Source organism: Crinia signifera, chromosome 5 (genome assembly GCF_055691185.1).
Source record: "Crinia signifera chromosome 5, ASM5569118v1, whole genome shotgun sequence".
Classification (NCBI taxonomy): domain Eukaryota; kingdom Metazoa; phylum Chordata; class Amphibia; order Anura; family Myobatrachidae; genus Crinia; species Crinia signifera.
Window position 1 is genome coordinate 294,028,928 of NC_139221.1, and position 488,841 is coordinate 294,517,768.

Below are 488,841 nucleotides of genomic sequence, written 5' to 3' on the forward strand. Positions count from 1 at the left end.
TTGGAGCCCTTACCCAAATTCTACAGCCCCCAGAACCTGGCAAGCACCCGGCAGCTGTGTGCCTCATTTTGTCCTTCACGTCCTCATTTTTTCATTGGTCAATTTAAATGCTCCTAGTAACTGCAAAACAGATCTTTTGGCCTAGGAAATACAGCGTGGCAATTCCATACCCTCAACAGAATACAAGTTCCATGATTTTTGGTTACACATTGAATAATATGGGTGCACCCTAAACTTCTTGTTTTACCCTCAAGGAGAAGAAGCACGCGCCTATTTTAGGAAATAGAAAAAGAAGGGATTTAATCCGATTTGCAAATTATCTATTATCTCCTGGCAACCTTATCTCATCAATTGAATCATAATGCTAATTACTACTTTACTAGCGGTTGTACATTTTTTTTCCTGCGCTCCTTGCAATCCCTATCCGACCGGTTTAAGTAATTTAACACTACATTATATTAATTAGTTACACTTCTAGGATTGAGAGAGGATATCACATAATTTAATATAATACAGGTGCCATTTAGGAGCAAAACACACACACACACACACACACACACACACACACACACACACACACACACACACACACACACACACACTCACTCTTCTACCTTACTCAATTACTACGCTGTGTAACTCAGATTGCAACATGCAAAAAAAAAAATTATATTTTAAATTGTAGATTTGAAATTGGTGACATTTTTTTTTAAATATACAGAAATTATAAAACTTTTCTGCATATTTGTTTTTTGTTTTTTTTTTTGGTGTTTTTTTACCCACCACCATTGCAACCCTAAACTCTTCGCCTAATGGACAGCCCTATTTGAGCAAAGTCTGAGGAATGTTTTAAAATATGAAACTGTCATCATAATCTGATTTAGCAATGGTGATAACAAATAATAATCTTGCTCAAGATGAAAGAGAACCCAGAGAGATTGTCACTTGTGGAATAACATGTTTGTATTTGAACCTTTGCTCTGAATATAATACAATGTCTCATATTTGTTGTCTCAGTATGATGTGGTTATTTTATGATGGTATTGTGACAGTACACATGTCGGACTGAGATCTTAATAAACGTTCCCCTAAAATCTTAATGACGTTATTTTCTAATTTGTAATACCTATAGGAAATACGACAGGTGAGCTGAGTTGTCGTGTTACTGGTTTCAAATATATTCTAGCACATGTGGGAAATGAATTGCTGAGCTAGTGGAACCACCTTTTGGGCTGCGGGAACTACCTGCTAGTGGAACCACCTTTTGGGCTGCAGGAACTACCTGCTAGTGGAACCATCTTTTGGGCTGCAGGAACTACCTGATGAATTGTTCTTGTGCTCCTAAGGCTACGTGGAAAGTATTGGGCAGACTGGGGGTTAATGCAGCAGCCCGTGTGATTGCGGTGGGCACTGGCAAGGAATTGGGATCCACCAAAAATCGGAATCTCCCTCTGAAAGATCAGGATTGAGCATTCTCTCCAGATAATGGCCAGATTCCGTCTGAGTGATCAGAGGCTGTTCTATTGTCCCAGAAAATGAGAGGAATGGGAGTGAGGCAGGAGGGGGCCACAATGCCACCTCTGAATCAGTGTGTGTGATTGACAGTAGGGGGCTGCATGACCCCGGGGAATAGGACTCATTAGTTTGACTGCACCAGGACATCAACTGGGATTACAAAACCGCTGCCCCGTAATCCCAGTTCCATTTTACAGGGGTCTGAGAGTTAAAATAAAAATAAAATAATGACACATGGAAGCAGGTTGTGCAGAGAGAACATGCGCTGTGTTCTGTCTGTACGGGCTGACAAGACGTCACAATTAAAGGGGTGAGCTGGGATTATACTGCTGTACTTCACCCCACAGAGGGGTCACCACGCACAGTCTCTGTTCTGTCTCAGCAATGGTATAAAGGGCACCTCCGCGTTCTAATACCCAGACAATTATATAGGGACTCCTCCTTATATAGAGCTGCATGTATAAATCTGTACCATGTATGGGGATAGGGAGCACTTATAGAAACGGGGTAACAGTGTTACTATGGATTGTAATAGAGAGATAATACCCAGCATTGCATTAAATCATGTATGCAATGTATCAGCCTACAGGCATACCTACAGTATACAGTATACAGTACCTACATACCTACAGTATACAGTACACATACTGATCTACCAAGGCTGTTACTACTGGTTACATGCCATCAGCGGTCTGTGGGTTCTCCAGTGCAAATCTGCTGGTACTTGTAGTTCCCCAGCGCCTAGCCCCGTGTTTGTGCAGCCAACTACCCCCCGGAGTAACAGCTAGGATCTTATTATCGGAGATTTTATAATGATGACCTAGGGAATGAGCTGTCTCCCGGATCTCTCTGTGCAGAAGTGACACATAAGACAGATCATGATGTGTCCAGCTTGCTATGACCTGAGACGAGACAGCTTCTTCTCATCCCTGCCACTGACACAATGACTTACCCTCCGCCTGTCCCAAACATGAGCTGCTACCTATGTGGGGGGGGGGGGGAGGGGTGTCACATTCATAACACACATCAATAAATAAACGGGAGCAGATATGAATCCGTGAATAAGAAGGGGGGGGGGACAGGTAGAGTAACAGAAATTGCTTGAATGTGGCTATCCAGCACCAGTAGTCACTAGATACGAGAACCTGGTTAGTGGATAGGCATTGGTTAATTAAAATATAATTAGACGAATTATTCTTCTTAGTTCACACTGAAGTCTGTTCAGCTATTCCCCTCTTTTGGCAAAACAGTGCTAATATAGTGCTGTAGTTCCCGTGTACACAGTGTATCTATATGTATCAGAGGAAAAGGAATGAGGAAACATTTGCTACATAACAGATAATGGTAACTTAAACGTGAATATGATTAAAAAGAAATACACGTGTGTTATTTTTGGTTTCATTTATCCATGAGAAATAGAGATAGACAGACAGACAGACAGACAGACAGACAGACAGACAGACAGACAGACAGACAGATAGATAGATAGATAGATAGATAGATAGATAGATAGATAAAGTAGATAGATAGATATATATATAGATAGATAGATAGATAGATAGATAGATAGATAGATAGATAGATAGACAGATAGATAGATAGATAAATTAGATAGATAGATAGATAGATAGATATAAATAGATAGATAGAGATAAATAGATAGATATATAGAAAGATAGAGATAAATAGATAGATAGAGATAAATAGATAGATAGAGAGGTAGATAGATAAATAGACAGACAGATAGATAGATAGAGATAAATAGAGAGAGAGATAGATAGATAGACAGACAGACAGATAGATAGATAGATAGAAGTAGATAGATACATTTATAGAGAGATTATATAAACAGAATTAAAAATAAAGGTTAAAACACAATAGTAACCCAACACGTTTTACCAGGGATACAATCCCAAATAATTAATATCACAGTATTGTATTATTGTTTCTGTTCAATTGTAAAAATCTAATAAAAAAGTTATTTATTATTAATATCATAACATCAGTACATTCCAGCGTGTACAGTTAATTAAAATAGTTAGACTTAGTTTGGTTTGAATAATTAGCAGCTAAAAAATATGACATTTTCCTTTTTGATGAAACAATGAGCAATTAAGGAAGACCAAGGGACGAGAAAGACAAATATTACCATATTTCCGTCCCCTCTGGGGAGGGCAGCACATGGCTTGGCTCAGCTAGGATCTGGCGTTGAGTGAAAGGTGAGGAGACGTTCATAAATATTGTCGTTATCACAGACATTATACGGTTAGAGCAGAAGTAACACGTGTCACAGACTGGGCACCTGGGATATTCTCACTTCTCAAGCACATACAACTGGCATTACATTAATGCTTCCTTAACATGTTTTTTTTGTTTGGTGTATTCAGTGGTTTTGTTATAACTGAACTGAAACAAGAAATAAAAACAAACAAAAACCACCAATGAGATTCAGGATCATTGGGATTGAAAAAAAAAACAAAAAACAACAACATTTTTTATTTTATTTTTTATAAATCTATTTGAGTGTTTTCCAAAACCAAATGATTAAAATAAATAATATATAAATAATGATGATGATTATTATTATTAATAAATATGTTTCATATTACGAATCAGGGCCTGGTTAACTTTTGCACTGTAGATTCTACTGTTTTATATTATTATATAATAACAATTTTTTAAATGTAATTACATTAATTATTATATTATATTAACAATTTTTTTCACACCTACCCTTTCTTTCCCTGGGAATGACCAAATATTTAATTAGGATAAATGTTCATTGCTCGTGTTTTCAAATGGTTAAACTGAATGACTTACAATTTATTGAAACGTTGGTATGCAACCAATTTGAGTGTATTTAAAGAGTGATCTCACTTGTGCATTTCAAGTATAACCCAGAGATTAATACATGTTCCAGAAAACCCTCTGCATTCCAAAGAATTTCGCCTAGAAATAAATGATATATAATAGATTATTTAAAACAAAGCCTCTGAAATAAGGACACAATGTATTGTTTGCAAATCATATTATCATGGAAAAAGAGGACAACTATGTTTATAAGTAAAAGTAAATAATAATGATGGTGATGATAATAATACTAATAACTACTACTACTAATAACTACTACTACTGCTACTACTAATACTTTAGATGTTAGTAAATACGTCGCAATATGTATACTAAGTGTCTTCGTTAAATAAGAGCATGTTCTTAAAACTGAACTAAGCTTCCATCCCATTGTGAGTAGAACAATGATGTATATACAAATACCAGCACACAGTTTTTTAACAGACGTAAATCAATATTTATTATGTGTTTGCGGTCTCGTAACTGCGTGCATAGAGGGTGTATTATAAAGTATTTGGATGCCAGCCCGTGCGGCAATAGATGAATCTCACGTTATTGCACTTTAATCCACAGTGTCTGGTAATTCCGACTCGTGTAACACCAGTGCCCTCTGTTGGTCAACTGCGGTACCGCGTCGAGCATTCATTCCCAAAGCCATTTAAAGGGGCAGAGTTTCTTAAGGTGGAACGGCTGAGTTCGGCAACGCGGAGATCTTTAGTGATTCTCACCCGATTTTATCATTAATTCTGCTAAAAACATATATATCCAATGAATAAGATGCAATGTAATGATATACCAAGCTGACGTTCTAATGGGACAGTAAATAGTCTCAATTTGGGGAGATACAAGTGGTGGAAATTAACGTAAGACCCTTTCACATTGCAGTTTTGACACGGCATATTGCCGATTACACCGACAGGTAGTTACCCTGTACACAGTAAAGAACAGTCATGCAAATATTCCTGATTAATCTATGTTTATGGCAGAGATAAATCATCTGTCGGCTGATGGTGAAGTGCAAATCTCAGAATGTCTTGTCACTACAAGTCTCAGAATGCCCCGATAAAAATGATGGGCATTTCTCCAGTATCAGGGGAATCCATGCAAGCTGCCCGATTCATGCCTTTCTGATCATTGTGGCTTATAACTGATGGTATAAATATCGGGCAGCTATTATTTTTTATTATTATTTACTGTCTAATTGTTCCATTATTCTAGAACACAACATAGTGACAATGGAATAGGCAGGTGATCTGATATCACCGCATAATCCAGAACACTGTAATTGTAGGAACACTTCGACAACGTAGAAATAGCTGTAATAACCGGACACTCGTGGGGGTATCGCTTCCCACGCTGGTAAATTCAATGAATATCGGGATTGGTCGAATTTGTATTTTGAAGCTTTGTTTGCTGAACACAGCCGTGGAGAAAGATTATCAACACTCCTCACCTAGGGGGTTATATGCTTGGAGAGAGACACCATTGTGAAAGATAAAGTTCTATCCAATCAGATCCTAATTTACATGTCACAGGCTGTGTTTGATGATAGTACTTTATAAGTACCACCCATGTTTTATATATATATATATCTATCTATCTATCTATCTATCTATCTATCTATCTATCTATCTATCTATATATATATATATATATATATCTATATCTATAACACACACACACACACACACACACACACACACACACACACACACACACACACACACACACACACACACACACAGACAAATGAAACCACTCAAAACCACACTTATCTATCGTATAAAAATATAAAAATCTTTTTATGTTCCAGAGTTTCAATCTGTATTTTTAAAATGTTGAGCAATGGAAATGCTAAAAGTATAATAATATATTATACGCTAAAGCAGCAGCATGCTTCATATGTATATGCTCCATATATTATAGATGTCCCATGAAAAGTTGAATATGTTTTTTTAAGGTTGCATATAGTTATATATACAGTATATATAGCATACAGGCGAGGCAGAGTGCCGTTAGAGTGCCGTCAGAGTGCCGCTGCCTCGCCTGTGTGAATTTTTCAGGAGGTGCTGGAGTAGTTGTCCAAAGGAAGAGTGCCGATCTGAACAGAAGCTTTATCTATCTATCTATCTATCTATCTATCTATCTATCTATCTATCTATCTATCTATCTATCTATCTATCTATCTATCTATCAGCACAGTGACAGTGGGAATAACCAGACTTGTCACTTGTCATTTACTATGTGACATCCCCTTACTATACGACATTAAGGCAGCAATTTATGTCAGGAAACCAACCCCGCTTTTAACGTGGATCAGTGCTGGGGATTGTGCTGGGGGACTGGAATAAATAGCACGTTGTTCTGCCTATGGTAAAGGTAATATTCCCCATAGGCTGAGCTTATGGGTTCAGTGAGCAGGCGACTCGGGCAAGTTTCATTACTCTGTCCCATCCCATGCTATGCTGCTATTTGAACTCTTGCACTGATCAGCAGAGACACGGTTATCAGCCTAAAATAATATTGGCTGTATGATTAACAGCTCTGCTGTGGTTGAGCTTTATGACGCCACACAGCACTATGCTGCGCTGCACAGATTGGCCGAAGTACCACCCATTCTATAGTTGTTTAACTGTATACTTCATATGGCAATGACGTCACCTGCGACGAGCCTGTCAGCTGTGTCAACGTCATCCATTTCATTGAGAGCTACCTAGAGCCGTGGTTAATTGGCCGCAGGTCTCCTGTGCTCAGGAAGTCTGCAGTATACACAGCTCTCACTGTCTCCCTGCAGCAGGTGTGCACAGAGATTCTGGAATTCCCAGGCACCTGTGTGTAGTCAGGTCTCTTGGGTTACAAAGGCTTGCCTTCAGGGAGCACATGGGTCACCAGCCCTCTGCCCCTGTAAACATAGACAAAGGTGCAAGCTATTTAGATAATTGCACACATGGATGTCTCCAATTGTGTGCTTATTATATTAACACAATGAGCTATATTTAGCTACAGTCCTTAATCATTGCTCCCCTAACAAAGCTTTTCCATTTCCCCTCTACATCAGTGCTTTGACAGTACACTCACTTAATTCTTTTAGTTCAAATAGGTGGAAAATGATTACAAATGACAATATGCAATATGATAATCATTAATTAGAATTGTACATTATATACAGCTTGCAAGCAGATCACAGTCATTTTAGTGTGTAAAACATCTCTACATATTTGTGTGTTTGTTGTGTTAGGCAGTTCTTGTCACTGTGTTGTAATCATTGCTTCTCCTGCAGTTAAAATTAGCAAAGGTAAAATTAATTAGATCTTACCCCATGTATATAGCATGCCATATAAATTATATTTGTGATAACTCTACAAATAAAGGCATTATCATCACCACAATGATCTGTAATGTTTACCTCATATAGGAAATATAATCTTTTTTTTTTTACATAGCTTTTTTCATTTGAATTTATATAACAAATGTGAGTGACGCTGTCATTTTTAGCTGACATTTTGCACAGCTCTCACAAAGATTGATTGGAAGCTCGCGAGCATGGCTCTCCTATCATTAACTGTAAATATCCAGTATGTTTTGGGGGGGTATTATCAAGAAGGCCACATTGTAGGATCCTCCCTCCCCCCCTCCCAACCGCTAAAGCAACATTAAACTCTAATAATATTTCAGCAGAAAACCCCCGCTAAAAAAAGAAAAAAAAAAAAAGAAAGGACGCCACCAGCTACATCAGCCTGTTAAGCTTGTTTTTTTCCAGGAGCCAAATGATTAAGCCAATTAGCCGCCTCGGCTGGAGTGGCGAAGAAGTTGGTAACCCCATCAGACACGACCCGGAGTCTACTGGGGTATAACATGGAATATTGTAGACCCAGATCCCGAAGTCTGGTCTTAATGTCCTTAAATTTCATCCTGTCCCGCTGGACTTCAATCGGGAAGTCTGGGAAGGTAACGATTTTACCCCATTATAACTTAGCTCGGGTTTTGCCCTTGCCAAACGAATGATGATGTCTCTGTCCCTGAAATGAAGAAGTTTAGCGATCAACATTCGTGGTGGGGCACCGGGGACTGGGGGGCGACCAGGGATCCGATGGGCCCTCTCGATGGCGAACTGGGCGGTAAACACTTCTCTTCCAAATGTGCTAACAAGCCACTGCTCCAAGAATTTTTCGGGTTCATTACCCTCGACTCGCTCAGCAAATCCCAGAAAACGAACGTTACTACGTCTCAATCTCCCCTCCATATCGGTGAGCTTATACCTCATCTCCCCCACCTGAGAAGAGAGGTTTTTAATCTGATTATTAAGGGGGGAAACCTGGTCTTCAATTTGAGATATACGTATCTCAACCTCGGTAACTCGCTCCCTAATTTTCTCTGCATCTTGTCTAAGAAGGGAGATATCCGATTGTACTTTTCCCAATTGGACAGACAGGCGGGACTCACAGTTGTTAATAGCGTCCAACACTTGCTGCAGGGTTATTTGAGTAGCTGGGGGGGGAGTATCCCCTTTAACTGGTGAAGATGCTGGAGTAGAGGTTTGTGAGGGAGGCCCGGACTGATTGGGTTTACGGGCGTATTTTTCCAAGCGTGCAGCGGCTGTATTCTGGCCAGTTTTCCCCATTGTATCTTGTATATCAATTTAATTTGAAAAAAGCTCTTCAAATATGTGGAACACACTGAGGGGAGGTACGGAAGTCACCGACAATTTACAGCTGTTCCACCTGAGAGATAAGGGGATAGACTTGCCCCTAAACCCACAACACTCTAGTTCAGTCAGTAATGAGGCGCCCGAGACCACTGTAAGCAGACCTCCTCTCCCCCCTCAAAAGATAAAAGGCACAGTACTTGCGTGGGATTCGTGGGGTCGTCGTCACCATAAACCGACAGGCTGCACAGCTGGATAATGCGCTTAGGGAGCCACCACTACTTGAGACGTCTGTAACCAAGGGGCTTTGACGGAGCACACTGCAGCGGTACTCTAGTTAATCCTCTGTGCTTTAGTCCAGCTGCCTGCGACAGGATAATACGCCGTGGGGCTCCTACTTAGGCACTGTTTTCTGCTGTGAGACGCCGGGAGCCGAAAGCCTCCGGCTGTGCACGCGCTGCGTCTTTACTTCCTCCTCTCAGTCTCCCAGGGTGCACCGCTCACTCTCCCAGAGTTCGTCGCGTCACACACAGAACACTCCCTGAACGTAGGATGACAGCGTGCCCGCGTCTCAGATGTGAAAGTGGCTCCAGACAAACGCTCACTGGTAGGGCATGTTTAACAGAGTCAGGCGGGGTTTTTTTTCCATAATCATGCTAACCTCAGCGGGAGGGCGGGAGGGAGAGGGGATGGGTGCCTACGCTCGCTCACTCAGCCGTGACCCGCCCCTTCCGCCAGGGGTAGGGGTCCAGGGAAGTGGGGGTAAGGTAGGCCTAGGGGATGGCGTACAGGGTGGGGGGAGGGGGGGGGGTTGATGTTTCTTTTTTTATGTATTGTTTGGTGTATTGTACTTATTTATTTTCCGTTAATCTTTTCTTGTACATTGCTTGATGGAGTATACCGGTCATTTGCTGAAATATCGGTACAGTGCAGGCTTGCGCTTACCATTGTTGTGTGCTATAGTAGATTACCTCCCTAATGGTTTTACGGTTTTTGAGCTGGAACGTGAGGGGCTTGAATGACAGAATCAAACGGGCAGTCGTCCTGAAGTATTGTAAAGATCATCAAGCTGACATAATCTGTTTGCAGGAAACTCATCTAGTCAGGGAGAAACTTTCCTCACTTAGGCGACCATGGGTTGGTTCTCTCTATCATGCCCCTCACTCCAATATGTCCCGTGGGGTTTCTATATTGATAAAGAAATCGGTGGCCTTCACCCCGGATGTATGCAAAATCGACCCGGATGGTCGCTATATCTTTTTAGAAGGGCATTACGAACGACATAGGCTTTGCATCTTGGCAATTTACATACCCCCTCCTTTCTCATATAATATTCTTAAGGAAGCCGTGGACTTCTCAGCTAACTTTCTTGACTCCCACGTAGTGTGTATGGGGGACTTTAATAAAGTCTTGGATTCCCGGGTGGACAGATTTAAGCCCAATGCTGTATGTATTAATGAAGGGAGTAAATTCAGGGACTTCATCAACGATATTGGTTGGTGGGACCCCTGGCGGGTCAAATATCCTGGCCGTAGACAATACTCCTGTTTTTCGGTAACCCATAAGGTCTTCTCCAGAATAGATTTGGTGCTGGTTTCGCAAGGCCTCCTCAATAGGGTTCAAATAGTGGAATATAAATCAAGGGGAATCTCCGACCACTCACCTGTCCTGCTACAGCTAGACTTAGACACGGCAGAAGGATACAGGTATTGGAAATTGCAGCCCTTTTGGTTAAAACAAATGGGGGATCAGGAGGGGTTGGGGGGGGGTATTTGAGGAATTTATGTCTCAGAATCGGGGTTCAGCTAGCGGGACACTGGTGTGGGATGCTTTCAAAGCCTTTGCTAGAGGGATCCTAATTAAACATATTGCTTCTATTAAGCGAGAATATAGGGCCAGATTATTAGTCCTGGAGAACAGCGCTACTAGGCTGGAAGATAAATATTGTAGTACAGGGTCAGAGTCGGATAAGGAAGCGTGGTGCCAAGCCCAGAGTGATCTGAGAGAACATCTTGAGGAGGCGGCCAGCCGTAGATTAGCTATGGGAGATCATAGAAGGTTTGGCCACACCGACCGAGCGGGAAAATGGTTGGCGATACTGTCCAAGCAAGAACAACCGTCCAGCTTCATCTCTGCCATTAGATCTGATACTGGGGAGAATGTTACAGATACTCCGAATATTGTTAATATCTTTTTGTCATATTTTAAGAACTTATATAAATCTCAGTCCTCTAAGGGCGGAGAAGCTTTATTTAACTATCTTGTGTCTCTAAATCTTCCTCAGTTGTCAGACGAAGTCAGAGAGGGGTTGGAGGCCCCTATAGGACTTGAGGAGGTGGTGGCAGCCATTGAATCCCTCCCAAACAACAAGGCGCCAGGGCTTGACGGCCTACCAGGAGAATTCTACCGTAAATATGTGGGAAACGTAGCCCCAGCCCTTTGGACCTTGTTTGGCGACATGGTTGAGGAATGGAATTTTCCCCAATCCATGGCGGCAGCTTCCATTGTGATGATCCCTAAAGGGGGTAAAGACCCCCTTAGGGTTGACTCATACCGCCCCATCTCAATAATTTCTGCCGACGCAAAAATCTATGCCAAGATCATAGCTAATAGGTTAGGGAAGGTGTTAGATTATATCATTCACCCAGACCAGACTGGATTCCGTCCGGGAAAATCAACAGCGATTAATTTGAGAAGAGTCCACTCATATATCCAGCTAAATAACTATGGGGGAGGCTCTGCGGCGCTGGCATCATTTGATGCCAGCAAAGCATTTGATGTAATTGAATGGGACTACCTCTGGATTGCCCTTAAGGCCTTTGGATTCGGAGATGGCTTTATTAATTGGATCAAACTGTTATATCAACATCCAGAGGCAAGGATAACAATTAATGGATATACCTCCCCCCCCTTCCCCTTATCAAGGGGCACAAGGCAGGGGTGCCCTCTATCTCCTCTGCTATTTGCAGTGGCGGTGGAACCCCTGGCTTGTGCTCTGAGATTTAAGTTAGGCCCTACAATACCCAGCGGTCGGAGTATGGTCTCCCTCTACGCGGACGACCTACTGGTCGGTTTGGATCACCCTGAAACCAATTTGCCAGTGATAATGGGGGTGATTAGTAAATTCGGGGAGTTTTCCGGGATAAAAATGAACTGGGAAAAGTCTAATTTGATATATTTGGGGGATTCACCATCTACTACTCCGCAAGACTCAATGTTGAGAACTACCGACAAGTTTCGCTACTTGGGTATAATGGTCTCTAAATCTCCGCAAGATTTTTTGGGGGACAACGCACGTCCCGTTTTGAAAGATATTCGGGATAAATGTCGTAGATGGACCGGGCTTCCTCTATCTCAAATTGGCAGGGTCAATTTAATTAAAATGTCCATTCTCCCGAAGCTACTATATATTATCCTCCAATCCCCTGTTTATATTAAATTGGAGTTTTTCCAGGATCTGGAAGGTATTCTTTCCTCATTCATCTGGAGAAATAAACAACCTAGAGTCAGATTAAAAACCCTATATAGAGCAAGAAGGGATGGGGGGTTAGCGTTGCCGAATTTTAGGTTGTACTACTGGGCTGCGCAACTCACTCATATTTGTTCTTGGATTCAAGAAAAAGGAGATTTACTGGAGACACAACTTCTTGTGGGAGGTCTCAAGTTGGGCCTTTCACCCCTTCAGCTTCTCCTATCTAGATTTAGGCGCCGGGACTTTCCCCCAATTATTACCCAAGCTTTAACAATTTGGGATCAAGTACAGAGATTCACACACTTTGGGGATATTGACCCGGAATCATCTATCCTTGCGATACCAGCACTAAATAATATAGCCCGCCAACTGGGAATGGCCTGGGGAAGGTACGGATTACAGACCGTGGGCCAGTTCATACAAGACGGACGAATCCGTTCCTTCAGTGAATTACAATGTTCAAACGACCTTCCCGATCAGATGGCCTTTAGATATATCCAATTAGGCAGTGCCCTAACTCAGCTGCTAAGAAGTGGGGGTATCATTAGGTCATCCCCGGGAAAAAACTTTATGATTGGTTTGGGGCCCCGCCATCGGTTGTCTAAACTATACAAATTCTTGCAATCTGGTGTACAAGGGGAGGAGTTAGAACGTCTGAAGTCACGTTGGGCAGAGGACATTCCCCGGTTGGATTCTCTTTCTTGGAGTGAGATACTGGCGGCCCCTAGTAGAGCGACCATCTCAATCCGTATCCAGCAGGTACAGTTCAATATTTTGCACCGTATATATATAACGCCGGTGAGTAGGAAAAGAATGGGTCTATCCGGTAATGACCTCTGCCCAAAATGCCAGTTAGAGCAGGGAACCCTTTGGCATTTATTGTGGGAGTGTAGTGAATTAAAATTTTTTTGGGGTAACGTTATTAATATACTGATGGCGGTGGGGGTTCCACAATATATTCTGTCCTCCTCCGGTATGATATTGGGGGTATGGGAACATGGTCTGCAGAATGAGCCTTGGTTACAACTAGTTAGGAATGTTTCAGCTATTGCTAAGGTTATAATTGCTAGACACTGGATGGATAAGGCAATTCCCTCTAGAGAGGAGTGGATTCACCTGGTGAACACTATATGCTCACATAAAAAATTTACTTATGCAAGTAGAGGGGCCCACTCTAAGTTTTATAAAACGTGGGGATTATGGCGCAACTCGAAATTTTTTAAATTGGATTTTTGAACTATTATAATTTAAAAGAGAAAGAGATATAATTATGTTATTACTTTGGTTTTTTGGATTTGTGGCACAAAATAATATGCACTATGCACTTTATACAGATCAATAATTTTAATTTAACACTCCTTCTCTTAGGATTTATAGCACCCACGATATTATGAAATGTTAAGAGTATAATTTAGTATATTAAAACGGGAACCACGATTTATCTTTAAAATGAAATTGTTGCACAAATCGCACTTAGCACTTTATGAAAATTGCATCAGCAAGAGGGAATGCTTAAAGTTGTGTGTGCATAGCAAATTAGCAAATTGTGTTCTAGGCTCAATGGATTATGGTTTAGCAATCAAGTCTCTGTTACACTGTACTGAACTAGCAATTGGTATTTACAAATAGACAGGTGTCCTTCTCCTCAAGTGTGATCGTGTTGAACGTTAATCAAGCTATGTATCAGGATATGACGCAGTGTTTTGAATTTTTGTATTGTTATAGTATTGTATTGTATATGTTTGTCTTCGTATTGTTTATAAAATTAAATAAAGACTGAATTTAAAAAAAAAATATCCAGTATGTTGTATCCCTGTTTCCAATTTTAAAGTGCCGCGGAATTTGCTGCGCTATATAAGAAACTGTTAATAAATAGATGTTGGCACTCAAATAGTTAAAATATAATGACATAATAATGTCTTATTGGTTATGTATTTGCTTTGTATTTTATGACGTCTGTTCTGCATTATTCTTGTTTGATTTCTGTTTCTTTCATTTTGGTTCATTTTTTATATATATATATTTTTTATTATTCCTGAAGTTTTTCTCCTTTTGTTAATAGATTCAAAGAAAAAGAAGTAAATGAAAAAATAACATAAGTAAAAGTAAAATTATGTGGAGTGTGTTACATAAAAAATAAATAAATAACTACTTATACCTATACCTCCTTCCCCGAACCCCTCCCTGCATATAATACTGACTTGTATAATAATCCACACATTACTAGTTTTACACACACACACACACACACACACACACACACACACACACACACACACACACACACACACACACACATACACACACACACACACACACACACACACACACACACACACACACACACACACACACACACACACACACACACAATTAATCATGTTAGGAAGAGTAAGTAGACTTATTAAGCAAAGATTCATAAATGATCAGATATCATTCCCTGAATACTTATTCAGATCTGATCGCAGTACAAATTTGTTCTCAAGATGGGCAAAACCATGTGCACTGCAGGTGGGGCAGATGTAACATGTGCAGAGAGAGTTACATTTGGGTGGGGTGTGTTGAAACTGAAATCTAAATTGCAGTTTAAAAATAATGCAGCCAGTATTTACCCTGCACAGAAACAAAATAACTCACCCAAATCTAACTCTCTCTGCACATGTTACATCTGCCCCACCAGCAGTGTACATGATTTTGGCCATTTTGAGAACAAATTTGTTCTGCGATCAGATCTGAATAAGGGCCTCTTACATACGTACGTACTCAGGATGCGTGAGTACATACATACATACATTTTCACCAATTTACTGTATTTGTGTCCCTGAGCTAGTATTTTAATATGTTTCTACCATGATTGGTTTTTGGTTGCAAATACAAGGAGAATGCATACAGCTACTCGGTAAATATTTAATGGAAATTTACGAACTTTACACATTATATTATATTACCCATATTGGGATGACTTCTGGCCGTACACCTTATGATTATCTTCATCCGTCTAGTTGTTTGTTGTAAAGAATATCTGATAATGAATGGGAGCAAATGACAATTGACAAACAATGGACAAAAAAACAGTCATTCTGACAAATTTGTTAGATCAAATGGAATAAATGAATTTGTCTGAACAATTGTTTTTGTTTGTTAGCAGTTGGGAGCAAACAGTAGATTGTAATTTGTGCCCATAGATTACCAAATTTGTTCCAACAAGCCAACTAAGTGGATGGTTTAAAAAGTAATCTTAATGTGTATGGCCAGCCCATATTGGGCCAGATGCGATGCGAGGGGCTGCGGTTCACTTTCAACTGTGTCCATGTCGACATTCGGGTAAAAAAAACAGTGAAAAAACCCATGTCGACCTCGCGACCTGTAGACGGAAAGTCATGTCGACTGTTTCACCTGTACATTCTGTATGTCGGTATTTTGACCTTGTCGGGATTTTAAATGTCGGGATTTTGACCTTGTCGGGATTTTGTCCTTGTCGGTATTATGACCCATTCGGGATTTTGACCCTGTTGGGATTTTGACTGTCGGTATTTCATACTGAATCCATACACAAGGTGCGATTAGGCCAGACGATTTTGATTAGATAGCTAGATACTAGACAGGTAGATAGATATAAGCCAGAATCGCCCCGTGTGAACACTGGGGGGGAAGATATTTGGCTGAGCTGCACAGCTCCTAGGCAGCCATCAGCGGCGCCATCTTGGTTAAAGTTACTTCCAGTTCAGCAGCAGGGCCCGAACAGGCCATTTCCTTTTTTCATGGTGTTTTTATGGCTGAGTCCTGATCACTTGGAAGCTGGGGGTGGCCAATGTGTCCGGAGGCCTTGGATGTCCTGATGACGATCCTGTTTGGATTGAAACGTCATCAACTCCTACTTATTATGCATTGACTTTCCTGCTGTCACCTGTGAACAAACCCGCTTTTTTTGCAACTGTTCTCTGGATAGTGCAAGGCTACTTCTTTAAATGGAGCACCACCTGGCTGTCATTTGTACTTGAGTGCGAACAATCTGGATTCCAAATATGGAATATGGATTCCGGGTGAACATCGCTCAATGTCTGTGCACTGAACAATTTAACGGGCAACAATTTCCATCACATCGTTCATAGGCAAAAACGCCCATAGTGTTCGTACCTTAAATAAGGCTGTGCATTTCCCTCTTGAAGCACATGTGTATTATGATCAAGAATTTTATTGCTGTTCATTTTATCTACCCTTTACTGCATTCAATAAAGTCGTTATCAAATAATTACAGCTGTTAAATATGCTTTCTTATTATCATTCACAATTACAGGTAGAGTATCCCTTATCCAAAATGCTCAGGACCAGGAGAATTCTGGATAACGGATTATTCCATATTTCGGAATATTTTAATATTTCAATGAGGTATCTTGAGGTATCTTGCATTTATGCTGTATAAACACATCAACCACATGAAATGCACACAACGATATTTTATTTGTGCATAAAACAAGGTTTCAAAACATGAAACATAGTTTGTGTCCTATCTCAGGCGCTGAATTTAAATGCCAAGCAATCATTGTCTTGCACATATATAGTGCCAGTTACATATCATTCCCTCAGTAGGGCCAGTTACATATCATGTACTCAATAGGGCCAGTTACATATCATGTACTCATTAGGGCCAGTTACATATCATGTACTCAGTAGGGCCAGTTACATATCATGTACTCAGTAGGGCCAGTTACATATCATGTACTCAGTAGGGCCAGTTACATATCATTCCCTCAGTAGGGCCAGTTACATATCATTCCCTCAGTAGGGCCAGTTACATATCATGTACTCAATAGGGCCAGTTACATATCATGTACTCATTAGGGCCAGTTACATATCATGTACTCAGTAGGGCCAGTTACATATCATGTACTCAGTAGGGCCAGTTACATATCATTCCCTCAGTAGGGCCAGTTACATATCATTCCCTCAGTAGGGCCAGTTACATATCATGTACTCAGTAGGGCCAGTTACATATCATGTACTCAGTAGGGCCAGTTACATATCATGTACTCAGTATTGCCAGTTACATATCATGTACTCAGTAGTGCCAGTTACACATCATTCCCTCAGTAGTGCTGTTACAGATGTCCCCAGTAAGTTTTGAGCAAAAAAAAAAATTTTTGTATTCACTTTCTGGAATGTATGGTTTTCGTAATAATTCGGATAACGGGTATTCAGATACGGGATACTCAACCTGTATTTCTTTAGTGACATTTTATGCTGTAGTGACTTATTACTGGGAACAATCACAGTTATAATGAGATAGAGGGTAATAATGTATAGACAGGTTAGACGGGTAATGTATAGACAGGTTAGATGGGTACTATCTGTTAAAGGGAACATTATTCTTCTGGTACTCCCTGTGTAAGACCTGGTGCACTTTTTGTGAGGGTTCTGTTCACGCCTCCCTATATTTGGCCAAAAACCCTTCAGTACCCGGGCCCAAGGCTGCTCTTGGTAGTTTTGCAGTCTATGGGCAATCAGGAGTTTGATACATAGGATTATTCAATGCAGTGACATATTTATAATGGGTGCAATGTGCGTGGTGCACAAGGGCCCATGAGCCCCAAAGGGGGCCCACACTGCACCCATTTTTTATTACTTACACCTCTGGAGTCCTGTGATGAAAACAGCAGCACTGCCAGAATCGCTGAAAAAATGGCCACAGTGCCATTTTTTTTTTTTTTTTTGGAGGTCTGCGTAACTGCAATACAGTGTAAACCCTCTAGTGCGCAGACTGTATTGTGCTGCGTGGTGGGGCGCTGTGGCTGGGTGAGAGAAGGGGCCCAAACAGAGGAGACTGCACAAAGGGCCTCCTCGTCTCTTATAGTGCCCCTGATTCAATGTATATTGCTTAGTGGGGATTTATGATCTTGTCACACAGCTTTGTTAGTTTGGGTTTAGTAGGATTTAAATAGATACTTCATAATCAATATTTTGAATGTGACTTTTTAGATTGGGGAGACATAATAATAATAATTGTTATATTGCTTTGCATTGGGGAGTAGGGGGTAATAGCACATGTGCAGTGAAGCCTATGCAGAGCGTGTACCGTTAAGGTGCTGCAACGCCTTAGCTGACCCAGGGACAGGAGTTGCCAAACAGCCCTGTCAAAATGCAGTCTTCAGTCACTTATGGTACACTTGTACACAATGTGCATGAGATTTTGACTATTTAGTCAAAATCTCATCGGGATTGCATGCAGATCGCATGGGTTTTAACCCTTGCAATCCCGATTCGCGCTCCCGTATCGCAGCCAGAAAGTCTTGGCTGCATAGACTATATAGTGCAGATCTGTATACATAGTCTAAATTGTATGCAGATAGTCTAAATTGTATATATTGTATGCAGATAGTCTAAATTGTATATATTGTATGCAGATAGTCTAAATTGTACAAGTGTTTAAACACCATAAAGGTGCCCATACACGTTACAATTATTGTATACAATATTGTATACAATATCGCATCTCATCCGATCTGGGTTTTGCGATGACATCAAATGAGATGAGATCTAGTACAAAAAGTATGTGCTGCACATACTTTTTGTACTAGATCTCATCTCATCTGATGTCATTGCAAAACCGAGATCGGATGAGATGCGATATTGTATACAATATTGTATACAATAATTGTAACGTGTATGGGCACCTTTAGACTTGCTGTTTAAACATGTTCAGATTTGACATTAGATTTTATCTATATAGTCAAAATTGCATGCAGATCATACGCAGATCGCACAGGTTTTCTACCTTGCGATCCCGATGCGCGCTCCTGTGACAGCACAAATCGAATCCCAGATAGACAGTGCAGCAATGACTGTATAGTGCAAATCTAATGCAGATTGTATGGATTGTATGTAAAAAGTACAGAGCTAGCAAAGATTGCATAGCACTCGAATCTTAAGTCGAATAGCAAGGGAATCTCACTGTTTGTACACACCATAAAGGCCCAATTCAGACCTGATCGCACAGCTGTGAATTCGTAGCACTAACGATTATCGATTGACCGCGCAGCGAGCCCCGCGAGGGGACGCGTAATACCTATGAAGTAATGCGCGTCCCCTCGCGGAGCTCGCTGCGCTCGCCACGTTTCGGGCTCGGTGGCTCGCTGCGCTCCCCACACTATATAAAATCAACTCCATGCCAACGTGGATAGTGGGGGTATGAAAAGGTCGGAGGACGCGTACCGCCGCCCCTCACAGGCTTTCTGCGCTCGCCACGCTTCGGGTTGGTGTTGATGGATCTTTTATCTTATGGATCTCATGGATCTTATGCATCTTATGCAGGGGCTGGCTGGCAACTTTTAGCCTGGGGGGCAAATGCAATCAAGTGGCCCCAGCTCTTCTACCAGTGCAAGGGCAAAATTGATAAGGCAAAAAAAATTGCAAAATGTGATTACAGCCTCCATTGCGTCTCATAACTTTCTGATTGACCATGGGCACACACATACATATTGTATAGGGACTATGGCCACACTGACACTCACATACACATTGTATAGGGACCATGGGCACACTGACATCCACACACATTGTATAGGGACCATGGGCACACTGACACACACATACACATTGTATAGGGACCATGGGCACACTGACACTCACATACACAATGTATAGGGACCATGGACACACTGATGTGCACATACACAATGTATAGGGACCATGGACACACTGATGTGCACATACACAATGTATAGGGACCATGGGCGCACTGCCAAACAGATATTGTATAGGGACCAGGGACACACTGAGATGCACCCGCATTGTATGTGTCTAATACACTGACACCCCCACTCATATTGTATAGGGGGCACATTGAGACATACACATTATATAGGGACCAGGGGGACACAAACACCCCCCCCATATTTTGTATAGGAAAACACACACACACACACACACACACACACACACACACACACACATATATATTTTATGGGGACCAGTCCAGGGGCACACTGACACACACTTTACACATATACTTTAGTACAGCATACAAAGAACAGTGGTATGCAATCCCTCCCCATCCTACATGATGAATACCACTGTGCTGTGCTGCCAGGCCTGTGTCTCCTGACGAGGACTGGAAATGAGGAGCAGTGACCGGGGCACAGGAGTGCTGAATTTAATCCCATCTGGCTTCAGGATGTGGAAATGTCGTCCTTGCAGCTTGGAGTGGGCGGGATGCAGCGCAGGCACCGGGCAGGAGGAGGGCTCTAGTCAGCAAGCGCCAGCTCCCTCCACGTCAGCCGCAGGAGTGAAGGGGAGCAGACGGCATCAGCAGCCTTTGGGAGCTCTGTGTGCGCGGCAATACAATTGGAGGCTGCCGCTTGTAGCTCCGCCTCCCGGAGCTTCTTCCTCGCAGCCTTTTCTTCCGCAGCGTTGCGGCCGCCGGCCAGTCAGCCGCATGTCCTGCACATATATTAATCCATAAGGGAGGCAGCAGGGCCGTCTTAACATTAGGAAGGGCCCCTGGGCAACCTAGTTCACTGGACCCCCCCCCCCCAAATTAGTTTGCCCAGGAGCCCACAGTCACCTCCCCAACCCTCACCTCTCTGGCTCCGTGCGGCAGCCAGTCAGCTTCCGGCGTAATGTCCCTTACACATAATTCCCCTCGTAGTGCCCCTTAAACATTGCCCATATTACTGCCCCTTACAGAATTCCCATACTGATTCCATATAAGAGGAGAGACCTCATTGCCACGTCCCTCTATCCCCACCACAAACACCCTGTCCCCCAACATACACCCCATAACCCTCTATCCCCACCACAAACACCCTGTTCCACCCACAGACCCCCTATAAAGCTTTACTCACATATACTCCCTAGTCCCCCTGTTTGTGCCACATTCACTCCCTATTCCTCTACACCACTCCCAATTACACACCCTACTCTTTCACTGTCCCCAACATACCCATACCATCCAACACCAGGGTGGTGAGTCTGGACCTCTTTTAGGTTTGTTATACTGGAGCTCGAGCATGGTCCCCCTTCTGATGGCCACAACTTACCAGCACATTGGGAGCCGGGTGGGCGGGATGATGATGTTAGCTGCGGCAGCTGACCCAGTCTGCACTCCCTGCGCAGGCTGCTCAATCAAGTCAGACTCAGCCGTCACAGCCTGCACTGAATCTGCAGCGGCTGTGATGGCTGTCACGAGAGGGGAGCAGTGCCGCGGATCGCCCCTGCGCGCGACATCTGACAGTGGGGACCCCCCAGCTGTCCGCTGCCCAGGCGCTCCCAGTCCCCGCTGTAACAGTGCACTAGTGTGTGCTGCTGCGCCTGCTATTTAAGATTCACATATCCCGCTGGACCGCGCTAGCCAATAGGCGCTCGCGGTCCAGCAGCCACCAGTTGATTGGCTGCTGGACCGCAAGCGCCTATTGGCTGGCGGTCCAGAGGGAGACGTGAATTTTAAATAGCATCACGTCTCCCGCACACAGCGAGCCGCGGTGGGAGCTAGCGGGGGAGATGGAGCGGGCGAGCTGGCGGTGCTGGGACGGCTCCGGCGCCAGGATAGCTTCCATCGCCCAGAGCTGGTGCTCCACCGGCACCGCCCTCGCTACGCCTCTGCCGCCACCGCCCTGATTTCCCTGCCCGGATCCCCCAGCGAGGGTGAGCGGATTCCCGGACCCCGGCCACCATCTTTCCCATTGGGCTGGGCCGGGGGCCCCTAGGTCCTAGGGCCCCCGGGCAACTGCCCATCATGCCCAATGGGAAAGACGGCACTGGGAGGCAGAACTACAAGCTGCAGCCTCCGATTGTATTGCAGTACAAACTGTGCGGCCGGCGCTCTATATTTCAATTCCATTTGACACTTATATGTGCGGCCCTGGAGAGCAAAGTATGTAGTGGCCCGGGGGGCAGGTGGCACCCTGCCCCCCTGCCCAGGCCGCCTCTGATCTTATGGATGCATAAGATCCATGAGATCCATAAGATGAGATCCATAAGATGCGATATTGTACATACAATTAAAAATCTTTTCAATTGTATAGATTGTATATCTCGTCGATCTCGTCCATGCACAAACACATAAGATGCATGCAATGCTTGCGATATCGTCCCGACACATACAATCTAGATCGTGGTCGCCGTGCTAGGAAATAAGTACCATAAAGTAATACCACTTTCACATTGCATTGTCAGGTCAGAACCGGGATCTAGATCCTGGGTCTGACATCTTCGACCCGGGTCCAGCACTTAACCTGGGTATCTCACTATACACAGGATGACCTGGGTTTAACCCTTTTTATGACCTGGGTTGAATTGTCGAGTTGGTCGACCTGGGTTATAAGATTTGGGGCTTTCACACCGTATTTTAATCGACCCGGCAACTACCCAAAGTAGAGAGTGGCGTCCTTCGTAGCTGTGTACCATGGCCTGCATCGCAATACAGACATCAAATGGCAGTGGCACTCACAATGAAACATACCAGGCTCTAGGGATGCCAACGTTTCAATGCTTTATTACCATTATCATCAGTTCAGGGAATGCTCAGCACTCCCTGACTAATTACCAGAACTTGGCCGGGTGCCTTCCCCAAAAAATTCATACAGAAAGCAGAAGAGGCGGTACCCACGGATTTTAAATAGACTCCACAGTCACAGACTGTATGTATGATTTTGCCACCTAAGTGATTGCTGTTTTAAAAAAAAAAATGAAAACTGTCCCCTGAAACCCTATTCCATTTGGCCCTGTGTTTGTAGGCTTGCAGAGGCCTCTTTCATCATGCACCACGGGGCAGCAGGCTATATAATACTATGAATAATAACAGTTTTGGTCTACTAGGTTATTCATCCTGTGACCCATCTTTCTGATCATTGGTTTCAATGTGTAGTACGGACAGACTATAGCCGGATGCCATTTAGCAGAACTCAGAAACTGTATATCCCAGTGCATTCTCCTGTTATCTCCAGCTCTCTTCCATTTCAATGGAAATTTTCTCTCATCAGCGGCAGATTTTCAGAAAGCCTTGGCCGAGCCGACCGTAAAGAATGACACCTTGTTTTCAGCAGGTTTAAATAACAAAGCACTGACCGAATCACACTTATAAGGAAATGAAAGATTTTGATCTGTCTTTTTTCTCAGTTCAACAGTTCTCGCGGAACCTTTTATTCATCTCTCTTGTAAAACCGCTTTTGTCTTATAATAACATTCCTACTGAGGAAATCCCTTCCTTTTAAACATGTATTTCACTTGCCTTACATATATGAGAGGCACTACCCGGTGTCCCTTTTTTTAACATGGCTCTATTTGAAGACACCACCTCTGGAGTTCTGTCTCAGCGAAAAGCAGATTAGAGCCTTCAATTTCTTTGATATTTTCGGAGCAAAATGCCTCCGCTTTCTAGCACCTTGTAACGGATCTGGGATATTACATATGCCACAATGTTCCATTGTACAAGTGACTAGGCTGGAAATAGGAACCTAAAGGCTTCTCTCTATTGGGTCGACACTAAATGATTGACATTCATTTGTCCAACAGGTACAAAAAGATCAACAGGATGAAAAGGTCAACAGGGCAAATGGTTGACCCACATATTGTAGACACAAGGGGCCAAATGTAATAGGGTGAGAGTTTCAGAAAGTGAGAGATTTTGGGAGAGGTTTCCCATGTTTTTTAAAGCAGCAATCAATTACATGGCAAAATCAACCTGGTTTTGCAGTGTAATTGATTGCTGCTTTAAAAAACATGGGAAAACTCTCCCAAAATCTCTCACTTTCTGAAACTCTCACCCTATTACATTTGGCCCAATGTTTTTTTTTTTGCATTTCAAACAGCCTGGTTTAAATTAATTGTAATTTTTTTTATTTATTTTTTATTCAAAAATGGTCTACATTGAGTGTTGAACGATGTTAAAGTTCTTATTTATAAGTGGCTCACCATTGGATCTGCTACTAGCGCTAGGGCTGTTGACCCTGACTAGACATTGGACCTGAAAGGGTTCAAATGTTTTCATCACTTACCATGCACGTGGCCTGGGATTGGGAATGGTGACTTTACGTGAAGCGGGACGAGTGAAGCAAGCCTGCTAGGTTACACGTTTCCACTAATATGGCTTAGATATAGTTAAACATACATAATGAAAAAAAAAAATTGTGTTGATCATTTTGTGTCAGCCATTTCCGATAATTTGTAACTTCCAACACAATATTGGAGAACACCACACAGCGCTGTCCAAAAATCATTTAAGTTAAAAAGTATTTTAACTCGGACAGCGCCGCCTGGAGTTCTCCAATATTGTGTAGGAAGTTGTGTGGGGTTTGGTATACTCAGGACACTATTTGGCAGCAGCCCAGTGGGCGCAAATCTTTTTCTATATATTCTTTTCATTGACCTTTTGTAACTGTCAACATTTTTACTATCTACCTTGTACATGTTGACCTTTTAACCCTGTCAACCTAATGCATGTTGACCATATGATGTCGACCTGTTGATTGTTGATCTTTATAATCCACACCCTCCCCATTACCGGGCTGCTCAGATAGGACTTGGTTTCCTAAAGGCCCCCATACATTAGTCCGACTTGTCCTAAGCACAAGTTGGACCTGATTTCCCCCTGCAGCTCCCCGGGAGGGGGACACACGATTTGGCACTTGATATGCCAAGTTTTGCAAATGATACATCGCATGCGATGTATCATTTGCAACTCCCGGGGAGCTGCAATGTGGAGCGAGCAGGGGGGCCGGGGACATCGAGGTGGCGGGCGAGGGATTCTGCAAGGCGGCTGGGGGGGCGGACGCACGCTGCTAGTAGTGCGGACGCTGCGGGGGACACAGGCGGCAGTAACAAAGAGCCGGGCGGGGGGAGCCTGGAGCTGTCAGTACTGAAAAAAAAGCCCATACAATGAATGGGCAGCCTGTGATTGGCTGAGCGCTCTCTCAGCCAATTGCTGACAGGCTGAGAGAGCGCTCAGCCAATCACAGGCTGCCCATTCATTGTATGGGCTTTTTTTTTTCAGTGCTGACAGCTCCCGGCTCCCCCCGCCCGGCTCTATGTCACTGCCGCCTGTGTCCCCCGCAGCGTCCGCACTACTAGCGGCGTGTCCCCCCCTACCCGGACGGAGCATGATAGCTCCCTGCTCCGGCTCCCCCTGCCGCCCCCCTCCCTCGCCGGCGTCTCCCGCCCCCCTCCCTCGTCGGCGTCCTCAGAGTCCCCACGGCTGCACATAAGATTTATCTTATGTGCAGCCGGTCCGACGTCCCAACTCTGACCCGATGCGCATGGAACCGCGCATCGGGTCGGACCGGGTGTCAAAACCTGCGATTTGGTCCGATTTCACTGCCCGATCCATCTGGATCGGGTGAAATCGGGGCTAAATCGCATAGTGTATGGCGGCCTTTAGAAATGCAGATCCTGAATGAGAGAGGTGTGAGCTGATATAAGTGCAATTGCGATTTTGCTTGCAAAGTATTTGCATACATACTATAGTGGGCCAGCTGTAACTTTGTGCACAGAGCAGCCCAGAAAGACTGCCATCAGGGGGGATTGCCAAGACTCCTGGACAGGGAGTTGGCCCGGGACCGGAGTCTATCAAGTCTAAATTGTCATAATACTATAGACTGTAAGCTTGCGAGCAGGGCCCTCCTACCTCCATGTCAGTTTGTATCTACCCAGTTTGTTTAATCACTGTTGTTTCCAATTGTAAAGCACAACGGAATATGCTGTGCTATATAAGAAACTGTAAATTAATAAAGTTCACATTTTCCTTGATGCAGTGTTGGGTTAGAGGAATGCAGCCAGTGCTATGGAGTGCAGTGTTTGAGAAGCCAGAAGGGGCCCTGACTATTTTGCTAGTCTTTGATCCCACAATTTCTGATGGCAACCCTTACACCACTGCCAGCATCCCACCACCACCACCACCACTCACACATGTGCATAAGTTGGACGCACATCGGTGGCACCATCAGAACTCTGAGACGTTTGGAATGAGCTTCTCCCATAAGATACCAGGGCCTCTTGAACTGCAAACAAATTTGCTGTGGGTGATTTGGGAAAGCCCAGAAAACTGTCCTGACACACCTGCATTTTTATAGGTGCCCACTGTTATCTTCCCCAAACCCCGGCTATCTGTCACCCACTTTGCAGATCATTCACAGCATGTGTGCAAACTAGCTTCGGCAAATGCAGTTGTCACAGAAAGCTCCACCGTGTCCAACATCCAATAAGGCCCACAGAAGTAATAAATGCTATATATGTATTTACTGCTGCGGTATGGTATATATGTCATGTTCAGTTATTCCGTATGTCACCCCAAAATGTGCTAATATTTAAGATTGACGCTAACTAGTGAAAGTTAAAAGATTGACTGGCATTCTGTCTGGAAATTAAAAACTCTGCTGCATGGCTGGCACTTTTGTGGGATAGTTACCTTATGAAATACACATACGATTTCAATAGATGATAATACATATAGGATTGGTGGCATCTTCAGAGGCAGTGGTGTGAGTTTGTCCCAGTTGCCAGAAGGCAAGATAAATATTGATAACCCCCCCCATTGTTTTAAATGAAGAGAGTGTGACATCTATGGTCCTGCTAGGAGGGTGAGTCAGCCACAGAACTGTTATCATTGGATTTAAATTAAGTGATTCAAACTTCCAGGGGAGGAGAGGTGCCCCCTTGGGAGCAGGAGCCCGGTGGCAGATGACTCCATTGCCTCCCAGAGTTCTGCCTCTGCTCAGAGGTGGATTTAGACCTCATGGGGCACTAGTAAAGATACTGGTTTGGGGCCCTCCTCCAACAATCCACAGCACTGTGTTTTTGCTGCTGATTGCAGGCAGCATCCATAGAGCACCTTGGAGTGTGCACAGTCTACAGATAAATGCTCAGCTGGGCGAACATTGGCATTGCGTACAAATCTTCGGGAGTGTGGGCAGGTCCACGACACAATGTCTTGCTGTAGTTGTGCAATGCAAGTTTTGGATGGCCAGGATATATTCATGGGGCCCTCTTGAGTCCTGCTGGTCCCTAGGCAGGTGACTAGGTTGCCTTGTGGAAAATCCTCCTCTGGGCATCATTCATCGTGCTCATTAGCATTCTGCTTAATTTTTAGCAGCTGTTCTGTCATTTTCCACACTGGCCAATTGCCTTTATTTGTTCTTTACAGATATTTTGCGAAGCTAAATATCTGTAAAGAACATAGTTACTGATAAAAAATGTACCAAAGTTATTATGGCAGAATTCCCCTGAAAATGTCTAAATCTTGCAAAAAGAGAGAACAGAATCCCCCGGATATAACAAGGAGGCACTGCAGAAGATGGACTCTCTCAATTGCTCCTTTCGTTGTTGGAATTTATTAATAGGCACAATGTCCATGTGTGCTCTTGTTTACCCTATATAGAACTTCTCATTTGTGATTGATAAATTGAAATGTGAATCTATATGTGTATATGCTCCTAGGATTCCCACCCCCCCTTTTCTCTCCCTGATTTTCTTTTTTCTATTTTCTTTTTATGTGATACTCTTTTTTTGTATTCTACATATGCTTGATATTGAATTTTGTTGTATTGCTGCAAAATCTTTAATAAAAACTAGTAAAAAAAAAAAAAAGGAGGCGCTGCAGAGATTGGCCCCTTCCAACCACCATAGCAGCCATGTATAAAACACAGTGGTGATCCTGTACTGTTGAGAGTCCTCACCATGGTTTAAAATGAAACAACTGGATCTCTCCAAACCATAATCAGATAATCAGTATATCTTTGCTAATCTGCAATCTCTGTGTTGCATGTCGGCATAATGTATCTCTCCTGATAGAAAGATTAGTGAAAGCTGGTGCTATATTAGAGCCCATTGCAGTGCCTGCGATTTATGTACAGCATTCACCAGAATATTGAAAATAATAAATCCCAAGACTTGCGCTAAAAGCTCATGGCTTGTTTCTGAGTTGGATGCAGCATTATCTGGGGCTGCTTCTTTTGTTGCAGACAAGTTTGGGACTTTATGCTGATAACTGTACAAGTTCTTCGCTGGTGAACAGCAATGCATCTGAATGTGTAAGGACTGAGTCGCTATCTATGTGCATGTTTATACAGCGAACACCACATCCCCTCACATGTTAGAGAGGGGATTCATGCAGCAGGGAGATTTTACCTGTTCGCTAGGCTGCAATTACACAGCCAAGCAAAACTGAATCAGACCCATAATTCCCCCATACACATATACATTATTAATGCCACACATTATGCCCCTTACACATGCCCACATTATGAATGTCCTTTTACGCATGACACACATAATGCACCTTACACATATGCTCTGGCCCCCACATTGTTACATAACCAACGCCCCACCCCCTACCTCTTTGCCTTTGCAGCACTCAACAGGCTTTAGGCAACAGCTAGGAAAGCTGAGCAGCGAGTCCACAGCCAGTTCAGGTTCCTATGTGTGAATAGGGAAGGAAGCAGCAGCAGAGGTGTAACAGCACAGTCAGGTGCTGGCCTCAAACTGTCACTCGGTGTAGAAAAGGATCTCCCAGTTTTGGAACGCCTTGCTCACTCCAGTCGGCCAGCTACTGCTATGACCATAGTGGGTAAGCACCGTGCTGACCAGCAGCAGCAGCAGCAGTCTACTAGTGGTCTCTCCTCTGTCAGCCCTAGGCAGGCTTGGAATTCCTTTAGTCATTTTAAATACCCTAGGCATTTGCCTGGTCTGCCTATGCCTAGGGTTGGATCTGAGCAAGCCCCTGTACACCTAGACAAACAATGCTGCACTGAGAGGAGTTGCATGCAGGGTAAATAATGGCTGCTTAGCATGTAGCCCAGAAATGCGAGGCAGATTTTTTATTAAATTTTTAACAGATTTACATAAGGGCCCTTCTGAGTGATATCTTTTACTATCTTGTCTACTGTGTACATGCAATACATGTCCTTCATGTACAGGCGCGGGGGTCTGGCCGCAGCTCCTCCGTTGCTCCCCCTTGTCGCAATTGGCGATGCTGGCACCCCAATATCGGCATCAGTGGGGATCTTCTAGTGTGTATGGGCCTTTATATTTGAGTTTTGACACACCCCTCTCCAATCTAAGGAGAGGGGTGCCGCCCGCAGCAACCAATCAGATTCTACTTATTTATTTAGCACAATCTAGAAAAAACACAGATAGAATCTGATTGGATGATGTGGGCTACATCCCATCTACAGTAGAACTCTCTTCAAGGCATATTTACCCCTAAATCTCTGCACATGCTACATCTGCCGCACACGCAGTGCAGCATTGCCCATCTCAGAAGTGAGCCCTATGTCTATAGAAGCAGACCAGGGGAGAGAATATTGCAATATTGGCATGCACACTTAGGAGGTTATTCTGATCGGAGCGGCCAAACGTGCGTACGTTCGCTATTAACGTACGCTATCCGTACGCGGCCGTTGGGGTTAAGTCCACCCACAACTCAGCCGCATAGGTACGGCCAGAAACAACGTCAAAGGGGAGTGGCGTACAATTGAGCGTACGCCAACGTACACGGACGGGCCAGCCCTTACACTCCGACAACTGGCGTACAATTGAGCGTACACCACCGTTTACGGACGTCTCTCGTCCGTCTTCCCACCGACTTCTTGCGGCTATCTGAGCGTACGCCAGCTTGCACGGAAGGGTCCCTATTGTTTTCAATAGAAAAGTCAGCTTATGTCACCGCTCGTGAGAGTGAGCGTACGTCCGTGTACGCTGACATACCCTTCACATATATGGACCTGCAAATCTTGGCTTTCAACTATAATTATGAAAATTAATTAATTGATTGAATTAATTAATGTGCAAAATAGTGGGCATGGGCTTAAAACATTGCTGAAACATCCTTTGTAGGTGTTAGATGTGGTTTATGTTATTGTATCCTAAATACAAAACCTATGTTTGTATTAGAGTGAACACGTTGACACATGTCGACTTGTGTAGATTGAGTGTGCTACTGTGTAAAGTCTATGAAAGCACGTAGTGAATGTGTCTAACTGTTTAACAAATACCTACCTTAGCATATATAAGCAGGTCTTACAAAGATTCTTACCTTAAATTAAACAAACCTTTAAATGTAGAGAAGTATAGAAAGATAAGCTTCCAATGTGTTTGAGTGCTGTGTGTGGCTTGCAGGTAGTGAAATCATGGTTTGGACTTAATAGACTGCAGCATTGGTTATTACATTCAGGTGTATGTGTTTGGTAGTAATCAGCGTAAATTAGCAAATCCAGGCGCACGCTGGCATGCGGTATCTGTAGGGGTGGTTTGAGATGGCGGTTGGCAGCCGCCTGTTTTGTGTCCGAAATGAACGGTGCTTTAGTCGATCGTGCGGTAGTAGCACCGCTCATTTTTGGTGCACACCCCCGTGTACGCCCATATTTACGCCCATTTTCCCTCATTATTTCGGCCGCTCCCCTCATCACGCCCCTATGCCGCCCCCAATGCCCGTACACTCGCGTATAGGTTTTTTCGCACGTTGAGACCCGTCCGTAAGCATTGTGGAGTGTTCGCGCCTGCGCATTAGCGAATGTACGCATTCGCAGATCATAAAAAACCCCGGGACGTACGCGTACGGCCCGGCCGCACCAACCAGAATAAGGCCCATAGTGGGAAACAAAAATCTGCATTGGTATCAGAGGAATTCGATTTTCTAATGCTCTGTAGGAAATACAGGTCGGGTCTACCTTATCCGAAATGCTCGGGACCATGAGCATTTTGAATAAGGGATTTTGGAATATTTTTTTTATACTTACCTGCTCCCCTGGTGGTGCCCTGATGGTCCCCCAATGTCCACGGTGTCCCCCAGCATCCACAGCAGCCTTCAGGATCCTCTTCAGCTGCATCACTGGTCCCAGTGGTGCATTGCACGAGTGTGCAGCTGCGCAGGATCCAGGAGGCCGGGGGACGAGGTGAGTATGAAAAAAGGGGATCGGGAAAAAAAACAGTACTTGTGTATTATAGCGGCGCCCCGATGTGCATTGTGCAATGTTTATATCGCGTCGCATCGCATGGCATGCATCGCGTAGCATGCGATGCGACGCGATTTTTGCCCCCTATGCGATGAAAGATCGTATAAGCACCATAAAGGGTGCTTTTAAGCACCCTAATGGGTGCTTACAATGTGAAATGCACCCCCACGCCACCCCCCCCACTATAAACGTGAACCCGAAGCGTGGCGAGCAGCGGCGGTACGCGTCCTCCGACCTTTTCATACCCCCACTATCCACGTCGGCGTGGAGTTGAGAATAGAAAGTGTGGCGAGCGCAGCGAGCCACCGAGCCCGAAGCGTGGCGAGGGGACGCGGATACCTTCACAGGTATCGGAGTTCCCTTGCGGGCTTCACAGGTATCCGCGTCCGCTCGCCACGCTTCGCTCAACTCCACGCCGACGTGAAGGTATGAAAAGGTCGGAGGACGCGTACCGCCGCCCCTCGCGGGCTCGCTGCGCTAGCCACGCTTCGGGTTCACGTTTATAGTGGGAAGGGGGGGGGGGGGTGGCGTGGGGGTGCATTTCACATTGTAAGCACCCATTAGGGTGCTTATACAATGTTTAATCGCGTCGCATCGCATGGCATTGTATGCCATGTACAATGTCATACAATTTAAAAATTGTATGACATTGTACAGCATCGCGCCATATCGCGTCGCATCGCATACCATCGTATGCCTTATGGTATGCGATGCGCTGGGCGCCGCCAAAATACACAAGTACCAAAAAAACAAAACACGGTTTTCGAAATATTGCGGTTTTTGGATCCACGGATAAGGGGGAACCGACCTGTACAAAATGATTTGCCACAATTTATACATTTCTTCTGTTACAGCCTGGCAGGTTAAGGATGGTGTCTTGGTTTTTAGTTTCTTTATACAAAAATATATATGGGTATATATTATTATATATATATATATATATAAATAATTGTAATACAGTTTTATCAGATAACAAGAAATATTTGACATGTTCACATATGGTAATAACTGTGCTGCTTCGGGACTGTCCGGGGCTTATGTACCAGAAGTTGTATAATCCTTGTAGGCGTGTAGTTGTTCTTGTCTTGTATTGATTTTTCCTCTTTCCTTGCAAAGTACTAATGCTAAGAATTTACCAAACACGCAATGCACAAAGGGATTGCTGAGACTTATTATACATTTGAGGGGTAAATCACTTAATCTACTTACTTCTTAATAGAAGACAGATTCATTTATTGGAAGTCATGGGAGCGACTGAATGGGGTATTACAAAAAGTCTGGGAAATGATAAGAATCACAAATTGTATATTACATTCAAGTAAATATTTGACAGAATTGACTTTAAGGTTTAATAGCAGCCTATTTCTGTCTCATCATTTGTGTTACAGGACCTGCCCTACCATTACTATTGGACACTGGCGATAGTGGGTGTGTTAGAAAGGTGATAATATTTGATACAGACGTCTGATAAAGTAACAATTTTCCTGAGAATAATATTTTGATTCCTGGGACAGAATTTATTATCCTGCGACGTGTAGGCTGTAAGACAATTCCTGAGAGTCTGCCCATATTATTAAAACGGCAATCATTTACAAGGCAAAGCCGGCCTGGTTTTTCCATCGGAAATGATTGCTGCTTTAAAAATACGGATAGAATCGCAGGATTGCTGAACAGCCTGCATCTGGAAGCTATTACACTCATTGTAAAGTCCCATACACACGGGGCAATTTTAGGGCTATTTCTAAACAATTTGACTAGATCACTTAGAAATTAAGCACACATTGCTCCATAAGTATACCCCCCACCGATGGCAATGCACAGTCCCACTCGTCGCTATTGCCTGACTAGATCTTGACTGCATCATGCAGTCAAAATCTAGTCAGATCGTCAGTGTTCTCACCGGAGAACACTGGTCCGCACAGATCGCTCAGCACACATCACTGGTGTATAGCATATGTGCCAGCGTTGTGTGCTAAGCGATCTGTGCTTAAGCACATCGTTCAGTATGGGGCACCCATCACCCTGTGTGTATGGGCCTTTACTTTCAGGTCTTGCAGTATAACCTTGTTTAAAAGTATATATTCAATCAATAAAGTAGGCTAGTCAGAGGCAGAACTCTGGGAGGCAATGGAGTCATCTGCCGCCGGGCTCCTGCTCTCAAGGGGGCACCTCTCCACCGCTGCCAGTTTAAAACCATTAATTGAAAGCCATCAAAATCGCTTCTGTGGCTGAGTTCCGAAATATATATGTGTTCTCTCACGCATACACATAGTATAGAATATATATTTCATAACAGACTATATATATATTTTGAATAACATTGTGTGTGTGTGTGTGGTGGGGGGGCACCAATATTCATCTTACCTCCGGGCCACTGGGACAAATTTACGCCACTGAGGCTAGTTTTTGCATTAACTAAACAAATAAATGATTTATCTTCTTTTACTCCTTTGACAACACCTCCCGAGGGCCTACTCATGTCTGCCGATGTTCCCGCAATGGAACGATTTTTGGCAGATTGCTCATGAACCGCAATTGCATTGTGGGCTTAATTCAAAGTTGATCACTGATCAGCAAAATCAAGCAATTATTGAATGACTGCGCAGGTGTAACATACTCATAGCGCATGCAGGAACCACAATAGTGATGGAAAATGCATATGGATCGTAAACGCAAAGCAGCCGGGGGCTGACTGACAGGAAGTTTTGAGGAGGGCCTGTGACATCAGAGATGACCACTTCCTCCCGGTCTCAGTCGCAGATTAAGGGTAGGTTCAAACCTACCCACATTTGCACAAAATTCAAAAACAATTCGATGGTTTGGGGAATTGCTAATGGATTTGCAGGCGAATCGCAATGTACTGTAGATCCATTCGCAAATTTAAATGGGGCGGGGTTTTCTTTCTGTCTTGACGGCAGCTATCTACTCGCAGTCATCAACCTCTTTGCAGATCAGTGATAAGGTCTGAATCAGGCCCTGGGCGCGCACCACGATGCCTTTGTGATGCTGCTCGCATTGAGATTTCATCACAGGAAGGTAATGTTCCCGGGAAGTAAAGAAACATGGTGTCAGCGTCGCTACTGCTTCGGTCATTCTTTGTGACATAGACTTATTCACGGACTCATTGTTCCTTGTTATTGTGAACCGATAGTATAATACTGTAAAGGCGCTACGTGACAGCTCCAAATTACATCATTTTACGTTTTAATCAATGTTAAAAGATATCACGAAACACTTGAGTGTATGTGAACATCTATTATAAAAAGGGGCCCAAACATGTAGCGGTGGGAATTATGGGCCTCATTCAGAGATGGACACAGTGCAGCTCCTGCATCTTTTATTCCCCACAACCAATCAGCAACAGGCTGTGTTGCAGTGGGCACTGCAATGCATGACCCATTCTGCGCACCCACTGATCAAGTCTAGTGCATGCGCGGGTGCGCCAGAATCACAAGTGTATGCAAGCCAGAATGATAGAAACCACAGTAGCTTCTTGCATGCAATGGCATCATAATAGGCGTGCGGGTATCACCTGGGTGTCACCCACTGAGGGGTGCCAGCTCCGGCTCAGTGACAGGAGCCAGTTGCTACCCTGTAATGCTAAATTCAGCACCTTGCTCCTGCTAGTCTGTGGGGGCTGGCACCTGCAGCCACAGCACTCCCCGGGGTCGGTCTGCACCTCTCAGACCCCCGTAGTCAGGGCTGTTCAGTGGATGGTCCAGTACCTCCCAATGGCAGTACCATAACAACACACTCGTGCGGTTGGCTGTGTTGACTCCTAATCTTGAATGTCTGTCCTGCCACTATCACAGGCAGTGCACCAAACCTGTTTCTGTGACCTGACATTATCACTGCACACCTTGAAAATTTGGGGATACATTTCAGCTGCTGGCCTTCTCTTATACATAGACTCTGATCACACCACTCACCGCAATGTTTGATCATGTTTCTGTCAGCCTGCCATCTTATATTCGGACAGTATGACTGATATGAGGTGAGATCTGATGGCTGTGAGGGAAAGCAGTGGTCTGTATGTAGGCTGTGAGGGAAAGCAGTGGTCTGCCTGCTCTGACGGGATGCAGTCAAAATCCCGACGGTCAAAATCCCGACAGGGTCGAAATCCCGAATGGGTCATAATACCGACAAGGACTAAAATCCCGACAAGGACAAAATCCCGACATTTAAAATCCCGACAAGGACAAAATCCCGACATTTAAAATCCCGACAGGGTCAAAATACGGACATATAGAAAGTACAGGTGAAACAGTCAACATGACTTACCGTCGACAGGTCGCAAGGTCGACATGGGTTTTTTCACTCTTTTTTGACCCGACGTGCTGACAGACGGTATTTTATGCCCTACCATCCACTTTGGCTTGGTGGGAGAATAAAATAGTGTGCCGAGCTCAGCGAGGCACCGTGCCTGAAGCATTGTGAGCGAAGCGAGCTATGCGAGGGGCTGCGGTTCACCTCCAACTGTGTCCATGTCGACTGTGTCGACATTTTGGTAAAAAAAACAGTGAAAAAACCCATTTCGACCTCGCAACCTGTCAACTGAAAGTCATGTTGACTGTTTCACCTGCACATTCTATATGTCGGTATTTTGACCCTGTCGGATTTTAAATGTTGGGATTTTGTCCGGTACCTGTGTAGTTTCATGGCGCCAGCATGGCGCCGTGCGTCTGAGTCCCCTTGCGGGGGTCGCTTCGCTCGCCCTCGCTGCTGGCTCGGTGGCTCGCTACGCTCGCCACGCTATCTAAAATCAACTCCATGCCAACGTGGATAGTGGGGGTATGATCTATCCACGTTGACATGGATTTAAGTTACTTTATTTTATTTATTTATTATTTTATTTTCATGCTGGCGCCGTGAAACTACACAAGAACCTTTTGTCCTTGTCGGTATTTTGTCCTTGTCGCGATTTTGTCCTTGTCGGGATTTTGTCCTTGTCTGTATTATGACCCATTCGGGATTTCGACCCTGTCGGGATTTTAACCGTCTGGATTTCATACCGAATCCGCTCTGACCTATCAGGAAACGACAATGAAATAATAAACATTACACAAATGAGAGGTCTTGTAACTTCAATTATTGAACCACCCTCATCGTTTTTTCAACAGTAACACATTAGGATTACAGATCTAGAATCTCCATCAGAGCCGGCCCTAGCCTAAATGACACCCTAGGCAAGATTTTGGCTGGCGCCCCTTAGCACCGCCACTAGTTCTGCCTCTGACCCTACTCCCCTTTCCCAGCACCATCAACCCTTATCATAGCAGTCATCATTTTGGTGCTCCTACCCGCAATATTTTAAATAGAAACAGTGCACACATTCTGTGCACAGCCCAAACAGGGGTGTGTTCTTGCTGGGAAGGGGAATGGCCTCACTCACACACAGAATATAGGCATGCTGCATATCATTTTAATCAGCAGAAGCTGCTGATGCCCCTAGGCATTCCAAATGCCCTAGGCAATTGCCTAGTTGGCCTATGCCTAAGGCCGGCCCTGATCTCCATTATGCATTTCACAGCTTTGCTGCAAACTTTTACATGCAATTATCAGGTCTCTAAAAGCATCCAACTCTAAAGAACCTGGGACGATTGGTGTCTGGAGAATATTAAAAGAACACTAAATGGCCAGTTAATAAGACCCTACAGACTTTTATTTTTCTGTGCGATAATCTGAAATGTGAAACCAACAAGTTTGCAGACGTTTATGACTGAGCCTCTTGCAGTGGGTGATATTTAAATATTTTTGTAAATAAAATAGTTTATAGGTTTTAGAAGGCTGTGAATTGACATATAATATACAATGTACAGTGTGTTGTACTGCCACCACAGAGAGATTATGTCATATTACTTATTTCTTACCAGTTCATATAGTGCACACATATTCTGGAACACTTTACAGAGATTATATTTGTTTTTTTTACATTAGTTCCCTGGGCTGCCATAAAGAAATGTGGGTAAGGCGCGTACAGAATAGGCAGGGCCTTTTCCACCTGATAGGCTAAATAGAATGTGGTGCTCATCAACCACCCCCTTATGTCTCACCAGCCACAACCCCTTCTGTCTCTCCTTCCAGGCCCTCTTCCTTCTCGCCTTTAATCATTATACCAGGACGTCACCAACAAGTGTCATAATTTGCCCAGAAGCAGTTAGGGGTGGGCTCCTCTCTCCAGAACTCCAGTTCCCGCGGTCCCCTCCTGGTGCGGACCCAGTCAGTCTCTGCCTCACTGGAGTTTACAATCTATATATATAAGGGTTAACTTTTTTGTCAGCAGCCAATTTACCCACCAGTACATTTGAAGAATACGCTAACTGCTGTTGCCTATGAACAAAGGACCGGGAAAGGGTTCCTACAGAACTCTCCCCAGCACTTTAGAGATCATTTCACTTCTTACATATGGCAGCAGTAGGCTTCTTTCTGAGCCCCTGTCCATAGCTGTGATTAATAGTACATCCAGTTGAAATACTGTATAGGGGTAGATTTATTAAGCTCGGTGAAGTGATAAAGTGTCTCGTTTTTATCACCGGCCAATCAGCTCCTAACTGTGAAATAACAGGCTTGGTTTGAAAAATAACAGGTAGGAGCTGATTGGCCAGTGATAAAAACCAGACACTTTATCACTTCACCGAGCTTGATAAATCTACTCCACAATTTCTTATTCCTGTAAATATCGGCAATAATAAATTTCAGTTATAAAACCCAATATTTAGTAAACACGCCCCTATATAACAGCAGATACACACTATCTGGATTCAATATTGCAGCTAATGGGGCAGATGTATGAAGCCTTAACAAGAGATAAATGCGAGGGTGATAAAGAGAGATAAACATCCAGCCAATCAGCTCCTTACTGACTTTTTTCAAACACAGCCTGTAACATGGCAGTTAGCAGGTGATTGGCTGGACGTTTATCTCTCCTTATCACCCTCGCATTTATCTCTTGTTAAAGCTTAATACATCTGCCCCAATATATACACTACATTTTATCGTAGATGCACAAACTGCTGGCCAATTGCCAGTGAGACCCAACTTTATTGGCACAGTTGCCTGAGTTTGATGGGAATGGGATCATTCGTCAGACGGCATTTAGGTCTACAAGCATTAGGTCTACACCATTAGGTCGAATTGCATTTAGGTCGATCAGTGATAAGGTCTGAATCAGGCCCTGATTCATTTTTTCAAGCGTCGACACAGTCAACAAAGCACCGTGTCCCCTCGCATGGCTCGCTGCGCTTGCCATGCTTCGGGTATGGTGCCTCGCTATGCTCGGCACACTATTGTATTCTCCCACCATGCCCTAGTGGATGGTAGGGCATGAAATACCACCTGTCGGCACATGTCGACACATAAAACAGTCAAATGACCCCATGTCGACCTTTTGCCTGTCGACCTTCCCCATGTCGACCTAATGACCCTGTCGACATTATAAAATTCGACCTAATGACCCTGTCGACCTTCAGTCATGTCGACCTAAATGCATGTCTACCTAAATGCAGGTCGACTTTAATGCAGGTCGACCTAGTGGTGTAGACCTAATGCTTGTAGACCTAAATGCTGTAGACAATTCTGTTCATATTAATTTATTATAACATCTACACATAATTTGACCACCGGTCACTCCTGGTTCACGTGCCATCATAAAGTAACAGAAGAAGCTCTGGCTGCGCACTGGTGTAGGAAGAGGGGTACTGGAGGTGTGCTTAGGTACACCACAAGCTGGGAAATGGTGCCATCTGGGCAATGACTTTGCTGCCCATCAGCACTGCACTGTGAGTTGTAGCACACCCCATCATACAGACCTATATAAAGGGTAAAGGGAATAGATGGGAAAACTTCTACATAAAGGTCAATTTCTAATTAATATATAACCTGTGTACAGTTCATCTGTTCTCACCATACGTGCCCGTAGTTTTACCTCCGTCCACATTTAATGAATTATGTTCCTAAAGTATATTCGTGTAATCTACATACTTGCCCCATGTCAATAGCCATGCCCCATCCAGTGTAATGATGGTATGATGGATGTTCCCCACAATGTATTTGCAAAGTCTGGCTCTGGTTGTTACACCAGACAAGGGGCCAAATGCACCAAGCTTCAAAAAGTGACAAAGTGGAGACTGATAAACAACCAGCCAATCAGCTTCTAACTTTCATTTTTCAAAGACAGTCTGTAACATAACAGGTAGGAGCTGATTGGCTGACCGTTTATCACTCTCCACTGTAAAACTTCCTATAGGAGTGTTCAAATGTGACAAACTGTATGTGCAGATCAGGCCATCCTGACATGCAATATGCAATAAATTAGCTTAAGGTCCATACACACTGGGCGACTATGCCCAGCTATGACTATTACTTTCACACTTTATAATTGAAATTCCTTTCACAAACAATGCTCTTACAAATTTGTATATTGATACATTAAATATCTGCTTTAATAATATTTCAACAGTGTGTTTCAAAATATACCAATGACTATAGGACTATAGCCGTTTATACAGAGTCTACTATTTGTTTCTATTTAAAACCTATATTTATACATTTGTTGCAAACACCATGGAAATATTTCTACTGCTTGATACATGTTGCTAATATCCAATGCTGCTTATTGTGTAAGAAAGACAATGAAAATGCAAATAACATCCACTAGATGGAGCCAATAAACTGTGAAATTGTTTACTGTTTACCTTCCTCCCTTACACCTTATCAAAACAGTCAGAAACCGATTGATGAAAACTATAATTAATTTATTGTCAATGCATAGGTAAGAATGTAATAGAAGGCCAGATGCAGGTACTGGAGATATCCTGAAAGCAGCAATAGTTTGAATGGCAAAACCAGGTTGGTTTTGCCTTTTAAACAATTGCTGGTTTACAAAAACTAGCAGACTCTTCGGAATCCCACTGAGGCCTTCATCTTGCAGAGTGTTATACATTGTATCTCCCTGGGTGTTATACATTGTATCTTATGTCACACAATGTTTTGCGCTTCAATAAAATAAATACAAATAAAAATACTATCAATACCACTTTGAAGATATCCAGATTCTGAGTTTATTCGCTGAATGATTTTAGTACAAAAATCTTAACTTCTAAATATTTGTTCTATAATAAAAGTACAAAACTTCTCTACTGCGTACAACATTTAGTTCTACAAGAAGGATCAATTAAATGATTGGTATAAATGGAGACTTCAAACTGAGAATGACCGTTTGTAAAATGTTCTTTAGGTTTTGGGCAGTACGGATGGTGTAATGGTTAGTATTACTGCCTCACAGCACTGAGGTCATGGGTTCGATCCCCACCTTGGCCTGGCCTGTGTGGAGTTTGTATATTCTCCCCGTACTTTCATGGGTTTCCTCCGGGTACTCCGGTTTCCTCCCACAATCCAAAAATATACTGGTAGGCTAATTGGCTCCCAACAAATTAACCCTAGAATGTCTTTGTGTGAGTGTACATGTGGTAGGGAATATAGATTGTATGCTCCACTGGGGCAAAGACTGAGGTGAATGTTCAACTATACTCTGTAAAGTGCTGCGGAATATGTGTGTGTGCGCTATATAAGTAACTGTTAATAAAAAAATAAATAGGTTTTGTTGGTGTTACTATGTTATGTACAGATGAAGTGCCTCCCAGCCAGCCTGAGGAATTGCCAGATCCCCTGAGCTGGTGCAGGCTGGCAGTTAGGTGCTCCATCTGATGGGGATGCACGAGCGTCTCACATGCTCGTGCATACCAGTCAGCACGGCAGCGGGGAGCAGATTCCTGCCCATCTCTGCTTCAGGGAGATGGGCTGCGGGTGGAGATGGGGGAGCAGCGGTGAGCCAGCAGAGGGAGGCGGTGGGCTCAGACAGAACGGGATGCTCGAGCGTCTTGTGCAGGCACGCCCCTTCTGTCGGATTGCAAACGGCAGTGGATGGTGATTCTATTGCCAGGAGCAGCTTAAATGAGAGCTGCTCCATCTGTACTCTACTGGCCTCCAGTGGTGAGCCTGTGCCATTACAGCCCAGTCTCCTGTGAGCTGATTTATGCACAAGCCTGACCTCATTATCCCAGCTTGGGAGTTGGGCTGGATTGTTCACAGGTGTCTTGATCACCTGAGCCCTTCTTAAGGCATTCTTCACAGCACTGCCCTGCTGGTGATAGCTTCTTGTTTCCTGTTCCTGTTCCAGGGAGCTGCAGCTCTTTGCTTTCTGCTGGTCATCTGTCAGCTCATTGCTTCCAGCAGTTCTGTCCCAGCCTTTGGTGGTTTGCAGAGTGTTCCCGGTTCCCAGACTCATCTGTTCAGCGCTCATTGTGCCTGTCAGTGATTCCCAGTTGTCCAGCTTGTTCCTGGTTCCAGCCACAGCCTGTCAGTCTGCCTACCCCTGGACCTCTTGTGAATCTTCATCATCCAGATAAGTCAGAGGTTGTGTGCAGTTGTTATCTCTTCAGTATCACCTTGTGCATTGTTGCACCTCAGCTATTGAGATTTAGTGGGTCAATCTTTAAGCATTGTTGCTTCCACAGAGACTTTGGGGGTACCCCATCCTGTGCAGGTCCTTAGTTAGCAATCCTCTTGCACTCTCCCCGCCTTGACAGACACGTTGTCTCATGTATGGCCTGGCAGCATCAGGGTTGGAGCCGGTATAACCAGCTCCTTCGAACGCCTAGCACCGCACATGTCCGTCGACCATGGGTAGAGGCAATAGAGTTTAGGGATCAGGTTTGGTGGTGCCTTCCAGAGTCCTAACAAACATAAAGAAGTTGCAGGGGTCCAGGTCTGGACAGCAGATGACCAAGCTTCTAGATTTGTTCATGGCGCAGAAAATCCACCATTTGACTTAACATTTTGGGCAGGTGCATCATCATGATGGTGAAGTACACCACAAGTATGAGTTCTTGGATGGGGCTTGGAAATAGCTTCCAGGACACCTGTTTAGCCATGCCACATTCATGTCAGAACTTCTGTGGCGGCACACCTCCAATGGTTTTGGGGTTGACGCTGTAGATACTGGTTTCATTGCCACTGATGGTCTCCAGACAGAGTTTGAGCGACCACCATGAAACCTTGCCAGCAAGATGCAGAACCAAGTGTACCAAGCCTCCTTCAAGAAATGTTGACTTGCATCCCCAAAGAATGTGGTTGACTTCCATCCCCAAAGAAAGTGATTGACTTCCATCCCCAAAGAACATGGTTGAATTCCATCCCCAAAGAACATGGTTGAATTCCACCACAGAAGAGTGTGCTTAACTTCCATCACCAAAGAACGGGATTGACAAGCCCTTACGGTCCTGAGTTACCGTGAATGACCTTGACCATCTAGGTGCAAAATGCTGCCCAAGTATGATGCATCTTAAAATATGCACGTCGCAACAAATTATATCCAATTCATATTTATACATGGTGCAAAAAAGGACTCATGCCCAGAATTGGAGGAGGGCCTAAGTGAATAAAGAAACATTATCCAGAACTGTACATATCCCAGAACTATTATGCAATACGTAACATTCTTAAAGTTGTATTCCCTTACCTAAATGTTTTTTAATTTTTAATTTTGTCTTCTTAAACCTGCACATTATTTTGGATAATGACAACTTATAATTACGATACTAGTTTATTTTTGAACGATGTTCAGAATTGTGTAATTTGCATATGCAAAATGGCCCATCATTATCTTTTCAAGACTCTTAAATGCAGAAAACATAATTATCTTCTATTACATGTTCTAGGCACTTGGGATGACAATGACAGACATTTCTCATGGGGACTCAAATGAGCAACAACTTTTTGTTTTCCATCACACATTCTGTAATGCATTCAGTATTATCGAGAGAAATGGTCTTGTTAATTGAGAAAACAATATAATCTTGTTAAAAACTCTTCACAAATAGTGATTATTTTAATGTAGAATTAAATAAGATAAAAATTGACGATGTTTATTTAAATGTATGTCTTTAATTATCCATTGGGGGAGGGGGCAGGGGGATATCAGGATTGTCTATTACGTTTGTCACTTTTGTGTGCTAGTAAGATTGAATGTATTTTTACATTGATCAGAGTATTTTTGTGAAAATATAAAGGGCACAAGGTTGGGGGAGTTATAAAGCCCAGATCACTCAAATCCTGGCTCCAATAAACTTAGGGGTCCGCTCTTTAAAAAGGGTATTTACAAGTTTTTGTTTTTTTATTTTTTATTTCTAATTAGGACTCAGAGGTGCTGAGAAAGCCCAGTTGGGGCCAAATGTAACAGGGTGAGAGTTTCAGAAAGTGAGAGATTTTGGGAGAGTTTTCCCCCATTATTAAAGCAGCAATCAATTACACTGCAAAACCAGGTTGATCTTGCCATGTAATTGATTGCTGCTTTAAAAAACATGGGAAAACTCTCCCAAAATCTCTCACTTTCTGAAACTCTCACCCTATTACATTTGGCCCTTGATGTCTTAATGGCCCTGTTAGAAGGTCCAAATTAGTACTAATGGCATACAATTGGGGGTACCAAGCATCAGTTTAGAAAGTCGTGGGAATCTATGTAACACAGGCATTTTTATGGTAAATTGGGGAATATGTGTAATTTTCCACTATTTTAACATATTCTGGAAATTACTATGCATTGCAGGTTTGGACTTGAAAGGCAATTGAATCCTTTTAGTTACGATTTACAACAATTTAAAAAAAATATAGCGTCTTTTGTGACCAGTTATTTAATTGCAAAGGCCACCCTAAAGGCCCCCTTGCACTTGTTTTCCATTAAGTTGGACCTGATTGACTTTAGACCCAATGCGCACGGGATTGTGCATTGGGTCCTACACATCAGGCACATCAGATTTGTCAGACAGGCACATCAGATTTTGTCAGATAAATTGGCCCAATCCATCTGAATTGGGTAAAATCTGACAAAATCTCACGGGGCCCTTTAGATTCAGTTTTGGTGCATTACACATGATTGTGTCTGTGTCGAAATCGCTTCTGATCAGCAGCCACCAGGGCTGCCGTCAGAAATTGTGGGGCCCAGGACTGACAAAATCCCGCCCCCCCTTACGCCCCCCCCTTACACTCCCCCCTCCCCCCGCCGTGTACCTGGGGCTTTTCCGGCTCTTCCTCCCTGGCATGCTGGGCGCCCGCAATGTAAGCCACACAATGACATCACAGCATGCGCGATTTACAGTGCGGGGGCCCAGCCTTCCTGCTGCCCGCTGCACTGCCTTGCTGTGTATGTCCCCGGGCGGTGGACAGCAGGAGGATCCGGCCGGGATCCGGTCATGGCTGGCCAAACCCCTCAAGCTTAATGGGTCTTTCATTCATAGGGCGACCACTACATGCTGGATCCTCCTAGTTTTTTAAAGATGCAATGTGGCCTCAAGGTATAAAAATAGTCTCAGCATAGGGTTGAGAAAAGCCTCAGAAGTGAAGTGGTTAACACACGGTAGTAGTGTCCATGTAGTAAATACAAAGTGTAGGAGGGAGCAAGGGGCTGGCTAGACTATTGCAGTTTCATTTGCTATCTATGGAGATGATGGGAGTGTTAGTACCAGCCACTTCTGGAGCATCAAACAGCAATAAATTCCTACCTACAATCTGCTTAGACTTCGCAGTGAAATCCGGCACCCTGGGACTAATCTGGAGCAATTGGCCAGCCCTGTCCTAACTACAGTACATTTATTACAATTCCTGGTTACATACTTTCCCAATAAACCAGGAGCTTTGTTACTTCTACCCTCAGCACATTTCTGTACCAGAAAAAAACAGGCAGCAGCCCCTGAAGTGATAATTTGGAACCTGTAAGTGGCCTATGAGATGTTGTCGTCTCCAGATGCCCTTAAATTCTTTTGAACACATGAACTTTTGTTGTACTAATCTATCCAACACATTGGGACAATTACTATAAAGAGACAGACACCAAGAACACTGGCATTTATATGACATTTGGTCTGGTGACCCTGCACCCATGAGTGCTGTGTGCTTGTTTGGGGTGTCTTCTAAAAATAGATTTATGAAAAATTTAAAGATAACACAAGATAACCCTGTCACAACACACACACACACACACACACACACACACACATATGACCCTCTCACAACACACACATGACCTTCCCACAACCCAAACATGAATCTCCCACAGCACAATAGACACCTGACCCTCCCACAAAATACACTAACTTAACACACTTCTGCAACGCACACAGGGCCACCGAAAAGGGGGGTGCTGTGGGTACAGCTGTCCCGGGCCCCGGCCTCTGGAAGGGCCCTGGCAATTAATTTTGCCCACAGCAACCTTCCACTGTGTGCTGCCTGCGCTGCGCTCGGTCCTCAGCAGGTACCGAAACACAGGCTTCTTCAATGCAGGAAGACAGTGGCCAATTAAAATGCTGCACCAGCTTTTGAGCCAATCAGAGCTTGTGTACCATTAGCCAATCAAAGCGGCTTCCGGTACACAAGCTCTGATTGGCCCACCAGGCGGTGCTGCATTTTAATTGGCCACCAGAGCCCTGCATTGAAGAAGCCAGGCTGTGGTTTAGGACCTGCTGAGTCGGGCGGTAAGTGAAGGGAGGGGAGATGGGGGATGGGGGTCCGCGCACACCAGCACTACATACTGCGGGCTCGGTGGCTCGCTACGCTCGCCACGCTATTTAAAATCAACTCCATGCCAACATGGATAGTGGAGGTATGAACTATCCATGTTGGCATGGAGCTAATTTACTTTATTTTACATAGTTTGTGGCGAGCGTAGAACCCGGAAGTAGCACGGCCATGCTGGCTGGCGCCGTGAAGCTACACAAGTACCCTGCAAGATACAGTATGTAAAAATATCTCTACCTCCTGCACTGACAGCTCACATGCTGTGGGCAACTCCACGGTGCCCAGCATGGGGAGGTGGGGGGCCGGACTGGAAATCAGTCCCAGGCCCCAAAATTCCTGGTGGCAGCCCTGAACGCACAAATGACACACACACACACACACACACACATCAACCTCCCACAACACACATATGACCCTCCTACAAAACACCCCTGACCCTCCCCAAAAAAGCAAACATGATACTCACACAACACTCACAGGTCCCGACAACACACTCATGACCCTCACACAACACACACATGACACTCACACAACAGACACATGAGCCTCACCCAACACACACTCGTGACACACACACACACACACACAACCTTTCCTTCAAGATGCCATTGTATCCACACCATAACTGCCTATTGGCTGCAGAGAAAAGCCCATTTATACGCCTTTCAGACCGCAAAATGCAGGGTCACACCGGGACTTTGAAACGGTTCAGTCCCTGCATTTTGGTCTGTTCAGACCTCCTCAGCAAACTGGCAATATTGCCGGTTTGATATCATCTGGGGACAGAGGAGGAGGCAGCGCTTAGAGCTGAAGCTGCTCCGAGCACTGCCTCCTCCATTGGTGTGAATGGGAAACGGGTCGCTCAACCCAATTAACCCATTCACACCGCAAAGCAACACAGCAACGAACCAGTAGGAACCCTTCTTTTTTACTGGTTCGTACTGCCGTGTTGCTACCGGTTTGCGGGATTCGATAACCCCTTTTACATCACACCGATTACCGGCAAGAAACCGTCATGAACCCTATAATTATTTGCGATGGGAAAGGGGTATTAGTGGTTGGGGCAATTCTGTGAGGAATGCAACTCAATGGACACCTGCATAGGCTTGTGCAGCACTGGAAATAATAGGCTGATGGCAATTAGCAGAGATGTGCACCAATCTTTAAGCCTTGGCTCTACTCCAGGCTGCGCCCTGTGATGCAAATGTTAGTACATAATGTGACAACATCTTTAAGTAATGCAAAAATATCACAAGATAATAACTCATTGTTAATCAGTTCCAAACATTCTTGAGAAGCTAGAAGAGCATCATTATCCAAACCTAATTCTGATGCTAATGTGTTGGCAAATGCTCAAGGTGACTTGCCTGAACAGTAGGAGATGCGGTCACAACCCAACCAGGTTTGTAAAATACCTTGGCATTGATGGCTTCCATGCATAATCACTAGCCTAGGGCTGCATATGCTGCCAAGCCTGAGGTGCAAAAGGTGCAAGAAACAAGCTCCAGTAATTGCAAAGAAATGTATAATATACACGTCCCCTGCTGGCCATGCCATACAGTATAATATAGAGGGGGCTGCTCGTCTGCTTCATGTGAGTTGCTGGCCATGCCATATAGTATAATATAGAGGGGGCTGCTCGTCTGCCTCATGTGAGTTGCTGGCCATGCCATAGAGTACAATATAGAGGGGGCTACTTGTCTGCCTCATGTGAGTTGCTGGCCATGCCATATAGTATAATATAGAGGGGGCTGCTCGTCTGCCTCATGTGAGTTGCTGGCCATGCCATACAGCATAATATAGAGGGGGCTATTTGTATGCCTCATGGGAGCTGCTGGCCATGCCATTCAGTATAATATAGAGGGGGCTGCTCGTCTGCCTCATATGAGTTGCTGGCCATGCCATACAGGACAATATAGAGTGGGCTGCTTGTCTGCCTCATGTGAGCTGCTGGCCATGCCATACAGTATAATATAGAGGGGGCTGCTCGTCTGCCTCATATGAGTTGCTGGCCATGCCATACAGGACAATATAGAGGGGGCTGCTTGTCTGCCTCATGTGAGCTGCTGGCCATGCCATGCAGTATAATATAGAGGGGGCTGCTTTTCTGCCTCATGTGAGCTGCTGGCCATGCCATGCCATGCAGTATAGAACTCCCATCTTAGTAAATGTAGCCCTAAGAATAGGTAGATGCATAATGGAATAACAAGCCCAGGTCTGGGAATTATGTCAAGATTGAGGTGCAAGGGTGCAAGATGCAGGCTCCACTTCTCAGAAATGCAAAACACTGGGTCAAATGTGTTATCTATAAAATAAACTGAAAATGATCATCATCAGCATCAGCATCATAACAGACTGCGTCAATGATCTGTTTGTTAAGGATGACAGATCAGAGGAGAGGGGCAATTACACCAGTAATGGAATCACTTTTTACAGTGATAAACTCTATCCATCGTACTACTGCCTCCTAATGTGAACAAATCAGCTTAATCCAACAGCCTGCAATAAACCCATATAAAAGCTAAGTGCTATGTTGTGTAAGGTTATCCTTGGTAAATCAGCCTCAAAGTCATTAACGGAACCAAGATCTATGTGTACAAAAACATTGATACATTCAGCTTCCAGAATTAGATAGAGATTTTCACAATTGTATTGTTAAGCTGGATACACACCTATAGATATATCAGCAGATTAATCTGTCTGCAGACAGATCTCTAGAGCAGGCATGTCCAAACAATGGCCCTCCAGCTGTTGTGAAACTACAAGTCCCATCATGCCTTGCCACAGTTTTGCTATTAGGGAATGCTAAAACTATTGCAAGGCATGCTGGGATGTCTAGATTCACAACAGCTGGAGGGCCACAGTTTGGACATGCCTGCTCTAGCTGGATTGGACAGTGGACCTTATTCTGGCCCATGCACAATGTTTTACAACTGCGCATGCGCATTGCTACACATGTGCATGCGCTTTGGGTGAGTGGCCATGGCGAACACTGCGGGCGTTTGATGGCGGGCCGAAGGATGAGATCATGGGAACGCCCAGCGTTTCAGTGACGCAGGAGCGGGGGACAGGCAGCTGACATCACCAGATCCTCCAGAACGCATGCAAGGCTAAGACACCTGAGAGTGTCTTAGATTTGCGTGTGCGCTCCGCATCAATTGATGGTCGGCGACTATCGAATGATGTGGGAGTCACCCCAGAAGCTGCGACTTCGCAGCTGTGTGGGCTAATTCGCCCTGCGAAGGGGGGCAGGTGTCTGTGCGGGCAGTGGGCCAGATTTAAAAGACACAGCGCTACAAACTTTGCAGCGCTGTGTGTCAACCAGAGTCACCCCCACAGTGTTATGTATCCACGCAGCCTGATCAGTCATGACTAACTTCACAAAAGTGGGCAGGGACATACAGCTGCCCTGTTGAGCTGTCAATCACTGCTGGCTTGTGCAAAGAGTATTGGTGGTCGGCAGATCACCCATACACATAGAATGATATTCTGATATATATTTAGAGAGATATTATATACACTGGCCGATGGACCAGCAATATATGTCACCCAGTGTGTAAGCACCATAAGATGGACATTTGGTAAAAGTAGAAGAATTTGGTATCCTGGGCACATTTTTTAATAAAGTTACCATACAAAACTGCGCCCCTTGAAAGTACATGTTAGTGCAAACTACATGTTCTTCCTTCCTTCTTATTTTGGAGAGAACTTGCATTCGGCAATGTTGTAAATCAATAACAAGTACAGAATTACAGCACATTTGCAACAAATATACATTTTTAAAATTATTTTAAACCTTAAAAATCCAAAATATACTCAAAATAGGTCATGTACTGTACATGTCATTGTTGAAAATTTTCACCGTAAAATGCACCTTATTCGCATCACTATGTGAATAGGACGCACAATCAGCTTCTGTTGATTAAAACAATATGCAGCATGTCTATATTCTGTGTGTAATTGCAACCGATTCTGCATACAAAACGTTATGCCACAGGTTTCTAGTGCCAAAGACTGTAACATTTATTATTTATTGTATTGTGGTAAGGAAAATGGGGAATCAGGAGACCATTGCACAGGTCAGTATCGTAAAGGGTATATAGATTAATATATGTGGTCCACAATTATGATAATTGCAACAAGATACTTCTCACCCTGGGTAACTGTCTTGGAGGTGCACCCATGAGAGTAAAAAATAGTTTTGAACAGAGAAGAAAGCGCTCTCTTTTTGCTGGCGCAATCTTGTATAGAAAAGAAGATTTTTTAATTTCTACATAAATAATTAAGAATGTCATAGTTAAGTGTGGAAAGCTATGCACATTTGGGTAACACATATGGCTGATTTTTGTCAGGTACAAGGGACAAATCCCCAGTGTACTATAATAATACTTAGCTTTTAATCATATTTGTTACAAAATAAGGACACACGTACGTACGTACATACATATACAAAAAGGACACACATAGACAAACTGACTTGAATGGTTACAATTCCAATTCAGTGGTGTCACCATATACTGTATCCTAATTAGACAATTCTATACACACAATTACTTTGTATAACTTTGTATACAATGGTACTGTTACTTATGTTATCAAATAAGTTTGTAGACAATTTCTTAGTCTGCAAATGTTAGCTTAAATGCTCAGTCTAATACAAAGTTAGACGCCCAGTGAGGGAGCCACCTGTACAAAGCCACCTGTGAGGAAGCCACCTGTGCACACAAAAATATATTGTACTAGTTAAAAGCCAGTCCAAATGACTGTGTCCCTATCTACTCCTACCTCCAGTCTCTGTCATTACAGCTCCCTCTCTCCAAGTTGATTTTATATATACATATACATACAAATGGCTGGGGCTGGCCATTTATTTACTTAAATAAATAAACTGAAAGTCTGTTTATACTTTTCAGCTATTTCTGCAGCCCCTACATTATATTTCCTGTTTATTTTTGTGCCCCCATTATAATTTTAGCTTATTTTCGTGCCCCCTGTAATATTTTGAGCTTATTTTTGTGCCCCATTATATTTTTAGTTTATTGTTTTGCCCCCTGTTACATTTGTATCTTATTTATGTACTCCTTGTTATAATTTTTTTTATTTTTGTGTCCCTATATATTTCTGTATATACTTCGGACTTTGCATGTACTCGGACGCTGTTACTGCTTTCGCGGAAAAATCGGACACTTCACAAATCCGGCTCAAAATCAGCTCTCATCGCATTACGGTTGATATCTCAAAATCTAAATAAATAATCAAACTTCTTACTTTTTTGGGGAAATGAAATCACTTGTACTGTTGTATGTCTTAATTTAACCAAATTATGGAGAGCAAATTATTTATGGCGGTTAAATTGGCTTATGTCCATTATATTAAGCCTGATGCTTAAATACTATGTGAAAATTTAATCAAACATATATTTTAATTACTTTATATGCAAATAAATGAAAGCCTGCCCATTGTTTTCATTCAGCATGTAACTGCCATTTGTTAAACCCAGCCTGTGGCATGATAGTTAGGAGCCGATTGACTGGCAGTTTATCACTTTACATTATATCACTTTTCAAGCTTCGTACATCTGGCCCTGGATCACAAAATAAAATTATTTTCCTTTATTAGAACATCGCAACACTTAATTGATTAGTAATGCCAACATCTTGCACCGGTCTTGACTTTATATTTTATGCTTTATGTCTATATATAAAAAGACTTTTATTGTATGAGGTGTGTATGCCTGGCACATGTCAGCAACTATAAACATCTGGCAATGTGGTTCCCAAATTCCAGAGTATTGAGTCTCCTGAATCAGTGTTCAGCCTTTCTATATTAGCAGCCATGCACCAGACACTGCTTTTACTCCTTTTATACTAGGCCATTGGGCTTAAGAGTCAGATCTTCCGATGGTGTTTGTGGATGAAAATTAATATGAGCAATGCTTTTACTATTGATTTGTGTATACTAGTTGTTAACAGTAAACATCAGTGGAACATATTGTTTGAGTTATCATTCATATTCTCTGACAAATGGCCAGAAAATCACAAATTCTGCTAGGGTATGTCAACTTCTGAGCACAACTGTATATAGCACAGAATAGTCTCCCACGATACAGTACCCAAGTATTTTTCTACCCAACAGAAATGAAACATAAATTGAAGCCGTTTCTCAATGCTGTGAGCACAAACGCAATAACCTATTGCACAAATAGGATTTTGGCAGATTCTGTTTCAACCTCAAAAACAATATTTCTTCTCCATATCTGGCTAATTGCTTTTCTCATCAGCTCAATGTGAAATTCCCATTCGGTAGCTGGGAAGTGTTTTGTTTCCGTGGTAGAGAGCTGATTTCTGTGCCCAGTGCACAGCAGAACCCACAAGGCGCATAACATCCAGTTAGTTACATTGTGTGACATTGTCCCTGCAGCCTGGGCTCCCGCTGCTCTATGACACATAACAAGCACTATAAAGAATCGCTTTCCTGTTAATGGTCAACAAAGGGCAGGCATTGAGCTGGGACTGTAGCTACTGTTTATAGTCACCTTTACCATGACCTTCCTCTGGGCTAGCAAGCAAACACTTATAGCTGGAACTTCAATTAATCCTGTGAATATCTCAGTGTCATAAACAGCCTTGTACAATCACCAAAGATTTATTGTTATTGTATAGGTTGATGATATGTAAGGCTTCACAGATAATTTATGGAGGGGGTGTTGTTGTGGAAAGTGATGCTGAGCAAATGAAATAGGAATCCGGCAAGCATGGGCAGCCGGTGTAGGGATCTGCAGGATGGTCCTGCGGATGTTGAAAGAAGATCAGTTTTGGGTCCTGTATTTAAGATATACTGAAATTGGGTTAGATGGGTGAGGAGAATGCCTAATAGGAAGAGATTACAGCAGGGGCTGTTTGTCCACTTGCCTGGCATGGACGCATCGGATGTGATCACACCAGGCTGGGCCTTCCCTGGCATGGACGCATGTGATGCAAGCAGTCAGAAACGCACGCTGGAAGCAGCCGTACAACTCCTGCCACTCTCAGGGCCTGATGTATCAAGTTTCAAAAGGTGTTAAAGTGGAGAGCGATAAACAACCAGCCAATCAGCTTCTACCTGTCATTTTTCAAACCCAGCCTGTAACATGGCAGTTGGCTGGCTGTTTATCACTCTCCACTTTATCACTTTTTGAAGCTTGATACATCCGGCCCTCAGAAAGATCTCCCAAATCCGATTTCCTTCTGCCAGTGCCTGCCATGCTGTGATCATTGCTGATGGGGCAGCATGGCAGCACTCCTCCTTTGCCGCCCTTCCCTGGGATCATCAAAGGCAGCAGAGAGTTGTAGCCGCTGGTAAATGTAAGTTTGCAATGGTTGCAATGTTTGTTAATTCCATTAATGGTGTGATATCTCAACTGTCAATGCTTAATTGATGTTCAGAAACCAATAGGAATTTATTTTCTCAAATACAATAGTGTTGGATATGCTCGAATTCTAATAGAGGATCTTAACCTAATTCACTCCTAAAAAAAACTGACAAATTCTTAGCATTTAAAAAAAAATAATAATAGCCAGTGAGTACAGTACAGGCGCAGGCTCAGAAGGCCGTAATTAACAGAGTCAGAAGAAATCAGATCTGGGCTGCTGTCTGGGGCCTAGTGAAAAAGTGCTACATAGTCCTGGATGGATGAAGGCACATGCTGGATAGATAGCTCCACTCAGTAACAGACTATTCAGGAGGGGTTGGGATCGTTTGGCCTACAGCAGGTTGGTCAACACCGTTAGGTCGGCACGGGGAACGGTCGACATAGTTCTAGGTCGACATGGGACAAGGTCGACATGGGTCTAGGTTGACATGGGTTTAGGTCATCAGGTCAATAGGTCGACACAATCAATGAGTCCTGGGGCACATGGTGGCTGTGAGTACCATCCTTCGATGGTAAGTATCCATCAAATGATTTCTCCACTGTGCGGGATCTAGCGAATGGATGTGCACCTGTACACATCCGTTTGCAGCCCCGCACATGGGTTCAGAAAACGGGGGTGGGTGTGTATTCGGCAGGGCGGTGGTAACCTGCTTGCTGGGCTCTGAACACACGCAGCCCAGCAAGCAGGTCTGAATTGGGCCCATAGTGCAGGGCTCTGTGGGCAGCACTGTTGTTGCCCCATGGTCACTGCCTTTGGCTAGCAGAGAGCCTAGAACAGCACCATGCACAGGGGCGTAACTATAGCACCGCAGCCCCCGCCACCGCGGGGGGGCGCTGTGCATGTGGGGGCGCCGGGGGCTGCGGTGGTATAGTTACCCCCCCCCAATCCCCTGCAGACTTACGTAACTTGCTGGTCCCGTCGGCTCCGTTCTTCCGATGAGGACCACAACAAAATGGCCGCCCCCATATAGCAAACAGTTCTCTGAAACTGTCTGCTGTACGGGGACGGCCATTTTGTGGTGGTCCTCAGCAGATGAACGGACGGAGCCGCCGGGACCAGCGCGATAGGTAAGACTGCGGGGGAGGGGGTTAGCATGGGCGACGGGGGGGGTGGGGTGGGGGGGTGCTCGACGGGGCGGCGGGGGGGGGTATGGGCGCCCCCCCCTAACGGCGGGGGGGGCGCCCAAAACGTAGCTACGCCACTGACCATGCACCTACCATCTCTGTTGCAGGGGTGCTGGACAGTTTCCCGACAGTCAGGATCCCGACAGTCATTACCCCGACGTCTGGATCCCGACAGTCAAAACCCTGACACTCGGGGTCCAGAAGGCCAGCGGCTATTCTCCCTCGTGGGGGTCCACGACCCCCATAGAGGGAGAATAGGATAGGTGGCGAGCGAAGCGAGCTACTGTGCCCGCAAGGGGCTTTGTTGCACTCTCCCCACTGTCTGAGTCCGGCCAGTTGGGATCCTGATGTCGGGCTAATGACTGTCGGGATCCTGACTGTCGGGGCCATATACCCCTGTTGCAGTGCCAGTCGGAGCATCTTTTAGACACTCTAGACAGGCACCCTGAAGTCTCTCCAGGTAATGGTGCACATACTTCCCCCTTTGTGATGCCATTGGTCTCCCTGCGGGTGGCCTCAGGGGGAGTGATCGGCACAAGGTGATATGAAGCTCTGTTACAGCGCTGGGTGGAAGTCCTTTCAGTGCCTCCTCTTCCCAATGACTGGCCAAGTCACCTTGCTTATCTAATCCTCCTCAACAATCCTGCAGCAGTAGTAGAGTAGCAAAGTATTGTCAGTTAGAAGGGTTAGGAGTGAGGCACGGATGGGGCAAGTCACTGTATAACATACCTCCCAACATGACCCTCTCCAGGAGGGACACTTTGCTCTGCTCCTGCACTTTCCTCTTAATTAAAGATTGCTATTACCTGTGTGGAAAAACCTTTCTTATTAGTAAAACTGTTCAACGCAGGTGATAGCAATCATACATTAAGAGGAAAGTCCAGAAGCAGAGAAGTTTGTCCCTCCTAGCATGGGTCATGTTGGGAGGTATGGTATAAGGATATCCACAAGTCACGTATACAGGTATATATCCATATATTTGTTTTTAGCTTTTACATTGTATTTAGTGTACCAGTTATTAATTACATGGAAGAATGAGGTCAGTCGCTCTTATGGTTGTTATCACTGTATCTACAGGCCTGCCAGTCACTTACTCTGACACTTCTGGGATCTGCAGAGGGACATTTCCATAGTTCCTGTGTAGTGCATTCTATTACGGAGACCACCCTTGCAGGAAATATGATATTTTTCTAAATAAAGCGACTTCCCCAGCGTGGGCTTTGAAGTGTACAGATCATGCCTCATTCATGTATTGCTTTTGCTCATCGCCATTATGGAACGCTGAATGCGTGAATAGCGACATGCAAATAAAGGTGATTATATGATCTGCAGACAATGCACGCCTCTGGGGAATGGACCACATCAAAGTCTGATAAAACGCACATTCTTGTGGTTTGGTTCGGTGCTTACAGATACATTCAGGACAATGCTTTCCTTATTTGCCTTGTTACTGTAGTGTATGCTCAGAGCCCTTTACATCCTTCCATTCACTGAGCTGGAGTAAATAGTATAGAGCCCCAGGCAGGGATACAACATTGTGGACCCCACATCCGATTTCCTAACTTACGTGGTATACTACCAGGGGGCTGCACATAATTATACCGTCAGTTACCCACAGCAGTGCCAGACATATTTACATGACCAGTGCCTCCCACATGTGATTATATAACAGACAGGAGGGGTTCCCACATGATTACATACAGCCTAATAGTGCCCACTCATTATGTGAGACAGACATGCCACCATAATGCATTACAATACGCTCTTATGTATGACACATAAAACACTGCTTAGTGTCCCACATCATTGGACCCTTACCCATATGATTGCACATCAGCCACAGGTAGCAAGCCTAAGCAACCATCCACGTGTATAATAAGAAGAGGCGCAACACTAGGCAGAGATACCCCTATATATACCAGCAAGAAGTCCATACATCCAGAGATGGCCATCTGCTAACAGCAAATCACAGTCAGCACTGCCATCCTAATTATAGGCCTAATTCAGAGGATATGTGACTTTAGTTGCTGCCCCTACTGTGAATGCAGAGGCATATCTCCAGGTAGCAATGGAGTCATCTGCCGCTGGGCTCCTGCTCCCAAGGGGGCACCTCTCCTCTCCTGCATGTTTGAATCAGTTAATTGAAAGCCATCAATATCTGTGGCAGACTCCCCTTCCTAGCAGGACCATAGATGTCACACTCTCTTTATTTTAAGCATAATTTCCATAGTATGCATATATATATATATATATATATATATATATATATATATATATATACATACAATAGTGGTGTGGCGGCACTCCAAATAATACACTGTACACGCAGGTAGTAGACAAAGTTTCGAGGGTATTTATTCCCTAATCATCAGGTCAAAAATGAGCAATACATAGGGCCTTATTTTGGTTCATTCTTTCTGACAAAATCCTTCTTAGATGGGCACAACCATCATGTGCACTGCAGGTGGGGCAGGTGTTACTTGTGCAGAGAGAATTAGATTTGGTTGGGGTTTTACTTCAAAGTGAGATCTATATTGCAGTGTAAAAATAAAGCAGTCAGTATTTTCCCTGCACAGAAACAAAATTACTCACCCAAATCTAATTCTCTCTGCACATGTTACATCTGCCCCCCCTGCAGTGCACATGGTTTTGTCCATCTAAGAAGGATTTTGTCAGAAAGAATGAACCAAAATAAGGCCCATAACAACATAAATTTATACTCACAACCACCAGTGAAACGGCATCCACGGCGGGAACGGAGCACATATCAGCGTACTTCCGCATCCGTCATCAACCTGCGTTGCACCCTGTCGCTCAGCGGTGATGTAGATGAAGATCCGACTGCCCGTGTCTTCCACTACCATGGAAACCTGTAAAAAAAAAAACAAAGAAACCATAAACAAGTGATATAAAACATATACCAGACATAAGACATCAAATGACATATAATCATAGCCGCTGAGAAGAAAAATATGTAAATAAAATACCTAATACGGATAAATAGATGTAATACTTTTAGATGTTACATATTACATAATTAGAAAAGGTAGCAGATATACCAGTTTATACCAATCACATAACATAAATGATCGGGGCAACGCCAAGAGTCTTAGAATACATAAAACATATGCATATACTTTATAAATAGCAAATGTAAGTAATTCATAAAAAAATTATAAAAAACAGCGCAGGCCCAGGTGCTCATTAAGGCCTTGAGGAGCGCCAGTGACGTCATCAGTTCCCTGCCGGGGGCCCAGCACGGGTGGTGGTGGCAAGGAGTGATTTGACTGTTTGACTGCTATATATGTAAGTACCTTTGCCTCACTTGATAAAGGGCTACCCGCCCGAAACGTCGATTTGCACTTTATTTGTGTTTTTTGCTTCATTTGATTACTGCCGCCGTGCAGTTTAAAAATCTTAGAGTGACTTCAGTGTTTCACTTGCTGTAGAAAAGGTAGCAGATATACCAATCACATAACGTAAATGATCGGGGCAACGTCAAGAGACTTAGAATACATATGCATATACTTTATAAATAGCAAAGGAGGTAATTCATAAAAAAATTATAAAAAACAGCGCAGGCCCAGGTGCTCATTAAGGCCTTGAGGGGCCAGAGTACCAAGTCGGTGAATCCAGCCAGATTCACACTGCAAAAGCTTAAGAGAACGGTCACCCCTCCTGTTGGATGCTGGTACATGATCAATCAAAATAAAGCTGTGGCCAGCCACTAAAAAGTGGCATGCCACAGGTTGATCACTGGACCCTGTTTCTAATGCACTTTTGATGGAGTGACGGTGAGTCGCCATCCGTTCCTTGAAAATTGATAGCACTGCGCAAAACCATTCAGGTGTGATTTATCAGGTGTTCCTCTGTAGTGTGCAGCCATCTCCTGGACTTAACCAAGGTCCACCAGTGTACTTGAAGAAAAAATAGGAGAAGGGCACCAATGAGCAGAATATAAAACAATTCCTGGTACTTATGTAATATCTGGGCTCCCGTTTTTCTTATGAGACCACTTCCCCTCGCGGGGCTCGCTGCGCTCGCCACGCTTCGGGCACGGTGGCTCGCTGCGCTCGCCACACTATATAAAATCAACTCCATGCGTAGTTGGATAGTAGGGGTATGAAAAAATGGGGTTCATTTAACATGGGAGCCCAGATAATACATAAGTACCCAATTCCTTTACTAATAAAAATGCTCACATACATAGAGGTCTCAGCTTGCCGGCATAGGTGTAGATAACAGGTAGGTTAAAACACTTGTAGTCTCCGTCAGTACCAAACAGCCTCTCATGCTGTGCACTGCAAAGCCGCCGCAACCAGCCCTCGTTTAACCAGATAGTATGACGTCACCACGTCTTCCGTCTAAGCCACGCCCAACGCGTTTTGTCACACAAATGGACTTCGTCAGTCATGACGAAACGGTGGTGCAGGTGTGTGTGTGTGTGTGTGGCACCAATATTTATCTTCTTGCCTCCGGGAACGTACGCCACTGTGTGAATGTATGTTACTGCTGCAGCTGATCGTCTGTCTACTATGACACCCACCCACTGCAGCTCTAGTATGCTGTGGTACAGAATCAGGCTCTATTACCACCAAGAGATTGCCACTTAGTATACAGAATTTTGTTAATGTCTATTGCATTTATCCATAGGTCTCTACATAGGACTCACTCACAGTCTAGCTGCTGATGGCGATATCAGGCCTACAGAGGTGGATGTGAGCAGTGGTAACAGGCAATGGGACATGAAGAAGAAGGAGAAGAAGGAGAAGGCCTACTGTTGGGTCACATAGACTCCTGTATCTCATTTATCCAGGCCAGTTGGTGGATTTCCTGGTGGGTCTTGTAAGGAATAGAGAAAAGATACATAACCAATGTAATTTTTTTATGTAGATCTCTACCATTAGTGAGCGCCAGTGATGAGGAATAAGGCCTCTTACATCCACAGACACTACAATCCCGCCTAGCTTGTCTACCAGGTGATTTTAGGAATCATTTGGAAACATGGAACACGTATTTTTAGACGGAAAATGTCTATTTAAGAGTGCAGATTATGTTGAGGGTCTTCATACCCTCCAACATGACCCTTAGGTACATCCAGACTTGCAACAGTGATTTGGCGCCTATAACAATTTCAAAGGGATTGTCCGTAATCTCCAACTCAATTAGAAAGAGGCTTTGTTCATCCACAAGATGTATTTTTATTAAAAATGTTTCTTTCGGATGTCAACAGTACATAGAAATATCAACGCGTTTCGTCAGAAATTACTTCATCAGGGGAATAATAACAGGTCTTCCATATAATGATGACCTTATTGTTATTTTTGTGAAGAATCCACCAGATAAGGAAATGTTTCCTTTAAATAAGGTATTATAATGTAACAAGAAAAATTCCTTTTCTTTGGAGCAAGTCAATTTTTTCAGTTGGAATAAGACTCCATATTATTTATTTTTTAAAAATTCGCAAAGATTTGGATATCCTTCCAGAAACTACACAATTGTATAAAATCACCAATCAATTGTGTGGCGTTGCAAATCCAGATATTTGGCTTCAGAAATGACAAGCCTTAAACCTGGAGCTCTGTCTCCTGCAGTGTTGCATATCTGAATCCAAATATCAGATATTCAGATATCCAGAGACCAGGATATCTGCTCCAGGCTTAAGGCTTGTCATTTCTGAAGCCACATATCTGGATTTGCATCGCCACACAATTGATTGGTGATTTTTATATATATATAGATGTGTGGAAAGTGGCACTCCTTTGGACTTCACAAAAATGACTACGCAGACACAATCAGCTCCAACATTTCGAATTTTACTCCGTTTTCAAGGGTAGAACCATTTCTTTGGGCAGTATTCAATGAGAAAAGTTCTCCGTGGAGAACTTGTGCTTTGTTCGCCTTGGACGGAGCATTTTGCTCTCCAAAAGCGAGCAACCCTATTCAATGTGAAATGTTCTCCGTCTTTCTAAGTGATTTTCTCCGTGTCTCTCCGTGTAGCAATTCTCCATCTTTTGATGGGGAGCTGGAATGTGAACTTTTAAACTAAAAGGTTTTTTTAAGAAATTTTGGTGTAAAAAAATCAGTTTTTTTTTCTGTGAAGGGGCATGTTATTTCTATTCATGTGCTTATAGCACATGAATATATATTTAATTTTAAAAAAAATATTTTTTTAATTATTATTTTTTTTTTTACACAGTGCAGCCAGCAGGGGGCCGGAGCGCTCGAGCCGCTCATTACATATTCATATATTCACTGCACCCGATCGTTAGTATGCACGAACGGGTGCAGTGAATACTGGGTCCCCCGCTGGCTATAGGGGGGGGGGGGGGGGCAGGCTGTGCTGCCTGGGTCCCAGAGAGCCCCCCTCCTCTCCACATTCCTCTGGAGCAGCCAGGGAGACTTTAATCTCTCTGGCTGCTTCCGGCTCCCTGAAAGCTCCCTGCTCCCTGCAGGGGTTAAGACTCGCCACGAGTGGCGGCGAGTCTTAACCACATTGAATAGAGGGAGCAGGAGTGGCAGCGAGCCCTCCGGAACACGGAGAGTGCATGGAGAGCGAAATAAAACGCTCTCCATGCACGGAGAACTTGGTCATTGAATACTGCCCTTTGAGTGCAGAACCCGAGCAGTTGTCATGTGTATCTTGGAGTGCCGGTAACAAAATATCTATATATATATATATATCCCCTCTGTGTATAACGTTCCCGCCCAGCATTATACACAAACCCGCCCCCCTAGGGAAAAGACCAGTGTTATACACACCACCACCCCCTTGACATCACGTCCCCCCGCCCAGCCAGGGCTACAAAACCACCATGGTGTATGTGAGTGGCACCCCCTGGACCCCCCTTCCCACAATTCGCGGACCCCCGCGACACCCCCTCCCGTGATTCACACCCCTCCCGCTTCACGGTACCCCGCGCCCCCCTCCCGTGATTCGCGACCCCCCGTGACCCCCCCTCCCGCGATTCGCGACCCCCCTCCCACGATTCATGGACCCCCACAACCCCCCCACCCGCAATTCGTGGCACCTCCGCCCCTCGCCCCCCTCCCGCGATTCGCAGCCCCCCGAGACCCCCCTCCCACGATTCGCAGACCCCCACAACCCCCCCTCCCGCAATTTGCGGACCCCTGCAACCCCCGCTCCCTTGATTCACACCCCCCCTGCGCCCCTCCCTTGATTCATGGCACCCCCCCACCCCCCGCAATTTGCGGACCCCCGCGACCCCGCTCCCGCATTTAACGGACCCCAGTGAGAATGGGGGATCCTGTACCGCCACAAGCAGGTGCCACCCCTAGGTGGGAAATACGGCCCTGGCTGCCGTGCTGCAGGTTCCCCCACTGCCAGAAGTGTCCCCACGGTCCTCTGCACCAGCACCACAACTTTTATCAATGTCTTGCCCACATACAACTATTATACAGCCTCCTGCTCTCATACACCCCCTTACTCCCTCCCAGTGCGAGGAGATGCTCACCCACTGCCGGGAGCTGCATACTGTCCCCCACCCTCCTCCAGTTCTAGGGATGCCCATAAACCATCAATGGTTTCAAATCATCGATGGTTTATGGCCGATGTTGAATACTTTTGCCATCGATGTGGGAGGACCAGATGGTTTCCCTACATCGATGGCAAAGGAGAACCGATCAAATTTAAAAAAAAAATAAGTGCCGGGACACGGAGCATAGCTCCCCCCCCCCCCCCCCCCACCCGGAAGTCCCGCCACTGAGTTCTGATTGACCCACGGCCTATTCAGTCAGATATAATGGATAACCATCGATAGCTACAACAATCGATGGTTATCCAAGTAATATTTTACTACTATCGATGGAAGGGTGCAAAATAGCCATCAATGCCAACCATCGATGGCGTCTGCACCAATGGCTATCCCTACTCTGCAACAGCCAAAAACCTTTAATACCCCTCATGCCCACACAACCCTATCACTGCCCTGCCTCCTGTTCTCCTGCCCCGTAACTTCCGCCAGTGGGGACCTGCTCACCCTGTGTTGCCCACATTCCCCTATCATGCTTTACCACCCAGCCTCCTGCTCTCATGCACCCTAACTCCCACCCAGTAGGAGGAGACACTGACTCAGGGGCACCGTCCTGTACTCCTGTGCTGGCATGCTGGATGCTCACCCACTGGCTGGAGCTGCACAGAGTCCCCCACCCTCCTCTGCACCAGCGCAAAAGCTTTAGTCCCTCTCATACCCACACACCCCTATCACTACTCAGCTTCCTGCTCTCCTGAACTGTAACTTTCACCACTGGGGAGTCGCTGATGCTGTGTTGCCCACATACCTCTATCATGCCTCATAGCCCAGCCTCCTGCTCTCATGCACCCTAACTAACTACCACCCAGTAGGAGGAGACACTGACTCTGTACTCCTGTGCTGCCACACTGGACCCTCACCCACTGGCAGAAGCTGCACAGTGTCCCCCACCCTCCTCTTTAGTCCCCCTTATGCCCACACACCCCTATCACTACCCAGCCTCCTGTTTTCCTGTGTTGTGACCTCCACCAGTGGGGAGCCGCTGACTCAAAAACACCCTACTATACTATTGCACACACACACAGGGCCGGCGCCACCACTATTTATTATTTATTTATTTATTTACAGTTTCTTTTATAGCGCAGCAGATTCCGTTGCGCTTTACAATAGTAGACAGTGATAAGACAAACTGGGTAACAACAGACAGACTTGGAGGTAGGAGGGCCCTGCTGCAAGCTTACAATCTATAGGGATATAGGGGGGAAACATAAGGACAGGCACCAGTAATAGCATAGCAGTTACAAGTCCAGAAAGGAAGCTATATAATACATAAGTGCCTCGGAGGGTTAAGCATGTAGAACTTAAATATGATAGGCTTGCCTGAAGAGGTGAGTTTTCAGGGAACGCTTGAAAGTTTGGAGACTGGTGGAGAGTCTTAATGTGCGTGGAAGGGCATTCCATAGGATGGGAGCAGCCCGATAAAAGTCCTGTAATAATGAATGGGAGCTAGTGATCCGTGCAGAAGAGAGACACAGATCTTGTGTAGAGCGTAGTGGTCGAGATGGGAGATATTTTGTGATAAGTGCAGAGATATATGCTGGTGCAGTATGGTTAATAGCTTTATAAGCAAGTAGAAGTGTTTTATATTGAATACGGTAATATACAGGCAACCAATGGAGGGACTGGCAGAGCGGATCAGCAGACGATGAGCGTCTTGCAAGGAAGATCAGCCTAGCAGCAGCATTTAAAATTGATTGCAGTGGTGAGAGTCTGTTCTTGGGAAGACCAGTTAGGAGACTATTGCAATAATCAATGCGGGATATAATGAATGCATGGATAAGAGATTTGGTAGTGTCTTGTGTGAGATAGGGTCGTATTTTGGATATGTTTTTTAGATGCATGTAACATGATTTGGAGACAGATTGAATGTGGGGAAGAAAGGACAGTTCAGAGTCGAGGATGACCACTAAGCAACGAGCTTGTGGGGTAGGGTAGATTATCGAGTTGTCAACAGCGATGGAGATGTCAGGATGGTAACTGTTCTTAGTTGGCGGGAATATAAGTAATTCCGTTTTGGAAATATTGAGTTTGAGTTGGCGACAAGACATCCAAGAAATCTAGGCATTTGCCTAGGGCGCCGGCCACTGGAGGGCGGCATTTCGCCCCCCCCCCGTGCCGCGGGGGTACCTGTCCTGCGGCTGTGTATATAAAGCTTGCGGCGGCAGCGGGGGGTCCCTGCAGTCAATAAGAAATAGAGCGCTATCCGCCTGGCTACGCGGAAGCGCTTCTGTTGTGGAAACACTGGCCGCACGCTGATTGGCTGAGATTCAGCCAATCAGCGTGCGCCGTGCGGCCAGTGTTTTCACAACAGAAGCGCTTCCGCGTAGCCAGGCGGATAGCGCTCATTATTTCTTGACTGCAGGGACCCCCGTTGCCGCCGCTGCAAGCTTTATATACACAGCCGCCTGGGGCGCTCCGGTGCCTTGCACCGGCCCTGCACACACACACACCTAAACAACACGCACGCACACCCCCCCACACCCACAAATGTCACTGTACCCTCCACACTATCAATGTACATCTTACTCTGTAACCGCTTTTTAATTAAACAAAACAATACACACCCCCTTCCAAATCATATGCTCCAGGGGCTGGCTGGCAACTTTTAGCCCGGAGGGCAACACAATCAAGTGGCCCACCACCACACACACAAATATATACATTTATATTAGAGATGAGCGGGTCCGGATCTCCGGGATCCGACAGATCTGAATATCGTGATCTGAGTCTGGATCCGAGCCGGCTCGGGAGTTCCCGCCTAAATTCCGGACCGAAAACGAGGCAAAACGTCATCATCACGCTGTCGGATTCTTGCGGGATCTGGATTCTATATAAGACGCACGCGTGCCCCGCCATCTTTACTTCAGCATAGGAGAGGGAAGAGGGTGGTTGTGCTCTGTGCTGTGTGCTGTGCTATAATAATAATATATTATTTTGCTGCTGCTCACTCGATTAGGGTCTGCAGGGGCTGCTGTACACAAGTCCAGTGTACAGGGGCTGCAGTGGCTGCAGTGGCAAGTGTACAAGGGGCTGTACAGGGGCTGTGTTCAGTGTGACAGGGCTTGTGTCCAGTGTGACAGGGCCTGTGTACAGTGTGACAGGGTCTGTGTCCAGTGTACAGGGTTTGTGTCCAGGGGTTGTGTCCAGTGTACAGGGGCTGTGTCCAGTGTACAGGGGCTGTGTCCAGTGTACAGGGGTTGTGTCCAGTGTACAGGAGCTGTGTACAGGAGCTGTGTCCAGTGTCCAGGGGCTGTGTCCAGGGGCAGTGTCCAGTGTACAGGGGCTGACTGTGTACAGGGCCTGTGTCCAGTGTGACAGGGCCTGTGTCCAGTGTGACAGGGGCTGTGTCCAGTGTACAGGGGCTGTGTCCAGTGTACAGGGGTTGTGTCCAGTGTACAGGGGCTGTGTTCAGTGTACAGGGGCTGTGTACAGGGGTTGTGTCCAGTGTACAGGGGTTGTGTCCAGTGTACAGGAGCTGTGTCCAGTGTCCAGGGGCTGTGTCCAGTGTGACAGGGCCTGTGTCCAGTGTGACAGGGCCTGTGTCCAGTGTGACAGGGGCTGTGTCCAGTGTACAGGGGCTGTGTACAGGGGTTGTGTCCAGTGTTCAGGGGTTGTGTCCAGTGTACAGGAGCTGTGTCCAGGGGCTGTGTCCAAGGGCAGTGTCCAGTGTGACGGCTGTGTCCAGTGTACAGGAGCTGTGTCCCGGGCGGTGTCCAGAGGCTGTGTCCATTGTCCAGGGGCTGTGTCCAGGGTAATGGACTGTGTCCATTGTCCAGGGGCTGTGTCCAAGGTGACAGGCTGTGTCCAGTGTCCAGGGGCAAGGTCCAGGGGCAGTGTCCAGTGTGACGGCTGTGACCAGTGTACAGGAGCTGTATCCAGGGGGGTGTCCAGAGGCTGTGTTCATTCTCCAGAGGCTGTGTCCAGGGGCTGTGTCCAGGGTGATGGGCTGTGTCCATTGTCCAGGGGCTGTGTCCAGGGCTGTGTCCAGTGTCCAGGGGCAGTGTCCAGTGTGACGGCTGTGTCCAGTGTACAGGAGCTGTGTCCATGGGCGGTGTCCAGAGGCTGTGTCCAGTGTGACGGCTGTGTCCAGTGTACAGGAGCTGTGTCCAGAGGCTGTGTCCATTGTCCAGGGGCTGGGTCCAGGGTGACGGGCTGTGTCCAGTGTCCAGGGGCTGTGTCCAGGGGCTGTGTCCAGTGTCCAAGGGGCTGTGTCCAGTGTGACAGGCTGTGTCCAGTGTAAAGTAAGAAAAATAAATAAAAGTAATAAATAAAATAAAAACACATTTTTGGAGGATGATGGAGGAGGAAATAGTGGGAGATCAGCAACCTGATAGACGTGCTGAAGCTGCTACCACCAGTCATGACAAGGCCGATACCTCTTTGTATTTTTTGCTCTTTGGAGCATTTCTCTTTTTTTGGGATAGTTTATTAAACTGCCACCCTGTCTGCCCCTGCAGTGCCGCTCTGCTTCCAAGATGTGCCAGGTTGGAAGTGTAAGGTCCACATGTATGTGATGCCGACTGCTGTCGCTTAGCTTAGTCATCCAGCTACCTCGGTATAACCTTTTGGCCCAACTACAGTAAATGAAAACAATTTTGTAAGCTGTGAAGTGATCAAAATTGACTAGAAATTAGTGGAAACTAATGTTATTGAGGTTAATAATACTTTATTGGCAAAAACAGGCCCAAATTCTGTTATTTTAGTAATTTTTAGCATTTTTTTCATAAAAATCCAGATCCAAAACCAAAACCCACAAGGGTGGTTTTGCCAAAACCAACCCAGATCCAAAACACGAAAGGAGATCCAGATCCAAAACCAAAACCAAAACCCGAAAAAGTGGCCGCTGCACATCTCTAATTTATATACATATACAGTATATGTGTGTGCATGTATATGTGTGTATATCATAACTGCTACTTGCCTACATGCTCGTTGTAAGGAGTTACATGCCTGTTGCCAGAAGTTTCTGTCTCAATGTCAGGGGTTACATTCTTGCTGCCAGGGATTACATCACATTGTCTGGGGGTTACATGCTCCTTGCCAGGGGTTTCAAGCTTGTTGCCACAGGGAGGGTGGGGGTTAAATGCTTATTTCCAGGGGTTTCATGCTGTTTTCCCAGGGGGAGTTTCTTGCTTGTTACCTAGGGGGAGTTACATGCTTGTTGCCATGGGGGAATACATGGTCATTGCCAGGGCTAGTTACTTGATAATTTCCCAGGGGTGCCTACAGCAGAGTTACATGCTCATTGCCGGGGGTGCACATTGAAGGCCAGCGCTCCCGGAATCCACACTTCCGGGTAGCATTGGGTGCTCTGCACTCCCCTATAATAGACAGATGCTAGAGGGGCTCCTGCACCTCTAGTATCTTTGTGTCTTGGGGGGATCACAGCGTATGCAGACCTTTAAACACATAATGCCCCCAGTAACATTGTTGCCTATGCAAATTATGCCCCCAGTAGCAGTGCCACTTTGCACACATGATGCCAGCAGTAACAGTGCAACTTAACCTCATAATGCCCAAATTGCAGCACCGCATAACAAACCCCCAGGAGCAGCACCACTAACAAGCATAATGTCCCCAGTAGAGGCACTGCTTACACCAGTGGCGGATTAAGCACACATTTGGGGGCCCCCACTCCAGCACTGCTGACTGCTTGGACCCTGCAGAGACCCTCTACCCGCCTGACCAGGTACCAGCCTCGCCGGGGGATGGGCACTGTGTTGTCTGTGTGGTGGTTGTCTGTGGGGACCCCCACAATTTTGTTGTCCAGGGCCCCCACAGACCTTAATCCGGCACTGGCTTACACCCATAATGCCTCCAATAGCAAAGCTGTTTATATGCATAGTGCAGAATTCCCCCAGGAGCAGCCCTGCCTACACATATAATGCTCCCTGTAACATGGCTGCATCTAGACATATTGGCCATACACACTTATTCAATCACTGACTGTGGCAACACTTACTTGGTCTAATGGCTGACCCCGTGATGTCCTGCACCCATGTAACTCTGCCCCATTTGACTTGAGTTGTTAGCCCCGCCCCTTGTAGTCATTAGCTCCACCCCCTTTCGGCACCCACTGTCTATTGTTGTTAAGGGGCGGAGGGTGGGAGCACTTAGTTACCTATCAGCAAGCTCACTGCTGCTGCTCCTGAACTTTGTCATGTCCCCTTACACAGGGCTGACTGACAGTTTCATCTCTGCCTGGGACTCGGGAACAGCAGCAGCATCTTCGTATGCAGATCACTCCTTCCCCTTCTCCTCTATAACAGCCGCAGGGGACCAAGAAAAACCGGGTAGCTACATGCCGGGTAGCATCCTCTGTCTCCAGGCCATCAGATGCAAGCAGGCCAGGCCCAGAATGCTTAAATGCATACCGGCCTGGGGGGCATGTGGCACCCTGCCCACGGCCCAGCCCGCCACTGATATGCTCTCTATTTAACACATTTCACCTATAACTCAAGTTGCAATACAGGCCATCTTTCATACAATTCTAACCATATTTCTCACAATACAAAAGTTCACAAATTAAGGTGGGCGCAGCCCCTTACGCCAGTGTGAAGAGCGCCCGTAGGGCTCGATGAATCACCTAGTATATACGGTATATATATATATATATATATATATATATATATACACATACATACCACATGAAAAGCCTGTGTGTGTCCCTCTGCACCTTACTCTGTAGGAGACCTCACAGTCCCAGTGCTGCCTATGATTAAAAACCCTCCCATGACTAGGCTGCTGCTGTTCTCCATGGGCCTGAGAAGCATGTAATGAGCTCCACCAATCAGAGCTCAGCACAAACGTCTCAGCCTCTGCCCTCTGGTGCAAAGTGTTATGGGACTTAGTCAACTCCCAGTAATGCACTGCAATCAGTGTGCCTTGGCTCCCGATGCTCAGCACCATTAATCATTGTCACATTGGCAGATAGGTGAAGCTGCAGCACTACCCCACTCCCACGCACAAAACCTTTAGCTTAAAAAAAAAACAAAAAAACTTTTTTTTTTAAATACATGCCCACCATAGGGGGCTCCTAGCTAGAGGGGGGGGGGGGGGGCAGGGGTACTGACCCCTTGTGCCCCCATTAGAATCCAGCCCTGCCCTCCATGACCCCCAAATCTTGTTTTTTTTCCAGGCAGGAGATTTTTACAGGACTGCAGCCCGTGGACAAAATCTGCCAATGAATAGGATTCTTCTGTAGGTAACAAGAGTAATTTAAAAAGAATAACTGTTAAATAAAACTTAAAATAAAATAAAAATGATATATATTTTTAAGTTTGTTAAAAAAAAACTTTTTGCTTTATTTTTTTTTTTTATATAACTGAATATATTTGTTTTTTTTTGTACCAAATTCAGTCTGTGCACTTCTTACACATCTGCGTGCTTAGGAGCGTGTATTGTAGAACTTGTAAATTTCAATAAAGCATTAAAAAAAAAGAAAAAAAAGAAGGCAGGGCAGACAGGGGGAGCTTAGGAGCTTGCATTGCATACACACACACACATACACACACAACACACACGCACGCTCACACATCTGCCTTGGGACTGCAGTGTGATGTATTCTCTCTCCAGCTGATCAGCACTCCCACTGCCTGCTCACTGACAGCTGTGCCTCTGGAATCTCCATAGCAAATCTCCTGTACTCACAGCCAGGGAGCGGACTATTGCATTCTCCTTCCTTACATTGCTACTCTGTGAAAGCTCTTCCAAGGAGTGTGACATCATGAATCCACAGTGTGGCCGCTGTGGCAAAGTTGTATATCCCACAGAAAAAGTCAACTGCTTGGACAAGGTAAGTGACCCTTATTATTCTCATTCCAGGACAAGAAGTAAACTCCTATGCAGGCAGCCTGACACCACCAATTGGTAGCCTGAAGTGTACTGTCTGCTCCATAGCCAGGAACCACAGCTGCAGATAGCAGATATATATATATTTTAAAATGCCTATTAATGTTTGCTTATATATCACCGGCATATTCCATTTACATGATATACGAGGGTCGATCACTTAGTGCAAAACTCCATGCAGAAAGGGTTAATGAGAGGAGAGAGAATACCTGGAGGGTTGAGGAGTGACTATGGCAGGAATGTTCCTAATGAGCCATTCCTCCATGCAGCACCGAGACCGCACAGAGGCAGGGCAGAACTTGGGATCTTATTGTAAATGATTTCCAATGCACTGCAAATGAAAGAATGTGCCCTGCAAATGTCAAGTGCTGCCTGTGCCCAGCTCCTGCCATTGTCTGACCATCATCCCCTGTGCTGTGTCACTTTGTGCTCTGGTGACCCCATGGTTTTCATCAGAGGGACTCTAGGCATCAGAGATACAACGTAGCATGAAAAGAAATGTTGGGTAGGAAAGAATTGGTAAAGGTGGATGGTACTGATATTAAGCAGTGTCAGCTCACAGGACCACACACTCGCTGTCGTCAGACCTCTCTGCTAGTCATGGTGTTAAAGTAATGCTGAAATAGCATCATGGTGAGAAAGGAAGACGGAACTGGCTCCACAGCGACAGTGCTGCTTAATCCGCAGTTCAGCTGACTTTATGGATGATTGCTGTATGCTTAGGGGATTGGCTGTCATTTGTCAGGCACCAGTGGCAAAACTTACACCCCAGAAAAATGACTGTCATGCCCTAATTGTACAGGGGTGTGTCATGCTAGTGGGTTCCCCTGTATAAGTCAGATTATAGACTTTGCAGCAACATCATGGTTAAAAGCTTCCCATTGGCTTTCAAGGACAGTCCTGGACAATGTTAATGATCAATTGCCCTATATGCACCTACTGTACCTTGCCTTGAGTTTTAGATGCAGGTCTTGGTATCTGTTCTTCTTCATGCTTGTTGTATAAACGAAAGCTTTTTAATGTGATGGTCATTTAAAATGCAAATTCATTTAAAATCCTGTCCAACTGACAAGTCATGCTGAGTAGATGAAGTGTCCTATGTGTGTATATGGTGTGAAAGAATTGTATAACGATTATAGCTAATGGTCAGGTCATGGTAAATGTGTAGGCCTATGCTTGTATAGACTGTAAATACAATTGTTCTGTGATGATGTGCTATAGTCATGTCATAGTCCGTGGTATAGTATTTGATTTCTAAGTAGACGTGGGCGGTGTTGCTACTGCACAGGGAAGGGGCACTGCTGCTGGTGGCTCCTTCACTCTCCCCAGTTGCCCAGAATAGTTCAGTGCAGCTAGTTTTGCAGTACCCTCTCCACTTCTTGTGCCCGGGATGCAGGGTTGGCACTGGGTGTATTGCCACCCTATAATTCCACTGTCTGTATAAACTGTAATTCAATTGTATTAGAATTGTGGAGCAGCAAAGTAGCACAATGGTCAAAATGAATGCCCCACATCACTGGGGAAAAGGGTTTGCTTCGAACCAGGGCTCTTTCTGAAAGGAGTTTGTATGTGCCTCCAGTGTTTGTACAGGTATCCTCCAGGTACACTGGTTACCCCCAAAAAACATACTGGTATGTTACTTGGCAGATAACAGTAACATAAACCTGTAGGATCTACAGAATGTAAGCTCTGCTGGGGTGGGGGCTGATGTGAATCACTGCTCGGGACCAGAAACAATTTGGATAACGGATTATTTCGTCTTTCGTTTTATTTGTGCATGAAAATGTGTGCATTTTCTTGCACATGTTTAGTGCCAGTTACATATCATGTCCCCAGTAATGCCAGTTACAGATGTCCCCAGTAGTGTCAGTTCCATATCATGCCTCCTGTAATGCCAGTTACAGATGTCCCCAGTAGTGCCAGTGACAAATGTCCCTAGTAGTGCCAGTGACAGATGTCCCGAGTAGTGCGAAATACATATAATGTCTCCAGTAGTGCCAGTTACAGATGTCCCCAGTAGTGCCAGTTACAGATGTCCCCAGTAGTGCCAGTTACATATTGTGTCCCCAGTAGTGCAAGTTACAGATGTCTCCAGTTGTGCCAGTGTCAGATGTCCCCAGTAGTGCCAGTTACATATCATGTCCCCTGTTGTGCCAGTAATAGATGTCCCCAGTAGTGACAGATGTCCCCAGTAGTGCCAGTTTCATATCATGTCTCCAGTAGTGCCAGTTACAGATGTACCCAGTAGTGCCAGTTACATATTGTGTTCCCAGTAGTGGCAGTTACAGATATCCCCAGTGGTGCCAGTTATATATTGTGTTCCCAGTAGTGCCAGTTACAGATGTCCCCAGTGGTGCCTGTTACATATTGTGTTCCCAGTAGTGCCAGTTACAGATGTCCCCAGTAGTGCCAGTTACATATTGTGTCCCCAGTGGTGCCAGTTATATATTGTGTTCCCAGTAGTGCCAGTTATATATTGTGTTCCCAGTAGTGGCAGTTACAGATGTCCCCAGTGGTGCCAGTTACATATTATGTCCCCAGTAGTGCCAGTTACAGATGTCCCCAGTGGTGGCAGTTACATATTGTGTTCCCAGCAGTGCTTTAAAAAAAAAAAAAAGTACATCCTGGAAACATTCGGAATAAGTTAGATAACATATATCCAGATAAGGGACACAACTCAACCTTTACTGTAATTTGTAACATGCTTTATAAACACCTATTTATATATAATGAAATGACCATGTCTATTGCTCAGGCCATGTTTCAGGTATAGTGCCCTATACCTACAGCGAGTATAATAAAGTTGTATTCATACTAGCCTACCCAACCTGATACAAGTGGGCAGCCTGAGGGGACCAGATCATGTGCTTCATGCTGAATCATGTCATTGTGGCCCTGCCCTTCCCTGTACAATGCCTGAAATATCAGCATTGTACAGTGGAGGGGTGGGAGGGGTGGGGGCGGGGCGTGGACATGATTGTGAGTTCCACGCCCCCTCCTAAAGTGATCATAAATAATGATGCTATTGTTATTTCCGGCAGTCTTATTATAATTGTGTTATGTTGTTTTCCTCATCTGCTCTGAGCTACAGCAAAATTCTGATTTTAAAAAGTCAAAATGTCTGTGCACCCTTCTGCATGGGTGTGGATTAAAAGATTGATAGTGTCTAGATATCTGGATAGACAGTTAATAGGTTGACACCTAATGGTCAACAGTCAATAGATTGGCAAAGTCTAAAGGTCATCATGCAAATAGAAAACAAATTAAAATAAAAAAGTTATTTTAATATTAACCCCAACATTCCCCTCCGGCAGCCTAAGCCTAAACCTCCCCTAGTGCCTATCCCTAACAGTCCCCCCAGCAGCCTAAGCTTAACCATCCCCTAGTGCCTAACCCTAACAGTCCCCTCCGGCAGCCTAAGCCTAACCCTCCCCAAGTGCCTACCTCAAACAGTCCCCCCAGCAGCCTAAACCTAAACCTCCCCTATTGCCTAAGCCTAACTGTCCCCTCCGGCAGCCAAAGCCTCACCCTCCCCTAGTGCCTAACCCTAACAGTCCCCCCAGCAGCCTAAGCTTAACCATCCCCTAGTGCCTAACCCTTACAGTCCCCTCCGGCAGCCTAACCCTCCCCTAGTGCCTACCTCTAACAGTCCCCCCAGCAGCCTAAACCTAACCCTCCCCTTGTGCCTAACCCTAACAGTCCCCTCCGGCAGCCAAAGCCTAACCCCCCCCCCCTAGTGCCTAACCCTAACAGTCCCCCCAGCAGCCTAACCATACCCTAGTGCCTAACCCTAACAGTCCCCTCCGGCAGCCTAACCCTACCCTAGTGCCTAACCCTAACAGTCCCCTCCGGCAGCCTAAGCCTAAATCACCCTTAGTGCCTAACCCTAAGTCCCCTCCGGCAGCCTAACCATACCCTAGTGCCTAACCCTAACAGTCCCCTCCGGCAGCCTAACCATACCCTAGTGCCTAACCCTAACAGTCCCCTCCGGCAGTCTAACCATACCCTAGTGCCTAACCCTAACAGTCCCCTCTGGCAGCCTAACCCTCCCCTAGTGCCTACCTCTAACAGTCCCCCCAGCAGCCTAAACCTAACCCTCCCTTTGTGCCTAACCCTAACAGTCCCCTCCGGCAGCCAAAGCCTAACCCTCCCCTAGTGCCTAACCCTAACAGTACCCCCAGCAGCCTAATCATACCCTAGTGCCTAACCCTAACAGTCCCCTCTGGCAGCCTAACCCTACCCTAGTGCCTAACCCTAACAGTCCCCCCAGCAGCCTAAGATTAACCATCCCCTAGTGCCTAACCCTAAGTCCCCTCCGGCAGCCTAACCATACCCTAGTGCCTAACCCTATGTTAATGCTGATATTAATATAACCAGAAGGACAATAAGTGAAATGCGCAGTTTACGTACTCTTTCCGTAACTTGCGTACCCTTTATCCCTAGCTACGTGCGAATAAAGCGTAGCTGACCTTTTCCGTGTGTTGTACACGCTGGATCAGTACCAGTAATAGAATATCCCTTCACAGTACTTAATCCCTTAACTGCGAATACCTTTTAAGGACAATGTCCGTAATAAACCTTTATCGCCAGATGCGAATGAGACTCGAGACAAGGATATACCACAAAGTGAGGAGATTGAATCTCCTAATAATGTATTATTCCCTAGCGGATAACAAGGGGTTACAGAAAGAAGAGATACAGTATAACACATGATACAATTCGCTTAACAATACTCAATACAAATCAATGACTACTAAGGGAAAGAAAACAGGTACAGAATACAATCAGCCAATAAACAATAAAAGAAAGCACAAGGAATGCAACCGTTTACCGTCTCATCAAATATGCGCAGCGCAGACCGGTCGGAGCTCGCTATGTTCAAATAGAACTTTAGCCCGGTCAATGGTGAAGGGATAGATGCAGTGCCGAAGTGACCGAGCCAGCTCAGGGATAGCTATTTTATAGGGTCCAAGAAGGGGGGTCAAAGGCCGTTGCAATTGGTCAAGGGTTCGAATGTCCAGTCCTCAGTGATTGGAGCAAAGTATTACACTTGATTTGGATTGGTGCAGGGGGAGTGTACTTTGGTGTCCTTTGTGTGTTGGCATCGTCGTTGGGGTCGTAAAAAGCAACAAGAACCGGTTATAACTTGATTCCTTTGTCTCACACAGCTCTAACAGAAATAGTACATAGAATATGGATTTTGTCCGTAATTGTCGGACCTTATGGGTTGCAAAGTTTTCGCTACGACCGGAGTGCTGCGCATGAGAAACGGAACATAACGATACTAAACATTATACAGACATAATTGTGTATTGCTGATTAACCTATGTGTGGTGCACTAAACCTTATATTAACTATATTTTATTTAGTGTAAGTATGGTATTATGAATTTATGTGTATTAGTATGGCTGCGCTTATGGTCCACTTTGCTACACAGACTCGGGTATAATACTTTATTTGCGCAACTCTGCGAACCAAGATGGCGGCCATACTATCCTAAAATGGCGTGTGTGCAACTCGACTTTAACACCTAACAGTCCCCTCCGGCAGCCTAACCTTACCCTAGTGCCTAACCCTAACAGTCCCCTCCGGCAGCCTAACCATACCCTAGTGCCTAACCCTAACAGTCCCCCCAGCAGCCTAACCATACCCTAGTGCCTAACCCTAACAGTCTCCCCAGCAGCCTAACGCTACCCTAGTGCCTAACCCTAACAGTCCTCTCCGGCAGCCTAACCACACCCTAGTGCCTAACCCTAACAGTCCCCTCTGGCAGCCTAAGCCTAACTCACCCCTAGTGCCTAACCCTAACAGTCCCCCCAGCAGCCTAAACCTAACCCTCCCCTAGTGCCTAACCCTAACAGTCCCCTCCGGCAGCCAAAGCTTAACCCTCCCCCATTGCCTAACCCTAACAGTTCCCTCCGGTAGCCTAAGCCTAACTCACCCCTAGTGCCTAACCCTAACAGTCCCCCCAGCAGCCTAACCCTACCCTAGTGCCTAAACTTAACAGTCCCCCCAGCAGCCTAACCCTACCCTAGTGCCTAACCCTAACAGTCCCCTCCTGCAGCCTAACCCTACCCTACAGCCTAACTCTAACAGCCTCCTCCGGAAGCCTAAACCTAACCTTCCCCAAGTGCCATAACCCTAACAGTTCCCTCCGGAAGCCTAAGCCTAACCCAAGTTCCCAAACCTGTCCTCTCCATCAGTCTAAGCAGCTCCCCGGGAGGCTCACATGTGATCTAGCACTTGATGTGCCATTTTTGAAAGGAAAAAAATGGCATACGATTTATTGCATGTAATACTCCCAGGAACTGCAGTAGTGGTGGGGGGCAGGCAGTGGGGTCTGGCCAGCTGGTGGTGGTGGCAGAGGGCTGGAAGCTCGTAGTGGCTGGAAGCAGGGTCCATCCGGGTGTCGACTGGGAGCTTGTACTAGCAGCATTTTGCCGGGTGACGGGATGCGGCTGCTGAATATTATGAAATGACTGGCCAGATGTTGATTGGCTGAGAGAATTCTCTCAGCCAATCAGCGGCCACCCAGCTGATTAAAGAGAGAATCTGCCTTTGTGATTGAACCAGAATCAGGGCCTAGATGTGCCAAGTGGTTCTTATCTGCTGTCAAATTCCATGTTTCTATGTGTTTTAGTGGAAGTTTCTGCACGCAGATGACCCAAAGCTGCTTTTGCCACATATAAATGTGTAATCATAACAGAATAATACAGTATATCTACCCAACCCATACTTGCCTACCTGAACCTCTCCATGCGGCAGAAAATGCTCTGCTCCTGGACTTCCCTGGTAATGTATGATTGCCAGCACCTGTGGTGAAACGCCTTTACCTAGCTCCCCACAGGTGATGGCAATCATACATTACCAGGGAAGTCCAGGAACAGAACATTTTCTCCCGCATGGAGAGGGTCAGGTAGGCAAGTATGACCCAACCTAACCTAACTACTGGATACCAATTATATTACTGTCTATACGGATGTATGTTTCTACCCTTATAACCACCTGACAGTCGTGTAATTATTTTTTTTTATATAAATTAGGCAGAACTCAGCAGTTTGTCACAGAAAACCAGAGAAGTTGAGCCAATACCCAGCAAAGGGCTGATTCTGAGTTGGCAATGCATTAAATCAAAAAACTTTGTATCTAAATCCAAATATGTTATAACACAAGGAGAACATGTAGGGTAAATACTGTCTACTTCTGCATGTAACCCACCACGTGAAGTTTTATTTCTACACTAAAGGTGCGTACACACGTACAGATTTATCTGTCCAATCTATCTGGTGGGAACAAAAACCTGGAAATGTATGGGAGCGGGATGCAGTTAGTATCCCGGCGGTCGGAATCCACGACACCCATAGAGGGAGAATAAATTAGTGTGCCGAGCACCGGGCCAGCTGCGGAGCGATCAACGTCCCCCCTTGTCGGGATTTCAGCGGGATTTAAGGTGCCCATACACGTTACAATTATTGTATACAATATTGTATACAATATCGCATCTCATCCGATCTCGGTTTTGCGATAACATCAGATGAGATGAGATCTAGTACAAAAAGTATGTGCTGCACATACTTTTTGTACTAGATCTCATCTCATCTGATGTCATCGCAAAACCGAGATCGGATGAGATGCGATATTGTATACAATAATTGTAACGTGTATGGGCACCTTTAGTACCAATCCCATTGGAGCATATGACAATCAAACAATTGTTCCCAAATGCTTGAAAACAGACAGTGATCAGTCAGTCAAATTGTTTAAATCATTCTGATATAACAATTTTATCAAAGCATATATTTTTTTCTGTTTCCTACATTTGGGTGGAAATTTTTGATTGTCAAATGCTCCCATACATTTCCAGATTTTTGATCCCACGAGATAGATTGGACAGTTAAATCTGTACGTGTGTACGCGCCTTCATGTAGATGTCAGTTTGACCACGCCCCTTTCACATCTAAAGATCTCTGCACATCTTGTGTCTCCTCTGCAGTCCATTTGCGAAAAAAGCAGCTTTGCAGGCAGGTATGAATAACCCCCATAGTTCACATAGTTCAGGGTTGCCTACCTGATCCTCTCCTTCAGGGAGAAAATGCTCTGTTCCTGGACTTCCCTGGTAATGTATGATTGCCATCACCTGTGGGGAACTAGGTAATTGATAAGAAAGGTGTTTCACCACAGGTGATGGCAATCGCACATTACCAGGGATGTCCAGGAACAGAGCATTTTCTCCCTCATGGAGAGGGTCAGGTAGGCAACAACCCTGCCATAGTTCTTCCATGGGATTATTTCTATGTTACCTTGGTGTGCTCTAGGACAGTCATGCAGGCAGCAGGACACATACAAGTTCATCATCAGTGCCCAGCAGGGTTCTGTAATGGTTCACGTTCAGCTGTGACATATCCCTGGTGATTATCATCAAGTGTCTGTAACAGCTGGAGCAGCAGCAGCCTCAGAGGATGAATTTGGAGAGCCGCAGGGAGCCAGGTGACACTTTCCTAATCCAAAGAGACAGTTGTGTTTACTCAGCAAAGTGGGAGAATTAATATGACATTGGCATGTAGTCATAATGTGTTACTAATAGCAAATCTAGATTAGAAAATACAATTCTAATTGCTACATTTATGATAAACAAAATCACAGACGCTGGAGGTTAAATGTAAAAATCACTTTACTTCTGGTTCTCTTATACTCCTTTCAGACAGAAAAAAAGACCCGGGAATTTCCCTGGTCCAGGAAGGTAGACCCAGGACTTCAACCCAGGAATTTACCTGGGTTTTTCCAGGGGCTGTTTTCCAAAAACCCGGGTCGCCGGCTGTCTGAAAGGAAATGACCGGGTTTTTGGGATTATTACACATTGTTAGGCACTGATTGGCTCTCCTGTTGGGGTGCTGGCTGATTGGTTGTGAGGATGGGCCTCTCTGATTGGCTGGGAGGGCATGGCAATGGGGCTGGCCTCTGAGGTCATTAGGGAGCAGAAGAAAGGACAGCATGGCACACTGGTAGAAGCAAGAGGTGAGAGCTGCTGCAGTGAGAGGGGAGGAGGATATCGGCAGATAACTGGGACAGTCAAAGATGCCACAGTGTACTCAAACATTGCAAATATACTGACAGCCATGTGATGTAACATGTACCTTCCAGTATATAAAAACAATAAAACTTGTTTACAACCATATCCTTGTGTCATGCCATGGTTAATGCAATGCAGTGAGCAGTCACCACCCACTTTTGATGACCTCATCTCTGTGTGCCTTTAAAACTGTCCTTTTCTTATGACACGCAGAGTTTTGCATGAAAAATCCGGTTTTTGTATCCGGGAAATACCTGGGTTTTTGTGATTTTTCTGTCTGAAAGGGGTATTACTAACATTCCAACGTGCTTTAGATCTCGTGACTGAAAGTCAATGAGAAATCTATGTACAGTACAGTATATGGCTGCAAGGGTATAACTACCATAGGTGCAAGGGGTGCAGCTGCTATGGGGCCCAGAGCTGAAGGGGGCCCATCTTTTCTGTGTAAGTTGTATGTTCTGTATACGCTTATCACAATTATTTGGTAAATAGGGCCCTTACAAAATTTTGCTATGGGGCCCGACCTAAGCATATCTAGTTACGCCCCTGTATGGCTGTGGGATACAGTCATTAGGTCGACATGCAGAAAGGTTGACATGGGTCTAGGTCGACACAAGCATTAGGTTGACATGGGCAATGTCGACAGTCAAAAGGTCAACATGGGTTTTTTCACTGTTTTTTGAGCCGACATGCGCCGACAAGTGGTATTTCATGCCCTACCATCCACTAAGGCGCAGCGGGAGAATAAAATAGTGTGCCGAGCACAGCGAGCCATGCGAGGAGACGCGGTGCTACATTTCAGTGTCCATGTCGACTGTGTCCAAATTCGTGTCAAAATAAAGTATATGTATTGTTTCTAGGATTTTTTTATATTTTCTGTTTGATAATTAATGCCTAACAATCTATGCATGTGTAAAATAAAAATCAATGTATTTAATTAAAACGCTCCTTACTAGTTATATTCACTGATCCATTTATATAGCTCTATAAATGTAAAATGCGTTAGATCAAGTTTTTGACAAATGCGTCAAGCTCAGCATAATAGCACATTGCGCCTCTTTACTCCAGCCAATAACAGGAGTCCATACACCCGGAATGTGACCTGAGGTGTGGCTTCATACATCTGGCAAGATCAGAACGCAGTGCACATGCATTACAGGGATTCGGTATGTTTCATCTAGATGCCACCATGTCAACATGTTCAAAATGTCAACATTCAGAATGTTTACAGGAACGTAATGTTTACCTTAAATTCTACTATTCTTATTGGCTACATTTTGGGGCGAAATTTACTAAGATAGGAGTTCTATTGAAGATGTTATGTTGCCCATAGCAAGCAATCAGATTCTGTCTATCATTTCTCTATTGCATCCTGGAAACAGATTGGTTGCTATGGGAAACATCACCTCTTCATTTTATAAAGTTTTTGTAAAATTACCCCTTATAGTCCATAATGTACTGTGCGACATGTTAATGAAATGTAAATAAATCAGGGTTGCCTACTTTTAAAGTCGCCTCTCCAGGAGAAGCCCTCAAAGGAGAATGTCAGCAGCACCTCTGGGCGCTGGGGCCTGATGTAGATGTCATCAAGCCACACCCCTTCCAGTACGGCAAATCCAGCAATTTGTGAGACTTCGAGGAGGAGGCGGGGCTAAATTATGCAATCTGCAGCTTTAGCCCCACCCCTCCCATGGAAAGCCGCTAATCGCGGGAAATTAACGCTGCCGAGGGATAGATGGGGGTGGTGGGGTGTGTGTGTATCTGGGAGGGTTGCCCACCTTTCCAGGGGGCCGGGAGGAGGACCTGATTTTCATGAGCCTCCTAGCCATTTCAGGAGGGTAGGCAACCCTGAAATATATAAGCATTCTCTGTTACTCCCACATTGCAGTGAAAGTTACAATACTTGCAAAAACGTATAAAAGTCATTCCCTGCTGGGATACAAATAGCTGCGGCATCCTCCCTTCTACAATTATAAAGTAACAAGCGTATCGCCCCACACAGTGACCCACCGCACTCCTCCTCCTGAACTCTTGGCCAGTGACTTCCTGGCAACAGTTGAGGGGATTTACCATTCTGTAAGGAACATTTTCCCTGCCTTTGTAAAGTGACCTTTTTTGTACTATTACGGCTCCAATTCAGAGATGGAGGTAAACCCGATGTTTACGTATATTGCAATTCTTATTAGATTCTTGTTTGCTCTTCTGGGGTTCATACAATTCATGGTCCCTCCTTGGTAATGGAATGCAGCACACTAGCATTATACTGTGCGTGCTACACAACATCAAGTCACTTCTGCAGTTTATCTCAAACCATTCCGCTTCACGTAAAGAGAAAAAACACTTAGAAAATGATTGGTAGACAAAGGGATTTTGGTGCTAGAGGCACCGTTCAGTATATATTACCTGTTGTCTCCTGGGTGCAACCGGTGTACAGAGAGCACAGAGTTGAATTAATGACAGGAATTCCAGTTGTATCCACTTGACTGTGGATTTAGCGAACTGCACTGCAGATAAAACACAGTTGTACGTATTGCGGGCCCGATGCACACCTACAAAATGGCAGATCACTGCGAGTACATAACCTCCGCCCAGACAGACAGAAAACCCGCCCTGTGCAAATCTGCGAATGAATGTCAGTCAGCCTCCGGCCACATTTTCTGTAGTGTCTGAGGGGTGAATTTATGAAGCTTGGAGAAGTGTTATCTATCCCCATAAAGAACGTTATGAGCAAGGTGATAATGGTTCAGCCAATCAGCTACAATATGTAAATTTACATATTGTAGCTGATTGGCTGAACCATTATCACCTTGCTCATAACGTTCTTTATGGGATAGATAACACTTCTCCAAACTTCATAAATTCACCCCTGAGAGGCTTAATCATCATCGGGACAGCAGCATGGGTGAAGTAATGGTTACTGCCTCACAGCACTGAGGTCACGGGTTTGATTCCCACTGTGCAGAGTTTGGCCCTCATTCTCGTTGACTTCTTGCTTTGCGAGCCAAGTAACGCCGCCCGTCAGGCGAATGCCCGCCCCTCCGCTGGGCGCCAAATGTCCCTGCAGGCCTGTGAATGGATGTATAAACATCCAATCACAGGCTTGCACACGGGCCCGTGAACATGACCATCCAATGATTTTTGAAGTGTTCACTAATCTAAATCACTCTCTGGTGCCTTAGATTAGCGGCGCCCTGCTCCATGAATAGAGCAGGCAGCTGATATCCGGTGGCAGGTAGCCAACCCCATTCACATCGTTTTTCTAGGCGCACCCAGCGTTTTCTTGGGCATGCCCCACAGTAAAGAGCTACAAATGCGCAATGCGCTGGCTGTCACCATTGGTCCCCTTTGCAAATTCTCAATGGGGCGAATTAATCTGAATGAGGGCTTTTGTATATTCTCCCTATACTTGCGTGGATTTCCTGCGGGTACTCCCACAATCCAAAAATATACAGGTAGGTTTATTTGCTCCCAACAAAATGAACCCTAGTGTGAATGTGCTGAAAACTAGGCGGCAGTAAGGGGCCCTTAATAATAAATGGGCTCATTAGTGATAATTACTAGACCCTGAGACCACAAAGAAGAGTTTTGTCTGTGTATATTCTCACAACAAATTGTGGATCTGGAAAGGGGCGGGTTGATGGGAAGTGGGCGGGGCTTTCATGGAAGGGTATTAAAGGTTGGTAAGAGGGCCGGCCATGATTGGTTGGATTGGACATTGTTTCTCTACATTGCCAGCATGGTTAGTGCATTATGGGGCTTGTGCTTATTTTGTTTTTACACATGTTGGGACTGGGAGGTATCTCTGGCAGATGGTATGTCGGCATTCAGACTTCCCCTGCCAGCATACTGACTTGTGGCAACAAGATCGGCGTCCGATAAGAATGGTTAAACCAGAATCGCTGCTGGCATCCAGAACATAAGTATATGGGGCTAGCTAGCATTAGGCTGGGGGGAGGGGAGTTAGGTTTAGGCATTAGGACTTTGGGATAGGCTGCAGGGGGAGTAAGGTTAGGGTTAGGTTGTGGGTGGGGTGGGAGGGTTCGGCACTTAGAAGGGGTGTTAGGTTGCTGGCGGGAAGGTTAGGTTTATGCCTTGGGGTATGAAGGTTAGTATTAGTCACTAGCGGGGAGAGTTAGATGGTGGGGATGGGGGGGGGGGGGGGTTAAGATGCAGGGAGGGATTCAGGGGAAGGTAAGTATGCTTACCGGACCCCTGATGGGATTTCCTCTATCGGGATGCTGGCACCAACATTCTGACTGCCAGCATAACGCCATCTGTATGCATTCCATACCAGTATGGTTATTGCTAAGTAGAAATGTACAGTTTAATTTGAGCAATCTAGTGCAGGTTAAACAATGAATGGATTTGTTGGATTGGTTGCTATGGTTGTAAATGAAGCACCTTCTGTGATCCCTCAGAGTCGGAGAGGGCCCTATGTTGCAGCAAGGCAGTTCGTGCGCTAACACGTCTGACATTTTTATGATGTCACAGAAAGTGTCTCAAGAACAAGTCTGCCTGTACCTGAGTGAAACACATACAAATACCCATGAATATCTGTCTAGAAGATTTATAATATCACTGAGCCTTCATATAGACCGGTAATAGCTGACATACTGTAGCAAACATTCATTTGTTGCCTGTTCCAAATCAGTTGCCTGTGTCTAATTCTCAGCTTACACATCCACAGTAGCATTGCTCCCTACTGTCCCCATTCAGGCTGGAGAGCTCCTAGGTCAGTCTGTTGTCTCTACATCCCAGAGCAGACACAAAGCAATACAGGGCATACAAGCTATGCAGGGCAGACAGTAAGCAATATAGGGCTGATAGTAAGCAATACAAGGCAGACAAGCAATAGAGGGCAGACAGTAAGCAATGTAGGGCAGATAAAGCAATGCAGGGCAGACAGTAAGCAATAAAGGGCAGACAAGCAATGCAGGACAGACAGTAAGCAATACAGGGCAGATCAAAGCAATGCAGGGCAAAGGAAAGAAGAAAGATGCAGGGTATGAATGCAGAATGTGACACTGGGGTAATCCGATTCTGTGCACCTGTTTAGAAGATACAGGCCATGTACCAATTTTTGAGGCCTATTTATTAGACTACTTGTATGTCCATTACTGGGGATCAGCAAATTGTCTAAATACTGTCAATGTTTATAATGAGGGCACGGCAGCAAATAACAGCGCTACAGTATCTGTGGCAGTCCTTTATTTTCATTCACAAAAGTCAAAACTTTCTTTGGGGACTACAAAAATAACCAACCTACCAAGGTCTAAAATACCTAACTTTTTAGAGCTTGGTACTGGTAGCTAATGCAATATTTATATTGTGTTGTCCACTGCAGCATATAAGCTGCTTTTTCGCTTTCTTTTTTTTTCCCCCGCTGGCAATCTCCCACATCTTGGCCCAATGGGCATGCAACGCATTAGGCAAGCCGGTTCCAAAATGACAATAACTATATGTATATTTCTTGAAGGTTCTATTTAGAGATGAGCGGGTCCGGATCGCCGGGATCCGTCAGACCCGAATACGGTGATCCGAGTCGGCTTGGGAGTTCCTGCCTGAATTCCGGACCGAAAAAGAGGCAAAACGTCATCATCGCGCTGTCGGATTCTCGCGGGATCTGGATTCTATATAAGACGCACGCGCGCCCCGCCATCTTTACTCCAGCATAGGAGAGGGAAGAGGGTGGTTGTGCTCTGTGCTGTGTGCTGTGCTATAATAGTAATATATTAATTTGCTGCTGCTCACTCGATTAGGGTCTGCAGGGGCTGCTGTACACAAGTCCAGTGTACAGGGGCTGCAGTGGCCAGTGTACAAGGGGCTGTACAGGGGCTGTGTCCAGTGTACAGGGGTTGTGTCCAGTGTACAGGGGCTGTGTTCAGGGGTTGTGTCCAGTGTGACAGGGCCTGTGTCCAGTGTGACAGGGCCTGTGTCCAGTGTGACAGGGCCTGTGTCCAGTGTGACAGGGGCTGTGTCCAGTGTACAGGGGCTGTGTCCAGTGTACAGGGGCTGTGTACAGTGTGACAGGGTCTGTGTCCAGTGTACAGGGTTTGTGTCCAGTGTACAGGGGTTGTGTCCAGTCTACAGGGGCTGTGTCCAGTCTACAGGGGCTGTGTCCAGTGTACAGGGGCTGTGTCCAGTGTACAGGGGCTGTGTCCAGTGTACAGGGGTTGTGTCCAGTGTACAGGGGCTGTGTAAGGGGTTGTGTCCAGTGTGACAGGGGCTGTGTCCAGTGTACAGGGGTTGTGTCCAGTGTACAGGGGCTGTGTCCAGTGTACAGGGGCTGTGTCCAGTGTACAGGGGCTGTGTACAGGGGTTGTGTCAAGTGTGACAGGGCCTGTGTCCAGTGTGACAGGGGCTGTGTCCAGTGTACAGGGGTTGTGTACAGTGTACAGGGGTTGTGTCCAGTGTCCAGGGGCTGTGTCCAGGGGCTGTGTCCAGGGGCAGTGTCCAGTGTGACGGCTGTGTCCAGTGTACAGGAGCTGTGTCCAGAGGCTGTGACCATTGTCCAGGGGCTGTGTCCAGGGTGACGGGCTGTGTCCAGTGTCCAGGGGCAGTGCCCAGTGTCCAGGGGCTGTGTCCAGGGGCAGTGTCCAGTGTCCAAGTGTGACAGGCTGTGTCAGTGTAAAGTAAGAAAAATAAATAAAAGTAATAAATAAAATAAAAACACATTTTTGGAGGATGATGGAGGAGGAAATAGTGGGAGATCAGCAACCTGATAGAAGTGCTGAAGCTTCTACCACCAGTCATGACAAGGCCGATACCTCTTTGTATTTTTTGCTCTTTGGAGCATTTCTCTTTTTTTGGGGTAGTTTATTAAACTGTCACCCTGTCTGCCCCTGGAGTGCCGCTCTGCTTCCAAGATGTGCCAGGTTGGAAGTGTAAGGTCCACATGTATGTGATGCAGGGTTGCCGACTTTTCTATTCTCCTCTCTGGGAGAAGCCCGGAGAGGAGACATTCAGCAGCAGCTCGGGGGGCGGGGCTTGGACATGACATCATTAAGCCCCGCCCCATGAGCAAAATAGCCGAATTCACGGATCTCCGTGGAGGGGGCAGGGGCTAAAATGACGCGATTGTGCTGTTTTAGCTCCGCCCCCTCCTTTGAGACCCGCGGATTTCGGCATTTAAATGCCATGCTAACCCTTACACCATCCTTACTGCTAACCATTACACCATCCGTACTTATTTGTTTAAGTACACTATAACCGGGCACTGCTAAACCCTTATGCTGCTTTCACATTGCCTAAACGTTTAAGACCCGGTATTTGAAAACGGTATTTAAAACGGGTCTGAGCCACTAAACCCCTTTCAAACCCATTTTACATTGCAGGTGAAAACCGTTTTAAATAGCATTCAATACCATTCACACATTCAACCCGTTTAACCCCCAAGGAACACGTTTCAAGCCATAGAAATAGACCCTTTCTCACTGCCCAAAAAAATGGCTCTGAAAGTAGGACACTGCTTTTTAACAGTTTAACAAATACCGGTATTTGTCGGTTAAAGCACCCCAGAGCTTTCACACTACAGCTCTACCCATTTTAAAAGGCAGTGTGAAAGGGGTATAAATAAATAAAGGATGATAAATATAATAACATTGTAAAAAACAAAAAAAACACAACATTGCATTCTTCTGATTGCTTCAGAAAGGTGTAGGATTATCTGTACAATAAATACTGTGGTCTAGGCATTAGATGGAAGCATGCTGGGCTTTCCCTGACATGGTCACATCTGAAGCGACCGATCTCAGAGGGACCTCCCAACCCTGCACTATGCTTTTCCTGTAGTGCGTGTGGGACGGTCACTGCTGCTTGCTGTGATTGGCCCACCCAGCATCCAATCTTACCCAGCAGAGAGGAGTAGCCACCAGGGAAATGCAATCAAAACAATGCTCTGTAGGCTGCAGAGAACAGCAGCCGCTAGGTAAATGTACACAAAGCAGCTTTTAGATACAGAATTATACCGTTCTGACAGTATTTAAAGTTCAAGTTAATTCCCAGCATACCCAAGAAATGTTTATGGTATAAATGTTTAAAACAAATATTTTTTTTTCCATAAAATTTTGTCATTGAAGTTTTACATTTATGTTCAGGTCCTATTTCAGTGATAAAAAGAGGACAATTTTGGAGCGATTTTTGGAAAATAGATCAGCCAGTGTAGTGGTAAATGCTGCGGAACTCTCTTAGGCTTTTGGAAGAGGAAATGCTTAATTTATAAAGCCAGCCAGCATAATGAGTTGTGGTAGACAAATCAAGTGACTCCAATGAGAAGTTGCAGATCATAGGGACTGACATTGGAAATCATTTACTAAGATTGCTCATTTTCACTGACGTCTCTGGACCTTATTGAGGTCCATATGTACGGCCGCGAGCATTCGCATGGGACCGTTGTTTGCTCTTTGCGCATGCCCATTTCTGCGCATGTGCATGCGCTTGGTGCTTGTGATACTTTACTATCCAAGTGAGCATAGAGTGAAATTTTAATAGTGTGCCATGTGTAGCAGGGCACCGTGCCTGAAGAATGGTGACTGAAGTGAAATTCCTGTCCCCCACAACAATTATATATAATTACTTAGGGGAGCATTGGATGAAAAAGCAGCAGTGGTGCGCTGGCAGGCATTCCGTCGTGAAGGCGCCCTCCCACAGAAGCACCCATCACTGCAGAAGCTGGCGGTGTGGGTGTGTAGCGATAGCGGTGGTAGCTGCTCATGCAATTTCAGGCAGGTTACTACTAGTGGACCGCGCAGCACACGTGGTAACCGGTTGAAAATCGCTGCGCTAGATGATAAATGTTAACCATATTATCACGCATATCATCCAGTGTGTGTGTGTGTGTATATATATATATATATATATATATATATATATATAAATAACAACACGTGCTCCCGTGGGTCATTAACAATGTCATACTGCATCTATCATCAAATAGAGTCATGTTGCATTCCCCCCTCTCCCTGCGGTTGCTCATTGCCATCAGCATTGGCAAGTGTGTATGCATTTGCCAATGCTGGCACTATGCCAGGTCCTTGCAGACACTGATATAGCTAGGTACACACCTTGAATAGTGTGTTCTAAGATTCATTGGCCTATTTATTTATCATCATTCCAGGGGTTAAGATTATTTATTTATTATTATTGTTATTATTATTATTATTATTAATAATTTATTTTTACTATATCCGGTTGTAACAGCAATTTAAGTATAAAAATATTGTACAGGATGTAACTGGCACTACTGGGGACATTATATATAACTGGCACTACTGGGGACATTATATATAACTGGCACTACTGGGGACATCTGTAACTGTCGTTACTGGCGATAAATATATGAAACTGGCACTACGGAGCACATCTGTAACTGGCACTACTGGAGACATCTGTAACTGGCACTACTAAATATGTGCAAGAATATAATTGCTTGGCATTCCAATTCAGTGCCCAAAAACCTTGTTTACACACACATATTTGTGTGTCATTTGTTCGATGTGTTTATACAACATAAATGCAAGACACCTTCAAGATACCTCATTGAAAATATAAAAATATACCAAAACATGGAATAATCCCTTATCCAAAAGACTTCTGGTCCTGAGCATTTTGGATAAGGGATACTCAACCTGTACTGGCAACAAATACTGTCACAGATCTAAAAGGGTTAAACTGTAAACAGCAAAGCATTTTTGTAATCTGCGGCAGTACACATATCACTGTAATACAAAGGCTGTTGCCTTGCAAATAGGCTTAACAGAACAGGTATTACCCCGGTACCGTCACTGGGAAGCCCTTACTGTTGAAAGATGGTGAAATATACTGCAGGGTGGTTGCATCCAGGGTTATCACCAGCGGTAACCTTTGTCAGGGCCTTGTGAATAGAATTCCTTTGAAAGAGCCGTGGATTTTTGGTTGTCATAGCATTTGGAAATCCTTCTGCAGGTATGCCATTCTGCGACAATGCAAAGTGACTCATTGGTTTCAGTTCAATATTTGTAACTGAAAAGAGACATTTTTTAAAATGAGTTCAATTATTTCCCGTGAGCTACTAATTGAAACAATTTGCATATTCACAGTAAAAAGAAATCAACTTTCATACTACGTAATATAATCTGATTCTGAAGGAAGAAAAAAAATCAAGTGCGTTATTGTAATACCTACTAATTTTCCGATCATTAAGCTGAATTATTTGTCACAGCGGTTGTGCGTTTCACTTTAGAGTGCGTCACTGTGTAATTTAATTGCTTAGTACAACTTCAGATTTCATTAATTTAATTTGCATACGCAACTAGACCTTGAAATGTGCTCATTCCGGGGACTTTGTTCTTCTGCTGTCTTGAAGTTTGGCTTTCAGGGATAGCTAATGCAAATTGAATGAATACTTAAGTAACTATTTTCAATTGCTTACGGATTTAGGTGAGTTGAATAAAGGGCGGTGTGACTGGATGGGATTTTAGAAAGCACTGGACTGTGTACAGGAACTCTGCAGCCAAAAAAGTTTTTTTTAAATGTTTGTCGTGTTTTAAAGTTGTCTGATTGCCAGGCAATATACTGGGCGTTTGTACATGTCTTGTGGAGGAAGGTTGATGACAGTCTACAGTATGGATATGCTGGATATTGCCCAGAGCACTGTAGTCTGGAAGGGCACAGCCACTGTTTTGGACTGGCAGGGAGAACAGCATGTTCAGATTATGGAGGCGGTTCTCTAACACAGAAATGCGGTAAAAACCCCGTTATCAGGGTTTTTACCGCATTTCTGTATGCTCTATTGCTCCTCCGCAGTGGCAGCGCTGCGGAGGGAATCACCAGCAAAAGCTGGCGATTCCCTGCAGAAGCCTATGGGCTTCTTACCGCAGCGGTGTGTGAGGAATCCGTCACGGATTCCTCCCAGCATGCCCTGCGGCCGGCACCGTGCTCTTCACATGCGCAGATGGACGCTGGGTCACAGACCCGGAAGTCCAGCACCGGCGCCGCATCGCAAGGGACAACTCTTATCGCAAGAGCTGTCCCTTGCGTTAATGACCGTATATGTTAGAGAATATGCGGTCATTAAGAATGCGGTGGTCAGCGATACAGGGCTGCGGATGTTAGAACATCCCACCCTATGTACCTAGCAAGTGGAACTACACTGTCTATGGTTGAACCATCTATGGGCTTGATTCAGATCGGTTGGCAAGGCTGCAATTTTTACAGATGGACAAAACCATTCTGCACTGCAGATGGGGCAGATGTAACATGTGGACCAAAGGAGGTTTGAATTCTGCTTCACCTGACTCGTGGTCCTCTGTCTGGGTTCCCCCTTACAGGTGCTGGTACACACCGGGCTGGTGCGTGGCACCGGAGCGCCCCAGACTATGCCCTAGTGCAGGGGTGGCCAACCCATGGCTCTTGAGCCTCATGTGGCTCTTTTCTTTATGAGATGTGGCTCTCACCCGTGACACTGCTGCATGACTCCTCTGACTGTGCACTACTTCTGCTCAATGCGATGTCATGACATCATGTTGCGGGAAGAGCATGCTGTACGCTGGGTCAGGAAGTGGGAACAGAGATCGTGAAGGGGTGAGAGGCTGGGTGTAGCGGCTGGACAGCAGAGTGGGTTTGGAGGCCAGCAAGGTGAAAAGGTAATACATTTTTTTTTATACTGGGAAGATTAAGGAAACTGTGCATTTTCAATGTGCCTGTCTCACCCTCAGCCAAACTAAAAAACGAGGTTTGACACAAGTTCATGCTCCTACAAATGTCAATCCAAAAGCGTGAACACAAAAATGGGGCATGGCCTTGTGGGAGCTAGGCCACGCCTTTTTTCTGCATGGTATCGGCTCTTTGTCTTACCATAACATATTTTTTGGCTCCTTGTCTCTGGTTTGTTGGCCACCCCTGCCCTAGTGGATGATCTACCACCTGTCGGCACATGCCGTGTTGACATGGAGACCAAAACGTAGCACTGCATCCCCTCGCATGACTCGCTATGCTCGCCATGCCTCGGTCACGGTGCCTCGCTATGCTCGGCACACTATTTTATTCTCCTCTCCTCTCTTCTCATCTAGTGGATGACAGGGCATGAAAATACCGCCTGTCGGCACATTTTTGCTCAAAAAACAGTAAAAAAAAAAAAATGTCGACATAATGACCCTGTCGACCTTACCTATGTTAACCTAATGACCCTGTCAAACTAACCCATGTTGACCTTAAGTCATGTCGACCTTCCTGCATGTCTACCTTAAGTCATGTCGACCTAATGGTGTCGACTGAATGCTTGTCTACCAGCATGCTGGTGACCCAATGACCGTATCCCAACTGAGATGTGGCCAAACCAAAGCCCATGGCAGCTGCTCTAAGCTGCGTATGACGGATGCGATGTATGTACAGTTTTCTAAGAGTAACTGCAGCGACGGTCAGACTTTTTTGAGTCGATTTATGAATCTTTGCAAATTGCAGCAATAAGAACTTATTTTATTTGTATATAGAAATTCTCTTGCCTGAATAGTGGCTCTGATAAGAGCCAACCCTTCCTCCCCCCTCCCAGCCAAGAGCAATAGCTGACTCAATAACCCAAAGTAGAATTGTGCAGTAACATGAAACATAAGTAGAAAAAGGGCAGGAAAATTGAAAGGCAAGGAAGAGGCAAAGAGAATAACTACTAGAACACAGGTGTGGGAGGCACAGCTGGAGCCTGTGGAGGACTGATAGAAGAGACAGCAAGTAGGAGTAACCTGGGAAAAATCACAAAATGTTGTGTTTGGTACCTTCAAAGAAAGAGACACTATAGATGAAAAAAAGTTCAAGTTAAAAATACTTTTATTATAAAAAGACTTCCTGCTTGTCTGAGGCGACAGTTTTACCTGATCCTGGTTCCACAGCTGAATTATAAACTGCTCAGTTCCCACACAATCAGTGGCTCAATGAAAGTATGAGCCGGGACTTGTCCGACTAAAAGAACAGCTGTCATTGGCTGGATAAAGGCTGTGCAAGGTCCGCATTGAGTCGTTTCCCGTAGTTCCCCTTTGCCGCTGCCTGAATGTCAAACAGTGAAATTTAGGGAGTGAGGAGGGAGCTATGGAAGGGCTGCATTCCTAGAATTGGAGGCGAGTCTCCCCATTTTCTAGGAGGTGAGAGCAAAGGGTGGTGACACGAAGACTTCCTGGCCTCGCAGACCCTTGATCTGTTGGCCAACTGAGTAATATGGAGCTTACTAAGCTGGCTGGCTGCATGGAACATCGTGACTGATGGTTGCGATGTTGGATCTCAGACTACAGTTCAGTTTACCACCACCAGCAGCGCAGGGGGTGGGCAGTCTTCGGGTCAGCTTACAGCTGTCGGCAGCGCTGGGGGACTGCAGCCCGGCTTACTACCGCCAGCAGTGCCGAGGTGGTAGGCAAATGTTAAGAAAATTTTTTCAAGAGGGTGCAGATCCCCTGCACCCTCTATAGTTCCGCCACCGGGCTGCACAAAATTGGCCCACAAGGCCCTCGTGCCAGGTGTCAGATGGCCAGTCCGGCCCTGGGAAGGTGCCATGGTGACACAAATTTACAATGAAACACACAAAGCCCTCACCCCCACTACACTAAGGAAGTGAGCAAGATACAGGCTCTTCTGAGAGTCAGGGAGAGTTCCCTGCAATTCTGAGCCACCGATACAGAGAATCCTGACAGGGGCTCCGTATGGACCCTAACCCTCTTCCCCTACCCCCCTAACCCTCCCTTGCTGCAGCCTACCTTAACCCTCTTCCCCCACAGCCTGTAAACCTTACCCGCTAGTGCCTAAACCTAAGCCCCTTACACCGCAGCCTAAACCTAATTCTCCATAGCCTAACCCTAACCCCATCTTCTAAGCGCCTAAAATTACCCCCCCCTCCCGCAGTCTAACCCTAACCTTCCCCTTCCTGTAGCCTATCCTTAGGTCCCCCCACTAGTGCCGTAAACTAACTCCACCACCTTCCCTGGCTGCAGGCACATCCGCCCCATATATGCCATCTGTTGGTACTCTGGCGTCGGCATCCTGATCCTTTTCGAGTTTCCGATGTCAGGCTTGTGACGGCAGTCGGGATTCCAGCTTCGGTATACTGAATGCTGACATCCTGACCGCTGCCAACTTGACCTCCTCCCGATACAGACTATGAAGCCTTCTAACGACATACGAGGATTGCATAGGTTGCTGGCGGCTGGATGTGCAATCAGTGGAGGTACAATGCATTGTGTTAAGCTTGCCACACATCATGGTGACCTGCTCATGATCATGATTGTGTCAAGATTTCCCTTCAACTCCCCACCAGTCTGGACTCATCAATGGGTGGTTTTTGGACACACGATGTGCTCATGATGTGCACACAATCCATTGTACGATGCTAATGCTGCATAGGACCGGTTGTCTGATCGATCGTATGCACCTAAACTGCCTGAAAAGTGCCACCCAATTGACGCTGGTCGTATGAGCCTTCGAAAGACCGGTCATGTGCTTAAAAGCACTCATGGCCTGCTCCCAATCACGAGTGATCAGACGTGCAGGACCAACCACTCGACCCTCAGGACTACGCACGATTTGCAGACAATCTGTCCCACAACCCGATTCTCTTTGGAAAGGGAGGGATTGCGGTAGATGTATCTGCTGCCGTACTTCCTTCTTAAGTCCCAGGAATAGTTATATTTTGCAGGGATCCTGCTATTATGGATATGTACCTAATATGTACCTAATATAGAATGGTTAGGGCTTTGTAGTTGTATGTTTCCTGTGGTCAGGCTATTTTTGGCTTGGTCTGGTTCTTGGAGACATTCAATTCTCCTACCACTATTATCTGAGCAGGCCTGTGTCAGACTGACAGCTCCTGAGTGCCCTTATTCCGCAAGGTGTGAATTACTGAGCATGCATTGTGCAAAACTTCTCTGTGCATCAAACTGTTTCAGAGCTGGTGATATCACCAAGGATTTGTAAGCCGCTAGCATATAATTGCTGTTACTTGTCTGCCTCTTGTGTTACACGTCAGACAATTAGGCTTCTGTCTCTTCAGCTTGAGCAGCCTGATTTAAAATAAGCTGCTGTATTTTACCAGCTTTTCACAGGATTTATATGAATGAAATGACTATGATTAATATTTAATGATTTAAGCATATACATGTGATTTCTCTTTCTTTTGCAGTACTGGCATAAAGGATGTTTCAGCTGCGAGGTTTGCAAAATGACTCTAAACATGAATAATTACAAGGGATATGATAAGAAACCCTACTGCAATGCGTAAGTACAATACTTTCTCCATAGACAGAACTTCAAAAAATATACTGTAGTTTTTGCAAAATTTCAAAAACATACTGTGTCCAAACTGCATATCGGGGGGAATTCAATTACCTGTGGTAAATTACATTGGGTAAAAAAAGGTGTTAGCCTCAGGATTTAATGACTATGGGCTATTCAATTCCAGTCTCTTGTTAACAAGTTAACGGTCGTTAAAATGTAAAATATATGATTTTTGGGTTAACAGGGTGGCAGCACTTGTTAACTCCATAGTTATCTGGAATTTTTGTTTTTGGCTTACTTTACGGCTAATTGAATAGCTGTGTTAAATTGCTGTAACTAATTGAATCCCCCCATAATCAGTTAATAACTAATATCCTGGTAAATTAAAATTGTGTTTTTTGTTGACTTTTTAGAGATTTTATAGCATTTTCGTATATGTATTTTCTGCATAATGTGATTCTGATATAGGAATTATAACAGCATACTCCTCACCTGTTTCGATTTGAGCGATAATGTTTAGTTCTACATTATCCTGAGTTGACCAGCAGTTGGGGAGGCATGTCCGGTATACAGAGCAGAGGTGAATGGGTGCGTTGCTGGCATGTTTTTCAATTAATGTTCGGAATGGGTGGGTGATGGAGGGGAAGCAACGTGCTTTTCAGTGTTAGACACACCCCCAAGAGTGTGACACACCTTCCATAAAGTAGATACACGTTCTTTGTGATGTGTTCTAATTATCTCACCTATGGTGGGGCAATTTGTAACAACAATAATTACAAAATAAACATTAAAAAAAGTTTATGGCTATAAAGTTTTGAGCATTTTTATTTTCTATTAGAAGTCAATGGGAACCATATGTATCATTGTTATGTTGTAAATTTGTCACAAATCTTTTTCCTTTCTTTTTACCAGTAGCTTTTTCTGGTGTTAGTTGTTACAGAGCATCTTAGATCTTGTAAAATATTGTTTTTGTGAAATTATGTAATTATTTATAATCATATGACCATTGGCTATTATCATCTAATAAAAAGGTGTACAAAATTAGGTGCAGTCAATGAATAACTATATGAAGTACTGTAGATACTTTGTCCCATAGAGGAAATGGAGATGATTTTGGAGGGAAAAATCAGGTTGAAGACACTGAAAGGGGAGGGGTTCTCATCCTAGTAACAAGGGATTCCATTATTTATACCCCTTTTACACCGCCTCAAAACCCCGGGTCTTCGGCAGGTCAGACCCGGGTCAGAGACGGTGTAAATGTGTCACGCCGTGTCCCTTAACACGGGACTTCTACCCAGGTCCTGACCTGGGTAGAACACGGCTAGGACCTAGGTAGAGGGCGGTGTAAATGGGTACGCCGGGTCGGATGACCCGGCTCTCATTTACATCAATGGGGACGTACAACCTGTAGACCGCAGCATCCGCAGGTTGGACGGGGGGACACACACAGCCTGCGCTGCTGTCTGCTATACTCTGCAGACAGCAGCGGCGGCAGCGGAGGAGGTGAATGGATGCCTGTGTGCGGCATCCATTCACCTCCCGGATGGCTGGGGGGGTGCACAGGGGCTGGTGGTAGCCCAGCAGCTTACTTTGGTGCTGGGCTGCCCCCAGCACGGCGATCGGTGTATCCAGAGGGGATCAACGCGGTCCCGGCGCTTGGAGATGATGTCATCTCCAAGCGCCGCCTCCATCTACACTGCGCACCACTGGGCACCACAGTGTAAATGGAGTAAATCCCGGATCCGACCCGGCTTGGATCCTTCTTCCAAATGCCGGGTCGGATCCGGGATTTTTGGTGTAAAAGGGGTATTAATCATCAAGTATAATTGTGTTCCTCAATCCTCTCCTGTCTCAGTGTCTTCATCTGGGTTTCCAGCGCAACAAGCACTTACCTTGTGTTTCCAAAACAGAGCACGCACAGAATTTATTGGAATCGTAAACTAAAATTGTGAAAATTGCCGAAAGCCCGGCTCCCCTCCCATGCATCCAAATTGCCCGGCTCCCCTCCCATGCATCCAAATTGGTGATAGGAATAATTTGATGGTTGCTGATCATGAAATTATTTTTCTCCCCTTTGGTAATAAAAGTCAGTTTAAACTGACTATTATTTCCGCTGATTGCCGAATATGGTGCACGTCATGTTCCTCCCGCTCTGAGCAGGCAACGCCACGCTTAATTAATCGACATGGTGTGGAGAATCACATTGCCGCCGACTGTGTGATGTCAAGTACAATATGATGACATGGTTGTAATGTTCGTTAAATCATTGCAATTGCGTCAACACTTTAACTTTAAACAGGATACCATCTTGTTTAAAGTTACAGCGTCAACACGTGTCGGCGCTATAACAGGATAGTAAATCATCCTGTATAAAGTTATATTATGACATGTTTTCGCATACTCTGTTCGACATTGCACTGCCAATGATGGTGAATATATATATATATATACTGTGTATATATACATACACACCCATTCATATCTATGTCACCTTGGCAGTCCATGATATGTATACACTTTACTGTACATTGTGCTATACACCGTTATCCAGAAATTATCCGACTAAATAAACACCTGATTAAAAGGTAAAGTTGACCTTTATAATAATTGTTATGATTGAGTCAGAAAGAGTCACCCCCACCTTGTAGAGAGCTAGGAAAACCGATAACAGCAGTGCCTTCCAAAAATATGTATTCTGTGGAATTATAATGGCCCTTGAATGGAAGAAAGTGCTTTTAGATATTTAGAGGGCTGGATTTGTGGTCTGATTGCAGTTCCATCTCACTCCTACATCTGCAGACGAGCACTTTGCCATTTTATATCAAGAATGAAATCATTACTCCTGTTCTATATTTATCCAATGACATCTTTGTTTCCTGACAGATGTGACTGCATCCTGGTGCCATAAGGAATAGAAAGTTTCATGTGGAACACACAGGAGTTTTCCTGGCAGCAAGAGTACTGTGCAAAAAGTTCTAGGCAGGGGTGGAAAACAGTATTATTATTACATTTTAGTGGTTCGCAGCGCCGTACATAGGGCACGTATTAACATGCTGCAAATTAAGAATGCTTTCAGAAATATAAATTTTTATAGTTTATTTTTTTATCAGTTAACAAAATGCAAAGTGCACGAACGTCGAAATTAAGCATCTAATTTAAATTAATACTTATGAACACCCTTTTGCCTTAAACAGCATCAGTTCTTCTAGGTACACTTTGCACACAGTTTTGGTTTGGAAAGAACTTAGCAGGGGCGGTGCTCCAAACATCTTGGAGAACCAATCACAGATCTTCTGTGGATGTAGGCTTGCTCAAATCCATCTTTCTCTTCGTGTAATCCCACACAGACTTGATGCTGTTGAGACCAGGACTCTGTGGGGGCCATATTAATACTACGAGGATTTCTTGTTCCTCTTTACGCTGAAGATAGTTCTTAATGACTTTGGCTAAATGTTTGGGTCATTGTCCTGCTACAGAATAGATTTGAGAATAAATAAATCAGAGGCCTTCCTAATGATATTGCATGATTGACAAGTGCCTGCCTGTATTTTTCAGCAATGAGGACACCATTAATCCTGACCAAATCCCCAACAAAATTTTCTGAAGTGCAGCCCCATACTTGTAAGGACCCTTCACTGCACTTCATTGTTGCTGCAGACACTAATTGTACCACTCTCCTACCCTTTGCCGAACAAACTGCCATCTGTTACAGCTAAATATTACAATTTTGGACTCATCACAACTGCTGCCATTTTTCTGCACCCCAGTTCCTATGTTTCCATGCTTATTAAGTAGCGTGGCCTTGTTTCCACATCGGAAGCAATTCTCTAATGGAGACCACTTCTGGACAGACAATGGGTACAGTAAATGTGTACACCTGGGCCCTACTGTTTTTTGCCAGTTCTGAGCTGATGGCACTACTGGCCATCTTCTGATTTCTAATGTACTAAATTTTCTTGACCCAACCACTGCCTTCTACAGTCCACAACATTGCCAGTTTTGTTTTTGCTTCTTCAGCTTGAACAGCACATATTAAAACCCCAGCCTGCTTTAAAATCTTTGCCTGGGAGAGACCTTGCTAATGCAGTATAACTTCCTTGTGTCTTGTTGGTGTGTTCAGTTTTGCCTTGCTTTATAACCTGTGACTTTAAAATTTTCTCCCCCAAAGCAAAGAATGTCTCTAGCTCCCCCGACATTAATATACAATTTCTTTCCTACATGCTTATTGACATGGGTGACTTGCTCATTGCCAGGGGTTGCATGCTTATTGGCAGAGGTTACGTGCTCATTGCCATGGGTACATGCTTGTTGCAATACTTAGGGCATGGAAGAAGGGAGGGTGGCCATACATGGGCAGCTCCAGCTGTCCCCGCCCACTCCAAGGTAGCGATCCCATTGATTAAGGCTATACACAGCGCCTATTTGCTGCTGTGTAATGCTTTAACCAGTAGTTGCGCTACCTTGCGGCATGAGCCTCATAACGCATGCTGCTGGGCCAGGGGCCAGTCACTTGTCACTGTCTATGTCCCCCTGCACCTCTCCATCCACCTGTCCCTACTGCACCACTTTATCATACTCCAATAAATAGATCATAAAAAATACCACCAAAATTTCTACCTCTTTTTAATCTCCAATATCAGGCAGCAGATGGGAGATGTGGCAGGCGGCAGGTAGCAGGTTGGTGGCAGGCACTGACGGGCAGTGGGGTGGGGAGACGATATCAGTCATGGCCTGGACCCTGTCTCATTCTGCAGCTTGTATACCAGCCTCTCCCGGCTTAGGCTACAGCTTCACAGTCAGACTTAGGCCCTTATTCTGATCGGTGCGGATTTTTCCGCATGCGGTCGTACCGCCGATGGTTTTCGACTGCGCATGTGCAGAGGTCACTCTGCGCATGTGCAAGCGGTTTCGCCGTATGTATTCTTTAGACGCCGCACAGGGGGCGGAGAGGGGCGTGAAGGGCAACTTAGCCTCATTACCCTATGCATACGCCCCGCGTTTCATGGGCGTTCCCATGCAAACGCAGGGCGTATGCATGGTAATGAAGCCGTGACGCATGTGTAGGGGGCGGGCATCTGACATCGCCGGATGTCAGCTGCCCGCCCCCATACATGATTTCATACGGACAAGTGTCCGTGTGGTCTAGGGTGGCGGGCGCTGGTGGAGCGTGCGGCCCTGCATTCGATGTTCGGCGACCATCGAATGCAGGGGCTGCTCCCAAGATGGAGGAGGCGTATCCCCGTCCACTTTCATGCGGACCGCCACATATCCACGTACGGACGGAGGTGGCGATCCGTATGGAAGGCGGGGATTCGCCTGCACGGTCCTGGCCGCATATTTATGATCTGGCCGCACCGATCAGAATAAGGGCCTTAGTCATGGCAGCCCATCACAGCATCACTACTCTCATGCCTCCTGCTCTAGGAGCACAGATGTAGTGAAGGGGGAGGATGGGTAGGTGGTTGTCTCTCTGCACAGGAGCCAGTCTCTCAGGCTGCAGACGCTCTGCCTCTCACTTCAGACAGGCCCTGAAACTCTTCTCTGCACTGCAGCTCCGGTTTTTGTAGCTGCACAATAGTTACGCCACTGCTTCCACTCCATTTTTGTATGGCTGTTCCTCGCCCACTTTGAAGCCTCTTGCAGTTTCTCAGTTGATCATTATTTGTTATTCATACACCTGACTATAATCTTATAATATATGTGTCTTTTGTACAAGTCTACCTAGAAAGAATTGATGTGGGTTTGAATGCAAAGGCTGGTCACACCAAATATTGCTTTGTTTTGAATTTTTGATCATTTACTTTTTAAGTTTGTTAATTGATAGAAATAAACTATTAACACTTCTTTTTGCAAGCATTCTTACTTTGCAGCACATTTATGCACAACGTTGTATACTTTTGCACAGTACTGTATATTTTAATATAACTAATAAAAAAAAATATAATGTTCTGTCATTTTACTGGCATATTTTAGACAATGAAAGCAATTGTCTTGCTTTTGTTATGAGCCGGTTTTGATAAAAATCCTATCTTAGCTCCCATACTCACTTGATTTGAAACCCAGAATGCAAAGGGATAATTCAGACACGCACACACCCAGGTATTTCTCAGGTGAGCGCACAGATTTACACTGATATCACAACAATGGTTCTTGTACATGTTCAGATCATTTGCATCTTTTATACAGATATTACATTACAGCTGCTCACATAAAAAAGATATTGTCTTTCCTGTTTGGCTTTTCGGCAATCTCATAATATTTGCAAAATAGAATTTGCATGACTTCCAAGTATCCCTTTGTACATTGTCACATGTGGGATTTCTGTTACTGATTACATGCTGAAGTGACTCTTGTATTCCATAAGCCAAGGTCTGTCTTTGTGGAATAAACAGTGGCCAGAATACTTTGCTGCAGAACGGTGTCATTTAATGGCGTCAGGCCTCTCATCGTGTAGGCCCATCAGAGTCTTCCCTTATCTTGTCACTAAACGATGTTTCTTCGGTTGTTGTTTGTTAATATGAATGAGAGTTGGGCACTTTTGCAATATCAAGATCAAAGACAAAGTTGAGGCCCATCCGTGGCAACCAGTGCCTGAGAAATATGCATATTGTTTATCCTGGTACTAGCTTCTGCCTTCATACTGTGGACCACTCTCTCTCTCTCCTCCTTCAATCCCACTATTCTATTGGCCTCTGTCCTCTCATGCTGACCTCCTATCTCTCTAACCGCTACTGCACTGTATCTTACTGACACCACCTACCCATCCCTCCCTTTCCCTGTTCAAATTCCACAAGAGTCTAGTCGAGGCCCCCTTCTCTTCTCCCTTTACACCTCATTCCTTGTAAATCTCATCAGCTCCTTCAAACCCCATTACCATCTAATGATGCCCAGATCTTCTTTCCCTCCCCTGACCTCTCTCTTCTCTCACATCAATAACTTCCTTCTGCCATCTCCTCCTGGATATCTCAACATTTTCTGATACTTAATATGGCCAAGCCCAAACGTATTATTTTACCCCATCCACGGTCACTGCTTGGATATGGGTCATAGGGTCAACTACACGAAGGACGACATACATTAAGTCGACCACTGTAGGTTGACAGGGTTTAGGTTGACACCTGAAATTGGTCGCCTTGGCTAAGGTCGACAGGGGCGGGAGGTCAACACGAGCATTAGGTCGGCAATGCGAAGGTCAACAGTCAAAAGGTCCTAATGACCGTCTCCCCTCCACTTCCATCCTCTCTCTTTCTGCTGATAACATCATCCTCGCTTCTCTCTTCATGTCTGGTGCCTGGGTGTATTTCTCCTCTCTGTTCTATCTGTCACTCCCCATATTCAGGCTACGGTATGTCTCAATCCTGCCGCTTCCACCTCACCAACATCTCTTGGATCTGGCTCTTCCTTATCCTTGAGACTCCAAACTCTCATTCTTGTATTCCACCTAGACTAATGTCATCTCTCTGACCTACATCACGCTTGCCTCTACCTGCATGCTGCTTCGTCACCTTCCAACTTAGAAGAATGAGACCCCCTACATAGGCCCTATCCAGCCAGGCCTGCATGATGTCTTGGACGCCACACACTTGTGTTGAGAATAGTACAGAGGCATTGACGATATAGGCCTGGGGCAGTAAGAGTTAACACACAATTTCTGCACTTGCCCTCAATGGCATTAGTAGGATGGGTTCCTTGTGAAACAAATAGAAATGTATTTTATTTATATCCAAAGTATTTTAAACTTGAATGCCTTCTTGCGATAGCCCTGTGATGATTAAATAATTACCCAAGCAATATGTACTGGCCATGTGGCTACTGGACCAGATGCAATAAGCTTCAAAAGGGATAAAATTGAGAGTGATAAACAACCAGCCAATCAGCTCCTGCCTGGCATTTTTCAAACAGAGTCTGTAACATAGCAGGTAGGAGCTGATTGGCTAGCTGTTTATCACTCTCCACTTTATCACTTTTGAAGCTTAGTGCATCTGCAATAATCCATGCTTCAGGGCCTGAAGCTGTTGTCCGCGTCAACCACATTTACTACCTCATGCTAATGCATGTAGCCATCCACCTGTGTGAGGATAAGTCTTCACGTGTATCGTCATATCTAGTGCTGTCTGTGGGAATCAGGACTCGGGACTTGAGATGGGAGACAGTGCCATTAGTCAGGGGGTATGGTATAACCCTCCAATAGTCCGGATTCCGATGGTCATTTCTCCAACATCGGAATCCCGGCTGTCAGGTGCCTGACAGGGGGGCAAGAGCATTCAAACCCCTTTCGGGCTGGCTACGCTTACCACCTATTTTATTCTCCCTCTGTGGGGGTTGTGGAGCCCCACGAAGGAAAAAAGGCCCTGATAGTTGGGATTCCAACTGTCGGGGCTCCTGACAGTTGGTATTTCAATGTCAGAGAAACAACTGTCGGAATTCCGACTGACGGCGAGTCATCGAGCACCCCAGTCAGGTGGGTGAGTCAAGTGAATGTTGAAATAATGTACTTGCACCTCTTTCCATAACTTTTTTGAGAAAAAAAACATAGTCCCAATTTTCTAGTATGGGTTCAGTTCATGTTATATTTGTGTTCTGATTTGACCCACCCACTACAAGGTGGACATCACTGGGTTACAGGTAACTGTGTGTTCTGCGTCGGTATGCAAAGGATAATACACTCTTCTGTTACCTGGGCCTTAAAGTCATCAAATATGTAAATATCTTCTCTTCTGTGGACATGATTTGCATTTTAGTATCAGATTATCGCATTAGCTGAAAGATAATTTGTGTCATTGATCATTCAGTTATTATTAATTTGTTTAAAAACCCTTGTCTAGGGGCGTGGCCTGGCTGGCAAAGAGGACGGCAGCTCTCTATCCATAGCTCCCGACCACCTAGACCTAATCCTTAAAAAAAAATCACCCTTCTGACCCCTGAGCCTTCACCCACTACATTGGCAACCCCTGCTGATCACCCGTACCTTGGGCTGGTGAGAGCTGCGGAGCCGGGGGACTGGGAAACTGGTCCCTGCAGGTTGCGGCCTTCCAGGCCTCAGAAGCCGGGACCTCAATTTCGCGGCTGCGTCCGCCGCGGGGAGCAAGCGCCGGCGGCACCGTGGACGGACCAACGGCCAGATCAGACACCCTGAAACCAGCGGGGGTCCCCAGCGTCGACCGCTATTCTCCTGGGACCCCCTCAGATACAAAGAGAAACGAGCGGGGCTCAGGGCACTGCTGAGTGACTGGAGACGGCGGCCATCTTGGAGTCCCTGCAAGCCACTCCAGACGGAGGCAGCACGTCCCTGCGACCACCATTCACAAAATAAAGGTGGGCATCCCTCTCCCCCCTACCTCCAGCAGGGCTCCCCACACTGATTATCTTCAGAGCTTCAGTGCCTAGGGTGCTGGAGGCACAGATCCCACCTCATTATAAAGAATAGACGGCGGCCATCTTGGAGGTGGAAATCTGTTTTCACCTTTTCATGGTGGGACAGATACAGCTGCCAAATCATATATATACATTGCCTGCTACACTTAACCCTCTTCCTCGGCTACATAGACCTGGGGGGGACCCCGAGGGCCAGGCTACAGGGGCCAGATACCCTGATGTAAGCTCTGGGACTTTAAGGGAGAGCTCAGTTCACTAAGCATACACGTCAGCCCAGATGTGACTAAGCTGCACCCGGACATGTAATGTCTTGACCGGGCCTCGCTGAGGGGACTATGAGCTAAGCTGCCTACTACACACTGCATCGCCCGAGACGCGCCACCGATGGACACACCACATTCGTGACCACATGACTAAACGCCGCCGATCTCGATCACTGGTGTCCACCTCTGCTAAATCATCTCAAGTAGCCGCATTCCACTCCCTGTTTGGCACCCCTGCTTCTGAATCGGCCTCCTCAGCCCCGTCGTCCCCCTCCCGACTTGCTGATACCATAGAAGTCTCCATGGCGGCGAACTCTCCTTCTCAAAAGTCAAAAGCCGCTGGAGGGGCTCCAGACATGACGATCATCCTTGCCAAATTGCAGTCTTTGCCGACACGCCAGGAAATGCAACAAGACCTACTGACCACGGAAAAGAGGCTAGAAGAATCCATGCAAACCCACATCTCCGCTATCAAAACCGATATCAAGCAGATTGCGAACAGAGTGGTTATGTTAGAAGAACAAAGTGAAGAGGTGGACTCGAAATTCTCCGACCTTCATTATCTTGTCTCACGCCAATCTCGCTCATTAGTGGAAATGAGCAGCAGGCTTGATGATATAGATAATCGGGGGAGAAGGAACAATCTGAGAATAAGGGGCCTCCCTGAGGATGTCGCACCCCAATCCATAGAACCTGCTCTCACCAAAGTGTTTAATAGTCTTATAGGATCCGACCCTAACTATCAGATACTATTCGACAGAGCACACAGGGCCTTACGACCCAAAGGAACCCAGACAGAAAAACCACGTGACGTGATCTGCAGGCTACATTACTTCCAAGAAAAGGAAGAGATTCTTAGAGCGGCTAGACGCAAACCAGACGTGGACTTCGAGGGCCACAAGCTCCAAATCTTCCAGGACCTATCATGGTCCACGTTACAACAAAGACGCCTGCTCAGACCTCTCACTGATGAACTTAAAAGACGGGAGATCAAATTCCGCTGGGGCTTTCCACTAAGTATCCAGGTGAATCACAAAGGATCGCTACTATCCCTCCATGACCCAGCGGATGTCGAAGACTTCTGCAGTGCACTGGGAATACCTCCCCCGACCCTACCCAACTGGCTGGACCCCTCTGAACTTTCCGTTCCGCCCCTGACCCGCAGAGAGCGATGGCAGACTGTTCAAGGATCCGACAAGAGACAAAGGGCAACCGCTTCTGGTGGCCCAACATCTGGAGGGGAGGGTCAACACCTACACCAACAGCCGAAGCGACCAGTTACCGCTACCTCTGACACGTGAATATTAGATATTTTGCTTCTTTGTTACAGTAGCCATGTGTAATACAATGTTTTTTATACGTTAGAAGGAGGTCGCCTCTCTTAAGACGACCCCAGTTAAAGTTAGAATCAAATGGTCCTGGAATATGTTTGTTACAAGGGTACCACCTCATAGTGCCCGAACTCTTGATGCATCGGGCGGGTGCAGTTTAGCACCACTTTACTACTACCTATTTATATGTTCGAAAGGTAGCTTGCTCTAGTTCCCCTCTACCCCCACTGCTCTGTTGTAAAATTGTAGACTATGGGCCTTTTCAGGTTCCCCGGGTCTATAGACGCAGAGACTAACTGTTTCATTAACAATATATATTTTCAACATTATATGTTATGTACCCCCTCCCTCACCCCTCTTCCCCCATGTGTCCACCCCGCTTCCCCTCCCCACCTGTACCTGACCAGCAGGATGCGGCACTATATGATGCTACTGAATCTACTGTTAATGAATGGCTAATCTAAAAGTGATCTCCCTTAACGTAAAAGGCCTTAACATACCAGAGAAGAGATCTAAGATTCTCCACATGATGCACACAGACAGGGCAGATGTAGTCTTCCTACAGGAGACCCATTTTAGAAAGGGTTCAGCTCCTAGATTGTCATCCAAACACTTTCCAGTGGGTTACTTCAATGATTTCTCAGAGACCAAATCCAAGGGAGTAGCAATTCTATTCGCTAAAAATGTTCGTCTGTCCACAGTAGTAGAGACTCCGATAGGCGACGGTAGAGGTTTGATGGTTAAGGCGACCATCGCTCATCAGACCTTTACATTTGTTAACCTATACCTTCCCAATAAAGGCCAAATTCGCTTCCTCAGAGAAGCGCTGGAGCAGATAGAGGATAGCCTGGAGGGGGTGTTGGTGGTGGGAGGGGACTTTAATTGGGTCATAGAACCAGAAGTGGACACCACAAGCACACCTAATAGAGCCTCACTAAGGGACACTAGAAGATTCAAAGCCTTGTTACATGATTTCCAGCTGATTGATACTTGGCGCTTAGCCCACCCCACAGACAGGGACTACACTTTCTATTCACACCCACATAACTCTTACTCCCGTATAGATTATCTCTGCGTAGACCACAAATCTCTTGACCTCGTAGTCGAGACCTCAATAGGTCAGATAGCGAGCTCGGATCATGCCCCTGTAGTTCTAGGCCTATCCCTTGACCACCCACCCATTTGCCAATGGAGATGGCGCTTCAACGAACAGTTACTGAGGGACGATGCTTGTCGGACTCAGATAGCAGAAACCATTGATGATTACATAACCCACAATAATATAGATGATATGTCACCAGTATCTTTATGGGAAGCACACAAGTGCGTAATTAGGGGCAAATGCATTCAACTAGGTTCCCGTTTGAAAAGGAAAAAGACGGAATGCAGGGAGGCCCTACTTGACAAAATTAAGAACCTGGAATTAATACACAAATCCTCCCTGACCCCTGAAATATTAGTGGAACTACGAGAAGCAAGGTCTGCTCTAAACAGCCTACTCAACGAAGGCACCCGCAGAGCATTCCGCTGCTGCCGCCACAAATATCATAGATGGGGAAATAAGCCTGGTAGGCTACTTGCCAGAGCCCTAAGGGCCCAAAGATCCCAGACTTATATCAAAGAGATGAAGGATCCGGCTGGTATCCTACATGCATCTGACACCAAAATGGCGGAAATTTTCCACGGTTATTACACGACCCTCTATAACCTAACATCGGGCAACCCCTCTGGTGACCACTTGGCACGTGAACGCGAGGTGAAGAAATACTTAGAGGAGATAAACTTCCCCTCTCTCCCTACGGATATCACATCCGCACTAAACGACCCTTTCACAGAGCCAGAATTACTAGATGTATTGAAGACATCCCCATCCGGCAAAAGTCCGGGGCCGGATGGCTTCACAGTAACATACTACAAGGCATTCCAGGATAAACTACTACCTCTCCTGCTACACGCCTGTAATGCAGTCTCCCAGGCCTCCCCATTCTCCCCACAATCCCTAGGTGCCCACATAACTGTCCTCCCAAAAGATGGCAAAGACCCAACCCTACCATCCAGCTACCGACCCATATCACTTTTAAATGTGGACGTTAAATTATATGCAAAACTATTATCCAATCGTTTAGCCCCCTTGATACCAAAGGTGATCCACCCAGACCAGGTGGGCTTTGTCCGGGGGAGAGAGGCGAGAGACAACACTATCAGAGTCATCGACCTGATTGCACACGCCCAGTTAACCAAGACCCCTACTATGCTCCTATCCACGGACGCAGAAAAAGTGTTTGATCGAGTAGACTGGGTATTCATGGAGGCGATCCTACGGCGCTTAGGCATAGGTGACATGTTTTTACAAAAGATTCTTGCACTATACCGATCACCTTCCGCACAGGTTAGAGTCAATGGCCTGCTGTCTGGTCCGATAACCATATCAAATGGCACCAGACAGGGATGCCCGCTGTCCCCTTTAATATTCGTACTCTGTATGGAAGCGCTGGCTAGAGCCATTAGGTTGAACCCTGACATCGATGGACTGACAGTGGGCAATACTAACCACAGACTAGCATTGTTCGCTGATGATCTCCTAGCGGTGCTCACAAACCCCACAGTTTCCCTACCCAACCTTATGAAAGAATTCTCGCGCTTTGGCTCACTCTCAAACTTCAAGATAAATTATACCAAGTCGATGGCTTTGAATGTTTCTCTCCCCGCCACCCTAGCCTCCTCACTAAAATCCACGTTCCCCTTCTCATGGCACCCGACACACATTAAATACCTGGGCATATCCATCCCCTCCTCACTGCAAACTACTGTAACTCTAAACCACATCCCCTTACTACAGAACTTGCGTAGAGAAATGGTGCAGTGGTCGACGCAGAAGTTCTCCTGGCTAGGCCGAATAAATATAGTTAAAATGAACATACTACCCAGGCTCTTATACTTATTCCAGACCATCCCCTTAAAACTCCCGCCGCAGTTCCTAATAGAAGCCCAAAGAGCGATCAGCAGCTTCGTATGGGGGGGCAAGAAACCTAGATTTAAACATAGCTACCTGTTTCGCAGGAAATCCCAGGGAGGCCAACAACTCCCAATGATCTCAGCATACCACCAAGCCACGGCCCTTCACAGAATTTTGGACTGGACAAGGGCGGAAAAGTCAGGGAAACAATGGGTAGATCTGGAGGGTCGCTCCTCAGGACTATGCCTACAAAACGCCCCATGGCTCCCGAGCGTTATACGTTCCACACATTTAACGGTGGGACCCACATTAACGTTGTGGAGAACCATGAGATTTAAATTAGGTCTCTCCTCGAAAGATTCACTATTACTCCCCTTTCTAAATAACCCAGAATTCACACCGGGAAGAGCTGGGGCCATAGCCACTAGATGGCGAACAGCTGGGCTGACCAGAATAGCGAACCTAGTGTCAATGGGACATATCACACCCTTCAGCGAGCTTAGAGCAGCTAACAAATTACCTGCATCAGATCACTGGTTTTATCTGCAGATACGACACTTTGCCAACTCGAAAAGGACCCCCGCCCAGCTAGCAAAGGAACCTACGCCATTTGAAGTGCTGTGCTCCCACCCCTCGGAACCCGTCCATGTTGTCTCAACAATCTATAAGATTGTCCTTCACAGTCATACCAGTGAAGCTCCCTCATTTTATGCGGCATGGGACTCCGACCTCTCCCCCCGGGGGATAACAATAAACTGGTCCAAACACTGCGAGACCATGGCCAGCTGCTCCACGAGTTTGGAGGTGGTGGAAACGCAGTACAAGCTATTCACCAGGTGGTACCGTTGCCCGCCTCTACTACATAAGATCTTCCCCTCAGTCTCCCCCCTTTGTTGGCGCTGTGATAGTGACAGAGGTACACTGGTACACATATGGTGGGACTGCCCTCGGATAGCGGTCTTCTGGACTAAAGTCATCCAACTTTCCTCTGAAATACTAGGGTTCCCGGCTCCTGACAACATTGATTTCTGGTTGCTATCCCACAGCACCGCCCATATAGCAAAATACAAACAATCCCTGCTCAAACACCTTAACAATGCAGCGAGAGCAATAGTGCCAGTCCACTGGAGGTCAGCAGACCCTCCGGGGATTTGGGAGTGGTTTCAGAGGATAGAATTCTACAGGTCCATGGAAGACATATATTATTCAGCACTGGAAAAGTATTCCGATTACCAAACCATCTGGTTAGCCTGGATTAATTTTAAATCCTCAGACACATATAGAAGCTATATGCCCCGGGACCCAGCAGCGCCCTAACAAAGTGTGTTATTCGGCCGCACAATGCAAAGTAGCTGAAAACTCCAGACATAACTAACTCATTTACATACTCATAAGACTATGCCCCTTCCTGCTTCCCCCCCTCCCCCAACCTCTCCTTTCCTTTCTCTCATACCCCTCCCCCCTCTTACACGTATATACTAATGTTCCTGATGATACAACACAAGGAACTTCCAGCACAATTTTTCCGTATTAGTTAGAAGAAGTTAGAGAAGTTGCTTTTCTTTTCCTCTACCAATTTTATTGTATGTTAAAGATGTATTACATCACTCTTATATTCTGTTATGCGATTTGAATGTAAGATGCCATTCCTTGCTATTTGTATGTTTTAAGATGTCAAAATGACTTGTACTGTCTTTAATTCCTTTGAAAAATTTAAATAAAGAATATATAAAAAAAAAAAAAAAACCCTTGTCTATAACTGTTTCCTGCTTAAAAAAAACACCTACAGATGTGTCCTGATACACCCAGGGCCTGATTTAGAGGTACAGGTAATTAGGAGGATATTCAATCCTGGGTCAGGAATGTCGACCCGTCCCAACATCCGTGACCCTGGGCTGTTTTTGTTTTTGTCGACTGCAAATCACCAGGCGGGATTCAATGTCCCGCCTGCCGATCGGTAAAAAGGGTGCGTGTCCACAAACGAATGTGGATTGTTGAGATACACCCGGGATCGCGGCAATTCTATTTCCCCCCGTCGGAAATAGCGGCGGGGATCGAATACCCCCCTTAGAATGCAATACCAATGTTTGTGTATCTGAGCAATTATTTGCAACTGCGTATGTGTGAAATGTTCTGAAACACCTTCAATGCCTGAGTTACACAGAGTGTACACACTAAGAAGTTGTTGTGCCCAGGACAGATGGTGTCGTACTACATTAAGCAATGCGCATACACATAGAACATCCTATACCTTGTAAACTTGTAACTATCTATTAAGCATCTGAGAGCAGAGATTACATAGGATTGTTCATTCTTCCCTCGCTTATTGCAACGCAATTGTTTTTGTTTCTATGACAATACTATGGCCAGTATTCAATGAGGATTTTGGCGATGTGCAGCGAATCCTGTTTAGGATTCGCTGCACATTCGCCACTGGTCGCCGCGTTCCGGAGCCTTGCCGGCTCCAGTATTCAACGAGTCAGGGACTCGCTGCCCCTGACCGGCGAATTTTAACTGCTGCGGCGATGCCGCAGGGAGCCTGAGGACGGCGGCAGGCAGGGAGATGGAAGTCTCCCTGCCTGCCCCTGAACGTTTGTGGGGGGGAGGTGGGCTCCCCGGGTGCCAGGCAGCTCAGGCTGCCCCCCAGGGGTGCCAGCAGGGGACCGGGTATATTCACTACACCCGATCATGCATATGTAATAATTGTGTGAATTGAATATAGGAATATCTAATGAGTGGCTCGGCTCCGGCCCCCTGCTGGCTGCTCTGTGTAAAAAAAAATAAAAAAAAATTTTTTTTTTTTTAAATTAAATATATATTCATGTGCTTATAGCACATGAATAAAAATTGCATGCCCCTCCTCAGAATAAATTTCCTGATTTTTTGACACCAAGTGTAAAAAACAAAACACTTTATTTTAAAAGTTCACTTCACCATAAAAAGATAGCGATTGCTACTCGGTGAATCATGGCGAAAAAAAACCCCTTGAAATGTATTCGCCATCTGGTCATTGAATAGGGTGATTTACCGTTTTAGTCAAAAATTCGCCTTACAATAAACTCTAAATTGCGCCTAAATTTGGTTCCCACAGCCGCGGCGTGTGTATGCTTGAGGTTTGGGGGCTGGTTAGATGAGTCTCAACAAGAGGAACTTGGGCCACTACTCACCATTCTTTTCACTATTTCAAAAAAACTAATCCTTAAGCATTGGACGGTCAGGTCTGGTCCCTTGATCAGTGACCTGCACAGAATGACCCTACAACAAATGTATTATGACCGCAAATATCTTTACTCAACTTTTAATAATGGGGACTCTAGATTTCGTAAGAAATGGGGACACTACATCTCCACTTTAGATGTAGACACCCAATCAAAAATCTACCAGTTCTCAGAACACCAATCATGGTCCCTGCTCAGAGAAACCACCCACCAACTACTGGCCCCTAGATAAACCAAATTGGAACGCAGTGCTAACAGGAAGACCCACATACCGCGTTTGACTTATTAATGAAGGTAACATACCTGAAAGCACTTTCCCCTTAGTGGAGATTAAAACATCCTTGTTGACCCCCGTCGAGGAAATTACAACTGAAAGTAACTCCAAGGCATATATTTGCAAGGTAGAAGAGTGTCTCATTCCCGCCCCCCCCCCCCCCCCCCCTCTCCATCCACTATATTCTTCTTCTCTTTTCTCTTCTCTTTCCCCCAGTTATTAATACATAGGTAGTATTGGTTAGTTAGGTAGACTGGTAATTATAGATTAACTTTATGTGCATATAAAATGTTTGAGAAGAAGGAAACGGTCGTGATAAACTATGGAACTCTGGCTCTAGGAGAGAGCTCTTTCCTTAGACATAATTTCTCACAGATCCGAAGGAACACGACCTGACCCAGACTCACATCTCTCATCGGCTGCACATTGACTTATTTACAATTAATGTTACGAGAAACTGTTTTTACTCTTGTACTACCGACTTGTTAAGCAACTTATTTGTGAAAATCAATAAAATTGTTTATTCAAAAAAAAAAAAATTCGCCTTACAGCACAAAATCGCCATAAAAACCTGGCGAATCAGGCTCATTGAATACCGCCCACAGTGTGCCACGACGCATACTGAGATAAGTGTAAGGAATATCTGTCAAACGGTAAACCCAATTAAACTCGGCACTCAATAGGTCGACTACTATTGGTCGACAGGCCATAGGTCAACACCTTAAAAAGGTTGGCTTAGGTTCACAGGGACAAAAGATCGACATAAGCATGAGGTCAACATGAAAAAGGTCAACATGAGTTTTTCGTGTTTTTTCCCCCCAGATCAGGTGTTTTTTAATACTTAACTATTCCCATGGACATAGAGGAAGAATATAATAGATGATACTAGATAATAGATACTGTTTCTGAGAATAATTGCAAATATTTCACATTTGTCGAAGGTATATGGTAGATTGGGCTAGTCACTCAGTTGCCTGAAACAGCACTGAATCCCCTATCGCTTATATAAACCGCCATATGCATTTCTATAGGATCTGTAGGAAGCCTCAAAGTTGTTAGTAATGATTGCGATACCTTCCCAGTCAGGTTAAAAACTCTATTATGACGCTGTCCATATAAAAAAGTGTTAATTCTCTTCCCTGACCCATAAGAAGAATGGTTTTATAGAGCTGGCGATATAGAAATACATTGTTTTCACAAATATACTGTATGAGTCTACTACTTACTGTACAGACTATCCTGATGGCTCTACGTTTCCCCTTTCCCCAAAGCTCAGTGCAGACTACTCATGTGGCTTTATAATGACTTTTATATGCAGACCATGGATATTTGGTAGCATTCTAATTCAGATCACAGTCCCAAATCACTAGGACCTTTGATGGAACAATGATGGGTGCAAGGAATGCTCCGCCCTACCCCAGTCACCCGACACACTGCTCTGGAGAGAACAGTCCGTGCGTAGCTGGTTCCTATATGGGTTCATATGCTCAGAGGAGGTCCGGGAAGGTGGTGGGACGTGGCCAGGCCTCTGCCCCAGGCATCCTATGGGACCACTCCTAATTTCTTGTGACTTTAATAGTTACTCCAGTCCATTTGTCATAAACAAAGTTTACATTTCCCTTATTTATTATATATTTATTACCAGTTTCTTATATAGCGCACACAGATTCCGCAGCACTTTGCAGAGAATATTTGAACATTCACATCAGTCCCTGCCCCAGTGGAGCTTACAATCTATATTCCCTACCACATGTACATGCACACACACACATTCTAGGGCTACTTTGTTGGGAGCCTATTAGCCTACCAGTATATTTCTGGATTGTGGGAGGAGATCGGAGTACCCAGAGTGAAGCCATGCAAACATGGGGAGAATATACAAACTCCACACAGTTAGGGTCATGGTGGGAATCGACCCCATGACCTCAGTGCTGTGAGGCAGTAATGCTAACCATTACACTGTCCTCTTGCTTCCCTTGAGGCAATGTAGAGGTTGAGCAGTGCGGCCAGTGCTGCCGACACAGGCCTCACCAGGCATACGAGAAAGGAAAGGGGGGGCCTGCCTAATTTGTCAGTCTCTGATGGCAGCCCTGCTACTGGGTATAGGACCGCATATGAAATAACTGTTACTGACAGACAGGTAAAATGCAATCTGTTCTGATTGTGATTATAATGGAACACAATTGTGACAGCTGTGGAGGTGTTTGGCAGCAGGTAGCGTAGCCCACAATGCTACTGGCACGGTGGGCAGGTGCCCAACCTTCTACAAGACATATGACTCTGCTACTTGCCAAGTACATGCCTAGAACCTGGCAGTGGTATCTCAAAACTTGGAGAAACCATGTTGCAAATAAAGCAATGCACTTTTAAAGTAAGAAAAAAAAAGAGAGTCTTTAAAATTGAGTAAATTCTGTATTTAATCCATAGTGAGCCTCATTTCTTTACACCAGTAATAGTTGTGCAGATGTGGCTTTCATAACATTAGCTGAGAAAGCAGAAGATTATAAAAAGAAGCAAAAAAGGAGGAACGGTTAAAATGACAACACTAGAGCATATGCCTGAAATAAACATGGGTGTATTCTGTTTTATACATGTCCTGAGTCGTAAATGTCATGTTTGACAACTGTAATGGAGATCAGTGCCTACATTATTATCTCAATGGGCATGGCCACTAAGAAGGTAATAGTGGGGGTTATTTTGGTTCACTCCTGGCAAATTCCTTCTTACTGTCTCCTTTGTAAAGTGCAATGGAATATGCTGCGCTATATATAAGAAACTGTTAATAAATAAATAAATAGAAGGACAAAGCCATGTGCACTGCAGGGGGGCAGATGTAAAATGTGCAGAGAGAATTAGATTTGGGTGAGTTATTTTGTTTCTGCGCATGGTAAATACTGGCTGCTTTATTATTACACTGCAATGTAGATCTCACTTTGAAGTAAAACCCCACCCAAATCTAACTCTCTCTGCACAAGTAACATCTGCCCCACCTGCAGTGCACATGGTTTTGTCCATCTAAGAAGGTATTTGCCAGAAGGAGTGTACCAAAATAACCCCCAATATGAGGAAGCAGACCCTGTGCCTGATTCAGACCTGACCGCTGCTGTGCGAATTTGCACAGAGGCTGATTATCAATAGACTGCTCATGCATCTAGGCCGCAATGCGCATGCACGCCGTCACCCAGTGATGAAATCCTGCTACTCTTTATGATCGCAAGCCATTCACAAAGTGATTGACAGGAAGCCAGCGTTTGGGGGGTGGTAACTGGCCGTTTCATGGGAGTGACCGAAAAGTATTTTAGGGGATGTCGTGTGACGTCAGCTCCGGCTCCTCGATCGGCCTGATTCCATCACAGCCGCCAAGGGCTACTCAGAGCCTGCGGTCAGTGCTGCACGGCTTACAAATTGTTGTGTATGTAAGCACAAATAGATTTGCAGCCGTACACATCTATATGCAAGGTGGCCGTCATTTACATGATCGCTGCTGCTGAATATTTGCTGCTGTGTGATCAGATCTGAATCGGGTCGCTTATCTCAGAAAAGAGGTTGCATCCGTTACAGCGAGAATCTTTTTATACTTTTGTTTCATATTTTACCATTTTTTGCTGCGTTGTTGCTACTTTTTGTTTTCCATATAACTGTCTGTTATATTGCCATTGTTTGTCATTGCTTTTTATATAAATGTCTCCAATAATACTTTTACATGTGTTTTGCATTGAGAACTAAACATTTAAGTCGTTTTCACATTAAAGGGGTGATTCGGGTTGGTTTGCGAAAGCAAACTCCTTCATTAATGGACAAAACCATGTGCACTGCAGGCGGGGAATATGTCACGTGTGCAGAGAGAGTTACATTTGAGTGAGTTATATTTTTTTCTGTGCAGAGTCGCTACTGGCTGCTTTATTTTTACACTGCAATTTGGATTTCAGTTTGAACACACCCCACCCAAATGTAACTCTCTCTGTACAGGTTACATCTACCCCACCTGCAGTGCACATGGTTTTGTCCATTAAAGAAGGAGTTTGCTTTTGCAAACGAACTTGATGTAGGCCCTTAATCCCCTCTGAGCTCATCCTAAACTGTATTTGCAAGTTTTTATTTTTTTACTGTACAACTATATCCAGACTATTTAATATGTGCCAATGTTCATTTTAGTGCAGAGGATATTTAAAGCTGGATATTGACATCTAGATGGGGCAGACACATTTTGCATCCTGCCTTCCCAGACACATTCTGATAAGCACCTGTGTTTGTAAATATTCACCACTTATCTCAGAACTGCGTGCAGTAACATTTGAATGAACATCAATATGTAAATGTTATTCCATGCTTTTATTATTTGATTAGAAGAGTCATCTTTTTGCCTAGTGTTATATCCCAGGCTGCGAGCAACTGGCATGGTTTGTTCTGTTGCTCATTATCCATATTGTCGTACGGCCTTATGTATGACGCGCGCTCTAAGAGTGCAGCATATTTCTGTTTTGCAGCTGTGCGTCTATGTGCTTGGCTCTCTGATGCTATTCCTATGTTTGGGAGGCACCAACATGAGTTAAGAGTGGATCTGACTAAATGATTTGATCCAGAAGGCCAGTGGCGTAACTATATATTTTGCGCCCCCCCGCCAATTTTTTTCGGCGCGCCCCCCCTCCCCCCCCCATACCCATACCCATACCCATACCCATACCCATACCTGTCTGCGCTGACTCCGCTGCGCTGCTGCCCGGCCGCATCTGCGTCACTGTCCCGTCACTCGCTCCCGGCGCCGGCTCCTGCTGATAAATGAAAAGTGACTCTTAGAAAATGGCTGCCAAAACTGTCTGCAATACGGGGGCAGCCATTTTCTAAGTGTCACTTTTCATTATCAGCAGGAGCCGGCGCCGGGAGCGAGTGACGGGCAGTGACCGCAGATGCGGCCGGGCAGCAGCGCAGCGGGTAACTATAGCACCGCAGCCCCCCAGGCGCCCATAGTTACTCTGCGCCTCCCCGCCATGGCGGGGGCTGCGGTGGCTTAGTTACGCCAGTGCAGAAGGCACAATATACTCTTTTGATATCCTAAAGCAGAGATATGACCTCCCTAATACCAAATTTTTCAAGTAGAATATGAAACCTCACCCATTTGGAATACTCTCATTACACATTGGGCGGTATTCAATGAGGCTGATTCGCCAGGTTTTTATGGCGAATTTGTGCTGTTTGGCGAATTTTTGACTAAAACAGTGAATCACCCTATTCAATGACCACATGGCGAATACATTTGAAGGTTTTTTTCGCCATGATTCACCGAGTAGCAATCGCTATCTTTTGATGGAGAAGTGGAATGTGAATTTTTAAAATAAAGTGTTTTGTTTTTTACATTTGGTGTCAAAAAATCAGGAATTTTATTCTGAGGAGGGGCATGCTACTTTTATTCATGTGCTGTAAGCACATGAATATATATTTAATTTAAAAAAATATATATATATTTTTTTTTTTTACACAGCAGCCAGCAGGGGGCGCCGGAGCCAAGCCGCTCATTAGATATTCATATATTCACTGCACCCGATCGTTACGATCGGGTGTAGTGAATATAGGTCCCCTGCTGGCACCCCTGGGGGGCAGCCTGTGCTGCCTGGCACCCGGGGAGCCCACCTCCCCCCACAAACGTTCTGGGGCAGGCAGAGAGACTTCCATCTCTCTGCCTGCCACCGTCCTCATGCTCCCTGCGGCATTCGCCGCAGGAGCTCATATTCGCTGGTCAGGGGCTCGCTACCCCTGACTCGTTGAATACTGGAGCCGGCGAGGCTCCGTAACGTGGCGAATGTGCAGCGAATCCAAAAAAGGATTCGCTGCACCTCGCAGGTATTCTCATTGAATACCGCCTATTGGGTAATGATCTTTCAATCGAATTAGACAAGCAATCACTATCCGCCCACTTCTCTTCTTCAATGAGAATCCTTCAGTCAGCATACCTTCAAGAAGTCCACTTTAAATCCTTAAATACTGTATATACTCGAGTATAAGTCGACCCAAATATAAGCCGAGGCACCTAATTTTACAACTAAAAAACTGGGAAAACGTATTGACTCAAGTGGGACCCTCACTCGAGTATAAGCCGAGGGGGGGGGGGGGGGGGGGGGGGGATTTTTCAGCATAAAAAATGTTCTGAAAAAGTAGGCTTATACTCGAGTATATATGATAGATTATATATAGCCCCAGCACAGGGCAAACATATGTCTCCTAACGCTACCGGGGAATGTGTCAAATGTGGAATAACTGCTGCAAAATTTTATCACTGCTTTTTGTCATGTAGAAAAATCTTGAAAATCTGGAGAAGAGTCATTCATTTTATTAACGCATTATTCTCTACAAGAAATAGAAAAAGAATTTCAGGACTCCTCACAGCGCTGGATTTTAGGATTTAAAGTGAACCAGATGCTATAAATGTCCAATCCTTCTTTTACTCTGCCATAAACCAAACGGAAAGTCTATCCTTCATAAAAAATAGTCAAAATGTTATTGCATCCAAAAAATAAACAGCAACAATAATAAAAAACATTGATGATAATAAAATAAACTTCTTAAAAAAATAGTCACTTCAAAAACCAACATACAGCCAGACAAAGGTTTCAGGATGGAGTACATTGGACCTTTAAGAAGTACTCAAGTTCTGTTTAGGGTTAGTATTCTCTACGTCAGTTACAATAGACCCCCAGGCTTGCTTGTGTCTCAATTTCAGAAATTGTCCCTCCATCTCTCGCCCTAAGAACAACATCCCTCTTCTTACTGTCATACTTACCTTAGCGAAGAAACTTATTCTGATCCATTGGATCAAAGCAACAGCCCCTTCTTTATCGGAATTAAAAGATAGACTCCTCCAACTCTTACTATTTGATGTACGTTCTTTACAATTTAGCACATCCCTTTCCCAAAATAAATGTAATCAGAAATGGGACTTGTTTATCAAAACACTAGACACAGCGCTAATGAAGCAGTCCAACATCCCACCCCCCAAATCTGTATGAGCTACTTATTAACTGGAACTGTAGACGGTATAACTGGGTTGAATGATTTTGCTTCTGAAGATACAGTAACGCTATACTCTGACATGACTTCTGCCTAATATGAGACAACTAGAACCCACCCCTCAAATAACTCACCCAAGATGCACCCCCATAATGTTGTCTGTGACTCAACAATTGCTCTGAACCGTAACTTCTGTTTTAGTATATTAGGCTAAACTTAACCTAATATCCAATGCCCCACTTCCCCCCCCCCCCACCCGTCAACCCCCTATGCATTCAATGTCCTGTCTCCCCCACACCCTTTAAATAGTCTTTAAACTTTAATATTATTTGTATGTTGGACTGTCTAAATTTATTGATGCTAGATACGATATTCACAGAGTCAAACAACATCAACCGTATATGTCAAGCTATGATATGTGTGGCCCACCTATATTCTTATTTATATTGATGCAAGGAGGAGCCTCTGTTAATCAGTATAGCACCCATGACCATTTTCTGTGAAATTGATAACATTATAACATTTGTATATCTCTTCTTTATTTTGTGAAAAACCCAATAAATCTTTGAAACTAAAAAGAGTGTATCTGACCTTGCAGTTAGGCCGAAACATCTAAGAGTAGCACAGTTGGTGTAGTGGATAGCATCAACATCCACTCTCACAGCAGCTCTGAAATGCATGCCTTTTGCGTATGTGCAGGCAGGGCCAGATTAAGCCCAGGTCACTTTAGACAGTGGGGCCCCCTCCCACTTGTCATTACAAGCCGCAAACTGCAGGGGAGAATATTTCACTGTCAAAACACAGAGTAAAGGCAGTATAAACTTGGTCAATGAGTAACTGCAGGGGGCGGTATTAATATAAACATAACAATTTCCACATGAAAAGCCTGTGTTTGTCTATCTGTACCTTACTCTGTAGGAGCTCTGACATGCTCAGCGATGCCTATGTTTAGAAATCCTCCCATGATGAGGCTGCTGCTGCTGACCATGCCTGCAGTTCCTCTATCAAGTGAATAGATGTTGTGTGCATTTGCACAACAACCCCCTCACTGCTAAGCAGATCATTGGGTGGGAGGGGACCTCTGAACCTTCCTAACCAGCACAGACACTGGGGCCTGCCATTGGGTTGGTGGGATTGTAGCCTAAATGCGGGATTACCCTGACAAAATTGGGACAGTTAGAAGGTATGTATTAGGAGTATCGATTGGTACCTCAAATCTAAATTGCAGTGTAAAAATAAAGCTGTCCAGGTTGTGTGGGCTACATGCTAAAGCAGCCAGTATTTACCCTGCAGTGTAAATAATATATAAATAAATATATATATTGCACCCTTTACATTTCAACAGCCCCCGTGGCCCTTTGTCCTTATGAACAAATTTTTCCAGCTTCGCAGTTCATTCATTCTCCATTTCACACTTGAACATCAGAATCCCAAGCTGTTGATTTTCTTCTTAATATTTGATTACAATCTGATGTAGTCTTCCCAGAAGTGCAGTTGTTAGAAGATAAGCTGGATAAATGTTTGGTATTACTATCCAGTGACACATCCCTTATTACAGATTCTACAATTCACTGTTATCCTTTAGGGAAACCTATTTACCCAAGGACAGCTTGCTGGTGGCTTCATAAATATTCATTACAATATGGTCTTGTCTGTAAACATATTTGTGGAAATCACAGCGTTACTAACCATGTAAATGATTTCTACCAAGCAGCCTCTCTTTGTTTCACCATTAGATGTCACAGTGAGGGGCATGTAATTGTTGTCCACTTACTTGATAATAGGCAAACCCAAGAGTGTACGGTATAAAGAACACTTAACCCCAAAATTCAACTTCAAGTAAAGTACAGTCTTCAGTACGAACCTGACCCCCCTCTCTAGCGCTGTTTAAAAATATATTACTCCCCTTCTCCACTACAGACAGAGGCGACTACATTCCACATCTTTAGGACACACTTGGCGACTTTGTGACCATACACTTCAGTCATTGAGACTCTGGGGCAGATTTATTAAGCTTGGAGAAGAGATAAACTGGAGATAAAGCGGAGAAAAGGTAAAAGGAGGTAAAGCACCAGCCAATCAACACCCAACTGTCTTTTTCAAACACAGCTGATTGGCTGTGCTTTATCTCCTTTTACCCTTTCTCCGCTTTATCTCCAGTTTATCTCTTCTCCAAGCTTAATAAATCTGCCCCTCTGTCCCTGCGGTCACATGATGCAGCGGGTATGACGAAGGGATTCAACAATAACGGGAACTATCAATTAAATGTTGGATCTTGGCAGCTTTACTCTGTTAGGTTGCAAAGTTTGTAGTTTTTGATGTGATCCAATGATGTTTAATGGCTGTATTGCGCATTGCACAAGGGCCCTTGAAGACTAAGGGCCCACTGCTACTAAGATGAGCGTTCTATTGATGTTGATGCTGCTATGGTCAACCAATCAGATTCTATTATCTTCTAGAAGGTGCTAAATAAATAGGTGGTAGATTCTTTGTGGTTGCTATGGGCAACATCCCATCTTAGGAGATAACCCCCCATTGTGTTTTGTTTGGTTTCAATACACTTGGCAGTCTGGTGGCCCCCAGACCTTTAAGCTGCTGTGACAAGCCACAAACTTCCACATTTCAAATAATACCCCATCTCCCCCCACTAAGACTGACCGCAGACCCCAAACCCTTCATCAATCAGATAAATAACTCATTGCCTTAATCCCCTGAATATCACAAATATCCCCACCCCTCCCCCATTGAAGCCCAGAAACACCCCAGACATTGTTACATCCACAGATAACTCTCCCTCCTGTCTCTTTAAAAGATGTCACAATGGATAGAGATGGGCACCTGTCTTAGATGAGCATTGGGTACTCTGGGACCCCGCAAAGGTTGTTTGTGGGAGACAAGAGGGGATGGTTCTACATAGTGAAATATAGGCAGATCTATGGCCAATCAGCCTCTGCCCACTCCCAGTGTACATCAGAGGTTTTCCCTGTGGTCCATCGGCTACAGATCACAAATAGAAGACGTGCAACATATTACTGCTGTCTATCGCACTGTATGACATCACTGGGATGCTGTGTGTACTGTATGACAGTCACTGATGCTGTGTGCTAACAGAAGAAGCACAATGCACAAAATTATTCATGCATATTAATTATAGTTGGTTCCAGGAATCATATGATGTAACATATATCAACCAATCACATCTATGTTTTTGTTCTGTCAATTACAGTAAAGAATAGACACATCTGATTGGTTACTGCATCTTATTTTGGTCCTCGACCCTCACTCTAGTGTCTATTCTCTTATCAGCAATGTAGCTATATACATGAAATAAAAAGCCTTTAATTGGGTGTATGCAAACCGGTCACAACACGCGAAGGGTAGAGAAATGTATAAATGTAACAGTAATGTGTTTAGGTGGGCTTGTTTTTTCAGAAGGATGCATTTGTAACATTAGTAATATGATGATGACAGATCAGGATATCATTTTGTAGATTCTTTCGAAATGTCACATTAATTACACAAGCTCTCGAAAACTGTTACCTGGTAACAACCATTGTGATCTGTTTGTCGTTTCTACTAGTATAAACCCACGTGGCACCATATACAACCAGTGCAAATTATCTTGGGGTGAATAATATTTCTTCATCGTCTTATATACAGGGGAGAACTGACGTTTTAGTCTTTTAAAGAAGGTTTTTATTTTACCTCATGTTTTTGCTTTTTACCTCATGTATTTTCATTTTACCTCATGTATTTGCTTTTTACCTCATGTATTTTCATTTTACCTCATGTATTTGCTTTTTACCACATGTATTTTCATTTTACCTCTTGTATTTTGCATTCAGCCTGATGGGCTGACATAGTGGATTCTTGGTTCACATAATAATGAATAACAGAACGGTCACTATTCTGTCTTTCATTATCGTATATGATGTCGCCAGTGATATCACCTGATTGTTCGAGCAGCGTGGTTTAATACCTCGGACAGTCTGGTAATTAAGAACGCAGTCTGGAGGGGTGGCGTTTAATGTCAAGGAATAGGAGTTTTGCAATCCAGCCAGAATCACCCCTACGAGATGATCCGGTGTATATGACATTCTGATTCAGCCAGAAACAACATTTTTTGCCGACATCACCCCACTGTGTACCCAGATTCACAGTCGGTGGGGACAGCCTCCAACAGGTGGGGCAAGCCGGAGAACAGTGATCAGGACACAGCACTCTGTTACAAATACAAGCACGGAGGGGTCGATGTACTGTATTAGGTATTGAAAAAAAAATGGTGAGGTTGGCCAGTGGAGAAGTTTCCCATAGCAACCAATCCAGCTTTGAAAAAGCATTTATCAAGTCAATTGTACCCACGGATATCTGGCTGGTGCAATCACCAAGTGGCATCGATGAATGGCTGCCTGGGTGCTGTACAGCTCAGCAAATATATGTTCTCCATGTCCGTGTCCCTCATCAGGATATGTCACTGTACTGTCACTGTTTTACTTGTTCCTACCCTGGCTGTTGCACAGCAATCCAAATCTAATTCCTAGTATACGTAAGTATACCTGGCCAACAAAGCTGATTCTGATCACTGCAGAATGAGCCCTACTGAAGCGACAGGTTGGAATATAATTGGTTGGGCCCCTTATAGTCGCTGCTTTACTGTGTCTAGATGACAGGTAGACATTACGCTTGTTCCCTGCTTTCAGAAGCAAAGTATTAATAGATGTGAAATTGGCACCGTGATGTGCACAGGACGCTGTGATATGAGTGGCACCTGAGACCATATCTGAGAACATGTAAGACTGCCTCCCATTCATTACAGCAGCTGACAGAAAAGTGGATTGCTATACTTCTCACTTACGCCTAACACTTTATCAGAGGCGAGAACACAGCCACGTGGATTCTAGTTATACTTAGGGGGGAAATGTAATAGGATGAGACATTCAGAAAGTGAGAGATTTGGTAAGAAATCTCCAGTTTTTTTTAAAAGTGGCAATCATTTACACTGCAAAATCAAACAGATTTTGGTACTTGTGAGTTATCCGGGCGTCCGATTTTGAAATCGGGTCGGATCGGGACATCGCATCGCATCGCATGCGACCATCGGATGCGATGCGATGCGATGACCCGATTTTTCCATAGGAATCAATGTTAAAATGGACTGAGTCCATTTTAACATGGAATTCAATGGGAAAAAGGGTCCTTTTCATACCCCTACTATCCAAGTGGGCATGGAGTTGGATATAAACCTGTGGCGAGCGTAGCGAGCCACCGAGCCCGAAGCGTGGCGAGCGTAGCGAGCCCCGCGAGGGGACACGGAATACCGTCCCCTCGCGGGGCTCGCTTCGCTCGCCACGCTTCGGGCTCGGTGGCTCGCTACGCTCGCCACAGGTTTATATCCAACTCCATGCCCACTTGGATAGTAGGGGTATGAAAAGGACCCCTTTTTCCATAGGAATCATTTTAACATTGATTCCTATGGAAAAATCGGGTCATCGCATCCGATGGTCGCATGCGATGCGATGCGATGCGATATCGCATCGCATCTGATTGTATGCCTTAACTTAAGGCATACAATCAAAAAATCGGACGCCCGGATAACTCACAAGTACCCAGATTTTTATGTGTAAACGATTGCGGCTTTAAAAAAAAACCATGGAGATTTCGTAGCAAATCTCTCACTTTCTGAATCTCTCATCCTATTAAATTTCCCTCTTGGTGTCTATGGAACAGATTCACAAATAGAATACACCGATATAAGCAGAAGGTGTGTAAAGTGCAGGATGTATTTGTATATGTGGGAAGTACAGGAAGAAAATTGTTCTCATCTTCAGTATAGCAGCATCTGGCCTTCATTGTTTCCGTTATGTATGTGTATACACTCTGAGTCCGGCCTAGTTAGTGTGTACATACGGACACAGATGGAATTAGGTGAGCCTAATACTGGAAGTGGTTTATGTTTCCCACAAATGCACTTAAAATCTGTGTCCATAGATTTAACCCAGGTATGTTCACAGTTCCCTCCATTGTCTGTACTTACTCACAAGTTCCCTCCATTGTCTGTACTTACTCACAGCATACTCAGCATGGTTGACTATGTATACAGCATATGCAGCATGGTTGTCTATGTAGACAGAGTACATGGTATAGTTGTCTATGTGGACAACATATGCTGCATGGTTGTTTATGGGGACAGAGTACGTGGCATATTTGTCTACTCAGCAGGCTTGTCTATGTGGACAGTATATGTGGTCTGGTTGTCTATGTGGACAGTATATGTTGTCTGGTTGTCTATGTGGACAGTATATGTGGCATGGTTGTCTATGTGGACAGCATATATGGTCTGGTTGTCTATGTGGACAGTATATGTGGTCTGGTTGTCTATGTGGACAGTATATGTGGTCTGGTTGTTTATGTGGACAGTATATGTGGTCTGGTTGTCTATGTGGACAGTATATGTGGTCTGGTTGTCTATGTGGACAGCATATGTGGTCTGGTTGTCTATGTGGACAGCATATGTGGTCTGGTTGTCTATGTGGACAGTATATGTGGCATGGTTGTCTATGTGGACAGCATATGTGGTCTGGTTGTCTATGTGGACAGCATATGTGGTGTGGTTGTCTATGTGGACAGTATATGTGGTCTGGTTGTCTATGTGGACAGTATATGTGGCATGGTTGTCTATGTGGACAGCATATGTGGCATGGTTGTCTATGTGGATAGTATATGTGGTGTGGTTGTCTATGTGGACAGTATATGTGGTCTGGTTGTCTATGTGGACAGTTTATGGGCAATGGACGTCTATGTGGACAGTATATGTGGCATGGTTGTCTATGTGGACAGCATATGTGGCATGGTTGTCTATGTGGATAGTATATGTGGTGTGGTTGTCTATGTGGACAGTATATGTGGTCTGGTTGTCTATGTGGACAGTTTATGGGCATGGTTGTTTATGTGGACAGTATATGTGGTCTGGTTGTCTATGTGGACAGTATATGTGGTGTGGTTGTCTATGTGCACAGCATATGTGGCATGGTTGTCTATGTGGACAGCATATATGGTCTGGTTGTCTATGTGGACAGTATATGTGGTCTGGTTGTCTATGTGGACAGTATATGTGGTCTGGTTGTTTATGTGGACAGTATATGTGGCCTGGTTGTCTATGTAGACAGTATATGGCATGGTTGTCTATGTTTACAACATATGTAGCATGGTTGTCTAAAATGGATAGCATACGCGGCATGGTTCTCTAAGTGGACAATATACACAAATTCGTTGTGGGGGGCGTGGGGTGGCAGGCATGGAAACGCGCATCATTTCACGGGCATTCCCATGAAAATACTAGGCACGTCCATGGTGGGCGGGCAGTTGACATCACCGGATGTCAGCTGTCCGCCTACTTCCCTCAGAATGTGCACGCACATCTAAGGTTGCTCTGAGCGACCTTAGATATGCGTGCACGTTCCACATCATACAATGGTGAGCATAAGCGTACACATCAGCTTGCATGGCAGTGCGGTGATTAGCTTGGCGGTGGGGCGTGCATTCAGCCAGGCGGCTTTTATCTGCTCAGTAGGCCGCGAATATACGCAGGTCCGAATCAGATCCAACGATACTAATATAAATATACCGCTAGCAGCCAGTCTGATCCAGTAGTGTTAGTGGCCCTTTAACGGTGACATGTTTGTGTGATTTGAGACAAAAGCTCTCTGATATAAAAGGACTGATTTCTGGGATTATGTGACTCATTAAAGTCACTGACCGCCACCTCTGTGCTATTCCACATGACAGGGCTTTTGAAAAGCTGAAAAGATGCAGAGAACTGAGTCACTCATTTGTTGTCATGTTTTCAGCAGAGCGAACAGTCCACAATATTGGGTGGAATGAAAAGGTTCTTTTTTGAGGCAAATTCATGCAAAGTTATTGTTACATTGAGGCAGATGTATTAAGCCTTAACAAGAGATAAATGCAAGGGTGATAACGAGAGATAAACGTCCAACCAATCAGCTCCTTACTGACTTTTTTCAAACACAGCCTGTAACATGGCAGTTAGCAGGTGATTGGCTGGACGTTTATCTCTCCTTATCACCCTCGCATTTATCTCTTGTTAAGACTTAATGTATCTGCCCCATTATGTCTATCGGAATCTTTGTGTTCCACATATCAAAGGATTAAAGTAAAAGAAGTGAGTAGTGTCTGGGAACTGAGCTCAGGTGCTCACCGTTTTGAGCCTATTTCAGACCGGATCGACGGTGAGCAGCTTGCCAATGGATTTGCGGCGATATTTTCGCAAGCCCTGCTATGCTTGCACGAGGTGGACTTTCACTCTGGCAGGGCGTTGTATACCTGATCGCAGGGCTCCAAAAATTAGGAGCTGTGTGATCAGAGATGAATTATGCCCTTTGGGGGTGATTCAGCTTGGCTCAGGAAGTAGCATAAATTCGATGCTTACCGAGGGGTGAAACACTGACTGCTGGGCGAGTGAACGCCTGCCGCCCTTTTGCAGAGCGAATGGCCGCATTTGAATGGCAATGGATGTGGCCGTTCGGTCGAAATATAATTCGATGGTCATCGACCATCGACTGATTTTTCATCTGCTCGCAGATAAAAGTCAGTCTGATCTGACTTTTATACTGCATGGGCCGGAGATGTCCTAACAGGGGGCGGACACTGACATCATGTGACTTCTTCCACCCGCCCTGTGCAGGCTTCACAATGCCTGCATTCGCATGTGGACGCCCAGCGTTTTTTTGGGGTGCACCCATTGTATTTGTGGGCATGACCAGGAAACGCTGGGTGTCCCCATGTGCCAGCCCCCTATCCGCACACTGCCGGCAACCATCTGTATGAACACCGTGATGACTTTGATAGTCGCCGAAGGCGTTCACACAGTGACCCCGCACATGTGTATTTTTGCCTATACACATGCGCAGAGCTGCACCATTGGTCCCCGGAAGAAATTTGCGCTTGGCCAAGCCAAGCTCAATCACCCCCTTTGTTTCCTCCTATTGTTTTTAACTTTTCTCCTGATATTATAACCCTTAATTTAGCTATTACAACAAGCAACACTGCTCTGCTCACATACCTGTAAGGTGACATAATATGGGCCAGATTCTCTAAGCTTCAAAAGTAATAAAATGGAGAGTGATAAACAACCAGCCAATCAGCTCCTTCCTGCCATGTCACAGACTGTGTTTGAAAAATCTCAGACAGTAGCTGATTGGCTGGCTGTTTATCACTCTCCATTTTATCACTTTTGAAGCTTAGAGAATCTGGCCCTATTTCAGTTCAGGTAAGAGGGGAAATTGTGCTATGAACTGATTACCACACACAGACATACATGTCTCTTAGTGTGTGGAGTTTTTATGAGTTCCCCAATTGTATGCTGTCAACATTCTTTGTATAAGAGTGCATACTATGATTGGTGTGTATACTGTATATAAGTTATAATATTAATTTATTGTGTTGATCAGATTATTTTTTATTAATGGCTATATTCAATAACATTGCTGAATGCCATTGTCCAGTTAACCTTTACTGCCCTGATATTGTGTCATTGTCATTATATAGTGTAGATTTAGAATTTGATGCTAACATTGATCTCCACTATGTCGTTATTAAGGATTAATGTTGTGTATGGCATACTTGCCTACTTTTGAAAACTAGTTTCAGAGAGATTATAGTTGGTAATATAGATTTACATAGTGCCCCATTGACGGGGGCGTGTCATACACCACCCAAAGGGCGTGTCTAGTTCCATATGTGGAGAAAAGTGATTGTGAACATGGCACCTAGAAGCGTGGGTGTGTACCAGGGGCGGGCTGGGCCGGGGGGCAGGGGGCCATGTGCCCCCCGGGCCGATCTAACAAGTAATGGTGGGGCCGCCTCAAATCTTACCTCCTCCTGCAGTCCTGTAATCCTGTAAGCGGCGCGGCTACAAGAACATGGCCGCCGGTGTCCTGCCTGAGGACATGTCCATCAGCCTCCTATGTGCAGGGCAAAGCCCGGCGCCGACTCCACCCATCCGTGCGTCTCGGGGCGGGGGGAAGGGGAGGAGGATGGAGGAGGACAAAAATAATCTCTCTACTCGGAGGACGGAGGTTGAGCGAGACGCGGTGAGAGAGGCGGGAGCCGCAGCATTGCAGCAGGGACCCGGCCGGCAAAACTTGAAAGGCACTGCCAGTGCCTGTGACAGGCAGGTGAGGTGACATTTATTGGATGTTTTTGTATGGGATTGGGGGGGGGGGGGGGAACAGCCTGTGCTGTCCTGGTAAAAATTATACACGGGGGGCAGCCTGTGGTGTCATGATATAATTATAATTACACCAGGACACCACAGGCTGCTCCCCCTGCATAATTATACCAGAACACCACAGGCTGTATGTGTCCTGGTAATAATTATACAGGGGGAGCAGCCTGTGGTGTCCTGGTATAATTATACACAGGGAGCAGCCTGTGGTGTCATGATATAATTATACCAGGACACCACAGGCTGCTCCCCCTGTATAATTTTACCAGGACACCACGGGCTGATCCCATCACACCAGGGCACCACAGGCTGCTCCCCCTGTATAATTATACCAGGACACCGCAGGCTGCTTCCACTGTATAATTATACCAGAACACCACAGGCTGTATGTGTCCTGGTAATAATTATACAGGGGGAGCAGCCTGTGGTATCCTGGTATAATTATACACGGGGAGCAGCATGTGGTGTCATGATATAATTATAATTACACCAGGACACCACAGGCTGCTCCCCCTGCATAATTATACCAGAACACCACAGGCTGTATGTGTCCTGGTAATAATTATACAGGGGGAGCAGCCTGTGGTGTCCTGGTATAATTATACACAGGGAGCAGCCTGTGGTGTCATGATATAATTATACCAGGACACCACAGGCTGCTCCCCCTGTATAATTTTACCAGGACACCACGGGCTGATCCCATCATACCAGGGCACCACAGGCTGCTCCCCCTGTATAATTATACCAGGACACCGCAGGCTGCTTCCACTGTATAATTATACCAGAACACCACAGGCTGTATGTGTCCTGGTAATAATTATACACGGGGAGCAGCATGTGGTGTCATGATATAATTATAATTATACCAGGACACCACAGGCTGCTCCCCCTGTATAATTATACTAGGACACCACATGCTGATCCCCCTGTATAATTATACCAGGACACCGCAGGCTGCTTCCACTGTATAATTATACCAGAACACCACAGGCTGTATGTGTCCTGGTAATAATTATACAGGGGGAGCAGCCTGTGGTGTCTTGGTATAATTACAATTATACCAGGACACCACAGGCTGCTCCCCATGTATAATTATACCAGGACACCACAGTCTGCTCCCCCTGTATAATTATTACCAGGACACATACAGCCTGTGGTGTCCTGGTATAATTATACAGTGGGAGCAGCCTGTGGTGTCCTGGTATAATTATACAGAGGGATCAGCCTGTGGTGTCCTGGTATAATTATACAGGGGGAGCAGCCTGCGGTGTCCTGGTATTATTATGCAGGGGGAGCAGCCTGTGATGTCTTGGTAAAATTATACAGGGGGAGCAGACTGCGGTGTTCTGGTATTAATACACAGGGGGAGTGGCCTGTGGTGTCCTGGTATTATTATGCAGGGGGAGTGGCCTGTGGGGTCCTGGTATTATTATGCAGGTGAGCAGCATGTGGTGTCCTGGTATTATTATGCAGGGTGAGCGGCCTGTGGTGTCCTGGTATTATTATGCAGGGGGAGCGGCTTGTGGAGTCCTGGTATTATTGTGCAGGGGAGCAGCCTGTGGTAACCTAGTATTATTCTGCAGGGGGAGTGGCCTGTGGTGTCCTGATAGTATTATGCAGGGGGAGCGGCCTGTGGTGTCCTGGTATTATTATGCAGGGGAGCGGCCTGTGGTGTCCTGGTATTATTATGCAGGGGAAGCGGTCTGTGGTGTCCTGGTATTATTATGCAGGTGAGCAGCATGTGGTGTCCTGGTATTATTATGCAGGGTGAGCGGCCTGTGGTGTCCTGGTATGATTATGCAGGGGAGCGGCCTGTGGAGTCCTGGTATTATTATGCAGGGGGAGCTGCCTGTGGTGTCCTGGTATTATTATGCAGGGGAAGCGGTCTGTGGTGTCCTGGTATTATTATGCAGGGGGAGCGGCCTGTGGTGTCCTGGTATTATTATGCAGGGGGAGCGGCCTGTCAAAATTATAATAATAAAGTGTCTATGGTATAATCAACTCCAGGCCTAATCTTTTTTTTATTAATACATATTTTTTAAACGAAAAACCTAAATTTAATGATGCGCTGTTACTTATGGGCCAGTGCTTTGGACTTGCCCCCCAGGCTAAAAGTTGCCAGCCAGCCCCTGGTGTGTACTGCTACATCTGAGAGGAATCTTTTAAAATGACTTCTATCCAATTTGAGATGAGCCCCAAAGCAGTTAGTAAGAGATACTGTACTTGCTAAAGTGCTGAGAAAGGGTGCTGATGATTCAGTGTAAGCGTATCTATCTCTCATTCCTTTTTTCCCCAAAAATGTAACAGTGTATTGTGGGCTAGGTGACATGAGGGAGATTGCTAGACTAATGAGGGAGATTGCTGCTATTTCAGGGAGTCTCAGAATTCTATTTGCAGAATGCTATTTGCAGGGGAGTCAGACATGCAGTCAGTCCCTGCTAGGCCCTGTCACAGTCTGCAGCCCTGAAAAAAACACAACTCAGGTTTGAGAAACGACTATTTCACAAGCGATCAATTTGTCCATCCGGCACTAAACTGGGCAGTGGTGGTTTTTACCTATGCAGGTCACTCCCCAGCAGTGGCGTAACTATAGCTCCGCAGCCCCCGCGGTGGCGCAGAGAAATTGGGGGCGCCGCCGGGGGGGCTGCGGGGCTATAGTTACCCGCGGTCTGCGTCTCGCCCGGCTCTCTGTCGGGACCTTCCTCACGTCACGGTCCCGGCCGGCTCCTGCTGCAATGAAAACTGACAATTAGAAAATGGCTGCCCCCATACTGCAGACAGTTTTCTGTCTGCAGTATGGGGGCAGCCATTTTCTAAGAGTCCGTTTTCATTGTAGCCGCAGGAGCCGGCAGGGACCGTGACGTCAGGAAGGTCCCGACACAGAGCCGGGCGAGACGACGCAGACCGCGGGTAAGAAGGGGGGGGCAGGTTAGGTGGGGGGCGCCGAATAAACGTGCGGCGGGGGGGCGCTGAATAGTTAGTTACGCCCCTGCTCCCCAGGTAAAATCCGCTGCTGTGTTCAGCCTTAGTGAAGCCAGATGCAGTACTCCAGGTGTGCAGTATTGATGGGACAACTTCATGCTGTTTTTACCTGTGTGTTTGTGGGTTAAACAGATCATTTTTCTGGTGGAAGCTGAAACGTTCACATACTTTTCAGATCTAACATGCACACACCCAACGTATGACATTCAATTAAGAAAGAAACAGTCTACTGTATTCCCACATAGTAAAATCAGAGGAAACTTTAAACAAACATTGTCCTTGGCTGACATTTCTTCATGGCATGTTCTGTACAAACTACTTTTTGGATTAGGGGAATGCAAGTAATACATAGTTGCGTACCCTCCTGCATTCTGCACGAGACTCCCTGAAAAAGCAGCACTCTCCCTCTCTCCCTGATTATTCTAGCAATATCCCTCATTTCCCTTAGCTCACATCATGTAGCTGTTACATTTTTGGGACAAGTAGGAATGAGAGATAGATACATTTACATTGAATCACCAGCATTGGTGATAAAACACAATGATCCCTATGGCTACATGTCTTGTGGCCATTTATATGGAACCACGTGTAAAACACAATAGATGAACAATACCTGACACGTATCAGTGACTTTTCTTTAGCAAGTACAGTATAGTAGCTCTTACTAACTGCTTTGGGGCTCATCTACATTTGAATATAAGACATTTTAAAAGATTCCTCTCAGATGTAGCAGTACACACCCAGGCTTCTAGGTGCCAGCCCACATTCACAATCTCTTTTCAAAATATCTCCATATATGGAACTAGACACACCCTTTGGGTGGAGCATGACACGCCCCCTCAATGGGGCGCTGTGCAAAATTCTACTACAGGTTGAGTATCCCTTATCCATATATCCATAAATTGTAATATTATGAAAACCGTAGTTTTTCAGAATATTTCGTTTTTTTTTGTTTTTCCCCTCCCCCTGCCCCTTTTTTCATACTTACCTCATCCCCCTGGCCTCCTTATACCCTGGCCTCCTGCCCCCCTCTCTCTCCATCTCTCCATGGCACTCTGCCCCTTTTCTCCCTGACACTGCTCCCCCTCTCTCTCTCTGACACTGTCCCCCCCCCCTCCATGGCACTATGCTCCGCTCTCCCTGACACTGCTCCCCCTCTCTCTCTGACACTGCCCCCCTCTCCATGGCACTCTGTCTCCATCCGCTGTGTGTCCAGCGCATGCGCAGAAGCTACTGAAGGACACTGAATGAAAGCTCTGGCAATGAAACCCTTAGCAATTAACATGTAGATAAGCAAAACTTATGTGGCATCAGATGTAATAGCCCTTACGGTGTGTGGCATAATGTGTAATGGGCATCACATTAGTCAATTAATGTGAAATGGACATCAAGGTGTGTGGTGTAAAGTGTAATTAGCATCACAGTGTGAGGCGTAATGTGTAATAGGCATCATGGTGTGAGGTGTAATGTGTAATGGGCATCACAGTCTAAGGCGTAACATGTAAGCGCCACCATGGTCTGAGGCATAATGGGCATCACAGTGTAAGGCGCAACATGTAATGGGCATCACAGTGTGAAGCGCCACATGTGTGAGGCGCAACATATAATGGGCATTATGGTGTGTGACATAATGTGTAATGGGCATTACGGTGTGAGGCATTATGTGTAATGGGCATCACGGTGTGAGGCGTAATGTGTAATGGGCATCACGGTGTGAGGCATAATGTGTAATGGGCATCACAGTCTGAGGCGTAACTTGTAATGGCCATCACAGTGTGAGGTGCAATATATGATGGGCATTATGGTGTGTGACGTAATGGGAATTACGGTGTGTGGTGTAATGGGCATCACGGTGTGAGGTGCAACATGTAATGGGCATCACAGTGTGAAGCGCCACGTGTAATGAGCATCATGGTGTGTGACATAATGTGCAATGGGCATCATGGTCTGAGGTGTAACATGTAATGGGCATCACGGTCTGAGGCGTAATGGGCATCACAGTGTGAAGCGCAACGTGTAATGAGCATCACGGTGTGAGGTGCAACATATAATGGGCATTATGGTGTGTGACGTAATGTGTAATGGCCAATACAGTGTGTGGTGTAATGGGCATCACGGTGCAAAGTGTAATGTGTAATGGGCATTTCGCCGCATACAGCCAGTGCCAGTCCGCCTGCAGCCGCTCAGCGCTCGGAGGCTGAGACGCATGTGCAGCACCACGATCTGTGTTCTGCACTGTGTGTTGCCTGCCTGTGGCTGCCTCCGACACCTGCCCTGCTGCTGCAGAGATTCTCCAGTACAGTTGGACAAGTGAAGAGTCCCCAACTGAAGTCTGAAGCCCCCCTGGTCTGGATCCTCAATGGTATAGGTAAGGAGGGAAGGAGACATTAGGCAAGGAGCTAGGTTTGGGATTTCGTGGGGGGGGGGGGGGGGGGGGGGGGGGGAGGGCAGAAATATCAGTGTACAGGGCCCCAAGATTTCTGTTGCCGGCCCTGGTCCCAGGGGTGCATTACGCGATTGCGCAGGCTCCTGGAGGCCGCCATGGATGCCAGGGGACCATCAGAGCACCACCAGGGGACCAGGTAAGTATGATAGAAAAAAAACAACAGAAAAATCCCTTATCCAAAATGCTCGTGGTCCCGAGCATTTCGGATAAGGGATACTCAACCCGTACCAACTATAATCTCCCTGAAACTAGTTTTCAAAAGTAGGCATGTATGGTGTAATATTTAACATTTCTTTTTGGTTTATGTTTATGAATAACCTATTCATCAATAAAACCCATTTTATAGATGCCTGGTCATTCAGAGCTGACCTGAAAATGGGATGACTTGCTAATGAAATAAATATCATGCATGTTTAAAAAAAACTGTAATCACTGCGCTGTACATATGTGCCCTGGGGATGCAAAAGCAGACGTGTATCTTTTCCTTTTACAAGTGGCGATGGTTTTATGTCTGTTGTCGGTAAATAAGAATGAACTGGAACAGAATGCAACAACAGGTGATGTGGGTTAGACTTTTGGGCCGTCAGTGGGCCAAATGCACTAAGCTTCAAAAGTGATAAAAAGGAGAGTGATAAAGAGCCAGCCAATCAGCTCCTACCTGCCTTGCCACAGACTTTGTTTGAAATATGACAGGTAGGAGCTGATTGGCTGGCTGTTTATCATTCTCCATTTTATAACTTTTGAAGCTTAGTGCATCTGGCCCATTATTAGATGTAGGCCGATGTAGTGAAAACTGGAGGTGAGAATGTGACCCAAGGATTGTGATGGAACGCAGTAGTTGATGAGATAGTGACCCTGACTTTAACCACATCAGTGTCAGCGTTTTTAAAGACATCGATTCTCAGACTACTGACACTAGGGGCACTGTTCCGGCGGGGCACATGCTAAGATGCACCATCAGTCGCAACATCAGTTTTCTATATATGACCATGACCTTCTATGTATAGTTGAACTATAGATTTATGATTTATACTTATGCACAGAAGAAGACAGCGGCAGTGCTTGCAATATATACAATTCTTATGGCCTCCAGAATTCTTCTCCAGAATTGGGCGGCCATGCCAAATGTTTTTTAAACAGTCAATCACTTACATGGCATGTTTTGCCTTATAAATGATTGCCCCTTTTTAAAAAAATGACGGCTGAACCCTGGGCGGCTTTACATCCTGGCCATTATGTCTTTCAGGTGGAGTATTAAATTGTTTAAATTAGGAGTGTGTAAAGTTATACACAGTGCCTAATTGTACGCAATGCCGATGCTTTGGTCCTGCTTGCAAAGGATTTGACAGGAAGTGACTGTTTGGAGGTATTATAGGCAGGCCGGCCATCAGGAATTTTGGGGCCAGGAACTCACTCCCAGTCAGGGTCCCAGCCCCTCCTTCCCCTCCTCCTCCCCCTCCTCACTTGACTTAACGTAACCCGGCTGCTGCACCCCCCGCCCATCTCTTCTTCTGCAGAGCTGTAGCCCGGAGGCTGGCTGCCAATTAAAATTCAGCAGCGGCTGGTGAGCCAATCAGAGCTTGCGCACCAACAGCCGCTCTGATTGGCTGCCGGTACGCAAGCTCTGAATGGTTCAAAAGCTGGTGCAGAACTTCTGGGTTGAATAAGCCTGCACTCCTGGACCCACTTTGTTCAGCACAGCAGAAGCAATCAAGGGGGCTGCGGTGGGCAAAATTAGCTGCCCTTCCAGAGGCTGGGGCCCGGGACAGCTGTACCCACAGCACCCCCCTATTGGCGGCCCTGATTATAGGGTTTGTTAAAGAAAAATGCTTGTCTGTCATGGCCTTTTTCGGGGAATAAAACTGCTGACAGCTGCAAGCTTGTGTATGCATCTTGCTGCTCCTGTGTTCAGTCTATGTAACAGTAGACCAACCATTGGCTCCAATGTTTTTTCGTTTTGCTGTGTAAGTCATAATTGTGTACGCAGATGTGAATGAGTTTGCAGTGGCTCCGATGGGTCTCTATCTTCATTCCTTGGTGGCAGTTCCACTTTCTAACATTACTAGACCTACCACCTACAAATTGCAATTGCATAAACATGTGTACAAACATGAATCAGGGCCACAGTGCAGCCCAATTTGCAGCACACCTGCCAGCATAGCGTAAATCCTATAAATCTGACCCCACTGTGGGGGGGGGGGGGGTTACATAAATATAATGGTTCTCAGGAGGTAGTGGACGATAAGCACCTTGAGTAGGGAAAGGGCACTATTATATACCTTTATCCATTATTATATTATGTAAGACAAATACAAAGGGGAAAATAAGATTAGAATCTCTTCTGTTTTTTTCTTTTTGGAATACACTACAATAAAATTGGTTTTCCAGTTAAGTAGCTGTCAACCTTCCACCCCCTTCCCTGTGCAAAGTGTGGTACATCACAGTATGTACATTATCACGGGTGACTAATTCTCAGCAAGCCTACACTTGACAATAAGAAAAACTATGACTGAAAATCAAAAGGATCATAATAAAAGGCTTTATGTTGTTACTCGTAAGCTAATGCAGTGACCGTGGGATCGCGCAGGGGGGGGATCGCGCAGGGGGGGGGGGGGTCGCGCAGGGGGGGGGATCGCTAAGCACATGCTGATTCCCGGGTGCTGCATGACGCACAATACAGGCATCACTGCTGACCCCCAGGGGATCCATCCAGCACATATATTACATATGTGATAATATGTACAGTGCCGGTGCGAGGCACCGGAGCACCCCAGGCGGGGGGGACGCTCCGGTGCTCACCCACCCCCCGGCCCCTGTACAGGAGGAGGAGGAGGAGGAGGGGGGTGGTGATTGCGGCAGCATGCCGCCGCGATGCTGGGGGGGATGCTGCGATGCTCACCTGCCCCCGGCCACTGTACAGGGGGGGGGGTGCCAGTGATTGCGCCGGCAGCCCGCCGCGGTGTTCCGGGACGGGGGGGTGATGCCCGGTGTGATGCGACGGCAGGCCGCCGCGTCATTTCCCAGGGCTAGGGGGTGTCTGGGGTTATCAGAGAGCCGCTGGTGACACACCTTGCGGTTCCTTCTTCTGCAGCTCAGCTGGTGGGGAGACCCGTCCCTAGTCCCTGCTGCAGCCGCTGACTGCCTAGCGCTGCTGCCACGGAGGCTCTGTTCCCCACTGATGCCAATGGTGAGGGGCGGGCGGCATCTTCTGGGACCAGTGTCTCACCACCAGCAGCGCTAGGCAGCCATCGCCAGCAGCAGGGACCAGGGACAGTTTTTGAATGGTGCTGGGAAAATAGAGATAGCTATTCCTAGCACCTGCCACAATTATATTTGATTTAATTGTTGGGCTAAAGAGGCGCCCTCCAGTGGCCGGCGCCCTAGGCAGCTGCCTAAAGCTGCCTAGTGGTAGCACCGGCCCTGAATATGTATGTGCATGATAAGTGCTTAGTGATCCCCCCCCAGTGGTCAGTGCTGCAGGGGTTGGGATCATTCATTACGTCAACCACTGAAGGTCGACACACTCAAAAGGTCAATATGGCTTCAGTTCGGCACAAGCATTAGGTCAACATTGAGAAGGCCAGCAATCTTTTTATTGTCCCAAATGTCGACGCAGTCGCCATGGACACCGTATTGGTGCACACCTCTTGATTGGCCCACTACGCTTGCCACACTATTCAGGCTCGGTGCCTTTCTGCACTCGGCACACTATTATATTCTCCCTCCACGCCCTAGTGGATAGTATGGCATGAAATACAGCCTGTCGGCACATGTCGGCTCAAAATAAAAAAAGGTGAAAAACCCATGTTGACCTTTTGACTGTGGACCTTACTAATGTCGACCTAATGCTTGTGATGACCTACTGACTGTTGACCTAAAGCAATGTCGACCTTTGAGAGTGTCGACCTATGGCCTGTTGACCTTCAGTGGTCGAACTTCCTGTGGTCCACCTAGTGGGACTGCAGCCTCTGCTGATGCTTACTATCTGTTAGGTTGCCGACCATCCTAGGCTTACCGGCTGGTACCAACATCTTAGTTTTGCTGGATATCTTCGGTAACCCGACGGTTACTAAGATAATTTTTTATGCTGTTGATTTGATGATGCATTTTCGTACGTAGGTCCTAATTCAGACCTGATCTCTCATCTGCAAATTTGCAGATGATTACGAGTAGACGGCCTCCACCCAGACAGAAAGGAGACCTGGGGCCAGATTCTCTAAGCTTCAAAAGTGATAAAATGGAGAGTGATAAACAGCCAGCCAATCAGCTCCTACCTGCCATGTCACAGACTGTGTTTGAAAAATGTCAGACAGGAGCTGATTGGCTGGCTGTTTATCACTCTCCATGTTATCACTTTTGAAGCTTAGAGAATCTGGCCCCTGGCCTGTGTAAATCCGCGAGTGAATTGTGAAAATATCGCTATCCACTACCTTGTCGCAGATTATACGCAATTCACAAACCATCAAATGATTTTTCCAGTCTGTGCACATGTGAGTAAGTCTTAAGGTGCCCTATGCACTATGCGATTTTGGGCCGATTTCATCTGATTTCGGCACTTCAAACCGATAAATCGGGTGAAATCGGCCCAAAATCGCATCTGTGTGACATCCGATCTGATCCAATGCGCGGTCCCGTACGCTTGGTACCGGATACCGGACCTTGGGTGCTGGAGTGGGCAGTGAGGAGCAGCGGGACGGGCAGCGGGTGCTGCAGTGGGCCGTGAGGAGCAGCGGGATGGGCAGCGGGTGCTGCAGTGGGCAGTGAGGAGCAGCGGGACAGGCGGCGTGTGCTGAGTGCTAGTGAGTGTTCAGCAGGACGGGCAGCGGCCTAATGTATGGGGGCCATTACTCTTCCACAACTCTGACCGCGGCCCGCGCTGACATCACAGACCATCGCTTAAAAAGCCTGGGCATTTTTCTGGCACTCCGAAAAAACGGCCGGTTATTAACACCCGCAAACACTGGCTTCTTGTCAAATGGCAAAGGAATTGCAATGAGATATTTTGGCTCTTTCAGTCGCTGTTTTGGATCCGTACACATGCATCACACAACAGCGATCAGGTCTGAATAACCCCCATAGGCAGCGGATCTGGGAAGTCAGCAGTCAGTGTTGTTTTACACGAGATGCCTCCTGTGGCTCCTGCTTATTGTTTGCATGGCTGTTGTGCAAAGATGGAGCAAACACGGGCAATGCCATTCTGTCCCCGCTCAGACCTGTTCCTTTTTGCATTTTTGCAGATAAGATGCTCATAGTAATTTGCCTGCCCAGATTATAAAGCCGATTACACCATCCTGTCCTCCCACTGCTTGTAAAACAAGTTTCTGCCATTTTTCATTGTAATGAAATGAAAGCGGAACTCATTAACTAAATGACTTGTATCTAGTTCCTCTATGACGAGTTGGTACACAATGCATAATAGAACTATGGAAAAATGTGATACTTTCGTACCCTGCGCCACACTCCCAGTCAATTACTAAAAAGCTGCCAGCTGCTGCTCCCACATGTCAGGGGCGCTCGGTGAGGGGGCAACGAAGGAGACACACAATCTATTATCACTGGTTCAGTGGTATAGGCGAACGTACACGCTGGTGCCCTAGCCAACTGCCTAAATATGTCCCGAAGGACTAATCCCGACAGGGGTCAGGTAAGTATGCGTTCCGTTCCCCTGCCCCCCCAACCATTGTAACAGCTTAATCCTCCCTCCCCGAAGCCTGGCCATAACTCCTCCTCCTAGTGCCTAACTCTAACCACCGTACCCTACTGCCTAAACCTGCCCCCCACCCTGTAGCCTACTCCTAACCCTCCCTTCTTAGTGGCCATACCCACCAGTCCCTACGTACAGCCTAACCCTACCCCGCCCCCCCCGCTTCTGAGTACCTAAACCTAACCCCCTCTCCCTGCAGACTAACCTTAGCCTACCCCTCCCCACAGCCTAGCCACCCCTTTTTAATGCCTACCCTAACCCCTTCCCCACAGCCTATCCTAACCTTCCCTTCCCCGCAGTCTAGCCCTAAGTCCTCCTACTAGTGTCTAAACTTAACCACCTGGCTGGCTATTGGTATTCCGGCACCCTGATCCCATTCGCTGTTACCACACCAGCAGGGGCAAACGCAGGATTTTCAGAAGGGGGTTTCCAGAGGGGCGGAGAAAAGCACAGAGATGGACACTTAGGTGACCCAGTATATGCTTTGATGTCCCGCGGGTGGTAGGGGGTATTATATCAACCGCTCAGCATGTAGGGCCTGGATCAGTAATTTCCACTAATTACCCCTTTACTGCACAGATGGTGGGAGATGAGGTGGGAGAAGGGGGGATTGGGCTGAATGAAGGGGCCCTGATACAATACTTCCAGGGCGGTAGAGGAGGGGTGTATAGTGGAGTGGGCTTATTATTCATTATGTTGTGGTGAGAGGACAGCTTGCTTGACTGCAGATATCTCCAGTTCCCGCAAATAGATTTCTTAGATTTTAATGGAATTAAAAACGAGAGAAACCCACCTACCAAATGCTATTGGGGACTAGGGGATGAGAGTTCAGGAGGCAGAGCAATCCGCCAACGAGAATATAAAACTACATAACAGGTGTGTGGAGCTGGAGCAGTAACCAGCTGCTTAAAGGCTGATATCTCTGGTTCTGGGAACAGTAGAGACAAGCTACTAGTATCCTTCAAAGGGGGAGAGTCCCAGCTTTTGGAATATACCCTCAGAAAAACTCTCAGTCAGAAAGAACCTGAAATATCTGACTGGGAAGAGCAATTAACAGGCTTGGATGGGGACCACAGCTTTGAAGTCAGATATCTCTGGTTCCCAAGGGCCGATTTGTAAAATTCTTGTACCCATGGAAAGAGGGGACCCTCAGCTTTCAGCTTATGGCCCTTAGACTCCAGGGGGGGGTTCTGGGTACTCAGAAACCCCCCCTGCGTGCGCTACTGACCAGTGTGTTGATGGCAGTCAGGATGCCAGTGTCGGTATACTGAATGCCAGCCTGCTGAATTTTGGGGATGCTGAACGCATTTTGTACAGCCTGCACTTGGTATAGGCAGCCATTTTGCAGACTGAACCAGAGATTGTAGATTTACCCATCACGCTTCTCCCTGCAACCTGGATGCTGGCTGGGGTGGAAGTCGGCCTGAGCCGGCTGAGCAAGCCAGCCAACAGTGTCACTGTCAGACAGTGACGAAGAGCTGGGATTCCAGCGGGAGACACTGCAGCAGACGGTGAGGGTGAGTCTATGAAAGCCCTCTCTCCCTGACATTCTTTCTTTCTCTCTAAGTCTTGTTTCTCTCTTTCTTCATAATTCTCTCTCTCTCTCTCTCTCTCTCTCTCTCTCTCTCTCTCTCTATCTATCTCTGGGAGGGGGGCGGCACCAACTTTTGTGCATGGCGTGCCTCCGGACGCCATGCACAAACTTACGCCACTGTCCATGCCGACGTGGATAGTGGGGGTATGAAAAGGTCGGAGGATGCGTACCGCCGCCCCACGCGGGCTCGCTGCGCTTGCCACGATTAAGGTTGCCGTTCATCATGCGGTGGCGTTAACAATGGGGGGGCATTTGACCCATCAGGGTGTGTATACAATGAAAATTGGGGTCTGGGGGGCATTTAACATTGGGCCCAATGTAAAAATCGCGTCGATCGCATCGCATGCGATATGGTTGCATGCGATGCGATCGACGCGATTTTTTCGGACCCTATGGATACAATTAAAATCGCTGGCGCCGTGCTAGGAAACAAGTACCGATTATTCAGAACTCCGAGTAGCTGCCCCTAATATATACTTGCTGACATTTCATATTTCCTCTATGGGAGATGGAATTCTCATAGAACCTTGTTACATTGACCCCGCCCCCTGCACCTTAACACGGAATTCATGGCATTTTTCTCCCCACCCTGCCCACTTAATTAGGAAGTGGTCAGGATTCGGATAGGATTACACTTTTCCGAAAGTCTGGAGGACTCCTCTAATATTTTATAGTCCCCTGAATAGTCCCAGAAAATGTATGAATATTCTTTATTGGTGTGAGAATCAGAGGAAACTAATGCCTATCACATCTGATCTTAACCCTTTGAGTGCCAACTAGGGATGCCAATCCCGGGGCATTTTTTCAATCCGGGATTAAAAAATGCCCAATCCTGGAATTTGGGATTGAAAAATGCCCAATCCCGGGATTTTGGGATTGGCTTCCCTGATAAAAAAAACCCGCCCCGGCCGCCCCGCATATTTACTTACATGTGTGGTGCAGTGCGGCCAGGAGCCGGGAGAGTGGGCGGTGAAGCTGGGAGACCCGGGTGGGCAGGTGGTGAAGCCAGGAGCCGGGCAAGCAGGTGGTGAAACCAGGAGCCGGGCAGGTGGTGAAGCTGGGAGCCGGGCGGGTGATGCAGTCAGGGTGGGAGGACGGGCTGTTGAGACATGAGGGCAGCCAGCCCAGGACCAGGCGGGCTGTGCGGTCTGCGCAGCGTGACCTCTGACATCACGCTGCCGGGGACAGGAGAAGCCGCGCAGCGTCTGAGCACCCGCTCAGACGCTGCCTGGCATTAGACTGCACATGTGCAGACTAATCCTGAAATCCAATCCCGGGATTAACATCCCGGCATTTTAGGGGCCAAATCCCGGAATCCCGCTGATCCCAATCCCGGGATTGGCCACACTACTGCCAATGTGCAATATATCCGCTAAAAATGCCAGCGTCGCTCACATTTGCTATATAAATTCAAATAAAAAATGTGTTCAAAAAAGATTATAGTTCCCATATAAGGTAACATTACAGGTCATTATGATGAATAAAAATGTTTGCTTGGCAATTTTCACACCAATTTTGTCAAATTCGCTTAACCATTTAAAACAACTAAGAATGTGACAAGTTATTTTATACATGGTGGATCGGACCAAGGTATTATTTATGAAAATGTATTTACTGTTATGTTTTTTCCTCATAGTGTAAAGTATTTCATGGGGGGAAAGTGAGAAAACTGAGATTGTTTGTGAAATATATGCTTTTAAAAATGTCACCAACTGGCTCTATAAAAATAACGGCAAATGTCATTAATTGCCCATTTTGGGTGAATGCAACAAAAATCTAAGCAGTGCCGTGCATACTGCGTGCATTAATGCATTCCGACATAGTGGAATCAGTTTGCTGGATGCATTATGCACTGAGAACTTGGTGGGCTATGCTCTGAGATCCATAATTACACACATAAATATACCACATTCCCACAGGAGCCATTCCATACAACTGTGACTGATAAACCCATAAATGTACTGTAGCTGGTTATGTACAATACAACCCCTGTCCCCATTTTATGACTAACAGGGGTTTGTTTTTGTTAATGGGTTTGGTTGGAAGTGTTCCTGCTGTAGTGTGGGAATGAATGTGGCACGCCTGTGCCTCATTAAGACAATATCATAATTGCAGGTTTAGCTTGCTGGTACATGGCTGCAGGGCTATGGCTGTTTGTATTGTCAAAAGCTTTGATATGAGTCAAATACTTGTGATTGGGAAAAAAAAGAGTTATATTGTTGTTCCTAGTTTCCGATGTGCCAGTAGGGTCTATCATAGGAAGAAAACCCCTAAATACAGTGAGAATGAATATACTGTATATATATAGTGCAGATATATATAGAGAAGACAGCGGGAAGTCATGTTTGGTTTCACTGTACAAGCTGTATGCAGACAGTCAGGGAACATCAACTGAGCTTCAATGAGTGATAACATAGAGAGTGATAAACAACCAGCCAATCAGCTCTTGCCTGACCTTTTTCAAACCCAGCCTGTATCCTGGCAGTTAGAAGCTGATTGGCTGGCTGTTTATCACTCTCCTAGTTATCACTTGTTGGCATACTTGCCTACTTTTGAAAACTAGTTTCAGGGAGATTATAGTTGGTAGCAGAATTTTGCACATCACCCCATTGAGGGGGCATGTCATGCTCTACCCAGAAGGCATGTCTAGTTTCATACATGGAGAGATTATGAAAAGATATTGTGAATGTGGCACCTAGAAGCGTGGGTGTGTATTGCTACATTTGAGGAATCTTTTAAAATTACTTAGATTCAAATGTAGATGAGTCTTAAAGCAGTTAGTAAGAGACACTATACTTGTGAAAGTGCTGGGAAATGGTGCTGATGATTCAATATAAATGTATCTGTCTCTCATTGCTTTTTAAACAAAAAATTTAAGAGTGTAATGTGGGCTAGGTGAAATGAGGGAGATTTCTTGACTAATGAGGGAGAGAGGGAGATTGCTGTTGTTTCAGGGAGTCTCCTGCAGAATGCAGGAGGGTAGGCAACTATGCTTTTTGGACCTTCATGTGGTGCTGTGGCTACAGGTTCCACTCTCCTCCAGGCTACTTATCTTCCCGAGTCAGTGTTGTACTGAGTGAGTGTGATGTGAGAAGATGGACCACAGCTATTGTGGCACCTGTACCTGTCTCAGAGGTTACCTGGAGGACACCTGAAAACACAATCCTCAAGATGTACTCTGGTACCTAGTGCCCTGCTCACAGCTTTTTACTCCCAGCTCCTTGTTCTCTGCAGCACAGAGATTATGCACACATAATGTCATAGTTACCTACCCTCCTGCATGCTTCCGGAGACTCCCTGAAATAACAGCACTCTCCCTCTCTCTCTCATTAGTCTAGCAATCTCCCTCATTTCACCTAGCTCACATTACACTGTTTTTGATTTAATACTCTTTATTTAATTTTTTTCTCACATTTATACATTAAACATACAAAGAAGAACAATAAAAACCGATGCTATTACTTCATAAAAACAATATAACATTCAAAAGTAGATCATTACATACATTTGAGTTTAACAGTATTATGTATATATTCACTCTAACTAAATCCCTACCCACTGCGAGTACCCAAAAGAGGTATAGATCGTTGCCTTAAAGCATGTCTTTCCAAACAGTATCCCTTAATGTTGCCTTACTTTCTCCCCAGGATGCGGGCGTGCTTGGGTGCAATCAAGACTTATTATTGTAGTTGTTAAATATATATAAAAAAAAAAAAAAAACGGGGGGAGGGGGGGAAAGGAAGGGCAGAAACAAGAAAAGAAAATCATTACATCTATCCTTAACACCTATTTATTACTCCTTACTTTTGTATCAATGGGCGGATCTTAATACGTGACACTTTTAACTCGTGACTATCTTTATTTTAATATATTCGTGTATATATATGAAAAGGAAAGAGAGAAAAAAAAAAAAAGTAAAGAATTTTCATATCTCCATAGTGCTTCTATGTGTTCATATATTAGTATTTTATAAGCTCACATTACACTGTTACATCATGGTTACCTCCCCTCCTGCATTCTGCAGGAGACTCCCTGAAATAACAGCACTCTCCCTCTCTCCCTCATTAGTCTAGCCATCTCCCTCATATCACCTAGCCCTAGTTACATTTTGAGGGAAAAAAGGAAAGATGGATACATTTACAGTGAATCATCATCACCATTTTCCTTTACCAAGTACAGTAGCTCTTACTAACTGCTTTGAGGCTCATCTACATAATTTTATAAGATTCCTCTCAGATGGGGCAGTACACACCCAAACTTCTCCATATATGGAATTAGACACGCTCTTTGGGTGGAGCATGACACGCCCCCTCAATGGGGCGCTGTGCAAAATTCTACAACCAACTATAATCTCCCTGAAACTAGTTTTCAAAAGTAGGCAAGTATGCATAATGTTGCATTGCTGAGCTTAAATAAATACAGAAAGGAATAGATAGGTAAAATAAAATGGGTGGGAAGGGGAGTGTTTAAGTGTCACTGAACAATTTTTTTCCTTTCTGTAGCATAAACACACTACAACATATGAACTAGAGATGAGATGTTGAGTTTTGACTTGGTGACTGAATCCAATGTGGTTGGTATTGTACAGCTACAAGGAAGCTGCTGTGCAATACCATACTAACACTCAAATGCAGCAGGGGCGTCTGTAGGAAATAGATGCCTCCAGCATGTATCTGCGATTCTAGTGCTGCATCCAAATACCTAGCAGCGGTCAATGGTTGCACTCAACCAGTCCAGGGCCGCCACTAGAAATGTTAGGGCCCGGGACTGACCTTCAGTCCCGGCCCCCAGCGGCACAGCCCCCCGCCACACGCGCACGCATGAACCCTGCCTCCAGGGCCGGATTAACAATGGACCTGATGGAGCTACAGCTCCAGGCCCACTCTCCAAATATGCCCATTTTGTAGCTGAGGGCCAGGGCTTTCCAACGAGCCTGGCCCCGCGTTGCTAGCCCCCCGGGAACCAGAGATACCGTCAGGCAAACCTGGAACGTTTTCCCCATAGGATAACATGGGACCTGCTAATTCCGATGCCACCATTTTCCAACTGGTGCCAGTTCCCCCTCCGGCATCACAGAAGCTTGCGGTTGATCTCAAATAGCTGGGCCTTCAATCTGATACCAGGCTGTTCCATATGAGTTCATTGGTTCTAGAGATTGCGGGTAAACCGTTTTTTCATTTCTGAAATGTAATTTCATGGCTGTTCATGTTGTTTGAGGGCAGATTTCTCTGGAACCCAGTTTCACAGGACCAAAATCATTTGAAGCCCATATGAAAATGGGTCAGTTGGTTCCGAAGATTCAAAGATTCAGCTGGTTGTTTAAAGGGGGGGGGGGTCTCTCCCCCTCACACCAGAAAAAGCAGGGACTAAGCTGGTGTGAAAGGCCCGGGAACGTCCAAGCATGATCGTGGGACATATTACCGGGTAATTCCCTGCATTTTCTGGTTTTAACCCCTTCCCGACATTGCCTTTTATGCTAATTTTTTTTTTTTTTCCTCCTTGCGTTCAAATAAGCGTAACTTTTTTAATTTTCCGGCTATATAGACACATGAGGGCTTTTTTTTTGCGGGACAAGTTGTACTTTGTAATGGTACCATTTACTATACCGTATAATATTCTGGGGAATCAGGAAATAATTCAATGTGGGGTAAAAAAAAAAAAAAAACGCCATTCCACAATTTTGCGCTGGTTACGGTTTTTTTGGAGTTCATAGTTCGTTTAAAATGATGGGTTATCTTTATTCTATGGGTCGTTACGATTCTGGTGATACCAAACTTATATAGTTTTCGTTATGTTTTACCACAAAAAAAAAAAATCGCAACTTTTACGGTTTTTCTAATTTGCGTTGCGTCGCCATGTTCTGCGGCTTATAACTTTTTTATTTTTCCACCTACGGACCTGGGTGAGGGCTCATTTTTTGCGGGCTGAAGTGTACTTTTTAATTAATTTAATTATGGGATATGGGCGACTTTCTGATCTCTTTTAGTTATTTTTTTTTGGGTACGCGATGCGACCAAAAAACGTAGTTTTGGCGTTTGGAATTATTTTCCGTTTACGCCTTTAACCGTGCGGGATAACTAATGTTATATTTTAATAGATCGGACTTTTAGGAACGCGGCGATACCAAATATGTTTATTTTTTTTATTTTTTATTTATTTTTATTTGTGAAATGGGGAAAGGGGGGTGATTTGAACTTTTAATATTTTTTTTTTTAAACTTTTTTTTTTTTTTTTTTTTTTTACTTTTACTACAAGGCCCCCTAGTGTACTTGACCACTAGGGGGCGGGATCGCCTATACTAGGTTCAGCCATAGAGCTCTATGGCTGAACGTAGTGATTTTATGCACTTCCTATTACATCCTGCCTGAGGCAGGATGTAATAGGTATGCATACACGGCCAGCACAGGGGTCTACATTAGACCCCTGGCTACCATGGCAACCGATCGGCACCCTCCGATCTCGCTGCGGGGGGCCCCGATCGGCGCCGGAGGGGGGCGCCCCCCCTCCGATCAGCTATTTAAGCACTGCGGTCGCTTTGCCCGCGGTGCTTAAAGGGTTAAACGGCCACGATCGGCGAACTCGCCGCTCGTGGCCGTGAGAGCAGGGACCTGGCTGTAATATACAGCCATTACCTGCTCTCTGTCAAGCCAGCTCACTCCGTGAGCTGGCTTGATTCCCCCGCACCCGACATATGACGTAAATGTACGTCATATGTCGGGAAGGGGTTAAAGGAGTATTATTTCAAATAGCCGGGACGTGCAGTGCTCTGAATACAGCCGGGCAGCCCCCTGTTCTCTGCCCGGCTGTCAATGGCTGTGCTTTCTGCCCAGGCGGCGGCTGTCCCCCAGTTACCGGAAGCATGTATTCCCCTTTGGTAATGAGCATGTAATCCCACATGGCAACGAGCATGGAACCCCTGGCAATGAGCATGTAGGTAAGCAGCACTTATGTAGCATAATTTTTAATAGGTATTATGGTGTTTGGCATAATACGTATTAGTCTACTCGGACTACCAGCAGCGATTCCCGGCCACTTCCGGTACGCGCAGCACACAGCGGGCAGCGCTAGAAACATCTACAGCGCGGGGAGCTTCCTACTCCATCGGGAGACCCGGCCAGCGTGTACAGCGGCTGCACCATAAGAAGATCTCTACCGCTACAACATCAGCCGGGCAGCGCCGATCCACGCACGAAGCAGTGGTTATACCATCATACCTGCACGTGCCTGCAATATCACGGCCACGAGAAGACATAGAGGACAGGGTAAGATAGGGACAGACAACAGCTGGCTACTTCCAATTTCACATACATTGTCCCCAAAAGGGTGTAAACATTACACTAATCTTTTTTCTTTACAGGTACCACTCATAGTCTTTACTCCATCTCAATTTTTTTCTCTTTATATTTCACTGCTCAAATATCCATATTAACAATTAATTTTAGCGCTCTTTCAATTACCAACTAATGATTATTTCCATGAGAGCCGCTTAATTTAGCGCAATTTCCATTATAAAAACCAAATAATACGTAATGGACATTATGGTGTGTGGCTTAACATTGTGGTGTAAATTTTTAATGCACGGCTTTGGCGTGCAATGCCCCTGTTTATGGAGCTTATTGTGCATTATTCCTCAATCTGTTTGGTACAGTGTTTATTTTGTCTCAATCCATGTGGCCAAAATGTGAATTTTGCCTTAATTTGTGCGACATAACGTGAATTTTGACATATTCACAGTGTGCCATAGTGTGAATTTCTGCTCAGTCCATGTGAATTTTGGTCATTCCATGTGGCATAATGTGTAAGAGGCAAGTACAGTATAAGGGGGTTACTATTGTGTTGCATGATTTGTATAAGGGGTATATGGTGTGGTAAACTTAGGTGACCACATGAAAGGTGCTGAAATGTTGTCTACCAAGTTTCGGCTTTCAGTATTTTTTTTTATATGACTTTTTATGACTGGAGTGCCTCCTCTTCCCGCAAGTATCTTAGGACATCGGCATCCTGAGGGTGCACCTTTGGAGGGCACCCACCAATATATCTCCCTGCATTTTTCCTATGCCAGCTCCCTGCCTTTTCCAGGCATATATAAGTATTTACACAAATAGAGACGCACCCATTTGCAGACCACCCAAACAGAACACTGGTCACACCCCCCACATTATTAGGTGCTGGCCACAACCCCTATCATTGCGCATAATAGGCCCTTGATAATTTTCAGCTCCAGGCCCATTGAGACCTTAATCTGGCACTGCCTGCCTCCCCCTATTCCCCCATTACCATTATTTACCAGCAGCGGCGGCGTGGCATCTCCCTCCTTCACAGATGGTCCGGAGCGCACACGGCACAGGGCAGCCTGCAGAGCGCCGAGCCCCTCTGTATCCTAGACTTGGCGCTTTGCAGGCTGCACTGTGTAATTTGCGTGCCTGGCTGGTGGCCCGTCGGGTGGGGGAGGCCTTGTGCAGGTGGTGGTGCCATGCCACTGTGGGCAGCTGCCCGGGCCCCTCCAGAGGCCAGGGCCCAAGACTGCTGTACCCACAGCACCCCCCTGTTGGCGGCCCTGAACCAGTCTGTGTAATCCAGGTCTGGGCGTCTGAGCACACACTGCGGGGTCTCCTCCACTCTGCCCTCCCCCATGCTGTGAACCATCAGGCAGGACCCGTTCTGCACATGTGTATATCGGATCCTGTGCATACCACCAAACATCATATTTGTATGTAAACCACTTATTTATACAATTCTAAATCAGGAGATGCTGAAGCTTTCGGAGTGATGCTACATCGCTCAGAACGCTTCAGCACGGTCGCTCAGCACACTGCGATGTGTGCCGAATGATCTGTCAGGGTCAGTGTACTCTAGTGAGACAACAGCGATTTTAGATTTATCCAGCATGCTGGATAGTAATCGCCGGTGACAACGATGAGCAGGGCTGCACATCACCATCACTATGGCCCCTACACACAGAGCGATGTAGGGGCATTTTCTTAGTGATCTAGTGAGATCGCTTAGAAAATGCCCTCAAACCACCCCATGTGTGGGCCCCATTAGGATTTCGGTGTTGATACTCAGACTGCCGGCATCTCATATGCCGGTATGCTGACCGGATTCCTTCCATAGTTGTTATGAACAAGTGTAAGCATATATATGTGTAAGCATATATGATTGTATATTTTTCCCTATACTTATCTTTCATCTTATTGTTTCGTATACCTGGCTGAAATAGGGAATGTATCCTGGATAAATCATGCCCCCTACCTATTATTCTACATTTACTATACAGAAGTTAATCTGCAGGATTTGTACAAAACTCTGATTGGAAATAAGCAAACATAGATTACATGACTGCCGGAGATTGTGGGAAGATACAACATAAAAAATATGTACACTTTTTATCTAGTCTCCTAATGAATATAGAGCTATTTTTCAAGGATGGCAACTAAAATACCCCCTTCACACTGACAAATATTTCCCAGGTTACTGCACATGAACACGCAACAACCCAGGAAATTGGTCAGTGTGAAAGGGTCCTGAAAGATTGTTCCGGGTCCAGCGTTCCGGTATTTCAACCCGATCCAGCGAGTGACTTTAAATGAAAATAGCGGTGGACAGTGGACTCTGACCAGTGGTGCAAGTAGGAAAAATGTCTTAGTGGTACTGTGCCGCGCGCTAGTGGAAAAATGGGCGTGGTCATGGGTGTGGCCATATGACATTAGTGGGAGCGTTTACATGACAAAGGGTAATGCTGCTCCCCCTGTATAATAAAAGGACACCACAGGCTGCTCCCCCTGTATAATAATAACAACAGGACACCACAGGCTAATCCCTTGTATAATAACAACAGGACCCCACAGGCTGCTCCCTCTGTATAATCACAACAGGACCCCACAGGCTGCTCCCCCTGTAAAATAAAAGAACACCACAGGCTGCTCCACCTGTATAATAATAATAACAGGACCCCACAAGCTGCTCCCCCTGTATAATAACAACAGCCATAGTGTCTGTGTGCCGCACCTCTCCTCTCTCTCTCTCTATGGGGCCCATTTATCAAACTATATTTGCGGCTAAATCCCCGAAAACTATCTCCTAAATGTATCAAAGGGGGACCGCAGCAGGGATCTCCGATCCATCCCTGCTGCGATCCTCCCTGCAGCGCCGCCGGCCGCATCCCCCATAGGCATAGGCGAATCTAGAATTATTGTAATGGGTGGTCCCAGATCTAGACATAATAGCAGGGGGACCTTTGCGCTGCGTAGCCGCACGGCAAAAAAGGGGCGTGGCCTCATGGGAAGGAGGCGTGGCATCACAAAAAGGGGTGTGGTATTACACTTTCGCCCATACACAGTAATGCCCATTACACATTTTAGCAAACTCCGTAATACCCATTACACATAAAGCCACACGCCGTAATGCCAATTACACATAAGGCCACACACCGTAATGTCCATTACACATTGTGCCACACATCATGATGCCCATTACATACTATATAAAAAAATGTAATGCCCATTACATATATTACACAAGTGCTGCTTACCTACGTGCTCATTGCTAGGGGGTTCTTGCTTGATGGCACCATAGTACCCATTACACATGATGCCGCACACCATAGTACCCATTACACATGATGCCGCACAACATTGTACCCATTACACATGATGCCGCGCACCATAGTACCCATTACACATGATGCTGCACACATAATGTCCCTTACACATGATGCTGCACACATAATGCCGCTTACACATGATGCTGCACACCGTAATGCCCCTTACACATTAAGCCACACATTATGCGTAATGCCCCCCAGTAGCGAACGCAGGGGGGGTTTCTGAGTACCCAGAAACCCCCCCAGGAATCGGAAGGCCCAAGTCTGAAAGCTGAGGGTCCCCTCTTTCCATGGGTACAAGAATTTTAAAAATCAGCCCTTGGGAACCGGAGATATCTGACTTCAAAGCAGTGGTCCCCATCCAAGCCTGTTAATTGCTCTTCCCAGTCAGATATTTCAGTTTCTGTCTGACTTAGAGTTTTTCTGAGGGTATATTCCAAAAGCTGGGACTCTCCCCCTTTGAGATACACTAGAAAATTGTCTCTACTGTGCCCAGAACCAGAGATATCAGCCTTCAAGCAGCTGGTTGCTGCTCTAGCTCCACACACCTGGTATGTAGTTTTATATACTCGTTGGCAGGTTGCTCTGCCTCCTGAACTCTGATCCCCTAGTGCCCAGTACCATTTGGTAGGTAGGATTCTCTAGTTTTTAATTCCATTAAAATCTAAGAAATCTATTTCCGAGAACTGGAGATATCTGCAGTCAAGCAAGCTGTCCTCCCACCAGAAAATTATGAATAATAAGCCCACTCCACTAAACACCCCTCCTCTGCGTATTAAACATCCTCTACCACCCTGGAAGTTATGTATTAGGGCCCCTTCATTCAGCCCAATGCCCCCTTCTCCCACCCCATCTCCCACCATCTGTGCAGTAAAGGGGTAATTAGTGGAAATTACTGATCCAGGACCTACATGCTGAGCGGTTGATATAATACCCCCTACCACCCGCGGGACATCAAAGCTTCTTCTCATAGCACATAGGTGGGGACCCCTACCGCTGGAGGATAGGTAGGGGCTTCAATACATTGCTATGCCCAGGGGTCTACACTGCTGTTATGTGTATATATATATATATATATATATATATATATATATTATTATTTATATACATTTGGTATCTATAATAGTTTAACTGACCCGGCATATACTGGGTCACCTAAGTGTCCATCTCCGTGCCTTGCTCCGCCCCTCTGGAAACCCCCTTCTGAAAATCCTGCGTTTGCCCCTGCCCCCACATACTGCCACTTGTAGCATCCCTTAAGCAATGTCCCCAGAAGTGCCACTTACTGTAAATTTTTATATGAGCCTTCGCTGCTGCTGCCGGGAGAGATGGAGAGCGGTGCAGCTGCTTCTATGGGGAGAGGAGCAGAGCGCAGCGCAGAGCGCGCTCCCACTCCCCTCCTGGTGTCCCCTCTAGCCGAGTGGACATTTGAAATATTGTGCGCGCTGTTGTTGTGCGTGACGTCGGGGGAGCACGCCGGGCGCCGGCACCACATGATTAAAGGGGGGGGCGGGCTGAGGTGAAAGCGGGGAGAAGAATTGTAGCGGAAGCTGCAGGGGTGACAGTCATTGACAGCTGGGCAGAGAGCAGGGGGCTGCCCGGCTGTATTCAGAGCACTGCAGGTCACGGCTGTTTGAAATAATACCCCTTTCACAACAGAAAATGCAGGGATTTACCCGGGAATATGGTCCCAGGATCATGCATTTTCTGGTGTGAGGGGGGAGAGATAACCACTCCCCTCTCCCTACCCCCCTTTAACAAACCAGCTATATCTTCGGAACCAACTGACCCATTTACATGAGACCAGTATCATATTGAAGAACTTTTGAGTTGGCTTCGAATGATTTTGGTCCCGTGAAACTGGGCTGTTTGGTTCCAGAGAAATCTGCCCTCAAAGAACATAAACAGTCATGAAATTACATTTAAGAAATGAAAAAAATGGTTTAACCTCAATATCCCTGGAACCAATTAACCCATATGGATCCAGCCTGGTATCAGATTGAAGGCCCAGCGATTTGGGTTTGACTGAGATCAACCTCAAGCTTCAGTGATGCCGACGGGGGAACTGGCAGTTGTTGAAATGGGTGGGGGTCGGAATTAGCGGGTCCCATGTTATCCTAAAGGGAAAATGTTCCAGCTTTGCCGGGCCATATCTCCGGTTCCCAGGGGGCTAGAGACACGGGGCTGGGCTCGTTGGAAAGCCCCATCCCTCAGCTACAAAATGTGCTAATGGGTGGTCCTGTGCACCCCCGGACCACCCCCTAGATTCGCCTATGCCCATAGGTTTCTATGGGGGATGCAAAGCTGCCCGATGTATTAACATCGGGCAGCCCGGTATCGCCGCCCTGGGATATCGCCATTCTGATATGGCGATAGCCCATTGTAGCCTATGGCTACACTTCGCACTGCCCGAGCAGGGCAGTGCGGTCAGAGAGGTCAGCGGGGGTCAGCGCATAACAGCGCATGCGCTGACCTCCCAGCGATCTTGATAAATGCGCCCCTATATACATTGTTTAATGTTAAGCACAACTCTTATAAGCAGTTGATAACGCGAGAGGAAGTAAATTATTGTAATACAGCGCTTCTATCAATATGGTAATAATGTAAATCCTGACAATGCTTTAATAGGTGTTCATTACAATTCTAAAGGAGAAGAACCTTCCTCTTAACTCCGTCTTGTATGAAAGACTCAGTAAGTCATAGTGTTATGGAGAAAACAAATGGTGATTACAATAGCTGAGACAAGAGTCCCTGCTTAGCCTGTTAATGCTTTCATGTACAGATGTGCATGACGTAACTAGGTTCTCTATCCGTATTACCACTACATGAGAAATACCCTCGGATAAGGAAAAAGGACTATTCTTTGCAATCAGTACTTAAACTCCACAGTTTTATGCCGCCAACCATCCTGTCTTTAATCCATGTGGCTTGTTACATTTATTCCCTTATAGGAAGTATCATTATGTTGTATACATAACCTAACTGAAGCGTTAACGGTACTTGTTTCCTATCCCAGGTTTTCAACGTACGGCACCGTAATGAAATCGGATCGCATCGCATCGGAGTCGGTACTCGATGATGTACGATGGCATACGATGCTATCCGATCCGATCCGATTTCATTTTAAATCGGATCGCATCGCATGCGGTGACGCGATCAACCCCGATTTTTACATTGGAATCAATGTTAAATGGTCCCTGAGACCCGATTTTACATTGATTTCAATGTAATAACCCCGCAAACCCACGATTTGTATAGGAAACCCCCCCTGATGGTTTAAAATGCGCCTCCATTGTTAACGCCACCCCAGTATTGACGTCAACCCGAAGCGTGGCGAGCGCAGCGGTACGCGTCCTCCGACTTTTTCATACCCCCACTATCCACGTCGGCGTGGAGTTGAGAATAGAACAGTGTGGCGAGCGCACCGAGCCACCGAGCCCGAAGCGTGGCGAGGGGACGCGGATACCTGTGAAGCCCGCGAGGGGACACGGATACCTGTGAAGTATCCGCGTCCCCTCGCGGGGCTCGCTGCGCTCGCCACGCTTCGGGCTCGGTGGCTCGCTGCGCTCGCCACACTATTCTATTCTCAACTCCACGCCGACGTGGATAGTGGGGGTATGAAAAAGTCGGAGGACGCGTACCGACGCCCCTCGCGGGGCTCGCTGCGCTCGCCACGCTTCGGGTTGACATCAATACTGGGGTGGCGTAAACAATGGAGGCACATTTTAAACCATCAGGGGGGGTTTCCTATATATCCTATGGGCCAACCATAAAAGCGGGAACGAAATCGGATCGCATCGCATCGTTCAATATCGTGTATGTGCATTTGTGCTATCCGATGCGATGCGATCCGATTTTTAAACGGAGAATAGCATGGTGCGCAATTAACGTAGCGGGCGCCCAGATAGGAAACAAGTACCGCGTTAACTGTAGTAGAATCCACTGTCATATACAACGTTGATTCTCAAGCAATGTCGTTTTTTAATTACATTTATATTGGGCAGTATGGATGGTGCAATGGTTAGCATTACTGCCTTACAGCACTGAGGTCATGGGTCTAACTGTGTGTATATTCTCCCTGTGCTTGCGTGGGTTTCCTCCGGGTACTCCGGTTTCCTCCCACAATCCAAAATTATACTGGTAGGTTAATTGGCTCCCAACAAAATTAACCCTAGAATGTCTGTGTGTGCGTGTACATGTGGTAGGGAATATAGATTGTAAGCTCCACTGGGGAAGGGACTGAATGTTCAAATATTCTCTGTAAAGCGCTGCATCACTGGATGTCAGCTGCCTGCCCTCTTCCCTCGAATTGTGCACGCAAATCTAAAGGTGCCCATACACGCTCCGATGCGCGCGTTCGTTTCGTGCTTAAATAGCACGCATCACATTGCATGCGTTGTGCATGCAATGCGATGCGATGAAAAGCAAGTACAAAAAGTATGTGCAGCACATACTTTTTGTACTGTACGATGAGATGCCGCGGAGCGCGCATCTCAAAGTACACATCGGACCCGCCGCATCTGAGTGTGTATGGGGACCTTTAGGTTGCTCCGAGCAACCTTAGATCTGTGTGCACGTTCCACATCATTCGATGGCCGTAAAACTTCCATTCGCAGCCAGTGCATGCGAACACACGCTGCAAATGGGTGGCGGCCAGGCCACCATCTGCAAGGCGGGTTTGGTTGACTCGCAAAGATGCGAATTCGCATCCGAACAAATCAACCAGAATAACCCCCAAAATGCAGCGAGTTTGGGGTGAAGTCCGATCACGAGGGCGGCTGCCATGCTGTTGCTAGAGTTTCTGCACCATCATGAGTTGAAACTCACCATCTCCTCCTAACTGGTATCCCTGACAAATACATGTCTCCACTCCAATCTATCCTCAATGCTGCAGCCCAGCTCATCTTCCTCACCAAACGCACTACCTCTACCTCCCCTCTTCTACAAACCCTTCACTGGCTTCCCTTCCCTTTCATATCCCTTTACACTCCCACTCATCCCCTTCGCTCTGTGAACATCCATCGGCTCTCCTGCCGACTGATTACCTCCTCCCACTCCTACCTCCAAGATTTTTCACGTGCTGCTCCCTTACTCTGGAATACTCTACCTCTACCCCTCAGACTCTCCACTTCTATACAGAACTTCAAACGGGCTCTTAAGACCCACTTCTTCACAAACCCAGCAAACTGTCCTCCTAACCTTCTGTTCCTCACCCTGTCTACCCCTCCTGTGTCACCCCTGTCTGTCTGCCCCTTCTCTTTAGAATGTGAGCTCTCACGAGCAGGGACCTCCTACCTCATGTGCTTATCCTTCCTTTCTTCAGTAGTCTTCGACTGCACCAAAGCATGTTGTCTGCTGCCACCTGGATACTTATGTTGCAGCAATCGGCTGATGTTCCTATAATCATTTACCCTGTATATTGTCTCCAACTGTAAGTCACTGTTTTTTTTTTTTGATTATGTGTACTCTGTAACTGGGTGCTGCTGAACCCTTGTGGCACCATATAAATAAAGGATAATAATAATAATAATAATAATAATAATAATAATAATAAACTTTGCACTTAATTGGAATGAGCCCAATGTTTTTTTTTAAACATGCAATTCATAAAGAAAAGTGACTGTTGGCAACTTTTGTTTAGAACTACATTTTCATACTTTTAACTTGAGATGAGCGGGTCCAAAACTCCGGGATCCGACAGATCCGAATATGGTGATCCGGGTCAGGATCCGAGTTGGTTTGGGAGTTCCCGCCTGAATTCCGGACCGAAAAAGAGGCAAAACATCATCATCGCGCTGTCGGATTCTCGCGGGATCTGGATTCTATATAAGACGCACACGCGCCCCGCCATCTTCACTCCATTATAGGAGAGGGAAAAGGGTGGTTTGGATCTGTGCTCCGTGCTCTGTGCCCTGTGCTGTGATTTATTTAGTGACTGATTTTTTATTTTGTTGTAAACTAGGTGCTGCAGTGCTCACACGCAGGGGCTGCAGTGCTGCTGACTGTACACTCAGTGTACAGGGGCTGCAGTGTCTATAATACAAGGGTCTGTGTCCAGTGTACAGGGGCTGTGTCCAGTGTACAGGGGCTGTGTCCAGTGTACAGGGGCTGTGTCCACTGTCCAGGGGCTGTGTCCACTGTCCAGGGTCGGTGTCCATTGTCCTGGGACTGTGTCCAGGGTGACGGGCTGTATCCAGTGTAATGGGCTGCGTCCAGTCTGACGGCATATATCTAGTGTCCAGTGTGACGGACTATATCCAGTGTCCAGTGTGACGGACTATATCCAGTGTCCAGTGTGACGGCCTATATCCAGTGTCCAGTGTGACGGACTATATGAAGTGATCAAAATTGACTAGAAATGAGTGGAAATTAATGTTGTTGAGCTCAATAATACTTTAGGGGCAAAAACAGGCCCAAAATCTGTTATTTTAGCAATTTTTAGCATTTTTCCCCAAAAATCCAGATCCAAAACCAAAACCCACAAGGGTGGTTGAATAGAAACATGTATGTTTGCGGGCTCACTTCGTTCACCACGCTTGGTGCCATGCTCCTTCACCCCTGCTCTCCCAGTTGTAGTCCACATGGATGATAAATGGTAAAGAAGTTCAGAAAAATTACAAATAAACTTGTGTCAACCATTGTCATGTAGGAAATTTGAACAGATCGCCCTTTTAAACCTGTTGACCTTAAACACTGTTGAGCTTTTGTTGTCATTTTGTACTTGTTAAAGATATGGGGTCAACCTACTGACTGAACTATCATCCAGTACCCTATTGTCATAACCCTCACTGCCACAAAGCGCACACACTTAGGGACACAATTAAACCTAAGAAACCAACATTCTCAAATTTGTACCTAAATCCAGCACAGATCTTAATGATCTATTGGTCTATATAGACAGCGTTAAACATGGGTGCTGAGAGAGGACGGGGGCAGATACAAATTATATGAGAGTGCTGGGTATACCTAAATGATGGGCATGCTACTGTGCACCATTGGCATAGCTGTACCCCTTCTAGAGGTTATGGGGCAATGCATCCCTTCTGCTCCCTGGGTGGTTTCTGTCCTACTTTAGCTCATTATGTGGTCAACATTATAAATCTGGACATAAAGTCTGTATCCCATAGGAACATATATACGTACAGTCACTTATGAACATGTTCATGGCTGATTTTATGCAAGGTACGCTATGCAAACTAACATACCTACCACTGTGCATCTGGAACCAGATTACTAGTAACACTTCACTTATATAGATATAAATGCACATACAAATATGGATAATGTTAATAAAAATGTAACTTGTATGTCCTTTAAATATAGGTAATACAGAAAGTAAATGGGATTAAATATCCCAAATATTTATCTTTGGCAGAGTAAGTCATTTTTTACTGATGCCTCACTCACATGTTCAATGGGGACAATTCAGTTATTTGCGATGTTCCATCAAAATGAAGTGGATTGCCATAGAACATAGAAACACCAGGCACATTCCCCTTGAAGCTATGTAAAGGTTGAGGAGTGCCGATACAGGTCTCACCCAGCATTCCAGGTTGGGGGGGGGGGGGGACGACGACACAATTTTGATGGCAGCCCTGCTCTCCTACACCCCTCTCCTTGTTCTGCCCATTCCCTTGTTATGAGGGTGTTATGTGTGAGGGTTATCTGTTCTCTTGGGGTACTGTCAAAAGTACAGAGGTTTCCCTGCTTTTAGGGAGTTAAGGTCATAAAAAGGTATTAATGATACTTATAACAAGACAGAACGTTACATACTGCCAAGTAGTTTCAACATGCCTTGTATATAGAAATCAATATTATGGGAAACTGTACTAATGGAATACAGGTAGTAGATTCATTTCAAGGGAGAAATTGATTCTGCACCCACTAGGTGGCGCTCTGGGCTATGTGGCTTACCCATGCTCTGAGACAGCTCTGACTGTATGATTGCATGGTCATACATTTGTGCAACTCATACCTCCCAACCTCTAATCCATGTCACACGTCCAAAAATTGGGGGTGTGGCCTGAAAGCATGGAGGCGTGGCCTACAAACCCAGCCAGTGAAAAATAAAAGCCAACCCCATTTTGTACATCCCCATTTAAACATTTTTAAACATATCAGCACTGGCATCTCCCTTCCCCTCTCCCCCACCCTTCACCCCCACATTCCCCATTTTTTATGCTGCCCCCATCTCCAATATGTTCACTGTGTCCTGAGCTGTCTCTTACCTCCTCCACCAAGACAGGGCCTGGGCTGGGTGTGCTGCAGAGCTAGCTGGTGTCTGGACTCAGAGCCACAGGGTGCTGCTGCTGCGGGTTGGTGTGCGCAGCAGCTCCCACTTCGCTATTATATTATGGCCCCGTACAGTGCTTTTGTGCATATGCAGAAGCTACTGTGTGAGCCCGAGAAAGGAACAGCACTGAGTGATCAGAGAGGTCTGATTGCGGAAACCGCCGCTGCCGCACCAATGTTATTAAGGGCAATAAAGGAGGACACTTTTCGAGGGAGAACAGAACTTTCAAAAGAAGGACCGTTCTTCCTTAAAGAGGACGGTTGGTCACCTTAATTATAAGTAAAATCTGCTGACGGATTGGAAGTAATTGCACCAGACAGTCTGCTACTATGATTAGGTGTGGCCTCCACTGCAGAATTTTTCAAACAGACTTGGAATGTAGGCAGGGTTTACCTGACACCTAGCATGTTGTCCTTTTAAGGGGTCAGGTGAGGGACACGCCTGATGCTGAGGGGAATGGTCACGTGTGTCACAATGTTGACAATGGGTAAATAGTCAGCATATAGTATTTAAGGAATGCAGGTAATGGTATGCACACTAAGGTACGGATACAATTGTACAAACATGAACTTGACATGCTAATTCAGATAAATACGCTCTGATGCCACCTGCCTGGCATTGTACCAGCCGAGAGGGCATCTAGTCTGACTCAGGTGCAAACCTGGCACCATTGCAGGTTGCTGTGAAACGATTTACAGAGCAAATAACCAAGATGCTGTTACCTCGGGATGCCAATCCTGGGATCGGAATCCGCAGGACCCCAGGATTTCTGACATGTTTGGTCAGGATTGAAATGCTCATGCACTTTTCATCCCTTTCTGCCCAGGCAGTGCTGAGCATGAGCAGCACTTGGATCAGGTACCAACCGCAGAATCCGCCCCCCCCCTCTCCGCTGCATGTCCCATCCCCCACGTCTGTCCATTCTCTCCACCACCTACAACCACATGCTCCGCCACCTCACCTCTCTGCTGCACCCGCCCGCTGCAGTCTGAAGCAGTTCCCAGCATGTCGTGGCGTCTATTTAAGAAGAGGGACAGAAGGGATTTCCTGATTGATGAATATTTATGAAACAGTCCCATAAAAACCCTACCCTCTAACATCCAGTCAGATTGTAAGTATTTTTCTAGTACTTTAGAAAATTAATGCAAATATCTGGATTTGATTTTTCACAATAAATTATAGCACATTTTTTCTTTTATACCAATCTACATGAATGTCTACAATTGGGTTTGGTGGCCGGTAATGGGAGACCCTCCTCTCATGTCACAGGGATCAATGCTGCCATATGCAATGCCACTTTAATGGTTCTTCTCCCTGTGCCTCCATACACTGTTTCTTATCATAGCAAGCGGGAGGGGCGACACCCTCTACTCATCAGATTGGAAGCTGCGCTTGGCTGACATCATCTCCAAGCCTCACGCTGCCAGCATAACAGACATGGAGAAGCAGGAGATTAACAGTCTCCTGGCATGTGGGGGGCAGACAGAAAGCTGCAATGGCCTCCATGTGTGAAAATGGAAGCGTGCTGCCACCGTTAGGGGGAGGGAAAAGGTCAGGGAGCTCAATCAAGACAGAGACTTCCCTGTTTCTGTGATGGGTGGCTTGCGCGACACTATTGTGCCATAAACCGATGGTGACTAAATGATCCAGTGCTGTGCTCTAGGATGAAGGTGGGATCACTGCTGCGTCTGCTTGCAACTGAAGCCTCATGCTGGAAACCTCACTGAGTGCATGCAGGGTACCTGTACACCCAATGAGTGCAAGGAGGGTACCTGAAACCCCAATGAGTGCATGCAGGGTACCTGTACACCCAATGAGTGCAAGGAGGGTACCTGAAACCCCAATGAGTGCATGCAGGGTACCTAAAACCTCAATGAGTGCATGCAGGGTACCTGAAATCCCAATGAGTGCATGCAGGGTACCTAAAACCCCAATGAGTGCATGCAGGGTACCTGTACACCCAATGAGTGCAAGGAGGGTGCCTGAAACCCCAATGAGTGCATGCAGGGTAAATGTACACCCAATGAGTGCAAGGAGGGTACCTGAAACCCCAATGAGTGCATGCAGGGTACCTAAAACCCCAATGAGTGCATGCAGGGTACCTGAAAACCCAATGAATGCATACAGGGGACCTGGACACCCAATGAGTGCATGCAGGGTACCTGAAAACCCAATGAGTGCATGCAGGGGACCTGAAAACACAATGAGTGCATGCAGGGGACCTGAAAACCCAATGAGTGCATGCAGGGTACCTGTAAACCCAAATAAGTGCATGCAGGATACCTAAAACCCCAATGAGTGCATGCAGGGTACCTGGACCCAATAAGTGCATGCAGGGTACCTGAAACCCCAATGAGTGCATGCAGAGTACCAAAAAACCCAATGAGTGCATGCAGGGTACCTGGAAACCCAATGAGTGCATGCAGGGTACCTGAAAACCCAATGAGAGCATGCAGGGTACCTGTAAACCGCAATGAGTGCATGCAGGGTACCTGGAAACCCCAATGAGTGCATGCAGGGGGCCTGAAACCCCAATGAGTGCATGCAGGGGACCTGGAAACCACAATGATGCATGCAGGGGACCTGGAAACCTCAATGAGTGCATGCAGGGGACCTGGAAACCCCAATGATGCATGCAGGGGGCCTGAAACCCCAATGAGTGCATGCAGGGGACCTGGAAACCCCAATGATGCATGCAGGGGACCTGGAAACCCCAATTAGTGCATGCAGGGTACCTGGAAACCTCAATGAGTGCGTGCAGGGGACCTGGAAACCCCAATGATGCATGCAGGGGACCTGGAAACCCCAATGAGTGCACACTTCTCAATATTTTTGTTTTAAAAAACAAACAAATGACACAAGTGATCTGTTGGCAGATGTACTGTATTTCTCAGTACACACAATATGAGTTGGAAGCCTATGTCAGGTTACAGTGTGCTGAATGTGGCATCCTGTATAGATGTATCTGGCACCAGCAAGAAGTATTGGGCTTCTTTGTGATTCAGAGGCGAGGGCTGATAATCCATTCTCCGCTTTTGTCTATAGTACTCATTTATTTCACAGCATTTCTGTAATTGCCTACTAACAAAACCCACATAAATGACATCTTTGTAGTCTCAAAGTACTAACCGCTGATTTCTAATAATTCAGTCTTTATGAAAGTTAATGTAATGAAATGTCATTACCAAGCGGCTCACCCACTCCTTAAAGGGACACTGGGTATTTATATAGCACCAGAAGCGGATGAATTGCTTAAGTCAACAGTAAACAGGGCAAAAACAATGCAAAGGAGGACGTTCATCTAAACTGTATAGAGGTAAATAACAAAAAGGTAAATATAGAACAAATTCAATATGTTTGGAGAATCCATGAAATATGAATCTACCCCAAAATGGTCAATCTATGATGCAAGTATAAAAATGACCTGCTAACCTGGGGGGCAGTGCATGGCTGTACTGGATTGCTATGTCCCTGTCCTGAGGCTGGAGAGACTTTCAAAACCTCTGAAAGAGTTCTCAGGAACCTGGAAGTGGTATTGTATACTTGCCAACTCTCCCTGAATGTCGGGGAGACTCCCTAAAATAGCAGCAATCTCCCTGACGAGATTAACAATCTCCCTCATTGCAATTTACCCACATTATGTAGAATCTACATTGTAGATGTTATATACAATACTTGGGAAATAAAAAAATCTGAGATACATTATGAGTATATATGTACCATACTATAATACCCCTTTCACACTGCACTTGTAAAATGGTATATTGCAGTTTCTTTTACATTTCAACACGTTTAAGGCTGCAGCGGGAAAGCGCCAGAGTTGATTTACCGGTTAAAGATAACCGGTATTTCAAAACGTTAAAAAAGCAGAGTCCTACACGTTTCAGAGCCGTTTTTTATGCAGTGAGAATGGCTCTGAAACGGTATTTAGTAAAAACAACAGATTACAGACCTGTGATAGGCTGTCCCCTGCATTCTGCCTTGAAACGTGTTCAGAGGATTAAAATGGGTTGACTGATGTGAATGGTATTTAAATGGTATTTAAAACGGTAATCTAGTGCAATGTGAAGGCTCAGACCCGTTTTAAATACCGTTTTAAAATACAGTTTTTTCAATCGTACAAAGACCTTTAAAATTGTTTGCGGTGTTGTACCTGGGAGATCATTTGACCACTTTATAAATCCCATGTTCACTCCCTCTACAGATATCTGTTTCTTAATATGTCGGTATATCGATGAGGTTTTAATCATTCCATTGCCTGTGCTCTTTATCCGGCTATCTAAGTTTTTCCCAGCTTCCGCTGCTGGTATTTTAGCCATGGTACTCTGGACATAGCTCCTCAATTGAAAGTATACAAACCTAGGTATCGATATATCGACATATTTTTCGCATAGCAATTGGTGCGATAATATAGCTGTACAGTTTTCATTCATGACATGATACAACAATCTCATTCCTGTCTTATAACTTTTGATCAATTTATTGTCTTGAAGAGTTGGCGAGTCTGTTACAGTATTATACAATAACGATTGAAATAAAGTGTTGTATGAAGACATTCCCTTTCTAGCATGGGCAAGTCGGCATGTTCATGTGTAACAGACTTGTCAACGGTATATCTGGGCAGAATGCCTGTTCTATGGCTAAATTCATATAGTTTTTCGTTGCATGTATCCAGTCTGTTGCATATCTGAGATTTGCTGCCAATGTATAGCTCTTTATACATGGTAAGTTTATACCGCCCAGTGAGATTTGTTGGGTAAGTTTGTACATTGAGATTCGGGGCTTTTTTCCTTCCCATATAAATCTGCTAGTCGCCTTGTTTAGCTTTCAGACAAGGCCCGTTAGATTCCTAGAGGGGTTTCTGGGTACTCAGAAACCCCCCTGCGTGCACTACTGAGTGAGCTCAACTATTCGGACGGGTGTGGATCATTTGGTCTATAACAACTAGGTCGACAAGCATTGGGTCAACACCACTAGGTCGACATGCAGCAAGGTAGACATGGGTCTAGGTCGACATGGGCAAGGTCAACAGTCAAAAGGTCGACATGGGGTTTGTCACTGTTTTTGGACCCGAATGTCGACACAGTTTCACTTCGCTCGCAATGCTTCGGGCACGTTGCCTCGCTACGCTCATCACACTATTTTATTCTCCCACCATGCCCTAGTGGATGATAGTGCATGAAATACTGCCTGTCGGCACATGTCGGCCGTTCAAAAAACAGTGAAAAACCCCAGGTCGAACTTTTGGCTGTCGACCTTGCTCATGTCGACCTAATGCGTGTGTCGACCTAACGACCTGTCGACCTAAACCCATGTCGAATTAGACCCATGTTGACCTTGACCCATGTCGACCTTGCTACATGTCGACCTAGTGGTGTCGACCCAATGCTTGTCGACCTAGTTGTTGTAGACCAAATGACCGTATCCCATTCTGACTGAGAGAGGAAGAATAATGGTGCCTGTTTCATCCCTGACTATGACGCTAGTATTAATGCAGTGTACAATATAAAAGATAATTGCTGTATTTTATAATTACTAGTTCCACATTGTAAACCGCTACAGAATTTGATGGCCTATATTAACAAAAGGTAATTTTATTACACATGAATGTAACTGACTAGGGTTATCATATGTGGAGAAGTTGAGAAGGTTGCTATTGGAAACTTCTCCACTTGGGCACGCTATAGAAGGCTGGATACACTTATAGTGGACCTGTCGAGTGTGTCTGGCGGAGGCAGCCATTTTTAATTGAACTAACTTTCAATTAATTTTGACATTTCAGAATGTAACCAGATGAGTAGGGACTGGCGACACCACTGACCCCTGCAACAAAAACATTCCATTTTTTAATGCAAATATATCTAGAGGGGAAACCAAAATGGGGCTATTTTTTTACCTTGAGAATCACTTAAAGGGGGAAATTTGCTAAGATGGGAGGTCTATTTCACAGGGGATGGACACTATGGACAACCATTATCTAGAAGATAATAGAGGGCCAGATTCTCTAAGCTTCAAAAGTGATCAAATGGAGAGTGATAAACAGCCAGCCAATCAGCTCCTGTCTGACATTTTTCAAACACAGTCTGTGACATGGCAAGTAGGAGCTGATTGGCTGGCTGTTTGTCATTCTCCATTTTATCACTTTTGAAGCTTAGTGAATCTGATTGGCTGCCCATAACCACATCCCATCTTCAATAGAACTCCCACCTTAGTAAATTTCCCCCAAACTATCAGTCACAATGTAGCAGCCGGGTCGCTTGCTAGCTGGGGAAGTGTCACCGTAGTTAGTGACACTTGGCGTCCTTTGCGCTGCAGTGCCTGGGAGTTCCTGAATAATGAACTCTCTATCCTTGGTATGGATTTCCCAGGACATTCCAGCAAAGAGCAGGAGGAAGAGAGATAGAACCAAGGTCTAAATAAAAAAAGTTATGCCAGAGCAAATAGTTTATCATGTTATACTGTGTCTATTTGAGGAACATTAATGTATTTGTGGGAGCCAAGAATGCACAATCTGTTATTACCTAGGGTAGTATCCTGTCCATACTGTAAGTAAACCTGTCATTGCCTCTGGATGTAAGGAAACTAGCCATACATTAGCCATACACATATAGTAGTAGGGATTTATCACGACTCCCTGCATTGTATCTCCTCGTTATTGACCTATCAGAGTTGGATGCCTTTCCTTCATCCTTCCTTGCAGCTATGGAGCAGCTCTGCGTGCTGTGCTCAGGACATGGTAGATCAGCTGAAGCTGTCACTTCACGTCACATGTAATGTCTGACCATCTGTGTCCTGCGCCATAGCAAATAGAAAGCACGTAAACCCCTCTGGTGCTTGGCGGTACTCCCAGCAAAACAGAAAAGCTACATCTACGCGATTTTTAGTCAGGTTCTGAAATCGCACCTTATCGCATTTTTCCAAATCGCTTTTTTTGGGGGGGAAGAATTCAACTATTTAATGAGATGCGAATTCGCGGCAAAAAACAATGTGATATGGTGCGATTTTTAGTCATGACAAATTTGGGAGACATGGTAATGTGCGTTTTTGTGTAAAAAAAAAAAGAAAGAAAGAAAAAATGGCGTGGGCCCCCCTCCCATTAATGCCCCACATGTTGGGACTTGTGGTTCACCAAGTCCCATCATCACTGCTGAGACTTGTAGTTCACCTGTAAAAAGCAATGTTTTAATTTTTTTTTTTTTACGCGTATCAAAGGTTTAGCAGGGACAGTTTGGTTCACAAATGCAGTACAGCGACACGTTGCCAATCTCTGAGCTGCACTATGTGACCAGTGAATTGTTGCAGGACGCCTTGTAGTGAAGGTACTCACAGAGAAATGTGAGACAGATATTTGACAATGATAATTAATTACATTCCTAATGTTTTTTTTCTAGACACTACCCAAAGCAGTCCTTCACCACAGTGGCAGATACTCCAGAAAACCTTCGGCTGAAACAACAGAGCGAACTGCAAAGTCAGGTACCATAATTCTAGTACAAGAGTGCATATCATATATGTATGACATTTGCCTTGCAGTACGATAATCAGCACACTCATGGAGATCTCATTATTGGTGCGCCCCAGGACGGAGCGGGGGGCATGTCCACAAAATTTTGTCATTGTGGCTCTGCTCCACTACACAATGTGGTGATTACCAGCAGGGGGCAGGAGGTGGTATACAGGCAGGGGTGGTATGCAGACAGGAGGTGCTATGCAGGCAGGGGTGTGCTATGCAGACAGGGGGTGGTATGTAGGCAGGAGGGGTGGTATGCAGGCAGGGGTGTGCTATGCAGGCAGGGGGTGGTATGTAGGCAGGCGTGTGGTAGGCCGGCAGGGGGTGGTATGCAGGTAGGGGGTGGTAGGCAGGTAGGAGGTAGTATGCAGGCAGGGGTGGTAGGCAGGCAGGGGGTGGTATGCAGGCAGGAGGTAGTATGCAGGCAGGTGGTGTTATGCAGGCAGACGTGTGGTAGGCCGGCAGGGGGTGGTATGCAGGTAGGGGGTGGTAGGCAGGTAAGAGGTAGTATGCAGGCAGGGGTGGTAGGCAGGCAGGGGGTGGTATGCAGGCAGGAGGTAGTATGCAGGCAGGGGTGGTAGGCGGGCAGGGGGTGGTATGCATGTAGGGGGTGGTAGGCAGGTAGGAGGTAGTATGCAGGCAGGGGTGGTAGGCAGGCAGGGGGTGGTATGCAGGTAGGGGGTGGTAGGCAGGTAGGAGGTAGTATGCAGGCAGGGGTGGTAGGCCGGCAGGGGGTGGTATGCAGGCAGGGGTGTGCTATGCAGGCAGGGGGTGGTATGTAGGCAGACGTGTGGTAGGCCGGAAGGGGGTGGTATGCAGGTAGGGGGTGGTAGGCAGGTAGGAGGTAGTATGCAGGCAGGGGTGGTAGGCAGGCAGGGGGTTGTATGCAGGCAGGAGGTAGTATGCAGGCAGGGGGTGGTAGGCGGGCAGGGGGTGGTATGCAGGTGGGGGGTGGTATGCAGGTGGGGGGTGGTAGGCAGGTAGGAGGTAGTATGCAGGCAGGGGTGGTAGGCAGGCAGGGGGTGGTATGCAGGTAGGGGGTGGTAGGCAGGTAGGAAGTAGTATGCAGGCAGGGGTGGTAGGCAGGCAGGGGGTGGTATGCAGGTAGGGGGTGGTAGGCAGGTAGGAGGTAGTATGCAGGCAGGGGGTGGTAGGCAGGCAGGGGGTGGTATGCAGGCAGGAGGTGGTGTGTAGGCAGGAGATGTTATGCAGGCAGGGGGTGGTATGCAGGCAGGGGGTGGTATGCAGGCAGGCGTGTGGTAGGCAGGCAGGGGGTGGTATGCAGGCAGGAGGTAGTATGCAGGCAGGCGTGTGGTAGGCAGGCAGGGGGTGGTATGCAGGCAGGAGGTAGTATGCAGGCAGGCGTGTGGTAGGCAGGCAGGGGGTGGTATGCAGGCAGGGGGTGGTATGCAGGCAGGCGTGTGGTAGGCAGGCAGGGGGTGGTATGCAGGCAGGGGGTGGTATGCAGGCAGGCGTGTGGTAGGCAGGCAGGTGGTGTTATGCAGGCAGAAGGTGGTGTGTAGGCAGGAGATGTTATGCAGGCAGGGGGTGGTATGCAGGCAGGGGTGGTATGCAGGCAGAAGGTGGTATGTAGACGGGGTGGTAGGCAGGCTGGAGGTGATATGCAGGCGGGTGGCGTTTACCTGCTCGCTAAGCAGCAAAAGAATGCTGCCTAGCCAACCAATGTGAATTAGGCCCATAATACCCTCAAGATTCTGGAGCTACTGTAATAATGACTGGTTCAGAAATGAAGTCATTCCGACTCGCCCAACGACTTCATGAATAGAACAGGAAATCCCTCCCTTCCCCTCTGATGACAGCAGATTTCTATGAACCTGTACATTGTTTATGTTTCAGAATGTAAGATATCCTGTATATCACTGCAGAATATTTCAAGAAAACAGGGCTCCTCCCTAAAATACGTTCATTCTGGTGTTGATACAAAATTAGAACAAATAAACAAAACACACTGCACACTTCAACCTCGTCACAAATCTTAAAGAGAAAGTAAACACATTAAAGGACATTAAGTAAAATAACCAAATAAGTGGCGTTACTCCCAGAGGCCACGGAGGCATTTGCCTCCACATGCAGTGGCTCCGTGGTGAGGGAACAGCAAACATCTTATACTTGTAGTCCCGAACCACTTGCTGCCTTAGCATTAGGGAAGCTGTGTGCAGCCATTTATATCCTGCAGCCCTGCTGCATCTGGGACAGCGAGGAAGTTGAACCTGAGGAACACAGTCTGATACATGGGTCCATTCCAGCAAATAGTTTGAAGCAGGCTGAAAGCACCCCATGTTCAGCTCCTCCATGCATACTGCGCATGTGCGACCATGGCATCATCAGAGGCAGACGGAAAATGATATGGAGGATCTCTCTCCAAAAGAATACATGTTAGAATAGCCCATAGGCTACTACAGGCTAACATCTCTGCAGATGGCGTAAGCTGACCGGCAACTTTGTTCTTCCATAGAAACCTACGTGGGCTGCTTTGTGGTCAGAAGTGAAGGGGGACAGCCAGGGCCGGATTAAGAGGGGGGCCCACAGGTTATCTGCTGTATGATTGTATTACTTGAACCTCTATTTAAATAGGGGGCTGGCCTACTGGGGGGTTAAGTGAATGGGGGTCCCCTGTATTTTTGGGACCATCACAGGCTCTTAAGCCGGCCCTGGTTCCCAAAATACTAGGGACAAAGTGAGTGGGTGTCCCCCGTATTTTCAGGACCAGCATAAGGCTCTTGAGCTGATCTTGGTTCACAAAATACAGGGGTCAAAGTGTGTGGGGGTCCCCCGTATTTTAGGGACCAGCACCAGGCTCCACTAGCAGGGGGTGTAATGCCATAGCTAGGGGACACACTTGAGGGGTTCCGTGGCCAAAGCATTACCCGCCCTAACTAGTCACCCAAAACCGAGAGTTCTTGGGGAGGTGGGGACCCCCGAATAAAGCCCCCCCCCCCCTCTCCAGGGCATCCCAGGCCTGGGATGAAGCCCGGGGCTATCCCCCGGACCTCTGGGCAGTGGGTGCGGGGTTGATAGCTGTTTTAAAAAATAATATTGTCCTTTACAGTGGGACTACAGTCCCAGCAAGCCTGCCGCACATGCTGGTACTTGGGAGAACCACAGGTACCAGCATGTGGGGCATTAAAGGCCCGGTGGTACCTATAGCCCCCCTGTATATTAAAATAAAAACACAACACACTAGATTTAAAAATATTTTATTAAGCTGCTTCTTCTTTCTTCGCCTTTTAAGCTCTTTTGCATGGCCGCCGCCTCCCAGGGCTTCAGCCTCTTCATCTGTGTTCTTCACCTGGGGCACTGGCCTTTTAAGCTCTTTTGCATGGCCCCCAGGGCTTCAAGGTGTCTTCTGGAGCTTTTCTCCGCTCCACCTCCGCCGCCAGAATGCCTGCCCCCTATCACGCGTAGCCAGCTCAAGGGGGCGAGGTGTTGACCTGGCGAGCCGCTATTGGCTGCCGCGGCCAATTTGAAATGTAGAAAAATTATTGCTGCTGTCTCCTGCACTGTTGATGGGGGACCCAGCCGCTGCCGTGGGACCCAGCCACCGCCGCTGCCAGAGGACCCAGCTGCTGCCGCCAATGGGGAATGCAACTGGTTCGGGGTCAGTGCAGCGGAAGGTGAGGAGAAGCCAGCGCTAGGGATGGCCATCGTTGCCTTTGCCATCGATGGCAAAAGTGCAACAAGCCATCGATGGTGTATAAGTATGCAATGGATGACCATCAATGTTTTTACATATCGATGGTCATCCATTTGCTTTGAAAGATTGGCCTGTGGGCCAATCAAAATATGGGGGCGGGGCTTCATGGGTGTTGGGGGCAGAGCTATGCTCAGTGTCCTGGCCCCTTAATGAAAAAATAAAAACAAAACTATTCAGTTAAGCCTGACATCGATGGTGGGAAACCATCTGGTTCTCCCCCATCGATGTCAAAACTATTTGACATCGGCCATAAACCATCAATGATTTCTAATCATCGATAGTCGATAGCCATCCCTAGCCAGCGCTTCTCCCCCAGTCGAACGTCAGATTGCATGTGCTTAAAAGCACTTGCAATCTGCTACCAATTCCAACTGATCTGATGTGCGGGACGTCAGATCAGAAGACCAATCCCCCAACCAGCCGGAACGTGAATTGTATGATTGTGTGCACACAATCTGCAATCAATGTCATACAACCAGTCAAGATTGTATGATTGGGTACACTATCATTCTGGTGTATGGTGCCTTAACTCTCTCTGCACTTGTTACATCTGCCCCCCCTGCAGTGCACATGGTTTTGTCAATTAGAGAGAGAATTTGCTTTTGCAAGTGATCCAGAATCAGATAAAACGGATACAAGCACCCAATCTGGTGGTTGTAAGGCCCAAGGGTCACAGCAACTGATCGCTGGGCTGTGTGTATATGGAGCCCAGCGATCAGGTCAATGCTACCCCATGCTGCACCGCCCAAGCAAATCTCGACCATATGCACAGCTACGATTTCATTTGCATCCATTCACGTAGGGAGAAATCCATTCACCTGTACCAGCGGTATGCCTTTTATTAATATACATTGGTGGGCAGCAGTGCTTAAAGTGGTCCTATAGAGGTGGTGGAACTCTGTCTCAGAGCAGGTCCATTCCTCATTTGAAATAGCCACGCTGGCTCGCAACTCGTGAGCCAATTGCAGCTCGGGGCCGGCAACCAATCAAGCAGCAGTGGTTCCTGATTGGCTGCCAGGCTGAGAGCTCCGATTGGCTCACGAGTTGCAAGCCAGCCTGTCATTTGAAATAGCTGCTCCACAAACGGATGTACCTGCTCTAAGACAGCCGGGTTTCTCCGCTCTGCCTGTAATGATGCATCGATGCAGGAAGGGACAGTCAGCGTGGCAAGGTGAGCGGCTGGAGGCAGAACTGTTCAATGGAACGGAACATAGCTATGCCCCTTTCCAGCTCATTTGATCCTCTGGTGGGCAGTGGTGCCAATAAAATATACAATGCTGGCCTGTGTCAGCAATGTATATATTACTGGCTAATAATCAATCATCGGTGCCCAGTGGTGCCAGTAATATATACATTGCTGACCTGTGCCAGCAATGTATATATTACTGGCTAATAAACAATCATCGGTGCCCAGTGGTGCCAGTAATATATACATTGCTGACCTGTGCAAATACATTTAATGCTCCTCTTTCAGTCCCTATAAGTCTTTTACATGATTTTCCGTCACTGGATGCTTAAGTACAGCTGGAGGAAAACGCTGTCTCCAGCAATGCTTTGCCCACCGCTGCCGCTATTTGATGAAGCCTTTATCTCAGATTTCCCTGTGCACGTCTCCTCAGTCTCTGTAACTTGTGAAACATCAGGAGACCGAGCAGCCTTAATCACTGCTGTTCTTGCTAAATCAGCCCCAGCAATCGCCTCTCTCTGTGTCATTGACGGCTCTTCTCCCACGAATTACCTCACAAGCTGCACACTTACCATCCCAGCAGGCTGAATCTTTGGGACGGCTCCTCTCCGCTGCATGCTGCAGAAGACGTTTGAATTTTTCAGTTTAGAGGTCGTTTGTATGCCTACCAAGTACATCTTGTGCCTGTCACAAGGACAAGAGCTCATGCTTGACAATAGCTAGGACTTAAACCCAAGACAATATTATTCTTGACACGTACACTCTTAGAAGTATTACAAATTCTCCATGCATACACGGCTCTAATATCAATTTGCGGGATCGTCATTAAAGCATAGCTTATCCCAGGATGAGTTTCACCTCCTGCAATGATTCCATTTCATGTACAAGACTGCACAGCTCGCGGTGTATTTCAGCTTCAACCCAAAAAACGGTTTATTCCTTCTGACAAAAAATGTGCTGTAATAATCTGATAAACACCAGTGTCCCTAACGAAATATAGACTAACGTACGGCTTTATGTATTCTTGATGGAATAAAATACATTTTAACAGTGTTTTAACTTTCCACATGTTAAAGATCTGTCTCCAAGGGTGGTGCGGACTAGGTCTTTATAGGTGATTGTAGAATCAGAATTTGATTGCTATTGGTTACAACCCTATGTGTGCACTGGGGAGGAGCCAGGAAGAATCCCACCCAGTATGCTAATCACTAGCTGGCAGGCATAGGTAACCCCATACACTGAACCCCATTACTCTGCATATTTGCATAACACGTGGCTGTCATAAGGGTTCCAAATGAAGAGGTCTACAATGTCTACAGACAGTCAATATTCGACACCAAAAATTCAACATGTAAAAGGTCAACAATAACAAAAGTTCAAAACATTAAAAGGTCAACAGGAATAAAAAAATAATAATTGTGGCAACGTTGGCATCTGAGCATGTTGACCCCCAATTAGTGTAGCCCGCTCACTCCTCATGCTTCGGAACAGGTGCCTCTATCCGTTACTGCTGTACTTTACCATTTGGTGTTGACCTATCATCAGGATACCATCATAGGCCCGAGTGGCCCCAAGGATTGGGGCTAGCATGTGTGGTGGTCCCCTGTTATCTCTTTCAGACTGCCAGATATATCGGCATCTCTGTGCCGGTCTGCTGCATGGGGACTAGTGTTAGGGTAGGCTTGTTATGTTATCTAAGACTCTGACACCCTCATACCCCCAGAACCCCCCTCCTTTTGGGGGGATGTAGTTGTTAGTGATTTGGGTAGGAAGGGATGGCTAATCCTCAGCCTGGTAGTATAAGGCTTGGTGGGTGCACTTACCTTTACGAAGACTGTTCGGAACCTCTGGACCAGCCGTGTGGTGGCAGGCAATCCACCTTTCAGGTTAGACTGTTGACTGTGGAAGGTTGAGTTGGATACCCTAGTTTTGGTTTTAAGAGCACCCATAGGGTAAACACCATATTCAGTAGTTGACCCTCTTTGTTTCCCAGTTTATTTAGAAGTGAACGCACATACACAAGACACACCAAAGCCATTAGTAGGTGTATATTTGCATTAGCTGCCGTGCTTCCCATCAGTGCTCCTTACTGGTCTCAAACAAAGCCCTGATACAGGGCAGGACAGGGGGAGGCAGCAATGAGTAGGATACCTGTCCATCATAGCCATTAGCATGTTAATGTCCCAAATGCACTGACTGTTGTTTTTATGTGTTTTTTCTTTATTGAAATAATAAAAGGAAAAAAAAACACTCCCTCAATCGCTGGAGATTGGCCTGCTTTCATTTTGACAACGGGTGTAAAGTGGTATATTTATGAAGCTTAAAACCATGCTTAAGCGGCTAACCAGCAAAGAACACTATGGTCCCCACAAAATGTAATCAAATTGGTTCTTCCAAGGGACTTCTATGGGCATTATCGTAAACCGGCAGTCTCTGATTAAATTGTGGGAAATGATGTGTTGGTACTTGTGGAGTATCACGGCTCCCATCGTATAGCATCGTATGCCATATGTAGTGGCATACGATGCGATGCGATGTTTTACCGATTTTTGAGCATTTTTGCTCAAAAATCGTATGCCATCGCATGGCATCGTATGCCATATGTAGTGGCATACGATGTCATACGATGCGATACGATGTTTTACCGATTTTTGAGCAAAAATGGTCAAAAATCGGTAAAACATCGCATAACATCGTATGCCATATGTAGTGGCATACGATGTCATACGATGCGATACGATGTTTTACCGATTTTTGTGCAAAAATGGTGAAAAATCGGTAAAACATCGCATGGCATCGTATGCCATCGATGCGATACGATGTTTTACCGATTTTTGCGCATTTTAGCTCAAAAATCGTATGCATCCGCATCGGATGCCATACGATGGCATCCGATGCGATGCGATGGCACCCGATTTTGCGCTGAAATGCATCAGAATGCATTGAAATGTGTATTAAAGTAGTGAAATGCCCCCAAATGCCATTTTTCATAGTGCACCACCCCCACTATCAACGTCAACCCGAAGCGTGGCGAGCGTAGCGAGCCCGCGAGGGGCGGCGGTACGCGTCCTACAACCTTTTCATACCCCCACTATCCACATCGGCGTGGAGTTGAGAATAGAATAGTGTGGCGAGCGCAGCGAGCCACCGAGCCCGAAGCGTGGCGAGCGCACGCGGATACCTGTAAAGCCCAAGAGGAGACGCGTATAGCTGTGAAGGTATCCGCGTCCCCTCGCGGGGCTCGCTGCGCTCGCCACGCTTCGGGCTCGGTGGCTCGCTGCGCTCGCCACACTATTCTATTCTCAACTCCACGCCGACGTGGATAGTGGGGGTATGAAAAGGTCGTAGGACGCGTACCGCCGCCCCTCGCGGGCTCGCTGCGCTCGCCACGCTTCGGGTTGACGTTGATAGTGGGGGTGGTGCACTATGAAAAATGGCATTTGGGGGCATTTCACTACTTTAATACACATTTCAATGCATTCTGATGCATTTCAGTCCAAAATCGGGTGCCATCGCATCGGATGCCATCGTATGGCTTTCGATGCGATCGCATACGATTTTTGAGCAAAAATGGTCAAAAATCGGTAAAACATCGTATCGCATCGTATGACATCGTATGCCACTACATATGGCATACGATGCCATTCGATGTTTTACCGATTTTTGACCACTTTTGCTCAAAAATCGGTAAAACATCGTATCGCATCGTGGCATATGGCATACGATGTTATGCGATGGCATACGATTTTTGAGCAAAAATAGTCAAAAATCGGTAAAACATTGCATCGCATCGTATGCCATCGTATGCCACATGCGATGCGATGCGATGTGATTTTTAGCATACGATCTGCATACGATGCAGGTCGTGGGAGCCGTGATACTCCACAAGTACCGATGTGTTTTGTGCGTACAAGCAGTGATCTCTCTTATGTCAGACAGAACTCTTGTACCAGGCATAGAGATGCTGCAAGGGGCATTTTTGTAAGTAAATGGGGTGATGTGATTGCTATTGCCTAGATGCGTTCAATTACAGGTAAATATTTGCGCTTAGTTCTGTGCATGCAGTGTGAGTGCAACAGCTGCCGTGAGGGCAACTCGGAAAGGGCCCTAGGTGTTCCTTGAGGTGTGTAAGGCTTATGGTGAAATTTGCATAATTTCGTAAACATATGACAGCATAGGATGCATATTACATCAGCAGGCTCCTGACCACTTGTTTGTCAGACAAGCACTCTCCATGGGACTTGCTTGCTCTGTTAAAAGTTTGATAAGAGTCCCAGACATTCAGGGAGAATAGGCAGCTACTTGCTAATAAGAAAGACATTGGGCTGGTCCAAGTTTCAATGGTACATTAGATGGTGTGTCTAGTGACAGCGATACTGGTCTCTGCAGGCGCTGCGAGTGGGCATCCTGGTGTTGAAGAAATCAGCCACAGTATTAGCATAAAGATGCAGACGTGGCTGCAGAAAAAGACACAGCCATGACCACGTGTGACTTGACATGAGCCCCCAAGAAAGCAGCTTCATAACTTTCTAAATAGGTTGCTAAAATCAATGGTCTAGCTAGAAATTTTGCACCCCCCCAGGCAAAAAGCTTTATGGCGCCCCCCCCCCCCCCCCCGATACATAAATATTTTTTTTTTTAATACATGCTCATTGCCAGGGGTTACTTACTTGTTGCCTGCCAGAGGTTACAGGCTTGTTGCCAGGGGTTTCTTGCTTGTTGTAAGGGGTTACTTGCTCATTGCCATTGGTTTCTTGTTCATTGGCAGGGGTTATGTTCTCATTGCCAGTGTTTTTTGTTAATTTCCAGGGGTTACGTTTTTTTGCCATGGGTTACGTGCTCATAGCCAGTGGTTTCTTGTTTATTGTCAGGGGTTACTTGCTTATTACCTGGTGTTACATATGCTCCTTGCCAAGGGGTTACAAGTTTGTTGACTGTGGGTGACAAGCTCATTGCCAGGGGTTTCATGCTCATTGGCAGAAGTTACAAATTCTCAGTGCCAGGGGGATTTCATGCATTTTTTGCCAGGGTAGTTTCATGCTTGTTGCCAGGTTAGGTTACATGCTAGTTGCCAAGTAAGCAAGAAAAGCAATTTTAACTGGTACCCACAGCGCAAAAGGAAAGGTTTCTGCCCAGGGTGATATAGAAAAGACCTTCACCAACCAAAAGTCTTAGAACATTTTTGACAGAAAAAAGTATTATAACACCCACTGGCGAAAGCTATAAATCACTTACACCAAATATGGTAATGTTCATAACAAAAGTTTTTTAATAAAATACAATCCAAGTGCCCTTCCTCAGAAGCTTCTGAGGAAGGGCACTTGGTGCCGAAAGCGCGCTTAAGCTCATCGCCACTACCGAACGGACCCGGGACCGAGGAGACTAATGTTAGGACGCTAAAGGTGAACCTTCCGCCTCCCAAGCCCTGGAGCCCGTTTACTCTAATGGGTGATATGCTTTTAATCATCTACTCTTGTGAGTGTGTTTAATAAATTGTTTTGTTTTAAATTTTAAAACGGTATTTGCACCATCCTTGGCTCTTTTGAGTTTTTTAGGAATCTGCTTAGAGGAATAAAGGATAAAGAAGATTTTATGGTACTTATATGTTAGTTGGGCGCCCACTATAGTTAGTACGCTCATACCCCCACTATCCATGTCGGCATGAAGTTGATGTTATATAGTGTGGCGAGCGCAGCGAGCCACCGAGCCCGAAGTGTGGTGAGCGGACGCGGAAAACTAAGCAAATAGCTTAGTGGGCGCCCAACTAACAGATAAGTACCGATTTTATTGTGATATGCGCTTTTATTACAGCGCAACATCTAAAATAAAATCATGCTCCATTTATGATACAGGATTGCACTACAGTATGTCTGTTTTCTTCTGAGCTTTTTCAGATTCCTGGATTGTATTTTACTAAAATACTTTTATTATGAACTGATATTTGGTGTATGTGATCTATAGGTTTCGTCGGTGGGTTTTATAACACTTTTTTCTATAAAAAATGTTGCCAAGTAGGGTTACATGCTCATTGTCTGACATTGTCACCTTTATGGAAGTGGCAGACAATTTTATTAATATTTGAATAATTGAATACAGCGACATTCTTTTATATATGTTTTATTGAGTTACTAGTCTTATGAATGTTTTCTGCTTACAGTGGAACTAAACTTGAACATAAAACAAATATTTATGATACTTTGTGCAGTGAGACTGAAAGGATCGTGAACCAGGCCAGTCAGAGAAGATTTATTGACTGATGCCAATATTTCCATATTAATTTCATCACTGACCTTTTCTATCCTATTTACGCCTGATGTAAGATATGAGCAAAGCAATTTCCATTATAAAAAGTTTGATAATAGCACAGTATAAGCGCCATGTCTAAATGCGCACATTGCAGTACGGATGGTGTAATGGTTAGTATTCCTGCGTCACAGCGCTGAGGTCATGGGTTCGATTCCCACCATGGCTCTAAATGTGCAGAGTTTGTATATTCTCCCCGTGCTTGCGTGGGTTTCCTCCGGGTACTCTGGTTTCCTCCCACAATCCAAAAATATACTGGTAGATTAATTGGCTCCCAACAAAGTAACCCTAGAATGTCTGTGTGTGCGTGTACATGTGGTAGGGAATACAGATTGTAAGCTCCACTGGGGCAGGGACTGAATGTTCAAATATTCTCTGTAAAGTGCTGCGGAATATGTGTGAACTATATAAGAAACTGTTAATAAATAAATTAATACATTTATTATGGTAGAAGATCCTTATGTGTGTGTGTGTGTACAGTACACAGTGCAGTATGTTGGGTGGGCAGGTTTGAAAAAAAAGACCTTGAAAAAGTGCTAGTTTTAAAGCCCGAAACGCGTTGGTCTGTGGAGGATCTGTTGCTGGTTCAGGTGTAGAGGCACACTGCAAAGGTCATCTCAGTGTTATTCTGTGTCCACCATCCAGATTGGAGGATCACGGGATAGACTCCACTTGCCAGCGTTTGTTTTAGGATTCATTTGGATCCTTATTTTTTATCCTTGTTTTTACCTTGATGTTTTATGGAATAAAAGCCTTTTTTTGAGGATTTATCACGTTCTCCATTTCCTGAGATATATGGCAGTTTGGACTGGCAAAGAAACCTTTCTACGCACATAGGGCTCTATGCCTAGGTGAGTGATTAACAGAGGGGGCCTGCACATGGGAGTGGATTGTCCGTAAAATATACCTTTGTATGAAAATAGGGTGCTGATCAGAGGTCAGTATTTAGATATTGGACGCGCCTGACAGAGTGTGCCGTACGTGGCAGCTGTGGATATTTGAGGAGGAGTATTGGCCATCCAACATAAAGAAACCCGTATATGCATATAGGGCTTTTGGTTAAGGTCAGTTAGGAAATCATCCCCTGTCTAGACACAGGAAGACAGTCGGGATTTCCATCTTCTCCTATGTGGGAATTATAATACATGTGGAGATACAGCGCCAGAGACATCACCCAATTTTTTGGAGTATATGTGGAGGATTAAGGTGATCCTAGGTGTTTGTCATTGGCAGCAGTATTCATCTAGCGCGGTCATTGCCCCATACTTCTTGTTTGTTGTAAGGTTTGAAAAAAAATTAAACGACTGCATTACCACTAATGGCCACAGATGGTGACAGACAAAGGCGTAACTACCATAGGTGCAAGGGGTGCAGCTGCTATGGGGCCCAGTGCTGAAGGGGGCCCATCTTTGCTATATAATTAATATATTGGGATGCGGTCATTTGGTCTACTGCATTATGGTCGACAGTCATTAGGTCGAATCCATTAGGTCGACATGACTCTAGGTCGACATAGGAAAAGGTCGACATGATTCTAGTTCGAAAGGTCATTAGTTCGACAGGTCATTAGTTCGACATTGTCTATGTCGACATTCACAAGGTCGACATGGAGTTTTTCACTGTTTTTTGAGCCAACATGTGCCGACAGGCGGTATTTCATGCCCTACCATACACTAGGGCGTGGTGGGAGAATAAAATAGTGTGCCGAGCGTAGCGAGGCACCGTGCCCGACGCATAGCAAGCGCAGCGAGCGATGCGAGGGGATGCAGTGCACTTTAAACTGTGTCCATGTCGACTGTGTTGACATTCAGGTAAAAAAACAGTGAAAAACCCCATGTCGACCTTGTGAATGTCGACATAGACAATGTCGAACTAATGACCTTGTCGAACTAATGACCTGTCGAACTAATGACCTTTCGACCTAGAATCATGTCGACCTTTTCCCATGTCGACCTAGAGTCATGTCGACCTTTTAGCATGTCGACCTAATGGATTCGACCTAATGACTTTCGACCATAATGCAATAGACCAAATGATCCCAACCCAATATATTTTACATACATTTATCTTCATCAGTCGATAAATAGGGGGCCCTTACAAACTTTTGCTATGGGGCCTACTAATATATAGGTACGCCTCTGGTGACAGAGAGTACATCCATTCTTGAGCAATTACTAATTAGATATGTCATCACATTTGTAGTTACAGCTGAAGTGAACAGTAAATAATGTTTCATTGCACTGGTATTATATGTACACTGTAAGAGCTTGTTTTTTTGCAGAAGTAATAAACTTGTACTTGGACTGAATCAATGCTTGTATTATTATACACATACTGTATGCTATTGATAAATGGAAACTACTTCACAATTGTTACGATGAATCCCACTTAAACGTCTGAAACATGTCACTATTCAGGCATTTAATATGATTTTGAACCTGTCTCTTACAAAAGATATCTTCAAACATACATCCCCACTAATATGACACAATGCTTCTTTATATAGATACTTACAGGTATTTCACATTGCTTCTGTCTGAGGTAGGGAGGGGTATAATTATCCCAGCACTCTACCTGTGAATAGGACTCCAGCACTGTATATGCTGATAGTTTGGTTTCACCAGGAGTATTTCACATTTAAGATTTATGATGTGGAAATATGGAAGCACTGCCTAAGAATTGCCTCTCAGCCATCCCATAATTATAGCCCAGCACACATAACTCATTTTAAAGGAAAACCATACTGTAGTCCAGTGGTTCTCAAACACAGGTCATGATTTCCAGGTCTTCTGGCAGGTGCACTGTGTGTCACCAACTGTCACATTTTAAAAGTCTACAGGTGATCTGGGAAACATGAGCTGTGTGGGGTCCTGAGGGCTGAGTTTGAGAACCTGTGCTGTAATCCGAACAGCCATAATCACGTTGTGTTCTTGCCTTGAGACGGGAAGTGTGGTGTGTTCACCTGGCCTGCATCAAGGCATCTTTGTATGCGCAATACATATATATATATATATATGCTACCTCATTTCTATAAATGTTTATTTTTCAGGTAAAATACAAGAGGGACTTTGAAGAAAGCAAAGGACGAGGCTTCAGCATTGTAACGGACACACCTGAGCTACAGCGGCTGAAAAAAACCCAAGAACAGATCAGCAATGTACGTTGGCGTGGCATCACATCTCCATATAAGACAGCTGGTCTGATTTATATTATTGGTGTTTGTATGTGGAGATACTTTGGATGAACATGTGCTTGTATGAATGTGTGTCAGGTTCATGTGTGTTAGTATGTATATACTGTGTATATGCGTGCAAATGCGCTCACCATAGGTTCCCACCGTAATGGAGTTGTGACAGATCTAAGAGAGGAGTCAGGAATTTGGTAAGTATGAGAGGTGGGGAGAGGGCTTGCGGGACAGAGCAGGGGCATGTGTGTGGCGGACATTGTGGAGCAGGGGTGGCAGACAGAGTGGGGAGTGGTGGGTGGGATCTAGTGATGTGCACACACAGGGGGACAGAGCACATAAAAAGACGTACAGATGGAGCCATCCTCATGTAGCCCTTTAATAATTACTCTGCTAATCACCTACTGTATTGTTCTATGTATTGTATTGCAGCTGAGAACAATAGGCCTTGGTGAGCTATGGCTATCCAGAGATGGCTAGATGAGGATAGCTCCATCCTCATTTCCAATAACGAATAGACTGATAGGGGCCACGCCACATTACCCACAGATGTCTTCGGGGCCACTCCACTATAAACTTTTCAGAAATTTCTGATTTAAAATAATAACACTGCTCTGTACATTACAGTCATGTAGATGAGATGACGCTAATTCTGCTTTCCATACATCACTCACTAGTGGCATAGGGTATCTTACCGGCTGTGTTACCATGGTTTTTATGCGTCTTGTAAACATAAAATGAAATACACCTCGGCCTTTACAACAAAGTTGCACTGTGACAGCTTTGCACATTTTTTTTTTTTTTGTAATGTAAGCAATTTCCTCCTCTTTATGAGAGATACTGAGCTATTTTTGCCATAGATGCTGAATGTTGAAAATGCATCCTCATGTCTAATGGGTAAGTGAAAGATTTTTTCATCCATGGTACAACTATATTTCCTGGGGTAGTAGATTTTTAAAAGATCTTATTTGTGCATTGAACGCTGGAAATTTGGAACTCGGCGTGAGGTTAGGATTCTGCTTGGTCCTGCATTACACAAATTAAGGCCTCTTTCATCCTTTCTTGTGGCTTATTAGTAGATGTATGCTCTGTGTCCTACTTATCTGAGGTGACGTCTCCAATTAACAGCACTTCTCAAAGCTCGAGCTGTGATACAGTTCTTGTATCAAAACCCTGCAAAGACGTCAAGGAGACTTTAGGAGCCTGAAGCAGTGTTGCCAAAGCTTCGCAGATAACAACATGGCTACCTGCTGTTAAAAAGAAAAGCGATCAAGAACTGTGTATAGCATTATAATTGTACCATACTTTTCTAGTAGTGCATTATCACTAGCGAACCAATCTTTTCACTACAAGACTTACAGAGGGGAAGCAAGATCCTGACAACAGATGATTCATTGGGACAAGGTAAATACCTTCATATTAATGTTATTAAGTAGTACATCCTATATATATATATATATATATATATATATATATATATATATATATATATATATATATATATATATATATATATATATATATGTAGACTAGATCAAAATGATGGAACAACATATTGGTAATGTCAGTTTAAAATTTTGGTGAGATTACAGGGCTTTATGCCTTACAATTGCCAGCGGTAATAGCCAGTAATTTGAATTCCGATTCTCTGCTTTATGCCTTGGGTTTAAAACTCAACAATGTGTCAGCTGTTTAACCCATTTTGACATCAGAATGAAGACAGCGTATTTGTATACAGAGATTCATTGTTCATCCACTTTTTTTCGCAACGAGAACTCCTTAATGCCCGGTACACACCAGGATGATGGTGCTCGTGAGCGGGTCGTCACAGGAACCCGCTGCAAAAATGCCCCTGAAAATTGGAAATAAAAGACCTTGCTGGGACCTCTAGTTTGCCAGCAAAATAAAAACTTTATTTTTTCAGCTATTATAAAACTTACCGGTACTTGTGTATTTTGGCGGCGCCCATCGCATCGCATACCATTACGCATACGATGGTATGCGATGCGACGCGATTTCATTGGTTAGTGTACGATGGCATACAATTTTCAAATTGTATGCCATTGTACATGGCATACAATGCCATACGATGCGATGCGATGCGATTAAACATTGTATAAGCACCCTAATGGGTGCTTATACAATGTTAAGCACCCTAATGGGTGCTTACAATGTTAAATGCACCCCCACGGCACCCCCCCACTATAAACATGAACCCGAAGCGTGGCGAGCGCAGCGAGCCCGCGAGGGTCGGCGGTACGCGTCCTACGACCTTTTCATACCCCCACTATCCACGTCGGCGCGGAGTTGAGAATAGATTAGTGTGGCGAGCGCAGCGAGCCACCGAGCCCGAAGCGTGGCGAGGGGACGCGGATACCTGTGAAGCCCGCGAAGGGACGCGTTTACCTGTGAAGGTATCCGCGTCCCCTCGCGGGGCTCGCCACGCTTCGGGCTCGGTGGCTCGCTGCGCTCGCCACACTAATCTATTCTCAGCTCCACGCCGACGTGGATAGTGGGGGTATGAAAAGGTCGTAGGACGCGTACCGACGCCCCTCGCGGGCTCGCTGTGCTCGCCACGCTTCGGGTTCACGTTTATAGTGGGGGGGGGGGGGGTGTGGCGTGGGGGTGCATTTAACATTGTAAGCACCCTTTAGGGTGCTTATATGATTTTTCATCGTATAGGGGGTCAAAATCGCGTCGCATCGCATGCCATCGGGTACATGGCATGCGATGCGATACGTTCATCCAACGATGCTGAAATCGGGCGCCGCCAAAATACACAAGTACCAACTTACCCTACACATATCACCCATCGCTGTGGTAAGGACCCTAGTGCTGTGGTGCTGTATCGATTTCAAATGTATGAAAATTGTTTGGTTTCAGGGGCCCGAAACACAACATTAATTTAGATTTGAAAATGAGAAAATTTGATGGCCCTTTAATAAATAAATCCCAGTGTATCGCCCAGGTATCCCTTGCTGGTAAAACCTAGTGCTGCTAATGGAGGAATTGGGGAGAGCCCACGCTCTTTCGCTAAAGCTTACTAAGATGGGGTGTTGCTATGGGCAACCAGTCAGGTGCTTAATAAATAAGAAGATTCTGATAGGTTGCTATGGGCATCTTCAATAGATATCCCATCATAGTAAAATGACACCTTTGTTCCTCAATTTTCCTACTATTATTAGGCTGCCATTGCTAGTTCTGGCTTCATTTGGGGTGAGGGGCAATACACCCTATTTAAAAAAAAAAAATTCTTACGGTTTGTTTACACAATCCCTGCTGAGGTGTCTAACCCCTCCCCCCCCCCATGTATTTTTTATGGCTACAGGGGGAGATGTATCAAACCTTCGAAGGACAAAGTGAAGAATTTGCCAATAGCAAACAATCCGCATCAGCTCTCCACCTAATCACTCTCGAAACATTGATTCATCCCCCCTTCTGGGTGCGTGGTAGTGTCAGGCTAATTGTGTTTTTTTTTAGTCGCGCAGGAAATTTTCTTCCTTTTCAGAAGCGGGAACTGCAATATGGTGCCCTCCTGGCACTGCAGTAACAGTTCTGTAATGGCGGAATCACCACCAGCTCTACCGTCCTTTCATTTCAGCCGGTTGTCCTTCAAGAAAAGACATCAGAACACAGTTACAAGAGGAAAGGCGAGAACTGAATGGGAATAATTGTCTTGTCCCTCCTGTGATATGGCCAAACTCAAAGGGGACACCTGGCAAGGTTTATGAGGTAAGGAAATTAGATCTACTTGAGAAAATAAGTTGATGGTTTCCAGGGGAATGCGGCTGTTGAAAGCAAACTCTCATGAGCTAAATGGGGCTTTTGTGCTGGGACTCTCCTTTATGCGCTCCCGGGAGCTCTGTTGAATTTTAAGTTGCGGTGTCTTATTTTCTCAATCTGGAAAACAGTGGATTTAAAAGGCCCCAATTGTGCTGTTTGCACTTTGTATGTTTCTCTTGTTGCATTAAAGCAGGGGTCCTCAAACTTTTTAAATAGGGGGCCAGTTCACTGTCCCTCAGACTGTTGGAGGGCCGGACTATAGTAAAAACAAAAACTATGAACAAATTCCTATGCACGCTGCATACTGTATATCTTATTTTAAAGTGAAGAAACAAAACCGCAACATGCGCTAGAGAGGAAGCCGTTACATTGTCATTACAGCATAATGACAATGATAGCGTCAAGCTGGGACTTGTAGTACTAACTGTTACCATACCCGCGCACCAGACAAAGCCCATCTATTCCCCCTGCAGCGGCCGTGACATGCGCAGCACTGTACATCCCCCGCACCTGTCTGTTGTGGTGGCTGGTGTTACTGTACAAGGCCGCAGGCCGTCAGTTCTCCATCTTCTGCATCTCTCTCCCTTCCCCACACCACACACCCCGGCCTGGGAACTCACATCATCTCGGTATCGCCTCACACCCTGTCTCTGCCACCTCAGCCCAGTGCCGGAAGTGTGTGTTGCTAACGAGAGTTTAGGTCGAACGTCACTTCCGGTCTGATTTTGCCATAACCTGGCGGGCCGCATAAACATCCTCAGCGGGCCGCATCTGGCCCACGGGCCGTAGTTTGAGGACCCCTGCATTAAAGGATAAGCTAGAAATGACAGAAAGCAGCAGTGTGCCAAAGTGCCATCGTTACAATCACAATGATAGCACTTTATTGCTAGAATATTTAGTCGACACTTAAGTATACTCAACACATATTGTGCTCACAATGCAGGCTTGCCTTTTGTGTGCAGAATTAATCATAGTCAGGCACAGCAGGGTATAGCATCTAGTCAGAGTGCCCTGTCTAGGACAGCCGGTGATGTAAATATTGTAGACCAGTGTGATTGGTGCGCTCTCCCGGAACAGGACATAGAGATTGTAGATTAGTATATAGTTATACACATAAGCTGGGTACACGCTGTACAGTTTTTACTTAAGATGCGATAAACTCACAAGTTGTCTTTGCAAGGAAGACCTCAGATATTTATGCATACACACTATACCAGTGATGGCTAACCAGCTGTTGTTGAACTACACATCCCAGCATGCTCTGCATCAGATTTAGCATGGCCAAATAGTAAAATTGGAACGGCATGCTGGGATGTGTAGTTCAACAACAGCTGGAGTGTCAAGGTTAGCCATCACTGCACTATACAATTGTTTCTTCCAATCTGACTAGTTATATGTCCCATTGACAGGATGGAAGGATTGGGTACCTTGTACAAGCTGCATGGGTATCCTTTGTCAGCAGACAACACTACATAATGCAGGGCCAAATGGGAGATTTCTAAACAGGGTGTTCCAGATATGTTCTGCTCCGAAACACTGCCATCTGTTGGCAGCAAGTAAAACTACATCTACTAGCTTTCGTAGCTTTTGCTTCAAGCTGGCTTACTAGCATAAATGTATGTATATATGTGTATATATATGCACGCAGGTCAGCCTGCTAATTTGCCGGTGAAATTATAATAGGCCACGATGCGACCGACGCGATCAACGCGATTTTCCCATAGAGGATTATGTTAAATTATTTTTAACGTCAAAATCGGGTCAACGCGATTTTACATAGGGTACAATGGGAAATGGGCCAATATGGCCCATTTCTCATTGAATATTGTTATAAAGTATGGTTAATGCCCCCCCATTGTTAACGGCACCCCACTATTGACGTCAACCCGAAGCGTGGCGAGCGGCGGCGGTACGCGTCCTCCGACCTTTTCATACCCCCACTATCCACGTCGGCGTGGAGTTGATTTTATAAGCTCGAAGCGTGGCGAGGGGACTCGTATACCTGTGAAGTTATGCACGCCCCCTCGCGGGGCTCACTGTGCTCACCACGCTTCGGGCTCGGTGGCTCGCTGCGCTCGCCACACTTTCTAAAATCAACTCCACGCCGACGTGGATAGTGGGGGTATGAAAAGGTCGGAGGACGCGTACCGCCACCCCTCGCGGGCTTGCTGCGTTCGCCACGCTTCGGGTTGGCATCAATAGTGGGGTGGCGTTAACATTGGGGAGGCATTTAAACCATGAGTGGGGGTTTTCTATTAAAATGGGGGGTTTTGGGGCTTTTTACATTGAAATCAATGTAAAATCGGGTCTCAGGGACCATTTTACATTGATTCCAATGTAAAAATCGGGTCGATAGCGTTGATGGCATCGCATGCGATTTGGTTGGCATGCGATGCAATCGACGCGATTTTTCCGACCTGATCAATACAATCAAAATCCAGGGCGCCGTGCTAGGAAATATATATATATATAGGAAATATAATATATATATATAATATGTTACTGACAGCATTCAGGGGACTTTTCAAACTTAGTAATTGATATTGTATATCGTAAGAGACTGCGGTACTCTATATAGTATACACACGTCACACACACATACATAAAAATGTATAGGCACGTAATCATATGCGTCTCCCTTTGTTACCAGTGCCCTGCCTCTCTAGCTGCCATTGCTGAGTGCCTCCGGCCTCTGCCCACTTCTGACACCACTGCTGACTGTCTGCCTCAGCCAAGCGCTTGTAGCTCCCCTCAGCCATATTTGTGCTTTGCATAGCAGAGAGAGCTCTGAGGAGCAGCAAGAGTCAGTCTCTGTAACTGTGTGCTACGCACTGCCTCTGTCGACAGAAACAGCAACATGGCCGACCAGGGGGTGTTCTGGCTACTCACTCAGAATCTCCCCTGCAAGAGCCAAGGAAATGTTTGATACCATCTCCAGATTTATTTCATTTTATGAGCATCCTAGAAGATGTTATCATGCCATGGGACCGATTTAGCTTAGATAAATGGAGATTGTACATGCGTACACATTATACAATCCTCAGGTCATACATTTCTCAGATGATCTGCCAGATAATTGTTTAGCATATACCCAGCTATAGGGCCTGAGTTTTATGCTGCTCATTATATGGCTACAAATAGTGAGATCTAGCTAACTGCACATCCGCTGAAGCAGATCTATGCTCTTCTGTCTGCAATTCCGATTCGGATGGATCTTGGGCGGATCTCTCCTTGTGTGAAATAAGGTGTTTCTGTAGGGTAACAGCACTGTTTCTGGTGGATCTCTACCAACCAGCATGGTTATAGCAATAGTGACGTTACTATTATTATTACATTTTAATGATAATGCGCCACAAGCAGAGCCGAATTTCCCATTAGCAAAATATCCACTGTACTGTACTATATTCCATCGTAAATAGAGTATAAATGGGTAGGACATGCAGATACTGCCCCCGTAACCTGTCCTACTTAGTAAATATGTATTCATAATAAAAGAACATGTCACAGTTAGTGGCTTTTTTTATTAATCCGCCATTATCAAATGAGGGCTTATAAGTGATCAGGGGGGGGGGGGGGGGGTAGGGGCGAACATTGTTGTTGTGCCTAGGGGCGCCCTCATCGCTAAATCCGCCCGTGATCGGCAGCACCATACATACGGCACACAGAACAAAACAGTTCTGGAGGCCATGGGCGGGATGTATTAACATACATCGCCGCCCTTCGCACTGCAGCCGCCGCGATGCTGTTGCATATGTACTAACATATGCGGCCAGCATCGGGCTGCGGTAACGGAGACCCCCGCGATACCTGTGATGTGGGCTGCGGGGGTCTCCGTCACCTCCCGGCGGCTGGCAGCGTCCCCCTGCGTCTCCTCCTCCCCCCTGAAGCCGGATGACCTCCCGGCTGTCACACCAGGGGGAGGAGGAGATTTTGGAGGACGGGAGGGGGGGGGGGGGGGGCGCGGACATCATACGGCGGGAGGCGAAAGAAGCCCATAGGCTTCTATAGGGTATCGCCACCCAGGGGGTGGCGATACCCAGCCTTGTGAAAACGGGGCGGACGGGGATTGATACATAGGAAAATGCCTTAAAACGGGGGTTTTACGGCATTTTCCCTTTAGTAAATCTCGCCCCATATCTTCAGAAGGATATAAATACATTGGAGAGTGTACAAAGAAGGGCAACTAAAATGGTGCATGGCCTACATCACAAAACGTACCAGGAAAGACTAAAAGATCTTAATATGTATACTTTAGAGCAGAGAAGGGAAAGGGGGGACATGATAGAAATCTTCATATATATCAAGGGTTTTAACATAGTACAGGTGGGAAATTTTCTTCAAAGGAAAAGAAGTAATAGAACACGAGGACATGCACTGAAACTGGAGGGAGGGCGGTTCAGGGGAAATGTTAGAAAGAATTACTTCACAGAAAGGGTAGTGGATAAGTGGAATAGCCTCCCATCAGAGATGGTAGAGGCTAAGACAGTAGAACAATTTAAACATGCTTGGGATAGGCATATGAATATCCTTACAAAGAAATAAGGATTAAAAAGGGCTGAGATTACCTGAAGGGTAAAAAAAGGGGCAGACTAGATGGGCCAAATGGTTCTTATCTGCCGTCAAATTCTATGTTTCTATGTCAAATTCTATAATACAGGGTACACAGAACAATACAGGGTACACAGAACTTGACATTACAGTAACTGGAACACTAATACAGAGCACAGATGGAGTGTGTGCAATATATTTGATATAAAAAATTTAAATGATTTGCCACAAATGTAATATTCCAGATCATTGCTATAAGGCAGCAATTGGTTGCAAAGCCTAAATGTTACAAATCTATTTTTTAGCAGTAACAGCCTGGAATTATTTCTTGAATCATGGTCTTCTGCAGTATCAGCATTTCCTTCTTGGCAAAAGTTTTTTTTAAATATATATTAGAAAAAAAGGGGCTTCTGATTGTCCACGTGTTTTGTGATTGGCAGCCCCTAGCATTGGTTTTGTTTATCACTTTGACCATAAATAACGTGGAGGCTCACGGAACCCTAGGGTGCCTAGGCACAGAGGGCCTTATTCTAGTTCACTCTTTCTGACAAAATCCTTCTTAGATGGACAAAACCATGTGCACTGCAGGGGAGGGGGGGGGGGGCAGATGTAACGTGCAGAGAGAATTTGATTTAGGTGAGTTATTTTGTTTCTGTGTAGGGAAAATACTGACTGCTTGATTTTTCCACTGCAATATAGATCTCACTTTGAAGTAAAACTCCACCCAAATCTAATTCTCTCTGCACAGGTGACATCTGCCCCCCTGCAGTGCACATGGTTTTGTCCATCTAAGAAGGATTTTGTCAGAAAGAGTGAACTAGAATAACCCCCACAGTTCTGGAACCACTGCCCTAACACACAACAAGTTGAGATGTAGCTAAATAAGCTAATTGCAATATCGTATCTTGTGCCAAATTTGAATTAAACAGCAGATTCAATCTAGTTGGAATAGTGTACATATTCCTGAACAGTTTCCAATAGGCCCCTAGAAATGTATGGATGAATAACTTATTAGATAAAGACCAAACTGGGCTGAAGTTACAATTCTGGCCATTCACAGTACACTCTTGCTTTTCTAGCAAATTCTGCAAATTGAATTTACAAGTCTTATTCATTTTGTCTTGATCAATGCCATAAATATAACTGCTGGCACCAATATTCATATACTTATGTACATTATTTTGTTGTTGGTATTTACTATTAGTAAGGCATAATTAAACACTTAAAGGTGCCCAAACTCGCTGCGATCATTGCATGCAATTTGTTCCTTATCGCATCGCATGCAAATCGCATGCAATTTGCGTGCGATGCGATCGGGACCTAGTTTAAAAAGTATGTGCAGCACATTCTTTTTGAACTGTGCGATGGGATGTGCGAAGGAGCGCGCATCACACCCGCAAATCGCACTGAGTTTGTTCCCTGAAAAAAAGGTCAGATCTTGTCTTACTTTTTTCTAAAATGTAATGAAGTTTAGAATGTACTTGCACCCTGCCTTTTTCTGCATGGTAAAATAATCTCCTACAACCCCAGCAGAATTACTCCCTAGTGGAAAAAGGGTGCCGGACAGGGTCCCGACAGTCGGGATTTACCCGACCCTCATGGAGCTCGCTTCGTTCGCTACGCTTCGGGCTTTGTGCACACCCTTTACAAAATCAACTTTATGCTGACGTGGATAGTGGGGGTATGAACAAGTCGGGAGGACTCATACCGCATCCCCTGACTATGCTAACTTCATAAACTCCGGTTAGCCACGAACGTACACACAGTACGTCGCAGACACAAGCTGACTAGGCGCTGGCTGCGGGAACATGACGCTGATGCTGACAGGGATACTGCGCTGACTACATAAGTGGCGCCGTGAAACTACACAAGTACCTTACGGTTTTTTATATGTACAAGCAGCGTACCTAACGTGCACTGGGGACAGCCCGCCGATTAACGCTCGTCCTATCCCCACTGCAGGAACAACACTAACCCTGCTGCTTGTTCCGGGCTGTGCACGAGATCTTGCGATAAAAGCGAGATCTCTCACATGCCAAGAGAGCCAGCCGGGGGGGGGGGGGGGGGGGGGGTGTGTTTAGGGGAGAGATGAGGTTTTTGAAAATGTGCATGCGCAGGCCTGCCTGGGGCGCTGATAGGGAGAGCCTTTAAAGCTGGGCATAACAGCGCTCCTTATCGGCAAATGGGGGGTTAATACATTCAGCCATAACGGGTGCCTGCTTCTCTTGTTATGCAGGAGAAGGACCCATTATTTTACAATCGTTATGAGCGGTTTAATACATCTGTCCCATAGTAACACAGTAATTAAGGTTGAAAAAAGACGTTAGGGGGGAAGGAAGGTAGGGGAGCCCTTCTCAAAAGCAGTAACCCCCTTTTGAGTTTTGCACAGAGAGAGAGAGATCGCAGAGAGAGAGAGAGGGATCGCAGAGAGAGAGAGAGGGATCGCAGAGAGAGAGAGAGAGAGAGAGGGATCGCAGAGAGAGATGGGGAGAGAGAGGGATCGCAGAGAAAGAGAGAGATCGCAGAGAGAGAGAGGGATTGCAGAGAGAGAGAGGGATTGCAGAGAGAGAGAGGGATCGCAGAGAGAGAGAGAGAGGGATCGCAGAGAGAGATGGGGAGAGAGAGGGATCGCAGAGAGAGATGGGGAGAGAGAGGGATCGCAGAGAGAGATGGGGAGAGAGAGGGATCGGAGAGAGAGAGAGATCACAGAGAAAGAGAGAGGGATTGCAGAGAGAGAGAGAGGGGGATCGCAGAGAGAGGGGTCGCAAAGAGAGATAGAGAGAGAGGGATTGAAGAGAGAGAGAGAGGGATTGAAGAGAGAGAGAGAGATTGAAGAGAGAGAGAGGGATTGAAGAGAAAGGGATCGCAGAGAGAAAGAGAGAGAGAAGGAAAAAGAGGGGTCACATAGAGAGAGAGAGAAGGATCGCAAGAGAGAGAGAGAGAGGGATTGCAGAGAGAGAGAGAGGGATCGCAGAGAGAGAGGGATCGCAGAGAGAGAGAGAGATCGCAGAGAGAGAGAGAGAGATCGCAGAGAGAGAGAGATCGCAGAGAGAGAGAGATCGCAGAGAGAGAGATAGAAAGAGAGGGCTCGCAGAGAGAGATAGAAAGAGAGGGCTCGCAGAGAGAGATAGAAAGAGAGGGCTCGCAGAGAGAGATAGAAAGAGAGGGCTCGCAGAGAGAGATAGAGAGGGATTGCAGAGAGAGATAGAGAGAGAGGGATCGCAGAGAGAGATCGCAGAGAGAGAGAGAGATCGCAGAGAGAGAGAGAGAGATCGCAGAGAGAGAGAGATCGCGCGCGAGAGAGATCGCAGAGAGAGAGAGATAGAAAGAGAGGGCTCGCAGAGAGAGATAGAAAGAGAGGGCTCGCAGAGAGAGATAGAAAGAGAGGGCTTGCAGAGAGAGATAGAAAGAGAGGGCTCGCAGAGAGAGATAGAGAAGGATTGCAGAGAGAGATAGAGAGGGATTGCAGCGAGAGATAGAGAGAGAGAGGGATCGCAGAGAGAGAAAGAGAGAGAGAGGGATTGAAGAGAAAGAGAGAGGGATCGCAGAGAAAGAGAGAGAGGGATCGCAGAGCGAGAGAGAGGGATTGCAGAGAGAGAGCTAGAGAGAGGGATCGTAGAGAGAGAGATAGAGAGAGGGATCGCAGAGAGAGCTAGAGAGAGGGATCGCAGAGAGAGAGAGGGATCGCAGAGAGAGAGAGGGATCCCAGAGAGAGAGAGGGATCCCAGAGAGAGAGAGGGATCGCAGAGAGAGAGAGAGGGATCGCAAAGAGATAGAGAGGGATCGTAGAAAGAGAGAGAGGGATTGCAGAGAGAGAGGGATCACAGAGAGAGAGAGAGAGAGAGGGATTGCAGAGAGATAAAGAGAGAGGGATTGCAGAGAGATAAAGAGAGAGGGATCGCAGAGAGAGAGAGAGGGATCGTAGAGAGAGAGAGGGATCACAGAGAGAGAGAGAGAGGGATTGCAGAGAGATAAAGAGAGGGATTCCAGAGAGAGAGAGAGAGAGAGAGAGGGATTGCAGAAAGAGAGAGAGAGAGGGAAAAAAGAAGGGTCACATAGAGAGAGAGAGATGGATCACAGGGAGAGAGAATCCCTGATTCATACTCTCCACATGCACTATTCTCTATTACAGAGAGAAGCCATTCACGGGCACACCCCCCCTCCGAAATTCGTGGATGCCCCCCACCCCCACCGAAATTCACGAGTACCCCTCCCCCACCCGCGCCACCCCCCTGAAATTCGGGGTTCCCCTCCCCTGTCCGCTATCCCACCCCCAAATCTATGGGTATCCCCCCCGCGCCCCCCCCCTGCCCGAAATTCGCAGGCACCCCCCCCCCGCGCGATGGGGGTGCCATGTCACTTTCAGCAGGGGGGCTGTACGCTGAGTACAGAAGTACTCACTGTTGATGTTAGGTCTGGCAGTCAGTGCTGAGTGGGAGGAAGGTGCTGGCAGGAAGAGAGGACATATGGCTCATCTGCCCAGATGCCCAGACTGCAGCGTTCCTGATGCACGATGTCCTGTCTACGGAGATTTCACCCTTCCAGCCGCGTCGCTGCCACAGGCTTGCTTGGTCATGGGTGTCAGTCAGTGTGCTCTGGTGGAGGGGGCTTGGCCACTGCTCTTCAGGCAGAATGGTCCTCCCGGAAAACATGCAAAACGGCCCGACAGAGGAGCTGGCCCACTGGGAAAATTGCCCGGTGTCCCGGTGGACCAATCCGCCCCTGCTTTGTATTCTAGTAATTTGAGAACTTTAATTAGCTTAGTTGCCCTTCTCTGTATCTGTTCCAAATCATTTATGTCCAGAACTGACCAAGTGTGGTCTCACCTATGCCTTGTAAAGAGGCACTATCACATTGGCATTACTTGAATCCATTCCCGTTTTAATGCATGCCAATGTCTTGTTTGCTTTTGCTGCTGCACTTGAGCAGTGTGCACTATTACCCAGTTTTTAATCTATGATTAAATAACTCCATTTAGCCTATATGTAGCTTGTTCATTTTTGTTCCCATAATGAATTACTTTACATTTATCAACTTTAAACTGCATTTTCCACCTTTCAGCCCACCTTTCCAGTTTACTTAAGTCACTCTGTAATGTTTCCACATCCTCCCCGAGTTAATTTCCTTACTCAGTTTCGTGTTAAATATTATGGGCCTTATTCTAGTTCACTCTTTCTGACAAAATACTTCTTAGATGGACAAAACCATGTGCACTGTAGGGGGGCAGCTGTAAAATGTGCAGAGATAATTAGATGTGGGTGAGTTATTTTTTTACTGTGCAGGGTAAATACTGGCTGCTTTATTTTTACACTGCAATATAGATTTCACTTTGAAGTAAAACCCCACCCAAATTTTAATTCTCTCACAAGTTACATCTGCCCCACCTGCAGTGCACATGGTTTTGTCCATCTAAGAAGGATTTTGTCAGAAAGAGTGAACTAGAATAAGGCCCTATGTCACTTCATATATCATTAATGAATATATTAAACAAGGTAGGTCCCAATATTGAACCTTGCGGGACTCCACTTTGGACCTTACCCCAGCTGGAATATATGCCGTTTACCACCACTCTCTCACCGATTGTGCAACCAGTTTTACATAGTTACATAGTTACATAGTAGGTAAGGCTGAAAAAAGACTTGCGTCCATCTAGTTCAATCTGGTATAGATATCCATTGCTGATTTGGTAGGTTCTGATATTTTACAGACAAATTATATTTCTTATTTGTACCCATGGATGTTTTTCTCCAGTAAATGTTTGTCCAACTTTGCCTTGAACGCATTTAATGAGCCAGCCGTTACCACCTCTCTGGTAAGAGAGTTCCAGAGTTTGACTGTTCTGACCGTAAAGAAATTCTTTCTACTAGCTGAATGAAATCTTTTTTCTTCTAATCTATACTCATGCCCTCGTGTCCTAGATTTCTTTCTAGTAGAAAAGAGGGTGTGTGACAGTTCCTTATATTGGCCCTTGATATACTTGTACATGTTGAGCATGTCCCCCCTTAAACGTCTCTTTTCTAATGTAAATAGTCCCAAATTGCTTAATCTCTCCCCGTAGCTTAAATTCTCCATTCCCATAATAAGCTTTGTTGCTCGCCTTTGGACTTTTTCTAATTCTATGATGTCCTTTTGAATCCAATTACAATTTTTACCTCCTAACCCTAAATTACTTAGTTTTATTAATAAACTTTTATGAGGCACCGTGTCAAAAACTTTAGCAAAATCAAGAAGTATTACATCAACAGATTTCCCTAAGTCTAGCCCCCTACTGACATCCTCATAGAAGCTAATTAAATTAGTCTGACATGATCTATTTTTGACGAACCCATGCTGAGCCTTACTTATCACCTTCTCCTGTTCCAAGAAATTATGGATACTATCTCTTATGATTCCTTCAAATATTTTCCCCACAATGGATGTAAAGCTGACCGGTCTATTATTTTCAGAGTTAGTTTTGTTACCTTTCTTCCATATTGGTACTACGTTAGCTATGCGTCAGTCCCTTGATACTGTCCGGGGGTTTATTGATGCCACCCTATCCTGCTTTGTGCTTCCATTTGTAAATAACCAAAGTCATTCATACATGATTTCTTTGTGAATGAGTTTCTTGCGTAAGGACAGGCTCACTTATCCAAGTGTTTACTAAGTGGCAAAAACTCTGGTTTAAACTCCTAAACAGTAGCTAGGTGACATGGTGCCCAGAGAAAGGTATTTCATTTTTTATCATTTTTTCCTTGTTATAGTAATGCCCCTTACACATTATGTCACACACTATAATGCCCATTACACATTATGCCACACGCCATAAAGCTTATTCCACTTTATGCCACACCCCATAATGCCTATTACATTTCATTGTGAGCCAATCGAAGCTCGTTGCGTGCCCTCTAACCTCCTCAGCTCCTGGAGCCACCCATCCTATGTTGCTGCTATTGTAGCTATTTAAGATAACTATATTCATTTTCCCTGCATGGTAAACACACATTAACCCATGTATATATTGGGCTTTATAGAGGGCTCCCTTTTTCAGCATCACTGTGCAATTATATTTGTGGCAAAAGTTCCTTTGATTCCTAATTTTTATCAGCCTAACACTGTAAACAGAACATCAGAGAAGTGGGTTGCTTACAGAACTGTTTTACAATGTATTTAGCCTGTTAATTAATGGCAAGATAGAAACAATTCAATTTAGTGAGCAAGGTATATTTATGGCTACATTTACCATTGGGCAGGACAGAGGGGGTTTGGAAACCGCATAGGACTTTTCTTTCTATATATGTTTCTCTAGGTAAACTGACTTACAGGAAAGTGATTCCTACTGTAATTGGTCACTGTGCACTCTATTATTTATAGTGGAAGTACTACGATTGTCAGTGGTGCACCCCTGAGTCTAATAGTATGGATTTTGGAATATCCAAGAGAGGAAGAAAAGGACTCTCAAAGGGGGCACTCTTGTATCTCAAAGAAACGTGAGGTAAATGTTAAAATGTAACCTTTATTTATACATCTGAAAGTAGGTTCAAATGACCTTTACACATAAAATCAATGAAAGCTTAGCGAAAATATAGAAAACTCTATATAGCATAGTGTTGGGAACCGCGATTGAGTGTCGTGCCACTTCTTCTGTTCATCTGTCTTATCGAAGATAGTGGACAAGAGAATGAGAGTGTTTAGTCTGCGTCAGGCAGAAATTATAGAGCAAGTATCTAGCACTAGGACATACGTGGATGCCCTCTGATGCTACCTGCAGTGCAGAGTAAGCGTACCCACGTGCCTGTATGATAATTACTATTGAATACCTGAGAAATTGGTAAGGAAATTGAATAGGTGATACAAATATCCAATGAGTTTAGAACCTGTGTCTCAGTGGAACTCCACTTCTGCTGTTCATTTGTTTTATTTTATGATAGTGGACAGAGAATGAGACAGCGGTGGGCCAACATCAGATTATAGTGACAGGCGTAGTGGTATTAAACCTTTGAGTTACAACATCTCAGTGAGAGATGCGCAAAATATCCCCTAAAAATGCCATCATCTCTGTGAGAGACGTGTAAAATATGAATGTCAACATGCAAAATATTGGCTAAAAAATGCCAGCATCACTCACATTTGTTATATAAATTCAAATAAAAAAATGTTGTGTAAAAAAAAAAAAAAAGATTATATTACATATATAAGGTAAATATCACAGGTCATTATGATGAATAAAAATGTTTGCTTGGCAATTTTAACACCAATTTTGACAACTTGACTTGCCACTCAAAGGGTTAAGCACTATGGCCCCTGCTGTGTGCAGTGCAGAGTGGGCACAATTCTATTAGCTTGTGCGATATTCACAGAGAAAGTAAATTGGCAAATAGTATAAAAAATAGGGGATTGCAAAACACAAATAAATTCAATAATTCTGCTTTATAACAAGTAATTATTGTGGGATCAGAGCTACAATAATTAGAGAGCAATAACGTAGCTATTTTCCAATAATCTCAATTGCAGTTTAAAGAGCGGTGCGTATAGCATGAGTGTATAAAAAATGTTGCATTTGTTGCATCACTGTATTGTTTGGCCAGAGTAAAGGCCCCAATCCATTAGGGCAAGGTTTCGCATGCAGTACATGTGATACCCCGCCACCTCACTTAGCAGCTGTCGGGCGGCAGGATCGCATACAATATGCGGTCCTTTTGCATACAATGCATGGGAATGCAACTCGCATCGCAACCGCAGTAAAATGACATGTGATTTGTCACTTTCTATGCAATAATGTGTTGGAATCTCATAAAAAAGTGGCCATATTGCACTAGTGAATGGCGGCCTTAACTCACCTACCGGAGACAATGTGGCACCCAATGTCTCCAGTTGGCAGGTCATAGCGGATTGAGGGAATAATAAATGTTTGTCATAGTTTTTGTTGCAGAATATAACAAAATTACGGCCTTATTCAGATCACTTTGCTCGGACACTAATTTGGGCAGCGTACCGATGTTGTGCGTATACATGCGCAGAACCATTTCAGTGTATGTCTGTACACAAGGAGCATGCAAACTCGGCGAGAAGTCCGGTCGCCGAGCGCTCGCTCCTGGCCTTCCGAGCAGGTGGTGGAGAGGGGCGTTCTGGCCTGATCAGGGTCATTGTCATATGCGCACGCCCTGCGTTTCGTGGGTGTTCCCATAAAAATACAGGCGTGCGTATGGAAATGCGGTCGTGACGTGCGTGCAGGGGGGCGGACAGCTGACTTAACCGGATGTCAGTTGCACGCCCATATCCCTGCTTTTACTTCGCTCATATGTACGAGTGGTCTAGACCACTCGTGCATGGGCGAGCGCTTTCCACATCATTCGATGGTTGGCGACCATCGAATGATGGTGGAAGTTCCCACAGACATGCAAATGGGTATTCACATAAACATGCCGAGCGACCGAATTCAGTGTGTGCATGGGTGACGCAGGTGATCCAATAGCTAGGCGGGGTTTGGTACATTCGCTTTGGCCTTAATTCGCGTCTGAGCGAGTCATTCTGAATAAGGCCCTAATGTGCAGGACCACCACTGTATTTACAGCAGTGGCTTCTGTGCTGGGAACTGTATATGTACATACAGCTTTCATTGTCCTCTATTTTTATGGTCTTTTAAATGTAGTGTCCTCTGGCATTATATATAAGGTGCAGCAGGCTATCCCCCGGCTCATACAGGACAGTGCACATGTGATTGACACAGCTTTTTATTAGTGCACAATCCCTGACCTCGGTTCAATACCTTTGTTCATGTGCTGCCTAAGGAAATCATATTGATTAGCACTTACATCCAGCCATACCCATAATATGAGCCATTGTCTCTCTATATAAGATCATGATAAGCCTAGAAAATGAGTTTTGACTTAATAGAATGCTGAGCCGATCGAAACATATCAACCAATGTAATTTAAGTAGTATGTGAATGCTACATGTTTTATACATATGTAGCATATAAATGAACAGTATTTCATTTTTATTATTTATTAACAATTTCTTATATAGCGCGTACGCATTCCGCAGCGCTCTACAGAGGAGCGTACAATCTATATTACCTACCACATGTACATGCACACACACAGACATTTTTAGAGTTATTTTTTTTATTTTTTTTGTTGGGACACACCATATACTCCTTATGCCAGGCATGTCCAAACTATGGCCCTCCAGCTGTTGTGAAACTACACATCCCAGCATGCCTTGCCATAGTTTTAGCATTCCCTAATAGCAAAACTTTCGCAAGGCAAGATGGGACTTGTAGTTTCACAACAGCTGGAGGGCCGTAGTTTGGACATGCTGGCCTTATGTAATACAATAGTAGACCCCCTTATACATTCTGCTACATGGAAGGAGCCAAAATTCACACGTAATGAGTTAAAATTCACATTATGCCTCACAGAATAAGCCAAAATTCACACAGAATGAGCCAAAATTCCCGTTATGCCACTCGGACAGAGGCAAACTTCAGGGACAGTGAGAGGGATGGTGGGGTTGCAGGGACAGAGACAGCGGGGACAGAGGTGCAGAGAGGGATGGCGGGACGCAGGGACAGAGACAATGGGGACGAAGGGACCGAGATGGAGGGGAAGCAGGGACAGAAACACGGGAATGCAGGGACAGATACGGCGGGTCCGCAGGGACAGAGATGGTGGGGATGCAGGGACAGAGACAGAGGGGGTGCAGGGACAGAGAAGGCGGGGATGCAGGGACAGAGAAGGTGGTAATGCAGGGACAGAGACAGAGGGGATGCAAGGACAGAGATGGCGCGGACACAGGGATAGTGATGCATTACAGCAGGATATTTACTGTGCAAGCCTACCTACCAGGGGTCCAGTGGTGGAGACCAGAGGTGCTTCAGCAGCAGCAGAGATGACAGCTGTGAGCACCCCACGTGAGCATCCAGAGGGGCTCCAGAGGCGGCAGGGTTTTATAGCCAGGTGCAGGGCCGGCGCCACCACTAGGCAAATCTAGGCATTTGCCTAGGGCGCCGGCCACTGGAGGGCGGCATTGTGCCCCCCGTGCCGCGGGGGTACCTGTCCTGCGGCGCTGTGTATTTAAAGCTGGCGGCGGAGGCAGCGAGGGGTCCCTGCAGTCAATAAGAAAGAGCGTTATCCGCCGGGCTATGCGGAAGCGCTTCTGTTGTGAAAACACTGTCCGCACGCTGATTGGCTGATTGATACGCACAGCATCTATTCAATCAGCTTGGGGGGGCTCCCAACTGCCACCCTCCGCAGCGGGACAATGCCGGCCGCGGGTGGGACAGCGGGGCAGGACCCGAAAATCGTGACTGTCCCGCTGAAATCGTGACACTTGGGAGGTATGCAATTGGGAAAAGTGGGAATGTTTGATGAAAAGTGTGTGTGTGTGTTTGTGTGTGTGTGTGTGTGTGTGTGTGTGTGTGTGGGGGGGGGGGGTACGAACTGTTTTGATGGATGGACATTACTAGTGGACTCCTCCCTCCACTCTGGCTACTTTTTTTTTGCCTTTCGCAGGCATCTACCACAAACTTCGTCTTTGTTCTGTATCAAAATAGCCATGCCCAAATTGAGGAAACTGTTTTGCAGGGGGAGACTTCTGCGGATCCTCACCAGGGGAGCCCCTAGGTACCTTTCCCTTATTGGGAAATCCAGCACGTAGTGCCTGCAAGTCTACTGCCATCTACAGGGCAACTACTGTAGGTACTAGTGGGGAAATGGACTGATCTATGGCTACACCTGAACTTATACCGACACTTTAAGGATGACAATTAATAGGATGTGATTTTTAGTAAGGATCTGAAATCACACCCTATCACGTGTTGAAATCGCAAGTTCTTTGAAGAAATCCACTATTTAATGGAATGCGAATTGAGGCATGAAAAATGCAATGTGAAGCGATAAAGTGCAAATTTTAGTTATAAAAATGTGCGAATTTCAGTCATGAAAATGCGCAAATTGATGCATATGACCCAGACAAAATGGCTTTGGGTCCCCCCTCCTGGGCATAACCAGCCCCGGGCTCACAGAACCGGTCCTGGTTTTAGAAATTCAGGGGACAAAAATATATGGGATCCCCAGGATTTCTAAAACCAACATCAGGCTCAAGGGCAGGTCCTGGTTCCTAAAATACGGGGGACAAAGTGAGTAGGGGTCCCCCGTAGTTTGGTAACCAGCACTGGCCCCAAACAGTCAACAGGGTAATGCCACAGCCGGGGGACACTTTTTACGTAAGTTCCCCCGGCCAAAGCATTCATCCCTGTGGCTGGTCAGCCCAGGCAGGGACCCTGGAGGAGTGGAGACCCCCTCAATAAAGGGGTCCCCCCCTCCAGAGTTAACCATGCTCAGGCTGAAGCCCGGGGCTGTCCCCGATGCCCCTGGGACAGTGGACACCGGGCTGATAAATCGTTAATAGTAGATTAAACTATTGTGTAATGTAGTGGAACTACAAGTCCCAGCAAGCCTGCAATGCATGCAGGGACTTGGAGAACCACAAGCCACAAGTCCCAGCATGCGGGCATTAAAGGGCCTGCCTTGTCTTGTAGTTCCACAATATTGAAATAAAACACACTCTTATACAGGAACAGTATAACTTTATTACACACTACATTCATTCACACATACATTACCTATGGATTCCCTCAAAGGCCTGTCTTCTTATCCAAGTAGAGTGCAAACGGGTACCTGTTGAAGGAAATTCTATTCACATGCCCTCCAGTGCCGAACAATCGGCTTCTCCGGCTGCACGTACCCTCGGCTGCACGTACCCTCGGCTGATTTTTACAATCTCACCTCTTCCCACACACCGGGAGTTAGGCCCGCCCACCAGCCAATCGGGAGCGGCCATTACCCTGTTGGTGGTTTGGGCTCGTTGCTGGTTGGCAAAATATGGGGGACCCCTACTCATTTTGTCCCCTGTATTCTGGGATCAAGGACCAGCCCTTGAGCCTTTTGCTGGTTTTAGAAAACTTGGGTATCCCCTATGTTTTTTGTCCCCTGAATTTCAAAAACTAGGACCAGTTCTTTGAGCCTGGGGCTGGTTAGAGGGGAGACCCCATGATGTATTTTTTTCAAATTTTTACTTTTACACTTTTTGGGGGGGACAAACCATGCACAGATCTTACTGCTCTGTGCATGGTTCTGTCTAACTTGACATGTTGAACTTGTTCTATTTGTTTTGCGATTTTTGGTAATGTTTTTAAAAAAATCGCATCCTATTAAATTTGCGAGTTGTGTACTTTTTAAATGGGAAAACATCTGGTTGCAAATTGATGGTTGAGAAAAAAAATCGATTTTTGCAGCAAAAGGTGGGATTTTACTGCAAATTGGACCTTGTCAATTTGGCGATTTTGAAAAACGTGCAAATTCTGACTTTTTTGACTAAAAATTGCAAAAGTCGAAATATCTCATCCTATTAAATGTCACCCTAGAGGTCTACTGGTTAACTGGAAATAGGCAATCGGCTGCCTTGTTCTTAGCTATTGTATAACGTATACATTTGGCAGATTTCCTAACTGTATGCATATTTTACTGATAAAATAATACATTAATTTTACATAAACTATATGGAATGTTCAACCTGTTCTAACAGCTTTGTTTCCATAACAGATTATAGTATAAGAAACCCCCCATCTGCTTCTATAGTCAATTAAATAATATTATTCATGATTCTAACATCTGAAGAATTTCTAGTTTGTGCTGATATCTGTATGGCATCTCATGGGTTCGTGTTTTACAACTTAAGCCCTGCTTATATAGGCAAAATCGAATCTAAAGCCAAAGGTTTGCAACCGCATTCGATCCCGATGCGCGGCCCCACAACATTAAAATTGAAAAAAAAAAAAATAGGCTGTGCAAGCAAGTCTATATAGTACAGACCTGTACTATATAGTGTAAATCAATGTGTACACCGCGCCGTGCAATTCCATCCTGATCGAATTGGGATTGAATAGAAAACGAATCGCACCGTGTGTATGGAGCTTTAGTTGGCGATATGTTCTAGATAAATGGTTCTCAATTATTTTTACTGGACAAAAAGATGGAGCACCTCTCAGCCAGCGCCGGGGCTCGCCAGAATGCCCCCATTGGTGAAATGGTGCTTCATTTGATTGGGACGCGCAAGCGTCCCACACACATGTTCGTCCCAGTTTCCGGGCGTTGGGGGATACGAACCCTGCCCGTCTCCGCTTCAGGGAGGGTGCAGGGAGGTGGGGGACGCTCGGTGGGGACTGACGGGGAGCTCCATTGGAAAGGGACTCTGTTGGAAGGATGACATCCTGGCTCCTCCCTGATGCAGGAAAATGGGGAGGGGCAGATGAGACTTTATTTTGACAAGCCTGCACAGAAGCCTGGATGGCAGTGGGTGAGCAAACTCTCCACCACCTGCTCTGCTGATTGGCCAGAGTACATCCTGGAGCAGGAGGGCGGGAAATGGTAAGCACACTCTCCTCCCCTGCTCTGCTGATTGGCCGGAGCATGTCCTGGAGCGGGGGGGGGGGGGGGGGTCGAAAACTCCTTGCTCTGCTGATTGGCTGTAACTCACAGTTTGAGAAGTGTTGTTCTAGAAAGCCCAGATCATGTTGTGGCTCAGTTATAAGGCTCCCTTTTGGTAAGCTAGCTATTTATACCACTATATAAAATGCTGTTACAATGTTTGTTGCTACAAAATGTCCCACGCCATTATATTCTGTGATAAATATGTGTAACCGCTGATGATTACCATCTAGAATACTAGTGAAAGGAGTGGATTTTTCTTTTCTTTTTAATGACATGATCATCCCACTATTATACAGCTTGCCCATGCCCTCTCTTATCGCCATATGCATTAACCCTTTATCGATCACATTGCCTTCGTACTTTAAAAGAAAATATTTTTCCTTGTGGCTGCAATACTCCACTTTCACCACCAGGTTCGGTTTGATGTTGCCAAATGGCCACAGCCTCTGAAATTTAACAGATTTACAGCGAGATGAGATAAAAAAAAAAAATCCTGCCTTAGGTGTAGCCATTTGGCAACAATATCAATAAAGGGTCAAAAGTGTCTAGCCAACTTCGGAAAATTATTTAGCAATATTTAATATTATTTTTGCGATGATAAGAATCTATATTCTGGTGGCAGCATTAGTTCGGGCCTAGACGACCTGCTGAAAGAGTGCGGCGTCGTTATAAAGGAACAAAATTCCCTCTGTGTTGGTGATCTGTAAATTTCATCAGTTTTGTAGTGATTGTTGGGAAATACAGTATATACAATTTCATTGTTTTTTTTACCGTTATTTCTGGAACATAACCCATCCAACACCTATTATATTATCTCGCTCATAAATCCCTGGTATTTGACATCAAGCCTGGAAGATTACCTCACTCTTGGCAGGGCTTGTGTCCTTGCACTCATTATGTACAGTACCTGCTGACTTGCAATGACCTCCATGTTCTGTGCTCTAAATTGGTTACAGTCATTGTTTAGATTAAGGCTGCTGCAGGCAATCAAAAACTCAGCAGGCTTCACAATGGGAATAGAGCTTATTCCGTCCAGGGACCAACGTGCCAGCTTAGGATAACTTGCAGCACATACTTGTATTTATTCAGGAGTTTATTTTACACTGATGTGTCAGTTTTATTGGCTGCGCTGCCCTTGCAGGAAAATGAAAAGGCTGTTTTGTGTGTTTTTGTGGCAGTTTACAACACTGTACACAGTCTACCTCCTACATACAGTAGACTACTTAGAACAGTAGCCTGCACTTGGTTATGTCAGTATCAGTTCTGAACTATCGTACTTATATTAGATATATTTTAGCCTGTCAAACGCTGTCTTTAATGGCAGATTGGCCCACAGGGTCACAGGGAAAATTCCCAGTGGGCACCACTTCCAGGTTCTCTTCTGGCTTATGAATGCAAGTTTTCTGTCTAATGTATTCTTTAATTGGTCTAGATCAGTTGTTGCAACCTCGGTCCTCAGGACCCCCCCCCCCCCCCCCCCCCCCCAACAGTTCACGTTTTCCAGGTCACCCTACAGGTGCACTCATTACTCATTGACATATTTTAAAAGATCCACAGGTGGGGCTAATTGCTTCACTTGTGATTCTGTGTGCAGACCTGGGAAACGTGAACTGTTGGGGGGTCCTGAGGACCGAGGTTGAGAACCACTGGTCTAGATGGTCAATGGAGTCTGTTCGGATGCACGTGTTGAGTGACCTTACTAGTGCCTAGTCTCAGCAAATATTATTTTTATTATTATAATTTTATTTATAAGGCGCCACAAGTGTTTTGCAGCGCCGTACAAAGGAACAGTACAGGAGACAAAACTTGGCATAACATTGAATAAATAACAAAAATAGAGTACAAATAAAGAGCGCCACAGTTCAATACACATTACAGCTTGAATGAAAGTAGTGAGGACTCAATCAACATACTATAAGAGGCTTGCGGTCAATGATGGAGATGAGTATGTGGACGAAGATGGTCACTGAGTGTTTGAGTATAGAAATAAGCATTCCTCCCAACTCTCCCAATTTTTGGAGACTGTCCTGCTGTAACTTGCTGATAGCAGAGCAGCAGGGAACAGATGCTGTACGCACAACGCCTATTTACGGGAGTGTCTATTCTATGTCCCCCACAGTGGCGCACATGAGGGCGTGGCTCCTGAGTGCAGCATTGTCACGAAGCCACACACCTGTATTGTCGAGGTTACGCCTAGTTATCGGGAGCATGGGCAAAAAGTCCTGTTCACCTTTGAAGATGTTGGGTGGTATGAAATAACTGATTCACACTATGGGCCCGATCCACCAAGCTTTAAAAAGTGATAAAGTGGAGAATGGTAAACAACCAGCCAACCTGCCCCTAAATGTCATGTTGCAGTCTGGGTTTAAAAAAATGACAGTTATGAGCTAATTATTTATCATTCTCCACTTTCTCTCTTTTTGAAGCTTAGTACAATGCTGGCTTTGTATCCTATTAGAGGTATTAGGTATTTTAAAATTAAGCCTTCTGCTTCCATATAACTAACCATTACTGAAAGCTAGTGCTCCTGAGGCCTTGGGCGGCCCTCTGACTAAAGTTATTGATCTTGATCAGGAATCCTGAATTTCAGAGGAATACAGTTTCTCACAGTTGTACTTCAGAAGTGAGAAATGGGTTTAGGCAGGGCCAGATTATCAATAGACCACAGCTTCGCCAACTCGGTCCTCAGGACCCCACAAGTGCATGTTTTCCAGGTCTCCTCACAGAATCAAAAGTGAAATAATTAGCTCCACCTGTGGATCTTTTCAAATGTGTCAGTGAGCAATGAGTGCACCTGCCAGTGACCTGTAAAACGTGAACTGTGTGGGGTCCTGAGGACCGAGTTTGAGATCCACTGCAATAGACTATATGGCACTGCAGCTCCAGGCCTGAGAATATAAATAGGTCCATCACCATAAGTGCATAATGATGACAAGCTGCACAGCTGGCCACACAGTCTGCAATGAATCATCGATATTAAAATTGTATTTCGATTATGCACTTTTTAAAAACTTTTGGGCTTAGTATAGGTGATGTGCATGCCCATATGACATTGACCACACCCACACATCACTGACCACACCCATATGGCACTGGCCACACCCACACATCACTGGACACACCTCCTCTGCTTCATACAGTCGGCCCCTGATCACAAATAGCCCCAGTCCCATTCGGCCCTGCCACTTAGCTTTGGATAACATTGATTCCTGCACTTTGTGAATGCAAAGAGACATTACAAGAAGTGCAGTCTGGCTCACAACCTTTTCTTGTCCATAGTGCACCCATGTCATCATAAGTCAAGCCTTATGCAGGACAGCAAAACTGGGTAAGGGGAGAACTGAAGTGTAATTGTGCTTTATTTTTACCCTTCTGCTTCATGCATAGAATTGATTAATGTAATGCAAGCAATAGGCATGGAATGGGTTAAACATCCAATGCTGTGTGTGTGACCCTTGGGAAGCATGTGACTCGGTGACCCAATAAGGTTTAAGGGAATGGCAGAGGTAGCTGAGATATTAGGGCAGGAAAGGGAGGAGTCTTCCTCTCTTTCCTGCAGAGTTTTCCCTCCCTTCCCCTTAGTTAATGATGGGGGGATTGGGTGGTTAATCGCGTTGGCTGATAGGCAGGAAAGAACGGCAGGTTAATAGTTTTAGCCTTCATTATCTGTTTATGCAGCGTATATAGATTGTTTTTCTGTGCGCTCGCCTATTCATTGACTTAGGCCATTTGCTCGATCACCCGCTCGGGGGCAGCGACCCTACCCGGCTGGGTGGGTAGTCAATGAAGTAGGTTGTGTGGATACCACTTGGTAGGGTAGTTTTGATTACGTTTGCAATAAGTGGGGTGGAGTTTAGTTAGTAGCCGTTCATTCTTGGCCACCATTATATAATTAGTTTAAAATTTGATAAATAAATCAGCTAACAATTTCTGCCAAACCTATGTCTCCGAGTCTTTATTTCAGGTTTAGTTAAGTAAGTTAAAATATGTTAAAGGTTGGACATGCTAGAGGTACACACACATAAGGTGCTAGGATGTTTAATCTTTTGGCTATATACCAACTTACACAAATGAAAGTAATAATTTATTTATCACACTTTTTGTTACAGAGACTCCGCATTTTAGTCCACTATATACCCATAGCCTTGTGATATTTACACCCTGCACCAGTGGCTGCAGTCTGCAGACAGAACAGAGAAGACAGATTGAGCTGGAATCTAGCAGAGGAAATATACACACACTGTGCTCCGAGGAAAGAATTTAACAGGTAATTGCAACAATTTATTGCTGAATGTGATTTACAGACACTGAGGAAATGATAGGTCCACTTTAACAAGGTAAATGTGTAACGAAATGTCATATTCTCCATGCTAGCACTAAGAGGGCAAATAAATGTAAAGTTCTCTTAGCCAAAGTAAATATTTAAAAATATTCCGATATATTTGTTAATGTTCCAATTTCCTTTGAAAAGCATCTGAAGTGCCTATAAAAAGGTTTCCACTTCAAACTCATTTTCTCAAAAGGTTGCGGCAAGTCGGAAAGATTATTTGCCGTATTAAATATTAACCTGCTTTTGTACTTATGGCCGGGCAGAGAATGAGTTCTACACTGCTGAAGTGCTGCCTGTCTGTGCAGAGCATGCTTCATGTGATTGGCTTGTGTGCTGCCTCCCATACCTGGCTTATCTGTGAGCATGCCGCTGGAGTTCACATCACCACTCATGCTTGCTTCCATGCCTACCTAAATGCCATTCCGGAGAGCGCCTAACCATTCATCTTCTAATGTTCTTTCAGAATGACAGCATCAAAATGTATACAAATTGGGGTGGCTAATAAAATATCCTTTCATGTTTAATAGCGCTAGAACAATTTGAATAAAAAATAATGTTTGCATGTAGACTAGACTCTCTCTCTTCTTCCTTAACTAAGGCCCCTTCTCTCCCCCCCTTTTTATGCAAAATGACCAGCTCGGTCCTCAGTCAGAAGTTCCTACCTCACTGGTAGTCTATTCATGACTTGGCGGCCCATTGGTTCCAGCAGTGTGTTCTGGGTCCTGCGGTCACAGGCATTTCTACAATGGGTGCACCATATATTATACTTACTCTGTGTCCCATGGCGGTGGACCTGCACTGCAGACAGAAATCACATATAAAATGGCTGCTGCCACCGTTTCCTATTTATTTGCGCATGCACAATGGAGATGTCCCCAGGAACAAAGCGAAGGCTCCATGTTTCACATGCTCAGTAGATGCTGGCATAATACCAGGTTATTCTTTCGGCCAGAGCGGAGTGCGCCTACAATGGAGGCTGCAGACGGGCCCTCTCCCCTGCCTGCGTTGATATCATAAAGACTATGGCGGATCCTATGGCACATCTGTTGTTGAGGATTGCTAACCCTTGACCTTCCCCCTAGTGCCTAACTCTAACATCTCATAGCCTGACCTTTATCCTCCCTAGGCACTGTACGTCTGTCCCTGCAGAATATCAATATTGGCACGTCAACATTGCAAATAGGTCAGCTTTCTGTAGATGCTGACATGTTCAATATTGATGACAATGTCGACATTGTGGTATAACGTCAATATTTTAAATGTTGACATTATGACTACATCCCAAATACAGTGATTTGCAGGAAGGAAGTGATAATGCAATTCATTGTAGCGGATTAAAAATCAGTAATCATATATATATAGGTACTAGTATATTGGACCTGTCACTGGCGGCGGTCTCCCACAACACATTTTCCTTGACCTCCTCATCTTTCAACTCATCACCGGCATTCATCCCTGATGTTCCTTCAAATAGTCACTGATTAGCAGGATGTACTGATGCCATAGGCTCCCGAAGCACATGACAGATAGGGGGCATACCATCCACATACAATTATTATATAGATTGGATCTAGTTCATGAAAATAGTTAGGAACTAGTGTACCCTACGTAAAAACAAGACGTTATCACATAAAAAATACTCTTATACACAATGGGGTTTATTTACTAAGATGGGAGTTCTATTTCAGATGGAAATTTGCTATGGTCAACCAATCATATTCTATGCATTAAATTCTAGAACAGGTGTGGCCAAACCGGTCCTTGAGATCTACCGATGGTCCACGTTTTCCAAATCACCTAGCTGGTGCACAGCTGTAGTCATTACTAACTGTCACATTTTCAAACCTGCTGCATTCATTCCTACTATAGATCCAGAGGTTGTCTGAGACACATGAACTGTTGGTAGATCTTGTGGACAGGTTTGGCCACCCCTGGTCTAGAAGGTGCTAAATAAGTTGAATCTGATTTGTTGCCCATAGCAACATCCCATCTTCAATAGACCTTTTTATTTAGTAAATAAACCCCGATACCCCCTCATTTTACTCACCTTAATATATAGTTTAGCAGTGCTCCTCATAGTGACTTCCGCATGTAGAACATTGCATATTGTCATACCTATACTTAAAAACATCCTTGTCTTGTGCTTGCATTTCAAAATAAATATACTGAAGGTTATATTACCGCACTTCTAAAGATCAAGGCAAATTAGCGTTACATTGAGGATATTCAGCTGTTAACATAAATGCTGTTGTGTATGAGCAGAAAATACAGTACAATATATACATTGTTTCTATAATATATTATGCATGAATGTAAGATATGCCATTGTCCGTGTCTCTGCATTGTGTACAGAGGTCACTTCAGCAAAGCACAGGACAGAAATAGCTGTGTTATCACGCAATCATTAAACAGTTCTGTCTACCAACAGTCCTGTATGCTGCATTCAGAAGATGTGTTTATCATTTTATGACACGTATATACAGAAGCTAGTTATGCTCGGCTCCCAAGCGCCACTGGCTAGTGATTGTGGGCCAGATATATTAAGATTCAAAAAGTAATAAACTGGAGAGAGAGAAATGATCAGCCTACAAGCTCCTAACTGTCATATTTCAAACACGGGCCTATTCAGAATGTTCGTTCAGGTCCGCATTCAGCCCCATTTTCGATGGTGGGGGGCTGCGTGTGAAAGCCCCCTATGCGAATGCCTTCACTGGGTATCACACTCACTGATGCGTTGGCACTGTGAGGGGCGGGAAGAGGGCGGCAGGTGACGGGAACACGGAAACACCCTGCGCTCGCCACCTATTCTATTCTCCCTCTATGGGGGTTGTGGACCCCCATGAGGGAGAATAGCCGGTGGCCGTTGGGACCCCGAGTGTCGGGGTTTTGACTGTCGGGATCCTGACGTTGGGGTAATGACTGTCGGGATCCCGACTGTCGGGAAACTGTCCGGCACCCGCCTAGCGAACAGGTCTGAAAGCCAGATGTATCAAGCTTCAAAAAGTGGAGAGTGATAAACAATCAGCCAATCAGCTCCTACCTATCATTTTTCAAACCCAGACTGTAACATGACAGGTCAGAGCTGATTGGCTGGCTGTTTATCACTCTCCATTTGATCACTTTTTGAAGCTTAGTACATCTGGCCCTGAGTCAGGCACACAGCCTGTATAATCGTGACTAGAAGCTGATTGAATTACCTTTTGAAGCTTAGTACATTTGGCCCAATAAGAGAATCTTACCATTTTGACAGTCAGTTAAGAATATATGTATTATTACATAAAGAATATATGTAAACAATATTTTAATTTCTTTATTTATATAATAAAGCATTTTTTCTATAAGGATTCTCTGCTAGTGCTGGTGATTGCTATTGAGAGACCCAGCAATAGCAACCACCAATTTGAAATCAAATAAGGAGAACTCTATGTCTGGTGATGACACCTGATTTAGTGTAAAATAAATAATAATTTGGTTCTCCGTCATCTTTGCGGCCACCGCTTACGCCAGTTATGTTAGTTCAGAATATCGTCCCCTTGTGGGCTCGGTGGCTCGCTCTGCTTCACTCGCCACAACTTTACTAAAGCTAATAGATGGTCGTATGGACCCAGGGTGGTGTGCTGTACGCTATGTAAGTTCCGTAGCCTAAGTGGTGGCCTCAAAGATGAGGAAGTACCAAAAATTCTCCGTGCCATAAATAGGCCCAAGAATTTACCTCATGAAAATTGAAGGCAGACATTTTGTGGCTAGTTGCTGACAAACATGAGTCAGGCCTTGTGAATATAAAACAAGCAGTGATGTCACTGATCTATAGCATCCTATTCAGTACGGTTCTGCTCCTCATGTTGTATATTGTGAGCTCTGTGTAGTTTATTCTATTTACTCAAAAAATGGCTGACTGCTGCACGCAGGGGGACAGGTCAACTTTCTGTAAATGTTCTCATTTCCCTGGTAAACATCTTCCTCAGTGTCAGTCATCAGGGAAATCAGTTTCACCCTATACAGAGTGACAATACAGTCACAAAGAAAGACACAGCAGGTGACAGGCCCTGTTGCTCGGCCTTGCATGTAAATGAGATTCAGAAATGATTTTACTTGAATGTTAAGCAGCTGCGAATGCAGGCTGGCTCCATCTACCAGTGGTGGGCAATAAGCGTCCCTCCAGCTGTTGATGAACTAAACATCCCAGCATGCCTTGCCTTAGCTTTGCTATTTGGCCATGCTGAAACTGATGCAAGGCATGCTGGGATGTGTAGTGTTTTTCATTCAGGTCTTTACAACAATATGTTGTACTGGAATCAGCCATCTAAATATATATATATTATCAGTAGAGCGAGACTGGCTGCCACTTATGCTGGGCTATCATGCAGCTACACAGATAAGAGGCATCTAGCACCATATAGGGGTGTAGCCTTGACAGGTTTAGCACAACAGACCAGACACACACTTTATTACAGCTTGCTACACTACCGAGTGCTGTGGATTTCACAGCATTATTGTACTGTTATATAGATTAATATATAGACCTTTCACTACTTTCCTAAAAGATGAAAGTTCCTGTCATCATTGACTCAACCGTGGATGACAGCGATGAAGAGGACAAGGTATAACTCTTAATTGTTACTCCTGGATCGAAGTCTGTATTTACAGTCAGTGGTAAAGTAAATTATTGTTTTGCTTTTAGGTGTTCCCCAAACCCGTTGTGGAAGACAGAAATATTGAATTTGCAAAGAAATGCAGCGAGCTTATCAGTCATGTAAGTAAATGGTGGATCCCTCCTTTAATGCAGATTCTTGTCTTTTAGCAATACCAGTATTATATAGCACAGTGGTTCACAAACTTTTTTTGAATCACAGAGCCCCCGAGTATCAGAATATTTTTCACCGCACCCCTAGGGCAAAAGTTTCTTATTGATAAAATCAGAAAAATATATTACATTAAGTAAATTGTGTTCATCTCTCATCCTTAGTGTCAGGTATGTGATAATGGACAGGAATCGCTTCTGTTTGTCCACAATTTGCCTATTTGGTGTAATGGTTAGCATTACTGCCTCACAGCACTGAGGTCATGGGTTCGATTCCCACCATGGCCCCAACTGTGCAGAGTTTGTATATTCTCCCCATGCTTGCGTGGGTTTCCTCCGGATACTCCGGTTTCCTCCCACAATCCAAAAATATACTGGTAGGTTATTTGGCTCCTAACAAAGTTTAACCCTAGAATGTGTGTGCGTGTACATGTGGTAGGGAATATAGATTGTAAGCTCCACTGGGGCAGGGACTGATGTGAATGTTCAAATATTCTCTGTAAAGCGCTGCGGAATACGTGTTAATGAATTATACTGTTAATGAATTAAAAATAAATATTACATTGACCATAAATAAATTGAATTGGTCATGGACATCCAAACCAGGGCACCCCTGCAAGTCCCTGAAGGCATCCCAGGGTGCCACGGTGCACAGTTTGGGAACCACTGACGTAGCAGCTAAGTGACACCTTATAGTCTCTTATTAGAACTCGTTATTAATATTGAAATATTATCTATACTTTGCCAATCCCTTAGCAGGAGAGATCATCAAGGTCAAAGCGTGTCTCCTCTTAACTAGTATACTGACAGTCTATTGACAAAAACATCTAAAGTTCTAGTAGATTATTGCTGTTTTCAATTATTATATCAAATATAATTATATATAGGATAGTATAAATATTCCCGCTGTGATGCAGGTTTTCCAGTTGCACCAAAGTAGTAATTTAAATACTGTAAAAAATATTTTAAGCAACACTTATTTTATTATTGTGATTGTACGCTCCTGTTACATATTTTTATCTTGCAATGTGCGCTCCTCAAAAAATATTATAAATAAACCAACAAGTTCAGGCCATATAAAAGCATAAGTTTATATGCCGAGAGGTCACCTTGAAATTCCTGTGATAGTTTACAGCTGAGGGAATATTCCTATTGCACACTGAAGTGATGATGTCAGAGCTCTTCACTTTTAATCAAAGGAAGAACTGTCTATATAGAGAATTTTTTGTTACACAGTTTTATACATATACAGGTTGAGTATCCCTTATCCGAAATGCTCGGAACCACAAGCATTTCGGATAAAGGATTTATACGGCTTTTTTTTTTTTTACATACTTACCTGATCCCCCCCTGATGGTCCCACAGCATTCCCCGGCATCCTCGACGACTTTCAGGATCTTCTTCAGCAGTCCCAGGGGTGCATTGCGCGATTTTGCAGGCGTGCCGGTGATGGCACCGGCGCGCCCGCGCAATGCACTACTGGGACTGCTGTAGATGCTCCTGAAGGCCGCCATGGACATCTGGGGACTTGGTAAGTATGAAAAAAGGGGCAGGGGGGATCTGAAATATTCTAAAGAAAAAACAAGTTTTCTTAAATATTTTGGATAAGAGATCTTCAGATATGGGAGAATCTACCTGTATTAAAGCTGGGTACACATATGTACAATTTCATTTTTCTTGCGACCGTTCGATCGACCGAATACACTTTCGGCCGTCCAAAACATACGACCGATCTGCGCGTACACATATGTACAATTTTACTTGCGACGTCCGATGTACTCCCGTCCAAACAATCGCAAGAAAAAGATTGTACCACCGTACACACTCTCCCGATCTGGCTATTCGCACGATAAAAATGTACACAACATTATCATAATGGGCTGGATTAAAAGAGCATACCAAAACAAGGCGTGATCACAGAACAAAGAATCGTTCGTATTTTTTGTCAGTATTTCTTAATAAATGTTAAGTGTTTATGCAGAACAATGAACATCACATATCTATCTATCTATCTATCTATCTATCTATCTATCTATCTATCTATCTATCTATCTTCTATAACTATATCTGTCAGGAATGCACACACAACGATTATTTATTTCAAAAGGAATGCACACACAACGAATATTCTTTAACAGCATGGCGCTGAATGTACGGGGGAGAAGACTTCCTGTTGTTTACATGCTGCGCTGATGGAGGGATGACGCAGCTAGTCAACACCCACATGGGCGTGCTGCTTTTGGGAGGAATGATCGCAGGAACGGGCTGCATATCGATCGAACGTGCGTACACATGTCACTTTTCTTTCGATATGGAGCCGTCCTGTCGGAAGAATATTAAGCAGCAAAGAACCTTCGACCGACCGACTGTGGACGGCCAAGAGCGTTTTTGGCCGTTTATCGATCGCAACGAAGGGATCGGGACTGCGTACACATATATACAATCGAACGGCCGTTCGTCCGCAGAACGGAAGAACGGCCCGACGATTGTACATATGTGTGGCACCTCCAAACTCCTCTCTCTCTGCTCCTCTCTTGGTCTTTCTCAGTGGACTACCTCTCCCACCCACATCCAAGGACACTCCCTCGATCTCGTCTTCTCTCGCTCTTGTTCCCTTACTGACTACACTATCTCAGCTTTTCCTCTTTCTGACCATCACCTCATCTCCTTCTCCCTCACTGCTTCCCCCTCTCCCACCCCCCCTCCCAAGCGCATTGTCTCACGGCATAACGTCAACACACTTGATCTTGCTGCCTTCTCAAACACGCTGTGTCCTCTTCTCGCCCCAATCGCCCTCATGTCCTGCCCGAACCTCGCTGCCTCCCTCTATAATGACACCCTATCTTCGGCATTGGACTCTGCCTGCCCTCCCTCCTCTATCCCCCTTCGATGCTCCAACCCCCAACCGTGGCACTCACCTATCACCCGATTCCTGCTGAGCGCTTCTGGAAGAAATCACGCTCCCTTGCGGATTATCTCCATTTCAAATTCATTCTTTCCTCCTTCAGCTCTGCCCTTGCTCTGGCCAAGGAATCCTACTTTAAGTCCCTCATCCTTTCCCAATCATCCAATCCCCGCAGGCTCTTCGCCACCTTCAACTCCTTGCTCTCCCCCCCTCCTCCAGCTCTTCCGTCCTCCATCGTAGCCGTTGATTTTGCTACCTACTTTTCAACCAAAAACTCCTCTCTCAGGACTGCCATCACTGCTGCCATGACCTCACCCTCTCCCTCCTCCCCTCCTACATCTCCACTCCCCTCCTTCCAACCCCTGTCCTCATTTTACCCCACCACTGCTGCTGAAGTCCACTCTATCCTTCAATCCGCTTCTCCCTCCACCTGCCCGCTCGATCCTATCCCCTCCAATATTATCCGTCGTCTTAGTCCATCAGTCTGCTCTCACCTGGCTCACCTCTTTAATCTTTCCCTATCCTCTGGGATCTTCCCTTCCTCCTTCAAACACGCTCTTGTCTCCCCAATTCTCAAAAAAACAAATCTGGACCCCAACTCTCCATCCAACTACAGGCCCATCTCCCTCCTCCCTTTTGCCTCCAAACTCCTAGAACGTCTGACCTATAATCGTCTCCTAAGCCACCTTACTGCTAACTCCATTCTAGACCCCCTCCAATCCGGGTTCCGCCCTTTACATTCCACTGAAACTGCCCTGACCAAAGTCACTAACGATCTACTATCGGCTAAATCCAAAGGCCTCTTCTCTATCCTCATCCAGCTTGATCTGTCGGCTGCCTTTGACACTGTTGACCACCCTCTCCTGCTCAACACCCTCCGCTCCTTTGGCATCACTGGCACGGTCTTCTCCTGGTTCACCTCATACCTCTCCGATCGCTCCGTCTCCACTCCGAGCTCCTCCTCTCCTACTACCCCCCAGCCAGTCGGTGTTCCCCAAGGGTCAGTCCTTGGCCCTCTCCTCTTCTCCCTCTACACCACCTCTCTGGGCACCCTCATCAGCTCCTATGGTTTTCATTACCACCTTTATGCTGATGATACCCTAATCTATCTCTCCTCCCCCGACTTATCCCCATCACTCCTGTCCAAGGTCTCCGAATGCCTCACGGCCATCTCAGCCTGGATGACCCAACGCTTCCTGAAACTAAACATGGCTAAAACTGAACTTCTAATCTTCCATCCCCCGAACATCCGCCTCTTCTCCCACTATCTCCATCAGCATTGGTGAAACCGAGATCACGTCCACCGACCAAACGCGCTGCCTCGGCGTCATCATTGACTCCTCCCTCTCTTTCACCCCCCACATTCGTGCTCTCTCACAGTCTTGCCGCTTTCACCTACGCAACATCTCACGCATCAGACCATTCCTCTCCACTGCCGCGACCAAAATTCTCATTCACTCTCTTGTCATCTCCCGCCTTGACTACTGCAACATCCTTCTCTCTGGGCTACCTCTCACCCGCCTCGCACCTCTCCAATCCATTCTTAACGCTGCTGCTAGGCTCATCTTCCTCTCCCGCCGCTCTACCTCCACCTCCCCCCTCTGTTTATCTCTTCACTGGCTCCCCATTCCTTTCCGAGTTCTCTTTAAACTCCTCACCACCACCTAAAAGGCTCTCTCCTCCTCCACAGCTCCCTACCTCTCTTCACTGATCTCTATCCACACTCGCTCCCGTCCTCTTCGCTCCATCGCTGACCGCCGACTGACCTCTCACCTAATCACCTCCTCCCACTCCCGTGTCCAAGATTTCTCTCGCGCTGCCCCCCTGCACTGGAACAACCTCCCGCCACCCATCAGGCTATCTGATTCCCTTACCTCCTTCAAGCGCTCCCTCAAAACCCACTTTTTTCGACTCGCCTATCCCTCCTCCTAACCTCTTTTGATCCTCCTATCCTGCCTCCGTTCCCCTCCGTTCCTACTTATCCTATTGTATTTCGTTCGTCCACCCACCTATTTTTAGTATGTTAACTCTTATAAGCAGGGCCCTCCTTCCTCACGTACTCACCCTACCTCATTACCTCACCTGTGCTCCTGTCCTGTTCTTCCCTTCCTCTACTTCATCTTCGGTCTCCTTGACTATTTTGACACCTACTTCTGAACTGATGCTGATTTTAGTTCTACCAGCTATACCCCTGTTTATACTGTATCTTTCAACACACCCTGTACGTTACCTTGTAATTTGTTTTTTTTTGTTTGCTATGTACGGCGCTGCGGACACTTTGCGGCGCCTTATAAATAAACGTACTACTACTACTACTACCCAGCTTAACCCTTTGAGTGCCAACTCAAGAGATGTGCAAAATATCCGCTAAAATTGCCAGCGTTGCTCACATTTGTTATATAAATTCAAGTAAATAATTTAATGTTTTATGCTTACTGGTAAACATTCCAGTTCATTATGATAAAAATCTTTGCTTGGCGATTTTCACACCTATTGCTTGGCACTCGAAGGGTTTATATCACTTTTGTATTACGTTATCATATAAGCAGTAACATAAATGCAGACAATTAGATTTGGTGTGTTTGTTTGCTCCCACCACTGAATATATGGCAAAGCGTAAATTGAAATTGGGAAATTATAGAACAATATTCTGTTTGACCTTTCAGAGCATCCCACGCATAAAATAATGAACATTCATTCATTGACTTAACTGATGACCCAAGTGACTTTATTACTTAATTTTGCAGCACAAACACTGTCAGCTGTGGTTACATCACCCCTGTTTGGCGCTGTGCCAGCTAGCAGAGTTCATTTGCATGTAGTCTCCACAAAATAGTAGTAGTTTAACATTTTCTTTAATCCTTTGTTGGTGAATTGAGGCCTCCTATTTTGTTCATCAATCCTGCACCAATGAGTTTTAAATGGAATTTGTGAAAATCATTACAGATATATTAAAGAAATGCAATGGTGGCTATGCTTTAAAATACATTTTTGCCAACCATCGCTACTCACCAGAAGGAGATGCGAAACTGCCCTCTGCTGGTTCCCCGTTGCTCCCCCATCCTCCCGTGTAGCTGCCGGCACCCCCTACTCGCCCTGCCCGTCTCCATGAAGCAGAGACGGGCAGGTAATCCGCTCTCCACCGCTGTGCTGACGGGGATGCACGAGCGTGTAAGACGCTCGCGCTTCCCTGTCAGATGTAGCTCCTGTCCGCCAGCCTGTGCTAGCTCAGGAGATCTGGCGATAGTTCAGGCTGGCTGACCGGCGCTCCAACTGTACTTCAATTCAACCTTTATTTTATTACTAAACTTTTACTATTGGAATTATCACTGTCGTAGGAGATTAGCATTATGAATAATGAGATACATGAATGCAGATTACCTACATTGTATTGCTGAGTAACCTTTGCATTAGTGTTTTCTCCTTTTCTTTAAACGTGACCTTATTTTACAGACTGCAGGAGACGGAGTTGCTATAACCGTCTCATAACGTTTTTGCCATTTGCAAGCCATAGACAGGAATGTCAACAGTGACCTCTTCAGGCTACAAGGAGATACAATGCATGAGCACAATGTCTTCAGTGTAATGTATGTTTAATGTCTCAAACGGGTATGGGTCATTGGTTCGACCCATATTAGGTCGACATGCATTGGGTTGACCACTGAAGGTTGACATGGCTTAGCCTTAGGTAGACACATAAAATCGATCGACATGGGTAGGGTTGAACCGCTCCCAACATGGGATATTAGTCACACCCGAGCCGTGGCTCCGTTGTTCCCGCCAGACTAGGATCCCCCTCAAATGCCGAATGCCATTCTCCCATGACTTAGATGCCATATAAGACACAGAGGCCGCAGCTCGGCACCATTACTGTGACTGCAGGTCGTACCCTAACTGTGTATGCGGTACTGTGACTGCTGGCCGTACCAAAACTGTTAATACAGTACTGTGCCTGCTGTCTGTACTCCATCTCTTAATATGGTACTGTGATTGTTGACTGTCCCCCATCTGTTAATACAGTATTGTGAATTTCGGCTGTACCCAGGGCCGCCGCCACCACCACTAAGCAGCCTTAGGCATTTGCCTAGGGCGCCGGCCACTTGGGAGCAGCCCTCGGATCAAGGTGAAGGTGAGCGTCTCCCTCTCTGCTCTCCCCTCCCCCCCCATGGAGCGGCACATCTCCCGCCACCACATGGAGAGCTGCTGAGGCCATCTCCACTCCCCCCCCTCCCCCGTGGAGCAAGACGTGTCACGCTGCTCCCTCTCCCCCCCATGGAGTTACTCTACGCCGAATCTCCCGCTGCCCGCTCCCCCCCACCCTTCGGTGGAGCGGCACCCCCCCCACATACTTTGATGTTTGTTAACGGTACAGTGACTGCTGCCCGTTCCCCACCATTTGTTAGAAAACAGATGGTCCAACTGAATGTAATTTAGGGTAATAATACCATAGGAACAATAACAGGCCACAATTCTTTGATGTTAGCTGTTTTTATGATTAAAAAAATACAGAACCTAAACCAAATACAGATCCAAACCCAAAAAGAGGTGCACATCTTTACTTTTAACCCTGTCTATCTAGAGTCTAGACAGTGTAGATCTTCTGTACCACACCCTATATTATAGTGTATATAGAAAAAAGTGCATTATGTCCAAAATTATTGCATTGTATATAATCATTGTACTGTACTGTGCGTTCGCACGGGGGAGCAATGTTTTGCGACTGCGCACGCACATAAATATTTATGCGCATGTGTAGCTGCATTGTCCGAGCAGCCACGGCGAATTGATTATTCGCCGGCCGCTTGCACACAGCACTGTGGATGGGGGGTTTGGGGGCGGTGTGCCGTGGTCACGCCCATGGGAACGCCCTATGAAAACGCTGTGCGTTCCCATGAAAATTCGCACTGACATGTCGGCTGCCTGCCCTCTTTATGCTAAACATCCATTCGCATGTGTGCAAGGTTATTAATTGTGCGAGCAGGGGAGGGTGTTAGTGCGGGCAGCGCATAGATGACACGCAAAGCTGCGAACTTCGCAGCATTGCATGTCAACCAAAATAACCACCACCTTAATGTGCATTTGAATAAAGCCAGAGCAGCTTAATGCCATTTTTAAGGGGAGATTCATCAAACCATCTAAAAATGGCAAATTATCCACTTTATCTCTTTATGGGACATATATATATGTACTAAACCTTGGAGAGTGATAAAGTGGAGGGAAATAAAGTACCTGCCAATCAGCTCCTTTAATTTTTTCCAAACACAGCCCGTAACATAGGGAGGGGTACAGATAACAAGTTATCTGGATAGGGCGCCTGTAGGGGAGCTGGCTTGCCAAGCAACATCTAAAAACAGGGATGTCACTCCCTTAATATTAGTAAAGCAAAAAAAAAAAAGAATGGTAAGTTGTGCGATTCAATAAAAAATGATTATATTTATTGTAACATTAATATAGGTGGCTTAACAAAGCCTAAAAAGTATTGATAAAAAAGAGGTATAAGAAATGCTGCATGGATGTAACAGATAGATAAATCGTCACCTGAATGTCCCCAATGTCCTCATCACTTGGGCCCAAACGAAAACAAAGTTCTATTTAGTAGGAGCTGAAAAAATGTTTAAAAGCCTCTTTCCTCCAGTTGTGTATGAGAGAGTCGGTGGTCCTCCAAAAATTACTTTACTTTGTCCAGGAGGTAATAGAAATGTGCACAGCTGAAAACCCAGTTTATCGCTGTCTAGGTGCATTAGAGTGGTGGCATTCCTCCACAGTGAGATGTTAGAAGCTCGGCAGGGGGTCCTGGTTACTCAGTCAAATAATTCCAATTAAAAGGCATTTGTGTCCATTGGAAGGGGCGCTTGGGAGACATATTTCAAGAAAAATACAGGTTGAGTATCCCTTATCCCAAATGCACGGGACCACGAGCATTGTGGATAAGGAATTTTTTTCGGTTTTTGGAATTTTTGTTTTCCATACTTAACTAGTCCCCTGGCCTTCCCACAACGTCCACTGTGTCCTCTGGCATCCTTCTTCATTATCCTCTTCAGTGTCATCTCCGTTCCCAGGGGTGCATTGCGTGAGTGCACGGCTGCACCGTTGACATCAGGACAATGCACCCCATGGAATGGAGATGTAGCTGAATAGGATCCCGGAGGCTGTCATGGACATTGGGGGACGAGGTAAGTATGAAAAAAAGGGGTGGTGGGGAAACAAACAGAAAAAAAATAGTCTGAAAAACCAAGGTTTTTGGAATATTTCGGTTTTTGAAATACACGGATAAGGGAGACCCGACCTGTAAATAAAGCAGCATCACATGTTTACCACCACCGACGCGTTTCACTGCTAAGCAGCTTTATCAAGGTTGACAAGATAAACTGTCCTAGGCCACATAGATGTGTCTGGGCATTACCTTATTTGTTTAGCTCATAGTAACATTTTCATGAATGATTGCATTTCTGCAGTTTAGTAATACAGGTCGAGTATCCCGTATCCGAATATCCGTTATCCGAATTATTCCGAAAACCAGACATTCCAGAAAGTGCAAAAAAAATTTTTTTTGCTAAAAACTCACTGGGGACATTTGTAACAGCATCACTGGGGACATGATATGTAACTGGCACTATATATGTGCAAGACAATGATTGCTTGGCATTCAAATTCAGTGCTGAGATAGTACACACATTTTGTTTCACGTTTTGAAACCTTGTTTTTTGAACAAAAAAAATATATTTGTGTGTATTTTATGGGGTAATAAAATATATTTGTGTGTATATTATGTGTTTATACAGCATAAATGCAAGATACTTCAAAATACATCATTGAAATATTAAAATATTCCGAAATACGGAATAATCCGTTATCCAAAATTCTCCTGGTCCCGAGCATTTTGGATAAGGGATACTCAACCTGTATGTGAAAGCTGTTTATCTTAACAATAATTAAGAAGAAATTAAACCCCCTCTCTAGTGTGAAATTACTTGCTATCAAAAGGCTTTAGTAATGGTATAGAGACTTTACTAAGTGAATGGTAAAACATTTCTCCTCAGAAAACAGACACTTTATATTGACAAAACCAATGAAAGCAAGGTTAACCTATTTAGAGTGCACTGTTAGAAATAATCTAAACACTGCCTTCCATTTACAGATAAGCTATAAACAGAAGTATGAAAAATCCAAGGGCAAGTGCGACTTTGTTCCTGATATCGCTCAAATCAAAGCGGTGACAAATGCCATATCGGAGGTAAGATTTCGGTCCTTTTGCAGGGGTATCTACAGCCACCATGGGGGTCTGCATATATGCTGGGTGCTGCCTATGTCACCAGCACTTATTCTACCAGTGATCCAGGTACTGACCCCAAGCAGCAAGATGAGGCATGCCAGGGTTTCAGGAAGCATTGGCCAATGTGCCTGCTTAAAGCTATTACTTTTTAGGATAAAATAAGATGTGCTCTTATTGGCACTGCATTCAAATCATTCTCAGCTGCAGTATTGCTCACAGGTACATTTGTACAAGGGACAGTACAGGGACAATTACCGTACTTGGCTAAGCAATTTCTCTACGTGAATGAACATGATTTGTCACAGACTATTGCTTTACAATTAGACATGTGCAACCGTCAGCAATGTGCTTCACTGCGACATTCAGCCATCTCCACACTGTTACTTTTCACCCTGTCTTATGCTGGCCACACATCAGACTAACTTTCATCCAACCATCCAACTAGTTGGTTGGATGGAATAAAAATCTGGTACTGGATGGGAGCAAATGTAATTTGTAATTCAGTCATTTGCTCTGAAAATCTGGAAATGGACAAAACCTGTTGCTCAGACAAAGTAATGTAGCTGAATCTGTTTGATTTAAATAATTTCACTCAATGTTTTTGTCCATTTTCCTGGGTTTGGGAGAAAATTGCTCTTTGTCATTTGCTCCCATCCAGAACCAGATTTTTATTCTATCCAACCAACTAGTTGGATGAAAGTTGGTCTGATTTGTGGCCAGTATTAATCATGGTCTGAATTATGGTGATTATGACAATGCAGGGTGTATCATTTGTGGCTCTCCATAATTGTGAACCCCTAGGACATACACCTGAAAAGCCCACTCTGTTTGCTCTTCTTCTATGCCTCCAGTCCGCAGCAAAGGCTATCTAAAATAAATCCCCTGATTTCATTCTGTATTCATCTCTGCATCATTGTAGATTGTTCTCCTCTCCATGCTGTGTTGCCTTATTGTCGGTTTGGATCAGAGGATATGTGGCAGTTGTACCCAACTGGACTCATATGTGACATATATACTGGTAGACGCTCAGTCAGTTCAGTGATATCACTCAGGTGCATGAAAGGGAGTGGTAATACTGAGTAAAGGTGGCCATACGCACGCAGATTTATCTTCAGATCTGGCTGGTTGGAACAAAAACATGGTTATGGATGAGAGCAAATGACAGTTGACCATTTGCTTGGAAATGCTGGAAAACTGACAAACTGTCACTCATCCATAACCATGTTTTGTTCCAACCAGCCAGATATGAAGATAAATCTTACTAGTGTATGGGCACCTTAAGAAAAAAAAAAAAACACATTGGGGTTTATTTACTCAAATGGAAGTGCTATTGAAAATAGGATGTTGCCTATATCAACCAATCAGAATCTACTTCTTATTTCTATAGTACCTTCTAGAAAATAATAGAATCTGGTTTGTTGCCCGTAGCAACATCCCATTTTCAATAGAACTACCATCTTAGTAAATAAATCCCATTGTTTCACCCCAGCCACTGAATGATACCAGTATCTAGATCACACTGGATTCAAATGTGGCTCAAAGTGTAACCTCTCAACTCGGTGTCCTTGCATTAGGTGGCAGGAGAGTAAGGGGCCCATTTATCCATGATCGTATTTTGACCCTGTTGGAACTATAGCTCCAATCTGTAACCCATAGGCTACAACCAGCTACCGATATCTAGATAAACAGTATTGCGGTAACTGTGGGAACAAATATCGGGAGTAATTTCAAAACTACAACCTTTACTGAATTAGGTCCAGTGTACGAGTTTGCGGAGGTCCGGGATTTTAGCAGAGATTGTCCATATTTTTAAAACGGAAATCATTTACATGTTAAAACCAAATTGGATTTGTTTTGTAAATGTTTGCCGCTTTAAAAATACGGGTAATCTTGGATAAAATCCCGGACATCCCCAAACTTGGACCCTGTTACATTTCTATGAATGTTTGCTTAAATTAGAGTGTTCTCTCTCTCTACAGATGGAGCCCCTCTCATGCTTGCAGGGGCTGGCGATTCTATTGCCAGCTCCCACTAGCCGCCAGGCCCCGCCAGCTGTCGGAAGGGGGCATGCGCGCACAAGACGCTCGTGTGCCCCGTTCCGACAGAGTTCGCCACCATCTCGCCGGTCCACACCACCTCTCGCCGGTCCACACAGAGCCCTGCTCTGAAGCGGAGACAGGCACGGTCCCGCTGCCCAGCCACCGACTGACTGGGACAAACATCCCTCTCCGCCAGCGCTCGTCAGAGGGGACGTTCTGGCGAGCCCTGGCAATGAAGGAGAGGGGCTCCATCTGTTAGTAATAAATACAACAATTGCCAAGGATCACACACACAAGGCCAATATTCCGCAACAATAAAAAATTTGCTATCGGCTATAAAAGAAGTAACTCCTGAAACATTCCATAAATGTAACATTTGTCTTATGCTGCTACGATATAAAATCCTCCCATCATGACGGAGGTTATCTTTAATTATGCATTCAATACACAAAGGAATAATTTGCTGAGTAGTTGCAGCTGTGGTTTAACAAATTATATTCTATCAAATAAAATATATGACCGTGTTGACATATCTCTGTGGTCAGCTGCCCAGGAAACCAGCGCAGAGCACGTACAGCGACCCACACACCGCTCCGTGCTGCACATGTCAACGCAACACTCTGATTCTGATTTATGCCTAACAACTGCGGATAGCTTTTGTAATAGTAATCGGTCTATTCAGAATTTTAATGATGTCTCACACAATGACAAGTAATTGATTTCCAGGCTCGATCACTATAGACAGGGATAGTTTTATTGCTCATAAAATAAAATAAAAAACATGGATGGTGAAAGAAGTATGAAGCTGAAACGTGTTGTTCTCTATTCCCATAAATAATGATAATGGAAATAGGAAACCTTTCATCTGTTATACTGCTTGACAGTCTTGACATGCTAATCCTCCTCATACTTGTATACATTAAGAACGCAAAATCATATTTCATGTGTTGGCATTAGAGCATCTTCTATTGGCTCTAAGATGAATATATAGGTTCAGTTCTGCACGATGGACGCGTTGTGTGTTCCAGAGCAGCTTATCGCTGGGATTTTATTGATGTTGGGCTACTATAATGTTTGTGTGTATATGCACATCACTGCCCAACATTGCGGCTCTTTGGTGAGAAAGCAAGGGGGAAATTTAATAGGATGAGAGATTCAGAAAGTGAAAGATTTGGTAAGAAATCTCCAGGTTTTTTTAAAGCGGCAATCATTTACACTGCAAAATCAAACTGGTTTTGCAGTGCAAATGATTGCCGCTTTAAAAAAACCTGGAGATTTCTTACCAAATCTTTCACTTTCTGAATCTCTCATCCTATTAAATCTCACCCCAAGGCCCTTATTCAGATCTGATCGCAGTACAAATTTGTTTGGAAAATGAACAAAACCATGTGCACTGCAGGTGGGGCAGATGTAACATGTGCAGAGAGAGTTATTGCCTCACAGTACTCACAGGTCATGGGTTTGATTCCCAATATGGTCCTAACTGTGCAGAGTTTGTATATTCTCACTCTACTTGTGTGGGTTTCCTCCGGGTACTCCGGTTTCCTCCCACATCCAAAAATATACTGGTAGGTTATTTGGCTCCTAACAAAATTTAAAAGGAAAACGAACTGACATTACTATTAATTACATTACATTAATACGGTGATAGTAAATTTCAAGTACTAACGAATGGTGCAAGTAACCTTCATAAGATATTAAAAATAATTTTAAAGCAGCTGTCTAGTAGACGTCTGGTAATATCAATCACTGGTAAAATCCACCAACGCGTTTCGCTATGTAGTAGAGCTTTTTCAAGGTGTGAACAAGCTCTACTACAGAGCGAAATGCGTTGGGGGATTTTACCAGTGACTGATATTACCATACGTCTAGTAGACAGCTGCTTTATGCCCTGAGAAACCGGACCAGCCTCCAGACCTAACATTGGCTACTATATTGGGAGACCACTCCATCCCCAGCCCATAATACACCTATTTGGCGTCAAGGAACAGCAGGAGACTCTATACTCCATAAAGCCAAGCTGGAACACATGATTTTCATGTTACAAAACTCGGTACTTGTGTACTTTCACGGCGCCAGCATGGCGCCGTGCGTCTGTGTCCCCTTGCAGGGCTTGCTGCGCTCACCCACGCTACGGGTTGGGTGGCTTGCTACGCTCACCACGCTATCTAAAATCAACTCCATGCCAACGTGGATAGTGGGGGTACGAACTATCCATGTTGGCATGGAGTTTACAGCCCCGCAGCTGAACACAGATGCACGGCGCCATCAGTTTGTTTTCCTTTTTGTATTTTGTGACACCCCCATTTTCTTTGTACTGCAGCTACTTGCAACCCAGCTCTAAGGTCTGCGCCCCAACCTGATTCACTTGATATCAGTTCCTTTTCCTCCTAACAAAAATAACCCTACAATGAATGTGTATGTGTGTGTGTGTGCATGTGGTAGGGAATATAGATTGTAAGCTCCACTGGGTCAGAGACTGATGTGAGGGATTGCGGAATATGTGTGCGCTATATAAGAAACTGTTAATAAATAAAATAAATAAATGGGCTTGATATGCTGCTGGGGACAGGGCCGATATATTGCTGCCATAAGAGTTTTTTATTTTTGATTTCCACTTTCATACATTTGATCATTTAGTCAGCTTTGGAGCTTAGCAGATGAATGCCTCAGCGTGTAGAAAGAATGTTTAATAACTTAATCCATCATTCGACCATGCTCTAATCTAGAGCTATTGTCAAGTTTTCCTTTCAAGTTACACTAAAGAGAGTCATTTCAGTATGACAGAATGTTCTTTCCCATCTGCAATTATTCAAAAAGAAAATTGTGTAAAAAAAAAGTTTTTCTCTGGAGGAATCATTTACAAAGCGCATTGGACGTACAGTGCCACAAGCCTAATGGTGCCCATACACGGTACAAATATTATATGCAATTTGGACTAGATCACATCGCATCACATACTATTTGCAATGCAATGAGATGCAAAGCAATCTACAGATGGAGCCGCTCTCCTCAGAGATGCATGTGCGCCCCATTCACCTGGAAGCCATGCAGCCTGCCCGTTTCCCCCCCGCTCTGTCCCTGCTCCCTGCCCATCCCATCTCCCCCCTCTCTCCCTGCTCCCTGCCCATTTCCCTGAAGCAGAGACGAGCAGGGAAGCACCCGATCCCCGCCGCCTTGCTGACAGGGATGCGCAAGCTAGTGAGCCGTTCACACATCCCCGTCCGCCTGCCCGCCATTCGCCAGCTAGGGGGATCTGGCGATCAGGCAGGCTGGCTGACAGCGGCTCCATCTGTAGTACAAAAAGTATGTGCGCCACATACTTTCTGTGCTGTGTGATGTGATGTGCGCGGCAGCGGGCATTGCATCGCACCCATTAAATTGTAACGTGTATGGGCACCTTTATTTTTGCATGGGTGCAAAAGTATGACACAAAACTAGTGCCAGCTAATTCAATTGATGCCAATAGACAACACTCTTGGGGATTGTGTTTCACCTGCCGGGGGGGACTAGTGTGTACTAGTTCCTAGCCCATTAACATGACTTGAAGGTGCCCATACACGTTGCAATGTATTGGTGCGATGTGATGCACACTCCCACGCACATCCCATCGCACAGCGCATAAAGTATGTGCTGCCTATACTTTTTGAACTAGATTGCATTGCACTGTGTATGGGCACCTTTAACAGTAATGTCAGAGACAGCAGCTGTGGATGGCTCAATGGAGAAACACATGAATTTCTCTGTGGGACGCCATCTAGTGGCTGCTGGTGCACAAAACACTTGCATTCCCTACATTGCGGGGAGAAGTAGCATTAGCATGTTATTATACAGTATATGATAATTATATATATACTATATATATATATATATATATATATATATATATATATGGCAAAATTGTTAAAGATCCATCTGTTTAGCTTTGGTGCAGGTAGTGAGAACAAAGTCACTGGAACCTCTTTATTAGGGCAGGTGCTGATGCCATTTCTAGGTAGATAATGGTCATCTTACAACCACCTTTACCCGCATGCCTAGTGGCAAATCTCTCAAGTGTGTCATATTCTATGCTATTAAGCAGAAGCACTGTAAATGGGAGGATTAGACAGTTGCCTTGTCACTTTAGAGCAGCAGGTTTGGGCCACATGTAGCAATCCTGCTACTACTGTAGCTAAAATAGAACTGTAAGGATAAAGAACTGCATATGTTAAAATTATAAGTTCCTTCTTGGCTTGGCCTTTTAGAAAAAATAACCAGGTCAGTAAATGGTTTGATGTGTTATTTGGTTTAAATTGTGGCAAGTTTTTTTACATGTTCAAAAGGGGCAGGGTATGAAATGCTCAGGACTGGTGATTGTCTAAGTCGACTGCTAATGGTTGACAGTGACTAGGTCGACGCCTATAAAGGTCAAAATACCTTAGGTCGACACTGCCAAAAGATCAACACAAGCTTATTGGCAAGGTCAACAGTTAAAGGGTTGACATGAGTTTTTTAATGACTTTTTGGTGTCTATGTAATCGCACGCGATTGGGACTGTTGAGTACTGCCAGTGGCAAAGACAGGATTTTTAGAGGGGGGTTTCCAAATGTAATCCAAAATCTCGCACTTTGGGGGAGTGGTAACAGCCCTGGATATTGGTATATTTAATATTTATACACTGGACACTGTATGGAATACAGTATTAATATTTTACAGTACATGTCTATAGTATAGGCTGTTTCAAATATTTAAATATGATAAGTGGTCAGGAAAAGGGTAAACATATAATAAATAAAGACACAAACATAATAGAACCAGTACTGCACTATCTAAGCTCACAATATCCCACTTCATAGTAAGGCTCCTGTCTCTTCCCCCTGGCAGCTGCTTTCTGGTCCCTTGTTATGTTTGAGGGCTCAGATCCACACATACAGTAAATGTGAAGACGCTGGTACACTGGGCATGTGCAGCAGCTCGGCTCCGTCCTTTACATGATGTGGTGGCAGCTCTACTGATCATATTATATACTAGTGCTATTGTTGTCATAATTTAAGGCACTTTTCAAGAGTAGGGGGGTTTCCGGGCAACCAGAGACCCCCCTGCGTTTGAATATGACTCCTGCCCACCAGGACCCTGGGATCAGAGCACTATGGAAGTTGATGTACTTCTTTAGGCAAGCCCTCTATCCTGAATGTAGAGGTACTTTCTCATTTGAAAGTCTAGAACTCGGCAGGCATTGTGCAATAAGCAGAGTACAGTAGCTTAGCTTAGGTCCATTAAATGAGCCGCTTGCCAAAATGTCTGAGAATCATCACATTTTGATCTTCAATCTTCTATTTTTTCCATCCTTCTAGACAAAGTACAAGGAAGCTGGCAAGAAAGGACTGTCCAACTGCCTGTACAAGAGGATGCCAGCAACATTAGACATTGTGTTCGCCAAGCAAGTTACACAGCTGCAGAGCGAGGTACTGTCTAGAACGTCTATGTTACCTATTACATTCTAGAGGATACTTTTTTAAACTTGGTGCTTGGAGGAATGTGCTGTGTCTCATGGCAGACAATTACTGTAGGTTCTCCCATTTTTCTAGCACCCTTTTAGAAACTAGAAAGAAATATCTAATGAATTACCATTATGTTCTGTACACATTTTCACGCTCTAAACCAGGCATGTCCAAACTGTGGCCCTCCAGCTGTTGTGAAACTACACATCCCAGCATGCCTTGCCATAGGCATGATGGGACCTGTAGTTTCAACAGCTGGAGGGCCATAGTTTGGACATGTCTGCTCTAAACAATAAAACCTGAGTTTATGTAATTGTGTAGCATTCACAGATATGTGAGGGTATGGGTTATATGTTCGACACAATTAAAGTCGACAGTCAATGGGTCGACCACTATTGGTCAACTGGTACAAGGTGGACACTTGAAAAATGTCAACATGCATTTGGTCGACATGGTCAAAAGGTTGAGACAAGCAAAATAACGTTACTTTTCTCAGGTTTTTGTGTCTATGTCGACACGGACACCGTATAAGCCTACTGCGTCCACTCACATGGCTCGCTGCGCCGTCAAACTTGACCTCTTCCCACTTTATCACTCTCCAAGGCTTAGCACATCCCCCCTAAGGGTGCAGCACTGCAGGCTTTTGGATGACCACAACACCATAGGCCGCACTTGTGGCTGGATTGTACCTGCAGTATAATGAAATAATATTCGCCTTTTCCCTATGGTTATGTTCTGTTTCATACTAATTACTGGCCAACAAGTCAAGTATCAAGAGCAGACACTGGCAGACAGATTGCAGCGCTGGCTGGCTGACTGCGGACTGTGTTTCCGTAACAGAAGGACCCTTGTGTCAGAAATCTGCCTGCTTTACTCGCTGCCAACTTTATAAAGGCAACACCCCAAAAACTAGGCTTTACGTATATTTATACATCTATAAATATTGGCGTCGTGTCGAGAGCTGAGCGTCCCGTCTGACCACTCAGTGCACAGTACAGTCCGTGCTGTGATCCCTAATCGCTGTTAGTCTGTAAATTCTGTTTCTACTCTCTGTATTACAGTATTCGCACTCTTTATTTGACAACGCCAACACCTGGGGGTTATTCTAGTTCATTCTTTCTGACAAAATCCTTCTTAGATGGACAAAACCATGTGCACTGCGGGTGGGGCAGATGTAACTTGTGCAGAGAGAATTAGATTTGGGTGGGGTTTTTCTTCAAAGTGAGATCTATATTGCAGTGTAAAATAAAGCAGTCAGTATTTTCCCTGCACAGAAACAAAATAACTCACCCAAATCTAATTCTATCTGCACATGTTACATCTGCCCCCCTGCAGTGCACATGGTTTTGTCCATCTAAGAAGGATTTTGTCAGAAAGAATGAACTAGAATAAACCCCAGAGTGACAGAAGAAATTGGTGTTTATTCAGAATGTTGTTTCCCTTTTATATTGGTTGCTGAAATAAATCATAAGTTACAGCATCAGTAATTCAATTCCGTTGCAGTTTACTTTTAATGCTAAAAGTTTTATATATTTTTTTATATATAAAACTAAACTTAGACCTGAAATAACAACTCGGAGACTTACTGTAGGTTGGGCGAAAAGTGTTATCTGTATTTATTAAAGAACTTTAAACTAATTTAATTGATTGTAATTAATTAATGGCTAATTATTTAAGCTCCACCCATAACTATCCTACCTAATCAACAAATATCCTAACCAAAAGTAGGATCTGCTCAGCCTCCTACATTGACTTCTCATCCATCCGGGTGGTGTTGCTGTCCCCAACCGGGTGATCCAGCAAAGGCCTATAGTCAATGAAGGTGAGCGCACCAAAAAACAACTATATACAACAAATCATCCTTTAACGAAGGCCTTAAATCAATTAACCTGACGTTTTTACCTGCCAAACATCAAATGCAAAGAAACACCCACCCACATCTAAATAAAGGGGAGGGAGGGCGAGAAACTCAGGAAAAAGAGGGAGACTCCTCCTCTTCCTGCAGCTCATATCCACAGCTCACTTTGCCATCCCTGCATCCTTATTGGATGCCGGGTCACATGCTTCACTAAGGTCACCACAGCCTGGGATGTTTAACCCACTAAATGTCTGTTTCAGTCATTCCACTCTTATTATTTCTGTACAAACAGGATTATACACTTGCTGCAGACGTTAGCAAACTAATTTCATTATGTAGGAACCAGATTTTTGGGCCAGATGCATCAATCTTCAAAAAGTGATAAAAAGGAGAATGATTCACCACCAGCCAATCAGCTCCTAACTGACATGTTACAGGCTGTGTTTGAAAAATGACAGCTAGGAGCTGTTTAGCTAGTTGTTTTTCACCATAGTTGCCAACCCTCCTGCATTATGCAGGAGACTCCCTGAAATAGCAGCAATCTCCCTCACTCCCTCATTAGTCAAGCAATCTCCCTCATGTCACCTAGCCCACATTACACTGTTACATTTTTGGGGAAAAAAGGAATGAGAGACAGATACATTTACATTGAATCATAAGCACCATTCCCCAGCACTTTACAAGTATAGTATCACTTACTAACTGCTTTGGGGCTCATCTACATTTGGATATAAGTCATTTTACAAGATTCCTCTCAGATGTAGCAGTGCTCACCCACGCTTCTAGGTGCCACGTTCACAATCTCTCCATATATGGAACTGGGCACGCCCTTTGGGTGGAGCATGACACGCCCCCTCAATGGGCGCTGTGCAAAATTCTATTACCAACTATAATCTCCCTGAAACTAGTTTTCAAAAGTAGGCAAGTACATTATGTTTTTTACTCTCCACTTTATTACTTTTTGGAGCGTAGTACATCTGGCCCTCTATCTCTTTCTACTTTATCTCCCTTCTGGGTGAAAGCTCACCCCCTTAGATACTGTATATTTCTATATATATAGCACCTATGTAACTGAATACCACTGGTTCATGTGAACATTGATATCTGATTTCACTGCAGAACTTCAAGGCGAAAATGGGGGAAGTATATCAAGCCTTGCATAGCGCTAAAGTGCAGAAGTTGCCCATAGCAACCAATCAGCTTCTGTTATTTCAAACACTGTTTGAGATAACTGACAGTGACAAGCTTGGTTGCTTCTGGTAACTTGTGAATTTCTCTCTGCAAGACTACATACATCTCCCCAAGGTCAAAGCAACGATTACCCTGCAACAGGTGACCACTGCTCCCATACTTCCCATAATAGGAGAGGGGAGGGGTCTAAGGGACAGGTAGAGGGGGGAAAGGATTAGATGAGGGAGTTGATTTTCTCATCTGTAGTGGGGCAGAAGGAGGACAGAGTTGGGTAGTTGGAGGGGGAGGATGATTGGGGTGGGTGGGCAGCAGAGGGGGAATGGGAGGAGATTCTGGGGGAGATTCTCTAAGCTAAAAATGCGGTAAAAACCCCGTTATCAGGGTTTTTACCGCATTTTGGGATGCAGTAAGCATCCCCCGCCGGGTTACCGCGGCGGGGGGCATCGCCAGAAAAATCTGGCGATGCCCCATAGAAGCCAATGGGCTTCTACCGCAACCCTCCGCCGCCCCGCGCTGACCCCCCGCCGCTCCGCACGGACCCCCGCTGCCCCGCATCGCCCCCTCACCTGTGTCCGGGCAGCACAGATCTGTGCTGCCCGGACCTGTGATCTCCTCCCTGCACTGATCCTCTTCCTGGTGCAGGGAGGAGGAGTGCCCGGCGCAGCAGCAGCAGCAGCAGCGCTGGGTGTGTGAGGGAGGGGGGAGCCGCCGGGACCTGCTGGGACCCGGCGACTCTCACCGCAAAGGACAGCTCTTAACGCAATAGCTGTCCTTTGCTATAATTATCGCATATGTTACAACATATGCGATAATTATAAATGCGATGGGCGGCGAAGGGGGGCGGAGATTCTTAGAGAATCTCCCCCATTGCGTCGGATTATCTCGATTTTAGAGAGGAAGAAAGAGCCAATGTCAGTGGCAGTGAGGGATTATGGTAGGAGAGGTGGAGGAGGGGCAAAGGAGAGTGTCGAAAGTTTCAAAGAGACAGCGGGGCTGGAGGACTGAGATGAGTGATTTGGAAAAAGATTGTTTGGCGAGGGAGAGAGCAGCGCTGTTGGAGGAGAGAATAAACGTGAAGAGTCTCCAGGGAGGACCGGATAGCAGGGTCAAGAGACCTGAGATTGCATCTGGTGACTGTGTGATAGATAGCTGGAGCAGGGGAACACCCTGCATTTCCTGGGCGTGTCCACAAAAATGGTGGGTGTGCCCAGAAAACGCCTGCAACTGTCGATGTCTGGTCTGGTAACATGACATCCGAGTCCACCCCGACTTTGGTTATGTCTGACAGAAATGCATGTGAATGTTGCCTTTCGCTCGGCGGATCTGGTCACATGACTAGATAAATGTATGTGTCTGGTACACGTCACAGCATTCCCTGATGTCTGGGAGAGGATAATTGTAGTCTTAGTACCTGGTTTTATCAAGTATTCATGTGCAGAAAAGAAAGTCCGTCAGTCCCTGGTGATATATTGCAGCAGATGCTCCATCTGTGGTCCTCTGAAATATGACACACAGTTTTCTTCATTGTAAATGCTACATTAATTTACAAGGTTGGAGACAAGTGTGGCAGTCACATTTCACAGCAACAGCCATCTGCTGAAGGGGAATTTACCAGACAACTACATCAATAAATGAAGCGCTTTTTTCTATTGTTGTCGGAAAAAATGAATCATATATCTTTGGCAAAGATAATTTCTCTGCCATAAATAAGGGCAGTGTTTGCAAAGCGTTGCCATACAATTAGTCATGTACAGGGTACAGAATTTCTTGTTTCACACTTGAACAAAATGAAACCAGATAAATCAATGTGTGATGTGAATCTCAGGGTGTGGTGCATAAAATCATATTGGACCAGAAGCAGGCCTTTGTTGTAAGTCTATGCCCTACTTTTGGAAACTAGTTTCAGGGAGATTATAGTTGGTAGTAGAATTTTGCACAGCGCTCCATTGAGGGGCAATGTCATGCTCCACCCAAAGGGCGTGTCTAGTTCCATATATATGGAGAGATTGTGAAAAGAGATTGTGAACGGGGCCCCTAGAAGCGTGGGTGTGTACTGCTACATCTGAGAGGAATCTTTTAAAATGACTTATATCCAAATGTAGATGAGCCCCAAAGCAGTTAGTTAGAGCTACTATACTGGGTAATGTGCTGGGAAATGGTGCTGATGAATCAATGTAAATGTATCTGTCTCTCATTCCTTTTTTACCCAAAAATTTAACAATTTTGGCTATTTCCGGCAGAAGCAGGTGGATTAGCGGCTATTCCGTCAACCCACCTGGTTTTCGGCAGGTCGGAACATTTCGACCTGCCAAAAAAACAAAACCCAGCTAGCATTAATTAGATCGAACCCTTCTGAACCATTCATGTCAAAAACTGGTGTCTTTTCGGCAAGACGGCAGTTTCGACATGCATTGAATATACCCCTTAGTCGCAATCGCGAACAACAATATATAGCAACAGCAATCACAAGAGCACATCTAAATTAGGTCTATGGTGCAAAGAAAAACTGTATTCTATAGCAGCTAATAAGCGATCAGCTTTTAGCAGCTAATTTTAATCTGATTGGTCATCATCTGTGACATCACACGGTTATTGTTTAGGTTATTAATTAAGGGACGCAGATGTATTAAACCTGGCGAAGAGATAAACTGGAGAAAAAGTGGAAGGAGTTAACGCACCAGCCAATCAACTTCCAACTGTCATATTTCAAACACTGCTGATTGGCTGGTGCGTTATCTCCTTCCACTTTTTCTCCACTTTATCTCCAGTTTATCTCTTCGCCAGGCTTAATACATCTGCCCCATTGTCTTGTTATGTCTTTTCTTCCTGACACAGAACAGTGGTAAATGTTTTTTTCATTAACATCTGGCCAATGAGTTAATGTTGGTGATTTGTGTGCAGGCTCTTTACAAGCAGAAATATGATGCGGAAAAGGGAAAATCATCGTACGCACAAATGTTGGAGCCTCCTGAAATGAAACATGCAAAAGAAGTGAACAAACACCAGAGTAATGTGAGTAATTATCCTATGTCATGGCTAGCGTGTTACCGCGTGAGATTCCCCGAGACAGCTCATATATCCTGTGCATTGTGTGTAATCAGGGGCCACAATGTGATGTGCTAAGCCTACAGACCTCCCCATTGTAAATTTACTACACAAGGACACAGCGCATTAGCATATTAATGAGGTGGGAGATGAATATATCATCAACCGCACATGTTAAGTGATTGAAAATGGACAAACTACGGGGTAAGTTTAAAAAAGCTTCTAAAAATGAAAAGAGGTTGCTCAAAACAACCAATCAGATTCTGTCTATTATTTTTGAGGACAATTGATAATTGATAGAGAGAATCTGATTGGTTGCTATGGGCAGAATCCCCTCTTTTCATTTTAAGAGGCTTTAGTCAATGTACCCTACATGTGATTCCATCCTGGACTTATTTTGGTCCACATGCAACGATACAAATTTCTCAGCGTTGCATGCGGACTAAACGCCACCCCCTCCCCTCGCACGTCGGGTTGCCCACATGGCTGCAAAATGGATGTTTTGGCAAAAAATCCATTTGCAGCCTATGGGAAGACACCCACATCATTCGATGGTCGGCTACCATTGATTGATATGGTGCGCACACGCATATCTATGTGACTCTCAGGTCCCTTAGATATATGTGCACCCTCGACTGGAACAGGGTGGGCAGCTGACGTCCAGTGAGGTCAGCTGCCCGCCTCCCGCACCCGTGCCAGCGGGCAATTTGCATGGGAATCCCCGGGCCCCTGCCACATGCCCCCCTCTCAGTCTTGGGCTCTGTTCACCGTGGCCACATGCACCTGGCGCATGCACATGTGAATTTGCATGTGAGCGTGAGGACCAGAATAAACCCCCCTGTTCCTTAGTATGCTCTGTAAGGGGTACATTGACTAAGAATTGTGTTTCGTCAAGATTTCATTCTCCTGTCTTTTTTGAGATTTACTAAAGACAAACATGGGGGTAAGATCATGATTCTGGGGGTGATTCAGATCTGCCTGTTGCAAAACTGAATTCGCTCCTTTGTCCGATGTTAGGGGTTGTGCATGTACAACCCAACCCCATCCGGGTGGGGGCAAACTTTCACCAGGGCGGTGGGCGGCATATAACTGCTCGCTAGGCTGCGACTATAAGAACAGGACTGAATCCAGCCCTCAATATATCATTGAACCAACTTGCAAATACTTTCCATAAAAAACAATAAAACACCTGGATTTACTAGGAAACATGGGAACGTGAAGCAAACTGTGACCAGAATCTGGTTCTAGTTCTGCCTGTGAGTTGCATGTTCTGCTGAAACCAGCGCTCACTGATCAGTGTGTTCTGTACACTGCATCTCTAATACCTCCCCTTTTCCACCAAATCCCAGGTCAGACCTGGGATTTTTAACCCGAGATTTTCCCAGGTCATACCTGTCTTGATACAGAATAAAGAAATGGTTACAAAAATAAAGGGAAAAAAATGATGGAATGCGCAGTCCAATGTCGGGCAGCGACTAAGCACCCACTCTCGTCTCCGGCTGTGCGGTTTTGTGCAGAGTGATGAGGTCAGAGGTCACGCCGAGTAGCCCACCAGCATTTCTTCTTATTAGAGAGGCCAATCCGGGAATCCAGGGATTGATGAAATGCCCTGGGATTTGCATCCCTATTTATAACATAGGGTACAATCAGTGGCGTAACTATAAATTTTGCGCCCCACTGCCAAAATGTTTGTGGCGCCCCCCCCAGGTATAACAGAGAAGCTGAAGCAGGAGAGAGGAAGAGAGACCAGCAGACACTGCTGCTTCCCTTAGCTACAACGCATCCCAGGCCGCCCTAGCACGCCCATCCTGTACACAGTAGCCAATAGCCGGCTCTGTGTACAGTCAATTGAATCAGTTGGGGGATTTGTCATCTCTGCCATGGCCGCACCCGCGCTGCGTCTGACTTGCCTCTGGTGCTCGGCCAGTAGACAGCGGCAGGCAGCAGCATGTCAGTGTATCGAGCGGGTGCCGGTACCCACACAGACCCTGCTGCCACTTGCTCTCCCAAGCGGCAGCTGGGGCTGCCTTACAGTAGTTACGCCACTGGGTACAATACAGTGCAGTTATGTTGCGGTTTGCTCTTGCCTTAGTGTTTTTGCTCTGTTACAGGTGTCCTATAAAAAGGATGCACTGAATATGCACACGTACACGGAGGTGCTGGACAGGCCGGACATACAGAAGGCCACAGAGATCTCCAAGATCATCAGCAATGTAATCATTTTATTACCATGTTTACATTTATTTTGCTCACATTTTATTGGACGGATACTAACTGCTAAAAATAAGTATGGAATGGAAATCATGGCCCCTCTATGACGCCTCCATATGCTTTGGGCATGTGATGAAAGACTACAGGGACATGCATTAAGTCTCCCAAAAGAGATAAAGGGCCTCATTCATTCCTGTTAGCAAGTCTGCAATTTTTTCAGATGGACAAAACTCTGCTGCACTGCAGGTGGGGCAGATGTAACACGTGCAGAGAGAGAGAGAGAAAGTTAGATTTGAGTGGGGGGTGTGTTCAAACTGAAATCTAATTTGCAGTGTAAGAATAAAGCAGCCAGTATGTACCCTGTACAGAAACAAAATAACCCCACCCAAATCTACCTCTCTCTGCACATGTTACATCTGCCTCACCTGCAGTGCAGCATGGTTTTTTTCCATCTGCAAAAACTACAACCTTGCAAACAGGTCTGAATGAGGCCCAAACTGTAGAAATTGCCCTGTAGCTACCAATCAGGTTATTTTTATCATTTCGATATTGTCTTTTATGTCTGTCATTTCCAATCAGAGCTTGGGTTCGTGGTTATCATTTCACAGTCTATAAAATAACTGTTGCTACGGTAATTTCTCCACTTTGGGGGTTATTCTGATTCACTCGCAAAGGCACAATCACCCTCTATTGGACAAAACCATATGCACTGCAGGTGGGGCTGATGTAACATTTGCAGAGAGAGTTAGATTTGGGTGGGGGTGTACTTCAAACTGATATCTACTGTATATTGCAGTGTAAAAATAAAGCAGCCAGCATTTACCCTGCACAGAAACAATAAAAACCCCAAATCTACCTCTCTGCACATGTCACATCAGCCCCACCTGCAGTGCATATGGTTTTGTCCATTAGAGAGGGATTGTGACTTTGCAAGTGAACTAGAATAACCCCCTTTATCTGTTTATATATCACCCCGGCTCAGATACTGGACTTGTTAGAGGTTGCCTGCTCTCATTTCCAATAGCTTGTACAGTACCTGGACAACCCACGTCATGTTTGTCCACTCCCAAGACCAGCCTCATAATTAAGTAGTATGTCCTAACACGGAATGCCTATTTGTCTCTCTATGTAGATTGACTACAAGAAAGGCAGAAGGGACATGGACAGTGAGCCCACAGTGATTGGAAGACCGGACTTTGAGCATGCAAAAGAAGTGTCAAAGCTCAGCAGCCAGGTAATGAACTGTAAGATCCCAGTGTTCCATATGCTTGGAGCAGGGCCCTCTTCCCTCCTGTTCTCCCAGCCCTCTTTTCTCACACGTCATATTCAGCTCTCTCCTCAGCGACCATTTATACCCGCATCTCTTCTCGCTCATTACCGTTCATCTCTTCTAATGACTAGATTAGTCCATACGAACAGGGTATTTCCTACACCGATCACCACTGCAGCCTCATGTGAGGAGTGTGGACACCTCCATGTATGCAGCCAATTTGAAAGTGATAGCTAAATAGTGTACCGAACCTTGATCGAATTGTATTACCGAATCGAGCTCTCAACAGTGGAGAATCCTGGGACCTTACCATTCTCCCACTTAAGCGCTTTTGAGAACCGTTACAATTCTGGGTCTGCACCACCCTTGGTATTTCTTGAACCCCTTCTCAGTTATTCATCCTATATATGTACTTAGCAATTTTGTATGTTTTATGTTAATAAAACTGTATTAGGTACTCTTTACCTAGAACGGCGCCCGCGATTGGCATCGCGGGCGTCGGGGGTAAAAAATCGCGGGCATCGCGGGTACATAAAAAAGCGATGCCCGCGATTTTCCCATAGGGATCAATGTTAAAACTGTGATTGGACGCGATTTTACTGTTAAATGCCTCAATGCCCGCGATTTTTACATAGTAAACAATGTTAAATGGGCCACAGAGCCCTAATAGTGCCCTTGAACTGTGAAATGGCCCCCACAATTGTTAACGCCACCCCACGATCAACGTCAACCCGAAGCGTGGCAAGCGCAGCGAGCCCGTGAGGGGCGGCGGTACGCGTCCTCCGAGCTTTTCATACCCCCACTATCCACGTCGGCGTGGAGTTGAGAATAGAATAGTGTGGCGAGCGCAGCGAGCCACCGAGCCCGAAGCGTGGCGAGCGCAGCGGATACCTTCACAGGTAAACGCGTCCCTTCGCGGGCTTCACAGGTGTCCGCGTCGCCATGGACACCTGGGAAGCCCGCGAGGGGACGCGTATAACTGTGAAGGTATCCGCGTCCCCTCGCGGGGCTCGCTGCGCTCGCCACGCTTCCGGCTCCGTGGCTCGCTGCGCTCGCCACACTATTCTATTCTCAACTCCATGCCGACGTGGATAGTGGGGGTATGAAAAGGTCGGAGGACGCGTACCGCCGCCCCTCGCGGGCTCGCTGCGCTCGCCACGCTTCGGGTTGACATTGATCGTGGGGTGGCGTTAACAATTGTGGGGGCTATTTCAGACTTCACAGTGACTATTTGGGCTCTGTGGCCCATTCAACATTGTTTCCTATGTAAAAATCGCGAGCATTGAGGCATTGAACACTAAAATCGCGTCCAATCTCACTTTTAACATTGATCCCTATGGGAAATCGCGGGCATCGCATCGCACCCGTTTTTTAGTGCATTCGATGGTCGCGATGGGCGCCGTTCTAGGTAAAGAGTACCCTGTATTATACTATATACCTTCCATTTCTTTTCTTCTGGCCTTACGCTTAATATCACAGTGATCTGTGAAATACCTTGAAAGGAAAGGCACCGTGAATCTGTATATCTTAACAGTACAAACCTGTTACAGAGGCGTTGAAAAGGAGACGATTACCCCCTATAAGGGGCATACAGTAGTACCCTATATTTGAGCGCCGGTTGAGGGAACACCCTGTTTGTACTTCCATACTCACCATTGCAGAACTTCAGTTGGTGTGGGGTCACCAGTTTTGGGCTTGAACCTTCCAAAGGCTGCTCCATTTTAGCACATTGATTGAGGATGATTTATTCCATTCTATATCCATGCTGATAGCTTTTGTATGTGGTCACTACAAGCACAATACATGGTGGGCCAGCTTTTTAGAGTGCTGACGATAGATGGACTTGTCCGGTTTGGCCACCTAAATGACCTTGGTCCATTTGCTTAGTGGATTATCAGATTCGACCTAATAAAGTTGCACTAAATCCAAGGTTTAAGAAGATCAGCTTGATAAAACTTGTAAGATGACCATGTATTGGACAGTATGTGGCAGCATACAGTATATAATAATATTATATCAAACAGGTTAGAGTTGATCAGGTTCAGGTGTGGGGGGGGGGTGCAGGCTTAGGTTAGGCACTAACATGGTGGTTTAGGAACAGGCTGCTAGAAGAAAGGGTTAGGGGAGTTGTGTGTGTGTGTGGGGGGATACCCCTTTTGGGATTCCATCCATCAGAATACCGGTGTCGGTATATTGACCACCGAACATTTGTTTGTATTTCGTACAATAACCCTATATACTACAGAGCACTGAAGAGAATAGTTCTCCTGTTTCAGATTCCTTCATCACCGTCACGTTTTCACAAACTTGTATCTGTGAACATTAATAGAAAAAATTATAATTTATCCTGATATTCAGTTTGCTTTTCTTTTCTTTGACCAGGTGAAGTACAAGGAGCAGTTTGTAAAGGAAATGAAGGAGAAGGCCTCGTGCTACAACCCATTAGACAGCGCATCCTTCAAGCAGGCCCAAGCTGCATCTGCCCTTGCCAGTGACGTACGTCCTTCATGTTACGATTACCACTTGTGTATATATATGCAGGAATTACGTAGTTACCATGTGAGAGTCACTGTTTGGCTTCTAGGCTTTGTGCGCTATGAGATGTTCAAAATCACACACAGCCCAAAAACACAAATGCGTTACAATGGGTGTATGCTCAAAGCTGATGTTGCAATCGGAAAAAAGTATCAGAAATCCTGTGACAGACGACCCTAGGCATTGACTGACTTATTGCTGGTATTGCACAAAACTGGTCCAGTTAATGGGCGTGTTATGAATGTGTTGCCGTCAGGGCCGGAGCCACCACTAGGCAGGACTAGGCATTTGCCTAGGGCGCCGGCCACTGGAGGGCGGTACTGAGCCGCCGAGGTACCATAGAGAGGTACCAGAAAGCATCCCATCCCGCCCGGCGTGGCTGCCCACTGCGCACGCCGCCTGCTGTCTGCTGGGGGATTTCAGTGAGGATGGAGATGCGGCTGCCCCCCGTGCGAGCCGCCAGCTCCCTGCTGGGGGGATTCAGCGAGGATGGAGACGCGGCTGCCCCGCGCGAGCCGCCGGCTCCCTGCTGGGGGGATTTAGCGAGGATGGACAATTGGGACTCGCAGCATCTGGAAGCTGCATATCAGTACAGCAGGTACAATGCTCCATTGGGGTGCGGGCGCCCGCCGCAGTATCGCCCGCAACCCCCCCCCTGCGGGCGATAAGTGCGGGCGGGCAGCGCGGGGGGTTTTGCCTGGGGCGGGCGGGGGGCTTGCACCAGCCCTGGTTGCCGTTGTGTGAATGCAATGGCGGATTTCACAGACAGGCAGCTGAAGGCAACAGAGGCCATGGTCAGACGGTCAGACGGAGAAACTGCAGTTGCCAAATATTGCTGACTAATGACTATGCAACCCATCCGCAGTCATCCTTGTTTCACCTCCTGTGTTTTTCCCCTTCCTCCTTGTTATGTAATCAGACGAAGGCTGATGACTCAGTTTCCATCAAGCACCTTTGTAGTTTGAATAATACATGCACCACTTCTATTATACAACCACACAATTATCCTTACACAACCTTATTTTGTGAATACATTTAGTTGCCGTCCTTGTTAATAAATTGCAGAGCTCAAGTAAATACTAAATCAAATGAAGGCATTAGGTTTATCCAATGTCCTATTACTTTTTATGTTGATTCAAATCTGTAGCTGATTGAAAAATAAAATCCTCATTATGGTACAACAGAATACAGGTTGGCCACCGATTTTTCAGCACCTGACGGTCTGGCATCTCTTTTAATTCGGACACATCAGGTGCCGGGGAAAAAAAATAGGATTCCGTGGAATGTAGACTGTGGAAGGGCTTAGAAGGCCAGCGGGAGGGTTTTGGGAGGCGGCAAGGAGGGGCGGAGTCACGCTGCGGTGGTTGTTGCGATTCTGGGCGGGAGATGATGAGCAGTGGAAGTCACAATGTTGGGGGCAATGAGCAGCAGAGAGAGACACGTGGGCGTCCGGGGTGACAGACTGTCACGATCCGAGCTCTCAGACAGACTTTCTTACCGGCTAAGTGCCTCCGCAGGTTCAGCTTGCGGTCCAGACGTCACCCCTGCCGGCGTCCTGTCTGCCGTGCGCCATCACCGCTGCCATCCTCCAGTCTGCTCAGCGCTGCTGAGTCCGCGGCTGCGCGGCGCACCGCTCTCCTTGTCCCCAGTGACAGTACTCAGTGCACGGCAATCCACCTGTCCGCCGCCATTGCTCCCAGTATCCAGCATGGTGTGCACAAACATACTTTCCCGCCATAGCCTGACATGGGGGCTGCCATGTTTTCCCAGTCACATGTCATTCCCATCCAATCCTGTGTGATCTGATCTCCCAGTCATACCTGCCCGGCCAATCCTGGCCACCCAGTGGGTATAAGTATGCTGGGAGCTCTCAGATCAATGCTAGTGCTTCAGTTGTCTCCTGTATATGGTCAGCTGTCCTTGTCTCCGTGCAAGTGTGTTTTATCCGCTGGTGTTGTCTTCCATGCTGCAGTGTATTCCAGGTTATTCCATCTCCTGTTGATATCCAGGTTATTCCATCACCTGTGAGCCTGCCTCGTCAGCCCAGCGATCCAGCCTAGCTCCAGGACTCTGGTCCTCCGATGCTCCAGCATCATCTGCCTCCGATGTTCTACCATCGATAGTCCGACATTCCGGACCCACAGTCAGCTCCTACCTTCCGTCCGTCATTCCGGACCCACAGTCTCCATCATCCGTCTCCGATGTTTCACCATCGATAGTCCGACACTCCGGACCCACAGTCAAGCTTCCGTCCGTCATTCCGGACCCACAGTCAAGCTCCTTCCTGCCGTCCGTCATTCCGGACCCACAGTCTCCATATCCGATATCCATCCGATGTTCCACCATCGATACTCCATTCAGCATCCCTGTAAAGTATTGCAATCCGTATGAACTGTCATTTCTCCTGCATACTTTACTGCCTGTATTATTACAACCTTCTGCATAATAAATCTGGTTGTACTTTTACCTCTGACTGCTTATTGGCTCTGGGTGCACTGTCGCGCAGTTCATGCGCAGGGGTCCTCTCCAACCTCCCCGGTTCAGGTACCGGTCCAGGTCCCCACCAGAGGTCTCAGTCTTGTCGACTGAGTCCCCTGGTGTGACAGTAAGCACTAGCCAAATGGATCCAGCCGCAAACCAAGCTTCTCCACCCAGCCCTGTACAGCAACTGGCTGTTCGCTTGGATCAGCAAGAGGCTGCGCAGAGCCAAGTGATTCATTGCCTGCAAGATCTGTCTTCCCGGCTGGATAAGTTACAGACCACTCTCAGTGGCCCTGAGCCTGTCAGAGAACTTCCAAGTCCCGTTCATCCTCCTGTAATGGCTGCTGCACCTCGCCTTCATCTGTCTGTCCCCACCAAGTATGATGGGAACCCCAAGACCTGTCGAGGCTTTCTCAATCAGTGTGAGATTCACTTCGAGCTGCAACCCAGCAACTTCCCTACTGAAAGGGTCAAGATCGCCTACATCATCTCCCTCCTGTGTGGAGCGGCACTAGAGTGGGCGTCTCCCTTATGGGAAAGATCTGATGCCATCCTGTCCAATTACAAGGACTTCGTGTCAACATTCCGGCGTATCTTCGATGAGCCTGGGCGATCAGCATCTGCCTCCACTGAACTCCTCCGTCTCAGACAGGGATCCCGCTCCGTCGGGCAATATCTGGTCCAGTTCCAGATTCTGGCGTCAGAACTCTCCTGGTGTGATGGGGCCTTATACGCAGCTTTCTGGCATGGCCTATCCGATCGTATCAAGGATGAACTTGCTACAAGAGACTTACCCTCAGGTCTAAGTGACCTTATTTCATTGTGTGTTAAAGTAGACCTACGCTTCCGAGAAAGGGCTATAGAACGTCACAAGAGCGCTCCAGTTAAAGTGCCAACTCCTCCGTCTTCTTTACCCACTGCTCCTGCGGTCCATTCCAAAGAAGAACCAATGGAGATAAACCGCTTCCGTTTGTCTCCAGGAGAACGTCGATGTCGACGGTTGGCACAGCTCTGCCTGTATTGTGCCGATCCTGCACATCAAATTTCTGCATGCCCAAAGCGTCAGGAAAACTCCTCCTCCTAGCCCGTCAAGGAGAGGGTAGGCTAGGAGTAATTAAGTCCTCTCCATCAGCAACCGATTGTGTCCTTCCAGTTTCCCTACAAGTTGGTCAGCATTTCAAGACTGTCTCCGCGCTTCTTGATTCCGGTGCCGCTGGCAACTTTGTTACTGCAGAACTGGTCCGCAAGTGGGGGTTGCCCACTGAAAGTCTTTCCAAGACTGTCTTCCTTACTGCTGTGGATGGCAGTAGGATTCCTGATGCGACAGTCTCCCGCAGAACTTTGCCACTTACAGTGAAAGTGGGAGTCCTGCACACTGAACTCTTGTCCTTCCTGGTTTTACCCCGAGCCACTCATGCTCTGGTTCTGGGTTTACCCTGGCTCCGTCTTCACAATCCCCGTCTTGATTGGAAGACATCCGAAATCCTTTCCTGGGATCCTTCCTGCTCTGGTACCTGTCTCCAAAAGGTACTTCCAGCTCGTCATTCTTCAGCCGATGCAGCAGACCTTCCGCCTCTTCCCTACCAAGAGTACTCAGATGTATTCAGTAAGTCTGGCGCTGATGTCCTACCTCCTCACAGACCGTGGGATTGCCCTATTGAACTCATCCCAGGCAAAGAACCACCCAGAGGTAGAACCTATCCTCTCTCTCTTCCAGAGACTCAAGCCATGACCAGTTACATCAAGGAAAATCTGGCAAAGGGATTCATCCGTCCTTCGACTTCTCCTGCTGGCGCAGGATTCTTCTTCGTCAAAAAGAAGGATGGAGGCCTACGTCCCTGCATTGATTATCGCGGCCTCAATGACATTACAGTAAAGAACCGATATCCGTTGCCTCTCATCACCGAGCTGTTTGACCGTGTCAGCGGTGCAACCATCTTTACAAAACTCGATCTGAGAGGTGCATACAATCTCATCCGCATACGAGAGGGCGACGAGTGGAAGACGGCGTTTAATACCAGAGACGGCCACTATGAGTACCTCGTCATGCCCTTTGGGCTCAGCAATGCCCCAGCCGTGTTCCAGCACTATGTCAATGAGATCTTTCGGGACATTCTTTACAGTCATGTAGTTGTATATCTCGATGACATTTTAATCTACGCCAATAACATCACAGAACATCGTTATTGGGTCAAAGAGGTTCTGTCCCGGCTGCGAGCTAATCATCTCTACTGTAAACTGGAGAAGTGTGTCTTCGAGGTGAAGTCTATACCCTTCCTAGGGTACATTGTCTCCGGTTCCGGTCTTCAAATGGATCCAGGAAAACTGCAGGCCATCCAAGATTGGCCAATTCCCTCTTCGCTGAAAGGTATTCAACGTTTCCTGGGTTTTGCCAATTATTACAGAAAATTCATTCGTAACTTCTCTTCTATTGTGGCTCCCATCACTGCCTTGACAAAAAAGGGGTCTAATCCAGCGAAGTGGCCGGCAGAAGCCATCGAAGCCTTCCATCTGTTGAAACAGAGGTTCACTTCCGCTCCTGTCTTAAGACAACCTGATACCACCTTGCCCTTTATTCTCGAGGTTGATGCCTCCTCCGTGGGTGTTGGGGCAGTCCTCTCGCAGAAAGCGCCCGATGGTCGTCTTCATCCCTGTGGGTTCTACTCCCGTAAGTTCCTGCCTGCAGAGCGTAACTATGCCATCGGTGACCAAGAGCTTCTCGCCATCAAGTTGGCATTAGAAGAGTGGAGATATCTTCTAGAGGGCGCTGTTCATGAGATCACAATTATCACAGACCACAAGAATCTTCTGTATCTCAAGTCTGCTCAATGTTTAAATCCCCGTCAAGCCAGATGGACACTTTTCTTTTCCAGGTTCCGTTTCAAGCTGTCGTTCTGTCCAGGGACACAAAACCGAAAAGCTGATGCCCTTTCCCGCTCATGGGAGCAAGAAAGTGAGTCTAAGTCCACACATCAACACTTTATTATTGATCCAGTGGCATTCTCCGCAACGAGAGTTTCTAATCTCACGCCCCCTACAGGGAAAAGATATGTAAAGCCAGCTCTAAGAAAGAAGTTGCTCTGTTGGGCGCATTCTTCAAAATTTGCTGGCCATGCAGGCATTCAGAAAACTTACGAGTTTATCACCAGGTCCTACTGGTGGCCGTCCCTCAAACAGGATGTACAGGACTTTGTTTCTTCTTGTGCTAAATGTGCTCAGCACAAGACCAGTCGTCAGTCTCCTCCTGGGCAATTGATGCCACTGTCAGTGCCACATCGTCCTTGGACGCATATTTCTATGGACTTTGTAACTGATCTTCCAGAGTCTGACAAGTTCACCACCATCTGGGTGATTGTTGATCGGTTCACCAAGATGGCTCACTTCGTTCCCCTCACCGGTCTTCCGTCAGCTTCCAAGCTGTCCCAGCTCTTCATCAAAGAGATATTCAAGCTTCATGGACTGCCTCTCGAAATCATCTCCGATAGAGGAGTCCAATTCGTAGCCAAATTCTGGCGAAGCCTGTGCTCCCTGCTTCAAATCAAGCTAAAGTTTTCCACAGCCTACCACCCTCAAACCAATGGCCAAACGGAGAGGGTGAATCAGGACCTTGAAGCATTTCTCCGCACATATGTCTCTTCTTCCCAAGATGACTGGGCTCAACTCCTTCCATGGGCAGAGTTCTGCCATAATAACCAATATCATTCTTCATCTAATGTCACTCCATTCCTTGCCAACTATGGGTTTCATCCTCGAGTTCCTGACTTCACTCTGCAACCTGTGTCCTCTGTTCCAGCGGTCGACACGACCATCCGGCAATTCGTCAAATCCTGGAAGCTTATTCGTTCTTCACTCCTGAAGGCTTCAAGCAGGTATAAAAAATTTGCCGACAGGAAACGCAGAGCTGTGCCAGCCCTCCGTCCAGGAGATCGTGTCTGGTTGTCAACCAAGAATCTTCGATTGAGAGTGCCATCGATGAAGTTCGCTCCCCGATATATTGGTCCTTTCCCAGTTGAGCGAGTCGTCAATCCAGTAGCTTACAAGCTCAAGTTGCCGCCCTATTTGAAAGTGCCAGCTACATTCCACATTTCGCTGCTCAAGCCGCTGGTCTTGAATCGCTTTCATTCCAAGCTCCCCAAGGCTCCTAAGGTTTGCACCCAGCGTGGAACAGAATATGAGGTCAGTAAGATCTTGGACTCTCGCATCCGATATGGTCGTCTGCAATATCTGATCGATTGGAAGGGCTACGGCCCCGAAGAGCGATCATGGACCAATGCCATCGATGTCCATGCTCCCAGACTCATCCGGGCGTTCCACTCCAAGTTTCCCCGCAAGCCTAAAAGGTGTCCTGGGGCCACCCTTAAAGGGGGGGGTGCTGTCACGATCCGAGCTCTCAGACAGACTTTCTTACCGGCTAAGTGCCTCCGCAGGTTCAGCTTGCGGTCCAGACGTCACCCCTGCCGGCGTCCTGTCTGCCGTGCGCCATCACCGCTGCCATCCTCCAGTCTGCTCAGCGCTGCTGAGTCCGCGGCTGCGCGGCGCACCGCTCTCCTTGTCCCCAGTGACAGTACTCAGTGCACGGCAATCCACCTGTCCGCCGCCATTGCTCCCAGTATCCAGCATGGTGTGCACAAACATACTTTCCCGCCATAGCCTGACATGGGGGCTGCCATGTTTTCCCAGTCACATGTCATTCCCATCCAATCCTGTGTGATCTGATCTCCCAGTCATACCTGCCCGGCCAATCCTGGCCACCCAGTGGGTATAAGTATGCTGGGAGCTCTCAGATCAATGCTAGTGCTTCAGTTGTCTCCTGTATATGGTCAGCTGTCCTTGTCTCCGTGCAAGTGTGTTTTATCCGCTGGTGTTGTCTTCCATGCTGCAGTGTATTCCAGGTTATTCCATCTCCTGTTGATATCCAGGTTATTCCATCACCTGTGAGCCTGCCTCGTCAGCCCAGCGATCCAGCCTAGCTCCAGGACTCTGGTCCTCCGATGCTCCAGCATCATCTGCCTCCGATGTTCTACCATCGATAGTCCGACATTCCGGACCCACAGTCAGCTCCTACCTTCCGTCCGTCATTCCGGACCCACAGTCTCCATCATCCGTCTCCGATGTTTCACCATCGATAGTCCGACACTCCGGACCCACAGTCAAGCTTCCGTCCGTCATTCCGGACCCACAGTCAAGCTCCTTCCTGCCGTCCGTCATTCCGGACCCACAGTCTCCATATCCGATATCCATCCGATGTTCCACCATCGATACTCCATTCAGCATCCCTGTAAAGTATTGCAATCCGTATGAACTGTCATTTCTCCTGCATACTTTACTGCCTGTATTATTACAACCTTCTGCATAATAAATCTGGTTGTACTTTTACCTCTGACTGCTTATTGGCTCTGGGTGCACTGTCGCGCAGTTCATGCGCAGGGGTCCTCTCCAACCTCCCCGGTTCAGGTACCGGTCCAGGTCCCCACCAGAGGTCTCAGTCTTGTCGACTGAGTCCCCTGGTGTGACACAGACTGCGGGATGGAGGTAGTTGGGCTGAGCATGGGGATGCAACCAATACCACCGATAATCATTCATGCCAAACAAATTTACTAGGCTTCTATGAGGATGTCTGCAAAAATCTTGATAATGGAAATGCTGTAAACGTGGTCTTCCTAGATTTTGCTAAAGCCTTTGATACAGTGCCGCACAAGAGGTTGACTAACAAAATGGACGACCTGGGACTAGGAGTAAGAATTTGTAGATGGGTAGGGAACTGGCTGTGTAATAGAGAACAGAGAGTGGTTGTGAATGCACAGTATCAAATATGACACCTGTACTAAGTGGAGTGCCACAGGGGTCGGTACTAGGGCCCATTTTATTTAACATATTTATTAACGAATTTATCAGTAAAGGAAAGAGTGTCTTTTTATGGTGCACCTGGAGAGAAAGTTATTTATAAAACATCACTTTTATTTAATTAATTAAAATAGTTGCGAAATATAAAAAGAAAATAGGACAAGACATGAGACAACATTTAGTGAAATAAAAAAGGATAAAAATCCTTCACCTAGTGGAAACCCCACTGTCTGATCTCACAAATGACTTAGATTATATTGCTGCTGAGCTGTGTTTTGTAATGATCATTTATTAGTAACGTGGTTCAGGGTTACTGTGATAGTCTGCAATGTTGCAATTACGTCCTGGCGTAACATCTCAACAAGGGGGGACATGCTCAACATGTACAAATATATCAGGGGCCAATATATGGAACTGTCAAGCACCCTTTTTACCGCAGGGATGGACTCTAGGACATGTTGGCACGAGTTTAGATTAGAAGAAAAAAAATTGTTCCCTTAGAAAGAAAACAATTTTGACGGTCAGGGCAGCCAAACTACGGAACGCTCTTCCTGGTGAGGTGGTGTCGGCAGACACAATAAATACTGTACATTTAAAATAAGGTTGGACAAACATCTATTGGATAAAAACATCCAGGGGTACAAACCATAATCATAATCTGTCTTTAAAAATATCAGTATTCACTACATATAACAAGGGTTAAGCTATTAAACCAATGTTTAACTCGATGGACTTCAGCCTTAACTACTATGTAACTATGTAATCCAGCAAAACAGAGAATCCGATAGAGTATTGAACAGAGGGTGCCATATTATTGGTAGCATACCTGTATTGGCTCGTTGGTTTTCAGCCTCCAGTAGAAACCATTATGTTGAAGTCGCTGTTACCCCCTCCATGTATATAAACATATATATTTTTTTGGGGGGGGGGGGGGGGGGGGGGGGGGGAATATCTCCATTTACTGTGAAGTAAGAATATTGGGGCCTGATTCTGAGCCACTTTGAGGTCTGATTGAGCAGGGGCCTATAAAGGGAGGAGGGGCCTGGTGTTCAATCTCCACCCCTCCTCAGTAGTGGGTGGCCCAGGTGACTCTGGCTCTGTGTCAGAGTCTACTACACATGCACAGGTCTCCGTGAACATGACATCAGAACCATGGGCTTCTTTTAGACCTATTAGCAAGGCTGCAATTTATGCAGAGAGTTAGATTTGGGTGGAGCGTGTCCAAACTGAAATCTAAATTGCAGCATAACAATAAAGCAGCCAGTACTTACCCTGCACATAAACAAAATGTCCCCCAAATATAACACTCTCTGCACATGTTACATCTGCCCCACCTGCAGTGCAATGTGACATCAGCTGTAACAGTGCAAGCTCTTGTTTTTTTGTCTTGATGCAATTGCATTTATCAGAAAAGGGAATATTTCATTAATCAATCTGTAGATGTATCGCCAGCTTAAGACTGATTAATGTTAGCAGATTGTTGCTTTCTCAAAACAGAATAAACCAAACAGTTTTGTAATAAAATTCCAGCTCTATAGAAAATGATTTAGGTTGCAGTTTTCAAAATTTTGCATTGCAGATTCAATTGTTTTAAGATTCAGGAGAGCTGAGACTTGTGTTTGTTATTCTGTAGAAATCTTCAGCTAATAGGGGAACTTTGACCCACAGACCCCCTAGCGAGGCTTCAATCCCCAGCCCCCTTAGAGGGACTTACCATATATACTCGAGTATAAGCCTACTTTTTCAGAACATTTTTTATGATGAAAAAGCCCCCCTCGGCTTATACTCGAGTGAGGGTCCCACTTGACTCAATAAGTTTTCCCAGTTTTTTGTTGTAAAATTAGGTGCCTCGGCTTATATTCGGGTCGACTTATACTCGAGTATATACGGTAATCCCCAAACACCCTTTCACAGTTTATTTTTCCTATATTTTAGAGGAAAAGGGGCAATCATTTACAAGGCATGGTTTTCCCTTGTAATTTATTGCCCCTTTAAAAAAATTTCAGAGTCCAACCGGCATACCGCAATGTCAGAGGCTATTACATTTGGCCGGTGTAACAATGTTCTAGTGACAGCTGAATCTGGCTTTCTTCATCTTAGCATCCATCTTTTTCAGGTGAAATATCGGCAAGACAAGCAAAGACACGACCCATCTGTAGATCTCCCAAACTTACTGTACTTGGAGCACGCTATGAAGGCCAGCAAGATGCAGAGTGATGTAAGCACAAGGGGGGGGGGGGGGGGGGGGATGCATTGTACATGTATAGAACATCGATGCAGATTGGGAGGTACACAAGTGTATATATTGGGCTAGATTCAGAGATTAGCGCAAACTCCGATGGTTTGCAGCTTATCTCCGATGTCTACAGATCAGCAAATGTGCAAATCTCTATAAGTCTCCTAAACCGGAGCCAATGAAAGAAAACATCAGCGAGAAAACACTGATAATCCGCAATAACTGGAAGGATATATGGGATGGAGGGCCTTGGCGGTCACTAAAGGTTACTCAGATAACTGAGTGATCCAAGCGGGCAGGAGGCATCTATTTACTTATACAATCCTGCGGCAGTAGCGTATTACAGCACAGCACACTATTAAGCCTGGAGAAGAGATAAACTGGAGATAAAGTGAAAGGAGATAAAGCACCAGTCAATGAACTGTGGGGCAGATGTATTAAGCCTTAACAAGAGATAAATGCAATGGTGATAAAGAGAGATAAACTTCCAGCCAATCAGCTCCTTACTGCCATGTTACAGGCTGTGTTTGAAAAAAGTCAGTAACGAGCTGATTGGCTGGACGTTTATCTCTCCTTATCACACGCATTGTTAAGGCTTAAAACATCTGCCCCAGTGTTTGAAAATGACAGTTGGGAGTTGATTGGCTGGTGCTTCATCTCCTTTCACTTAATCTCCACTTTATCTCCAGTTTATCTCTTCTCCAGGTTTAATACTTCTGCCCCTATGGCGGTTATTCATTCCTAATTGCTGGGCTGGGTGAGTGAGCTGCGAATGGATTTGCAGCTATTTGCCGACCTGTGATATTTTCAAATGAGCAGAATAACCTCCTATATTAAAGCATACTTGCCTACTTTTGAAAACTAGTTTTCAGGGAGATTATAGTTGGTAGTAGAATTTAGCACAGCGTCCATTGAGGGGGCGTGTCATGCTCCACCCAGAGGGCGTGTCTACCACCATATATGGAGAGATTGTGAAAAGAGATTGTGAACATGGCACCTAGAAGAGTGGGTGTGTGCTGCTACATCTGAGAGGAATATTTTAAAATTACTTCTATCCAAATGTAGATGAGCCCCAAAGCAGTTAGTAAGAGATACTATACTTGCTTAATTGCTGGGAAATGGCGCTGATGATTCAATGTAACTGTATCTGTCTCTCATTCCTTTTTCCCCAAAGAAATGTAACAGTGTAATGTGGGCTAGGTGACATGAGGGAGATTGCTAGACTAATGAGGGAGAGAGGGAGATTGCTGCTATTTCAGGGAGACCCCTGCAGAATGCAGGAGGGTAGGCAACTATGTATTAGAGTTAAACAGATTTTTATAGGATATATTTTTTGTTTCAGATCATTTTGCATACTCACATTTGCATTCCATTGTTTCACATAGAAATGCTTATTTGAATGCAAAAACAATAAATTATATACATTTATGTGCCATGTTTGCACTTTTCTAATTTTGGCACTTCACATTGGTGATTCAATTGTCTGCGAAGGGAGTGATTGCTGCGGCGTTTAAACACTGATGATTTGCCCAGATGGCCGAATGCTTGTCAGCCAAATCTCGCAACCCTGTGAAACACCAAACACTTTTTATGAGATTGGGCATCTGTACAGCATCGGATGTATTCATTTGCAATTGAATTCCCCTCTTAGCATTACCAAGTTAGTGAATACTGTAAATTAAATAACTTGTCCTAAAACCAACTGTATTCCATGCTTCAACAGTTTCCAGTAATGATTAAGGCCACTTGGGGGCACTGTGGCACAAAGCATCCATTGTTTAATCTTCATTTATGACAAGTAGAACTAGCTTTTTGTAAGGGTCCATTTTATTGGAAATCCAAGTAATTGGAGCATGAAAATGTTTCATTATTTTAAATGTCTATGGGGGGGGGGGGGGGGGAGGGGGGCATTATTTACAGTACACACTGGGAGCTAAATTGTCTAGAAACTGCCCTGTCCCTAGAAGTAGACACTGTGGGCGGAATGCAGGAGGCATCACAATCCACGTGTGACGCTTGCTGCCACTCTCCGCATGCATACCAGCGTCTAGTAATGCAGTACGCATAGATATTTATGCAAACGACGGCTCTTGCGGTAAGAGCCATCCTTTGCAGTGACATACCTCTCAACTGTCCCGCTTACCGCGGGAATGTCTCGGTATTCGGGGACGTTCCCGCCATTGTCCCACGGTGAAGGGGCTGTTGGGAGTCCTCCCCAGCCTGGTAAGAATAGACGTTGTGCGCATGCGCACATCATCTATTCAGCGCCGCAGAGCGGCGGAAAACAGGGGCGTGACTGGAGGATGCATCATCCTGTGAGGCCACACCCCCTTTTAAAGGCCACATCTCTTTTGGGAGCGCGTGCGGGAGTCCCAATCTCCCCCTTCAAAAAGTTGTCAGGTATGCAGTGATATAAATTGGTGATTTTTTTATTAAATAGCCTTTAGATTTAAAGTGGCTATTTGTGTTTAGACAAAACCAATATGGTTTTGTCTAACAAACATTTGCTGCTTTAAATCTAAAGGCTATTTCATCAAAATCACATCTCTGCTCATTGCAGGATATTACATTTTGGACAGGCAGTATGAAGCTGGGCTTCCTGTGACATTACAGCACCACACTCTCAGCCAGGGATGTTTTAAGAGAAGGCCCACGTTCAGCCTCTTTCAGTCAGGCCCCTGCTCTCTGCAGGGAGCACCACTGTGTAGTAGGGTCTGAGCAATAGGGTGCTCAGACCCTACAGCGAATGTGCGAATATTTTAATCATTGCTGCTGGCAGCAGAGCAGCATTGAGGAGTCCTAGGACAGACTCCACTGCATGCACAGATTGCTGATAAAAATTGTTCGCTGCACCATATTTCCAGTGATTTTGGCAGTGCTCCTGCACCAATGCGGGTCTCTGGAGGTAAATATTTGAAAAATGGGTTAAGTGTGTTTGGTGTGTGTCCTACTGGGCTTCAAGGGCCCGTATGCACCGCACACACTGCACACATTATAGATTTGCAACTGCTCCCGGCGCATCACTTTTACAGGTCATCTGCCAGTAATCAACTTTGGTGGCATTTTGAGAACATTAAAAATACATAATGGGTGACTTTAGGTTATTAATCACATGTTATAGGAGCCCCCTATCATACCTCCCAACTGTCACGATTTTGGAGGGACAGTCCCGATTTTCGGGTCCTGTCCCGCTGTCCCACCCGTGGCAGGCATTGTCCCGCTGCGGGGGGTGACAGTTGGGAGACCCCCAATCTAGTAGAATAGACGCTGTGCGCATGCGCACAGCGTCTATTCTCGTATGAAAATGAGGCCGCGGCTAATTAGCATAAGCCGCGCCCTCATTTGCATACGCCCCGCCCCTTTTCGGACGCTCGCGCGGCTTCGCCGCGCGAGTGTCCCTATTTCATGCAGACAGAAGTTGGGAGGTATGTCCTATCATGGGGCCTAGGTCTCTAATTGAAGCCTTAGCCATAACTTCTATAATATCCAGGGATATTAATGTCCCTGTGTCTCCCTATACAACAATGTATTGTCATTGTTGCTGTTATTATTGCTATATTATTCTTTATGTACATGGCGCCACAATGGTTCTGCATCCCCTAACAAAGTACATAAACAAAGCAGTAGCACTAGAAAACAGCGACGACTAACAGTACAAGACAGCGCAGGACAGTACATGCCATTTATATTGCTGCATCAACGGACATAACAATGAAATATGCAACCAGGCGGCAGCAACCATGGTTTAGATCCTGTTATATGGAGTAAGCAGTAGATGATAATAAAAGTAAAGTTTGGAGAAGGGGAGTGGGCCCTGCTTGTAAAGGGGAGGGGCACAGAGGCAGAACTCTGGGAGGCATTGGATGCATCTGCCGCTGGGCTCCTGCTCCCCAAGGGGGCACCTCTCCTCCCCAGTGAATTAGTTGATTAAAAGCCATTGATATCGCTTTAGTGGCTGACTCTCCCTCCTCACAAGATTATAGATGTCACACCCTATTTATATGGGGGCTCCATGATTTATCTTGCCTCGGTAAAGAACTTACGCCACTGAAGGGGTACACAGGGGCAACACAGATGGGCCAGCTGGGAAGGAGCAAGGAGCTGATGTACACTCACTCTGATTCCGTTCTCATTATCTAGTAATACTGTCTTGGCTGTATAAGTACTTTTTGAGTGGTGATTATAAAATCCAATATGACCTAAGTTCAGTTCTGATGGGAATTATAGGACATCATATTCCACCTAGGCCAGTAAAGTGGGAAATGTGCTGTGATGATCTAATACAAGAAGCTTTTGGCAGCCCTGCTTTATTTCTTGTATACAGATGAGATGGGGAAGAACATGCGCGCTCCATGGCGACCACCAGAGGCAGAATTCTTACATTTATATCTAGCATGTAGCTGCAGGTATAAAGATTATTGATCCCAGTGCTTATAGGCACTGCTTGTTTCTGAGGCATAGGAGTAAGACTGAAGCAAATCAGTATGCAGCGTATCCTAGCTAGGACCCTGCATGGGAAGTATGCATCGGTACAGACTGAATATGAGCAAGCGATGGCACAGATCGATTTTCATATAGAAACATAGAATGTGACGGCAGATAAGAACCACTTGGCCCATCTAGTCTGCCCCTTTTTTAAATATGTTACCTCAAACCATATTTGATCCTCATTTTTTGTAAGGATATCAATATGCCTATGCCAAGCATGTTTAAATTGCTCTACTGTATTTGCCTCTACCACCTATTCCACTTATCCACTACCCTTTCTGGGAAGTAAATCTTCCTCAAATTTCCCCTTCCTTCCTCCCTCACTCCAGTTTCATGGCGGGACAGGTGTGTTACAGAAGGGCTCAATTCCAGCTATACAATCTGGTATTTCCCTGACACAGTGCACTTTGTTCATTTCCATGCAGTGTAACCTATAGTCTATAATACAGCTGAGGGAATGGGATGCTATTCTATGATAATCTGGGGTGCCGATAGCAGCATCCCGACATTCCAAATCCTGATGGATTTTTGTAAGTATTCTAAGCCTACCTTTACCTACCCCTGAAGCAGCCTTACCCTAACTTCCGCCTCCCCATCGCCCGCAGCCTAACCCAACCCTCATGCAGCCTAACTGACCAATCCCATAGCCTAACCCTGACCCCTCCCCTTCCACCACCCCATCACCCAGCAGCCTAAACCTAAGCCACGCTCCCTCAGTCTAACCCACCCTTCCCACAGCCCACCCTGAACTACCCTCACCCCTTAGCCTAACCCTAACCTCTGCAGCCTAACCTTAACCCTCCCCTCCCACGGCCTAACCCTAACCTGCCCCTCCCGCAGGCTAACCTTAACTTCCTCTACCCTATCACCCCTCAGCTCAACCCTCTCCCTAGGACTTAGTTCTAACCTTAACCCCAGTACTTACAGTCAGGGTTCTGACATCGGGATTCTGCATGTCAGCATTGTGACCATCAGGTTTCCGAGTGCTGGGATATCACTGACATCCTGTGGGAATACAGTTTCTCTAATTCTGTTCAGTGTGGTTGGGGTAGGGACTGCGTTAGGACTGGGCAGATTTATTAAGCTTGGAGAAGAGATAAACTGGAGATAAAGCGGAGAAAAGGTAAAAGGAGATAAAGCACCAGCCAATCAGCTGTGTTTGAAAAAGACAGTTGGGAGCTGATTGGCTGGTGCTTTATCTCCTTTTACCTTTTCTCCGCTTTATCTCCAGTTTATCTCTTCTCCAAGCTTAATAAATCTGCCTCTGAGAGCAAATCAGCAAAAGTCTCTTAAATAGCAAGACACGTCTTTCTTCTGCACCTCAGCAATTTGAGTAAACTTATAAATACAGCAGCTGGAATTCCTACTGTTTATTATTTGGGGCTGGAGTAAAAACCAAAGAGGGTGATTCAGGTTGGTTTGCAAAAGCAGAAAAAAAGAAGGGGTTTGTGGAGTGCTCAAAAAACTAAAATTAATGGTTTGGGAATTTATATTTAAGAAAAAATGAAATGATCAATTGGGTATGACAAAATATAAATTCATTTAATTGTCCCATATATAGAGAATATAATTAAAAGAATAGTAAAAAATACAGTTAATATAGATGCACACAGAATATACATAAAAAGTGGATATATGGCCCTTAGGAACACGTGAATAGCATACAGTAAACCACTTGTTAAAGAAATAAAAATATATAGGACAATGGATACTTAAGTGAGTCCCGCTTGTTCCTGAATAATGCTCTCCTCTTGTTTGGTATTTGTAGTCCCCACGTGGAAAGGGGGGGGGGGGGCTGAGGTGGGGTTTGGAGTTGGGGGTAAATACGGATATTTGTGGGTGTCCAATTATCCTGCTGGAGACCTTGATCTTTGGTTCCACTGGTGGGCAAATGATGGAAATACCTCACTTCTCGGAAGCAGGCTCCAGAAATCAGCAGGTGGTGGTTTTCCCAATTTGTATATCCAATATTGGTGTGTCGGAAAAGTGTGGGGTTGGTCCGTGGGGGGACAGGAGAAGCAGCTGGTTCAAGGGGATAAAATGATGGTGTCCAGAGGCCATACCAATTCCTTTATTGGACTCTGGACACCATCATTTTAATACACTTAAGTATCCATTGTCCTACAGTATATATTTTTATTTATTTAACAAGTGGTTTACTGTATGCTATTCACGTATTCCTAAGTGCGATATATCCACTGTTTATGTATATTCTGTGTTCATCTATATTAACTGTATTTTTTACTATTCTTTTAATTATATTCTCTATATATGGGACAATTAAATGAATTTATATTTTGTGATACCCAATTGATCATTTCATTTTTTCTTAAATATAAATTCCCAAACCATTAATTTTAGTTTTTTGAGCGCTCCACAAACCCCTGCTTTTTTTCATCTTTTATACCCTGTTAGGGAATTGAACCTCCCCTCTGTGTGAGCAGCCCACAATACAACTCACCCTACAAGCGCCTTTATCACCTGGGGTGATTTTCTTGTCCTTCTGGTTTGCAAAAGCAAACTCCTTTAATGGACAAAACTATGTGCTCTGCAGGTGGGGCTGATGTGACGTTCTATCTAGCATTGCTCAGATCGCTCTGCAACATCGCCCCGTGTGTAGGCCCCTTATGGAGTGAGTATAGACACCTTTTTATAGATTTAAGATAAAATAAACTATGGGCAGCTGAACATGTACGAAATTATGTAAAGGTAATTACAGTATAATTATATATAATCAATAAAATTAAGAGCTGAGGGCGATATTGGCACCTAGAAGGAAATAATAGGTTTGCTCTTCTTACAGCTTCCCTTTATGTGGCTGCAGGAACTCGAAGGACTGTGTGGCCCTAACTAGCTCTACCGTTGTCCCATTACAGTATATTGGTTTTAAAGAGCCAGACACAGTTTACTTACATTTGAATGAATATTAACAAAATCTGAAAAGTGTGTGAGGCAACGATAACAAATGTGTATGTTGGCAGTTCCTCTAGCATGTTAGGTTTCACCATACTTGCCTACTTTTGGAAACTAGATTCGGGGAGATTATAGTTGGTAGTAGAATCTTGCACAGCGCCCCATTGAGGGGGCGTATCATGCTCCACCCAAAGGGCGTGTCTAGTTCCATATATGGAGAGATTGTGAAAAGAGATTGTGAACGTGGCACCTAGAAGCGTGGCTGTGTACTGCTACATCGGAGGGGAATTGTCACAATCCGAGCTCTCAGACAGACTTTCTTACCGGCTAAGTGCCTCCGCAGGTTCAGCTTGCGGTCCAGACGTCACCCCTGCCGGCGTCCTGTCTGCCGTGCGCCATCACCGCTGCCATCCTCCAGTCTGCTCAGCGCTGCTGAGTCCGCGGCTGCGCGGCGCACCGCTCTCCTTGTCCCCAGTGACAGTACTCAGTGCACGGCAATCCACCTGTCCGCCGCCATTGCTCCCAGTATCCAGCATGGTGTGCACAAACATACTTTCCCGCCATAGCCTGACATGGGGGCTGCCATGTTTTCCCAGTCACATGTCATTCCCGTCCAATCCTGTGTGATCTGATCTCCCAGTCATACCTGCCCGGCCAATCCTGGCCACCCAGTGGGTATAAGTATGCTGGGAGCTCTCAGATCAATGCTAGTGCTTCAGTTGTCTCCTGTATATGGTCAGCTGTGCTTGTCTCCGTGCAAGTGTCTCTCTCTGCTGGTGTTGTCTTCCATGCTGCAGTGTATTCCAGGTTATTCCATCTCCTGTTGAAGTCCAGGTTATTCCATCACCTGTGAGCCTGCCTCGTCAGCCCAGCGATCCAGCCTAGCTCCAGGACTCTGGTCCTCCGATGCTCCAGCATCATCCGTCTCCGATGTTCCACCATCGATAGTCCGATACTCCGGACCCACAGTCAAGCTTCCGTCCGTCATTCCGGACCCACAGTCAAGCTCCTATCTTCTGTCCGTCATTCCGGACCCACAGTCTCCATATCCGATATCCATCCGATGTTCCACCATCGATACTTCATTCATCATACCTGTAAAGTATTGCAATCTGCATGAACTGTCATTACTCCTGCATACTTTACTGCCTGTATCATTACAACCTTCTGCATAATAAATCTGGTTGTACTTTTACCTCTGACTTCTTATTGGCTCTGGGTGCACTGTCGCGCAGTTCATGCGCAGGGGTCCTCTCCAACCTCCCCGGTTCAGGTACCGGTCCAGGTCCCCACCAGAGGTCTCAGTCTTGTCGACTGAGTCCCCTGGTGTGACAGTAAGCACTAGCCAAATGGATCCAGCCGCAAACCAAGCTTCTCCACCCAGCCCTGTACAGCAACTGGCTGTTCGCTTGGATCAGCAAGAGGCTGCGCAGAGCCAAGTGATTCATTGCCTGCAAGATCTGTCTTCCCGGCTGGATAAGTTACAGACCACTCTCAGTGGCCCTGAGCCTGTCAGAGAACTTCCAAGTCCCGTTCATCCTCCTGTAATGGCTGCTGCACCTCGCCTTCATCTGTCTGTCCCCACCAAGTATGATGGGAACCCCAAGACCTGTCGAGGCTTTCTCAATCAGTGTGAGATTCACTTCGAGCTGCAACCCAGCAACTTCCCTACTGAAAGGGTCAAGATCGCCTACATCATCTCCCTCCTGTGTGGAGCGGCACTAGAGTGGGCGTCTCCCTTATGGGAAAGATCTGATGCCATCCTGTCCAATTACAAGGACTTCGTGTCAACATTCCGGCGTATCTTCGATGAGCCTGGGCGATCAGCATCTGCCTCCACTGAACTCCTCCGTCTCAGACAGGGATCCCGCTCCGTCGGGCAATATCTGGTCCAGTTCCAGATTCTGGCGTCTGAACTTTCCTGGTGTGATGGGGCCTTATACGCAGCTTTCTGGCATGGCCTATCTGATCGTATCAAGGATGAACTTGCTACAAGAGACTTACCCTCAGGTCTAAGTGACCTTATTTCATTGTGTGTTAAAGTAGACCTACGCTTCCGAGAAAGGGCTATAGAACGTCACAAGAGCGCTCCAGTTAAAGTGCCAACTCCTCCGCCTTCTTTACCCACTGCTCCTGCGGTCCACTCCAAAGAAGAACCAATGGAGATAAACCGTTTCCGCTTATCTCCAGGAGAACGTCGACGTCGACGGTTGGCACAGCTCTGCCTGTATTGTGCCGATCCTGCACATCAAATTTCTGCATGCCCAAAGCGTCAGGAAAACTCCTCCTCCTAGCCCGTCAAGGAGAGGGTAGGCTAGGAGTGATTAAGTCCTCTCCATCAGCAACCGATTGTGTCCTTCCAGTTTCCCTACAAGTTGGTCAGCATTTCAAGACTGTCTCCGCGCTTCTTGATTCCGGTGCCGCTGGCAACTTTGTTACTGCAGAACTGGTCCGCAAGTGGGGGTTGCCCACTGAAAGTCTGTCCAAGACTGTCTTCCTTACTGCTGTGGATGGCAGTAGGATTCCTGATGCGACAGTCTCCCGCAGAACTTTGCCACTTACAGTAAAAGTGGGAGTCCTGCACACTGAACTTTTGTCCTTCCTGGTTTTACCCCGAGCCACTCATTCTCTGGTTCTGGGTTTACCCTGGCTCCGTCTTCACAATCCTCGTCTTGATTGGAAGACATCTGAAATCCTTTCCTGGGATCCTTCCTGCTCCGGTACCTGTCTCCAAAAGGTACTCCCAGCTCGTCATTCTTCAGCCGATGCAGCAGACCTTCCGCCTCTTCCCTACCAAGAGTACTCAGATGTATTCAGCAAGTCTGGCGCTGATGTTCTACCTCCTCACAGACCGTGGGATTGCCCTATTGAACTTATCCCAGGCAAAGAACCACCCAGAGGTAGAACCTATCCTCTCTCTCTTCCAGAGACTCAAGCCATGACCAGTTACATCAAGGAAAATCTGGCAAAGGGATTCATCCGTCCTTCGACTTCTCCTGCTGGCGCAGGATTCTTCTTCGTCAAAAAAAAGGATGGAGGTCTACGTCCCTGCATTGATTATCGCGGCCTCAATGACATTACAGTAAAGAACCGATATCCGTTGCCTCTCATCACCGAGCTGTTTGACCGTGTCAGCGGTGCAACCATCTTTACAAAACTCGATCTGAGAGGTGCATATAATCTCATCCGCATACGAGAGGGCGACGAGTGGAAGACGGCGTTTAATACCAGAGACGGCCACTATGAGTACCTCGTCATGCCCTTTGGGCTCAGCAATGCCCCAGCCGTGTTCCAGCACTATGTCAATGAGATCTTTCGGGACATTCTGTACAGTCATGTAGTTGTATATCTCGATGACATTTTAATCTACGCCAATAACATCACAGAACATCGTTATTGGGTCAAAGAGGTTCTGTCCCGGCTGCGAGCTAATCATCTCTACTGTAAACTGGAGAAGTGTGTCTTCGAGGTGAAGTCTATACCCTTCCTAGGGTACATTGTCTCCGGTTCCGGTCTTCAAATGGATCCAGGAAAACTGCAGGCCATCCAAGATTGGCCAATTCCCTCTTCGCTGAAAGGTATTCAACGTTTCCTGGGTTTTGCCAATTATTACAGAAAATTCATTCGCAACTTCTCTTCTATTGTGGCTCCCATCACTGCCTTGACTAAAAAGGGGTCTAATCCAGCGAAGTGGCCGGCAGAAGCCATCGAAGCCTTCCATCTGTTGAAACAGAGGTTCACTTCCGCTCCTGTTTTAAGACAACCTGATACCACCTTGCCCTTTATTCTCGAGGTTGATGCCTCCTCCGTGGGTGTTGGGGCAGTCCTCTCGCAGAAAGCGCCCGATGGTCGTCTTCATCCCTGTGGGTTCTACTCCCGTAAGTTCCTGCCTGCAGAGCGTAACTATGCCATCGGTGACCAAGAGCTTCTCGCCATCAAGTTGGCATTAGAAGAGTGGAGATATCTTCTAGAGGGCGCTGTTCATGAGATCACAATTATCACAGACCACAAGAATCTTCTGTATCTCAAGTCTGCTCAATGTTTAAATCCCCGTCAAGCCAGATGGACACTTTTCTTTTCCAGGTTCCGTTTCAAGCTGTCGTTCTGTCCAGGGACACAAAACCGAAAAGCTGATGCCCTTTCCCGCTCATGGGAGCAAGAAAGTGAGTCAAAGTCCACACATCAACATTTCATTATTGATCCAGTGGCATTCTCCGCAACGAGAGTTTCAAATCTCACGCCCCCTACAGGGAAAAGATATGTAAAGCCAGCTCTAAGAAAGAAGTTGCTCTGTTGGGCGCATTCTTCAAAATTCGCTGGCCATGCAGGCATTCAGAAAACTTACGAGTTTATCACCAGGTCCTACTGGTGGCCGTCCCTCAAACAGGATGTACAGGACTTTGTTTCCTCTTGTGCTAAATGTGCTCAGCACAAGATCAGTCGTCAGTCTCCTCCTGGGCAATTGATGCCACTGTCAGTGCCACATCGTCCTTGGACGCATATTTCTATGGACTTTGTAACTGATCTTCCAGAGTCTGACAAGTTCACCACCATCTGGGTGATTGTTGATCGGTTCACCAAGATGGCTCACTTCGTTCCCCTCACCGGTCTTCCGTCAGCTTCCAAGCTGTCCCAGCTCTTCATCAAAGAGATATTCAAGCTTCATGGACTGCCTCTCGAAATCATCTCCGATAGAGGAGTCCAATTCGTAGCCAAATTCTGGCGAAGCCTGTGCTCCCTGCTTCAAATCAAGCTAAAGTTTTCCACAGCCTACCACCCTCAAACCAATGGCCAAACGGAGAGGGTGAATCAGGACCTTGAAGCATTTCTCCGCACATATGTCTCTTCTTCCCAAGATGACTGGGCTCAACTCCTTCCATGGGCAGAGTTCTGCCATAATAACCAATATCATTCTTCATCTAATGTCACTCCATTCCTTGCCAACTATGGGTTTCATCCTCGAGTTCCTGACTTCACTCTGCAACCTGTGTCCTCTGTTCCAGCGGTCGACACGACCATCCGGCAATTCGTCAAATCCTGGAAGCTCATTCGTTCTTCACTTCTGAAGGCTTCAAGCAGGTACAAAAAATTTGCCGACAGGAAACGCAGAGCTGTGCCAGCCCTCCGTCCAGGAGATCGTGTCTGGTTGTCAACCAAGAATCTTCGATTGAGAGTGCCATCGATGAAGTTCGCTCCCCGATATATTGGTCCTTTCCCAGTTGAGCGAGTCGTCAATCCAGTAGCTTACAAGCTCAAGTTGCCGCCCTATTTGAAAGTGCCAGCTACATTCCACATTTCGCTGCTCAAGCCGCTGGTCTTGAATCGCTTTCATTCCAAGCTCCCCAAGGCTCCTAAGGTTTGCACCCAGCGTGGAACAGAATATGAGGTCAGTAAGATCTTGGACTCTCGCATCCGATATGGTCGTCTGCAATATCTGATCGATTGGAAGGGCTACGGCCCCGAAGAGCGATCATGGACCAATGCCATCGATGTCCATGCTCCCAGACTCATCCGGGCGTTCCACTCCAAGTTTCCCCGCAAGCCTAAAAGGTGTCCTGGGGCCACCCTTAAAGGGGGGGGTGCTGTCACGATCCGAGCTCTCAGACAGACTTTCTTACCGGCTAAGTGCCTCCGCAGGTTCAGCTTGCGGTCCAGACGTCACCCCTGCCGGCGTCCTGTCTGCCGTGCGCCATCACCGCTGCCATCCTCCAGTCTGCTCAGCGCTGCTGAGTCCGCGGCTGCGCGGCGCACCGCTCTCCTTGTCCCCAGTGACAGTACTCAGTGCACGGCAATCCACCTGTCCGCCGCCATTGCTCCCAGTATCCAGCATGGTGTGCACAAACATACTTTCCCGCCATAGCCTGACATGGGGGCTGCCATGTTTTCCCAGTCACATGTCATTCCCGTCCAATCCTGTGTGATCTGATCTCCCAGTCATACCTGCCCGGCCAATCCTGGCCACCCAGTGGGTATAAGTATGCTGGGAGCTCTCAGATCAATGCTAGTGCTTCAGTTGTCTCCTGTATATGGTCAGCTGTGCTTGTCTCCGTGCAAGTGTCTCTCTCTGCTGGTGTTGTCTTCCATGCTGCAGTGTATTCCAGGTTATTCCATCTCCTGTTGAAGTCCAGGTTATTCCATCACCTGTGAGCCTGCCTCGTCAGCCCAGCGATCCAGCCTAGCTCCAGGACTCTGGTCCTCCGATGCTCCAGCATCATCCGTCTCCGATGTTCCACCATCGATAGTCCGATACTCCGGACCCACAGTCAAGCTTCCGTCCGTCATTCCGGACCCACAGTCAAGCTCCTATCTTCTGTCCGTCATTCCGGACCCACAGTCTCCATATCCGATATCCATCCGATGTTCCACCATCGATACTTCATTCATCATACCTGTAAAGTATTGCAATCTGCATGAACTGTCATTACTCCTGCATACTTTACTGCCTGTATCATTACAACCTTCTGCATAATAAATCTGGTTGTACTTTTACCTCTGACTTCTTATTGGCTCTGGGTGCACTGTCGCGCAGTTCATGCGCAGGGGTCCTCTCCAACCTCCCCGGTTCAGGTACCGGTCCAGGTCCCCACCAGAGGTCTCAGTCTTGTCGACTGAGTCCCCTGGTGTGACAGGAATCTTGTAAAATGACATATACAAATGTAGATGAGCCCCAAAGCAGTTAGTAAGAGATGCTATAAGTGGTGGGAAATGGTGCAGATGATTCAATGTAAATGTATCTGTCTTTTTTTTATAAATACAAGAAGGTTATTATGTAGGAAGCGAAATGTTTTTTAAAATTATTGTGAGACCTCAATGATTTCCATATCTTTCAGAAAACATATAAGAAACAATTTGAGGAAACCAAGGGAAATTACCATTTTGCATTAGGTACAGCAGAGCAGATTCATCACAAAGAAAATGCTGTTCTCCAGAGTCAGGTACGTGAGTATTTTAAATACTACCGACAATACAACTGTAAATATTACATTTTGTTTATCTCTTTAAAATCATGCTGTGTCTATAATAAGCAAATGAATATTGAATTTTATTTTACAGGTCAAATACAAAGAAAATTATGAGAAGACAAAAGGGAGGTCCATGCTTGAGTTTGTTGACACCCCATCGTATTACATTTCAAAGGAGGCCCAGAAATACCAGAGTGAGGTTGGTAGAATATTGGAGCACCTAGAACTTAAGTGTAGAGATAATACAATCCAAGCGCACATTTAGAAAGCACAAACTCAATTTTAGTAAAGGGTCACTCATACCTTCAGTCAAATTTTTATCCGAGGTCTCCCAAGAAGTTGAATAGATCCTCAGTTACCATTTACCAACTAATACAATCGCCATCCAAACTCTGTATACTACCCCATCTAAAGTGCCGGTGGAAATGCAAATTAAAGCGCCCGGGAAACAATGATGTCATGAGATGGAAAGGAAGCAATAAGGGAAAAGGATTTGTTGTCCCCTTTCTGTTTCACATTTTATTGTGATAATGTTCACACCTTTTGCTCTCTCCTTTTCGCACTTTTTGTATTTTCTTTTCTTTCCACTGTTCTTGTTTTTCCTGTCTTCAATTTTTTTTATGTCTATCCGTTCTTATGTCTTTTCTCTGTCCCTTCTTTTCCATTCTTATTTTATTTTCTTTCATTCAGATGGGTTCTACCTGTCTCGTTTCACATATAGTGGCACCTTTGTTGGAGCATCTTTTTTGTTTTGTGTCTTTCAGAATGCGTATAAGAAAAAATTTAAGGAAAATAAGGGAAATTACTATTTTACTGCAGACACAGCGGAGCAGATGCAGCATAAAGACAATGCTGTAATCCAGAGTCAGGTAAGTGAGTATTTAGATACTGCACATATAGAACTATGGTAAATCCCCATAAACACTAAGCGATATAATAAACAATATTATTTATATTTTGACCCTTCTAAACAATATAGTTTATAATATCGCTCAATATCGTTAACGATGCGCCCTCCCACACATCGCTAATGTCCTCCCCTGTCATCTGTGTCGCATGCTCAATGTTGACTATATCGTCAAAAGGTGATGTCACTGAACGATATCATTAACCATATTGGTCAATGTGTATGCAATAAATATCGTTCGCTCGGGAGCTTTGACAATATCATTATCAATATTGATCCCGGAGTGAATTGTCTAGTGAGGCTTTAGATTGTCAGAAATCTGTTTTTGTCATTTTCAAACATAGGGGTTTATTCTAGTTCATTCTTTCTGACAAAATCCTTCTAAGATGGACAAAACCATGTGCACTGCAGGGGGGCAGATGTAACATGTGCAGAGAGAATTAGATTTGGGTGAGTTATTTTGTTTCTGTGCAGGGAAAATACTGACTGCATGATTTTACACTTCAATATAGATCTCACTTTGAAGAAAAACCCCACCCAAATCTAATTCTCTCTGCACAAGTAACATCTGCCCCACCCGCAGTGCACATGGTTTTGTCCATCTAAGAAGGATTTTGACAGAAAGAATGGACTAGAATAACCCCCATAGTTCTCTTAAATAATTCTGTCACTTTATCTAGAAAATTATTATTTTTCTTTCTTTTTTCCAGGTCAAATATAAAGAAGATTATGAAAAAACAAAGGGGAAGTCCATGCTTGAATTCACTGACACCCCATTATACTGTATATCAAAGGAGGCCCAGAAATTCCAGAGTGAGGTTGGTAGAATGTTGGTGCGCCTAGAACATTTGTAAGAACACGGTAAAACATAATGTTTGCACAAATATTAAAATCACAATAAAAAAAAAAAACCTAAACGATCAACCCCACAACTAAAGCTGGGGTCCTACAGTTTAATTTTGTTTTTTTTTCTTAACATTAGCATTCTCTTTCACAATGTCTTCATGATATACCCTGTATATGAGTTTTATGGAAATGTATTTACTCAGAAATTGTGGGGCCCAGGACTGACAAAATAGGCAGGGACCCCCTTTCCCTTCTTGAACCCCCGATGTGTCTGGTGACCTCCATTGTCCACAGCACTGGCCGTGCTACTCTACCTCTACAGAGATTCATGGGAAATGTGTGCTATGTATATGACAAATTATACTTGATAGACTCCAGTCCTGGGCCCCCTTTCTGTCCGGGCCCGGTACAGGAGGCCTGGCAGTCCCTTCCTGATGCCAGTGAATGTCGAGGTGCTTATCTGAACTACAGTAAATGCTCCCTCTGTACAGAAACCCCCCCATAAATATACAATTGTTTGATTATGGGTGTAGAGTGAATGTTTTTAAACTTATTGGGGTAAATTTACTTAAGGTTCTAAAAATGAAAAGAGATGGTGTTGCCTATAGCAACCATTCAGTTTTTTGGGGGTTATTTTGGTTGATTTGCAAGACAGATGTCAGCTGCCCCCCCACGTCACAGCCTCCTTGCCATGAGAACACCCGGCGTTCTCATGGGAACACCCGGCGTTCTCATGGGAACACCCGGCGTTCTCATGGGTACACCCGGCGTTTCTCATGGGAACACCCGGCGTTCTCATGGGAACACCCGACGTTCTCATGGGAACACCCGACGTTCTCATGGGAACACCCGACGTTCTCATGGGAACACCCGACGTTCTCATGGGAACACCCGGCGTTCTCATGGGTACACCCGACGTTCTCATGGGTACACCCGACGTTCTCATGGGAACACCCGACGTTCTCATGGGTACACCCGACGTTCTCATGGGAACACCCGGCGTTCTCATGGGAACACCCGACGTTCTCATGGGTACACCCGACGTTCTCATGGGTACACCCGACGTTCTCATGGGAACACCCGACGTTCTGATGGGAACACCCGACGTTCTCATGGGAACACCCGGCGTTCTCATGGGTACACGCGACGTTCTCATGGGTACACCCGACGTTCTCATGGGTACACCCGACGTTCTCATGGGTACACCCGACGTTCTCATGGGTACACCCGGCATTTTCATGGGTACACCCGGCGTTCTCATGGGAACACCCCGCTTTCTCATGGGAACGCCCATGAAACACTGGACATTCCCATAAGGTAATGGGGCTGCCTGCCACCCCACGCCCCTCTGCACTCCCAGCCGCTGTCCTGGGTGCGATCTCACTATTCGCAGTAGGGACACGTACCCAGCGCATGCACATGCGCACAGCCCAACCATCGACTTCGCAACCAGAATACCCCCCTATGTCTATTACTTTCTAGAATGTAATAGGGTAATGATAGACAGAATCCGATTACTTGCTACGGGCAGCATCACCCATTTTCATTTTTAGAAACTTTAGTCAATATATCCCATTGTGGCTGATCAATATTTGCTGTGTCTTTCAGAACATCTACAAGAAGCAATTTGAGGAAAATAAGGGCAATTACCATTTTACATTAGATACCGCGGAACAGATTCACCATAAAGAAATTGCTGGACTACAGAGTCAGGTAAGTCATTTAAACAGAGGCAGAACTCTGGGAGGCAATGGAGTCATCTGCCACCGGGCTCCTGCTGCCAAGGGGGAACCTCTCCTCCCCAGTGAGTTTGAATAAGTTAATTGAAAGCCGTTGATATCGCTTCTGTGGCTGTCTCCTCCTCCTAGCAGGACCATAATTGTCACTCTTTATTGTAAACATAATATCCATAACATGCATACATATATTTATATAAGATGGTGTACTGTATGTTTGTGTGTTGGGGGGGGGGGGCACCAATTTATATCTTGCCTCCGGGCAACTGCGACAAACTTACGCCACTGCATTTAAATATCACTGTGATACAAACACATTAAATAACGATTTAACCTTATTAAGGTTTTTCTATTATTATTATTATTATTTATCATCTACAGGTGAAATACAGAGAGCAGTATGAAAAATCGAAGGGGAAGTCCATGCTTGAATTTGTTGACACCCCATCGTACGGTGTTTTAAAGGAGGCTCAGAAATTTCAGAGCGAGGTTTGTAGCATTAACAATTTATCCATTCTCCCCCAACCAGTTCGGCACTGGGGTCCCTCAGCCCCAGTTCTCATACACTTAACAGCGGCAAGGTCCTTACAGATGTAGACGCGCATATCCTTGCTGCAATCCGTCCGCTCATGATTGTTTGTCACGGTAACTTCGCCCCCCCGCGGTGCGGAATCACCACAATCCGCTATCACTGCTCAATGCATTTCAATGAGCCGCAGGAGCAAATCGGTTGCATGCGACTGGTGAGGGGATCGTGCCAATCCCCATTGTCGCGCGTGGCGTTTGGCGCAGCAATGATGAGTATGGCTGCATGTGTATGTGATAAAGCTGCGTTTCTGGTTTTAGTGCAAGAAATGTGATAGAAAACCAGATTTAAAATGAGATCTAACAGGGTGTCATGGTTATTTGCTGCCACAAAAAAATCACGAATGGTCACTTTCTAATTATTAGCTCATTTGGTTTGTATGGTGAATTACCCAGTATCGCACAAAGGGACAGATGTTCTAAGCTTGAAAAATGATAAACTGTGAAAGTGGTAAACCACCAGCCAATCCGCTCCTAACTACCATGTCACAGGTTGTGTTTAAAAAATGACAGTTGAGAGCAGATTGGTTGGTGGTTTATCACTCTTCATATTATCACTTTGGTACTTGTGTATTATCACGGCGCCCATCGCATACCATCGCATACCACTAATTAAGGTATGCGATGAGACCCGATTTTCGGGTTGAAACACCCGCAGAGTACAATAAAATATCGTATCGCATGCCAACCCGAAGCATGGCGAGCGCAGCAAGCCCGCGAGGGGCGGCGGTTCGCTTCCTCTGACCTTTTCATACCCCACTATCCACGTCGGCATGGAGTCAATTCTAGATAGTGTGGCGAGCCACCGAGCCCGAAGCATGGCGAGCGCAGCAAGCTCCGCGAGGGGACACAGAATACATGTGAAGTAATCCGTGTCCCCTCGAGGGGCTCGCTGCACTCGCCACGCTTCAGGCTTGGTGGCTCACTGTGCTCGCCACATTATCTGAAGTCAACTCCACGCCGGCGTGGATAGTGGGGGTATGAAAAGGTCAGAGGATGCGTTCCGCTGTGCTCGCCACGCTTCAGGTTGCCATTGATAGTGGGGGTGGCGTTAACAATGGGGGTGCATTTAACATAGTAATCACCCATCAGGGTGCCTGTACAATTAAATCGATAAGATGCCCTGCGATGGAAATCTTGGGCGCCGTGCTAATACACAAGTACCATCACTTTTTAAGGCTTAGTACATTTTGCCCAAAAGCTTATATGATCCACAAAAAGCCGCAGACCAATGAGCTTTTTGACAGTCTGCAGCTGTTTGAGGACAGGAAGCAGGTGGAGGCATGTTGCCACCGTTTTGTGTGAGTGCCATGGGCAGGCCATGATCTCTGCCTTCTGATGGAGAATTCCTGGCCTATTGGAAGGTGCGGGCCAGCCTTCCTTACATCATGGGTTACTTATCCGGTCAATGGTGTCGGAACTGATCCGATACTGTGTCCAAGGTGCATGCAGGACAACATGCACGCGTCGCCGACCATCTCATGATTTTTTCCCTACTGGGCTGACTATGACTTGAGGCATCCGGTCCGAGAATGGAGTTTTCTCGTGCTGCACACCTACATTCGCCCAGCGGTTTCCTGGGTGCACCTAGTGTTTTCGTGGGTACGCCAAGGAAACGATGGGTGTCCCCATGGGTACGCCCCCTGCCCGCCTCCATACCGCCAAAGGCGACACAGTAGCCCTGCATATGCGCATAGGTGAATATGCGCATACGCAGGGCAGAAACATCGGTCCACGGTGTGAACACAGCGGGTGCTAAAGGAAATAGAATCTGGTCCTAAATGTAGATTACTCTCTGCACTGCTAACACGCTAACGCCATCTGGTTTTAGAGCTTGATGAGTGTCAGCTCTTAACTTCCATTTTTTAAACACAGCCTGTAATATGACAGTTTGGAGCTGATTGGCTGGTCATTTATCACTGATTATCACCTTAACGTTTATATCTTGTTAAGACTTAATACATCTGCCCTATTGTCTTTTTCTGACAATCCCTCTGTGACTGGCATACCAAAGGAACCCTGGCCTGTGCGTACCTCATCCATCTACCAATAATCACTTACTGGTTGCGACACCATCAAGGTTGCGAACGCAACTGGATCAAACCCCGTCTGTATACGTCTGTTTCCACATGTATAATTGACCTCTTCGTGTATGGCAAAAATAAAGGTGATTCCTCTATTACACACTTACAAGCTATGACTGCCAATACTTGGCTCGGTTGATTTTCATTATTCTGAATTGCCCATTTATGCCATACAAAAGTAAATGAACACAAATGATTTATTATGGATGAAGGTAAAATGTTTTTTTTTTTGTTTGTTTTTTATAAACATAATGGAAACGCAACATCTGCCGTGTCTTTCAGAACATGTATAAGAAACAGTTTGAAGAAAATAAGGGCATTTACCATTTTGCGTTGGATACGGCGGAACAGCTTCATCATAAAGAGAACGCTGTACTCCAGAGCAATGTGAGTAATATAATACTACATAGGTTGGAACACTGAAGAACGCTTTTAGTTTGTCATGGGTCTTTTTTTTGGATACCTCCCAAATGTACAGTTTTTGTCAGCACAATGCTGATTTGTATATATATTGAAAGGGGAGGAGTTTAAATGAAAATGGGCGGTGACTTAAGCATAAGAAGGCTGTTGTGGCTTAGTGGGCAGATCGGATAGAGGGGCCGATTCAGGATCGCTTGTTGCGATCCGATTTCTGCCCCAGCCCTGATGGTTGGGATTTGAGCATGCGCATTTCTGCACATGGGCAAACCCCTGAAGTGAGCGGCTCCAGCAAGTTACACACTCGCCGGGCCTTTCACTGCGGGGAGGGAGGATCGGCGGCGTGCAGGGGGCAGCAGCAGCATTTTATGGGCGTCCCCATAAAAACGCTGGGCATTCCCCTGCAGAAACAGGCTCGGAAGTGCCAGCTTGGGGCGGGCGGCTGATGTCACAAGACGACAGCGCCCACCCTGTCTTCAGCCAACACCGACGGAAATAAAGGGGATGGGGAGGTTCTTGATGGGGGGCTTGGCCAGGTGGCATTTGTGGGCTTGCTAAGCATCCAATGTATGCTGCTTAGCGAGCCTTGCTGAATCAGGCCCTGAGTGTATCTAAGGTTTAATTTATTTAGTCCCAGCATGTCTAAATATTGAAGGTTCACGTTTATTCATTTTAAAACACTGTTTCCTTAAATATCAATAATGTCCCATTTATTCACCAAATTATCATTATTATTATTATTATTTTGTCTATAGGTCAAATACAAAGAGAAGTATGAAAAATCAAAAGGAAAATCCATGCTTGAATTTGTTGATACCCCATCGTACTGCGCTTCCAAGGAGGCTCAGAAATTCCAGAGTGAGGTTGGTAGAATGCTGAAGCACTTAGAATTGGGTGCCAGATGCGGTCCCGACAGTCCGGATCCCGACAGTCGTTTACCCGACTGTCAAAATGCCCGACCCGCTATTTTCCCTCGTGGGGGTCCACGACCCGCAAGGGGCTTTTTTGCGCGCGCCATGCTGTCTGACTCCGGGCAGTTGGGATAATGACTGTCGGGATCCCGACTGTCGGAGTCCCATACCACACCCCCTAGAATTCAGGTATCCAATAACACATTAGCCAACCTCACCAACTAACTTCACATGTGATGTCCTCCAGTTCCAATGTGCCCACTATTTACAATTGTCACCCTCACACTCAATCGCCCTTACACTCAATCGCCCTTACACTCAATCACCCTCACACTCAATCGCCCTCAGACTCAATCGCCCTCACACTCAATCACCCTCACACTCAATCAGTATTTGCCCCTTGATTCTCCTTTTGTTAAAAATGGAATAAATATGAATTAGAGGAAGTTACCGTGGAGCTATTATTACTTTTATGTCTATAGCACCAACATATGCAGGATGTACAGAGAGCGATTATTCATTCACAACAGCCGTTGCCTCTGTGGATATTATGATTTAACTTCCCTACCAGAGGCGCACACAGTGATCTTGCAGTAGAAATATGATGTATTGATTCTGGTATTTTGTTCAGAGAAATTGTGTTTAAGCAACAGTACGTGATGTAGTTACTTAGTTTTGTTTTATTATTTCCTTAACAGAAGTTATACCGGATGGATTTTGAAAAAGAAATGAAAGGAAAAGCATCGGTCGATCTAGAACTCACACCAACTTTCCTGAATGCAAAGCAAGCTACAAACCTGCTCAGTGAGGTATACTGATCTGATATATATATATATCTCACAGACAATAGTGTTATATAGCGCCCTTACACAATTTACTGGGTGATTCCTGTCTTTCCTTTACTTTATAAGACCATAATCGACATAAGTATTTTTCAAATATAAAACATTTATTTAAAACATTTAAAACAAATCAAACTTTGTCTTGGGATTGAATCTTGTATCAGAATTTCTTTAGATTATGGATCACAATAGATACCCGACGCGTTTCGTCTCTTTATGAGAGTTCATCAGGGGTGTTTATAAACAATAAATCTACAAAAGTAGAACATAATTGTAAATATACAATGTATACCATAGGAAAGACATTCATTATCCACATTTATATAATTAACAATGGATTATAGAAAAGGAGGAGAAACAGAAGGCATATAGTATTTACTTTGGCTGATGGTAATATACCATCTAGTGTACATTATTAGAAGAAATGGAAATATTGACAATAATCAAACAATAACTTTATAAGGAACATTCACAAAAATGGGTACTGTACCTTTAAGGATCTTTTTTGATCACAAAACTGTACTGAAATTCCAATGTTTCGATTGTGACTGGTCCAAATAAGGGCCTTAAGTCCTTTTACTAAAAATGAAATGCATAGACATAAATACATGGATCTGAGTATATAAAATAACATAATCTGCCCCAGGTTCATATAATGCCTCACAGTGCTCCAGTGCACATTATGTCTCATAGTATAGCTCCCACTGTACATTAGGCCACATAGTGCCCCAAATTCACATTATGCCACACAGAACCCCATTTTGGATTATGCCAAATGGTATGCTCCCCAGTGTATGTTACTCCAGCTGTTGTTGAACTACGCATACCAGCATGCCCTGCTACAGTTTTACTATTTGGCCATGCTCAAACTGATGCAGGGCATGCTGGGATGTGTAGTTCAACAACAGCTGGAGTGTCAAGGTTAGCCATCACTGACCTAGATGTTGTGTGAAGGGTGACAACCTGGGTTATTCACTCATGTTCTTAAGCAGAAACCCCAGCTACAACCTGTGCCCTGAATCCCGGTTCCAAGCTGGGTTGAAGCCAAGTAATGTCTAAAAGACGTTTGCTTTGTATTCATGCAAGTTATTCCGAGGTGTTACTCTAAAGACCTTAATGACGATGAAGCCATATAGAGAGGCAAGTACTGGTTCTATAGACAGCTATGATGTTACAGTAGTAGCCCCAAACTACACTGTAGTTCAGGGCTACTACTGCGCAGTCTATCGATAATCATCCGCTGTGCAAATTCATTGGTTTTCGGAGTTCTTTGATGGAGGCATAACTGCACTATCGCCAATCACACCATTGTCCACCAATGTGCGGGTTATATTGGACAATGGGGAGCTGCATGTTATTTCTCCTGTCACATGACCACTTATGCAAGAATCAAGGCAAATCCAACCTAACATCGCCATGGAAATGTGCATTGTGCATTTCTCTCCCCATTTAATCAATATGACCTTTCATTCATATGCAATGTATCTACTGTAGTCTATCTGTATTGTATATTTGTTCTTGTCCACAGAAGGAGTACAGGAAAGACTTGGAAGAAGGAATCAAAGGAAAGGGATTGACAGTTTTAGAAGATACTCCTGATCTAATAAGGGTGAAGAATGCTGGCCAAATATTAAGCGAGGTAACTTGTAACCATTTGTTATTGATATCCATATTATGGAAATAATGTACAGTATACTGTAAGTAACACTCATTTGGTTGATTCTGTTTTGGAAGAAAGAGTACCGTAAGGACCTTGAAAATGATATTAAAGGAAAAGGCATGGATTTCAGCGCAGATATCCCGGATATGATCCGAGCCAAACGTGCTTCAGAAATAATCAGTCAGGTAATTATAGTCTGACCTTGTTAATGTTTCTTTTTTTTACTGTTATTCAATGGAAAGAAATCATGTAATTCAAAACGAAAAAGTGTGTAAACCTGTTCACTTTGGGATTCCGCATTTTATGGCATATTGTGAATTGGAGTCACTCTTTATTGTATAAGGCAGGGGTGGCCAAACCTGTCCTCAAGATCTACCAATGGTTCATGTGTCTCAGGCAACCTCTGGATTTATAGTTGGAATGAATGCAGCAAGTTTGAAAATGTGACAGTTAGTAATGACTACAGCTGTGCACCAGCTAGGTGATTTGGAAAACGTGGACAGTTGGTAAATCTCGAGAACCGGTTTGGCCACCCCAGGTATAATAGCAATGTTGTCTGTATTGAATATCAGTTGCCAAAATGCTCTCTGTATTGTATGTTTTCAGATTGCATTCGGTTTTCTGTACTAGTCGGTATAAGGTTCTCTATATATTTATATTAACAGTTTCTTATATAGCGCATACATATTCCGCAGCGCTTTACAGAGTATAGTTGAACATTCACATCAGTCCCTGCCATAGGTGAATCTAGGGGGTGGTCCGGGGGTGCACAGGACCACCCATTAGCCCATTTTGTAGCTGAGGGATGGGGCTTTCCAACGAGCCCAGCCCCGTGTCTTTAGCCCCCTGGGAACCGGAGATACTGCCAGGCAAAGCTGGAACGTTTTCCTTATAGGATAACCTGGGGGGTAGGGAGAGGGGAGTGGTTGTCTCTCCTCCTCACACCAGAAAATGCAGGGACTAGGCTGGTGTATAAGGGGTCAGCCTGGGAATGTCCCTGCATGATCCTGGGACCATATTCGCGGGTAAATCCCTGCATTTTCTGTTGTGAAAGGGGTATTATTTCAAACAGCCGTGACCTGTAGTGCTCTGAATACAGCCGGGCAGCCCCCTGCTCTCTGCCCAGCTGTCAATGACTGTCATCCCTGCAGCTTCCGCTTCAATTCTTCTCCCCGCTTTCACCTCAGCCCGCCCCTCCCTTTAATCATGTGGTGCCGGCGCCCGGTGTGCTCCCCCGACGTCACGCACAACAACAGCGCGCACAATATTTCAAATGTTCACTCGGCTAGAGGGGACACCAGGAGGGAAGTGGGAGCGCGCTCTGCGATGCACTGCGCTCTGCTCCTCTCCCCATAGAAGCAGCTACACCGCTCTTCATCTCTCCCTGCAGCAGCAGCAAAGGCTAAAAAATTTACAGTAAGTGGCACTTTTGGGGGCATTGCTTAAGGGACGCTACAAGTGGCTGTATGTGGGGGCATTACGCATAATGTGTGGCTTAATGTGTAAGGGGCATTAAGGTGTGCAGCATCATGTGTAAGCAGCATTATGTGTGCAGCATCATGTGTAAGGGACATTATGTGTGCAGCATCATGTGCAATGGGTACTATGGTGCGCGGCATCATGTGAAATGGGTACTATGGTGTGCGGCATCATGTGAAATGGGTACTATGGTGTGCGGCATCATGTGTAATGGGTACTATGGTGTGCGGCATCATGTGTAATGGGTACTATTATGTGCGGCATCATGTGTAATGGGTACTATGGTGTGCGGCATCATGTGTAATGGGTACTATGGTGTGCGGCATCATGTGTAATGGGTACTATGGTGTGCCATCAAGCAAGAACCCCCTAGCAATGAGCACATAGGTAAGCAGCACTTATGTGGCAAATATGTAATGGACATTACGGTTTGTTATATAGTATGTAATGGGCATCATGATGTGTGGCACAATGTGTAATGGGCATTATGGTGTGTGGCCTTATGTGTAATACTAATTTGCATTACGGCGTGTGGCTTTATGTGTAATGGGTATTACGGAGTATGCTAAAATGTGTAATGATCATTACTGTGTATGGTCTAAAGTGTAATACCACACCCCTTTTTGTGATGCCACGCCTCCTTCCCATGAGACCATACCCCCTTTTTGCAGCGCAGCTACGCCGCGCAAAGGTCCCCCTGCTATTATGTCTAGATCTGGGACCACCCATTACCATAATTCTAGATTCGCCTATGGTCCCTGCCCCAGTGGAGATTACAATATATATAGTCCCTACCACATATACATGCACACAGACATTCTACGATTAATTTGGTTGGGAGCCAATTAGCCTACCAGTATATTTTTGGATTGTGGGAGGAAACCGGAGTACCCGGAGGAAACCCACGGGGAGAATATACAAACTCGCACAGTTAGAGTCATGGTGGGTAAGGAACCCATGACATGAGCGCTGTGAGGCAGTAATGCTGACCATTACACCCTCCGTACTCTATATTGTGTACCTAGAATACTTTCTGAGCTCTATATTTGTCGGATAGTGCTGTTATATGCCTGGCAAAAGCTCTTTCAAAAAACAATATGCAATATATATGTGCTCATATGAACTTACACTCTGAATTTAGCCTACATGACAATATATATTCATCCAGTTGATTGGTATAGACCAGGGGTGGCCAAACCTGTCCTCAAGATCTACCAACGGTGCATGTTTTCCAGGCAACCTGTGGATCCATAGTAGGAATGAATGCAGCATGTTTTAAAATGTGACAGTTAGTAATGACTGCAGCTGTGCACCAGCTAGGTAACCTGGAAAATGTGGACTGTTGGTAGATCTCGAGGACTGGTTTGGCCACCCCTGGTATAGACCGATTTGGAAGTCCAAAAAAGGCCTACTCTATACTAGATGCAAAAGATCCATCTGGAAATATTGTAATTGCGAGTGGAGATTTCAATGAAGGGCATGTAAGTCCTCCTCATGCTCCTGAGCATACGCAGAGTGAAATGATGTATGATATTCTCTACAGACGAGCTTGCAGTCACCTCTCATTACTTTCATTACTCGGAGCTTTGTGCTGCAATTTCAGTTTGGTCATGTCAATTGTTACGGGGAGGAAAACGTGCACTGCGAATGCACAGGACTGGATGATACCGATGCCACTAATTCTCCTGTATCAGTTCTCATAAATGTCCTCAATCCATATGATCAAATATGATACATTTTATTTGAAAATATATATACTTACACTTCTAAGATTTCCCCAGCAAAATAAAGAGAAAAGATCTATGTTTTCCTGTCCTCCTATAATCATCCATTAGTTCTCATTATGTTACTCTTCTTGTAAATGAAATACATTATTTAGTGTTGTATGAGGTTAGATTTGTCACTATAACAATAGTTGTAATTGCTTTCTATTAATAATACTCAGATAAAGGCCACATGTAATTACTGTAATTATACTAATGGGTACAAATTAGTTCTTCATATAAGTAAATTACTCCTTGCTTGGAACTATCTCAGGAAACAACCAAGCAGTCAGTGGTGGGAAACTCATACATTGCTCAGAGATGCAGTGTACAACATACTGTAGGTGTGATGCAGTTTACAACATAGATGTGATGCAATTTACAACAGAGGTGTGATGCAGTTTACAACATAGGTGTGATTCAGTGTACAACATAGGTGTGATACAGAGTACTGTACAACATACTGTAAGTATAATGCAGTGTACAACATAGGTGTGATGCAGTGTACTGTACAACATACTGTAAGTATAATGCAGTGTACAACATAGGTGTGATGCAGTGTACTGTACAACATACTGTAAGTATAATGCAGTGTACAACATAGGTGTGATGCAGTGTATAACATACAGTAGGTATGGCCTCAAAAGAAAGGGGCATGGTCACAAAGTAGCACAATAGAATTGTTACAGATCAGATGCTCATGTCAGTGTGTCACAGCACTGACGGCATTTCAAACATAGGGCCTGTGCTCGCAGCCAATCAGAATCAGCTGCTCCTGATTGGCTGCTGGTCCATGTGCTCCAATTGGCTGGTGGGCGGAGCCACGTTCCAAATGCTGCCAGTACTGTCCCCATGGCTTCCCACCGGCTATGCATCCCCTGCTTGCTATCAGTGCTAAACTGCGGGGAAGGTGGGCTGGCGGAGGCGGAACGGTTCCGGGCCACTGTAACACCTGGTTAGGGCCCGATTCAGGTTGGCTCTGTACGCTGCAAACATCACAGCCTACCAAGCGCTTGAGATGCTGCCCATCTGAACGCCCGCCCCTCCGCCGCTGCCGATTCCCCTTGATAATATGCAAGGGGATGTATAAGGAGAACACATCCCCTCACATGCCTCCGCTGCAGGAGAAATCATCCAATGATTTCTCCTGCCTTCGCAAATAGAAAAAACTGACTTTTTATTTGCATGCGCCAGGATGAAAACTAAACTTCAATTACTGTAATTGACTTGGCTGTATTTGTATTTAATTATACTAAAAGAACAGTCGCTGTGAGCGACTCTGGCATTTTTATTGGATATTTTGAGAATCGCTCACAGCAATGTTGGCACTCAAAGGGTTAAATGCTGCGAGAAATCTCATCCGATATGCAAATGGTGCTTAAAAGTCACACACCATTACATTGGCCGAGTTATGAAATATTTTAGCGACTTTTTCAGGGCCACAAAAACTGGCTGTCATTACATCCTGCCTACGTCTGTTCTCCACTGTATTTTTGTAACCAGCACCGGCCCAAAAAAGCTGGTAATGCTTAGGAGGGGGGGACCCCTACACCATTTTTTTCCATTTTTTATTTTTCGTACACATTTTATACACAGAAACATTGCACGGATCTGTGTGATCCGTGCGTGCTTCATATTCGGCAGTGCTTGGCTTCCAGGAAACTCTGTAGCCAAACGTGAATCACTTTACCATCTGAAAACACAAATCCAGAAGGGAGCTTTGTATATAAATAGAATATTCTTAAAAACAGACCAGACCACGTTCGTAACCGGCCGACTTACTACTCGTCCGGTACACAGAAGATTATTAAATTTACCTGCATGGAGTGTTAGCTGCCAGGTTCTTTGTAACTTCCATTGCACCAAGCTTCTTTTTCGTGGCTTTTTTGGCTAAAAGGTAGATGGAAATATCTGCATGAGACTGCTCTGATTCATTTGATATGCGGCACTTGTATATACGTATGTGTGCGACTGAGTCTGTATAGAACTTGGCATGGAAATAAACCTCGTCCGCTGCACAAGATGCAGATGCACACACATATAGAGGTGTCTCATATCATATTAATCAGTACATGAGGTGGTTTGTCACATCCAGGTCCCATGGGACCTGGTGAGCTGAGTCTCATGTGACCTAGATCCAAGTCCCATGGGACCTGGTGAGCGGAGTCTCATGTGACCTGGATCCAAGTCCCATGGGACCTGGTGAGATGAGTCTCATGTGACCTGTATCCAAGTCCCATGGGACCTGGTGAACTGAGTCTTATGTGACCTGTATCCAAGTCCCATGGGACCTGGTGAGCTGAGTCTCATGTGACCTGGTGCAGAAGACACATCTGTACATAACTATGGTACTTTTGAAGGACCATGCAGTATAGACCTCACAGCAAAGCACATGGGGACCTAAATTAGTAATAGCTTGTGAGTTGGGGAAAGTGGTGACGTTTTGGCAATGTAGCGAGAAGAGTTGGAGTTGGATTTGTTTAAAGGTAAAACAAACATTTAAAAAAAAATGCTGCTTTAGATTTAGTGGCTACTGTACATGGCCAATTCCTCTATGTCCACAATTTGCAGCCCATTACATAGGCGCCGTGATCTGTTCTACTAGAGCTATGTTGTTGTTGTAGTAATCTACATGATGATACAGCCTGGCCTTCATAGAATGTAATATTGGGCATACAGTTCTACATTCCGTATTTGTTTTTTTTTCCAGAAAGAATACAAGAAAGACTTGGAAACAGAAATCAAGGGCAAGGGAATGCAAGTCGGAGCTGATCTACCCGAGTTCCAGCGTGCCAAGAGGGCATCTGAGTTAGTCAGCCAGGTTGGTACAGGAGGCAGCAGTTGTTGTCACATACACACGTCTGATACATGATCCAGAGACCCGGCATCTTGCCATGTAAATGTGTTTTGGAAAGATAAAGGGGGACATTTACTAAGAATACTAATACGACTCAGTCGTATTTGTATTCTTAATACGAGTGAATACGACCGCCACCGGTCGTATTCTTGCCGAATTTAGTAAACTGCCCAATTTACTGATTCGTATTTTGCTGATGGTGTAGGCGGGTGTATTCTGCTGGATTCGTATTCCTATTCAGCGCCTGTGTATATGTGTGCTAAATACAAATACCAGTCGGCAGCCTGCACGGATCAGACAGTGTAAAAAAAAAATAATAGAAAAAATAAATAATAATAAAAAACGTATATACATTCCCAAAGCGGTATTTTTCACCTACAAAGTAATGTCCTGGAAACAGCACTTCCATAAAAATACACTGGATAAAGATGTTTCGCCCTGAATATGTTATCACACGTATGTAGCACATATGTGTAGAAATATCCTTCGCTGGCAGATTCAAGCTGTAATATGGAAATTGAAATCCCCAGGACTACTAGGAGCAGAGGACAATTTCCTGCACCCTAGTCATGTCTGGTCCTAAAATGAGGACTATTGCATTACTGTCCCTTACAGTGCTGTAGAATCACAATATATGTTTACATTTTATCCTTAGCATGTAAAAATCTATTCTCTTTCCAGAAAGGATACAAGAAAGACCTGGAGACTGAAATAATAGGTAAAGGAATGCAGGTCGGCCCGGATACCCCAGAGGTGCAAAGGGCCAAGAGAGCCTCTGAGATGGCAAGTCAGGTATGTAACCTTAGCAGGAGATGATGATCTAAAGGCTGAGCTGGGTCAGTATTGCATCCAAGTACAAGATTTACAAAGCTTCTTCTTATTATATCAATATCCTGTTCATATTAATAAGGTTTACATTGTGTACAAACCCCACTGAAATGAATAGACTATTAGCACTGGAAACATGTTTCCTCTCATGTCTTATTACTATATGATACTTTGGGCCTGATTCTGAGATGGGACTGCGAGTAAAGAAAAAAGAGGCAGTCATTGTACTGGGCAAACCATGCTGCGCCGCAGGTGGAGCAGATTTCAAATATTCAGAGATTTAGGGCCTTTATGGTTGATCGCTGCTTAGCGTGCAGCTTAACTCCGCCCACTGCCTGGCCAAATGCCGCCCCCCCTCCCGCTGCTGAATCCTCTCAGTAACATGCGAGGGGATGCACGTAAACACACCCACTCGCATGCAGCCGAAGGGGAGAGAAATCATTCCATGTTCGCTGACTATCGAATGATTTCTCTCCACTTTAAAAAAAAAAAAATTTCGGTGTCCACCGAAGAGGGGAGGGTGCTGGCGTCTTGTGATGTCAGCCACCTGCCCCCCCGCCACCGGATATCAGCTGCCCGCCTGCTTCCCGCACAGTGTGGTGTCTTAGGTCTGTGAGCGCTTGTAACATCAATCGATGGTCGCCGACAAGGCTGCAAATGGATGTTTATGCTAAGCATCTATTCACATGTGTGCGGGGGGGGCACAGGCATTCGTGCGGGCGGTGCACGCGAGTCAACCAGAATGACCCCCTTAGTGTATGTTTAAAATGTACTAATACAAAAGATACTGATTACTATTTTCTTTGCAGAAAGGATATAAGAAAGACCTAGAGACTGAAATCATAGGGAAAGGAATGCAGGTCGGCCCAGATACCCCAGAGGTGCAAAGGGCTAAGAGAGCCTCTGAAATAGCAAGTCAGGTAAGTAACACTGCTGGTATTGGTTACTTCATAGAACATACATGTATACTGTACCCATTTCCTGAAGCTTTCCAGTGTCTTAGGTCCATGTTTAATTGTGTTTTTGGGATGAAGCCACTTATTTTGCATAACTGGTGTCCAGTGCTTAAAGTGGTCATGGAGAGGTGGTGGAACCCCCACTTCCCCACCACCGCCCCTCACATTTCCCAGAAATCCGTTCTCCTGAATGACCGATTTGGATATTGAGTTAGTAGCTTGATAATATCTCCTTGCTGCATTCATCACTTGTTTTTAAAGTGGAACACAGTCATTTACTCTTATTTACTCCTAATCGTCTCTGTCTGCCTTGCTGGGCTATGCGGTTTCCGGAGTAGAGTGTCGAATAAATACATAAGAAATACATTTGGTTAATTTATCATAGGTGGAGAGCATTATTTCAGGTTGCTAGGGCTTAAGTCATGTAAGTTATTTGTTACTTCTGATCACTTTTATATTTCTACAGAAAAGATACAAGGATGAAGCAGAGAAGATGCTCTCTATGTATTCTTCTATAGCCGATACCCCTGAAATCGAGAGAGTTAGGAATGCTCAAAAAAGCATAAGTTCTGTGAGTATGATTTAAAATAATTTTTTTTTTTAAATTGAATTCATTAAAAGTAAAAAAAAAAATCAAAAAGTCTATTCCTGTAATTGTACAACATAACACTGTTGTTTTTATTATTATTATTATTATAATTTTATTTATAAGGCGCCACAAGTGTTTCGCAGCGCCGTACGAAGGAATAATACAGGGAGACAAAACTTGGCATAACATTGAATAAATAACAAAAATAGGAGTACAAATAAAGAGCGCCACAGTTCAATACACATTACAGCTTAAATATAAGTAGTGAGGACTCAATCAACATACTATAAGAGGCTTGAGGCCAATGATGGAGATGAGTATGCGGACAAAGATGGTCACTGAGTGTTTGAGTATAGGAGAGCTGTGAGTGAAATGTGAAGAGAAGAGGGCTTTGACAACAGGAGGGAAGAGGGCCCTGCTCTGAGGAGCTTACAATATTTTTATGTCCGCTTCATTTTTTGTTGAATTGTATCATGAAAGATATGTATTTCTATATATATGGGATGCAGTCTGGATCCCAACAGTCAATACTGATAGCAAGATCCTGAGAGTACTGGTGATGCAGGGGAAGGGAGGGTGGTTTAGGCTTAGGCTGTGGTAGGGGAAGGCTAGGGTTAGTCTGCGGAACAGGAAGGTTAGGCCGCAGGAGTGGGGGGTTAGGGTTATGCTGCAGCGGAAGGTAGAAAGGCTTAGAGTTAGGCTGTGTGAGTAATAAGCTGCAGCGGATAGAGGGTAAGGGTAAGGCTGTAGGAAGGTAGAGTTAGGCTACAGAAGGGGCGAGTTAGGGGTAGGGTTAAAATACCTACTACCGACAAGATTTCGATCGTCAGTATAACACATTTATTGCTTTAATATAGAGTCATGCATAAACATTTTATCTCATAGCAATAAATATCATTCATTACTAATGTATTGCTTTGCAAATGTTGTGATACAAATTACGTAAATGAACTGCCGGAGGGTTTAAAGTCAGAAATGAGTGAGATCTACAGTAGATTATACCCAATATTGTATTACTGCTGGAATATGCAACTACAAAAACAATCTGACATGTTATTGTTTGCTACCAGGTATTTTATAAGAAAGGATTAGGCTCTGGCACTGCTGTGAGAGAGACACCGGAGATGGAAAGAGCTAAGATCACGCAGCATAATATCAGTGCTGTAAGTAGCTACAACCAATAGGATTTGTCTGTTACAGCCTGGTTACTAGCTTATGCTCATGAGAGAGGCCACCTGTATATGCAGACAATATGTGCGGGAGCCTATGCTGCCCATTGATTTTCTGTCCGCATCAGTCATCATTAGTGTCGGAAATTTCTCCCACCTCTTGCAGGGTGCAAAAGGTTCATCTGAAACAGGGGTCCTCAACATCCTGCACGCATACGTCACTCCCATGAAACTCCCTCTAGACCAGCGGTTCTCAAACTCGGTCCTCAGAACCCCACACAGTTCATGTTTTCCAGGTCGCCCGACAGGTGCACTCATTACTGACTGACACATTTTTAAAGAATCACAGGTGGAGCTAATTATTTCACTGGATTCTGTGAGGAGACCTGCAAAGCATGCACCGTGTGGGGTAATGAGGACCGATTTTGAGAACATGTGTTCTAGACAGAACAGATCTGTGCTTTTGCAAGATTGCCGCCCAGATACACCTATTTCACTGAGAATGCGGTCAAGACAGATAAAACTGTATGTACTAGAGAACACTGTCCACTTACATAAGTCTGAGGTGCTCAGTCTGCTGAAATCCACATGATCCATCTGCATTTCCAATTGCTTCCATCTGAAGGTGCCCATGCGGTGCGCGCTCCCGCGGGTATGTCATCGCACAGTCCAAAAAGTATGTGCTGCACATACTTTTTGTACTGCCTTCTGATCGCATTGCATCACATGCAAAACGCATGCAAAATGCATGATGTGATGCGATCTAGACAATAACGCATACGATGCTCGCACCGTGTATGGGCACCTTTAGAATCAGTCCCAATGGCTCACTGATTAATGCAGTCACATTTTTCATTGAACTGCTACAGCTACTGATAGGTTGGCACATGCAATGAAATGTAAGCTGTCCACCTTTCATGGTGTACAATAAAGTATACTCCACATGTATATCATAGCTAATGTTTTTTATTTTATTTGATGGACCCCATTAACTGTGGCTTATTGCAGGTGAAGTATAAGGAAGATATTGGACCTGCCACAGCAATTCCTGACCTCCCAGAAATCAAGAGGGTTAAAGAGATCCAGAAAAACATAAGCAATGTAAGAAAATGCCTCCTTGATCCACAAACCGCCACGTCCTTCATAGAAGTCTAACGATTTGGTTTTCTTACGGTCAATAGGTCCAGTATAGAGAGGCCCAAAGCAAACCAACACCGGTCAGCATGACTCCAGAAATGGAACGATCCAAGAGGAACCAGGAGCATTTCAGCACGGCAAGAGCCTAGAGTCATAGGACAGTATTCAATGCGGCCAGCGAGGGGGTTAAACAGTGGGGATCATCGAAAACAAGCGACACTCGCCGTTTAACCCCCACACCAGCCACTCACCCTGTTCTATGTTCTGGGGGGGATCCTTGCTGTCACAGGGTGGCGAGGGTTCCCCCAAACAGTGCAGGGAGCCCACCATTTAGCCGCAAGCCTTGCTGTTTTAGCGGCCGCACGGGGGGTCAGTTGAATACTGACCATGCGAGCTGTGACAGTGAGCAGTCAGCGCTGCTCGCTGTCACAGCTCACAAAAAGCATTTAATTTCCGCCATAGAGTCCAGTGAATCTTCAATTCTCTATGCTGTAGGTTCTCATAAATAATTTGGCAAAGACAATAGAAATAATGGACAGAACCTACAGTAGTCTCAGAACTACAGTACTGAGGATAGTTTTTTTTGGGGTTGAGTGATTTGTAAATGAAAGAATGCTTTCTCTAGTGAGCGCTGCACCCTGGGAGGCTGTAGTGAGAATTGGATGTTCCAAGCATAAGGGATATTGATTTCCTGATGGCACCAGGTAAAGGTATACAACGTGCCGATCATATAATGCCTTAATCATGTTCCTTTTCTTTCTCTACAGGTACATTACAAGGATAAGGCTGGAAAGGTGACGGCTGTCAGCCTTACCCCAGAGATGGAAAGGGTTAAAAAGAACCAGGAAAACATTAGTTCGGCAAGTGTCATTGGCTGTACTCTAAAGAAGGGGCGTGGTTTTCAGATGAGGTTTATGTGTCTACTACAGGCCGAAAACGGAAGATTTCAGAAAGTTTTAGTTACATCATTTCACCAACTAGAGGAATGTAGCATATAAAGCAATGATACGTTATATAATATATAAATCATATATTAACCCTTTGAGTACCAAAGTTGCTGTGAGAAAGCCTCAAAATATCTGCTAAAAATGCCAACACCGCTCACAGCGACCGCTCTTTTTTTGGATGCAAAATTTAGCTAAACTTCAGTTAATTGACCTGACTGTATTTGTATTTATTTGTACTAAAAGTACAGTCGCTGTGAGCGGCGCTGGCATTTTTACATTTTTAGCGGACATTTGGAGGATCTCTCGCAGCAACTTTGCCACTCAAAGGGTTTATTATATGATTGATATTAATATTAGTGTATATTTTATTAACCCTATATATCGTTTAGAAATACCACAATATGAAAGAATGTTCCGCTTGCTCTTCTCTACTCCTTTATATCTAATTGTGTTCCACAGGTAAAGTACAGCAGCGATGCCCAGCAAATGAAAGGTAGACCTAGCGTAATTGTAGATACACCAGAAATGAGGCACTGCAAAGAATCCCAGAACAACGTTTCCATGGTAGGAGGCTTCAGGGATCCTTAACTAAACATGCAGTTTGCTTAGCACTGCTGATATCTGTGTGCTGACCACAGTCATTGCACACATGCTCACCGGAACAGTGTCACTGCCATGTGATTGTCGCACAGAAACTAACAGCTAATAAAGTTTTATTTTAACTAATGTGTTATTGTGTTTTTTTTTCTCTTTATTAACCTGCATGGAAGTGAACCTGACACTGACAGTGTGAGTGTGATGCATGGGGTGTGACTATCTGCACGTCTGTACAAGCAGCTAATCGGTGCACACTGCCACTGGTGTCTTTGTTTGTTGTGAACATGAGATTATTTGGTGTGATATTAAAACGTATATACACGGCATGAAAGGCACGCGTATACATTATTACACCACTTATTGCTAGCATGATCCTGCTGGTGATATACCTTATCTATAATTATATAGAAATAGCTCCCAGTGTAAAAAGTGTGGTTCAGTTAATATTAATTTAAGCCCTTTGGGAGAAGAAGCTCTGCAAAGAGGAAGACGATTTGATGATGTATTCTGTCTGGTACAGCAGCTACAAATACATGTTATTAAGTATACAGTGCACTGTACTGCGGCCATGTCACCGGGACACTGAATCAGGATCCTGAATGGCATTTTCAGCCTTAGACAGATTTTTTGTGTCTATTTTTTGTTTCAGATAAAATATCATGAAGATTTTGAGAAGACGAAAGGCAGAGGGTTCACCCCGGTACTAGATGATCCGGTGACAGAGCAAGTAAGGAAGAACACACAGATTGTCAGTGATGCTGCCTATAAGGGTGTCCACCCCCACGTTGTGGAAATGGATAGACGGCCGGGAATCATTGTGGGTGAGTTGAATAGGCTCATACATGTCTGGGATGACCTTGGCCTTGAAGGGAGTGGATGGAACAAGCTGAAGCCAAATAGGTCATCAGAATGTTCACAGCAGCACAGAGTATTTTGTGAGTGGAGTGCACTATTTTGGTATGCAGTATGTGTATAAAATATATATACTGAAAGTGGACTCTGACTGTTAGCTTATAATTTTTGTTAAATGTGTAAAATGTTAAGGGTGACATTCCAAACACCCAAAGTAAAATAGCAATAGCACAATAAATACAAAGTAATAAAGAGCTTTCAGGGTTCCCAAAAATGTTGTGTTCTAATAACGCCAAAGGTGCAGAGTATTTGAATAAATGTTACCAATAGTTTTGCACCACGTTCTCAGGAGGTTCACATCCAGATCTTGGTTTGTATGGTATGCACTTTTCTCTCTCCCTTCCTCCAATACTTTGTAATCAGGTTTCTCTTATTCTACAAATTAAACCCTCCAGAGGCTTAAGAAATGTAATCGTCTTTAGTTGGATTGATCAGAGAATAACGACCCTTTCACAATGTACCCAAGTTTTCTTCTCTAATAATGACCTTAGATTTTGAAAGGCCTTTCGTCATACCGATAACATTTATGATGAAGGTCCTGGTAGTCTCTCGAGTGAAAATTTTTGTCTGAAAGGTCCCTTATCCGGACTCCGAATTCCCCGAGTCACGCTCCCGCATCCATATAATTTTTGTTGTAATTTAAGGGCTATGTAGTATGCACCCATAAACCTTCTGGTTTTAAAAAAGTATTTATTAAAACAATATGCATATACCGTACATAAGGTAACCCATTAACATTTTCTGATATTGCAAATAAAGATCCACAGCTTTTTGGGTCAACCTTTTTACCTTGGGGCACACTAAATAAGTTTAAAAAAATCCCAAGGCACACTATGATCCCCACAGGGCAAAACACATTGGCCTCCACAAGAAAAACAAACAAACCTATTGGTCTCCATATAAAAAACAATCACATTGGTCCCCACAGGTAACAAAAATAAAATACATTGGCCCTTTACATGAAAAGAAGAGACCAGTTGAACTGGTGGTGGCTGTAAACTGGTTTGGGCATCTCTAGATCTGGGGGCACACTTGAGAACAGCTCAAGGCACACTAGTGTGCCACGGCACAGTGGTTGAAAAACACTGCCTTAGACCCTATTTTAGAACTACCCTCTCGGGTTGATGTACTAGATTCTTTAATGTAAACTCGTGATCTTAACCCAACGCATTTCATATTTATTCAACCTTTATCAGGTTTACCTTTTATTCAAAATATATTTAAAAACACAGTAAACAGGTGTGGCGGCAATAAAATATTTCCCAATATTAGCCAAACAAGAAGCTTAAAGGAGTGGGTTGATATTACAGCAATCCATATCACAAAATTATGCATAATATGTTTGATTAATATTTTCTAATACTAGCCAAACACAAAAGGGTCAAAAGGGTGTTATAGGATTTCAACCATCAGTTTAACACATAATGGGGGAAATATACTGAGATGTGTATTCTACAACACATTGCTATGGGCAACCAATCAGAATCTACTTATTTATTTAGCACCCTCTAGAAGATAGTATACAGGATCTGATTGGTTGCCCATAGCAACATCACATGTGAAGTAGAATACATATCTAAGTAAATTTCCCCCAATATGTTTGTTATATTGGTACCTATACACAATTGCACACATGTGCCAAATACATTATTGTGGTGCTGTAACAATATACAGTACAGAACATTTTTTTCATTATTATCAAGAACTGAAAAGATCAGCAATGGCCAAGATCATTCACTTTACAGAATGGTCTGTTTAGCGAATGATCCTAACCAAGCATTATTCTCAAGTGAATTATGCACACTGACAGCATAAAATGTTTGCATTGCAGTAATGCCTGGTGACACTGGCTGACTCCCAAGTGATTGTCTGGGCAAGGACTGTGTACACACTGTTGGCTCAAAGACTCAACTCATCACTATGTTGGCTTTTGCTTAATTAATTACTTACGTACAGTATACATAGAGACGAGGACTCTCTCCACCTCGCAGTAATTGGGAGATGAGGGAGTATGAATATGCTGTAAAAACTAGCACAGGGTTAAATGTAGGATTTTCAGGGGGGAAGGTGGGGTTCGAGAGGTGGAGCAAACATTGGGCTGGAGATTGAGGTGACTTTGTGGTCCATTAAACCACAAAGATAAATAGATAAATTATAAATAGATAAATTAATACACAAATGATTATTTTATAATCCTGCTGATCCTTCCTTCCTGCTATAAGGGACAGGTAAAAACTGTAATTTATTTATGGATCTTGCAACATACAGATGTCTTCTTACAATAATTCTGCAGGAGGGACACTGCTGAGCATTGGGGTGACCTCCTGTAGCCCTTTATTCCCACTAATGTATACTATGGTAGCAAGAGTGCATATACGCACACTCCCCTCATGCAACTATGGGAAGGTGGAGCATCGCTCCCTGCTACCTCCGCTGACTTCTGTTGTGAAATACTGAATGGGTAGGTAGTGCTCCCCGTACCATACATTGTGCCGCAGCATTAAGCGGGCAAAGATGTAAGAAAACACATCTATTAAAAAAAACCGAGGGCTGAATTAAGCCAGAGGTGACATTAACCACTGAAGGGTTCCTGGCTGCTGCACCATTGGTTTTAACAGTGTAGTGAAGGGCTATCCAAGTGTGCTAAAGGTGACGGCCAATGGGCTGCAGGGGGAGGAGTAGGCAGGTTAGGAGAGACTTGAGAAGGGTGTATTCTTCCTCTTTGAGAATTTTTCCCACCCTCCCATTCCTATTTCTGTCTCTATTTCTTTCCTTTGGCGGTGGTAAAGAACGGTCATTTGTGTAGATGGAATAGCGTGTTAGATAGTGAGTGTGCTCTCCCGATATCGATTGTCATGAGCCATACTTCTTGCATGGAAGATGACTGCCACCACCGGCCCGGGTGGTTGTGCATGGAGAGTTGATCCCCACCGGTGTGTGAATGGTATAGTGATCCTACCCCCCTTTTTCTTCCCTCTGACCATTCTTTGGTGCCGCCACCATTTTATAGTTTATAGTCAGTTGTCAATAATAAACTTGACATTCATTATTTGAAACGCCAGCACTTGTGTCTGCATCTTTATTTTAGTGTTAAGTTAGGTTAAGTTAAGTGTTAATGGTGTAGGCATAAGGATACCCATTGGTGAGTTTAATATAAATAAATGGAATTTTTGTGAGACTACCGTCTATTACATATACGTATATGATTGAATACTTCTAAGAATAATGGCATAAAAGCCGTACAGAGGCCACTGGCAATAGGAGCAGCAGCACTGATGCTTGTAGAGCGGGGATGGGATGGAGGCAGAGATCATAGCAGTAGCTGTGTGGATGCACAACAAGGAGGGATCTACTGCACAACTTGTGATTGGTGGGTGTTGGAAGAGGAGGTGGAGCCAAATGTCGCAAGAGGCAGAACTTAACCATGAGCAATGGATGACAACTCCAATACTTAAAAAAAAATTGGTCACCCCTCCTGTGTGCACCACTGTTGTGATTTTACACTTTGGGGGAGAAAGTGGTTATAGATGGCCTATCCATCCTATCTACTGGTAGAAATTGTAATGAAGACATTGTGGTACATTTACAGTGTAACACAGAAATAGAGTGTGGTAAGTCTATGGAGTAATACACATTAATGCAATGTGATACAGTATGTGCTATTTTTGAGCAGGCACTAGCAGGAACTCAGGGGTAGATTTATTAAGCTCGGTGAAGGGATAAAGTGTCTGGTTTTTATCACCGGCCAATCAGCTCTCAACTGTGAAGTTACAGGCTTGGTTTGAAAAATGACAGGTAGGAGCTGATTGGCCGGTGATAAAAACCAGACACTTTATCACTTCACCGAGCTTAATAAATCTACCTATGAGTTTCTGAACCTCTTATTATATATGACATCATCAGAAACCTGTCCTGGGCCAAAATGTACTTCCGTAATATAAGCTTCCATTTAAAGGAGGAAGGGCTGCAGAACAGTTCAAAATTCAAACAGGGGAGCCACACCCACTGCCAGTGAGTCAGTTTGGAATGGAAGTTGGTGCCGCTCCCCTATTTGAATTGCGAGCTGTGCTGCAGACCCACCCCTGGAGCCGCCACTGGGTGGTCATGGTGTGATTAGAAAAGCAATACAGTATATCAAATGACAGCCCTTTGGTCTACAAAACAAACGTTATTTTCTATTGCTTTTAATGCTGCTTTTAGTTATTGCATAGCCTTGTATAAATGTTTCTCAGCTTGAGTTCCTGAGTACCCAGTGTTGCACTGAGTAATTATTTCATCTGTTCTACCAAGGGTAATCTGCAAACAATGGCATGTTGGGTACATGTGGGGGATGGAAGGAACCCATTTCTACATCACTCTATCATTTTTCTCCACCTCTCCTGCCATCACTGTGCAAACTGTTGTCTCATTGTTCTCTCTTCTGTTGGCTTTTCTCATCTCATGCTTTCTTTTCTCATCAAAGACCTTAAAGTGTGGCGTACTGACCCTGGTTCCATCTTCGACATTGACCCACTGGAAGACAATATTCAGTCTCGGAGCCTGCGCATGTTATCTGGTACAGCTGCATGTGTTATTCCTCTCAATTCTGTGCCAATGCGCAGTGACCCGGAGGAAGAGGTTACATCACAGAGGAAGTAAACAGCTTCCAAACCCATAGTGTATACAGTGTAGTAGCTGTGTAACTACAACTTAAATTGGGGGTGGTAGGTGGTGCACACCCTTATTCTACACCTAGTGCTACCATACTGAGACTTGTAGTACCACACAGAAAAAGAAAGAATGCATATGCACACATTAAACACTAAGCACAGCAGCAATAAGAACACTTATAATAAACTGCAATTACTAAATTGAACTTAAGGTGCCCACACACGGTGCTCTTTGTACCAGATTGCATCACATGTGAATCTAGTACAGAAAGCACAGGCTGCGCATACTTTTTTGATTTGCGATGTGGGAGAGCACATCCCATCCCAAAACGATGTGATCTACACATGATGCGTTTTTCAACTAAATGCATTCGACCATCGCACCGCGTGTGGGCACCATTAGCATAATCTTTGGCCAAAAATATGGCCTACATACCATGGCCGGATGACCAGAGCCCCTAAAATTCCAACGGTCCAGAGCACTAGACCCCCCCGTACCTACACAACCCAACCAACTTAAGTCATCCCACTAGTGATGACCAGCAATTTAAGTATTAAAAAAAAAGATCTGTCAGACGGATTCGGCATGAAAAGCCGGCGGTCGGGATCCCGGCGTTCAAAATCCCGAAGCCGGAATCCCGACAAGGGGGGGATGTGGATCGCCCCCCCCCCCCACACACACACACTAATTTATTCTCCCTCCGAGGGTGTCGTGGACACCCACGGGGGGAGAAAGTGTTGGGATTTCGGCGTTCAGGATTTTGAACGCCGGGATCCCGACCGCCGGGATTTAAACTGCATCCCTGTCAGACACAGGCTTCTCTTCCCTGTACATACGTCTCATAACCAAACTGAGATACATGGCAAGTGGCATTCAAATACATTGTTGCCACCCAGTTGCCCCACATTCGGATGGTTGCGTATGAGTTCATGCTGACTCAAATAGAACAGATATATGTGAAAATGTGTAAACTGACATCTGTACATGTACTGTATGCTGAAACGCTCCATTTATGTCAATATTTTCTTATACAAAACCAAATCCTATTTTGCTCATAGTTAAGCAGATCACTGGGGCTAATCTCGTGAAAGTGATTCCATTATTATCCCCTTGTGTTATATAATACAGCCAGCGCTCTGATCCAGGTCACATTTAGCTGTTTTACAACTAAGAACGTGGTCTGTAAAACCTCTGAACAGACTGACAGGGGCATTTGCATCTCATGTGCACAGTAAGTGACCCATACTGATCACTAGGATTCCAAGATTGTCGTCATTGGTCTAAAGCTGCAGTGCACAAGTTCCTTGTCCAATAAGAGACAAGTATTGATGACAATATTGGGGAATGAGCTTTTGCAAGATGCACAGTTTAGCTCATTGTTATAAGCGGTACATTCTGATAGAATCACTCTAGTGTCCATAAGTAACGGTAAGGAAGTATTCAGTCCCTACTGCAAATTCTAAGCATATTACAAATCACATCAGATTCCATTGTATAAATCACTCAGCTCAATGACTAATATTCTATACAGTATTTGGGATCATGGAGCCTTATTTACAGACGGAATGGGATCATTGGATAGACTGCAACTGGGCCGACAAGCATTAGATTGACACCACTAGGTCGACATGCATGAAGGTCGACTTGCATGAAGGTCGACATGGGTTAGGTAGACTGGTTATTAGGTCTACACAAACATTGGGTTGACTTGGGGAAGGACTACAGTCAAAATGTCGACATGGGGTTTTACACTTTTTTGTCCCGAATTTCGACACAGTCGACATGGACACTGATACGGCACACTATTGTAGGGCATGAAATACCGCCTGTCGGCACATGTCGGCTCAAAAAAAAAGGGAAAAACCCCATGTCAACCTTTTGACTGCCGACCTTCCCCATGTTGACCTAATGCTTGTGTCAACCCAATGACCTGTTGACCTAATCTATGTCGACCTTCATGCTTGTCGACCTAGTGGTGTTGACCTAATGCTTGTAGTCTGACCTAGTTGCTTTAGATCAGTGGTAGCCAACCCTAGCCCTCGAGAGCTACCAACAGTGCACATTTTCCAGACAACCTAGCTGCTGCACAACTGCACTCATTAATCACTGACACATTTTAAAAGATACACAGATGGAGCTAATTAGTCACTTGTGATTCTGTGAGGAGACCTGCAAAACATGCACTGTTGGTAGCTCTCGAGGACTAGGGTTGGCTACCCCAGCTTTAGATCTAGTGACCATATCCCTTACCAACATGTATGACTTTTCTGTGTTTCATGCCATCTGCATGCTTCTCTGCTTCGTTTATTTACTTTGCTGTCCATCACAATGCTATCCCTTCATTTATAGAGAGAGCCAGCCATGGCTACAGACACTCTTGTCACTCTGCTGGGGCTGCTGCAGTGAGTCAGGGGGATGACAGGTCAGAAGTTTCTGAGATGAACCCTAGTTTCTCCTACTGCAGTGAGGGAACGAGGGCATCTGAAGAAGGAGGTAACATGTACGGTGACTGTCTTGTTTAAGGCAGCCGTCCCCTTTAGCATGAGCCCTAGTCCCATTTAACATTAGTCCTGTCGTTTCTGCGGTCTCCAAACTTGATTGCAGCCTTCCCTCTAGTGCCTGCTGGATGGATTTAGCTAACAAGAAAGCAGTTCATGGAAATTATTTAAAAATGGGGTTTAACGATCAATGATGGGAAGCATATAGAACAACCAATCAGATGTCAGCTTTCAGTTGTTTTCTGTAGTTAAACTTTTAAAAGCTGACATTTGATTTGTTTCTGTAAAATACAGCATAGCTTGGCTCTTTGTCCATTGATTAAAATATTGTGGGGGGGGGTTCTTAAAATGAACAACCACCACCAAGTTTGCGCATGCCTACATGAGCGCAGAAATAAGGCAGGAATGCTGTACAGGTGCTAATGCGGTGGGCACCAACATTTCTGCTCACTGCCTCCAGAGGTGCTGAGCAGAAATCTGTGCAATATTTTAGTTGGATTTAGCCAATTTGTGAGGTTAATCCAATGCTTTAGGGTGTGGCAGAATTAATGGGCGTCGATTGGATCAACAATTGAATTGCTCCAAAAGGCGCCTAACAATTGAATCACGCCTTTACAAAAGTATGAAAAAATATATACCAAGAAAGTAAAGTAGATAACAAGGTTAGATTTCCTTCATTTTATAAACCTTTTATAAACCAGATCTACTTATATCTTCGGCTTAGTGTCCCCTTAACCCTTTGAGTGTGAGGTGAATTTGTCAAAATAGGTGTGAAAATTGCCAAGCAAACATTTGTATTCATCACAATGACCTGTAATGTTACCTTATATAGGAAATATAATCTTTTACACATTTCTTTATTTGAGTTTATATAACAAATGTGATTGACGCTGGCACTTTAAGCGAATATTTTGAACATCTCTCACAGAGACGGCACTCAAAGGGTCAATATTTGTGTTTGTTAGAAATACTACTATCGGGGACGGCTGCCTTAAATATTATTATTACCACCTTGGTGCTGTGCAACTTATATTAACCATTCAAACGTTGAATGTGGTTATTAACAGCTTTAACACCTTGTGTGTGTGTGTGTATATATATATATATATATATATATATATATATCGTGCACTGATGGAGGCAGGAGAAAGGGGGTCTTGACAAAGGTCTATGCTTAGACCGAAACGTTGACCATGCCCACTGTCACCTGAAACAATCGGCTGTGGTATGTAAATAAACAACACCTGCATTTGAAAAAGACCGGTGAGTGCACCCATTCTTTCTGTGGTTATATATATATACATATATATAATATAAAAAAATGAAACTTGCCCTTTGTATGACTTATAACAATAAGGTTACTTCTGACAATAAAAAATCAAACCATCTAAAGCAGGAATGGGGAACCTATGGCCCTCCAGCTGTTGTTAAACTACACATGCCAGCATGCCTTGCAACAATTTTAGCATGGCCAAATAGGAAAACTGTAACAGTGCATGCTGGGATATGTAGTTCAACCACACCTGGAGGGCCAAAGGTTCCCTGTGCCTGATCTAAAGAGAATAAATGGAGGCGTAACCAGTTGCAACCAATCAAATTCTATCTATCTTTTTACAGAATGTGCTACATGTATATAAAGTATAGCTAGAATCCGGGTGGTTGCTATGGGAAACACCCCCACTTGTGGTGCTCTTCAGAAGGTTTACTAAAACTCCCCTATGGTTTATCACCTGGTATGTAACATTAATGTGTATCTGAATGTTGTATCTGTCCATGTGCTATAATGGACAATGAGCATTTCTGTTTATGGGTCACTACGAATATAAAACCATTGGGTGCGTTATTAATATTATTATCATAACCAATAATAACTCTTTTGTCTCTGCACAGTGTTATATATGTTCTGTTAATACCAATAGCCTGTAATAAAGCTGAGAGTATTCCAATGAGTCACCAGCAGCTGTATCAGCGAACGTGCTGCCGGAGACTTTTTATTGGTGTTTATGACGTTTGTTTAAGGAGTCTTGCTGCAGACGCTGGTCATTCCATGTTCTATGTATATTAATCTGTGTAAGAAGTCTCTAGTAATACCCCTTTCACATCGCCGACACGTTTTAAAAACCGGTATTTTAAAACGGTAATTAAAACGGGTCAGAGCCTTAACATTGCCACAGATTACCGCTTTAAATACCGGTTAAGTCTCATTCAACATAGCAGTCAAACCGTTTCAACCCGAACACGTTTCAAGCCAGAGTGTCAACATTGCCTGTCATTTTAAAGGGGACAGCCTATCACTGCTCTGTAGCTTGTGTTGTTTGCCTGAAATACCGTTTCAGACACATTGTACACATTCACATTGCTCAAAAAACGGCAAGGAACCGTGTAGGACTCTGCTTTTTACACGGTTCGAAATACCAGTTAACTTTAAACGGTAAATCGGCTCTGGTGCATTCACAGTGCAGGCTTAAACGTTTTAAAATGAAAAAAAAATCGTCAATTTACCGTTTTAAAAGTGCGATGTGAAAGGGGTATAAGTTGGTTCAGTGCAAAGTTTCTTTGAAAGGATATCAAGAAAAAATGTATAATATTTTATCCTATATGGGGTAGAGTTCTGTACAGAAAGGCCATGGTCTTTGAAAGCATAAGGAGATCATACATTTGGTACTGTACATGTACCTTTACTGGGATCAGCCTGCAGGCCATACTTATATAATAACCTGACCCAAGAGGGGATTATTTAGTATTGTGTGGACCGGAGTTCAGTCAATTAATCAAAACTAGGAAATGTTACTTACCTTGGGGTCTGTCATCCTTTTTAATTAGAAATCAAGTGTTTATCAATGTCTTATATACCTGTAGCCCAATGTCCCTCTACTCACCTCTGCTGGGATGTCCTTACTTCAACAGCCTGTAGTCCAAGGAGGAACAGTGGACCCCAAATATGTACTATTCATTGTTGTTTCACTAAACAATGTATATCTAACAACAAATCTTGTGATGATGTTGTAATATTGATATGTGAGTTGCTGTTTCCAGTTATTCCTGTTTAATTAACATTTATTTAACATTTTATCGCATGTTCCAGTAATCACCAACATGTGTGGGGTTTTTTTTGCACCCCATATATGACAGATGTGTGCATTTATCTATGTGTACCTGCTGTGGTTTACATCAGTGTTACATACACTAAATTGTCGCCTGCAGTAGATTAATGTGGAGGGACGTTGTCACTGTTTGGTCAAGTGTGAATCATATGCATGTGTTTCTACAAGTAAGAAGGCCTCACACACACATATACACAAAACACTTATACATATATCATATATATTATGTGATCTTCTATATGTAGTGCCTGATTCAGAGATGCAAAGCCGATGCGATTATCGTCAGATTGTTCCGCAATCACATTGCATATGCATTAAGGTGCACACACAATGAGGGTTTCAATGCAAACTGATTGACAGGAAAGGACCACTTTGGTGTGTTAGTGTCATGGCCGTTGTCTGACCCTTAAGTTTGATGTTCCTTGTTTCATGCAAATAGGCTGCTTATGTGTAGGCAGTTGTAAATGAGTTGCAATAGATCCGGTTGGCGTCTCTTTACATTTCTAGGCGGGAGCTTCTCTTGCTGATAGGTCCATCTTAACACATAGGCTTACTGGGCAACTGCCCTAGTGCCCTACAATTCTAGGGCCCTTTCGAGCCGGGGTTTGCTGGTGCCTCCGGAGTTTCTTGTAAGGTTAGTAGAGATTGCTGCCCGGCTGCATTGGTTGGTAATTACACAAGATCAGAGCTGCCGGGAAACATTCTTTATCGGCCTACAGAAAAACAGCTACTGGCTGTAAAGCTAATGCAGTAGGATTTATTTTACATTAGTAGGGGTCCCAGTGCATTACTTTGCCTAGGGCCCACAATGCTGTTAAGATGGCCCTGCTTTCTGATATCAGCACTTGCTTTTGTGTCCATCTCTGAATCAGGCCCTTTATTTACAAAAATAAAAATTAAAACCACAAACATAGAAATACATTAGGTGGTACCAGCAGAGAGCCCCTTGCCAATAATGCCCACTAGGGTATGTTTGGCATGTATATAAATATATTGGTGGCCTCCTTACTTCAGACAGTATGTTTATTAGTATATATTATTTCTTTGTTGTATGTTATTGTTGCATTGATTCAAGTTGTTTTGTGTCTGCAGCCCCGGGGTATCCTGGTAATTATCCACCTTCTCAGCCTCAAGGCTATGGCTTCACGCATCAGTCAAGTATGTCCTCTATGAGGTCAATGCACTCTCCACATGCACAGTCCACGTCCCCAAGTATGGTGAGTACTGGGCCCAGATGGGGTGGATCAATCGCTCTTACTGACTAGTTATGGTTTTGTCCATCTGAGAGTGAATTTGCCTTTGCGAGTGAACCAGAATAACCCTCCCTAGTCTGTCTCACTACTTTGCCTCTCAACTTTCTAATATCTTGAATCTAACTATTTTTTACCAAGGATGCAATGTAAAGTCTAATTAATGCACCTAGCTTTCCCACAAAGACTACTACAATCCCTGTTTCTTCGGCACTCTCCTTGCTTGCTTTGGCAACAAGGCCCATTGCAGGCTCTCTGCATTCACCATGCTGCGGGTATGGTGGGTCGCTTCCCTTGCCACAAGGTTCTGTTCCTCTCTACGGGGGTCGTGGATCCCCACAAGGGAGAATAGACCCTGTGCAATGGTATGCCGGGTGGCGATAATGTCGGCAGTCAGGATCTTGGCAACAGCATCCTGTCCACCAGGAGTCAGACAGTCGGCATATTAACTACATCCCATTCAACCAGTGAGGCAGAGAGAAGCTGGCGTGTCACTCCTCAATGGAGCCTCACCGGAGGGGGCTTTGAAAGTTTTAACCACATTTCTTTGTTAGCACATCCCGCCCACAGGGCCTTCAGTCGCTGCACTACATCCTACATCAAAATAATTTCTGTCTCTTCTCTCTGCTCTTCCATCAACAGCCACCCCATCAATATTTCTGTATATTTATGCACTCCCTCTCTATCAGACTTTCTGTATATCTCCGCACCTTAAAAACAACCACCAAGACTCACTATATATATATATATATATATATATATATATATATATATATATATGTAGCGGCCGGAAATCGGCGAGCTGCGGCTGGGAGCTCGTCAATTCCCAGCCGTTCTCGGCAGAAAATGCTCGACTGCCTGTGAAGTCATGCACTTTCTGCTAAGATCCCTGTTCAATGCTGTCAGGGAAGACAGCATTGAATAGGGCCCCGCCGCCATTTTCTCCGATGGGAATGGCGGCGGGAGATTGAATATCCCACTTGTTGTGAGTTCCTCTATCCTATAGTACCTAACTTTTGTTTTATCATTGTGTATATATTGTTTATATATCCTATGTATTCATGTAAATGTATGTATCCTATGTATTCATGTAAATATATGCAATTGTTTTCATATAACTGTATGACACTGCAAACACCATGTGTCCCCCAAATATTAAGGATAATAATGATTATTATTATTATTATTGTTGTTGTTATTTGGCACCTTTGATTGCCCCGTTTCCCTGAAAGCTCCATAAACCGCAACTGTCACAAAGGCAAATTGTGTATAGATTGAGATGGAGCAGAGGATGAATAGTGGTAATTTGATAAATAGTCCACTGATAATGACTGGAACTAATCAGAATTTTCGTATGGGCCTTTATAGCTGAGAAAGTTGCATAGCTGATATTTCTAGTTTCAAATACTGACCATTTGCAGTAGAAGTCATATTGCTTTATATTGAATGTAGTGCTTACTATGCATTATTTCTTTATTCTGTTTATCGTAAATGATCCACCTTTATTTCCTGTACAGAGAACATACAGAGCTATGTATGACTACAGCGCGCAGGACGAAGATGAGGTCTCCTTCAGGGACGGCGATTACATTGTCAATGTGCAGTCTATAGACGAAGGCTGGATGTACGGAACTGTACAGAGAACCGGAAAGTCGGGCATGCTGCCAGCCAATTACATTGAGTCTGTGAACTGACAGCTGCCCATCCTCGCATCGTTCTGCAATCAGCATTATTTTATTTGGAAGGATCATTAATTATTTGCCAATTATTGTATTTAAAACTTGCAGAATTAAGGTTAAAGCTTACATGCTTATTTTTTTAAGCACTAGCATTAAAATCTATGAAAAACATAAAACCTATACAAAAAGCATTTAGATAAATGGTTTTCTGCTTACCAGACCAGAGGAGAGGACGGTAAAAGGAAAACCCTTATGGCTTAGCTGCAGGCTGTAATCATTAATGGGATTTTAAGGGTTTTTTTTTTCTTCTTTCAACCACAAATACTTTCTTACTTCAACTCAAGAGGGCTGGTAATTGCTGACAATCTGAAATATAGCAGTGACAAATGGTAGTCTGCTCTATACTCCTATTCTCTATGTTCAGGGTGTGCGTTTAATATTGCACCATAATTAAAAAAGGAAGCCTAACCTCTCATACGTTTTATTCTAATGTACTGCTTCCGGTTATATATAAATATAATATTTTTCATCATATTTTAATTCACAGTTTCTGTAGTTTTTATTTAAATCCTGTAATTGTACACACCTTAACATACATAACATACTGGAGTGCGTGAAAGCTCTTTACTCTTAAACAATAGCACTTCTATTATATTGGACACTTATGAAAGTGTTTAAGAAGACAGCAATTTTGTGCCCCAGGGGAGGTTTAAGGGTGTAAGGCAGTGGCGAATCCAGAGGAGGTGCTGCAGCACAATTCAAAATTCAAATTGGGAGCCACACCCATTTCCAGTAAGTCTGTTTGGAATGGCAGTTGGTGGCAGTGGGTGAAGCTCCCCTATTTGAATTTTGAACTGAGCTGTAGCCCCTCCTCTGGAGCTTCCCCTGGTGTATGAGGGCCTAAGTGTTGCCATTTCTTCAGGATGTTGAATAGCATAATTTATTAATAGACCATTTTTATACCCTGATTCAGGCCTGATCACTGGGCTGCGAATGTTCGGTGCCCAGTGGTCAGGTAAACGCTGGCCCGCAAGGTGTCTCCCCACCCCATGCACACAGGGGGAATCTGATTACTAATCACTCATCATGAAATGGTTTTCCCCTCTGTTTGCAGCCACCAAGTAAGTCTAGACTTACTCAGAGCTGCGAAGGCCGTGGGGAGGAAACCGCTGCATCCCTCCCAACGGCCTGGCAATGCCACCGTATTCTGGGACACTCCCAGAAAACACCAGTGTTCCACCCCCAAACATCTACTGCCTGTCAATCAACTTGCATAGGCCAGAGATGGCTAGCTGGCTGCGATTGCAAGGACGGCTTGTGCATGCGCACTACAGACCGCGTGCATGCGCAGTCACTCGATAATTAGTCAATATTCACTCGGATTGCAGCATGAGAGATTATCGAACAATTATCTAATGACCATTTGCAAGGCCCATAAGCCCCATGATTCTGGCCAGTGCAAATTGTAATCTTACAATGGACCCGTCCTCTACAAAGAGAACACGTATGAAAACTTGTATTACAGAATATATAAATTACATTTTATTTTGACATTTACTCCTCAGTAAGTAACAGCGCTCTTTGGATTGTTCCTTAGTCATCAGTTTACAGAATCCAGTGGCAGGTGGCACTGCTGGGTATGACTGTTAGCCTGGTGTTCGGAAAGTAATGACCAGCACAGAATCTCAGCACAGTACTAATGTAAGTTACAACGCTGTCAGCAATATAAGAATAAACATAATACCTCCTTGCATTATATAGAATAGAATTATATATATGACTAATCCTATATATAATAAAGGCAACACTGCGCCTCACCTCTATGGGGTGTTTTGCCTGCCGGTGGCCACTAGATGGTGCCCAGAGGAGCAGTTCATGGGCCAGATGCACTAAGCTTTAAAAGTGATACAATGGAGAGTGATAAACAGCCAGCCAATCCGCTCCTGCCTTACATTTTTCAAACACAGTCTGTAACATGGCAGGTAGGAGCTGATTGGTTGGTTCTTTATTACTCTCCATTTTATCACTTTTTGAAGCTTAGTGCATCTGTCCCCAAGTCTTGCTCCGTTCAGTTGTCCAGAGCCACCTGCACGGACGTTACTATTATGTTGTTCTGTCATTTTGACGAGTTCACTACAGCACATTACAATGTACTTTTAGCCAGGCTGTAACTGCTAGCTCCATCTGTGTAGTGTAGATGCAGGAGACTTTCCTCTTGTCCTTTATCAGTGTGATGTTTCCACTTATAACAGTTAGTATTTTTTCCACCTTTTATCCCCCCTGAAGCAGTTAGAATGAAATAATATAAACTGACAGTTACAATCAGGACCATCTTAATGTATAGGCACACTGGGCAGCTGCCCTAGGCTTCATGATTCTAGGGGCTTTCCAGTAGGGGCAGGCTAGTGCCTCTGGAGCTTCTATTGAGGCAGGTAGGGAGTGCTGACTGGCCAAATCAGAAAGGCTAAGCAGCATTCTCTACCTGCCTTCCAGCCTGCAGCCAGAATGCTGATAGGTTGGACAGCAGGTGCCATTCACCAATCAGCATGATGACAGCCATTGACTGTATGGAAGCATGTGGCGAGCACATAACTGCAGGAGGGGTACATTTTTTTTTATTTATTCCATGAATAGGTGGGTAGGGGCTCCAGTACATTGGATAATAGAGAGGGAATAAGACTGCGCTGAACTCGCGCATTTGCTTAAAGGTTGCTGCAGGGGATCCTGGGGTGTACTACAATCACACTCTAGTACTGGAGGTCTAAACAGAAAAAAATTTGGTTTTTCCTGCGCATGCCCTCACCACTTAATAACAATAAATAAGTATAGCCACTTTGTATATGAATAAACAATCAATTTATTAACTGCTCCAAAAAAAGGGGGTATTTAAAACAAGTAATAACTTACAAGTAAATATAAGAAGAAAGGGGAGGGGAAGGTGTGCGACCTAATACTGGTATACACTAAGGAGACAGACTGACATAAAACGTATATATGGCTGTAGCCCAATGTAGGTCTGAATAGTCCAAATGGAAAATGGCAAAAATTCCATAAAAATGGGCATGAAAAAAGGGGGGTAGAATATAACTAGTCCTGCAACTGAGTGCAATTTCTTCCTGACGAAGCCTGTGCTACAGGTGAAACGCGTGGAAGTACAGAGGAATCGATATCCAGGCTGTCTGCAGTGCATCACAGTAGGAGTTAATTCTGCCGGCAGATGTTATCGATACCTGGGAAGTATGTGTTTGGACATACCGTAACCCTCTTCTTTCCTTTTGGACCTCAGTTGCAGGACTGATTATATTCAACACCCCTTTTTTTCATGCCCATGCTGCTAATCTGGCTCTGCCTACAATACAGGTTTCTAGCTGGGGATCCCATTAGATTACATGACTAGATCATCTCTTTGCAATGATAAAATAAGGTTAGTGCTGGACAGATAGTGAGTTACTCTATACATATGGTTTACATTTCACTTGATTTAATTCTCATTTAGACACCTTTGGTCTGTGTGACGTGTGCATTACAAGTGCATAGAAGTGCCTTAGATACCCATTCTGTATTGACTTTGCTACAGACACAGTGCTTGCATATCTTTCATTATAGGGAATTATTTTCTTCACCACTTGCCAATGATATCTCAGACATGAAGTAAAGTGAATTGTATCTGCAAAGAAGCACTCTAAGGACACAGGAACTGTCAGTGACCATAAGACAATGCTGATTCTTCGCACAAACACTGCATCCACACTGAGTATACCCAGCTAGAAGCACAAAAATATTATCACACCCACCAAAGTTCCACACAATCTCTGTACTGCTGGGCTGCTTTGGGTTTCTTTAAGCTTTAAATGATGTATTATACTACTGCCTCCGGAATTATATAACATGTTTGAAAAACAAATATAAAAGAAAGACAATAAACACACTGGAATACTTTGTGGAGTTCTCAGAATTAATTGTATGAAATGCGCATATTAAGGTGTGATGTATAGTAGACTTGTGCAGCTGTTGTGACATGGGTATGCTGGGACCTATAGTCTCACAGGCACCCACAGGATGCCTACCCCTCAGGTACAGTATAATGCAACACTATGGAATATGTAGCATTTAGTGACATTGATATAATGCACTTCCGGGCTTACACCTATAAATAATATACACTGTATTGCTAATGGTGTCAAATGTTGGAAGACTAGTTATGCAACTTTACAATCACAAACGTGACATCAAACATACATGGAATTTACCTTATCATATTAAAAACACATACTTGCCTACCCTCATACTTGCCTTCTTTTGGAAACTGGTTTCAGGGAGATTAAAGTTGGCAGTAGAATTTTGCACAGCGCCCATTGAGGGGGCATGTCATGCTCCACCCAAAGGGCGTGTCTAGTTCCATATATAGAAAGATTGTGAAAATAGATTGTGAACATGGTACCAAGTGTGGGCCTGTACTGCTACATCTCAGAGGAATCGTTTAAAAGGACTTATATCCAAATGTAAATGAGCCCCAACGCAGTTAGTAAGAGCTACTGTACTTGGTAAAGTGCTGGGAAATGGTGCTGATGATTCAATGTAAATGTATCTATCTCTCATTCCTTTTCCCCAAAAAAATGTAACAGTGTAATGTGGGCTAGGTGACATGAGGGAGATTGCTAGACTAATCAGGGAGAGAGGGAGATTGCTGTTATTTCAGGGAGACTCCTGCAGAATGCAGGAGGGTAGGCAACTATGCCTACCCTTCCAGATGTTATGGGAGGCTCCAGATTTTTTGTGTATTCCGCCACAGCCCCAGAAGAGTAAGCAGCTCTCCCGCATCCTGGTGAAGCAGCCAGAATTGTTTGTTACTCCCCAGCAATCGCGGGAGCAACAGGAAGGGCAGGGCTTGATGACTGTATCACATCATTTAGCTCAGCCCTCTCACTATGGACCCACACATCGTGGGCATTTCCCTATGTTGGCGGTGGGGCCCAATGACAGCACCATTTGGCCCCTGAAGTGCCTTGCAGTCTCTCTCTGATCTGCTGGAGGAGTGTAGGTAAGTGTATCCCAGCAGCTAGTTAAATACCTAACAAACATTCCTTCCGTTCTCAATAACAGGGGGGGGGGGGGGGGGTTGCTGATCTAGAGCTGAAGTGAAGCACACAGTGCATATGGCTGTTGTGTGCTGCGCAGGTACAGTAGTACAACAACATGCACAAACCACTTGCATTGCAATTCTGAGTCATCCCCTATATATTAATTGTTACTATGCCTAAATACTTCTTGGTCAAATGTGTTGTAAAGCCTACAATACCCATATAATGTACTCATGTACCCATAACAATACCCGTAACAATAAAGGCAGCCATTAGGGGGCTTCAAGAAAAAGCAAGTTATTACACTAGGGGTGTATTTCCAAAGCAGTGAGTTTGACTTTAAAATGTAAAGCATTGCTAGTATTATGTAGCCATGAACTAACATTTAAGAACATGCATCTAATTGGTTCAGCACACAGCCAAGCTGGGCACCTGACAAATGGCAGAAAGTCCAATGGCCAGATAGCTTTGGTCTAGTCATGTAGACGTGTGAGCAAGCAGCTCTGCCTCCTGTCACCCTGCATGATGAGCAGTCTTAAACAATGATGTACATGCCCATGATCAGTGGTGTAGCTACAATTTGTGCCCCTCCCCCTAGCTGTATCTGCCATCGCTTCCACCCAGTCTATTGATGCTGTGTTGCCAGGACCAGCAGATCCTCCTGTCTGCCATCCCGGCGCTCCTCCTGTTAGGATGTCACTTGCAAAATGACGCCTCATTACAGCAGACCGTTATTTAGGATGAAAGAGGAGGTCACTACCTCCTCTAGCATCCTTAATAATTGTCTGCTGTGAGGGGGGCAGCCATTTTGCAAGTGACATTCTAATTTCTAACAGGAAGAGCGCTGGGACTGCAGATAGAAAGCTCTGTTGGTCCTGGTGGGCCGGCAGCAACAGATTCAGCGGCAGAGGCCCCATTAACAGAGGAGCAATAGCTTCCACAGTCCCGCAGTGCCCAAACTTACCTGCCACCTCCAAGCCAGGGTCTGTGGAGCCACTGCCCATGATGCATAGCCACGTTCCTTTTCTGGGGCATGCATGCTGCATTAAGAAATCACAGGGTGCAATGATAGACCTGGTCTAAACCCTTGTTTAGCAGAAACAGGTGTACACCTCTTCAGTGGTGTCAATGGGGTCAGTGCCTCTGAATGCACCAAATAACATGTGTAATGAAAAGGGGATGTGACATTGCTGGTAAGGGGGCAAGGCCTCATGGGGAAGTGGACATGGCCTTGTGACATGCCCCCATTTTCATCACTCTGAGGCATGCTCAGCATTCACAGAGATGTTGGGCTACCACCAGAGTTTCTCCCTGCCGTACCAGCGGCAGGATAACATCACAGTGCAGTGCCCGACTCCCGGTCACTGAGGAGAAGCAGGCCTTTTGGCGTGGTCTGCCTCCCTAGTGATGCCCAACTCCCCCGGTCACTGAGGAGCATCAGGCATTTTGGTGTGGTCTGCCTCACCATGTAATGCCTGACCCCTGGTCTTTGAGGAGGAGCAGGCATTTTGGTGTGGTCTGCCTCCCTAGTGATGCCTTTCTCCTGGTCACTGAGGAGAAGTAGGCATTTTGGTGTGGTCTGCCTCCCTAGTGATGCCTGACTCCCCGTCACTGTGGAGAAGCAGGCATTTTGGTGTGGTCTGCCTCCCTAGTGATGCCTGACTCCCGGTCACTGAGGAGGAGCAGTCATTTTGGTGTGGTCTTCCTCCCTAGTGATGCCCAACCCCCCGGTCACTGAGGAGCATCAGGCGTTTTGGCGTGGTCTGCCTCCCTAGTGATGCCTGATTCTTGGTCACTGAGGAGGAGCAGGCATTTTGGTGTGGTCTGCCTCCCTAGTGATGCCTGACTCCCGGTCACTGAGGAGGAGCAGGCATTTTGGTGTGGTCTGCCTCCCTAGTGATGCCTGACTCCTGGTCACTGAGGAGAAGCAGGCATTTTAGCGTGGTCTGCCTCCCTAGTGATGCTTGACTCCCGGTCACTGAGGAGAAGCAGGCATTTTGGTGTGGTCTGCCTCCCAATGATGCCTTTCTCCTGGTCACTGGGGAGGAGCAGGTGTTTTGGTGTGGTCTGCCTCCCTAGTGATGCCTGACTCCTGGTCACTGAGGAGGAGCAGTCATTTTGGTGTGGTCTTCCTCCCTAGTGATGCCTGACTCCTGGTCACTGAGGAGAAGCAAGCATTTTGGTGTGGTCTGCCTCCCTAGTGATGCCTGACTCCTGGTCACTGAGGTGGAGCAGTCATGTGGTGTGGTCTGTCTCCCTAGTGATGCCTGACTCCCCGTCACTGTGGAGAAGCAGGCATTTTGGTGTGGTCTGCCTCCCTAGTGATGCCTGACTCCCGGTCACTGAGGAGGAGCAGTCATTTTGGTGTGGTCTTCCTCCCTAGTGATGCCCAACCCCCCGGTCACTGAGGAGCATCAGGCGTTTGGGCGTGGTCTGCCTCCCTAGTGATGCCTGATTCTTGGTCACTGAGGAGGAGCAGGCATTTTGGTGTGGTCTGCCTCCCTAGTGATGCCTGACTCCCGGTCACTGAGGAGGAGCAGGCATTTTGGTGTGGTCTGCCTCCCTAGTGATGCCTGACTCCTGGTCACTGAGGAGAAGCAGGCATTTTAGCGTGGTCTGCCTCCCTAGTGATGCTTGACTCCCGGTCACTGAGGAGAAGCAGGCATTTTGGTGTGGTCTGCCTCCCTAGTGATGCCTTTCTCCTGGTCACTGGGGAGGAGCAGGTGTTTTGGTGTGGTCTGCCTCCCTAGTGATGCCTGACTCCTGGTCACTGAGGAGGAGCAGTCATTTTGGTGTGGTCTTCCTCCCTAGTGATGCCTGACTCCTGGTCACTGAGGAGAAGCAAGCATTTTGGTGTGGTCTGCCTCCCTAGTGATGCCTGACTCCTGGTCACTGAGGTGGAGCAGTCATGTGGTGTGGTCTGTCTCCCTAGTGATGCACCTGTACTTCTCAACTGTGATTTAGGCAGCATTATCCATATTGCATTGGATTGAACAACCAGTGAAGATTTTCCCTAAATGTGCTGGATTGTTCTGGGGTAAAAGCGGTGATTCATTGTCACACATACGCACTCGTCATAGGTTTAATTGAAAGTGTATTTAAAGGAGTTGGGGGCTTCCCGTCTCTTCCCTACTCCGACCTCTCTTTAGAATAAGGGGTCTCAAGCACAAGATACAGCTGAATCTGCATTCAGATTGAAGCATGAAGTCTTTATTGTGTGAAATATTCTTTTATTTTAAGGGCCCGATTCAAACCTGTACACTAGGCTGTTTATATTCGCTACTTAGCGAGCATGTAAACACTGCTTCGCCAAATGCACGCCCACCCCGCCGCCCGAATCCCTGCACTACAATGCACTACACTACTACCGTTCACATGCGCTCGCACAGAAGACAAATCATTAGATGGTTACTCACCATCGAATAATTTTTCCTATGTTTGCTGATAAAAGTAAGCCTGTTCTTACTTTTATAATGGCCCTTCTTCTGCGCATTGGTGATGTCCTTCACTGGACCCGAGCAGCCAGGGACACGCCCGTGTTCACAGGGGTCCGTATAAATAAAATAAATCATATAAAATAAGAAAAATCATGTTAAAAATGTGTACGGTAATAGATTTATTATTTTTTTTATAATTTTTTTTTTAAATATTATTATATACATTTTTGTTATTCCAAAATTTTATTTGTGCGGTGTAATGCAATCAAGGTGCCAAAATGATTTTGCTATAATTTCTTGAACTCTGGGTGAAATTTAATAGGATGAGAGATTCAGAAAGTGAGAGATTTGGTAAGAAATCTCCAGGTTTTTTAAAGTGGCAGTCATTTACACTGCAACATCAAACTGGTTTTGCAGTGTAAATGATTGCCACTTTAAAAAAAAACCTGGAGATTTCTTGCCAAATCTCTCACTTTCGGAATCTCTCATCCTGTTATATTTCACCCGCTGTCTTTGTGATTCATTGGGAAGACGGGACAAGCCTCTAATGCTTATACAGCAGCTGCACTATATAGCTAGTAGTCAGTGCCTTTACGTTCTGCAGATCAATTACATCTACTAATGCTCTACCAAATGTTCTACAGAAAAAGTGAATATGAATATTTATAGATCCACAATTTAAAAAAGCATGGGCAGCGAAGCAAGCCATGCAAGGGGACGCGGTCCAATTTTCAAAATAACCCCCCCACAAAAACTCAACCTATTGCTTGTGTCAACCTTTTGAACATGTCGATCTCCTGCCCGTTGACCGGTTTCACGTGTCAACCTTTTTGGCTGTCGACCAATCATCATCAACCTAAATACTGTTGACCCTATGACTAATACCCGTGCAAAAAAAGGTGGAATGAATCAATTCATAAATGTGCTCTGCAGTGTCACCGTTCTACAGCATGAACAGTATCTGGATTAGGGATGCCAATCCCGGGGCATTTTTTTCAATCCCGGGATTCGGGATTGAAAAATGCTCAATCCCGGGATTCTCGGGATCCCGGGATTGGCCTCCCTAATAAAAAAAAACCGCCCCTCCCCCAGATGACAATATAAATTTCTCCTAAAGCTGCCCCCGCACTGTCACTTACGGCGGCGGGGGTTGTGGTGACAGGGCAGCAGCAGGACGGCTATCTCCGGCGGGTGGGCGGAAGGCTGGGGTTGGCACATCAGGCGTCTGTCCAGCTTTGGGACAGTGTGCTGTGCTGACAGGCAGAGCAGCGGCCGGGCTGCACAGCGTGACGTGATGTCAGGGTTCACGCTGCGCAGCCTGGGCGCCGCCATGCTTGTCAGCACAGCACTCAGTCCCTCCCAACTCCCGACAGCAGCACCGGGGGTAAGAAACAGTCAGCCGGGCAGCGTCTGAGCCATATTCTGGTGCTCAGTGCTGCCCGGCTTTAAACCAAAACTAATGTGGTTACTAATCCCGGAATCCCGGGATTGGAAGCTTCAATCCCGGGATCCAAATCCCGGCAATTTTAGGCCAAAATCCCGGGATCCCGCCGATCCCGATCCCGGGATTGGCCTCCCTAATCCGGATGATAGGCCAACAATATCGTCTATATCTGGCATGTCCAAACTGTGGCCCTCCAGCTGTTGTGAAACTACACATCCCAGCATGCCTTGCTGTAATTTTAGCATTCCCTAATAGCAAAACTGTGGCAATGAATGATGGGACTTGTAGTTTCACAACAGTTTGGACATGCCTGGTCTAAGTCAATAGTCAATAGGTTGATATGCACATGTTAACATTGAAAAAGGTTGACATTGACAAAAGGATGACACAAGCAAAAGGTTGACATGGCAATGGAATTTTCCATGATTTTCCCAATTTTTTATTTTTTCATATTTTACCATCCATGAAGACTCCGATTGGAAAAACAGTTTAGTTCACCAAGCTCAACGGTAGGGAAATGAGGCACCTGGCATGGAACATGGGGAGCGAAACGTGCCATGCGAAGGTACGCAATATACTAATTGTGGGTCCACGTACTTAGGTGTTGACATTGACACTTTCCATGTGTTGACCTTTTGTTGGCCTTGTGCATGCCAACCTTTCGTCAGTGTTGACCTTTTGCATGTTGACCTTTAGGTGCCGACCTATTGACTGTCCATAACCCTTTGAGGTGGAATTTTTAAATAAACTCTGAATCTCTATTCTACACCAATACTGTCATCAATTACAAACTGGTAAAAAAAGTATTGAATTGTAAGTCTATATGCAAAATGTGGTGGCAGGTGACTGCTCGACAGTTGGGATTCCAACGGTCAGTACTCCAGCATTGGAATCCCGACTATTTAAATGCCCAACAGTCGGGATCCTGACTGACAGGGGCTTTTCTACCTTGTGGGGGTCCATGACCCCCATAGAGGGAGAATAGAACCTGTGGCAAGGGAAGCGAGCCAGAGTCCACAGTGCGGTGAGCGGTGAGCAAGGGGCTTCTTTGCGCATGCACCCCAGTCGGAGCAGCGGCAGTCGGGATTCTGATGCCGGGATACTGACCACCGGGATCCCAATTGTCGGACCCACATACCACACCATGCAAAATGACAAGCCAAATATATTTACATCTGAATGTTACTGTTTTGTTATATTTGGCAATTGGCGTTTAGATACATGATGAATATTAAATAAAATAATCTCAGATAAATTATAAGGTGTGGGGTCAGATGGAAAAAGATATGTTAGGTGATAGTTGATTTGTGAAACCTAAAAGGGAAGAGTGGAAGGGCTAAAGAGAGGGTTAGGGTTAAGGTGCATACACACTGTACAATTTTTTGACCAATTTCGTTGAAAGACAGTGTCCTGGACGAAAGATGTTGATGAAAGATATTGATGACAGACGAAAGATCTAGCTAAAGTTTATAGGCTCTTTTTGAAAGATATCCAAATTGAGATGCATGCACAGTTGATGAACAATCTTGATGAACAACTGGTGGGTATGCGCATCATCATTCGTCGTTCGTCGCAGTCACACTGAAAGATATTTTGGTACTTGTATACTTTCACGGCTCCCATCGCATGCCATCGCATGCCATATGTAGTGGCATGCGATGGCATGCGATGCGATTATATTTTTCCGTTTTTTTTATGCATTTGTTGTAAAAATCGCATGCCATAGCATCGCATGCAATGCGATGCCATGCGATGGCATGCGATTTTGATGACAAATGCATCCAAATGCATTACAATTATTTGCAAACATGTTAAATGCACCCCAAATGTCTTTTTTCACACTGTACCACCCCCACTATCAACGCCAACCCGAAGCGTGGCGAGCGCAGCGTGCCCGCGAGGGGCGGCGGTACGCGTCCTACGACCTTTTCATACCCCCACTATCCACGTCGGCCTGGAGTTGAGAATAGAAAGTGTGGTGAGCGCAGCAAGCCACCGAGTCCGAAGCATGGCGAGGGGACGCGGATACCTTCACAGGTATCCGTGTCCCCTCGCGGGATTCACAGCTATCCGTGTCCACTCGCCACGCTTCGGGCTCGGTGGCTCGCTGCGCTCGCCACACTTTCTATTCTCAACTCCACGCCAATGTGGATAGTGGGGGTATGAAAGGGTCGTAGGACGTGTACCGCCGCCCCTTGCGGGCTCGCTGTGCTCGCCACGCTTCAGGTTGGCGTTCATAGTTATGGTGGTACAGTAAAAAATGCCCTTTGGGGTGCATTTAACATGATTTTAACACATGTCAATGATTTCAGTGAAAAATGGCATCGCATCGCATGTCCAATAATCCAATAAAGTTTTTTAAATAAAAAAAGTCATCAAACCCCAAACAGCCATTCTTGAAAAAGTGCTCCCTAGTACGAAACGCGTTGAAGAGGCTTGTCCGTGGACCCCCCTTTTGTGCTCTCCCACCCCAGCCGGAACGCTCCCATCCATCGGAGCTGAAGCCGCACACGCTGTACCAAGTGATGTCATCAGCGCAGACCGAACAGCATATGAGACGAGTGGCACTTCCAAACAGCCGCAACACCGAGTCTCTGTCTGCAGCCAACGCTCTGGTCAGTAGAGTTAGGGACAGCACAGTTCCCCCACGGACTTTTCACATATGCTCAAAAGAGCTGTAAACGCACATTAATCTTTTTCATTTTTTTCTGGTGTTTTTTCCTCCTTTTTCTTCTTTACTTTTTCTTCTCAATTCTAATTAACATTAGCGCTCATTTTTCATTTTACTGCTGTCCCTGCTGCATGCCCGAAAGGAGACATTGCTATCGGGGGGACCATCCTTGTGGAATATTGTCTCATTCTTCCAATATTTTTGAAGAAATTAGTGAGCAATAGAACTGTGGTCAGAATTCTAATTTAAAAGACTTTTGGCGCCACCTAGAGTATAATGATGTACTTACATCTAGCCTTTGTTGTGCCTTTGCAATTGCTTAAAATTGTTGTACAGTATTTATGTTCTGGAAAGGGAGATATTTGTGTTGGCTAATTAGAAAGTGGGGATTTTATTAGAAGTTCCAGAATGCTTGCTACTTATGTTCCCAAATCATTAAAGGACTAATAAAATGATTTGGCACCACAAAATCTGACCCTGATTTGCCAATAAATATACGTCTACTCAATTAATAGCTGTCTTGTGGTTTTTCCACTGTTACTTGTGAATTTTTCTAACAGACTATAATTGTTTTGACATTTACACAAGACCTAATTTCATCATTGCTGTTTTTATGACTTCAGACTGTTAAATTGATGTTTCTCTACAATCATTATGTGCTTTACGGTCCTGTAACTCCCGCTGCACAAAACCATGTTGACACAGCGTTAGTTTGCAAATTATAGGAGGTTTAAGGGCCCGCAGCATTTGGATTATTAGCCAGTTAATTTTATCAAAATACCGGAAAAAAATTCTGCACAAACAGACTCTCGCCCCTATAAATGCTTAATGGTAAATGACAATGACAGTATTTTATAGGGGGGAATTAAATAAAACTTAGTTAAGGCACACCTTTTGCAAACACAGCTTTCCATCCTATCATGATTATGCTTGGATTGTAATCATGGGCAGTTGTGGAGCTAGGTGCCACGGTGCCCGGCACAAGGGCATGTTCCCCCCCCCCTCCAATTTTTAGTAGGCAGGGCTCTTGCACGGCGAAAAGGGGGCATAGTCTAATGGAAAGGAAGCATGGCATCACAAAAGAGGGCATGGCATTACACATTATACCACACACCGTAATGCCCATGGCACATTTTATCAAACTTCGTAATACCCATTGCATACACGGTACTGCTGTAGTTTCACGGCGCCACCGCGCGCACAGTCTGTAACAGAAACTTGGCAGCCTGCCAGAGGCTCTGTTTCACTGTGCGCGTGCCGCTCTAGCTCTGTCTGACTGAGCTTGTGCCGCTCTAGCTGGACGTAAACAGCGTAGCGGCCGGCCAGCAGCAGCAGCAGCAGCAGTGCTGCCCAGGCGCTGACAGGTCAATGTCACTGTGGCACTTGTAGTTCCACAGTGAAATAGGCAGCGCCTGGGCACCGCTGACAACGGGGGTATGTTAAAGTGGACACCCCGGCACAGCGATGCCGGGGCTTCTAAACTGTACGCGAGATTCAGACGCAACTGCGTCTGAATCTCGAGTCACATAGATAGCCGCTAAGAAGTTTAGGTGGCCCTAGGGGAACACCATTGAAACCCACCCTCAGTGCCACTAGTGGACGCCACAGCTGTGGACCGTGTAAATCCCACTATCCACGCCAACCCGAAGCGTGGCGAGCGGCAGCGGTACGCGTCCTACGACCTTTTCATACCCCCACTATCCACGTCGGCGTGGAGTTGAGAATAGATTAGTGTGGCGAGCACAGCGAGCCACCGACCCCGAAGCGTGGCGAGCGTAGCGAGCCCCGCGAGGGGACGCGGATACCTTCACAGCTATCCGCGTCCCCTCGCGGGCTTCACAGGTGTCAGCGTCCGCTCGCCACGCACCGAGCCCGAAGCGTGGCGAGCGGACGCTGACACCTGCGATGCCCGTGAGGGGACGCGGATAGCTGTGAAGGTATCCGCGTCCCCTCGCTGGGCTCGCCACGCTTCGGGCTCGGTGGCTCGCTGCGCTCGCCACACTAATCTATTCTCAACTCCACGCCGACGTGGATAGTGGGGGTATGAAAAGGTCATAGGACGCGTACCACTGTCACTCGCCATGCTATCTGTGCTCACCCCTCCCCTTGTCCATCTGTCTATCTATATTGTTCTATCTGTCCATCTTTGCCCCCTGTCTGTCCTGTGTTATATAATATGTAATGGGCATTACGGTGTGTTTCATAATGTGTAATGAGCATCAGGTATGTCAAATAATGTGTAATAATGTGTAATGGGCACGACGGTGTGTGGCATATGTGTAATGGGCAACACGGTATGTGGCTTAATGTGTAATGGGCATGATGGTCTGAGACGTAATGGGTATCATGGTTTGAGGCACAGCGTCTAATGGGTATCACGGTGTGAGGCGCACTTGTTATGGGTATCACGGTGTGAGGCGCAACATGTAATGGGCATTATGGTGTGTGGCATAACGTGTAATGGGCATCACTTGTGTCAAATAATGTGTAATGGGCATCACTTGTGTCAAATAATGAGTAATAATATGTAATGGGCATCACGGTGTGTGGCATAATGTGTAGTGGACATCATGGTGTGTGGCATAATGTGTAATGGGCATCACGGTGTGTGGTGTAATGTGTAATGGGCATCATGGTGTTGGGCTTAAGGGGCATTATAGTGTGGCGTGTAATGGGCATTATGGAGTGTGGTGTAATGTATAATGGGCATCACAATGTGGGACGTAATGGGCATCATGGTGTGGGGTGTATTGTGTTAAGGGGTGTAATTTGTAATTGGCATCACGGTGTGCGGCATAATGTGTAATTGGAATTACAGTGTATAATGATTTATGTAGCCTGTCATTGTTTGGGCTTGATCTCTGAGGCATGCTAGGTCACTGTGTGGGCATTTAGGTTTTTATGTCACTGTGTGGCCTTCAGCCCGCCAACTTGAGTGTGGGAGGACAATGACCATTCCTGCGGTAACCAATGTTTGGTCATGCAGGTTGCAAGAGTGAGGTGTAAGGTAATTGTTTTCCTGCTAGACCATGCCCTTATATTAAGCCACCCCCTTTAATCAAGCCACACCCCTCTTTCGCCGTGCGCTCCGAAGAAGCGCACAATTTAGTCTCTTTCACATTATGAATGGGGGGGGGGGGGGGGCGCATTTTAATTTCTTTGCCCTGGGAGCTAAATTCTCTAGAAACGGCCCTGCACACACACATAGCATACACACAGCATGTACCCACAGACACACATACAGTGGCATACATACACACAAGTACACAGACATACACACACACCATACTGTACATACACACACACACAAACAAATACACAGCATACATACACACATACACTATATCCACAAAAACACACACAACATGCAACCCCCTCTCCCCACTCACTCCCTCAAACATCAGAGGAGTGTACCTGCTTAGGTGCTGGGGACACATCCCTGCCTCCCCCCGGCCAGCTCTCACACAGCCACACAGAGCACTGACTGAATGGGAGGAGCTGCACGCTGCCACTGCAGCTAGCTCCCCCTACTGTCATCCCAGCTCTCACACAGCCACACAGAGCACTGACTGACTGGGGGGAGCTGCACGCTACCACTGCAGCTAGCTCCCCCTACTGTCATCCCAGTGGCAGCCTGACCTGTCTCCAGGAGTGACAACTGCCGTAGGCTGTGTTAAAAATTGGACAGCTCGGCAAGCAGGGGGGATGGTGGTTCTGGGTACTTGGAAGTCCCCGCTGCACGTGCACCTGGCATTAGGAGAGAGTGGTTGGACTTACTCAGCACTGCAAAGGACGTGGGGAAAAGGAGGCTGCTGATGATGTTAGCGCATACTTGCCTACCTGACCCTCTCCATGCAGGAGAAAATGCTGTGTTCCTGGGCTTCCATGGTAATGTATGATTGCCATCACCTGTGGGAAGCTAGGTAATTGATAAGAAAGGTTTCACCACCATACCCTCCAACATATGAAGGGTAGAAATCGGTACAAATTCGGAAAGGGGGTGTGGCCACTGGAAAATGACGCCCTATACATTGAGCAGGCAAGCTCAATGTTTCCCCTGTCACACACATTACCTGTGATTATAGGGTTATCCCTGCGTTCTAGAGTTGCCCCATGGCACAAGTGCGATAAATAAGACAGCAGGAATACTAGCAGCTGCGATATAACCACAGTCACCGTGCGCACAGCTCTCTCCTATCGGCGCGCACCGCCAGGCGCCAGCAGCAGAACAGCTCACAGTGGACTCACTCTGCTCCAACAGGCAAAATTGAGGACAGAATCCGCGCGCTCAGCTGTGATAAAATCACCGGAAGCTGGCCTCTGGCCTTGTGGGATATGTAGTCTTCGGCGGTAATGCACACCCTGTGTGGCGGGCATTATGGGATATGTAGTTTCCGGTGCCCGCTTTCGGCGTCTGGCAGTGGCAGTGCCAGCATCTCTCATGCCTGCCAGCTACCGCTAGTTGTTTCAGTAGCTGCAGCGTCTTCTCCTGCGCCGGCTGCGCTTTGATTACTGATCGGGTTCCTGATCCCAAAAAAATCGGTACATTCGGTACACATTTATTTAGCCGGTACAGACCGTGAAAAAACGGTACTGTACCGGCTAAATCGGTACAGTTGGAGGGTATGGTCACCACAGGTGATGGCAATCATACATTACCAGGGAAGTCCAGGAACAGAGCATTTTCTCCATCATGGAGAGGGTCAGGTAGGCAAGTATGTGTTAGCGGCCCAGAAACGGAAGGGGAATGTCTGCGTTTTTTAAAACACTAGCAGCACGCCCCTAAATGCCCGCAGGGTGTCAATCACCCTGAGAGCAGTGAGGGAAGCCTAGTGTTCACTCGATGCCTTTGGTCGGATAGCTTGTGCAAGCGTGGCCGTCCGATAATTGCTTAGACTGCAAAGTCGCAGCCCAGCGACCAGGTGTGAATTAGGCCCATAGTTGCATCCTGATGAAACATTTGGGTAATATCTGCCATTTTGTCACATTTGGCCCAATTCATAAGCAATAATCAGGAAGCTACACATGCAGAGGATCTGCTGTGCACATGTGCAGAATGGGTCCTGTAATCCTGAAATTCCCTCTCTGTGTAACCCACTATGAGCTAGTACTGTATACCTTCAAAGTCATCTACTTGTGCTGGCGTCCAGCAATGGGCATTTTCCTCTGGTGATGACACATAACTCATCGCCCGCGTACAGTAGAAAATGCAGGAGAGACAGATGACATATCACCAACCCTACGGTGCGCACCTGCGCCTCTGATTGATTGTTCTATCCCTGACTGATAGAACCTCATCTGTCTTTTCCTCAAGTCCCAAAACCTGAGGGGCCGCCTTTATAACTCCCTGTATTATCAGCATTAATACAGTTGTGGAATATATTAAGCAGTATTTTAGACAGCCAGGGTCCTCTGAATAACGTTTTGTCCTGTAATTTGGAGAACCATGCCTAGAATATGACTTTATTACAGCAGGTCTTTCTCACCTGTTCCTAAAGGTGTTTATCAGTGCTTCTTGCAGTGTCTGCAGTAGGAAGCACTTGGTTAGAATATCTGGTATATCACCATATCATTTATTTGCTTATTACTTTCTGATATTTGGGGCTTACTGGAGGCTTGGATATGACATGCAGACAGTCATGATGTCAACAGTCTCCATGTCGACATGAGAATGGCAACATGGTCATAATGTTGACATTTTCCATGTAGACAGTGATGTCCACATGTTACAAAGGAGACAGGTATTGCTTTCCCACCTCACCCTTATAATATGTATACCTATAATATTACCCGTTTTTTACGCAAAATCAGGGGCAGTCTGGGGACCAATAGTGTCCATGGAAAATTTCCAGAAGTGGTCTCATGTGGGCGGCACCAAATCAACAATGGGTGGAGCCAGCATAACAGTAGGAGTGATTACTACATCAGTATATCTAGAGACATCGTTGGAGGCCTGTTGTACTCAGGACTGCCACCAGAAATAGTGGGACCCGGGACTGTTGCCCAGCCCTGTTTCCCAGGGCTGGGCAACACCGGCCCTCCAAATGTTGATGAACTACACATCCCAGCATGCCTTGCATCAGTTTCAGCATGGCCACATAGCAAAACTAATGCAAAGCATCCTGGGATGTGTAGTTCATTAACATCTGGAGGGCCGATGTTGCCCAGCCCTGGTGTTTCCCATGGGCATTGAAGGAAGCGAGAGAAGAAAGAGAGAAATGGACGGCGATAGTAGCGATAAACAGAAGGAATAGGCAGGTTACAGAAAGGAGAAGAAGCAAGAGGTGGAATACTGGAAAATGAGAGAGAGGATGAATATGGTGAGATGGGAGATAGGAAAATGGGGGGGTTCTGACATGCTGACACACACAGATGCTTACACATTGACATATGCTGACAGAAGAATGCTGACACAGACACGTAGCTTACAAATGGACACTAACAGATGCTGACACACAGACACTGGCATGCTGACACACAGATAGACGCTAACAAACTGACACAGTTACTGACATAGAAACAGATGTTGACAAGATGACACAAACATATATTGGCACATAGATGCTGGCACACTGACAGATGGATGCTGATGCAGACATGTAGACATATGCAGACACTGACATACAAAGGCTGACACAGACACTGTGATTTATTTTACTTCCAACTATTGCAAAATTTGTATAATGCACAGTCTATCTCACACATGATGCCCATTACATACTACATAACAAACCGTAATGCCCATTACATACTATATAACAAACCGTAATGCCCATTGCATACGATATAACAAACCGTAATGCCCATTGCATACTATATAACAAACCATAATGCCCATTACATACTATGTAACACACCGTAATGCCCATTACATACTATGTAACACACCGTAATGCCCATTACATACTATATAACAAACCGTAATGCCCATTACATACTATATAACAAACCGTAATGCCCATTACATACTATATAACACACCGTAATGCCCATTACATACTATATAACAAACCGTAATGCCCATTACATACTATATAACAAACTGTAATGCCCATTACATACTATATAACAAACCGTAATGCCCATTACATACGATATAACAAACCGTAATGCCCATTACACATTTGACACATAAGTGCCACTTACCTACATGCTCATTGCTATGAACGTCATACTCATTGTTAGGAACTTCATGCTCGATGCCAAGGGGGACTGAAATTGCTCATTGCCAGTGCTCCCGCTGTGCCCGGCTCCCTGCCGCTATTTTCAACTTAAGTCTCATGCTGGACTGCTAGCCAATAGGCGCTCGCAATCCAACAGCCACCAATGCTGCTTCTGATTGGCTGCTAGACCGCATTAGCCTATTGGCTAGTGGTCCCACGGGAGACGTGTATTGAAAATAGCAGCGGGGGACAACACATCACCCGGCACAGCGGCGAGTCGGGAGCGGGTGGGGGAGTGGGCGAGCTGGCGGTGCAGGCACGGCTCCGACGCCCTCTGATCTTCCGGCGCCCGTGCTCCCCCGGCTCCGCCCCTGCTACACCCCTGGATGTAGTGGGGGAGGGCTCAGCAGAGTGCATAGGAAAATTTCCTTGCTCCAGGGCAGACTAGCAGGACGTGACTCACGAGCAGGGATAGAAATTAGAAGGAGGAGGGGCACAGCACCAGCCTGTGCGGAGATTCAGGCTGTGACTGAGAGAAGAAACCCCTTCTTATTGACTGTGCTATTGGGAGGGAGGGTTGCAAGAGACAGGACATCAGCTGCTCTGGGGCTTCAGGCTGCGACAGTCACAGTGGAGGCAGATGCCGTTTAAATAATGGGTCCCGCTTCTCCAGCATAACGTGGAGAAGCGGACACCCATTATGAGCATGTATTAACCCCCTCCAAACTGATAAGAAGAGCCGTTATGCCCAGCGTTAACGGCTCTCCTTATCGGCTCCCCCTGGCGTTTTGCACATGCAGTGTGCTTCCCCCCCGGCCGGCTCTAATGGGCATGCGCGAGATCTCGCTAAAACTGCGAGATCTCCAGCGCAGCCTGAGCCAGAAGCAGGGCTAGCGTTGTCCCCGAATGGGGGATAGGACAACGCTAGCCCTGGGCTGGCGATTTAATGCCTTGGCGGCTGTTAATACATCATCCCGGGGGCTAAACACTGGGGGGGATGACAGGGGACAGCCCCACCGAGCATAACTCGGCGTTTCTGCACTTAACGCTGGTTCATACATTTGCCCCAGAGTACCAGGCGCCGCGCAGCGGCAGCCACAGAATCACAGAGTCAGACAGTACACACTACTACACAGCAACTCAGCAGGATGCAGAACAGGAAGAGAGACTCTCCATTCTGGCTCCTCCCTGCACAGCTGAGCATACTACATACGTCTCTAGTAATATCATGGCTGCTGCTTGCCTGTGCTAAACTGGCAGCCCAGTACTAACCCCATCGCTGCCACTCGGGCCCCATTTCTGTCGGGGGCCCGGGACTAATGTACCCCTAGACCCCCCCTGGTGGCGGCCCTGGTTGTACTTGAGGATGAAAGCTGCACGTGGCTCCACCAAGTCTGTAGCGCCACCCACACAATTCGTACAGGAACACGGCAGGAGGCAGGGCTGAAGACTTCATATACATATTCTTCATATACATATACTTGAAGTAAATGTATATGAAGTATTCAGCCCATGTATATGAAGTATATCATGAACAGTAGAAGAAGGGAGAGCACCTCTCAGGGAGGGGCAACATGGAACATGTTGTTGAGCCCCCTCCTTACTAATGTTGATTAATAAACTCCATGCTCCGTTGCAAGCTGCTTACTGTGTAATGACCGGAGGATGGGTTCCAAGTGGGCGAGTGAGAACCAAGGACTCAGAGCTGGAGAGCCTGCAGGAATTGAAACACAGACAGCAGCAGCACCGCAAGGCAGGGATAGAGGGGGAGGAGGGAGGTCCCTAGCTTGGGTCCTTACACCTAGTAACCCATACGTCCCCATGCATCAGCTCAGATGGGGCCATGGATGGTCTTGTGAACACCAATATCCATTCCCTTCTCTAACCCTCTCTACTGCAGGCGGTTCTCTGCTCCTTCACCATTCTGACTCTCCTGGTCACAGAGGGCTCCATTGCTGCTGTACCCAATCCACTTATGGCACTCCCGCTGTCTTCCCAACTGCAGCTCAGTCACCTGATGAGATGCTGCTGCTTGTGTCATCTCTGGCTGGCCTCCTTTAAATGTAGAGATGCAGAGAGCAGGAGGAGGAAAAGTTACTTGCACATTGCCGTGGTACTGCATCAAAGTCGGATCTATCTTTAATCAATTGTACTCTTTCCAAATGTATTTGCAATCATAAAAGACCAAGAATTAGTCCCAGCCAAATTGCACTTTATTCTGCAGATTGAAATGAGAGGTTACCACAGCCTCCCGAATATCTCTCTTACAGGTGTATAGGACCAGGTGCCAGGTTACCACCTACTCCCCCCCCCCCCCCCCCAGCCATTTTTACTTCTTATAGTAATGCTGCTTACACATCATGCAACAATGCAACACACCACACCATATGCAACACACCATATTATGTCACAAACTGTAATGTCCCTTACACAATATACCACACACTGTAATGCCCATTACACTTTATGCCACACAAATTGTAATGCAGATTATACATTTTGCCACACAAACGGTATTGCCCATTACTCATTATACCTCTCACATAATGCTTATTTCACTTTATACCACACACTATAAGGCCTATTCCATATCACACACCATAATTCCTATTACATATTATGCCACACATAATATGCCGCTGACACCACTTTATGTCCCACACACAAAATTGTCCCATACAAATGATGCCCCACAGTAAGGCTTCTGCCCCATACAATAATTACATTACTTGTGCATTGCCAGTGGTTTCATGCTCGTTGCCAGGGGGTTACATGGTTATTGCCAGGGGTGGGTACTTGTTTCCTAGCACGGCGCCCACGATTTTCAATCGTATGGCATCTTTTGGCCCCCCTATATGATTTTTAATTGTATTAGCACCCTAATGGGTGCTTACAATGTTAAATGCACCCCCACGCCACCCCCACGCCACCCCGACTATTAACGCCAACCCGAAGCGTGGCGAGTGCAGCGAGCCCGCGATGGATGGCGGTAAGCGTCCTCCGACCTTTTTATACCCCCACTATCCACGTCGGCATGTAGCTGATTTTATATAGTGTGGCGAGCGCAGCGAGCCACTGAGCCGGAAAGCGTGGCGAGGGGACGCGTATTACTTTACATGTATTCCGGGTTGGCGTTGATAATGAGGGTGGCGTGGGGGTGCATTTAACATTGTAAGCAGTGGCGGAACTACTGAGGGTGCAGGGGGTGCAGCTGCTATGGGGCCCGGCGGCTGGGGGGCCCGTGGACAGCAAGCAGTCCCCTGCACCCTCGGTAGTTAAACTACTACTGCCGGCGCTGCACGGTGCTACCCCCCGCCCGTCTCCTTCCTCATTGTACAACCCCCAACTGGCTTCTTACTTGCCGTAGTGGAGACGCGCTGAAGCAGGCGGCCGCGGCAGCTTTATAATTAAATAATTTAATTATAAAGGTGCCGCGGCAGCCTGCTTCAGCGCGCCTCCACTACGGCAAGTAAGAAGCCAGTTGGGGGTTGTACAATGAGGAAGGAGGCGGGCGGGGGGTAGCACTGTGCAGCGCTGGCAGTAGTAGTCAGGCGAGAGGCAGCAGCATGCGCAAGGAGGCTGGCGGGGTTGGTGAGGTTGGCGCTGTGCACCACTGAAGGACTGCAGAAGGAGCCGCAAGGGGGCTGGGGTACTGTCACCATGTGAAGCCCGAACATGGAGAGGAGTGATGCGCAGGATGCCCGCCCCTCATCCTGCATGGCAGACTGGCCCGCGCTGACAGCTCACTGTGTGGCCTCGACAGAAAGTATGGGTGAAGTCCGGCTGGCTGCTGCTGCTGGTGGTGAGATAAACATGTTGAAGCAGCACCATTTTAAAATGATTTATCTACTTTTTTTTTTATATGTTGATCTGAGTTTCTGTGTTTTTTTTCTTAATGTGTTTATCATATCAGGCTGTGACTATTGGCATAGTTTGTAATGGGCCTTGCAGTGTGTCACATAATGTGTAATAGTATTACAGTGTGTCGCATATTGTATAAGGGGCATTGCGGTGTGTTGTATATTGTGTAATGGCCATTGCGGTGAGTTGCATAATGTGTTAGGGTGTGTCGCATATGGTGTAAGGGTATTGCGGTGTGTCACATTTTGTGTATAGGGCCTTGCAGGGTGTCACAGATGGTGTAAGGGTATTACAGTGTGTTGCATAATGTGTAAGCGGCATTGCGGTGTGTTACATAGTGTGTAAGGGTATTGTGGTGTGTAGCATATTCTGTAAGGGGCATTACAGTGTGTCGCATAATGCATAATGGGCATTGCCGGGGGGGCGCCATAAGAAATTTTGCTATGGGGCCCACAAAGTTCTAGTTACGCCTCTGATTGTAAGCACCCATTACAGGGCTTATACAATTTATAATCTTATAGGGGGGCCATTTAACATTAAAATCACCGATTAGGGTGCTTATACAATTTAAAATCGTATACCATTGTATATGGCATACAATGGCACACAATGCGATGGTAAACGATTTTAAATTGTATAACATCGGGTGCCATCGCATTGCATCGCATACCATTGTAAGGCTTATGATATGCGATGGGCGTCGTGCTAGGAAACAAGTACCGGGGGGTGTTATATGCTCATTGCCAGGGGGGTTACATGCTCATTTACAGGGAGCTACATGCTCATTGCCAGGTGGGAGTTACATGCTTGTTGCCAATGGGGAGTTACATGTTCGTTGCTAGGGGAGTAACATGCTCATTGCCAGGGGGGTTACATGCTCATTGCCATGGGGGTACTTGCCCGTTGCCAGGGGGGGTTACTTGCTCGTTGCCAGGGGGGGTTACTTGCTCATTGCCAGGGATAGTTAAATACTCATTGCCAGTTTATATGCCCGTTGCCAAGGGGGTTCCATTGTAACCACACGCTTGTACTCCTGGAATCCGCCTTTCCGCGTAGTGCTGAGCATGCTGTACAACTCTGATAGACACTAGAGTTCCAGCAGGACCTCTAGTATCCTCCAAGGCAGCTGTCATTTTTTGGGGGCCTCCATGGACAGAGACTTTGCATTGCCTGTTCCCAGCTGCCAGCGTCTTCTGCCTCCTGTTCTCTGGCACAGTGGAGGAGGGAGGAGAGGGGGCCTCCAGCACGGTCTCTCTCCTCCCTGGCTTCTAGAGCCTGCGCTCCTTTGGATCCTCCCTCCGGTCGCCCCTGCGAGTAACACTATGGCAATGGATCTCACTGGAGCCATTTAGACCATACTGTACATCAGCTGAGGGTAAGAAATAGTTTCTGCCAATAACTGTCATATTACTATGTGGACAGTCCTGGACATGGACAAAGACACTGAGATTCTATCATTTAATACAACTTCACAACTTTGAATTCTGGCAATGTTGGGCTATAACCTCCTTGATATAGTGAGCAGTACTGTATTATAAATGAACATTACTTTACTCCAAAAACAGCATTATAATCCGGGCCTGTATATTTTACTATCGGACAATTTATGAATGAAACATATCCATATAACAAAATATAACAGCCCTCATAATTTTTTCATGATAATAGCTGAATGTGTCATTTTTTTACTATATTTCTGATACCAGATCGTGAATTTAGTTTAGGACCTTATGTGAAATATACGCTGGTTATTTTTCAGTAGTATAAAAGTAAACATTGTAAATTTATAATAAATATTTAGAAACTAAGATATTATAACTGTCTTTCATTATATGTGTATTTAGTCTAAGGATAATAATTCTGTATCTATACAAATAAATATCAGCTTTTGATTATTTGAGGCGAGTTTGCAGTAATTGTGCGCACTCATTTAACATCTAGATTTTTGAAATACTACTATCTGGTGTGTGGGCGTTACCTATAAGCTGCGCTTCTCCTGTCGGCAACTGGTGTGGGCCTTCCCCATGAAGCCACGCTCCTACATTTTGCCATGTGCCTTCGGCCACCAATTCCTTTTCTGTCAAGGGTGCCGGACGGGGTCCCGACAGTTGGGATCCCGACAGTCATTTACCCGACATCGGGTTCCCGACTGTTAAAACACAGATGGCCACCGGCTATTCTCCTGGGTGTCAATGCTCTGTTCCTAGACTTCCCTCTGAATGTATGATTGCGATCATCTGTGCTGCATTAGTTAATTGATGAGAAGGGTGTTTCACCACAGGTGACGGCATACTTGCCTACTTTTGAAAACTAGTTTCAGGGAGATTATAGTTGGTAACAGAATTTTGCACTGAGGGGGGCGTGTCATGCTCCACCCAAAGGGCGTGTCTAGTTCCATATATGGAGATTGTGAAAGTGGCACCTAGAAGCATGGGTGTGTACTGCTACATCTGAGGGGAATCTTTTAAAATGACTCATATACAAATGTAGATGAGCCCCAATGCAGTTAGTAAGAGATACTATACTGGGTAATGTGCTGGGAAATGGTGCTGATGATTCACTGTAAATGTATCTATCTCTCATTCCTTTTTTCCCCAAAAATGTAACAGTGCAATGTGGGCTATGTGAAATGAGGGATATTTCTAGACTAATGAGGGAGAGAGGGAGATTGCTGTTATTTCAGGGAGTCTCCTGCAGAATGCAGGAGAGTAGGCAACTGTGGGTGACGGCAATCATACATTAACAGGGAAATCCAGAAGCAGAGCATTTTGTACCTAATGGAATGGGTTATGTTGGAGGGTATGTTGTATCAGCAGCTGGGTGAGCAATATTTTAGGCATACCCTCTCCATGAGGGAGAAAATGCTCTGTACCTGGACTTTCCTGGTAATGTAGGATTGCCATCATTGTGGTGAAACACCTTTCTAATCCTGGCCACACATCAGACCAACTTTCCTCCAACCATCCAAATAGTTGCTTGGATGGAATAAAAATATGGTACTGGGTGAGAGCAAATGTAATATTTCCTTCAGAAATTTGCTCCAGAAAGGCCCGGATGCACTAAGCTTCAAAAGTGATAAAATGGAGAGTGATAAACCACCAGCCAATCAGCTCCTACCTGTCATGTCACATACTGTGTTTTAAAAATGGCAGGTAGGAGCTGATTGGTTGGTTGTTTATCACTCTCCATTTTATCACTTTTGAAGCTTAGTGCATCTGTCCCAAAATCTGGAAAAGGACAAAAACTGTCGCTTAACAGACACGGTACTGTAGTTAAACCTGTTTGATTTAAACAATTTGACTGAATGTTTTTGTCCCCGGGTTTGTGGGCACATTTCTGTCCTTTGCTCCCATCCAGTACCATATTTTTATTGCATCCAAGCAACTAGTTGGATGGTTGGCGGAAAGTTGGTCTGATGTGTGCCCAGCATTATTAATTACCTAGCTCCCCACAGGTGATGGCAATCATACATCACCAGGGAAGTCCAGGAACAGAGCATTTTCTCCCTCATTGAGAGGGTCAGGTAGGCAAGTATGATTTAAAGAGTGATTTGTTTTTTATTTATGGGGAGGTTCCAAAGTTCCAATCATAGTGCAGCTGTGCACTAAAGCAGGACGGGATGCGGTCATTTGGTCTACTGCATTATGGTCGACAGTCATTAGGTCGAATCCATTAGGTCGACATGCTAAAAGGTCGACATGACTCTAGGTCGACATGGGAAAAGGTCGACATGATTCTAGTTCGAAAGGTCATTAGTTCGACAGGTCATTAGTTCGACAAGGTCATTAGTTCGACATTGTCTATGTCGACATTCACAAGGTCGCCATGGAGTTTTTCACTGTTTTTTGAGCCAACATGTGCCGACAGGCGGTATTTCATGCCCTACCATCCACTAGGGCGTGGTGGGAGAATAAAATAGTGTGCCGAGCGTAGCGAGGCACCGTGCCCGACGCATTGCGAGCGCAGCGAGCGATGCGAGGGGATGCAGTGCACTTTAAACTGTGTCCATGTCGACTGTGTTGACATTCAGGTAAAAAAACAGTGAAAAACCCCATGTCGACCTTGTGAATGTCGACATAGACAATGTCGAACTAATGACCTTGTCGAACTAATGACCTGTCGAACTAATGACCTTTCGACCTAGAATCATGTCGACCTTTTCCCATGTCGACCTAGAGTCATGTCGACCTTTTAGCATGTCGACCTAATGGATTCGACCTAATGACTTTCGACCATAATGCAATAGACCAAATGATCCCAACCCAGCAGGACTGTGGTGGATAAGTGCATTTGGGTAACATAACTTGGGATGTGTTTTTACCTTTTGATTTTGAAAATTTTAGTATCTAATAAGTATATGTTTAAGGTAAAATGTATTAAGGCATGGATATGTATTTTATTTTTAAGATTTGAGCTGTAATAGCCAAAACTGACACCAGATGGCATATGTGTTCCAGTTTACTATAAATTATATCCAATAGCTATGCCTCAGTATGTAGCCATCTATATAGAAAACTCTTATTTGGCCATGTGTATTTGAGGGGTTAAAAATAAACTTTCCAAATTGTGAAGTTCCTAGGGGGAGAGGGGCACCTTATTTCAATGGACCATGACAAGATTCGGTGGACTTATTTTTTCTATTGTAGTTATGAGTTTATTTATTTATTAACAGTTTCTTATATATAGCGCACACTGTTCCGCAGCTCTTACAGAGAACAATCACATCAGTCCCTGCCCCAGTGGAGCTTACAATCTATATTCCCTACCACATGTACACGCACACACACACACAGACATTCTAGGGTTAATTTGTTGGGAGCTAATTAGCCTACCAGTATATATTTGGATTGTGGGAGGATACCGGAGTACCTAGAGGAAACTCACGCAAGTACGGGGCAAATATACAAACTCCGCACAGTATATTACCATTACACCATCCGTACTGCCCCACAGTTGGAATTGTGTGACTTTTCATATAACTGACAACAAACACAGCTGTAGAGAATTTTTTTTATTTTTCATATAATGTTCTGATAAATTTATCTCTTATATAATAGCCCAGATCTGTCACATTGAGTGTGTGTATAACGCTGGGTGGAGTCACAGAGTGACAGATCAGGGTCCTGCCCAATCATGGATCCCGTATCTTCAATAAGAACCGCCTCTTCCATGTGTCGCCTTTTCCCATCCTTCATCAGAAACTCATGCTACGCCCCCCCTCCGGCCACTGTCACTGCACCAGTCCCTTACCAGCTCCCCGCAGCCACCTCCTCGGCTCCTGGCGCTCTGGCTGCTGCCTTCTCTCCCCTGTCTCCATCCCTCCCTCCCTCCAATCACTGTGCAGTATGGCCGCTGTCACTGCACCCGTCCCTCCGCTTCCCCCTTTCCCCGTATACACCTGCAGTCTGTCCACACACCAAACAAGTACATTTCCTATGTGTGCAGCATAATCAGAGCCCAGAGCAATTGCGGAACACAGGGAGTGTTGCCGCCCACTGCACTTTTGCCTCCTGGCACCCGGCTCTCTCCCTCTGCCCGACACTCCCCTCTCTCTCTGCCTGACCACCCCCCCCTCTCGCCTCTCTTTCTTGGTCTGATCTCCTCTCACAAGCTGCGCCCCTATAATAGCAGCGTTCCATGCTGGGGGTACCCTTGCTTGCACTAAGTGCATAAGCTGGGCACACTGTCAGCCCCAGCATCACACAGACTCACCTACGCAGCCACCACCTCCGCCCGGGGCACATGCACCGCTGAAAGTTGTGCCCCTCTCTGCTACTGCTTATGTGCACTGTCCGCCCCTTGGGTGGGTAATCAATGATGCTGGAGCCCGGCTGCTATTGTGCTGCTGCTGCCCTCCTTGGTGGCAGCAACAGCCATTGCAATGTCCTGCAGCGTCCTGTCAGCTGCGTTACTAGGTGCGGTGGTTGGGTGGCGGCTGCAGCAGGTGGAGGGTACAGGCCTGTCACCTCTGTAATGTGCGGTCACCCAGGGGAAATGCCCTTAGTGTGGGCAGGAAGGAGGAGTGGCACGAGGTGCTGTTGCTGCCAGGCCTGCAGCAACACTGGCATATGTATACATTTATATCAATAAAGCCAGGTGACAGCTCAGCTGCATTATAACCACCTGCACCACCATATAATACAAACCATATTACATCCAATCAAAGCAGTCAAAGGTTAAAGGGGCGGAGCCCCTTACGACGGTGTGAAGAGTGCCTGTAGGGCGCGATGAATCACCTTGTTGTGATATATTGTATTAACTACGATGTCTTTTTATTAGAATTTAAAATACTTTATTTTTAACATACCCTATTGTAAATCATTCAGCCAGCGTTTTCCTTTTTTTTCTTTAATACACTATTGTTAGGGGAGTGACTACCCCTGTACCAGCTGCTGCTAATTGCGCAGCACACAGTTTTCTTGTTATACAACAGCATGTGCTGGGTTGAGGAGAAGAGCTGCTGCAGCTCCTGTTTCCAGGTAATGCAGCGGTGGTGTATGTAATTTTGGGGGGTGGCGGCGGTGGTGTATGTAATGCGGGGGGGGGGATATGGTTTATGTAATGAGTTCTTCATTACATACCTGCTGCTTTCTGCTCAGTGGCTCCAGATGCCGGACGGAGGGGGGAGGAGCTTCTTCAGCTGGGCGGAGGGGGAAAGGGAGCTGCTGGGAGCAGCAGCAACAGTAGGCAGGAAAACAGAAAGGCCCATGGGAGGTGCTGTGCGCTGTCGCGCATGCGCAGCAGCCCTCCCACGGCCATTATGGATTTGGGCAAAGTGCCACGGCCGTTGCTCGCTGTTGCACGGTCCGCGGCCCAGCCAGCACAGGGGGGTGTGCAGCCGGTTTTAGGGAGTTTTGGGCCGGCCCACTGGGAAATGGCCCGGTTTCCCGACGAGCCAATCCGCCACTGAACATAGGTTTGTACTTTATCATTGTTTCCATCCCAGTCGTCACAGTTAAATATACAGTAGCATGGGATCTCTTGAGATTATTTGCAAACTTATATGCCACAAAATACCGTCCCACAACCAGCGTCCAGGCGACCTTGTCAGCTACCAGTACAGTATACAGCATTTTACTCATGCACTTTATACCAAATGTGTTGAACTGTAAATGAATAAGGGGCAGTTGTGTCCCAGCAGGATAGAACAAGCATTTGGCATATGAGGCTAATTTTATGAACCTTCCAGAGCGTAGTTAATGCAAAGTGATGGTGTTTCTGGATGTACGCATCTACAGGTGACCCATATAATTCACCATATGTGACCCTTCACATTAAAAGCTCTCTATTTTCAGACTAGTGGCCTTAAAGCAAAGTTACTAAAGTATTAATAAGATGTGCGGGGAAATGTATTGTGCACTACGGAGGAGCATAATCCACTCGGTGCTTCCATGCAGAAGTAATGGCTGCTGCAGTCACCTGCTGCAGAGGAGTCTCTCCAGTAACACACTGTAAGGTCTGCCGGGGGAGATAGATCTGAGCTGAGAGTGTTCCTGTCTGCCTTCAGCTACCACAATAAACGGATGAGATCATCTCATGATAAAATCATAGGGACTGGTATCTAGTGTGTGCGGCTGGATGGAATATCTACCGGAAAGCTTTCAGTTGCAATTATTCCAGATAACTGACATGAAACCCAATTTCTTGTCCTTCTAGCTGATAAAATATTTATAAACATCACTTAAGTATATACAAAAGCCAGATATTTCATGTGTTACACTAAATTCACTTGACACAAATTAAATCAGATCTCGCATAAAGATCCAGCTTTTATAGGTTTCAGATAATGAAATACGATGTAACTTTGTGCAGTGTTTTGCAACGGTTCTCCTGTAATGTTTTAAAGTCTAACCTGTGGGTTATTGTTTTATATCACTTCTGTCCATTAAAATTTGACTGGTAGTTCTGTTCCTTAACCAATTTGCCGTGCCTGCTCACACCAAGCGTCTGCACACGCACATAAATGCTAAACACTCTCCTGTGCGAAATCAGTATCACTCCCTAGGTGACATTGTAAACAATATAGCTCAGAAAGCCCCTTATGAGCGACATTGTTCACAATATACAAAATCACCTAGTGTATATGGGGCTTACAACTCTTGGTTACACAATTCTCACTCTACTGCCACTCCTCCCAACAGATTACCTCCTCCCAGCATCAACATTTTTCCTATGCGGCTCCCCACCACTGGAACTCTCTCCCTCTCCCAATAAGACACTCCAACTCTCTCCAAAGCTTCAGAATGGCTCTCACAGCCCACTTCTTTATTATTTAATTATCCTATACTCCTCACTCGTTATCTGTCCACTATGCATTCCCAATCTGTTGACCCCTCCCCTTTAGATTGTAACTTTTTCATGAGAAAGGGCCCTCTTTCCCAGGGCAGCAATGAGGGAGGGTGGCTTGCACAGTGCAGGATAGACTGATGGAGGATCCAGCCATCTGAATAAAAGGAGCCCTTATAGGTTTGCAGTAAAAACAGAGGGATATTCTACAGTATGAATTGGGGTAGAATCTCTAGTATGGGGCTTATAATGTACTGCATTCAGGGCACTACTTTAAGGCATACAATACACACTAGGCATTACTATGGGACATCAACATAACAAGGGCACTACTATGGGACATCAACATAACAAGGGCACTACTATGGGGTATAAAGCTAGCGTTGTAGCATTATCTTTGCTGGATATTTACACATGAGTTTACGATTATGATGGAAGAAAATGATGGCAGCTATGAAGCCTTCCCTGCTGGACTGTAAGGGGTGAGGTTGGACACGTATAGTCATTAGGGACTTCTCTGAGAATTGGGAATTCTCCATTTCATTGGGAAGTGGGCTGGATTCATGACTGTGACCCACTTTTCTGGGTGTCCTTGGGACTTCCCAAAGATTCCATAGTCTAGATATTCTGGGAGAGTAGGGACCTATGTGGTGATACTATTTATTTATTTACTAACAGTTTCTTATATAGTGCAGCATATTTCCTTGCGCTTTACAATTGGAGACAGTGATACAACAAACTGGATATTTACAGACAGTAAAAAAAGTAGGAGGGCCCTGCTCGCAAGCTTACAATCTAGGAAATAGGCATTGATATACAAGGATAGGTGTTCTTTATTGCATAAGTCCACCAGAATGCAAAGGTTCTTGGTGGGCTGTATGATACGGTGACCCAGCAGTTTGTCCAGGGGTCAGGTGGATGAAAAGTGTGAAAAATAAAGAGAGAGAGATAGAGATGACAGATTTTAGTAAAGGTTGGGATAAACATAGGAGACGGAGCTTTACTTATTTTTAAGATTATAGGATCTAGAGTAAGAGGAAGAGAAAAGTTTGAATACTTCATCTTCATTTCTGGGATCAAAATAAAGGAATGTGCCAGAGGGTTTAGGTAGGGAATTAAGGAAGATCACTGACTGACACTGGCGTAACTATAGCACCGCAGCCCCCGCCACCGCGTGTGCTATAGTTACACCTCCCCCCAATCCCCCGCAGGCTTACCTATTTCGCTGGTCCCGGCGGCTCCGTTCTTCTGCTGAGGACCACCACAAAATGGCCGCCTCCATATAGCACACAGTTCTCTGAAACTGTCTGCTGTATGGGGGCGGCCATTTTGTGGTGGTCCTCAGCAGAAGAACGGAGCCGCCGGGACCACGCGAAAGGTAAGGCTGCGGGGGATTGAGGGGGGGGGGGGTTTGAATGGGCGGCGGGGGGCGCCCCCCCCCCCCCTAATGGCGGGGGGGCACCCAAAACGTAGCTACGCCGCTGCTGACTGAGGCTACCATTTCTTCTCAGGTCTTATCAATCTTGTGTCTGAAGTAGGAAGCAAGATCATGTGCACTGATAGTGGCTGGTGGCTGGGTGTGAGAGGGCTTAGAAGTGATTTAAATGTATTAAAAATATGTTTTGGGTTTAGAGGTTTGAGCAGAGATGAGAGTTTGGTAATATGTATGATTAGCAGTGTCCAGGGCAACCTGATAGGAGTAATAGATTGTTTTACAGTATATGTGAGGAAGTCCATTGGACTGTGAGATTTTATGACATTTACGTTCAACTTTCCAGGAGAGATTTTGTAGTTGGCTTGTTAATTCAGAGCGCTACGGTTGGCATCCAGGCCTATGTGGAGTGTGGTGGGTAGCTTGAGCCACTTCATCAAGGGCTTTTTTAAGTGTCTGGTTCAGACGTGATACTTCCATCTCAGGAGTAATGAATGCAGAAATTAATTAATTAATAGCATTAATATTTCTGCAGAATTGAGGTGGATTGAGGGACTTCAGTGTCTTTGAGTTTGAAGTAATAGATGAGAGCATGCAGGTGATAAGGTTGTGATCTGAGAGAGGGAAAGGAGAGATCAAGGCTGTGGCTCTCCTGATGAGTAGAGGAGTCAGTCCATTGGGAGAGGCCTAGAGAGGAGGTTAGAGAGAGTAGTGTGGAGGCAGGAGCAGCAGATTTTTGGTTATCAGTGGTGATGTTAAAGTCACCCATGATGATGGTTGAGATATCAGAGGAAAGGAAGTGAGGGAGCCAGGCAGAAACATCTTCCAAATATTGTGTTGATTTTCTAGGTGGGCGATAGAGTGCTGCAACACGCAGCGAGAAAGGAGTGTAGGTCCTGATAGTATGTACTTCAAATGATGTGGATGTGAGTGAAGGAACCTGTGGTAGTACTGTGTATGTGAAGGATTGGGACATTTATAATCCAACCCCAACTCCTTTACTGTTACGAGGCCTGGAGGTGTGTGTGAAGTGGAGAGCACCGTGTGACAGGGCTGCAGGGGAGGCTGTGTCTGACTGTGTGCGCCATGTTTCTTTTATAGCCAGCAGTTTGACATTGCTTGATATAAAGAGGTCATGGATGGATGTTAATTTGTTGCCAATATAGCATGCATTCTATAACCACATTTTAGAGATTTTGAGGGAGAAGGAAGGCATTTGATGTTTATGAGGTTAGCTGGGTTATATATTGCTGCGAGTTAGGCTAATAGAAGCTAATAGAAGCAGTAGAGAGAGATAATTGTAGCTGCAGGTTTGTGAATGTTTTTTTATAGTGAAAGGTTGTGGATGTTATTGTCGATGTAGACAAATAAGTTAAAATCTCATTAGCGTTAATAAGAGTGGAGTTCCTAATTGAGGCAGAAATGTGTATAGAGGGGTATGTTTCATTAATAAAATGTAACACACACACACACACACACACACACACATATATACAGTATATAATATTATTTATGGACCCAACATCTGATGGGTCAACCTCAGCCGCATGTTGTAGCCGTCTCACCCGACCCTCCCGGGCCCACTCTCAAACCCTTCTCACCCGCCCCTCCCGGGCCCACTCTGAAATCCCTCCCTCCTGTTCTCTGCTCTCACCCTACTGCTCTTAGCTTTCTCCCTTCCACTCTCCACCCTCCTCCTATCCCGCCCCTCCCATCCAGTTCCCAATGCTTCCACTCCTGCATTCCAGAACTTCTTCTCTCCTAGCTCTTGGTGTAGCATGCATGTGCCACAGCCATGATTACGTCATCACTCAAACAATGACCTTTTTTAAATCAGGCTCCAGTTTTATAATAAAAGTGAATGCTCTATGCCTAACTGTAATTCATTTCCACATTACTGTACATTGATATACCCATTTACAGATGCAAATTATCCCTGCTTAAAATACGGAAAAACAAACTAACAGCACAAGTCATAATTCTCATTCGACAGCAATGTTTAAATTTGTGCAGTTATGAAATAAAAAGGAAAGAAAAGAGAAAACATCAAGGAAAACGGCTCTATAGGGAAATGAGCTTTCTGACCAATTAAAGATAAGATTATCATTTGGTGAGATTCATGAGTGTTTCCTTGCTGCCAAATGAGATGTTTACGACTCAACAGGGATTAAAAGATTCTAACAGGATTAAACAAAACTTCTCAACTTCTTACTTCAAAAGAGTAATAATAACTGGTTTACTAACTTACATGCTCAAATTATGGATGAACTACTTTTTCTGTTTAATTATTTAGTGATGTTTGCAGTGTCAGTAGTGTGTGGGCTTATTTTATTACATTTCCCAACCAGGTTCTTTAAAAAAAATGATTGTTACCCTCAAAGTCACCTTGTTATCTCTCTAGTCTAGGCATGGTCAAACTATGGCACTCCAGTTGTTGTGAAACTACACATCCCAGCATGCCTTGCCATAGTTTTAGCATTCCCTAATAGCAAAACTGGCAAGGCATGATGGGATTTGTAGTTTCACAACAGTCAGAGGGACATAGGCCCTTATTCTGATCTGTGCGGCCGGAGCCGCATACGTTGCTCCGGCCGCACAAACCAATCCCCGCCTACAATACGGATCGCCACGGCCGTCCGTACGCGGACGGCTGGCGAACCGCATGAAAATGGTGGGGCGTACGCCTCCACCATGGTGGGAGCTGCCCCCTGCATTCGATGGTCGGCGACCATCGAAGGCAGGTCCGCACGCTCCACCAGCTCCCGCAAGCTTAGACCACACGGACAATCGTCCGTGTGAAAGCTTGTATGGGGGCGGAGAGCTGACATCCAGCGATGTCAGCTTTCCGCCCCCATCACTGGCGTCATAGCCTCATTACCATGCATACGCCCCGCGTTTGCATGGGAACGCCCATGAAACGCTGGGCGTATGCATAGGGTAATGAGGCTATTAAGCCCCTCACGCCCCTATACGCCCCCTTTGCGGCGTATACATTTTTTGTGCGGCGATTTCCCCTGCACATGCGCAGAGTGACCTCTGCGCATGTGCAGAGTGAAAACATCGGCGGTACGGCCGCACGCGGGCCGTACCGCCGAGATCAGAATAAGGGCCATAGTTTGGCCATGCCAGTCTAGTCTGACTAATGTGAATGGGCGTGTAAGATGGGTTGCAGACTTTAGGTCATCAGTCAAAAGGTCATACACTAGGGTGGGGGAAGGGTATAGTAGGAAACCTTAAACCAATAAATTAGTGTAGAATAGAGGGCAAAAACAGTTACATTGTGGAGGAAGCAAGGGGAAGGGAGGAAAAAGGGAACAAGGTATACGAAAAGTGTATGAGAGACACACAACCAAGTACAAATATTGTCCATGATACGGATTTATCGTTTCAGGAACCTTCTGCAACGGAAAATAGCGGCAGATAGCAAATATAATCCCAAAATATTCTAAAGTTATATAAACCAGAAACGGCTAAGGAAGGAAAATATTGTCCCACAAAAAAAATAAGCAAAGTACCCTGGTAATAGAAGGAAAAGAGAAAGTGGAATTATTAAATAGTAACAAATCTCCTGGCCCGGACTAAATACACCCTAGGATACTAAAAGAATTGAGTTTTGTCATTGCACTACCATTATATCTGATATTCGAGGAATCAATAAACTCAGAGATTGGACCAATGGACTGGCGTATAGCTAACGTAGTACCAATATGGAAGATAGATAGCAAAGGTTACATCCATTGTGGGGAAAATATTAGAAGGAATAATAAGATAGATAGTAGCTTATGACCCAGGATTTTGGAAGATCCTTTCCATGGCCCCCCAATTCCACTGCCCTGTTTATGTCAGCAACACTAGAGGAGACAGATACTGATCATGCACTTCGGCATCACTGGAGTGGATGGACATAAGACAGGAGCGTCAGCAGGGCCGGCGCTACCCGCTCAGCAGAGGATGCAAAGCAGGTAGGCGCAGGGCAGGAGAGGTGCTGTCCTGCTCTGCATCCCCTGCTGTCTGTCTCTGCGGCTGCCGGCCGCTGCTGCGCCTGTCGGCCGCTGCTGTGCCTGTCGGCCGCTGCTGCGCCTGTCACACTACAGGGCACGCAGCAGCGCCGGAGGCACAGAGCTCCCTCCAGGCTCCTAAACATCAGGTCACTGGTCAGCACTGCATTACGGACAAAAAGGGGCGGGGCTACATGGATGGAGGGGGCAGGGCTACATGGAGCAGAAGGGGCGGAGCTATGAGGGAGCAAGACTGAAGACAGTAGACACAGGAGAGGATGAGCTGCCAGGATACTAAAGTGTGAGTGTACTATGTCAGCAACTGATGTGGGCATGTGTATAGGTAGTGCTACTAATGTCAGCAACTGGTGTGGGCACTTGTATAGGCAGCGCTACTAATGTCGGCAACTGGTGTGGGCACGTGTGTTGGCAGTGCTACTAATGTCGGCACCTGGTGTGGGCACGTGTATAGTCAGCGCTGCTAATGTCGGCAACTGGTGTGAGCATGTGTGTTGGCAGTGCTACTAATGTCAGCAACTGGTGTGAGCATGTGTATAGGCAGTGCTACTAATGTCGGCAACTGGTATGAGCACGTGTATAGGCAGTGCTCCTAATGTCAGCAACTGGTATGAGCACGTGTATAGGCAGTGCTACTTATGTCGGCAACTAGTATGAGCACGTGTATAGGCAGTGCTCCTAATGTCAGCAACTGGTATGAGCATGTGTATAGGCAGTGCTACTAATGTCGGCAACTGGTGTGAGCACGAGTATAGGCAGCGCTACTAATGTTGGCAACTGGTGTGGGCACCACTGGCGTAACTATCGTCCCGCAGCCCCCGCCGTGGCGGGGAGGCGCTGAGGGTATGTGGGCGCCGGGGGGGCTGCGGGACGACAGTCACTGTCTGGCTGCCTGTGTGCACCGTCCGGATCCCAGCTCTCCCGGCTATTGCCGCAGCGCTGCTCTCACTGATACAAAAAGTGACACTTGGAAAATGGCTGCCCCCATACCGCAGACAGTTTTTCGTCTGCTGTATGGGGGCAGCCATTTTCCAAGTGTCACTTTCGTTAGCAGCAGTAGCCGGGAGAGCCGGGACCCGGCGCGGACGGATGCGGGCCAAGGTAAAACACACACGCACACAAACACACACATACACACACACGCTCTCCCCCCGCAATCTCCCCCCCCCCCCCGCGCGCCACGGCTCCCCGCTGCTTGGGGTTTTTTTTGTTTTTTTTTTTAGGGGGGGGGGCGCCCCCCTGCACTTTCGGCAGGGGGGCGCACAATTATTAGTTACGCCTCTGGTGGGCACGTGTGTTGGCAGTGCTACTAATGTCGGCAGCTGGTGTGAGTGCGTGTATTTCCAGCGATACTACTGTCGGCAACTGGTGTGAGCATGTGTATAGGCAGCGATTCTACTGTCGGCAACTGGTGTGAGCATGTGTATAAGCAGTGCTACTAGTGTCGGCAACTGGTGTGGGCGTTATGTATAAGCATCGCTACTACTGTCGGCAACTGGTGTGGACGTTATGTATAGGCATCGCTACTACTGTCGGCAACTGGTGTGGACACGTGTATAGGCAGCGCTACTAGTGTCTGCATCTGGTTTGGGCGTTATGTATAGGCATCGCTACTACTGTCGGCAACTGGTGTGAGCGTTATGTATAGGCAGCTCTACTTATGTCAGCAACTGGTGTGGGCATGTGTATAGGCAGTGCTACTTCTGTTGGCAACTGGTGTGGGCATATTTGTATAGGCAGTGCTACTAATGTCGGCAACTGGTGTTGGCATATGGTTACACAGCGCTACTAATGTCGGTAACTGGTGTGAGTGTGTATAGGCAGCACTACTAATGTCGGCAACTGGTGTGGGCATGTGTATAGGCAGTGCTACTGCTGTCTGCAAGGTGTGTAGGCAGCACTACTGATGTCGGCAACTGGTGTGGGCATATGGTTACACAGTGCTACTAAAATGTCGCAACTGGTGTGAGCACTATGTATAAGCAGAGCAACTACTTTTGGCAACTGGTGTGGGCATTATGAATAAGCAATGCTACAAATGTGGGCATATGCAGGAGTACTTGGGGCATTATGTGTAGCATAATGTGTGTCAATGTCTTATGGGCATTATGGTGCATGGCTTATGTTGTAAGGGGAATTATGGTGTGTGGCATAATGTGTAATGGGCATTATGGTGTGCTGCATATTGTGTAAGGGGCATCATGATGTGTGGCATAATGTATAATTTGCATTACTGTTTGTGGTATAATGTGTAATGGTCATTGAGGTGTGAAGCATAATGTGTTATGGGGATAACAGTGTAATTAGTATTTTTATGTGACCACGCCCCTTCCCCGTGAAGCCTTGCTCCTACATTTTTGCACGCGCCTACGGTGCGAACTCTCCCTGTTTTTTAACTCATGGCACCAAAATGGCTAGTTACAGCTGTGTAAGGTGAATAATATTGTGCTACTGTGTGGTGTAATTTGGAGTAGGAGTACTATTGTGTGGCCATTCCCCTTCCTTGTGAGATCACACGTTTTTCTTCCCGTGTGCACTGTCCCTTTGTAAAGCTTGGGTGGGCGCAAATTTATAGTTTGCAGGAGGGCGCCGAACCACTTGCACCGGCCCTGAGCATCAGCAGCACAAACACTTGTTTGGACACAGAGCATCCACTAGTATAGAGTCTGGACACAGCACCGGCACATGAACCAGCATAGCACAGCATACAGTAGCATACTGAGAACAGCATGACATAGTGTAAATTCACTGCAGCGGGTTCTCCCCCCTTCCCTAGACTCAGATTTTGGAAGTTTGCTCGCATTTGTTGGAACCCTCATCTCCAGATCAAAATGCATTATTTCTATGTGCAACTGTATTCAGGGCCTTTACATTGAGCAATAGAGGTTCTTTATATGTCTGTTATATGGATTTTGAAAGGTCTTACATTAGGCATTAGGAAATTACTAGTTCCCAGCCAGTCAGCCAAAATGACAGAAGAACATAAGTAATATCAGCACTGGATCTGTGCATGGCTGAATGCAACACTTGAATTGCACCATCTGGTGGCACACAACACTTGATTTCTTCCCATAGCGGTGAGGCGCACATTCACCTTTTATTATATAGGATCTTATGATCATTACGAGGAACTATGACTGTATGTGTGTGTAATGAATATTTTAATTGTACAGTAATTTATACTAAATGGAAAAACAGGAGGATTATTTTGTAGATTTCTCTATAATTCAGATGCCTTCAGAGACCTAATTACATTTATTATCATACTATAATGACACATTCTGCAAAGTAATACTTTTTTATCGGCGCAGGTCAGTCTCTAATGCACCACTGGACTCATGTTAATGTGCGACTGTTAATTAATGCAAATATTCATTTGGCAACGGCGAATATCGGTAATGTGAACCCTGGAGACCAATGTAAATTGATCTGATGGTTTTGCCTCGTGACCTTTTTTCACGTGCGTTAATAGAACAACAGAATATACATGATGTACATCAGTTCTGGATTACCTGGTGCGATTTTATATTAACTGGAGCAGGGGAATATTGCAGAACTATATATTTGTCTTTGTCTGAAAGAAGAAGAAAAAAACACACACAAACAAAATATCATTTTCTGTCTATGAAATGTTGTGTAGCCATCTGGTGCTTTTCAATATCCTTGTATTTTATGGTTCTGCTTCCTTGCAGAATACAGAGCCACATTCGGTTTCATGCAGCCGACACTGTATCAGAATCTATAAATAGGTTGTTTTTTTTCTCGCAATAAACAAGCACAAACTATTTCCTTGGTGTTAGATTTAAGAGCACCAATATATAGCTGAACTCAGCAGAACCTGGGAAGGCTGGAGATCTGCCAGGGAATCAGGATTCCTCAGTGACAAGCACAATTATACACTATTAACAGTGACAATTTCGGTGTCACTTATAAAAGCGATTAATAAAATAAGTTGTTAAACGTAAAATAAAATAATCCGGAACAAATGCATAAAGGCCACTTCATTGGACGTCGTTAATAAACCTTGTAGATATTCACAGAAAACATGTACAGAATGCAGACCGTGTACCTTTCATATCTTCACTGTTTTACTGCTGCTTGTTTCAATTTATTGTAACCAGCTTTGTCAAATCCACTGACAAGTAATAGAAATTCAGTAAATAATAAACCTAAAAGCAAAAGGTGAAAAGAAATATCCAACATTTTTCGTGTCTTTGTATTCTACTGTCTTTTCTTGATACATTCGTACCATACCACCGGTGCCTGCAGTGGCGCAACTAGCGAGTGATGGTCCCAGGTGCAAAAATACGCATTCTAAGGTGAAGGTCAAAAACTACTTTTTTTTCTCAACACACCCTGTACGTTACCTTGTAATTTGTTTTTTTTGTTTGCTATGTACGGCGCTGCGGATACTTTGTGGCGCCTTATAAATAAACTAACTACTACTACTACTACTACTACTACTACTACCATCCCCTCATAGCTCACTGTCCCCTCACTGCTTACTACCTCCCTTGTAGCACAAACTGACTCCCTCACAACTCAACAGCTCACTGAGATCTCACAGCACTCAGTGCCACTGTCAGCACCGGGGTTTCTTGTGTTCCTGGCTGTGACCGGGGTGGACCAGTGGAGGGCGCTGGGTAGCAGAATATAGGAGGCTTGATATGTGACATGCACTGGGGACCTGGGCACAGCGAACCAGAGGGTTGGCGGAGACCAGAAGCAGGGGCACAGAGTCTAACTTGCCAGCGGTATTCACCAGGGAGTCCCGCAAGGAACTATGGACTTGGCTGCGTCTGACAAGCAGGTCGCGGCCCCCTGCCCTGGTCCTCTGGACGCAGGCTGGGAGTGAGGACACAGGAGATACGAGAGAATGTCTTTGGAGACGGATTGAGAGCTGGGGATGATAGTAGACAGCCTGAGAGCTGTGGGACGGCCTGGGAGCCGGAGGTGATAGTTGGCAGCCTGGGAGCTGCAAGACGGCCTGGGAGCCGGTGATGACCGTTGGCAGCCTGGGAGCTGCAGGATGGCCTGGGAGCTGGAAGTGATAGTTGGCAGCCTGGGAGCTGCAAGATGGCCTGGGAGCCAGTGATGACCGTTTGCAGCCTGGGAGCTGCAGGATGGCCTGGGAGCCGGAGGTGACGACCTGGGAGTCGTCAGTACACGATGTAGATAACCAGGAAAGTGTAACAGAGTCTCTGGAGGTATTTTAGTATATAGTCGACACGGGATGTCGACAACAGGGGAACATGCAATAATATTTGGAGACAGCAACTGATAGACGTCAGGGATGTCAACGGAGATGTAATAGTCTCTATGGAGCACAATAACTGTGAGCCAACCCAGGTGTTGTCGGGGACTGTCGACAGGATCAGGACAAGATGGTGAAAGTCACTGATATTGGTAACTGGCTTAAGAGCCAGAGAGGTGCTCAGCGAGACACCTGATACTCGACCGCAGGGATGGTATTAGCAGGAGTCTCTGGAGATGAACGGAACCAGGTAAGTAGCAGCAGGACACTAGGAGAAGGTATCGCTGGAGACTGGATAGCCAGGAGCCTTGGAACTCTCTGTCTCTGGGGGGTAACCACACAGGAAGAAGAATGAACATTTGTTCAAGGCAAGGAGGACTCTGGGAAGCTGGCTTATATTCCTCCAGGTGATTGCTTGATTGTCTGCAGCTTGCAGCAGCAGACAGAGCCAGGAAGTATGCCTTGAGTTACCTGGATCATGTGACTAGTGCTGAACTCAGGGAGCCTCACTGGAGTTTTAATCACTGAGAATGCAGAGCAGCTGCAACAGCAGCAGCTAGGAAACAGACAGGCATGGAAACCTCAGAAAATAAATGTGAACCAAGTCAGGTTCATGACAGCCACCTTACAGCTCTATGCCCCCCTCCTCACAGCTTATTACACCCCCTCATACCTCACAGGGGTATGGATCATGTGGGATGAACAGTTTAGAGTCCAGTGTCCAACATGCAAGTGCAACTAATGCGTTTCGTTGTTCTCTGACAACTTTTTCAAAGGTTTGAAAAAGTTGTCAGAGAACAACGAAACGCGTTAGTTTGTACCTGCATGTTGGACACTGGACTCTAAACTGTTCATCCCACTTGGACCAGCTCCCTTTCAACATCTACAGCTTGGTTCCTCAAATTTGGGATATATCCTTTCCACTGGACACTGCCATTTGGGACACCACCACCTGCTCAATCATTGGAGACCCCTACTCCCTGCTTAAAGTCAGGGAGACCTGACCCTCTCACCATCAGGAACAAGCCGAAGGGTCCTCCAGTCAGGTTTATGGATACCCACAATAACCAGTATTATATGTGTTACAAAATGGGAGTCCAAGCATAACCATCTGAAGGGAGCACCAATAGGAACCAGCGGGACTGATACTAAGTATATCCCCCACTGTCCTTCTGATACTAAGGGCCTTATTCTAGTTCATTCTTTCTGACAAAATCCTTCTTAGATGGGCAAAACCATGTGCACTGCAGGTGGGGCAGATGTAACATGTGCAGAGAGAATTAGATTTGGGTGGGGTTTTACTTCAAAGTGAGATCTACAGTATATTGCAGTGTAAAAATAAAGCAGTCAGTATTTGCCCTGCACAGAAACAAAGTTACTCACCCAAATCTAATTCTCTCTGCACATGTTACATCTGCCCAACCTGCAGTGCACATGGTTTTGTCCATCTAAGAAGGAATTTGTCAGAAAGAGTGAACCAAAATAACCCCCTAATTTCTTAATGTCATATTTTAATCTATATGTTATTTCATTAATGAAAGTTTTCTTATTCCATATTAATCTATGTTAGTTGATATTATTTTTTAAATAATAATACTTTTTTTACATGTGATACCCAACTGATCATGTGATTATTGTGTAATTTGAATTAAGTCAGCGCTCCACCATCATTTTGTTTTTCCTGTATACCTTTCTTTAATTGGGGGCGGACCTCCCCTGAGTGTGAGCTTCTAGCTTAACACCCCTTCCCACCAGCGCCTATATAGTTCACTTAGGTAAACAATTCTTCTACATGTATGGATCATTAGGTCTACCACAGTTAGGTCAACATGCATTGGGTCGACACCATTAGGTCGACATGCAGAAAGGTCAACATGGGTGTAGGTCGACACAAGCATTAGGTCGACATGGGCAAGGTCGATAGTCAAAAGGGCAACATGGGGTTTTTCGCTGTTTTTTGACCCGAATGCCGACACAGTTGACAAGGACACTGAAAGGTAGCACCGCATCCCCTCGCATAGTTCGCTGTGCTCGCCATGCTTCAGGCACGGTATCTCGGTAGCTCAGCACACTTTTTTATTCTCCCACCACACCCTAGTGAATGGTAGGGCATGACATACCGCCAGTCGGCTCAAAAAACAGTGAAAACCCCCCTGTCGACCTTTTGACTGTCAACCTTGCCCATGTCAACCTAATGCTTGTGTCGACCTAATGACATATGGACCTACACTCACGTCGACCTAAACCCATGTCAACCTTTCTGCATCTCAACCTAATGGTGTTGATCCAATGCATGTCAACCCAATGCTTGTCGACCAAATTACGTATCTCCCTCACAGAACTCATTATCCCCTGACCGCACCAGTACACTTGATCGAGTGCCTTTGGCCTCATAGTTAAAAGTCTACAGGAGGAGAGGACCTCCTACTTCTTTTCTCCAGCCAGACCATCTCCTTTTCTCCTTCCCATTGACTGTGGGGCAGTGTCCTTCTTTGCTAGCACCTATAGCTGGCTTTCATTGTTTCTTTCACCCATGTCAGTGAGGGGCAGATGTTCGCTGATGTCTGAGGGCAGCACAAGAAGCTCTCAGTGAATTGCTGGTTGGGCAAAAGCATGAGGAGAAGCCGCTGATGCTGCAGATGAAACCAGAAATGACGCAACGTGGTTCGTCTCCATGGCAATGGTAGACTTCTTTTGCCATTAGGAAACTTTTTCTTCTTCCGCCATTGCCAAGATTATTTTCAAGTACCCCCGCAACTGGTCTGCAGAGTACCCCCAGGGGTAATAGTACCCCAGGTTGGGAACCACTGACCTAGGGCTTCAGGGCACTTTCAGAAGGTAGCTTTCCGATGCTTACCAGAGGCACCAGCCACACTTGGGCCCTTATTCTGATCGGTGCGGAAATTCCCGCATGCGGACGGACCGCCGATGTTGATCGTCTGCGCATGTGCAGAGGTCACTCTGCGCATGTGCAGGCGATTTCGCCGCACGGATTCTTTATACGCCGCACAGGGGGCGTAGAGGGGCGTGAGGGGCTACTTAGCCTCATTACCCTATGCATACGCCCCGCGTTTCATGGGCGTTCCCATGCAAACGCGGGGCGTATGCATGGTAATGAGGCCGTGACGCGTGGGTACGGGGCGGGCATCTGACATCGCCGGATGTCAGCTGCCCGCCCCTATACATGATTTCACACGGACAAGTGTCCGTGTGGTCTTGTGTTGCGGGACCTGGTGGAGCGTGCGGCCCTGCATTCGATGTTCGGCGACCATCGAATGCAGGGGCTGCTCCCACCATGGAGGAGGCGTATCCCCGTCCAATTTCATGCGGATCGCCACATATCCGCATACGGACGGCAGGTGGCGATCCGTATGGAAGGCGGGGATTCGCCTGCACGGTTGCGGCCGCATATTCTGATCGGGCCGCACCGATCAGAATAAGGGCCTTGGAGTGCCTCTGTAACCTCTCATTAGTGCGGGGTTAAGCAATTGATATGACAGTGCAGATGTGGACTCACACACACAATGTACAATGTAAAACAGATCACAGGAGAATTACAGGCTCTTTCTATTATCTCTATAGTTGAAATACTGTATGGACCTTGCCCATTGTTGACCACATATACTTAATATTAATGAGGCTGAGGGATATTTTATTAACACAAAGGGGAAACGGAAGAAATGTATTATAAGAAAGTGGGCACTCATTATTTTTTTTTATTAAATTGCAGAATTCACATTTTCATTTAGTTAATCCTGGCACGTAATGGGCAGAGGTACTATTGTCAGGGGCATTCCTGGAAAATCGAATCCAAAGCTAAGAAAAAGAGACTGATCAGGATACCAGGGACATTTTTATTTTCTTTACAGCCTGCCAGACGAGATAGCTGCGGTTTGTGTTATCTCGTCTGCAACCACCGGTAAATGTATCTGACGGTTTGTGTATTTTTACTGTAACAAATCTGGATGAAGATTTTGATGAAGGTCGGAAGGAAAAATAGCACAATACACAATTTATTTCTTGGACATGTGTCTGTCATGCTTCTATGCTGTCTCGATATTGGAAAGGGCATTATATCCTACTATTGGCAAGATAAGATTATTTTTATTGATTCGAACATGGTTATTTTTTTTTTTTTTACGGTGAATTTTTTTTACACATATAAGAAGGATAAAAACCCGAAGAAGAATTTCATCATTTGTCATAGAAAAAATTTGGAAGACTTCACAACACAGATACAGTATACTGTAATGTGTGCTCATACAAAGGAAAATATCAGTTTCTGAAACCAATTAATTGTACGCTTGTGCTCTTTATTTAAGGAAGGATTGTCTAATTGATTCTTTGGGGGACATTTAATAGGGTGTGAGAGATTTAGAAAGTGAGAGATTTGATAAGAAATCCCCAGTTTTTATAAAGCGGCAATCATTTACACTACAAAACCAGTTTGATTTTGCGATATACGGTCATATTATCGACAACACTTACAGTAGGTCAATAGTCATTTGGTCGACACCGTTGGGTCGACAGGTGGCAATGTTGACAGGGTTCTAGGTCGACATGGGTGAAGGTCGACAGGTGTCTAGGTCGACATGGGACAAGGTTGACATGGGTTTAGGTCGACATATGCGTTAGGTCGACATGGGTTAGGTCGACAGGTCGTTAGGTCGACATGGTTTTTATCTATGTTTTTTTTTGGGCCGACATGTGCCGACAGGTGGTATTTCATGCCCTACCATTCACTAGAGCAGGGGTGGCCAACCGGTCAGAGGTAAAGAGCCGAAAAATATCGTCGGTCAAGCCAAAGAGCCAACATCATGCGCACAAAAAGGGGCGTGATCGGGGGAGTGGTCAGGGGCATGGTCATATGACACAGGGGGAGTGGCCATATGACAAAACTTTATGCCCCCAGTGCCAGCTATGCCCCCCACAGTGCCAAACATCATATGCTCCCCACAGTGCCAAACATCATATGCCCCCCACGGTGCCAAACATCATATGCCCCCCACGGTGCCAAACTTCATATGCCCCCCCACAGTGCCAAACATCATATGCCCCCCACAGTGCCAAACATCATATGCCCCCCACAGTGCCAAACATCATATGCCCCCCACAGTGCCAAACATCATATGCCCCCCACAGTGCCAAACATCATATGCCCCCCACAGTGCCAACCATCATATGCCCCCCACAGTGCCAAACATCATATGCCCCCACAGTTAGGAAGCTGGGCCCTCCAGCACAGGTGTTGCCCACAGTGCAACACCTATGCTGGAGGGCCCAGCTTCCTAACTAAAGGGCCCACCTAGAGGTCCAGGAGAGCCCAACAAACAAATGAGCCACGGGCCAAGAGGGCCCGACTAATGCGCCCACAGGCTGGAAGGGCCTGAATGTGCCCACGGGCCTAGTGCCCGACACCCGGTGGTCTAGGGTGGATGGGGGATAGGAGGCCAAAGGCCCCTACCTGGTGTTGGGAGAGGCCGCTGGGGGGAGCTTCGTGAGCACTTTTGCTTCCCACCCCCGCTGGTCTCTCCGGGAGCCATCTTCTTTCTTCTTGCAGAAGGCGCTGGAGATCTTCTGTCTTGATCCCGGCGTCTTCTGGCCTCTTCAGCTGCGCCGGAACTCTTCTCCGGTGGCTTCTCACGTCTTCAGGAGCGCTCCTGCGCTCCGCCGGCGTGGAGATGACTTTTCGCCCTCCCGCTGGCGCCTGATGTCAGACGCCGGGGGCAGGGCGCAAACGTCGCGGCGTTTTGAATTGGCAGCCGAATTGGCGCCAAATTCAAAACCCCGCTTCGCCGATGGGACGGGAGCCGCACATTACAGCGTGGCGAGCCGCGGGTTGGCCACCACTGCACTAGAGCGTGGTGTGAGAATAAAATAGTGTGCAGCGCAGCGAAGCACCGTGCCTAAAAAACAGTGAAAAAACCCATGTCGATCTAACAACCTGTCGACCTAACCCGTGTCGATCTAACGCATGTGTCGACCTAAACGCATGTCGACCTTGTCCCATGTCGACCTAGACACCTGTCAACCTTCACCCATGTCGACCTAGAACCCAGTCGACCTTGCCACCTGTCGACCCAACGGTGTCGACCTATTGACTGTCGACCTAAGTGTGGTCGATAAAACAATCCACACCCGATTTTGCAGTGTAAACGATTGCCGCTTTTAAAAAAATTCTCACCAAATCTCTCACTTTCTGAATCTCTCACCCTATTAAATTTCACCCTTTGTCTTTTTGGAGGTAGTAATAGCAGCATATTGTTTTAGGCAATGTGCTAATGATTATAATAATAACATTTTTAGAGGGTTTTTTTTTAATCAAAACTCATTGGGAGACAAAAATGTACCAATCAATATTTAATTTTTCAAACACAGCTTGTAACAAAAACCCCTCAAGGATCTTTTAATTACCATTGGCAGCCAGCGCCCAAAAATTAAGATTGCTTATCACCATAATTAGCTGAAATAAGGAATCTTTTTTCCCAAAATAAGAAAACATACCCAAAATATACACCAAAAAAAAGAGTAAATCAAATGAATCAAATGATCTAAATGGAAATCAAATGAACCATAGTTTTTGAATATCAAAATGAATATCAATGTATAAGGTGCTTCCGTTCAGATGCATCAATTGATTTGTATTTCAGATTGTACAAAAGTTTCAGGTGCAATGTTTTTTTTTTTAAATCAATAACTAAAGGGGCCCATACAGCAAAGGGGATGAGCCTCTAATCCGTTGATCCACTGTAAGCTACTCTCCGTCGACTGAATGCGCCGATTGGTGGACATCGATGAGCGGCGATCTGTCAGCAGATCAGGGAAATTAAGCATATGAAAACGTCCTGATTCTGTGAACCCCACCAGGAACTAGGAATCAGGGTTTTTGCGCATATAGAGAATCGCCCAACACGACTGCCAGGGGATCAGTGGATTGCCCAAATACACAGGTGTATGGGCCCCTTCAGTTTCACTATCTTGTGGACTTCTTGGACAGCTTGGTTTATCTGTTTTGACACCTCACAATGTTTTTTCCATTGTGTGCTATAGATACCCCTGATGAAGTCTCATATTGAGATGAAATGCGTAGGTTAAAAGAAGCTATAACATCCATTATAAAGGAGTCACAATTGAATGGCAGCACCCTTTTTAGGTGAGAAAAATCTTGACCTCAGGATTGGAAAAAAATTGTACATTTATGCATCACAATTCTGTATTTTGTTTATTAATCAGGTATTTTTATATTTTTTATATTATTCTGTAGCCATAGGCCTGAAAATATTGTGTGTAGATAAAGGTTCAAGTCTAGAACCCATGGATAATTTCTTACTAAAGGCATCGATTGGAGATTAATCCATATTGGAATAAATATGTTTAGCCCTGTTATAGAGATAAACTCCTTTCACCGCATCACAATAAAAGTCAATACTCCTGTATGTGTAAACCCTTGTAGTGTGCATTTTGGATGCCGGCGGTCATCCTGATGTAGAGCATCCCATCAGGAGTTTCATAAATATACTTACCTTCCTCCTGCCCTCATAAAACCCTAACCCCAACCCTTCCCACTAGTGCCTAACCTTCATAGCCTAACCCTCCAGTGGCGGACACTATGGACGGAGACAGCAGCAGCCGAGGCTGCTGATTGGCTAAGAGAGCGCACACTCAGCCAATCAGCGGCCTATCTTTTGAATTGCCAAACTCTGCCACCTCTGTCCGTCCGCAGTGTCCGCTCTCAGCGCTTCAGTTCCCAGACACTGTGGACGCCGCACCAGGTCCCCCGGCACCAGAGTCGGCCCTAGCCTAAATGACGCCCTAGGCAAGATTTGGGCTGGTGCCCCCTAGCACCGCCACTAGTTCCGCCTCTGACCCTGCTCCCCTTTCCCAGCACCATCAACCATCATCATAGCAGTCATCATTTTGGTGCGCCTACCCGAAATATTTTAAATAGAAACAGTGCACCCATTCGGTGTGCAGCCCAAACAGGGGTGTGTTCTTGCTGGGGAGGGGCATGGCCACCCAATAGTACACCCAATTCAAATTATGCCACACAGTAGTGCAACTTTATTCACATTATATCATGCGATGGTGTCCCTTTTTCACGTTACATCACACAGTAGTACCACTTTACCTTATATACATTATTCACATTATACCCTTAGAAAAAAGGGCTAACACTGTGACCTCTGCCTCTGCTTGGATACAGATGTTTCCTCATACGTCTTGCCTCAATAGGCCATGCAGCTCCTGGCCAGTTCTGCTAACATTGGGTGCCTTTTTTTGCTGAAAATTCATCTTATTTGCATTGTTATGACCAGCACACACAAGGAGCTTCCGATTATTAAAATGATATGCGGCATGCCTATATTCTGTGTTATTTTCATGAATACACTATTTCATATGCAGATACAGCCTCACTCACACACAGAATATAGGCATGCTGCATATCATTTTAATCAGCAGAAGCTGCTGGTGCCCCTAGGCATTCCAAATGCCCTAGGCAATTGCCTAGTTTGCCTATGCCTAAGGCCGGCTCTGCCCGGCACCCTTCTCCCTCTGCCGCCGCCGCACACACAGGTACGGGGTATCACCTCGCCTTCCTCGCATTATTTCTAACCCTCCCTCCATGCAGCCTAACCCTTCCCCCCACCTCCTCCTCCCTCAGCAATCTTAAGCCATCTCTAGCATCTAAGCCTAACCTACCCCGCCTTACAACAATCTACCCTGTAAACTTACAACTGGGATGCTAGCAGTTGGGATTCTGGCGTTAGCATCCTCATCGATGGCTTGATTCCGACAGTATTCTTACTTATGTACTATACATTTTCAGATGTTTATTCAATATTCAGCAACATATTTTCCCTTTTATTCATTTAAATAATATCCCTTTCACACTGCACTTGTTAAACAGTATATTGAAGTTTTTCCCATTTCTGAACGTTTAAGGCTGCAGTAGGAAAGCGCCAAAGTTGATTTACCGCTTAAAGATAACCGGTTTTTCAACATGTTTAAAAAGCAGAGTCCTACACGTTTCATTTTGTCTTGAAACGTGTTCAGGGGATTAAACGGGTTGACTGATGTGAATGGTACTTAAACAGTATTTAAAATGTAATCTAGTGCAATGTGAAGGCTCAGACCCGTTTTAAATACCGTTTAAAAATACCGGTTCTTTCAACATTTTGGCAGTGTGAAAGCGGTATAAGATTTAGAGTCATATACAGTAAGGAGCGGCATATTGGGGACATCTTCCTTTCAGGATGCATCGAGCATCAGTGTTGCTTTAACCCTGATTGACGGGACCTAACTAACCGTCATGCGATCAATTTGTTTATCCCTACAGTATATTGGGAATGGCTAAATCATCAATAATTAATTAAAGGCAGCAATTCAGAAAAATATACCACAAAGCTGCTTTCACGATAATGTTAAATGATTGCAGTTTTGCTCTTAAATCTAAAACCACATGAAAAAATAAAGTGCTTCATAATTATGGATATTTCCCTACAATAAATATTTATATCCTAATCAGATAACATGAGTGGGATGAGAATAATGGAAGCTAAGTCCCTCTGATGCATCTCTTAGGGTAATGGATAGTGTTTCCTGTGCAGGCATGCATGGCTCACACACTCTGCTTAGCTGCGCCTGACTGCTGGATTTATTTCATCTACAACACATTGATTTGCATAAGTGGATTTTAATACATTCTAAGCATTGATACATATTTTATCAATGCGTAGAAGTTTAATTTAATTTTAATTTTTTTAATTTTCTAGTCTTTCCTATTTGATAGCGGCATTTAACGGGTTGATTGCAAGTTACACTAGGCCTTATTCAGATTTATGATTAAATTAAACAATGAAGCAATACAAAGAGCAATTTGCCCTTGGTAAAACCATGTGACGGCTCCCATACAGTACCTCGATTTGGGCCGATTTCACCGGTTCCCAACGGAATGGGCCAAGAAATGGTCCCAAGTCGGGTGAGTGTGATGTCCCTTCAGGTCCAATGGGATGCGGTCCTTTAGGTCTGCCCAACAAAGTTCGACACTCCTTAGGTCGACACCGGAAGAAGAGCAACAGGGTCCTTAGGTCGACCGGCTTCCACTAGGGTATGGAGGGAGAATACAATAGTGTGCCTAGCATCGACCTTCTCCATTTTCAACCTTTTGATGGTCAACCTAAGGACCCTGTTAACCTTTCTTGGCTCGACCTACCGATCCATACCCGGTCCAATATGTGGTTCCATGGAAAACGGACCTGATTGCGGGTAATTGGCTGGCCATACAGTGCTGCGAGGTATTGTGTTACTACACTCTTGCCCATTAGTACTTCATAGAGGTGGGTGGGGTGTGATATAATTCATAGCATTACTTTACTCTTCCATGCACCTTGCTTTGAGGGAGAACTGTCTGTTATCATGAGAGTTTAGGGAGGGGGGGTCTTTCCCTCTAATACAGGAGATTGTTGGACATTTCAGTAGACAGACAACTGATTTAAATTAGTTGATGCAACCAAGAAACAGGCAGCCTGGTAGTAATGCCAGAGGGGAGAGATTGATGTAGCAAAATATAGTGCGGCTGTCTCCACCAAAGACCCACCAGTCAGTGCTGTAGATGACCCAGAGGTGTATTGGAAAGGAGAAGGCTATATATATAGTTCCTCTGCATAGGAGGCGATCAATGGATTGGCAGCAGAATGGAGATGAGCGACCTTAGGGGAGATAGCGAATAAATACCAGCTACCTGTATACTGAATACACATCGATGCTGGATTGCAGAGCAGAACCGACTACATTGGATACACAGGTTAGTGCTGGGTTGCAGAGCAGTACCAGCTGCACATGTTACACAGGTTAATACTGGAATGCAGTGATGCAAACCGGCTTCTCAGGAGCTCAGAGACAAGATGCTCACTTCTTCCCTCATTCAGATCCCACGGTTATGTCGTTCCGGTCTCCACTAGCTGCCATTGCTAGTGCTACAGTAGCTGTAATTGGCTGCATGTTTTTCCATTTAATTTAGACCTTTGCTGGGGACAGCCGTAGACTGTTATTAGTAATAACAACTAAGAAAGACTCATCAATAGGACTTTAATGATAGGCGATACAGGTCTTTAACATTTTACCCAAACTAATATGGAAGTCCTATTTCAAATATCTAGAAAATGGATTAATACTTTGAAGATTTGCCTTGACCAGAGTTCTGCCTTAAGTTCCGGCACTTGGAAAAGTCACTTTGGTCTTTGAGATATTACGCGTCAGAGATGGATAGGAAATTGCATAATTAGATAAAATGTCTGACCTTGTAAATGTCTTAGATTATTTGTATTAGCAAATGAACAGCAATCGTTTTCTTGGAAAGGTTATGTTAAAAGGTTATAAACTTCTTAAAATAGAATTAGTTGCAAATGGCCCTTGAGAATATCCTCCTTGAGAATTTAATCAATATCTAAAGTAGTGTAAAAGTATTTAAAGTTTTGTTGAAGTTTCCTACATGGGAAAAAAAAAAACAACTTGCTGTTAATGGTCCCGGTTTGCATGGCAACTTTTTGATTTTTTTTTAATTCTTTTTCTAGGGGGGGGGGGGGGGGGGGGGGGGGGCTAAATAGTAAAAATAGCTTTATTATCAAAAGATGTATGGCACTGTGGGCCTGATTCATTTTTAGAAGTAAAGAAAATAAAACATGTAACTGGGCAAAACCATGTTGCACTGCAGGTGGTGCAGATGTAACGTGCAGAGGTTTCGATTTGGGTGGGATGTGTTTGAACTGAAATCTAAATTGTAGTACAAAATACCGCTTTCAATCATTCATGGGCTACATCCAAAATCAGCCGGTATTTACCCTGCACAGAAAATATATGAATGCATCTGCTCCCCTTGTGTGGTAACATGGTTTGTTCTAGACACAAAATTACTTGTTGTTTTTTTTCCGATTTACTTAAAAACATGAATCAAGGTCCATGAAAGAAACCAGTAATACATAGGGGAAAAATATACCAAACCCAACATAGAGGAGAAGTGGAGGTGTGGCCAGTAGCAGCCAATCAGATTCTACCTGTTATATTTAAGTAGGGGCCATTATTGTTGCTCTATACTAGTTAATTATAGGACCAAGATTGGGGTAAACATTGGTTTGGGGTGCGGTGCCCATGGATTGGTATGGGTGGGTGGCTCTGAGGTGGCACACTATTGCATTCAATTCCATTTTTTTCTTACTAATAATCCCATTACATACACTATTACTTCAATATTTGATTTACATGTATGACTTTTTGTACATAATTCTGTCTTCTTAACACTTAACTAACACTTAATTTTTTTCCGTATGTGATGCTCTGAGCTTTCAGGCTTACTGTATGTTTATCTACTGGGGTGCTGCACCTCGCCCCTAGATATAGCAATAGGAACCCCTATTTCTCAGAGAAGCTTTGATGCATGACTTGGGGATTTATCCATGAACTTGCAAATAAATGTAACCAAGATCTCCACTTCTACTACCATGCGGTTTTTAAATCTGGTTACTGAAATCATTTTTTTTTATATACCTGTCATTTATCTATTACTTTTATGATAGCTTGGCTGAATGGTGATGGGGTGAACATTGACAGCATTGAAATTCGTGATTAGATCATGGTGCAGTTAGAATGCAGATTTACACCAATGAAAACTGATTGGAGCCATGATCAATATAACACTTTTACATTGCAGTAATTATTCAGATATTAAGGGGGGTATTCAATCCCTGCCGCTGTTTCTAACGGGGGAAATAGCGGCGGGCGCCTATTCAATGCTGTCTTGCCCGACAGCATTGAAGAGGCAGATCTACAGAATGGACCCAAATTTAAAAGCTGTCGGGCCCCTTTTGCCGATAACGGCCACGAACTGTCGAGACGACTGACGAATCTCGACAATCTATGGGCGACTACATGATGGATCGACATGCGTAACCCAGGATTGAATACCCCCTTACTCTTTTATAGTCCCTTTTCAAACTCAAATTGAGTAGAAATTGTGAGCAGCTTTGCAAATGTGTTTCCAAATATACAATCTAGAAGACGAAGTCTTCATATACTGTAGTATTATGTTACAAACTTATCACTCAATAGAATTTAATAAAATGTAAACAATGTAAACATTAACGACAGTACTCGTCACGTCAGAAATGAATCCTACATTTAAAATAAAATAAAGAACTGCATCTCATATATACTGCAAATGGCCGCAGAGAATAAACTTTGCAGCCACCGTCCGCACGTTAAGCTGCCTCCAGATCTTGTCTTTTATTCTATCGTTTGAAGTTTTGTTGAAGTTTCATGTTGCATTATTTTAAATTATTGCTAAAATAAATTGTGATTAGAGGGTTGTCTAAAACATTTACTTTTCCGGCTGGAGCCCATCCTGCCACCTCTCTCGGAGCGCCTCCCCACACTCATGGCAAAGGAACTCACATGACAGAGTAGCTGGCTGATCTTATTCAGACTTCTTCTGAAAGCAGAGTCATAAGCCACAGCAGAAAGCGTGTCATACCACTGGTGACCTGAGTCTACCACTGTTTTAAACAGAGAGAAATCTACCCACAAAGTACCCCAGTTTGGCTTTCGCATACCACAAAAAAAAAAAAGGTAAATCTCGCCCATAACTCCCCGCAGGGGTCTCTGCGCACAACAACATTTTGGCGCATGGCCTAGTAATAAGGGGGCATTGCCCAAAAATCACATCATGCCCAGGGGAGGAGCCATGGCAAGTGCTCTGTGAGCTGCTGGTCATGCCTCCAGCCCCTCTGTCTCTGGGAATAGACACTGTGCGCAGGGGGACTCACAACTGCCCCCCACCCCCCATCACGGGAAACTGCCATCCCTAGGTGGAGCGTGAGAACATCCCAAAAAATTAGAGGGTCCCGCGAAAATCGGGACAGTTGAAAAGTATTACCTTTCTACATCAAGCCATTGACCTAGCAGGGCTCTCATGCTGTGCGGCACCACGGCGCTGGGCAGGGGGAAATCCGCTCAGTGTGTATGCACTGAGCGGCTTTCCCCACAGCGATGAACACTTAGTCGCCCAGTGTGTATAGACCTTAACAGAATATTCTACCTGGTAAAAGCAGCACACTATTTTCTTTCCTCTGTCTCTTAATACATTTTAGCCATAGATAAATAGATTTAATGTCAGCCACTTCAGATAACCTATCGTTAGGAAAGGACACGGACAACAGTCTAATTACTCATTCCTATAATCGTACTCTCCAGTTGCTGGTTATTGCCTCTGACTGTCTCACACACACCAACCACAATAAGTCATGCTGAGGTTAATCTCTCAGGTTGCAGATTTGGTTTTCTGATTAGTTTCCGAAAACACAGTACGACAGTCAGAACCTTGTGATAACCCCAATTCATAGCGGGAACATCTCAATATTTTTCCGCATCTAAACCATCAACAATATAGATAGATTAATGGTATTTGTGTCAAACATATATTTGAAAGTGCAGAAGAGTCATTGATGAGGCCGACATTCCATTAACAAAATCACATCCCTTCAACCTGTCGCTGCGGATGAATCCGTGTGAATGCTTAATTTCTATGAGTGAATAAAAGGAAGGATATAATTGAGACTTGTCCCCGTGTCAGTTGATTTCAGATCCATACTTTACATCATGTGGCAATAACAATTCGCTGACAGGAAAGCTGCAATAGAATGGGAACTATAGTTGGAGAGGCCAGAGAGTTAAAAATACAGAAAATGCAATTAATAGCGTGTGGTGTAATTAAGTTGTTCAAAATAAAAACAGTAATTACAATGTGCATTTAGAAATCAGGCAAGTGCTAAGCCAGTAGCCTGCGAAGGTCAATGTGAAGACACAATATACTGTAATTGCGGGACAGGGCTGTAACTAGGGGAGGGGACTAGGGCAATCACATGGGTGCTGGATGTGATACCCCTACGTGAAGGGGCGGGTACCCCTACGTGAAGGGGCGGGGGCATAGATGGAGTGGAGACAATTTGCTGCCTTGTCCCTGGTTATGGAAAACCTAGTTTCAGCCCTGGCCAGGATATGTGAGCGCAGGGGAAAGAAAGGACTGCACTCTCCAATATAGACCCATAAATAATGGTGCAAACATGGGACTCTCAAAAGGTCGACAGTTTTTTTACAGTCTTTTGACCCGAATGTCAACACTGTCGACATGGACACATTTTGAAGTGCACCGCCTCGCTCGCTTTGCTCGCAATGCTTCGGGCATGGTGCCTCACTACGCTTGGCACACTATTTTATTCTCTCCCCACGCCCTAGTGGATGGAGGGCATGAAATACCGCCTGTTGGCATATGTCGGCTCAAAAAACAGTGAAAAACCCCTTGTCGACCTTTTGACAGTCGACCTTGCCCATGTCGACCTAATGCTTGTGTCGACCTAATGACTTGTCAACCTAGACCCATGTCGACCTAGACCCATTTCGACCTTGACCCATGTTGACCTAGACCCATGTCGACCTTGCTGCCTGTCGACCTAGTGGTGTCGACCCAATGTTTGTCGACCTAGTTGCTATAGACCTAATGACTGTATCCCATCAGCAGTGACAAAATATATCAGTGACACGGCCTTATCGCACCTAGTGGCCATAGCACACAGGACACAAGACCCCCTCAGGTATTACTGGTGCCTCTGTCACAGTGGTCCTCTCTCTGGCATTGTCCACTGGTTTATCCTATCACCGTGCCTTATCACCAACTGCATCTTCATCTCCCACATCTCTCCTTGTCACCCACTGTCTCTCCCTGGCATTGTCCACTGGCTTATCCTGTAATCCACTGCCTCTTCATGTCCCACATTCTCTGCCTATCATTCACTGCTCCCTCTCTGCCTCTCCCCTGCATCACTATTCCGTATCCCCCCTCTCTCTCACTCTTGTGTCACACTCTGCCTATCCAATGCTTCACCCTCTCCCTGTCACCCACCTCTCCTACATGTCACTCACTTTCTATCCCATCACCTTTCCAGTTAGCCGCAGCCTTTTCCCATCAGCCTTACTCTGTCACCTTCTTCCTGTTACCCACTGCCTCTCCCCACTGTCACTCACTGCCCCTCTATCTCCCAATATCTCCCGCATCATCTCATTTTCCTTTCTCCCTCTCCTTGTCACTCTCTGCCTCTCCCCATCAATCTACTGTATGTCACTCTGTGCCTCCCTCTGGCATCACATAGGCCCTGGTGTCACCCACTGCCTATTTCTGTCTTTAAAAAAAATCAGTCTAAGGGGTCCATCTTATTAACTGCGAAGGTTAGGAGGTGCCGTTCCAACGGCGTTTAAGTGCCAGCAATAGCATTTGATCTCCCCCCTTCGCAGGATGGTGTAAGTACATATTTGAAGAAAATTCCATGTTACCGTATGGGTTCAGCAGGCACTTCCAATTGTCGTAAAGTAAGGCCGCTGCAGTATATGGAAAGAGTGACCAGGAGGTATAAGAGAGGACTATCACTCGGAGACCACAGCCTGGGTAGAGGTGCCTAACTGTGACTGGTGAGAGGAGTGGGTGAGGACTGAGGCAACATAGGCTAGCATGAGCCAGGAAGTGGAAGAGGAGGTGGGCATAAGGGAAGCTTGATGAAAACGAGGGTGTGGATATGGCATTTCCATTTTAGGTCACAATGTTTTTTATGACATCACACCCACATTTTCTTGAATGTTCCATTATGCTGGTACAGTTCGTGAACTGTTTATGACAATAAAGTGGAATTAATGGATTGATTGAGCAGATATCAATAGTAATAACGACATCCAGGGAAAAATACATAGGACCAGATGCAATAGACCATAAGATGTTTTTTTAAAGGGGCAATCATTTACAAGGCAAAACCATACCTTGTAAATGACTGCCCCTTTAAAAAGCTGTCTTGGGGGTTTATTCTAGTTCATTCTTTCTGACAAAATCCTTCTTAGATGGACAAAACCATGTGCACTGCAGGGGGGCAGATGTAACATGTGCAGATAGAATTAGATTTGGGTGAGTTATTTTGTTTCTGTGCAGGGAAAATACTGATTGCTTTATTTTACACTGCAATATAGATCTCACTTTGAAGAAAAACCCCACCCAAATCTAATTCTCTCTGCACAAGTTACATCTGCCCCATCCGCAGTGCACATGGTTTTGTCCATCTAAGAAGGATTTTGTCAGAAAGAATGAACTAGAATAACCCCCTTAGTTTGGCCAGCATCACACACAGCTGCCAAGCTCAGAGCCTATTGTAGGGGAAATGTATCAAACCTTGGAGAGTGATAATAGAGAAGTTCCTGGAAGCAACCAATCAGATTCTGTCCTTTATCTAGAACAGTCTTTGATGTGACAGAAGCAGCTATGGTGGACTTTTGCACTTTATCATTCGCCATGACTTGATACATCTCCCCCAAGCATCGTATAACTGTAATCATTTCTCATACTGTTGGAGCTGTTTCCTGGCACATTTTACTTTTGAAATTCTTACTTATACTGAACTATTTTCCAGCCCTTCTCTAGGAGAAAACACAGTGTGACAGCAATTTAATAGTGTGACAGATGTGACGAGTTCTGGAAAAGGCTTGTTTGCTTCACTACATCTTCTGATGTCCTAAAATGCTACATGCAACATTTTCCGTGAACAAAAACCCAACAAACTTCTATGATAGCAGCCTGTTATCTCTTCGTGACACCTTTGGGTGACAAGATAAACTATATATCATTTAAAGACTACTAAGTATCTGTGGATAGATTTTCCTTTTGTTGTGATCTGCATCTTGCTTCTTTATCCATACTGTTATTCGTATTGATTTCTGGGAGGTTTGATTGGCAGAATTCTTATTTAGAGTAAAAAAAAAAAACCCTGTAGAGATTACACAGGCATCAGGTCTAGTATAGATAACCCCACAGTCCAGAACCTCACACTCCGATGTACTGTAGTGATGAAGAGCTGGTAGCAGTGGCAAACGCAGGATTTTTAAAAGGGGGTTTCCAAATGTAATCCAAAGTCTGCAGCTCATTGGAGTAAGTATGGGAGTCTGGGGGAGCGGTAACAGCCCTGAAAATTGGTCTTTTTATAGACTGGATACTGTATGGAATACAGTATTAATATTTAACAGTACAGATGGTCTATAGCAGGGGTGTCCAAACTTTTTGCGACGATTTGGTGAAGTGTAAATGTGTGGGGGCCGACCATTCAGCCTGACATTCTTTGAATCATTAATCGCATCAAAATGGTCCCCCACTCTGCCCCCATTCACTCTATGTCCCCCAGCCTGCCCCTCCTTCGCTGTGTGTCCCCCACTCTGCACCCATTCACTCTCTCCCCCAGCCTGCCCCCCTTCTCTTAATGTCCATTAGTGCCTCAATTCATTGTATGTCCCCAAGACTGACCCTCCTTCACTGTATGACTCCCATTCACTGTATGACCCCCATTCGCTATGTACCCCACTCTGCCCCCATTCACTATATGTCCCCCAGTCTGCCCCTGCTCCCCCTTCTCTGAATGGCCATCACTGCCTCCATTCACTATATGTCCCCCAGTCTGACCCTCCTTCACTGTATGTTTCCCAGCCCCTTGTGTGAGCCAGAGGAAGGAGAGGCAAAGCAGGAACTGCAAGGACAGGAGATGCTTGGGCTTCCACTGTTGCCCTCCTCCGCTCTGCATGTTATGGTAGCAAGCTTCACCCTTGCTGCCCCCCTCCCTAAACAATGCTGTCACTGTGATTGTGGAGTAGGGCATACTTGTCTACCAGACCCTCTCAATGCGGGAGAAAATGCTGTGTTTCTGGAATTCCCTGGTAATGTATGATTGCCATCACCTGTGGGGAGCTAGGTAAAGGTGTTTCACCACAGGTGCTGGCAATCATACATTACCAGGGAAGTCTAGGAGCAGAGCATTTTCTCCCCACATAGAGAGGGTCAGGTAGGCAAGTATGGAGTAGTTATATACAATTGCAGCAGCAGGGGTAGGACGCCAAACACACCTGACTGTGGCGGCCGGCACCTCCTCACTGCAGCAGACAGCAAGGTAAAGGCGCGCTCGCCGGGGCCCCACCTTTTAGTGTCATGTGCTGTGCTTCCCACATCTGATGCTCTGCCTGCTTACAGCTGGAGGCTGTGGGCCGCTTGAAATGACAGCACGGGCCGCAATTGGCCCCCGGGCCTGACTTTGGACATGCCTGGTCTATAGTATAGGCTGTTTCTAACATTTAAATAAGATAAGTGGTCAGGAAAAGGTTCTCCCACCTCATGATAAGGCTCCTGTCTTTTCCTCTTGGCAGCTACTCTCTGGTCTATTGCGATGTTTGAGGGCTCAGATCCCCCCCATCCCACAAACACAGTAAACTTGGTAGAAGAAGCGGATCCCACAGGATGTGCAACAGCTCTGCTCTGTCCCTTACACTGCATGATGTGGTGGCAGCTCTATTAATCATATTATATACCAGTGCAATTGTTGTCATAATATAAGGCACTTGCCAAGAGGAGGGGGGGGGGGGTTCTGTGCAACCAGAAACCCCCCCTGCGTTTGCCTATGGGTAGGATAATGTGTATCTAGAAGCAGAAGCATTAAAGCATGGTTCAGTAAAGCTTCACATACTGATGGTGTCATTCCAACCAGCTAAATAGTCAGTATGTAGGAGCAAACGATAATCTGTTTGTTTCTGAATGCAGAATCATGGCAGGAAATGGTTGGTCCAACTAGAAAGGAAGATCATGTGTTCGATAGTGTAGCAGGGATTGTTACCAACTTCATGCCCAGCACTGTTTGGCTGCCCCTTTAACTGTACAATAATCAGTGTTGGTGGAGCAGGGGGCCAGAGAAGGATCAGGGGCAGCTGTGGATGTCCAACACTGCTACCGGGCTGAACCTCTAACCCTGGGTTCCCTGTTATCAGCAGAGGTGGTACGGGAGGAGGAGCAGTCGCAGCAGTCCATTACTGCTGCTGGGCTGCAGCTCCTGAAAGCTGTGATCTGTGCAGAGGTGGATTAAGGTGTTGGGATGCCCCCAGGCACAAGTATGGGACACTCTTCATCCAATTTTATTGTTTTCATTATTTTAATATAAGCACTGATTTTGGCGATTGATAGTTTAGAATACTATAACCTAATAATAAAACAAGGCATGAGCTGTGACACTTATTTTTAATTATATATACTGTACATGTTTGCCAATTAGGAGAGCTATACATATTTGCCAATTAGGAGAGTCCATGTCCCACCTGTTCACACTCCACTCTAGATTGTGTACAGTAGGGTAATGAAATATGCATCCAAGTGCCTCCCCTCGACAAGTGCCAACCCTAGGCCTTTGCCTCATGTACCTAATGAGAAATTCACCACTGGATCCATGTCAATGGCGCTGATGATTGAACGGGAGCAGTAGGTGACCCGCTGCTAACACTGACAGCAGGAGCCTCCTCACTGTGCACATATACGGAGAACAGACCCTATGCAGTTCCAGTGAATAATATAGAAAGCGGCTCCTGTCAGATCACAGAGAGGCAGCACAAACTCCCCAGCTCCCACAGCAGTGGCTGTTAAGGCTAATGTGAATTCAGAAGTTTGCAGCAAAGCTTTGGCTCATTTTGCATTTTCTAGTGATGTCCCCAGATCTATTGTAGTGCTCATTACCATGCAAACATTGGGGGTTATTCAGACCCGATCACACACACATTGCGAAAATCAATAGACTGCTCATGTATGCATGCATGAGGCCATCCCGTTGGCCGTACGCATGTTGATTGACAGAAAGACGGCATTTGTGGGTGTTAACAGGACGTTTCCTGGAAGTGTAGGAAAAATGCAGGTGCGCTAAATTAATTGAAGGGAAGACATGTGACATCAGCTCCGATCCCGATCAACCTGTTTCTGACACAGCCGCCGAGTGTCCAGGGCTACTCACAGACTGCACAGTGGAAAAAATATTTGGTTGCAAATGGAGGCGGCAGACGGTTGTCCCAGCAACATCGCTAAGCAGGAAGCGATCATATACAATAGGAAATACAGGGTACAGTGACCATGGTAACCAGCACCAAACAAAGGCGTTTTGGTTATAGATGGCTTAGGGAGATACGGCAGCAAATGCTGGAAGTGACATGACGTTACCAGGCAACCACCCTGAACAGCTTTGTCAGACTCCCAATGTACCCTAAAAATATACTAGTCAGGACCAATTACAGGGGAGGGACCACGGGACCGCTGTTATGCACCCCCACTATAGACGAGTAATGCCATCATTCAGTAAAATATATAGTACATCATCTCTAGGTTTATGGGCATACAGAAAAAAGGCAGTATTATAAAGAAATACAAGCAAACAAACAACAATAACAAAATTAGTACATAAAAACAACATGGAAAGTAAGGCAATCAGAAAAAAGGATATCTAGCAGAACTTGAAGACAGCAATGTTATTATATAACAATATTACTAATAATGATAAAAAAAAAAAAAAACTAGGTTCAAGAGACCTAAATAAAACAATGGGCCTTATTCTGGTCGGTGCGAACGGAGCCGAATATGCGGCCAGGACCGTGCGTCCTAAACCCCGCCTTTCGTATGGATCGCTCACTCCGTCCGAATGCGGTAAGCCGCTGACTGCACGGAGCACGAGTGGATTTCTCACGGATACACCTCCTCCATCTCTTGGAACCTCCCCCATCATTCGATGGTCGCAGACCATCGAATGCAGGACCGAGTGGTCCGCCAGCTCCTGCAACCTCAGACCACACCGGCATTTCTCCGTGCAAAAGCAGGGATCTGGGCGGGCAGCTGACATCCGGCAATGTCATATGTCCGCCCCCTACACGTGCGTCACGATCGCTTTACCATACGTACGCCCAGCGTTTTCATGGGAACGCCCATGAAACGCGGGGTGTAAACCTATGGTAATGAGCCCAAACAGCCCTTCACGCCCCTCTCCACCCCCTGTTCGTAGTGTTCACATTTTATGCGGAATTTGGACGTGCGTCCCGTTCGCACATGCGCAGAGACGCCTCTGCACATGCGCAGACACAAAACATCCGCGGCACGAACGCACGCGGACATTACCGCACCAACCAGAATAAGGGCCAATGTCTTGACTGATATTCATTCAATCCAAATGGAGTAATACAATTAGAATGGTGTATCCAAAATACATTCTCTTTGGAGCAGTAATTTGTTGCGATCACATCCACATCTCAAAGGTGGAATATCGACAACAGACATGAAACAAAGTCAAGTATTACACGTTTGGTCATTGCAAAATGCCTCGCTGCAGGAGGAGTATTGCAATCAATGGTGTAAAATGTTTTTTTGATGGAGGAGCGATGGAGTGCTATACTTCAAGTGACGTATGGTCTTGTGGGCATATGATGATATAAATAACATACCGGCTGTCACAATTCAAATTACTCATATGACACCTTTAACAGGGTCAGTGAATTTCTTACCAATGCATAGAAACTGACAGTTCACACAGCCATGACATCGGTATGCTATATCCTTTGTAGCCAAGTGGTGTTCTTAATGAGCCGAATATCAGCATTGGCCAACACATCTTTAATATTTCAGCTCTCTTTGTAGCAAAAAAGCAGTGCCAAACTCATTGTTTTGTCTGATTGCACTATATGCCAATGCTTCATAACCATCTTACCTATAGGTGAAGTGGCTAATGTATTAAAGGAGGAAAAAATAAGTCTCTCAGCATCCATATTTCTAATGCTTTTAATAAAAGTCTGCTCTTGTGATAGAGTTGAACAATACAAAATATAATATTTAATTTCTTTTGGATCGTAACTACTACGCTGTAGAAAATGGTTACCCATATCCTCCAATGCCTGTGAAATTTCACTGTGGTCTGAAATATTTCTTACCACTCGTAATAGTTGAGACAATGGAAATCCTCGTTAAAGAGGTGATAGATGAAAAGTTTGCCAATAGCAGTGAGTTGTTATACTGTACGTTGATTTTCTAAAAATACTGGTCACAATAGTATCTGCTTTAGGAGTGATACAAACATCTAAATAACTGATGGTGGTCTCGTTAAATGATAAAGTGAACCTAACTGTGGTATTTATAGAATTAAGAGCATCAATTAACTCAGTAAGCAACTGAACCCCCCAGTCCACACCAAAAACAAATCATCAATGTGTTCATGTAAAAATAAATTAAATCAGAAAAAAAGAGGATGAGATATGATGTGTTGCTTCTTCTATATATTGATAAAAAGATTAGCATATGAGAGCGCCATGTTGTAGCCCATGGTGGTCCCTCTTAGCTGCAAGAAAGGAATTCTGAAACAATAAAAATAAAATTCAACTGGTGGTCCCTTATAAATGTGAAGTGGAGGAAATGCAGAGCTACTGCAACCCATTCCATCGGGAGACCCTGCAGCCATCTCCCACCGCTGCCCATATACCCCATTCTCCCCTGCTCACTGCCCACTCCCTGCATGTTTCTCTGAAGTGGACATGAGCATGGTAGCACACAGTCTCCCTCACCTTGCTGATGGGATGCGCAAGTGAGTCAATCGTGCGCCCCCGACTGCCGGCAGTGCTCCTGCCAGCCTCTGCCAGCACCCGCCAGGCTATGGATATGTTGCGCTGGTGGGCTAGCTCCATCTGTATATGTTGGGTCATAGGTAAGTAGTTTATAACACTCAGTTGTCTCTTTATCTCATTGACATAGTCATATTTATTTAGTAGCACAAGTCTATCCCTTTTATCAGTGGGACGTATAATGAAAGAGTTGTTATTGAATTTATGTCCAGATTTTCTTCCTTGGTAAGAGTAGGAGACATATAACTCTGCTCAAAATTAAAAGGGCTTTGTTTAAATGTTCTCACAAAGGATATCCCTTTGGCGAAGACAGACATTCCATAGATGAGTGTAGTTGGCTATATTAAAGAAAATTACTTCTCCCATTCACCCCCGCTTCCTTCGCACAATGTTTCACCACCCCCCTTCTACAGGGTTTGTGTCTATTTTGTTTGTGCTTCTGGTGACACATCATCCTAAAAGACTGACAGCGTGACTGGACTGAGTCGCTAGCTGATGTATGTGTATTCACTTCCGAATTACAAGTCTTGTAAGGAGTTCTATTGTCACCACCCTGTAACCAGGTACATTCATCAATGATAAACGGAACACTGCGACCATTGGGACATCGCTCCTTCAGGCACCTGCTTCTTTCTGTAGCTCCTGGGGGTCCAGATGAGAGGTAAGACCTGTTTTTTCACAAATTTCCCAGACCTTAATTTAGGGGGTCTATTGCCTGAGATATTTTTTTACTGACTGTCTATAAATTTACTGATGGATGGTAATAGGTTTAATCTAATTCTTTTTTAATGAGTGAAGTTTTATATATCTTCTGTTTATTAAATTGAGCTACCTGCACTATCAAATACGGTTCTCTTCTGTTCTCCATGTCACTATATTGATGTATTGTGTATTGTATCAGGTGCACATAGCAAATACAAATCTAAGAATAGTTTTGGCTGATAGATGCAATTTCTGTATTCGCCTATTATATGTGACAGCATCGATTTTGCCCAGTGTCACAAACACTGACATAAGTTTGGTTATTTATTAGCAAAACTGCTGCTGTAACATCTGTCAGAGAAATCAATTTTACTCTCATACATAAGCAATCGTACCCCGACTTATACATCATAAATCAAACCTCTAGCTACTCTTGTCTGATGTCATTTTCAAAGGATCACTCTTGATTTAACATCTTTTTGGTGCATATATTAATAATACAATGTATGTTATTGTGTATTACAAATGGCGCCCCTCTCATTCAGGCTGGGACTGGTCATCGAATCGCCAGCCTCCGCCATCTGCCGCCGGAAGGGAGCGCGTGCACAGGAGATGCTCACATGTCCCTTTCCAACGGCGCTCCTCGTCGGTTCCCGCCAGTTGCCGCAGCCTCCTTGCACCTTCCATCCCTGCCCGTCTCCCTGAAGCATAGCGGGCAGGGTTTCCGATCCCCGCTGCTGAGTGACTGGGATGCGCGTTTATGTGAGACGCTCGCGTGTCCCAGTCAGAGGGAGTCCCTCTCAGTCAGTGCTTGCCAGCGGGCACATTCTGGCGAGCCCTGGAGCGGGGGCTCCATTTGTACATGATTTGTTATATAGCCTTAGTTCTAATTTAAAGGTGTTTAATAACCAGAGACACCGACCACTTGGAATCAGGAAACAACTTTATTTGATCTAAGAGCAATGTAAATAATAATGAATCCAAAGGTCTGATAGTCGCTATTACACATTTTTTCTTTTGAGCTTTGCTAATTTATGTAACCCCCAAACCATACCTGCCCACTTTCATAGAACTACGTGGAAACTTTTTTGGGCTTCCCGCAACCCACTAGCTGCCAACACAAGTGGGTGGTGAACAAGTCTATTAATTGCAGCATCGCCGTCCTGCTCAGAAAATGATGGAAAAATGTCACAGAGAAAAAGATTGTATAAAACAAATATAGGTACTCCACTTTTACGTTTATTAAGTCTTGAGAAAAGCAATCAAGACTAGGGTGGCCAATCCCGGGATCAGGATCGGCGGGATCCCGGGATTTGGCCCCTAAAACGCCGGGATTTCAATCCCGGGATTGGAGTTTCCAATCCCGGGATTTTCGGGATTAGACTGCGCATGCGCAGTCTAATGCCGGGCAGCGTCTGAGCGTGTGCTCAGATGCTGCCCGGCTTCTCCCTTACCCGGCAGTATGGCTCTGCGCAGCGTGACGAGCCCAGAGGTCACGCTGCGCAGGCCAAGTAGCAGCTGCACACAGACGCGTCCAACATGACACGCCCGCCTGACCGGCTCCTGTATCCTGACTGCCCGGCTCCTGCTGCTCACCCGCCCGCCTCCCGGCTGCTCACCCGCCCGCCTCCCGGCATCAATCAGCCGCCCACCCTCCCAGCTTCACTGACCACCCTCCCGGCCGCACCGCACCGCACATGTAAGTAAATATGTGGGGCGGTCGGGGCAGGTTTTTTAATCAGGGAAGCCAATCCCGACCATTCAGCCTGACATTCTTTGAATCATTAATCGCATCAAAATGGTCCCCCACTCTGCCCCCATTCACTCTATGTCCCCCAGCCTGCCCCTCCTTCGCTGTGTGTCCCCCACTCTGCACCCATTCACTCTCTCCCCCAGCCTGCCCCCCTTCTCTTAATGTCCATTAGTGCCTCAATTCATTGTATGTCCCCAAGACTGACCCTCCTTCACTGTATGACTCCCATTCACTGTATGACCCCCATTCGCTATGTACCCCACTCTGCCCCCATTCACTATATGTCCCCCAGTCTGCCCCTGCTCCCCCTTCTCTGAATGGCCATCACTGCCTCCATTCACTATATGTCCCCCAGTCTGACCCTCCTTCACTGTATGTTTCCCAGCCCCTTGTGTGAGCCAGAGGAAGGAGAGGCAAAGCAGGAACTGCAAGGACAGGAGATGCTTGGGCTTCCACTGTTGCCCTCCTCCGCTCTGCATGTTATGGTAGCAAGCTTCACCCTTGCTGCCCCCCTCCCTAAACAATGCTGTCACTGTGATTGTGGAGTAGGGCATACTTGTCTACCAGACCCTCTCAATGCGGGAGAAAATGCTGTGTTTCTGGAATTCCCTGGTAATGTATGATTGCCATCACCTGTGGGGAGCTAGGTAAAGGTGTTTCACCACAGGTGCTGGCAATCATACATTACCAGGGAAGTCCAGGAGCAGAGCATTTTCTCCCCACATAGAGAGGGTCAGGTAGGCAAGTATGGAGTAGTTATATACAATTGCAGCAGCAGGGGTAGGACGCCAAACACACCTGACTGTGGCGGCCGGCACCTCCTCACTGCAGCAGACAGCAAGGTAAAGGCGCGCTCGCCGGGGCCCCACCTTTTAGTGTCATGTGCTGTGCTTCCCACATCTGATGCTCTGCCTGCTTACAGCTGGAGGCTGTGGGCCGCTTGAAATGACAGCACGGGCCGCAATTGGCCCCCGGGCCTGACTTTGGACATGCCTGGTCTATAGTATAGGCTGTTTCTAACATTTAAATAAGATAAGTGGTCAGGAAAAGGTTCTCCCACCTCATGATAAGGCTCCTGTCTTTTCCTCTTGGCAGCTACTCTCTGGTCTATTGCGATGTTTGAGGGCTCAGATCCCCCCCATCCCACAAACACAGTAAACTTGGTAGAAGAAGCGGATCCCACAGGATGTGCAACAGCTCTGCTCTGTCCCTTACACTGCATGATGTGGTGGCAGCTCTATTAATCATATTATATACCAGTGCAATTGTTGTCATAATATAAGGCACTTGCCAAGAGGAGGGGGGGGGGGGTTCTGTGCAACCAGAAACCCCCCCTGCGTTTGCCTATGGGTAGGATAATGTGTATCTAGAAGCAGAAGCATTAAAGCATGGTTCAGTAAAGCTTCACATACTGATGGTGTCATTCCAACCAGCTAAATAGTCAGTATGTAGGAGCAAACGATAATCTGTTTGTTTCTGAATGCAGAATCATGGCAGGAAATGGTTGGTCCAACTAGAAAGGAAGATCATGTGTTCGATAGTGTAGCAGGGATTGTTACCAACTTCATGCCCAGCACTGTTTGGCTGCCCCTTTAACTGTACAATAATCAGTGTTGGTGGAGCAGGGGGCCAGAGAAGGATCAGGGGCAGCTGTGGATGTCCAACACTGCTACCGGGCTGAACCTCTAACCCTGGGTTCCCTGTTAGCAGCAGAGGTGGTACGGAAGGAGGAGCAGTCGCAGCAGTCTATTACTGCTGCTGGGCTGCAGCTCCTGAAAGCTGTGATCTGTGCAGAGGTGGATTAAGGTGTTGGGATGCCCCCAGGCACAAGTATGGGACACTCTTCATCCAATTTTATTGTTTTCATTATTTTAATATAAGCACTGATTTTGGCGATTGATAGTTTAGAATACTATAACCTAATAATAAAACAAGGCATGAGCTGTGACACTTATTTTTAATTATATATACTGTACATGTTTGCCAATTAGGAGAGCTATACATATTTGCCAATTAGGAGAGTCCATGTCCCACCTGTTCACACTCCACTCTAGATTGTGTACAGTAGGGTAATGAAATATGCATCCAAGTGCCTCCCCTCGACAAGTGCCAACCCTAGGCCTTTGCCTCATGTACCTAATGAGAAATTCACCACTGGATCCATGTCAATGGCGCTGATGATTGAACGGGAGCAGTAGGTGACCCGCTGCTAACACTGACAGCAGGAGCCTCCTCACTGTGCACATATACGGAGAACAGACCCTATGCAGTTCCAGTGAATAATATAGAAAGCGGCTCCTGTCAGATCACAGAGAGGCAGCACAAACTCCCCAGCTCCCACAGCAGTGGCTGTTAAGGCTAATGTGAATTCAGAAGTTTGCAGCAAAGCTTTGGCTCATTTTGCATTTTCTAGTGATGTCCCCAGATCTATTGTAGTGCTCATTACCATGCAAACATTGGGGGTTATTCAGACCCGATCACACACACACATTGCGAAAATCAATAGACTGCTCATGTATGCATGCATGAGGCCATCCCGTTGGCCGTACGCATGTTGATTGACAGAAAGACGGCATTTGTGGGTGTTAACAGGACGTTTCCTGGAAGTGTAGGAAAAATGCAGGTGCGCTAAATTAATTGAAGGGAAGACATGTGACATCAGCTCCGATCCCGATCAACCTGTTTCTGACACAGCCGCCGAGTGTCCAGGGCTACTCACAGACTGCACAGTGGAAAAAATATTTGGTTGCAAATGGAGGCGGCAGACGGTTGTCCCAGCAACATCGCTAAGCAGGAAGCGATCATATACAATAGGAAATACAGGGCACAGTGACCATGGTAACCAGCACCAAACAAAGGCGTTTTGGTTATAGATGGCTTAGGGAGATACGGCAGCAAATGCTGGAAGTGACATGACGTTACCAGGCAACCACCCTGAACAGCTTTGTCAGACTCCCAATGTACCCTAAAAATATACTAGTCAGGACCAATTACAGGGGAGGGACCACGGGACCGCTGTTATGCACCCCCACTATAGACGAGTAATGCCATCATTCAGTAAAATATATAGTACATCATCTCTAGGTTTATGGGCATACAGAAAAAAGGCAGTATTATAAAGAAATACAAGCAAACAAACAACAATAACAAAATTAGTACATAAAAACAACATGGAAAGTAAGGCAATCAGAAAAAAGGATATCTAGCAGAACTTGAAGACAGCAATGTTATTATATAACAATATTACTAATAATGATAAAAAAAAAAAAAAACTAGGTTCAAGAGACCTAAATAAAACAATGGGCCTTATTCTGGTCGGTGCGAACGGAGCCGAATATGCGGCCAGGACCGTGCGTCCTAAACCCCGCCTTTCGTATGGATCGCTCACTCCGTCCGAATGCGGTAAGCCGCTGACTGCACGGAGCACGAGTGGATTTCTCACGGATACACCTCCTCCATCTCTTGGAACCTCCCCCATCATTCGATGGTCGCAGACCATCGAATGCAGGACCGAGTGGTCCGCCAGCTCCTGCAACCTCAGACCACACCGGCATTTCTCCGTGCAAAAGCAGGGATCTGGGCGGGCAGCTGACATCCGGCAATGTCATATGTCCGCCCCCTACACGTGCGTCACGATCGCTTTACCATACGTACGCCCAGCGTTTTCATGGGAACGCCCATGAAACGCGGGGTGTAAACCTATGGTAATGAGCCCAAACAGCCCTTCACGCCCCTCTCCACCCCCTGTTCGTAGTGTTCACATTTTATGCGGAATTTGGACGTGCGTCCCATTCGCACATGCGCAGAGACGCCTCTGCACATGCGCAGACACAAAACATCCGCGGCACGAACGCACGCGGACATTACCGCACCAACCAGAATAAGGGCCAATGTCTTGACTGATATTCATTCAATCCAAATGGAGTAATACAATTAGAATGGTGTATCCAAAATACATTCTCTTTGGAGCAGTAATTTGTTGCGATCACATCCACATCTCAAAGGTGGAATATCGACAACAGACATGAAACAAAGTCAAGTATTACACGTTTGGTCATTGCAAAATGCCTCGCTGCAGGAGGAGTATTGCAATCAATGGTGTAAAATGTTTTTTTGATGGAGGAGCGATGGAGTGCTATACTTCAAGTGACGTATGGTCTTGTGGGCATATGATGATATAAATAACATACCGGCTGTCACAATTCAAATTACTCATATGACACCTTTAACAGGGTCAGTGAATTTCTTACCAATGCATAGAAACTGACAGTTCACACAGCCATGACATCGGTATGCTATATCCTTTGTAGCCAAGTGGTGTTCTTAATGAGCCGAATATCAGCATTGGCCAACACATCTTTAATATTTCAGCTCTCTTTGTAGCAAAAAAGCAGTGCCAAACTCATTGTTTTGTCTGATTGCACTATATGCCAATGCTTCATAACCATCTTACCTATAGGTGAAGTGGCTAATGTATTAAAGGAGGAAAAAATAAGTCTCTCAGCATCCATATTTCTAATGCTTTTAATAAAAGTCTGCTCTTGTGATAGAGTTGAACAATACAAAATATAATATTTAATTTCTTTTGGATCGTAACTACTACGCTGTAGAAAATGGTTACCCATATCCTCCAATGCCTGTGAAATTTCACTGTGGTCTGAAATATTTCTTACCACTCGTAATAGTTGAGACAATGGAAATCCTCGTTAAAGAGGTGATAGATGAAAAGTTTGCCAATAGCAGTGAGTTGTTATACTGTACGTTGATTTTCTAAAAATACTGGTCACAATAGTATCTGCTTTAGGAGTGATACAAACATCTAAATAACTGATGGTGGTCTCGTTAAATGATAAAGTGAACCTAACTGTGGTATTTATAGAATTAAGAGCATCAATTAACTCAGTAAGCAACTGAACCCCCCAGTCCACACCAAAAACAAATCATCAATGTGTTCATGTAAAAATAAATTAAATCAGAAAAAAAGAGGATGAGATATGATGTGTTGCTTCTTCTATATATTGATAAAAAGATTAGCATATGAGAGCGCCATGTTGTAGCCCATGGTGGTCCCTCTTAGCTGCAAGAAAGGAATTCTGAAACAATAAAAATAAAATTCAACTGGTGGTCCCTTATAAATGTGAAGTGGAGGAAATGCAGAGCTACTGCAACCCATTCCATCGGGAGACCCTGCAGCCATCTCCCACCGCTGCCCATATACCCCATTCTCCCCTGCTCACTGCCCACTCCCTGCATGTTTCTCTGAAGTGGACATGAGCATGGTAGCACACAGTCTCCCTCACCTTGCTGATGGGATGCGCAAGTGAGTCAATCGTGCGCCCCCGACTGCCGGCAGTGCTCCTGCCAGCCTCTGCCAGCACCCGCCAGGCTATGGATATGTTGCGCTGGTGGGCTAGCTCCATCTGTATATGTTGGGTCATAGGTAAGTAGTTTATAACACTCAGTTGTCTCTTTATCTCATTGACATAGTCATATTTATTTAGTAGCACAAGTCTATCCCTTTTATCAGTGGGACGTATAATGAAAGAGTTGTTATTGAATTTATGTCCAGATTTTCTTCCTTGGTAAGAGTAGGAGACATATAACTCTGCTCAAAATTAAAAGGGCTTTGTTTAAATGTTCTCACAAAGGATATCCCTTTGGCGAAGACAGACATTCCATAGATGAGTGTAGTTGGCTATATTAAAGAAAATTACTTCTCCCATTCACCCCCGCTTCCTTCGCACAATGTTTCACCACCCCCCTTCTACAGGGTTTGTGTCTATTTTGTTTGTGCTTCTGGTGACACATCATCCTAAAAGACTGACAGCGTGACTGGACTGAGTCGCTAGCTGATGTATGTGTATTCACTTCCGAATTACAAGTCTTGTAAGGAGTTCTATTGTCACCACCCTGTAACCAGGTACATTCATCAATGATGAACGGAACACTGCGACCATTGGGACATCGCTCCTTCAGGCACCTGCTTCTTTCTGTAGCTCCTGGGGGTCCAGATGAGAGGTAAGACCTGTTTTTTCACAAATTTCCCAGACCTTAATTTAGGGGGTCTATTGCCTGAGATATTTTTTTACTGACTGTCTATAAATTTACTGATGGATGGTAATAGGTTTAATCTAATTCTTTTTTAATGAGTGAAGTTTTATATATCTTCTGTTTATTAAATTGAGCTACCTGCACTATCAAATACGGTTCTCTTCTGTTCTCCATGTCACTATATTGATGTATTGTGTATTGTATCAGGTGCACATAGCAAATACAAATCTAAGAATAGTTTTGGCTGATAGATGCAATTTCTGTATTCGCCTATTATATGTGACAGCATCGATTTTGCCCAGTGTCACAAACACTGACATAAGTTTGGTTATTTATTAGCAAAACTGCTGCTGTAACATCTGTCAGAGAAATCAATTTTACTCTCATACATAAGCAATCGTACCCCGACTTATACATCATAAATCAAACCTCTAGCTACTCTTGTCTGATGTCATTTTCAAAGGATCACTCTTGATTTAACATCTTTTTGGTGCATATATTAATAATACAATGTATGTTATTGTGTATTACAAATGGCGCCCCTCTCATTCAGGCTGGGACTGGTCATCGAATCGCCAGCCTCCGCCATCTGCCGCCGGAAGGGAGCGCGTGCACAGGAGATGCTCACATGTCCCTTTCCAACGGCGCTCCTCGTCGGTTCCCGCCAGTTGCCGCAGCCTCCTTGCACCTTCCATCCCTGCCCGTCTCCCTGAAGCATAGCGGGCAGGGTTTCCGATCCCCGCTGCTGAGTGACTGGGATGCGCGTTTATGTGAGACGCTCGCGTGTCCCAGTCAGAGGGAGTCCCTCTCAGTCAGTGCTTGCCAGCGGGCACATTCTGGCGAGCCCTGGAGCGGGGGCTCCATTTGTACATGATTTGTTATATAGCCTTAGTTCTAATTTAAAGGTGTTTAATAACCAGAGACACCGACCACTTGGAATCAGGAAACAACTTTATTTGATCTAAGAGCAATGTAAATAATAATGAATCCAAAGGTCTGATAGTCGCTATTACACATTTTTTCTTTTGAGCTTTGCTAATTTATGTAACCCCCAAACCATACCTGCCCACTTTCATAGAACTACGTGGAAACTTTTTTGGGCTTCCCGCAACCCACTAGCTGCCAACACAAGTGGGTGGTGAACAAGTCTATTAATTGCAGCATCGCCGTCCTGCTCAGAAAATGATGGAAAAATGTCACAGAGAAAAAGATTGTATAAAACAAATATAGGTACTCCACTTTTACGTTTATTAAGTCTTGAGAAAAGCAATCAAGACTAGGGTGGCCAATCCCGGGATCAGGATCGGCGGGATCCCGGGATTTGGCCCCTAAAACGCCGGGATTTCAATCCCGGGATTGGAGTTTCCAATCCCGGGATTTTCGGGATTAGACTGCGCATGCGCAGTCTAATGCCGGGCAGCGTCTGAGCGTGTGCTCAGATGCTGCCCGGCTTCTCCCTTACCCGGCAGTATGGCTCTGCGCAGCGTGACGAGCCCAGAGGTCACGCTGCGCAGGCCAAGTAGCAGCTGCACACAGACGCGTCCAACATGACACGCCCGCCTGACCGGCTCCTGTATCCTGACTGCCCGGCTCCTGCTGCTCACCCGCCCGCCTCCCGGCTGCTCACCCGCCCGCCTCCCGGCATCAATCAGCCGCCCACCCTCCCAGCTTCACTGACCACCCTCCCGGCCGCACCGCACCGCACATGTAAGTAAATATGTGGGGCGGTCGGGGCAGGTTTTTTAATCAGGGAAGCCAATCCCGACCATTCAGCCTGACATTCTTTGAATCATTAATCGCATCAAAATGGTCCCCCACTCTGCCCCCATTCACTCTATGTCCCCCAGCCTGCCCCTCCTTCGCTGTGTGTCCCCCACTCTGCACCCATTCACTCTCTCCCCCAGCCTGCCCCCCTTCTCTTAATGTCCATTAGTGCCTCAATTCATTGTATGTCCCCAAGACTGACCCTCCTTCACTGTATGACTCCCATTCACTGTATGACCCCCATTCGCTATGTACCCCACTCTGCCCCCATTCACTATATGTCCCCCAGTCTGCCCCTGCTCCCCCTTCTCTGAATGGCCATCACTGCCTCCATTCACTATATGTCCCCCAGTCTGACCCTCCTTCACTGTATGTTTCCCAGCCCCTTGTGTGAGCCAGAGGAAGGAGAGGCAAAGCAGGAACTGCAAGGACAGGAGATGCTTGGGCTTCCACTGTTGCCCTCCTCCGCTCTGCATGTTATGGTAGCAAGCTTCACCCTTGCTGCCCCCCTCCCTAAACAATGCTGTCACTGTGATTGTGGAGTAGGGCATACTTGTCTACCAGACCCTCTCAATGCGGGAGAAAATGCTGTGTTTCTGGAATTCCCTGGTAATGTATGATTGCCATCACCTGTGGGGAGCTAGGTAAAGGTGTTTCACCACAGGTGCTGGCAATCATACATTACCAGGGAAGTCCAGGAGCAGAGCATTTTCTCCCCACATAGAGAGGGTCAGGTAGGCAAGTATGGAGTAGTTATATACAATTGCAGCAGCAGGGGTAGGACGCCAAACACACCTGACTGTGGCGGCCGGCACCTCCTCACTGCAGCAGACAGCAAGGTAAAGGCGCGCTCGCCGGGGCCCCACCTTTTAGTGTCATGTGCTGTGCTTCCCACATCTGATGCTCTGCCTGCTTACAGCTGGAGGCTGTGGGCCGCTTGAAATGACAGCACGGGCCGCAATTGGCCCCCGGGCCTGACTTTGGACATGCCTGGTCTATAGTATAGGCTGTTTCTAACATTTAAATAAGATAAGTGGTCAGGAAAAGGTTCTCCCACCTCATGATAAGGCTCCTGTCTTTTCCTCTTGGCAGCTACTCTCTGGTCTATTGCGATGTTTGAGGGCTCAGATCCCCCCCATCCCACAAACACAGTAAACTTGGTAGAAGAAGCGGATCCCACAGGATGTGCAACAGCTCTGCTCTGTCCCTTACACTGCATGATGTGGTGGCAGCTCTATTAATCATATTATATACCAGTGCAATTGTTGTCATAATATAAGGCACTTGCCAAGAGGAGGGGGGGGGGGGTTCTGTGCAACCAGAAACCCCCCCTGCGTTTGCCTATGGGTAGGATAATGTGTATCTAGAAGCAGAAGCATTAAAGCATGGTTCAGTAAAGCTTCACATACTGATGGTGTCATTCCAACCAGCTAAATAGTCAGTATGTAGGAGCAAACGATAATCTGTTTGTTTCTGAATGCAGAATCATGGCAGGAAATGGTTGGTCCAACTAGAAAGGAAGATCATGTGTTCGATAGTGTAGCAGGGATTGTTACCAACTTCATGCCCAGCACTGTTTGGCTGCCCCTTTAACTGTACAATAATCAGTGTTGGTGGAGCAGGGGGCCAGAGAAGGATCAGGGGCAGCTGTGGATGTCCAACACTGCTACCGGGCTGAACCTCTAACCCTGGGTTCCCTGTTAGCAGCAGAGGTGGTACGGGAGGAGGAGCAGTCGCAGCAGTCTATTACTGCTGCTGGGCTGCAGCTCCTGAAAGCTGTGATCTGTGCAGAGGTGGATTAAGGTGTTGGGATGCCCCCAGGCACAAGTATGGGACACTCTTCATCCAATTTTATTGTTTTCATTATTTTAATATAAGCACTGATTTTGGCGATTGATAGTTTAGAATACTATAACCTAATAATAAAACAAGGCATGAGCTGTGACACTTATTTTTAATTATATATACTGTACATGTTTGCCAATTAGGAGAGCTATACATATTTGCCAATTAGGAGAGTCCATGTCCCACCTGTTCACACTCCACTCTAGATTGTGTACAGTAGGGTAATGAAATATGCATCCAAGTGCCTCCCCTCGACAAGTGCCAACCCTAGGCCTTTGCCTCATGTACCTAATGAGAAATTCACCACTGGATCCATGTCAATGGCGCTGATGATTGAACGGGAGCAGTAGGTGACCCGCTGCTAACACTGACAGCAGGAGCCTCCTCACTGTGCACATATACGGAGAACAGACCCTATGCAGTTCCAGTGAATAATATAGAAAGCGGCTCCTGTCAGATCACAGAGAGGCAGCACAAACTCCCCAGCTCCCACAGCAGTGGCTGTTAAGGCTAATGTGAATTCAGAAGTTTGCAGCAAAGCTTTGGCTCATTTTGCATTTTCTAGTGATGTCCCCAGATCTATTGTAGTGCTCATTACCATGCAAACATTGGGGGTTATTCAGACCCGATCACACACACATTGCGAAAATCAATAGACTGCTCATGTATGCATGCATGAGGCCATCCCGTTGGCCGTACGCATGTTGATTGACAGAAAGACGGCATTTGTGGGTGTTAACAGGACGTTTCCTGGAAGTGTAGGAAAAATGCAGGTGCGCTAAATTAATTGAAGGGAAGACATGTGACATCAGCTCCGATCCCGATCAACCTGTTTCTGACACAGCCGCCGAGTGTCCAGGGCTACTCACAGACTGCACAGTGGAAAAAATATTTGGTTGCAAATGGAGGCGGCAGACGGTTGTCCCAGCAACATCGCTAAGCAGGAAGCGATCATATACAATAGGAAATACAGGGCACAGTGACCATGGTAACCAGCACCAAACAAAGGCGTTTTGGTTATAGATGGCTTAGGGAGATACGGCAGCAAATGCTGGAAGTGACATGACGTTACCAGGCAACCACCCTGAACAGCTTTGTCAGACTCCCAATGTACCCTAAAAATATACTAGTCAGGACCAATTACAGGGGAGGGACCACGGGACCGCTGTTATGCACCCCCACTATAGACGAGTAATGCCATCATTCAGTAAAATATATAGTACATCATCTCTAGGTTTATGGGCATACAGAAAAAAGGCAGTATTATAAAGAAATACAAGCAAACAAACAACAATAACAAAATTAGTACATAAAAACAACATGGAAAGTAAGGCAATCAGAAAAAAGGATATCTAGCAGAACTTGAAGACAGCAATGTTATTATATAACAATATTACTAATAATGATAAAAAAAAAAAAACTAGGTTCAAGAGACCTAAATAAAACAATGGGCCTTATTCTGGTCGGTGCGAACGGAGCCGAATATGCGGCCAGGACCGTGCGTCCTAAACCCCGCCTTTCGTATGGATCGCTCACTCCGTCCGAATGCGGTAAGCCGCTGACTGCACGGAGCACGAGTGGATTTCTCACGGATACACCTCCTCCATCTCTTGGAACCTCCCCCATCATTCGATGGTCGCAGACCATCGAATGCAGGACCGAGTGGTCCGCCAGCTCCTGCAACCTCAGACCACACCGGCATTTCTCCGTGCAAAAGCAGGGATCTGGGCGGGCAGCTGACATCCGGCAATGTCATATGTCCGCCCCCTACACGTGCGTCACGATCACTTTACCATACGTACGCCCAGCGTTTTCATGGGAACGCCCATGAAACGCGGGGTGTAAACCTATGGTAATGAGCCCAAACAGCCCTTCACGCCCCTCTCCACCCCCTGTTCGTAGTGTTCACATTTTATGCGGAATTTGGACGTGCGTCCCGTTCGCACATGCGCAGAGACGCCTCTGCACATGCGCAGACACAAAACATCCGCGGCACGAACGCACGCGGACATTACCGCACCAACCAGAATAAGGGCCAATGTCTTGACTGATATTCATTCAATCCAAATGGAGTAATACAATTAGAATGGTGTATCCAAAATACATTCTCTTTGGAGCAGTAATTTGTTGCGATCACATCCACATCTCAAAGGTGGAATATCGACAACAGACATGAAACAAAGTCAAGTATTACACGTTTGGTCATTGCAAAATGCTTCGCTGCAGGAGGAGTATTGCAATCAATGGTGTAAAATGTTTTTTTGATGGAGGAGCGATGGAGTGCTATACTTCAAGTGACGTATGGTCTTGTGGGCATATGATGATATAAATAACATACCGGCTGTCACAATTCAAATTACTCATATGACACCTTTAACAGGGTCAGTGAATTTCTTACCAATGCATAGAAACTGACAGTTCACACAGCCATGACATCGGTATGCTATATCCTTTGTAGCCAAGTGGTGTTCTTAATGAGCCGAATATCAGCATTGGCCAACACATCTTTAATATTTCAGCTCTCTTTGTAGCAAAAAAGCAGTGCCAAACTCATTGTTTTGTCTGATTGCACTATATGCCAATGCTTCATAACCATCTTACCTATAGGTGAAGTGGCTAATGTATTAAAGGAGGAAAAAATAAGTCTCTCAGCATCCATATTTCTAATGCTTTTAATAAAAGTCTGCTCTTGTGATAGAGTTGAACAATACAAAATATAATATTTAATTTCTTTTGGATCGTAACTACTACGCTGTAGAAAATGGTTACCCATATCCTCCAATGCCTGTGAAATTTCACTGTGGTCTGAAATATTTCTTACCACTCGTAATAGTTGAGACAATGGAAATCCTCGTTAAAGAGGTGATAGATGAAAAGTTTGCCAATAGCAGTGAGTTGTTATACTGTACGTTGATTTTCTAAAAATACTGGTCACAATAGTATCTGCTTTAGGAGTGATACAAACATCTAAATAACTGATGGTGGTCTCGTTAAATGATAAAGTGAACCTAACTGTGGTATTTATAGAATTAAGAGCATCAATTAACTCAGTAAGCAACTGAACCCCCCAGTCCACACCAAAAACAAATCATCAATGTGTTCATGTAAAAATAAATTAAATCAGAAAAAAAGAGGATGAGATATGATGTGTTGCTTCTTCTATATATTGATAAAAAGATTAGCATATGAGAGCGCCATGTTGTAGCCCATGGTGGTCCCTCTTAGCTGCAAGAAAGGAATTCTGAAACAATAAAAATAAAATTCAACTGGTGGTCCCTTATAAATGTGAAGTGGAGAAAATGCAGAGCTACTGCAACCCATTCCATCGGGAGACCCTGCAGCCATCTCCCACCGCTGCCCATATACCCCATTCTCCCCTGCTCACTGCCCACTCCCTGCATGTTTCTCTGAAGTGGACATGAGCATGGTAGCACACAGTCTCCCTCACCTTGCTGATGGGATGCGCAAGTGAGTCAATCGTGCGCCCCCGACTGCCGGCAGTGCTCCTGCCAGCCTCTGCCAGCACCCGCCAGGCTATGGATATGTTGTGCTGGTGGGCTAGCTCCATCTGTATATGTTGGGTCATAGGTAAGTAGTTTATAACACTCAGTTGTCTCTTTATCTCATTGACATAGTCATATTTATTTAGTAGCACAAGTCTATCCCTTTTATCAGTGGGACGTATAATGAAAGAGTTGTTATTGAATTTATGTCCAGATTTTCTTCCTTGGTAAGAGTAGGAGACATATAACTCTGCTCAAAATTAAAAGGGCTTTGTTTAAATGTTCTCACAAAGGATATCCCTTTGGCGAAGACAGACATTCCATAGATGAGTGTAGTTGGCTATATTAAAGAAAATTACTTCTCCCATTCACCCCCGCTTCCTTCGCACAATGTTTCACCACCCCCCTTCTACAGGGTTTGTGTCTATTTTGTTTGTGCTTCTGGTGACACATCATCCTAAAAGACTGACAGCGTGACTGGACTGAGTCGCTAGCTGATGTATGTGTATTCACTTCCGAATTACAAGTCTTGTAAGGAGTTCTATTGTCACCACCCTGTAACCAGGTACATTCATCAATGATGAACGGAACACTGCGACCATTGGGACATCGCTCCTTCAGGCACCTGCTTCTTTCTGTAGCTCCTGGGGGTCCAGATGAGAGGTAAGACCTGTTTTTTCACAAATTTCCCAGACCTTAATTTAGGGGGTCTATTGCCTGAGATATTTTTTTACTGACTGTCTATAAATTTACTGATGGATGGTAATAGGTTTAATCTAATTCTTTTTTAATGAGTGAAGTTTTATATATCTTCTGTTTATTAAATTGAGCTACCTGCACTATCAAATACGGTTCTCTTCTGTTCTCCATGTCACTATATTGATGTATTGTGTATTGTATCAGGTGCACATAGCAAATACAAATCTAAGAATAGTTTTGGCTGATAGATGCAATTTCTGTATTCGCCTATTATATGTGACAGCATCGATTTTGCCCAGTGTCACAAACACTGACATAAGTTTGGTTATTTATTAGCAAAACTGCTGCTGTAACATCTGTCAGAGAAATCAATTTTACTCTCATACATAAGCAATCGTACCCCGACTTATACATCATAAATCAAACCTCTAGCTACTCTTGTCTGATGTCATTTTCAAAGGATCACTCTTGATTTAACATCTTTTTGGTGCATATATTAATAATACAATGTATGTTATTGTGTATTACAAATGGCGCCCCTCTCATTCAGGCTGGGACTGGTCATCGAATCGCCAGCCTCCGCCATCTGCCGCCGGAAGGGAGCGCGTGCACAGGAGATGCTCACATGTCCCTTTCCAACGGCGCTCCTCGTCGGTTCCCGCCAGTTGCCGCAGCCTCCTTGCACCTTCCATCCCTGCCCGTCTCCCTGAAGCATAGCGGGCAGGGTTTCCGATCCCCGCTGCTGAGTGACTGGGATGCGCGTTTATGTGAGACGCTCGCGTGTCCCAGTCAGAGGGAGTCCCTCTCAGTCAGTGCTTGCCAGCGGGCACATTCTGGCGAGCCCTGGAGCGGGGGCTCCATTTGTACATGATTTGTTATATAGCCTTAGTTCTAATTTAAAGGTGTTTAATAACCAGAGACACCGACCACTTGGAATCAGGAAACAACTTTATTTGATCTAAGAGCAATGTAAATAATAATGAATCCAAAGGTCTGATAGTCGCTATTACACATTTTTTCTTTTGAGCTTTGCTAATTTATGTAACCCCCAAACCATACCTGCCCACTTTCATAGAACTACGTGGAAACTTTTTTGGGCTTCCCGCAACCCACTAGCTGCCAACACAAGTGGGTGGTGAACAAGTCTATTAATTGCAGCATCGCCGTCCTGCTCAGAAAATGATGGAAAAATGTCACAGAGAAAAAGATTGTATAAAACAAATATAGGTACTCCACTTTTACGTTTATTAAGTCTTGAGAAAAGCAATCAAGACTAGGGTGGCCAATCCCGGGATCAGGATCGGCGGGATCCCGGGATTTGGCCCCTAAAACGCCGGGATTTCAATCCCGGGATTGGAGTTTCCAATCCCGGGATTTTCGGGATTAGACTGCGCATGCGCAGTCTAATGCCGGGCAGCGTCTGAGCGTGTGCTCAGATGCTGCCCGGCTTCTCCCTTACCCGGCAGTATGGCTCTGCGCAGCGTGACGAGCCCAGAGGTCACGCTGCGCAGGCCAAGTAGCAGCTGCACACAGACGCGTCCAACATGACACGCCCGCCTGACCGGCTCCTGTATCCTGACTGCCCGGCTCCTGCTGCTCACCCGCCCGCCTCCCGGCTGCTCACCCGCCCGCCTCCCGGCATCAATCAGCCGCCCACCCTCCCAGCTTCACTGACCACCCTCCCGGCCGCACCGCACCGCACATGTAAGTAAATATGTGGGGCGGTCGGGGCAGGTTTTTTAATCAGGGAAGCCAATCCCGGGATCCCGGGAATCCCGGGAATCCCGGGATCGGACATTTTTCAATCATGAATTCCGGGATTGAAAAAATGCTCCGGGATTGGCAACCCTAATCAAGACCAACAGTGGCTCCTAACTCTTTGTAGGAGGGGTGCTGCTGTGCCGGTGCTGCTGGGAGGAGAGGAGAGCGGGCCTCAGCCAACCTGGTCATGGCAACTGTGCAATGTATTTGATAGGCGCTGTGACTAGCACTTGAGCATATCCAGTTGTAGGGACTGTCCGATTATGAAATATACCATCTGCAGCCCCTAGATGCCAAATAGGGCTGGTCAAAAGGCAGGGAGAGGCTTTCTACAGGAGATGCACTCTCTGCTTATATGAGCCTGGACTGCCAACCCCAGAAAAAGACAAATCTCCCACTGGGACTGCCAGTCCAGGCGGGTGAATAGCGCCTAGCACTTCCAATGGGAAGTCATCGCGTGTCACATTGTTGTCACAGACAGCAGCACAAAGGTAAAATCTGCCACTGTATAAGACACTTGCCATGCTCCTGCTATGTGACCAAATTAAGCTGTATTGTAAACTCATTACACAGACTCATACCACTTTCAGAAAGAAATATCCCAAAAACCTGGGTTTTTCCCAGATACGCCCTTTCACACAGTACATTTACCCTGAGAATTTCCCGGGTCGACCCCTTCCACACAGAAGCCTAGTTATCCATGCAATATACTGTGTGTCATAAGAAAAGGACAGTTTTTTTAGTACACAGAGATGAGGTCATGAAAAATGGGGGATGACTGCTCACTGCATTGCATTAACCATGGCCGACGAGTTACTACTAAACCCGAAGTTCCTGAGTACTTGCTGTTTGTTCCTGTTGTATACAGCAGATGAGACCCTGATGCAGCTGCTGAAATTGTGTTACCTGGCACAGTCTTATGCCAGGAGGAGAAGGGTGCAAAAAAGCCTCTTCCTCCTTCCAGTGTGCCATGCTCTCTCATCTGCAGCTCCCTAATGACCTCAGATGCCAGTGCTAGTGTCTCACCTGCTCAGCCAATCAGACAGGTCACCCAATCAGTGATGTTTTCCGTGATCTGAGGCAAAAAATCCAGGTCACACCCTTTCAGACAGTTGGCGACTGTGTATTTTGAATAAAGACACTGGTATATTGCAGGGTCGAAGTTCCGGCATTTTAGACTTGGGTTGACCCTCCTTTCAGTCACATAAAAAAACCCGGGTCTACCTGCCTGGAGCTGGAAAATTCCAGAGTCTTTTTCTCTGTCTGTAAGGGGTATCACTGTTCACCAGACCCCTGGGTACAGGTAAGCATTTTTTTTACTATTATTTTTTTACTATTTATGGTACTTGTTTCCTATCTGGGCGCCCAGTACGTTATTTGCGTTCCTATGTTTTCTCCGTACTGAAATCGGATCGCATCGCATCGGATGCCACATATGCATACACACGATATTGAACGATGCGATGCGATCCGATCCGATTTTGTTCCCGCTTCTATGGTTGGCCCATAGAATGGCCCATCTGCTTTCTACAGTGTTTATTTACCCTTGAAAGCCCTCCCCTTGTCACATCTGCACAGAAACAATGAAAATAAAGTGTTTTTATATGTACATGGTAATCCTGCCCCCTTCAGTTTCTGCACAGTTACACATGACATCATCATTATCAGTGTCATGACAGCTGCCCCAAGCCGGCCCCCTGTCACATCTAATCTTTGTGGGTTTGTTGGTGATAAGAGAGGTTGATATTGTGAGAGCTGCTGATTTTTGAGAGATAATTGACGATTTATTTGAATTTGGAGTGAGTTTCATTCCCCAGACTTCCTTTGGTGATTCCAGTATCCATCTGAATTATATTGGTGAGTTACATTGGTGAATTATATGTGTAATAATAGTGGTTAAAATATATTACAGATAAAGTAGTGATGGTGGATTTTTCATTTTATTTTATTAGTGCTTTGGACTGAGTTTCATTCCCCAGACTTCCTTTGCTGATTCTAGTATCCATCTGAATTATATTGGTGAGTTATATTGGTGAATTATATGGGTCTTAATAGTAGTTAAAATATATTACAGATCAAGTAGTGATGGTGGATTTTTCATTTTATTTTATTAGTGCTTGCTTCAGAGATGGCATCTGCCCCTAATTTGTTCTCACTACCTACATCGGAGGAGGATGCGATTAGCTTTTTCCAACGCAATAGTCTGATCCCTTCCGTCATGACATGTGAAAATGGGCATAACATGAAAATGTCAGTGAAAGAGATGAAGTGGCGCTGCCACGTTAAAGTGTGCCGCAAAAAAGTGAGTGTCCGGGCCACCTGCTGTTTCCTAGGAAGCCGCATGCCACTTGTAATTATGGCACGATTTATTTATTCCTGGACCAAAGAGCTCACTTCAATCCAATATTGTGCGGAAGAACTTACTATGTCCAAGAAAACTGCTGTACTGTATAACCGCACTATGCGAGAGGCCTGCACTTGTGACCTCCTGTCGCAGCCACAGCGCAGAATTGGTGGTCCAGGAAGGATCGTGGAAGTCGACGAATCCTTATTTGTGAAGCGAAAATATAATGTCGGCAGGATTCTCCCACAGCAGTGGGTTTTTGGGGGCATTTGCCGTGAGACAGGCCAGTGTTTCCTGTGTATGGTGGAGCGGAGGGATGCTGCCACATTGGTGGCCGCCATTATTGAAAATATTGAACCAGGGACTGAAATATACAGTGACTGCTGGAGGGGATATACAACCCATGAACTCACACAAGCTGGTTACTTTCATGCCCAAGTTAACCATAGATTTAATTTTGTTGACCCAACTACAGGTGTGCATACACAAAATGTCGAACGCATGTGGGGTGCGTGTAAGTGGCGCAACAAACGCCACAGAGGAACAGCACGCCACATGCTCAAATCATACCTCCAGGAGTTTATTTGGAGACAGACATTAGCCAGGGATAATCTTTTCCAAAGGGCACTTTATGCATTAACCCTCCTCCCTAAGGATGAATAAACCATTAATTGTTTTGTATGCATTTAAAGTTATATCTTAATCACATAATATAAAAAAAACATTGTTAAAGCAGGTAATCTTTACTGTCTCAGATGGATGATATCATTGATACGGTATGATATGCTTGATTACAATCTTTTCCTCCACCCCTTTCCACCCCCCCCTCCTTCCCACTGCCCTTCACTTCACAATATGTGCTGAGTGCAGTTAAATAATTTGCCTCATCTTGCGCAGTCACGCTGCGCTTGCCACACTTCTGCAAAACATGTTTAGTGTGTGGGCTAAAGGGGGGGTTGAATATGGTGTTGGATTGTGGATGGGGGGTTTTGGTTGTGGTTGGGGGGAGCAGTGTAGGCTGGGGTATGGGGTGTGCTGGGGTATAGAGCACATTACAAAAGCAGTGTAATATCAAATTGAGTGTGGTCGCATCTTATGCCAAAATCTTATGGCTTAAGATGCGATGACACACGATTTCATATCGTTTCCCATAGGTTTCATATGTTAAGTCGTCTCAGTCAATACATATAACTATGAAATCGCGTCGCGTCGCGTCGCATCGTCTGTATAGAGGCGACGCGATTTCACGCCCTCTTGTCAATCACATTGTACAGGCGCCAAAACGTACATGAAACCAGGAAATCACACAACACACTGGCCGACAGAATCGCTGGCTGGCTCCCTGGCTGACTGACAATAAAGTAAGTACTTGAAAGTGTAATCCAGCACATAGCTGCACGTTTTGGGAGATATGGGGGTGGGGGGATGGGGGTGGGGGAGGCATGCACAGGGTGGGGGGCATGTTTATGTGGCTGTGGGGAGAGGGGGTTGTGTTTGTTGGGGGCTGCATTGTATATTGAGCCGACATGTGCCAACAGGCAGTATTTCATGCCCTACCATGCACTAGGACGTTATTGTAAAAGAAAATAGTGTGTGCAGTTCAACTTCAACTGTCGCCATGTTGACTGTGTCAACTTTTTCACAAAAACACAGTGAAAAACTCCTGTTGACCTAATGCCTGTTGACGTAAACCCATGTCAACCTTGGCCTATGTTGGCCTTAAGTCATGTCAATATTCAACCCTGTCGACCTTATGGTGTCGACTTAATAAATGTAGATCTAAGTCTGGTATAAGGACCACAAAAGTTGATTGCAATTTTTATTGGACTGATAATGTTAATTTCCCACCCCATTACCATCGACACCCCCACTATCCACGTGAACCCGAAGCGTGGCGAGCGCAGCGAGCCCCGCGAGGGGCGGCGGTACGCGTCCTCCGACCTTTTCATGCCCTACTATCCACGTCGGCGTGGAGTTGAGAATATAATAGTGTGGCGAGCGCAGCGAGCCACCGAGCCCGAAGCGTGGCGAGCGCAGCGAGCCCCGCGAGGGGACGCGGATACCTTCACAGGTAAACGCGTCCCTTCGCGGCCTTCACAGGTGTCCAGGTCGCCACGGACACCTGTGAAGCCCGCGAAGGGACGCGCTTAACTGTGAAGGTATCCGCGTCCCCTCGCGGGGCTCGCTGCGCTCGCCACGCTTCGGGCTCGGTGGCTCGCTGCGCTCGCCACACTATTATATTCTCAACTCCACGCCGACGTGGATAGTAGGGCATGAAAAGGTCGGAGGACGCGTACCGCCGACCCTCGCGGGGCTCGCTGCGCTCGCCACGCTTCGGGTATGCGTGGATAGTGGTGGTGAATTCCTATCTCATTGAATTATGATTAATGATGTGTTTTTTATTTTTTGGGGGAATTGAAGTTGCTGTTATCGGAGATTTGCGACGATTTTACACTGAAAATCTACATTTCGTGTTTGACCCCTAATAAGGTAAGTCTTCCTTAAATTGTGCTTCTAATAAATTTGTAAATGTAACCCAAATGCATTTTTTTCACAGTGTACCACCCCCACTATCCACGTGAACCCGAAGCGTGGCGAGCGCAGCGAGCCCCGCGAGGGGCGGCGGTACGCGTCCTCCGACCTTTTCATGCCCTACTATCCTCGTCGGCATGGAGTTGAGAATATAATAGTGTGGCGAGCGCAGCGAGCCACCGAGCCCGAAGCGTGGCGAGCGCAGCGAGCCCCGCGAGGGGACGCGGATACCTTCACAGGTAAACGCGTCCCTTCGCGGCCTTCACAGGTGTCCAGGTCGCCACGGACACCTGTGAAGCCTGCGAAGGGACGCGCTTAACTGTGAAGGTATCCGCGTCCCCTCGCGGGGCTCGCTGCGCTCGCCACGCTTCGGGCTCGGTGGCTCGCTGCGCTCGCCACACTATTATATTCTCAACTCCACGCCGACGTGGATAGTAGGGCATGAAAAGGTCGGAGGACGCGTACCGCCGCCCCTCGCGGGGCTCGCTGCGCTCGCCACGCTTCGGGTATGCGTGGATAGTGGTGGTGAATTCCTATCTCATTGAATTATGATTAATGATGTGTTTTTTATTTTTTGGGGGAATTGAAGTTGCTGTTATCGGAGATTTGCGACGATTTTACACTGAAAATCTACATTTCGTGTTTGACCCCTAATAAGTTAAGTCTTACTTAAATTGTGCTTCTAATAAATTTGTAAATGTAACCCAAATGCATTTTTTTCACAGTGTACCACCCCCACTATCCACGTGAACCCGAAGCGTGGCGAGCGCAGCGAGCCCCGCGAGGGGCGGCGGTACGCGTCCTCCGACCTTTTCATGCCCTACTATCCACGTCGGCGTGGAGTTGAGAATATAATAGTGTGGCGAGCGCAGCGAGCCACCGAGCCCGAAGCGTGGCGAGCGCAGCGAGCCCCGCGAGGGGACGCGGATACCTTCACAGGTAAACGCGTCCCTTCGCGGCCTTCACAGGTGTCCAGGTCGCCACGGACACCTGTGAAGCCCGCGAAGGGACGCGCTTAACTGTGAAGGTATCCGCGTCCCCTCGCGGGGCTCGCTACGCTCGCCACGCTTCGGGCTCGGTGGCTCGCTGCGCTCGCCACACTATTATATTCTCAACTCCACGCCGACGTGGATAGTAGGGCATGAAAAGGTCGGAGGACGCGTACCGCCGACCCTCGCGGGGCTCGCTGCGCTCGCCACGCTTCGGGTATGCGTGGATAGTGGTGGTGAATTCCTATCTCATTGAATTATGATTAATGATGTGTTTTTTATTTTTTGGGGGAATTGAAGTTGCTGTTATCGGAGATTTGCGACGATTTTACACTGAAAATCTACATTTCGTGTTTGACCCCTAATAAGGTAAGTCTTCCTTAAATTGTGCTTCTAATAAATTTGTAAATGTAACCCAAATGCATTTTTTTCACAGTGTACCACCCCCACTATCCACGTGAACCCGAAGCGTGGCGAGCGCAGCGAGCCCCGCGAGGGGCGGCGGTACGCGTCCTCCGACCTTTTCATGCCCTACTATCCTCGTCGGCATGGAGTTGAGAATATAATAGTGTGGCGAGCGCAGCGAGCCACCGAGCCCGAAGCGTGGCGAGCGCAGCGAGCCCCGCGAGGGGACGCGGATACCTTCACAGGTAAACGCGTCCCTTCGCGGCCTTCACAGGTGTCCAGGTCGCCACGGACACCTGTGAAGCCTGCGAAGGGACGCGCTTAACTGTGAAGGTATCCGCGTCCCCTCGCGGGGCTCGCTGCGCTCGCCACGCTTCGGGCTCGGTGGCTCGCTGCGCTCGCCACACTATTATATTCTCAACTCCACGCCGACGTGGATAGTAGGGCATGAAAAGGTCGGAGGACGCGTACCGCCGCCCCTCGCGGGGCTCGCTGCGCTCGCCACGCTTCGGGTATGCGTGGATAGTGGTGGTGAATTCCTATCTCATTGAATTATGATTAATGATGTGTTTTTTATTTTTTGGGGGAATTGAAGTTGCTGTTATCGGAGATTTGCGACGATTTTACACTGAAAATCTACATTTCGTGTTTGACCCCTAATAAGTTAAGTCTTACTTAAATTGTGCTTCTAATAAATTTGTAAATGTAACCCAAATGCATTTTTTTCACAGTGTACCACCCCCACTATCCACGTGAACCCGAAGCGTGGCGAGCGCAGCGAGCCCCGCGAGGGGCGGCGGTACGCGTCCTCCGACCTTTTCATGCCCTACTATCCACGTCGGCGTGGAGTTGAGAATATAATAGTGTGGCGAGCGCAGCGAGCCACCGAGCCCGAAGCGTGGCGAGCGCAGCGAGCCCCGCGAGGGGACGCGGATACCTTCACAGGTAAACGCGTCCCTTCGCGGCCTTCACAGGTGTCCAGGTCGCCACGGACACCTGTGAAGCCCGCGAAGGGACGCGCTTAACTGTGAAGGTATCCGCGTCCCCTCGCGGGGCTCGCTGCGCTCGCCACGCTTCGGGCTCGGTGGCTCGCTGCGCTCGCCACACTATTATATTCTCAACTCCACGCCGACGTGGATAGTAGGGCATGAAAAGGTCGGAGGACGCGTACCGCCGACCCTCGCGGGGCTCGCTGCGCTCGCCACGCTTCGGGTACGCGTGGATAGTGGGGTGGCGTTAACAATTGTGGGGGCCATTTCTGAGTTCACAGTGACTATTTAACAGTGCATTTCATGATTACATAAAGCAATGTTTTTGTTTTCTTTGCATTTTTTTAGACATGCCACGCACATACAGCAACAAGTTCTGGTCTGGATTCCTTGCAATCTTCAAGGAGAACAGCTGCCTTTGGAATGTGGAAAATCCTAACTATCGGAACCAGGGAATGCGGAATCGGGCATACAATAAATTAGTGGATTATAGCAAAACTAAAAACAGTGCTGCAGACTGTAAATGGGTTCGGCGTAAGCTGACAAATATGAGGACTGTGCTAGTGAAGGAGCACAAAAAAGTTTTGGAGTCACAGCGTTCAGAAGACGAGACTGTTCCCCGTTACAAGCCAACATTGTGGTATTACGAGGAAATGAAGTTTGTCGTGGAACAGACACCAGGGAGAACACCAGAGGAAAGTTGTAATGAGGATGCCTCTCACTGCAGTGATTCTGAGAGTGCAGAATTAGTAAGTGTTTCATATGCCATTTATTGTATGAGACCAACTGTAAATTTGTATTTTTATGTAATTATGTTTTTTTTTTTTTTTTTTCACTAGCAATTTTCCCCTGAGCCACAGGAAGAAGCTGGTGAATTAGCAGAAGCAGCGCCTCCTCCTCCGCGTGAGGCTTCTAGAAGAACTGCTGCTTCTTCAAGGAGGCGAAGGAGTAGAGAAAGCTCCCAGCCGACCAGCTCTCTTTCTAGTGGGCAACAGTGTGGCTGTATATATGCGGAGGAAGCCCGGAAAAATCCTCCAGATTCTTTCCAACGTTTTGGAAATTACGTCATCGATGAGATGCGGAATATGGATCCACACCAGTTCCGCATTTTCAAGCGTCTACTGCATGTTGGTCTGATCCGCGCATCAGACAAGACTTTGGTTGATGCGTGTGATATCATTCCACATGCTAGTACCCCAAGTCAATTGCCCCCACCACCCCAATACCCACATCCACAGCCTATGTACTATGCGCCGGTTAATCCTCCGCCTCCCCCTTCTTTTTATGCGGCGGGACCCCATATCCCATCTACCTCTGCCACTGACTCCTCGACATTATCTGGGGTTGTGTATACATCTTTGGTGAGTACACAATCACCTTCCTCAGATGATGCGCGTTTCTCTTAAATTCTCCCCAATTTGGCATTTTAATATTTTTCCTAAATTATTATACAGCAATGCTGTTGTTGTTCTACCTGTGTTTGTTCCATGGACATTCTTTATTTCCTCTGTTGTACCACAATTTTGGCTTATTCGGGACACAGTCCCAAACTTCTGAACGTTGTGAATCCCTACTTTTTGTGCTCCTTCACGAAGCACTGTTCCTCATATTTGTTCATTACGCTGAACCCATGTGCAGTTTGCGGCACTGTTTGTATGTTTGTATGCCCGATTCCAAGTTCTCTGGTTCCGGCTGTCTCTTCCCAAAAGGCAGCTGTTCTCTTGTTATTTTGCAAGGAATCCAGGCCAGGGCCTGAAATGGTTCATTAAAAAAAAAAAAATAATATTCAAATAAAATCATTTGAATGAAATTAATGTGTCGTCTCATTATTTTATTATAATTGTATTGTAAAACCATTAATAAAATTGTTAATTTTATTAATGGGTACCAAAGTGTCTTCCCTACAAAATGTAGTCGGATCGTATCGGATCGGACGGCATCGTACAGCATTGTGTACCGCATGCGATGCGATCCGATTTAAAATGAAATCGGATCGGATCGGATCGTATCGTATGCCATCGTGCATCATCGTAGACCGAATCCGATGCGATGCGATCCGATTTCATTACGGTGCCGTACGTAGAAAAGCTGGGCGCCCAGATAGGAAACAAGTACCCTATTTATACCACAAAACTAATAGTGGGCCAGCTCTCAACTGCGCTGTGTGTCTGAGAGCACTGAAGCAGGGAAAATGGAGTGGAGGGGAACCCTACTTAACACCATCTACAAATAGCATTGTTATTGCATGGCTCCCCACAGTATTTTTAGCAAATATGCTTAGTAAAATTTGCACTACCCATAGAAGAATTTGAAATGTAATTTGCTTATTCAAAAAATACAAATTAAATGCCTGAGAATAGTTTTTTTTTTATGAAAACTGCTCCAAAAGCCCTTGAATAAATTCATGTGTTACTATATTATTGTGAAAAGGGTATAAAAGCAACCTTTTTTGAATTCACTTAATAAAAATAATTTTGATAAAGATGCCCATAAGTATGGTTAATAGCTGACTGCAAAGTCTTGTAATAATGCGGCTCAGATGTAAAGCTATACATTTCCCATCATGCCTTGCAGGTCCATAATAAAAGTTGATCTTTAGCTAAATGAGCTTTTAAGTATAATGCAGGGAGCGTACTGGCCAGGAGTGATTACGGCATAAAAGCAGATGCAGCCTTTCATCTTATAGGGTACATTCCCTTGAGTAGCTCAAGATAAAACACTGTATTTTTACATGAAAATGTGAATTAATGTTTGAAAATTGTTTGGAAGTGGAGGTGACGTAGTGCCACATTACATATACTTTTATACTGCATATAAAATTGTATAGTAAAAGATTTTAGTTTAGGGAAGTTGCAGAATCATTTTTATTTCAAACCACAGAAAATGAACCATTTCGTACAGACTAGAACCGTCGGTAGTACACACAGAATCCATTAACCCTTGGAGTGCAAAGTGAAGTTGTCAAAATAGGTGTGAAAATTCTCATGCAAACATTGTTATTCATCATAATGACCTGTAATGTTACCCTTATATAGGAAATCTAGGGGGAAATTAAATAGAATGAGAGTTTCAGAAAGTGAGAGATTTAGTAAGAAAGCTCCTTTTTTTTTTTAAAGCGGCAATCATTTACATGGCAAAACCAGTTCGATTTTGCAGTGTAAATGATTGCCGCTTTAAAAAAAAAAAAAAATGTAGATTTCTTACCAAATCTTTCACTTTCTGAATCTCTCATTCTATTAAATTTCACCCAAATATTTTTTTACGGAACATTTTTTATTAAAATTTATATAACAAATGTGAGCGACGCTGGCATTATTATTGGATATTTTGAACATCTCTTACAGAGATGTTGGCCCTCAAAGAGTTATCCGTTGTTTCATAATTATTACGTGTAGAAGTTTGTGTATAAGCAGCAGTGGCGTAACTATAAATTTTGCTCCCCCCTGCCAAAAAGTTTGTCACGCCCCCCCAGGCTCCTCTCCAGCGTGTTTCCCCAGCATGTGATGTGATGACGTCACACGCATAACGGAGAAGCTGAAGCAGGAGAGAGGAAGAAAGACCAGCAGATGCTGCTGCTTCCCTTGGCTCCGACGCATCCCAGTCCATCCTAGCACGCCCATCCTGTACACAGTAGCCAATAGCTGGCTCTTTGTACAGTAAATTGAATCAGTGGGGGGATTTGTCATCTCTGCCATGGCCGCACCCGCGCTGTGGCTGACTCGCCTCCAGTGCTCAGCCAGTGGGCAGTGGCAGGCAGCAGCATGTCAGTGCGTCGAGTGGGTGCCGGCTCCCACACAGACCCCACTGCTGCTTATTCCCCAAAGCAGCTGCTGGGGCTGCCTTACAGTAGTTACGCCACTGATAAGCAGTATGTGTTTTAAACATAAAGGGTCAGATGTATTAAGCCTTTACAAGAGATACAGTAAATGCAAGGGTGATAAAGAGAGATAAATGTCCAGTCAATCACCTGCTAACTGCCATGTTACAGGCTGTGTTTCAAAAAAAGTCATTAAGGAGCTGATTGGCTGGACACTCTCTTTATCACCCTTGCATTTATCTCTTGTTAAGGCTTAATACATCTGCCGATTAAGAAGCGAGCCTTAAAGACTAAAATACAAACTCCTGATAGTAAGTTCATTATAGTTACCTTTAAACAGGGTACTGTACATCGCCTCTGGCTACAATTATTTAACACCACACACACTATGAAAACACCACAGAGAGCAGCTTGTGAAAGCTGTGTGAGCCCCAGAATTCCCAGCAATATATTCATTGGAATGTCCTGTCCACTATTCCATGCTGTTGAGTTGTTTTATTTCTCATACACCGTACAACCAATGAGAGACATATCTTATGAAGCTCTCTCCAATGCATCATAGAACACTGCTGAAATATAAAGTAAGTCATGCAGAGGAATGGAGGATAAAAACAAATGTACAGCTGTCGCCAAATGGCAATTTATGTGCGGCGGAAGGTGGGAGAATAATAAGGGGTGGATAATAATGCGTGTTTGCTGTAGGCAATGACTATGGAAATAGATTATGCAAATTAGGAAATTAATGCATTACAAGGAACTGGGTTTGAAAATGTTCCTATCCTATAGTGTGAGTGGACTGACATTCCTGCATCATTCTGTCCGTCTTGCTTGGACAATAGTCATTGTCCATTTTGATGCAGCTTAATGTCAGTAATATACATTTAAAATCATATTTACCAATGATAAATTGTGAATAAAATCCGGTACTTATGTAATATCTGGGCTCCCGTTTTTCTTATGAGACCGCTGCGCTCGCCACGCTTCGGGCACGGCGGCTCGCTAAGCTCGCCACACTATATAAAATCAACTCCATGCGTAGTTGGATAGTAGGTTATGAAAAAACGGGGTGCATTTAACATGGGAGCCCAGATAATACATAAGTACCTAAAATCCTAATAAGCATCATTATTCAACGTTGTAATGTTAAACATTGGTGTTCAACGTTCCATTCCACAACCCACCCGTTCAGGTGGTGTAATCATTTCCTGTCCAGCACAACTGATTTACGATGAACCCCGATGCAAGAAGAGTTCACCCACTAATACCGATCTCACATTGCAAACGGTTCAGTCCCAGAGCGACTCTGCATTTTGCTCTCTCCTGATCCCTTCAGCGACCCGGAAATATTTCCAAGTCGCTGACGTAATGCGGGGGTGGGTCAGAGCGGCGGAGCATCATCAGGGGTGGGGGAGGAGGCAGCGTTTGGACATGACGCTGCCCAAAGAACTGCCTCCTCCATCAGTGTTAAGGGGACCGGGTCGAGCTTTAACACTGCACAGCAACCCGGCAACGAATCGGTAAGAAGTTACCTTGCTTTTTTACTGACTTGAAATGCCAGGTTGCAGGACCCGGTAAGCCTTTTCAGATTGCACCTATTACAGGGTCGAACCGTCAACAAACCGGCATGAACCTGGTAATTAGATGTGATCTGAAAGGGGTATAAGTTTAAAAATATAGTGAATGCGCAGTTCTGAAAACACTGGTTAATTGTGAAAGATTCAGGACTGTGTCCAGGGCTGTGTATCAGGGCCAAGTGGGCACTTGGGCACTATGGATTATATCCATCCATATAATCCTGTGGAGGCTCCTTTATGTGGTTGAAAACTAATATATGCTGCAGTCTCCCCTTCATACTTTTAAGGTATACAGAATTTTTGCAGGGATCATCTGAAAACAGCTGTTTTCTGAATAGACGTAGTGTACATGCGCACAGCATCTGTTCCCTGCTTCTCTAATAATAGCATTGAGTGACAGTGGGACTCCCAACCAGGGCCGGCGCTACCCACTCAGCAGCTCCTGCAAAGCAGGGAGGCGCCATGCTGAAAAGGCGCTGTCTCCCTCCCTGCTCTGCTAAAGCTGCCTCAGCCCTCACTGTCACTGCCTCCTGCAGCGCCTGTCTATACTGCCGCCCGCCCACTGTCAAAGAGCTGCTCCCTGCACCGCGAGTGCAAATAGGGGTTCCCCGATTTTTAACAACCAGCCCCAGGCTCCAGGTCCGGGACTGGTTCCCAAAATACGGGGGACAAAATGACTAGGGGTCCCCCGTATTTCAAGAACCAGCCCCAGGCACAACCAGCCAGCAGGGTAATGTCACAGCCGGGGGACACTTATGATATAAGGTCCCGCGGCCAAAACATTAACCCCCTGACCGGTCAGCCTGGCCAGGGGCCCTTGGGGAGTGGGGACCCCCCAATGAAGGGGTCCCCCCCTCCAGGACTTACCTGACCAGGCTGAAGCCTGGTACTGTCCCCGATGCCCCTGGGCGGTGGGCATCGGGCTGATTCAAGTGTAAAAAATAGAATAATCTATTGTTTTTTACTGTGGCACTACAAGTGCCAGCAAGCCTCCCCAGCAAGCTGGGACTTGGAGAACCACAAGTCCCAGCCTGCTGGGCATTAAAGGGCCCGCTGGCACTTGTAGTTCCACAGTTAAAAAAATAGTACACAAAACACACTGACACACATTTAAAATAAAACTTTAATACATACAAAGCCCACACATACTAATACTTACCTATCTTCTTCCCGTAGGTAGCCCTGGTCCTGATGTCCTGTGTCGTCTTCGGGATCCATGTCGACGTCCTTCTTCATGTCTCCAATCAGGAGCCGCTAGGCCGCAAGGCGGCCAACAGCGGCATTCGGGAGGCAGAGCCGCACGATGTAAACAAACACCGTGTGGCTCTCTGTCCGGCTGGTTTCGGGGTGTCGGTTTGTTTTTTTGCCAAGACCCTTACCTGGACTACGTCGCGCTGGGACAGGTGAGTATGGTTTCCTTCCACAGCTTCATCCATGGATTTCGTCGGATCCGGACGGGGACGCCATCGCCGACAGCGACGTCGACATGAAGAAGGACGTCGACATGGATCCCGAAGACGACACAGGACATCAGGACCAGGGCTACCTACGGGAAGAAGATAGGTAAGTATTAGTATGTGTGGGCTTTGTATGTATTAAAGTTTTATTTTAAATGTGTGTCAGTGTGTTTTGTGTACTATTTTTTTAACTGTGGAACTACAAGTGCCAGCGGGCCCTTTAATGCCCAGCAGGCTGGGACTTGTGGTTCTCCAAGTCCCAGCTTGCTGGAGAGGCTTGCTGGCACTTGTAGTGCCACAGTAAAAAACAATAGATTATTCTATTTTTTACACTTGAATCAGCCCGATGCCCACCACCCAGGGGCATCGGGGACAGTACCAGGCTTCAGCCTGGTCAGGTAAGTCCTGGAGGGGGGGGACCCCTTCATTGGGGGGGTCCCCACTCCCCCAGGGCCCCTGGCCAGGCTGACCGGTCAGGGGGTTAATGTTTTGGCCGCGGGACCTTATATCATAAGTGTCCCCCGGCTGTGACATTACCCTGCTGGCTGGTTGTGCCTGGGGCTGGTTCTTGAAATACGGGGGACCCCTAGTCATTTTGTCCCCCATATTTTGGGAACCAGCCCCGGACCTGGAGCCTGGGGCTGGTTGTTAAAAATCGGGGAACCCCTATTTGTCGGGTTCCCTGATTTTTAATTACCGGCCCCGGCTCCATCAGCCTCGTGCTGGTTACAGCTGTGGGGGGGACCCCACGCCGATTTTTTTATTTATTTATTTAATTTTTCTATTTTTTTACACTAAAGCCTGCACGGATCTGACTGATCCGTGCAGGCTTAAAGCAAATACGACAGGGAAAGCAAGGTGTATTTTCCTGTCGTATTTGCGTGGGTGTTTCACACCACTTAGCAGCCGTATTATCAGTACGGCTGCTTAGTACATCAGGAACCACCATTCTTTTGAATGGTGATTTCTGTCGTATTCTATCGATGGTGTAGGACATTCGTATTTGTAAATACAAATACGAATGTTCCATCTTTAGGAATACGATATGTTTACAATCCCGAAAATACAAATTCGTAAAAAAAAGGTGTATTTCTCCCTACGAATACACCTTTTTTCTACGAATCCATTTTGGTAAATGTCCCCCAGTATGTGCAGGTCCGGATTTACCCGGAACTCAAAACGGGATCTTATCGGCTATATGCTGTCACATGTTTTTGCTCCAAAACATGTGACAGCTGGATAGCCAATACGAACCCGTTTTGAGTAAATCTGGGTAAATCCGAGTAAATCTGGACCTGCACATCTCTAATTAAAACAATACATTTCATAGTGAGGTTGGTGGTTTGTAGTAGGATGAAAGAAGAACCGGTTCATTTGTAGCTATTTCGAGTACCTGAGTAAAACTGATCATTTTAGCTGTGCCATATCGACTCATCCAGGAAAAGAACTCTAGGACCAACAGTAAATTTTTAACTTTGATTTTTAAACAAACCATACAATGTGCAATTCTAAACTAAAAATTAATCAGAAGCGGAGAACTTAATCTTTAAAATGGTACCTCATTTATCGATTTTGGTTAAGTATTAAGGGAGAAAAGGGGATCATAACCAAAAATCACCTTCTACAAATAATATATAAATATCAACAAATATACATTTTTAAAATTATTTCTAACCTTAGCAATTAAAAAAAAAAAAAATACTTTGATCTGTCAAAATAGTTCAGATACTGTACATATGATTTTTGTACTTTTTCCCCATCAAATGCATCATATGCACATCGCACAAGCAACTTCTGCTGATTAAAATGTATGCAATGACATATACAGTACATAAGATATTTTGACCAATCAAAGTATATTTAAAATTTTTAAGGTTTCAAATAATTAAAAAAAAAATGTTTAATTGCTGCAAATGTGCTGTAATTCTGTAGTTTATGGATTTACGTCATTGCTGAATACAATTTATTAAAAAAAGGCGCTATTTATGTCTGACATTATAAAGCTGTTTTGTGTGAGACTCTAAGGCTGGGTACACACCAGGATGACCCGCTCACGATGCACATCGTGAGCGGGTCATCGGTGTTTTCTTCCAACCCGCTCACGATGACGCGGTGGCCACGACCCGCTCACGATGTGCACCGTGAGCGGGTCTGATCCGATGGCGACCCGCACCCGAGAGTATGGTTGTCCTTCAGATCCTACCGACCGACCGACCCGCGGGACCGCACATCGGATCGGTATCGGTCCACACCGGGACAGAAAAGGGCCCGATCACCACACAATTCGGTCGGAATTGGATCTAAATTGATGGGATCGGGCCCTAGTCGTTCTGGTGTGTACCCCCCTAACTTGGCTCCCATTACATTGCTGCCTACAACTGTTATACTATACAATGTAACGTGTGCAGAGAGAGTGCAGTGTAAAGCTGGGTACACACACAAAGATGTACAGTATCTGTCCAATCTGTCTGGTGGGAGCAAATATCTGGAAATGTATGGGAGAAAATGACAATCGTTCATTTTCTCCCAAACACTGGAAAATGGATTAAAAGGATTGTTTGGTTTATTTGAGAAATCAAACGACTTAACCATTTCATCCGATTTACTATTGCTTGTTTTCCAGCATTTGGGAGCAAATGGTTGAGTCTCATATGCTCCCATACATTGCCAGATTTTTGTTCCCACCAGACAGATTGGACAGATAAATCTGTAGGTGTGAACCCAGCATAAAAATAAAGCAGCACCAGCAAAATAACTCCCCCAAATCTAACTCTCCCTGCACATTACATCTGCCCCACCTGCAGTGGAGCATGGTTTTGTCCATGAGAGAAAGATTTTGCTTTACTGAATAACCCCCCTTATACTGGCCGACTATTTCCAGACACTAAAATCAACTCCAGTTAGATTCCACCCCTTGTCTCTTTTCTTATTTTTCTGAGAGTTAGCATTCTGAATGATAAACACCTGAAACATTATATTAGAGCCTTGGCAGTAATGCAGACCCGGGGAAAGTACTAAGCACTATGGGATAATTTTAGATGTTTACTGAAAAGGACATGACATTCAGACATTACATTTAATTTATAATGAAGGGGGTCTCACTTTCACTGACAATGGAATGAAATGGGTGAAATCAGTTGGAAGCCATTTCTGATCAGAATTTCAATTAAAGTTTTGTAATGTTTCCTCTCATTGGCCCTCATTGAGATCACGGAGGATCTACAGCACATGCTACAAAGTACCGATGTATTTTGTGTGATAGCGGATGCAGGATGACATTAGACTGTCAGTGATAGTCTGATGCCATTGGGGAGGGGGAGGTGGGGTGGCGGCAACTGTCTCCATTTCTTAGAAAAGTGCCACCGCTGTTCCAGGGGAGAAAATAAATCAGGATCTCTGTCAGAGGATGGAGATTTCCTGTCCTCTTAGCAAATGTGACATCACTGCCGTTCCAGGGGAGGGAAGAAACCAGTCCTCTCCTCTTACCCTAAATCCCGACTCCCAGCCTGTTACAGAGGGCCTTATTCTAGTTCACTCTTTCTGACAAAATCCTTCTTAGATGGACAAAACCATGAGCACTGCAGGGGGCAGATGTATAATGTTCAGAGAGAATTAGATTTGGGTGAGTTATTTTGTTTCTGTGCAGGGTAAATACTGGCTGCTTTATTTTTACTCTGCAATATAGATCTCACTTTGAAGTAAACCCCCACCCAAATCTAATTCTCTCTGCACAAGTTACATCTGCCCCCCTGCAGTGCACATGGTTTTGTCCATCTAAGAAGGATTTTGTCAGAAAGAGTGAACTAGAATAAGTCCCAGAGAGAGGCGGTATCTTCTGTTCCCGCTGGTGCCAGTGCCTGGAAAAAATCTCTACTCAACATCAATCTCCCAAAACCTTAGCTAAAGGGCACAACAGGTTGAGCTGTACACTGATAACGTCAGGTCATGGTAAAAGTTTGGGATTGGAGCAATAATGGCACTGTCGGTGATAAAGACCGGACATATGTTCAAGATGTGCAATGTTCAGCCAGCTAAGCACGTCCATCACAGAAAGTGTGTGTTACATGTGTGCGTCTTTGTACAGTATATGTTGTTATTTTTCTTCTAGAAGAAACGTTTGTTTTTCGGGACTGTACTGTGTAAGCGATGGCCTCTAATTCAGGAAATCTGCCAAAGGCTTATTGAGTGTAAAATCTCTTTTCAGCCTGTAAACGCATACAAAGCTGGGACAATTTGTTTATTAAAGACAACAGCGAGGAGGATTATACAAGTTAAACATTGCAAATAGTACTGCATATTGTAATTAATCTAATAGTAGATGCAGAAGCTCTATCTTAAGGGCTTACTGAGGTTTCTGTACCCAAAGTGGATTCTATTTTTCTATAGAAAGTTTCAGTTCTTTATTTGTTTTCTGTCTCCATCGGAGGATTTTCTTAATGAGGGAATATTGTTTTGCAAATGGAAATCTTTAACCTGCTCACCCTGCCATGCAGCCTCCAGCTCAGCCTTCACTAACCACTAACAATACACCTAGCAAATCCCTAATGATGAAACAGGCGTCCCAGCTGCCCATGCAGCATTCGCTCAGTTATAGAAATCACTGTATGCTTTATATTAGTTGATAGCTTCTGCAAAATTGACAGTACCCCCCTTATGGGTACAGTAAATGTACCAACAGCCCAATTACAGTACCGTAAAGATAAATCTGCAGTTGCTATGCTGGCTAGCACTGCAAAGCAGGAGGCTGCTCTCGCCATGTTTGCTATCCTTCACATGTCTCCAGATATGCAGTGACAGATTGATCATCTTTTATTAGCAGATGTTGGTAGATTATGGGAGATCCATGACCCAATTCTATATGTACCAAGCTATGTCACTTTTTCTTGACATTGTCTAATCTGCACCACAGTTAACCCTGCAACACATTAAGGAACAGGGTGCAAATGGTACAAAGCAGAAGTGCTACCTTTACTATACTCTACCATTAAGGGAACACTCATCAGCCATTCACTGCTTTGCACATGGCATGAAAGAAGTCCCCCGGGGTATGGCTCCTTTGGGCATTATATGTAAGAGACTAATGTGAGCATTACTTGTAAGGGACTACTGCTGGCTTTATGTGTAAGGGGCAATACTGCTGTGGGCATTATGTGTAAGGGGTACTAATACAGTGGGCAGTATGTGCATAAGGAGCAATATGACTGTGGGCATTGTGTATAAGAGGCACTACTGTGTCGTAACATGAACAAGGGACACTACAAAACACTATAATGTGGTGTGATGTGAATCAGGTGTAGTGGAATGCAAATTATATTTTGTAGCGTAATTTGAATTATGGGGTACTATTTTGAGAATACACCCTTTTTTGTAATTAAGTCACACGTTGTCTAATTATAAAGCATAGGAGGGATAAATCAGTGGTTCTCAACCTTGGTCCACAAGGACCACCAACAGTTCACATTTTCCAGGTCTCCACACAGATTCGCAAGTGAAGTAATTAGCACCACCTGTGGATCATTTAAAATGTGGGAGTGAATAATGAGTACACTTGCGTACCTGCAGGGTGAACTGGAAAACATTAACTGTAGGGGGTACTTGAGGACCGAGTTTGAGAACCACAGGGATAAATATAAGGGATTATCATGTCAGAGACACCAAAATCTATATTCGCTTCCCAAAAAATGTAGGCTGCGGCCAGCCCCAACTATAGCAAGGCAAAATATTTTCTAAGCTGTAGAGAGGGGTGAAGCACATAATCATGCTGTGCTTAGGGGTCGTCTGTCCCCGAAATCCCCCTCTGTTTGTATAACCAGCTTCAGTCTGCAATATACGTAATGAGTGTCTGAGATCAGATCCCTCTGATGCTTTCCAACTTCTGAGTCTGTTACTGAATCTGGAGGAAAAGGAGCAGACACATTCCCTGAGGCGGAATTATTTGCCTGGACAGCTTTTGCTTCAACTCCTGGGTGAACTGTTACAGTACAGTAGAGAAACGCACAGTAATGAGGAAAGAAGTACAATTCATATTGTACTGGGGTTTTCATAGATGTCAACCAAATTGTATTTAAATTCATATTTCATCGCTGTTAATAAGATGATTTGCAAACATTATCATTTTTCTGTTCTTTGGTGGGAAACGTTTAGACTTATCAGCTCCTAAAGTGGCGTTGAAGAGGGCAGCAGCGCTGTTTTAATAAAGTGAAAGTGAACAGAAGCCATGGACGCCTGCCAAGTTCTATTGTAATGACACGGGAGATAGGGGAATGTGACAGCTCAGACTCCTGCATGGGATCTCCAGCTCGCACTGATTGCAAGTAACTTTATATTAATATATTCTTGTTTTGTTCCACCAGAAGGCAGCAGAGAAGTTTGGCTAGTCATTTTAAGTTCTGTTATTATCGATTTGAATTTCTGTGATTGTTCTAAGTATTTGCAGAACATACCATGGGGTCATTCTGGTTGGCACGCTAAGCAGCGATAGCAGAAATGAGCTGCTTAGTGAGCCTTCTAACACCCAGGGCCGGCGCCACCACTAGGCAGGACTAGGCATTTGCCTAGGGCGCCGGCCACTGGAGGGCGGTACTGAGCCGCCAAGGTACCATAGAGAGGTACCAGAAAGCAGGGAGCGGGGAGCAGGTAAGACTGTCATCCTCCCTCTCCCCTCCCCGACCCCCATCCCGCCCGTTAATCAACGCTGCCCGCTCCCTGCTTGGGGGATTTCAGAGCGGCAGTATCGCCCGCACTTCCCGCCCACCCCCGTGCCGCATCGCGGGCGGCGGGCAGTGCGGGGGGCTTTGCCTGGGGGCGGGTGGGGGAGCTTTGCCTGGGGCGGGCGGGGGGCTTGCACCGGCCCTGCTAACACCGGCCGTTGGGCGTGGGAATGCTTGCCCCGCACTTCTGTGCGAATATCCTTGACGTACTGTTAATGGATGTAAATTTGATGATGGGGTTCTGATGTTTTTTTCTAGATCTGTTAATGTACAGATGCAGAGCCCCTCGTTCAGCGTAAAGCTCTCGCTGATCCCCTGTGCTGGCAAGAGCCCGCGGAGAGATGTTCCATCTGATGGGGAGGCACATGCAGGTCCCTGTCACTCAGTGGCAGGGAGCAGAATCCCTGTCCATCTCCGCTCCAGAGAGATGGGTGGGTGGGGGTGGGGGGGTGGTGCGGTGGGGAGGCGGCGTAAAGGCAGCAGAGGTGGGTTCAGACGGAATGAGGCACGCAAGCGTCTTGTGCATGCGGGCCCCCTTCTGTCTGATGGCGGGTCCTGTCAGTTGATAGAATCACAGGACCCGCAACAAAGAGAGGTGCCCCATATAGTATATGCTTTCTAAAAGAAAATATTAATCTTTTATGTATAAAACAAGAAATCGGATGTTTGCCAATGGAACTGAAAACTTGTTCATTAACCTTTTTTCAGACTATAATTGGCAATGTTCATAGATAGAGGGACCTGCAGGACCAGTTCAAGGTTTCTCAGCACCCTAGGCAAGTATTCTGATCCTCATCCCCCCCTTTCTTAATACCCATTCCCCTCTGGCGAAAAAGTGCAGAAGGAGCATCGTATAAGTTCCCGAGCCCACTGCCTGAACAATGTGAGTTAGTTCCACGCCAAGGAATATTTTGTACTTCTCAACTCTGCCATCAGTAAAGCTGCAGTATTAATTAGGCTGTGACAATTTAAAGCACATTTACACAAATCCTGGCTGTCACCTGTCTCCTACACACTAAGGGATCCTTTCAGTACTTGTCACTAATGCAGATTGGTTTAAACTCCTACTATGCTAATATTCCTTCATAATCTAATAGCAATGGCCAATGGCGGACTGGTGATCCTATTCAGTCCTGGTTTTTGTGCTCATGCCCTGACTACAAAATCGCGGATGCCATTGACTGTGGCAGGGGCTGTATTTACACAGAGATCCTGGAAGCAGCATCATCTAATAGATGAAAACATCCTTCATTATTTTGTTTCACACAATTCTGCCCTACCAAGTGCTGGGACCCTTATGTAACTGCCTCAGGGGCAGATTTATTAAGCTTGGAGAAGAGATAAACTGGAGAAAAGGTAAAAGGAGATAAAGCACAGCCAATCAACTCCCAACTGTTCTTTTCAAACACAGCTGATTGGCTGTGCTTTATCTCATTTTACCTTTTCTCCGCTTTATCTCCAGTTTATCTCTTCTCCAAGCTTAATAAATCTGCCCCTAAATTAGGACGCAGCATCAAATTACTTGCTACACCACTGGACAGTTGAGTAACCCACCATCGGTTGGCTGCTAGATTTCCTTCCAAGAGAAAGGAAACCGCATATTTAATTGGAGGTAACCCCAGGTGTGACCACTAATAACATTGGGGAAACCTTCAATTAACTTTACAGTCAGGCTAAAGTGCCGGTTCCCATCATAGGAGTTCATTTTATTTTCATAACATTGACTTCTATGGGACACGTCCAGTCGAACCCAGCCAGAGCTCTTCAGGAGCTCTTAGCTGATTGGCTGAGGGGATTTGCTTTGACAGAAGTCAGTGGAAATCCCTGTCATAGGCGGAGGAGCAGCCTGTGTAAACACACATGCTGCTTCTCAGTCCGTGGTTCGGGTCCTGCATTGGATGCCTACTTTGGATTACTGTAGGTAAGTATGTGTTTTTTTTAGTATTGGTTTGGCTGTAGAATTTCAAGTCCCAGTGTGCCCCTACCAACATCCAGGGAAGACTTGCTGGGACTTTTAGTTCCACAGCCAAACCCAATATGAACTATTTAATTTTACACAAATTTCGTACTATCAACTCAGCACCCACCACCCTGGGGTGCTGGGGATAGCCAGGGCTGACCAGTTATGGGGCAATGGCATGGCTGTGGGCACTTATATAAAAGTGACCCTCCTCTGTGTCATTACATTACTGACTGGTAGAGTCCAGTGCGGTTTCAAAAATACAGGGGACCCCTACTTCATTTGTGCCCCTTATTTTTGGAACCAGGACCAGTTGAGGAGCCTACCGCTGGTTTTAAAAATATGAAGAACACCTAGTCAATTTTTCGCCATATTTTTGGAACCAGGACTGGCTCAAAGAGCCCAGGACTGGTTATGCTCAGGAGCGGGGTTTTATTTCTAACTATTTGCACACTTTTCCATACAGAAACTTGCACGGATCTCACAGATCTGCGCGTGCTTTTGTATAACTCACAGAAGCTGGTCTATTTTTGAGTGATTCTTTAGTCATCATTTGTGTGAGATTTAAAAAAAATCACAATCTGGGACTAATTCAGGTTGCTTTGCAAAAAAAAAAATCTTTCTCTAATGTGCAATACCATGTGCACTGCAGATGGGGCCCAGAGAGAGTTAGATTTGGGTGGGGTGTGTTCAAACTGAAATCTAAATTGCAGTGTAAAAATAAAGTAGTCAGTATTTACCCTGCACAGAAACAAATAACTAGAGATGTGCAAGTCCAGATTTACCCGGATCTCAATACGGGAACTTATTGGCTAAATGCTGTCACATGTTTTTGGATAGCCAATAAGATCCCATTTTGAGATCCAGCTAAATCTGGGTAAATCCGGACCTGCACATCTCTTAAAATAACAACCAAATCTAACTCTCTCTACACATGTTACAACTTGAATCACCTCCTCTATTACAGTTGCACTCTAAAACTTCTTCAGGTCATTTTATATATTTGCGATTTTTCTTGGTAATGGTAAAAATGTGCGATTTCTAAATCAAACCCTTTAACATGTGCAATTTTTGGTAAACGTGTGAGTTTTTACACAGCGTTCATTTACTGCTTAAAAAGCAAGATAACGGCGCTCACCAGCCTGAACAAAAGCCTGCCCCTCAGCGCTGAATGAATATTTGCTCCGCCGTGCTAATGGATGTGTAAGCTCACCCATCCATTCACATGCAAATGTCCCACTTTTTAGGCATTCGCAAATAAAAGGCAGTCTGGGCTGTCTTTTATTTGCATCAGAAATGTCCAAGTACGGGCTGGGAGCAGACGTCCTGCAACTTCAGGCGCCTGGTGTGCAGGCTTCGACCCGCCTGCATTTGCTTGGGGACGGCCAGCGTTTATTGAGACGCACCCACCATTTTTTGGCATCCCCGTGCGTCAGCACCGTGTCCACACCCTGTCTACCCTGTCCCCTGTCCACCCCCTGCCTGCCAACCAGTACGGGAGGCTTCCCATTGCAATATCTCATGGCCAGGGAAGAAAGTCTTCAGTGGCGGAGGCATAGTTATTGATTACAGCCTATCTCTTCCTGGGGAACACCTGCTTCCCATATACTGTATGCTGTACTCATATTTATTAAATTGCTACATTCCGTTACTGCAGTAAGCAGTAAACACATTTGCACTTGTGACCTCTAAGATAAGAGCCTCTTAATTTTTGTAGGAGTTTAAAAGGTGCATGTTTGGAAGATTAACTTTGGGCTCCTGGAATGGAATTTTAATCAATAAAATAAATAGGTTTAATCAAGAAATCCATAGAGTTAACTGAAAAGTACTGGTGCGTGCAATGTTCCTGAGAACAGCTGATTTGTTAGGCCGGGAAAACCAGCACAACACGATGGCAAAAATGTTAAAAGAAAGATGATTTTGTTTCTGCAACACAGTGTTACAGTAAATAAATAAAAAAGTGTTTATATACATCGATGAGACGCCATGTGTTATCATACCTCCCAAATGTCCAGATTTTCACGTGGTTTTTGGGGAATGGGCGGTTTGTGTGGGGAGGCGATTAAGAATCCTCCTTGCCCGGCGCAGAGCAGCAGTGAATAGACGCTGTGCCCATGCATACAGCTTCTATTCCCAGAGACAGAGGGGCTTGGGGCATGGCCTGAGCTACTGGCCATTCTCCCAAAGCTGTAAAAATGGGGGTGTGGCCTCATGGAAGCATCACAAGCATAGGCTATGCCCCTATCCACCAGGCCACACCACCAAATTTTGGGCGTGTGCCAATGCCTTGAATGAGGTGTTTCAGAAGTTGGTAGGTATATGTAATGAATTAAAATAAATTCTACCGGGGTATCTGGGGTGCGCCAAGAGAGGAGGATGCCTGTGTGTAATCCCTATCAAGGTCTCATCATTACATAGATAAATACAAGCAATGCTAGCAGAGTCTCATGGGTCCTGGTGCCTCAAGAGGGGCTGTTTGGGGCTACGGAAAAAATAATGCATGAGGACACATCTGTACTACAATAATTACAGGAAAATAACAGAGGTTATCCCTACAAGGGATCCAAACCTCTCCGAACATCCCGGGCCTGAGTGCCCGCGAGACGTGCTTGTGAGTTTCTGGCTTTGTTCGGAAACCCAAGCACGGCCGGTGTCCCGAGAATTTAGCGGCATTTCACAATCAAGCTTCCTGCTGCGCACAGCCATGCGTAGCACTGGCGTCACTCTGGACATTGTGCAGACTAGAGGGGTGTTTTGTGTCATTACTTGTGCAGAGGTGTGTTGTGCAGCAGAGGGGTTCAGTCAGTTCAGAGGGGTGCTGTGCAGTGCTGGGTTATATATATATATATATATATATATATATAATTAAATATACTTAATTATTTTGTAATTGTACTGGTCGTGTGTTAGGCAGGCAGGCTGTCAGTCAGTGTAGTGGGGTACAGTAGTACACAGGCAGGCTGTCGGTCAGCTTTTGTTAATTTTTTTTTTCATTGTGGTGTGTGGTCACTGTGGTGTGCTGCACTGCAATCCAATACACCATATACTACTGTCAGAAGCAGAACAAGTTCTGTGTGTGATTGTTCTGCCATCACAGCAAAATACATTTTGTTGTTCTTTCTTTTTTTGCTGTAAATAACTGCACCCCAATAGTATACACCACAAGTTTTCCACACACAGGTATTAAAATGACGTCACCAAGACTGGCGGCTTAGATCACCGAAGATGAACAGTATAAAATGAGTCGCACGCAGGCTGGCAAAGATGGAGTGGTTACACTCTCCCGAGACTCTGGCTTGTCTGACCGACGCTGAGACGTGCCCCTACGCGTTTCGTCACAATGACTTTGTCAGAGGGCTCTGACGAAGTCATCATGACGAAACGCGTAGGGGCGTGGTGACGCCAGTATGGACTCTGACGCCGGGCACAGTGGGGAGCAGGCAAGCAGGACGAGGGAGCCGGTGGCAGGGTGCACGGTTCTGGCGCCCGGTGATATTTCAGCACCCGGAGCTGGTGCTCCACCGGCTCCGCACTAGCTATGCCTCTGGCTGCAAGCAGTTGATGAAATAACTAATAGCACAGCGGAACTCTTCACTGTCAGTAATCTACACTGAAAAAGTCAATTGTAGCATTCTGAATATATTGTATTCATTGTGAATTTCCCCTTCTTCAAAAATGAAAACTAGAACCCAAACTGTAATTTCTCCAGACGGTGTGTAATGTGCTGTCACTGCCTCACTGTCCTTCTTCATTTCATTTTTTCTCCTGCCCTGTACATTTCCCATTAGTTTCCCATTTATTCTCATTGTTTTTGAGTATAGGTTTTCCCACATTGGCTTTTACCCAACTCTTTTCCACCTTTGGCTGCTGAAACAAAGCCGGTTATTGAAATCATCTACAGCAGAACCATCTCCAAGAAGGTGTATTATAAATCAGTATCGCTGTCTGAGAACAAATTACAGTTTAATAAGATTAATGTCAGAATTCAGCAAGGCAGTGCCATTTCTGTCTGCTTCTATTGGTCCTGATGTTGAAGTCTTTGTAATTGGAATTATATAGAATCATAATGGAGCATCTTGAATCACTGTACTATACTGTAGACATATGCGAGGCTTACGCAAGAAAGAAAAAAGAACTCTCGTTTTTAGGGGGCACTCTTTAGTTAAAATATAACTTTTAATTGATATGTAGTAAAATCGGGCTCTTAAGATATATAATACACACAATATGAAGATAACAAGAAAAATACACATAAAATAGAATTAAATATAATATCACGTGGATGTTGCGCTTGCCCTTAAGGAAATGATATTGTAAATATAGGGTTCAATCACAATTGAATATTAAATTTGGGGCAGGAAAAATATACAATTACACGGTTACACCCCTAATCACAGTAAAACAGTAATGGTTTTGTAATGTTTTAGTTTATACACATAGACCTGTCCAGGCAAATCCTGTGGTAACAATTAATGGCAATCGACCATCGATGATTAGAAATCATCGATGGTTTATGGGCGATGTCAAATAGTTTTGCCATCGATTGTGGGAGAACCAGATGATGTCCCACCATCGATGTCAAGCTTAAATGAATAGTTTCTTCTTTGCTTTTTCCCCAAGGGTCTGGGACACAGAGCATAGCTCCGCCCCTGACACCTGTGAAGCCCCACCCCCATATTTTGATTGGCCCACAGGCCAATCGATCAAAGAAAGTGGATGACCATCGATATGTAAAAACATCAATGGTCATCCATTGAATAGTAATACACTATCGATGGCCAGTCGCACTTGACATGTGACATGTTACACTATGAAGGGGATGGACAGACAGACACTGGTGACAGAGAGGGGAGAGAAGAAGCAGAAAAGGAAGAGTATTTTACAGTGGCGGCTCCTACCTGTTTGGGGGAGGGGGGCTGCCTCTGGCCGCAGGCACCCCCCTCAACCTGTCACCGCCGCTGCTGCCGCTCTAATCCCGTCCCCGGCGCCTGTCCTATGATTGCAGGAGCCGGGACTGGCGCATGTGCAGTACAAACATATGTACTGCACATGCGGCCAGCTTCTATGGGCTGCTTCGGCAACAGCCCATAGAAGGAGTCTTGGTCCCGGCAACTGTCATTATAAATTACAGACAACGGGACCGATATAGGAACTGCGCATGCGCAATTGCCGATTGTGCCCGGCAGCCTGCACAAAGGTGTCCCGTAGGGAGATAACACCTCCCAATGGGTCTGCCTTGGTGACTGGCAGGTCAGACTTCCAATAGGAAGTCACTGCCAGCCACAGTGAAGCCAGTGCAGTCTCACAGACTGCACCTGGCTTCACTACAGTGGCGGATCTTACCTGGGGGGGGCTGCAGCCCTGCAGCCCATAGGTAAAACTCGCCACTGGTATTTTATATTAATTTGTTAATATTTTTGCTATTATATGATAAAATTTTGTAAGCTCATTCAATTCAATTTGACCTCAGTTACTTTATTGTAAGATCAGTACAATACAGCATAGAACTACATTTCTACACAACAGAATTGTTCATGTCTGATGAACCTTAGGAATAAAATCACTTTTCTATTCACTCTTCTTAAATCTTAGTAAATTCACTTATTCTTTCCAAATAATATGAGTGATTGCTCTTTATTTTAGTGTATTGCTGAAAGATTGAAGTTACTCAGTTCCGCCAGAAAAATAGATTTATCCTTTATCAGCAGGATTTATTTTTTAATAATGCCAGGTGCCACATATTGAAGCGAAAATAAAGTTCTACAAAATGCACATTTGTTTCAGTCCAAATAAAATCTGCTGCAGTTTTTTATTTAAATGTATATGGTTTAAGGATATCTCTATCAATATAGCACTGAATGGAAGTCATAAAATAAATCTACAGTATCTACTTACATACCTCCCAACTGTCCCATTTACAGCGGGAACATCCCGGTTTTTAGGGACGTTCCCGCAGTCCTCCCGGGGCCAGCAGTGTCCTGTGGCAGGGGCAGTTAGGAGCCCCCCTGTCACTGGTGAGCAGCGCTAAATAGACACTTTGCGCGCATACGCACAGTGTCAATTCCCACAGCCAGAGGGGCTGGGGGCATGGCTAGAAGCTCACAGAGCCTCTGGGCCATGCCCCCACAGCCTCAAAGCGGGGGTGTGGCCTCACGGGATGAATAATAGTCCACACCCGCTTTTCAGCAGGCCACATCCCCTAATTTTGTCCTCGTCCCCTAATTACCGTCTACCTCTCTCCTCCTCTCTCTCCCTCACTCATTCACTTTCCCTCTCTTTCTCAGTCACTTTCTCTCCATCACTTTAACTACCTCACTCTACCCCCCTCTCATTCACTTTCTCTCTCTCCCTCACTATCTCTGGCCCTTATTCTGTATCGGACGGTACGGCCCGCGTGCGGCCGTACCGCCGATGTTTTTAGTCTGCACATGCGCAGAGGTCAATCTGCGCATGTGCAGCCCCATTCGCCGCAGACGTATTTCGTCCGCCGCAAAGGGGGCGTATAGGGGCGTGAGGGGCTTCATACCCTCATTTCCCTATGTATACGCCCCGCGTTTCATGGGCGTTCCCATGCAAACGCGGGGCGTATGCATGCTAATCAGGGCATGACGCCACTGATGGGGGCGGAAAGCTGACGTCGCCGGATGTCAGCTCTCAGCCCCCATACAAGCTATCACACGGACGATTGTCCGTGTGGTCTCAGCTTGCGGGAGCTGCTGTGGCGTGCGGCCCTGCCTTCGATGGTCGACGACCATCGAATGCAGGGGGCAGCTCCCACCATGGTGGAGGCGTACGCCCCACCATTTTTATGCGGATCGCCAGCCGTCCGTGTACGGACGGCCGTGGCGATCCGTCTCGTGGGCGGGGATTGGTTTGTGCGGCCGGAGCACCGTGTGCGGCTCCGGCCGCACCAACCAGAATAAGGGCCTCTGTTATTTCCTCTCTCTCCTCCCCCTTCTCTCTCACTCAGTTCCCCCTCCCTCTCTCTTTCACTCACTTTCTCTTCCACTCTCTCTCACTCCCTTTCTCTCTCTTTCACTTTCTTTCCTCATCTTTCTCACTCCCTTTCTCTCCCTTAATTTTTCTCCCTCGCTTCCCCCCCTCTCTCTTTCTCTTAATTACTTTCTCTCTCTCACTTTCTTTATCCTCCACCTTTCGCATTCTTTTTCTACCCCACCTTCATCAATCCCTTCACCATATCATCCCCCCCCTCCTCTCTGTCACAAATACTTTTGCTTTCTCTGGCTATACCTCCCCTAACTCTATTGTTCTCTCCCCTTCTCTCTATGTCTCCCTTCCCCTTCCCTGTAATCTCATGTTTCTTTTTCTGCCTGTCTCCCCCACTGATACTTTCCCTTCATGTTCAATTGAACCCCTCCAGCCCAATTTACCCCCTTAACTCCTTCATATAAAGACTTTAGAGAGCCTCTACCCTTACCCTCTGCCTCTCCCCACTGCTTTTTCCTTTCACCCACTTTAGTCCCTCTGCCCCTCCTATTACCCACTGCTTCTCACTGTTACCCAGGCCACCAAGCACCTCTTCTGTTATCTCCTACTTGTCACACTTTCTCTCCTTATCACCCACTGCCTATCCTTGTCATCCTCTACCTCCCACTACCATCCACTATCCTGCCATTTGTAGTGAGGCCATGGCACACTACAAAGGACGTGAATCAACTAACCATCCCAACACTCCTTCACTTATCATGGTGACTCCTGTCATTTTCTTCTGGATCCTCCCCTGGATAATGGCAGTAGATTCTTAATAGAAATCCCCTGGATAGTGCTGCAATGTTCGAACTCTGTTGCTTATTAATAAACTATTAGACCGTATACACATAATCAATAAGTCAACCACTATTGGTTGACACACAGTAGGTCGACACATGCAAAATGTCATCATGCTTTCCATTGCCAATGGCAAAAGGTCGACACATGCAACATGTTGACATATAAATGGTCGACATGAGTTTTATATGATTTTTTTTTTCAACTGACTTGTTTATACCCATCCCAGTGGGCATAGAAGGAGAACAATGTGCCAAGTGCAGCAAAGCACCCTGTGCCCAAAGCATGGCGAGTGCAGGGAACCACGCGAGGGAACACGTAAGACCATATGTCAACATAGACACAAAAAAAAGTGAAAAATGAGTGCGGACAATTTCCAATGTTGACCATTTACATGCCAAAAATTTTCTTGTTTCAACCTTTTGTCCATGTCAACCAATAGTGGTCAACCTATTGGCTGTCAACTTAGACTCTGTTGACCTAATGATTAGCTAACGTCGCCTGCTCACAGCACAATGAGCCCTCGCTCTCAACCAGTGACTTCTCACAGCACAATGAGCCCTCGCTCTCAACCAGTGACTTCTCACAGCACAATGAGCCCTCGCTCTCAACCAGTGATATCACGTTGTACGTTTGCAGTGTATAGTATGCTTTAAAAATAAGAAATATAAAGGAAGATGGTTACATGTAAAAAAAAAAAAAATAGTCAATATGTTATATTTTGTATACACTTTATTATGCCCATATAATTACACCGAACCTCAAGCAAAGTATGCCTTCATATCCCTATATTAGACATAAGAGTAATATTAATATACCTCTTACATTCTGAACTAATTGTGTCATAAACAAGGTAAAGAAATAATAACAGAAATCTTGTTCATCTTCTCCTCATTTCCTCTAGCACAACAACTGAATAATGGTGCAGCCAAAGACACTGCACACATCTCCGACAAAGAACAATGTATAACAATGTATAACAATGTATAAAACAGAAAGAGTGTAAGCCAGTCCCATTTGTTATATTATGATATGTGCTGTTCAAAATGTACACTTCCAAACTCATTTCCAGCAATTCCACTCATGTTTCTGTGGGCCTGATGCGGAGCTGAATGTGTGGAACCTTTGTGGGAATGTGTAGAGCACAGATTTGTCTTGGGCGGGAATGTGTTATGTGTAATGGTCGCATTTCCACTTGTTGCTAATAGGTTTTGCTGCAAACACTTATTTTGACCGAGCTCTCTGTGACTCAGTTCACACCTTGATTCAGCCACCTGCCCATCTGGGGCTGCAGGGGCTACGATAAAAAATCAAGAGACCCCCGCAGCATTCGTGCATCTCTTGAATAAACATTTATCATTGGATTTCTGTTGTATGAAGCAAAAATTCACTGTGGTAAAATTATTAACGTGTAAACACTAATTGCTGTTAATTGAAGAATGAAAATGCCAATGCTATGGCCCATTCTAGCTCCATTCATGAAGTGCAAGTCTTGTTATTACAACATACAAAGTAGTTCACTCATTGCTGCCGTTATTATGTTTGTTTTTTTCAATTAACTCCACACATCAGACATAAATAATTGTGTAAGATTTTGACGCCACTACAGGGGCTCCGGGTGGTTGCCTTGCAACAGGCACCGCAAGGAATCTTGGTCCTGGCTGTTATTAAACAGCAAAGACGTTGTACACTATCTGTTGGTGGTTGCCTGGAAACAGGATCCCCAGGGAATCTAGGTTCTGGCTGTTTCTAATAATGCGACTCCCATGGCGATTGGCAGAAAACCATCACCATGTGCGTGCATCTAATTTGCTCCCACGGCTCATAGAAACGCATTGAGATATGATATCATAGTGTGGCGATTCCGCACCGTGGGTGCGAATTTGTTGTGACCAATAAGCACAACACAATGATGTGGCTACATCGGTATGTGCACTCCCTATATCCACAGTATCCAAATTATTTGGGAGCTTTGCTTTTGGACTAAATCCTAGTAGTGTGAGGAAACACCCCTCACACACACACACACACCAACACACAGGCGCGGTCACACAAATACTGGAGTCACACACCTGAGGTCTCACACATACTAACAGACACCACCACTGCTGCAGAAGACCAGCCTGACAGGGTCCGGAGCAGTGGCTGAAATTCTGAGTGGTTGGCCCATGTGCAAAGATATAATTTGGGCCCCCATCCTTCACTCCAACCCAAGTTCACAATATGCCACACAGCAGTGGATGGCATCAGTGGACCCCAATGTCCGCAGGGGCCCCGGTGCAATGCACCTGCTACACCATTGCTTGTTCCGTCACTGGTCCAGATAAAGAAGACAGAACTTTGGAAGGTGAGCAATTAAGGAATTATTAAGCTAGCTGGGAAATACCAATTTCTTAACTGGTCATGGAAGTTCCAAGTCCTGTCAATATTTCCTTAAAATAGTTTTTTTTTCTAAAATCATTGCGTTGCGTTGTGACAAAAAAGATGCGATGACTGTGGTTCATTTTTTCTTCCCATACAATTCGAAATACGCACACAATTGTGTAGTCCCTATGTTTTCAAAAGTATGATGTTAATTATTTGAACCTATTGCATCCGGCGTCGGGATTTTGACCGCCGGGATTCCGACCGCCGGGATTCCATACAGAATCCGGCATCACAACTGCTAAGTAACTACTATAAACATACTAATAAGCATTTCTGGTGACCTCTTTGACTTTGGGTGTCAATGTGCTTATATTGTCAACAAAAAACCATCATGAAAATTACTGCTGCTTGAAAGAAATGTAGCTAGCAGCAATTAATATGCTTTATGTATGCTGCAATGCTAAAATTCTTCATTTGCTGAATGCCATAAGTGCCTATTAAGGGCGGCATCAATTCTTGCCAAATGTTGGAACATTTATGGTTTGTGGAAAATTACAGAGGAAAGAGTCAGATATAAATCCTTCACTGCTTTTCACTGTGACCTGGAAACACTCACATGCTTCCATTGCATCAGTATGTATTAATGAACCAATAATTAAGGCATTTTAATAAAATGAAGGTTCTGCAGCCTTTTCACCTTGGGGGACACAAGCTAACATAATGCAGAGACACTACACATAATGTTTGTGCACAAATTACAGATAATGTTATACAGTGGGGCTTTTTAAACATATTTTAACATATTTTATTCTTATTTCAATTTAATTTAACATTTTATACTCAAAGACAAATCCTTGGAGAAAATTCAGTAATGTGAAAATCGATTTGGTCTTTCTATACATTTAAAGGGATATTAAGCTTCAAATCATTTTTTTGCCATTAAATACAACAAATTTGTTGTATAGATTCGAGAGATGTGTGGTGCATAGATCTTCCTACTGGGAGATGTGGACCAGAAAAACGAGCCAAAACATAGAGATCCCAGAATCGGAAAGCTGGTTGTTGTCGAATCCAATTAGCGCCCCGCTATCATAGTAACAGGCCTCTGGTTGGCTGAGAATCACTATTTCTCAGCCAATCTCTCGGATCTGACAGGAATGACTTATGCTAGGTACACACCAGGACGACTAGGGCCCGATCTCCTCAATCTAGATCCAATTCCGACCAATTGGATGTAGATTGTGTGGTGATTGGGCCCTTTTCTGTCCTGGTGTGGACCGATACCGATCCGATGCGCGGTCCCGCGGGTCGGTCGGTCGTTATTGAGATCCTACCTGCTGCAGGTAGGATCTGAATGACGACCATACAGCCGGGTGCGGGTCGCCATCGGATCAGACCTGTCGTGCCCCCCCGCGTCACCGTGAGCAGGTCGGACGAGACACTGATGACCCACTCACGATGTGTATCGTGAGCGGGTCGTCGTGGTGTGTACCCTGCATTACAGTATGCTGTGTACACAAGCTTCGATCCAGTGTAATTTTTGAAAATGACACTGATTCAAATAGTGTTAGATGTCTTTGATGCAGATTTGATCAAGATGCGTGGCCCTGTGGCGTCGAGATCGAAAGCAGAAATAAACTCGTCTGGCAAGTCTATTTTTGCTCTGATCTGCCAGATCGAAGGCAGTTCAATGCTGCTCAATGCAGAAATATGCCTCTGGAGTGTTCCTATCCCAACGCAGTGTCGCTGCCCCCTGTCGACACTCAGATTGCGGTCGCATTTCCCAGAATGCATGTGCAGTCATGCCCTAATTGTTGATCTAAGTCTCTTCTCCATATTTTTGAGAACATTGATGGATATGCTATAATTGCTGTGATTTGAACCTGACAAAAGTTTGTATTCATGACCAATTTTTCATGAATAGGTAAAAAAATAAAAATGAAATGAAACCTGATTTCAGCTGAGTGGCCATTGGACGTTTTGTTGGATGATTCTTGTGAGTGGGGATGTTTGGATTTATAAATACTAATATTCATTTGCTGAATGCCATAAGTGCCTATTAAGGGCGGCATCAATTCTTGCCAAATGTTGGAACATTTATGGTTTGTGGAAAATTACAGAGGAAAGAGTCATGGTCAGATACCATAAAACCCCTTTAGAGGTCTTTCCTCAACAAGTCATATTTGTTTTCATGGTATGAGGAAGATTTGTACTGTGAGTTGGTGGGGTGTTCTGCGCATGTGCAAATATGTGCTTGTGCAAACCCCCTGTGCGCACTGTGAGGGGTGGCCAGCAGCAGCAAAGGAATGCCCAGCATTTTAGGAGCATCCCTCTTAGACTGTACACAGACAGACAGAGAGAGAGAGATAAACAGACAGACAGACACATAGATAAATAGATAGATAGATAGATAGATATAGACAGAGAAAGATATAGACCTAGGGCGAGATTCTCTATTACAGAAATGCGGTAAAAACCCCGTTATCGGGGTTTTTACCGCATTTCTGTATTCTCTAACCTCCCTCCGCAGTGTCACCGCTGCGGAGGGAATCGCCAGCAAAAGCTGGCGGTTCCCTGCAGAAGCCTATGGGCTTCTTACCGCAGCGGTGTGTGAGGGATCCGTCACGGATCCCTCCCAGCATGCCCTGCGGCCGGCGCGTCAGTCTGCGCATGCGCAGACGGACTCGAGGGTCATAGACCCGGAAGTCCAGCAACGGCGCCGCATCGCAAGGGACAGCTCTTACCGCAAGAGCTGTCCCTTGCGTTAATGACCGCATATTTTAGAGAATATGCGGTCATTAGAAATGCGGTGGCCGGCGAAGAGGGCTGCGGATTTTAGAGAATCCCGCCCCTAGTGAGATATAGATATATACAGACAGAGATAGATATAGACAGAGAGAGATATACAGACAGACAGACAGGGAGATATAGATATAGACAGACAGAGATACAGATATAGACAGACAGACAAAAACAAACTTACAATCAGCCAGTTTCTCTCCAGTCGGGTCCCGGGCTGTCTCTCTCCACTGATAAGGGCAGAGCTCCACAGTGGGATCAGCAGGGGGCATCTAGTGGCTCCTGGCAGTATTGCAGTCAGCAGTAACGCCGGAGCCATCTTCTGCAGATCTCATCACGTCTTTGTCTTCACCGACCCTCACCGTTTGCTGCATGCAAGACATCAGTGGTGGGTAAGTGCCTCATGTTGCCGGTGCCGCTGTCTGTCATGCAGTAGGACAGGCAGCGGCAGCCAGCAGGAGCAGGGTGCTGAGCAAGGAGAGCGCCTCTACTGGCCTGCGCCTACCTGCTTTGCATCCCTCGCTGAGCGGGTTCCACTGGCCCTGACCGAACTTCCCAGTGCGGTCACAAAGATCCAAAGCTGGCAGCAGCACCCTCAGGGGAGCAGAGGCTGCTGTATAAGGTCAGCGGCTACAGCTACAGTGGTGAGTATTTCTGGGGCAGAACAAACCTGCCCTGATAGGTTTGTCCTGCCCCAGAAAACCAACCACTCAAAATCCAAATTTTGGCATTTTGAAAATTACGTGACTTTAGTTGCTTTTATCCCATTTCAAAAAATCCAAAAAGCAAGAATAAGATTTTATATCCGAACTAAGAAAAATACTTGAGGGTGTTTTTTTTTTTTTTAAATCAAAATCTAAACATGACAATGAAATAAGAACAAGAACCAAAACATAAACAAAAACATCTGCGCATATCTCTAACTGTAATTAATCTGTTATTCTGTTATCAGAATAACACCAACAGGTTTACCCACAGATAATTCAGGAAACAGAGGATAGGAAACAAAGAAATACAAATTAAATATTAATTGGAGGAAGCACAGAGCAAACAGCTGTGATAATGTTATTATAGTGTAATTCAGCAAATATTGCCATTAACTAATTCAAAGAAATGGGTAGAGTAAACTAAGATCACAAACATCAAATTAGCCAAAACAAATAAAGTATTAAATTCAGGTTCGCAAAGTTTAATACTAATCGTAAAAATAAATGTTCTTTGCAAAACGGCAACCTTGCATTTTTTAAGTTAATCATGAAAGGTTATTTCTGGTAATTTAGATAACACGTGTAACTAAGAAAAACTTTTTTTCCCCCATTTACTCTGCAATTTTTATATACATATACTCTACCATTATATTAGGCTAAAACATTTTTCTATGAATAAAAGGAAATAAAGGCATAGGGAAGTATGCAAAAATGTATTTATTTAACCACCTTCAAAAGGGTTTTTATACTTTTATTTATTTATTTGCATACATATGGGGAAATTTACTTAGATGGGTTTAAACATTTAACACAGTGTCATTCCGTGTCATTAAACTTATTTGTGTTAGTGACTGGCAAAACTTAAGTGGTGTTAGTGACATTCTTAGTTTTAAGATTCCTCCAATTATTCTGGGGAAATTAAGGTGACAGGAGTGCTATGTTAAATGTTATCTATAGGAGATATGAAAGGGGAAATTTAAAATAGAGTCAAATAGACTCTAGTGCAACGGATATGAAGAGAGCTCAATTGGTACGTGCTTTAGGCCCTACGTTCCTTATGGGAACAAACAATTACTTACTTATCTGACTATAATTGGATTTATGCAGATATATGTCAAAATATTAGGCTGGCCAACAGATCTATATATAATATTATAAATACCGTTAGTGGTACCCTCCTCTCTAAAAGGACTTTAATTTGTGTATCTAGTGGTGCGCTGATCCTTATGGATCTTCCAATAGCGCCCTATACACATCTGATTTCTTATGGAGTTCAAAAACAGTGTAAAGTGGGGCTCTTGTAGTATAACTTATATCATGCTGGTACTACATTGTTTACTATATAAGCACAACTAGATATTGATGTAGAGATGATCAATATAAAGATAATCAGAGATCAATGTCTAGATAATCGCTGCTGGAACTAGAGAAATACTGAAAGAGGAAGTCTGTCATTTAGGCCCATCGGCTTCACAGTCCCCAACCGATGTATCCATGTCGTCTCCAGACGTAGTAATTTGCCCACCAGGTCTCCTCTGCGTATAGAGGGAGGGACATGGTCCAAGATTATCTTTCAGATCTGTTAATTTGTCTTCCATCAAGGCATAATGCTTTGCCACCGGTTGTTCTTGGTTCTTCCCTGTAGAGCTTGATTTATAGCGGACCTGTGCATGGCCATTCTTTCTCTTGCCGTTCTGATAGTTTTGTCCACATACATGAAATTGCACGGACATATTATAACATACAGTAGATCACATACGTGAACAGACAATTCAAAACATGCCGGATGGTATATGTTCTTTTGTCCTTAGGATGTTCTAATGTTGGGCCCATAACCATTTGCTGGCACGTTGTGCATTTGAAGCACTTATAGCATCCTGGCAAGCGGGTGAGGAAATTGCTTTTGTCCCTCTTTTGATGGTCAAGTCCGTTATGTCATTATGTACTATAGTGTCTCTAATGCTGCGGCCCCTCGTATAGCATATTTAGTGTTCATTCTAGAACCTGTTATCTTTCAAAACTCATGTAGTTCCTCTTTCCTGCCTGGAGTGTCACTGTCTGCTGTTGTGTTTCTAGCACAGGTCTGGTTTGCATGTCAGTGCTAATATACAGACCACACTGTACTAGACAGAGACACCCCAGGCAGGGAAGAGGAACTGCATGGGTTTTCATAGATAGCAGGTGGGTTTTGGACCTCTTTTGGTCCTATGGACTACTATATTTACACACACACACACACACACACACACACACACACACACACACACACACACACACACACAGAGTGGCGGATATTACCTATGGGCTGCAGGGCTGCAGACACCCCAGCTCAGTGTCAGTGAAGTCAGGGTGCCTCACTGGCTTCACTTTGACTGATAGTGACTTCCTGTTGGAAGTACAATGCAGTCCGACTTCTATGGTCTGCATTTCATAGAAGTGTGGGGTTTACAGTATGTATTCACAATCACAGCTGCCAGATCCATTACATAGGTGCCAAAACCCAGGACTGGTGGCTGGGCATGGGGGTAGCAGTAGACCCCCTACTAAAAGTAATTAGGAGCTGCCCCTGTTTATACAGTAAGCTATTATAAGTTATAGGAACGGATTTAAAAAAAAAAAAAAAAACGTTTTTTTTACTTATGTAATGATTGCAATCAATGTAATCAATACAAATACTTGATTTTACATGAATACAGTATATACATTTGCAAAAGAATAGTTAGAAGGTTCATTTACTGCAGGCTTTAATTAGTAGTGCACTGTGGATAATGGATTCTAGGAAAAAAAATCTACAGTATAATGTTCTGGATTGTTCTGTACAAATACATAAATCGATATTTCATTCTTGTGGGAATAAAGTGGTTTCATTATTCTTCATTTATGACTGAGCTGCACACATTCAATTAAGTATATACAGGAGAAATCATTCTATTTCATTATTTTAGTACACTGAGGCACATTTTACTGCAAACTATTGTTTGCTCTCTGTTGCCTTCCAAATGTTCTATAAAGTTTATAACCTAAACTACAGCATACTGTCGTTCATTAATCCCTGTAGGATGTACAGTATGTTTTTCAATGGTGTTCTTTTTATGTAGTCAGGATCAGGGCCCTTATTCTGGTTCACTCGCAAAGGCACATTCCTTCTCAAATGGACAAAACCATGTGCACTGCAGGGGGGGGGGATGTCAGATGTAACATGTGCAGAGAGAAATAGATTTGGGTGGGTTTTAACTTCAAAGTGAGATCTATATTGCAGCGTAAAAATAAAGCAGTCGGAATTTTCCCTGCACAAAAACAAAAAAAATCTTACCCAAATGTTACTCTCTCTGCACGTGTTACATCTGCCCCACCTGCAGTGCACATGCTTTTGTCCGTTAGAGAAGGAATTTGCCTTTGCGAGTGAACCAGAATAAGGGCCCAGATGTAGACCTATTGCTTGCGGGATCTCAGTGTTCTATATGTCCCAGTCTGGTAGTCTCTGCAATGTTGTTCTATTTCACATAACCACTGCTATGTACGGTGTTTGGTCAAATAAATAAAGCACAATTCTATGTAAATGTACAAACAAGGGTTTTGGATCTAGATTAAACAGATGACTGTAATATTCACATATATATCAAATCTGCCATAATTGTAGCAATTTCCACGCTGTGTACATAAGCACATTATATGCTTTCTGAATCTGGTTAAATGTATTTTTTCATTCAAATACTAGTTTTCAATAAATATCAATGTACAATCTCGATTACTGCAAATCATAATATGAAAGCACCATATACACTAGTCGAGTCCCCACCGGCATCGGCAAGTGCATCGTTAATGATATTGAGTGTCCAAAGTATGGCCCTCCAGTGAACTACAAGTCCCATCATACCTTGCCACAGTTTTACAATTAGGGAATGTTAAAACTATGGCAAGGCATGCTGGATGTGTAGTTTCACAACAGCTAGAGGGCCACAGTTTGGACATGCCTGCACTAGATGATATTGTGAACAAAAGCTGCAAAGAGAGATGCAAGACGGCCATGCTTTGTCTCACGGCGATTGCGTGTGATGTCATGCAGCCACCATAAACCACCCTGGAAATGGACTGTCCCCACCCAAAGCCACTTTGCCAGCCACCAAATGCCAGGTCATTATTCAGACAGCGGTTGAATTTCCAGAATGTGTCAGCAGTTTGAGCCCTAGCACATTCATTCTGTGCCATGCATTCATATGCAGAATAGCGCAAATCAGCTACAAGCGATGTTCGCTATTCTACGATCAATGCCTAATTAGCCCCATAACGTTAGCGTAGGTTTTGCACCCTACTAATGCTCAATATACAGTACAACCAGAAATCACCTGTCAAAAAAAACAAAACAAAAATCAGTTATTATTCGGCAGATAGACTGCAAATGACCGACCTTTCTCAGCAATGCATGTGACCATGGAAACAAACTGTGGACTGGGGTACAGGTATTTGCAACATGACAGATTATTCCCAATATGAAACCAATTCATTAAACATCACAATTATAAATTGTATCATCACTAAGTCAAAAATGTTGTATAAAAAAAATAGAAAATGTTTGCAACAATTTTTAAAATTGATCACAATACAAATTACTTCAAACTTAATACTACAAATTTTTTTAAAAAACTCAACTTAAAAAACCCCCAAAAATGAACAAAAATATCTAATGTCAAATTACAAAACTTCTAGCAAAAGCAGGTCTGTTCCTATCACTTTTCAGGCTTTTGACTAAGATCAAGTGTACTATCTGTTCTTATCATTTGGTTCGGACCAGGTCCCTGGTGGGGAATGTAGAACAACTAGGTTAGTACATGTTCTTTTTTTTTTTCAAAACATATTTTATATATAAGATGAGAAACATTTAGAACGTGACCTACATAGAAGTTGTATCACAGTAGTATCACAACACACCATAAAAATGGACAGATAAGTTACTTGCTATACAGGGTAAACAGTGAGTAGTCCTAAAGATCAAACAGACATGAAGGTTAAAAAGTCTCATCTAAATGTTTCTACATTACAAAGAAAGTGAAGTATAAAAGAGAAACAGATGGAATAGAAGAAAATAAAAAGAGACAAATGAGCAAGAGAACGGGGAGAAGAAGGGAAGAAGGAAGAGGATTATGGGAATAACCTTGGATAAGTCCACAGCTAAACGGTCAGTGATTTAAAAAAAAATTTCAAGTAACCATACTCCAGAGTGATCAATTAAATGTAGGGGAACCCCAAAATAAGAGGTCCATGGTTTCCAAACCTTAGTTATCTTTCTAGAGTATCCCTTTAATAATGTAGTGATATATTCCATAGAGTAAATGTGCCACATTTAGCTATAATCTCGCTCATTGCATGTGTATAAGTGGATTTCCATGCCGATCTAGTTGATGTGGAGAGGTTTCTATAGAAAAAAGAAAAAGCTTAGGGTGAAGAGGGATTTATATACCTAAAATGGAGCTAGTCGAGTACCCGTTCCCTTCAAGTGGGAAACTAGTTTGGCACAATTCCACCAGATATATGAAAAAACATTCCATCAATCATATTACATCACACACATAAGGGTGAGATTTCAGGGTGCATTTTATTGAGTTGGGTAGGGACATAATTACCACCCATATATGGCGACTTCCTGTCAACCAAACTGTGGCCAGGTTGTGAATATAAAATGTAGTTTTTTGTTGCTGTTTGGAGCCGCGCACGCTGTGTGGCCCGGACACATGCTCAGTCATTCGATAATCAGTTGACATGCCAATACGCACAATGGCAATCTGGTCTGAATAATCCCCAATGTTTTAAATAAATCTAGTAATCTTGGTAATAGTCCTCCATCTTTTAGAAAGGACTAAGCACAAAGTGAGATAAGTCAATTATTGTAAGTAATACATCATCTGCAGAGTGCTACTTTATGCTCTTCACACTCAATCCTGGCATCCTTTATCTTGTGATTAGCCCATATTTACACTGCAAGGGGTTCTATAGTCAAAGCACAGCCCTCTCGTGTCCCATTAGGAAAGGGGAAGATGCAGGAAAGGGGAAGATGCTAAGATGCTATTCCATTGGCCTGCACAGATACTTTGGCGTGGTTAGTAACTGTTCTTATGCTGAGGACATAGGCAAATCTAGGGGGTGGTTCGGGGGTGCACCGGACCACCCATTAGCCCATTTTGTAGCTGAGGGATGGGGCTTTCCAACGAGCCCAGCCCCGTGTCTCTAGCCCCCTGGGAACCGGAGATACTGCCAGGCAAAGCTGGAAAGTTTTCCCTATAGGATAACATGGGACCCGCTAATTCCGACCCCCACCCAGTTCAACAGCTGCCAGTTCCCCCTTCGGCATCACTGAAGCTCGGGGTTGATCTCAGTCGAACCCAAATCGCTGGGCCTTCAATCTGATACCAGGCTGGATCCATATGGGTTAATTGGTTCCAGGGATATTGAGGTTAAACCGTTTTTTTTTTTTTTCATTTCTTAAATGTAATTTCCTGACTGTTTATGTTCTTTGAGGGCAGATTTCTCTGGAACCAAACAGCCCAGTTTCACGGGACCAAAATCATTCAAAACCAACTCAAAAGTTCTTCAATATGATACTGGTCTCATGTAAATGGGTCAGTTGGCTCCGAAGATATAGCTGGTTGGTTAAAGGGGGAGTGGTTGTCTCTCCCCCTCACACCAGAAAATGCAGGGACTAGGCTGGTGTATAAGGGGTCAGCCTGGGAATGTCCCTGCATGATTCTGGGACCATATTCCCAGGTAAATCCCTACATTTTCTGTTGTTAAAGGGGTATTATTTCAAATAGCCGTGACCTGCAGTGCTCTGAATACAGCCGGGCAGCCCCCTGCTCTGTCCAGCTGTCAATGACTGTCACCCCTGAGCTTCCGCTCCAATTCTTCTCCCCACTTTCACCTCAGCCCACCACCCCTTTAATCACGTGGTGCTGGCCCCCGGTGTGCTCCCCCAACGTCATGCACAACAACAGCGCACACAATATTTCAAATGTCCACTCGGCTAGAGGGGACACCAGGAGGGGAGTGGGAGCATGCTCTGCACTGCGCTCTGCTCCTCTCCCCATAGAAGCAGCTGCACCGCTCTCCATCTCTCCCTGCAGCAGCAGCGAAGGCTCATATAAAAATTTACACTTTTGGGGGCATTGCTTAAGGGACGCTACAAGTGGCGGTATGTGGGGGCATTACGCATTATATGTGGCTTAATGTGTAAGGGGCATTATGGTGTGCGGCATCATGTGGAAGGGGCATTATGTGTGCTGCATCATGATTAAGGGGCATTATGTGTGCAGCATCATGTGTAAGGGACATTATGTGTGTAGCATCATGTGTAATGGGTACTATGGTGCACGGCATCATGTGTAATGGGTACTATGGTGTGCGGCATCATGTGTAATGGGTACTATGGTGTGCGGCATCATGTGTAATGGATACTATGGTGTGCGGCATCATGTGTAATGGGTACTATGGTGCCATCAAGCAAGAACCCCCTAGTAATGAGCACGTAGGTAAGCAGTACTTATGTGGCAAATATGTAATGGGCATTACGGTTTGTTATATAGTATGTAATGGGCATCATGATGTGTGGCACAATCTGTAATGGGCATTATGTTGTGTGGCCTTATGTGTAATTGGCATTACGGCGTGTGGCTTTATGTGTAATGCGTATTACAGAGTTTGCTAAAATGTGTAATGGGCATTACTGTGTATGGTCTAAAGTGTAATACCACACCCCTTTTTGTGATGCCACGCCTGCTTCCCATGAGGCCACGCCCCCTTTTTGCAGCGCAAAGGTCCCCCTGCTATTATGTCTGGATCTGGGACCACCCATTACCTTAATTCTAAATTCGCCTATGGCTGAGGAATGTTGGGCACCTTAATGGAAAATCGTGAAAAACCTGGTGCAGTATCTGTTCTCACCAGAGAGTTTGGACCAGGAATTTGGTGGGGAATGGAGAACCACTAGGAGTAGTACTCAGTGGGAGTTTTTACCTTTGGGCTACAGGGCTTCAGCCCCCCCAGGTAAAATCTGCCACTGTGTGAAGCCAGATGCAGTCTGTGAGACTGCAATGGCTTCACTGTGACTGGCAGTGACTTCATATTGGATGTACAACCTGCCAGTCACCCATGGCAGTCCCATTGGAAGGTGTTCGCTCCCTCCAGGATGCTTCTACGGGCTGCTGCGGTGGCAGCCCTCAAAAACTGCTTTGGCACATCTGCAGTACTATACTGTGCATGCGCCGGACCCTGAATATGTTTCTATGGACCGCTGCCGAAGCAGCCCATAGAGGTTCGGGGCCAGCACATGTGCAGTTCCGCAACCGTAATATGAGTCGGGACGGTCACCAGGGATCAGCAGGCACCAGCGGGGAACAGAGGGCACCGGCGGCGGGGACCAGCAGTGGCAGCAGAGGGGGGGGGGAGCCTGGCATGCGGCAGTCCCCTTCCTCCACAGAGGTAACAGCCACCACTGGTAGCACCTGTTCCTATGCTGGGGAATGCCTGACCCCTAAGTGAAGAATGGAAAACCTCCTGGTATAGTACTGTATATGTTTGTAAACCAGTTGTTTGGGCAGGGACCCTGGTGGTGAATAGAGAATCACTAGGCATAGTATCTGCTCTTATGTTGGGGATATGAGCAGGTGCCTGGTGTAGAATAGAGAACTTCCTGGTGTAGTATCTGCTCCCATGCCTGGGGTTTGTTTGAGCCGATGTTGGGAAATGGAGAACCACTTGTTCCTCTTGCTGAAGGACCAGCAGCCCGAAGACTAAGGGGCTATCCTGGTACCACTTAAGGCCAGGAATACCAGAAATAACACTGGTGACAAGCCACAGATTTGCATGTGTTTGCATTGGTAAGGTTCACCATTTTCCTTCTGTATGTGGCTTATGTATTTATTTCACTTTCTTTCATGCTTTTTTGCCCATGGATTTTTTGTGTATTGTGTCACATTTGTTGGGGTTGGGGCATGACCCTCATGAGCTGCCTTCTCTCCTAGTCAGCTGAGGCTCTCCACTTCTGGGGAGAGCTGAAATTTCTGTTCCAAATAGGGAAGCTTCGGCCAACCCTGGGAATAAAGGGGCAACCAGATCCATGAGACAAAGAAAAGTATGAAGACCCTTGCCCCCTAAGGGGCTGTTTGGCTCTGGGCACCAGGGATTGGCTCCCTCTGAGCTTTGACAAGGAGGGACCTGAAGACCCTTTTCCCTTAGTAGGCCTTATGACTCTGAGTGGATGGGGACTAATGGGGCCCTTCAACTTTTTTAGGGGGTACAAAGTTCCATGTTCCCAGCATGGTTTTTGCACTTCACTGGGTGATTAAAGCCACACACCTTCAGGCTTAAAAAAAAAAGAAAAGTGAGTGAATTCAAAAATGCCCCAGAATGTTGGTGACATACCTGATGAGGTAGGCAGAGCACTCTCATGGAGGAGAACATGATGTGCTGCCTTATAGCAAGTGGCACACCCGGAGCACATACTGTACTCAACTGACTTCACTTCCAATCAATATCACTTTTATGGCAGTAAAGAGCCTGGCCCGGCCCAGGTATTAGTCAGGGGGCATGGCTTAATAATAGTAGGCATGGCCATGCACCCTTTGAATAAAATACAGAACAAAACAGCACTTTAAGCACCTCCCTGGCCACATTGCAGCCCAGCACACAATAGCATTCCCTGGGTTGAGAAGAGCTGCAGCCTTTGCTGCTGCCAGGTAATGGGGGCCCCACTGGGCATCAGACCTGGGCCCGGGTAATTAGTATCCCCTCCAACTCTCTCTCAGCGCCATCACTGACATTTTCCTAACAGCAGTGGGCGGCCAGCCATAGGTAGCATTGCCACCATTCCTCACATGGGGCCTTATTTTAGTTCACTCTTTCTGACAAAATCCTTCTTAGATGGGCAAAACTATGTGCACTGCAGGTGGGGCAGATGTAACTTGTGCAGATATAATTAGATTTGGGTGGGGTCTTACTTCAAAGTGAGATCTATATTGCAGTGTAAAAATAAAGCAGCCAGTATTTTCCCTTCACAGAAACAAAATAACTCACCCAAATCTAATTCTCTCTGCACATTTTGCATCTGCCCCCCTGCAGTGCACATGGTTTTGTCCATCTAAGAAGGATTTTGTCAGAAAGAGTGAACCAAAATAAGGCCCATAGTAATGCAGCCTGGATTTGCAGCATTGAGCCTGAGGGTAGATCAGTGTATTGGAGTGATATCTGAAAAGCCTTTATTGCTGATGTCTCTAACTTCATCACATGTTTTTAGCTAAGCCATCGTCCACACTGGGCCGCGCACTTTTTTATTATAGGATTAAACCTGGGGCTATTATTAAATGTATTTCCTTGGGAAGCGCTACAAAGGCTACCAATATGTTACTGTAGGAGTGAAGTCTGCAATAGTTTATTCAGTGGGCTGATTTACATAATTACTTAGAATAGAGTTTCAAAGACTTCAGCAGAAATGGACTTTCTATTACAGTCTGAATTATAAATGACTCCACATCATTATCTCAGCATACTCTAATATAAGGTGTGAACAAAAAAGATGTTTTTCACTCTTATTAGTTTGGTTTTCCCATTTTCTCACTGTTGTATTTTTACCTGTTGCTTATTTCACTGCAGGTTCCAGAGCTACATTTAAAAATAACTAAGAAACACATTTTGAAGTAATGGGATATATTCAGCTAATGATCTGCCCTATCAGCCCTTCCACAGAACTGGGTTATCCTATTAAAGTTTAGGAACAATGCAATAAACCTTCAGTTACTTTTTTTTGTCACAATGCAACAAATTGAACTAGAAAAAAACCTGAAAGTGAATAAATGTGATTTATGTAACGCAAAATATACAGAGCAACTCACAATACAGAAATGCTCCTAACAGTCTGTGGGTAAGAAAGGGCACAATCACATCATGGTTTTGGCTCTGGACCAGGGGCGGTGCAAGGCACCGGAGCGCCCCAGGCGAGTCGGGGTGGGGGCGCCCCGGTACCGGGGGGGGGGGGGGAATTACCTGTCCTGCGGCGCTGTGTATTTAAAGCTGGCGGCGGAGGCAGCGGGGGTCCCTGCACTCAATAAGAAATAACGAGCGCTTCTGCCGGGCTATGCGGAAGCGCTTCTGTTGTGAAAACACTGTCCGCACGGCGCACGCGGACAGTGTTTTCACAACAGAAGCGCTTCCGCATAGCCCGGCAGAAGCGCTCGTTATTTCTTATTGAGTGCAGGGACCCCCGCTGCCTCCGCCGCCAGCTTTAAATACACAGCGCCGCAGGACAGGTACCCCCGCGGCACGGGGGGGGGGGCAAAATGCCGCCCTCCAGTGGCCGGCGCCCTAGGCAAATGCCTAGATTTGCCTAGTGGTAGCGCCGGCCCTGCTCTGGACCTGCATATATAGTCTGGGCGAGATGTACTAAGCCTTGAAAAGTGATAATTGGAGAGTGATAAACCACAAACCAATCAGCTCCTACCTGTCATTTTTCAAACATGGCAGGGAGGATCTGATTGGCTGGTGGTTTATCACTCTGCATTTTATCACTTTTCAAGCTTAGTACATCTGTCCCTCTGTGCGCAATTGTGGGAAAGGCTGGAGATATGATGGAGACAATGGGGTTTATTTAATTAGATGGGAGTTCTATTGAAGTTCTATGGGCAATCAATCACATCCTATCTATTATCTTCTAAAAGGTGCTAAATAAATAAGTAGATTCTGATTGGTTGCTATGGGCAACATCCCATCTTCAACAGTAATTCCAGATTAATAACATTCATGGTGGGAACATAAATTTGGCTAATGCAGTGATTCCCAAACTGGGAGCAGTGGCACCCAGGGGTGTCTAGAAGCATTTGTAGGGTCACCCTGGGTTGGTGGTCCAGGACCAATTCAATTTATTAATGGTCAATATAACAGGAAAAAAAAGTGCTTGGCACATGGCAGTAGTTGCGCCATGTCCCCATCCAATGAGAGCGGCTCCATCTATAAATCTGATCTATCATCATATAACTGACCCTAAAGATGACACGGGAACACAATTTACTTAATTTAATATTATTTCAGAATTTCTCACTTTGCTCAATCTTTGCTACTGCATAAGAATTTGTTTCTACTTGTAGTCAGGGCCGCCAACAGGGGGTGCTGTGGGTACAGCTGTCCCAGCTCATTTTGCCCACCACAACCCCCCCCCCTCCCCGACTGCCTCCGCTGTGCTGCCTGCTTCTTAAATGCAGGACGTCGGCGGCCAATTAAAACGCTGCATTGGCTTTTGAGCCAATCATAACTTGTGTACCATTAGCCAATCAGAGTGACTGCCGGTACACGACTCACCAGCTGGTTCTGCATTTTAATTGGCCATCGGCATCCTGCATTGAAGAAGCCTGTAAGTGAAGGAGGGGGGAGGGGGGATGGGAGGGGGGGATTGGGGTGGGGGGGTGGGGTGGGGGGAGTCCAGACTGAAAATCAAACGGAAATATTTTGTGTTTTTTTCCCCCCATTCCTCTTTTTTCATACATACCTCGTCCCCCCGGTGTCCATGGCGGCTATTGGAATCCTCTTCAGTGGCATCCCCGGTCCCAAGGATGCATTGGGTGGTTGCGCCGGTGATGTCATGCACCCCTGGGACTCGAGATGCAGCTGAAGAGGAATCTGAAGGCTGCTGTGGACGCCAGGGGACACCGTGGACATCGGGGCACTGCCGTGGGACCAGGTAAGTATGAAAACAAAACATCCAAAATCCGTAAAAATCCCTTATCCAAAATGCTTGTGATCTGGAGCATTTTGGATAACGGATACTCAACCTGTATTACATCTCTTTCATTTGCAAACAGTTCAGTCTTATTTACATATTTGTTCTATCACATTTACTAATACAATTAAAGAGAATCTGACTGGCCGATAGGAGTACAGGGGAAACCCCCGGTGGGCAATACTGTCTGAGGGCCCACCCACTCCTCTATTGAGCAGGTTCCAGACTGTGCATTTCAATTAACATATTGGTCACACTCCTAAGTATAAGCCCTTTCACCCCCTCCCCCTTCATGTCCCATTTCGACACTGAGTTTAAGTCTGAAAAATATTCCATTATGTGGGGTGTGTAGCTGATCTGCTGTTCCATCAGAAATAGGATGTAAAACACAGATTGATAGTAAAAAAATACCTTACATTGCACCAATATTATGTTCACGCTGATGTGGTCACTGACATCACTTAAGTTGTGCTTAGGTGACTTTGTGCTCAATCCTTTTATGCAACATTCACGAGTTCTTACTACATGTTCCTTCCAGTGTGTGCTAAGAGGTCTCCTATTCCTATTCAATGGGCCATATAATCATTTTGGACTGCAGCCCCCCCCCCCCCCCCAGGTAAAATCCATCACTGTGCTCTGCCTAAGTGAAGCCAGATGCAGTCTGTGAGACTGCACTGCCTTCACTGTGACTGGCAGTGACTTCCTCAGACCTGCCAGTCGCCCAATGCGGTCCCATTGGTAGGTGATCCCTCCCTCTGGGATGCCTCTTTGGCTTCTATGGACTGCATCCGAAGCAGCCCATAGAACCAGTTGCATGGGCATGCACAGCACCTATGTCGGTCCCGGTGCCTGTCATCTGCATTGACCAGGTGCCGGGGGACAGTGATTTCACTTCTATTGGCTGCTGCTGGGGATCCCAGCAGCGAGGACCAGGAGGAGGAATGGCGGCAGGGACCAGGGAGGGGTCCTGGCATCGGGTCAGATGCATCCCGATACAACTCATCCTTACTGACATAGAAAGGGGACAAATATACAGTAGTGCACATATTTCTTCAAATAATTTAATGATTTATGCTGGCACTTCTGGATAAAAGCTCTCTCCCTTTGTATATGCTTATTTGTGTTCCTGAAGGAAACAGAAAAAGTTATTAACAATAATTTACAAATTCTGTTTTTAATTGAGGAATATGAATTTCTCTCTTTTTTTTTTTATTTACAGCTCCACAAGAAGCATCAAACAGATCTCAGTTCAAATGAGCATATAATTTCTTATGTTACAGTGTTGGTCTGAAGATGTGCTAAATGCGCATTACAAAATTGCATAATTAAATTAAGAATGTAATCTGTATGCAAATTGTATGCTAACTGAAATATATGTCATTTTCTGCTGTAGGAACAGTTTTTCTTAAAATGCAGAATGTGGTGAAAAGGGCAAGTTTGCAGACAGGAGCTGCAAGAGTTGTGCTGTGAAAGTATATGTGTGTGTTTAGACATATAGGACCTTATTCAGATCCATACGGTCCTCCGACAGGGGGTGCCGGGCAGCTCCATTAGCATATGGGAACAACTAGAGTTTAAAGGGCGTTCCCATGAGCAGTGGTGCAAGTAGAAAAAATGTCATAGTGGTACTGTCCTGCGCACTGAAGGTGCGCAGCCCCAAAAAATGGGCGAGGCCAGGGCCTGGTCATGACACTAGGGGGAGTGGCTACATGACAAAGCATTAGAACATGAACAGATAAACTACAGAGATATTACGTGCCTAAGGCGTGCGGACAAAATTTACACAGTAATGCCTGTTAGGCGTCACACACCCAATACATATGCCCCACACCATAATGCCCGTTACACATTATGCCCCACACCATAATGCTCATTGCACCGCACAACTGATGCCCATTACTAATATGCCCCCCACAATGCCAGATATGCCCCAACAGTGCTAGGTATGCCCCCAGGGCCAGATATGCCCCTACAGTGCCACACATATGCCCCCACAGTGCTAAGTATGCCCCCAGTGCCAGATATACCCCCACAGTGCCACACATATGCCCCACAGTGCCACAGGTATGCCCCCACAGTACCAGATATGCCCCCACAGTGCCACACATATGCCCCACAGTACCAGATATGCCCCCGCAGTGCCACACATATGCCCCCACAGTACCAGATATGCCCCCGCAGTGCCACACATATATGCCCCCACAGTGCTAAGTATGCCCCCAGTGCCAGAAATGCCCCCACAGTGCCACACATATGCCCCACAGTGCCACACATATGCCCCACAGTGCCACACATATGCCCCACAGTGCCAGATATGCCCCCACAGTGCCACACATATGCCCCCACAGTGCCACACATATGCCCCCACAGTGCCACAGGTATGCCTCCACAGTGCCACAGGTATGCCCCCACAGTGCCACACATATGCCACCACAGTGCCAGGTATGCCACCACAGTGCCAGGTATGCCACCACAGTGCCAGGTATGCCACCACAGTGCTAGGTATGCCACCACAGTGGCAGATATGCCCTACAGTGCCAGATAGCGTAGTTACATTAATTTACATCCATCCAGGCTGATGACTGACCAGCAACAGCAGCCCCCAGCCGACTGGTTAAAGCAAATGACAGGCAGCTATTGGAGACAGAGGAGCTTAAGAGAGAACTTACCCACTGCCTGCACGCACTGGGCGTCCTGTCACGTGTCGCGCCGTCCTCCCGGAGACAGTGGCAGCTGCTGCCAGAGCCAGAGGATTCCGCAGCTTACTCCCATCCACGGTCCTGCATGGTCGGGCAGCGTGGCGATGGCGCCGCATTCAAGTCCTCTGCGCTGCGGCAGGCACATCACCCGCGATCCTGCGCATGTGCAGTGATCGCGTTTCCGTTCAGTTTTATGGCGGTATGGGGTACCGGCAAAATATATCTTAGCGGTACGCCGTACCACCCCGTACCGCCACACTTACAGGCCTGCCCATGAGAACGCTGGGCATTCTCAGGCTAATGAGGCTGTGATGGACATGTGGGGGGTGGGCAGCTGACATCACCGGATGTCAGCTGCCTGCCCTGTCCTCGCACAGGGCACCCACAGTTTACAGTGACTATATAGGTACAGGTATACAGTAAAATGCAAAAGTTCTAGGCAGGTGTTGAAAAATGTCGCAAAGTACAGGTGCCCATACACTTGTCCGATATGGGCCTGATTTTCCCCGATTCTGACAGATCGGGCCAAGATTGTAACAAGAAAAATACAACATGGGGAAATAGAAAAACGGCGCAAATGGTGTACTCAAAAACCCCAGAAGTTACACCCTAACTTCACAATACATACAAGAAAAATACAACATGGGGAAATAGAAAAACGGCGCAAATGGTGTACTCAAATGTCCTTTCTAGTGGCTGAAGATTTCTCCCGTAGGTGTATCTGCAACAGTTCTCATATGGAGATTGCTGACCAGATTCCAATTGGTGTGTTCCAAAGAAAGACAGAATAAATAATTATTAAATCTGTGAGTGTCAATTTTTTTTATATAGATATATATATATATAGACCACCGATTGTGATGGTAATAGAAGTGAATAAAATGATTTCCACAGGCGTACCCAAACTCACGTAGTATCGTGCAGGTGTTCCTCCTATAAAGGTATCTTTCCTTTGGACGTCCTGTATGGGTTCTTTTTATTCCAGTGCAGGTGAAGATATGTGCTCGGAGGAAGTAAAAGCGAAATCTTAGATTCTGTTATATTAAATACTTCCTTAATTTTTCACAGTAGTGCAGAAAAAGGGTAAACGTGAGTGGTGAGACGGTAACTGCGTACCTCACTTACGCATATAAAGTGAGGGGGAACACATGTAAAGGTTTTCTTTAAATGCTGATAACAGGAGGGCGTACCCCTACTCACGATGTATTTAGATGGCTTCAAGCATATAAAGGTTTCTTTACATCAGTTTCTCCTTGGTGTAATGGACCTTATATCTTTAGAGTGGGTCTTCAGAGTCGAAGGTTCCACACGTGCTCAAAAAAATATATAAAAGGTGTCTTATTTACGTGAATATATATAGTGAATCATATATAACGAATTCCTTTCTTCTACAAGGTGGAGATAAGATGGGCGTACCCCTACTCACGGTGTGGTGGGGTATTTTGAAGCCTATAAAGGTTTCTTTCATGTAGTTTTTTTCCCAAGGTGTAGTAGACGGTGTATCCTGCCTGGATCTGTGGTGTGGTATTTGCACCTTAGGAGAGCATGAGGTGGTGTGGCTGTTCACTCTCATCTGGCAAAGTCAACGCGTTTCGGTCCCTGTGACCTTTCTCAAGACATGCCAGAATGGAGTGAAGAGCCCTTATTTAAATGGTGAACAGCCAATGGGAGAGAAACAGGAAGTGACATCGTAGTTAACACTGATCTTCACTTTTACTTCTCAAAAAAAACATTCCACCTTAGATGTTTGATGTTTTATCATCTTACAGTGTATAACTGTATTCACAATCCAAAAAAAATTCATATAAAACATATAAAGTCCATAAATTGGGTCCGGAAGGTATAGCGCATCCGGCTGTTACCATGGAGACCCGGCCCGACTTCCGGTTTGAACGGTGAGTAAAATTGTAAATACAACCAGATCCACTGGTATTATACGCCCCATTTTGTGGGTCCCACTTTCTTCGTGGGCTATAGATACGCTGGTGAAATGTTCCCGATCGTACGTGGAACATTGTGAGTGCGCGACACTTCCGATACCCGGAAGAGTCTGTGGAGCGCACTCAGTCCAGATCCCCTTCGCGTCATTGGTTACCTGTCACCTCTTTTGTTGTACTCAAGATTGTAACAAGTCGGCCAAGTGTATGGGTACCTTTTAGAATGCTTTAAAAAATAAAAGTGTTAATAGTTTATTTTTGTCAACTTATCTAAATGCAAAGTGAATGAACAGAAGATACATTTAGATAAATATTTGGTGTGACCACCCTTTCCTTCAAAACATTATTATTTATTTTAGATACACTTGGCCGATGCCATGGATTTTCATATGTAGGTTGAAACAAAATCATTAACTGAAACAGAAACAGCTGTGTTAGAAGCTTAAAACTGGGTGATGAACAGTCAAACTATGCTACAAAGGTGAGGTTGTGGAAGAAAGTTTCATATCACAGGTCATACTCCTTTTTCCATAGTGTGGTGGACATAGCAGCCTTGCGTGTCCACCAAACTCTGCCTTGCGAATGGTGGCCTGGCCACCATCAATTTGCATGGGTCTTTCCCTCGAAGTGCCTGTCAATGGATGTTACATTCACAGCCTAGGGGGATCCACCCACATCATTCTATGGTCAGCGACCTTCGAATGATGGCGAAGGTGCACACATATAAAAGCGACTCTCAAGTCACTTACATATGCGTGGACACTCAGGAGGAAGTGGACGGGCAGCTGATATCCAATCACGTCATTGGGGCATTTGCATGAGAACGCCCAGCTTTCTCATCACTCTTTGGGCCCCATAGAAAAATATTTTGCCCCAACCAACCCCCCCCCCCCCCACATGCCCCTGAGAGACAAAAATTATGTTGGGGAAAGATGTGATAGAGGGGTGGTCAGGAAAAGAAAAGGAATGTGAGGAGAGGGAGAGGAGCAAGATAGAAAGGGAGAGGTATGAGCAGGTGTGAGAGAGAATGTCAGGGAGGGAGGGAGAGAGTCTGGTAGAGACAGTGCCAGGTACAGCGACAGAATGGGGGAGAGAAAGAGAGAGGGGGAAGGGAGGAAAGAGATAGCTGGGGAGGAGAAAGAGAATAGGGGCAGAGTGATGGAGGGCTGTGAAGTAAGAGGGCTGAGAGAAAACAGGTGAATGGGGAAAGAGAACAGTGGAGAGAAAGAGAGAGGAGAGTGAGTGGGGCAGGGGGAGAGAGAGAGTGAGAGAGATGAGACAAGGGGAGGATGAGTGTGGGGGGGAGACAAGGGGGGTTGAGGGGGTTAAAGAGAGGTAGGGGAAGTGAGAGAGAGGCGGGTGAGACAGGGGAAAGGGGAGGAAAGAAAACAGGAGCAAGAGGTGGCTAGGGAGGGACAGAGTGCAAGACTGAGGAAAAAAGAGAGGAGAGAGAAAGGGGAGATCTTAATCCATTCCACCCCACTTGACCAGGCATTACAGGATGAACTGTGCCCCCCTGCCCTCCCACAGTATAAACTGTCTTCTTACCTCCACATTGGAGCCAGGACCTCAGCGGCAGCGGATCACCAGATAGTGACTATGAGCCCCGGCAGCATCAGAGAGAAAAAGGGGAGAGCAGAGGCTGGTTTAGGCAGACCAGCTCCTCCCCCTTCATTGGTGAAACCAAAGCTGCGGAGGAGGAGGGGAGAAGAGGTATGGGGCGCCACGGTCAGGATCAGGGGAAGAAAGTGATGGGATGGCAGCACTGTGGCTGCTGAGGCACTAGCTAATAAAGGTTTTATGGGCGCAGGGGATGCCTACTTAGCCCTCGGCCCACCAAAGGCCCAGGCCCCATAGTAGTTGCACCCCCTGCACCCTCTATAGTTACACCACTGGTTCTCATGTGAACGCCAATGAAATGCTGGGTGTTCCCATATACAAACATCGCTCCCCCATGCAAATTATAGCAGACATAGACCAGAGTAATGTCCTGTGTCTGCTATAATCTCATGATGTATTTATCATTTCTAATAGCTTGAATTTCCAGTTTATTAGTACTGGTCACAATACTGAGAAAAAGTTAAATATTTGCACAATCATTTCTATTGCTAAAACTGTAGGACAGAGATTTTTTTGTGTACATTATTATATGGTGGCACTAGGCTGCGCCACCCAGGAAAGGTAGCGGCATCAGCGAAGGCCCCGGCAAGACCCGACCACCATCGGCCATGTCACTAGGCTGCGCCACCTGGCTGAGACTGGGAGTGAGACCACGAGGGATTTCCGGCCTGCAGGCTGCGGCTTCTGTCTTCTAGGAGACTGTGGGAGCCTGCCCACCCTCCACCCGATGCTCTAGCTCTGGGCAAACCCAGCGGTGGTAGCCCCCATGGGAGCAAGTACTGCCTCTCTATCGGCCCAGAGAGGGCCCAACTCTGGCCTCAAGGACTCTTCCCACCTGCCATCACAACCACCCACGCTGCCTCTCCCTCTAGCCAGGGCCTCTGGCGTGCTGCCCCCCCCCCCCCCCCTAAACCCCTCAGCAGAACAACCTCTGGATCCATCCAAGCTGACTCCTATAGGTGCTGAAGGGAGATGGCCTGTTGAGCCCCTCCACTGCTGCCTGTGAGTAGCAATGTTAAGATGGCACCGCTGATGGCTGCCTAGGATCTGTGCCGCTAACCAAAATATGTACCCCGTGTCACCCCTGTCATGTTCCATATCTGTACTGTTTTTATTCTTAGTTTTGTATTACTTGTTACCTATCTGGCTGTTGCAATCACCAAGGGCCACCGCTGAATGGCTGTCTGGGTACTGGAAAGCCCAGTAATTATATGTTCCCCATGTTTGTGTCCCTCATCAGGATACATCTAGTGCATATCTGTACATGTCCTATATCAGTACTGTTTTATGGTCTTCCTATCTGGATGTTGCAACCACAAAGTGAATGACTGCCTGGGTGCTGTACAGCTCAGTAATAAATATATGTTTTCCATGTCCCTCATCAGGATTACATCTGTACTGTCACTGTTTGCTTGTTCCCACCCTGGCTGTTGCACAGCAATTCAAATCTAATTCCTAGTATACGCAAGTATACCTGGCCAATAAAGCCGATTCTGATTTTGATACTTTTACGGTGGAACTACTGCAGGGCCATAACTGGGGGGGGGGGCTGGGGGGTCACGCGCAACGGGCACTGGAGGGGGGGGGGCACTAGTGTGAGGTCCTGGCAGCGGTTCCGGGGACGGGCAGTGGGGTCCCGGGGATGAGCAGCGGGGGTCCGGGGACTGGTGGGTTAACTCCGGCTCCTAGCGCTGCCAGGCAGTGGGCAGGAAGCAGATTTAGAAAAGACTTGCCAGACGCTGATTGGCTGAATTCAGCCAATCAGCGTCCGGCAAGTCTTTTCAAAGTCATCAGTGCTTCCCACCGCCAGGCAGATAGCGCTAGGAGACGGAGTGAGTGAAGGCTGCCGCTACACCAGTCCCTGGACCCCTGGACGCTGCCTACCCCCACTGGCTGCACACAGGTATGTTGGCAGTGGGGATCCAGGGACTGGTGTAGCGGCAGCTTTCACTCACTCATCACTCCATTTCCTATCGCTATTTGCCTGTCGGTGGGAAGTGCTGATGATTTTGAAAAGACTTGCCGGACGCTGATTGGCTGAATTCAGCCAATCTGCGTCCGGCAAGTCTTTTCAAAATCTGCTTCCCGTCCACCGCCCGGCAGCGCTAGGAGCCGGAGTTAACCTACTCCAGTCCCCGGACCCCGCTGCCTGTCCCCAAGGCAGTCATTGGGGGGGGGGGGGGGGGGGGGGGCGCAGGGGGGCGTCAAAATGACTGCCGCCTCGGGCGCAGAAACACCTAGTTTCGGCCCTGACTACTGTAATTACTGTAGCTCTTGCAAGATTATTGAAAGGTGATGTTCTATTTATGTATAGTTCTAGCTGTAAATTATTGCACTGCATTTGCAATACAGTTAAGATTATAAATACACCAGAATGGCTTTATTTCTCAGCTCTGGGATCCATAGAATCGTTCTTTTTTACTTTAAGAAGCAAACTAACTAATCACAATCTTTCTTTGAGTATATTTTGTGGGGTAAATTGTATATTTATTTATTTTACAAATCACAGGCCAAGGTAATTAACAGGTTACTGTAAACTGGGAAATAACATACTGGATCACACAACCAAGTAGGAATATGAGACAGGTTGGATCTGCATTGACATGGGATATTAAGTATGTGTTAGGATCCGGGGACAACCTTGCCACCCCTACCTCCGTTGCCTCAAACCGGGATTGGCGGACGTGTGCAGAGAGCTAGGCTTCACCACTAATAGCCGCGTTCGAAGGAGCCAGTTATTCCGGCTCCGACCCCGATGCCACCTGGTCTTACGAGAGGACAACACGACCGCCAAGGCTAGTAGAGAGCAAGGGTACAACTACCTAACCCTACAGAAGGCAAGGAGCCCCCGGATACTCAGTGAGAAATACCCCCAGATGAAACTACACAATATTACGTGGTAGATTCAGGGGCGTATGCCTAAACGTAACAATACGTGAAGATGGAATGAATATATATATATATATATATATATATATATATATATATATATACATATATATGACAACGAAAATGGTAGCAACAATGCTAAGAAGATGGTAAGCTATCACAAAAAGACGGCAACAATGCTCTCAAGATGGAATATAAGAATAATACAAACTGGCAACAATGCTCTCAAGATGGAATATAATAATAAGACGACACTGGCAAAAATGCTCTAAGCAGAGACTTATCTGAAGCAGGACAAGGGATCACAGCACAAGGCACAGCACAGGACGTCCAGAACCAGGAACACAAAGGTACGCTTGAAGCAGAACCAGAGCTATAACCGGCGTCTGTTCCCAGCAGACGCCGGCTATTTATTCAAATAGTACCGCCTCCGTTGTGCTGACGTCAGCCACGCTGACGCCGCACGTTGCTGGATGTTCAGGGAGGTTGCCTAGCAACCTCCCGACGCCGGGGAGCACGGGGGAGGGAGCTCGGGACGTTGCTAGGCAACGCCTGACGCTGAGCCGCATGGGGAAGGAGGCTCGGAACATTGCTAGGCAACGCCCGACGCTTCCTTTCCAGAAGATGGCGGCGCCCGCTGCGTCCAGCGGCTCCGGCACTGCCTGCTAGAGGCGATGCGCTCGGAGTCGCCTGACCGTCGCAGCGGCGCCCGCCACAGCCCCTGACAGTACCCCCCCTTGAGGAGAGGTCAACCGACCTCCAGCCCCTGGCTTCAATGGGTTTTGCCTAAAAAATAACTTTTTCAAGGACGGGGCATGAAGATCATTATCCAAAACCCAGGACCTTTCTTCAGGGCCGTAACCTCTCCAGTGAACAAGAAAGGACAAATGACCTTGGGTAATCTTAGAATCAAGAACACTATCCACTACAAATTCCCAGCGGCCCTGACGAATGACCAGTGCCGGCCTGTGAGCACAAGGCCGATAGGCAGGTTTGAGTAAGGAAGCATGAAATGTGGGATTGACCTTTAAAGAACGTGGAAGCAGGAGACGGAAGGCCACAGGATTGAGTCTCCTTACAATCTTATAGGGACCAATGAACCGAGGACCCAACTTTTTCGATGCTTGATGGATGTTGATATTTCGGGTGGACAACCATACCCAGTCTCCAACTTTGAAAGAGCAAGGTCTCCTGTGACGGTCGGAAAAGCGCCTTGCGGCCGTGGTCGCAGAGAGGAGAGCCCTACGGACCATAGCCCAGGTACCCCTCCTACTGGTCACCCACCTGGGATTACCTGTTCTGGCAGGAACAGGATCAAAAGAATTAGCCCGAGGATGGAAACCATAATTACAACAGAAGGGAGACATCTTGGTGGCAGAATGTCGGCCATTATTGTAGGCGAATTCCGCAAAGGGAAGGTTCTCCACCCAATTCTGTTGAGATTTAGAGACATAGCATTGCAGGAACTGCTCGAGTGTTTGATTAACACGTTCAGTCTGCCCGTTGGATTGTGGGTGATAAGCAGAGGAAGGGCTAAGCTTAATTTGTAATGCGGAGCAGACTGACTTCCAAAACTTGGCAACAAATTGGACGCCCCTGTCTGAAACGATATCTGAAGGAAGGCCATGCAACCGAAAAATGTGGCACACAAACAAGGAGGCCAACCTTTCCGCGGAAGGTAAACCGTTCAAGGGAACAAAATGTGCCATTTTACTGAATCTATCTACCACCACCCAGATGGAGTCAAAACCCAAAGACTGTGGCAGATCGGTTATAAAATCCATGGAGATATGTGACCATGGCCTCCTGGGTACCGACAAGGGAATCAACTGACCTATAGGAGGACAACGGGGAGATTTATTTCTGGCACAGGTATCGCAAGCAGACACCCATTCCTTGACATCTCTCTTCATGGTGGCCCACCAGACAGCCCTAGATAACAAGGATAAAGTTTTATCAATGCCAGGATGTCCCGCAGATTTACAGTGGTGAAATTCAAAAAAAATCTTTTTGCGGAGCTCTAAGGGAACAAAGAGTCTTCCTTCTGGAACGGCCTTGGGAGCAGATACTTGTGCCAAAATGACTTGATCCAGAAGGCTGTGTGTAAAACCGGCAATGATGCAAGAGGCAGAAATAATAGGCTCCAGCTGTAAATGAGGGTCTTGGACCGCAGAGAAACTTCTCGAAAGAGCATCGGCAACGACATTTTTTGACCCTGGCCTGTAAGTAATAATAAAATTAAATCGGGCAAAGAATAAAGTCCACCTTGCCTGCCTGGCATTAATTCTCTTGGCCGATTGAAGGTATGCCAGTATCTTATGATCAGTTATGATAGTAATCTGGAACCTAGCCCCCTCCAGCCAATGCCGCCATTCTTCCAAGGCTGCTTTAATGGCGAGAAGTTCCCGATTGCCGACGTCATAATTACATTCAGCTGAGGAAAATTTCCGGGAAAAAAAAGCACATGGATGTAAAAACCCGTCCTGCTCATCCACTTGTGAAAGAACTGCCCCAATCCCCACCTCTGAGGCATCCACCTCCACAACAAAGGGCAATTCAGGGTTGGGATGCCGCAAGACCCCGGCGGAGAGAAAGGCTGCCTTCAACCTCTTGAAAGCATTAACAGCGGCATCGGACCAGACCGAAGGATTGGCGCCTTTCTTGGTTAATGCAACTATGGGAGCCACAATATCGGAGAAGAATGGAATGAATCTCCTATAATAGTTAGCAAATCCTAAAAACCTCTGAGTGGACTTGAGGTTTGATGGTTGTACCCAATCCTTGATGGCCTGAAGTTTTACTGGGTCCATTTGAAAACCCCGGGGAGAAATAATGTATCCCAGAAAAGAAATACTCTCCACCTTAAACTCGCACTTCTCTAATTTAGCATATAAATTGTTCTCCCTCAACTTTTTGAGAACTGCGCACACATGCAAGCGGTGTTGTTCCAGAGCTGGGGAGAAGATTAGGATATCATCCAAATACACTACGACAAAAACTCCCAAAAACTCCCTTAAGACGTCGTTAATAAAATCCTGGAACACAGCAGGTGCATTAGCGAGGCCGAACGGCATTACTAGATACTCATAATGTCCAGTGTGCGTATTGAACGCCGTCTTCCATTCGTCACCTGCTTTTATGCGAATTAAATTGTACGCCCCCCTCAAATCGATCTTAGAAAAAATGGATGCCTTACGTAACTGATCAAAGAGAACTGAGATAAGTGGAAGAGGATACGAATTTTTAACCGTAATGGCATTGAGCTGTCTAAAATCAATACAAGGGCGTAAGGAGCCGTCTTTCTTTCCCACAAAAAAGAACCCGGCTCCGACGGGTGACTTAGAGGGCCTAATGAACCCTTTTTTGAGGTTATCCTCAATGTACTCCTCCATCGCCTTCTCCTCTGGAAGAGACAAGGAGTATAGTCGCCCCTTGGGAAGTTTGGCTTCAGGAATAAGATTAATGGCGCAATCATAAGGTCTATGAGGAGGCAAGACGTCTGCTTCCTTCTTGGAAAACACATCAGAGAAAGAAGTATATGGTTCCGGTAACCCAGGAACTGAGGGAGTCACCATGCGGACGGGAAGAGCCAGACAATTATAAGTACACTGCTCACCCCAACTTAAAAGCTCCCCTGATTGCCAATCAAAACGTGGGTTGTGCATCTTGAGCCAGGGCAATCCCAGCACTACAGGTGTAACAGGACTACGAAAAATAAAAAAAGATAAGAGCTCGGAATGGGTGACCCCAACCTGGACCTGTAGAGGGACGGTGCGATGGGTAATGACATCGCTGGGCAAGCGATTGCCATCTAGGCCATAGACAGAAATCTCAGGTGACACGGGTTTGAGAGAAATCCCCTGTTCCTGAGCTAATTGGGAATCAAGAAAATTACCCGCAGCCCCACTATCAATAAATGCTTGGCCCTCCCACTTATGAATCTCAGAAGAAATACATATGGGAACTAGGAGAGAATTATTGGGAGATATAAGAGATAGGCCTGACAAGATGTCTCCCTGCATCCTCAGGCCTTGGCATTTCCCGGACGCTCAGGACAAGAATTTACCAAGTGTCCCCGAACCCCGCAGTACAGACAGAGGCCCTGGGATCGCCGTCTTGCCCTCTCCTGTGGAGATAAGCGAGTTGTGCCCAGCTGCATGGGTTCCCCAAGATCGACTGGGGAATCCTCAGGGACACTGGGCAACGGCACCAAACCTGCACCTCGTTCTGAACGTCTCTCACGGAGCCGGCGATCCACCCTGATAACCAGCTGCATGAGATCGTCCAAGGAAGTCGGTGCTGGGTACTGGACCAAAGAATCCTTTATCTGGTCGGACAGCCCAACCCTAAATTGGGAGCGTAAGGCTGGGTCATTCCACCCAGAATCATTAGCGTTTCGCCGGAATTCGGAGCAATAGGCCTCTGCCACCTGCCGACCCTGTCTAAGGGACCGGAGATGAGCCTCCGCTGCGGCTGCCTTATCTGGGTCATCATATAAAATCCCCATAGCCTGGAAGAAGGCATCCACAGAAGCAAGAGCCGGACTGTCTGCCTTCAGACCAAAGGCCCAAGTCTGTGGGTCCCCCTGGAGTAGTGAAATTACCAACCCCACTCTCTGTAGCTCAGACCCGGAGGAGAGGGGCCGTAACCGAAAATATAGTTTGCAGCTCTCTCTAAAATTAAAGAACTGATGTCGGTCCCCAGAGAACCGATCGGGAAGATTCATCTTAGGTTCCTTCACCGACACAGCCATGGCAGGAACTGCTCTGCGAACCTCCTCCTGAGACTCTACCCTGATGGTGAGATCCTGCAACTGCTGAGTGAGGTGGTGGATCTGATCAGCAAAAACCTGAGCCGGAACCCCCGCATTGGGATCCATGCTACAAAGAAACACACAACCACCGTAGATGTGAAATGGTAGTGTTATTTTTGGCCGGTTATAATGTTAGGATCCGGGGACAACCTTGCCACCCCTACCTCCGTTGCCTCAAACCGGGATTGGCGGACGTGTGCAGAGAGCTAGGCTTCACCACTAATAGCCGCGTTCGAAGGAGCCAGTTATTCCGGCTCCGACCCCGATGCCACCTGGTCTTACGAGAGGACAACACGACCGCCAAGGCTAGTAGAGAGCAAGGGTACAACTACCTAACCCTACAGAAGGCAAGGAGCCCCCGGATACTCAGTGAGAAATACCCCCAGATGAAACTACACAATATTACGTGGTAGATTCAGGGGCGTATGCCTAAACGTAACAATACGTGAAGATGGAATGAATATATATATATATATATATATATATACATATATATAACAACGAAAATGGTAGCAACAATGCTAAGAAGATGGTAAGCTATCACAAAAAGACGGCAACAATGCTCTCAAGATGGAATATAAGAATAATACAAACTGGCAACAATGCTCTCAAGATGGAATATAATAATAAGACGACACTGGCAAAAATGCTCTAAGCAGAGACTTATCTGAAGCAGGACAAGGGATCACAGCACAAGGCACAGCACAGGACGTCCAGAACCAGGAACACAAAGGTACGCTTGAAGCAAAACCAGAGCTATAACCGGCGTCTGTTCCCAGCAGACGCCGGCTATTTATTCAAATAGTACCGCCTCCGTTGTGCTGACGTCAGCCACGCTGACGCCGCACGTTGCTGGATGTTCAGGGAGGTTGCCTAGCAACCTCCCGACGCCGGGGCGCACGGGGGAGGGAGCTCGGGACGTTGCTAGGCAACGCCTGACGCTGAGCCGCACGGGGAAGGAGGCTCGGAACGTTGATAGGCAACGCCCGACGCTTCCTTTCCAGAAGATGGCGGCGCCCGCTGCGTCCAGCGGCTCCGGCGCTGCCTGCTAGAGGCGATGCGCTCGGAGTCGCCTGACCGTCGCAGCGGCGCCCGCCACAGCCCCTGACAGTATGTTTACTGAATGAAATATATTATATATATATGGTCATACAGTAGCACGCATTTTGCCAGTTTATTTTCTCTCTCTCTCTCTATGGGGGAATTCAGCTGTTTATCAACCCCATCTAAAGTGATGGGGGATCCCAGGCAATATTCAACTGATGTGACTCATCTCGCTCATGATCATTATGGTCGGTATAGCCATGAATACCATGTGTGATTAAACTAATGAGCTTGATGTGTAAAGTCCTGTTTAAATGCTGAAATCTGTCACTTTTCACTTATTTTATCTCAGCACCTCCAGGGTTGCAACCTGAAATGTTGGCATCGGCAGCCAATTGCACCCAAATGGAGAACAAATGGAATAGCTCTGTTCGGAGCCATCTGCTGGCATGCTAACATTTGAATGCCCACATATATATTTAGCATGGGAATTCTAGCCTTTCCAGTCAGTGTCCCAGTCCTGTGTTCCTGGCTATCAGCACTTGTGCATATTGCAAGAGTATCTCTGTGTTTCATCCTGTGTATTGTTACACCTGTGCCTATTGCAAGAGTATCTCTGTGTTTCTTTCTATGTATTTAAACACACAAAAGAGTAATTGAGAAAATTACTGTCTTTTTATTTAGGAACTGTGTCCCATAACCAGGCATTAAAGTGAGGGGGGAACGGGGTGGAACTGAGTTCCACCACCTCTAATGGTGAGGTAGAACATTTTAACCTGCACATTGGCCCTGAACAGTAATTCAGGGCCAATGTGCAGGTTAAAATGTTCTACCTCACCATTAGAGGTGGTGAGAACAGAATTCTAGTTTTCTGGGGGATGCCAAAAACCCCTACCACTGGCCCTGTCTCTGCCTATTTGGGGGAGGGGAGGGGGGTAATTAAGTGGCATAGAGAAATGAGTTCCCCCACCTCTGCATTACCACTTTAATCCCTGCCCATAACATATATCCAATTTAGTCCTATGACAGGGTTTCTGAAATAACAAACTCTCCTTACATACATACCCTCCAACTCCTGAAGGGCAAAAATTGGTACACATTCAGAAAGGGGCGTGGCCTCATGTAAAGGAGGCATGGCATCACAAAAGGGGCATGGTATTACACATTATACCACACATTGTAATGCCCATTACACATTTTAGTAAACGCTGTAATGCCAATTACACATAAGGCCATTCACCGTAATGCCCAGTAAACATTGTGCCACACATCATGATGCACATTACATACTATATAACAAACAATAATAACCATTACATACTTGACAACTAAATGCTGCTTACCTACATACTCATTGCTAGGCGGTTATTTCTTGATGCCAGGGGTTTTATCATGTTCGATGCCAGGGGCATCATGTTTCATGCAAAGGGGGCTTCATGCTCGTTGCCAAGGGGGGGGGAGTGCTCATTGTCAAGGGGGAGGGAATTGCTTATTTCAGAGGGGTGGGGGTTGCTCGTTGTCAAGGGGGAGGGAATTGCTCATTTTAAAGGGGTTGGGGTTGCTCGTTGTCAAGGGGGAGCCGCCGGACTCAAGCAGTTGAACAAAATGACAGCCGGGCAGAGAGTGTACTGCTGTCTGTGCGCTGCCCGGCTGTATAGTCAAAGCAGCAGCCTGGTCCGTCGCTATTTTCAATTCTCCCGCCACTGGACGGTCACAAGCCAATAGGAGCTCGTGATCCGGCAGCCGCTCCTGATTGCCTGCCAGACAGCGAGCTCCTATTTGCTCGCGGCCGTCCAGACTAGGAAGAATGAAAAGTACTGTACCGGCAAATTCGGTACTGTTGGAGGGTATGTACATAGAAGTGGGAGACTAAAAAGACAGGCAATGGTGCAGATTATTTTCAACAAGGATGGATGAATTTAATAAAATGCACTTACAAACAAACAAGTAAAACAGCATGTAAAAAATCCAAAATGCTGTTCATTGCCTTGCACAGTCTCCTCTTGTGAAGTCCTAGCTTGCAGGAGGCTTGCGGATACTATGCAAGGGTAAATAGACAGCAATCATAACACTGCGTGTTTGCTGCCACTCCACATTTCTCCTGCAATTGGTCCCTTCTTGTCAATCAATTTCCATCAAAATTCTCAGTACGGGTGCAATTTCAAAGATATCTTGACACATGCCCCACATACTACCTGCTTAACACGGATGTGGATGTTTGGAGACAGCTTCCTCCACAAGGAATGAGTTGACAGTACTCTGTAATTTCTAACATTCTAAAATGCTTTAAAATGATGCAATTTTTAGCAAAGATGAAACAAACTGCTTCATAACTACTTTGAATAAACTCAGAGCTTTGTTCTCTTTAAATGTATAGTTAGGATGTTCTGTTGGAGCTCTAGCAATTATCCCAATCACTTTATATGGTGGCTGCATCTTCGAGAGTTAATGGATTTTCAGAAGAGCGTGTTCATGACTGGTGTTGATGAAGACGCTATTTCACTTTGAGCTGGAAGGACATTGTTTAATTTGGATACATACAGTATTTGATATCAGTAACAGGTTATGTTGGAAATTTCATTAAAAAATAAGTACATGATAGAGTGGGGGAAATGATGAAATCAATTTTCTATAATGATAGACCTGGGACAAGTAGGAAATGGGTAGGAGCCATTAAATCTGATACTATGTTTTCAGTGAATGGGGGAATAATGGAACAAGATGCACAGTCAGTTCATCTAAACCACAGCAAAATAAAGTGAAATAGAAAGTACTCAATTTATATATACACACACTTGATTTATTATAATACCACTCTAATATTCTAATAACTAGTAGAGGTAGTATGAAGTATAAAATGTAAAATCCCCAGTAAGTACCTGACAGGAAATGACGTTTTCCACCCAGGCCTATATATAGCCTTCTCATGATACAAGCAGTCATTCTGCTATTTGGATATACTAGAGTGAACTTCCGGTCACCCAGCATTATGTGAGTATTTGTCTTTAAGTATTTGGATAATGGGTTATTAATGCTCCTGTTTGTAGTCAGTGTCCTATATAGGATTACCTTTTATGTATGTACAGTACACTGACCGGGTTTTCATGTTTACCTTCAAAGCAAACCTTGATGTTGACATCTGCCACTGAGTGGGAGAACCAGGGTAATTAAGGGTTATACCTTGGGCCAGTTTTAACAAGAGCTCTGTTGTCTGGTAAAATGTAAGTCTCAATATACCCTTTATATATATTTTCAATAGTAGCCCACTTATATCTGGTGCCGGTGATGGTTTAATAAACTGGGAGGAGAAGGGGAAAAAAATCTAATCCCCCAAACATGTACATCTCTTCATCTAGATATATACCCACAAAAAATTATTGTACACAATAATTTTGAGACACTGCAAGAAGGTACCAATTTTTCTTTCTTTTTTTGATTATTTGTATATTTGTATTTTTATATTTCTTATTATTTTTGTAAATACTGATAAATTGTGCATATATTATAGATTTATGTTCAAGTAAGTTATATAGAACACCCCTGTAAAATGGATTGTGGTGAGCTATATTTGAAAGAGTCCACATAAGCACACTGCTTCTGTTTTGTAATAATGGTATGCTGTTAATTGCATTACTGAATGCGTACATTATGACAGTAATCTTATTTATGAACATTCACATTTTTATATGTCTGTATTTCCCATCTCGATGGTTTTTAAATGAAAGTCTGAACCCATCTCTCTCCATTGTCCTCTCCCGCCTTTTGAATTTCCTTTTCTGTTGAAAATGTGATACACATTCTCTTTGACATATTTTATTACTATTTACAGTGCAACTGCATCTGTGTCAATCAAGTCATCGAATGCCCCTGATGAAGTCACGTAGTTGACGAAATGCGTTGGTACTGCTGTTGTATTGGAATACTATACACCATGTCAATTGTTTTTCATCTAATGACTATGTATATTGTGTATCTTTTATAAGCCGAGTTGTAGGCTTTTATTAAATATTTTATAAACTGAGGAAAAGTTGTGTACCTTCACCTTTAGCGCACTCTGTTCCTTTTTGTATCTCTATCTGTTTTGGGTCCCGGCTAACAGGGGACTCTCAGAGTTGCTGCTGTCCTTCACTAGGGCGCGTTTTTTTAGGTATCCTTTGTTTTCTTTATATATATATATATATATATATATAAATATATATATATATATATATATATGACAGATCCAACACCCAAAGATTGTATAATAGAAACGTGCTGTACAATATTGCTATCAAAGCTTACAGTAGTTTATAGGCAAATACCAAATATAATTGAAATCTTAATAGGCCAATTTATTAAGGGAAGAAGAGTCTTAATTTAACATGTATATGGTCGGTGTGGCTACATACAGATTTCCTGGCCTTGCAAGCTGCCAGGAACCGATCAGTGAACCGAGACAGGGTCTACTGCAGGGTCAGATTAAATGTTTGGGGGAAGCGAAGCACTTAAGGCGGGGGGGGGGGGCTGGGGGAAGGGGGTACAGTATATTAGGTTGTGTGTACCCCCCAACTCCCGACATGGTCTATTCCAGGAGGGAAAAATGCTCATTATCTGGACTGCATTCTCAACATATGATTGGCGTCACCTGTGTTGAAGTATTTAACTGATAATAAAGAACACAGGTGGTTGCAATCATAAGATTAGAGGAAAGTCCAGGTAGAGAGCATTTGTACCCCCTGGAATGGATTGTGCTGGGAGTATATTAGATTTCCACATAACATAAAAAGCAGACTGTAGTACTTTCACACTGGCATAGGAATTAGACAAACTACTGGGGTATGAGTCACTGGGTCAACCCAATTTAGGTTGAAAGGCCTTAGGTTGACACCTGAAATAGGTCACATGGCTAAGGTCGACACGGTCATAAGGTCAACAAAAGCATTAGGTAGACAATGGGAAAGTTGACAGTCAAAATGTCGACATGAGCTTTCCACGTATCTGAGCTACAAGAGAGCGGAGCTACACAGCAGATAGGTGTTGCCTCAGACAGAGGGTGTGGTCTATCACCTTGACCCCCATTTTTGTCATTTTTGGGGGCGTGCCCAGCACTCCCCTCACCAGCATTCACCGTCTGCTCAGCAGTGAACACCAGCTTCCTCCAAATGCCCCGCCCACCTGCGGAACACTCCCACCCATGGGAAGGACAGCCTCCAATTAGCGAGACTGTCCCGCTGTAATTGGGACAGTTGGGAGGAATGTCTATGTCCTATTTTGAACAGCTTATTAGATCTATTCAGCTATTTTAAAGCCCTTATGCAATAGCCTGTGAGAGGCAGACAAAGTCCATGACTTTTAAAGCAGCAGTGATCTAAAAAAAGGCAACATCAGGTTATTTCTACCGATTAAAAGATTGCTGCTTTAAAAATATGGGATGACTCGCCAGAATTGTACCCTTACAGGCTGTTCCATAAAGCCTAAGTACTTTAGTACTCTCATGTGATCCATCTTGTATTGCTCAGAAGGACCCATCTGAGTGATATCTTTTACTGTATCTAGTTTGTATGGTTCTTTATTTCTTGGTCAATTGTTTCAACAATTTTAGCAACAAAACAGCGAGTAACTATAAACTGTGCATCTTTATAACGAATAATTTGCACTTTTGATTGTTTAAAGTGCACACTCCAATAAATCAACAAGTGTTTGAATAGCCTGGTTATTCTGCAAGCAGATTTAATAATTATAAACGTTTGGGGCTTTAGCTTTGAGGCTGATCAACACACAATTAAAGTTTCTCTCACGGGAACAATTATTAGAATTTTGTTTAAGCTTCCGCAAATTTTATAACCTTTACTGGCATTCAGATGGAGCTTAAAGGTCATTACATATTAGATTACCAGCCAAGGAAAATCATTTGAAATGTTCATCTAATACAAATAAAATGATAGGTCAACATGTTGTTACTCTGCTTACAGTAATAACGATTTCAGTAGACAAGCAAACAAATGAATTACAGAATATATTGACTAACATAGCCGTACAGTATTGGTAGGATAAATGCATGTGTCATATCAAGCAGGTACAATATATAGGTCATGGAATTATCCAAATGGAAAACCGGTGGACTCAAGTAGTAACAACTTTATTCAATACATAAATACAAGAACATGTATTATTTTTGTAGGACGGTGCCATGGGAGTAATATAATATGGCTTGGTTTCTCTAAAGTCCCAAAAAACAACTTTTTTTTTATCATTTCTATAGTTGAGTCTCCATAATTTCTTTTTGCCTACACTTTATTGGACACATCTTATTTTAACTGCTTAATCAACTTATATTTCCAGCGAGGACCATGGAGAGGTATCACAGTCCTCTAGAGCAGCGGTTCTCAACCTCAGTCCTCAAGTACACCCAAGAGTTCATGTTTTAGCAGGTGCACAGGTATACTCATTATCTCACTGACACATTTAAAAAGATCCACAGGTGAAGTTAATTATTTCACTTGCAATTCTGTTTAGAGACTTGGAAAATGTGAACTGTTGGGGGCACTTGAGGACCAAGGGTGAGAACCACTGCTCTAGAGAGCATGTAGCCTGGAGATGGGAGTAACAGCAGATATGGAATAAACTGAACTCTTATTCACTACCTAGGATTTTGGGTACTTGCTTCCTAGCCCCTAGCGCGTCCTCTGACCTTTTCATACCCCTACTATCCATGTCGGCGTGGAGTTCAGAATAGAAAGTGTGGCGAGCGCATCGAGCCACTGACCCCTCGCGGCCTTCACAGGTATCCGCATCTCCTTGCGGCCTTCACAGGTATCCGCGTCCCCTCGCCGCGCTTCAGGCTCACTTTCTATTCTCAACTCCACGCGGACGTGGATAGTAGGGGTATGAAAAGGTCGGAGGACACGTATCACCGCCCCTTGCGGGCTCGCTGCGCCCGCCACGCTTCGGGTTGGCGTCAATAGCGGGGTGGCATTAAAAATGGGGGGGGGGGGCATTAAACATACTTTTTTAACATATTCAATGTAAAATGGGCCATATTGGCCCATTTCACATTGTCACCTACCTGTATGTAAAATCGGGTTGATCACGTTGATCGCATCGCTGCCCATTATAATGGGCCGTGACCGATGTGATCAACCCGATTTACACTTTAAAAATAATTTAACATTGTTCCCTCTGGCAAAATTGCGTTGATCGCGTCGGTCGCATCGCGGCCCCTTATTGGCCGCGATCAACGCGATTTTCACTTTTACCGGCAAATAAGCTTGTAAATGAAAGAAAATCTGGTCCATTGCGTCCATCGCATGCCTTAAGTACCTTAACTTAATGCATGCGATCAACCCCGACGGGCGCCGTGCTAGGAAACAAGTACCGATATTTGTAATAGCACCCCTATTTTCTGCTCTTTTATAAAAAAAAATGCTTGTGTAGCCCTCCTTGTCTTGCATTTCGTACTCCTTATATATACATGACTGCACTGTTTAGTATAAATACTTTATCGCAGGTTAGGTATCCCTTATCCGTATATCCCGTATCCAAAATATTCATAAAATCAGCACCGTCCCCTTCCGACGGTGCTGCCCTCGGTCGCCCGGTGCCCACACCGGGCGACCGCACCCCCCGCAGTGCCCTCGGGTCCCCCCCAGCCCCCTCGAGCGGGAGGCGGACAGTATTGCGTCCGCCTCGCCGCCCGGATACTGAGACGCGCGTGCGTGGGGGACTCTGTCAGATGGAGCGCCGTGTTGCTGGCGGATCGCCAGCAGCATGCTGCTGGCGGTTCGCCAGCAAAGATAAAACCAGCCCCATCTGTACAGTATGTTCTGCTGAAGCAAAATGCACACTTTTACACATTATAAACTTAATCCGCATATAGTGCCAGATGTGCTAAGCTTCAAAAAGTTATAAAGTACCAACTGCAATTTTACAGTATGGGTATGAAAAATGACAGCTAGAAGCTGATTGGCTGGCAGTTTATCACACTCCGAATTATTGCTTATTGAAGCTTAGTGCATCTGGCCATACACGGTGCAATATGTTGCATTGCGTTTTGTACTAGATCGCATTGCATCTAGTTCAAAACGCATGCGAAACAACAGTGTGTGATTTGAACTAGATGCGATGCCATCTAGCACAAAAAGAACAGTCTGCACATACTTTTTTGTACTTTGCGATGTGAGGGTGTGAGCATGTAAAGACAAAAGCGCACCATGTATGGACACCTTAAGATAGTAAACCAGTGATTTTCAACCTTTTTACCTTGCGGCACATTAAATATGATTTTAAAATTGCCAAGTCACACCATGAGATCCCGACAGGTCAAAACACATTGGCCCTCACAGGAAAAAAACAAACCTATTGGCCCCCATATAAAAAACAATCACACTGGTCCCCACAGGTAACAAAAATAAAATACATTGGCCCATGAAAAGAAGAGACCAGTAAATAACAGTTGAACTGGTGGCTGTAAACGGGATCGGGCATCTCTCGATCTTGGGACACACTTGAGAACAGCTCAAGGCACACTAGTATGACACAACACAGTGGTTGAAAAACACTGTAGTAAACATTATTTGTTACCTAACGACCTACAGTATATGGTATTGTAATTTTTTTTTATGATCACTGTAACAACACAGAAGTTGCTTTTGTTTATTATTGTCTCCAAGGTTCTTGCTGCCCTCTTTTATCTTAATTAAAAACAAAGCATATGGAGGCGGTTAGTATTGACCAAGCTAGAAGTAAATCACTTCAGCCCTGAATTCCTGTATAAATGTATTCTGGACTTGGCAGGGACACTAAGTCATTTCATTAATCATAAATTATTATGATCACTTGGGCGTATTTATGTTTTGCCGCAGGCATGCTCTCTGTAATCTAACACAAGTATAGAGAAAATGTTGCATCTTTTTGTGCCAATTTTTTATACTAAATTGTAAAGTAACATCCGCCAAATTTACACAAAAAAAATTCATGAATATATCGTAATTTTGCAAGTTTAAAATATTCCAGAGATTGGACTCAGAGGTTTAACTCTGGGAGGCAATGGAGTCATCAGCCACCGGGATGCTGCTCCCAAGGGGGCACCTCTCCTCCCCTGCAAGTTTGAATCAGTTATATTAAAGCCATCAATATCGCTTCTGTGGCTGTCTCCCCCTTCAAGCAGGACAATATGTTATACTCTATATTCATAACATAATTTGTGCAAGAGTCACATCCTGTATTAGAACCCATGATCTGTTCCAGACAACTTACCGATGGAGATATTTTTGGTCTACCCCAAAAGGTTGACATGCAATAGGTCGACAGGGTCAAAAGCGGTAGACCAATCTTTTGGGGGTAGACCTATTGAATGTCTATCTAGACACTATTATTTTTGTACTTCACACATGTTTAATATGGAATATTACATCCTACTGTATGAGCTATAAAGACATTTTTATTTATTTCAAATCAATTTATTTAAAAACTATTTTTCACTATCAAAACTATCAAAAGAAATGTTGATATTTTTTCTATTGTCCAACACACAAAGAAAATGGAATATGACTTAGCCGGCGTTTGGAAGTCTTTCAAGTAGTCACAGGATCCCTCCCATGCGACAGGTTACATATGAGGATAGAGAATAATGTATAATAGTGAAGTACGTTTAAAACTTCATTTAATTCACATAAAAAATCATTCATGAATAACACATGTACACAATAAAACCGATATAAGCACTAAATAAAAAAAGTGCACGAATAGTATAAAATCCAATCAATCCTTGAGCTAATGGAGGATGGTAATTACCGGATCCTGTGGGAACTTGCAGTCAAGAAGTTCAACAAAAACATGTGTGAGTCAGACCCCAAAGGGAGCAAGGCCTTGAAAAAGTCCTTGTTGGAGGAAGAAACGCGTTGGTGATCTGCACAGGAGCCACTTGATCAGCAAGGGGGAACCGGAGGAAATCCATGGTGAAGTGCCCAGCAGCTGCTCGCTTTGGGGTCTGACTCACACATGCTTTTCTGGAACTGCTTGACTGCAAGTTCCCACAGGATCCGGTAATTACCATTATTCTCTAACCTCATATGTAACCTGTCGCATGGGAGGGATCCTGTGACTACTTGAAAGACTTCCAAGCGCCGGCTAAGTCATATTCCATTTTCTTTGTGTGTTGGTGTATGGTGAAGGTTAGAGGAACCTGTTGGAATATTTGACCATCTGGCTGCTGGATGCGCAAATTATTCGTTCACTTGGTCTTTTTGTGTATTTTTTCTATTGTATTTATGTACATGGTTGCATGTGTATCAGGGTGTAAAGAATCCTGATGTATTCTTAGAGCATATGTACTGTATTTGGTGTACTGCTGGATGCACCTTGAAATGAGACTAAGAATAATGGCCTTTATTCTGGTTCACTCGCACAGGCAAATTCCTTCTCAAATGGACAAAACCATGTGCACCGCAGGTGGGGCAGATGTAACTTGTGCAGATAGAATTAGATTTGGGTGGGGTTTTGCTTCAAAGTGAGATCTATATTGCAGTGTAAAAATAAAGCAGCCAGTATTTTCCATGCACTGAAACAAAATAACTCACCCAAATCTAATTCTCTCTGCACATGTTACATCTGCCCCCCTGCAGTGCACATGGTTTTGTCCATTTGAGAAGGAATTTTCCTTTGCGAGGGTACCAGAATAACCCCCAATGTCACACCATCCTTTACACTAAAGAACTTCCTGATATAAAATAAAAGCACATTTGCATGTGCTATAATTTACATCTCGCTCTGGCTAGAGCATTACTATTAAAAAACAGCGACATTGTGTTCATTAATTGTTCCGCTTTAATTATTTATATTGTATTTTTCTGATTTTATACTTTATAACTACCTATATTGTTCCACAATACTGTATCTGTGCTCTATTGTAAAAATATTTGGATTAATACATGCCTATTTTGTATGTATGTATGTATGTATGTATGTATGTTTTATCTGTTTTTTGCATATATTATTTAAAGGAACATGTACCTGGTATTATAGACAGACCACGCAATCTTTATATATTGTAAACTATACTAGATATCTAATGTACCATTGACTCATGAAATTATACTATTAATTATTTATTTTTTTATAATTATTCTATTTTGCTACACTAGTCGCAGTGATAGAACCCTGTGCACAATTTCTTTTTTAAACCTGAGGATTCTAATCAAATCCTACTGGTCATTTGGAGCATTTATTTATTACACACCGCATCACATGTACATTTCATAATTTTCTTAATCTCAGTACCAGGGTGGGTAGTGTTATCCCACATAATAATAATGTCAGAAAAATAATGTGTCTGCATGCAATTATTAGATCTTATTTGTTTGGATGAACCTAATTTATAAACCCTATTGCCACCTTGCTTTAGAATTATCCAGAAAGATCTCAGCTGAATCTGTTGGATTTATCGAAACTAACTTCACACAAAGGGTGTACATAAGATTAAGTCCACAAGTACAATGTACATAGAACTATAAATGTTATATGGATGTGCAGTGTGGTATGAAGCTTTTGTATGTGTTGTAGATGGAGTTGCTCTACTACAAGTTGTAAACCAGACATTAATGTTATCAGCAGTGGATTAAGTTATGATGCTTTGTGGTTTATGCCTTGCAAATCTGTTAGAAGGCAGTTTCCTTCACCAATGCTGTCACAGCAACAGTAAAATCAGCTTTACTGTAATCCTTTTACTATACATATAGCAATTATTATTATTATTCTCTTTTTAAGTTTCAGATATACCCTACAAAAGGTTCGAAAACTGGATACAATCATAGGAGCTATAAACCATAAACAAAATAAAAGATATAAACCAGAAAGCACAATGAGAACAGGGAACATGTTTGTTTGGGATGCCAATGTTTTCAAAATGGATCGAATAAAAGGCGACTGCACTGCAATTTCACTGCATATATGCCAATGTACCTTTGCGATCACGCTTTTACTGACATTCCATATGCAGACTGATTGACAAGAACTATTTGGGGGAGTTAAAGTTGGAGTGGCAACAATAACGCAGGCATGTCTTGGCCATTTTAAAGGCGTGTATCTTCTTTCAGTTGTGATCAAGTACACTGAGAAAAAATGGCGCCAGCATTGCTACTGCATTGGACAGTCTGCGTAGCCATAGGCCAACCCTTGGAGTCAATGAATCTTCTTTCCTGGCTTCACTTGAAATGATTAGCAGCTCTATATGTCAAAAGAAGCTGCATATGTATTTGCATGCAAACATGAATTAGGACTGTACTAGTGTTACATGTCTATTTTTAATAATGCATCCATGTGATCTGTTACCACTAGCATAATCACGTTTCTAAGCCTAGATTGAAACTGTTCATTTTCTGAGAAATAAAGATTGTCTTGATTTTTCACAGGACAGTCCCATTTCATAAGTACTGTCCCATTGTCCTGCCTGTTTGCCGCAGTGCCCCACGGAAGGGTGGGGGACACTGCAGAGCAATGGTGAATAGATGCCGTGCACAGCACACAGCATCTATTCATGTGAGAGAGGGGACATACCTAGCTGCTCCCAGAGTGCTCACCACGCCCACACAGTGACATTCCTCCCAATCAAAGCTCTCCCATGAAGTCACGTCCCCTTTGTCTAGGTCCCTTCCCCTTTTCTGGAGTCCCAACTTAACCATCCAGAATAATAGATGATGGTATGGTAACAAATCTGAGTTGGGAGCAAAGTAAGTAACTTTACACTTTGCAAAACATGTTGCAATACAAAGGGTGCAAATCTTTTTTTTTTTTTGCATGCTGTTAATACTGGCTGCTGTTGCATGAAGCCCACAGAGGCTGGACAGATTTATTTTTTACACATTCATTTAGATTTCAGTTTGGATATGCCCCTCTTACATCTAACTCTCTGCACACTTTACATCTGCCCCCCATGCAGTAAAACATAGTTTTATTTACCAAGGTGCTCAGTTAATTGTTCCTTGCTCTGACTTTGAATCAACCCCATTGTTACAAAAGCATTTTTTTCTTCTATAATTTACAGAATTTCGTTTTAATCTAAATGAAAAGAAAGTGATATGATTCGCTCAGGGGAGAAGCAGCGAGGACTGCGCACACAGCCGGAAGTAATTACAGTTCCTCGAGAAGAGATGAGTTGAGAATCCAGTGTTTTTTGATTGTGACCTGGAGGTTGAATGAGAACCCGATGCCATTTCATTCGGCAATGCTCAGAGGAGACATTTCTTCCCACTTGCGTGACTCCCTTTCACAAGGGTAAGCTTCCATTTAGCGGTGATACAGTAGCTGTATGAATAAAAAGTATTAGAGTATAAGAGTTGTTTTATGAAACCTGACATTTGCTAGTTATTACTTTTTCCTTGGCGCTGGGGAATGCTAGAAAGAGTGTATAAAATATTTAGTCAGAGCAGGTAATATTGATCTGTTTATCTGGTGCCGTCCATCACTTTATGACTTGCACTGAGGAAAGCAGCAGGATTTGATGTTTTTATATGAAGAGTGTAATCAAAATATGGAAATATAAAGAAGTAGCATCAAAAAATTCATTGCCTTTGCTCAAAAATCAATCTAGCTTGTTCCTTGGTCTTGGGAAGGTGTTTATGTGGGTATTTTCTGCCTTTAAATGAAAGCCAACTTCATTAGAAAACAATGTGGATGATAGAGTATATGCTGAAGGTTACCCAGTGCAGTGGGAATGTCCCAGTGCAGCTCCAGTGCACGGAAGAGGCAAACCGGTCCATAGAGCTGGATGCCGGTAAAAAGTGAGGTACTTGTGTAGTTTCACAGCGCCACCACGCGCCAAGTTCAGTCAGAAAGCGCTACGGCACGCGCACAGTTAAACAGAGCCTTTGGCAGGCTGCCAAGTTTGTTACAGACTGTGCGCGCGGTGGCGCCGTGAAACTACACAAGTACCAAAAGTACACTGTGACCCAACATATTGTTTTAACAAAAGAAACCCAGAAACGCACAGATATTTATCTGTACCATAGGATTTCTAAAGACAAAAATAAACAACAATTATCTTGTAATTAAACGAATAATAAACTTTAAGGAAGCTCTCCATCCAATGACTTTTAATTCTATGATCAAATATATTATCTAATCCAGTTATAGATATCCTATTAGAAAACCTAAAATACAACGGAATGAATTGGGTTGGAGTTCCCAATGAAGATTCAGTACTCACCTGTTTTCACATATATTATTTTTTTATTTTTTTTATTTATTTAACAGTTTCTTATACAGCACAGCATATTTTGTTGCGCTTTACAAAAGGAGACAGTGATACAACAAACTGGGTATTTACAGACAGTCAAAAGGTAGGAGGGCCCTGCTCGCAACCTGCAATCTATAGGGAAATAGGCATTGATACATAAGGATAGATACTGTATTCTTTATTGCATTAATTTTACCAGAATGCAGAGGTTCCTGGTGTGCTGTATGATATGGTGACCCACAGTTTGGCCAAGGGTCAGGAGGATATGTGTGGACTGTACAGTGGGGATGTGATTAGATAGGAATGGTATATGAACCTTAAGTGACTGGTTCTGGAATTTGATAAGCTTGCCTGAAAACAAAGTTATATATGGTTATAAACAGCAGAGACTATAGGGTAATTAATTCAAGGTCATTTTTAATCCATTTTAAATCAATCAAAATTGATGTATTTGAAGGACTAAATCGCATATTTACTAAATTTAAAATCAATATTAAAAAATCATCTGGCAGTAATTGTTCATTTTAGCTGCTGAAACACAAAATTGATTTAGATTGATATAAAATCAATTTCAATCAACTATTCAAATCAAACCCTCTTCAAATGCACCAGAATATAGCACAACTACAAGAGCTCCAAGGAACCATCCAAGAATGAGTTGAATCAAGTTCAGGACCTAGACCAGTAGTTCCCAAATTGTGTGCCTAGACACCCTGGGGTGCCATGATTTGGTAGTCCAGGACCAAATCCTATTATTAATGGTCAAAGTGACAAGCAAAACCCAAGCTAGTGGCTGCCAATCATACAATCATATTGTCGATTTGATCATGAGTCAAAACTTTGGGAACCAATTGGTCACACACCTTTTACATTCCTAATTCGTTTGTCATGATCTCTTGCAAAGTAGTTTTTGGAAGTCCCAACCTTTCTGCTATCATTCTAAGACTCAAATGATGGTCAGTGTTCAAAACATTGCACACTTTGTCCGCATTTTTTTTCATTTCGGCTTGTTGAAGGTTCTCCAGAGCATGGTTCATCCTTAACATTTTCTCTGCCCTCCTAAAATAATTTAAATCATTGGTAAACTTGCACCTTGAACAAGGATTCCTCTCAGAAGGCCATTTAAAGCATGGCAAGCAACTCTGTACCTGATTTCCCTAGTTTAACACAAAACTTGATTGCATATCATTGCTCAATGGTACGAACCTCAACCGAGGTAAAAAAGGACACTTCATGTACTGTATAGCTTGATTCGTATACTGTAAAGGCTCACAGGCCACTGTCGCTGACAGGAATGTGTAGCTGACACACCCCCTCCACCCATCCCATCCTACAGCGCAGCCATGCACCTGTTCTGCGTGACGTGAAAAAATCAGTATCATTACTTTCTGGACAGACTCTGTGAAATATATGGACAATCAGAAGCATAACTGTACACCACACATAACTGAACTTATGGATCACAAGTAGGCATAATTTATTTTCCAAATATATCAATAAAAAAACATTTATTCTTGGGGTGCCATGAAAAAAAAAATGCTGATACTCGAGGGAGCCATGATTCAAGAGAGTTTAGGAATCACTGACCAAAGAGACTTCGCTAAATTCATAAAGATTTGGGAACCATTCATACGCTCTCTTCCACTCTCTACTCAGTCAGATATCCGCCAATTACTTTCAAAATCTAGCAGTGCCTGTTAAAATGGACCATTAGACACCATTGTATCAAAATGGTAAACCTCCATCAATCGCACCTCTTTATCTTTTTGCTTTTAATTTAAAACATTAAGTTAAAGCTATTAATACTATTAATGTGCAGATTGACACTTCCTCCATATAGGATTTTAGACTTCTGCCTATACTCCTCCTGTCTTACACTCTTTTCTTTACCATCACACTTTTTTTATACCCTCCTTCTTGTCCTCCCTTCCTTCCCTACCTTCACACAGTTTAAATTTCCCATATGTTTTAGATAGCACATTGACACACCTTTACTTTTTCATGGATTGACCTCAGTCATATGTTAAAGTTGATGTTTAGTAATGACATCTAAAATTATCTGCCATTGGAACTTGATTCTCTGGCATATTACCAATGTACGTTACACCTGAAGTCATAACTCAAGTACCCATTGCTACAGTATGTGTCTTTATTTCGTTATTTTACCCATATGTAAAACTCAATAAAAATTATATTAAAAAAGAAAACTTTATGTAACTAAGGGGCAGATTTATTAAGCTTGGAGAAGAGATAAACTGGAGATAAAGCGGAGAAAAGGTAAAAGGAGATAAAGCACAGCCAATCAGCTGTGTTTGAAAAAAGACAGTTGGGAGTTGATTGGCTGGTGCTTTATCTCCTTTTACCTTTTCTCCGCTTTATCTCCAGTTTATCTCTTCTCCAAGCTTAATAAATCTGCCCCGCCGCTGCCCGCCCCCACTACCGCCGCTGGCCGCCCCGACCACCGCTGCCCGTCCCCACTACTGCCGCTGCCCGCCCCCACTACTGCTCACCGCCCTGCAGCTCCCCGGGTTTTTTTTTACATGGGATAAATCGCATGCGATTTATCCCATGTAAAAATGGCACATCAAGTGCCAAATTGTATGTGAGCCTCCCGGGGAGCTGCCGGGCGGCTCGCAGGTAAATTGGGTCCGACTTGTCCCTAGGACAAGTCGGCCTAATGTATGGGGGCCTTAACTGTCAAATGCCGTTTACTGGATGGTCTGTGGTTGCTAGATCTACCGGTCCAGTCTCCAATAAATGTGGTCCTTGCTTCTACAGTCTAACTTAATACTTTTGCCCCCTTGGCATTTTTAATACAGCCCCCTATTTATTTTTTATACAGCCTCATAGTAATAAGATGAACATGAGATTCCATGCCCTAGGCCAGATTGTTCATGCATGATTTTGCTGACTGTGTTTTAAATGCTTTGTTCCTTATAAAGCACTGTTCAGCCTAGCAGCCAGTGCTAGGTGATTGTTTAATCAGTGACTAGTCTAGATGCTATTAATTATGATCCTAGAATTATCATGTACCAACTTGTCTATTGAACCCTGGTTACTCTATCACTTTAAACCATTGTTTACCTGCATTTTGTATCAGACATATGCAATGGTTTCAAGTTGTACTTCTGTCTGCTCTTTTACTACTGTTTGCCCACACTATGCTTAAACCATACTATTCTGCTTGCCAATCCTCTCCTTCTCTCTCTCTCTCTCTCTCTCTCTCTCTCTCTCTCTCTCTCTCTCTCTCTCTCTCTCTTTTTCTCTCTCTGTTTATGCTTAACTGTGTATATTCTGTATAATTTGGAAGATTAAATCCAATTCAGCCTCCGGCCAGAGAGGTCCTCCATTGAAGCATCTAAGTAGCATCTCTACCCTATTAATGTTGTCCTCAATGTGTTGGTGTGTTTGTCTTAATTCTTCTTATGATTTCTATAATACTATATTTTTTATACTCGCTGTTTAGACAATCTACAGCTCTTCATAGCTTTTTACTTCTGGTAGTAATAACCTGCCTACAGAGAAATGCTTGCTGTATATGAAGAACTGTACAATATAGCATATTACAGTCTATAAAAGCCTAAGCATGCACGCACCAGGTGATTTATTTATTTGTTTGCTGCTGCCAAGTTGAATTAGCAATAGCTAAAGCTTAGGCATGCTAGGTTAAATAATTTATTGTTGCCAGGGTTTGCTAAGAACAGCAACACCGCAGAAAAATGCAGATTTCTCCCATTTAACTGTTTATTACCCTGACACCCACTGGGCACAGGTGACTGTTGATTTTTTTAAACTTAGGTACAGATAAGATATAATAAATAAGCCAATGCTCTTTGATTTTATGTGTCCAAGTAGTACAGGATTTAGGGTATTCACATAAAGGTGGTGCCCTTATAATATAGGATTGAGTGTTATTTTTCCTCTGTTTGTGTTTCTAAGTACTACTTATTGTTGTCATATCTGCTGTCCATCAAGCCTATATACACTCTTTGTGTGTGGGGTACACACCAACATTGCTACATAGCCTACATGTGCTTAATATACTAAACTGGGGTTTATGCAGGGTTTGGACACAGATAGGGTCCACTGTTGATCGATAAGGGGTCCATAGTCAAAGCCACACTATTTACTAAAGGTTGTTTTGACCATCTAAACTGCAGCTGCTATCATCATCTGTTGGTCCAAAAACCTTGATGTTCTGGCAAAGACATTGCAAAAAAGGTGCTGGTTTGATAGTCCTGCTTAGATCTCTTGGGTCAGTGCAGTCTTCTGCAGTCTATGCAGTAGTCTGTGCAAACAAAACACAAATGTATGGGTTCCTCACTAAAAGTAGAACAAGCCTTTAAGTATACAGTAGCTTGTTAGTGGAAGAATTGGAGGACAATGAAAGTGTTTTTCCCCAACATTTACACTGCCATCATTACTAACTAGGTCTATGCCAGCCAGTGTGGAAAATTATGCCCTTGGGAATTGGACTCACATAGAAAAAAATCCAGTGATTGGTGTGGGGAAAGAGTAATTGTTTTATATTAGAAAAAAATATTTAAATGTAAGTATTTAAATGTAAGGGCATTCTTGTACTTGGAGAACCACAGGTTCCAGCATGGCCTAACATCCAGCACCAGCCACATCTGAGATGTAGGGGGAAATTTACTAAAGGAAATTTGTAAAAAAATAGGTGTATTTGTATCCAGAAATACACTTATTTTTTACATTTACTATCCCGAAAATACGGCAATTCGTAGTCGTATTGATGTGCTATCAATACGACTACGAATTGCCGTATTTTCGGAATAGTAAATGTCAAAAATAAGTGTATTTCTGGATACAAATACACCTATTTTTTACAAATTTCCTTTAGTAAATTTCCCCCGTAGTATCCAAGTCCTGTCCTGGCTTGGAAAAACAATACACATATTGACAATGTTGAACGTAAAGATTGTTTATAGTAGCTTATTCCCAAAGTCCCCTGATTGGTCAGAGCATGGCTATTGCCAGCAACTAATAGTATACAACTTGGGACTTGTTGTCACTACTGGTGTGGCTGGTAAAGTTTAGGACTACTAAAGGAAATTTTGGGGTTACTTCAAGCTCTTGTCCCCTTACTTTGTATACCAACAATTTAAGTCTATTGGCCACATACTGGTAAAAAGTTATAGGGGAAATGGGTACATGCATTGAAAAAACACATTTTTTTTGTTTCACCAGAAAGCAGTGTGAAACAGTGGTTCTCAATCTTGATCCTCAGGACCCCACTCAGGCCATGTTTTCCAGGTCAGCCAGCAGGTGTACTGAGTGTTGCCTATTGTCACATTTACAAAAAATTGAAGGATGATCTGGAAAACATGAACTGTATAGGGTCCTGAGGACCAAGTTTAAGAACCTGTGCAATAGAGAGAAACCATAGACCTTTTTTTTTAGAAATCTTAGTAAGTTAACACCCTGATTTTAGGTAGATTGCAATGCACAAGAAGCACAATATGAACAAAGGATCTGCATGTTGGTGCTTAAACAAAACTGAGGGCTCATATCCAACTCTAAATATCCCTCAGGATCTGCAGAGCTGTCCCCTGTTCGTGAAAGAAAAGGACTGGGTTCTTGTTTCAGCCTTTCAAATACATTGCCCAGTTCTGTGCCGGATTATGTTTATAACGTTCTATCAATCACTGAGCAGAAAACATGCAGTTACCTCGCAGCTCAGCATTTTATTTTCATTCCTGCATTTCAAATCCATATTTCCTCAGCTGAATGAAGAACACTATCTATAGATAAAGATAGTCTTTTACTTGTGTTTGTTCCTGTATATGGCTGATATCAATCTTTATCATTTTAATAAAGGTTATATCATTTAAATGCAAGATGGTGAGAATTTCTGCTGTATATAATTGATATGGAGCCGTGTTCACATACATAAAAATGTCTATTAACATTGCAGAGTTGCCAGCTAACTTGAGTGATGACATCCACACTAAAACCATAGGGAAATTATCTTAAAATGTGTACGCAGCTTATATAAAGTCATTCATTTTAAGTGAAATTGATAATAAATAAATTGGAAGACCAGATACATTAGATGGATCTTTCCAGCTGACAACTTGAATGTTATTGTATTGAAATAGGCATAGTTTTACAAATACATTTTTTTTTTATAACTTATTCTATAAAGACAAGTCACAAAATATACAACATTACATAAATTGATCATCAGTTGCACAGGGGTCTGCATAGGACTATGGTAGCTCCCTGATGCTTCGGTCACCTATGGAGTAGTGGTGGATGCCATTAGATCCACAATGGCCCCACTATTAACACAGGTTGTGGCAGACATCACCTTTCAGATACAGACTATTACCAAGCAGGTCACTCATGCTGAAAACATATTAGGAGCTGCCACCCATGACATTCAGGACATTAAACAATAAAAGCCTCAATTCTGGTAATTATCAGGTGTGGATTAAATTAGACGACATCGAAAATCGCTCATGCCGAAATAAAATACAAATAGTGGGTTTGCCTGAATCAGTTAAAGGGCCAGCGCTAGCGCATTTCTTGAGACAAACACCTCCCACCCTTCTTGGCATTGAACAGTAATGCAGTGATTTAATTGTGGAAAGTCTACAGAGTGGGCCAGGTTCCCACTCCTAACAAGCCCAAGTAGCTTGTCACCCTTTTCATGTGTCCCAGTTTCTTGCACAAACAAGTTATTTGGTTTGCATCCAGAAGAATTAAGGATTTCAAATGGGAGGGCAACAACTTGCTTATATTCCAGGACTACTCCGTGGAACTAATTAGGATCCGCAAAGCCTTCTCGCCCATTTGCTCTCAATTAGTTGCTGAGGGCGGCAAATTTGGCCTGCTCTACCCAGAAAGATTACGCATTTACGAAGGCTCCTCCCAAGACCTTCTTTCAATTTTAATGAATAATTAATTATTTATTTAAATCTTTAACTTTGGGAAGAAATTAATCTATTATATCATTGAACAACTCATAAGAACATAGGCCCTTATTCAGATCTGATCGCAGTACAAATTTGTTTGGAAAATGGGCAAAACCATGTGCACTGCAGGTGGAGCAGATGTAACATGTATAGAGAGAGTTAGATTTGTGTGAGTTATTTTGTTTCTGTGCAGGGTAAATACTGGCTGCATTATTATTACACTGCAATTAAGATTTCAGTTTCAACACACCCCACCCACATGTTACATCTGCCCCACCTGCAGTGCACATGGTTTTGCCCATTTTCCGAACAAATTTGTTCTGCGATCAGATTTGAATAAGGGCCATAATGACATAGTAATTAAGGTTGAAAAAAGACATCAGTCCATCGATTTGACATGTAACTACTGACTACAGTAAGTCATATCTATAGGATTCCCTTAGTGGACAAAAATTTAACCAGTTTAGATTTTAATTAGTTTAAATTAGTTACTGTAACCACCCCCACCGGCAATGGGTTCCAGAATTTCACCACACTAATGGTGAAGAATCCTCTTCTTAATTCAGTATGGAATTTATTTTCCTGAGCCTCAGTACATGCCTGCGTGTCCTAAGTATAGGCCTGTTAGTGAACAAACCATCTCCCAGTTCCATATGATTCCCAATCCTGTATTTGAACATACTAATCATATCACCTCTCAACCTCCGTTTCTCCAGTGATAACATATTCAGCCTGGGTAACCTGTCTTTGTATTCTGATGATTCGAGACCTATTACTAGCTTAGTCACACTTCTCTGTACCTGTTACAATTCATTTATGTTCTTATTAAGGTGCGGTGCCCAGAACTGAACATAGTATTGCAAGTGTCAACAATGCCTTGTAAAGAGGCACTATCACATTGGAATCCCTTGAATCCATTCCCCTTTTAATGCATGCCAGTGTCCGGTTTGTTGCTGCACTTGAGCAGATGAACCCTAAGTCCTTCACCACTTCAGAATTCCCTATATCTCCATTTAAGCTATAAGTAGCTATAATATAATATTGCATATAATATAACATCTCTTATAACATATAATTTAAGATCACATTCTGGGACTCCTGATAGGATATTATACTTACTCTCCAATTGTACACGCTTATTGGGAAGTCTCCTTGCATAATTTAGATCGCATCGCATTGCATGTGCTTTGAACGCGATGCAATGAGTTGCAATGCAATCTAGTTCAAAAAGTATGTGTAGCACATACTTTTTGTGCTGTGGGATGTGGTGTGCATGGGAATGCGCATTGCATCGCACCCATTAAATTGATCTGTGTTTAGGCACCATTAGACACAGTGGGGCAGATGTATTAAGCCTAGAGAAGAGATAAACTGGAGTTAAAGTGGAGATAACATGGAAGAGATAACGCACCAGCCAATCAGCTGTGTTTGAAATATGACAGTTGGGATCTGATTGGCTGGTGCGTTATCTCCTTCCACTTTATCTCCACTTTATCTCTTCACCAGGCTTAATACATCTGCCCCAGTGATACCGAAATTTTAAACTTGTTTATTTGTATACAATTTGATAATACTGCTATATCACATATCAGTTTTATAGACAATTAATAAATGTTAATTTAAATTGTCAATTTTAACACAATCGTCTACCTCTGTGTGCCAGGAAAAAAAAACACAAGGGTAAAATGATCTGTGTTGTGGATGTATTCTTACACATTTTCTAATCAAAATTGTAGCCACTATTAGATGAGTATCATTTTATTTGTGTATTTAGCTAATTCAGTCTTGATATGATATAATATGTTATGGTAACTGCATAGAAGAACTACTTTTAAGGTGCATACACACGGAACAATGCCGGAAGCGATCCGTCATTGTTGATGAGTGTATCAAATCGTTCATCGTGCTTACACACAAAATTATTCTATACACTTCACAAAAGATTAGTCCTGCATGCATGGAAGATCATAGACCATCATTAACGATCGGCGGGTACGCGCATTGTTAACGATGCATGGCACGATCTGTATGATTGGTCATTCCGATCGATCAGGAACACCCACATTGCCCTTAAAATTGTTCCGTGTGAAGGCACCTTTAGTTTTATGCTATCTATATAATACAGTACATATGTCATCTTGCGTGTCCTGAGGGGGAGGAACTGTACATTATAAATAACAAAATGTAATTTGATATAGTGAAGTAAAATTTGTCATGTGGGCCAGATGCACTAAGCTTCAAAAGTGATAAAATGGAGAGTGATAAACAGTTAGCCAATCAGCTCCTACCTGCCATGTCACAGACTGTGTTTGAAAAATGTCAGGCAGGAGCTGATTGGCTGGTTGTTTATCATGCTTAATTTTATCACTTTTGAAGCTTAGTGCATATGGCCCTGTGTCTGTTGCTCTGTCACATTGAAATCATGAATGTCAGGGAGAGGATGAAGGATAGCTTTCTTAAGTATACTAAATGAGGACAAAAATGCTAAAAACTGTATTTGCAGTATAATATTTTTAATTAAGATTAATTACAATCAGATCCATTTAGCATCATGGGTCTTTTGACCTTTAAATATCAGTGGTATATGGTTTTACAATTGATGGTGGAGACCCAATGCTTCTCCATCATCGATGGTACAGAGCCACGTGGTGTTTGTTTTCTTATCTCAATCCCTGATTGGCCCAGTGAATAGTAGGGCAGTGATGACCATGTGGATATTTATACCATCTAATGCAGGGGTCGTCAAGCTGTTCCTCAATATCTACCAACAGTTCCTGTTTTCCAGACAACCTGTCTGGTGTAGAGGTCATGACTAACATTTTCAAACATGTGCTATATTCATTCCTAACTGACACATTCTCCAGATCTCCAGGAGGCCTAGAAAACATGATCTGTTAGTAGATCTGGAGGACTGGTTTGGCCACCCCTGATCTAAGGTAAACATCAATGGTTAACCCATCAATGCTATTCCTAGTTGGAACATCAAAAATACACCTAAATTGCGCTTGCATGTTGACAAAAGGTGCAATATAATTCATATTAAAATAAATTTCCTTCTTTGGCTCAGTACACTGAACTAATTAGCATCTAATTAGTATAAAGAAAGGAAGGACAATTTAATAACTCTCCTTTTCTACAAAGCACATGGTCTCACCAGGAGCTGGTGTCTAATGAAAGTGATGAACGGTTCTGGAGGCCAGAAGTCGTTTTGTGTGTTTTGCTTTCAGAACGAGGCCTTGGAGACCGTGGACCATTCGCAGCATCAGCTTTGTCCTCAGAGGAGAACACGTACCCTACAAAACAAAATATTTCACTGCAGTTATGATGAGACTATTTCCATTAATAGGAAAATTACCTGCAGAAAAAGAGCAAAGAAAACCTCACTCACCACCAAATTAAACGATAATGAGTGGAAAAACATCCTAATTTACATACCTGTGACTTTAATTCATTCCACTGGAGGGACAGATGGCTTGGCGGTTCCACCTTTTGAGAAATCACAAATTATTCTGGTTAAATTTGGCTGTAATTGTAAAACACTTTAAGGCATTCTGTTTAGAGGAACATAATTCTGTGTTTGGGATTTCATCTTGCTTGTCAGTGTCACCTGTGCAGCAGATGGGGCGACAGCTTCGTCTTTCCTGCGGGTCTGTGCAAACATCAATCATAAGTCAGGGAGATGCTGCATACTGGATACAGTACTCACAGGTACTGGAACTATGGCACTGTACAATAGGAAAACATAATTACTATACATGCAGTGTCCTCTTAACAAACTTAGTGTTTTTATTATTATTATTATTTTATTATTACAGTAATTACCAAAATCCCCTAACTAATAATAATAATAATAATAATAATAATAATAATAAAAAAAAAAACATAAAGACTAACCATAAGAAAGACAGTGAGATTAAATGGTAGGGTAAGGCATTTAGAAGCAAACGATGATGAGTCACATAAAGACGAGTAGCAGAGGCATAACTCTGGGAGGCAATGGAGTCATCTGCCTCGGGGCTCCTACTTCCAAGGGGGCACCTCTCCTCCCCTGCAAGTTTGAATCAGTTAGAAGGACAATACATATCACTCTCTCTTTATTCTAAACCTAATATTTGCAAGTGTCACAGCCTGTATTAGAATGCATGATATAATAGTAATGGTTTTAAAATAACAAATATATATAGTCAGAATCTGCATACTTACTGCACAGGACCACATACAGATGTAGCCCCTGTCATCTTTGGCCGGGGTCCGCCAGAGCATCCCCTCTGGTGAGCGCCCGGCGGACAGGGGCTTCACTGAACTGGGACGCGCATCCCAATCCTCCATGGGTGGGGCAGCGGCATCCTGCCCGTCTCCTCTTCAGGGTTAGGGGGGGGGTCGGGGAGGGGGACCAGTGGTGGGGACCCGGGGGAAGCTCCGTTGCCACTGGGTGCGCGAGCGGCTGGCATGGCTGGCAAAAGTATCGCCAGCCCCTGCAAAGTTTAGGCTGGCTCCATCTGTAGCTCTATCCTTCCAGGAAGACAGGCCACAGGTTCTAATCTAGATATGCTATCTAAACAATGTATTTGTCCGTCCTTCTATCTCTCCCCATCACTATACCTCCTCTATCTTTCTCCTCGTTGCTTTCCCTCCTTCTCTCTCTCCCCATTGCTGTCACTCTCTACCCATCGCTGTCCCTTCTCTCTCTCTCTCTCTCCCAATTGCTGTCCCTCATTCTTTACCCCCATTGCTGTCACCTTCTCACCCCATCGCTGTCCCCTCTTCTCTCTCCCCATCGCTCTCACCCATTGCTGGCCCTCCCTCCCTTTCTTTCCATCCATCCTTATCCCTCCTTCTTTCTCTTCTGATGCTGTCACTCCTTCATTCTCTCCATGGCATTGAACAAAGGAACAATTTCAACAACACAATGTGGGGTATTCAATCTGTCTAGAAATTTCCAGACAGTACAGTATGTGCCAATGTTGGGATGGTAGATCTGACTTTTTAAAGCACTGGATTTCAACTGTTGGGACATTCCGACAGTCGGAATCCCGTATTGAATACCCTCAATGTCAGTCTTCAAAAAGTTTTGATTTTTGAAATGGGAAAGTTAAAGCCCATAGTTTTACCCAACAGAAATATTTTGGCAGGACATGAATCTGTTCAGGCCAAAAAAAGCTCACCAACCTTCGTCTCTAGGGAGGAATGGGACAGAATTTCTCTAAGCTGATGTGTGGGGTTGATCAATAATAAATTATCATGAACTATTATTGAACCCATTGCACTCTAAGTGGACGCTAGAAATCCACATGCTTTTTGCAAATTGCAAAATGGAATCTTGGATAATTTTGAGATATAAATTAATTAAAAAAATACTTAATTTTTATCTCAACATCAAGCAAGCTCCTGCGACCAGCGATGTCTATGGGCAGAAAATGGGAGCGCGCACCCGGTGATTTATCGTTGATGCACACTCTAATTGCTGGCAATATGGTTGCTCAGCGACCATATTTCCAGTGATATTTGCTATAATCGCCCCCGTGTGTACTCACCATTACATAGATACATCACCAGCTTGCAGGGCACTGGGGCATATCTAAAGATGTTTTTTCTGTGTGGCATAATATGAACTGGGGGCATTACAGTGTATTCAACACATTTGTGGTGCTGAGGGTGTTTACACATCATAGATTATAATAATATCGCCAACATATCTTGCTCACAGTTATATTGATAGTGACACGTTAGTTGAACTGGTATTATTAATCCAACTTTGTATTCAATTTATTTTCCTATCTTTTGCTTCCAAGTTCGTTGTGCTTAGTCAGTTGATTATTCTAATGGGGTTTTAAATTACCATATGTACAGTAACAGCATTTATTATTTTCTGGAATATTTAATTCTTCCACTTTTACATTTTTTATTTTTTTTACTAACTTTGTTAACAGAACTTCCTGGCAGCGGAACTCATAGAGACTCATACAGCAATGCCTATAACTTTCAAACCTGAAATAATATTTTGATGAAATCAGCATTGCTATTTCTGGAAAAGCTGTATTTCCAGATATTTTATCAGCTGAATTTTTTTGATGGATGCCTACGTTAAGCTTTATATCTTTTCAGTTTGTTTGCCAGTTTTGGTCTAACGTTCAGTCACAACGGCAAAATGTAATTACGTTCTCCGGGGCACAAGTGGCATGTACAGTAATGCAGAGGTTTTGAATCTGATCTATTTCCCTTGGTACAGATTAAAAATGAAAGATTTGTGATGATGAAAACTACAAAATATGATACTGGCATCAGGTTTTGCAAAGAAAAACTGTCAGAAATCCCAGGATGACCCCATCAAGGAACTTTTTTTTAGCAGACTAAATATACTGAACTCACATTTAATAAAGCCATGAAATAAGCAACCTGTTCAATGTTCTGGAAACATCTGGTGATTCAGTGCAGTTGTTTTATGCAATTTACAAACATTAACAAAATAAATTTAATGTAGATATGTGTAGTTTGGTTCTCTAGGTAAAGCAAACCCACCCATATTTTTGTGGTTCCAAACAGTTCCGGTTCTGTTCTCCTGACGAAATCCAGACCAAGTGAGTCACAGTTCAAATCTTGATAGCTGTTTTTATTAGGGATCTCCGAGATCTGAAACCCTCCCCCCCGAACTTCAGAGTCTGGCTCAGGTTGTCACAGATTACGACAAAACGGCATCATCCCACTGTCTGATTCTCATGGGCTTTGTACCCTATATAAGTCCTCGCCAATTTGTGCCATCTTCACTCTAGCATTGGAGAGTGTCCCAGTCACTCGGCGGCTCGACGGCTTCATGGAGGTGGGCAGGGTTTGGAAGGGGTGCCTGGCGGCGGCGACCGGTGGTGAGGCAGCGGGGACCAACTAGGAGCTCCGTCGGAACAGGGCGAGCAAGCGGATGGAGGGGCCTGGCGGCTGGCAAAGGCTGCTGATTTTATTGCCTGCCCTTGCAATAACTAGAGGGGCTCCATCTGTAGGTCCATTTGTGCTGCTGTATATATAAGTACAGCAGTGCTGCCCTGTACTGCTGTATAAGTCTAGTGGTGGTGTCCTGTGCTGTGCTGCTATATAAGTCCAGCGGTGGAGTCCTGTGCTGTGCTGCCCTATAAGTCCAGTGTTGGTATCCTGTGCCGTGCTGGCAGGCAGGACTACCAAGCACACTGAGATGCTGCACACGTCTCTTCTCATGGCAGGGGGAATTCTACTTACTAAAGCCTGGGAAAGGATCTCAGGGTCTGAGACACCTAGTGAAAATACCCTGCACTTATGCTGCCACCACTAGTGCTGGCTCATCGCCCTGCCCCGCCTCCTAGTCCCTGCTCTGTGTGAATCTAGTCCCCTCCTCCACCAGTCCCCATCTCCAACTTTAAATTTAATTCCCGGCACCCTGCATACTGCTCCTGTCCCAAGTGCCCAGCATCCTGCCTCCTTTCCCCATACCCACATACTGCTTCAGCATACTTCCCAACATGACCCATTCCAGGATGGCCAAAATGCTCTGCTCCTGGACATCCTTGCCAGTTGCAGTTGCAGAGGTGGGACTGCACCACTGTCGCAAATTCGAATAGGGGAGCTACAACTGCCAATCCAGACTGTTTAGGGTGGCAGTTAGTGGGGTTCCCCTATCTGAATTTTGGGCTGTGCTGCAGCCCTGCAACTCTGCAACTGCCACTGACATGGATGTCCAGAAACAGAGCATCTTGTCCCTCCTGGAATGGGTCATGTTGGGAGGTATGCTTCAGTCATACAATCACCACCAACTCCCTCATTGTCAGTTTCTGCCTTGATCAGTCCTGCCGATCACATCACTAGCATGACTGACTCCTGTCATATCCAGGATCCTTTAGTGCTACAAGGAGGAAAATTTGAAGGGACAGCACTAAGTGTAGCCCTTCTAGAGCGCTTAATAAGCTTTGCTTTTCTTAATGGAGCAGCTGCTGGGGTGAGGATGGTCAGTCCCCACAGAAAAAGAACTAAGTTTATATACAAAGAATTAGCAGCGCTCTTATTTACTGACGAGTGAATCGACTTAAATTGATATATTTTAATAATAAAAGTAGATACTCATTAAATACTTAGATTGCACCTCAGTGCAAGATAACAAAATATACATATAAAAAGTGCACAATGACATAAAAACACACAAGATTAAAAAAGTTGTACCAATAAATTGGCTTTATAGCCAGATCTCATGTGGGGAGATGAGTCCAAATGAGGGTTTCAATGTGACCTGCACTGTCCACACTATGATAGTCCCAAAAGGTGAGTGGAGTCCAAATAATGCGGCAATGAGTACTCCTGTGTACCAAACGAGGGAGTGGCTGTTTGTTGTAAGCCTGACCTACAAACTCGTGGTGAATTTGTATCCAAATGGACAGGAAGATGAGCCGATGACTTCCAAATTTTGGGGACCCGGTGGTCAGAGTAATAAGCAGGTGTAAAATCGGATGTCTCCCCAGATCTGAAGCAACACAGTACCACCAACGCGTTTCACTGGGCTACGCCAGCTTTATCAAGGTGTACTCATTGCCGCATTATTTGGACTCCACTCACTTGCACTGAGGTGCAATCTAAGTATTTAATGAGTATCTACTTTTATTATTAAAATATATCAATTTAAGTGGTATTCACTCGTCATTAAATAAGCGCTGCTAATCCTTTAGTGCTACGCCTACTGCTGCTGTTGCTGCCAGGGCCAGCGACGGGGACGGGGATGGGGGGGTCAAGGGGGACAAGTGTGATGGACTCCAGCGATCTGAAGGGCCTCAGAGCTTCCATGCCCTGGCACGGCCACCGCCTGTACTAGCAGGCCTGTCAGTGATCCTCGCGGCCCTGCCATCTACTCTACATCATCTGTGTGTGGCTGAGTCTGAGTGACTCACTGTGTGCCACTGCCATGTACTGTGTGTGCGCCCTGATGCTCGGTGTTCAGAGCTGTCTACTCTGTGTGTGCGCATGGCCTGGGGCCGCAGGCGCACAGCCGTACCTGCCTCTGGCGTTGTGGCCTCAGTCTATGGCTCCTGTACTTTAACAAGCGCGGGTCATCTGTTCCACGCTCTGCGGACAACCTGCCCTGCCTGCTTGTAGTGCTCGGTGTTCTTTCGTGAAAGTGACATGCCAGCAGCAGTAGCCGGGAGCCAGCAGGAAGAAGCAGCCAGGAGTCAGGCCAGCCGAACGAGTACGAGAGAAGTCCGCATCTGAAAGCAGGATCTGGAGCAGCGAAAGGTTAAATGAGGCTCATGCAGAAGATGGTAGTGTGGATTTGGGATTAGGTGGGGGCCCCATAAATATCATTATACATGGCCCCAAGATTTCTGTTGCCGGCCATGGTTGCATCTGGGAGTCAATTGTCATCCTAGCGAGGAAGTTAGAAGACCATTTCTACTTTAACTAAGCAATGCACTGTCCAACAGTTCTTTGTGAGGAAGATGAAGTATGACAGCAGTCACCCTCTTGCAAAGTGGAAAACTATGCTGGTACTGTTTCCCAGGTGCCAAATTTCACCTAGATTTCACTTCACTAGGCAAGCAGTTCTCAGACTGTACAGGGACACTAAGAAAAATGTCCTTATTGTTCTCAGAAATGTTGTACCCACTGTCCACTTAACCACAGGCATGTGGCCAATTGGAACAGGGCAAACTAAGGACTACATGACTGTGACAGCCCACTCATTAGATTTTCTGCCTTATGTAACAACAGCAGCGGCACCAGTAGCAGCATCTCACAAACGCCAACTCGTTCCCAGGCAGGCTACTCTGTGTATAACCAGTTTCCGTAAGAGGAACACTGCTGAAAACCTCTTAGAGAAACTCAGGAACATCATCACACAATGGCATAAGCCAGGCATTCCCAACTACGGTCCTCAAGGCACACCAACAGTGCCGGTTTTGTAGATATCCAGGCTTGAGCACAGGTGACATAATTAGTACCTGAGTGATTCTGATTAAACCATCTGTGCTGAAGCCTGGATATCACTAAAACCTGCACTGTTGGTGTGCCTTGAGGACCGTGGTTGGGAATGCCTGGCATAAGCCATCTAGATTCTCCTGGGGATTTGTGATATCTCACAATGCCCCCAATATTGTGCGAGCATTACATCTGGGCAAATTACAGCACATCACATGTTTTGCTCACACAATAAATTTACTGGTGCAGAATCTTTTGAAAAATGACAGGGGCGTGAAGATTCTGTTGGTGGCCCAAAAAATGTTGGGCCACTTTCGACATTCAGCAGCTGAAGCGCCAACAAACCCTCTTGAACCTGCTCTGCCATCACCTAAAGCAAGAGGTAGTAATAAGGTGGAATTCTATTCTACCCCCTATATGCTTCAAAGGATGGAGGAGCAGCAAAAGGCGATTCAAGCCTATAGATCCACCTATGGCATAGGCAAAAGAGGGGGATTGCACCTGACTCAAGCGCAGGGGAGAATGATTTTTGTGTTACATAGTAGGTATGGCTGAATAAAGACTTGTGTCCTCCCAGTGTTGTGCTAGGTTCTCTAACCCTTCTAACTTGCCACGCGTGTAGTCAGTTCAGATACTGACAGCTTGAGAAAGGTCATTCCACTCATGAGGCTTTGCAGAAGCAGCTGGAGAAAATGAAGGAGGATCTAAAATGGAGCGATTCTGCTAAGCATGTGGGACTTGTGCATGGAGCCCTTCATTCTCTTTGCCAGGATTCAAGGGTGGTCAATTTGTTGAAATTAGACCACTACATTTTGGCCACCACACTCAATCCTAGGTTTAAAGCTTACATTGTATCGCTCTTTCCTGCGGACACAAGTCTGCAGAGGTGCAAAGACCTGCTGATGGGAAAATTGTCAGCTCAAGTGGAACATGAAATGGCAACAGCTCCTCCTTAATTTTCACCTGCAACTAGCAGAACCACTTGCGGTGATGCAGAGCAGGCAGGAGCAAGTTTGGACATCTGGTCCTAATCAAATTACTGACATGTCTTCTGTCTCTGCATATGATGCTGTCACCCCTAGAAGAATTATGGAGCATTATATATCGGTGACAGCATCCAAGTAGGCATGTCAGACAGTCTGTACCTGTACTGGCAGGAAAAAGAGACAATTTGGAGGACATTGCACATACTCATACTTGCTTTATATTACCTAAATTGCCCTCCCTCCATTGTGTACTTTGAAATAGTTTTTAGTGCAGCCGGGAACCTTGTCAGTGATTGGCGTAGGAGGTTGCTTCCACAAAATGTGGAGAAAATGATGTTCATCAAAATTAATTATAAATTCCTTCAGGAAGAACGTCAATTGCCTATAGAAAGTACAGAAGGACCTGTGATGGGGGAATGAGGATGTACACACTTTAGGAGGTGAGGGATCGGAGAATGGGGATGAGGAGGACATCTTGCCTCTGTAGAGTCAGCTTCTCTTTTTTCGAGAGCCCAAACAAACCAAATTTTTGAGTCGTGTGGCAGTCCCTGTCGCTGAAATGATCGTTTTGTGCATGTCCTGCTCATACAATACATTTTGCTCCTAACAAAAATGAATCCTAGAATGAATGAGTGTGCATCTGCATGTACATGTGGTAGGGAATATAGATTGTAAACTCCACTGGGGCAGAGACTCTGTAAAGTGCTGCCGAATATGTTTACATTATATAAGAAACTGTTAATAAATAAATAATAATACAACATAAGGGTGAGTTGGAGGGCCCAAGGACAATTCTATCTTGCACCTCTTTCCTTTGCAGTATGTGCTCTGCCACTGCAGTGCCACTCCCAGATTTGCCATGGGATTGTGCCAGCCAATTGTGTCACATAGCTTAGTCATCCAGCTACCTCGTTGCAACCTTTGGGTCTAAAAATAATATTGTCAGTTATGAGGTGTTTAGAAAAGACTGGAAATGAGTGGAAGAAATGTCATTGAGGTTCATATTATTGTAGGAACAAAAACAAAATTCTGTGATTTTAGCTGTTTATATGGTTTAAGAAAAAAAAAATCACAATCCAAAAGCAATCCAGTTCCAAAATATGAAAGGAGATCCAGATTCCAAACCAAAACACAAAAAGTGTCCGGTGTAGTTTTTATTCATTTTCAAGAAATCTAATAGCCAAGGTGATTTGCAAAACCAAAACATGATGTTGAAATTAGAGCCAAAACCTAAAAGACAAGACGTATGTCTAAAAAGTAGGCCAAGAAATTAATGAGCTACACATGTGGCACACTGCTACAGGGTGAATGGAACTCTTTTTGGCTGACAGGCTTCTCAACACCCAAACACTCTTCTACCATGTATCGATCGGTGTGTGTGGGTCCCTGCTCCAGCAGCGCATCCAGCCCATGCAACCCCTTGGTATCAGGGGCCGTCTAACATTGCATACGGGGTGGGTTGTTCCCTCCCATTTTTATATCTCCCTCCGGTGCCCCACTGCTCCTCTCTCACCAGCGTCTGCTCATTTGATGATGGGGCAGCAGAAGTAGCGATGGCATTAGTATGTCTAGCCTTTATTTTAACTTACACTCATATTACCATTTGGTTCTGCGATTTTTTACATAAAACTCACATCAATACATACACACAGAATTATTTGTGATGTGACTAATCCATTGTAAATACCAAAAGGGCCAATGGCCTAAAGGTCCGGTCTGACCATCTGGATGCCTGGCCTAAAAAATTGGTGAACTGATTATCTGGCATGCTGAGATGGTCGTACTACAAGGCCACACCCTGGGATTTTTGTTGAGTGAGTGGCCACACCCCCGTGCACATCATAGTTATGCATCCTGTTGCCATGCAGGTGCCTGTGGTGTGTGCAGATGACAGAACACTGGGAAGAATATTTAGCTAAGTCTGTTACTACCAAAGTCTAGTTTATTCTCTTGGGTTTGGTCCAGGAAATGGACTCTTTAAACCAATTCATTACAAAGCCCCAGGAAACATTCTCATTATAAGATTTTGCTGTTCAGATCTACAAATTGTAGTTTCTATATTTCTCTAGGTTCTTGGAAAGTTTTTGCAGCTGAAAGCAATGAATTAGAGTACAGCAGGGTATAGTGTTGTATAGATATGTGGACACACTCGCTGGGGAGGACAATCAAGGCAGTAAGAAGTTATTTAAAAGCACCACAGTTTCAAACATTGGAGCTTCAAAATCAATTAAGGGAGTTTAATGTGACTGTTACAAATAACTGAACCTGGGAACATTGTGAATATGGATCAGTAAATAAATCAACGAATCAAATCTGCACCAGTCATTTCATTCTGCTTCAATTATTTCAACTCAAATGCTCCAGACCAAATGGCACTTCAAACTTAATCATGTATTACAAAGATTCTGATGTTTCTGTAGCATTTGATTTCTAGTTAATTCTCATGGCACGATTAGAGAGACAGGATTGCTTTTAGAGAAGTAAGTGCTGGTGAAATGCTTGTGGCAGTGCCCGTGTGCTTCCTTAGGAAAGTAAAACTCATTTATGAAAGTGCTAACTATGGGGCAATAGTGCAAAAGGCACCAGGGGATTTACAGAACATATACCTTAGAAAGGAGACCACTGTATATGACGTGTCACTTTCTAAAACTATACAATCATATGTAAAAAAAAATTCCATTGGCAATCGTTTAAATTCACTGATTGCCCAGTAATGAAAGTAATAAACCACACGTTGGATTCAGGATGTCTCAAAGTGCCCACCAGTGATAATGCATAGGGGTAGGCCCCCAAAGGAGACACTAATGAAACCTTCTAAAGAGCACATGTGTACTGTAAGTGTTGCCCATATCAACCAATGAGA

At 45.2% G+C, this 488,841-nt stretch overlaps 2 protein-coding genes across 10 annotated transcripts; both read left to right on the forward strand.

The window, feature by feature from the left end:
* The first annotated feature begins 69,549 nt into the window (after positions 1-69,549).
* LOC146081212 (LIM zinc-binding domain-containing Nebulette) lies at positions 69,550-306,018 on the forward strand. Of its 2 annotated transcripts, XM_083189311.1 has the most exons (8): positions 69,550-69,872; positions 94,132-94,226; positions 167,902-167,986; positions 182,274-182,381; positions 292,035-292,206; positions 296,760-296,852; positions 303,642-303,766; positions 305,317-306,018. In XM_083189311.1, the coding sequence occupies exons 1-8, from the start codon at positions 69,804-69,806 to the stop codon at positions 305,491-305,493; spliced, it is 924 nt and encodes a 307-aa protein (XP_083045437.1). In that variant the 5' UTR covers positions 69,550-69,803; the 3' UTR covers positions 305,494-306,018. The 2 variants fall into 2 exon arrangements, with proteins under 2 accessions (XP_083045437.1, XP_083045436.1); XM_083189310.1 differs by lacking the exon at positions 296,760-296,852 and having other exon boundaries at positions 69,554-69,872.
* On the forward strand, positions 182,392-291,332 carry LOC146081210 (uncharacterized). 8 transcript variants are annotated; one of them, XM_083189307.1, is made up of 32 exons: positions 182,392-183,812; positions 185,737-185,850; positions 186,010-186,140; positions 209,323-209,480; positions 214,088-214,144; positions 214,225-214,296; positions 224,388-224,483; positions 231,895-232,005; positions 237,992-238,102; positions 240,247-240,348; positions 241,479-241,580; positions 243,999-244,112; positions 254,593-254,694; positions 268,944-269,048; positions 269,167-269,274; positions 269,840-269,944; positions 270,693-270,800; positions 272,437-272,541; positions 272,946-273,053; positions 275,516-275,620; positions 276,406-276,513; positions 277,260-277,370; positions 278,932-279,042; positions 279,138-279,248; positions 285,016-285,126; positions 285,844-285,954; positions 286,800-286,910; positions 287,413-287,517; positions 288,606-288,698; positions 289,713-289,805; positions 289,886-289,978; positions 290,609-291,332. In XM_083189307.1, the coding sequence occupies exons 5-32, from the start codon at positions 214,088-214,090 to the stop codon at positions 290,837-290,839; spliced, it is 3,000 nt and encodes a 999-aa protein (XP_083045433.1). In that variant the 5' UTR covers positions 182,392-183,812; positions 185,737-185,850; positions 186,010-186,140; positions 209,323-209,480; the 3' UTR covers positions 290,840-291,332. The 8 variants fall into 8 exon arrangements, with proteins under 8 accessions (XP_083045433.1, XP_083045427.1, XP_083045428.1 ...); XM_083189301.1 differs by having other exon boundaries at positions 185,737-186,140; XM_083189302.1 differs by lacking the exon at positions 185,737-185,850 and having other exon boundaries at positions 185,917-186,140.
* Positions 306,019-488,841: the final 182,823 nt, after the last annotated feature.

Coding starts and splice junctions, on each gene's coding strand:
- LOC146081212 (XM_083189311.1), top strand. CDS start 69,804: ATGAATCCACAGTGTGGCCGCTGTGGCAAAGTTGTATATCCCACAGAA. Junction 94,227..167,901: donor AAGAAACCCTACTGCAATGC/GTAAGTACAATA, acceptor TTTTTTTTCTAG/ACACTACCCAAAGCAGTCCT. Junction 167,987..182,273: donor AGAGCGAACTGCAAAGTCAG/GTACCATAATTC, acceptor TTTATTTTTCAG/GTAAAATACAAGAGGGACTT.
- LOC146081210 (XM_083189301.1), top strand. CDS start 214,088: ATGAAAGTTCCTGTCATCATTGACTCAACCGTGGATGACAGCGATGAA. Junction 270,801..272,436: donor CCCAGAAATTCCAGAGTGAG/GTTGGTAGAATG, acceptor TGTGTCTTTCAG/AACATCTACAAGAAGCAATT. Junction 277,371..278,931: donor CTACAAACCTGCTCAGTGAG/GTATACTGATCT, acceptor TCTTGTCCACAG/AAGGAGTACAGGAAAGACTT.